Below are 576,716 nucleotides of genomic sequence, written 5' to 3' on the forward strand. Positions count from 1 at the left end.
TTAGGCATTTAAGAACCGAACACATTGCTTTTGGTTACGGCATCAATTCTGTTTGCAGGGTTGATTTTCCTTTCTTGGTAATTTATTTTAAAAATCTCTTGCTTTCTTGGAAGCCTGCACCCAAGCTTGCTATCTCTTCTGCAGAGGATTGAGCATCTAAACCACACTTTATATTGATAGATTCTTACAGTTTTCTTGCCGGATCCTCTGTGAAGTGTTATCTGTGAGCTCTAACCATTTCAGCATGATGTAGTCAGGGACCGGATATGAGGTGGTTCAAAATGAAGCTCATTTTGTAGCCTTACCTCACTGTCGCACCTGCCAGAGGAGTTTGGGAAATTGCAGCGCTTAGCTGTTGCTTCTGGCGTGGTGCAGTGTTGAGGGGCGCCAGCAGGTGTGTGGGATGCAGGACTCAGAGCCAGAAGAACCTGCCCGCCGCAGGTGTCTGGCGCCGGAGATGCAGTTTTTACTTTCGACCGCACGGTGGCGCTTAGATCTCCCCGGCAGTGTTAGCAGCCTCTAAGGCACCTCCGCCGCCACCTGCAGTCTCAACCAAACTCTAGGTGGCGGGATGTGACGGCCCGAGTGTCCAATCGGCCTCCAGGCTTTCGGCCACACTACGGCTCTAGCCAATGGGAGCTGAGGAGAGGCGCGGAGGAGGCGGGCCCTGCGGCAAGCCTGGCAGAGGCGCGAGGCCCTTCGCCCGCCTCTCCGCCTACTCCAGCCTCCGCCGCCTCAGCTTCCCGAGCGAGCCCTGCGGCCGCCGGAGCAGCTCCCGCGGCGGAGCAGGAGCCGGATGGTCAGAGGAGCCCGGCAGCCCCAGCAGCCGCGGAGTCGCCTGGCCCCAAGGTGGGGCGGGGGCTGAATGGAGGTCGGGGTTGGGGATGGGGCGCGGGAGCGGGCCCAGGGCAGCAGCTTGGGGCCGTGAAGCATTCGGGGCGCCGAGACTGGAGGGGCGGTCGGGCTGCGGGGAATTCGGGGGGCGCCAAGGGGCGGCGGAGCGGGCTGGGCGGCGGTCGCATCCTCCAGACCGGATGAGAGGGGCGTGTGAGGGAAGGGGCGCCGAGCGGTGAGACTGGGGGCACAGGGCCGGGAGGGGCAGGGCGCGCGCGCTCGGTGGAGGGGCCGTGGAATGCGGGGGGCGCGGGGCCTGGAGGGGCGGGGCTCGGAGGGGCAGTGCCCGTGTCGGGAGGGGGTGGGCACTGGAAAGGGGAAGCCGGAGGGGCTTGCGGGGGTGGTGAAGCAGACAATGAGTAGGTGGCGGTGGGTGGTTTTGGGGAGCTGGGCTGTGACGAATAGGAGGTGAGGATGGAGTGAGAGACCAGGAGGCAGAGCAGGGTTTGGGCTAAGCAGACATTAGGGGAACGGTGAGTCCCAGGATCGCTTGGTCTTGGTATTTAGGGGAAACAGAACGTAAGGCATTTGTAAGGTCAGGCAGGTATGGGCTTAGACAGCCTGTAGTGCTCGAGGGTGGTGCGTTGAGTTCTTGACTGGCACAGTAGGGCCCGCAGATGTGATCTTATTTGTTACTTTTAGTTACCATCTTATTTGTTTGGTCTACAGACTGACTGGCACAGTGGAGAAACCACCTCGAAAACGGAAAAGCAGGTAAGGCAAAATGCCTTCCCAATTTTGCTTCGTGTTTTTTTCCGTTTGCTTGGCTGCACCTATACTATACTGCATAATTATACACTGTCAGTAGATGAAGTTTTTTACTTAGCTCCTTTCTTAATGAATATAACTATCTGCAAGCTCTGTCTTCCAGGACTTCAAAGTACTACCTGTACTTTTTTTTTTTTTTGGTATCTAAGATTATGTGGGAAAGAGATGTGGATAATTGAGAAGGCCTAGTTTTTTATGTTAGCCGTAATTTCAACTTCTTCACCAGCTCTGTTTAAAAAGCTAATGTTTATTGAACATCTGCTGTGTGCCAGGTACCATGTGCAAGTGCTTATTTGTGTTATCTTCTGTAATCCTTGAAACACCCCAAGGAACTGTGTACAGTTATCACAGTTTTAACACAAGAGAGAACTGAGGCACAAGAGAGGCTGAGCATTTATCTAAGATCACACATCTCATAAGTGATAGAACCAGGATTTGAATCCCAGCAGTCTGACTGCAGAGCTGAAGCTCTTAACCATTATACTATAATGCCTCTAATAAATATACAATTGAAAATAGGTTTTCTTTTTTTTTTAATTAATTAATTTTTGGCTGCATTGGGTCTTCGTTGCTGTGTGCAGACTTTCTCTCGTTGTGGCGAGCGGGGGCTACTCTTCGTTGCGGTGCATGGGCTTCTCACTGCGGTGGCTTCTCTTGTTGCGGAGCACGGGCCCTAGGTGCGCGGGCTTCAGTAGTTGTGGCATGGTGGCTCAGTAGTTGTGGCACACGGGCTTTGTTGCTCTGCGGCATGTGGGATCTTCCTGGACCAAGGCTCCAACCCGTGTCCCCTGCATTGGCAGGCGATTCTTAACCACTGCGCCACCAGGGAAGTCCCGAAAATAGGTTTTCTTATTGCTTTTACTGTTTTCATTGTACGTAGAGTCTAATAAGCAGTTGAACTATAGGAAGATAGAAACAAAGGGCTTAGGTAGTCTGCAGCAAGTGCATTGTTCCTTGAGTAATGAAGAGCATGCATCCATTCCACAAGCATTTCTGAGCACATTCCATGTGTCAGGTACTACATAGCAATTCTGTGTAGTCATTCGAAGATTCCTTTTTCATGGATGTAGGCATTGGCCTAGAGAAAGTAAGTTACAGTAGTGAGGATGTAACCAGTAGGACCACTGTAATAGTTAATTCTTGCTAAGTTATTGATGTTAATACACAGTAAACCTTAACAGTAGGTAGATGTGAAATGCTGATGGTGGAAGGTGCAAACAGCCAAAGTTCCTTTGTCACTCTTTAGGCCTGTATGGGCCAATGTGGTAGTCATATATGGCTGTGGAACACTCAAAATGTGGCTCTCATGACTGAGGAACTGGATTTTTAATAAATATTGTTAATTGTAATTAATTTAAATTTTAAAACCGATATTTAATTACTGGAAAATGTTTATGTCTGGAACAACTTGGGTATGTGAATTTGCTTTTTCATCTGTAAATTATGAAATCTAAATACAGGTCAAATTTTTCCAATGAAAATTTAATGTCCAAAGTGAGGCATATATCTAAGTACTGAAAAACACACCAAATTTCAGATTAGTACAAAAAGTACATGGCAAATTTCTCATTACTAATTTTTATGTCAATTACTTCATGAAATAATATTTTAGATATATTGGATTAAATAAAAATATTACTCAAATTATTTTCAGGTTTTTTTTTTTACTTTTTCTAACATAACTATTGGGAAAGTAAAAATTACATATATGGCTTGCATTATATTTTCTTTTCGATAGCCCTTGTTTAACTTTCATTACCCCACTGCCAGACTCTTGGAGTAGCCTCCTGACTGGGTTCCCTACCTTGAATCTGTAATTCATTCACATACTGTGCAAGTTGATCTTCTAATTCTCAAGCTTAAGATCCTTATGTGGTTCCCCTTGTTTATTGAACATAATTCAGACTTTTTAACGTAATCATAAAAAGACACTGCCCTCTATTATGATAAATCATAATGGAAAAAATATAAAAAAAAGAATGTATATGTATGTTTAACTGAGTCACTTTGCTGTATAGAAGAAATTAACACAAAATTGTAAATCAACTATACTTCAATTAAAAAAAAAAAAGACTGCCTTTATTTCACTTCTATCTATCTTTCCAGCCACAGTTGAGTACTGTGGCCATGTACTCAATAACGGCCAAATTCTCAATAATGGATCTACTAAACGTCCAGTAATTAATTGACTTAACTTTCTGGTGAATGCCTCACAATGAACTAATTGCTGAATGTAACTCTATGTCCTGTTTGCCATTCCCAGAACTTATGTTTGGGTTTTGCAGATGATTTCTCTTTCTCTCTGGAATACTTTCTCCCTGTTCCTTGGCAAGCTCCCCACCTTTAAGACTTCCCTCAAACATCACATCTTCCGTGCAAACTTTCTACCCTCTCCTTCACCTTCCTCTTCTCTGCTTTGTTTGTTCCTATGATAGCCTGTAGATACACCTAGGTGTAATGGTTTGAGCTGAATTTGAATCTTAGCTCTGTCAGATACACGTTGTGAGATCATATGCAAGTTAATAAACCTCTCTGAGCCCCAGCTTCTTCATCTGTATAACAGAAATAATAATAGTTCAACCATTATAGGGTTGTAAAATGCTTAGTATAGTGCCTGGCACGTAGAAAGTATACAGTAAATTTTAGGTTAAAAAGCACCTATTAGGGCTTCCCTGGTGGCGCAGTGGTTGAGAGTCCGCCTGCCGATGCAGGGGACACGGGTTCGTGCCCCGGTCCGGGAAGATCCCACATGCTGTGGAGTGGCTGGGCCCGTGAGCCATGGCCGCTGAGCCTGTGCGTCCGGAGCCTGTGCTCTGCAGTGGGAGAGGCCACAACGGTGAGAGGCCCACGTACCGCCAAAAAAAAACAAAAACAGCACCTATTAAATACCTTTTATTTCTCACTTCTTTGCAAAATATATACAGTATGAAGGATTAAAAATAAAGATATTAAGGCAAAAAACATGAGAGAATAGTAATGAAATTAAATCAGTGGCAAAGTTAGTATATAGACTAGAAGGTACTGCACAGTTACCAAAGGTAGGTTCCATATTTGGCTCTGAGTTTCCTAGAACAAAAGCTAAGAAGAAAATAAAGCTCAACTTGCAGGTTCATGGTGTCTGTAAAATCCAACACATGTTTAAGAGAGGCATACTTTTTTTGACTTTTAGAGAAAAATTTCTCTCACTGGTTTTCATAATGGGGACACTGGTTTTGTGGGGGAAAATAAACCCAATGACAAATATAGTAGGAAGTTTTTTGTTGTTGTTTTTTAAGATTGCTTCTTATAATGCTTCTCAATCCAGGTTTAGGTAATACCAGTGAACATCCTCCGAAGAGCCAGAGCAACTGGATTTAGGTATACTGCTCACCGATGGTTTGGCTTGGTTCAGAGATAAGGAGGAATGAGTAAGCTGTAGGGCCTCTGCTTATCCTCAGCACCTAGAATGGTGCCTGGCACCTAGAGAACGTTTGATAGAATTATTGAATGAATAATTTGTTCCATGAATATTATTTCTGTAATCAAGTTTTGGTAAGCATCAGGCACCAATGAGGGCACACATTCCGCATGTCTAAGGTTAGATCCTGATTGAGTCAGCATTTTGACCTGAATGGACAGCCAGCATACATCTCTAAAGAGATCCTGTGGACGAGACCAAGATTTTCTTCAGAAAGCAGGTCTGGGATTGCTCTAAAAATAGAAAAAATAATGGCCAGGTAAGCTCTAAAGGTGGATTACAGAGAGAAGATGTAATGGTTGTAGCCAGAAATTATTTATAGCTGTTTTTATGAGTTGTATACTGTGGCCATAAAATTCTCAACATCAAATGATACAACTTCCTGGTGAACACTGCAAGGTGAATTAATTGCTGAATGTAGCCTTAAATATCCCTTTGAGTTGGCCTGCTGTGTAGAGTTGTTGACTGTTACACTGTGTATCCTATTCCATTTTAGGAAACAGTTGCCAAAAATGTGATTTTTATTTTAGGATCGTTGCTATTAAGTCATTCTTTTTGATAGACATTAGTTTAGTGGCTGAGTTATCTTTTGAGAACATTCCTAGTGGACCAAACTGTAAGACAGTTTGAGAAAAACTGAGATAATTTGAATAAGCACCACATGGCCGACGGTTACCAGTTCTTTGTGTCTTCCCTCCACCCCCACCACTAAACATTTGTTTCCCTTCCTTGGTTCTTCTTTGAGCCCCTAGTACTGAGGGGGTGCTCAGTAAAAGCATCTGAACTAACAAGTGCATTGGTGGTAAGAGGGAGGTAGTGTGGGATGGGGCTTTGGTGGTCCAAAATAATGTGATGCTATTTAATGCCCCTGACAAACTGTACTAGACTGAGAGGAATTTTAAGATTAGGAAACTTGATCTCTATGTGGTTTTGGAAAATTCTGAAGGCTTCAATATGTTTGTTAATAAAGTTTGGGTTATTAGTTAGAGAATCCTTTCAGATCCAATTAGGAGCAAGACCCATTTGTTTAGGATTCATGTCGTAATAGGATTCATGTTGATTAAAGCTTTATTGTATGATTTGTGGGGGGTGTGTGTGTGTGTGTGTGTGTGTGTGTGTGTGTGTGTGTGTATGTAATTTGTTTGAATTACAGTTGAATTAAAAACAACCTTCAAATGCTTTCTAGTTCTGGGTACTAGGGTATAGACATGAATGAGATACGGCCCCTGCTGGGGAAAAGCTCGTACATTAGTGGGGAAGACAGACACAAAAATAAGGTATTGTAATTGACTTTGTATGTACACAAAGAGTTTATAGTAATTCTTCGTACTGGTAGTGAGGGCAGTTTCTACAGACATTTCACCTAGGGTCTGAAGGTTTAGAAGGTGAATTTTGGCAGTCGTGTGACTGTTGAAATGATAGAGAGTAGAGCCGGGATGTAGGCTGACAAATGATGAAGTCTTAGGTCAGGTGAATTCAGGACCACTGTCAGGTGTGGGAAGAAAGATGTTTTAAATGCTTGGGCTGTTGTGTCAGTTTAGAAATTACGCAGTAGTTCTCAACGAGGGATGATTTTCCCTCCCAGGGGGCATTTGGCAATGTCTGGAGACATTTTTGGTTGTTACAACTCGGGGTATCTATTGGGTAGAGTCCAGGAGTGCTGCTGAACACCTACAGCATACAGGACAACCTCCGAACCGAAGAATTGTCCTGCTCAAATTGTCAGTGATGCTGAGGTTGTGAAATCCTGAATTAGAGTTTGAATCCTAGCTCTTCCTAATACTAGCTTTGGGCTCTTGGACAAAGTATTTGCCAGATGCAGGTAATGATAGTACCCACCTTGTAGAATTATTACTCTCCTCTAGTAGCATATAAACTGCGTGAGTACAGAGATTTTTGTTTTCCTTGCTATTCTGTTCCCAGCACTTAGAACATTGCCTCACATATAATAGGTACTCAGTAGCTCTTTGTTGGATGATTCAATGAATTGGCTTATTTTTTTAATAAATTTATTTATTTTATTTTATTTATTTTTGGCTGCATTGGGTCTTTGTTGCTGCACGCGGGCTTTCTCTAGTTGCGGTGAGCGGGGGCTACTCTTCGTTGCGGTGCATGGGCTTCTCATTGCGGTGACTTCTCTTTGTCACAGAGCATGGGCTCTAGGCGCACGGGCTTCAGTAGTTGTGGCATGCGGGCTTCAGTAGTTGTGGCTTGTGGGCTCTAGAGCGCAGGCTCAGTAGTTGTGGAGCACCGGCTTAGTTGCTCTGTGGCATGTGGGCTCTTCCCGGCCCAGGGATCCAACCCGTGTCCCATGCCTTGGCAGGCGGATTCTTAACCACTGCGCCACCAGGGAAGTCCCTGAATGGCTTATTGAGAGGATTCATTGAGATAATGAATGTAAAATACATGATAATGTTACCTGACATACATTAAGAACTCAATAAATGATAGCTGTGACTATCCTTAGTTGGAGTATTTTTATTTTGCCTTTCCTTCCAGTGTTTTTAAAAATCAGCTTTACTGAGGTATTATTTACATATGATAAAAGTCACCATTTTAAGTATACAATTTGAGGAGTTTTGACAAATGTATACAGTTGTGTAACCACCCACTGCAGTTAGGATATAGAACACGGCTGTCCTGCCGCCTCCCCCCCTACACACACACGCATTTGCTCATGTTTCCTTGCAGTCATGGTTCTGGCAACCATGGTCTTTTTTTCCTGTCACTATAGTTTTGTCTTTTCTAGAACTTCATATAAGTGAATCATTCAGCGTGTAGTCTTTTGTGTCTAGCTTCTTCCACTTGGCATAATGCTTTTGAGATTCATTCATGTTATTGTTTGTAACTGTAGTTAATTTCTTCTTATTGCTGAGGAGCATTTCATTGTATGAATTTACCACGGTTTGTTTCTCATTCACCAGTTGATGGCTTGTTGCTTGTTTTTGGCTAGTATGAATACAACTGTTACGAACATGTGAGTTAATAAGTCTTTGTGCAAACATATGTTTTCACTTCTCTTGAGTAAATGCCTAGGAGTGGACTTGCTGGGTCTTATGGTAAGTGCACGTTTAGATTTTTAAGAAATTGCCAAACTGTCTTCCAAGGTGGCTGTACTATTTTGCATTCCCACCAGCACAGTGTATGGGATTCCATTTGCCCCATGTCGTTGCCAATGCTTGGCATTCTTTTTAAGTTATATTGAGGTATGTAATTGGTATACAATAAGCTGCACATATTTAAAATGTACAATTTGATAAATTTTGGCATATATGTACCCCCTTTGCCATTCTGAGGGTGTGCAGTGATATCATTATGTTTTTGTTTGGCATTCCTATAATTTCTTTTGTGGTTTCCTATTCAAATCTTTTGCCCATTTTTTGGTCACTTTTTTGTCTTCTTATATAATAGTTATAAGAATTCTTTATATATTCTGAAACTTCTTTATCAGGTATGTGTTTTACAGATTTTTTTCCCTTAGTCTATGGCCGGCCTTTTCCTTTTCTTCACAGTATCTTGGGGAGCTTTTAGCTTGAATAGTGGGTTGGATGGGAACACATTTAATTGAGGCAGCAGATCCAGGAGCAAGTTCAGAAGGGTAAGAGTATGAGTTTATTTTAGCTATATGGAGTGTAAAGTGCTTCGGTGTACCATCTTTAACCAGGCAGATGAAAACATGGGTCTGGAGCTGAGGAGAGAGATTAGGGCTTGAGGTACGGATTTAGAAGTCAACAGCAAACACTTAGTGATCTAAGTCATGGAAAAGAATGAGATAACCCAGAGAGACCATGTTGAGTGAAATGTGCAGATGGCAATAGAATGTTACAGTACCTGGTGTAGAAGTAAACCAGACAGCTTTGTCTTTTGGATGGTCTCTCTTTGCAGTATTATCTGTCCATTGCAGTCTTTCTGTAGGTAGTCATCAAACAAGGAGTGTTTATCTCTGGGAGACAGATCTCTATACAGCGAGTACACTCTTTGGTGAGAAACAGACTCTGGAGGTACTTATGTGGAAAACTAGGGGAATGTCTTCTAATCTACATTGAAAAACAGGAATATTGCAGAGTTTCTTTGTGGTAGTGTTTGCCTCAGCAGTATCCCTACAGAAAGGCAGTGGTTTTGGTAAAGCTGTTTCTTGTAGCATGTGTCGGTGAAAACCTAGGGCAAAATGCCAAAATTTAATTCTGTGAAAGCAGACTCTGGTGGGGGGAGCCCGAGAGAGGATGGTCAAGGTATTCGGTATTTTCATGGTAATGTTTTATTCAAGAATTAAACCTAGACTAGCTCAAGCAGTGGTTTTCAGCAGTGTTCAGAAAGAGCCCAGAGGTTCCTTGGCAGTAATTCAAGGGCTTCCTGGGGGTTGGGATGCCAGTAGTAGTCAGAAAAGGGTTAAGCAGGCTAGCTCGCCTTTAAGCTCTAGATCTACTTTTCTGTATGTATGTATATTTTTAATATGGAGAATTTCAAATACAGATAAACTTAGAATACTGCAGTGAACCTGAATTGTTCATCACCCGGCTTGAACAATTATCAGCTCAATTCCCGTTTCACCTATATACCCACATACTTCACCTGAAGTGTATTCTATACATATCATTCATCTGTATCATTTTAGTATGTATTGTTGAAAGATAGGGACTCTTTTAAAGCACATAACCGCAATTCCATTAACAATAACTTGAAAATTAGCAGTATTTCCTTAATATCATTAAATTTGTCATCAGTGTTCAGGTATCCACAGTTGACTAATTATTTATAAAAAAATTGTTCAGGGGCTTCCCTGGTGGCGCAGTGGTTGAGAGTCTGCCTGCCGATGCAGGGGACACGGGTTTGTGCCCCGGTCTGGGAAGATCCCACATGCCGCAGAGCGGCTGGGCCCGTGAGCCATGGCCGCTGAGCCTGTGCATCCGGAGCCTGTGCTCTGCAACGGGAGAGGCCACAACAGTAAGAGGCCGGCGTACCGCAAAAAAACCCAAAAACAAACAAACAAACAAACAAAAATTGTTCAAATCAGAATCCACATAAGGTTCAGAACTGGCAATTTGTTGATTAGATCTTAAGTTTAAAAAAAAAATCTATAGTTTCCCCACTCTCTCTCTTTTCCCCCATGTTGTTAATTTGTTAAAGAAAGCATGCTTGTTATTAAGAGTTTCCCACAATCTGAATTTTTAATTTTCTAAAAGGTTGAGGTATAATTTATATTGATAACATTTATAATAATGAAACTTACCTATTTTAGTGTACAGTTTTCTGAATTTTGACAAATGCACACAGTTGTGTAACCACCACTGCAATCATAATATAAAACATTTTCATCACTCCCCCAAATTCCCTTCTGTCCCCACTGACCAACTGGCAACCACTGACCAGTTTTTCCACAGTCTGAATATTGCTGACTCTCTCCCCATGGTATCATTTACCATGTTTCTCTATTCCCTGTGTGTCTTATAAATTTGTAGTTAGAACTAGTTTTACAGACTTGATGAGATTCAGGTTTTATTGGTTTTTGTTTGTTTTTGAAAGAATACGTAATAGGAGTGGTGTGTAGTTCCATCGAGGCCTCTTTGTTTTTTTTGTTTTTTTTTTTTTGTTTTTTTGCGGTACGCGGGCCTCTTACTGTTGTGGCCTCCCCCGCTGCGGAGCACGGGCTCCGGACACGCAAGCTCAGCGGCCATGGCTCACGGGCCCAGCCGCTACGCGGCATGCGGGACCTTCCCAGACTGGGGCACGAACCCACGTCCCCTGCATCGGCAGGCAGACTCTCAACCACTGCGCCACCAGGGAAGCCCTGTTTTTTTTTTTTTTTTTGCTGTTAGGAACTCATAGTAATGTGTCTATAATTTCATTTGAGGTTACAAATGGTGACATTCTAAATCTTTCATTCCTTCTTCATTACTAGCTGGAGTGCTTTTATAAAGAGAAGTTCCCTTGTTGACTTAATTTTTTTTTTCTTTTTGAAATTAACATGCAAATTGACGGTTCCATGACATTTGAACACATGTATAGATTCCTATAACCACCACTACAAGAAGAGTAAGGAACATTTCCATTACCCCCAAAACTTGCTTTTGCTGTCCTATTGCAGTCACATCCTCCTTGCACGCCCAGCTCCTTGGCAACTGATCTGTTCTTCATTGACTGTTAAATTTTCCTTAGGTACAGTTTGTAGAAGGAAAAGCAGGATAAATGCTTGTCCCTCTACCCCTTTCTTTTTTTTATAGCAGATTTCAATATGAATTGGTTTCCTAGCATGCTCCAAAGGTGACTGGCTTTCTTTCTTTATTTTATTAATAATAATATTATCAACTCGTGGATTTAAACGTATGCAATGAATTTTCATCCAGCTTGGTTATTTTTCATGTTGGTGTTCATATTGACCAGTGGAAGTCTCTTCTAAATTGGCTCTTGGGTCTTTTTGACACGACTCCAGTAGAGTAGCTTCCTCTTTGGACAAGGTATTCCAGACACATCTTGTATGTTTTCTACTTAGGCCTAGAATCGGCCATTCTCCAAGGAGACCTATCTATTCTAGCATCTTCTGCTTCTAACTATCTGTTTTATATTCTGAGAGTCTATCTGAAAGAAAGAACTGTATAATTTAAAAGTAGTTTTGAAAGCAGCAAATCCAGAAGAATGGATTATATACTGTATTCTTTCATAATCTACGAAAAATGTATTTTTTCATTTAGGTTTTTTATAAAGGTTGAATAGCACACAATTAGGACATATTTTAGGTCAAGATCCTGAAGTATAGGTAATCTGCAGTGCTGGTTATGGTTGGATCTATTGAGAGAGCAGGTAACTGACTTGTGAATTATGTGGTAGAATTGATTTTTCTTTTTTATGGAAATTGTGAATCCCCAACCTAAATGGATGGCTTTCCCACAAGGCCAGGATTTTTTTTTTCTTTTTGGCCACATTGCGCAGCATGCGGAACTTCTCCGACCAGGGATTGAACCCGTGCCCCCTGCAGTGGAAGGCTGGAGTCTTAACCACTGGACTACCTGGGAAGTCCAAGGCCAGGATTTTTTCAGAGAGGGTAGCAAACCCAAGCAGATACACATGGATATATAATTAATTGCTTAATATTCTATATATTAGGAGAGTAAAGCCTGGAAAAATTTGGGAGTAATATATTGATGATGGAAAAATCTTAATATTTTGATGGAGCAACTTGTTTGGAACTTTTTTGAAACCACCAAGATTAGTGAATTGTAAAAGATATCCATAAGGTAGTGAATTAATTGACCATATAGTCAGTATGAATCTTATTTCACAATATCAGGTAACCATGCGTTACTATATATATTATTTATTTTAAATGAAGTTAAATCCAATCTTGGGACACCCCCTCTCCCCCCAGTCCTATCAAACTGATGAAAAATTCAATCTTAGGGATTAAGAATGGGCATCCACCCCTCCTCAGGGTTGTACAAGAATCTGAGAGGCTTGTGAGGAACCAGGAGAAGGGTGGAAGGTTATTTTATGTCCACTGTGGCTGTGCCTGGTAAGCATGTTGTCTAAGAGGGTGTGGGTCCTTGGTGTTTGGCGGCTCTAATAGTTACGGCTGACTTGAGGCACAAGAATCTTTGCCAGGTATGGGGATTCTGGTGCAGAGGTTTCAGCTTTCCCAGGTACAATACATACCCGTTTCCCTGTAAAGACTTGTCACTTGTCCTTTATCTAGAACACTGCTAGGAGGTGGAATTGCAAGGCCCCTCTTTTTGTGAGTCCCAAAGCTCTCCTTCCTCTTCCCAGTTAAATTACCCCCTTTTTTCTTCTAGTTTCTACCTTTCTGCCCTCAAAGGCACTATGTTTCCACCCTTTACTCAGATAATCTCCTCAAGGAGTTCACATTTTCAGAAAACAAACACAAACCTCCCTTGAGGCAAGGACTGTTTTCTTGGGGATTGGGGAATACAGTGAGAATAAAACGTCCATTGATGTCTTAATAAGTTACCCAGCTACTTTTTTTTCTTTTTTTCCCCTCAATAATTCCTTTAGTCCCTGTGGTGGTTTTAAAGAACTGTGTACAAATTGTTTGATTCTCCTTTCTTTAAAAGATGGAGCTTAATTCTCCCCTTGAGTGTGGGGTGGACTTAGTGACTCCCTTCTAGGGAAGAGAATACAGAAATAATGAGATGTCATTTCCCAGATCAGGTTATAAGGAGTCTTCGTCTTCTATCATGGGTATTCTCTCTCTCTCTCTCTCTCTCTCTCTCTCTCTCTCTCTCTCTCTCTCTTCTCTCTTTCTCTCTTTCTCTTTCTCCCTCCCTCTCTCCCTCTCTCCCTCTCTCCTCACTCCTCACTCCCTCTGGAGGAGGCTACCTGCCATGATGCAAGGCAACCCTGCATAGAGGGGAGCCACTTGCCAAGCTGTGCAGACACTCAGGCAGCCTATGAGGAGGGCCACATGTTAAGGAAGCCAGGCCTGCCAGCAACCACATGAGTGAGCTTGGAAGGGAGTCCTACATTAGTTGAGCCTTGAGGTGACTACAGCCCTCTCCAACAGCTTGACTTATTATCCTGGTTTCACAAGGTCTGAGTTATGTGAGCCCATGATTTTTTTTTTTTTTTTTTTAAAGAGAGTCTCCTTTCTTCCAGCACTGGCTCCATTGTACCCAAAGGGCTCAATCTCTGGCTAAGCTTTTTCTCCTTCTGGAGAGGTCTCTGATGTGCTCTGTGCATGTGTGTGTTTTGGAAGCAGCTATCTTTTGATTAAAGGCATTGAAGGACAGTTTACTTTCAGTCAGTGATGTGTCCCTGTGCTAATAACTGAATCTCCAGCCATTTGCATGTCATCATCTTCAGAGTCTTTGCTCTCTCCCTGGTCTTTTGTCCCACAGATTGGGAGGTAGTCCTCTGCTCATGTTCACTCTTACTAAGGGAAGAGCCAAAAGGTAGTTGCCTAGTGAAGGGGTCAGTTTTCCTCTGCCTGGTACCTGTCACCAGGTTTTGAACTGTTTCGACCCCTTCTTGGTTGTCTGGGAAGAGTAGGCAAATCAAAGTCAAGTAAGCTGTGATAATGTCTGATTTTATCTGTCGACTTGGCCATAGGGTGCCCAGATATTTGGTCAGACATTATTCCTGGTGTGTTAGGGTGTCTCTGGATGAGATTAACATTTGAATCAGTACTCTTGAGTAAAGCAGACTGCCCTCCCCAATGTGGGTGGGCCTCATCCAATTGTTGAAGACCTCAAACAAAAAGGCTGAGTAAGAAGGAACTCCTCCTGCCTGACTGCTTGAGTTGGGACCTCAGTCCTCCTTGCCTTTGGATGAGAGCTGTAACCTTGCTCTACTTGGATCTCAAGGCTGCTGGCTCCCAGACTGGAATTTAAACCATCAGCCCTCCTGTTTCTCAGGCCTTCAGACTCAAACTGGAACCACATCATCGGCTCTTCTGGGTCTCCAGCTGGTTGACTGCAGATCTTGAGACTTCTCAGACTCCATAATTGTGTGAGCCAGTTCCTTATTATCTACACACACACACACACACACACACACACACACTCCTCCCACATCTTGTTGGTTCAATATATAAACCTAGTCTTTTTCGTGGCCTTTGTTTCATTCCTGGTTTTCCATAGTTCTCCTAAGGCTGTCATAGCTTCTGCATTATTAGCTGTGGGTTCTCTTCATGAATGCAGTCTGCCGTGAAATGGCCATCTTCACCACAAACTAAGCAGGAGGGGTGCTGTGTTTTCATAAACTTGGCAGCTGTCTTGGAAACATTTCACTCTCAGGCTAGGCACCATTCTTTATAGTCTTGTTTTGCAATTGGGTTTCTTTCTGTCAAGCTCTCTCCATATAGTCCATGGGCCTTGAAAGCATATGTGCCTGTTGGCAGTATCCTGGGAGTTCTTCCTGGATGGGGAGCCCATGTTGCAAGTGCTCACACATGGTTTCCCAAAAGCCTGTAAAGTAGCTGTCAGAACTTTTAAACTATTGTGATCATTGCCAAACTGTAGAGTTATCACATATAGATTTTTAGAGAACAGCTGCCCAAAATAAAGATCTTAGATTTAGAATTACTGCCATTAGCCTGTCTTTCTAATAGATAAGCAAGCCATTTACCTATTGAGGTAACTCCTGGATGGTGATAATAAAACTGTCATCAACAAATAAGAGGATTCTTACTTTTTTATAAAATAGAAACATGCATCTATATTGTCCCAAACCAGTTTTAAATCTTTAAGATGTAAGTTAAAAGGAAGGGGAATGCCTTTAATAATTTATAAGAGAATTATAGAATTTGTGTTGGAAGAGATTAGTTGTTGAGTCCAACCATAAGCACAGCAGGGGAAATCCTACTGTAACATACCTAAAAAAGGAAGTTCTTAAAAATTACTGGTCTCAGTCTTTTCAAATATGGTTTACTTCGTGTTTACCAATACCTGACATTGTATTCAGTGTTTCCTAAGAACTTCACCTAAATCGAATGTCTCATGTACATGCTATTGCGCTTGTAACAGAAAGACCAGTAGCATTTAGTAGAGGTGTTAGTGAGTTTGTGGTATTTCTGTCATTATTGATTTTTCTTATAACCAGATAATAAAATCACAACAATTTTCATATGGATGGCCACAGAAGTTTTACTCTTAAAAAAAGGTTCTTATACTTGAAAATGTTGGAAAGCACTGAATTAGATATCTCTGGAGCTATTTCTAGCTCTAGTATGTGGAGATAGGACTGTGGTTTAAGGATGGATTCTTTATATAAGAATGTTTTTAAAGAGCATACAGTACAGCATGCTGGTGAAATCCCTAGAGCTTTGGCTGGTTTCTAGCTACCCCATTTCTTTTTCTCCTGTGCGCCTCAGGGGTTTGATTCATCTTTTTTTTTTCACCACATCTATTATGTAATCTGTTGTTCTCTCTGCTCATAAACCCTTCTTAAAAGGGTTTGAAACAGGATGCAGGTGCCTCAGCTTTTCCCTTACCCTGTTAACTCTGAACGTATTTGATGCATTTTCATTTTTAAGCATTTTCATTGCCAGTGACAATAGGGAATGAAACGAATGAATAAAAATTTGTGCATTTTAGAGTTTTACTAAAATTAAGAGGTTTCCCTAATCTTCACTGTAAGGTACATGAGAAAAGCTCAATTTTCTGGTAATTGCTAGAATTAAAGCAGTGGACTAAGTGATGTCAAAGTTTCTTCCAGCTCAAATATGTTTAATTTTTATTGAGAGATTGCTCAGTTTCCTTATTTTATCATCTTTTTTATTCTGGGAAGTACCTACCCATCCTTTTTTCTCTTTTTCTCTATCATTTGGCCCTGAAGGTAATTACTCGTAGGCCACTGAATTCATTTCATCACAGAGGAGGTTATTATTATTATTTTTTGCCACGCCACCACAGAGCTTGTGGGATTTTAGTTCCCCGACCAGGGGTTGAACCCATGCCCTCAGCAGTGAGAGCACAGAGTCCTAACCACTAGACCGCCAGGTAGTTCTCAAGGTTATTTTCAATCTCTTTACCCATTGCTTTTTGCAGGAAAAGTCTACATAATAAAGACCAATAAACACCAGCAAAAAGTCAATTTCAATATATTCTGAACATAACTATTCCATTGGTGTGGTAGATTGTGTTTCCCAAAGATGTCTTCAATCGTATCTTTCATCCCATATGTTCTTACAATGTGACCTTGACATTCCTTCCACCTAGTGGTGAGGTCTGTGTCCCCATCTCCTAACCAGGGCAGGCCTTTATAACTGTCTCCACCAGTAGAGCATGGCTCCAGCAAAACCATATGACTTCTGGGGCTAGGTCATTGAAATGCCATGTAATTCCACCTTCCTGTCTTGGGATAGATGCTTAGAACCTAGCTGCCAGCCCAAGTGAGAGGCCCGTGTAAGAAAGAAACTGAAGGTCCTGGCCCTCAGCCCCAGCTGAGCACCCAACTGCTATCCAGCATCAGCTTGCCAGCTGTGCGAGTGAGCCATCCTAAAAGCAGGTCATAATCCTCTAGATCCCCAGCAGGCTGCCCCAGTGGGTGCCCACGTAGAGCAGAGAAGAGCTATCTCTGCCAAGCCCTGCCTAAATTGCAGACTCACAATCACAGTGAAAGGTTGTTTTAAGCCACTAAGTTGTACGACAGAAAATAACTGAATTGGCATTCCATTTTGCCAGAGTTAGAGACCATACTATGTATTAAACTGCCTCAGCTTTAAGAACTAGATGTATTTCTACCTTCAGGAACCTTGTCAAGAGAAGAAAAACAGATCCTGTGTCTTCTTCCTTTATAGATTTTTATCTCATTGACTTTCATTTTACATGTTTATTAAATTTTGTTTTTTTAAATTAATGAATAGTACAAAACAGCAAAAACTGGACAATAATATCCCTGCCCAGATAACTCCATTCTCATGTCCTTGTAACTTAGAAGTTTGTGTGCATGTTAATAATGAACAGTGACTTTTGAATGACTCAGGCCAGATGTGTGACCTTGGAAAGCAGCATCCTCTTTGTAAGTCAGTTTCTTTATCTATAAAATGGTAACAACCTAAATGGGAAAAGAATTTGAAAAAGAATAGATACATTATACGTATAACTGAATCACTTTGCTGTACACCTAAAACTAACACAACATTGTTAATCACCTATACTTTAAATAAAATAAGTTAAAAAAATGATATCTACTTCATATGGTCGTTGAGAGACTTCGGTGATATATACGTATCAAGTGATAGTGCCTGTCACAAAATATTGGCTGTTCATTACTACTGCTAATCACGATTACTGTTATTGGCCTTATTATTTTTAGACTAGGGAGGGGAAGGATAACCAGCAGAAATCTGAAATGATGGAGTAAATACTCCCAAGAAGTTAGGGACAGAAGGATGTTAGGAAGTCTGAAGGGACTAAGGAATTACTAAACATGTTTTAGATTGTTCGAGAAATTTTGAAAACAGGGTTTTCAGACTTCTTAATAATGACTGGCATTTACTGATTATGCAGTGGTGTCTCAGATATATTACCTGTTGTCACTAGTTTATTTTTTTGCAAGCCCTTTGAATTTATTGATGAATACTTTGCATGCAATAAAATGTATAGATCTGACGTGTTTAGTTCACTATGTGTTTTTATCAGTTCTTAGTTCTTTAGTGTTTTGGTTGATTACAGAGTAGAGTAAATGAACTAAATGGGAGGAGGGGACCCAGGGAGAATAACTTAATCCCTAGGGTGCTGGTGCTTATTAGCAGATCAAGGTTGTATTTGTTACTTCATTAGAAGACAGACGGTATTATTCCCATTTTCAAATAGAGAAACTGAGGCTCATAAAAATAAAGTGATTTACCCAAAGTAACATAGCTAGAAAGTGGCACAGTCAAGACAAAACAGTTTTTGTCTGGCTCTATAAATTTTTTGCTATTACAGACTGAAATAGTGACATTGGAATATATTTTTTTAACTCTGCTGGAGATAATTTCCTATGAGGGTTTATTAAAGTCCCATAAGTAAAATGAAAACAGTTCTTGATGTGGTGTCTTCTGGTTTCGAATGCTTCAAACTCCCTTAAAGCTTCCAAAACCATTATTTTCTGTTTTACCAATTTCTATAATTGATATAGTATAGTTTTAGCAGGTATTCCTCTCCAGTGGTTCAGGTACTTAGATAAAAGTAATTGTTGTGGGTAACCTAGTGCATTTTTACTTTTAAGTATCAAAGAAAGTATAGACCATTAAGAATGAAAAGAATTCAGTTTCTAGACAGTTCGTGCTATTACAGGACTCTTAGATACAAGATTTAAAAGCAGAAATGTTTAAGTGACGTTCATTTTACTGGATAACAGCCAAAGCCTCATGCTTGAGACTGGATGATGGACAAGTAATTTGCCACGTTACTGGGTGAAGAACATCTTCAGGTGCAGGAATGTAGTCTCTGATTCAGTCAGCATAGAGTTCCTGAACAGCTCAGGTTTTTCTTCCTTCTCTGATAGTTTAGATTTCTTTATTCTCTGCAGCATGTTCTATTTTTTTGTTGTTCTGTTTGAAAATTGACATCAGATAAAGAAATACATATAATAGATGAAAGGGTAACTGAGAGTTCAGCCATTTTCATAAATTCTTTTTAAAAATTTGTTCATTTTATGAAAAATACTAGCACAGAAAATGAGATGGTTAAGACAGATTTCATGTGTAAACAATCATTTGTTCAACAGATATTCTAAAAGCATCTAGATGTGCTAAGTGGTTTTTTTAAAATTCTGAGAACTTTTAATGGCTAGATAGCCTACTTGACATTCTCAAGAATACTGGAAACAGAGAATGGTTTTCTTTTAACATATTGTTGATGGTTTCATCTCTTAGATTTTTCCCCCCTAGTTTCTTATAAACTGGTACAAACCTAAGAGTTTTTACTGTGAGATAATAGAAAATATATATTGGTCTTTGCCCTCAGTTCCTGACACGGAGCCCCTGCAATGTTTATAATTTCCTGGGTGATGAATGTCTTTGTTCTGATGAGGTGACTGAGTGGGCTCCTGGGTGAGGGCTGGTCACCGGAAAGACCAAGCCATGGTTAGAAGCTTGGTCAGCCCTGCCACCCATTCTCTTGAGAAGGGAGAAGGGCTGAAAATGGAGTTAATGATCGATCATGCCTACATGATGAAGCCTCCATAAAATCCCCAAAGTACAGGGTTCAGAGAGCTTCCAGGTTGGCGATCATGGGGAGGTGCTGGGAGAGTGGCATGGAAGCCACTGGACAAGGCATGGGAACTCCACACCCCTTTCCACATACCTTGTCCTATGCTTCTCTTCCATCTGACTGTTCCTGAGTTATATCCTTTTACAGTAAACTTGATCTAGTAAGTAAATGTTTCTCTGAGTTGCGTGAGCCACTCTAGCAAATTAAGCAAACCTAAGGAGGGGGTCATTGGAACCCCCAGTCTGTAGCTGGTCAGTCAGAAGCACGGGGGGTAACCTGGGCTTGTGACTGATACCTGAATTTGGGGAAGTATCAGTCTCGTGGGACTGAGCCCTTAACCTGTGGAATCTGATGCTTGCTCCAGGTAGACAGTGTCAGAATTGAGCTGAATTCCTGCCGGTGTCAGGGAATTGCTTGGTGGTGCCGGGGGAAACTGCCACACATTTGGTGACCAGAGTAAAGTGTTCTGTGTGAGTAGTAATGGAGATTCACAGGAGAAAAATAGGGAAGAACTGGGTTTTTCCCTACATGGGAAGAAAGTAGGGGTTTTTCCTTTTTAACATCTCAAGAGTAATCCAGTGAGTGTTTCATACTACAATTTGCCCTACTCCTGATAACCCTTTCTCTGCTCTTACAATTAAAAAAAAAAGAGTGTGTGTGTGTTGCTGCATTTTGCTTTCTGTCTTCTTCCTCAGCTATAAGAGAATATAAGCTCTGTGAGGGCAGGGACGTTTCTTTGTTCATAAAGCACTCATAATATCCAGAACATAGTAGGTGTTCAAGAAATATTTTGTTGAATAAATAGCGTTTAGTTTAATTAATCATTTAAAAATGAAATCTAATATATGTACAAAAAAGCATATAGGACATATGGGTACTTTAAAAAAGAAAAATAAACATGTTTGTCTCACTGGCCAACTTTAAAAATGGTGCATTATCCGTATCTGGAGAAAGCCCTCGCACAGAAACGAAGACCCAAAACAGCCAAAAAAAAAAAAAGTGCATTATCAATATTCTTGAAAGTTCCTCATATGCCTCTCTTCCTTCCTTTCCCAATCAGGAAAGCACTACTTTGAAGTGTTTTTTTTTTTTTCTTATAAATTAATTTATTTTGTCTTCGTTGCGGTGCGTGGGCTTCTCCTTGTGGTGGCTTCTCTTGTTGCAGAGCACGGGCTCTAGGTGCACGGGCTTCAGTAGTTGTGGCTCACGGGCTCTAGAGTGCAGGCTCAGTAGTTGTGGCGCACGGGCTTAGTTGTTCCGCGGCATGTGGGATCTTCCCAGACCAGGGATCGAACCCGTGTCCCCTGCACTGGCAGGCGGATTCTTAACCACTGCACCGCCAGGGAAGTCCCTGAAGTGGTTTTTATTCCCTTGTATTTTCTTCATTGTTTTTGACATATGGATGTAATTGTAAATATATTGTTTAGTTTTAGATTTGTTAAACTTTATATATATATGAAATCATACTGCTTGTATTCCTTTTCAGTTTGCTTTATCCATTCAGCATTAAGAGTTTGAGATTCTTTCATGTTAATACATGTAGATGTTTAACCTTCATCTTCAGTGTTATATAGAACTCAACTACATGACTGTGCCACAATTACCCATTATCCGATCTGTGAGTAACTGAATTGTTTCTAAGTTACAAACTATGCAACCACAGACATTTAAAAAAATACCTCCTGATGTACATGCGCAAGAGTTTCTTTAGGGTAAGTATCTAAAGACTTTCTGGGTCATTTGGTTTTGTCAACTCAATAATGACAATCATTTTCCAAAGTGGTTGTACCAATTTATACTCCTATCATCCACTTCCATGAGAGTTCCAGTTTCTCTACTTCCTTGCCAGCGCTTGATATTTAAAAATTGTAACCACTGTGGTAGGTGTATAATAATATTACTTTGTGTGTGTGTGTGTGTGTGTGTGTGTGTGTGTGTGTGTGTGTGTTTTAAGAAAACATTTTTTATTTCATTCTTAACAACAGATGCTTGGGCACTTCACAGCTTCTCAAACCTTGGGGTCATATTGGATGTCACCACCTCCTTTCCTGTGCCACATGATTTTCACATGGTATTTGTTTTTTTGTTGCAGCAACCACTGGAAAAACCAGCTTCACAAAGATATGGCAAAGATATGGCATTATGGCAAGGAATGTAAAGTGATCTAATGTTAACACTGAACTGCTGAACACTGAGCTTGTAGTTTGTGGAGTATCCGACAGATGTCACTGTGTTTCCCTTGAAAGTTTAAAATAACCGCAGCACCCTTGTGAGTTTGCTGTGGTTCCCCGAGGTGCGTGGACGCACATTTTAGGAACCATGGCCTTGGAATATTAATCATGGTTATCTTTAGGAAGTAGGATTTTTACTTTTTTTTTTATACTTTCTGGATTTTCTACATTTCTTTTATAATGAGCATATAATGCTTAAGAGGCATCAGAGAAAATATTATATATGTGTCCTGTTTGTAAAGTCCATACTTTATTTTATTTTTTCTTAGTGTTTACCTAATGTCCTTTTTCTGTTCTACATAGGATACCACATTAGTCATATTTCCTCAGAGACCTCTTGACAGTGACAGTGTCTCAGATCTTTCCTATTTTTGACGACCTTGACAGTTTAAAGCATATTTGTCAAGTAGTTTTTCAGATGTCTTTCAACTGGGGAAGACCATGGGGTAAAATGTCGTTCTCATCACATCATATCGAGGGTCCATGCTGTCCACATGACTTATCACTGTTAATGTTAACCTTGATGCCTAGCTGAGTATCAGAGTTCTTGACTGTAAAGTTACTCCTTTATTCCCCACTTTCATATTGTATTCTTTGGTAGGAAGTCACTATGTGCAGTCCACACTCAAAGAATGGGTGTTATGCACCACTTCCTTGAAGGCAAAATACGTAAGTTATCTTAAATTCTTCTTCATTGGAGATTTGTCTGTTCTCCCACTTATTTATTTACTTAATTTATTGTCTATCTGTTTATGTATTCAATCATTTATATAGTTGAACTCAAGGATTTTTTTTTATACTTTCGGTTATAATCCATTACTGCTTTATTTTTTGTTGTTGCTGAAATTGTTCCAGCTTGACCATTGAGAGTTCTTCAATTGGCTGCTGTATCCCTTTGACATACTCCTGTCATTGTGGGTTTAAAATAAAAAAAATTTTTTAGAACACTTCTTACTTTCTAGCACTACAAGATGCTCCAGGCTCATCTTGTATATTTCTTGCCTCAGTCATAGAATCAGACATTTCTCCAAGGAACACTGTTTCATTTTATTGGAAAATGGTATTTGGTACTGGGGTATTGGTTATTTGTATATATGTTTATTGGTTATTTGTATATCCTGTTTGTTATGTAACAAGCCTGTTCAAGACTTTTGTCAGAGTTGAGTTGTTGCAGCAGAGAGTGTGTGACTCACAAAGCCTAAAACATTTACTATGTGGCCCTTTATAGGAAAAGTTTGCTTGCCTCTATAGTTATGATAACTATTATAATATATGATAACTATTATAATGTCAGTTCTTACCTCTATAGTTATGATAACTATTATAATAGTTATGATAACTATTATAATGGGTTGGTTTTGATTGGTTGATTTTTCTCATCATCAGTGGTCATATTTTTCCGCTTCTTTGCTTTTTTAAAATTTTATTTTATTATTATTATTTTTGGCCACGCCCCACGGCATGTGGGATCTTAGTTCCCCGATCAGGGATCAAACCCATGCCCCCTGCATTGGAAGCACGGAGTCTTAATCACTGAACTGCCAGGGAAGTCCCTTTTTTTTTTTTCTTTTCTTTTCTTCTTTTTCCCCCTGCTTCTTTGGATGCCTGGTAATCTTTGACTGGATGCTAGACATTGTGGAGGGATTGGAGTTTTGTTTTTCTTCTTATAAATTTCTGGAGATTTTCCCTGAGATGCAGTTAAATTATTTGGAAATATCTTGATGCTTCTGGGTCTTGGTTTTAAGCTTTGTTGGGTGGACCAGGGCAACATTTAGCGCTATTGTCACTAGGGCTTGTCATTCTCTACTACTATGGCAAGACCCTTCTGAATACCAAGGAATTACAAGGTTTTCCAAGTCTAGCTGGTGGGAACAGACACTGTTGTTGGTCCTGTAACAATAAGCTCCCAGCATTGTTCCCTCTAGTCCTCGCTGATGATTCTTTCCTCTGTCTTTGGTGGTTTGCTTCCATTCATGGGCTGATGTGTATTCAGTGGAATACTTGAGAGGAACTCCCCGCACATGTCCAGCATTTTCTCTCCTATACGATATCCTGCCCTGTGAACTCTAGCTGCGTTGGTCTCCCTCTCTCAGCTCTGTCTTTTCAGCTTGTGATATCCCTTGGGCTCTGCCTGGTTTCCCTGCACCACACCCAGGAAATGCTCTCAAGACCTGTCTTGGGGGCAATTATAGAACTCACCTTTTTTTGTCCTCAGAGATCACTGGGGGTTTTTTGTTGTTGTGTCTCGATGTACAGTGTCTTGAAAAACCATTGTTTATCTATTTTGCTGATTTCTTTTGGTTGTTTAATGTAGGAGGGTAAATCTGATCCCTGTTACTACATCTTGGCCAGAAGTAGAAGTCCTTGAAATCTTTTTTGTTTTAATCCTGAGTGAGTGTTTAATTTTGTCAGATCCTTTTTCTATATCTATTGAGATGATCGTATGATATTTTTTTCTCTTTTTTTTCCCCGTTAATGTGTGTTGAATTACATTGATTTTTTTTCCCCTAATGTTAAATCAACCTCACATTTCGGGAATAAACCCTACTTGTGCATGATAAATAATCCTTTTTAACATATTCGCTGTATTCAATTTACTAGTATATTTTTTAGGATTTTTGCGTCTATGTTTATGTTCATATGCTGCCCTTCCTTAGGTTATGACATCAGGGTTATCCTGGTTTATAAAATGGATTGGGAAACATTCCTTCTTTTTCTCTAGAAAGGTTTGCATAATATTGATGCTTTTTCTTCCATAAATGGTTAGACAAATTCTCTGGTGAAGCCATGTGATGATTTTATTTGGGAAACTGTTTAATTACAGATCTATGTCTTTAATAAATTTAGGACTATTGAGATCTTTTAATTTTTGTTTCAGTTTTGGTCAGCTGTTTTTCTAAGAAGACAAATGATCCTTTCAAGGTCATACGTCTAATAATGAATAAAACTTCCAGTCCTGATCTTCTTCAGACTATGTCATACCATCTTAATATATACTTTTAAATTTGTATACTTTTTTATCCTCTCTGGTGGATTGTAAACGAGCAAGCAGGTTCTGTCTCTGGTAAAACTTAGTATCATCTGAAGCTTAGGGCCAAATAGATGTTTGAATTAACTTAAAGCATACTTGGGTTTGTATTGAGATTTTAAATGGAGAGACCTTGATTTAAGTGGTTGTTTCAGTACTTCATTTGGGCTCCGTCAGTCTCTACAATGTACATTTTACCTCTTTGACAGTGGGTATTGTTGTTTATGTATTGAATAAAAAGATAGGAATAATGAATTGAAAGTATAATTCTTGGGACTTCCCTGGTGGCACAGTGGTTAAGAATCCGCCTGCCAGTGCAGGGGACAAGGGTTCGATCCCTGGTCCAGGAAGATCCCACATGCCATGGAGCAACTAAGGCTGTGCGCCACAACCACTGAGCCTGCGCTCTAGAGCCTGTGAGCCACAATTGCTGAGCCCATGTGCCACAACTACTGAAGCCTGCACGCCCCAGAGCCCGTGTGCCACAACTACTAAGCCCGCGTGCTGCAACTACTGAAGCCTGCACGACTAGAGCCCGTGCTCCACAACAAGAGAAGCCACCACAATGAGAAGCCCGCACACTGCAACAAAGAGTAGCCCCCACTCGCTGCAACTAGAGAAAGCCTGCGCGCAGCAACTAAGACCCACACAGCCAAAAATAAATAAATAAATAAAAATTTTAAAAAAAAGTATTGTTCTTAAATTTTGGAAGTACCATTTATATTATTGTATTTATTTTTCTATATTTCACTCAATTTTTTTATTTCCTAAAACTTAGTAGAATAGATATCTGTCTATAATTCTAGGGCAATTGAAAGAAAAATAACTCTAGTTCAGAATATGATTTACCAAAACCATTTTTTATTTCTAGTCAAGAGAGATTGTAACTTGAATTGAATTCTGTGATCAGGGAGATTTAGTGACTATGTAACATTTCAATACCATAAAATGTTTCCATCTTGTTATAGTAGACTTAGTTTAAGATTCACCTGTTAGGGAAGAATGTGAGTTTGAAGTGGAGAGGGTTCAGTTGAAGGTCTCTTTCTATAAAAGATGTAGTCCATTGACAACAGAAATATTACCTAGCAGCAGTTTACAGGTGCCAAGAGAGGCCAGAAAAGTATTGTAGTAGAAATTGTACAGGAGAGCTGTGAAACTAGATCCCTGATGATGTCAGGCAGGAAATAAAGCTTACCAGTCTAAAAAATTTTTACTGGATGGCTAGGCCATTGGAAATGAATCTTCCAGTGCTTGTATTTTTTATTGGGCTTTTATTTGATTTTTTAAATGTTATTTAATTTTATTATTTATGTATTTATTTATTTGTGGCTGTGTTGGGTCTTCATTGCTGTGTGCAGGCTTTCTCTAGTTGCGGCGTGCGGGCTTCTCACTGCAGTGGCTTCTCTTGTTGCGGAGCATGGGCTCCAGGTGCACGGGCTTCAATAGTTGTGGCACGCGGGCTTCAGTAGTTGTGGTTTGCAGGCTCTAGAGCACAGGCTCAGTAGTTGTGGCGCACGGGCTTAATTGCTTCACAGCATGTGGGATCTTCCTGGACCAGAGCTCGAACCCGTGTCCCCTGCGTTGGCAGGCAGATTCTTAATCACTGCGCCACCAGGGGAGTTCCTATTGGGCTTTTATGTTAAATAGACAGTCAGTTACTTACACTTAAGTAATTTAAACTGTTTAAAAAATTTAAACCAAAATTTTCTTAGAAATTTTCTAAGATCATATTGAATAAATATTAACTTATTTATATCTTTTTCCTATAAAGTATTTAATTCTCTGAGATTAAGGTTTGGAAATGCATTAAGAGAGGGGTTTTAAGTTCTTGGGGATAAAATAGAGTAAGTAATTAAAGCAGTTTCCTTTTCTGTGCCAAAAATGGAAATACAGAAAATATAATTAAGCAATTGTACCAAAGTATTTATCTGTGATTCTCTTTATTTCTAAAGTACAACATTTCCCATTTCCACTGTACACATTCAGATATATTATACAGAATCATTGAGCCTAAAAGGACTTTGAAGGAACGTCTGCTGGGATTGGTTTATTTTGTGGGGAAGAGGAACAAGGAAGGTATCTTTGAGATACAAGTAATTTGCCTAGTGTCATGAAGGGAATAGGAACATTTTTAGCACTTGAGGAAATAGAACTTTTCCTTAATTACTGTTGTGTTAGTGAGTTATTTGAAATTTGATATGTATGGTGATGGCTTGGTTTTCTCACCACCAGATGGCTTCTCAAAGTTGGTATGTCGCTTTTAGTGACTGCCAGCAAAAGTAAAAACTGTCAAGCCCCTTTGAAGGTCATTATCATTTAGGAAACAAAAACAGTGTTAACACTTTAAATAAGAATAGCTTTAGGTTCTTAGAATTGAGAGAAGGTTATTATGAAATTGTTTAATTTAAGCTTTCTAGGCTGTTTCTATACTGGTGACACACTCTTCTGTCTTTTATTATGCATGCCCCTTGAGGTTCACAGATAGGTTTCAGACTAATGTTATACAATATTAAAAGGAATAGAGATGGTCCGTAACTTCAGTTATACGCAGTCCTTGTAACTGTGTTGTACATTGAAATCTTACCTAGGGCAAGACTTGAAATCAGTCTGGCTCACTTCTGGTTCATAGAACATTGATACTAACAATTTAAAAAATGCATTCAACATAATATCATTAAAGAAATTTTTGAAGAAGCAAAAAAAAAATTGCCACTTAATTTGAGAAAAATTTCTTTTTATAGAAAAGTTTTATTTTGAGCTCAGATTGCAGCTGTATTATAGCCTGTACAGCAGAGCCAGTATTGAAACAGAGCTTAAAAACTAGGATTCTAGGGTTTCCCTGGTGGTGCAGTGGTTGAGAATCCGCCTGCCGATGCAGGGGACACAGGTTCGTGCCCCAGTCTGGGAGGATCCCACATGCCGCGGAGCGGCAGGGCCTGTGAGCCATGGCCGTTGGGCCTGCGCGTCCGGAGCCTTGTGCTTCGCAACGGGAGAGGCCACAACAGTGAGAGGACCGTGTACCACAAAAACAAAAACTAAGTGTTCAAAACTTATTACGAAGCTACAGTAATCAAGGCATTGTGGTCCTGGCATAAAGACGGGCATATAGATCAGTGGAATAGAATTGAAAGTCCAAAAATGAAACCTATACATCTCTGATCAATTGAGTTTCAGTAGGGATGCCAAGAGAAGTCAGTGGTGAAATAATAGTCTTTTCAACAAAAGTGCTGGGACCGCTGAACATCCACATGGAAAAGAATGAAGCTGGACCCCTCACCTCACATCATGTATGAAAATTAGCTCCAAGTGGATCATAAATATAAATGTAAGAGCTAAAACTAAAACTCAGAAGAAGACATAGAAGTAAATCTTTGTGACTTTGGATTAGGCAATGGTTTCTTTGATATGACACCAAAAGTGCAAGTGGCAAAAGAAAAAATAGATAAATTGGACTATATCAAAATTAAAAACTTTTTTGCTTCAAAGGACACACCCTCAAGAAACTGAGAAGACAACCCGCAGAATGGGAGAATTGATTTGCAAATCATGTATCTGATAAGGAATGTATCCAGAATATTAAAAAACTCTTACAACTAATAAAAAGACAAATAATCCAATTTAAAAGTGAGCAAAGGATTTTAGTAGTCATTTCTCCAAAGAAAATACATACTTGGCTGGCAAGCACATGCAAAGATGCTCAACATCACTAATCACTAGGGAAATTTGAATCAAAACAACGAGATACCATTTTGTACCCACTAGTATGGCTATAATAAAAAAGAAAATTACAAGGTTGATGAAGAAATTGTACCCTCACTACAGACCTGGTGGGATTGTAAAGTGATGTAGCCGCTTTTGCATAATTTGGCAGTTCCTCAAAAAGTTAAGAACAGAGTTACCATGTGACCCAACAACTCCACTTGTAGGTATATACTCAAGAAAAATGAAAACGTATGTTCACACGAAGACTTGTACACAGATTTTCAAGGCAGCATATTTGTAATAGCCAAAAAGTAGAAACAACCCGAATGTTCATCAGCAGATGAATAGTTAAATTAGATATGGTATTTCCACACAGTGGAATATTATCCAGCCATAAAGGAAATGAAATATTGATACATGCTACAGTATTGATGAATCTTCAAAACATCATGTTAAGTGAAATAAGCCAGTCATTAAAGTCTACATATTGTGTGATTCCATTTATGTAAAACATCCTGTACAGGCAAATCCATAGAGGGAGAGAGTAAATTCATGGTTGCCAGGGTTAGGGGTAGAGGAAAATGAAGAGTGACTGCTAATGGGTATGAGATTTCTTTTAGGAGGTGATGAAAATGTTCTGGAATTAGGTAGTGATGATCGACATAGAATTTTTATGAATTTACTAAAAACCAATGAGTTATACAGTTTAAAGAGGTGAGCTTTATGGCATGTGGATTATATCTCAAGTAAGCTGTTATTAAAAATACCCTGTGTTATAAATAACTTACTCTAATGACTAATAAAAGATTGTTTGTGATAAAAAATGAATTGGAATCATAAAGCAATTAACCACTTCCAGATCAGGTGGTGACTGAGAAGCAGCTGAGAAAAAAATTGCATGAGCCTCCAGCAGACACCAAATAAAACTTGGCATTATACAGTTGCTGCTGCACGGCCAAATGTAAGGTAGCATTTTTGTTTAGACTTTTTTGGAGTAGGCCATTTTGATTTAAATTGAAGATAGTTCTTAGTTTGAAATATATATTTTGTGCTTGTAACAGGTTTTTACTTAGGTGGGTTAAAACAGTGATTACAAAATTGGAATGTGACAAAATAAAACCTTGTACCTGAATTCCAATTTGTTGTCAAATTATTCACTAAACAAATGGGAGAAAGAATTGTTTGGGCTGCAAATGTACTACCTCATTATTACTTAGAAATAGATGCTGTCTTCTGGGAAGCATCTTGAATTACTTTCAGAAAGATATTTGGTGACTTGCCTGATTGGGTCAGGTCAGTATTTTTATCTTTGACATTTGCTATTTCTGATGAATATTTTTTTTTTATAGGAGATGGAGCAGCCTGCTCTTTTCTTAAAAAATTTATTTTTGGCTACGTTGGGTCTGCCTTGCTGTGCACGGGCTTTCTCTAGTTGTGGCGAGTGGGGGCTACTCTTTGTTGCGGTGCCTGGGCTTCTCATTGTGGTGGCTTCTCTTGTTGTGGAGTATGGGCTCTACGCGTGCAGGCTTCAGTAGTTGTGGCACGCGGGCTCAGTAGTTGTGGTGCGTGGGCTCTAGAGTGCAGGCTCAGTAATTGTGGCACATGGGCTTAGCTGCTCTGTGGCGTGTGGGATCTTCCCAGACCAGGGCTCGAACCTGTGTCCCCTGCATTGGCAGGCGGATTCTTAACCACTGCGCCACCACGGAAGTCCCTGAATCTTTGTTTTAAAAAATGGTTTAGCTATAACCTGGATTTTTGGAATTGTACCAACACTACTGTTGTAATTTTATATAAACATTTCCCTGGGTTTATCATCTTTCATTTATTGCTAGTCGGTACTAGATTTTAGTATGATAATGGAAGTCAAAACTTATGTGATTATCCACTTTAAATTTCCTTTAATCATTAAAAAAAAGATGAACTTAATTTTACAGTACAATTTGACCCATGGGGTTATGTTATTTTAAGTAATGCTAAAGCCCTCCCAACTTTGTGAAGAAGCATGCCCAGATGGTTAATTTGGGAAAGTATTTGACTTAAGGGCCAATTAAACTTTTGTTTTGGGCTAGCCAGTAGCTTCTTTGAGATAACTATCCTAAAGTGATTTTAGCTTTCTGCTGAAACAAACAGTGCAAAGAATTTTTTTCCTTGCTTTCCCTGCAAAGAATTTCTAAGTAAAGTACACTGCAACAAATCGCTTCATTTTGCAGCTTTTGTGAAATTTTTGTTTTGTTTGTTTTTCCTTTGATGTGTTGAGAGCTGGCAAAGAAGATGACCTGACAGGCAGAATTAGACTGAAATCTTTGGGGCGATTGTTAAGTGTTTGGATCCTCAAGCCTGATGCCTAGAGGAAGTGTTGGCAAGGGTAGAACTATAAATCTTAAATTGTTACTCAGTTAAGATGCAGTCATGACTCTTCTCCATTAAGATTTGGAGTTAACTGTTCGTGACTAGTTACAGCCATGTAACAGGTATACCTCATACTAGAAACTCCTTTGTCATTTTTCCAGTTACTCTGCTAGGTGGGTTTTAATATAATAGGAAGAATATGATGTTAGCTCTTTCATACTTTGGACTAGAATGATTTTGTTCTCTTGTCAACTTGAAGAGACTAGCTGAATCCCTTTCTAGTGGCTGGCCTTAGTATTTGATTGTAGATTTTGTGTTCATTTCTACTTGGGGAAGTAATCCTATTAGGATATATATTGCCAATTGTATGTGAAGGTGAGCTATATGGAGCATAAAATTAGATACACTTCCTTCCTTTGGCTCACAATCTAAATTTAGTAGGCGAGAATCTCCTTTGGTAGATGTCATTAAAAATAGAAGATACCCATCTGTCTGGAATGGTTTAGATACAATTCTGCCTACAGGCTTGGAGATGAATTATATAATGCAGACTTTCTTTTAGCCCTAGGATTCTTAGAAAAATAATGTTTTCTTTGATACAGAGGCCAAGAGTGTACAGTTTCCAGTGTTGACTTTAAATTATCCTGTAATTCTGGGGAAATCAAGAAGAGCTAAGAGAATTGAATTTTGAGAACTTTAGAAGACAAGATGAAACAATACACTTGATTAAGAAAATTGGCTTTGAAGTAAAAATGTAGTTCCAATCCTATACTTACAACTTACTAGCTGTGTGAGAAAGTTCCTTAACCTCTTGGAGATTATAACCTCATTTATAATGTTGGGATAGGAAGCTGACTTCATAGGGCTGCAGAGGAGTAAATTAAGTGAGTTAACATGTATTTTTGCAAAACACTTTCTTCAGTGCCTGCGTGCAGAAGGCGTTGCTTGGTGGGAGTTATTGTTTATGGTAATATTACTTTTGGTTCCCTTTATTCAAAATTATGTCACCTTGATGTTAAAAAAAAAAGTCTTAATTTAGAGCTCAGCGTTTATTATGGGGGCAGAGATGAACAGGGAATTCCTAGGGGTATTTGGAGTCATGGAAATCATTGAAAAGAGTACTGAAAAACCATCCCCAAAGGAGTACTTGTATTTAGGGGATGCAGAAGAAACAGAGAAATAGAGAAAGCCATCAATAAGGTGAAAAGAGAACAAAGAGAATAATGTCAGGGAATTCAGGAGGTAGGTTGCTCACCAGGTCAAATATTTTCTTCAGAAGTTCATTAAAAAATATTTTAAAACACCCTGTGATGTGAGGTAATGGAAGGACCCTGAGGAGACCACTGAACTGGGCGGGTAGGATCTTTGAGAGAATAGAAAAATGTCCATAGACCCAGATTTTCTTGGGTAGAGAAGTAAATGTATAAAAGTAGTAAAAGTAAAAAAGTGGAAGTGGAGGCCATGAGTATAAGATGGATCCTTATGAACATTTGGTTGTACAGATAAGGAGAGAGAGAACTTAAGGGGCAGGAGAAAGGGTTTGGATTTGTTTGTTTTATTTAGGAACGGAAAAAAATGAGCATGTTTGGAGTCTGAGGGAGAAATTAAACATACTGTCCAGAGAATAATTGCCAGGCAGGTCGTGGCGTGAGACAAGTGGGAACGGGATCCAGTGCACAGGTGGAGGCTGAGAGGAGCAGCTGTTCTTCAGTAGAAAAGGTGGAAAGGAGGATGACATGTAAGTTTGAGGCAGGAGGGCCTTTATTTAAGTGGGGAAATGGACAGTGAACTTATTGAGATAATAGACCAGTGGCCCTCAACTGAGGATGATTTTGCCTCCCAGGGGACATTTGGCCATGCCTGGCGACATTTTTGATTGTCCTAAGTTGGGGAATGTGCTACTGGCACCTAGTGTACAGAGGAGAGGCATGCTGTTGGCCTGCTGCAGCGTACAGAGCAGCCTCCCCCATCAAAGAATGATCTGGGCCCAAATGCTAAGAGTTCTGCAGTTGAGAACCTTGCCCTAGATCACAACATTTCTGCAACATGATCTTCAACAAAAGGCAAAAAGTTTGAATAACAGCTTGATATATCACCTCTTAGAAAGTCACAGGACGTATTAAAGTCTGAAAAATCCTCAGGAGAAAATCTAAACTGTTTGACTGACTGACTCCCCCAAACCCCTATAATAACAACTGTTAACCTTCTGAGAAATACGTTTAGGAAAAGATTGTACTTTAATTTATTGGCTGGCTGGTACTGTGTATTCATCTTAGCTCAGAATCTATCAATAAATGATAGCTGCTATTATTACTATCCCCCCACCCCCGCTTTCAAATGTGAAATCCTGGGCCACTTCTGACAAATGTGTTACAAGTTACAATTTTAAGGTAAATGTAGGCAATGTGAACAGTCAACACAAAAATAAGAGCTACTTCTCATAGGTCTGTAGAATACACTGATAATTGTGCTTTTAACATCTTACATTAGAGTGTGGTGGTTCCCCAAAGATTTAGACATAGAATTACTACACGATCTAATAATTCCACTTCTGTGTATATACCCAAAGGGTGAAAGCAGGGACTTGAACAGATACGTGTACACTGGTGTTCATAGCCACATTATTCACAATAGCCAAAAGGTGGTAACAACCCAAGTGTCCATCCACGGATGAATGGATAAACAAAATGTGGTATATACATATAATGGAGTATTATTCAACTGTCATAGGGGTGAAATTCTGACACATGCTACAACATGGATGAACCTTGAAGACATTATGCTAAGTGAAATAAGCCAGACACAAAAGGACATTATGCTAAGTGAAAAAAAAGATTGTGTGATTCCACTTATCTGAGGTACTTAGATTAGTCAGATTCATAGAGACAGAACGTAGAATGGTGGTTACCAGGGGTTGGGGGGAGAGGGATAGAGAGTTGTTCAGTGGGTACAGAGTTTCAGGTCTGAAGATGGAAAAGTTCTGAACGTGAATGGTGGTGATGGTTGCACAGCAGTGTGAATGTACTTCATGCCACTGAATTGTATACTTAAAAATGGTTAAAATGGTAAATTTTATGTTATGTATGGCCACAGTAAAACAAAACAAAACAAAACAAATCTCAGGATATTTAGCAGTCAAGGGCTTTGCTGATGGTTTTTATAGAGCTTTAAAAAGGTCAGCAGAGACTGGTTTTAAACTACAGATACTGTTCCAATGAGACAGTTACACTAAACAAAACATACATTCATTTGTTGTACCAGTGATTAATATAAGTTTAACACCCCTTACTAACAGGCATGTAATTTTCCCATGTTCATTATTTACTCAATCTGTTTTTTAAAATTGTCTAAAAATGTTTGCATCAAAAGTAATATTGGAGACATTTATCTAGGGTAATGGTTTTTCTTAATCTGTGATTTTCCAATAGAGAAGAAATGGCCAAAAGGAGTGAGAGTTTTGAAATTGTAAATGTACTTACTGATTAAGGGATAAGAACACATGCACACAAACCCAGGAATTATCTTACTTCAGCTAAAACAACAACAAAACCTCAGATCTCCACTTCCTAGTCTCTGTAATTGCTTTTGGCATAATAGCTATTACCTCAGACAGACTGAAAGTTTAATAACTAGATCGGAGGTTTCCTTTGCAGTAACAAATAGGAAAAACACCACCAAAGAAGTTCTCTCCCACATCTACCTCCTCCATTTCTTTTTTAAAAAAATTTTTTTTAATTGAAGTAAAGTTGATTTACAATGTTTTGTTAGTTTCTGGTGTACAACGATTGATTCAGTTATACATATATATAATGGTTTGCATCTGCTAATCCCAAACTCCCAATCCACTTCTTCCCCAACCCTTTCCATTTCTTTTTTTTTTTTTTCCGGTACGCGGGCCTCTCACTGTTGTGGCCTCTCCCGTTGCGGAGCACAGGCTCCGGACGTGCAGGCTCAGCGGCCATGGCTCACGGGCCCAGCCGCTCCGCGGCCTGTGGGATCTTCCCGGACCGGGGCACGAACCTGCGTCCCCTGTATCGGCAGGCGGACTCTCAACCACTGCGCCACCAGGGAAGCCCCCTCCATTTCTTAATTTACAAGCAGTATGACTGTATCTCACTGCCATGCCTCATCTTTGTCAATTATAATGTTATGGGTTATTGGCCCGCCAAATTTTTTCTGGTGTATAACATTGAACAGTGCCAAATGAGTTTAAAACAATCCTGTCATTCAAAAGAGTTTATCTCTTGAAGGCTTATGTTTGATTTTGTACACTAGTATAATCATTTCGCGGTAAATAAATGTTACGCTGCTTTAGTAAGTCTCTTTTAATCCAGGTTTAACATCCAGTAAGAGATCATTTTTATTGTTATATTTTCAGTTATGTTCTGAATGTTTATATTCTTAAATGTTGGTATTGAAATATTGAAATTTCTATTGCTTGTTGACTGTTATTTAATTCTTGAAGGTTCATGAAGCATCTGTAATCTCTTCTTTGAAATGCAGATATATTTTAAGCCACATATCCTTCTGAAATATCCAGCATATTTTTTGCCAATAAGAAAAGGATATTCCTTGGAAGCACCAAATTTCACATAGGAGTTAGAGAGACTAACAATACACATACAGTTCATACAATTCTTTCTCTTCTTCCTGCCTCCTTAAATCACAAGACTCTAAGGAAGAACATCCTGATTTTTAATTTGAATTTTATATGTATCTAAATATATTTACATATTTAAGTATTGATGTATTGAAAGTTATTAGAATAAAGAAAATAAAATTTTTAATTCTACCCATTTTTGGAAGGCTAAACTTAGTGACAGGTCATTTAAAAAAAAGGAAAAAGGCATGGCATTGTTCCAGGAAAGGGTCTTGGTTGAGAATTACAGGTCCTAATTCCAGCCAACTTAAACAGCAAAGGAATTTATTGGAAGATTGTCAAGTACCTCATAGCACTGACGGAAAGACTGGAGAATCTGGTTCAAAAAACAGGCAGGAACAAGGGAATCAGAAGGCCTGGAATTACTGCCAGAGTCATACCACCTGAAGACCTTGGTTAGAGATGTGTGGTTAAGGATACTGTTAACGGTATGAGTGTGTTCCCCTAAAATACGTACGTTCAAATCCTAACCCCCAGAGTAGATAGGGCCTTTGGGAGGTGCTTAAATCATGAGAGTGGAACCTCACGGGTTAGTGCCTTATAAAGGAGGCAACAGAGAGATTCCTCAGCCCCTTTGCACTGTGTGATGATACCACGAGAAGTGTGCACCCTGGAAGAGAGTCCTCACCCACCCATGCTAGCGACCTGGTCTCAGACTTCAAGCCTCCAGAGCTGTGAGAAATAAATTTCTATTGTTTATAAGCCATCCAGTCTGTGATCATTTTTAATAGCAGCCCAAATGCACTAAGACAGACACTGTTGTTGCCCCTTCTGAGCCCTGCTATTGCATTTATTGCAGGAATGACTTCTGAACTTACCATTTCTTTTTTTTTAAAGGGAACAAACTTAAAAAATATATATATATATTTATTTATTATGTATTTATTTATTTATTTTGGCTGCACCAGGTCTGAGTTGTGGCACGCGGGCTCTAGTTCCCTGACCAGGGATCTAACCCCGCCCTCCTGCACTGGGAGCACGAAGTGTTACCCACTGGACCACCAGAGAAGTCCCTGAACTTACCATTTCTTGAGTCACTGGCTCTATCTCAAGGAGCTTTAAAAAGATTACTCTGGCTCCTACATCAAGAATGAAGTAAGGGGTTTAGTAGTAGAAGTGGGGAGAACCAGTTGTGAGACTCCAGTATAAATGATGTTGACTTAGATTAGGATAGTGACAGTAGAACGGATAAGAAATGGACAGATTCATGAAATAGCCCACTAGGTTGCTACTGAAATTCTTTTTTGGGGAAAAATTCTTTTTCATCATCTTCTTTCTCCTTTTTATCTTTCTCTTCCTCTCCCTCCTCTTTTCCTATTTCTCTTCCTTCTTTTTCTTTCTCAGACTCCAGACTTATCTAGAGGCCTTGATGCAATCTTATCTTGCACAGGGCAGTGTAACTAATCTAGCAGATGTTTCATAGCATCCTTAATTCATTAAGAAAATTTTTCTAAGCTTCTCTATGTACAGTGTGGTGGTGCTAAAGGGGGTTGCAAGTTTTAGTCATTCTAGAAGTGAGTTCAAGTCTAGATACTCAGAAATGATTCCTTTCTTCCAGGGCACTACACGATTGCTAACTAGACTGACCAGCCTTTTTCTAGGTGTAGGTTAATTGACACCACATAATCTCACTTTCATCTAAACTTTTTTCTCCAGGACTCATTAGTCCCTTTTTTTAAGTCTTTTATTGTATACTGGTTATTTGAAATAGGCCAAATGCATATCCATTATTAAAAAATATAATGAGAAAGAAAACAGTATCTTTTTTTAATCCTCTTAAAACAGTGATTTTTAAATGGCACTAATCATCAGAAATGACTCAAATAGTTAAAAAAAAAAAGAATCCCAGCACTCTTGAATCATAATATCTGGAAGTAGGTCTCAGAAATCTTTATTAAAAAAAAAACAAAAACCAGGGACTTCCCTGGTGGTCCACTGGTTAAGACTCCGTGCTCCCAATGTAGGGGCCCTGGGTTTGATCCCTGGTCAGGGAACTTGAGCCTGCATGCCACAACTAAAGATCATGCATGCCGCAATGAAGATCCCGCACATGGCAATGAAGATCCCGCGTGCCGCAACTAAGACCCAGTGCAGCCAAATAAATAAATAAATAAATATTAAAAAAATTCCTGGATAATCAGCCAGGTTTAGGAAACATAGCTTTATGCTATTCAGACTAGTTTTACTCTTTACAGGGAGAGTTAATTAAATTCTTCTTTCTTAATGGGAGGGATCCATTATAGATGACTATTTGGATTTCTCAGCTTGATTTTAAAATAAGGCATTTGTGTCACCCTTGAGATTGATTTCATAAGATTAGAGATAGTTTTTTGGGGGGGGTGGTAGAGGTGGATTACATTAATTTTTCTTTGACCCTGTGGCTTTTTTGTAATTATACAGTTTTTCTTTCATCTCCTTAAGTATAAGAAACTTGTTCTCTATATTACAAGAATATAGCCCTCTAAACTTCAGCTTCGAGCAAGTTTGTATAAAGCTAGATCACTGCTTCTCAAACTTAATGTGCCTGGATATCACCAGGAGAGCTTGTTAAAATGCAGATTCTGATTGAGTAGGTCCGAGATGGAGTCTGAGATTCTACATTTCTGATGAGCTCTGCTGTGATGCTGATGTTTCTGGTCTGCAGATCTCATTTGAGTGGTAAGAGGCTAGATGATAGTTGTGTTATTCTTTGATCGTTCATCTTTGTGTGAGTTACTCTGCTTTGGGACTAGTTTGGGGACTGTTTAGTTTGACCAAAGGTTGAGTGGTACATTTTAAGAAGATTGGATTATGTAACCTTTTAATGCTTTTTCCCCATATTTTTGAAGGTTATAGTACTATATATAGCCTAAGGTTTTTAGTTTCAGGCTTTGGAACTAAGTAAGTATCATAAATAGTATAATTTTTATTGAATCATTAAACATGTAGCAGCAAAATTGGTTTATCTACTTGAGGTAGTCTGAACTACAGGTAGGGTTGTAACTGAATTAAGAATAAGAGAGAAAGTGATATAATGTTGAAAATTATTTTTAGGTGTGCAGGATATACCTAAGGATTGGGGAATTTGTGTTTTGCAGAATTGAGAATGCTTTGGATAAGATATATGTTATGTTAGAGCAGTGGTTCTTAGCTAGGGGTGATTTTACCTCCCAGGGCACATTTGGTAATATCTGCAGGTGTTTTTATTTTTATTTTATTTTATTTTTTATTTTTTACATTTATTTATTTAATTATTTGGCTGTCCCAGGTCTTAGTTGTGGCACACGGGATCTTCAATCTTCGTGTGGCATACAAACTCTTAATTGCAGCATGTGGGATCTAGTTCCCTGACCAGGAATCGAACCTGGGCGCCCTGCATTGGGAGCACGGAGCCTTAGCCACTGGACCACCGGGGAAGTCCCTGCAGGTGTTTTTCATTGTCACAACAAGTAGGGTGCTAGTGGTGCTACTTGTATCCAGTGGGTAGAGGCCAGGGATGCAGCTAAACACTCTATAGTGCACAAGACAGCCACACACAACAAAGAATTATTTGGCCCCAAATGTTAGTAGTGGCAAGGTTGAGAAACCTATGTTAGAGAATCTTCACAAGTACTTGATTAATGTTTTAATTAAAAATAATACAGAAGGGACTTCCCTGCTGGACCAGTGGTTAAGACTCTATGCTCCCAATGCAGGGGGCCCGGGTTTGATCCCTATTAAGGGAACTAGATCCCGCATGCCAAAACTAAAGATCCCGCACACTGCAACTAAGACCCCTAGCAGTTAAAATAAATAAATAAATATTTAAAAAAAAAATAATACAGAAAATACAAATAGAAAATAATTATTCATATTCACACCAAATTTAACCAATGTTAACATATTTGTTGTCATATTTGATTTTAGGCTTTTGATTTAAGACATATCACTCGATTATGTTTGGGGACGTAATGCACAATTACTGTTTTGAGGTTCACACAATGTAGAAAATTCAAGGATGAAAGTAATGAAGTTATCCCAGATCTCACCACGCAGAAATCATTCACACTAGATGAACATTATCCCCGATATCTTTCCATGCATATATACAGAAGAATAGAGAAATGCTTTTATAAAGTTAAGACCATACTGTATATGAACTAAATATTTTTCCTATGAAAAATTTTAAACTTAGAGAAAATCAAGTAGAATAATTATCCCCCAATGTACTTACCACTTAGCTTCAACAATCATGAATTCATAGCCAGTCTCATTTCATCCAAATCCACCACCCTCCCCTGACCCTGAGTATTCTGAAGCAGATTCCAGACGTCACATCATTTCATCTGTAAATGTTTCAGTACCTGTCTCTAAAACATGAGAACTCTTTTTGAGCCATTATCACACACAATTTCCCTGATTCATTTTCTCTCCTTCTCCTTCTTTTTCCCTCTCTTGAATTATGTTTTCTTCCAAGTTGAATTTTTTGTTTCTAATGAGATTGCATGTAACAGAAGAGCATTAATTCTGCAAAGAAAGGGGAGTGGATGCTGCGTAGGCCAAAACAAAAGCTATCTGTCACAAATGCTTTTTGCAAATTTTGTTTTTTCTTTGAAGAATGTCTTAAACTATTTGGCAGTGCCATGTAAAATAATGAAGTACTCTATTTCTCTTTTCTACTGTGTTCATTTTTCAAGTCGCCTTTTCATCTTTTTCAGTATTTCTCTGAGATTCCTTCCTGCTTTGGTGTATTTGCTATAGTGGTGGCCTCTGGGGAATGATTGGAGGAAACTACGTGCAGGAATCATTTAACTGGTGGTTAGCTTCTTGAGGGCTAGGAGCAAGTCTTACCTTACAACTTAACCTTACCTAACAAGCCAGGTGACCTTTCTGCTTGTTACCGTTACCATGTCCTCAGTATTTGTTGGATGCTTGTCATTGATCTTGAGGGATTGTGCTGATATTGAGTGGTATAGTACAATTGAAGCCATTTACAGGAAAAACTAAGTATCCTCATTTAGTGCCAACACAGGTGCATGCAGATGAATATAATTCACTTGTTAACCTTTGGTATTTGCATCTGTGGGTGGCCTGCATGTAAAGAGGTGAAGCAGGGAATTCTCTGGTCACACTCACTAGGTTTCTTTGAACGCTGACTCATAGCGTGACCATATGTCTGGTTTGCCTGATACAGTCTAGGTTTTTGCAGTGTCTTGATGTCATTATTAATAATGTCTCTTTTTATTCACCAAATTGTCCCAGTTTAGATGGTAAATTAAATGGTAATCCTACGATAATGACATTTAATGTGTGCCTGGCTCTCTTCTGAACACTTTACATACATTCTCATTTAATCTTCATGACATCCCGAAGAGGCAGATCCTATTTCATCCACATTTTACATATGGGGAAGTTGGGGCACGAAGAGGTGAAATAACTTGGCGAGTATCACACAGCTCTATTTGAGTAGTTAGTAGCAGAGCCACGATTTGAGCGCAGGCAGTTTGGCGCCAGTGTTCTTAACCACTCTGCTACGTCGCCTCTGTGCCGGTCCCAAATACATCTTTGTAGAACACATGCTGATATCAGAAGTCAGTCTCCTGATAATTAATCTGCATGTTTTTAATTTTTATTTATTTTTGTTCTTTTTTTGGCGGGGGGCGGTGCGGTACGCGGGCCTCGCACTGCCGTGGCCTCTCCCGTTGTGGAGCACAGGCTCCGGACACGCAGGCTCAGCGGCCATGGCTCACGGGCCATGGCTCATGGGCCCAGCCGCTCCGCGGCATGTGGGATCTTCCTGGACTGGGACACGAACCTGTGTCCCCTGCATCAGCAGGCAGACTCTCAACCACTGTGTCACCAGGGGAGCCCTTTTATTCATTTTTTGTTCATTTATTTTTGGCTGCTTTGGGTCTTCGTTGCTGCGCGCGGGCTTTCTCTAGATGCAGCGAGTGGGGGCTACTCTTCATTGCTGTGCACGGGCTTCTCATTGCAGTGGCTTCTCTTTGTTGCTCAGCACGGGCTCTAGGTGCACGGGCTTCAGTAGTTGTGGCACACGGGCTCAGTAGTTGTGGCTCGCGGGCTCTAGAGCACAGGCTAAGTAGTTGTGGAGCACAGGCTCAGTTGCTTCGCGGCATGTGGGATCTTCCCAGACGAGGGCTTGAACTCGTGTCCCTGGCATTGGCAGGCGGATTCTTAACCACTGCGCCACCAAGGAAGTCCCAATCTGCATATTTTTAGATCGGAAGTCTGGTGAAGGCTTTGGGATTTTGAGGGATTTCCTTGTCTTCACAAGACACTTACAGGCTCTTCATGCACCACTATGCCAATGTATTATAGACTTCTTTCTCAGAAGGGTGAACATTTACCTTTTTTCATTTTCTAGATGCCAGTTATTTGGCATCCCTACATGCTCAGGTGATGTACATCTCCAGAGTTTGCAGATTCTCAAGTCCCTGCCACAGTCACTTTTCTTTACTTCTGGTCATCTTTGGTATCTTAAATTCACACACACACACACACACAGGGACTTCCCTGGTGGTCCAGTGGTTAAGACTCTGCGCTCCCAGTGCAGGGGGCCCGGGTTCCATCCCTGGTCAGGGAACTAGAGCCTGCATGCCACAACTAAGACCTGGTGCAGCAAATAAATAAATATTAAAAAAAAAAATTCTCCAGCACCCAGAACAGGGCCTGTCATGTGGCGGGTACACACAGACTTTTTCACTACCTTTGATCAGTTCATCTTCTGGAGTTGTCTGGGAACAGTATTCAGAGCCCTTGTACAAGGTACTTTGAGGAAGGAGATTTCAGACAGCTACCACTTTCAAGTAACTTACAATCTAGTAAGAGGATGGTGAATGTACATGAATGACTGATATATGGCAGCTGAGCTAAATGAGAGTAATTTAGAGTTGAGAGAAAAACAGTTTCTGACAGGGTTGATCCAGGAACATTTTGAGAATGTGGAGACACTTAAGTCAGTTTAATGACTTCTAATTGGCTAAAAAATAGCTGCCTCCTTGTGCTAAGGACAGACCTGAAGTTTGCCAAGAGTAGAGGGCTGCAGAAGATTAAGATTTGATCAGCCCAGATGAGAGGACTCTGATCAATTTGACGCTTGGTCCTCTTGTGAGAGGTCCTCAGTCAGCGGTGTTGCTCTGTTTTTATGACATCATCATCATCATGGCACAGTTTGACCCTCTAGGTGGGTTATAAGCAGCAGGAACAGATGGAACTCCTCAGCAGCAAAGAATTTTATTTTTTTAAATGTGGAAGCCTGGTGTTATTTATTTGATTTTTAGTTTAACGTCAATTGATATACACAAGGTCTTTTTCCTTGATAAAACCATTGTCTCCTTTTATTATAATATTTATAATTGCATTTGCTTTTTTACTTGATGTCTTAATAAGAAAATGATTACATTTGAATAGAATTTCCTCACTTTACAAGTGAGGAAACCGAAGTTAGGTTAAACTGTCAGCTGAATGACTTTGGGGAAAATGGCCCAATTGAGACTTGTACTTTGGTTTTCAGAGTCCAGATTCACTGTATATCACACAGCCATATTTTAACTTACTAGATTAAAACATTTTATCAAAATCAAGAAGAACAATGAAAATTGTTATTATCTCACATTATAACTCTTTGTTAATGAATGTCATTATAGAATCTAGTTCAACATAATTAGCTTATTTCCATTTCTCAGTTGACAGGCATATTAACACCACTTTGATGATTGTAGATCCAATAAATTCTACTGAAAAGGAAGCCCTATAGGAGCTGCAGGGGCTTACCTGGAACCTATGTGCAAATTAGACCAAGGCAGTCTCTCTGGCTAGATGGGTCATTCAGAAAAATGCATACCTGCTATGGGCGGGTTCAGCCCCCACCAGGTTGCTGGGCTTGGGAAATGAGTGTCTGGATTTTAGTCTCTTGCTCTGCCTCTTTTATTTTTATTTATTTATTTAACATCTTTATTGGAGTATAATTGCTTTACAATGGTGTGTTAGTTTCTGCTTTATAACAAAGTGAATCAGTTATACATACACATATATCCCCATATCTCTTCCCTCTTGCATCTCCCTCCCTCCCACCCCTCTAGGTGGTCACAAAGCACCGAGCTGATCTCCCTGTGCTATGCGTCTGCCTCTTTTATGTAGTGCTCAAAAAGCAGCAGCCATGAATCCTGTTTATATTTGTTTATGAGGAGCTGGGTTTTTCTGGGGTTTTTTTTCAGTGTTGTACTTATAGACAGAACCTCTTGCTGTTCGTCAGTCTACCAAGTACATACCTGCCTCAGCACCTTGTACTTGTTCCCTCCACCTGGAACCTGAGCCTCCCTGATCCTTACTTGGCTCACTCTGTCACTTCGTTGAGATCACCCCTCCAGTGTTACCTTCTCAGAGGTTGCCTCACCTACTCTGACTAAAATATTACCCCCAATCACACTCTCTGCTGTGTTTTCTTCATAGTACTTCTTAGTACTTGGAACATTATATTTATTTTATCTTTTTTTTTTCTTTCCACTACAAAGTACATTCTGTGAAAGCAGGGATTCTGCCTGTTTTGTTCACTGTTGTACTCCAGCACCTAAAAAATACCTTGCATATAGGGGGCTCTCAGTCAGTGTTTGTCAAGTGAATGACCACTGGACTGTTTGTACTGTGATTGATAGACTCGTATATCAGTTTTAATATTACTGACTATAGTACTTTCTGGACTATAGTGTTACGAATATTGTCTAATTGAATCATCATAATAGCTATATGAAGGGTAAATATTATAATCCCCATTTTGGAGTTGAAGAAATCTCAAAGCTTAGAAAAGTTCAATAACGTGCCCAAAGTCAAATATCTAGTAGTTGGACTCATTCCTTAACGGGATGATCTGATAACCAAAGTCCCTTTAAAAATATTTGTTGTAGTGATTCTTTTGGGTTTTTCAAAGAGTGATTTGATTTCTAGTTACTGGGGGGAAAAGCCTTAAAAATGCTCTAAGCTATGTTTTAAGGGAAAGGTAGACAGGGCCCACAGGATTTGAAGCACTGGGATAATGAGATCAGGCAACGCGATTTTGTAATCTTTGCATTCTCATACAAGGGTGCTGACTGTGAGGGTCCTTTGAGCATGACTTCGGAGTACTTTTCCAATTGTGTAACTTTGGATAAATAACTTATTTGAGCCTCTTTTTTCATCTCTAAATGCTGGTAACAGTGCCTGCCTTAGAGAGGTGTGAAGATGAAATAGGTATATAAAGTGCCTGGCATAGTTTCTGGCTGCTGGTAGTTGGATTTCTCCTGCCTCCTGCCCTTCTCTTCCTTCAGCTGCAAGTGACCACAAGTCCGGGTTGTTGAGGGGTGATTTATTTACTTGGTAACTTTCCTCTAGACAAGTAATCCCATATTTTAAGCTGTTTTCTGGTAGTATGTAGGCAATCAAGGAACCTTTTATAATTTGCATGTCATTTTGTTTATCATTATAATTCAAGGAGTAATTCGTGTGCTTTGTTAATAAGTGGTGTGCACTTATTCCCTTCACAAAGGGAAGGAATCTGATTCCTGCTTTTGTTATTGAATCTTGCGTGAAAACTGTGTGTTGGGGCTTCCCTGGTGGCGCAGTGGTTGAGAGTCCGCCTGCCAATGCAGGGGACACGGGTTCGTGCCCCTGGTCCGGGAAGATCCCACATGCCGCGGAGCGGCTGGGCCCGTGAGCCATGGCCGCTGAGCCTGCGCGTCCAGAGCCTGTGCTCCGCAACGGGAGAGGCCATAACAGTGAGAGGCCCGCGTACCGCAAAAAAAAAAAAAAAAAAAAGAAATGACAAATAGGATTTAAAAGAAGTGCAGCCTCCTATCAGTTAAAGATGTCTGAGGATCTTTCTCAATTATATGCTGATCTTCCCTCTCTCTTAATACCCTATTTGATGCCATATAATGAAGTTATAAAAGCGTTCATTATTTAAACATTAATTATTGATTTAACTGGAAGGTATATAATTTAAAGATTCACTGATTTAACCCCAAATAATGATATAACAATATTGGGAGGGGCTCTAGAAGTATAAGAGAACTAATTCCTTATTTGTTATTTTAGAAAATCTGTAATGTCAAAAATGGATGAATCAAGCAATTGCAAGAAATGCTTCTTATGTAGGCTTATGTAGGGAAACTACCAGGTGAATCAGCCAGAAGAGTTGAAAGTTGTTGTTGCTGGTGGTATGGAGCTGGTGGAGGAAGGGTGAGCCAGTGGGCTGCTGCTTTTTATTTAAGTGTTTTTGGGTACTGTTGAATTGCTAATTCTGTATCTATTATTCTGATAAAAATAAAGGTTAAAGCGACAAAAGAAAAAATAGAAATATAATCAACCTAAGAAAGTGATGAGACAAACCAGAAAAAGGGAGAATATATTTGCAAATCATGTAGCTGGTAAGGTACTTATTTATTTATTTATTTAAAAATATTTGTTTATTTATTTGACTGTACCAGGTCTTAAGTTGCAACATGTGGGATGTTTGGTGCTGCATGTGTGGTCTTCGTTGTGGCATGCAGGCTCTTAGTTGTGGCATGTGGGATCTGGTTCCCTGACCAGGGATCGAGCCCCAGCCCCCTGCATTGGGAGCATGGAGTCTTAATCACTTGACCACCAGGGAAGTCTCTGGTAAGGTACTTATATCTAGAATAAATAAATGAACTCTTACAACTCAATAATAGCAAAAACAAATAACCCCTAAAATAGGCAAAGGATCTGAGTAGTCATTTCTTCAAAGAAGATATATAAAGGACCAATAAGCACATGGAAGGATACTCAACATTACTAGCCATCAGGGAAATGCAAATCAAAACCACGGTGAGATACTACTTCACACCCAGTGGAATGGCTAGAATGAAAAAGACAGTGTTGGCAAGGATATGGAGAAGTAGGATCCCTCATGCATGCTGCAATTATAAAATGGTGCACCCATTTTGGAGAATAGTCTGGTAGTTCCTCAGAAGGTTAAGCACAGAGTTACTGTATGACCCAGCAATTTTACTGGTTGGTGTATACCCAAAGGAAATGAAAACATGGCCACACAAAAACTTGTATACAAATTTTCATGGTGGCATTATTCATAATAGGTAAAAAGTGAAATCAGTACAAATGTCCATCAGCTGATGATTGGATTAACAAAATATGGTATACCTATATAATGGAATATTATTCAGCCATAAAAAGAATGAAGTACTGATATATGCTACAATGTGGATGACCCTTGAAAATATTATGCTAAGTGAAGAAGCCAGTCAGAAAAGGTCACATATTGTATGATTCCATTTACATGAAATATCCAGAAGTTAAATGCATAGAGACCAAAAGTAGACTAGTAGTTGCCCAGGGTTGGAGGGAGAAGATTTGGGGGCAAAATGGGGATATGGCTGCTAATGAATCTGGGGTTTCTTTGGGGGGTGATGAAAATTTCTAAAGTTGGATGTGGTGATGGGTGCAAAACTTAGGAATATATTAAAAACCACTGACTTGTACTCTTAAATAGGTAAATTGCCTGGTATATGAATCATATCTCAATAAAGTTGTAACATATATATCATATATAGATATAGATGTCTCCAATCAGTTATTGCTAAAAGAAACAATAACTTTCTCTTTTGTTGAAAAGTTTATTATTTTCTTACTTCTGCTTCCAGCTTATTGCAGATAAAAAATGCAGTTTAGGAAAGCAAAATTGTTACAGTATAAATCACAACTATCTTTTTTTTTTAGTTTTTAAAAAAAATTATTTATTTATTGGCTGCATTGGGTCTTCGTTGTTGTACACAGGCTTTCTCTAGTTGCAGTGAGTGGGGGGCTACACTTTGTTGCATTGCGTGGGCTTCTCATTGCAGTGGCTTCTTTTGTTGTGGAACACAGGCTCTAGGAGCACGGGCTTCAGTAGTTGTGGCACACGGGCTCAGTAGTTGTGGTGCATGGGCTTAGTTGCTCCACAGCATGTGGCATCTTCCCGGACTAGAGCTCGAACCTGTGTCCCCTGCATTGGCAGGAGGACTCTTAACCACTGCGCCACCAGCGAAGTCACTAGTTCTTTTTTTTAATTAATTAATTTTTGGCTGCATTGGGTCTTGATTGCTGCACACGGGCTTTCTTTAGTTGTGGTGAGCAGGGGCTACTCTTCGTTGTGGTACGTGGGCTTCTCATTGTGGTGGCTTCTCTTGTTTCAGAGCATGGGCTCTAGGCACACGGGCTTCAGTAGTTGCAGCACACAGGCTCAGTAGTTGCGGCACATGGGCTTCAGTAGTTGTGGCACTTGGGCTTCAGTAGTTGTGGTGTGCAGACTCTACAGCGCAGGCTCAGCAGTTGTGGTGCACAGGCTTAGTTGCTTCACACACAGCATGTGGGATCTTCCCAGAACAGGGCTTGAACCTGTGTCCCCCACATTGGCAGGCAGATTCTTAGCTACTGTGCCACCAGGGAAGCCCCTTTAATTCTTCTTAATACAAATCAGGTATGACCTAACTAACATTTGGATGACTAACAGCCTTCTCTCAGAGTATGCTGAGAGTTGGTTTTGGGTGGCCTCAAATGATTTGCATGGTACCTGTTTTTCTTTTTTGCTAATTTATTATTTATTTATTTATTTAGGCTACACCAGGTCTTCGTTGCGGCACGCGGGATCTTCGTTGCAGCATGAGGGATCTTTAGTTGTGGCATGCAGACTTCTTCATTGCAGCATGCGGACTCTTAGTTGTGGCATGCAGCCTTCTTTGTTGCGGCCTGTGGACTCTTAGTTGCGGTATGCGGGTTTCTTAATTGCGGCATGCGGGATCTAGTTTCCTGACCAGGGATTAAACCTGGGCCCCCTGCATTGGGAGCACAGTCTTACCCACTCGACCACCAGGGAAGTCCCCATAGTACCTGTTTAGCGTATTGTCTATGTGACCTTTGGCTGCTGCTTCTGCTGTCTTTGTATGTGATTAAGAAGGAAAAGTCTGCATTGTAAAGCAACTATACTCCAATAAAAATTAATTATAAAAAAAAAAAGAAGGAAAAGTCTGTGTGGCCTGCGCTTCTTTACCTACTGAATAGGAGTAGTGTCGTGGTAGCTGATTGAGACTCTTGCCTGAACGTCTTGTTCCCTCTCGAGTTTTTGTGTTGTGCGTAAATGGCCCTTTAAATTGATCTACATAGTATTTGACTGCTGCCTCTGTAGGTTTTCCACCCAAAACAGTTTTTATGATTTATTAGCCCCAGGCTGCTTCAAGTCATGTTTCCTCACATCATTCTCCAGGGTATAAATATTTGTTACTTTCTTTCATTTTACATAGTTTTGTGTTTCCTGCCCCATTAGCTTCATAAATAGCCTTTGCATGTATCTTTTTGATAGTTGTTCTTTTCATTTTATTTTTTAAAATTTATTTATTTATTTTTGGCTGCGTTGGGTCTTCATTGCTGTGCGTGGGCTAGTTGCGGCGAGCGGGGGCTGCTGTTCATTGCGGTGCGCAGGCTTCTCATTGCGGTGGCTTCTCCCGTTACGGAGCATGAGCTCCAGGCACGCGGGCCTCAGTAGCTGTGGCACGAGGTCTCAGCAGTCGTGGCTTGTCGTCTCTAGAGCGCAGGCTCAGCAGTCATGGTACATGGGTTTAGTTGCTCCACGGCATGTGGGATCCTTCCAGACCAGGGATCGAACCCGTGTCCTGCATTGGCAGGTGGACTTCTAACCACTGCACCACCAGGGAAGTCCTGATAGTTGTTCTGTTTAGATGGCTGACTGAGTGACAGGCTTCCTTTCCTTTCTTTTAGGCTGTGTGCTATGTCTCAGTTGAATAAGTACTGGAATTTGCATATGCGGATGTATTAGGTAAACACTTCTGTTTCTCCACATTCGGTAGGCAAAATGATATATGTATAGTCTCATGGACAATATCTTACAAATGGCCTTCTGGCTATATGTCTGTGTATCACCTCTGCTCCATGCCTTCGCTCTTTTGGCTTTTTTTTCTTAACCTCTCTTTGCCCTCAGTTCATTCAGTCTCTTTCTGTATTGAACCATGAGCAGTTTGGTACTTATGCATTTCTCAAAGAATTGTTGTTATAGCTTGAAACTTAACTGCAATTGCATGTTGGAGTAAGTCAGAAAAATTGTTTTCAGAAAATAATTTGTATATAATTTAGGATATTTTTCTGCTCTCTTTGATACGTGAAGATGCTTTGCACTCTATTTGGTTCCTATTATAGGAATGCCATCTGAAGCAGTAGCTTCTTGTTCCTTTTTCATTGAATATAGCAAAACCGTCATAATCAACCCCCACATACGCACACACACATTCAACATTGTTTTGTACTTGCTACTTTTCAATTTATGCTCTGTTTTGAGTGCATTTATAACAATTTTACAACTAATAATTTTAAAGTACACTATAATTTACAGGGCAATTTTATATCCATTAGTTCATTTTATTGTCCAACAGCTTTATGAGGAAGCTATTATTAATATTCCATTTTTATAGCTGAGAAAACATATGTGTGAGACTCTCTAATGCTGATGCTTAATTATATAGCCATTCCATCTCTTTTACCTGTCTTAAAAAATCTGAATGCATAAGAAAATGTCTCTTTCCTACCATGTGATTTCTATAAATATCTTCTCTACTTTGTCAGAATAAATCTTTTTATTATACTTTGGTTTCATTTCCTATGTACTTCCATTCTTTTCTCGACCTGTTTCCCTTTTCGGTCTAATCACAGGGTCGTTCCCTATCTTTTTGAAACATCACTAAACTGCAGAATAATAATGATAGTGGTATTATACATTATATAGTGTTTTCAGTCTTCTTTCACACCTGTCTTCACAGCAGTTATCTAAGGTAGCAGAACAAGTGTAAATTGCTTGTTTTTGTGGATTAAAAATGTGCAACTCAGTGTTAGCTAAAGTTTTTTGTTTGTTTACAGTCACAAAACTAGAAAGTGTTTGGAACAGGAATGCTTCTTCTGTCTTATTCTGAGGTCCTTTCTGCTGCTGTTGTGACTCTGCATAGATTTCTTTCATGCTTTTGTATTGCTCACCATTTACTTAGAATTCAGTCCAGAGTAGCAGTTTCTCTTGTTGCTTTTGTCAAGACTTCCTTTAAAAAGAAATTGTCAACAAGGCAGGTCAATAATTTGCCAGATGCTCTGTACTTAGCAGAACAAGTCTTTGAGCAGTTGTGTGCATTCAGTGCTCTTATGCTTCTGTGCCTATTTTGTAATCTGTGTTAGGACTGTATCACATATGGATTGGTGTCCTAGGGCTGCTGTAATAAATTACCACAAACTGGGTTGTTTACAACAAGAGAAATTTGTGCTCTCATACTGCAGGAGGCCGTAAGTCCAAAGTCAGGGTACTGGCAGAATTGGTTCCTTTTTTGAAGCTCAGAGGGAGAATCTGTTCCATGCCTCTTGTCTAGCTTCTGGCGGTTCCTTGGCTTGTAGCTACATAATTCCAATCTCTGTCTCTTTCTTCATTTAGCTCTTCCCTCTGTGTCTGTGTCTTCACATGGCATTCTCCTCTCTGTGGGTGTCTGTCTCTATGTCTTTTTTCCTCAGCTTATAAGGATACTAGTCATATTGGATTAAGGGCTTACTCTATTCCAATATGACCTCTTGTTAACTTAAATCTTAATTATATCTGCAAACACCCTATTTCCAAATAAGTTTACATTGACAGTACAAGGGGTAAGGAGTTCAACATCTTTTTTTTTTTTTTTGCGGGGGGACACAATTTAACCCACAACACAATTTAACCCACAACAACATAACCCACAACAAAATATGTCCTTTTCTTTGTATCATCTTTTTTTTTTTTTTTGCTGTACACGGGCCTCTCACTGTTGTGGCCTCTCCCGTTGCGGAGCACAGGCTCCGGACGCACAGGCTCTGGACGCGCAGGCTCAGCGGCCATGGCTCATGGGCCTAGCTGCTCCGTGGCATGTGGGATCTTCCCAGACCGGGGCACGAACCCGTGTCCCCTGCATCGGCAGGCGGACTCTCAACCACTGCGCCACCAGGGAAGCCCTGTATCATCTTTTATTGTTACCCATGTGGTATGTTTGCACATATGCTTCCCATAAATGTCTACAGAACTAATGTTTATAGATTACCACATATTATGTATTTTCCCCAAATAATTGACATAGACACCTATATATTTCATTCATAAGTCTTAATTTACCATTTATTTTGTAGTAAACCAGTGAAATTTTGTTTGCTGCTTTATATTAAAATTTCAATTATCCATAATCTATTAACATTACAAACATTTGAGGCAGTAACAACTGTTTATATAATATGAACTTTGTCTTGTTATTCTGCTTTTTTGTATTGCCCTTCTTTTGCCCTTGGTGTCAAAATTAATATTACAAACATTTGAGGCAGTAACAACTGTTTATATAATATGGACTTTGTCTTGTTGTTCTGCTTTTTTGTATTGCTCTTCTTTTGCCCTTGGTGTCAAAATTATATTAGCTTTATTAAAATGACTCTTGGAAGGGAAGTATACTCAGTGTTACGTTTTTCAAGCGTTTGGTAAAACTTACGTTTTAAATTTTATTTTATTTTTAGCTGTGTTGGGTCTTCACTGCTGCGCACGGGCTTTCTCTAGTTGCAGCGAGTGGGGGCTACTCTTCGTTGCAGTACGTGGGCTTCTCATTGTGGTGGCTTCTCTTGTTGTGGAGCACGAGCTCTAGGTGTGTGGGCTTCAGTAGTTGCAGCATGTGGGCTCAGTAGTTGTGGCACTCTGGCTTCAGTAGTTGTGGCTTGCAGGCTTTAGAGCGCAGGCTCAGTAGCTGTGGTGCACGGGCTTAGATGCCCCGTGGCATGTGGGATCTGCCTGGACCAGGGCTTGAACCCATGTCCCCTGCATTGGCAGGCAGATTCTTAACCACTGAGCCACCAGGGAAGCCCCTGTAAAACTTACTTTTAAAAACCACCTGAGTCTGGTGTTTGTCCTTCCTCTTCCTTCTTTCTTTATACATAATAAATGTATGGCTTAATGAATTTTCACAATGTTAACTCCAGGTCAAAAAATAAAATATTTTTAGCATTCCTCTTATTTCATGCCTCCTCCCTAAAAGTAACCACTATCTTGATCAGTCTGTCAAATACCAAGGTCTAATTTTATCTGTTTTGTGCCTTGTGTATTGGAGTCATATGATATGTGTTCTTTTGGGTCTGCTTCCTTTCACTCAGCATTATGCTGGGTCCATCCATGTTGTTGCAGGTGGCTGTAGTGCGTTCATTTTCATTATACTATATAGTATTCCACTTATTTATCTAATTCATTATTGATAGATACTTGATTGCTTCCAGATTTTGGCAGTTACAAATTTTACTTCTGTGAACATACTTGTAAATGTCTTTTGGTGCACACACGGTGCATATCTCTTGGTATATTTTCCTAGTTGCTGAGTACACATTAGTAGATACTGCTAGATAGTTTTCTAGTAGCTCATGGTCCTGCACATTCTTCCAACATGTGGGATTATCAGGTTTTTAAAAACTATTCGAGACATTCTGGTAGATGTGTCGTTTGGCTTTAATTTGCATTTCTCTGACGACTAATGAAAGTCAGCACCCTTTCATTTGGCCATCCCCTTTGTGAAGTGTCTATTCAAGCCTTTTGCCTACTGTCTCCTTTTTTATTGGATTGATTGTTTTTTCTTACTGATTTATAGGGGTTCTTCATTTATTATTTTGGTTACAAGTCCTTTGTCAAATATATATATTGCAAACATCTTCTTTTACTCTGTGGCTTGTCTTTTCACTTTCTTAATGGTGTCTTTTGAGCAACACAATACATACTTCGTTTTTTAAATTGTCCAATTTTTCCTTCATCATGAGTACTTTTAGTGATCTGTTTAAGAGATCAGTTTTTACCCCATGATCATAAAGATAGCTTCTTATATTATCATATAAGTACTACTTTATTTTACCTTTTACATTTGTATCCACAATATACCTAGAATTTATTTTTGTGTATGACATATGTATGACATAAGTAGGTCTCAAGATTCATGTTTTTTCTTTTAATTTAGATATCCAGTTGACCCCACACTAGCTCTTTTTCTCTTCCTTTCTTTACTTCTGTTTTTTATTTTTTTGATAAACTATTTTTTCTCATTGTTTTACACTGCTACCTTTGTTATAAATCGAGTATCTGTTTACTTGTGGGTCATTTCTCAACTCTGTTCTGTCATATTGGTCTGCTTTTCTCTTCCTGCACCAGTACCACAGTCTTCAATCCTGGAACTTTATAAAATTTTTGATATCCAGTGGAGTAAGTCTTCCCATCTTGTTGTTCTTCAAGATTAATTTAGCTGCTGTTGGCTCTTGGCATTTCCATATAAATTATAGAATCAACTTGTCCATTACCACAAATCTGAATAAGTTTATTAAGATTTTGATTAGTACTGCATTAAATCTATAGACCAATTTAGGGAGAATTGATGTGTTTATAATTTTCAAGCTTCCAGTAAAAAAAATGGCATATTCTTAATTTTCTATTAATTTTTCTTTAATTTAACTCTCAGAGTTTTACAGTCTTCTGTGATGAGGTCTTACACATCTGCATTTTATTTATTCCTAGTTATTTGGTGTTATTTGGTGCTAATGTCAATGCTTTAATTTTCTTTAAAGTTTCACTTTCTAATTATTTATCTTAGGATATAGAAATACAGTTGCCTTTTTATTTTTTTAAATTTTTAGAAATATCTTTATTGGAGTATAATTGCTTTACAATGTTGTGTTAGTTTCTGCTGTATAACACGGTGAATCAGCTATATGTATACATATATCCCCATATCCCCTCCCTCTTGCGTCTCCCTCCCACACTCCCTATCCCACTCCTCTAGGTGGTCACAAAGCACCGAGCTGATCTCCCTGTGCTATGTGGCTGCTTCCCACTAGCTATCTATTTTACCTTTGGTAGTGTATATATGTCAGTGCTACTCTCTCACTTTGTCCCAGCTTACCATTCCCCCTCCCCTTGTCCTCAAGTGCATTCTCTATGTCTGCGTCTTTATTCCTGTCCTGCCCCTAAGTTCGTCAGAACCTTTTTTTTTTTCTTTTAGATTCCATATATATGTGTTAGCATACAGTATTTGTTTTTCTCTTTCTGACTTACTTCACTCTGTATGACAGACTCTAGGTCATTCCACCTCACTACAAATAACTCGATTTCGTTTCTTTTTATGGCTGAGTAATATTCCATTGTATATATGTGCCACATTTTCTTTATCCATTCATCTGTTGGTGGACAGTTAGATTGCTTCCATGTTCTGGCTATTGTAAATAGTGCCACAATGAACGTTGTGGTACATGACTCTTTCTGAATTATGGTTTTCTCAGGGTATATGCCCAGTATTGGGATTGTTGGGTCATATGGTAGTTCTATTTTTAGTTTTTTAAGGAACCTCCATACTGTTCTCTGTAGTGGCTGTATCAATTTACATTCCCACCAACAGTGCAAGAGGGTTCCCTTTTCTCCATACCTTCTCCAGCATTTGTTTGTAGATTTTTTGATGAGGGCCATTCTGACCAGTGTGAGGTGATACTTCATTGCAGTTTTGATTTGCATTTCTCCAATATTAGTGAGGTTGAGCATCCTTTCATGTGTTTGCTGGCAATCTGTATATCTTCTTTGGAGAAATGTCTATTTACATCTTCTGCCCATTTTTGGATTGGATTGTTTGTTTTTTTGATATTGAGCTGCATGAGCTGCTTGTATATTTTGGAGATTAATCCTTTGTCAGCTGCTTCATATGCAAATATTTTCTCCCATTCTGAGAGTTGTCTTTTCACCTTGTTTATGGTTTCCTTTGATGTGCAAAAGCTTTGAAGTTTCATTAGGTCCCATTTGTTTATTTTTGTTTTTATTTCCATTTCTCTAGGAGGTGGGTCAAAAAGGATCTTGCTGTGATTTATGTCAAAGAGTGTTCTGCCTATGTTTTCCTCTAAGAGTTTTATAGTGTCTGACCTTACATTTAGGTCTTTAATCCATTTTGAGTTTATTTTTGTATACGGTGTTAGGGAGTGTTCTAATTTCATTCTTTTACATGTAGCTGTCCAGTTTGCGGTCCAGTTTTCCCAGAACCACTTATTGAAGAGGCTGTCTTTTCTCCATTGTATATTCTTGCCTCCCTTATCAAAGATAAGGTGACCATTTGTGTGTGGGTTTATCTCTGGGCTTTCTGTCCTGTTCCATTAATCTATATTTCTGTTTTTGTGCCAGTACCATACTGTCTTGATTACTATAGCTTTGTAGTGTAGTCTGAAGTCAGGGAGCCTGATTCCTCCAGCTCTGTTTTTCTTTCTCTAGATTGCTTTGGCTATTCGGGTTCTTTTGTGTTTCCATACAAATTGTGTGATTTTTTGTTTGTTCTAATGAGCAAAACAAAAATTTTTTGTTCATTTTTGTGAAAAATGCCATTGGTAGTTTGATAGGGATTGCATTGAATCTGTAGGTTGCTTTGGGTAGTATAGTCATTTTCACAATGTTGATTCTTCAAATCCAGGAACATGGTATATCTCTCCATCTGTTGGTATCATCTTTAATTTCTTTCATCAGTGTCTTGTAGTTTTCTGCATACAGGTCTTTTGTCTCTTTAGGTAGGTTTATTCCTAGGTGTTTTATTCTTTTTGTTGCAATGGTAAATGGGAGTGTTTCCTTAATTTCACTTTCAGATTTTTCATCATTAGTGTATAGAAATGCAAGAGATCTCTGTGCATTAATTTTGTATCCTGCTACTTTACCACATTCACTGATTAGCCCTAGTAGTTTTCTGGTAGCATCTTTAGGATTCTCTATGTATAGTATCATGTCATCTGGAAACAGTGACAGTTTTACTTCTTCTTTTCTGATTTGGATTCCTTTTATACCTTTTTCTTCTTAGATTGCTGTGGCTAAAACTTCCAAAACTTTGTTGAATAACAGTGGTGAGTGTGGGCAACCTTGTCTTGTTCCTGATCTTAGAGGAAATGTTTTCAGTTTTTCACCAATGAGAATGATGTTGGCTTTCAGTTTGTCATATATGGCCATTATTATGTTGAGGTAGGTTCCCTCTATGCCCACTTTCTGGAGAGTTTTTATCATAAATGGGTGTTGAATTTTGTCAAAAGCTTTTTCTGCTTCTATTGAGATTATCATATGGTTTTTTTCCTTCAGTTTGTTAATATGGTGTATCACATTGATTGATTTGCATATATTGAAGAATCCTTGCATTCCTGGGATAAACCCCACTTGATCATGTTGTATGATCCTTTTAATATGCTGTTGGATTCTGTTTGCTAGTATTTTGTTGAGGATTTTTGCATCTGTGTTCATCAGTGATATTGGCCTGTAGTTTTCTTTTCTGTGACATCTTTGTCTGGTCTTGGTATCAGGGTGATGGGGGCCTCGTTGAATGAGTTTGGGATTGTTCCTGCCTCTGCTATATTTTGGAAGAGTTTGAGAAGGATGGGTGTTAGCTCATCCCTAAATGTTTGATAGAATTCACCTGTGAATCCATCTGGTCCTGGGCTTTGGTTTGTTGGAAGATTTTTAATCACAGTTTCAATTTCAGTGCTTGTGATTCGTCTGTTTATATTTTCTATTTCTTCCTGGTTCAGTCTTGGAAGGTTGTGCTTTTCTAAGAATTTGTCCATTTTTTCCAGGTTGTCCATTTTATTGGCATGTAGTTGCTTGTAGTAATCTCTCATGATCCTTTGTATTTCTGCAGTGTCAGTTGTTACTTCTCCTTTTTCATTTTTAATTCTGTTGATTTGAGTCTTCTCCCTTTTTTTCTTGATGAGTCTGGCTAATGGTTTATCAATTTTGTTTATCTTCTCAGAGAACCAGCTTTTAGTTTTATTGATCTTTGCTATTGTTTCTTTCTTTTTCATTTATTTCTGATCTTATCTTCATGATTTCTTTCCTTCTCTAAGTTTGGGGTTTTTTTGTTCTTCTTTCTCTAATTGCTTAGGTTTAAGGTTAGGTTATTTATTTGAGATTTTTCTTGTTTCTTGAGGTAGGATTGTATTGCTATAAACTTCCCTGTTAGAACTGCTATTGCTGCATCCCATAGGTTTTGGGACATCGTGTTTTCATTGTCATTTGTTTCTAGGTATTTTCTGATTTCCTCTTTGATTTCTTCAGTGATCTCTTGGTTATTTAGTAGCATATTGTTTAGCCTCCATGTGTTTGTATTTTTTAGTTTTTTTTTTTTTTTTTTTTTTTTTTTGCGGTATACGGGCCTCTCACTGTTGTGGCCTCTCCCGTTGCGGAGCACAGGCTCGGGATGCGCAGGCTCAGCGGTCATGGCTCACGGGCCCAGCTGCTCCGCAGCATGTGGGATATTCCCAGACCGGGGCACGAATCCATGTCCCCTGCATCAGCAGGCGGACTCTGAACCACTGCACCACCAGGGAAGCCCTTTTTTTACAGTTTTTTTCCTGTAATTGATATCTAGTCTCATAACGTTGTGATCAGAAAAGATACTTGATACAATTTCAATTTTCTTAAATTTACCAAGGCTTGATTTGTGGCCCAAGAAGTGATCTATACTGGAGAATGTTCCACGAGCACTTGAGAAGAAAGTGTCTTCTGTTGTTTCTGGATGGAATGTCTTAGAAGTATCAATTAAGTCCATCTTGTTTGATATGTCATTTAAAGCTTGTGTTTCCTTATTTATTTTCATTTTGCATGATCTGTCCATTGGTGAAAGTGGGGTGTTAAAGTCCCCTACTATGATTGTGTTACTGTCGATTTCCCCTTTTATGGCTGTTAGTATTTGCCTTATGTATTGAGGTGCTCCTGTGTTGGGTGCATAAATATTTACAATTGTTATATCTTCTTCTTGGATTGATCCCTTGATCATTATGTAGTGTCCTTCTTTGTCTCTTGTAATAGTCTTTATTTTAAAGTCTATTTTGTCTGATACGAGAATTGCTACTCCAGCTTTCTTTTGATTTCCATTTGCATGGAATATCTTTTTTCATCCCCTCACTTTCAGTCTGTATGTGTCCCTAGGTCTGAAGTGGGTCTCTTGTAGACAGCATATATATGGGGCTTGTTTTTGTATCTATTCAGCCAGTCTGTGTATTTTGGTTGGAGCTTTAAACCATTTACATTTAAGGTAATTATTGATATGTATGTTCGTATTACCATTTTCTTAGTTGTTCTGGGTTTGTTTTTGTAGGTCTTTTCCTTCTCTGTGTTTCCTGCCTAGAGAAGTTCCTTTAGCATTTGTTTTAAAGCTGGTTTGGTGGTGCTGAATTCTCTTCACTTTTGCTTGCCTGTAAAGGCTTTAATTTCTCCGTCAAATCTAAATGAGATCCTTTCTGGGTAGTGTAATGTTGGTTGTAGGTTTTTCCCTTTCATCTCTTTAAATATGTCCTGCCACTCCCTTCTGGCTTGCAGAGTTTCTGCTGAAAGATCAGCTGTTAACCTTATGGGGATTCCCTTGTATGTTATTTGTTGCTTTTCCCTTTATGCTTTTAATATTTTTTCTTTGTATTTAATTTTTGATAGTTTGCTTAATATGTGTCTTGGCGTATTTCTCCTTGGTTTATGCTGTATGGGACTCTCGGCACTTCCTGGACTTGATTGGCTATTTCCTTTCCCATAGTAGGGAAGTTTTCAACTATAATCTCTTCAAATATTTTCTCAGACCCTTTCTTTTTCTCTTCTTCTGGGACCGCTATAATTCAAATGTTGGTGCGTTTAATGTTGTCCCAGAGGTCTCTGAGACTGTACTCAATTCTTTTCATTCTTTTTTCTTTATTCTGCTCTGCAGTAGTTATTTCCACTATTATGTCATCCAGGTCATTTATCTGTTCTTCTGCCTCAGTTATTCTGCTATTGATTCCTTCTAGAGAATTTTTAATTTCATTTATTGTGTTGTTCATCATTGTTGTTTGCTTTTTAGTTCTTCTAGGTCTTGTTAAACATTTCTTGTATTTTCTCCATTCTATTTCCAAGATTTTGGATCATCTTTACTATCATTACTCTGAATTCTTTTTCAGGTAGACTGCCTGTTTCCTCTTCATCCGTTTGGTCCAGTGGGTTTTTACCTTGCCTCTTCATCTGCTGCATATTTCCCTGTCTTCTCATTTTGTTTAACTGTGTTTGGTGTCTCCTTTTCGCAGGCTGTAGGTTCGTAGTTCCCGTTGCTTTTGGTGTCTGCTCCCAGTGGGTGAGGTTGGTTCAGTGGCTTGTGTAGGCTTCCTGGTGGAGGGGACTGGTGCCTGTGTTCTGGTGGGTGGGGCTGGATCTTGTCTTTCTGGTGGGCAGGGCTGTGTCCAGTGGTGTGTTTTGGGGTGTCTGTGAACTTAGTACGATTTTAGGCAAACTCTCTGCTCAGGGGTGGGGTTGTGTTCCTGTCATGCTAGTTGCTTGGCATGGGGCGTCCAGCACTGGAGCTTGCTGATCATTGGGTGGAGCTGGGTCTTAGCGTTTAGACGGAGATCTCTGGGAGAGCTCTCACCGATTGATATTACGTGGGACTGGGAGGTCTCTGGTAGTCCAGTGTCCTGAACTCAGCTCTCCCACCTCAGAGGCTCAGGCCAGACACCAGGCTGGAGCACCAAGACCCTGTCAGCCACATGGCTCAGAAGAAAAGGGGGAAAAAAAGAAAGAAAAAATATTATTAAAATAAAAAACACAAAAATAATAATACAAAAAAGAAGAAGAGAGCAACCAAACTAATAAACAAATCCACCAATGATAACAAGTGCTAAAAACTGTACTAAGGTAAACATAAAAATCAGAAACAAATCAGTCACAGACAGCAAACCCCTAGTCTACAGTTGCTGCCAAAGTCCACTGCCTCAATTTTGGGATGATTCGTTGTCTGTTCAGGTATTCCACAGATGCAGCGTATATCAAGTTAATTGTGGGGATTTGATCCGCTGCTCCTGAGGCTGCTGGGAGAGATTTCCCTTTCTCTTCTTTCTCCGCACAGCTCCTGGGGTTCATCTTTGGATTTGGCCCTGCCTCTGCATGTAGGTCGCCCTCAGGCATCTGTTCCCATCCAGATAGGACGTGGTTAAAGCAGCAGCTGATTAGGGGGCTCTTGCTCATTCAGGCCAGGGGGAGGGAGGGGTACTGTAGTTATAATTGGAACGCGGGGCAAGCCTGCGGTGGCAGAGGCCAGCGTGACATTGCAACAGCTTGAGGCCTGCCGTGTGTTCTCCTGGGGAATTTGTCCCTGGGTCACGGGACTCTGGCAGTGACGGACTGCACAGACTCCCAGGGAGGTGTGGATAGTGGGATTCTTGGTGGCTGCAGCAGCAGCGTTAACATTTCATGGCCATCTCTGCGGTCTGAGCTGATAGCGCAGCCCGCACCCATCTCTGAAGCTCATTTAGGCGATGCTCTGCTTTCTTTGGGCAGACAAGGTATCCCCTCTCCTCACGCACCCCGAAACAATGGTCTCTTGCCTTTTAGGCAGTTCCAGACTTTTTCCTGGGCTCCCTCCCAGCTAGCTATGGTGCAGTAGCCCCCTTCAGTCAGTGTTCACACAGCCAACCCCAGTCCCCTCCCTGGCGTCTGACCTCCAAAGCCCGATCCTCAGCTCCCAGCCCCAACCCGTCCCAGTGGGTGAGCAGACAAGCCTCTCAGGCTGGTTGGCACTGATCCTCTGTGCAGGAATCTCTCCGCTTTGCCCTCTGCACCCCTATTGCTGCGCTCTCCTCCGTGGCTCCCAAGCATCCCTCCGCCGCCCACCCCACCCCCTGTCTCCACTAGTGAAGGGGCTTCCTAGTGTGTGGAAACTTTTCCTCCTTCACAGCTCCCTCCCAGAGGTGCAGGTCCTGTCCCTATTTTGTCTCTGTTCTTTCTTTTTTCTTTTGCCCTACCCAGGTACATGGGGAGTTTCTTGCCTTTTGGGAAGTCTGAGGTCTTCTGCCGACGTTCAGTAGGTGTTCTGTAGGAGTTGTTCCACATGTAGATGTATTTTTGATGTATTTGCTGGGAGGAAGGTGATCTCCACGTCTTACTCCTCTACCATCTTGAAGGTCCCCTTTCCAGTTGCCTTTTTATAATTCACCTTATATCCAGCAACTTTGCTAATTTCACTGGTTAATTCTAATAATTTATCTGTAGGTTCTTTTGAAATTTCTATGGAGAGGTTTGTATCATCTATGAATATTGACAGCTTTATATCTGTTTGATAGAAATATAATCACATTAATGGTGCAGCCACTATGGAGAACAGTATGGAAGTTCCTTAAAAAAGTAAAAATAGAGTTGGCATGTGATCCAGCAGTCCAACTCCTGGCCATGTAGCTGGAGCAGACTCTAAATTCAAAAAGATGCATGCACCCCAGTGTTCATCGCAGCACTATTTACAATAGCCAAGACATGGAAGCAACCGAAATGTCCATCGACAGATGAATGGATAAAAGATGTGGTGTATATATACCGTGGAATATTACTCAGCCATAAAAAAGAATGAAATAATGCCATTTGCAGCAACATGAATGATCCTAGAGATTATCATACTAAGTGAAGTAAATCAGACAAAGATATCATATGATATCTCTTAATGTGTGGAATCTAAAAAATGATACAAATGAACTTATTTACAAAACAGAAACAGACTCACAGACATAGCGGAAAAAAAACCCCAACAAATTTATGGTTACCAAAGGGGAAAGTTGGGAGGATAAATTAGGAGTTTGGGATTAGCTGATAAAAACTACTACATATAAAACAGATAAACTAGGCTTCCCTGGTGGTGCAGTGGTTGAGAATCTGCCTGCCGATGCAGGGGACACGGGTTCGAGCCCTGGTCTGGGAAGATCCCACATGCCGCGGAGCAACTAAGCCCGTGAGCCACAACTACTGAGCCTGTGTGTCTGGAGCCTGTGCTCCGCAATAAGAGAGGCCACGATAGTGAGAGGCCCACACACCACGATGAATAGTGGCCCCTGCTTGCCTCAACTGGAGCAAGCCCTCGCACAGAAACGGGGACCCAACACAGCCAAAAATAAATAAATAAACAAACCAATGAACCGACATTAAAACAAACAAACTAACAGATAAACCATAAGGTCCTACTGTATAACACAGGGAACTATATTCAATATCTTGTAATAAACCATAATGAAAAACAATCTGAAAAACAATATGTATATTTATGTGTAACTGAATCACTTTGCTGTATACCAGAAGCTAACACAACATTGTAAATCAACTATACTTCAATAAAAAAATAATAATAAAATAAAATTGGTGGATAAAGAAATATGATCAGATTAAAAAGTAAAAAGAAACTGATGAAACTAGTTTTAATAATGTATTTTATTTTACTAAATAACTAAAACATTATTTCAACATGTAACAATATAAAAATTATTACTGAGATTTTTACATCTTTTTTCATGCTAAATCTTCTAAATTTGGTGTATTTTACATTTACAACACATCCCAACTTAGAGTAGCCATGTTTCAAGTGCTCAGTAGCCACATGTGGCCAGTAATTATAGTTTCGGACAGTGTAGGTCTAGACAGTGAGACAGACTTTTTTTAACAAACAGTTGTATCATGTGTAACTTTTTATGGTGTCACTGGAGAAGCCTCTACCGACTTGATCATATGTAAGTGCCAGGGAGAGATTAGGTTTTCAAGGAAAGTCTGAAAAGGTGTCATTTGAGTAATATCTTAAACTATGAATATAAACTTGCCAGGTGACCAAAATAGGCGAAGAGAATAACGTGTAAAATTGTGATGTTATGTAAGAGTAGAATTGGTTCAGAGACTTGCCCATATTTCAGTGAGGTTGAAAAATAGGTAATTATATGAGAGTGGAGGGTGGAGGGGAACACCAGTTCCCTGTGTTATGAGTAATTTATCAGTAATGATGGTTAACATGTTCCTTAAGATAAGTTTCCAGAAGTGTAACTGCTGAGTCTAATAGAAAGAATAAATGTATCCCCCGATACATACAGTGAGTCTCAAGGGTCTGCACTATTTTACACTGCCCCTAGTGAATATGCTGGTTTCAGTGCATACTCAACTGCAGTAATTAGCGTATTTTTTTGTATGTTCATTACTTTATTTTGCCTTTTGAAAATTTTATAGACTTTTCTTTTTTATTATTTTTTTTTTGTTTTTAAAAAATATTTATTTATTTATTTGGCTGCACCGCGTCTTAGTTGCAGCATATTATTTTTTAATTGAAGTATAGTTGATTTACAATGTTGTGTTAACTTCTGGTGTACAACAAAGTAGGTATTATATATATTCATTTTCATATTCTTTTTCCATTATGGTTTATTATAAGATATCAAATATAGTTCTGTGTACTATACAGTAGGACTTTGTTGTTTATTCTATATATAGTAGTTTATATCTGCTAATATCAGACTCCTAATTGATCCCGATCCTTCCCCTTTGGTAATGGTAAGTTTGTTTTCTATGTCTGTGGGTCTATTTCTGTTTTGTTAATAAGTTCATTTGTATCATTTTCTAGATTCCACACATAATTGATATCATATGATATTTGTCTTTCTCTGTCTGACTGCAGTTAGTATGATAATCTCAACTTTCATCTCTAGGTTGCTGCAAATGGCATTATTTCATTCTTTTTTATGGCTGAGTAATATTCTATTGTATATATATATACCACATCTTTTTTATCCATTCATCTGTTGACACATTTAGTGTGCTAAATAATTAGTATATTTTTAATGTGCTAACTTTGTTGTATTAGGGTTTTTTTTCCGTTGGTTACTGGTAAGGTTTTTTTCTTTCTTTCTTTTTTTTTGGGGGGGTGGCACACTGCGCGGCATGCAGGATCTTAGCTCCCCGACCAGGGATTGAACCTGTGGCCCCTGAAGTGGAAGTGCAGTCCTAACCACTGGACTGCCAGGGAATTCCAGGTTTCATATTTTTTTCTAATTAACATTGATGTATTACTACCATCTAGTTCTCAGATTCCATTCAAGCTTCACCACTTGTCCCAATAACATCCTTTACAGCAGAAAGATCCAGCTCTGAATCAGGCATCGCACTTCAGTCTTCCCTTTTCTTTGGGGGAATATCCTGACATATCTGAAGATTACAGTTTGGTTATTTGTAGAATATCTCTCCCAATTTGATTTTGTCTGTTTCCTCATGATTAGGTCTCTTTGGCAGGAAAATCACTTCTCATCCTATCAGGTGGTAGAGGACTTTGATTTATCTGATTATGAATGATGTTCATTTTGGTCACTTAATCAAGGTGATGTCTGCCAGATTTCATTGTTGTGATGTTACTTTTTCCTTTTGGAATTAATGTGTATTTTGTGTGCAAGTACTCTGAAACTATCCCATTCACTATCAAACTTTACATTGATTCATTCACTTATGTCAGTATTGCTTTATCATTTCTTATTTAATAGGTTATAATCCATTACTATCATTATTTGTTTTGATGCTGAAATTATCCCCAATTTGGTTAGTGGATGCTCCCTCAAGCTAGATCCTAGGTCCTTTTGTAATGCTTGATTTTATTTTTTATTCATTTATTTATCCCAGTTTTATTGAGATGTCATTAACATATAACATTCTATTAGTTTAAGGTGTACACATAATGATTTGATGTATTATATACTGCAAAATGATTACCACAATAAGTTTGGTTATCATCCATCACCTCACACAGTTACAAAAATTTTTTTCTTGTGATAAGAACTAAGATCTACTTTGTTGGCAACTTTCAAATGTATAATACAATATTGTTAGCTATAGTCACCATATTGTAGATTACATCCCCAGAACTTATTTATCTTATAAGTGGAAGTTTGTACCCTTCGACCACCTTCACAGTTTTCTATCACTCCCCACCCCCACTTCCAGAAACCACCAATCTATTCTCTGTTTCTATGAGTTTGTTTTTTTCTGTAAGATTCCACATATAAGTAAGATCATACAGTATATGTCTTTCTCTGTGTGACTTATTTAACTTAGCATAATGCTGTCAAGGTCCATCCATGTCGTTGCAAATAGCAGGACTTCCCCTTTTTATGACTGAATAATATTCCATTGTGTACATATACCACATTTTCTTTATCATTCATCTGTTGATGGACACTTAAGTCCTATATCCTTTTCTTATGTGTCTGTCATTCTTTGAGCACTTTGTTGCTCTCTGGCACAGGATATTCCAGATTCATCTTGTACTTTTTCTGCTCCAGGGCTGTAATTAGACAATTACTATTCTCCAAGGAGCTCTGGTTCCCTTTATTGGAGAATGGTGTTAGAAGCCAAGATTTGGATGCTAGGTATGTTCATACCATTGGTGGGGGTCTTGGGGGGAGTGGTCACTGTTCCCAGGCCCTCTCACTAGACAGATTTACAGAACTGGGGAGTATACTTATGTACACATCACGCCGCCCCCCTCCCCCCCCAGACGTTTATGTCTCTCTTTTTCTTTTTAACTGGCTTCATTCACTTTACTTTTCTCATATAAAAATATGTGGTGGCTACAGCTGGAGCCTGGGTCCTCTGCACAGAAACTCTGTGTGGGTCTTTACAAGATGGTCAGTGAATTCCTGATACGGAGACTTGGTGAACACTATTTCTTTCCAGAGATCAGGAGTGAGGTAAAGGTAGGTCTTGGAAATGGCATCAAAAGTGGCCTTGGCTGGGAAAGGAAAAACAAGAGAGGGTTGGTGAAACCCCAGATGCAGACGGAAGCTGTTGCACTTCTAGGAACAGAGTGGCCACTGTGGGCCAGTCTGTCGTGCATTAGGAGCACCTTCCTCTCCCTCTCTGAAAATACGCCAACCACACTCAGAATGTCATTAAGGGAGCTGAGAGATATATCACTCTTTTTAAACATCCATTAGTTTACCCATACCCCCAGTTTCAATCCACAGGGTTCATTCTAACCTTTTCCCTTTCCTTGTTTGTGTTTTCTTTCTCTTACAGAGAGAACTCTGGGTCCCCTTTTCCTTAGTAGATTTTCTTATTTGATGAATCCGCTATATATGACAGATCTCTCTCTACCTCTGAACTCTTCCATGTGGACATGCCCTCCTCACCCTGCTCAGGCTCTCACTCCCCATGCCAGTCCCCATTCGTGGTTACCCTTATCACTGCACTCAAGCTCCACCATCCCATGCAAGCTGGCCCTTTGTATGGATGTTGATGGTCTCCTCACAATTTGTGCTCTGATACCCAGGAGGCTACCCTCTGTACGGACACCTGCTGTGCTCTGACCCACCTAATGGCTGTAGGACTGGATAGTTTGGGAATGGGAGAGGGCTTCTTTGGATTCTTAAGTTTCACTTTAATATTTCTGGCTGTGGGATTATTTCTTTATCTTCTCTTTCCTTTAACATTCTTTGAGTCCTTTTAGTTTGAGGTTTTATATTTTCTCTAATTCTGGGAAGTTTATAGAAGTTTATTTCTACAAGTATTTATTGCCTTCTCATGATTTTTTCTTTCTTCTTTATATGCTATGATGTGGATGTTGATTTCCTTCATTTCCCTTTTCCATATCTCTTGAATTTTCTTTTGTGTATTCTATCTCTTCCTGATGTCTTTTGGCAGAGTACCTTAAACCTGACGTTTTAGCTAATTAATTTGTTCAGCTGTATCTTTTCTGTTATTTAGTTTATCCATCTACTAAGTTTATTTCATTGATTATATTTTTCATACCCAGTATTTTTATTTGCTTCATTATGATATTTTCTTCCTGCTTTATATCTAATATCCTTTCTTATTGAATTTGTTTATTTTGAACTTTGATTTTTTCTCCTGTAAACTCCTGTGTCCTGGGGATATTAGCCACCTTGGCTCATGAACTGTATGGGGAGGGCTGGAGAAAGTACAGTTTGTGCCTCATTTCTGCATCTCCTTCTGGGTTTAGAGAATGAAGGCAGGGGGTTGTTGAGTGTGGGAGATGACTTACCCAGGATCACTGTAGTGTGGAATCCCTTCCCAGACTCTGCACTTTTCAAGGTCTGTTTCCCTTTGTTAAAACCACCTAGTCCATGACGTGCGGAAAGAGGTTGTGGGAAGAAGGAACTTGTGAACGTGCAGGACCACCCAGTACTGTCAATGCGTGTTGTAAACTACTTCCCCATCAGCTGGCTGCAGTGCCACCCATGTGTTACCCTGCAGCCCCTTGACAGTTCTAGGCTTGCTACAGTTTTCCTGCCTTGCAACCGCAATTGTCTGTTTAAGACAATGTTGGAGAGAAAAATATTTGCCAAAATAACTGTACCACCCCCAACTACCATCTCTGGTGTCTGGTCCTTGTCTGCTCTGCCTATTTTTTCACCCTGCACTGGGACCAGATTTCCCTGTGTTGTCCCAGGGACTTCTATCTGTGTGTGAACACAAATGAATTTTTTTTTCTTTAGCATAGGTTCATACTATGTATACTATCTGGCAACTTGCTGTTTTTAAAATGGCTGATTAACATGATTGATTACATGGAAAGATAGCTTGGATTCAGTAATAAATAGCTTTCAAATATATGTACATGTGTGTGTGTGCATGTGGTTTTTATATCCCTTTTATACTGAAGTATATCCATATTATTGCTTTATCATCTTAAGTATAACTGTAAGTTAGTGATAGAGTAGAGTGTAGTCATTAGTGTTCTATGAAGTACTTAGCCATTTCCCTCTTTGGTTTTTTAGTTTCATAACAGCTTTTAAATACTATGGTACCGAAATAAATATCTTTATGGACAAAGGGTTTTCCATTTGTAGGATCATTTTCTGGGACAGATATACAGAATGGATAAAATAGATAAATAGGTTAAAAGGTTCAACATTTTTTATTCTTAACCATGTAGAGGAGTGCCTGGAACATTTTAGCCATTCAAATAATATTTATTGGATGAAATAATATTATAAAAACTGCTTTTTAAAATGGATGTACCAATTTTCATTCCCACCCACAATATGAGATTGTCTATTCTTCCACACCATCTTATACTTAAATTATTTTGATGATTTGATTGTAATCAGAAGATGTCTCTATCATTAAAAAAATGCTATCAGATGATATAACTAAGGTCTGTTTCTCTTTTTATTTTCACCTACTTGGTAAATAGACATATGTTTTCTTACAGGACTGAATTTGCTCTTAAAGAAATCATGTCCTCTGGAGGTGCTGAAGATGACATCCCACAGGGAGAGAGGAAAACAGTTACAGATTTTTGTTACCTTCTGGATAAATCTAAGCAACTGTTCAACGGGTTAAGGTTAGTGGACTCTTGATGCCTTAAACTTTTATCTAGTTCTGTATCTTTTTTTTCCATGGCTGATGTGTGGTAAGTTTCTGAAAAGTTATGGATAGAATGTTATATAAATATCTGTACTAGAGATGATCATGCTTCTTTTCTTCATTCTCAGGTGAGAAAACAACAGAAGAGGATAACTTATATTGTTTTACTCAAGTTGAGAGAGCTGTTTTGTTAGATGGTCTTGTATACCTTACTCCACATCATATTTTACATCTGATTTTACACATTGCGATAACTAAGGAGCCTGGGATGCATATGCAAGTGAACCTGGGGCTTCTCTTCTGTTACATTTTCTGTATACTTGTTTATTTGCTTATTTCTTTTATTCTTTCTTTTTCTTAGGATGAAGTATCTGTTAACTAAAATAAGAGTGTTCTAGACAGTGTTATTTTTACATTAGTTGTGTGTGCCCTGACTGACTGGTAGCAGAAGCTGTATGCAATTTTGTCAAAATGTGTCTTTGTGTATTCTTGTGTGTGGTGGGTAAATAATTTTGTACCATTTTGTTTTATTTAAATGGTTTAGCCGTATTTCATTTCATGAGATTCTTAGGATATTGACTTACTTCAGACCTAAAGCTTCAATAGCTTAGTTTCAGTCATAAATAAATTCATGCTATGGGTAAAATACTAAGGATAAATAGGTTTTTTGGGGAAACTTTATATAGGAGTGAATAATTGTAAAGATTGTGAGTTATTTTTATTTTAATTAATTAATTATTGAAGTATAGTTGATTTACAGTGTTGTGTTTGGTGAGTTTTTTTTTTTTTCCTGATAAAGTATTTTTATTTATTTATTTATTTTTGCTGTGTTGGGTCTTTGCATCTGTGCGAAGGCTTTCTCCACTTGCGGCGAGCGGGGGCCATTCTTCATCGCGGTGCGCGGGCCTCTTACTGTCGCGGCCTCTCCCGTTCCGGAGCACAGGCTCCAGACGCACAGGCTCAGTAGTTGTGGTTCACGGGCCTAGCCACTCCACGGCATGTGGGATCTTCCCAGACCAGAGCTTGAACCCGTGTCCCCTGCATCGGCAGGCAGATTCCCAACCACTGCACCACCAGGGAAGCCCACTGAGTTTGGTTTTTGTTTGTTTGTTTGTTTTTTAGCGGTACTAGGGCCTCTCACTGCCGCGGCCTCTCCCGTTGCTGAGCACAGGCTCCGCACGCGCAGGCTCAGCGGCCATGGCTCACGGGCCCAGCCGCTCCGCGGCATGTGGGATCTTCCCGGACTGGGGCACGAACCCGTGTCCCCTGCATCGGCAGGCGAACTCTCAACCACTGCGCCGCCAGGGAAGCCCTAGTGAGTTATTTTTCATTTGCAATTTATTTCTGGGTAAAAATGCAATCTTCTTTTCACATATTTTATAATTTTATTCTACATCCCTAGGATCGGAATTGTACTGACAGAGTTTATTTTAAAGAATACATATTTTTGGGCTTCCCTGGTGGCGCAGTGGTTAAGAATCTACCTGCCAGTGCAGGATACATGGGTTCGAGCCCTGGTCTGGGAAGATCCCACATGCCGTGGAGCAGCTAAGCCCATGGGCCACAACTACTGAGCCCACACGCCACAACTACTGAAGCCCGCGCACCTAGAGCGCGTGCTCCGCAACAAGAGAAGCCACCGCAATGAGAAGCCCATGCAACGCACCAAAGAGTAGCCCCCGCTCGCTACAACTAGAGAAAGCCTGCACGCAGCAATGAAGATCCAATGCAACCAAAAATAATAAATTAATTAATTAAAAAAAATTCTTTTTAAAGAATGTATCTTTTTAAAAGTATTTATTTATTTATTTATTTATCTGGTTGCTCTGGGTCTTAGTTGCAGCAGGCGGGCTCCTTAGTTGTGGCTCATGGGCTCCTTATTTGCCGCTCACTGGCTCCTTAGATGTGGCACGTGGGCTCCTTAGTTGTGGCATGTGAACTCTTAGTTGCAGCATGCATGTGGGATCTAGTACCCTGACCAGGGATCGAACCCCCAACCCCCTGCACTGGGAGCCTGGAGTCTTAACCACTGCACCACCAGGGAAGTCCCTAAAGAATATATCTTTAATCAACTATACGCCAAGGCACTTCTTTTTTTTTTTTTTTTTTTTTTTACGGTACGTGGGCCTCTCACTGTTGTGGCCTCTCCCGTTGTGGAGCACAGTCTCCGGACGCGCAAGCTCAGCGGCCATGGCTCACAGGCCCAGCCGCTCTGCAGCATGTGAGATCTTCCCGGACCAGGGCACAAACCCGTGTCCCCTGCATCTGCAGGCGGACTCTCAACCACTGCGCCACCAAGGAAGCCCTCCAAGACACTTCCTTAAAAAATTTTTTTAAAAGTCCCACCTATCAAAATAATAAGTCTCTAAAATGCAATGTTAGGAATATGGCAAACCCTCTGACTGGGGGGAGTTGGAACACGTTTACAAAGCCTACTTCATCGAGGTACATACAGCTGAGAGAATAAGGAAGGATAAGAAAGTTCTGTGAATTAAGTTTACTGCCTATCAGAAGTTTATTGCCCTTCTGCTTTATAAGTTTTTTGAATCTTGCCTGTAGATTTTTTGACTCTAATATAGTTGCTTCAGGTTTAATCATTTTGATACTCTGCTGCTTAGTTGTGGTGTTAGTAGAATGTTTGGAGTCTACTTATATGTAATTTACCTGGCTTCGTAAACAGTAAATAATGTTGAGCAACTAAAATGCTGTGCCCATTTTCATTCCCACCTCCCCAAAGAAGAATGCCCTTAAGTGAGGAGGGTAACCTGCACTGGGTAATGCACCTTTCTGCACACCTTGGAGATACTGAAGGAGCTTTTAACTCACATCGGTTATTAAATAACTGCATGAGAGTAAATACGTCTTCACAATAAAAAAAATATATATATATATCTTTAAAAAAACTTACAATTATAAAGATAATACAGGGTCATCGAATGAGTCCTCCATGACCACTGTATTTAAAGCTATACTTTCAATCACTTTCTCATCTCTATATTTATTTAATTTTCTTCATAAAACTCATCGCTACCTCAAGTGATCTTATTTGCTTATGATGTCTTCCTACATTAGAATGAAATATCCCTAGGAGTAGGACCCTATGTGTCACTGTTTCTCTGCTGTCTAAACCAGGGTCTTGCACGTCACAGGTGCTTCACAAACATCTGTTAAATGAAGGATTCCAAAGACAGTATTCTTAACTCCCACACTCTGCTGCTTCCTATTTTGTGCTACAGAAGAGATCTTTGAGATCAGTTTGGTTTCTTTTGCTTTATAGATTAAATGCATCTTTTTAAAGAATTCTTTTCTTTCACTATTATAATTCAGAAAACGACCCCAGTACACCCTGGTTTGAAGTCGTTTTTTTTTTTAATAAATAAATTTATTTATTTATTTTATTTTTGGCTGAGTTGGGTTTCAGCCAAAACCTTGTGAACAAGGTTTTGGATGAACATGTGTTTCCAGTTCTCTTGAATATATACCTAGGAGTGAAATTGCTGGCTCATATGGTACTTACTCTAAGTTTAACGTTTTGAGGAACTTCTAGACTGTTTTTCAAGGAGGCTGTACCACCAGCAATGTATGAGGGTTCCAGTTTCTCCACATCCTCACCAACACTTGTTATTGTCTGTCTTTTTGATGATAGTCATCCTAGTGTGTGTGAAGTTGTATCTCATTATGGTTTTGATTTGCATTTCCCTAATGATGTTCAGCATCTTTTCATGTGCTTATTGGCCATTTTTATGTCTTTTTTTTGGAGAAAATATTTATTCCAATCCTTTGATCATTTTCAGATAGGTTTATTTATCTTTTAATTTTAAAGTTGTAGTCATTTTCTGTATATTCTGGATACAAGTCCCTTGTAAGATGTAATGATTTGCAGATATATATTTTCCCGTTCTGTGAGTTGTCTCATCACTTTCTTGATGGTGTCCCTTGAAGCACAAATACTTTTAATTTTAATAAAGTCCAACTCGTCATTCTCTTTCATCACTTGTACTTTTGGTGTCATATCTAAGAAATCATTGCCTAACCTGAGGTCACTGAGATTTACTCGGCTGATGTTTCCTTCTAAGAGTCTTGTGGTTTTAACTCTTACATTTAGGTCTGTGAACCATTTTGTGTTCACTTTTTTATAAGTTTTTTATTATTTTTATTTTATTTTATTTTTATTTTTGGCTGCGTTTGGTCTTCATTGCTGCGCGTGGGCTTTATCTAGTTGCGGTGAGTAGGGGCTACTCTTCATTGCGGTGTGCAGGCTTCTCATGTGGTGGCTTCTCTTGTTGTGGAGCACGGGCTCTAGGTGTGTGGGCTTCAGTAGTTGTAGCATGCGGGCTCAGTAGTTTTGGCTCATGGGCTCTAGAGTGCAGGCTCAGTAGTTGTGGCACATGGGCTTAGTTGATCCACGGCATGTGGCATCTTCCCAGAGCAGGGCTCGAACCCATGTTCCCTGCATTGGCAGGTGGATTCTTAACCACTGCACCACCAGGGAAGCCCCATTTTGTGTTAACTTTTGTGTATGGTATGAGATCTTAGGCATTTCTTTATCAGAAAACTTTTTTTTTTCAATTGATTAATTCATTTTTTCTTTCTTCTTGCTTGTTCCCTGTTTCTCCTTTCTTGTTCATACCTGTAATGCTTAGATTGAATTTGCAATCTAAAGCCTCTATTAACCATCTACTCTCTTTTGATTTTCATCTCTATTCTTTTTCTCAACATTTTTAGAAAATGTATTCAATTTGTCCACCATATGCCCAACACATTTCACCTTGTCATTTCATATCAGCGGTTTTTGCTATACTGCTTTTTAAAAAACTAGATATTATGTATTTGATCCAAAGTTTACTAGCTGTTCTATCTGTATATTCAAATAAGACAGACACTAGAAATTTTAATGTGTTTGTGAATGGAAATTCTTTATTCAGTATGTCTGAGAAGCATATTGAATTTAGCAGTGGCATTTCTCTTCTTAAAAAGGGTTATTTTCTGGATCTGATTCTGAATCATAAATGAATCATAAAGTTCAAGTAGTCTTCTGCTGGAGACTCTCTGCTGGACTCAAATCACTCTGTGACTGCTGAAACAGTAACAATGACAGAACACACTTCCACATAGCACTCCACGGTGTATAAATCACTTTCAGGTACATCTCTATCCTTTGGCCACATACCAAAAATATGTGTTACCTAAAAATAAAGGTGAACTTCACCTTCTCTTTCAGTGTTTTGGTTGTGTAAATACATTTTACCAGCTCAAAACTGTTCTCATTTTGATTTTTTTTTTTTTTTTTTTTTTTGGCCACACCGTGCGGCTGGTGGGATCTTAGTTCCCCAACCAAGGCTTGAATCTGTGCCTATGGCACTGAAAGCGCTGAGTCCTAACCACTGGACTGCCAGGGAATTCCCTCATTTTGATTCTTTTAAAGTGCCATTTTAACTGTAACAAAGGTTTTATTTATTTTAAAAATAACTGCAGAGTAAAATTGTGTCTGTGGAAATAGTAGGAAACCCTAATACATGGAAACATCATGTGAGATCTAATCTTTAGGACTTTATTCATTGTCAGAGAAATTTATTATAATGCTTAGGATACCTATTTCAGTTTAGTTCTTGAGTACTTAGAACTATATTGGGTTCAGGAATTAATCCTTTTCGTACAACTCAAAATCAGAAGAACAAACAATCTGATTAGAAAATGGTCAGAAGATCTGACTGGTTATTTTTCCAAAGAAGATGTACAGATGGTCAACAGGTACATGAAAATGTGCCCAACATTGTTAATCATCAGGAAAATGCAAATCGAAGCACAATGAGATATCACCTCACACCTGTCAGAATGGCTGTTATCAAAAAGACAAAAAAATACCACATGTTGGTGAGGATTGAAGAAAAGGGAGCCCTTGTGCACTGTTGGAGGGAATGTACATTGGTGCAGCCACCATAGAAGACCGTATGGAGGTTCTTAAAAAGTTAAAACTACCACAGGATCCAGCAATTCTATTTCTGGGCATTTATGCGAAAAAAATGAAAACACTAACTTGAAAAGATATATATACCCCCATATTCATTGAAGCATTATTTACAGTAGCCAAGATATGGAAGTAATGTAAGTGTCCACTGACGGATGAATGGATAAAGAAATTGTGGAATATATATATATATATATGTATATGAATATTCTTCAACCATTAAAAATGAAGGAAATCTTGGAATTTACAACCTGGATAGACCTTGAGAGCATTATGCTGAAATGAAATGAAGTCACGCAAAGAAAGACAAATACCATATAATCTCACTTTATGTAGAATCTAAAAATAACAACAACAAAAACCAAAGCAAAAGAAAAGAAACAACCGAGCTCATGGGTACAGAGGACAGATTGGTGATTGCCAGCAGCAGAAGAGGGGGGCGGGGATGCAATGGGTGAAGGGGGTTAAAAAGTGCAAACTTACAGCTATAGCATAAGTATGTAATAGGGATATAATGTACAGTGTGGTAACTATAGTTAATAATACTGTATTGTATATTTGGAAGTTGCTAAAAAGTTGATCTTAAAAGTTCTCATCACAAGAAAAAATAATTTGATATCTACGTATGGTGATGGATGTTATTATTGTGAGTTATTGTGGTGATCGTTTCATGATATCATTCTGACTTAGAAAAGTGGGTAAGCAAATCCACCAGGGATTTATTTTCAGTGTTTTGAGTGAAGGGTCCTCATCATTTTATTTTTTTATTTTTATTTTTTAAATATTTATTTATTTATTTATTTGGTTGCACCGGTCTTAGTTGCAGCAGGCAGGCTCCTTAGTTGAAGCTCGCTGCCTTCTTAGTTGCGGCACATGGGCTCCTTAGTTGTGGCCTGTGAACTCTTAGTTGTGGCATTCATGTCGGCTCTAGTTCCCTGACCAGGAATCGAATCCGGGCCCCCTGCATTGGGAGTGTGGAGTCTTAACCACTGCGCCACCAGGGAAGTCCCAGGTCCCCTTCATTTTAAACAAGCCTTAATTATTTCTACAAAAACTAGATTTATGGTGAGTAAAGTATATATCTTCTCTATATGCTTTTGGGTTTTTGTTCGAGCAGATGTGGCTAGTGCCAATGCAAGTCTGTAGTTTACTGAGAGATTAGTACTTTGACTCTTCCTTTTTCTTTTCATTTTTAAGAAAATTTATTTTTGTCTGTGTTGGGTCTTCATTACTGCATGCATGCTTTCTCTAGTTGCGGCGAGCTACTCATCGTTGCAGTGCACGGGCTTCTCATTGCGGTGGCTTCTCTTGTTGCAGAGCATGGTCTCTAGGTGCACCGGCTCAGTAGCTGTGGCTCACGGGCTCAGTAGTTGTGGCGCACGGGCTTAGTTGTTCTGTTGCATGTGGGGTCTTCCCAGACCAGGGCTCGAACCTGTGTCCCCTGCATTGGCAGGCGGAGTCTTAACCACTGCGCCACCAGGGAAGCCCCTTTCTTTTCATTTTTAAAGAAAATTCATTTCACACACACACACACAGAATAATATAGAACTATTAAAAAGATGTTGGTGGAGGTATAAATGAAAAGTTGCCCACAGTATGTGGTTAAATTTTAAAAAGCAAATTGTGAAAATAGTATGTTTTACATGATCTTGTTTTATCAGAAGTTCTCTGTTAAATTTATGTTCTATAAGCCATATTAACTCTTAGTGGGGACTCTTTGCTCTTAGTACTCAGTTTGGTCTCTTTTGGGGGGCTGATTTTCTCACGGTGTCTGGTGCATGTGAGTGTGTGTGTTTTCTGTGCTTGTTTATATAAATGGAAGTGTTTTGTTCATTGTTAGAGCTTGATTGGAAAGCGATCAGAACATCTGTAGGTCTGTTAGTTGCCCATGGTGGTGGGTTGGAGGGATGTGTGGCATTCTTCCCCACACTTTTCTCCGAAGAACCTCTTTGAGTTATGGAAATTAAACACATCTCTGCTTTCAAGCATTGATGTAGTTTTTGCACATTTCTTTTGAAATAGAAAAGATTCCTTGGGAATAATTAAAATAAGAGTTTTTTTGGTCGTCCCCCTCCCAACCCCCCATTTTTGTGTTGGTCTGAATAGAAAACAGAATCACAGTGTTTATAGAGAAAGAGAAATATATTGGGAGTGGCTCTGGACCAGTTTTGGACCTTCGGGGAAAGGGGTGAAGTGGGAGTCCAGGTGGAATAGCATCAGATTTTTTTTTTAATAAATTTATTATTATTTTTTTTATGGCTGCATTGGGTCTTCGTTGCTGTGCGTGGCTTTCTCTAGTTGTGGCGAGCTGGGGCTACTCTTCATTGTGGTGTGCAGACTTCTCATTGCAGTGGCTTCTCTTGTTGTGCAGCACGGGCTCTAGGCGCGTGGGATTCAGTAGTTGTGGCGCACGGGCTTAGTTGTTCCGTTGCATGTGGGATCTTCCCGGACCAGGGCTCGAACCCGTGTCCCCTGCACTAGCAGGCGGATTCTTAACCACTGCGCCCCCAGGGAAGTCCCAGAATCAGCTTTTAACATGGGGCCTGTGATTCCCAGCCTTCCCTTCACTGTTGGTGCTTATCTTTTGGCAAGTTTTCCTTTGTGTTTTCTCTTTCTTTCTTGAGTTCACAAGCTGGTTATTGAACTTATTATTGCAGTGTTAATATGCTTGCAGAAAAGTACACGTATTATAAGTGTATTTTTTGCAAACTGAACATATCCATGGGCCTTGTACTTGGACAAAGAAAGAGAACATAACAGCACGGCAGCAACCCCCTTATATTCCCTCACTTGGGCTTTTTAACTGTTTATGAGCAGAGTGAAAAAGTATGTTTCAGTGCATGAAAGGCTAGAGTGTCTATATATGTAATGCCTTATTTGGGTACAATAAACTTTCTCTTTACTCTTGAAGGTGTATCTTTTCGCCTTATATGTAGTAAGTTGTCATCCAAGTTGTCAGAGCCTTTTCATTTTCCCAGCCATGAATATCTTTTTTTTTTCATGAATATCTTTTTTAAAATATTTTTTAAATGAGTGAGATTTTTGTAGTGGCCCAATATACAGCCAAATATTCCAACAGTAAGTAAAAAAGGTGCATTTTCTGATATCAGGCAGCAGGGCTTGGTATAGATCTATTAGACCAACTTTATTTATTTATCGGAGTATTATTGCTTTACAATGTTGTGTTAATTTCTGCTGTACAACGAAGTGAATCAGCTACATGTATACATATATCCCTTCTCTCTTAACCTCCCTCCCACCCCCCATCCCAGCCCTCTAGGTCATCACAGAGCACCGAGCTGAGCTCCCTGTGCTATACAGCAGCTTCTCACTAGCTGTCTATTTTACACATGGTAGTGTATATATGTCAATGCTACTTTTTCAATTCATCCCATGCTCCCCTTCCCCGCCATGTCCACAAGTCCGTTCTCTACATCTGCGTCTCTTTTCCTGCCCTGCAAATAGGTTCATCTGTACCATTTTCTAGATTCCGTATATACACGTTAATTTACGATGTTTGTGTTTCTCTTTCTGACTTCCTTCACTCTGTGTGACAGACTAGGTTCATGCACATCACTACAACTTGACTGAAAATACCTCCTTAAAATATGTGCATAATAAATAATCTCTTCTATCCACTCACCGTGTAAGAAAACATAGTCCAGAGAGTGAGAAATAGATTAAATGAATGGCGTATTGCTTATAATAGCTCTTGCATATGTAGTTACAGTAATAATGAAGTGAGAATGATGTTAGAAATAGCTTTGAATAATGTCAGAAAACCATCAAAAGCCGAAGTGCTTGCAGGGTTCTAGTTACCATGGTGACTAAGACTGTCGAAGCAGAATGGAATACTTGATGAGATTATTTAAGGCAGCATCTTGAGACATGTATTTGAGATATGCACCTGTGCCTACCAGTGATATCCATGACTTTTGAAACAGCAGAGGCCTGCAAATCACTAATTATTTGACTCCAGAGGAGCAAATACTCAAAGCCAAAATAAATGTTGGAGGCAATAAATAAACAAACAAATATGCAAAGAAGTGCACCAAAGTGAAGTGTATTGACCTTAAATAAAAATAATGGCAGAAATTTTTATTAAATATGCTCCTTATATTTCAAAGTAAAGAAGAAATCATCTACAATGCTTTCTTCAACAGCCTATTTTTAGGATGCCCTGGTTCCTATATAGGAAAGGATAACTGGGAAATTAACAGTTTTTTCCACTGTCCCCTTTCTCCCCCCACCCCCTCTTGCGCTCTCTCTTACTTCTCTCGTCCCTCTTTTTTTTCCCCTTTCTCTTCCTTCTTCAAAAAATTAATACTTTCCTAGAGGCAAAGTTCTGCGAACAGGTAATAATAAAGTATATGTTATTTCAGAGGTAATACCCTTAACTATCTGTACAAGCTTGTGATGCCTGCTTTCATTTTATATGGTTTGCTACCCAAAATAGTTGCACTTGCAGTTGAGGAGGGCTGCCACCAGGGTGCAGTAGGTGTCATAATCACGTGATCTAGAGAAGCATTGACTGACAAAAATTTAATGTGAGCCACAAATGTGATTTAAAATTTTTCTAGTAGGCAGATTTTAAAAATGTAAAAAGAAAAAAGTGAAATTAATTTTAACAGTATATTTTATTTGATCCAATATATCTAAAATATTTTCTTTCAACATGTAATCAATATAAAAAAAGTATTGAGATTCTTTTTTTTCATACTGAGTTTTTGAAGTACACTGAATATTTTATACTTTCACACATTTCAATTCTAATTAGACACATTTCAAGTACTCATTAGCCACATGTGGCTATTGGCTCAGGCAGAATTCCTCCACCTTTTAGCTTCTGTTCTCATAATGGTCCACTGTGCTTTCCAGTGGATACATACTGGCTGTTTTGGGAGGTTCTCTTCTTCATAGTCCATCCTCTGTCCCCATTGTTTCTTCTCTCTCTTCCTGCACAGATACTGATAGCGTGCAGGTCTTTTGGCTGTTGCTGATTTGTTCCCACCCGTTTGTATTTTGGGATTTGAAGGCTACCTTATCACTTACTATTTTAGTTTGCTAGGGCTATCATAACAAAATACCACACTCTGGGTGGCTTAAACAACAGAAGTTTATTCTCTCACACTTCTGGAGGCTGGAAGTCCAAGGTCAGCATGTTGGCAGGGTTGGTTCCTGCTGAAGCCTCTCTCCTTGGCTTGCTTGCAAATGGCCATTTTCTTGCTCTGATCTCACATGGTCGTCTCTTTGAGGACGTGCATCCCAGATGTCTCTCTGTGTGCCCTAATCTTCGGCTTATTAGGACACAACTCAGAGTTTTTGACTTGTCAAAACAAGTCACAATGTTATTGTCAACAGCATTCTAAGAGTGAGCTCCCAGAGAAGGACTTTACTAATGTAGAATCAAAATCTAGGTTGTTTTTCCCTGTGGTAGAAAGGAGAGAGTATTAGATTACAGGCGCAAAGGGGTTATGAATTTCAGTCATAACTCAACAATTTACTGGCCATGAGTTCCCAGGCAAATCATTTAAGCTTTCTGATCCTCATTTTAGTGTGTGTGTGTGTGTGTGTGTGTCTGTGTGTCTGTGTGTTTATGTGTATTACACATACCTATGCTGGGGAAGCCATGCATTTTAGGACCGGACTAAGGAAAGAGAAACCAATGAAAGAGACTGTTAGAACAGAAAGAAGAGAGGGTTACAAGATGGTGAAGAAGTGATGAGCCATGTCAGTGTCATAGGGAGCACTGATATAAGGACTGGAAAGTAGCTATTGGACTTGGATTTTAGGTGTCGGTAGGCATCAATGATCTTAGCTAATTCAGTTTAGTAAAGATGGTCAATTTATAGAAACTTGGAAGAAACTTCGTAAGTGCCATCTCGACAACATCTCTGAGAAGTAGGTTTAATCATTTGCACTAATAGTCTCCCAACTTTCGCTGATAAGAGTTGAGGATTTTAAAACAGAGTGAGATTAGCATCGCGCTTTCGATTTCCTCTGAAAACTTGGCAAAAGAATATGAGCAGCCAATTTATAACAGAGGTGCCTTTGCAAAATGTGAAATAGAAGGTCATTTAGCTTATGGGATAATTCACACAGCCCCATTTAATTTAATTCCATGGACCATTAATTTCCTATCTCTACTGACAGTAATAATGACCAGATGGTATATTCAGAGTTTAAAACCAGAGTCAAGCTCTGAATAGTAGAGGAATTTATCTAAGACTCTTTATAAAGTACCTTAGTTAATTTTGGACTCTAATCCTATTAGAGTATAATAGCTTCTATGATATGTTTCACTAGAAAAAGGGTGCTCATGGGATTTACCCTTTAGGAAGTTTTTTTTAAAAAAAAACTTAAACACTGTTTTGAAAAAGACATTGCTGTCTTTATAGCTGAGTGTTCAGACTGGAATGGTAGATGCACTAAATTCTTTTAACAAAAATTGTATAGAATTTAGTCTACATCGTTCATAGCTATAAATCAGAAAATACTTGTATATTACAACTTACGTTTGGAGCCTTGTTCTAACCCTTTTAGGCCGACCACATTTTATGTGCTTTTAGCCCTCATAGAAAAGTCCCTTCCCCTAAAGCCCTTTCCACCAAACACCTGAAATTATATAGTCATGAAATAAAATACTGAGTTCTAATTCTGTTTTCTCCCTTAATAAGATGTATTACTGAGGTTTATTAAATTTGTCAGTTTTGGAAATGCAAAGGAACTTGTAGGCAAATGCTTACTTGAAAATTTGCAGAGAGGCTTTACATAGTATCTTTAAAGAAGCACTCAAGGGTTATCAGTTCTCATGAAGTTAATGTTGCTGCCTAATGCTTTTATATAAAATACTGTCTTCCTAGCAGTAGCCACTTGGTAAGAGTCTTAAAGATTCTAACAGAAACTTCAATTTAAAAATAAATGATTAAAAAAAAAATAAAAATAACTGATTGGAGAAGCAAGAAGAACTTCAGTCCTGCAGCCTGTGGAACAAAAACCACATTCACAGAAAGCTGGACAAGATGAAAAGGCAGAGTGCTATGTACCAGATGAAGGAACAAGATAAAACCCCAGAAAAACAACTAAATGAAGTGGAGGTAGGCAACTTTCCAGAAAAAGAATTCAGAATAATGATAGTGAAGATGATCCAGGACCTCAGAAAAAGAATGGAGGCAAAGATCGAGAAGATGCAAGAAATGTTTAACAAAGACCTAGAAGAATTAAAGAACAAACAAACAGAGATGAACAATACAATAACTGAAATGAAAACTACACTAGAAGGAATCAATAGCAGAATAACTGAGGCAGAAGAATGGATAAGTGACCTGGAAGACAGAATGGTGGAATTCACTGCCGTGGAACAGAATAAAGAACCAAGAATGAAAAGAAATGAAGACAGCCTAAGAGACCTCTGGGACAACATTAAACGCAAACACATTCACATTATAGGGGTCCCAGAAGGAGAAGAGAGAGAAAAAGGACCTGAGAAAATATTGGAAGCGATTATAGTCGAAAACTTCCCTAACATGGGAAACGAAGTAGCCACCCAAGTCCAGGAAGTGCAGCGAGTCCCATAAAGGATAAACCCAAGGAGAAACACGCCGAGACACATAGTAATCAAATTGGCAAAAATTAAAGACAAAGAAAAATTATTGAAAGCAGCAAGGGAAAAACAACAAATAACCTACAAGGGAACTCCCATAAGGTTAGCAGCTGATTTCTCAGCAGAAGCTCTACAAGCCAGAAGGGAGTGGTGTGATATACTTAAAGTAATGAAAGGGAAGAACCTACAACCAAGATTACTCTACCCAACAAGTATCTCATTCAGATTCGATGGAGAAATCAAAAGCTTTACAGACCAGCAAAAGCTAAGAGAAATCAGCACCACCAAACCAGCTCTACAACAAATGCTAAAGGAATTTCTCTAAGTGGGAAACACAAGACAAGAAAAGGACCTACAAAAACAAACCCAAAATAATTAAGAAAATGGTCATAGGAACATACATATCAATAATTACCTTAAACGTGAATGGATTAAATGCTCCAACCACAAGACTCAGGCTTGCTGAATGGATACAAAAACAAGACCCATCTATATGCTGTCTACAAGAGACCCACTTCAGACCTAGGGACACATACAGACTGAAAGTGAGGGGATGGAAAAAGATATCCCATGCAAATGGAAATCAAAAGAAAGCTAGAGTAGCAATACTCATATCAGATAAAATAGACTTTAAAATGAAGAATGTTACAAGAGACAGGGAAGGACACTACATAATGATCAAGGGATCAATCCAAGAAGAAGATATAACAATTATAAATATATATGCACCCAACACAGGAGCACCTCAATACATAAGGCACCTGCTAACAACTATAAAAGAGGAAATCGACAGTAACACAATAATAGTGGGGGACTTTAACACCTCACTTACACCAATGGATAGATCATCCAAAATGAAAATAAATAAGGAAACATAAACTTTAAATAGACCAGATAGATTTAATTGATATTTATAGGACATTCCATCCTAAAACAGCAGATTACACTTTCTTCTCAAGTGCGCACGGAACATTCTCCAGGATAGATAACATCTTGGGTCACAAATCAAGCCTCGGTAAATTTAAGAAAATTGAAATCATATCAGGCATCTTTTTTGACCACAACGCTATGAGATTAGAAATGAATTACAGGGAAAAAACCGTAAAAAACACAAACACATGGAGGCTAAACAATACGTTACTAAATAATCAAGAGATCACTGAAGAAATCAAAGAGGAAATCAAAACATACCTAGAGACAATGACCATGAAAACACGATGATCCAAAACCTATGGGGTGCAGCAAAAGCAGTTCTAAGAGAGAAGTTTATAGCTATACAGGCTACCTCAAGAAACAAGAAAAATCGCAAATAAACAATCTCACAAATAAACAATCTAACCTTACACCTAAAGGAACTAGAGAAAGAAGAACAAACAAAACCCAAAGTTAGCAGAAGGAAAGAAATAAAGATCAGAGCAGAAATAAATGAAATAGAAACAAAGAAAACAATAGCAAAGATCAATAAAACTAAAAGCTGGTTCTTTGAGAAGATAAACAAAATTGATAAACCATTAGCAAGACTCATCAAGAAAAAGAGGGAGAAGACTCAAATCAATAAAATTAGAAATGAAAAAGGAGACGTTACAACAGACACCGCAGAAATACAAAGCATCCTAAGAGACTACTACCAGCAACTCTATGCCAATGAAATGGACAACCTGGAAGAAACGGATAAATTCTTAGAAAGGTATAGCCTTCCAAGACTGAACCAGGAAGAAAGAGAAAATATGAACAGACCAATCACAAGTAATGAAATTGAAACTGTCATTAAAAGTCTTCCAGCAGGGTTTCCCCTGGTGGCGCAGTGGTTGAGAGTCTGCCTGCTGATGCATGGGACACGGGTTCATGCCCCGGTCCAGGAAAATCCCACATGCCGTGGAGCGGCTAGGCCCGTGAGCCATGGCCGCTGAGCGTGCGTATCCGGAGCCTGTGCTCTGCAACGTGAGAGGCCACAACAGTGAGAGGCCTGTGTACCAGGAAAAAAAAAAAAATCTTCCAGCAAGCAAAAGTCCAGGACCAGATGGCTTCACAGGTGAATTCTATCAAACATTTAGGGATGAGCTAACACCCATCCTTCTCAAACTCTTCCAAAAAATTGCAGAGGAAGGAACACTGCCAAACTCATTCTGTGAGGCCACCATCATCCTGATACCAAAACCAGACAGAGCTACTACAAAACAAGAAAATTACAGACCAATATCACTGATGAATATAGATGCAAAAATCCTCAACAAAATACTCGCAAACAGAATCCAACAACACATTAAAAGGATCATACACCATGATCAAGTGGGATTTATCTGAGGGATGCAAGGATTCTTCAGTATACGCAAATTAATCAATGTGATACACCATATTAACAAATTGATGAATAAAAACCATATGATCTTCTCAATAGATGCAGAAAAAACTTTTGACAAAATTCAACACCCATCTATGATAAAAACTCTCCAGAAAGTGGGCATAGAGGGAACCTACCTCAACATAATAACCTCCATATACGACAAACCCAAAGCCAACATCGTTCTCAAGGGTGAAAAACTGAAAACATTTCCTCTAAGATCAGGAACAATACAAGGTTGCCCACACTCACCGCTATTATTCAATAAAGTTTTGGAAGTTTTAGCCACAGCAGTCTGAGAAGAAAAAGGTATAAAAGGAATCCAAATCGGAAAAGAAGAAGTAAAACTGTCACTGTTTGCAGATGACATGATACTATACATAGAGAATCCTAAAGATGCTACCAGAAAACTACTAGAGCTAATCAATGAACTTGGTAAAGTTGCAGGATACAAAATTAATGCACAGACATCTCTTGCATTCCTATACACTAATGATGAAAAATCTGAAAGTGAGATTAAGGAAACACTCCCATTTACCACTGCAACAAAAAAGAATAAAACACCTAGGAATAAACCTACCTAAAGAGACAAAAGACCTGTATGCAGAAAACTACAAGACACTGATGAAAGAAATTAAAGATGATACCAACAGATGGAGAGATATACCATGTTCTTGGATTTGAAGAATCAACATTGTGAAAATGACTATACTACCCAAAGCAATCTACAGATTCAGTGCTATCCCTATCAAATTGCCAATGGCATTTTTTTTACAGAATTAGGAAAAGAAATCTTAAGATTTGTATGGAGGCACAAAAGACCCCGAATAGCCAAAGCAGTCTTGAGGGAAAAAAATGGAGCTGGAGGAATCAGACTCCCTGACTTCAGACTATACTACAAAGCTACAGTAATCAAGACAATATGGTACTGGTACAGAAACAGAACCATAGATCAATGGAACAAGATAGAAAGCCCAGAGATAAACCCATGCACCTATGGTCAACTAATCTATGACAAAGGAGGCAAGGATATACAATAAGTGGTGCTAGGAAAACTGGACAGCTACATGTAAAAGAATGAAATTAGAGCACTCCCTAACACCATACAGAAAAATAAACTCAAAATGGATTAGAGACCTAATTTTAAGAGCGGACACTGTAAAACTCTTAGAGGAAAACATAGGAAGAACACTCTGTGACATAAGTCACAGCAAGATCTTTTTTGATCCACCTGCTAGAGTAATGGAAATAAAAACAAAAATAAACAAATGGGACCTAATGAGACTTAAAAGCTTTTGCACAGCAAACGAAACCATAAACAAGACGAAAAGGCAACCCTCAGAATGGGAGAAAATATTTGCAAATGAATCAGCGGACAAAGGATTAATCTCCAAAATATATAAACAGCTCATGCAGCTCAATATTAAAGAAACAAACAACCTAATCCAAAAATGGGCAGAAGACGTAAATAGACATTTCTCCACAGAGAAGGCATACAGATGGCCAAGAAGCACATGAAAAGTTGCTCAACATCACTAATTATTAGAGAAATGCAAATCAAAACTACAGTGAGGTATCACCTCACACCAGTTAGAATGGGCATCATCAGAAAATCTACAAACAACAAATGCTGGAGAGGGTGTGGAGAAAAGGGAACCCTCTTGCACTGTTGGTGGGAATGTAAATTGATACAGCCACTATGGAGAACAGTATGGAGGTTCCTTAAATATCTAAAAATAGAATTACCATATGATCCAGCAATCTCACTACTGGGCAAACACCCAGAGAAAACCATAATTCAAAAAGACACATGCACCCCAATGTTCATTGCAGCACTATTTACAATAACCAGGTCATGGAAGCAACCCAAATGCCCATCGACAGACGAATGGATAAAGAGGCTGTGGTACATATATACAATGGAATATTACTGAGCCATAAAAAGGAACGAAACTGGGTCATTTGTTGAGACGTGGATGGATCTAGAGACTGTCATACAGAGTGAAGTAAGTCAGAGAAAAACACATATCGTATATTAATGTACATATGTGGAACCTAGAAAAATGGTACAGATGAACCGGTTTGCAGGGCAGAAATAGAGACACAGATGTAGAGAACAACTGTATGGACACCAGGTGGGGAAAGCGGTGGTGGTGGTGGTGGTGGTGGATGAATTGGGCGATCGGGATTGACATGTATACACTGATGTGTTAAAATTGATGACTAATAAGAACCTGCTGTATAAAAAAATAAATAAAAACTTAAAAAAAACAAAACTAGTACTAAAATTTCTTTGGGTTATTTGTATGGAAATATGTTAATATAAATGTTTCAGACATACATGAAATTCCTAAAAATCTTATATGTTCTGGTATAATGTTATAAGTCATAATTCTAGTTAGTATTTTAAAATGTATATCTCAGAAATAACTAAAAAAAATAAAAATAAAAATAACTGATTAGCTCTTCCTAATGCACCCTCTCACTAGAGATCCATGGAGACATAAAAAGGATAAAAACTTGCAATAAATTTGGAAACTAGTGTCTGTAGTTAACCTATTCGGTAATCTGAAATGAGTTTCTACTTATTGTAAGGATAATGGAAATAGATTTAAAACTGGAATTGCTAGTTCAGTCTTGTATTGTAGTGTCTGAAAATTTTGGGTAGGAAAACCTTTTGCTTTTTTACTCATTGTCTTAACATCCGGTACAGAAATGCACATCTTCTTTTACTCATTAATTCCACTTACAGAAATTTGCCTTTTACTCATATCACATAACTATTCAAGTTTATTAGTATGAAGATGTTTATTGCAGCATTTTTATGACAGGGAAAAACTGGAAGCAATATGAATGTCCATCAGGAGGGGATTGGTTAAGTAGATAGGTTCATTATATACGACACTCTACACAGTAAATATTGATGTAATTCTATATGCATTAAAGAAACCTGATATATTATTAAACTAAAAAGGCATGTTAGAGAATATTATATATAGTTTGATCCCATTTATGTAAAATAATAGATAAACTGACATATATTTAAATATAGAGAGAAAATGCATTTTCAGTGGTGGTTATTTCTGGGAACTAGAAAGGAAAAGCAGTAAGGTGTTTTTTATTTCTTGCTTTATACATTGTATAGTATTTTTGTTTTCTAAGAGACATATTTTCAAAACTGAAAAAGAGGGACTTCCGTGGTGGCGCAGCGGTTAAGAATCCACCTGCCACTGCAGGCAACATGGGTTCGAGCCCTGGTCTGGCAAGATCCCACATGCCGCGGAGCAACTAAGCTCGTACGCCACAACTACTGAGCCCGTGCACCTAGGGCCCGTGCTCCGCAACAAAGAGAAGCCACCGCAATGAGAAACCTGTGCACCGCGACGAAGAGTAGTCCCCGCTCACTGCAACTAGAGAAAGCCTGTGCCCAGCAATGAAGACCCAACACAGCCATAAATAAATAAATAAATAAATAAATATATTTGTTTATTTTTAAACAAATTGAAAAAGAAAGAAAAGCATAAGGTCTCTGTGACAGATTGTTTTTAAAAGTCATTCCCTTCCCCATATCCATGCCCATGAGTCATCCCCCTCTCACACTGACGCTGGGCTTGGCCATGAGATTTGTTTTGCCTAATGGGACAGTGCAAAGATGATGGAAAGTCTTAAAAAGAAAAATGCATATCTGAGCTGCCCTCCCTTTTGCTGCTGTTGGGATCCTTGCAACCACCTCATGTAAATGGACCCAAGCTAGCCTGTTAGATGATGAGAAACATGTGACCCAGCACCTTAGCTGCCAGCCAGGCTAAACATTCAAGGGAGGCCATCCACTACTAGCTGTCCACAGTTGCATGAGTGAGATAAGAAGTGTACCATGATGTAATCAATGAGTATTTATTATTCCTTTATAACACAAATGGCTTTTGAGAGTACAACGCTCTCAGGATTTCATTGACTCTGTCTGTTTGATTCAGGTTAGCTTCCACATACCAATAGCCATGCCCACAATATTTCGAGACACTCCCCTCTCTCTCTTCTAGACTCTTTTACAGGTAACCTTGAGCTTATCAGCCTTCTACAAGACAGCCAAATCCTTAGATTCTTTCCCCAGATCTATTTTGTCCCCCTGAAAGAATGTACTTGGCGCCACTTTCATAAATTTCTTCACAGGCTTTAATGAAGAGGCTTTGCCCTGGGGATGAGACTGTCTAGGTGCTGCTTATAGCTAGCATTTCTCAACTGGGTCTTTTACATTTATGCATTAGAAATTGTTGTATTTTTCAATCTTGAAAGTTCTGGAATTTGTGGATTTCCTCTTTTCCTTTTCAGCCCTGCTCGCAGCTCGTTCTTTTTTGAGTTCATCTCTTTCTCATATTTTGTTACGTGTGCCTAATAGCATACTGTTTCCTGGCTTATTTGTATAAATCCACAAGTTCATTAGTCACATTATCTACTTTCCAAGTTATTGCAGGCAAATGCAGTTTTGCCACTGTATTATATGACAGCCTTCAGTAACAGTTACTTGACACTCAGTCTCAATGCCAGTGTCACATAATGTATTTCTTAGGACAGTAACCTACTCCTGGTACCGGTTTCTCTACTGGCTTTTCCTGTAATAACTCTACTAGCTGCTATAATAACTCCAACATTTTAGTACCTTACTATAGTAGAAATTTATTTCCGGCTCCCATGTTAGTTACAAGTTGTCTGCAGTTCTGAGGTTCCATTAAATGTGCCTTCTGTGTTCCAGGCTGAGGAGCAGCCCTATCTTGGTCTTAGGTCAGAGGGAAAAGTAAAAGTGCTGAACCATGTAATACCTCTTAAATCTTCTTCTCAGACATGTGGTAGATAACTTATATTTCATTGGCCAAAGCAAGTTAAATGGCCAGGCCCAAGGACAAGGATATATAGTTTCACTTATAGGGAGGGGGTAGAATAGTGGAGAACAACAATACCACCTGCACATCCACTTCTAGATTTATTCCCTAAAGCAATGTTTTTCCAAGTGCTGACTTCTTAGCTGAAGACAAACATGTGGAAGTTATCGGTATATAAGTGAGTATGAATACGAGCACCCAGAAAGAAGGGAGATAGTGCTAGAAACCTCCTGGGAGAGGCATCTGCAGAGGAGCCTACAAATGAGCTGTCAGAGGTAGGAGAGAAGAACAGGAAAGAATGTGTACTGGACCCCCGTAATAGAACTATTTCTGCCCTAAAAAATGTACCTTTTTTTTTTTTAAGGAAAGCCTGAATGCAAGTGCTTTAAATCCATCCAGTTTGTATCATCATAAGACTCAATTTCCAAGTAGCATACGAGTTTTAAAATTAATATATGTTTACTTGTCATTACAGAGATTTGCCACAATATGGGCAGAAGCAGTGGCAGTCTTATTTTGGAAGAACTTTTGATGTTTACACCAAACTCTGGAAGTTCCAGCAGCAGCACCGGTAAAGGATTTTTACAGTTAAAGGAGAGTGAGGGTCCATTTTTTATTAGGAACAGTTTGACTAATATATACCACCGCAGTGCTTTTTATCTCTTCGTGTATCTTAATATATTTCATCTTTGTGACCCAAATGAAAGCAAACTGATTTTTCCCCATTTATTTAAGGTTTTCAAATGTAAATACTATTTGATTTTTAAAGACAATATTATCTGAAATGGTGCAGATTAACTCTAACATGGATAGGCAGATTCATGGTTTCATTCTAAAAATAGATGTTGTTTTTTGGGCAAAGCTATTTGGCGGGGGTGGGGGGGGTTGCTTCTAATTTTCATGCATGTAGCTCAAAGAAGTTTGTTTTTATATTTCAACTTACTTTAAATAGACATTTTATAAATGCTTTTTGAATTTAATTGAATGATTATGTTGAAATCTCATGAAAAATTCATGAATTTCAATTTATGTATTCAAAATTTCATGATGAATTGGGTGATACTTTATCCTATTAAATTAACAGATTTGGTTATTTTTGAAATTTATATTCTCTTATTTCTATTTTCTTATTTCCTATGTAAAACAGACAAGTCTTGGATAATCGGTATGGCTTGAAGCGGTGGCAAATAGGGGAAATTGCTTCTAAGATTGGGCAGCTATACTACCATTATTAGTAAGTGAATTGCAAATGGAAAACATAAAGCGTTGTCCTGATTTGAACACAGCATGCAGAAGTATACATCGATACATACCTGGTAGGAGGGAAAACTGAGGAGTTACAAATGAAATCCTAAAAGTTCAGATCATATTGATCAAGACAGCATTTTTAAATGCCCTTCCATAATCAAAGTGACATTATTTGTTTCAGAGGCTCACCTTCCACACAGTTCGTTTGGTCAGGCTCATTTGTAAACTTAAAGGAGTATGATCTTGGTTTTAGATAAAAGATAAATACTAAATGAATTTTTTGGTTCTTAATGGCTTCACCTGAATCTTGATACCGTACAGAGACATATCATAACTGGTATGTTTGAAGGAGTGGTTTTCAGGAGGATACCTTAAAGCTCATCCTCATATATGTCTAAAAGGTTACATGAAGTCAATAAAGATACTTTAAATTGTATCCTTAGTGCAATATCATCTGTATAGTCCCACCCATGAGGCAAGGAAAGAAGAGAGCTCCTTTTAGGATCTAAATATCTCATTATCATTAAGTGATACCAGGTGTTTCATAAAAAGGCTTGGACCATTTATAGTTTAATAGGCCAGAAAATTCCTTCCTTTCCCTGTCTTTTGGCATGCCACCCAGATTCCCATCATTAAAATCACCTTCCCTGGTAGAATATTTTCTTAAGAAATCCCTTATAACACTACAAATGTTATTGTATGTCAACTATACTCCAATTAAAAAAACAAACTAGAAATGTTAAACAGAAAATCCAACTCACCAGCATCCTATGAAGATTAATATGGATTAGTCCATTTCTGAGTCCTCTGAGAAAAAACTAAAGAAATGAGCCAAAGGACAAATTACTATATGAATTTGGGGAAGGTCATGAAAGACCTGGTCCCAGGTGGGAAGATTTAACTGAATGGAAGGCTGTTTGGAGAGGCCCTTTGAAGAATGAGAATAACGTGTACTCTGGGTTGCCATCAAAAAAGGCTTGGGAGCGGCGGGGAGGTGTTTTTTTTTATTATCGTTACTATTCTTTTTATACATTTTAAGGGTGATATGATTATTGCTTTGCTGACTCAAATTTAGGATAGTCATTCCCATCCCCTGGAGTAGAGGAAGAGAGGAATAATGGAACAAGTATTTATCATGGTGAAGAGATTGAGATCCTGTCAAATGTAAAGAGTTTCTTTTTCTTCTCATAGCCTGCGCACATCTGAGACCAGCTATCTGAATGAAGCTTTCTCCTTCTATTCTGCAATCAGACAAAGATCATATTATTCTCAAGTCAATAAAGAGGACAGGTATGCACCTACCATTTTCAGAAAGAAGAAGATAAAGCACTCAGCATTTTTAGTCTGTGGAAATTATGCAGAAAATCACACATTTATTTATAACTTTAATTTATTTAATGGGATTTATTGAGTGCCTGCTATATGCTAGACCTTCTTAAGCATACGGAGATGTGTTACCTAAAAACAATAAATATTACAGATGTTGTAACAGATGTCACAGTACCAGGGTAGAGTCAGAGCACAAAGGAAGGGTGGATTATTTCTTTATGAGAGATTGCAGTCACACGAAGTTTCATAGAAAAGAAACAACTCCAAAATGAGGCTTAGCTGATACCTTTGTTCTGTTTAGCCTGTGTCATCTTAGTTCGTATACATTCAAAACCCTGTTGACAACTGTCATATAGGACTAAAGAAAAGGCTGTAATGCTGTTTGAGTTTTCTTTTATAAATCCAATACCATTTTGCAGTTGTGTAGCTCCACTGTTAGGGAAAAAAAATCATGTAGAAGTTATTCATCCCCAATAGTAATCTGTTGAGCACTTATTATGTATCTCGCAGTGTGGTCAATGCTAGGGTAAGAGAAGGAAAATGAAAAGAAGCCGGGCAAGTGTACTCTTTCCCTTTTAATATTTATTTATTTTTATTTCTTTATTTTCTTTATCTTTTTGGCTGTGTCAGGTCTTAGTTTCAGCACGCGAGATCTTCATTGAGGCAAGCGGGATCTTTCATTGTGGTGCGCGGGCTCTTCTTGTGGCACGTGGGCTTCTCTCTAGTTGTGGCATGTGGGTTCCAGGGCGTGTGGGCACTGTAACTGTGGTGCGCGGGCTCCAGAGCACATGGGCTCTGTAGTTCGCAGTGTGCGGGCTCTCTTGTTGAGACGCATAAGCTCAGTAGTTGTGGCACGGGCTTAGTTGCCCCACGGCATGCGGGATCTTAGTTCCCCGGACGAGGGATTGAACCCGTGTCCCCTGCATTGGCAGATGGTTTCTTTACCACTGAACCACCAGGGAAATCCCTCTCTTTTCCTTTTAGATGATTACCTTTTCATGGGTGTCCCAGACATATTTGGAGTACAGGTAGATTCCAGATGAGAAAGTAATTATTGAAATAATCAGGGATCTGCTGGAGAATCTTTATTGCTAGCATTCCAGGAATTGTTGGAATATCTGAAAGTTCTTTCTACTCTCAGCAACAGAACTCACAGTTGTTATATAAGTGGAAAGATTATATTCTCTTAGAAATAGAAGAAAACATAGTTTTTACCTATTTTTCTAGAGAACACTTTGTGGTTGGCTACCATAAGCTTTCCAGCTAAACAGCAACATTTTGGGGAAAGCCCCACTCTTGTAAATCCCCTTCATTCCCTTGCAAATCTTGTTCACACTTGTCTAAAGGAGTTTGCTTGAAACAAGTGAGGTGTGTGGATGCTGAAGTCTACATTTTTCCCCCAAGACTTTTTGGCCTTACTTCCTCCTTCTATCAGGAAGTTCCATCAATTACTATCCTTTCAGATTTTCTTATGGTTTGCTTCAGATACTTTCACTATAGATGTATTTCCTCCAACTTCCCCTTTTTTTGCATTCATGTTGTACAATTTGTCTGAATTCTTGGTGAGATAAATTATATCCCTAAAAAAATGCAAAAGGGCTATGTAACACTTTATGAGTATGAAAAATACATATAAGCAAAGAACTATTTTAAGCAATAGTAAAATACCTTATATAATTCACTTTTCTGCATTTTCTAATTTGCCAAAAGGGAAATTGGCCTTAGGTCCCTTGGCTTAAAACCCAACAGTCTGACTTACTAAAATCATTTTCTACACTAATAGCAAACACCACATATGAATTGTTTTCCTGTGCTGCCTCCTAGAGCAGGGTAGACGAACAGAGGTGGGATTATTTGGAACCAGGATAACAAAATCTCTTGCCTTAGGCCACTAACATAGCATCAAAGGACAGTCCAGTCTGTGAAATCTTGACCTTGTTCCCTGTACCTTAGGAAAGATTTTGTTCAGTTGGTAAGTTGTTTGTTTCTCAGTTCATCGAGGGCAAGGGGGCCAGTCAAGGTAGCAGTTGGCAGCAGCTGCTAAAATCAACAGCTGGTAGATTAAACCTGAGTAAGAAAGTATTCCACAATTTCACAGTAGCTTTAAAAAGCAAAAATCTCTCCTCCAAAGGCCAAGTTCTCTCTGCATTGTCTCAGTACCTAAGGACTGTGTCAAAGCCAGGAGGAATGGTATGTTCCAACAATTACCAAGGTGACTGCCTATCACCAAACATACACAACTCTCAGCATGTCCTAATTCCATGGCCCATCGTGTTTGGCGGAGAAGACAATAGCACATAATCACTTGTCCTAGAAGCTGCAAACCCTGATGGTTGTAAATGACTAAGGCTGAATCTGGTCAGTTAGATCCTGAGAAGGTGAAGTTTCCAAGCACACAGAGGCTGGGGGGAGATATTTCAGTTAGCCACCCAGAAAAACAGTTTCTCAGGCAGGTGTGTCAAGAGTCGGCATCTTACAAGTAGTGGTCCTAACAGGTTAGACGAGGCGGCAATTATGGAGTGCCAGCAGAACTTTGCCAAAGAAAATCATGTCACCTCTAGTGGTGACAGTACTGAAGTTTTTACTTTTTTTTGCGGTACGCGGACCTCTCACTCTTGTGGCCTCTCCCGTTGCGGAGCACAGGCTCCGGACGCACAGGCTCAGCGGCCATGGCTTATGGGCCTAGCCGCTCCGCAGCATGTGGGATCTTCCCAGACCGGGGCACGAACCCGTGTCCCCTGCATCGGCAGGCGGACTCTCAACCACTGCGCCACCAGGGAAGCCCTGAAGTTTTTATTTTTTATTTTCTTAATTTACTTATTTTATTTTTGGCTGCATTGGGTTTTGTTGCTGTGCACAGGCTTTCTCTAGTTGCAGTGAGCAGGGCTACTGTTCGTTGCGGTGCGCAGGCTTCTCATTGCGGTGGCTTCTCCTGTTGTGGAGCATGGGCTCTAGGCATGCGGGCTCCAGTAGTTGTGGCTTGCGGGTTCTAGACTACAGGCTCAAGTAGTTGTGATGCACAGGCTTAGTTGCTCCATGGCATGTGGGATCTTCCCGGACCAGGGCTCAAACCCATGTCCCCTGCATTGGCAGGCAGATTCTTTTTGTTTGTTTGTGTGTTAGTTTCTGCTCTATAACAAACTGAATCAGCTATACATATACATATATCCCCATATCTCCTCCCTGTTGTGTGTCCCTCCCACCCTCCCTATCCCACCCGTCTAGGTGGTCACAAAGCACCGAGCTGATCTCCCTGTGCTATATGGCTGCTTCCCACTAGTTATCTGTTTTACATTTGGTAGTGTATATGTGTCCATGCCACTCTCTCACTTCGTCCCAGCTTACCCTTCCCCCTCCCCGTGTCCTCAAGTCCATTCTCTACATCTGCGTCTTTATTCCTGTCCTACACCTAGGTTCTTCAGAACCATTTTTTGTTTTTAGATTCCATATATATGTGTTAGCATACCGTATATGTTTTTCTCTTTCTGACTTACTTCACTCTGTATGACAGACTCTACGTCCATCCACCTCAATACAAATAACTCAATTTGTTTCTTTTTATGGCTGAGTAATATTCCATTGTATATATGTGCCACATCTTCTTTATCCATTCATCTGTTGATGGACACTTAGGTTGCTTCCAAGTCCTGGCTATTGTAAATAGAGCTCGCAGATTAGTTCTTAACCACTGTGCCACCAGGGAAGCCCTGAAGTTTTTAATAGTGGAAAATGTGAATCTAAACTTGAAGACTTTGACGCCTCCCAGTCGTGAGCTTCACAGGATGACTTCTTCTGCAGCAGGCAGCAGGCTGTGGGTCATCATTCAGGTTTTCAGGCTTGATAGGATAGCCTCTCATGTGTATGAGTGGATAGCAGTTCAACACAGTGGTTTCCAAAGTCGAATGCCTCCTCACTTCATATGCTAACTATGGCCTGGTTTTGTACTGTCTGGTAGCTTAGAATACTTTTTACGTTTTTAAAGGTTGTGAAAAAAAAGTTAAATATGCTATAGACACCATATTTGGCCTGCACTACCTAAAATATTTAATGTCTGGCCATTTATAGAAAGTTTGCCAATCCCTGGTTCAGTATATGTTCATGTAGTCTGTGTTACATGATTGTATAATTTATCATATAGTTTCATAGAACCTGTTTTTTTCTCAAAAAATTAATGGAATTGTCTTATTAATATTTTAAGTATGAATTGACATCAACCTCCTACAAATTTTCCTTCCGTTTTGAATTCCACTTCTGACAGTGTGTCAGCCTAGATAATCTAAAATAGTGTCTTCAAAACACCTAGAAGGGGGCTTCCCTGGTGGCGCAGTGGTTGAGAGTCCACCTGCCGATGCAGGGGACACGGGTTCGTGCCCCAGTCCGGGAAGATCCCACATGCTGCGGAGCAGCTGGGCCCGTGAGCCATGGCCGCTGAGCCTGCGCGTCCAAAACACCTAGAAGTACTGGCTAAAAAGGAGCAACCATTGCAGGACTTCCCTGGTGGTGCAGCGGTTAAGAATCCGGCTGCCAGTGCAGGGGACATGGGTTTAATCCGTGGTCTGGGAAGATCCCACATGCCACAGAGCAACTAAGCCTGTGTGCTACAACTACTGAAGCCTGTGCGCCTAGAGCCCGTGCTCTGCAACAAAGAGTAGCCACTGCAATGAGAAGCCTGTGCATCTCAGCAAAGAGTGGCCCCTGCTCGCCGCAAGTAGAGAAAGCCCATATGCAGCAACGTAAACCCAATGCAGCCAAAAATAAATAAATAAAATAAATAAATTTGGGGCTTCCCTCATGGTGCAGTGGTTGAGAATCCGCCTGCCGGTGCAGCGGACACGGGTTCCATCCCTGGTCCAGGAAGATCCTGCATGCTGCGGAGCAGCTAAGCCCATGCGCCACAACTACTGAGCCTGCTCTCTAGAGCCCGCGAGCCACAACTACTGAAGCCCGCGTGCCTAGAGCCCATGCTCCGCAACAAGAGAAGCCACCACAATGAAAAGCCCGCATACCGCAACGAAGAGTAGCCCCCGCTCGCTGCAACCAGACAAAAGCCTGTGCGTAGCAGTGAAGACCCAACACAGCCAGAAACAATAAATAAATTAAATAAAAATAAATAAAAATTTTAAAATAAATAAATTTATTTTAAAAAAAGGATCAACCATCCCTTTAAATGGAAAGCTTAGCTGTCAAGAACGTGAGGGAAATCCCCAGGTCATTAACCCTCTGACCAGTGCTATGACAGCCTGGCAGGAGCATGGTTGGTTTTGGTGACATAAAGGAACTTCTAAGGATTTCTTCAGGAAGAGGAAAATTGAAACTAAAAGGAAGGGATGATATACAAGGATTCATGAGAAAAAATTATCCCCTTGCTTCCTAAGGAAGCATGGACTTTATAAGACAGTAATCATCTTAATAATGGCTAATTGAGGTTATTAAGATAAAATGGTGCCAAATCCTGGAAAACAACATGAAAGAAGGGAGAAAATAAAGAATTCAACCATACTAGTAAGCTCCATTTATTGTTCAGAGGAAGCTTAGAGTAAGTAAAGTTTGTTTATTAAAATATTAGGAAAAATATTTTTTTTTGTTTGTTTGTTTGTTTTTGTTTTTGCGGTACGCGGGCCTCTCACTGTTGTGGCCTCTCCCGTTGCGGAGCACAGGCTCCGGACGTGCGGGCTCGGCAGCCATGGCTCACGGGCCCAGCCGCTCCGCGGCATGTGGGATCTTCCCGGATCGGGGCATGAACCTGTGTCCCTTGCATCAGCAGGCGGACTCTCAACCACTGCGCCACCAGGGAAGCCCAAGAAAAATATTTTTAAGGAACATAAGGAGAAGGTGTAAATTCAAAACAGGTAGAAGGGGGAGGAAAGTGAATTATGATCATTACAGTAAAAAGTACGAAAGGAATATATATGAAAAAAAGTATAATTATAGCACGAAATAATAAAGTAGAAACAAGTCCAAGTACATTGGTAATCATAGTCAATGAAAGTGATCTAAACTTCCTAGGGAAAAGTCAGAGATTATCAGTATGCCTTTTTAAGAAAAATTCAGTAATATACTATCTACAAGAGGCCCTCCAAAGATATATCGTACATAGTAAAAGACAAATGAGACAGATACTAAGGGGAAGAAATGCTGCTCTATTTATGTATACATTATTTATATTTAAGGCAGAAAATATTATTAAGAATGGAGCTTTACTTCATAATGATAAAAGGAACAACTCAGGAAAATAAAAAATTTCTAAACTTGTATATGCCCAGTAATGTAACATAATAATAAAGCAAAAAGTGGCATATTTTCAGGGAGAATTGATAAATGGTCACATGTATTGTACATGGAGATTTTTAATATAACATTTAATTATGTGTCAAGAAGATAAGCAACTATAAGATTTGAGTAACATAATTGAAAACTTGTTTTAATGTGCATGAAAGTGCATACGACAATAAGCGAATGCACATAATTTTCAAGCTTATATGAAACTTTTGGGAAGTTGACTTATATTTGCCACAAAAAAATGTTTCAATAATTTTTCAAGTATACATTGTCTAACGGTGGTTCAATTCCATTAAAAATTAAGAGCGAGACACAGTTTAAAAAAATCATTATGTTAATCAGTAGACACATTTCTAAATAATTCATGGGTCAAAGAGGAATTTAAAAAATTTTTATTACGGAAAATGCGAAACATATACAAAAAATATATCGTTGTAAGGTTTTTTATTTGCAATGCAGGATGTGGAAAACAGGAAGTAGAAATTGGAAATGTCCGGTTTGAATTGATAAGGGATAAATATATATATGTATTTTTGGCTACACTGTGAGGCTTGAGGGATATTAGTTCCCTGACCAGGGATCGAACCCAGGCCCTCAGCAGTGAGAGCTCAGAGTCCTAACCACTGGACCGCCAGGGAATTCCAGATAAGGGATAAATATTAAGGGTCAGGCGTGAAGAGGTGTAATATAGATTGTAAATAGCCTTTAATAAGCTAAGGACATGTGTTGCTATTCCTAGCAATCACGAAAAGAACAGTAATGAAGCAGTATAAATACGAAACTGATAGAGGATATAAAATAGAATACTAAAATATATTTGATTAGCTGAAAAGAAAGCAAGGAGGGAGCAGTAGAGGACCACAAACACAGAAGGGGCAAGTAGAAAACAAATAGCAGGGTGAGAGTTGCAAACTCAGCCAAGGCAACAATAAGGCTAAATGTAAATGGTCTGAGTTCCTGAGTATACAGGGCAGAGATTGTCAAAGTGGATAAAAAAGCAAGGCCTAACTATATACTGTCTACAAAAGATGCGTTACCATGAAAAGACACGGGTACTTGAAAGTAGAGGGATAGGAAAAGATATGGCATACAAATAGTAAGCATAAGAAAACTGGCTTGATTGTATTAACGTTAGAAAAATAAGATTTCAAAACAAAGACTGATCTTCCTAGAAGTCTTTTTGCCTCATATTTTCCTGACTGTTGTCTTCTCATCTTTTTTTAATTAAAAAAATTGATTTATTTATTTTTGTCTGCGGTCTTCGTTGCTGCGCACAGCCTTTCTCTAGTTGTGGCGAGCAGGGGCTACTCTTAATTGTGGTGCATGGGCTTCTCATTGCAGTGACTTCTCTTTTTTTTTTTTTCCGGTATGCGGGCCTCTCACTGTTGTGGCCTCTCCCATTGCGGAGCACAGGCTCCGCGGCCATGGCTCACGGGCCCAGGCGCTCTGCGGCACGTGGGAGCTTCCCGGACTGGGGCACAAACCCATGTCCCCTGCATCGGCAGGCAGACTCTAAACCACTGCGCCACCAGGGAAGCCCTTAATTTTTTTTACTGGGGTGTAGTTGTTTTACAGTGTTGTGTTAGTTTCTACTGTAACGTCTTCCGTATAGTCTTAACTTAAACATTACTCTCGCTAAGATGCCTTCTCTCACCCAAGATCCTGTCCTGTGGGCTCAAATTGTAATCATTGTAATATTTTGTAATATTACATCATTGTAATATTTATTCCAGTATTTTAAGTATTTATCCGTCTCCTCTACATTTTAAGTACTTTTCTGTCTATAAGATCTGTGAGGGAAGGGACTGTGTCTATAGTTTTTTTTTTTTAAATCATTCTAATCTAGTACTTAGCATAGTGCCTGATGCATCTAAGTTTCAATAGATACTTCTTGAATGAATTTAATATATGAATGAACAATGTAATGAACCATTGAGTAAGAAATGTGTTAAAAGACTATAGGTTATATGAAGCAATGTTTATAACTGTGCAAAATAGTATCAAAAGAGTTTAAAAAGCTATCAGAAAGTTAGAAAAATCAAAAAGCATATTTTTTTAAATGTCATGAATGATTTTCCATTTTTCTACCATAGACCTGAGTTGGTAGTTAAGAAGCTACGATACTATGCAAGATTTATAGTAGTTTGTCTTCTTCTCAACAAAATGGATGTTGTAAAGGATCTGGTGAAGGTAAATGTACTTTAAAATAATTAAAATCCTAATCTCTCATTGTCTATGGATAATTTTGTTTTTTAAAAATAGATTTAAGGTTAAAATAATTTTGATATATCTAAATCATTACAACTTTGAGAGTATGGTAACTTATGACAAGGGTAATGATAAAAAATTTTTCCAACTCTTCATATTTCAAATACACCAGAGATAATTGTCTTAATTGCTTACTTTTGTCCCCTCAGTTTATTTTACATTTCATCACCCATCAATGAATGGTTGGCAAATGCAAACAAAAGTTAAAATATTTGGTTTAAGAAAATAATTGAAAAGTTAGGTCAAGAAAAATGTTTTACAAAGGTGTGAATGAGTTTCGATTTTTCCTCCCTTTAGTATGTCTGCATCACTCTATCCTTCATTACCTCAGGTAATTAAGAGTTAACTGCATTCTAGATTCACTTAATATCTGTAATTATTGCATGCTACATTCTGGTTACACTCTGTATTCAGTTAGTGGTTTCAATGGCATACTTCTTGATTTTTTGGCGCTCGAGTATAACATGCTAGTTTTTGCTTTTTTTTTTTATTGAATTATAGTTAATTTACAGTATTGTGTTATTTTCAGGTGTACAGCAAAGTGATTCAGTATAACATGCTAGTTTTGACAAGCCTTCTTCCTCCATCCCCAGTTACTAATAAGATTATTTCCAAAAGAAATAGTATGATATAAATACAAAGAATTTATATTTATTTTTTTTTAATGTTAAAATTTGGGGGAGTTTACCTTTAAGAGTTTCCTGTTAATAAGGTCATTGCTGATGTAGCACTGAGTAGGTATGGGTCACTGTGGATTTCTATGAAGATCTTATTGATGTGTTATCATTTTGGAGTTTTTGATTTTGAAACAAGCCCATGTAATTTTCACTCTGTTTTGGTTATAACTGGGACCGTATATTGATAATAATCAAATTTCTTAACTGTATCAGTTTCTGTCAGGAGTATGGTACAATATACAATGTATTTTTATGATTTTTTTCTATAACCATTTCTCTTTGTGATATTGTAAAATCAGGAACTCTCGGATGAAATTGAAGATTATACTCACCGCTTTAATACTGAAGATCAAGTGGAATGGAACCTGGTGCTTCAAGAAGTAGCAGCTTTCATTGAGGTCAGTTCTTGACAAGAAAGGTTGTCATAATTATGTATGTAAATGCATACATATGTGGTATACTTTTTTACTATGTGTATATGTCAAAAAGAAGGAATAACTTCGTATATTGACATTTTGTCTTGGCCATCAACCACTTACTGCTTTTTCTCCAGGCAGACCCTGTGATGGTATTAAATGATGATAATACCATTGTTATCACGTCTAATCGCCTTGCTGAAACAGGAGCCCCATTGCTGGAACAGGGCATGATTGTGGGACAGTTGTCTCTGGCTGATGCACTCATTATTGGTAATTGTAATAACCAGGTAAAGAACTGTGAAGGAATTATGCTTAAAATTCACTTTGAAAAATAGTACTTTTGATTGTTACAGAATTATTTCATTGTAAATATCCTAACATCCATTTGCTAGGAAATAGTTAAATTATGCTGTGTCTATATATGGACTGTACCATAGACATTTAAATGGTTTAGAAAGAATTTTTAATCACAGAAGAAGATACTTACGATATGGCAAGTGAAAATAATATGGACCTATGTAAACAGAATTATTTTATTGTATATGTTAAAATGTCTACGTATAATACATATATGCACAAGAAAAAGACAAGGAAGAAATATACCAATATCATAAAAGATTTATCTCTAAAAAATTTAGCAAAATTTTAAGTGATTTTTATTTTCTTCCTTACAACTTTCTACATCTGTATATTGCCTTTACAATCAGGCAAAAATGGGGGAGGAGTTATTTTTAAGTACATTTGTCAAAAGCAAATTTCAGATATTTTTTCATGACAGAATAGTCCCATGACAATGAGGATTTAAGGTACTACAACTGTAATTTACTGAAAATTATGGGATATTGGAAAAGTCACCAGTGGATACACTTTTCTATATGTATTACTTATACAAGTTTTAATTTTGGATCCTTCCCTTACATCTGTCATTTTTGTTGTTGTTAACTTTTTCTTATAATTCTCCAATTTTGAATTTTAAAGCTTTAATTTGCAAATTTCTAAATTAAAACATTTTAATTTAAATTAAAACCTTGCCTACATGAAGTTCTGTAGAAGTATTATTCAAAATAGAAAAGGAGGGGACTTCCCTGGTGGTCCAGTGGTAAAGAATCCACCTTACAATGCAGAGGACTCGGGTTCAATCCCTAGTCAGGGAACTAAGATCCCACATGCCACAGAGCAACTAAGCCCCACGCGCCAAAACAACTGAGCTCGCGTGCCTCAACGAGAGAGCCTGGGTTCCGGAAACTATAGAGCCCACGCGCCCCAGATCCCGCGCGCCACAACTAGAGAAGAGAAAACCTGCATGTAACAGCTAGAGAGAAACCGGCACACTGCAGTGAAGAGCCTGCATGCCACAACTGAGACCCGACGCAGCCAAAAATAAATAAAAAATAAGTTGTTAAAAACAAAACAAAATAGAAAAGGATACAGTCCTTTCTCTTTTTCTTTTTTTTTGCTGTGCCACGCAGCTTGTGGGGTCTTAGTTCCCCAACCCAGGATTGAGCCCAGGGCCCCAGCAGTCAGAGCTCCAAGTCCTAACCACTGGACCTCCAGACAATTCTCAGGATTCAACCTTAAACATTATGTAGTGCCAAAATGTAATGAAGTGATTTTAAAATGGGCCATAGTCATATTTCAGCCTGGCTGGTTTTAACATGTTTTATGGGATCTAATATAGGTCTCTGTGTTTATGTGACTTTTTGTTTTTAAAAATACCTATGGAAATTGATGGATTGATAGAAGTATTGATAGATGGAGCGAGACGTGATGAAGCAAATATAGAAAAATGTTAATGTTATAGGATCTAGCTATTGAGCATAAGGGTGTCACTGTACAATTTTTTTAACTTTCTGTCTTTTGAAATTTTTTGGAATAAAATATCCAGTGTCATCAGGTACACATGAAAGTCAAGAGTAACAATATGATTAAACACTTCAAGATCTGCGTACTGCATTAATGGTCAGGTTTGTTTTCCTTGCAGGTTAAGTTCAGTGAACTAACTGTTGACATGTTCCGGATGTTACAAGCCCTGGAAAGGGAGCCAATGAATTTAGCTTCCCAGATGAATAAACCAGGAATGCAGGTGACCTTCTCCCTACATCTGCAATTTGCTGCTTCTGCTCCTCCTGGAATGCTATTATTCAGCGAAAGCCATGAGTGTGAATAAAGAATTCTCCTGATGAGACGCAGGAGAAATAGATAAGCATAATGCTAATTAAAAAAAGATATTTAATGAAAAGGATAGTAAAAATAGGCATTGATAATTCATATGTCAAGTACAGTTTGTATAGTCATCCGTCTGTATCCATGGGGGATTGGTTCCAGGACCCCCGTGCAGATGCTCAAGTCCCTTATTTAAAGTGGCATAGTGTTTACATACAACCTATGCACATTCTCTCGTATGCTTTGAATCATTTCTAGATTAGTTATAACATCTAATAGAGTGTAAATTATATGTAAATAGTTGTAAATGTTATGTAAATAGTTGCTGGTGCACAGCAAATTCAAGTTTTGCTTTTTGGAACTTTCTAGAATTTTTTTTCTAAATATTTTTGATCCGTGGTTGGGTGAATCCATGGATGCAGAGGACCGACTGTATGTGCATTGTTTTCTGTGTGTAAATATAGGAATCAGCTGACAAGCCTACCAGGCGAGAAAACCCCCACAAGTACCTGCTCTACAAACCAACATTCAGCCAACTATACACATTCTTAGCAGCATCTTTTAAGGTATCTATCATCCAGTACTTTTTAGTATATGGGGAAAGTGTGCCTTAAATGGAATCTGAGAGTCACTCTTCTCTTTGAATATTTGAGTCAAGAATTTAGGAATAATATGAAAATGAAAACTGCCTTAGAATATCCTAATCATAGCTATTTTTGGAATGGAAATTGCTTATTATGTTTTGAATGTTCCCTAGTAATTAATGAGAATATTGATTAATTATCATTCTCCTTTCTCCAGGTTTTTCTTGCTAAACTGCTTTAGGCATAATAGTCAATGCAGAACTGAAAAACAGGAGCAGATTTTATAGGCATGTTCTATAAATAGAATAGCCACCTGAATGGTGGCTCTGGGAAACATTTTGGTCGTCTGAAAGAACCATGAGTAGGGAATTCCTCTCAGATTATATAGAGAAAGGCACGGATGGAAGTTTGTCTTTTAGACCTATAGTCAGGATCTTTACTTCTCCATCTTAAGTTTTCCAGAGAACGTTCTTTAAATGATGGGGTTTTGAAGCAGAGATTGTCTTCAAAACTTTTGGCAATGGTTATAGGTTAATAATGAATCTTTGCTGTGTAAACAGTTATAAGTTGGAACTAGCAAGAGTGACTTTTCTCTTGGAGGAGACCATTATATGTTAAATTAGGTTCTTGTTTTCCCTATAACTGTAAAATGTCATGAACTTTCAATAAAACTGTTGTTTTCTGTTTGTCGTTTTGTATATGTGATTTTCTTTAATTTCAGGAGCTGCCTGCCAATAGTGTGCTTCTGATTTACCTGTCAGCCACTGGCGTTTTCCCCACAGGTCGTTCTGATAGTGAAGGTACAATAAAGGAATGCTCCCTGTCGTGAGCAGGGCTTGAATTCTCTTTATTTTCTACAAGGCGATGGCCCATAGCCCACAGACAATCTCAAGCTTTCTAGAGAGGCTCCCAAATTTGAAACCTGGTCTGTTTGCTGAATCGGCAATCTTGTAGATACCCCAGTCTGTTTTATTTGCTGAAATATTATACAGTAAAGTTAAAAAAAATCAGCAAATTCACATACTACATGCATGCCTCTCTAACAGATTTGCTAAAAACAAACACATATATGTGCATGGAATAACCAAGCCTAATTATCTACTTCACATCGTTGAATTTTTCTGAGCCTTTAGTGTGTTCGGGAATCTGGTCAGCGGCTTCACTGTGGCTGAAAGTCTTGTAGAAATCAGTGCACTTTTGTAACTGTGAAAGTTCAAGTCCTTGACATAATTTTATTTTGTGTCCTTTCTTTGGTTTTATGGATTCAATCTGTAGAATATTGGGATGCTATTTTAGAATAAAAACTTGAAGCTGTCCAGAACATGTGAGTCCAGAATATATGAAATTGGTTGAACTAGATGAGTAGCTTGGATGTAAACAAGGCAATTAAATCTCTACCTGGACAAAAAAAAAATTGTTCTTAACATCCTTAACATTTTCCTCCTCATTTGTTTGTTGAAATTTGCATTCCTTTATACAATGCATGTCCCTGCCATCTTCCTTGCATGACCTACAGATCCTCTTAAAGTGTTAAAATGAAAACAAAACAAAATAAATCTGTCTTCATTGCAGTGATTTTTTTTAAGGGATAAACTATAACACTATTAAAAGTGATGCAAAATCGGGGCTTCCCTGGTGGTGCAGTGGGTGAGAGTCTGCCTGCCGATGCAGGGGACACGGGTTCGTGCCCCGGTCCAGGAAGATCCCACATGCCGCGGAGCAGCTGGGCCCGTGAGCCATGGCTGCTGAGCCTGTGCATCTGGAGCCTGTTCTCCGCAGCGGGAGAGGCCACAACAGTGAGAGGCCCGCGTACCGCAAAAAAAAAAAAAAAAAAAAAAAAAAAAAAGTGATGCAAAATCATAAATACTTTAATTTTTTGGTGATAAAGTTAGTACTTTTATTTATAAATAATTATTTCCATATCTTATACACTATTGAATCAGATTTTCTGGGCCCCACCTAATGTATTGATCTCTTGTTTTACTTTTTTCAAAGTACAGTAGTTACTAACTGAATGGTCCTTTGAGAGAGATTATTCCTAACATCCCACGGTTGCTGTTCCATTTACACAAGAGTTTATTTAACTAACTGATAGGACCAGTGGGAAATGGCTAATTCCCAAACCGGAATTACAGTGGTTGATGTAATAATAATGATAGTGGATTTTTTCCTACACTGGTATTTGGTAATTCTTTTCTTAAAAATGAAGTTTTTGTCAGTGAGAATTTTCAAGTTCCATTCAAAAATTTCCCTACATTTTACAATTAGTGGCCCTCTTAAAATTATATTTAAGAAATTATTAGGACTCCATTCTGCAACTTTCTTACTTAAATAATTTTGTTGGACTTGAGATTTTAGTTTTGCTTGAAATGAGAAGATCATTTTGAACATCCCAGATCTCCATCTCTTTTTTACCCAGAATAATGGGATGCAGTAGATTCTTGTTTTGTTTCTCATTATAATCTGAAGAACTGATGAAGATGGTCAGATGATCTTTTAAAATATTGGAACAGGCAACATGCTGAAATCATTTAAATGCTAAGTTAAACTAAAATGTTAAATGTTCAATTAATAAAAATGTTTTGTAATTATCTTCCATTTGTATCAATGAAAGATTCACCCAACACCTTTATGTTTGAACATCAGATCAATGCTACTCTCCAATTGAAGTCTAGGATTCTTCCCTTTCTTTTTATAGGTCCTTATGATTTTGGAGGGGTACTTACTAATAGTAACCGGGATATTATAAATGGAGATGCCATCCACAAACGAAATCAATCCCACAAAGAAATGCACTGGTATGTATTATAAAAATCATAGTTCTCTCTTATAAAATATTAAGTAAAATGGAATGTTCCCTTAGACTGCTATTCATAACACTTATTTGGATTCCAGCAATATCTCAGGCTCTGACTATCTTAGGCAATTAGAATTGTTGGTTAATATTTATTTTACAATTTTTTATTGAGTATGTATTATATGTCAGGAACTATTCAATCACTGGAGATCTGTTCATTCAAGTTGGAGGAGACAATAAATATATACATAAATAATAAGGCAGGACATGATGCACGTTAATATCAAAATAAACCTTTTTAAAATTAATTAATTTTATTTTTGGCTGTGTTGGGTCTTTGTTGCTGCACGCGGGCTTTTCTCTAGTTGCGGCGAGCGGGGCTACTCTTTGTTGTGGTGCGTGGGCTTCTCATTGCAGTGGCTTCTCTTGTTGCGGAGCACAGGCTCTAGGTGCACGGGCTTCAGTAGTTGTGGCACACAGGCTCAGTAGTTGTGGCTCGCAGGCTCAGTAGTTGTGGTGCACGGGCTTAGTTGCTCTGCGGCATGTGGGATCTTCCCGGACCAGGGCTTGAACCCATGTCCCCTGCATTGGCAGGCGGATTCTTAACCCTGTGCCATCAGGGAAGCCCAATATAAGCTTTTTTTTTTTTTTTTCCAATATAAGCTTTTTAATATAAGGTTATGTTGGTGTGATATAGCAAAAATGAAGTTAGCTGTATGATTTCAAAGAGATTTCATCCATGAAAGTTTGCTCAGTGCATTCACTGGTTGGGCCATTATAGGCTCTAAAACTTCCCTAGCTGAGAGAGAGCAGTCTCATTATAGAGGAAACAGGACTTGCTTGAAACTGCATTTTTAATAGCACTTTACATAAAAATATAACTGTTCATATTAAAGAGTGGGGAAGGGAGGGCAGAGGGAAATGTTTCAAATTACACATATAATAGCTAATTGTCCCCCAAGCCATGTGTTGGTGCTATAGTTGACCATAGTTGTAAATGATTTATATCAGAAAAACTTGTATTTGAAATATATTGGGGTTTGATGATACTGCTCACTGACAACATCATTTTGTATATTTACATTAATATTTATAAACTACCCACATTGTCCACCAACCATGGGAAAGAGCATGCACACCAAAATTGTGACCTTAAGCAGTGGCTCTGAAATGCATGTTACTGGACTTTAGCCTTCTGTGGGCCACAGTGAATCTGTATCTTTAACAAGCACCCCAGCTGATTCTGATGCACATGTCCAGAGGAAATGTAGATAATAGAAGGGGAGCCCCTGCTTATTGTCTGCAATATTAAGATATAGCTTAAAATAATAAAAATCTTTAAAATGGATATAGATTTTGAAAGATTCATTGAAATAGAAATCTGGTTGTGTTATTACATCTTGTTTTCAGAACATGTTCTTAGGAGGAACTTATAAATACTAAGTAAGTCCCTAAATGCTGACTTCTGGGATTTTCATGTGTATTTATTAATCCATCTTTAAATATATTAATATATATATTAAATATATAGACTTCTCTTCAGCTTGAATATTCTTGAATAATAATTATGTTCGAATTTTTTTTTTCCAAATAAAACTGTTAACTTGTCTACCCCAGTAAATACAGACTTTTTTGGTCTTTTGCTTAATTAATCTTTGTTTTTCTCCCAGTGCTGTGACAAAAAGGAGATGTGAGCAGACCAAACTGATGAATAAGATTTCTGAGACTTGGCTGATAAAGTTATACAGTCATTCACTGTTACTCTTGTTGTTGTTTTCCCAGCCTTCATCCTGGAGATCTCTATCCTTTCACAAGGAAGCCCCTGTTCATCATTGTGGATTCATCCAATAGTGTTGCGTATAAGGTGAGTTCCATGAGCGCTATTCCACGTTAGACACTATGGCACCACCTTGAGGTAACCAGTCTGAACATGTGCCTTTTTATTTTGCTTTATTTTATTTAATTTTACACAGTTTGTATTTAGTCTTTCTTTTCTTTTGAGGTTGTGCATGCTAGTCAGGATCTGGTGCTATGAATAGAAACAAGAAGAAAACGCATGAATGGACACTCAGTGGAAAATAATAAATCCTCCTGCGGGAAAAAAAATTCAAGATTTCCAAGATCACTGGTGGGAGGTTTATTTTTGTTATATAACCCAGAATAGTTTTCTTTTATAGAGGTTGAAGTATATGGGAACATTTTATTTTCTAGTTTTCAAACTTTTTCCCCTCTATACACTGAGCTACTATAGTTTAAGTGGAATTTCTATCCCATGTTATAGAGTTATATTCATTGAATATCAACACAAATTGTTTTAGATGCACTTATTATTGTTTTTTTTGATTTGCGACAGTAAGTAAAAAAAGATGACCCTGAATTCTGAAATAAGTAACAGGGACTTAATGTGAAAATCCTTTCTTTTATATTTTGCTATAGAAGCAGTGGTTTTCAATGATTATATAAAGAATGGCAGCAGTGAGACACTTTAAAGTTGGATGTTAGAATTCAAACAATAGTAATTTAGAGGAAAATGAAAACAGAATTTTTGGAGCCCTTTGTATGTGGTTGGAATATTTCATTAGTGGACAGTATACTCAGAAATATGCTGGAAACACAGATCTGCCAATTAAAATTATTTCTGTTGTGGGTGTTCATATAATTAGATGGGGAAGCAAACGTTAATAGGTTTATTTCAGGAGAGCAATAGAAATGTTTGGTAGCCAAAAAAGCTGACCCCAAGCATATTTTTCCATCTAATTTTCATGCTTAGTTTCACTTTTTAAAGTCGGAATTCCAAGAGCATCCATCCCACCCTACATTGTTCAGCATGTTTCTTGCTACCCATTTTGTCAAGTTTAACGTTACAACTTTTGATTTTTAGGAAAACTAGCTATGTACACTCTTAAATTGTGAGTGTGCTGTTGTCATTTTTAATCTTTTTGAGAGGGTGGGAGGCTGCTAAAGGAAAAGGTTTATTGGCTACCCCATTTAAACATATAAAATCAGAAGAGTCCAGGCATTTTGTGTCTTCACAGAATTCAAAAAAAGCATTCTGTGCCTTTGTCAATGAAAAGGAAACATTTGCTACAGTTCAACAATGTAACAGAATGTGTTGATGCACAGTAAGCAAGTGTATTGCTTACTATGATCTAGCATGTGTTGAAAGTATTTTCACAATCTATTAATTTCTCTCAATTTAATTGGACATTATTTGATACCATCTTTTATAATCTCAAGAATATCATTCATGTTATGTACCTGCTATTTCCAGAGTGTCGGTTGGATGTAGACTGCGTATTGGATGATGATTTTGAAAAAACACCATTGTGCATAATTGGAATTATGTCTCATGATTTAATTCTAAATTTCAATATCCCAACACCCAGGATAACAGTGGAATAATAGATTTCTGTGTGTGTTTGGTGTTGATGGCACATGCAGTGTCACTCCTCTAAAATTAAATTGTCAAGAACATTCTGATGTTTAGAAATGAAATGGGGAGCCCATGTGCAGTAGGCAAATGAGAGCATGATGTAGACTAATTTGGTCTTTTAAAAAATTAGTTAATGCCTCTGAATCAGGTGTGCAGTTCTCTGTGTTAACATATGAAAGTGTCTGACATTTACTTTTCCCACAAAGCACGTAAAAATTCTTAAACTATCATTTTGCAAGTTTCTAATGAAAAAGAACTGGGTGACATGTATTATTTCTTCAGTACATACTTTGTTATATCCATTTCATCCATATGAATGTTTTATGAACATATATGTGTTTTCTAAATGTTTCTTCATGTAAATACAAACACTTCATGTTATTTCTTCATTTCAGTATTACTTTTTAATTTTTATGAAAGTAACTCATCCATATAGTTGAAAGCTGTAGTTCTCTTTCTGTGCATCAGAAACATTCAGAGCCCTCTTCAAAACCACTTGTACCTGGGTCCCAACTCCTGTGATTCTAATTTGCTTGGCCTGGGGTGGGTCTCAGGTATCAGCATAATTCCCTTGTGTGGTCAGGGTGAGATCTACTCAGCCAAGTTCCGCCAGGAGTTACTAACAACAGCAGTCTCCCGCTCTCATGCCCTACCCCTGTTTGCCTCTTCCCAGAGGCTACCATTTACATCTTTTTAAGTTAATTATTTTGGTATTTAACCATTATTTTTCTAAATCACATGCTGGTATTGATATTCCTTGATTCTTAAAGAAATATCTTTATTTCTTGTATTTCTTAAAATACATGTTTTAAGCAGCATGTATTGATATCCCATTATGGAAGAAAAATTTAACTCTCTTTCCCCTTCCTATCCCCATTTCATATTCATACCTTTTATAACTTTTATCCACACAATAGACATACCATAATTTTGATTCACTGAATATTTAGTGCTTATATTATTATGACTATACAATGCTTTTAACATCTAAGCCACATAGTAAACTTTTTCTTTTCTATGCAACTTTCTACTTTTCCTGGAGCAAATAATGTTATCTTGCTCCTGGTTCTTTTTCTGAACTTATCACAGATTCAACCCCAAGCTCCTCACCAATTGCTTAATCTTCTTTCAGGTTGTTCAGATGCATCATTCTCTTAATTTTATCTTTGGGATGAATTCTCTTGCAAAGCCTCTGGACTGGTGCCCTCGACATGTACTGCACAGCTCTCCTCCCTGAATCTCTTTTCATTATTATTCTGGGAATTCTTCATCTCTCTTCTATATTGGAATCCCTGTTTCCTGAATCCTATGTCTTCTTCTTGGACACTCTCATTTACTCTCTCATTTTGGTTTATTCTCTCATTTTACTGTAGCATCTCCAGCAAAATGGAGCTTTCTGAGAAAGGGTGAATATGAGGTAAAATATTTGAAATCTTGCACTTCTACAAATGTTTTTGATTTACCATCACACTTAAATGGTAGTTTTGGTATTGATTAGAAATTATTTCCCTTCGAAATTTGGAAGGCATTGTTCCATTGCTTTCTAGCTTCCAGTATTTCTTAAGAAGTACAAAGCATTCTAATTCTGAGTTCTTTCATGTGACTTGTTTTCAGTCCCTGGAAATATATAGGATCTTCTCTTTGTCTCCAGTGTTTTTCAGCTTCTTAACAGAGTGCCCAGGTCTGGGTTTACTTTTTTTTTTTTTTCGGTACGCGGGCCTCTCACTGTTGTGGCCTCTCCCGTTGCAGATCACAGGCTCCGGACGCGCAGGCCCAGCAGCCATGGCTTATGGGCCCAGCCGCTCCGCAGCATGTAGGATCTTCCCAGACCGGGACACAAACCTGTGTCCCCTGCATCGGCAGGAGGACTCTCAACCACTGCGCCACCAGGGAAGCCCCTGGGTTTACTTTTAACAATGGTACTTGGCATGTACTTAGTGAGTCCTTTCAATCTGGAAACTCTGCTCATTTTCTTGAGTTGTTTCAATGGCTTCCTCCCTTCCATTTTCTCTGTTCTTTCTTTGGAGAATTTTTGTAATTCATATATTGGACCTTCTGGTCTAGTCCTCTGATTTTTTTGCCCTTTATTTTCCATCTTCCAGTCTTTTTGCTCTGTAGGAAATTCCCTTGCCTTTGTCTTCTAACCCTTTTATTGAGCTTTTCATTTGTTCTCTAGATGTTTCTTTCACAAAGATATAGATGTATCTGTGTGTATGTAAAACATATATACATACACATATATAATTGGTTTTTATCCTGGTTGAAATATCTTCTCTTCCCTTTGAGAATGTCAATGATCATGTAAAAAATTCTCCCTGCATGGTGTCTCTTTCCTCCATTATGGTTTGTTTCTGGTGTTTTTCCTGAATATGTCGTTTTAGAGACTCATAATTTTTGCCCTTCTGCTCAGATATAAGAGTGGAAGCTAGCAAAATGGTTAGAATCTCTGAGGTTCTAGGTAGGACTTGTCACAGTGAGCTGCTCAGTGTGGCAATCTAGCTGGGCCATTTAGTTTGGTAATCTCTGATGTCAGTGTCTTTAGGTCTTCGTGGTCTAGTCATATTCACTGAGCAAGCTCAGCTGTTCTGCCCAGAATGTAAAGGTCTATCAGCATTATGCTATGTTTTCCCTGAAGTCCATGTGTTTTTGTTTTTTAATATAAATTTATTTATTTATTATTTATGTTTGGCTGTGTTGGGTCTTCATTGCTGCGTGTGGGCTTTCTCTAGTTGCGGCGAGCAGGGGCTACTCTTCGTTGCGGTGTGCGGGCTTCTTATTGCCGTGGCTTCTCTTGTTGCGGAGCATGGGCTCTAGGCGCTCAGGCTTCAGTAGGTGTGGCGCATGGGCTTAGTTGCTCCACGGCATGTGGGGTCTTCCCGGACCAGGGCTCGAACCCGTGTCCTCTGCATTGGCAGGTGGATTCTTAACCACTGCACCACCAGGGAAGTCCCTCGTGTGTGTTTATATCTGCATATACATGTACCTTTATGTACCCAGTGCTTCATACTTAAAATATTCTCAATAAATATATGTTGAATGATTAAATGAAGGTAGTCACCATTATCCTTATTTTACAGCTGCAGTAACTGCTCTTGGAGGTTAAGTATCTTGCCTAATTGATTCCAGCAGTCTTTCTCATTCCAAAGCCCAAGATGTTTCTACATTTAGAAAAAGAGGAGCTTTTCGTGCTAGTCTGAGCCTCATTTCAGAAGAGAGGAATTGAAATGCCGAGGTCTGTAACATAACAAGTGTGGCTCACATTTTGGCTCTCAAATTTCCATCAGGTAATAGGCTTTATCTGTAATAATGTAGTACTAGTGGGGTTAAAAAAAACACAAACCTGTCATTTTGGGCAACACTTCTTTGAATTCTGCTTTTTCTTTCCTTGGAAGAAGAAAATCCTTTGAGTATTTAATTATATATGACAGAGATGGATCCCTGCCAGTAAACATGACTTACACATTTGTCAAAACAGTCATATTTATCTAAACAGCCTTGTCCTAAAGTGTTTGACTGATGACTGTTGACTGCTGTGGTCTAGGAAGGCATTCACCTTCATAACAAGATTACCTAAGAGCTCTTCTGACAGTCAGCCTCACTCATTCCATTTCCTTCTTGCTACTTTGAAAGACCGTCTCTTTGTTTTTGGCGTTCTGCAGTTATCTAGGTTTTCTTTCTTTATATTTAACCTATTGGGAGTTGCTGGACTTCTCGAATCTGTAGGTTAGTTTTTCATTATTGCTGGAAAATTCTCAGCCATTATCTCTTCAAATCTTGGCTGCGCTGCAGATCCTCCTTCATCTCTTTCTGGAACTCTGATTTTACATACATCATTCTCATTGTGTCTTCCATGTCTCTTGACCTCTCTTCTATATTTTCCATCTTTTTGTTTCTCTGGCTGAGATTTGGAAAATTTCTTATGATCTGGCTTTCAGTTCACAAATTCTTTCTTCAGCTGTGACTAACTCGTTATTAAACCCATTTATTGATTTTTATATTAGTTGTGGTATTTTTCATTTCAGGAAGTTCTGTTTGGTTCTTTTTCAAATAATTCACTGCCCTTTTTATAGTTCCCTATTTTCTGTGTTCAAGTTTGTTCTTTATTTCTTTAAACTTAATAAGCATACTTACTATATTATTTATTTATCTGGTAATTCTTACACCTGAAATCTGCTTTTGCTGCTTAAAGACACCCTTTGCTGTTTTTGTATCCCTGTATGCTTGATTATCTTTGATTAGATTCTGTAAGGCCAACTGGCCCGAGGCAGGGGAACACAATCAGATTCACAGGTTGAATCAGACCGAAATTCTCCGGACAACCCAGTTCCAGAAACTGCCCTGGAGACATTCCGGACCACCCAGTTCCAGGAACTGACCTGGGGACTTTGAACCCAGCCCAGCCTTCCCGCCTTTCGAGTGGCAGGACTAACTGTCCCCCAGGATACCTGAAAAGACCACCAAATAAGGAATACCCTGCGCCCTCCCAGATTCACCACACCCCTTTCCCTTCTTCCCCTATAAAATCTTGCCCAACCCTCGCCCGGGTGCGACTTCTCTGGCCTCTTTCTCTCGGACCAGTGAACCTCACCCGGGAGCGCTCCCTAATAAAGCTCACTTGAAGCTTTCCTCTGTTTCGCGGTGCCGTTTGTTAAGATCCGACCTTACAGATTCTTCTTATTATCCTTAGATTCTTCTTGTTCTCCTTAAAATTATCTGTGGGAAAGTCACTGAGCCCTAGAATGATGGTACTTTCATCCAGAGAGGGTCTGCATTTGCTTCTGCTAGACACCTAGAGGCACTGCCATTTGGGGACCATGTGTTTGGGGTTACCTAGGTGGTATGAATCTGGGCTACAAACATGCAAGAGGGCTGGCTTACAGTTACAACCATCAGGACTGTTTGGTTCGTTTGTTTGCTCTGTCTCTGCTCTGCTCAGCACCAAGAAAATTTTCCTGTGGTCCCCCGAGGCATGGTCCTGGGGGGCAGGAAGGTGTGAAATTTGGTTTTGGTTCATCCTTACAGTAAGGGTGTAGCCCTTTGGGATTCCAATTTAGCAGGGCCAGTTTTCTGTTAAACTCCATCTTAGGCAGACCCTGAGCTCTGACTGCTGTCCCCTTCTCTGCATAAGGCCTTTAAAACCTAAATGCAAGTGGCTCGATTGATTGCCTCAGGGCAAAGGAGGCCTGCCGTCAGCTGATTTTCTCAGCCTCTTCTGGTTTTGCCTCATCTCTCTGACCTGTCACTGGAGTGCCCCCGGGCTCCATCCTTTTTCCTCTTCTTTTCCAGCTACAACAGACTGCCCTTGATGCCCTCACATAATTTCGTGACTCTAATTACTATCTCTATGCTTACACTTGCCACATTTATATCTCCAGCCCAGACCTTTCTCAGTTACTCCAGACTTGAATATCTATATACTCTACATCTCTATTTGGTGATTCTCACAGAGAACATGCCCAGGACAGAATTTCTAGACCTCTTCCAGATCCAGCTTTCCCCATGTCAGTTAATGACTATTGTGCTTTTATAGTTGCCCTAGCCCAAATCCTTAGTTTCATTCTGGACTCTTCTTTCCCTCACACCCACATCCATTTCAGAATGTTTTATTGGTTATAACTAATAGATCCAGAATCTTACCACCTCTGCCGCCACCATCCTGGTCCATGCTACCATCATCTCTCCCCTGAATTATTGCAGTAGCGTCCTAACTAGGCTTCCTCCTTCTGCCCTTGCTCTCCTACAGGGTGTTGCTGTAAGTCAGATTATGTCACTTATCTACTCAAAATCTCCGAAGGCTCCTCATCTCACTCAGAGTAAAGGCTTCATGTTTTCTGCCCTCACATGCCTCCTCCCCACCTCAGATGCATCTCTGATCTCTTGCTGGTCTCCCTATCACTCAGTTCTCTTCAGCCACAATGACCTTGCTGTTCCTCAAACATACCTGGCAGTCTCCTGCTTAGGATCTTTGTGTTGTGTTCCCCCAACCTTGAATGCTCTTCCAAAGATGCCCACATTGTTTTCCAGGTGTTTAATCAGCTGAAGCCTCTTAAGAGAGTTCTCCCTAATTGCCCTATTTAAAATTATATGCCTCCCCAGCACTCTTTATCCACTTTTCTTACTTTACTTTTCTTATAATCATAAGTTAGCTTCTATATAATGCCATGCACTATTCTAACACATTTAATCCTCACAACGCAAGGTGTTACTTTATTATCCCCATTTTACTGATAAAACCAAGGCACAAGGTGGCTGATTTGGGATTTAAATACAGTCTGATTATAAATCTTTCTGTGCTGCTAACTACTCTATTCTGTCTTTCCATATGTAGCACTTGTCAGCTTCTGTAATATTATATAACTTCTTTATTTTGTTTACTCTGGGTCTCTACCTGCCACCTCCACCCCCATCTAAATGTCAGCTCCAGGAAGACAGGTTTAGGGTTTTTTTAATCTGTTTTTGTTTTTTTTCTTAACTACAGTATCCCTAGCACCTAGAACAGTGTCTAGTTTGTAGGTTCAATGAATATCTATTGAAGAAAGATACATTTATTTATTTATTTATTTATGGCTGCGTTGGGTCTTCATTGCTGCACGTGGGCTTTCTCTAGTTGTGGTGAGCAGGGGCTACTTTTTGTTGAGGTACACGGGCTTCTCATTTTGGTGGCTTCTCGTTGTGGAGCACGGGCTCTAGGCATGCGGGCTTCAGTAGTTGTGGCTCACAGGCTCTAGAGCACAGGCTCAGTAATTATGGCACGTGAGCTTAGTTGCTCCGCGGCATGTGGGATCTTCCCGGACCAGGGCTCGAACCCATGACCCCTGCATTGGCAGGCGGATTTTTAACCACTGCGCCACCAGAGAAGTCCCTAAAGTTGTAAAATGTTTTAAAGTCTCAGTTAAATGGATAATTTCCTGGGAAAAAAATATCTAATGACTACAAGAAGGGAAATCTGAAAGCCCAATCACAGGGTATGAAATAGTATGAGGGAAGTGATCAAAGTTATCTCCTTTTTCTCCATATAAAAAAGGCTCTAGCCATTTTGAGTTCACCAATAAATTCTTTTAAACTTTTATAATTGCACAATTCCAGAGCAATGGAAAATATCAGAAATATCCAATTCATTCTATAAAAGGCCACAAGACATTTATATGACCTTGAGCATTTCCTTGGTCTTTTCTGAGACTCTTTTTCCTTCTCTGTAATAATTTTATAGGATTGTTAAGATTATGGGTTAGGAGCTAAGAATCCTAGGATAGTCCCTGGAAAATAGTTAGCACTCAATAAATGTTAGGAATCATTATGATAATGATACTATTTCAAGACAAAAATAGCACATACAAAAAACTCTATCCCAGATTAGTTTATAATTATAGATTAGAAAATTTTAAATAAAATGCTAATAGACCTATTAATAGAATAATCTATCTGAATAATGCATGAAGGTTCCATATATGAAAATCAATCAATATTGTATTCAGTGTTACCTTTCACCCATTTTTCTATTAGGACAGTGGTCTTTTTCTTATGGATTTGAAAAAGCTCGTAATATTTTTCCCCAATTCATCATCTAGCTTTTTGTTTTGCGGTACGCGGGCCTCTCACTGTTGTGGCTTCTCCCGTTGCGGAGCACAGGCTCCGGACGCGCAGGCTCAGCGGCCATGGCTCACGGGCCCAGCCGCTCCGCGGCATGTGGGATCTTCCCGGACCGGGGCACGAACCCGTGTCCCCTGCATCGGCAGGCGGATTTTTAACCACTGCGCCACCAGAGAAGTCCCTAAAGTTGTAAAATGTTTTAAAGTCTCAGTTAAATGGATAATTTCCTGGGAAAAAAATATCTAATGACTACAAGAAGGGAAATCTGAAAGCCCAATCACAGGGTATGAAATAGTATGAGGGAAATGATCAAAGTTATCTCCTTTTTCTCCATCATCTAGCTTTTGATTTAGTTCATGCTGTATTTTTTATTTTCGTAACTGGGTTTATCAATCTTAATTATAATAGTTAGGAAGATCTTCTAGATGACAAAAATAACCCTTATTTTCTTTCAGCAGTTATTGTTTAATTTTTTTTACATTTAAATCAGATATATTTGAAATACATCCTAGGTTTTGGTATGAAGTATGGAGCCAACTTTTTTTCTAGATAGCTATCAGTTTTTCCTACCAATTCCAACCATCATCTTTATCATATATCCTTAAGCCCTGTCTATTTTGGGGTCTAATTCTAGATTCTTCATTTTTTTTTGTATTGGTTTTCTGCCTCCTCTTATGCTGTGGCACATATTTCTAATTACTGAGGCTTTGAAGTATGTTTTGGTGTCTGATAAGTCTAGTTCCCCCTCTTTGCTCTTCTTTTTCAGAGTTTTCCTGGCTAATGTACCTTATCTGTATGCGCTTTAGAATTTCTTTCAGCCACGGAAAAAAATCTGTGGCTATTTTTGTTGAGCTTGGTTTAAATTTTAATAAATTATTGAAATGACATCTTTAGAATGGGTTCCCCTCTGAGAACACAATATATCTTTCCATTTGTTCAAGTCTTCATTTTTATCATTCAGGAGTATTTTTTAGTTATTTTTGTTTTTTTCACTCCTTATTAAGTTTACTCTTAGGAGTTTTCTTTCTTGTTTTACCAAACAGTCTATGATTTTACTTCCCATGCAGATCTGCCTTTAGGGAAAGGATATTCTTAATCATGCAAAGAGTAGTGAGTGTCAGTTTAATTCTCACCGTAAATTAACACATTCACATTCTGGTTTTATACATCATTCTGTATGAGCAATTAATATGATTCACAATGAGAGATGAAGCCAGTCTTCACATACCAGTAAGTCAGGTTTTAGAGCCTGTGAGGCTGAGAGCCAGATCATAGATCTTGGCAAATTTACCCTTGTAAATATTAGTGTATGTTGCCCAATGGAGCAGCCTCTGGATAAACAGCCAGATGCCCTCTCCCTGTGACACTTCAACCATGTGTGTGCCTTTACTTTAAAAATCAATAGCTCACTTAATAAACTTCACCACTTTAAGAAAACCTGTTATGCATGTTAAACCTGAATGACAGTCTTTTCAGCTGTTACTGATGTTTCTGCATCTGTTCATAAGTAAAAGGACCCAATCTATACACTAATGATATGTTTTGAAAAGTTACTATCATTGGTCAAATCTTTAATGAAAGTTTTAAATTCTTATATATTACAGAATTTCACAAACTTATTTGGACAGCCACTAGTCTGCTTGCTTTCTCCTACAGCATATCCAAAAGCTTTACAAGGTATGTTTTGTCATTCCCTGTTGTATCCGTAGGTTGCAAATAAACTTATGTCTACATTTTAAATAACACTGCTCTGATCTTTGTCTCCCCCACCTATAGTGGTCAGTTGTGGATTTACAGAGTTTGATGTGGCAAGTGTTAGTCTGAAGTAAACCCCGAAGTCTTGCCAACAACCAGAATTCTTTAATGGGCTACTGTTAGGCCTTGAGATAATTCTAAAAGAAATGATAAATCATCCCTGAGAAAAGAGTAAGGTTTTGGTCCCTTGCTACTGGGGAGCTCATGATTTGTGAATTTTAAAATTTGTGTTGCAGGTGTGCTGGGTCGTCATCCATATAGCATGACTTCCTCCAGCTCTGGCTACATATTTTAAGTATCTTTTAAGACGGTGAGATTTCTAGTCTAGAACACTTCTCAATCTATGCCTAAGTGTTAGAATAACCTAACTGGCACAACTTAAAGGGTGTCTTTTATTCACATTTTTACCTCGCATTTTTAAAATAAAAGAACCTCTTCTCCGGGTGCCAGAGAGACAGGTCAGTGTTTTGCCTTTTCTCAGGTGGCTGAGAAATGAAAACCTTTTTGTCTTTAATAATTTGTCCTCAGTAAGCAACACATAAAATCTAATCTAATTCCCAGTCATTAAGCTAGGTAAAATACTAAACAAACCTTAATCCTGTTTTAGCAGTACTTGTCACTGTTTCACTATCTCCCTAACTGTGAATAGTGCTGATGTCTCTCTGTGGGAGATGGCATTTTACTGCTACTTCCCAGCCAGAAGTCCTGTCTGCTGACATAGTTTGACACAGGAAGTGATGGTCAGCATTTGAATGCCCGAGAGAAGCTGGAGACTTTTCACCGTTGTTTTAAGGTAAGTTCTGCTATTTAACAGGGAAAAACATGTAGAAATACTAAGTTCATGTATCTAAAAGGCAAATCACTAAGGGATAGAACTTACCTTCAAACAACGGTAAAGCTCTCCTGCTTTGAGGACTTTGTTAGCCTGTTTCTTATCATTTTTGGAGAAATGTAACCCCTTCCAATTGCGAGTACTTTTTGCTATCAAATTTTCCTATCAAGATGCAGCTTTATTTTAAATTGCATGAACCTAATGGGTTAATACCACAATTATTTAATCTGAAAGGTTTTATTGTGAAGAGAGTAAAAACACAGACTCTGGAGGCAAACTGATTGTGTTTGAATCCCAACTCAGCCACTTACCAGCTATGTGACCTTGGGAAGTTACTTAGCCATTCTGTGCCTCAGTTTCTTTCCTATCAAATGGAGATAATAATAGTACCTACCTCATTAAATAATTCTGGGTACACAGTAAGTATTCAATATGTGCTAACTATTGTTATTATTAATATGGTTAATTGAAATACATGTCCTTAACATTTTTTAGTCCAGTATCCTATTTTTTGTGCTGTAAAACTTAGACCTCTAATCCCTTAAAAGTGTCCCATCTGGACACAAAACTAGCAGATACCTAAGTATTTGGAACGTCAAAGTACGTCCCTGCACCTCTGGTATCTGAATTCTGCAGTTCTCTCTTTAACCAAGAGTCACTTCATTCATTCAACAAGCATTTATTCCACATTTATTTATCAGGTGCTGTGCTAGGTAGAAGATATAGAAAACCTAACAGGCAGTTACTGTAGGTGCTCTGAGGGTTTCACAGGAGGAAGCACATGTAAGGTGAACTCCTGACCAGCCCTTGAGGGTTAAGAAAGTGGATGAAATGATGTCTAAAGTTGAGTTGAAGGATACGTAGAATTAGATAGGGGTGGGAAATGGTTGAATAAGAGTGTTCTAGCAGAGAAAAAGCATGCGAGCATGTGAAGAATGAATTGGGGAGGAGCTTTGATGGAAATGGGGAGATGATGTTGGCCAGAGTGAGGACAGTGGCTGGTTAGCTGGAGATAATAATCCTGGAGAACCAGTAGGGCTTGATGTTGGACTGGATGAGAGGGAATCAGGGAGAGGAAGGAAGCAGGGATGGACTGCCAGGTGTCTGGCTGAGGTGCTGGTAGTAATGATAATCCTGGATAAGAAGCAGATTTGTAGGAGAACAACGGGAAAGAATCTACTGACAAGTTTTGATATGTTGAGTTTGAGGTTACCTTTGAGAGTTAGGTTGAGTATAGTAGTCTGGAGCTCCTCTGTCCAATAGAAATATAATGGGAGTCACACATGTGATTTTAAGTTTTCTAGTAGCCACATTTTTTTTTAAGGTAGAAACAAACAGGTGGAATGAATGTTAATGAGACATTTATATTTTAGAATGCGCAGTGTGTCTCAATTTGGACTCATCACTTTTGAAGCGTGTCTGGTGGCTACTGTAGGACAGTGCCATTCTGGACCTAAGGAGCTTATTTAGGCTGCAGATAGGGAACTGGGAATTAGTATGCATATAAATGATAACTGAACTTTGTGCATAGGTGAGATCAGCAATGTGGAGAAAGAAAATACTGATATTTAAGGGATAGGAAGAGAAAGAGCAACTAACAAAGGAGAATGAAAGAGATTGGCAGTTCTAGTACTTCTCAGAGGGTTCCATTAGGAGCTGCCCGTGATCCAGCACTTGCCATATTTGCATGGAAGTTGTTAGTGGGAGGGGAAAAAAAAGCAAAGGAATATGTTCATTTTCCATTTCTCTTAAGTTTACGAGGCTCTATCTTAAGTTTTTTTCAGCAGAAAGCAATGTACCTGGGATATGTTTTTGTAGTTCCAAGCTGAATGTACTTTGTTGAAGTATACTTTAATGATACAGCTTTAATTTTATACATTGTCAGTATATTAAAATGTTCCTCAAATGCCTCTCTTTTGCAAAACTGTTGTCTATATATATAACATGTTTGTTATTACAGATCAATCTCAACGAGGTAGCCTCTTCACTCTCTTTTTGAACAATCCTCTAATGGCCTTCCTATTTGTCTCTGGATTGTCAAGCATGCGTAGAGGCCTATGGGAAAAGTGTCAAGAATATCTTCGAAAAATCAACCGCGATATTGCCCAGCTACTGACCCATTCACGTTCAATAGGTACCCTACTAATCTAACTGCACACTTAACAGAATGTACTATAATGGTTTAAAATTGTTTAAATTGTTTGAATTTGTAAAGGTATTTGTTGAAGGCAGGAAAGTTGAGAAGGTTTTCCTGAACATTTCTTGCCTTTTGAAATGTATTTTCCACTTAAGTATCCTTTTACTGTCACTTTTCTCCTCTTTGCAGATCAGGCATTTCTCCAGTTTTTTGGAGATGAATTTCTTCGCTTGCTTCTCACAAGATTTATCTTTTGTTCAGCCACCATGAGGATGCACAAGATTTTTCGGGTAGGCAAAGAATATCATTAAAGATCAATTTTGCCATTTTAGGTATTTAAGAGTCATATATTTCACTTGTATTAAATAAACTTTGACTAGGTCCAATATAATATTCACATATTAATATGTAAGGTATAAAGATGAACAATCTAAGGCACATCTGAGTAGCTACCACCCAGTTTAAGAAGCAGAAAGTTTTCATTACCTTTGAGGCCCCTCTGTGGGTCCTCCCTGATCCTGTCTCCCCTCTTTAGTTTTAATGAAACTAAAACCCTGAATTTTATAATTGTCATTTGCTTTTCTTTATAGTTTTGTCACATGTTTTTGTGTTCCTACACAACATGTTCATGGATCCATATTGTATGTATTCTTCTACATCTTGCTTTTTGACTCACTGTTACATTCCTGAGATTGAGCCATGTTGATGACTGACTGTAGCTTTCCTTCATCCGTTTTCACTGCTATATAGGATTCAATTGTTTGACTATACATCCCAAATTACTCATTATCTACTGATAATGGCCATTTGGGTTGTTTCTGGTTTGTTATTATTATAAACGATGCCACTGTGAAATCTTCCATCAGTTACCTGACACACATATATAAGATTTTCTCTGCGGAACATACTAGTAGTGGACTGCAGGGTCAGACCCTATAGATGTATTCAGCCTTACTAGTTAAAGCCCTGGTTATACCAGTTTACGCTTGCAGTAGCTGTGTGTAAGAGTTGCTATTGGTCTAGTCCTTGCCAACACTTGTTGCTGTCATTCTTTGTGTTTCATGTGAATCTGGTGGGTGCAAGTAATAGCTCATTGTGCTTTCAAATGTCATTTCTGGGATTACTCTTGAGGTTGAACAGCTTTTCATATGTGTTACTCTGTGTTCGTCTTTATGAAGAGTGTGTTCAAGTCTTTGGTCTGTTTTGCTCTAAGTAGATTGTTTCTTTCTGTGTATTCATGTAACTAACACTCTTCAGTGAGGTTTTAAAAAATTTAGCCATTTTTCACTTCTTATAAGTAACATTTGGTTCTTTTTCAAATATGCTTAAATATTCTCAAAAGTCTTTTGCCATTTTTAGTTTTAAAATATGATATTTTTTCCATTTTATGACTGTAATTTTAAAATGTGGAAGAGTTTTGCAGTGAATACCCATATACACACTAGCTGGATTCTGCAGTTAACATTTTGGCATATTTGCTTTCTCACATATTTGTCCATTTATCCATCTCTCTTTTCAATTATCAGTTCATCTCAGTTTTTGATGCATTTTGAAGTAAACTGTGGACTTCACCCCTCAACACTTCATCATGCATATAAATAACTGAAAATTATATTTATTTACTTCTTTTTTTTTTTTTGCGGTATGTGGGCCTCTCACTGCTGTGGCCTCTCCCGTTGCGGAGCACAGGCTCTGGACGTGCAGGCTCAGCGGCCATGGCTTACGGGCCCAGCCGCTCCGCAGCATGTGGGATCTTCGCGGACCGGGGCACGAACCCACGTCCCCTGCATCAGCAGGCGGACTCTCAACCACTGCGCCACCAGGGAAGCCCTATTTACTTCTTTTTTTAATGTAAAGTTTGCATACAGTGAAATGCACAGAACTAAAGTGTACCATTAGATGAGTTTTGACAAATACATACTCCTTTGTAACTCAAACCCCAATCAAGTAATACAACATAGCATCATTCCAGAAAATTTGCTCCACACACCTCTCCAGTCAGTCCACTACCCATTATCCCAGAGACAATGCTCTTTTTATTATTTTCACTACAGATTAATGTCACCTATTCGTGAATTTGAATTAAACAGTGTAAACCTTATTTGATCAAGCATGTTCTTAATATTCATCTGTGTTGTTTCATGTAGAAGTAACTCATTCCTTTTGAGTAGTTCCATTTTCTGAATATATCACAGTTTATTTAGGCCTTCTCTTTTTTTTTTTTTTTTGACTTCGTCAGTTCTTAGTTGTGGCACGCGGGACCTTTGTTGAGGTGTGCAGGATCTTTCGTTGTGGGGCACAGGCTTCTCTCTGGTTGTGGCACGTGGGCTTCTCTCTGGTTGTGGTGCACGGGCTCCAGAGTGCGTGGGCTCTGTAGTTTGCGGCGTGAGAGATCTCTCATTGAGGCCCGCGGGCTCAGTAGTTGTGGCGTGTGGGCTTAGTTGCCCCGTGGCATGTGGGATCTTAGTTCCCCGACCAGGGATCGAACCCACGTCCCCTGCATCAGAAAGTGGATTCTTTACCACTGGACCATGAGGGAAGTCCCCTAGGCCTTCTCTTTTTGATGAACACTTGGGCAGTTTTAAACTTTTGACTATTATAGATAAAGTGGCCATGAACATTCCTATACAAGTCTTTTCCAGACTTACGTTTTGAATTTTCTTGGTCATAGAGTAGGTATGTCTTTAGTTTTATAAGAAACTGCCAGACTTTTTCTCAAAGTAGTTTTGTCATTTTCTTTTCCCAGCAACTGCATGTGAAAGTTGCTCTACATCCTTGCCAACACATAGTGTTGTCAGTCTTAAATTTTAACCAGTCTGTTGGATTTATAGTGGTATCTCATTGTATTGGTTGGCCAAAAAGTTCATTCGAACCTTTTGGCCAACCCATAGTTTCAATTTGCATTTCACTGATGAATGAGGATATTGGACATCTTTTCATGTGCTTGTTAGCTGCATTTTATCCCATTCTGTTGGCTTGCCTTTTCGTTTTCTTAACAGTGGCTTTGAAGACTAAACTTTTAAAATTTTGATGAAGTTTGAACGAATCAATTATTTTTTTTGTGGTGTGATTTATCTAAGAAATCTCTGTCTATCCCAAAGTCACAAAGATTCTAGGAGTTTATAGTCTTAGCTTTTACATTTAGTTCTATGATATGAGTTAACTTTTGTTTACAGTGTGAAGTAAGGGTTAAAATTTCTTTTCAGTATGGGTATGAAATTGTTCTAGTATCTGTTGTTGAAAAGATTATCCTTTTTTCATTGAGTTACTTTTGTTATTTTTGAAAATCAGTCAACCATATATGTATAGGGATATTTCTAGACTCTAAATTCTGTTCCATTGACTGATAGCATTTTTCTCTAATATACTGCTGCCTTGATAATTGTAGCTTATAATAAGTCTTGAAATCTTTGTAGTGTGAGTCCCCCCTGCCATTGCCAAAATGTTTTATGTGTTTTAATAGTTCTAGAAGATCCTTTGCATATCTATGTGAATTTTATATTTTGATTGGGATTACATTTAAATCTATATAATCAATCTGTAGAGAGTTATATTTTAATAATATTGAGTCTTCCAATGAATTAATATGGTATATCTCCCCATTTATTTAGGTCTTCTTTAGCTTCTCTCACCAATATTTTGTGGTTCTCATCATACAGGTCTTACATGTGTCTTATTAAATTTATTCCAAAGTATTTCAAGTTTTGATGATTTGTAAATAGAATTATATTTTTTATTTCATTTTCCAATTATTTGTTGCTGATACATAGAAACAAATGTTTTTATGTATTATCAGCTAATAATGTTTTCTAAATTAACCTGTGGGACTTCCCTGGTGGTCCAGTGGTTAGGACTTCGCATTCCAATGCAGGGGGTGCAGGTTCGATCCCTGGTCAGGGAGCTAAGATCCCACGTGCCTCGTGGCCAAAAAGCAAAACATAGAACAGAAGCAATATTGGAACAAATTCAATAAAAACTTTAAAAATGGTCCACATCAAAAAAATCTTAAAAAAAAATAATAAATTAACCTGTATCCTGCAGTCTTGCTAAATTGAAGTATTTGCTTTGTTACCTTTCTGTGTATTCCTTAAGGTTTTCTATCTACACGATCATGTCATCTTCAGACAAAGGCAGTTTTACGTCTTCCTTTCCAATCTGTATGCCTTCTATTTTGTGTATGTGTGTGCTTTTATCAGGGCTAGGTCTTACAGCAAAATGGTGAATAGAAGTAATGTGAATGAATATTCTTGCCTTGTTCCTGGTTTTAAATGAAAAATTAATCATTTACCATAAATTATAATGTTAATTGTTAGTTTTTCATACACACCCTTTTTCAGGTTGACTGAGCTCCTTTCTCTTCCTATTGCTGAGTTTTTATCAGGAATGGGTATAAAAGATTGTCAAATACTTTTTTTCTGCATTAATTGATCCTGATATATATTAATTCTGTTAACATGGTGAATAGCATTGATTGAACCTTGTATATCTGGGCTAAACACATTTTGTGGTCATGTATTATCCTTTTGCATTGTTTGATTCATTTTGCTAGTATTTCCTTTTGGATTTTTGTATCTGTTTTTATGAATGATTATGGTATGGTATTTAATTTTTTCTTGTGATGTCTTCATGTGGTTTTGTTATCAGGGTAGTGCTGACTTCATAAATTGAGTTGGGGTGTGTTTCATTCTCTTGTATTTCTTAAAGAGTTTCTTTTCAATTGGCATTATTTCTTCCTTGAATGATTGGTAGAATTCATCAGTGAAGCCATCTGGACCTGGAGTTTTCCTTTTGGGGATGTTTTAAATTATGAATTCAGTTTCAAAGGCTATTCATGTTTTCTATTTTGTTCTTAGTTTTAATCACTTGTGTCTTGCAAGTCATTTTCTAATTTATTGCCAAAAAATTGTTGATAATATTCCTTTATCCTTTTAGTCTCTGTAGACTCTCTAGTGATTTTTCATGACTCATATTGGTAATGTTTCCTGTCTTTTTTTTTCCAGTCTAGCTAAAGGTTTGTTAGTTTTAATGATCTTTCCAAATAAACAGCTTTTACTTTCATTGATTTTTTTTTACTACTGTTTGTCTCTTTTTTACTTAATTTATTTCCATTCATACTTTATTATTTTTCTTCTTTTTAATTAATTTTATTTTAATTTGCTTTTTTTAATTTCTGTTTTAAAACTTAGATTGAGGGCTTCCCTGGTGGCGCAGTGGTTGAGAGTCTGCCTGCCGATGCAGGGGACACGGGTTCGTGCCCCGGTCCGGGAAGATCCCACATGCCGCGGAGCGGCTAGGCCCATGAGCCATGGCCACTGAGCCTGCGCGTCCGGAGCCTGTGCTCCGCAACGGGAGAGGCCACAAGAGTGAGAGGCCCGCGTACCGCAAAAAAAACACAAAAACTTAGATTGAAAACCTTTTTCTCTTCTAGTACAAGCACCTACCCTTTAAGCTTAACTGCTTTAGTTATATGATTTCAATACTTTTAACTTTATTGAGACTTGTTTTATGACCCAGCATGTGAATTATCTTGGTGAAGATTCTTTCTGCACTTGAAAAGACTATGTATTAGATGCTATTCTAATACATGCTACTGGATGTATGCTTCTGCTATTATTAGATGGAGTGATGTATAAATGTCAATTCAGCTTGATGTTCCAAGTATATTTAATAGTGTTCTTCAAGTCTTCCATATTCTTTTTTTTTTTCTTTTTGCGGTACACGGGTGTCTCACTGTTGTGGCCTATCCCGTTGCGGAGCACAGGCTCCGGACGTGCAGGCTCAGCGGCCATGGCTTGCGGGCCCAGCCGCTCCGCGGCATGTGGGATCTTCCCGGACCAGGGCACGAACCCGCGTCCACTGCATCGGCAGGCGGACTCTCAACCACTGCGCCACCAGGGAAGCCACAAGTCTTCCATATTCTTAACTTATTTTCTGTCTGCTTATTCTATCCCTGATAGAGAAGTATCTAAACCTCTAATTATACTTGTGAATTGGTTAGTTTCTCATTTTGGAGCTGTTTTTTCATTGTTCATTTTGAAGCTGTTATTGAGTTTGTACATACTTAGAGTTGTTATGTCTTGTTGAAATTACCCATTCATCATTATGAACTGTCTTTATGTGTGGCAGTATTCCTTGATCTGCAATCTAGTTTGTGCAATATTAATATAACTATACCACTTTTCTTCTGGTTTGTGTTTGTATGGAAAATCTTGTTTTATTCTTTTACTTTTAACCTATATCTGTCTTAATATTTAAAGTGGAATTCTTTTCAACAGCGTTAGGTCCTGCTTTTTTATCTAGTTTGACCATATCTACCTTTTACTTGACATTTTTAGTTTTAAATTACATTTAAATTAAGTATAATTCTTAATATAGTTTGAGTTAAATATACTATTATTTGTTTTCTATTTGTCCTGGCTGCAGTTTGTACCTTTTTTCTTTCTCTCCTGCCTTCATTTTCATTTGACGTAATTGAGGTTTTCTTTGTTTTAGAATTCTATTTTAATAACACTGTAGATTTATGCTGTATCTCGTTTTGCTTTTTTAATATCACTTTACATTTAATGTAATTATCTTAACATAGTATTCTTCCATTTTCTCCCTCCCGGTCTCTACTATTATTGTCATTTGACTTTTGAGTATGATATATACTATTTGATACTTTGTGGTTATCATAGCATTAAACAGTCAATTATCTTTTTTTTTTTTGCCACGCCATGCAGCATGTGGGATCTTAGCTCCCTGACCAGGGTTGGAACCCGCACACCCTGCAGTGAAAGTGTGGAGTCTTAACCACTGGACCGCCAGGGGAATTCCTAAAAAAATTTTAATGAGGAGGAAAAGCTTATATATTTATTATTTCTGGCACTCTTAATTTCTTTCTTTAGATTTAATCTTCCATCTGGTATCATTTTTCTTACCACAGAATTTCCTTTATCATTTCTTATAGTGCAAATCTGGTGGTAATTAATTCTCTCATTGCTTATTTATCTGAAACAGTATTTATTTCACTCTGGTGTTTTGTGGACCATGTGTTATTTAGAAATATGTTATTTAGTGTTTAAATTTTGGGAATTTTCAAGATATCTTACTGATTTCTAATTTAATTCCTTTGTGGTCAAATAGTATGCTTTGTATTGTTTGAATCTTTTTAATTTATTGAAACTTGCTTTATTGTCTAGAATGTGGTCTATAATGGTGCATGTTCTAGGGACACTTGAAATGAATGTATCAATATATGCTGCTACTGTTGAATGAAGGGTTCTATAAATGTCTGTTAGGTCTCATTGGCTTATAATGTTGTTCAACTTCTTTATAGCCTTACTGATTTTCTGAATAATTGTTCTATTATTACAATGTGTAATGTGTGTTTTCTTCTGGCTGTTTTTAAGATTTTCTCTTTATATTGGTTTCCTACAATTTGATTATGATGTACTACCTTGATATGCTTTTCTTTGTTGCTTTCTTCCTGCTTGGGGTTTATTGAGCATCTTAGAGCTATCTAAATATCAAGATATTTAATATATTTTAGAATATTTTTGGCCATTATTTCTTCAAACATTTTCTCTACTCCTCCCTTTCTCTTTCTGGAGCATCAATTACATATATGTTAAACAACCTAATATTGTCCTACAGGTCAATGATTTGCTTTTTTTTTTTTTTAAGTGAAAAAAGGTTTATTTACATGCTCTTCATTTTTTTAAATGTCTGTTTTCTCTCTGTGTTTCAGTTTCTGTTGTCTTCAACTTTACTGATGTTTTCTTTTGCAGTGTCTAATGTGCTCTTAATCCTATGTCCATTTAGTTTTTCATTTCAGGGATTACATTTTTCTCATCTCTAGAAGTTCTTTTTGGTTCTTATAACATTTTCCATTTTTCTCCTCATTATATTTACGTTTTCTTTTGTGTTCTTGAATGAATAATAATAGCTAAAGTCTTTACCTACAAATACTGTATTCTCTATCATTTATAGGTTTGCTTTTTTTGTTTTTTTTCTACTGGTTAGGGGTCTCATATTTCTAATTCTTTGTATGTTTAGTAATTTTCTGTTAAACTGTGAGCATTATGAATTTTCCGATGTTGATTTCTCTATTTTGTTGTCTTTAAAGAGCGTTGGGCTTTGTTCTGGCAGGAGTTAAATTACTTGAACATCTTTTTGACCTTTCCCTGGCTTGTTTTTAAGCTTTTTAAGGGCAGATTTATTACAGTAGCATTAACATACAGATGTAGATTTATTTCAGCCTAGTACTAAGAAGCATGATTTCTCTGGGGTCTCTTTTATATGTCCACTGTTTCAACACATATTCTCCACCCTTGGGGTGTTTGGTCAGAATTCAAACATGTCCCAGCCCTGTGTGAGCTGAGAGAATTGTTCAGTTTACAGTAGCCCCCCAGCAGTTCCTGGTTTTTTGTTTCTTTTCTTTTTTTAGGGTTTTTGAGCTTTTCATTATTGTCACTCCTCATAGTATTTAGTGTGGTAAAATGAGAATTTAGTCTCTGTAATATGTAATTACTGAGGCCTACAGGCACAAGAGAGATAGAAATGACCTTTTAATATATGGACCGTCATGTTAGATGTATAGAAAAATGGTAATTTATTTTTTCAGTAAATTTTAAGTATGTGGCAAAATTGTAGTCTATAGAAAGTACCAAATGAAGAAGAATTTCCAAATGAGAATCACTTTATTCTTGAAATTGTCTTCTTCTTTTATGTCTATGTGATTACAAAAACTATTTTCTTTTTTCTTTTATTAGTCCTTTTTTTGTTTTTTCCCCGATCTTTCATCTCTCTTTCTAGGGACTCTTTTTTTCACTCTCTTTGCTAATATGCTTAGAAACCTCATCCATTTTCATGGCTATTAATATTTATCTTCATGTAGATTGTATCAGTGTATATATTATATATGTATATAGTATGACATAAACTGCTCAAACCTGTGTTCTTCTTTTTTAAAAAATTTATTTTATTTTATTTTATTTTTGCTGCATTGGGTCTTCATTGCGTTGCGTGGGCTTTCTCTAGTTGTGGTGAGCGGGGACTACTCTTCATTGCAGTGCGCGGGCTTCTCACTGCGGTGGCTTCTCTTGTTGCAGAGCACGGGCTCTAGGCGCACAGGCTTCAGTAGTTGTGGCTCGTGGGCTCTAGAGCACAGGCTCAGTAGTTGTGGCGCACAGGCTTAGTTGCTCCGCGACATGTGGGATCTTCCTGGACCAGGGCTTGAACCCATGTCCCCTGCATTGGCAGGCGGATTCTTAACCACTCTGTCACCAGGGAAGCCCTCAAACCTGTCTTCTGAGATACGGTCCTGAATTTTCAAATTCTGGTTGACGGGCTGTCCTCTTTGTATAGCCCATTACCTTAAATAAAATATACCTAAAACCTGAAACTTTATACTATCCCCAAATTATCTCCTCCTTTACATCTCTTTTTCTCTGAGTAGCTCTCAACTCTTCTTTCAAGTCATCCATTCCTGAAATCTTAGTCATTTTTGACACCTCCTTCTCCTATAATTAATTGCCCAGGCCCATTAATTTGACCTTTTCAGGGTTTCCCATGTCTTTTCTCTCATTTTAATTTCTACTGAAACATGTATTTATTTATTCATTAACAAATACTTTTTGAAATTCTGTGTATTTTAGGATTTTCCCCCCAGCAAATAGGAATTATATGGTTTCCACAATATAGCATAGTTCCCAGAAATGATAGGCCCCAGTAAATATTCATGAAATAACTCACTAAATGGATATATTAGGTTGAACCATATGAACATATCATTTTTGGGGTCAAAATGGTCAAATGTCAGCAATTTCGTATGTTCAACAAATGTATTACCAATATGAAGGAGAAATATGCATATTAAGTTACTTCTTAATACTGTTCATATTAACAGTAATATAAATGTGTATAATTTTCTTTCCTTAAACTATAAAATTGACTTTTCTCTTCTTTGTTTACCAGGAAACACGAAATTATCCAGAATCATATCCACAACTCCCAAGGGATGAAACAGTGGAGAACCCTCACCTCCAGAAGCACATTTTGGAATTAGCATCCATTCTGGATGTGCGAAACGTGTTCCTTGAGAATACCATAGATGACTATTAGAACAAAAATCCTCTGTTGAAACAAGTTTTCATTTGCCACAGATTTTAAATGGTGCAGTTTTCTAATGTGATGACAGACACATAGTGGTGTTATTTAGTTTTTATTTTTCAATTTAGGACCACCATTTTAAAAACAAGCTGAAAAAAATTGTTCAAACTTTTAGGGTAACTGTTTTAAAATACAATGTTTCAGGTCTTTTAAAAACTCAATCTTGGAATTTTTATTTTTTGGTTTTGAGGTATGGATACTTACCTCTAACATCTGATCCTACACTCATATAGTCACTATTCTCACCCTGAGAAGAGTAAATCATTTATTTTTGTATAATGAGGAAAACCCAACTCTTATACTTGGACCTTAAATGTGTGGATTTGGAAAATATGTAATTGTTCACAAATATGAAACTAGCCAGCATGGACTACTAAGAATCAAGAACAGAGCCCTTCCATAATATTTCTTTTCATTCCAAGTTAGTAGATAGAAAAATGTGTGATTCTTTGAAGCCTAATCAAGATAGGTCTTTTTTTCTTTTTTTTCTTTTTCTTTTTGCAGTATGAGGGCCTCTCACTGCTGTGGCCTCTCCCGTTGTGGAGCACAGGCTCCGGAGGCGCAGGCCCAGCGGCCATGGCCCACGGGCCCAGCCGCTCCGCGGCATGTGGGATCCTCCCGGACCGGGGCACGAACCCGTGTTCCCTGCATCGGCAGGCGGACTCTCAACTACTGCGCCACCAGGGAAGCCCAAGATAGTTCTTAAAAGCATTTAATTCGTTTAAATGCTGTCAAAGTTTCAGTAACTGTATAGGATTGATTTGCATCTGAAAAGCTGAATCTTTAATTGAGGTCTTGAGATGATACATATCATTTGGAATGTGTGAGTCCTGTGTTATCATGAGATATGTTTGCATATTTTGTTTTCTTTGTATTCTTTGAATGCTGGAAGTGAAAAAGAACAACTTTTAAATCTTTCAGTCAAAAAATCAGGTTGTCATTTTCATAATACAGTGTTTCCATAGGAATTCCATTTAAACTTTTATTAATTAATGAGATCAAGTTTAAAGACTGTCTAGGTTGAGGTCTGTGGTATACAGTAGAGAGTTTGTAATCTTTTTGCCTAGTTCAGATTTATGAAACTTCAGAGTTGTTACTAATTTTAGTTGAGGGTAACTGAATTGTTATATAATTAAAATGGAAGTTGCTTTTGCATTGACAATTTGGAAATTAGGTTTTTAAAAACTCCTTATATTTACTATTTTATATTTCATGCACAAGTTTTTTATTATTTTATATAGGGTTCAGTGTATTATATAAAGATTTTTGTGTTTTTTCTTCCCTTTCATCCCCTTCATAATTTTACAGGTACTAGCTATGATTTCTTTCCCCTCTTTTGACTCCCCAGCATTCAAGTTCAGAAATCATTGAATCAAAAGCCCTTCTACCTAATTTTCTGTACAGGCTCACAACTCTACCTCTGGCAGTCCCAGGGGAAATGAGGTGTTTGCTTTTGGTGCCTCTTTCCTATGTCCCTAGGGAAATTTTACTGTAATATTTTTAACTTGGTTTTTATTTCTAACATACAGAATTATTTTGGTCTAAGTTATTCATATATGTGTTCCAATTTGTTGGTTTTTCATCTGAAGTCTTGAAGTTATTGTTCTTGGGTTTGGGAGACTTTGTGGGTTTTTTAATTACTTTTTTAAAAGTCATTTTTGTTTGTTCTTTTAAACATTATTTCAGAAGGCTTTGGAAAAGTTACCCTGGAGAGGGATTTCCTTTGCTAGTGGGTTTTTATTATCAGATAAAGACTGCTTTCCTTTTTTTCTCCCCCCAGTACCTTAATAAACTTCATAGCTTTCCTTTCATAACAGTGTTCACCTGAACCACAGCAATAGACTGTCCTTAGTTATCTGACCTCTTGTTTCAATTCCCTGGAAGTTCTGTGCCAGTACTAGCAACACATATTCTCCTGTTCTCTGATGCTTAAAATAAATATTTATCATCCTGAGCTTTATCCTCACTTGATTAACATAAAGAACACTGGCTTGAGAATTAGGAGACCTGAGTTCTAATCCTGGCTTTCCTGGTAACTAGCTTTATGCCCTTTGACAAGTGTCTTCATGTCTCTGCTTTTTAGCACTCTCATCTGTAAAATGAAGGCATTGGCCCAAGGTTCTGTCCAATTCTGTGGTTCTATAATTTGAACTCTTGGTTCCAAAAGATATTGATTTTCCCACCCCTGCCACCTGGAAAATTGGTTTCCCTTATTTTAGTATACACAACATTTTCTTTTCTATATCCTTTTTACCTAGTTTTTGTTCAAGAAAATATCTGGGTCCCACTTAGTTGTTGTAGAAACTAGTTCAGAGAGAGAATCTCCAGAAGAAATTGGAGCTTTTGTTATTAGTAACGTGTTTGTCTAAGAACAAGGGGTCTTGGAACTCACAGCTAGTGTTTAGATGATGACCTTGCTCCTCAAGTTAATAGTAGTGTAATTCCTTACTGGTGGTTAAAAATTTAAAGTGAACTAAAGTAATCTTGAGAGGAAAACTGTGCTGGAAAATTCTAAACTATTGTTTCATTCATGCCTTTAAAAAAATGTGTATTGAGCAACGCTATACTCCAGATTTTGTCCTAGGCATTGGTGAAACAGACAACGTAGACTTAAAAGTCCTTGTTTTCATGAAGCTTATATTCTAGTAGGAGGAATCAGGCAATAAATATAATAAATAAGTAAATTTATGTTAGAAAGTTTTAAATAGTATGAAGAAAATTTAGAGCGTGGCAAGGGAAATTTTTCGTTTGTTTTTAGGCAGAAAATAATGTTTCAGTGAGTGATCGGGGTAGGCCTTACTGTGAAGGTTACATTTGTGCAAACACTTGTATTCCTTTGTTGTTGTTTTTTTTAACTTTTTGTTATGAAAATTTAAAACATACACAGAGTTTAATGAACCTTGTATACCCATTACCCAGCTTCTACATTTTAAGACCTTACTTTAATTGAGGAAGAGGAAATGAAAAAGGACAATCACTCAATGGGCTCAAGATGGCAATGGCAGAGAATCTTATTTTCTCAATATATACTGTTCCCCTTTATGAATATTAAAATGTTAAACCCTTTATTTATTTTTAGAATTCATAGAAATTTAAATTTTGGAACTAAGAACAAAGCAAAACAATGGCAAAGGGCACTTCTTTGCTTTCAAATTGCACAAACTCCCCCCTGGAGATTCTGATACAGTGTCTCACCTCACCTAAGAACCACTGTAAACAAAATAGTGTAAGAGTGCAAGAAGTCAGTTATATACAAAACAAAATTAAGCACAATGGAATTGTTTTCTCTTTCTTTGTCCGTATATTTCTGAAGTTGATAAAGCGACTATCTTCCCTAATTTACAGAAGAGAAAGCTGAGACCCCAAAAAACTCAGTTTTTTTTCATAAAGATGGAGCTAGAACTAAAACTCAAATCTCCTAATCTCAGCCCAGTCTTTCCAGTAGCTCAGGTTGCTTTCTATAATGAACAAGAAAGGAATAATTAGAGATTTATATTTTGGCACAAAAGCTATGGTATTTTTTTAATATATCAAATATTGAAACCAGTAAATCAATCAGCCCCAGCAAATTTTAATTTATTATTTATAAAAAAATCCACAAGTCAGACATTTTATCTTTGATTTTAGCCAGGGTATATCCTTTGTGTATGTGTGTGTGTGTTTTTTCTTCCTAGGAAGTGGTGCTCTCAAAAACCTCTCAAAGCACATAGAATTTATTGTACCCTTTATATTTTTACCAAGTTGAAATGTTTTGAGATTATAAAAGCAAAGTGCAATCTAGTCGTGACTGAAATTTTCCTGGTAAAGGATCTGGGTTTTATTTTTTCTCACTTGTGGCTACTATGCTTTGTTTTCTTCTTGCAGTAGTATTCCCTGAGACAGATTAGGTGGTGATTGAACTGAATTTCTTTGAGGTAAAGGGAAAAGCAACAAATCCAATGTATATATTAATTATGAGAGCTTTCATTAGCATTTTTCTCCAAGTTTAATCTCTGACCTGTGTGAGTTAGTAACTTTCTGTCTCTTAGAAGGGTTTTGGACTCTTGAAAAATCCACAGAGACTTGTAATCAGTCTGATATACAGAGAATATTCTGGACAGGAAATATAGTAAGGTACTAAGGTCTGCAAACTTGGCTACTGCCTGTGATGCAGAACCACCTCCCCATCCTAAGTGAGTAAAAAGATTTGATATGAATATGAATGGTATGAATCTCCTGGTGATATTTTGGGTGTATATGTTCCTGTATGTTTGTTTGGAGAGTATTAAGGATATTTACATTGAGGGCTCTTTTGTTGTCCTTATTTATTTGAAATTCTTATTTTATTTGCAGTGGCATGTATATATTTTCATGATGCTGAATCTCTGTGTATACTTTTTGTATATATGTACATATTTGTAAATATATGGTATGCAGAGATACAGTATGTGTATATTATATACCCATACCCATTGTGGGCTGAATTTATTTAAGTTCTGTGAGGACATCATGGTGGCATTGTTCATGCTGCTGTAATTAGGTTGTGGCTGTATCTCAATCGTGAGCCTCTATTTTGAGGGGCTTGTGTTTGGGTAAAATGGACTAATTTGGAGTTGAAATTAGGACATGAAGATCTTAACAGAAAGCTGGATATTCTTAGCTTTAAAATCATCTGCCAATTTCCATTTAAACTGATGATAAATTAGTGATATGAACCTGAAAAACCTAAGTATGTGAAACTGAGACACCAGCAGGTTCTTAAGCTATATTAGTACTTTATTTTCTTGCCTGTAGTTGGGTATTATTACTTAGTAACATATGTATTTATATTGAGAATCAAGGGGCAGTGGAAAAAATTACTTTGATCACATTTCAAAATAGATAGGAAAATGTCCTTTAAGTAGGGAAATATGTTCCTAGTTGCCATTTTAATGCCTGATACCACAGTTTAATTTGGGAACAATTTTTTTTTCACCAGTGTGTCTCATCTTACCTCTGTGAGGCAGAAAATGGAGCATTAGGTAGAGGAGGGCTTTACCTAGGTAGGGTCGAATTTAATGAGGAACAAGAGGTTGATAACCTTTATATTTGCAGCAGCTGTGATTAATTTAGTCCTGTCTTGGCATTTCTAACGAGAGATTTTTCTAATTGGAACTGCATATCAAAGATGAGTATGCTTATCTGAGAAAATGCTTCCAGTGAATAAAATGCCTCCAGTTGTATTTCTTTGTCTCTATGAGACCACTGTGTTCTGCAAATGGATACATTCACACATGAAGTAGGATTCTTAATATTAGGTGCATGGCATGCTATAAAAGTGGGGCCTTCAAACCTCTACCAAGAATGACAGGATAAGGGGAGGGGGAGGATAAGAGGATAGTAAATATGTGCAGTGCCAATTTGTGAACCTATGGAATATCACAGAGATCAATATTCGGTTACTCGGGTCTTCACTGGGCATGTTTATTTGCACGGAAGAGTGTAGGAGATATTTAATATACACTTGAATACATTCACCACAAAAATTAAGTAGGGGTTATTTTTTTGCTTGAAAAAATATAACTGCAAACAACTATTTACCCCATTATTCTTCAGAAGATTAAATCTATCTGATCCAATTTTAAATTATCTTAAAGAGAAAAGTCAGGAGTCATTTCTACTGTCCTCCAAAATGTTACGTTTGCTTCTTCATTGTATTTTTAATATGTCAGCCAAGTATTCATAACACTTCTCAATTACAATGTTAAATTTTAAATAAAGTTGTAATAGCCTTTTTCTTAAATACATACTAAAATTTGGTGATGTATTCTTTCTGAGAAAATCAGTGAAAACGTTCATAGTGTCTGATGTTCGAGTTGTTTTAGTAACCAAATCATTTATTGCAACTGGAGAGTAGCAGAGCAGATGTTATGCTATTTAAAATTCATGGAACTGACTCATGCTTAATGTGGACATTGATTTGAGGAGAGCAGCAGCATTTAGAAGTGTAGTAGATGAGACTGACATTGTGAATATGACCTCTGACTCTCTAACAGTCAGGTTGCAATTAAATAAGAATTGCTTAGAAAACCAAGTCCTCTCTCCCCCTATTCTCCTGCAGTCTTAGACATGGATACTTTATACCTGTTCATGCTGTACCTCCAGTTCTTTCCTGGATACTGTGACCACTTTACCTTAAAAAACAATTTTATTAAGGCAGTTCATCTTCCTCAAACGAGAATTTCAAAACATAATAATTACACTGTGTCCCAGCTTCACTGAATTTTTGAACGCAGAGATTTATTAAACATGCCTTGTGTTTAAGGAAGGATAATTGATGTGTGAATGGAATCAATCACCTATTGAAGGGAAGGATGTCAGGATGATGTAGGGGGACATGCCCTTAAATGGGTAAAGATAAATGTATTAAATCAAGTGTAACTAATTTGTTGATGCCATAGAAATATTTCCTTTGGAATTCTGTAGATATGAAATGTTTTCTTAAGCTAAAATTGATATTTTTAACTTAGTTTGGTGTAATATTGACTTTTAAGAAGAATTCCATTTTGATATAACGTTGTTAATCACTGACTGAAGCACCATTTCTTAATTTAAAAATATTTTTGTTAATTTGTGTTTTTTAAAGTTATATTTTAAATTATCAAACTATTCTAAGCAGTATGATTTTTTTAAAAAACATATTTGAACAGTGCTTTCAGAGTTTTTTAGCAGTTTGAGGTATACTAATTCTGCACTCCAGATTCACTTAATCATAAAGCCTGAATTTGGTCATAGAACAGACTATAAATTGGGAATACTTTCCTATTTTGGTGAACAATTCCAGTCTACATCCCAAGACAATCATCTTTTTAGGTGTAGTATTGTTTATTGAGACATTGGTAATTTTAGGGTTGAGTTTTTTTACTTTTCTGATAGGCTTATGGAATGAAGATTAATAGAATGATTGTTTATGTCACTTCAGAATGAGATGGGGAATTATAGCTAGCCTTCCTTTAGGTATGCAGTAAACATTATTTAAAATTTTATATTACTAATATTCTTTTTTTTTAATTTATTTTATTTTTGGCTGCGTTGGGTCTTCGCTGCACGCAGGCTTTCTCAAGTTGAGTTAGCAGGGGCTACTCTTTGTTGCGGTGCGTGGGCTTCTCACTGCAGTGGCTTCTCTTGTTGCGGAGCACGGCCTCTAGGCATGTGGGCTTCAGTAGTTGTGGCACGTGGGCTCAGTAATTGTGGCTCACAGGCTCTAGAGCACAGGCTCAGTAGTTGTGGCACATGGGCTTAGTTGCTCTGTGGCATGTGGGATCTTCCTGGGCCAGGGGTCGAACCCGTGTCTCCTGCATTGGCAGGCAGATTGTTAACCACTGCGCCACCAGGGAAGCCCTATATTACTAATATTCTTTTCTCTTTTGAAACTGTCATGAATGTCCACTTATCTGTGATTGAAAATTAAGATTTGTAAACATTACAATTTGACCCATAAGTCTTTTCAAACATCAAGTCAGTAAAATGGTTTGATATTTTCAAACATCAAACCATTGTAAAATGTGAAATGATCATATATGATAATCCCAAGAGTAAATATTTCCAAACATATAGAAATAAACACTATTTAAATTAAAAAATCTATTCCTACCCTTCTTTGCATGTTACTGACTTTTTTTTAAGATTATAGGTATGTGTTGTAATGTATTAAAAATCTGCAGGAAAAATTGCTTCAAATGTTTTAGGGCAATGAGAATTTTTATTTACTATTTCTTGCAGAATGAGTTTTTAAAAAAACTTTTGTTTCTTTTTTATTAAAAAGAACTCAATCGTTCAGTAAAATATTTTAGGTCTTTGTGTTTGTGACTTTTTATAGTTATCTGGTTACATTCCTTTCATCACATAGATCATGTGACTAGTTCTCCAGCTGTTTTTTATTTGTTGTTTTTAATAAACCTTGCCACTCAACAATCAAGAGATACATTTTGGAGGCTTCTTCCTGTCAAAGTAGAAAGGTCTTAGGTAATAGGAAAGGCAGATGCAATGTCCTACCATTTTCATAGTAGAGTTTACAAATGAAGGAATTTATCCAAATAGGTTTATCTTCACTGTGTAGCACCAGTAAAAATAGTGGTTTCACTAATCATTGAATGTGATGAAGCAGTTTTAAATCATTTCCTACTTAGCTCTAAAGAATTTTGTCATTTCAGGCCACATTATTATTTTCTCTGAGTAGTTTCCATTGTAAGGTTGAATACCTTTTTCTTTATTCAAGTCATCACTAAAGGTTAAGATAATCAAATAGGAGTTAAAATAAGTTATATTTGGTCTTTTTTCCCTGAAAATAATGGTGAATCTATTGTCTATATTATGGATATTAGGCAGAAATGCACTTGTTTCAATCATAGCAGAAATTACATTTGGAGAATATAATTACTTGATTTCCTAGTGGTGTGAAATACTTTTTAAAAATTGTGCTTGTCTGTAACTGAAATGTTATAGAATTGTAACACTATAAGGATTATAGAGGTATATTTATTAGCTCTCTTTGAGAGGTTGAAGCACAATAATTTTCACCTAACAGTTCTTATCCAAGTGCTGCTAATCTGTCGTGCAAATAATGAAGCTATTTGGTTGCCTATCTAGCTATTCACAAATCACTGTAATCCTTGAAACGTAGTCTTGTTGCTCATTTGTATTAAATTTTGGGTATTGTGGGTTAATACTTTAGAACAAAATCCATCAACTCAGCTGTGTGAGACAAGAAACCATTTGGATTCACTAGTTTTATGTGTTCTCAGTAGAATTAAATTTGAAGGGGCTATTTACCACCAATGACTAAGGGGGAATATTATATTGTCAATATCATTTGACTTGAACAACTGTGGTATTGTAAAAGTCTTACCTGTTGTGTTTCTAAATTGCTTAAGCCATACATACTCTTAAGGATGTTTTCCTATTGTGTTCCTTTTCAGCAGCCTTTTTCTGCTTTGTCTGTTATGGCTAATATGTCATAGACTTTAGAAATTGAGAAGTTATCAAAACATTTTATTTTCTTGATCATCACTTTTGACTCTTGTATGGTACGTGATTTGTCATAAAGGATAGCAAGCCTTTCACTACTTAAGTAAATGAATATCAGAGTAAACACTGTGATTCTGCAGAGCAGATTCAGTAGGCCCTTGTCTTTTCCAATGTTTTCTTCTGTTATATGGTGCCTACCACCTTGAGGGCTCTTAAATAGTAGAGGATGGAGAGTTAAACATTGTTTTGATGTTTATTGAATAACAAGATTACAGAATATTTGATTTTTGTTGTCAGTGTATTGAAGACATTTTTGCATTGATAAATGTTCTCTCTAGGAATGTGATTACATTCATCAGGTGTGAACTCTTGTAAATGAATTTTGTATCTTGAATTCACGTATATATTAAGTGTATCATCGATATAAAAATAAACATTATTTGCTTAAAGTTTTTGCTACTTCTTCAAAATTGTTGACAACATAAGGGCTAAACTGATAGGGTTTGCTTCTTTCAGATAATTCCTCGGTTACTTGAAACAGTCTTGAGGTTGAGGATTTGATGCTGTTGTTTTAGTTTGTAAATTTCTGCTACGTCCTAGTCTTGGTTTTTTCCCTGCCCTCCTCCAGGTGGGACACACTGAGGGAGGGATTGTTTCAGGGGATTGGGTTGAAGCTGCTGGCCCTCAGGCTGGTGTTGGGTCTGGGCAAGAACATGTGCAACTTCAATGTGGAATGTCTGGCTTGGTTGGCATTAAGGAGTCGAGACCCGACGTAGGCTACCAGTTTGTACTGTAATTTTGTACAAGGCAGTTTTACCTCTCTGGACTTTCTTCATCTGTCAAAAGTTGGAGGCCCATTAGTGGCTAGTGAAATGAATGTGGTGGGCTGCCGCTAGCGTGTGTTTCTAATGAAATGCAATATATCAGACTGCACTATATAATAAGGGTATGATTCCGGAAACTCTTCTTTCAATGACACATTACGTGTCCTACAAGTGGGTCACAGGCACAAAACTGAAAACACCCATTACGAAGCGCGAGTTCCCAGTACTAACGTGTGGAGCCATAGGTTCCAGCGTGAGGAAGGCGGCAGGGGCTTGCAGGGACAAGGCGGCCGTGTAGGGTGCAGACTGGGATGCAGGGAGAGGAGTGAAAAGTCTGGGTTGGGCCAGCGCAGCCACGGCCTGAGGTTTCCACGCCGCAGGCTGGCACCACCGCAGCAATCAGTTCTTTCCCCTTTGCACCAGGCTCCTACCACTTCCCCTGCTCCGCACCGCCCCCTTTAAAAAAAGAAAAAAAAAGGAAAGAAGTGCTTCAGCCATCCAGCCCTCCTACGAGGATTATGGCCGCCTGCTGACGTGGCGGGCCGGCTTCAGGGAGCACCCAGCCCCGCGCCCTCCAGCGGTTCCGGCCCAACCGCCACCCCGAAGGTCGCGCCGGCCGCCGAGGAGACGGCGCTCAGGCGCATGCGCACGGTGGGACGGCCCCGCGCGCAGCCACTTCCGGCGCGCTGGTGGAAGTGCGGTTCCGGGTTGCTGCTCTGCCCGCAGGCCGGCTGTGGGGGCTGGTGACGCGGGCCGGCGCTCACGAGAGGCCCCGGAGGCGGGGCTCTGCCGGCTGCCCAGAGAGCGGCAGGTGCGCGGGCGGGGACCGGAGACACGAGCAGGCCCCTCTTTCTCCCGGTGGTCTCGGAGTGCGCCCAAAGAGGCCCCGACTGGGTTGCCCAAGACCCAAGGCGGAGGGCAGTACCGCGGTGCAGAAAGGACGAGGGTGGGGGCAGAGGCGGGCTCCCCGGCCTGGGAACCTGAAGGCTGGGGTTCCGGAATTTCCCCCCCTGCGCGACTTTGGACCAGTCACTCTTCCTCTCTGGGTCTCGGTTTTCCTGCTGTCAAATGGGAGACACATTGGTCCTTCCCTTCTTTGACAGTCCACGCACGGGCGGGTCTGGAAGGAGACTGAGTGGGATCCAAACTGCCGTGGCAGGTGGCTGGCCCCCGGGCATTAGAAAGCTCTTTTACCCAACTTAGCCATCCTTTTTCTCAGCGACTTTCTTAGTGCGAGTCAAGGCTCTGGGGTCTGGCCGGGTAAACAGTGTGACTGTCAGAATCAACTGAAATAAATACTGGCCCTGGGAAACCTTAATCTCGTTGAAGTTCTTTTGCTCACTGCTCCTCCCAAGGCGAAGTGAGTTTAGCCACTTACTACAATGAGAGATTCTGTTCTTTGTGCCTTTAAGTGAAGCTCTTAGGCAAATCACAGATGCAAAGACCAGGGTGAGGGAGGGGAGACCCCTGAGGATTGTGGTAGCACAGATTTTCTCTCCCCCTCACCTTAGTCCTTCCTGCCTCCTCTTCCACACCCCCGGCCCGACCCCGCAACATTTTGGCCTTACACTTGAGAGGAAATATTCAATGCATTTTATTTTTGTCTTCATGCAGGACAGAAAGCTTTGACCTCCAAGCTGTTTTAAATCTAGTAGATAAGCCAGGTGAGTAGGTGGTTTACAGACATTGAAGGTAAAACTTTTGAAGAATTGTACAGACTTAAATGGATGCTCTGAAGTGGTAAGAAGTCATTTGTACATCTTAGAGTGGAGCTTAGTTATCCTCCACAAAATATCAAAAGTTAAGTTTGGACCCAGAATGTAAATGTTTCATGCACGTTAGGAGGGAAAGATGATTGACTATCATGTAAAACATTGTGAGAAAAGAAATTGACTTGAGGTAATTTTAGTCACTCTTAAAAAAGAGAACCACACAGCATTTCCAGGAAACATTTAAGGATATCTGATACGTTGGCTGGCTTGCCTGTTTTTTTAGGAAAAAAGTTGTCAACATTTTCTAGTGAACAGCTGATTCCAAACCATCTTGGAACATTAGAACATTATACCTTCTCCCTGTATTGAGTTACATGCTTTTGTCTAAACTGTAGTTGAACTTAATATTATTGGGGGAAGGATTCAGAAGCATTATGTTAATGTTTGCCGTGGGAAATTTTACTTGATGTGTTACATGCCACAGCCAATGTGGTGTAATTAAAAAAAAAAAAAGAGTAAGGACTTGTGAGTCAGAGTCCTGGGTTCAAATGCCAACGCTGCATTTAGCCACACAATCTTTGGCAGATTACTTCACCTCCTTGAGACTGGATTTCCTTATCTGTACGTGCATCTGTAGCACCTGAGTGCTTTTCAGATGTTTAGTAATTGTGTTCTAGTAAGTGTGCATGTAAACTTATGAAATTTAATCTTGAAACCTGAAGCTTAACAAAACAACCCAGATGTGAAATTTCTCTGGTGTTTAACTTAGAGCGCTCTTTCATCTGATTTATAGATACGCTATTGCCACAAGCCTTTGGCCCACATTTCAGTGGGAATGCAGTTAGTTTGGATATCTGGAACTTTTTAGGCACCTGTCTCGAAATTCCTGGTTGCTGGCCTAACAACTGTTGGGGGTTCAAGACCTGGCCATCAGTGCAGGATAGCCACACAGCAAAATGTTTGCAAAACTAAAGAAGAAAATTGCAGAAGAGACTGCTGTCGCTCAGAGGCCAGGAGGTGCTACTAGGATCCCACGATCAGTGAGCAAGGAATCAGTTGCCTCCATGGGAGCTGACTCAGGAGATGACTTTGTAAGTATCTTCTCTAGTTTTTAATGTTTGGTACAGCCTCATTGTATTTTTAAAATAATATTTCAGGGAATCTTTGCAATAAATTTTTATTATTTTGTAATAGCCATTTTTTTATATATATACATTTTTAGATATTTATGTATTTGGCTGCTCTGGGTCTTAGTTGCGGCCCTCAGGATCTTTGTTGCGGCACGCAGGATCTTTAGTTGCAGCATGCGGGATCTTGAGTTGCAGCATGCAGGATCTTGAGTTGCAGCATGTGAACTCTCAGTTGCAGCATGTGGGATCTAGTTCTCTGACCAGGGATCGAACCTGGGCCCCCTGCATTGGGAGCATGGAGTCTTTAGCTACTGGACCACCAGGGAAGTCCCTCCAATAAGTATTTTCTTTTAAAATTGCAAGATTATTTGTAGTTTATGTCTGATTCTTCTTGCTCTGAGGTGCTTTTCTATTTTTTTATTTTTCGTGGGTCCCTTTGCATATTCTCTACATTGTCCTCTTGTGCTCTTTTTTCATCTATATACCTTGTGCATCTTCTTTTACATTTTGTTTCTCGAAATACTTTGGCTTGTTGTGTCTGCACATATATACACTCTAAGTCATTGTTGCTTAGCGAGGTCTGTGAGTTTGGTGTGGAATTAGCCAGGGAATTAGCACTATTTTAGTGGGGAAATTGATGAAAAGATTGCACTGATGGCTGCATTGTATCCCTTATTTGTAAAATACCTTTGTAGCTGGAAAGATTTGAGGATGCTGCTGTGTTAGGTAAGTGTCATGCCTTAGGATTAAAATCGGGTCGGTGGCATATAACAGGATCCTCTTAAAGTTAGATAACTTAAAAGAAGTTATTTATAATGCTTGATATATGTAAAAGAATGTATGTAATGTAAGTGTAAAGTATAAGGCATAAAAATAAAATGAATGCTTGTTAAATCTGTCACCTATACAGAGAACTAGAACATTATCGGTGCTGTCAAAGCCACTTGTTTGCTCCTTCTTGGTTCCCTTCCCTTTCCGCCCCTTCAGGTAACCTGTCCAAAAGTTTGTGTATATCAGTCCTTTGCTTTTTAAAATATCCTACCAGATACATATGTATTCATAAACAATCTGTTGTTTAATGTTGCTTGTTTTCAAACTTTATAAAAATGGTACACTATAGGTGATTCATTTATTTTTACTGCTGTATAAAATTCCAGCATTTGAAAAGGCCACAATTTGTCTCTGTCTTCTACTAGTGATAGATACTTGAGTTGTTTCCATGGTCAGATGAGTCCTCCTTTCTTATACTATCTGTTCAGGTCAGATTACGTGGCAGAAGCTATTAGGTTATTGGGGTGGAACAGTAGATGACCAGATCTAAATTATCATTCGCTCCTGTATTTAACAGGAAATATAAATGCACATTTGATCACCAGGCTGAAGGACATAGTTTTAATGCTGAGTTCTGTGGCAGAAGTACTTGCTTTGCCTTCACACTGACTTGCTAAATGAAGTCTCTCATCTTGAATGTATTCCAGATATGGAGATTGGCCTGAATTCAGGAAATACTTTGCTGTGTGACTTCTAAAGTTATCTGTTCGAACTTATTTATGTATACATTCTGATCTTCACTCCCTATCTCCAGACCTTTATATCCCATTGCATATATTTCTCCAACCAGGTGGCTTTCCTCTGGTATCTCAAATTCTAACATGAACAAAACTGAATTCATTAACTCCATTTCTACATGTGCACCTTCATCCCCCAAGTCACCAGCAAGAAACCTTGGAGACATTTTAGACTCTTCACTTCTTCACTGCTTGGTGTCCAGTTAGTCAGCAAGTATTTTGGCTTCCATCTCCTGACTCAAACTTACCCTTTGTACTCCATTTACTAGTAGTACATTTTACTTCCATTTTATTTCAGGCTGTCTTTCTTTCGTGGACAAATGTGGTAGCCTATCTGGGCCCCCTGGCTCCAGTAACTCCCCAGAGCGGACCTGTTCATGTCTGTCCAATGCTTGAAACTCCTCAGTGGCTTCCCCATCATCTGCAGGATGAAGTGCAAAGTCATTATTATAGTATAATGGTAAACCTCTGTGGTCTTGTCACAGCTAACCCATCCTACTGTTATCTCATTCTACTTTCCTATACCCTGTGCTCCAGCCATTGTACATTGAACTTAATGTACTTTATGGAATGGACAACTTTCCATCATACCTACAAATGCTTGCATATTCTGTCTCCTCTCTCTGGAATTTCTCCTATGTCCTCCTCTCACTTCTGAATTCCTGACATACTTGTGTGCATCCTTCAAGACTTGGCTCACATGTTACTTCCAGGAAGCCCCCTTGACCCGACCTGCCCATCTCACCCCCTCTACTCTTTATCCCTACTGGCTGAATTTGGTCCCTTGTCTCCTATATCCTCTGTAATATCACCTGTTACACTGCATTGTTGTTGATGATTTGCTTGTTTGGCTCTCCCACTAAACTGGGAGCTTCATGAGAGGCAGTAGAGTAACAGTTAGGAACTCAGGCCAGGTTATGGAGGTAGACCTGGATTTGATTCCTCTTTCATCATTATTGTGTGACCTTGGGAAAATTTTTTGTCACTTTTCTGTGCCTTAATTTCCACATCTATAAAATGGAGATAGGAACTATACCTGTCTTTATTAAAGTATGTGTGTTGGGGCAGGGTGGGCAGGCAAGGTTCTCCCCTAGGTTCGATTATTCATTAGAAGAACTCACAGGACTCAGCATATAGTTTTACTCACTACTATCATTTACCACAGTGAAAACATTTACTACAAGGAAAAATTAGCAAAGGGAAAAGGTGCATGAACAAAGTCTGGAGGAAAGCAGGCACAGGCTTCCAAGAGTCCTCTCCCAGTGGAGTTGCATAGGGCACACTTATTTCCCTCAGCAAGGAATTGTGACAACACAGGATAAAATGTTATCTATCAAGGAAGCTCATTAGAGACTCAGTGCCCAGGAATTTTACTGGAGGCTAGTCATATAGGCACCCTCTGCCTAGCATTTACCAAAATTCCAGACTCCTAGAACGAAAACAGGTGTTCAGCATAAACCATATTTTTGGCACAATTAGTTTAGGTACAGTGAGCCATTCTTATCAGGAATGGTGAGAACCCTTGTAAAATCTAAGTTCCCACAGGCCAGCCAAGGGCTCGCCTTACAAGCAGGCCTTGCCAAGGATAGCAGTCTCAGGCCTGGGATGTTAACTCTTTTCTGCATAGTATATAAAACACTTAGTATAGTGCCTGGCTCTTAATAAGCACTTCGTAATTCGTAGTTGCTGCAGCTGCTGCTGTTTTAGGTCGGGACTCCGTTTCACCACTGTTTCCAGTGCTTAGCACAGTGCTAAGAATAGATGTCTCACTGACAGTAATAATCATAACTTGTACTACTAATAGATGATACGTATTAATTACGTGCCAGGCTGTGTTTTCAAGACCTGACAAATATTCATTTATTTAATCCTCATCACAGCTTTGTGACGTAGATTATGTTTGTTACATTTTACATGTGAGGAAACCAGTGCACAGAGAAGTTAAGTAATTGGTCCAAGTTCTTGTAGTTTGTTAGTGGTGAAGATGGGACTTTAACCTGGACCTTCCGCCTCCTGAGACTCCCTTTTAACTATACCCTCCATAATGGACAAGTAAGTGGCTCAGTGGGTAAATGAATATTTAAAATGAGTTGTTCAACCACCTGTAAATACATTTTGGCAGTAAATGGGGAAGACTGAAGACTGGATATTAGATACTATTATTTTTTGATTTTGTTAGGTATAATAATGGTATTGTGGCGATAAAGGAAAATGTCCTTATATTTTAGAAATGTTTATCAAAATATTTAGGATGAAATGTCAATGTCTGCTATTTGAAGTACTATAGTAGAATAAAAATTGATGAAGCAAATATGGGAAAAATCAGCAGTTGTTAAAGTAGAGAGAGAGTGTTCATTAAACCACCCTCCTTACTCTTCTGTATTTTTAAAATTTTATAATCAAAAGTAGAAAGATAAAGTGATTTATTTATTAGCAGTAGTAAGCAGTGCCCAAAGTAGTAGCAGTGCACATGTTTTAAGATAAGCTAAATTATTGGGAAAATTTGACGTCTCATTAATACAGTGATTTACTGAATGTATATTATCTGCTAAAGTTTTTGATGCATTTTAGAGCTATAGATTGATACCCCTTTGTTTTACAGATGAAGATACTGAAACTTTATCAATGTCAGTGATAGGTTCTTCATCACAGACCAACCAGCCTTTCTTTGGTCCCTTGCTAAAGAACCTTCTTCCCTTTACCTCAGGATTTTACCTTTGGAAAAATAAAGTGCTTTACTTTTTTATCTGAAAATATATTTTTTTGTATTATGTACTTGGTGTAATATGATCATAATGGATTTGTTTACCACTGTGTATGCCAGTAGTGTGTGCGCGCGCGCACACACACACACACACACACACACAATTTATCTGTTTTGCATCTTGTATCTCTTCACATTATACATGGAGGTAGTGTTGCTTCTGCTTTATAGTTAGAGAAACTTTTCAGTTATCACTTAAAGTGTAACCAAACCTAAAATAAGAGTTGTTGCTTTCTGATTGAATATTGTGGTCTCACGCTGCTAAAAATCCAGGTATGAATACAACCTCTTATATCTGTCTCAACAGGCGTCTGATGGAAGCAGCTCCAGAGAAGATCTTTCATCCCAGCTTTTGAGAAGGAATGAACAGATACGGAAATTAGAGGCCAGGCTTTCTGGTATGTCTAAGAACTCATAAGAAGCAAACAAAGGCAACTTGCCTTGCCTGACCCTCTTTGCCTATAAAAAAGCCAAACAGCATAACCTTACAGTTATTTTGACATATTTTGATATTCTCAGTCAAAAAGGAGCAACTTGTACCCCCTTTAATCCCTTCTTTTGTTAGTGTACTGAATAGTGTAAATTCAAAACTGAGTTTTAAAGTTAAAAAAAAAAACTGACGTTTTTCTGCTCCTGAGATTTCTAACCGTGGATATAAAAGGTATTAAAAGTATATGTAGATTTAACTATCTTTCATCCATTAGCCTAGCTTGCTTTCAGGTGGAGAGGGTTAGGAGATAGCATTTTTAGGGAATGGCCAACAGATGTTGGATTCTTCAGCACCAGACAGGGTTTGGTGCTACGTTGCCACTTGCTACAGATACATATCACCTGTGTAATGTCTTTCCGGGTCTTTGGGCTACTTTTCAGTGGTATTTCTAACTTCAGCACCTGTATAGAAGCTATAACTCTCATTATGTCTTTTATGTGCAGTTTACGATGTACACCACTCCTATTACATTCTTTGCCTGAGCAGAGGGCATATTTGTGATAGAGTTGTGAGTTCTTATTTTGGTTTCTGCCAGTAGATACATTTTGAAAGCTTCAGCCTGTGAAGTGGTCAATGACTTCTGTGTTTGTTTTTGTCCTTTGGCCTTATGCCCATTTTACTGTAATGAAAGCAACAGACTACAAAATTCACCAAGTTGTATGTGAAATATTTGTGTTTGTGTAGTTATCAAAGGTATATAGTATAACTCACAGCTCCTAGCTAGTCCATTATCTCATTTTGTTCTCACTCTAGCCTAACAATGCTTAGTGACATTAAGGTCACAGAGGTAGTAGGTGGTAGAGCTGGGATCCAAACCACTACAGTCTGCTTTAAACTCAATTGTTATTATCCTGTTACCCCTACCTGTAAGTAATACCAGTAACAGAGGTGAAGTAACTTTATATTTGTTCAGTGTTGGGGAGAAAGCTCTAAGGTAATATGGATCTTCCCTAAATAGTTTGGGCTTGACTGATGTTAGAGGAGGGACAGGGAAGAGGACTGACATTTATTAAGCCCACTTATGTCCTGGGCATTTACCTACTGGCTCAGTGTGAATAATAATAACAACCACAGTATCAGCTACCCTTTATTGAGCATTGTGTGCAACGTGCTTAAAGCACTTAGTTTGTTTTATAATTAAGGCATATAGAACATTTAGTTTATTATCTAATACATCCTTTGAGGTAGATAAATTAATATCATCATTTCATAAATGAAGAAACTAATACTTAGGATCAATAATTTGCTTAAGGTCTCTCAGCTAAGGACTGACAGAGTTGGGATTTGAACTAAAGCCTGTCTACTTTTCCACTATACCATACTATCTTCTTTGGCTACCAAGGTAATTAATTCTGACTTTCACCTTTAATATGTCACAGGCAGCTCAGTTCTGTGTAGAAAGGAAGCTGACTTTTCTAGAGAATTAAGTACTTTTATTGCAAAGGCAATACTGTGGTAAGATGTTTGCTATTGCCCTAACCACTGTCACTCAGTTGTATGGACTCTTAAGTGAGCTGTTCAGTGAATTCCCTTTGATCTATCCTACTGCTAAGACTGGAAAGGAAGGTGAAACTGAGATTTGAAATTAAGTAATGAGATAATGGTTTTCATGGCGGGGCATTTCTGATGACCAGACCAGGCCCAGTTCTTGTTCTCTCTCAAGGCTAAACAAATCTGCCTGTTTGTATTCACCATTTACACTGTGGGTAGTTCGTACTATACCTGTTTGCCTGTGTTGTTCATTGTTAATGGGAGGCTGTCTGCCCAGCTTTCCTTAACAGGAATGGTTTTCAGGTTGAGAAAATCATCATCATTTTCATTCATTTTTTTTTGTTTAATTAACTTCCTTTCCTGATGTTTGTCCATTCCTGGTATGTGCGTCACCCTCCTCACCCAAGACTATGCTGAACAGGTCCGAAACTTGCAGAAGATAAAAGAGAAGCTTGAAATTGCATTAGAAAAACACCAGGATTGTACGTATTTTTTTTCCTGCTTTTTTCAATCTTTCCAGGGTTTAGTTTTTTGAAATGAAACAATAGCGTATGGTTAAGTTTGTCCTTCATCATAGCCTAGATCTTTATTTTATAAGTAGTGTACTTCTTAATCAAGTTGATATAACATTTATCTGATAGTTATAAGCATACAGTTCATCCTTATGTTGCTTTATGGGCATGCTTCTTAGGAGAAGGTTATTATGTATCTCATCCAGTTGGCTGGTTTATTGGCTGCCCTTAGTTTTTAGTAAAATCAAGTGCCTGGTCCTTGGGCCTACATTAAGAAACTTTGGTTCTAGCCATAGCTTCATTGCTGCTTTGTTCAAGAACTGGGGAAAATCTTTATCTGTCATCACTCCTCTAACAATAGAACATACATTTTGTTTAGTTTACCCTAAATCATATGTTCTCCTTTGGGTTCAATCCAAGAAAGATGCTAACAGAAGTAGAAAGTTATTTTTTGTTGATATAATATATACTAAAAAAATTTTTTTGAGGAAAATAAAGTGGAAGAAGTGTTTTGCTTTGTTTTGACTTTTTGTTTTAATTCTGATAAAGTAGTAGTAGCCATCACTTAGCAATAGCATTGGTGTTTTCTGGCAACCTGCCTAACTCAGTGTTCTATCACTGTATCATTTAGAAAGTTACCCTTTGGCATCTTCCTAAATGTATATACTTGACTATAACAAAAAACCAAGAACAATTGGAAACAAGCTAAAACAAAACTGTGGTCTATTACTAAGGGCAAAAGATTCTGGGAAAGTCAAGATGGGTCAGGTTTTTCCCAGTCTCATAATCCACTCTGTGACCTTGGCCTTTTTTGTTAGGGGACAGTTGTAAAGTAATCACATGGGCTATTTGACGTGCTGTTTCTGAAATATCTCCATATCTCAAATAGAGCCTCTTTGTTAACAGCTTCCATGCGGAAATTTCAAGAGCAGAATGAGACATTCCAAGCCAACAGAGCCAAAATGGCAGAAGGACTGGCTTTGGCATTAGCCAGAAAGGACCAGGTATTTTATATGTGGCACTGCCCAAGGCTGGTGGAAAGATTTCACTTAGTGACATGATTTCAAAAATCATGCCATAAACCTGGTAGAAGATATTTACAACCCAGGAGAAAAGGAATGCTATATAAGTTCTTTGAGATTTCATTTGGCCTTAGGGTGGGAAATTATTAAGGAACTTTACAGTTATAATCATGAAATGTGTCCATAATGTGAGACTATCATTTTCCAAACTGTATAACTTTGTAAAATGGAGAGGAAAGTAGTGTGTTCGTAATCTGGTGGTGAACCCCAAGATAAGGAAAAAGGTCTCTGCCCTCCAAAAACCTGTCTGAAAGCCTAGTCCCAAAACACTTGCCTTTATAGTGGAGAAGATGCTATCAAGCTAGTGATCATCCATGGAGTACATAGTTCTTACAACCTCTGTCCCAAGTTTCCTCATCCCCAGCCAACTAGACTGAGAGGAACTTCTGTAATCTCAGTAGAACCATCCATTGAAAGATGCTGAATGAATGACAATAAGAAACTAATACTATTACTGGCTCTTATAATAACTATAAAGTATATTTTGTTCAATGGCATTTTGAATTTAAGATAAGCATCAAAATACTGTAATGATAATTCTGATTTATTAAGATAGGGTCAATTTATTATATTACATTTCCTTTTAAGAAAATACATTATTTCATCTGCAGTAGGTGGGGTGGTTGGTTGACTTGTTTTACAGTGTGTATTAGTCATGTCAGACATTTACTAGCCAGAAAAAAAAATCATTCACCAATAATTAGTGAATAACTGTGATATGAATTTATATAAATGAAGAGATAATCTAAAATTGGTGGACTCTGATTGTAGGCAGTTGGGATATAGCCTTTTGTACCAGTGGTTATTTTTTCCCCTCTTCTGTGCTTGGTGAATAAGGGGCGTAATCCCTTCTCCTTTAACTTTTATCAGATGGCATAAAAGATATTGGTAAAGTGAAAATGAGAAGGAAAATAATGATTGGGGGCTGCTGAAGACAACCCCTGCCCCCCGCCTGTTTTTCAGTCAATTAATTTTTATAGAGCAGTTGTAGAATTACCAACACAGCTGGTCCCAGCTACCCACTCCCAAGAAATATTAATAGTACTCATAGAAAAACCCTCAGGAATAAGCTGAAAACTGCATCAGAACATCAGATACAGCCTTGTTTGGGTGCTCTGCTTAGTAAAAATTTGCAGGCTTATGTATGTGCTTTAGAATTTTATATAAAGTTCATTTTCTTTTCCTTTTAGGACTCTTGGCTTTCTTTATATTTGCTGTTTTGTTTGGTTGATTGGTTGCTTTGGGTGGAGAGGGTTATTTTGTTTTCTTAAGATCTTGGTATTATTGATACTCTTCCCTGGAAACTGTACTATTTTATTGTTTTGTTTTAGGAATGGTCAGAAAAAATGGATCAGCTTGAAAAGGTTAGTTCATCTTTGTTTTTGTCTCATTGTGAATGTTGGCCTCTTCTCTGGGGCTTGGAAAATGCTTTCTTCAGTACCTAGTACACTGATGGCTATACCACCTCTTGGAAGCAGGGCACTGGGTGATTAGTCATTGACTTAGAAAGCTCGTGTCTTCCTTTTCCTTGGTGGGTGTACTGGATATCTTTTGTTTGCCCCTCCAGGTACACTCTCCACCCCCTCTCCTACCTTTCTCTGTGTACGAAGGCTGATAGGTAATGCATCAGCAGGGCTCCATTGCCCTCTGGCTTCTAATTAAGTGTGCCTGTGGGAAACATAAAAAGAACTATGTGTAGAAGAGTGTGGTCGGGAAGTTTATTCCCTCAGCCATCTCCATGTGAGATCCCTTCAGTTTGGATGCATCCCATGGCCCAAGGTCACAGCTTCAGCTGGACCTTTGGTTCACCCTCTGATAGAGTTTCTCTTTTTGTGTTTCTTGTAACCTATTTATCCCTTTGCCCCTTTATGCCAACTGTTACTAGCACATCATCTCTTTTGGGTTTTCTTACCCCACCCACAGCTTTGAAAAGTCCCTTTATTAGACTGTCTGCAGAATATCTACTTTGAGTCTGTTTCTTGCTGGGGCTCTGATTGACACAGTGGTAACATTAGGAATAATTTTTGAGGATGCAGTTGGGAAGGATGGCATTTCTGAAGGCTCAGCATTGAGTAGATAAGAGAACCTCTTAGCTAGACACAGACGAGGAGAATTGATTATTCCAGCACCATAGCTTGTGTAACACTGTGTAGGTGCCTTATGTAATGTATTCCTGGCTCCCAGACATGAACAGGAAGATGAAATTTCACACCTACAATTAGAAAGACATTTTAATTTAAAATAATCAATAGTCAATTTGCTCAGCCCACATTATGTGCTGCTTCCTAATTCATTCCTTGTTTTCATTGAGTACTCCTAAGTTACTCTTTATGGTAGAAAATTATTTCTTTTCTTTTTCTATTTTTTTTTTGCCACACCATGTGGCATGCAGGATCTTAGTTCCCCAACCAGGGATCGAACCTGTGCCCCCTGCATTGGGAGCACAGAGTCCTAACCGCTGGACTGCCAGGGAAGTCCAGAAAATTATTTCTTAGATTGATATATTCAGTTGTAAAATATATTTACTGTTAATTTTATTAAACAGATGAGTTTTATTATTGCTCCATTCTTGGGATGAAACACGAAGTTAAACCAGCGATTTTCTTTGTGTGTTCTGTAGAAATCTGATTACCCAAGCTATCAGAATGCCTTAACGTATTTACGTAAGGAAAGAATTACAGAAGAGTCAAGCTATGTCCCAAAGAAACTTGTGCTTAAAAAATATATATCTAAACGTGGTGTTAATTATGGTCTTCTTAAATATGAAGGTATGGGTTAGGTTAAAGTTTTCTTGTCTTGAAAGAAACTCTTAAGATTGTAGCAGTTGAATTCTCATTGGACTATTTTTTCATCTTTTAAAATTATGGTAAAGGGGGAATCCATATAGGACTGAACTAAATAAAATCTACTTCAGTTCACTAAGATCTTTTCTCTCCATCCCCCCGCCCTACCGCAGGAGAGGTTGGGAAATATTTTAGACCAGGAAAGAGTAATGAGGCATCTATGTAGGTCTTTTAAGCCACTGTGATTTTTGGAAGTGTTATTTTTAGACTGTTTCAATTTTTTTTTATTTAATTTTTTTATACAGCAAGTTCTTTTTTTAAAATTTTTTTTAAATTTATTTTTTATACAGCAGGTCCTTATTAGTTATCCGTTTTGTACATATTAGTGTATATATGTCAATCCCAATCTCCCAGTCCCACCACCCCTCCCCCCCCAGTTTTAATTTATTTTTAATCAAGAATTGGAAACTGCGACAACAGGGTTTGTCCTGAATAGAATCCATCTCAGGAAGCTATTATTTAGTAAATTGTAACCTCCTGACACCAGTCATGTCTAATTTTTGTTGACTTGCTATCTGAACTTACTAACCAAAATTAGTTCTACTTAAATGCATCTAATTTTTTAAGAGCATTCAGTCTTGTTCCAGTTATTCATGTTATTCAACCAGTTCAGTGTGTCATTGAGATAGACATGTAAAATGGATGTCTGCAATTGCTAATCAAACTTAAGCACTTTTCAAGTGTTAATTGTTGCTCTTGTTCCCCTTTTCACAGCTATCATTTAAAACATATTTATTTCTAACTTAAAGAATTTATAGATAATTTTGTAAATAATTACCGTAAAGCTTCCCATTATCAATGTATTATTGCTGCTGATAAGAAATTGTCTTCAGATTTTCCTTTATTAAGAATTCTACTTGTATAATACGGATTTCTAATGTCCTAGTTGCCTGAGCTGATATCTTCTTTTGCATAGGATAAAAGGTTTCTGACAGCTCAGTTACAGGAAATGAAGAACCAGAGTTTGAATCTTTTCCAAAGGAGAGATGAAATGGATGAATTAGAGGGGTTCCAGCAGCAGGAACTAAGTAAAGTAAAGCACATGGTATGCGTTTTTGTTTTAGAAGCTAAATCCTGAATAGATGATTTTGCTAGTCATCACTCTCTAACTGCTGATAAGCATACCTTAGTTGTCTTTGATACTAATCATATTTGTATGTTTTTCAGTTTGTTAAAGTGGAAAAGTTCTGTTTGAAATGTATTTCCTTTTCCTTTTTAAACTACTGGGCATATGAGACCCCTTCTAAGCTCACAAAAATGTTATGAAAGCTTGCCTTATTGGTCCAGATTTTTTGTAATTTATTAATTAATTTATTTTTGGCTGCATTGGGTCTTTGTTGCTACATGCGGGCTTTCTCTAGTTGCGGCAAGCGGGGGCTATTCTTTTTTTTTTTTTTTTTTGCGGTACGCGGGCCTCTCACTGTTGTGGCCTCTCCCGTTGCGGAGCACAGGCTCCAGACACGCAGGCTCAGCGGCCATGGCTCACGGGCCCAGCCGCTCCGCGGCATGTAGGATCTTCCCGGACCAGGGCATGAACCCGTGTCCCCTGCATCGGCAGGCAGACTCTCAACCACTGCGCCACCAGGGAAGCCCGGGGGCTACTGTTCATTATGGTGCGCGGACTTCTCGTTGCAGTGGCTACTCTTGTTGCAGAGCATGGGCTCTAGGTGTGCGGGCTTCAATAGTTGTGGCTCGCGGGCTCTAGAGCACAGGCTCAGTAGTTGTGGCACATGGGCTTAGTTGCTCCGCAGCACGTGGGATCTTCCCAGACCAGGGATCGAACCCCTGTCCCCTGCATTGGCAGGCGGATTCTTAACCACTGCACCACCAGGGAAGTCCCAGATTTTATTTTTAATTTATTTATTTTATTTTTATTATTTTTGGCTGCGTTGGGTCTTAGTTGCGGCACGTGGGATCTTCATTGTGACATGTGGGCTTCTCTCTAGTTGTGGTGTGCGGGCTCCAAATCACGCTGGCTCTTCACTGCAACATGCGGGCTTCTCTCTAGTTGGGGCACGTGGGCTCCAGGGCACGTGGGCTCTGTAGTTGCGGCACGCAGGCTCCAGAGCGCATGGGCTCTGTAGTTTGCAGCACGCAGGCTCTCTAGTTGAGATGCGCAGGCTCAGTAGTTGGGGCATGTGGGCTTAGTTGCCCCATGGCCTGTGGGATCTTCCCTGACCAGGGATTGAACCGCCTCCCCTGCATTGGAAGGCAGATTCTTAACCACTGGACCATCAGGGAAGTCCTTGTCCAGATTTTTTTACAAGTGTATTTCTTAGTAGTGGTCCAGTGAAACTTTCTATCTTTGTATCAGCTTTTAAAAAAAGAAGAAAGTTTGGGGAAAATGGAGCAAGAATTGGAAGCACGTACCAGAGAACTTAGTCGCACCCAGGAGGAGTTGATGATCTCCAACCAGCTGTCAGCAGACTTAAGCCAGAAGATAGAAGAGCTTCAGAGAAACTACTCAACGCTGGAAGAGCAGAGGTTCTTGCTTGGTCTGTGGGGCACATGGGTAGCGGTGTTAGTGTAGCTCTGGTTACAGCCAACCTGTCTTTCCCCATTGCTCACTGTAGCACTTCCTGATCTTAACTCTGGCAAGGTCTTCTGGACTTATCCTTACCTGCCTAGGGCTTTAGGACCCCCCTACCTCCTCCAAACCCTCATTCCCCTTCACCTGCCTAGGCTCAGACACTCCAACCCTGCCGAGCAATTTAGTATGTTTTAGAGTTGCTAAGCTATTGAATAGCCAAAGGTAGATAAAGATTTCTTGCCTAAACCTGAGTGGAATTTTTCTCTTGGGCCTCCTGCTTCAGAGAGAGTGAAGAAGTCTTTTCCACTGATAATCTTCACAAGGCTAATGTTTGCAGCCCTGACATGTAAAGAACCATCTGTGTTTTTCCTGTGGAAGAATGTGTCTTAGGTGGGATATCCAAATTTGTTCATTGTCTGCTTTCTTTCAATAAAGAGATCATGTGACAGCTTCAAAAACAGGTGCAGAAAATAAGATCACAGCCCTGGAGCAGAAGGAACAGGAACTCCAAGCCTTCGTTCAGCAACTTTCCATTGATTTGCAAAAGGTAAGTAGAGGACTAGGAGTGGACACAAGTTGCTAGGATTCATGAATGGGGTAAAAACTATATCTGTCAGAAATTTGCGCCTCAGGGTGGCTGGTGAAAGTTCTGTTTCTCATGCAGTCCACATTGCCCTAGTTCCTGGTGTAGCCAGGCTGCATCCAGATGGAAGGGGCCATGTAGTTGAGCGAGGGTTGCTTAACAGAAGAGGTCAGTATTGTCCTGACAGGAACTGTCAAAGCACACCATTTGATCTGCTCAGACTTGTAAACTACTATGTCATGGACCTTGAGCACAAGAAGACACAACAGCGGTGGTTGACGTGGCTAGGCTTGTACCTTTGACATACGTGGCTCTAATCCGATTTGTTCAAACGCACATAAATGATATCATTACTGTTCGTTTTTTTTGTTTGGCTAACATACATTTTTTGCCCTTCTACTCTAGGCCCGTGCTAAATTCTGAGAATATAAGGGTGAACAATAATAATATCATTATTGACTGTAGTGTTTCTCAGTGGTGTGTTCCTTACCATTTTGAGCAGAACAATATGTACTGTATGATTGTCCCATGCATTGCAGGACATTTAGTTTTCCTGGCCCCTGTGTTCTGAATGCCAGCAGCATCCTTCAGGCATTGACAAGCCAGCCCTTATCCTCATATAGACAAAACACCCCCTAACAGGTGGTACCCAAAACCCTACCCTCATCCCCTGAGAACCACTAATCTCAAGTGCACCAGAGACTTACAGTATTATTACAGTACAGTAAGATTTGTGTAAAAGAGAAGTCTATATACCCCTTCTAGCTATTAGCATACTTACAGATACCTAAATAGAAGCCGAGAGAGGTCATATACCTTGTTCAAAGTTACACGGTAAGTGACAGAGCTGAATTCTAACCCAAGTCTTACTCCAAAGCTCATGCTTGTTCCACGGGGCTTTGTTGACTCACAACAAGGAGCACCCAGTAAATAGATCTAGACACCTATAGTGTTTTGTCTCAGAGGCCTACTGTTTCATGATAGAACTCAAACCTCCTGTTTGACAAGAAAAAAGTTCACAACTCAGTAAGTCCCAAATAAGTGAAACGGATTTTTCAAATGCAAAGGATATGCCATAGGGAGAGTGCATTTCCAGTGCAGGAGTCAAGGAACTGTTCCTGGAGGAACTGGAATTTCAAGGATGGGTAGGACAGCAGGAAGCAGAGAAGACAGAAGGGTATAGAATACATTTTGCGGGGGGGGGGGGGGTTGGAGAGAATAACAGACACAAAACTTTGGGATTCACGGGACCGTTTGATATTAGAACCATCCATCCATTTCATAATTGGAAAAGGTAATTTTCCAGACTCTGGTCCCACTGAGTTCCCTCATTCATTCTAAAAATATAATTTGAGTTTTATTATGTGTCAAGTTCTGAGCTCTGTGCTGGGTGTTAGAAATACTAGGGTGAGCAAAACAGATATCACCCTTGCCCTTGTGGAATTTAGTCTAGAGGGGAAGTGAGACATTAATCAATAATCACATAGATATATAATTACAAACTATGATGTGTTGCTGTGAAGGAAAACCACAGGATGCTGTGAGATCCTGTAAGAGGGCATCAAATCAGATCTAGCGTTGGAGTCATAGGACACTTTCCTTGCGGAAGTAACACTTGAACTGAGATGAACTACTGAAGCTTGTGAGGGTAGGAATGATGGCAGAGAATTTTAAATAGGAAATAGTATGAACAATAAACCCAGAAACTGAGGCAGTAAAGGGAGTAGCGCCTTCAAGGAAGTGGAAGAAGCCTGGAAGGGTAACACAGAGTGAGGGAGAGGATTACTCTGGCTGTTAGAGGAAACATTGAAAGGGTTTCCAGTTAGGAAGCTATTGCAGTTGTGCAGGCATTAGACGGTGACTTTGACAAGACTCGGGGTGGAAATGACGGGGGAGGAGACAAATTTAAGAAATCGTGAGGAGACGGACCCACTTGGTAATGTGGTAAATACAGGAGAGGAGCAAGAGGAAAGGAGGTGTTTGGGGTGATTTCTGGGTTTCTGGCTTAATCACCTGAGTGGCTGATGCTGTCAGTCATCAGGCTAAGATAGCACTAAAGGAAGGTCAGTTTTCTCATAAAGATGATGAGTTTAGAGTCCTTTTCTTTGTTGTCCTTGTTAATATTGAGTAGATATGAAATAATATTTATGAAACATAAGTAAGGTAAATAGTGTAACAAGCTAATGAACTGCCACGTAGCTACTACCCCACAGGTTAAGAAAGAGAACAGTTTGTTTACCTTTGAGATTCCTGGTGTGCCCTTTACTCTTCCATCACATTCTTTTTACCTTCTTAAGTAAGCTTATCTAGAAATTACTCCACTTCCTAGCTTTGCTTTACAATTTTATCCCTAAACAGTGGCTTCTTTCATTTATCATGCTTGTTAACATTATATAAATGAAGTGCTGTAGGTATTCTTCTAATGCTACCTTTCTGTGCTCAAGGTTGTATTCTGAGACACATTCATATGGACACATGCCGCTATAATTTAATCTTTTCTCAACTGTGTAGTATGAAGTTACTAAAATTCATTTATCCATTCTATTGACAGTGGGCATTAAGGTGTTTCTGGTTTTTGCTTTTACAAACAAGGCTGCTGTGAACTTTTGTCTGCCTGTGAATGAGTTAACTGTAGGGTATATTTGAGATGTGAAAAGTTAGGGTCAAAAGATTTGTACTTTTCAACTTTACTAGGTAATGCCCAGTTTTTCCATAGTAGTTGTAGTAATTTACAAACATTCACCAGCAGTGTATAAGAATTTGGGTTCCTCTGCTTCCTTGACAGGTGATATATTGTCAGACTTTTAATTTTTGCCAATCTGGCCACGCTGCATGGCTTGCAGGATTTTAGTTCCCCGAACAGGGATTGAACCTGGGTCCTCGGCAGTGAAAGCGCAGAGTCCTAACCACTGGACCACCAGGGAATTCCCTCTCACCATGATTTTAATTTGCTTTTCCCAGATTATTAATGAAGTTCAGCATATTTTCATATGTTTATCAGTCATTCGTGCTCTTCTGTGAAGTGCTGGTTCAAATCTTTGGCCCATTTTCTATTACATTTTCTGTCTTTTTCTCACTAATCGTTAGAGTTCTTTATATGTATCCTGGCTGCCATGCCCCTCGGTCAGTTATGTGGGCTGCAAATGTGTTCTCCCAGTTTGGGCTTTGCCTTCACACTCTTTATGGTTTCTTCTGTTGAACATATGCTCTTCATTTTAGTACAGTTGAATTTATTATTTTCCTTTAAATTTATACTTTGTCTCTTTAAAAAAACCTTTCCTCACTTGGAATCATAACATTATTCTCCTATATTATTATCTGAAAATTTTAGAGTCTTGACTTTATTTTCAAGTCTTTAACATACCTGAAATGTGATTTTGGTGTGAGAAAGGGATCTGTGTCTTATTTTTATTTTAATTGTTTTAGTACCATTTATTGAAAAATCTGTCTTCTCACTGATCTGCAATGCCAGCTTTATCATGATTCAGTTTTCCATTTGTACATGGAACCACTCCTGGACTTCGGGGTGTATGCACCTGTGGTATTTGCACAATACTAAGCATTGCCTTACTAGCTACAGTATTAGGATAAGTCCTGGTGTCTGACAAGACAAGTCTCGGTACCTAGTTCTTTTTCAGGAGTATTTTGAATATCGTTGGCCTATTGCTCTTCCACAGAACAACTTGTCAGGCACCTTAAAAAACCTGGTGGAGAGGCTCCAGAAAGACCATTAGCCTCTCTGCCAGGTGAGGACACAGAAAGAAGTGCCAGCTATGAACTAGGAAATGAGCCTTCACCAGAGGTGACCATGCTGGCACCTTGATCGTGGACGTCCCAGCCTCCAGCACCGTCACCTGCGCAAAAGCAACCTTGAACCAAACCAGATGCCAGAGGGAAGAGAGTGTCTGTTGATATTGTCCAGGCTGCGGATGTCTCCAGGAAAAATTGGAAAAGATGAAGGGGGCATGGGTTCAAGCCCTGGTCCGGGAAGATCCCACATGCCATGGAGCAACTAACTAAGCCTGTGCACCACAACTACTGAACCTGCGCTCTAGAGCCTGTGAGCCACACCTACTGAAGCCCGTGTGCCTGGAGCCCGTGCTCCGCAACAAGAGAAGCCACTGCAATGAGAAGCTTGCACACCGCAATGAGGAGTAGCCTCCACTCGCCACAACTAGAGAAAGCCTGCGCACAGCCTTAAATAAATAAATAAATAAACAAACAAACACACACCTGGTGGGATATTGATTGGAATTGCGTTGACTCTGAAGATGCATTTGCAGAACATTGATTACTTTATCATGTGAGTTTTCTTATCCAAGAACACAGTGTCTGTCTCTCTAGATATTCAATGTTACTGTTACTTTAAAAATGACTCTCAATAAGGTTCTATAATTTTTTCCAGAAAGGTTTATTTATTTATTTATTTGGCAGCGTTGGGTCTTCATTGCTGCGTGCAGGCTTTCTCTAGTTGTGGCGAGCAGGGTCTACTCTTGGTTGCAGTTTGCGGGCTTCTCATTGCAGTGGCTTCTCTTGTTGCAGAGCACGGGCTCTAGGTGCACGGGCTTCAGTAGTTGTGGCACACGAGCTCAGTAGTTGTGGCTCGCAGGCTCTAGAGCGCAGGCTCAGTAGTTGTGGTGCACAGGCTCAGTTGCTCCATGGCATGTGGGATCTTCCTGGACCAGGGCTCGAATCCATGTCCCCTGCATTGGCAGGCGGATTCTTAACCACTGTGCCACCAGGGAAGCCTTCCATTCCTTTTATTTCCTTTTCTTGTCTTATTGCATTAGCAAGAACTTCCAGATGATGTTGAAAAGGAGTAGTGAGAGGGGACATCCTTGCCTTGTACCTGATCTTAGTGGGAAAATCTTTGAGTTTCTCACCATTAAGTATGGTGTTAGCTGTAGCACATTAGGTGCTGAGGGCTTGAAGTAAAACAGCCAGAGTGTGGGGAGTTGCTCTGTGTGGGATATGGTGCACAAGAAAACTAAATGGAAATTGGCAACTGATTCTTCTGTTCCTGACTCTGCCCAACACGGTGACTTATATAAGACTTGTTTGTTCTCTTGGTTGTTACTGGAAAGGGTCACATGTATCTCTCAAGTTCATACTGATGTGTAATATAAGGAGTACAGACTTTGGGTCAAGAAGGCTTGGATTTGAATCCTTATTCTGTCACCAAGGTGTGTGCTGTTGGGCTAGTAGTCCCTAAGCTTCAATTTCCCTGTAAATGGACACACTGAAGGGTGGTTGTAAGGACTAGAGGATGAGCTTGCACATGCTTTGCAAACTGTAGCTGCTCCTGCACCATGCTATTGTAATTATTACTGTTATCAACATTGTTAGTAAGAGACCCATTAAAGATGGGTCAGCTGGGCCAAAACTTTTTTCTTTCCTATCAGACTACCTCTCCCTCCTGTATTCTCTGCTTTGCATAATGTTACTATTCATCCAGGTATCTGAGCCACAGACTTGGCAGTTGTCTTCACTTCTTCTTTCCTCTTCACCCAGCCCCCTGGTCATGTTGAACTTGTCTGTTTACCCCTTTACACATGCTGCCTTTTACCCAGAATGCTTGTTCCTCTCCCCCATCTTCCACCTGGACTTGCCTGCTTAGGAGGCCTGATCTGATTGCCCCCGTTAATCCCTTCTGCCTCTGATATCTCATAGCACCTTGCATGTCTCTCTGTTACAGCATGATTGTATTGTTTTATAATTAACTGTGTGTATATCTCTTTTTACCAGGAGCCTCCATGCTTCTATGGGTCAGTAACTATAGCTGATTATATTCCTAGAGACAACACATAGAGTATAGGCTTGATAAAAGTTTTTGAATTATGGGATCTTTTTTTTTTAATTTACTTATTTTTGGCTGCGTTGGGTCTTCGTTGCTGCGCGTGGGCTTCCTCTAGTTGCAGTGAGCGGGGGCTATCCTTCGTTGTGGTGAGCAGGCTTCTCATTGCAGTGGCTTCTCTTTTTGTGGAGCATGGGCTCTAGGCATGCAGGCTTCAGTAGTTGTGGCTCACAGGCTCAGTAGTTGTGGCGCATGGGCTTAGTTGCTCCGCGGCATGTGGGATCTTCCCAGACCAGGGCTCGAACCCGTGTCCCTTGCGTTGGCAGGCAGATTCTTAACCATTGCGCCACCAGGGAAGCCCGAATTATGTGATCTTGAATCCATTCTTCAAACTTCTCCTCCACTATATATGTTGTCACCCCTGTGAGAATTCAGAATGACAAGTGCTTCTTCCCAAAATCCTAGGCCCAAGTAGCTACATCTTATTCTGAGGAGAAAACTGGCTGGGTTGCAAGCTAAACATGAAAGTCTGTGGCTTGAGATGGAGCAGCAGATCATAAGGTGAGGGAATTTGAGGAAGCACAGTATTTGTGAGGAGGTTCAAGTCTTCACAATGAAATGTTGATGCCATGCAACCTTATTTTGGAGTGGAGAATGGGCATGTTCAGTGGATGTAAGGACCACTGTGAGCTAAGAAATTGTATATTCAAAGGATTCTGGATCCTCAGCTTTGATGTTGAGCAGTATTTGGAGACTGACAGTTGTGAAAGGACCAAATGTAGTCCCAACCCACCACTGCCACCACTACCATCACTGCTAAAGAGGTAGACTGAAATAAATAAGTGGGCAGCTGGTGATCTGGGGCCATGGTGTAAGGTGCTGCTGTGATTCAGAGGTGCTCCCTGTCCTGTGAGCCAGGGTGAATATCATTGTTTGTTTCAGTTCTGTCTTCAGCCTTAAGGCAGCTACAGTGGCATCATGACTGCTTCATCCAGCCCCACGTTTCCAGGCGTATTGTTCTGTAGGTCATTGTAGGGCTGGCTGGGAGCTTCTTCAGTGGAATTACCTCTGCTGGTTCTTGGCATCTGGTGTAAAGTTGTAGGTCCTGTTGGCCTCTGGATTAATAGGATTAAACCTATGCTTGATGAGAGTGGGAGGGGGAGCATTCCTTTAGCTAGTAGATCATGACAACACAGGGGATATTTTAGAGAGGAGGAACATCTTCGCAGGGTCCTGGCTAGATTCCACAGACGTAATAGCATTCTTCCTTCCCGGATTGCCAGGTGCTTAAATTTGGGAGCGTTTGCTGCTTGCTGCAATAGGCCTGAAACGGATACCTGAGTAGTGTTCGGTTCTGATCTCATATATTCTCTGTTCCATTTTCAGGGAAGATCTCCTGGCTGTATGTTATTCTAGGATGCAGTTGGAAACAGAATTTCAGAGAAACATGGTGATTCTAGAGGATACAGGAAGGGAGGGAGAGAGACAGTGTAATGTAATCTCTGCTTTCACCTGCAGGCCACTGCTGAAACTCAAGAGAAAGAAAAACTCATCACACATTTGCAGGAGAAGGTTGCATCCTTGGAGAAGAGACTGGAGCAGAACTTATCAGGAGAAGAACATGTGCAGGAACTTCTAAAAGAGGTAACTAGCTCCCTTTGGGCTGGCCAGTGTTGGGAGGGCCGTGGTAACACTGGAGATTTCATAAAATCCTAGAGTTTCAGAGCCAGAGAGTCTTCAAAGAGCTTGGTGAAAAGATCACTTCCTCCAACTTTTGATTGTTCTGCTTATGATAAAATCAGCATCATGTTGCCTGTGTGTGACGTTTTCCTGAAGGAAAGGGAGCACTTTGTTCAGAGATGCGTGTGAAGGAGTGGCATCCTGATCACCGATAAACCCCACCTAGTGATTTACGCCATTTGGGTTGTTGTCTTACTGCCCTGCTTTCCTTCCCTACCCGTTGTACTTTACATTGGCCAAGGAAAGTAGTTACCATCTGCCTTTGGCGTGAGCGAGAATTGCTTTGGGCAGCAAGTGGGCTCTCCTTAGCCGAAGGAGGCAGTTGAGCCAACTGGCCTCTAGCCCAGTGGTGTAGGTGAACTTGCTTGTTGTCTGCCCACATTCTGCTCTCTCCTACATGACAGAGGTGACAAAACCCAAGCCTTGGGCCTAGATTAGCCCCTCACTTTCTGTCTTCAGTCAGTTTCAACTAAATGTGTCCATCTCCACTGCCACTGCTGTACTTCAGGTTTCCAGCCACTCTGGCCTAGTCTGTGTTAGAAGTCTCCAGACTAGCCTATACCCTCTCCTGCACCCTCTGACACAGTCTTCCACGTCACCACTAAACTCATCTTTCCAAACAACGTTTCTGACTATATCACTCCCATAAAGAGCTTCCACAATTACCCTACAGTCTATAGTGAGTATAACGTGGTTTCTAAGGTATAGATTGGTTTCTAGAACCAGGCTCCCTAGGTTTGCACTTTACCTCTTCTACTTACTAATTTTTGACTTAGAGCAAGTAACTTAATCTTTTTGTGTTTTCTTCCCCCTCTGTAAAATAGGGTTAAAATTGTATCAAACACATAGAATTGTTATTGGGAAATGATTAGAATTAGCACATCATGGGGTCTCAGTATATTTCAGCTATTAATATTATAATCATTACTGTGCCACCATCATTGTTATAAAGTTAAGTGTGCATAGGAGTTACTTGGTGAGTTTGTTTGAAGTATACATTTCTAGGGAATTCCCTGGCAGTCCAGTGGTTAGGAATCGGCACTTTTACTGCAGTGGCCCAGGTTCAATCCCTGGTCAGGAAACTGAGATCTTGCAAGCCAAAAATTTGGGGGAGAAAAAGAAATATATATATATATACATATATATATATATATATATATATATATATATGTATGTCTTGCCGTACTCTCAGAAATTCTGATTTTAGTAGACCTGGAATAAAGCCTCAAACTTAAAAACTCCTCCACCCACCCAGATGAGTCTAATGCAAGTGTTTGGATGACTCCACTTTGAAAAATATTTGCTACAGAATTAAGTTCAAACTTCCTTCTGTGGCATAAAAAGCTTTTCTCATAATCTGGCCCTTTGCCTAACTTTCTAGTCTTGTTTCATGACCTGAACCCATCATCACCTTGACTTTTGGCAAGCTGTAGCTCCCCAGATACCTCCAGCTGTTTCATACCTCTAGTGTCATCCCTCTGCCTGGGTGCTCCCTTGGGCCCTGGCCACCTGTGAAGAATGAAGCCTCCTAGTTTCCTGAGGCAGTGAGGATCTCCTGCTCTGTGCTGCTCCTTTGTGGACACCATTACACTCTATTATATACTTTTTTGGTTAGTTTTTGCCCCAGCCTCAAGGTCAAAAAACTGTCAAATTTATACTTTATGTATACTTTATATGTATACTTTATGATGTGTGAATTTTATCTCTGTTAACTGTTTTGGGTTTTTTGGTGCGTACTTGTGTCCCTCGTGCCTCGCACAAATCGTAGTGTGGTGTAGATGTCAGTAAATATTTATTCAATGGAGAAATGACTATTTTCTTTTACTCTTCTTTCAACTTACAGAAAACACTTGCTGAGCAGAATTTGGAGGATACCAGACAGCAGCTCTTGGCAGCCAGAAGCAGCCAGGCCAATGCCACTGACAGCCTGGAGACTCGGGTACTGACCTCACTCCCAGTGGTTCCTGTGTCTGGGTGGTGCCCTGGTTGGATGATGTGGTTGTGGCTGAGAATCCCCTTGGGTCAGAGGTTTTCTTCCAAAGGGACTCTCTTTCGGATCTTACTTGTAGAGAACTGAGGTAGTCGTTTTCTTCATTCTTGCCACATTACCATCATTGTTCCACAGAAAGTTGTTCTCTTCTCTGTTTATTCCCTTTATCCCCATTCCCCTCCTTCCCATAGGAAACCACTCTAATGTGGTTAATAGAGACCCTTTTATTGTTGGATAACCTTAAAACTGGTGAATTGTTTTGTGTGTCTGTGTGTTGATTTAAGTAAATGATACAGCTGTACATATGTCTTCTTTGTTACTTTCAACTGCTCCATCTTCTGTGTCCACTTCGTTGTTCTTACCTACTGTACTTTATAGTTGTCTACTAGATGCTAGATATCCAGATTGCCTTTGTTCTGTCACCACAAATTACACTGCGGTGAACATCCTTGTCCCTTTTACCTTAAGAAGGATAGCAAGTGCATATGACTCAATGTGACTCAGTAGGACAGGAATGTTCCCAGAAGGCCTGCACCTGGCTCTACTCGCCCAGCATGCATGAGAGTTCCTATCACTGCATCTCTGTCTTTTCTAGCATTGGCATTTCTCAGCCTTCTTGCCAGTTTAATGAGTGTGAAGTGGTAGAAGTGGCAAGGGATCTCTGTGGGGCCGCTTATAAGAACACTAAACCCATTCATGATAGCTCCACCCTCATAACCTAAGTACCTCCCAGACACCTCACATCCTAACACCATCATGTCAGACATTAGGATTTCAATATATGAATTTTGGAGGGACGTAAACATTCAGACCATAGCAAATGCTTAGCTTATTTTTTTAATCTTTCTTGTTTCTTGATAAATATATATAAAGCTATATTTTTCTCTAAATACAGCTTTGTTTTATTATAATTCAGTTCTGTTTCTGAATATCCATTCTTTTATTGTGGTAAAATACACATAACATAAAATTTACCATTTCAACCATTTCTAGGTGTACACTGGCATAAAGTACATTCACGTTGTTATGCAACCATCACCACCATCCATTTCTAGAACTTTTTCATCTTCTCAAACAGAAACTGTGCCAATTAAAACAATAACTCCCCATTCTCTCCTCTCCCCAGCCCCTGGCAACCACCATTCTACTTCCTGTTTTTATGAATTTGATGATCCTAGGTACCTCTTATTAGTGGAATCATATGGTATTTGTCTTTTTGTGTCTGGCTTATTTCACTGAGCATAATGTCTTCAAGGTTCATTCACATTATAGCATGTTTCAGAATTTCACTCCCTTTTAAGGCTGAATAAGCCTTTTTAAGACTTTTATTCCATTGTACATATATCACATTTTGTTTATCCATTCATTTGTCCATGGACATTTGGGTTGTTTCCACCTTGTGGTTGTTGTGAATAATGCTACAGCGAACATTAATGTATGAACAAGGTTTTTGTGTGGGCTTATACTTTCATTTCTCTTGGGTATATTCCTAGGAGTAGAGTTGCTGGGTCATATAATAACTCTGTGCATAACCTTTTGAGGATCTGAATCTTTCTTGAGTTCTTCCTGCAAACTGGGACTTGCATAGATATTTACTGAACCCAGCAGTTCAAAAAGCTAGGTTTCACCATAAACAAGACAAAAAGACAGCCCTCAGAATGGGAGAAAATATTTACAAATGAAACAACAGACAAAAGATTAATCTCCAAAATGTACAAACAGCTCATGGAGCTCAATATCAAAAAAACAAACAATCCAATTAAAAAATGGGCGGAAGACCTAAGTAGACATTTCACCAAGGAAGACATACAGATGGCCAAGAGGCACATGAAAAGATGCTCAACATCACTAATTATTAGAGAAATGCAAATCAAAACTACAATGAGGTATCACCTCATGCCGGTCAGAGTGGCCATTATCAAAAAATCTAGAAACAGTAAATGCTGGAGAGGGTGTGGAGAAAAGGGAACCCTCCTGCACTGTTGGGGGGAATGTAAATTGATACAGCCACCATGGAGAACAGTATGGAGGTTCCTTAAAAAACTAAAAATAGAATCACCATATGACCCAGCAATCCCAATACTAGGCATATACCCTGAGAAAACTGTAATTCAAAAAGAGACTTGTACCACAATGTTCATTGCAGCACTATTTACAATAGCCAGGACATGGAACTAACCTAAATGTCCATCGACAGATGAATGGATAAAGAAGATGTGGCACATATATACAATGGAATATTAGCCATAAAAAGAAAAGAAATTGAGTTATTTGTAGTGAGGTGGATGGACCTAGAGTCTGTCATACAGAGTGAAGTAAGTCAGAAAGAGAAAAACAAATGCCGTATGCTAACGCATATATATGGAATCAAAAAAAAAAAAAAGGTACTGATGAACCTAGTTGCAGGGCAGGAATAAAGATGTAGACATAGAGAATGGACTTGAGGACATGGGGTGGGAGGAGGAAGATGGGGCAAAGTGAGAGTAGCATCGACAAATATACACTACTGAATATAAAGCAGGTAGCTAGTGGGAAGCAGCAGCATAGCACAGGGAGATCAGCTTGGTGCTTTGTGGTAACCTAGAGGGGTGGGATAGGGAGGGTGGGAGGGAGTCTCGAGAGAGGGGATATGGGGACATATGGATACATATGGCTGATTCACTTTGGTGTACAACAGAAACTAACACAGTATTGTGAAGCAAGTATACTCCAATGAAGACCTATTAAAAAAAATAAATAAATAAAAGCTAGGTTTCAGTCGTGGCCCTACCACTAATAAAATTTGTGATCATGAGCAAGTAACATTACTATTCTTCTCTGTGGAAGTACTCACACTGTTCTCATGGGGTTGTTTCAGTTAAAACTTACATGTGAACATACATGAGAAACCATGAGACCTAAAAATACTCTTTTTCTCATTTGGTACCTACCTTTGCTTGACAAAGCTGCAACCTTCCATGAGCTTGTGTTTTAATAATAAAGTTCCCCCAGGGCAAACCTTATTCAGCAAACAAGAGGACTTTAAAAGAGAAATTGGCAAAGTTAGCTTGAGTCAGATGAAAAGGCCATATTGAAGAACCATGTCTAGCTCAGTGCTAGGCAGTGTGTCATCCTGTCCACTGTGCTGGCCTCGTGTCCTAGTGCAGTGCCAAGTACAGAGTCAGACTGGATCATTAATTGTGGGATGAGGGAAACCCAAGTTTGTATCATGAGCAGTAATTCCACTTCTGGGAATCTGTCCTAATCAAGAGATTCAAACCAGATCAACACTTTTTGCATGAAGATGTCAACTGCTGCATTATTTTATGTGCAAAATGGAAAACAGTAGGCAGCGGTTCAGGAAATTATGAAACATCCTTTAAGGAAATAATCTAAGGTCTGAAGACTGCGTGGAAACATAGAAGGAAATTTGAGCAAGGAGGAAAAATACAAAGTTTTACTAGAATTGTATATGAAGTTGTAATAAAAGAAAGAAAGAAAAGTCATAAAAATAGCCTGTAAGAAACTATATTAGAATGATAGTGTTTTATAATGGTAGACTTATGAGCATCTTTCTTTTTTTGTAAGTAAAAATTTTTCTTTAATGAACCTGTTTTATGATTTAAATAGATTTGATTTTAAAAGCCATTTTGTTGCTACTTCTTTTGAATGAAAGGATGCTTCTCTTTCCCCCCTCAGGTGAAGGAACTAGAGCAGAGCCTGCAGGCATCTGAGGAGAAGCTAAAACAGAGCAGTGACGTTGTGGCAGCTCAGGAAGCTCAGATTCAGGAGCTTGTAAGTGGGTATTGTGACTGCTGTGTTCTAGGCCCTTGATGCTTTTTCCCTTTATTCTTTTGTAGGTCCCCAGACTCACTCCCAAATTCTGGAATGGTATCTGGACCTGACCTTAGATACAGTTGTGGGCAGATAGGCAGTGCAGGTAGAGGGAGTCAGGACCTGCTAGAGGGTCTGAGTTACCCAGAGAGATAGTGACGGGCTAGACAGCCCTGCCTAGTTCTGGGACTGTTAGAGGTGGTGTCTCCACTGGCGTTCAAACCTCACCTTGCAGCCGGGGCTGTGGAGAACAGCTCCAGGCTCTGGGGAGAAGATGGCAAGGGCTTGGCCGGTAGTCACAGCGCCAGGTCAGGTGTTGAGCTTGAAACTTGAGAAATAAAAACGGCATTTGTTGCCTCGTGTCTGCTAAGTACTCTGCATGTATTTTAATTTAGTCCTTGCAGCAGACGTAAGAGCCTGTACTGTTATCCTTATTCTCCAGAGGAAGCAGGCTCAGAAAGGCGACCAGATCACTAGCCCAAGGTCTCCCACCTAGTAAATGGCTGAACCCACATCCTTCCTAGGTCAAAGCCCTTGTTCTTCATCACTGTGTTATGTGCCTCCCCAGGGAAAAGCCTCATCCATAGAGGGCAGCAATGAGTGGAGTGAAGGAGGGCTGTGTCTTAGGACTGGCTGGTGCCCAGAGCTGTCCCCCCAGCACCAAGACCAATCCCAGATTCCAGCTCCTAGGCAGGCCAGGGGACCTCAGCGGCAGCCAGGCTGGAGTTCAGGAAGGAGAGTTGTTTCTGTTGGACACTCATCTTTGGGTCACTGAGGGACAGAATAAAGCCCCCATTGTCACCACGAATAACTGTCCTCTGCTACCCCCTCAGGCCTCCGCAAACAAGGAGAGCAGCTGTGCACAGCAGCAGGTCCTCGCTCTGGAGCAGCAGTGCACAGAGCAGATCCACACACTGGAGGCCCAGCTCTCTGCCCTGGAGAGAGCTCGGGCAGACGACCATGCAGCCGCGGAGCGGAAGGTGGTGAGTGAGGAAAGGAGAGGGGCCGGGCACAGGAGCACCACGTTCATGTGTGGCTCGGCTGCCAAGTTGTTTGATGGGAAGAAGACCAGCCCTCCTCTGAAGTAGGGAACCACTTTTTGGAGCAGTTTTTGTCTTTCACCAAAACACCTGCTCATGAGACTGGAAGTTAAAAGGCTGCTTTTTATAAAAACCCTGAACAAATGGGTTTTCTTTTTCCTTGGGCTGCACATGGACTTCCTGGTGCTTCCTGACCAGTCCCATCAGTGGCTTCCCACTGCCTTTCTAAAATGTATACTGTTCATCCTTAATGGCTTCTCCCTTCCCTGGTCCCCCTCCTTGTTCCATAGGCTTCAGAATCAAGTGCCTTAGTTCTTCTTGTGAGGAGTGTGTCAGGTGACTCTCCCTTCCTCACCCCAATCCCCATTCTCATCTCCCACCCCTGCAGTGGCAACAAAAGGAAGGGGGGCATTTTTAAAGGTTCCATGTCAAAGAGATAGGACTGTGCTCAGGGGAAATATGGTAAAGACCTTTTCTTTTATACATACTTTTCTCAATTTGCAGAGAGAGCTGGAGCAAGAAAATGCAGGCCTTAAAGAAAGTAAGAATGAATGTGAACATTCTCTACAACATCACCAACTTGAACTAAAGAAGCTGAAGGTATTTATCTAATTGAATCAGTTTCACAAAAGTATCATCTCTTTCATGTGTGTATTTGGAGTGGCCAGGTGAACGTTCTATACGTAGAGTAGAGAAGGAATGGAACTAGGATTTGTTCAGAGTTCTGCTAAGCATTTGCAACAAATTGTCACCTCGTTAAGTCCTCTCAGTGATCAAGGACATAGGGAGAGTTGTGCTTATTTTGCAGTTAATGTCGTCGAGGTTCTGAGTGTAAGTAATTTGTCCAGGTTCCATAGTTAGAGGTGGTGCTGCTCTGACTTTTCACTCCACCACGGAGACCCAGCCCTTCCTCTCTGTCCTCGTCAACAGCTGCCTGACAGTAATGCTGTCAAAGCACCACTGTCACTGATTTCCAGTGAGGCCAGTAAAGCAAGGCCTTAAAACATCACGAGGGCCTTATTTGTTTGTTTGTAACAGGGAGCAGGTACAGAAATGAAGAAAAAACAACCTGCTGGATTGTTTCCCGTTCCCTTCTGAGAACTTGGTGCTTTGATCAGATGCTGCCACCTTCATTGCCGGGACATAACTGGATTCAGGGGAAGGAGTCTGCCACTTTCTTGTAGGCCTCCAGGCTCCCCTGTCCCCTTTCATAGCAGCCCTTAGATGATAGATCTTTGCAGGACTTGCCCAGCTATGGTCATGACACAAAGATCTTGTGGATCCTTTGGCAGAGATCTTCTCAGAGAACATCCATAGCTGAGGCCTGCACTGAGTCAGCTTTTACCAGTAGTCTCTGCTAAGCTATGTAGGTGCTAGTGCAGTAGTGCCATGTCATGGAAAGCATGGACTTTAGAGTCAAATATTTCTTCATGCATTTCCTTCAACAAACATCTGAGTACTTGTGGGCCCCATTGTAGGTGCTGTGATGTGGCAATGAGCAAAACAGACAAAATCATTCCCCCTCCCCTAACCTGTGGAGCTTGTAACTAGAGACAGTAAACACTTTTTTTTAAAATTTAATTTAATTTATTTTTTATACAGCAGGTTCTTATTAGTCATCAATTTTATACACATTCAGTGTATACATGTCAATCCCAATCTCCCAATTCATCACACCACCACCCCGCCACTTTCCCCCCTTGGTGTCCATACGTTTGTTCTCTACATCTGTGTCTCTATTTCTGCCCTGCAAACTGGTTCATCTGTACCATTTTTCTAGGTTCCACATATATGCGTTAACATATGATAATTTTTTTCTCTTTCTGACTTACCTCACTCTGTACCACAGTCTCTAGATCCATCCACGTCTCTACAAATGATCCAATTTCGTTCCTTTTTATGGCCGAGTAATATTCCATTGTATATGTACCACATCTTCTTTATCCATTCATCGAGACAGTAAACACTTGATAAATGGTTATAAATGCTATGAAGACAATAAAGCAGACTAAAGGACAGAGAGGAGGGAGGAAAGGGCTCTTTTAAATATGGAGGTGAATATGGGAACCAGGATGGCAGAGTAGAAGGACATGCTCTCACTCCCTCTTGTGAGAACACCAGAATCACAAGTAGCTGCTGGACAGTCATCGACAGGAAGACGCTGGAACTCACCAAAAAAGATACCCCACATCCAAAGACGAAGGGGAATCCACAATGAGATGGTAGGACGGGCACAATCACAGCCCGTCTAAAATCTATTCCATAACTGCTGGGTGGGTGACTCACAGACTGGAGAACACTTATACCACAGATGTCCACCCACTGGAGTGAAGGTTCTGAGCCCCACATCAGGCTGCCCAACCTGGGGGTCTGGCAACAAGAGGAGGAATTCCTAGAGAATCAGACTTTGAAGCCTAGTGGGATTTGATTGCAGGACTTCGACAGGACTGGGGGAAACAGAGACTCCACTCTTGGAGGGCACACACAAAGTAGTGTGCACGTCAGGACCCAGGGGAAGGAGCAGTGACCCCAGGGAGACTGAACCAGACCTACCTGCTAGTGTTGGAGGGTCTCCTGCAGAGGCAGGGGGTGGCTGTGGCTCACCGTGGGGACAAGGACACAGCAGAAGTTCTGGGAAGTACTCCGTGGCGTGAGCCCTCCCAGAGTCTGCCATTAGCCCCACCAAAGAGCCGGGTAGGCTCCAGTGTTGGATTGCCTCAGGCCAAACAACCAACAGGGAGGGAACCCAGCCCCATCCATCAGCAGACAAGTGGATTAAAGTTTTACTGAGCTCTGCCCACCAGAGCAACACCCAGCTCTACCCACCACCAGTCCCTCCCATCAGGAAACCTGCACAAGCCGCTTAGATAGCCTCATCCACCAGAGGGCAGACAGCAGACGCAAGAAGAACTACAGTCCTGCAGCCTGTGGGAAAAAAACCACATTGACAGAACGATAGACAAGATGAAAAGGCAGAGGGCTATGTACCAGATGAAGGAACAAGATAAAACCCCAGAAAAACAACTAAATGAAGTGGAGATAGGCAACCTTCCAGAAAAAGAATTCAGAATAATGATAGTGAAGATGATGCAGGACCTCAGAAAAGGAATGAAGGCAAAGATCGAGAAGATGCAAGAAATGTTGAACAAAGACCTAGAAGAATTAAAGAACAAACAAACAGAGATGAGCAATACAATAACTGAAATGAAAACTACACTAGAAGGAATCAATAGCAGAATAACTGAGGCAGAAGAATGGATAAGTGACCTGGAAGACAGAATGGTGGAATTCACTGCTGTGGAACAGAATAAAGAACCAAGAATGAAAAGAAATGAAGACAGCCTAAGAGACCTCTGGGACAACATTAAACGCAAACACATTCACATTATAGGGGTCCCAGAAGGAGAAGAGAGAGAGAAAGGGCCAGAGAAAATATTTGAAGAGATTATAGTCAAAAACTTCCTTAACGTGGGAAAGGAAATAGCCACCCAAGTCCAGGAAGTGCAGCGAGTCCCATAAAGGATAAACCCAAGGAGAAACACGCCGAGACACATAGTAATCAAATTGGCAAAAATTAAAGACAAAGAAAAATTATTGAAAGCAGCAAGGGAAAAATGACAAATAACCTACAAGGGAACTCCCATAAGGTTAACAGCTGATTTTTCAGCAGAAACTCTACAAGCCAGAAGGGAGTGGCATGATATACTTAAAGTGATGAAAGGGAAGAACCTACAATGAAGATTACCTGGCAAGGATCTCATTCAGATTCAATGGAGAAATCAGAAGCTTTACAGACAAGCAAAAGCTCAGAGAATTCAGCACCACCAAACTAGCTCTACAACAAATGCTAAAGGAACTTCTCTAAGTTGAAACACAAGAGAAGAATAGGACCTACAAAAACAAACCCAAAACAATTAAGAAAATGGTCATAGAAACATACATATCAATAATTACCTGAAACATGAATGGATTAAATGCTCCAACCACAAGACACAGGCTTGCTGAATGGATACAAAAGCAAGACCCATCTATATTCTGTCTACAAGAGACCCACTTGAGACCTAGGGACACATACAGACTGAAAGTGAGGGGATGGAAAAAGATATTGCATGCAAATGGAAATCAAAAGAAAGCTAGAGTAGCAATACTCATATCAGATAAAATAGACTTTAAAATAAAGAATGTTACAAGAGACAAGGAAGGACACTACATAATGATCAAGGGATCAATCCAAGAAGAAGATATAACAATTATAAATATATATGCACCCAACATAGGAGCACCTCAATACATAAGGCAACTGCTAACAGCTATAAAAGGAAATCGACAGTAACACAATAATAGTGGGGGACTTTAACACCTCACTTACACCGTATGGACAGATCATCCAAAATGAAAATAAATAAGGAAACAGAAGCTTTAAATGACACAATAGCCCAGATAGATATAATTGATATTTATAGGACATTCCATCCTAAAACAGCAGATTACACTTTCTTCTCAAGTGCGCACGGAACATTCTCCAGGATAGATAACATCTTGGGTCACAAATCAAGCCTCAGTAAATTTAAGAAAATTGAAATCATATCAAGCATCTTTTTTGACCACAACGCTATGAGGTTAGAAATGAATTACAGGGGAAAAAACATAAAAAACACAAACACATGGAGGCTAAACAATATGTTACTAAATAACCAAGAGATCACTGAATAAATCAAAGAGGAAATCAAAAAATACCTAGAGAAAAATGACCATGAAAACATGACAATCCAAAACCTATGGGATGCAGCAAAAGCAGTTCTAAGAGGGAAGTTTATAGCTATACAAGCCTACCTCAAGAAACAAGAAAAATCTGAAATAAACAATCTAACGTTACACCTAAAGGAACTAGAGAAAGAAGAACAAACAAAACCCAAAGTTAGCAGAAGGAAAGAAATCAAGATCAGAGCAGAAATAAATGAAATAGAAACAGAGAAAACGGTAGCAAAGATCAATAAAACTAAAGGCTGGTTCTTTGAGAAGATAAACAAAATTGATAAACCATTAGCAAGACTCATCAAGAAAAAGAGGGAGAGGACTCAAATCAATAAAATTAGAAATGAAAAAGGAGACGTTACAACAGACACCGCAGAAATACAAAGCATCCTAAGAGACTACCACCAGCAACTCTATGCCAATAAAATGGACAACCTGGAAGAAATGGACAAATTCTTAGAAAGGTAGAACCTTCCAAGACTGAACCAGGAAGAAGCAGAAAATATGAGCAGACCAATCACAAGTAATGAAATTGAAACTGTGATTAAAAATCTTCCAACAAACAAAAGTCCAGGACCAAATGGCTTCACAGGTGAATTGTATCAAACATTTAGAGAAGAGCTAACACCCAACCTTCTGAAACTCTTCCAAAAAATTGCAGAGGAAGGAGCACTCCCAAACTCATTCTATGAGGCCACCATCACCCTGATACCAAAACCAGACAAAGATACTACAAAATAAGAAAATTACAGACCAATATCATTGATGAATACAGATGCAAAAATCCTCAACAAAATACTAGCAAACAGAATCCAACAACACATTAAAAGGCTCATACACCATGATCAAGTGGGATTTATCCCAGGGGTGCAAGGATTCTTCAATATATGCAAATCAATCAGTGTGATACACCATATTAACAAATTGAAGAATGAAAACCATATGATCATCTAAATAGATGCAGAAAAAGCTTTTGACAAAATTCAACACCCATCTATGATAAAAACTCTCCAGAAAGTGGGCATAGAGGGAACCTACCTCAACATAATAAAGGCCATATACGACAAACCCACAGCAAACGTCATTCTCAATGGTGAAAAACTGAAAGCATTTCCTCTAAGATCAGGAACAAGACAAGGATGTCCATTCTCACCACTATTATTCAACATAGTTTTGGAAGTCCTAGCCACGGCAATTGGAGGAGAAAAAGAAATGAATACAAATTGGAAAAGAAGAAGTAAAACTGTCACTGTTTGCAGATGACATGATACTGTACATATAGAATCCTAAAGATGACACCAGAAAACTACTAGAGCTAATAAATGAATATGGTAAAGTTGCAGGATACAAAATTAATGCACAGAAATCTCTTGCATTCCTATACACTAATGATGAAAATTCTGAAAGAGAAATTAAGGAAACACTCCCATTTACCATTGAAACAAAAAGAATAAAATACCTAGGAATAAACCTTCCTAGGGAGACAAAAGACCTGTATGCAGAAAACTATAGGACACTGATGAAAAAAATTAAAGATGATACCAACAGATGGAGAGATATACCACGTTCTTGGATTGGAAGAATCAATATTGTAAAAATGACTATACTACCCAAAGCAATCTACAGATTCAATGCAATCCCTATCAAATTACCAATGGCATTTTTTACGGAACTAGAACAAAAAAAATCTTAAAATTTGTATGGAGACCCAAAAGACCGTGAATAGCCAAAGCAGTCTTGAGGGAAAAAAATGGAGCTGGAGGAATCAGACTCCCTGACTTCAGACTATACTACAGAGCTACAGTAATCAAGACAATATGGTACTGGCACAAAAACAGAAACATAGGTCAATGAACAAGATAGAAAGCCCAGAGGTAAACCCATCCACCTATGGTCAACTAATCTATGACAAAGGAGGCAAAGATATACAATGGAGAAAAGACAGTCTCTTCTACAAGTGGTGCTGGGAAAACTGGACAGCTACATGTAAAAGAATGAAATTAGAACACTCCCTAACACCATACACAAAAATAAACTCAAAATGGATTAGAGACCTAAATGTAAGACCGGACACTATAAAACTCTTAGAGGAAAACATAGGAAGAACACTCTTTGACATAAATCACAGCAAGATCTTTTTTGATCCACCTCCTAGAGTAACGGAAATAAAAACAAAAATAAACAAATGGGACCTAATGAAACTTAAAAGTTTTTGCACAGCAAAGGAAACCATAAACAAGACGAAAAGACAGCCCTCAGAATGGGAGAAAATATTTGCAAACGAATCAACGGACAAAGGATTAATCTCCAAGATATATAAACAGCTCATGCAGCTCAATTTTAAAAAAACAACCCAATCCAAAAGTGGGCAGAAGACCTAAATAGACATTTCTCTGAAGAAGACATACAGCTGGCCAAGAAGCACATGAAAAGCTGCTCAACATCACTAATTATTAGAGAAATGCAAATCAAAACTACAATGAGGTATCACCTCACACCAGTTAGAATGGGCTTCATCAGAAAATCTACAAACAACAAATGCTGGAGAGGGTGTGGAGAAAAGGGAACCCTCTTGCACTGTTGGTGGGAATGTAAATTGATACAGCCACTATGGAGACCAGTATGGACATTCCTTAAAAAACTAAAAATAGAATTACCATATGATCCAGCAGTCCCACTACTGGGCATATACCTAGAGAAAACCACAATTCAAAAAGACACATGCACCCCAATGTTCATTGCCGCACTCTTTACAATAGCCAGGTCATGGAAGCAACCTAAATGCCCATTGACCGACGAATGGATAAAGAGGCTGTGGTACATATATACAATGGAATATTACTCAGCCATAAAAAGGAACGAAACTGGGTCATTTGTTGAGATGTGGATGGATCTAGGGACTGTCATACAGAGTGAAGTAAGTCAGAAAGAGAAAAACAAATATCGTATATTAACGCATATATGTGGAACCTAGAAAAATGGTACAGATGAACCAGTTTGCAGGGCAGAAATAGAGACACAGATGTAGAGAACAAGCATATGGACACCAAGGGAAGAAAGCCATGGGGGGCGGGGTGCTGTGATGCATTGGGCGATTGGGATTGACATGTATACACTGATGTGTATAAAATTGATGACTAATAAGAACCTGCTATATAAAAAAATAAATTAAATTTAAAAATTAAGAAAAAAGATATATATGGAGGCGAGGGAGGGTGTCAGTGAGATTTGAGCAAAAGGTCTGAATAACGAGAAGGGGACAGCAATGTGATTTTGGGGGGAAGGAATATTCCAGACAGAATAAATAGCAAAGAGAAACACGCTTATGCAGAAGAAAGCTTGGTTTGTTCAGAGAACAGCACAAAGGCCACTGTAGCTGCCACTCTGTGGGCTGGGGGAGAGCGGTGGATGATAGAAGGTCATTGGGGAAGCAGGTGGAGGTTTTAAGTAGAGGAGTGACGTGAGAAGTTTTGTAGTAAAAGGATTACTCTGGCTGTATGTGGAAAATGTTCTGTAAAGGAGGCAAGTACAGAAGCAGGAAGACCTTTTAGGAAGCTCAGATACTACTGTGCGTACCCCGTTTAAGGATATAAAAGACAAAATTGAACATTTCAGCAGAGATTTGGAAATTATAATAGAAGACAGTAGTTTTGAAAAGGAATCTAATTAGGGTTTCCCTGGTGGCACAGTGGTTAAGAATCCACCTGCCAAGGCAGGGGACACGGGTTCGATCCCTGATCTGGGAAGATCCCACATGCCGAGGAGCAACTAAGCCCGTGCACCACAACTACTGAGCCTGCGCTCTAGAGCCCACAAGCCACAACTACTGAAGCCCATGTGCCACAACTGCTGAGCCCACATGCCACAGCTGCTGAATCCTGCACGCCTAGAGCCCATGCTCTGCAACAAGAGAAGCCACCACAATGAGAAGCCCACACACTGCAACAAAATATAGCCCCCGCTCGCCACAACTAGAGAAAGCCTGCATGCAGCAGTGAAGACCCAGTGCAGCCAAAAATAAATAAAATTTTTTTAAAAAGACAAGGAATCAAATTAGAATTCCAAAACTGAAAAATGCAGTAGCTGAAAGTAAAAATGCAGATTACAAAAGGGCATGAGGAAACTTTTTTGGGGTAATGGATATTTTCACTATTTTTATTTTGGTGATGGTTTCAGCATAATTCATCAGTTGCATACTTTAAATATGTGCAGTTTATTATTTGCCAATTATACTTCAGTAAAGTTGTTTTAAAAACAATGAATGAGCTTAACAGCAGATTAGAACTAAAGAGAGAAGTAGTGAAATGGAAGAAAGGTCAGAATAAAATGCAGAAAAGAGAAGATAAAAGACATACAGGGTACTGTGAGATGTTTTATCATGTGTCAGTAGAAGCCCAGAGGAAATGAAAAAAATGAGACAGAAGCAATCATTAAAGAGATAATGGCTGAGAATTTTTCAAAGTGATAAAAGCTCTCAAGTCACAGGTACAGGTATAAGAATCCTTACAAATCCAAACAGGATAAATTTTACAATGCAGCCACAGCACTGTAGGAGCACTAAAGAAAGCCAAGAAAACGCAAAGAATTAGGCACCGACAGACTTGCACTAAAGTAAATACTAAAGAGCATCTTTCAGGTGAAGGAAAATTCTAGATGGAAGTACGGAAGATGTAGAGGGAAGAATGGAGGGCAGTGATTGTTGCAAGTATGTGCACAAGAAGAAACAGAAAATCTGCCCCACAGCATGTGATTCACGGTCCAGTCAGGAGAGAGGAACTACCCCAGTTATTTGAGAATTTGTGTTCTAATGTCAAGTTTTTAATCCAGCACTGAAACAGTTAAAAAATAGTAGCAACTGCAGGACACAGCTTCCAACCCTAGGACTAAGGGAACAAAGTGAAGATGTTGGAATTATTTAGGAATTAAGAAGAGGAGCCCCACAGATTTGAAACTCAGACCTGTGAGGAGGGGGCTCTGTACAGTTGGTGCTGGTGTGTTTGTTGGGGGAATAGGGCAGCAAAAGAATTCAGCCGCAAGTGTCGGGAAGACTGCAGAGTGGATGCAGCTGCTGCTTTGGGAAGAAATTGCAGCTGCCAGGGCCAAGCAGCGTTGCTCACAGAAACTGGAAGCTGACGGAAAGGAGCAAGTCTTTCTCCCTCCTCCTCCTTCCAGTCTCCCTGGAGCTCCCCCTTCTGGCAGAGATGAGTATGTATATGAATATGGAGCCCGACCTGGAGAAATAGGGTTTGCAGATTCCCAGGCACGGCATCACAGAGCAGAATATGAAAGGGTGGGTGTGGGCTGAGGCAATAACTTAAAAACCAGCACACACAGGCTATTTAGAAGTGTGGTTAATTTTCAAATATTTGAGCGAGTTTTCTCGATATCTTGGATTTCTAGTTTAATACCATTATAGTCAGATAATATTCTAAATGATTTCAGTTCTTTGATATTTATTTAGACTTGTTTTATGACCCAACCTATAGTGTATCTTGGTAAATATTTCAGTGCACTTGAAAAGAATATATATTCTGCTAGTAGGGAGAGCGTTCTATAAATGCTAATTAGTCAAGTTCATTAATAGTATTGTTCAAATCTTCTGTAGGTCTTCTATTTTTTGTTTTTTTTCTTTTTGGTATATTCCATCGCTTACTGAGGGGGTGCTAGATCTTCAGCTGTAATCATGGATTTGTCTCTGTCTCTCTTTAGTTCTGTCAGTCTTCTGGTATTTTGAAGCACTATTTTTAGATGCACACTTTTTGTTTGTTTGTTTGTTTGTTTGTATCCATGTTTTTCAAAACAGCCCTCTGGGGAAATCATTCCCAGGTGCAGAGGGCTGTGCTCATGGGTAGCCTGCTGGCTTCTGCAGTGAACCTGAGGTATGCCGATCAGTCTCAAATCCTGGATCGTGTGTGGCTCTGTGGCAGTAGCTGAGACTCTACAGCCATGTAGACTCAGTTCTGGGTGTCACCCTGGCCCCTCACTAGCTGATGCTTGAGGGAATCCAGTGTCCTTTTTTCAAACTGAAGATGATAACCCTTGACCTCAAGAGGTTTACCCTGGGGATCAAGCATGACCATGGATGAAAAGTACCAAGTACAGTTCCTGGCATGCTTCCTGCCTTCTCACTCACAGCCTGCCTGCTGTCCTCTTAAGACATCATCAGCAGTCATAGCGTCTCTTCTAAACTTCCCCAGAAAAGGCTCCTGTGGAGGCATGACATTCCTGTCACCCGGCCCACCTGGGCTTGCAGGGCCAGGGTTTCATAGCTCCACTCAGCCTGAGATCTCTTGCTCCTTCTCCTGTACCAACAGAGCTTCTCCCGATGAAGGGGATTGTCTGGGGTAGTTCGAGGTCTCACTGTCAGCCTCTTGAGTTCCTGCACCAATTTTCCTTGTCTACTAGAGGTGGACTCACGGAATGTCAATTCTGACAGCTCCCCAGTAGGAACCAGAATGGCACTGGCCATGAGGCTGACGTCTCCATCCATTAACCCACCTGGACTGGTGTAAGTGGAAAAGGAGATATCGTAGGAGGAGTTGAATAGTCCACTGAACCAGAAAGACTTGTCCAGCTGGAACCTGGGGCCTCAGATCTCTTCTCTGCCTGCGTCATGCTGTCTCTTGCCCTGTCAGTCACCCAACTCATCCTTGCTTTTCTCGATGATGTAGACTGTGTCCTAGAGGTTGGGAGGACATCACCTCAGCAGCTGCAAGCTGGTATCATTCCAACTTAGCAACCCCAGGGAAAAGAGGGCATCTCCCTCTCAGCTTCACCATATAAAAAAAGATTCTGATATAAAAAGGGATTTGATTGGTTCATCTTGGGTGACAGAGCCATCCTTTGGACAAATCAAGTTGGCCAAGGGGATGATTTACTGTGATTGGCCAGGCCCGAATCACATGCTTATTCTTGTTTTTTTGTTTGTTTGTTTTGTTTTTGTCCGGTATGCGGGCCTCTCACTGTTGTGGCCTCTTCTGTTGTGGAGCACAGGCTCTGGACGCGCAGGCTCAGTGGCCATGGCTCACGGGCCCAGCCGCTCCGTGGCATGTGGGATCTTCCTGGACCAGGGCACGAACCCGTGTCCCCTGCATTGGCAGGCGGACTCTCAACCACTGCGCCACCAAGGAAGCCCACATGCTTATTCTTGTAGCCACAAAATGGGGACATCATTATTGGTAACCCTACCAGAACCATGTAGAATTTTGGGGTGGGAGTGGGGAATAGCAGTGATGAGGCTCTTACCCCCCCACCAAAAGGGGTGATTCTGGGTAGACATAAACAGCAGACATCCCTGACCAGTGTGCAGGCACCTGAGAAGTCATATTATTCATCTGGGGGTTGATCAGCGAGCCCGGCGTCAGCCTCAGGGAAGAGGACTGATGTGATTGTCAGGAGGGAGTCCCTGTGCTCTGGCGGGGGGACGCAGCGGGGCAGCCCTGCTTGTGGTAGAAAAGACTGGTGGTAGACTGTAGCAGCCAAAGGCTTGGCTCAGCTCAGACTCTGCCTTAAAACGTGGCCATGCCACTTACTAGCTCTAGGACCTCAGGCAATTATTTAACCTCTCAGAGCCTCAGTTTTCTCTCCTGTAATATGGATGATTTTGATGAATTTGTGACATTTCCTGTATTAAAATTCAGTAATTGCTTATTATCATTTCTGTAACCAGATTGCTCCAGTCTGCTACTCCATTCACGTCAGCCTGAGTCTTCTTGTTCTGTGTTGATTTCGTTAGACCACCTCTTTTGAGTCTAGGTCCGCTAGCCTTTGGCCTGAGTACTAGCTGGTGTGTTCATGGGATGACTGACCTTCCACGGTGTGCCTGTTCCCAGAGGTTGGTGGGTTGTCCACAGGAACAGTTCTCAGAGGCAAACAGAAGGCAGTGCAGCGAAAGAGTAGCCTGGGAACCTTGGGAAGCAGGAAACACTTTCGTCTGGCCCTGCAAGACGGCCCTCCCTCTGTGGGCGTCACATGAAGTGTGCAGCTAAATAAAGGTGAACTGAGGTTCTGGACTCAATCTCGTACCCATTTTCCGGATTGTAGGAAGAATGGAGCCAAAGAGAAATTGTGAGTGTGGCAATGGCTCAAGCCCTGGAGGAGGTGCGGAAGCAAAGGGAAGAGTTCCAGCAACAGGTAGGCCCCCTGTGATGCCTCCACCTCAGTCCCAGGCAGGACCAACCTACCTCCTGGTCTGTCCAGGGCAGAGGGTGGACACAGTCTCAGGAGTGTCGTCAGCTGCTTGATTCCCCTGATGTCTCTAGGAAGATGGGAGAAAGATGTTAGAAAGAAACCCTCACCCCATAGGATGGCCTTTTAAAATTTCGATAGTTAATGTGATAAACATCACCTGGGGAAAAGTCCAGAACCAGGTACTACTGGGCTCTAATTCTGTGAGGTGGGCCACCACCGGCCGCAGGCCCCAGAGACCACATACAGTTGAGCTCTCAGCAGCAAGGGTGGGAAAAGCCTTCCTTTGAGGACAGACTCAAGAGTCAGGCCCCAGATCTAGGTAACTAGCTCTAGGTCTTTGTTCGGTCCTTAACAGATCTGTCTGAGTTGCCTCTGAAAAGACCCTATGATAATCATACCTTCAAGAATATGATAATGAGGTCATTTGTATCAAATGCTGGGCACGTCACAGGCCCTCAGGACGTGGAAGTTATGGTTTTGACAACTTTCGGAAGGCTGGGCAGAAAGGCCATGTCTCTGGTAGGCCCACTACAGGCCAGAGGGGCAGTGAGGGTGATTGCCCCTGTGCGGGGCCCCTGCCGAGGAGAACTGATTTGTGCATGTTTATAGGAGCAGAGGTTAGCTTGGGGAATGTTCTAGGCTGTGGCCTTCAGGGAGGGATTCATGGAGGACCCTGGTAGTGGAAAAGTGGAGACTCCTTTAGGGAAGATGGGATTATTGCTACCAACCTTCTCTCTTGTTGGTTTTTCTCTCCGAGGCTGCTAACCTGATCGCCATAGGAGGTGAGAAGGAGCAGAGTCTGCAGGAAAAAACTGAAGTGATTCTCCAGAAAGAGCAAGAGATTCTCCAGCTGAAGAAAGGTGAGGAGTCTGCCAAGGCTGGGCCTTTTCACCTGTTCTTGCCCGGACCCCTGCCTGGAGGTGGCCCAGTCACCGCGCTCACCTCCCCTCTGCCTGGCCTAGGTCACGACTCCGCCCTGCTGCAGATGCGCCAGCTGCAGAGTGAGCTGGAGGCCCTGAGGGGCCTGAGGGCCGAGCAGTCGGAGGCGGCCGACGAGCGGGAGGACCTGCTGAGGCTGCGGAGCCAGGAGCAGGGCGTGGTGCTCTCGGTCAGCGAGCCTCATGTGAGTCCCGCCTGAGCCGCCTCCCTGTGCCTCAGCTTCCTCTCCAACGGGGGGCGCCTCGCCGCGAGGGGTTGTGCGTGTTGAGGAGCCCATCCGATGTGACGACACCTGTCAGTGATCAGGTGCTGAAGCCCTTCCTTCCCAGCAGGCTCCTTGCATGGAGAGTTAATTGTCCCCCCAGCAGGCTCTGTGACGGGGTTGCCATAGTTTAAGTCTGGTTCCTGGCTAGCTGCCTGGTGGAGCACATCAGTCGTCACCTTTGGAATGAGTCTGGCCCCCTTCCCTAGGGATCTGTGGCTTAGCTTGACCATGTCCTGTGCTGCCACCACCCTGTAGGTGACCTCGAGGGCCGGGCAGGACCCCGCGTACCAGCTTCCGGCTGCAGAGGGGATACCAAATGGTGAGATGGGGACCGCCATGGATCTAGGGCAGCTACAGAAGGAAAAACAGGACTTGGAGCAGCAACTTCTAGAGAAAAATAAGGTGAGGACGCTCTTTACCTCAGCTATTTATGTCCCTTTCCCTGTCCTTGTGCCTAAAACCATCCAGTCCATTCTTCAAGAGTTGTGCTGATGCCCCTGGGCCCCTCTTGGGGGAGGTGTTACCTCTTCCATCACAAGGGCTTCTTCCTGGTTCTCCTCTTCTGCTTACCTCCTGCACGGCCCTCTTCCTTTCACACTCGTGCAGTCTCCTCCCAGACCCCCCACCTGAGATGGTATCTGGAGTATTAGAGCTGGAACAGTGGCAGGTCTCGGTGTCCCCAGCCCCCTCTGCCATCGCCAGCTAGGTCCTATGACCAGTCACCTTACCTCTGCACTTTTTTCTACAGCTGTGAAATGAGAGCGGTGATACCTGCCTTTCAGTGGTTTTGTGAGGGGGAGGTTGGGGGATGAAATGAAACTGTTTGTTAGCTTCCTGTAAATTTTCTGGTATTTGATAGAGGCTTAATAAATGTCATGATTCCACCCACCCTGCCTGGCCTCTGCACCTGTAAATGCAGGGTCTCGTTTGAGCCTCGTTTTTAAAATGTCCTGTGAAGTTAACTGTGCTGGCTAGTCAGTGCTCTGGCCTGAAATTCCGCCCCCAAATTGTGTGATTACTCTTTAACAAAGGAGAAAGGTGGTCATTCTTTATCTCCCCCCACCCCCACCCATCTCCCCCTTTCACACACACACACACACACACACACACACACACAGGCTCTTCATTTCTTATCATGAAATATAAAATATAGAAGAGTGCACACTGTGTGTCCCTGGGTCCAGCCCTCCGACAGCTTCTCCAAAGAGAAGCACTCACATCCCTGGCGATCTCCCCCATCCTGCTGCTGGCACTACGTCCATACCCTGAATCCAGACGGCTCCTGTGAGCTCCAGACTCCTGTATCTACCCTATTTCTCTATGTCAGTGTCTGAAAGGCCCCTGAAATTGAAAACATCCGGAAGCAGACTTCAGACTGACCACGCTCTCTAGCATCTACTGCCATCTTTCCTTTCTCAGTAAATGGCAAAAACCTTGGAGTCATCCTTGTCCCCTTTGTTTCTTTCACAAGCAACATCCAAATCATTAAGGAATCCATTTGGCTCTCCCTTCAAACTGTACGCGCAATGAGCTGCTTCTCATCCCTGCCACTGCTACCACCCGAGACCAGGTGACCATCCTATCTTCCCTAGAGGATGGTGTTGGGCTTCTAATTGGTTTCCCTGTCACTTGTCTGTTCCGGCCCTCTGATGACTCTCTGTCCCCATAAAAGCCAAAGTCCTTGCAGTGGCCCACAAACCCTTTGTGGTCTGGCTCCTTACTGCCCCCTTCCCCTACCCTCTGCTCTCCCCCAGCATTCCCTCTCAGCCACAGTGGCCTTGCCTTTCTGTGAATATCAAGCACCCTCCCGCCTCAGGGCCTTTGCACTTGCTGAGCCTTCTGTCTGGAAGATTCTTTCCCCAATTACCCTCACTTCCTTTATGGTGTCATTTTGTCAGTGAGGCCATCCTGCTACCCTGCCAGCCCTCACCAACAGAACTCCCGGTCCCCTCACCTTGCTTTTTTTTCTCCAGGCCTCTTAATACCTTCTGATACACTGTATATTTGCTTATTGACACTGTTCTCTCTTGAGGGCAGACATTTTTTCTTTTTTTCTTTTTTCCTGCTGTTTCCGCAGCCTCTAGGCCGGTGTAGAGACTCGGTATTCATTGGATAAGTTAATGAATGAGTCAAAACCTAGAAAATCAAGTAACATAAACTAGCAAATGTACTTTTGGGGGAATGCCCGGCTTCACAGTCAAGCAGAGAATACGGATTGGAACGAAACATTACCGTTTTGTCAGTGGGGTGTTGCAGGCAGTGTGACAGGAGCTGGAGGCGCTTTCCCAGCCGTCTCATCCCCAGGGGGCCGTGGCCATACTGCTCTTGAGACGACGAAGCTTATTACAGCTTTGTTTGAAAATGGAACCTCAGGGAGTTCCCTGGCGGTCCAGTGGTTAGGACTTGGCGCTTGCTCTGACATGGCCCCGGGTTCAGTCCCCGGTCGGGGAACTCAGATCCCACAAGCCATGCAATGTGGCCAAAAAAAAGGTAACTCAGCTACACAAGAAGACATGGGGCATCCCCTAGAGTTACTGTCACATTAAAAGTTATAATTAGCAAAACTATAAAGCTGTGGAAACTCTGATAAATGAAAACTACTATTCAAAATTCTAGCTACTCAGTGCAAGAATGGTGACGTGGACTAGAAGTCCACAGGAAAAACTCATTTTGATATAGTTGTGAGATTTTGGAGAAATTTTTATTTAAAATTTTTTCCCTGTAATGTCGACTACACATTAAATTTTTTCATTGGGAAAACAGAGTTCAGCCTTTCAGGTGGTTAATGGAATGTGTAATAAATTATATTTAAGGCCCATAATACTAATAAGCTCACTAAAAATAAATAAGGAAAATAAAGACATAAAACCCATTGTTGTTGGGTTGTGCCGAAAAACCACGATCTTTAATACTGTTCAAAATAAGTGTTAAAAATTATTATGGTATTTCAGGAGATCAATGGTGATGATGAGAATCATAAATTTTGGCCCAAGTATCCTACTTGGGGATGATAGCACATAAATATCATTCTGAAGGGCAGAATATACTGTGCAGAGGCATTTCTAGCTACACTGCCTGTGGAGGCGAGCGCCAGAAGCAGTCCTAAGGCCCCAGGCCGGGAGGGGTGGGACGGCACTGCGGCAGTGGCGGGGCCAGGAGAGCAGGGCTGTGCACAGCCTCAGCACGTGGGGGAAGGAGGCCGAGGCAGCAGGTGTGGCAGCGCAAGCTCCTCAGGAGATGAAGCAGGGGCTTCTAACAGGTGTATGGGGACCCAAGGGGTTGTCTGTCTGCTCTGTGGTCCTTTGCACTTTAAAGATGGTGAAACGTGCATTTAATGAATGGCCTTTTGTGGGGGTGGGGCTTTGCCTCAGACCATAAAGCAGATGCAGCAGAGGATGCTGGAACTCAAGAAGACTCTGCAGAAGGAGCTGGTGAGTGTCCCCCTTCTCCCCGCTGCCCATGCCCTCCTGCCTCTGTGCTCCTCCTGCCTGATGACACTCCCCCCCAGGGGACTGCAAGAGGTCTCTGGGAAGTCAGGCTGGTGGGACAGTGGCCCTGCCACCTTGAACGTGCTCCTGGAAAGTGGCTCTGTGACCCCCGGCACGAACCCTCTTTCTCTGAGCCTGTGTGTTGTCTGAGAGGTCAGTGAGGTGACGTATGGCCGTGTGTGAATGGCAGAGGCCAGGCCCAGACGTGGGAGAGCGGCGCCTCTGCCCTGGCTGGGTGCTCACTGCCCCAGGAGACGAGTCCTGATGCGGGTAAAGGAAGTGGCTGAACTTCCCCACATACCTCTCTCCCTCCTCAGCCAGCACCCTGCCTTCTTCAGGTGCTGGTGCTTCCTTCGCAGGTGGGGCCCTTTTCGCCCTACTCTGTGCAGGGTGTGGCAGAGAACTGCAGGTGATCACAGCCAGGGCCAAGTGAATCTCCCCTGTGATTTTCGAACCTGTCTTGAAGGGTTCAATGTAGCATCTTTCCATTGGTTTTTCAGAAAATCAGACCCGATAACGAGCTTTTTGAAGTCCGGGAGAAGCCTGGGCCTGAAATGACAAACATGGCCCCTTCTGTCACGAATAACGCTGACCTGACTGATGCCCGCGAGATCAACTTTGAGTACCTCAAACATGTGGTTTTAAAATTCATGTCCTGTCGCGAATCTGAGGTAAAGGGCTTTTGAGTTGCCCTTTGGGTACTGAGTTCCACCCCAGGGCCTGGTTCATTTGTCCGCGCCCTGCCTGGCTTCCCACCAAATCCATTTCTTTCTTCCTGTCCCCCATTCCGCTTTGACCACCAACGTGAGCACTCAGTCATTTCTCCAGCGGGCACTGACCTGCTGGTTGAGGAGCAAGCAGGGGGCGCCGAGTAGGGAACTGGCTCCTGGGAGGAGATGTGGGTCGGATGCTGAGGCCAGAGTCCAGGGAACTGAATCCGCCCAGCAGTCCTGCCTCCTGCCGAAGAGCAGGTGGCTGCGGTGGTCGTCCTGGTGGTCTCGTCAGTCCCCGAAGTAAAAGGTGGGGGAGGAAAAGAACCAGCAGACCTCAGAATGCCCATCTCCAGCCTCTGCGTGGTCCTTGCTGACCAAGCCTGGAGCGCACGGGAGGAGCAGGACCAGGAGATGCTGCCATGTAGCCCCCTGACGGCCTGATAACTGACCGAGGCCCATGGCAGCAAGATTTGCTTTGTTTCAGGCTTTTCATCTTATAAAAGCTGTGTCAGTGTTGCTGAACTTTTCACAAGAGGAGGAGAACATGCTCAGAGAAACCCTGGAGTATAAGGTAGGGTTTCCTGGTCTGCTGTCCGCCTCCCAAAAAATGTAGTCAGTCATCCCAGCCCTGGCGGGTGAGATCAGCCCACAGCTGCATCATTAGCTTGGAAGGTGCTTTTGGTTGATGAATTGGACTCGGGTAGTATTTACCGAGGACATGCTTTGTGCCCACAGGTCTCTGCTGTACTTGACTAACAGGGCCTTGTGTTCTTCTCCAGAGCACGTTCATTGGTATCACCTCATCAACAGCCCCAGGTCTGGCCAGCACCCAGACTTTTTTAAAAAATGAAAAATATTCAAAAAGTACCTGCGTAAATGCTGTAATAGAAAACATTTTAAGGAAACGTTACCTAAATTCCACTCCCTTGTTCCTGTCACCTCAGGTTTTTCTCCTGTCTCCTTCCCATCTTTAGAATGGGCCTTGCAGCCCCGCACACTGGTTACCAGAACCATCGTCTTCACTGCTCTGCTCACAGCCAGAGTCCGGGTGTGTGGAGGGCGGGGGTGGTGGCCCACGGCTGGGGAGGGGCTCTTTCAGCTGCTTCGTACCTAGTCCTGATTCTCATCTCAGGAGCCTTTTCTGTTTCAAACCCAGATGTCGTGGTTTGGGTCCAAGCCAGCTCCCAAGGGCAGCATCCGGCCATCCATCTCCAACCCTCGGATACCATGGTCCTAGGCGGCACCACCCAAGGATGAACCTCCAAGGGCTGACACTTTTTCTGTGAAAAGAACACTGACACACCAGTCTGGGTGGGTTTTTAATCACTGTAACTGCAGTATTTTGTACAAGCATCTGAACATTGTTTACAAGACTTAAGGCCCACTCCTGCAGACTGCTAAGAACCTCAGGAGGTAGCTGATCCTGTTGTTCTGGTCACCAGAGGGTCCTGGCACTACCCACATTTCCACAGTGCTGCTAAAATCCCAGCTCTGGCCAGCACCCATCTGCCCCTGAATCCTCTTTCAAGGTGAGCACTTAAAGCTGAAGCCCTCAGCATGTGTCAGAGAGGAGGCGGCTGATCTATCGTGTGGTGATGACACTGGACATAGACAGCCCTTCAAAATGGTGCCCAGCAGCCCAGACCCACCTAGTTCTGCCACAAAGAGCCAACTCAGTGAGGCTGGCCTTTAAAAACTCCCTTTCCCTTTCAGTATGTTTGGGTTCAGATGAGTTAGAAGCAGCTTTTTAACCCTTCCTCCCAAGGAAACATTATTTCACGTTGTTTCTCAGACCACCGAGAACTTTAGTTGTGTCCGTCTTTAAGGTACTCTGGGGCCAGTGTGGATTAATGAATATGCACCTTTCTGACAGTATCTCATTTTACTGAAGAAAACTAGCAAATGTATAACAAGATCCTTAGTACCAAATACACTCAATTGCCTTTTTAATGAATGTACTTGTCTTGGATAGGTTGCTGGTAAACCATTTTAAACTATTTTTTATAGCTAAAGTTCCTTGCTATTATAAACATGTCTTCTGTATTATAAAATCCATTTAACTGGTGTTCTTAAAGGAAAATCAGAGCATCAAGAGGAAATTATTTCTAAGATTGGGAGCCCTGTCCCTTTGTAATGTCACTAGCATTCTTTGGCATCTGCTTCCCTCTGAAGCAGTGGTGGTGTTTCATTTGTTTAGCTCTTAATTCTGTGTTGTAACACTGAGCAAATGCTAATCACATTTTCTACTGCTAAGGACAGTCTGCTGTATTCAAAGGAAGCAGCAGCTGTCCCTCTCCCCAGGCTTGACCAAAACGTTGGAGGGTGGACTGCCTTGTAAGTGGAGCCACCGTCTCTCCCTGTCTGTCACCCTACCCCCAAATATTTAAGATGACACTACATTCATGTATGGCAACCAGGCAGCCCCTAGCTGGCTGCAGTACTTGATAGCATGCAAGTGGCTCTGGAACTGACTGATAAAAACTTGTATTAGTTATCATTATAAAGAAAAGGGAATGTGCTTGCCCTGGATAAGGCACACTATCAAATCTAAAGGGAAACCATATATTGAGTTATAGTTTGATGAAAGTTTTATTGGTTAAATAATAAACTGAATAACTGGAGCTCCTAAATTTATCATCAGTTATCCAATGATGTAAAGTTATGTTTCTCAACTATGTTTAGGGTTAAAATAAAGTATATCTCACAGGGAAACAAGGATTTGCAATTAACATAAGACAGTTCCGTGGACCTAGAAGTACCAAGCAAGGGCAGCATCACCCTCGTCCCCACTTGGGCTCTCTGCCATCCAAGTGACCCATTCTCCAGTTACCTACCTCCTCCTATGGCTCCCCCTGCAGATGTCTCACCTGTGTTTAGAATGCTGTTTTCCATTTATCTGGTGGGCACACAAAACAGGAGTCCCTTCTGTTCCATAATTTTGATGAATAGGAGGTAGCTCTTCCAGCTCTTCCAGGAAAGAATCCCTAAGATTGGGTAGTTCAGGGCTTGCTAGAGGCGACTACCACACAGCCGTGGGAGCCCCGCCCGACTCCCCAGTGGCTTCTCCAGCCCTTGAGCTGGTCTCACCCACCACCCACGTTCGCCGGCCATTTTAGGCATCGTTGGTTGTGGGGCCCCTCACTAAGTCTGTACTTGCACAGGGAGGATTCATTCTGATCAGGCTTTCCTCCTGCATGTTGAATTTCCTTCAGCTTTAAGAAGAGCGGAGTAAATGTTCTAAGTGATTTGATGCACTTTTACTTGTATAAAAAGTTCTGTGATAGAGACAGTATATATAGTCCTTTATATGAGCATTGGATCTTGATCTCACCCTCCATGTTGTACACAGGGAGACTGTATTATCTAAAACTGCTGTAGAAAATTCACTTGTGGTGCAATACACTTTTTGATTAAAGCTCTTCAATCCAGAGGCAGTGGATTTACTTGATATAGTTTGGTGTGTCAGTATTTCTTTAACTTGTTAAATTTAGTACATTGTGTCTCACATTTAAAACTCCAAGGCCAAGTTCAAGGCCTGTAGAACACTAGTCTTCCAGGAAGCACCTCCCCAGATTAGGTTTGGGTGAGTAAACATTACATGTAATTTAATGAAGCCAGCAGCCCAGTCCTACCTCCCAGGAAGGGTGGGGTTCTGCAGAGGAGTTGGGAGGATTGTCACTTTGGTCAACCTCCATCTCCAAGGCCCACATGACTGGGAAGAGCTTCAGGGACATGAATGGGGTCCCTACCTTTAGCAAACTGCAGTTACATGTGCCAAAAGGGAAAGAAAGAAAAGCATCTCTGCTCTTCAGAGAGGCCCCTTGTTAGTGGTTACAGGGAACAAAATGTTCCTTTTATATCTGTAGGCTGATTGCTACCTGTTTCTGCCTCTTAACCGTTTAAAGAAAACAACATCACGGTGTTCCTGCTGAACAGCCGAACCCAGCGTCAGGAGGTGGTGACTGGGCCCGTCTAAGCCCGCTCCCAAAAGACTCCAAGTGCAGTCACACAAACTGAAGACTTTTAAAGCTTAGGTCAATTATTGAATGTTTGGCACTTTATTAAATAAGCTCCAAAACTACACACAAATGAAAGAAGTAAAAACAATAAATAGTTATTCAGCAAAACAGCTCTCTGTAGCAGCCAGCAGCACTGCAGCCCAGGCCTGAGGTACTGCTGTGGCAGGAGGGCTGGAATGCCACGCTCGCTCCCATGGCTTGGCGGGGACACACGTCTACCCCCTCCATTCCAGTTTCCAGAACAGGCGACCTCTCATTCATTACCATCCATTACCCATTTCTTTTATATACATGAAACACACTGCAGAGTATATACTAATAAGCCAAGAGCTTTATTGATGCAGCAGGCACTTTACAATGAACCCAAGAGAGCCCGCCTTCTTTGGGAGGTCGGGATGTCTGTACAGACCCTTGGGGGTTTCCACTTCAACAAAAACCAAGCTCTCCCTTTTTTACCACACCCCTTGAATCTGCACCTGCCCAAGTCATCCTTCCCCGCTTTTACACAGGCAGTGCACACAGGTACACCTGACCAATGCGGGCCAGCCACTCTGGTAGACAGTCACAATGTCAGTTCTGCATTACTTGTGGACAAAGGCATAGACTATCAGATCCTGCAAAGGATTTAGGAAACAGTAAGACGATTTCTCCCTCCACCTTGAAAATAAAATACACTTTAGCGGATGCATGTCCTGAAATAGTTTACTTGGGAGTTCTGAGGAAGATGGTCCATTGTCAATCCCTTCTTCAACAGCCTGTGCATCCAAAATTCTTCTCAAGGTAACATGAGTCTTTTTTTTTTTTTAAACAGTCTTTCTTGCTGTAAGAACTCTTATAATGGAGCCTAGTCCTCCTACTGCTAATGCCTGTAGGGGCAGGAAAAGAAAAGGTGTCAGTTGAGACTTGGTTGGACAAGGGGAGCCTAGCTTGCCAGGGAAGATGGGACCATGCGCTCCTGACCATGTCATAGACCTTCTGAAAAAGGATTCCCACGAGAGCATGGTTAAGAGGTGCCAACAGGGTCCACATTCAAGGGATGGGGCCCTGTCCTGGAACAAAGGGTTCCCAAGAGCTGCTAGGTCTTGAGGCAGGAGAATTGGGCTTGAGAACATGGTTACCAAGCTCACACAGAGACCCCCAGTTTCCCTTTGACAAGCTCATCATGTCCCAGCCTACAGGCACAGCCGTAGGCACTTAAACAAACACTAGCCCATTAGAGCTGAAACATCAACAGGGCTGAGCACCCAGTTGCCTTAAAGGGACCAGAGAGTCTGGCCTCCATACCACTCAGTTCCCCTGAGCCCCACGACCACCTCCACCCACTAAGCCTAGGAGCTCACCTTCTGGCAGAGCACACCCACCAGCAGGACCAAAGGCCACAGCCCAGCCCCAGGCTGCCCAAGCGACCGATCCCTCAGTAAGGGCCACTCCCTTAAAACTCAACAGAGCCTTTCAGGAAGGACACAGGCTTGATGAAAGGCCCTGCTCTTATACTGACCCAAGCAAAGGACAGGCTTTTCATGCTTCAGGTGGATGAAGGCCCTGTTAAAGACACTGCCAAGGTATCTGCCACTGCCCCCTTGGGCCTGGTGAGGCTGAGGCTGGAGCAGGAAGCCCTCAGAGCTAATGGGAGGGCTCAGCCTGAATCTAAGACCCACAACCACCACCTCCACAAGCCCAAAGAAAGTATTACAAAGTCCCAGCCACCAGCAAGCCTGCCTCTACCTTACCACGCCAAGTCACCTGCCCCCATGCCTGCCCGGCACAAACCAGCAGCTAAAGCAACGGCGATTACCAGAGACGGCAGATCCCTACCAGGTGCTTCCCTGGGAGAGGTTAAGTGCTCAGATGTCCCAGGTTGCTTGAGGCATGGCCCCTTATTCTCACATGCCTACCAGACTGTCCTTTGTTTGTTTGGGATGGCCTGGCCTGCTGATTTGAACCCTGGGGTTGGGGTGACTCAGTGGGCTGCCTGATGTTCACATACCTTTTCATGCCACTGGAGTAACACTGCACTGCTATTTTCTGTGGGCTTCTCAAACCCTTTATAAATGTACTTCATGAGCAAGTCAATGCCATTTCTGTCCAGTGACTGCACAGCCTGCTCAATTTCGCTGCTCTTAAAATTTGTAAGCACTTTCAGCACCACGCCCTGGGCCCGTTCCTACAGAGGAAAGAGAAAGGGAGTGAGGCCTAGAGCCATGGCCCAGGCATATCCACATCCTGCACTGCAGGCTCAGAAACACCAAACCAAGTAGTCAGAACTCATTAGAAACACTGCCCAATTTCTAATTCATTTGGAATGCTTAAGTGAAATTCTTTTATTGATTTAAGTTTCAAAGTATCCCAAAGTATTCAAAGCCAGTAATTTATTCCACTTATTTTGGGGGAAATAAGCGGTTTCCTGGGGAGAAGCATCCCTATTTCTGATGACACCAGCAAGGCCTTAAAACTCTACAGAATCATGGGCTTCCCCGGTGGTGCAGTGGTTGAGAGTCCGCCTGCCGATGCAGGGGACACGGGTTCGTGCCCCGGTCCGGGAGGATCCCACATGCCGCGGAGCGGCTGGGCCCGTGAGCCATGGCCGCTGAGCCTGCGCATCCGGAGCCTGTGCTCCGCAACGGGAGAGGCCACAACGGTGAGAGGCCCGCGTACCGCAAAAAAATAAATAAATAAATAAAAACAACTCTACAGGATCATAACTATGGAGATTAAAAAAAACCAGGTCTACTTGGCTGCACCTTCTGTCTGCGCTCACCCTCAATGGAACAAAGGGGCCATTTTCCTCCGTGTTTGACAGGTGCAGCCATTTATATCAAGATGCCATCAAAAAAAAAAAAGTGGCATCACAAGATGGCAAAACCCCAGCTCCAAAGAGACCCTTTCCCTGGACCAAATTTTAGACAGTCTCAGCGATGAGCTTTTAGACAACGTAACCGATACAGTCTGCACAACCGTATGGTCTCACCTAGTTTTTACGAGGCAGGAAATCATAAAAGCACTGAAAATCCTTATGCAAATAAAGCTTATTCAATAGCTTATAAAAGCATAACCACTGCTAAGTCCCACATGGCAAGCTAATTTATAACTCTGCTCATCAGGAAGGGCTGGGCTGACTTCTCACCCCATGAGGCCTCGGGGAGGAGTGAACGTTTCTTTGGGGAGCGTTTACTATGAACACTGACAGCTTTGGGTGTTAGGAGCGCCAGGAGGCTTCCGTGGAAACACTGCCCGGTGCCAACTCACTTCCTTGGTAGATACTCACCGATGCAGAGATGAAACAGATGCTGTCCAGAGTCCCAGGGAGCTCACACTGGACAACCACAGCCCTGGTCCCAACACCCACCCAGCAGAGCTGCAGTTCAACCCCCTTTACCTTCACAGCTTGATTCTTGGTGTTGACGGGAGAGTTCCGCAAGGCTGCATGAAACGCCCGAAGCATGTCCCCTGTGCATCAGCACCAGTTAAGGATGGCTAGGCTCTAGCATGTTCATGCTTTTATTAACGAACTCATTTCAAAAAGAGCTCAAGAGAGTGGAGTCAAATGGCATCTATCCACATCAACCCGCCTCCCACTGTGGCCTCCCGGTGGGCACAGCCAGTTCAGAGGGTAGCCTACAGGCTCTCCTGAGCCACATGGAGGGTGGGTGGGGCATCTCTGCCAAACCTGCAAACCCCTCCTCTGCCGGCCCCAAAACCTTCCCAAACTTGCTTTGAAGCAAGTTTGGACACGGACTCGCTCCCTCCCGGGAAGGGAGTAGCAAAGCAACCGCCCCCGCAGGGTAACTTGCAGCAAAATCTGACTGAGCTGATGTGCACTTACTTGGCACCCTATCTGCCCTACTGGACCCTCACGACCACCGAGTAAGGTTATCATTTTCATCTTCTCATTCTCAAAAGGGAAGAACAAAGGCACAAATGGAGGTCTCCTAACTCTTAATCCAATGTTTTCTATCAGTTAAACTATTAAAGAAATTAAGATGTGCTAAAACTTTTATCCTCCAAGACCTACCCAAGTCAGTGAGGTCCCAACTGGGGGAAATTTAACAATCTAAAAGAACCTTTTGCCAACAAAATGAATCAATCCTCCCCTCCTTGCTCCCCAAACCTTAGCTGGAGTCCTGACATAATCTTTGCTGAGCTCTGAATAGCCAGTGCTCAAAAGAAAATTACAATCTGGGTTAGGTCCCCAAAGGTGACACCTATTTTAAACTGAATTACATCAGTTGACTTTCATTTCCTCATCTGAAACACTGGCTTCAGCCAAAAAGCTTCAAAAATAGAACAAGAAATGGCTTCCGCCCAATCGGGTCTCTACTCCTGTTCATGCAGCGATACCCATGTGTGAACAGCCAGAACCTCCCAAGCAAAGCCGAGTCCCCGGTCTTCCCTAGTGTGGCCTCCATCTTGACTGAGCTGGGCCCACACACCCAGGGAGCCACCCCTGTGGAGCTCCCTAGCACCCTGCTGGGCTCTGATACACCTTCCAATCTGAGAGGCAGCCCACTCTCCCACACCCCTGTATCTGTCAGCTTTGGAATTCCTTTTTCCCAGCCTGGTTAGGGCCAGTGTGATATCAGCCACTGATAATTTCTACCTCAGAACTCTTTTCGAATTTGACATCCCAGAGCAATAGGCAGAGTCCCAGAGGCTTCAGAGGAAACGAAGGCTGGCGCTCGCTCTTCACTAACCAGCACGGTTGGGAAACAAAATATTTCAGAAGATGAATGGGTAAGGGTAGGATAACTAGTCCACAGGGGCAAAAAGAGTCACTGCTTTAGAGTTAATCTCTCTGCAGCACCCCTCTACCAAACATTCACTATAGGTGTTGATAGGTAGGGGGCCTTCAGCAGCTGGGGAGAACTGGGGAGTAGGGAGGGGCATACCATTTATCAAGCTGGCCTGTCTCAGCTGGTTTTAGGCCCTTCCAGAGAACAGGCTGTGGAGGCCAAGGAACCGTGCCCAGCCCCTGGTCTCCTCTAGATCAGGGTTTCTCAACCACAGCACTACGACTGACATTTTAGACCAGATGACTGATGTGGGGTCTGTCCTGTGCATGCATGGTACAATATTTAGCAGCATCTCTGGCCTCTATGCATTGCACTAGATTCCAGTAGCACTCCCTCCCACCCCCCAAGTTGTGACAAAGTATCTCCAAACATCGACAAATTTCCTCAAGGGGAGGAGACTGCAAAATCATTCAAAACTACTGCTCTGGACAGATCCCCCTCCAGAGGACCAGAAGGTGCCTCAGCAAGGAAGAAAAGGAGCCAATTCTTTAAAATCCCTACAAGGTCTCAGATCCTGTGCCCAGGTGTTTTCACATGTCATCTCATCACTGCTAACAGCTCTTTGTGACAAGAATCATTATTCTGATTTTAAAGGCAATGAATCTGAGGCTCAGAGAAGGAAAATGATGTGTTCAAGGTCACAAAGCTAAGCTGTCCAGCTGGCCTTCAAACCCAAGGATGCCTGACTCCAAAGCCAAGCTCTTTCTACAATCCCCTGCTGCCACTCCACCCACAGGCCCAAGGTGCATGTCCAGGACACTTACTGTATGTCCAGCACTGTGCTAAAGCCTTCTGGGATGTTGTCCAGTGATGGTCCCATGGAACCTATAAGCCCAGCTTGGTTCTCCTCCTTTTAACACAGGAGGATACTGAGGTTCAGAGAGTGTAAGTGACCTATTCAAAGTCACACAGCTATAGAAGACTGAGTTGGGTCTGTGTGGATGCACAGCCCACGCTCTATTTCATGTGTGTGATCTCCCACCATGACTCACTTCCCTATACAGTACTAGGACAGGCCCACTCCCTACATCCCCTCACTCCAATCAACCAACCCCTATCCCTACTCCCCTCGCCTCTGTTCTAAGACTCCTAGAAGCCCTTTCTATAGTTTAATAATCTAACATAAATCCAAGACCTGGCACATGGTAGGGACTCAGCAAATATTAGCTCCTTCCTCCTTCCTTCCTGGGCCCCACATTTACCAGGATTTCAGTTCTCATTTGCTAACCTCCCCTTCCCCAATCCCAAGAGGTACACTCTCCATGGTAACAAGGTTTCTGACACTGTCATTAGTGGAGGAACTACCATCCCCTGATGTGCTAAGCCTAGGTCTCCAAGCAGCCTCAAGGAACCTATCATGTGAGGAGCGTACCAAGAGATGACCTTCAACAAGTCTCTGCAGCACCAAGACCAAGACAGCAGATAACCGGACCTTGCCCTCCCCTTTTGTGGATGGTCTGGGCCACAGGCCTGATGCTGGAGTCCTTTCAGCAATGCCTGCCCATGAGCCAGGTTCTACACCAGACTGCAGAATCAACCTTCCCTCATGGGGGCCCTTCTCATGGCCCCATTTCACCAATGGGGTAAGCAGGGTGACCCTGATGGGGCAGGAAATACACGTTTGAATCACCACCTTTGAAAACACATTTCTGTTCAAAAAAAGAAAGTCTGCAGGTTTTTGTTTCAAAGGCACATTGGAGGAACACTGTAGGACTCCTCCCAAGGCAGTCTATGGGCTCGACTTCCCAAGCTGAGTCAACTGATTAAACACCCAGAACCTGATTTATATACAGTACAGCATAAGCCTCCAACCCTGCCCTGGCCAGTGCGGGGGAGGGGTAGGCACTTCCTGTAACACCATTTGAATCAAGAAAAATCCTTCCTGTGAGAATAAGTCAGTTTCCTGTGCTCAAACTGCTAAGGGACCAAGCAGGCTGTGACAGCCAACTCTATTTTTAATCTTGTTTTCTAAATGCTTGTTTTCTGTGACCACAGAACAGTCATTTCCAGTCGTGGGGCTCTACTTTTACATCTCACTTTATGCTGCCTGTTTTTTCTTAGCTCTAAACGACTAGTTTTTTCCACTGCTTCCTGCACAAGAAGCCTATGCGGGGGTGGGGGGGCAAAACTCACTTGTTGAACGTGGCTGAGACCATCGAGGTCCAAAGCCCAATGAATGGTCATAACTAAGAATAGGTGAGGAAGAGTGGCATTAAGCCGCAGGGTCAGAATGATTCTGGGGTGGGAGGTGCGATCTCAAACCTCAGGGCTGGACTAAGGCTGCAGCCTTGGCTCCCCCCATGGGGCCTTTCTTCCCCGCAGCCATCCACCCACCTATTTTCAGGTGGTGCTGCAATCCGGCCCGAGAGGACTGTGCCTGGGAGCCGCCCTGGCCGCTCAATTACTCAGCGGTGGCTCACCTCGGCGCCTCCCGCCGATCATGCCCGAGTATAGCCCCGTTTCCCGCATAGGAGAGATGGAGTGATCGGGCGCCCAAGGAAGGGCCAGCCTGAGGGCGTGGGGAGGCAAGGGGGAAAAAAGGGGAGAGGTCTCGTGCAAGAGTGAGGGGCCTACGAGCCGGAGGCCCCTCCGGCACGCTCCTGGGGCCGCCGAGCAGGCCGGCCCACCAGGATCCGGGGGCCGCGTGGGGCCGCGCTTTTGAGGGAGGCTCCGAGGGCTCGGGCCGGGGACAAGGAGAGTGGGGAGGCCGGGTCAGAGGGAACTGGGGATGCGTGGCCCGAGGAGAGCCAGGTCGGAAGGGAGTCGGGAGACTGACCTGAGAGGTCCGGGGCTGAGAGGAGTGGGGAGGTCGGCCTGAAGGGCCGGAGCCGGGGATGAGGGAAGTGGGAAGGTCGGGCCAAAGGGGAGTCCGGGCCGCCGCGCGGGAGAAGGATATTGCCGCAGGAGCCCGTCCACCTCGCTAGGATCCGGGCCTGGCTCGGCCGCCGCCGCCGCCGCCTCCTCCTGTTCGTCCACGAATTTGTTCTCGTCAAATTCGTCGATGTCCACCCGACGGAAGCGCGAGGACAGCGTGTTCCGGGCCATGGCGGGGGCTCGGCGCCCGCTCAGGCAGCTACGCTCCGGGGAAGACCTCCACTCCACTCCGCTCGGAACCGGCTCCGGCTCGGGGGCGGGAAGCTGCCACCCGGCACCTCCTCCACCTCCTCCGCGCGCAGCCGCCGCCGCCCGCCCACTTCCGGCCCACGCCGGAACCGGATGTGGGAAGGAGGGGTGGGGCGCGTCGGGAAGCGCCGGGAAAGAGGCATGTGGAGCTCCGAGGGACTCCTGGCCTCATGGAGGTAAAGTCTTCCCGTCTGAGGAGCAGGCGCCCAATCCCGCGCAGGTCCAGCACTTGGACGCCATAACTGCGCACTTCGGCTTCGCTCCTGCACCCGAGGGGGCCGGGGCGGGCACACTCGCCGACTTCGGGTGTCATCTCTGCCCAGACTGAGGGGGCACGGGGTCCCCAGGATAAGGCGCCCGGCTCGGCCTGTCGAGTGCCGGGCAGGCTTCTTAGAGAAGAAACCTTCGAGCTGAGGCCTGAGGGATGAGTAGTAATTCTTATGCCCCGGGGAGTGACCTGGGGTGGGAGAACCTAAGTCTCGGATTTTAGGAGCTTTGGACAACACCCCACTGAGCTCAGTGGAGGTTGCGTCTGCCTTATTGTTGTAGTGACCGTATTGTTAATGTGCTGGGAGACTTTAAAGACGTTTAAAGTGTATCCAGGGTGCTGACAAGACATTTAGGTTTGAGCGGGCGGCGGCCCCGCGTCTGTAGCAGTCACCTTGACCGGGTGTGTAGGGGGCGGGGATAGGGGGATGACCCTGTGGCCACCATCCTGGCAGGAAGGGCAAGGTCCTCGGGGGCTGAGATATCTTGCCTGGCTGGAGAGGAATATCCTGGTAGGAAGCGAACCCCCAGAGTCTGAGATGGGGAGAGATAGGGCAGAGTCAAGGACAACATTGTAGTGCCAAGATTAGGTGCCTGGGCTGATGCTTGAGGGGTTCTATCAATGAGACTTAGCCTGAGACTACATTGGGTCTTTGTTTTCATATAATAGTTTTCCTTTTAATAAAGACCAGTAGAAGTTAATGAGATGTGACTCGTTTTCATTGCTTCGAATACTTCCCATTGAACTGTGTCTACAGATCAAAAAAATATTGTTAGACTAGGATGCTACCTAATCTTGGGTGCTAAAGATAGACTCCTGCAGTGGGAAGCAGGTGCTAAATAAAAGTATCAGGTGGCTTCCCTGGTGGCGCAGTGGTTGAGAGTCCGCCTGCCGATGCAGGGGACACGGGTTCGTGCCCCGGTCTGGGAAGATCCCACATGCCGCGGAGCGGCTGGGCCCGTGAGCCATGGCCTCTGAGCCTGCGCGTCTGGAGCGCGTCCGTCTGCGACGGGAGAGGCCACAACGGTGAGAGGCCCGCGTACCGCAAAAAAAAAAAAAAAAAGTATCAGGGGTCCTGGAAGACCTGCCTATCAGCTCCATACCTTGGAAGAAATCTGTGTGACCTAGGGAGGCCACAAGACAACAGAAATTCATATCCCCAGAACATCCTGATCAGAAGGAATTTTAAACCAAAATGCCCGTTTTACAAGTAAGGAAATAGCCCCCAAATACACTGGTGAATGAAATAATGTCACTGTTTATGACCGTGGATCTCCATTCCAGTCAAGGGGGCAGAATTAAAAATTCACACTATGTCAGGGATGACTGTATTCTGAGAAGAAAAAAACAACATGCAGTTTCTGAGAGTAACTCAGATAAAGTGGTCAAGAGAAGTGTCCCCGAGGAGGTGACGCTGATCAAGGACCTGCAGGAAGTGAAGGAGGGAGCCGAGCAAAGGCTCAAAGACAGGGCAGGCTTGGTGTATTCCAGAAACAGCAAGGCCATACTGGAGCAGAAGAGTGAGAAGAAATAAGATGGAAGGGAGGTGGGGGGGAGGGGCGGGTGCTGTAGAGCTTTGTAGGCTGAGGAAAGGATGTGGTCTTAACTCAGGACAGCCCTGGAAATTCTGGGCAGAGCAGTGACATGATCTGACTTTAAAAGGGTCCCTCAAATGTGTATTGAGAACACATGGGAGCCTGAGCCAAAGTAGGTGATTTAAGAAGTGACATCAATGGTCCAGGTGACAGGCAATGGCAGCTCAGGCCAGGCAGGTGCCAGTAACAGTGGTGGGAAGAGGTTGGGTATTTTGAAGAAAGAGGCTGCAGAATTTGGGAGTGGGTTGGATGTGGCATGTAAGAGAAACAGGGTAGTCATAGGTGACTTCAAGTTCAGAAAAGATGTACACAATCATTACCTTTAATAGAACTATAAGCATTTGGAAAATATGATAGTCAAGTCCCTGTGCACCATTCAACTTCCATTTAAGACTAATCCATGCCAAGAATGTCCTCTGCTCTCTCTTCTCCACCTCCCTCCACTTCCTGGAAGCATGCCTCCCCGTGATCTTGGGCAAAGCTGATTAATTCAGTTCATCCAACAAGCATCCATATGCTGGGCCTGGAGATGAGAAAAACCAAACCAGGTGTCAGCCATGGTTCTGACCCCTGGAGAACTTCCAGGCGGGCTGTGGAGATAGATACGTAAATTTATTTTAATTCAGTATGTTTGGGGCTAAAGAGAGGATTGCCCAGAAAGCTCTGCACACAAGGGCCGTCTGTGTCCCAATTTAGTCCAAGACTACTGTCCATTAATGGAAACCCATAAGGGGATGGGAGAAGGCTTCCTGGAGGAGACACGTGACAGCAGCAAGGGGCCAACCTGGCTTTAACTAGAGCTCTAACGTGTGGGTGTGCCTTTGTTAAGGGCAATGGAGTGACACTAGAGCACAGATTCATGCTTGCTGGTTGGGGCAACAATGCAACCGTCCAGTCAGAAAGCCTGAGCACTTTCCCTTGTGAAATCCGCCTTTTAACTTTCAGGCCATCTCAAGTGTTCATTCAACTGGGAATATTGATGGTGATGATATTTTGAGCGCTTGTTATGCATCAGGTGTTTTGTTTTGTTGGCCATGCCCCACGGCATGTGGGATCTTAGTTCCCCGACCAGGGATGGAACCTCTGCCTCCTACATTGGAACTTCAGTCTTAACCACTGGACCGCCAGGGAAGTCCTGCATCAGGTCTTGTGCTAAGAGTTTTACATGTTATCTTCCTGATCCTTATAAATACCCCATATCACAGGTGAGAAAACTAAGACTCAGGGAGGGGAAGGGAGAGTCAGCTAGCACCAGGCAACAGGATAAGAATTTGAAACCGGGTCAGGTTCACTAAGAAAAGGCCATGAATGTTTCCCCTAACGCATGCTGTCTCCACTAGAATATTTTTGCAGTTGGATTATAGTTGTCTGACCCCGCCCTTCCCCGCCCACCTTGGACTTTAAATTCCTCCAAGGCAGAGGCCATGTTAATTCATCTTTGAAAACCTTCAACCTTCATACTCTGTACCCCCGGAACACCGGCGCCCAGCACGGAGTAGCACAGACTGGGCGACCTGCAAAGGTTTACCAAATGAATGAATGAATGAATAAATGAATGGATGAATCCGAGTCCTTACTAGTCCAGTAAATTGCCGCCACCCCAGGCCTCGACTTCCCCACAGCGCTGCTCTGGGCAATACGCCGAACCCAAGTATTCTCCAGAGCGCGGGAAGAAAACGCGGGCACTGCTGGGCGGGTCTCCGGCTCCTCGGGGCGGGGCTCGGCGGGCCGGACCACAGCTTTCCTCGCGCGGGGGTGAGGCGGAAGGGCGGAGCCAGGGCTCCCCCGCTAGCGTTATTGACCACGCCCGCCGCCACCCGGCTGTAGTTGTGGAGGTCAGCTCCGCCCCTTCCTTTTTCCCTCCGAGAAGGCGGTGGAGGCTGACTCTACAGTCATGGTGAGTGTAGGACAATCGGGCACCATCCGCGTGCTGTGGGGCTCAGGGGCTGGGGTGGGGGTCGCGTGGCGAATCCTGAGAGCCCATCTACCAACCCGGCCTGTGGGAGGCCCTGCGTAATGGCCTAGCGTCGCCCCAGCCGGCCCCTCGCTTTCTCCCCACGTAGGCCTAGACCAGGAGAGGTACGCGCGCTCTGCCGGGGCCTCCGTTTTTCCCCCTGCGGAATGGGGGTAGTGGCCCAGCCTCGCAGCAGGCCTGGGCGAGGGCGCGCCTGCTGCGGCCTGGGTTGCCCTGCCCAAGGCACGGTAGTGCTGGGCCTCCAGCGCGCTCCTGGCCCAGGGCGAGGCGCGCGCCCTCCAGGGGCTGATTACGACGCAGGTGGAGGGGACGATGGCCGGTGGAAGCCTCGGTAAGTGGCCGAGGGGGAGACGGCCCCGCTGGGTGTTTGACCCAGACCCTTTCTTTCGCTCAGGCCAAGATTAAGGCTCGAGACCTTCGCGGCAAGAAGAAGGAGGAGCTGCTGAAACAGCTGGAGGACCTGAAAGTGGAGCTGTCCCAGCTACGCGTGGCTAAAGTAACAGGCGGCGCGGCTTCCAAACTCTCCAAGATGTAAGTGACGGGAGGCCAGACTACGGCCCTCTGGGCGTGGGGTGACATATGCGTCGGGAACATTTGTGGATTTTCGAAGTTGGCTTAAGGAGGTGTCCGTTTAAGTGCCCATTCCATGCATCCGTGGGTCGGAATGTCGTGCCCTTACTAGCCAGCCTCTCTTGGCTCCCCTTGCTCATGCCCAGGTGCGTGGTGACCTGCCTTTGACCTGTGGTCCTTTGCCTGGAGTAATTTCCTTCAACTCCTGGCTGGAGAAAGAACTGGGTGTCCCTGAAGACTCATTTTAATGGTACCTTCGAACGTCTCATTGATCCCTTTCTCCTACCTCCCACCAGCATTTGGATTTTTTTCCGCATCCCCCTTCACTTGGTTGAGGGACCCCTTGCACCCCTTACTTGAGTTGTAGTGTAACTTACTGATGTATGTGGAGCAAGAGTCAAGATTTGTGAAAGGAGCATGGATTTGGAGTTAGTCAACCTGGGCATAAATTCCGCTTCTGCCACATCCTACTTGGTGGGTAGATTGGCTCACCACCCAGGTTTTTCTTTCCCCTTTTATAAAATGGGCACCCAATAATATTCCTGTGGTGGTGCATGCTGAATCCTCAAGACTGTGTTTACCAGTCATTTACTAAGCAGCACTCATATTCAACATGACTGCAAATTCACTTATCCCCAGCCTGTTCCTGTCTTCAGCCTTGTCCCCTCCCCAGTGGCCCCTCCTGTGACTCCCTAATCAGCTTGTGGCATGATTCCCTCCAGTCAGCTCATTCAGATTGGCATTGGTTAGGTCGTCTTCATAGTCCTCAGGATATATGGCCTGGGATGGGAGATCTTTCCTGATCTGCCCTTCACCTCTCATTAAGCCTCCTCAGTGAATACTTCACAACTCTTCTAAAGCACTGGATGTGCCAGCCGTTCCATGTCCCCAGTCCTGGGATACTCATCCATTGTCTCTCTTCCCTCCAGAACACCTTCCTCCTGGGCTGGGTTAGGTACCTCCTGGGTGAATGTGGGTGAGCTGATGGGGAATGCCCCTGCCCTATGACATCTGGGTCAGGCCCTGAAATAGATACCTTGGGGAGTGCTGTGTGTCTTCCCCATCTTGATCGATGTCTCTGTTTTGTAGCCGTGTTGTTCGCAAATCCATCGCCCGTGTACTCACCGTCATTAACCAGACTCAGAAAGAGAACCTCAGGAAATTCTATAAGGTTAGTGGCTAAGGGACAGTGGTGCTTGGCTAGAGGAGCAGTATGGCAAGCTTCTGCTGGGGTGCTTGGGACTGGGCTTTCTAGAGACTTCTCAGTTTGTGGATGTGTTCGCCTTCTTACTAGCATGTGGCATGCAGACTGCATTTCCTTGGGGCTGCAGTTGTCAAGAAATCAAAGATGTGGGAGTCTGGCTGGAGATGGGTTTTGAATAAAACCTCACGAGCTGAGTTTGGGCAGTCTTGTTTAAATGTTTTAATGGTCTTGCTAGCACTGTCAGTCACTGCCAAGCATCTGGTATCCTCATTTTTCAAATGATGACCTCAACGCTTAGAGAGGTTAAGTTGCCCAGCGCCACCTACAGTAAATGGATTGGGCCTAGGTTCCAAACCATGTCTTGGTAAGGGTGGATTGAGTGCTTCCTGGAGATTTTCCACAGGTGCCTGCCCCTCACTCAGCCTAGAATTTTTATAATCATTTTTTGCTTGTGCCTAAAACTAGTGTTGTCAGGGTTCAAGCTATGAAGTGGAACCAGTAGGAGATTTTATATACTGTGTATGCACACATTTGGTTTATTACAAGGAAATGGCTTGTTTGATGGTGGGGTACACACTTGTTGGGAAGAGAGGATCTGTGAGCAAGCTGGAGCTCAAGGTTTGGTTGAAGCTGCTGCCCTCAGGTGGATTTCTTGGGGGAAGCCACAGCCCTGCCTTTAAGGCCTTTCAACTGTGATCAGGCCCACCCAGGTTACTCTGGATAATCTCTTAATTAAAGCTGACTGATTAGGGGGTTTGATAGCATCTGCAGAATGGCTTCATATCAATACCCAAATTAGTGTTTGAATGACTGGAGGGTTTGACACATCAAAGAAGTCATCACGGTGTGCCGGGGCTGGCTGCCCAGCAGCATGTTGGGGGAGGGTTGCTGCCACCCCCGGACGTGTGTGCATTGTTTGGGGGAACGTATTCTGAGAATTGGGTCTGGAGCTTTCATCAGCCTCTGAGGGGACCATGTAGAGTTGTGGCCTGGAAAAATTGCCTTCATGACCATCCAGTGAGTACACTCCCCCAAACAGCCAGGCAGGACTCCTGGAGATAGAGGTAAGGTCTCTATGAGAAACGTTGATGTTCGATACAGTAATCTCTGGCCATGTGTGCCTATTAAGTGCTTATGTGGCCACAGTGACTGAAGGATGTAAACAGTGTGTGGCTAGTGGCCACTCTTGGACAGCAGAGCTCTAAGGTGCTTGGTAAATTGGAAACAGATGAAGCCCTGACCTGTACCAACTGATATGAGGGATGTGGGTGGACAGACATTCATGCTTCCAGGTCCCCCCACAGAGCTTGCCCTCATCTCCTGCTTAGCTTTTTCCCTGCAGTTCTCTGCGCTGAGGCTGTTCATGACCTGAACCCCGCTTAGCTCACATACGCCTGCCATGTGCCTACCCCTCCAGGCTGTTGGCAGCTCCCAGCCTGAGCTGTCACTTTTCAGGGCTTTTGTGCCCACTCTGGTTTCTCTTGCAGTTGACGTGCCCGTTGCTTTCAAGGCTGTTGTCAGTCATTTAGGTGAAACCTTCCTTAATCTCTTTCCTCCTCCACACTGATGCACCACTTGTTTTCCATTTTCCACTGTGCTGGGAGCTCCTTGAGCAGGGAGCAGGTCTCATTTGTAGCTAAACCAGCACCCAGTACAGGGCCTCAAAATGAAGAGGCCCCAGGGGACCTTTGCAGAACAAAGGGGACCATGAGAGCTGCCTTAGCCTAGACTCCTCACTGAGGAGGAAGTGGGTCGGGAACGAGTGGGAGCAGAGATGGAGAGACAATGCCCTGAGAAAGGTCTAGGAACAGGAGCCAAGTCAGGAAGAGGGGCTTGGCCCCTCATAGCAGGATGGTCTCGGCCGAGCCAGGTCTTCCCTCAGATGCATGTGTTCGGTGGGAATGTCACCACAGGTACCTGGCAGGTCCTTCAGATAAATTGAGCACCAGCTTAAGCTGCACATCTCACCCTCCCGTACACACACACATAATTTAAGCGAAGATAACAGGAAATGCCCCCAGGACTCGGTGGGTACCAGACTTCCCTTGCTGGGTTGGGGTGTGATGTTGACTCCACGGCTGGCAATCTGGTGGAAAGAGCACCAAGTAGGGAGTGGGTTGACTTGGGTGTGCACCCCAAGTTCCACTACAGCTTCACTGAGATTTGGGCAAAATTACTTCCTAGCCCAGCAAATCAATATACTTAAGGAAAATGAGGACAGTCCTTCCCAGCCTTGAACTTGGGGGAATTAAAGAGCTAGGAAGCAAAGTATGGCCTGGCAACACTTCAGTCTCCAGTCCCCTCCTGGGCTGGGTGTCATACAGCTCCTCACGCTTGCATCTCCCCAGGCACATCCCAGCGTCTCAGTTCCGACTCTGTGGCTTCCTTAGCTACCGCAATAGCTCCCAAACCCTGGTCCTCATGTTCCCCCGCTCCCCCTCACCCAGGGCAAGAAGTACAAGCCCCTGGATCTGCGGCCCAAGAAAACGCGTGCCATGCGCCGCCGGCTCAACAAACACGAAGAGAACCTGAAGACCAAGAAGCAGCAGCGGAAGGAGCGGCTGTACCCACTCCGGAAGTACGCGGTCAAGGCCTGAGCATCCAGGTGTCAATAAAACAAACAAACTGGCTGGTGTTGCTTTGTGTTTATAGGGGTTTCTACTAAGTGCCGGAGAGATGGGCTGGTGCGGCCCTGGTTATGGTTACCGGGTGTCTGATGGATCCCAGCAGGCTGGCCTGCTGCTGTTGGCCCTGGTGGGGGGCCATGGCAGCCCTGGCCACAGGGGCCTGTTGGGCACTCTCTTATGGTTACTTTGGTCCTGTGCCCCCTGGGCAGGGAGAAGCAGGGATGGAAGGTCTTCAGAGCCATAGGTAGTGATGTTCTGTTTGAGCAGCTCTGGGTGATTTGCAGTGAACTTGGAATTTTGCCTAAGCAGCTCCAGACACTAAGAGTTTCCCATCTGGGGTAAAGGCACAGGCGTGGGCCACATCCAGGACTCCCTGCCAAAAGCATGGTATGGGGCTCTGTGGGTGCGGGCCTCCCCTAGCAGGCCTTCCTCTGCACCCTTGTTTGCTGTAGCCACAGACCTTACCTTCAGGGTCTCAATGCTCTTTCCTGTATTGTAGTCCCAGACTTTGACCTGGAAATCAAAACAAGCTGGGGGGTAGGGAAGTCTCATAGGCAAGTCTGGCATCTTTGACAAAATCACACTGGGGTGAGTCTTAGCCAACATGTTAACTTCTTGATCTGGGTTTTGTTGTCTGTGAGGTGTGTTTAACAAGGGCTGCGTAATAGCTGATGCAGAAATTCAGTGCAATACTTTCCTTTCCCCTGAAGCTGAGTCATAGAAATGTCGGTGCCACTAACATTTGGGCCAGTGCAGACCTTAGTGCCAGGCATTCGGTAAGGAAGTAGTTGGCACCTGGGTCCTGCCCTTGGTAGCCTCCTATTTAGGGCAGATAGGGATGTGGACATTTCTGGACATGGGGTGCTGAGGGCTCCGGTAGGGAGGATGTGGGGTAGGAGTTCACAGGAAGGAAGGCCTGATGGGGTGGGGTTACCATGTGGGAGTAGCCAGTGCTGGCCACCTGCAGCCCATCAGGGGAGAAAGCTCTGCTCTTCACCCAGGTGATGTGGCCCTTAAGCTGGACAGGCAGGCTTCCGGTTGAGGGCTTCCAGATGTGGATAGTCTTGTCCCAGGAGCCGGACACCTGGAAAGCAGACAGCTCTAAGCATAGAGGTTTGGGGCCTGCATACCCTGCCCCCAAAATGGCCTCAAAGAGTGACCCTCAAAGAGTTGTAGTCAGCAAGGGGCCACCCTGGAACCTAGGCAACCCAGCCCACCAATAGGCCAGATGCTGAGTAGCACAGGCAGCTGACGTTGCCACTGTGGGCCTCCAGCTCCTGGTGGAAGATCACTGGAGTCCCTGCCCGAAGGTCCCACATGCGGATGGTGGAATTCCAAGAGCCCGTGGCCTGCAGACAGCCGCCATAAGCATGGTGCCTCCCGGTTCCTCGACTGGCTAGGCTCACAGAAAGCAGGCACCATCTCACCAAGCCCTGCTGAATCCCCATCTTACAGAGGAGGGGACAGGCTCAGAAGAGCTAAGTCACTGTCAAGGTGTAGAATTCTAACCACTTGTTAGGCCACTGAGGTGGGGCCCGGGCAGAGGTGGGGCTCACCAAGCAGTCTGAGCTGGGTGCGAAGTCACTGCTTGGGACAGTCTCGGTGTCCCACCAAGTGGCGCAGCACCTGGCCTGACTGGAAGAAAGAGCGCAGAGGCTGCGTGCCAGGTTCTCTGCCTCAAGTGAGTCAGACCCAGGCCCTCCTTGTGGGGCTGCCTGGGTAGTGTGATGCAGCATAGGGGTTAGGGGAGGCTTCCCGGGCCTTGGCAAGAGAGGAGGGCAGTACAGGCAGGGGGAATCTCATGGCAGAGGTCTTGAGGCATGAGGGTAGGGAGAGGGGAACTGGGGAGGTAGCTGCAGCCAGATGCAAGGGAATGGGATGCCAGGGGTGGGGAAGACGAACAACCTTTCCCAGTTGGAAAGTGTGGCCACTGTGGACGGTGTGCATCCCTGGATCCCAGGCCTCACTGGCTGCCCCTCCACCTACCTGCACCTCCCAGAGCATCACCCTCTTGTCCCAGCCGCCTGATGCCAGTTGCTTTGAGTCAGGGCTGAAGCTGATGGTCTCCACACTTCGCTGGTGACCTGCAGGCACCGGCCAGGGGGCGAGGTAGCACAGGACACAGCAGGGTCCGAAAGGGAAACCAGGCCTGGCTGCTTGGCTCCCAGTTCCACCCAGCCCACTCACCCTGTAGGACCTGCAGACACTTGGCTTCTGCTACATCCCACAGGCGGATGGCGCAGTCACAGGAGGTGCTGGCAAAGAGGCAGCCATCGGGGGAGAAGCGGCAGAACCTCACGGGGGCCTGGGTGGGCGGCCGTGGTCAAGGAACGGGGCACTGCGCTCCACCTCTGGCCCTTGCAGTCCAACCCCTGCTAATTTCTTCAGTCTCGTTGCCTACCGCCTCTCTCCTCACTTCTAACCCTCACCCTCCAGCCACCTGGAAAATTCCTGGGCTTCCATGCCTTGGTCTGGAATGCCCAACTCAGTTTGCCTATTTGGAAGATCAATACCCAAATCAAATGGCAGACACCTCCCAGAAACTCCTTGACAGCCCGGCGTAGGTTCATTACCCTCTTAGAGCTCCCCAGCCCCTTGACTTTCCCTATTACAACATGAATCAATCTGCCCTATAATTACCAGATTTGTTTTTTCTTGTCTTAATAATCATAAGTTATGTCTACTGAGTTCTTACTGGGTGCCAGGTACTTTGCTTGCATTATCTCATCCTATAGGGTAGCAACTATTATCCCTATTCTGAAGAGGAAATAGGTGCAGAGAAGGTGACATGACTTGAGTTCAATCACAGTCAAAAAAGTGGGTAAACATAGATGGACATTATGCTAAGTGAAATCAGTCACCAAAAGAAATAGTGTGTGATTCCACTTATACCAGGTATTGTACTTAGTCAAAATGGAGACAGAAGGCAGGACAGTGATTGTCAGGGGCTGGGAAAAGGGAGGAATGGGGAGTTTAATGGGTATAGAGTTTCAGTTTTGCAAGATATGAAGAGACTTCTGGAAGCTAGATGCACAACAGTGTGAATGTACTGAACTGTACACTTTAAAATGGTTAATAGGGTATTATGTAGATTTTTTAAGTGGTAGGATTTGAGTCCAGGTCTGTTAGAGTCAGAGGCTCAGGACCCCAGGGGTCAGGTCCTGTCTCCTTGACCTCGCGCCCCTGCCCTGCCTGGGCTGTCTTGCATGGATGCTCGGCTCAGATGTCAGAGGTCATTGTGGTAGGCTCTGTAGAAAGCCACAACAGGGCCATAGGCCTCAGTCTCCCCATCTGGGGTGAAGAGCCCCACATGTGTCTCCACAGCAGCCGCCCACTCTGGGTCTCCCATCCATATACACAGCCATCCTCGGAGGCTGTGAGCAGCTTCTGGCCATCGGGAGAGAAGGCAGAAGAGTTGACCTGCAAGGAGAGCACAAAAGTCCTATCCTGGGGCAAGAAACACCTTTCTGCTCATCCCTAACCCCAGACTCCTGGGCCAGCCATAAATACTGCCCCAGGAGCCTGGGGTTGGAGCTTGGACTTCAGGCCTCTCTCAACAACCAGAACTCAGGAACCACCCTGCAGGGGAGCCGAGAGCTTGGAGCCCTCTCTGCTGTCCTGTAAGACCAGAGCCTGGGGCTTCCTTCCCTGGTGGCACAGTGGTTAAGAATCCGCCTGCCAATGCAGGGCACATGGGTTCGAACCCTGGTCTGGGAAGATCCCACATGCCACGGAGCAACTAAGACCGTGCGCCACAACTACTGAGCCTGCACTCTAGAGCCCGTGAGCCATAACTACTGAGCCCGCGTTCCACAGCTACTGAAGCCTGCATGCCTAGAGCCCGTGCTCCTCAACAAGAGAAGCCACCGCAATGAGAAGCCTGCACATCACAACAAAGAGTAGCACCCGCTGGACGCAACTAAAGAAAACCCGTGCGCAACAACGAAGACTGAACACAGCCAAAAATCAAAAAAAAAAAAGACCAGAACCTGAAGCTCAGAGCGAGCCCTCACTGAAGCCAGAGGCTGGAGCCTTCTGTAGAAGCCAAGAGCCCATTCTAGAGCTGAAGCCCAGAACTAGTTAAAAATCTACTCTAAGCCCCGAGTTCCCTCTTAAGCCAGAGTCAAAAGAGCATTGGAATCAGCCAGGAGTTTGAGCCCCCTGTGGAACCAGTGCTTAGAATTCTAGAGCCCATTCCGCAACTGGAGCCCAGAGAACACTCGGGCTCCCACTACACAGAACCAGAAACCACTCTAAAGCCAAGAAGCCTAAGATCTGGGCAGAGATCTACAGGGCCTCACCTCCCCGCGGTGCTGGCCGAAGAATTTCACTCTCTCCACGGCCAGCGTCCCTGGGGCCCTGCTGTTCATGGGGCCGTGGCCGCCCGCCCCGGCGGCCTGCCGGCCCTACTTAGGACAAGGTGGAGGGGAAGGGGGAAACTGTATAAGCGGTCTCCATGGCAATCGGGGCGGGGCGACCAGCCGCTGTGGGGTCTCTGGGAAACCATGAGTGGAGAGAGCCTGGGAGAGACTGTTGTCAGCCCGGGTGAGGTGGGGCAGCAGCACGGTGGACCGCGGATGGCTCCAAGAAGGGACTTCCCTGCCAGTCGACGGCTGCCAGTCGGACCTTGGGCAGCTCTAGCCGCGGGGCGGAGTGTGGCGCACGGCGGCCGCTAGAGGGCACGCCAGCCCCACACAACCGCGCCTGCCTCTGCAGCTGCACCGAACTGGTGCACAGTTTGAGACAATCGATCGTTTCCCCATCTGCACAAAGGGGAGGCTCATCCTTGCCCCCCAGGGTTCCAGGCATGACACAAGGTAGGTGCCCATGAGGGCCCAGTCGGGATCCAAGACCCCTTTCCTCCAGGAGTGGACAGTACTGAGGCTGAAGATCTCCCATGGAGAGGGCTGGAAACGATATTCATATCAGCCCTCCAGGATGTGGTGAGCCAGAGGCAGTATGCAAAGCACAGGACATTAAAAAGTGAGGTCACTGTTAACATTCCTGGCAGCACAGAGTGTGCCATTGGAGCACATGGAGGGAGGCCCCAGGAGCTGTCAAGATCCTTGTTGGATAGTTCAGCTGAAACCCAGAAAGAACAGGACTTGGTTTCAATGTCCATTTTTCAGATGAGGAAACTGAGGCTCCAGGAGGTCGGGGGACTTGCTCAAGCTCACTCAGCCAATAGGAAAAGAATTGGGACCTCATCCCATGTCTGTCTGACCCTGAGGCCTATATCAGAACCACCTGCTGTGAATTCCAGGGGCCTCACAGCACATGAAGTCTGGGAAACAGGCCCTAAGGGGGCAGATTTGGCCAGTCATCCAGCACCTCCGTGGCAGAGCTGGGGCCAGAATGCAGTCCCCTCCCCACAGCTGGACAGGAGTAGGACTGAGGAACCCCACTCCCCGACTTGCCAGTGGATTCCAGGCTCCCTGGGGATGGGGCTGGGACAGCTGGGCTTTGGGAGCTTCAAACTCAGGTGTTCCCAGTGGTGATTCACACCCCCTCCTCCCAGACCTCTTTGCCAGAAATGCTTCTCACGGAGATCTGCCGTTCTCCTGCTCTATTTTAGGTCCTAGACAGGCGGGTGAGGGGGCGACAATGGCGGCTTTGAGGCTGCCCCACCCCCATTCTAACGCTCAAAGGGCCCAGGTCACTGAATTGGCTCCCCAGGGACCCATCTGGGCCTATGTGGCCACCCATCCCCCCAGCTCGAGGCATGGGTCCTGAACACGGCTCCTCCCCAGGCCCTCTCCCCCTTCTGTCTGCTTAGGCGCCCTGCAGCCCATGCCCCAGCCACCTAGCTGCTCCTGCTTTACCTGAAGTGCCCAGAACCGCCTTCCCCAGCGCAGCCTATCACTCCCAGAGTCCCCTGGATAGACCTTGTCCACCAGGCCCAGCGACCACTCAGCCCGTAGCAGTGTAGCTGGGGTTAAAATGTTTCTGCTTGACCCAGGAGTCTGTGGTTGGAATCACCCACCATGAATTCCAGAGCCCTCAGAGACCAAAACATCATGTCCACTTCTCCTGCTTCATTCTGCCCCTGTCCCCTGCCCCATCTTACTCCCAGAACTTATCCACATGGGCTCTTTTTTCTATCCCTCCATCTTCACTCCCACCCTGGGCCTGTGCACACAGTGTTTCCCACCCTCTTGGCCTGACACTTACCTTGGGATCTAGCTCCAGTATCACTTCCCCTGGATTGGCCTTCCCTTGCCCAGCTCCCAGACTAAGTCAGAGCTCCTTCCCCAGAGATAGGGCGTTAAAGCCACAATTCTGGGTTAAACCCAGGTTCTGCCAACTACTAGCTCTGCAACCTTGGGCAAGCTAACTGATCATTCAGTGCCTTGGTTTCCTCATCTCTAAAATGGGAGTGCTGACAGTGGTTGCCTTGTCAAGAGTTGGTGAGATGGTGCCTCTTAATGGTGTGCAGTAAGTGGTCAGAGAATGGCGGGGGGTGGGGCGGTTGGTGACATCCATCTTTGTCACTTTAGGTTAAAATACTTCAAGCTAAAGCTCCGGATGCCCTTTGTCAGGCTCCAAATGCCCTAAGCCATCACCCAAGGGGCCCACAGCGCAGATACACCTCATGATGTAGAGAAGACTTTGTAATCAGGAGCTGTCTGGCTTCATGCCCAGCAGCGGCTGAAGGTATGGCCAACCCTGGGTTTGGGCAGGGGCTGAACCTGCAGGATGTGTACCATTAAGCAAGGGGAAGGAGTGGGGATGGGTGGGTCACAGTTATGGTGGCAGCAGAAGTATTTCACTGGCTCAGGCTCTGCCCGTGGGATGGAGTCACTCAGTTTCTAGCCACTCCAAGAGAGGTTTGGGGGGATATTTTCCACCCTTGACTATCTCTTCTTTCTCAGGGAGCCTGCCATATTCTCTCCTCCCTCAGCCCAGACTGCTTGGGGAGGGGGCTCTGTGCTGAACTTGCCCACTCACTCCATCCCCTGAAGGTAACCCACGGTCCGGAGACCAGCTTCGCCTCTCTTCATTTCCTCAAAGTATCTTCCTTCCCAGGCCCCTTGGTTCCCTCTGAAACTGCTATAGGTACACAGCCATTTTAAAGAGAAAACTAGAGATTCAGAAAGGAAAATGACTTGCTCAAGGTCACACAGTTGGAGAGTAGTAGAGCTGAGATTTAAACCCATGTCCAATAACCCCTAAGCCCCCAGCTCATTCCTTGCACCAGACACTCTTTCAGTAAAGCTTGGGGAGGTTGGGGTATGAGCCTCTGCCCCACCCCCAACACACAGCCCTCACCCCTGTGAATGTGATCTCACTACCCTGCAGGATAGCCTATCCCATCAGACTGTTGGAAAGTCCTGGGTGAGTCAGAATCTACCTTACGCTAACACAGTAGAAGATGGGCCCAGGCTGCGTCTGCAATTCCACTCCCAGGGACACATTCAGCACTGTTTGTAGTTCCAGAAGGCTGGAAAGAAGCTGAATAGTCAAGGACTGTAGAAATAAATGGTTGTACAGTCAAACAATGAAAGCTACAAAAGTCAGGGAAATGAACAAACTACAGCTCTGCGTATCAACATGCAAACATCTGACAAAATGTTCAGCAAAAGGGACTTCCCGGCGGTCCAGTGGTTAAGACTCCAAGCTTGCACTGTGGGGGGCACATGCTCCATCCCTGGTCAGGGAACTAAATCCCACATCCCACATGCCATGAAGCGCAACCAAAAAAAAATGTTCAGCAAAAAAGCAGCATAGCAGAAGACACTATAAGTATGATCCCCCTCATAGAAAAATCAAGACGTGCCAAAGGCAACCTTCCGTTTCTCAGGTATACATCCATATGTACTGAAACTATAAAGAAAAGCAAGAATGAGTAACTCCTAAACCTCCAGAGGGGTTAACTGTGGGAAGAGGAAGGAAGGGGATTCAGGGGGCCTTGAAGAGTACTTGCTCCTGGTGATATTTGCGCTTGAAGCTGGGCAGTGGGCACCCAGGTGTTTGTTGGATTATTCTTTAATAACTGGCCTGCCTGTTTGGCCCCTGCCCACCTCTCCTGCCCTCTTCTGGCTTCCTCACCTTCTCCCCCATTCTTTGTCCCCATCACCCCCAGGCCTGAGCAGTTTGGTGGATTACGTGGTGCCAGGGCTAGGATGCAGTTTCCAACAGTGCCCCAGGAAGCAGAGAAGACTTTTGTCGCAAGAAAGCAGAGAGGAGAGAGAGGTGGAGAGTCAGATGCCCTGCTTCCTGTCAGCTTTCCAGCTCCCAGCTCCAGTCCCCGAGGCTGCCGTCCTGAAACACACCTGTTTTCTTAGAGTCAATTCCTTATTTTGCTGAGTAAGCTCCAGTGGTTTAGGTTATTTGCCACCCCAAGGGCTTTGATCAAAACATCTCTGTAATTTCCACAGCTGGTCCCCTAATGTTTTGCCAGGGGCATCTTTTCTGGGACTCCCCTGCACGCAGGGATCATCTAAGGGTGATCAACACCCTTGAGTCTCAGTCCTTTCTGCACAACCTTGGCCACCCTTATTTTAATGCACTGTGTTTGTCATTGCCCCTCCTAAAGTATGAAGACCAGAACTGGAAACATGCTCTTTGGAGGGACTGACAAGTGCCAAGTTGAAAGGGACTGTCATCTCCAGTTTTCTCCAACTCTAGTAACGCAGCCTGCATTACCAGAGTCATTTGTGTTTTCAACAGCTACATTATTCTGGTGACTCACTGAATTTGCGGTGGGAGCTTTTTCCCATGAACTACTGTACAGTCAACTCTCCCTCCCTGATCTGGTACTTGCACAATGGATTCTTCGGAAACACGAAAGACCTTACATTACGCTGGTTAAATGTCATCTCTTTGGATCCCATCCAGCAGTCTAGTCTTGAAAGCATTGTAAGTCTGGCTGCCATTGCACAAAGCATTAATTCTGGCGCTGTGGCAGCTGCGAATTTTATGAGTAGGCCTTCTGTATTCTAAATCCAAATTGCGAACATGATGATCGACGGGACGAGGATAAGCGCAGAGCCCTGTGGCCTGTCACCGGAGATTCTCACTTTTTTTGCACCCATCCACACCCATCACTAATGGTCAGGTTAGGGGAGGACCCCTTGCCTTAGAGGTAGATTTGAGTTGAGAGGAGAGCTATGAGCTCCTGCCTCAAGCAGGGGTCTCTGGTTGTAAATGACAGAAACCATCGATGGCCAAAAGGGACCATAGGGGAAGGGGCTGGGTAAAGGGGGAGAAATCAAAGATGGGAAGGACTGTAACACTGCCAGCCAGGGAAGGACAGGAGGCAGGGCAGAGAATCCAGGGTGAAGCCTGGGCACTTCCGGATCTTTGGAGATCATATGATTGGCCCAGCGGGAGTCATGGGCCCACTCCTCAGCCAGGGCAGAGCATCCTGACTGCCCGTCCCAATGAGATCTGGACTTCCACCCCCACCTCCACCCTCCCCTGTTAATCAGTGGGGGTCTCTAGGTCAGTTTAAAATCAGCTGTGCACCTGTGGGCTCAGGGACCAGACCTGTATTCAAATCTGACTGCATCACCTACCAGCAGTGACCTAGGGCAAGTTACCTAACTGTTCGGTGCTTCCTTTTCCTCATGTTTACAATGAGGGTAATTAACACTCATCTTGTAAGGTTTGCTTTGAGGATTGAGTTAATACATGCAAAGTGCTTGGAATAGTATCCTGCATGTAGTAAGTGCTCTGGGTTGGTCAGCTGTTACTAAAGCATTATTACATTGTGAGTCCACATTTTCCCACTGTAGCCCCAAAGATACATAGACGAACTGCCAGGTCTTACAGAAACCCAGGTATTAATATATCTGGATTGGGTGCAGTTGCCCTGTTATTAAAGCAGGGAGGCAAGAGCAATTTGATTTAATTCCCAGTGACCCTTGTTGGCATTTCTGGTCACCACTTCCTTTTCTGAGCGCTCTCAAATCATTACCGAATGATCTGTCCAGAATTTCTTGGCAGTTAATAACGGGCTAGCTGGTCCATGACAGGGGGACTCGCCCTTTCTCAAAAAGTGGGATGCTGCTGCTTTCTTCGCTCCTGGCTTCTGGCCTCTGTAGTGTCAGTCACACTTCCACTCGGGCTCTCTTGGGGTACAATTTGCTAGATGTAGAGACTTGGTCTTATTTACCTTGTTATATTTTTAGTGTGTTTTTTTCTAAGACTTTTTTCCTGTTTGGGTAGCAAAGTGACCCAGGTGCCAGAAGGAACCTGAGATGCTCAGGGGGCCTGACCACCACCCCCTGTCGCCAGCGTGGGCTGTGGCCCCATGCCTGTGCTCCAAGCTCTTGTGTTCAGCAACTCTTGCCCACAGGCCCCCGGGGCCTCTCCCATGTTCCAGTGACTCTTAACAGAGAAGGAGAAACCTCTGAGGCCCTGGGACGAGCACCGTGGAGTTCTCGGACACACCACCCTCCTGATGCCAGGCCCAGATGAAGACGGAACATGGTGGGCCAGGTGGACGGCTGGGCAGGGCCTCTGTGACAGGCCCATGCAGTTTGTGGAGTCTGGGCCACAGCCCAGCCAGAGAGGACTTTTATGCTATTTCATTTCTTTAATTTTTTTCTAATTCTTAAAACATCCTGGACACAACAGTGTTAAAGACTAGCCTGAGGACAGGAGAGTCACTCATTGTCCCAAGCCCCCAGTGTTGCAGCCACTGTTATTCTTCGGGTGAGGCCTGTGCCTTCAATTACGGCAATTTGGGGTGGCTCATGGCCCCACCATGATCCCGGGGTTGTTGCCGAGATGGAAGGGACAGGCCCAGGTCCTGCAGCTGACACAGGGCATTGAACCTGGGTCTCACTCCTCTGTGCCTCTTCTGGGCCCTGTCACATTTTTTTTTTTTAATATTTATTTATTTTATTTTTTCATTTTCTTTTTTTTCTTTTTTTCTTTTTTGGCTGTGTCTGGTCTTAGTGAGATCTTTCATTGCGGCAGGCGCGATCTTCGTTGCGGCACGTGGGCTTCTCTCTAGTTGTGACGTGCAGGTTTACTCTTCTCTAGTTGCAGTGTGCAGGCTCCAGGGCACATGGGCTCTGTAGTTTGCGGCACACGGGCTCTCTCCTTGAGGTGAGCGAGCTCAATAGTTGTGGCTCGCGGGCTTAGTTGCCCGGCGGCATGTGGGATCTTAGTTCCCCGACCAGGGATCAAACCCGGATCCCCTGCATCACAAGGCAGATTCTTTACCACTGGACCACCAGGAAGGTCCCCCTGTCACATTTCTATACAACTTTATTCCTAGCACACAAACCAATGTTTTTAATTTTTTTTTAATGTTTTAAATTACATGCCGGCTGCCATATATACATACATATATATATGGCTAAAAAATAACACAAGTGTCCGCTCACTAACTACTGCCTCCAGCCTCATTCCTTAAAGGGAATGGCTGTGAACAGTTTGGGCGTGGGTGTCCTTCTAGTGACTTCTCCTTTGAGCCCTGTTTTCCCTCTGTAAAGTGGAGACAGTGATGCTTGGTCCCAGGGGCTCTGTGAAGGGAAGTGTTGCCAGTTAAATGAGGCAAAGTAAACAGAGCGCCTGGCCTGGGACCTTGCATGTAATAGGTGCTCAGGAAATGGCTACTTATTTTTCAGTGGTTACCAATAACTTCTTGTGTGAATGTGCCCCTTCAAGCCTCAGTCACCCCCTCTGTCTCCCCAGATTGCAGCCTGGGGTCAAACCCCACTTACTGCCCTCTCACTGGATCCAGAAGAAATTAGTCCCAACCCAAAAAAATTCAGGGGAGAGGTAGAGGAAGGGATGAAACTCCCAGCACTTGATGGCCTACTTGGGACGACTGATCTCAATCAATCTTCAGAATGGGGTACAGTCCCATTTTTTGCAGATGAGGAGACGAGGGTTGGAGTGGGGAAGTAACTTGCCCAAGACCACGTGATTGGTGGACAGTAGAACCAGAATGGACGCCAGGCCAGGGTCCTGAACCCAAGTCCCTTCTGCCAAGCCACACTGACTGCAAGCCAATGATTCATAGCTGTGCTCAGGATGGGCCCAAAGGAGGTCTTGGAGATGCTTTTCGAATGAATGAATAGGTGAATGAATGAATCAATGGCTACATTATATATATCATATATACTCTCCATCAGTACAGCTTTGGGTTTCCTTTCACAGCCCTCATTTCATGTGATTTTTTACAATGACCCTATCTGCTGGGAAGCCTCACCTCCATTTCACAGATGGGGAAATAGGGTTGTGTCTTTTTTACCCCAGGCCTTAGCCTTAGCATGAGAAGGAGACAGAGCTGGAACTCAAGCCCAAGCTGTCTGAAGTCAGAGGCCATGTGAGCTGTTTCCACTGGCCCCACTGCCCTCTCCACGGTGCCAGGGCCAGCTCTGGGGGGCTCCTGAGACTAGCATGGGGCAGGCCTAAACTAAGGGCTCAGTCGATGTTGAAGCACTAGGTGCTTGTATGGATGCCCAGGAAAAAGGCAGGCAGGATTTGTTTGCTCAGCACCAACTTAATGGTGAGGCTTTGAGACACTTGCCCAAGTCCTCCTGGATGCCCATCCCTAACCCAGCAGGGTTCAGCCTCCCCTGGGCCCTGCATAGGATCCAGATGAAGTTGGTGCCCAGCTCCTTAGTCTCCCTGTGTCTATCCTGGCTCTGGGGGAGAAGAGTTGGAGAAAAGGGTGAGGCTGGCTCAGGCTCTGGGGCATCTGTGAAGGTAGTAGACCAAGGTCAGTATCTAGTGGACCTATTTCCACCTCCTGGGGTTTTGGGGGGACATGACCCTACCCTGGGAAGTAGCTCAGGAAGGCAGATCATCTGGGAGTGGAGTCCTGAGAGGTGGAACACACAGCATCCAGGCTGGGCGACCCGACAGCATCAGCAGGACAGCCATAGCCACGGTTCTGCTCACTGAGTTAGACTAAACCCTGTCCTACCTCTTTGAGTCCACCCAGTGAGATCTGGCCTGATGCTTTACCCAGAGGACTGAAGGGCAAGAGCCTCAGGATGGGTGGTGGCTCCTATCCTCTGTCCCCTGGTCCCCTGGGCTGGTGGCCCACCTTGGGCCCTAAAATGAGGATCTTAGACTCCTCCGCACTGGAGCTGGGAACAGTGGGCTTCGCCTCAGGGCAGGAAGGGGGATGGGGCATGCTCCCCCCCTCTTCCTCTCCCCTTTCCTTCCTTCCTTCTTTGTTTCTGTCCTCCACCCCCATTGCCTTCCTCTCACCTAGATCCCTCCCTCTGGCTCTTGCTGAACCCTACCCCTCTGAGCCTGCTCCTGAGCTTTGCCACGCCCAAGAAGCTCAGGGAGGAGGGATTGGCCCCCTTCGGGCAGCAAGGGACATCTTCTGGGCTGAGACTGTAGGCTTCTAGGCCTCTGGAGTTAAGGGGGTATCTGCCAGCTGCAAAACAGGGAGAGGATCTGGGAGGCAGGAATGGGGTGTGGGGGGCACTGGACAACTGGGGGGACATCCACAGGAAACAGGAATGAGAAGCTGAGGAGAGGTGCAGGAAATGCACCTTGAGTGCCAGACTAAGGGGCTTGGAACACATTGCCAGGCCAGTGGTTCTCAAAGTAGATGTTATGGAACCCAGAGGGTGCAAGAAGGAGCCTCAGAACTCCTTCAGGGGTGAAAGGTTGTGAGGAGGAGACCCAGGGATGGACCCAGGGCCCCTGGCCCCACTCCAGCCAGAATGACTCTAATTTCACAATATTTGTGGACTGCGCTTGGGGAGCAGTGAGAGGCATTCCACAGGGACAAGTGGGTGGACCACACTGGGCTTTAGGAAGTGAGGACTGGCTACCCAAGAGGAAGAACTGAACTCTGGGAGTCACATGGCCCACAGGCCTCCTGACCTTTTCTCCTCAGGCCACCAGGAGGTAATTATAATAATAATAACCCAATCATCACAATGCTAGCAGACACCACGCTATGCACACCCACACCATGTTACTTCATCACATAGGGTGAGTGTGTGTGCACATGGGGAACTCGAGGGCCTGGGAGAGGAAGAGCCTCAAAGCCAGGATTACCAGCCAGCTTCAGGGGCAGAGTCAGGATGCAGACCCAGGGTCTGGCATACCCCGGAGTGCCTGCCCCCCAGGCAGCCCAGAGCAGGTGTGGAGCAGCTGATCCCAGCTGGAGCCTCCTGCAGCTACAGCCCCTTCTACCCACCTGCCCTGCCAACTGTCTCAGCCACACCTGGCAACCACATGCCCTGTGGAAATCTGACCAGCCTTATGCTGCCCTCCAAGAAGACAGCTGGTACATGGGGGTTGGGAGACAGGGGTGGAGTGGGAAATGGAGCTCTGGCCAGAAAGCAGGAGCAGCTCTGGCAGGGCAGGGAGAGACTAGCAGCCTCCATTTGCTGTGTGACCTTGGGCTCCTTGCTGGGCCTCTCTGGGCTAGGTCTGCTCTTGGCCACTGGAACCTGGAGCTCCAGGATTAACTATAGGCAACTTGTGGCTTCCTGGGCTCACCTGCTCATGCCAGGAACAGCGCACTGGCGCCCACAGGGGGCCACTGAGTCCTTCACCCCACGGCCAGAGTGCTGGGGGCTGACCTTCAGTGTGATCCCAGGCTAGTGTCTTGGCTTCCTCATCAATACGTTGAGAGGGTTGGTGGCTGGCATGCCCTGCAGGCAGCACTTCCCTCCTCCACCTAGGGGCTGGTCACAGCAGCCACGCACCCCGCCCCCCAGCCTGCTCCCCCAAGGCCCCAACCCTCCTCAATGGCCATTTTGTGTCTTGCCAGAGGACTGCTGTTTGCTCAGCTGCCCCTGCCCCTGAGACCTCACGATAATGGAATCCTGTCAGCCCCGGGGCTAGGGGGTGAGAAGCCCTCTCCTTCAGTCTGTCTGGGGCATTGTCCTTCCCTTCCTGTCTGGGTCCGGGTGGGAGGCATTTGCAGTCATTTCCTCTCAGACTTGTTTCCCTTTCCAGCCTTTCCAGAAGCTCAGGCCTGAATCCCAGCCTCCAGTCACCTCCAGCCGTGCATTCCCATGCAAGTCCCAGCGGCCCTCCCTCAGTTTCCCACTCTGTAAAGGCTTAACACCCAGTTAGACCGGGGCTCAAATCCCCAGTTCAAATCCTATCACTTACTGGCTTTATGCCATAAGCCTCAGTTTCCTCATCTGAAAAACAGGAGTATATCCTACCAGCCTCACAGGTAGTTACAATCATGGGATCTGACAACCCTGGGCTACTTTATAGCTGAGTGACTTTGGGTGAGTCACGACCTCTTCAAGCTTCAGTTTGGTCCTCTATGGAATGGGGACCTGCCACAGAAGTTCCTGGTGAGAAATCGGGAGAGAGCACACAGACCTGGCACACACTAGGTGCTCAATAAGTGCTGGCTTTGCAAAACCACTCAGGAATAATGGGGTCAGATGGCCACACATCCCATTGTCCCCACAAACAAAACTGATGAGGTTCCTAGGCAGGTTCCCCTCCCCCAGGCCCCAAGTGGGTCTCTCCACCTTTGCCCATTTTTAAGGTTTTCTTAATGATTTTATGTTTGAAGTGTGTTTCGTAATTTCCAGATGTGTGGGGATTTTCTAGTTATCCTTTATGTAATTGATTTCTAGATTGAGTGCATGCTCAGAATGATCTCAGTCCCTCACTTTGTGGCCCAGTATGTGGTCATTTTTTGGCAGATGTTGCATTGTCCTTGCAAAGGCAGTGCCTTCTGGAAGTGTGGCTGCTGCGTTCCAGATGGTTCCATTAGATCAGGTTTCTTAATCTTGTTTAATCTTCTAGATTCTCACTGATTTTTTTCCCCCTGCCTTTTCTATAAATTACTGAGGAAAATATGTTACAATCTCCCATTATGACTGTGAAGTTTGTCTTGTCTCTCCTTGTATTTCTTCTACTACTTGTGTTATATATTTTGAAGTTACTTTATTAGGTGCATATCATTTTTAAATTGCTAATTTTATGGACAAATCAAACCTCTTGTCATTATAAAATGTCATTATTTCTAGTAGTGATTTTGGCCTTCAAGTATGTTTTGTCTGCTGTTGATATAGCTATGCCGGTTTTCTTTTGGTTGTTATTTTCATGGTGTATCTTTATTTTTGACCTTGTTATATCCTTTGTTTTTAGAAGTGACTCTTAGTTGGATCATCTAGTCCATTCACACTTAATGTAATTCCCGAGTTACTTGGGTATTTAAATCCACCTTCTGCTTTTGTGCCTTCTATTTTTCTTGTTTTGTTATGCATTTCCTTTTTCTCTCCTTTCTTATCTTACTCCGATTATCTATTTTTCCTTCTAATCATTTGGAAAGTTTGCACTTTTACTGGTTGCCCTAAAAATTACAGCCCGTGCTCTTAACTTTTTGAAATCTGAAGTCTTTCCCCACATATCCATCACCTAAGTTGGTAATGACTGTATGGCCCATTTATGTCGACACTTACTCCCGCTCTCCAGTTATTTTGAAATCCCCCTCTCAACCAAGTATTTATTTTGAACAATAAGGCTCACAGAAAATGTCCAAGTATATTCAATGAGTATCAATTTATCTTCCACCTAGAATCACCATTAGCTAAGCTCTGGTTACATTTCTTTCATCTATCTATGCTGTTTTTCTTTTCCTTTTTTTTTTTTTAACATCTTTATTGGGGTATAATTGCTTTACAATGGTGTGTTAGTTTCTGCTTTATAACAAAGTGAATCAGTTATACATATACATATGTTCCCATATCTCTTCCCTCTTGCGTCTCCCTCCCTCCTACCCTCCCTATGCTGTTTTTCTGAGTCTTTGGATAATCAGTTGTAGACTTGTCACTGTTTTTAATAACTTTTTTTTTAATGCTTTATCTACCTAGGATGATATGGTCTCAGAAAATCTCATTTTTTTTCAAAGTGAAAATTATTTACTTTTTTTGTGATTATAAAAGTTATCCATGTACAATTAAAAAAATACTAGACAGTAAGAAAGATATAAAGAAAAAAGTAAAAATCACCTGAAATCCTACTCCCTAAAGATGTTAGCATAGACATATATGTGGACAAGAATCCTGTTTCCCACTTTCCAAGTTGTATTTATGGGATCTGGGCTGCTTGTTCACCTCTCTGGACCTCAGTTTCCTGGATATGAATTGGGGATGTGTTGGTCTGTCTTATGTGTCAACTTGGCTAGGCTGTAACACCAAACTCTAATCTAGTTATGGCTTTGAAGGTGTGTTGTAGATGTGGTTAACACTGACTTCTACAATTAGTTGACTTTAAGTCGCTGAAGATTACCCTCAATGACGTGGGTGTTCCTCCTTCAATCAGTTGAAGTTCTTAAGAGCAAAATACGTTTCCAGAGAAGAAATTCTGCCTCAAAACTGCAACATCAAATTCTACCTGAGTTACCAGCCTGCCAGCCTGCCAGCCTGCCCTACGAATTTCAATTGCATGAACAAATTCCTTAAAAAGATACGGATATAGGGCTTCCCTGGTGGCGCAGTGGTTAAGAATCTGCCTGCCAACGCAAGGGACATGGGTTCGAGCCTTGGCCTGGGAAGATCCCACATGCCGCGGAGCAACTAAGCCCGTGCGCTACAACTACTGAGCCTGAGCTCTAGAGCCCACAAGCCACAACTACTGAGCCCACGTGCCACAACTACTGAAGCCTGCGTGCCTAGAGCCCGTGCTCCACAACGAGAAGCCACGACAATGAGAAGCCCGTGCACCACAATGAAGAGTAGCCCCCACTCACCACAACTAAAGAAAGCTTGTGCACAGCAACGAAGACCCAACACAGCCAAAAATAAATAATTAAGTAATTAAATTAATTTATATTAAAAAAAGATACAGATATAGATATAGACATAGGCATAGGCATAGACATAGATATAGATTATCCTATTGGTTCTGTTTCTCTGAAGAACCACGACTGATATGGGGGTAATGGGGTAATATTTGTTATCCATGATCCCATCTAGGGGAGGCAGGGCAGGGCTCATCTCAGCTGTTGGAAAGCTGTCCAAGGTCACCTGAGAGAGGCAGAGCTCAGGCCTATAAACACCTAAAGCAGTGCTCTTTCCACAAAGACAGTGTGGTTCCTGCATAAGGAACAGCTAGTATCAGTCTGCCCTGGTTGGACCCTCCACTGCGTGATGCTGGGTGAGATATGGGATGTCCCTGAGCCTAGGAATGGGATCATGGAGCCCACCTCACAGGGTCATTGTTCATTTTCTTTTTTAATTAATTAATTAATTAATTAATTAATTTTGGCTGTGTTGGGTCGTTGTTGCTGCACGTGGGCTTTCTCTAGTTGCGGCAAGCGGGGGGGCTACTCTTCGTTGCGGTGCGCGGGCTTCTCATTGCGGTGGCTTCTCTTGTTGCAGAGCACGGGCTCTAGGTGCGCAGGCTTCAGCAGTTGTGGCACGTGCGCTCTAGAGCGCAGGTTCAGTAGTTATGGCGCACCGGGTTTAGTTGCTCCACGGCATGTGGGATTTTCCCAGACCAGGGCTTGAAACTGCGTCTCCTGCACTGGCAGACGGATTCTTAACCACTGCGCCACCAGGGAAGCCCCCATTGTTCATTCTCAATGCAAGCGAGAGCTTAGTTCAGTGCGTGGCACACAGAAAGTGCAAAACTATTGTTGTTATTAATAAAAGTCTACAGAATGCATCCCCCCCAGAGGACAGAGTCTGACTGTGTGCCAAGCCCCTACAGGGCTCCTGTGACTGGAGGTCATGGTCTCAGAGCTGGGAGGGCAGTGAGGCTACAGGCAGAACTCCCAGCACAGAGAGACCCACAGCTTAGGCCCTAGGGAGGAAGGTGTGATGATCCTGACGAGCTGGGGGGAGAAAGGGCCCTGGGCGAGTCTCAGGAAGTAGTTTGCAGGGCGTGGGGCGTGTACAGAAGGCACGTGGAGGACAGCCTCACCCACAGGGCCCCTCTCCAGTGCCCACTGGCATCAGGACCAGTCCCACAACTAGGCTGGGAAATCTGCTTCCCCTTTTAGGACCTGAGGGAAACCATCCAGGTCTCAGCCTGCCGAGGGAGCAGCGGAGGGAAGCCCAAGATACTATAACGCCAGGCTTGAGGGTCCTGCACCCTCTGCCACCTGCCTGTGGGCTGTCTCAGATGCAGTCAGGTGGATCAGTCACTAGCTTCTCCCCACACCTGACCAGGCTTCCAGGTTGTATTAACAACCCTGTAATTGAGTCCCTACCATGCGCGTGCAGTGGAGCACACAAGTGTGCCTTGAGTCATTCATTACATCATTGGCCCCACTTAACAGATGAGGAAGTGCAGCTCAGAGGGGCAGGGACCTGCCTGAGCTTGTGGCCAGATTGGAACCATGCCCCCCTCCCACCCACAGGCTCAGATTCCAGGCTGCCACACCCCACCCCACCCTTGGCCTTGGCAGTCTGCCTCCCTAGTCCAGTCCCTCAAGCTTACAACCGACATCCTCCCAGCCCATTCCACTCCCAGAATTCCCTGCTGCCAGCTTCCAGCCTCAGCATCCAAACAAGATGCTTTCCAGCCCCTCCGTGGTTCCGTGTCCTGTGCCCATCCCGTGCCACTCACCAAGGCATTTACAGTGCCCCGGGGCTGCTGGCCACCCTTGCTCTAGAAACTGTTAAATGGTATGGCTTTGCTTCTTTTCTCACTAATTTAATCCTTAAACCTTCTCAGGCAACTTTTCCAGAGTGTGAGCCTCCCAGAAGGGCTTTGGGATAATAAATATAATTGCTAACAATTCGTTGAACATTCACTAATTGCCAGGTACTGTGCTAACTGTTTTCCTTGCATCGTCTCATCTAATCTGCTCATCAGTGCTCTGAGGTAGGGTCTAGTATTATTCCCATTTTACAGGTGGGGAAACTGAGGCTCAGGGAGGTGAAAGGGCACTGCTCAAAGACACAGTAACAGTAATATCCCACATTTACTGGGCACTTAGTCTGTGTCAGACACTGTTCCAAGGGCTTTATACATACTGTGTCATTTAATGCTCTCCACAACCTGTGAGGTCAGAACCATTCTAATCCTCATGTGAGAGGTAAGGAAATTAAAATGCACAGGGCAATGAGTTGCCCATGGCCACATGGCTGAGAAGTGGTCGAGACTGGGTTCTAATCCAGGGTCTGGTTCCACAGCCCACACTCAAGTCTTGTGGACTTTTAGGAGGTAGAGGTGGGATTTGAACGCAGGACCTACTGCATGCAGGCCCCAGTTCTCCCTTAGCCTCCCCTGGGAGGCAAGGAATCATCCAAAGCCAGGCCTCAGACCACGGGACGGCTCCTAGCACATCAGGGCAAAAACCGCAGCTCGGAAGCAGGCTAACTCCCAGGCAGGCTCAGAGCTCAGCCGAGTCCAAGGAAGTGGCTTTGGCCGGGGCCTCTAATGTGGTGGTGGACTCCCCAAGGGCCAGTCTGGGGCAGGGCCTGGACTCCCCAGATGACCTGGGAATTGGCAGGCATTCATGCCGACTGAGAGCTTTGCAGTAATTACTATTTCCTGCCTCCAAGGGCTTCCAAGTTCTTACACTTAAATATTTTTAGCACATGAGCCTTGCAACCTTCTTAAAAAATATTCTTAAACATAAAGTTCAGAAACATATATTCAGAGATGACTTCTCTTTATGTAATCTCCATGCTCTCTAGAAGTTACTAACGAAGTCCAATGTTGATCGCCCAAGCCCCCTTTGAGAGAAAACTTAATGAAATGTGCCATCAGAACAGTTAAGAGCATGGGCTCCAGCGTGAGACAGACCTATCCCACCAGCTGTGTGTCCCTAGACAAGTCACTTCACCTCTCTGAGCCTGGGGAGACATGCAATACCTGGGTAGCAGGTGCTCTTATTATCACTAGGAGTGAAAGAGTTGCCCAATAACCCAGTGCGCCCAAGTAAACTGCATCTTGGGCTGGGCCATCTGCAAGGTGATGAGCCGTATCCCGGTGACCAGACTGTTTTCCTGAAAGGATGGGTGCCCTTGGCCCTATCTGGGCCTGGGCCTTAGCTGGGCCTCCCTTCCTTCCACTTCTTCACACTGAGGCAATGCCCAGCTGGCAGTACCCCACCCAGGCTGCACAGGGGCAGGGTATGACAGCATCTGTCACCATGGCATGGAGCTGGCAAGCCTGAAGCACTGGTGGAGCCATTGCAGGTCCTGGGGCCAGGGTCCTCGGAGCCCAAGAGGCAGGAGACGGGACGGGGTGGAGGCTGGCATGGGGGCCACATCTCCTTCTCCCCAGCACCTACCTCATCTCAGTAATGGTAGCTCTTTGCACCTCTTGTGTCAGCCAGAATCCAGGGGTTGTCCTCTCTGTCCCTTGGCTCTCACATCTAGGCATCCCCCAAGTCTCTCCACTCTATGGCTGGACTCTGCAGTTGTTCTCTCAGGTGGCCATGACAGCTCGACAGCTCAGGCTGGGGAGCGTGAACAACAGAAATCTACTTTCTCACTGTCTGGAGGCTGGAAGTCTGAGATCAAGGTGTCGCAGGGTTGATTCCTTCTGAGGCTTCTCTCCTTGGCTTGTAGGTAGCTGCCTTCTCCCTGTGTTGTTACATGGTCCCCCCTGTGTTCTTGTCTTGTCCTAATCTCTTCTTATGGGGACACCAGTGGATATTGGGTTAGGGCCCATTCTAATGACCTCATTTTACCTAATGACCTTTAAAGGCCCTATCCCCAAATACAGTCACCTTCTGAGGCACTGGGAATTAAAACTTCAACATCTGAATTTTGAGGGGACACAATTCAGCCCCAACAGACTGTCTTGAATCCTCCACCTTCCCTGTGCTCACAGCCCCTGCGAGGCCCAGCCACACCACTGTGCTCTGACTACTGTGTTGACTCTCTCTACTCACCCTCCAGCCCACCTTCCCGCTGCAGGCACCCTGATCTGACCATGTCATTCTCCTGTTGAAAACTCGCCCTGGCCCCCACCATCTTCCCCAGTCTCAGTTCAGTCTTACCGCCCCCATGCCCAATACCCATCGCACCAAAACCAGGAGCTAGCAATTTACAAAGGCTACCCTGCCTAGCCAGGAATCTCCCTGGGGACAGGCACCAGATCTGATCCATCTCTATACTCCTCACACTCGGGATGGACCAGGCACAGAAGCAGACACCAGTGAACAGATGAGTAAATGAACAAATGAGTGAATGAACGCTTCATCACATACAAGTTATTAATCTGGGCATTTCTTTGAGAATAGATTCCAATTCTTTATTATAAGAGCCAGATGTTTCGAATCTCCCAAATTCCTGCTTTTGGAGAAAAAGAAAAGTAAAACACAAACACCTGTATAATTTTCTCATGGAAATTTACCTTTTTGCCTCACTTTTATTCCTGAGCCCAGCACAGCCTTTGGGCCTTTGTAACAAATTCATACCTATCCCCTGGAGGATAGGAAGAGGTTATCAAAGAGGATGCCCCTGCTTCGAGGTCAGGGGAAGGAGGGAGGGAAAATAAAACAAGAGAAGAAGAGATTCTTAGCACTCCGTGGGTTCCTTCCACATCCAAATAGTTGAAAATGACGTTTTCTTTGTTAAAAAAATAAATAAATAAAAGTTTTGTTTTTGTACAAATGACCCAGCCCCTTGTAAAATTGAAAAAGATTTAAACGACCCAGAAAAGGACAGGGGGGGAAATAAAATTACTCCATTATCACACCTTCCAGCTACTTACACCAGTGTATTCATTTGTATAGTCATCAAGCTACGCCTAAGATGTCAGCACTCTGCTGTGTGGGTTATGTTTTAATAAAATATCTCACCACTCATAGAAAACTCTTGATATCATCTTCCAGACCTCACTTCTGGAGGTAACTTCTTGTAACATACTGATACATCTGTCTAGCCAGTAACTGTTTACCGAGTACCTACTCTGTGCCAGACTCTGACTGGGTCCTGGGGATGAAGGGTGGAGCTGCCTCTGTGGGACAGATTTAAATCAAATATAATGACACACGTAATTAATTAATTGCAACTACGGCCAGAGCTACAAAGAGTGTGCTGGTTCTTTGACCTAGCCAGTGGGGACGGGGGTGCTTTCTGGAGGAGGTGCCCAGCTGATGTGAAGGAAGAGGAGGCGTAAATCTGGAGAGATTGAGAAAGGCATGCCAGGCAGAGGGCAAGGCCTGTGGGGATGGAATCCCGATGTGGCCACCGTGGCTGGCTGCCTGTTCCCCTTCCTCCATCGCTGCAGAGACTGGGATTTGTTCTGGCGTCTACCCCTCCGGTCACTAAGTTACTATTTTACTCAGGTAAATCCTGATGAGTCTAAGCTGATCTCGGTGGTCCTCAGCCCCTTGCCAGTAGTTGGGTACGGCCAGGCCGTGTGGTCCAGCTCTGACCATGAGGAGGGAAGGAACTTGAGAAGAACTTCTGAGAAGGACCAAGTCAATCCCTTTTCTGCCTCTGGACGTTGATGGTGAAGGTGTGATCCAGAACTGCAGCAGCCATCTTGCACCCTTGAGGATGAGACAAGATGAGAGGGCAGCCAAGCAAAAACGGCAAGAATCTGGGTCCTTACTGACGTCACTGCGCCTTTGAATAAACAATCCTGGACTGCCATGCCCAGGACTTCTTGTTATACAAGGAAAACAAGTCCCCATGTTGTTGAAGTGATTTTGAGTTGGGTTTTCAGGGGTGTCGATCTGGTTGGAAGTGAAGCAGGAAGGGTTTATCCCACAGTGATTACATAACGAGATGAGCACATTGTTTTTACCTGGACTGTGGGCTTCCTAGGGTGGGAGTGGGGGCTGGTGGAGTTGATGGTCGGGGGGGCGGCTAGAGCTTTATCCTTTGGTGACACTAAAGCCTGTTAAAGGGAGTAGCCTCTAACTCAAGAGGCTACTGGAACTTGAACTCAGAGTAATGTAAAGAGAAGCAGGAGAAACAGGTACACATCTGTGTATTCGGAAGCCGCGTGTCAGCCCCAGCCGTCCCCAAGTTGTCCAGGCACTCTTCAACATTCAACTAATTGCAGCTCCTCTTTCCACGCACTGAGGGAAATGCCCCCTCCAATAGTCCTCTGGATCCCTGGGGGAATAGATTCTCTATTGTGTCACTGGCTTCCTAATCATTGCTTTGGATTTGTCAATTTCTCCCTGTCAAAATCTGTTTTACTGAAGCATTATTCACATACTGTAACATTCATCCTTTTAAAGCATACAATTCGCTGGCTTTTAGTGTATTCACAAGGTTGTGGGACCGTCATCACTATCTTATTCTAGAACATTTTTTGTCACCCTATAAAGAAATCCCATACCCATTGCTGTCACTCCCCTGTCCCCCTCTCCTTAGGCCCTGGCAAACACTGATCTTTCTGTCTCTATGGATTTGCCTGCTCTGACATTTCATATAAATGGAATCATACAACATGTGGCCTTTTGTGACTGGCCTTCCTCTCATGCCAAGCATCCCATTAGATAATATTCTAAACAAGTGCAAGAGCTACTGTAATCACCTCTTGTTACAAATGGCACTTCCCCCCTTGCTATATGTACATAAAACTTTACAGAAGTAAAACCATACTATACGTGTGGGTTTTTAATTTTTTTATTTCAATCCAGTGTCAAGGACATCTTTCTTTGTCAGTACAAATCTGCATAACCCTTTTTATTGTCTGCAGAATAAATTACATGGTTAAAAAATTATGTCTGGCTCAAGCTCAGTGCTCAGGCCCAGGAGGAAGGCTAGTCCCCTCCAGATGGGTCTTTACCACACGTCCAGCTTTCTGCTGAGTGTAAACAATGAGATGACAGCTTTGTGTGTACATTTCTTTAAAGTCCTAGACATGGGACTGTGGGCTAAAGGGTATGCATGTTTACTTTTTTTTAATATTCTGCCAAACTGTTCTCTGGAAAGGTCAGATCAGATAGGCTAGCCACTGCAGTGAAGCACTGTGGCCTCTGGACTCCAGCTACTTGGATTTTAATCCCTACTCTGTGCTCATTATTGGTAGGACTTTAACTTGTCTGTGCCTCAGTTTCCTTATCTGTATAATGAAAGTACCAATCTCATCAGTTTGTTGTGAGAATTAAATTAGTGTAATACATATAAAGCAGTGGTTCTCAACTGGGGTGACTTTGCCTGCCCCCCAAGGGGATGTTTGGCAATGTCTGGAGAGATCTTTGGTTGTCATGACTGGGGTGGGGTGCTACTAACATCTGGTGGGGAGAGGTCAGGGATGCTGCTGAACATCCTACATGCACAGGGCAGTGCTCCCCACCCCAACAGAGAATGATCCAGTCCCAAATGTCAACAGCGCTGAGGTTGAAAAATCCCAGTGTAAAGGGCCTGGTCCAGAATAAGTTCTCATTAATGTTGGCTGTCGTTATGCTTCCACTAGCAGAGCATGAGAATGTTCGTTTCCCATACTCTGGCCAAATGTTTTAAGTCCAGTAAAGGAGCATTTCCTTATACCCTTATGGGCCTGACTTCCTGGGATTGGCCTCTATTCTGGCTGTGGGTTTCCAGGGGACTGGCTGGCAGTTGGGTCCAGCTAAGGAATGTTTGACCTTGTGAGCAAGAGCTTCAGAGTTCCTGGAATTAGCTGACTCTGTGTGTTTGTCTTTGCATTTGTAGAGGCTGGGACATATGGTGGATAAAGTGTGGATTTTGAAGTCAGGTCTGGATTCAGATCCCAACTTGACTGCTTCCTAGATATAAGAACAAATGACTCCCTAAACCCCAGGTTTCCCCATCTGTAAAATGGGATTATTGGGAGGATTAAATAAGATAATGGAGCACCATGCCCGGTTCTTAGTCAGTGCTCAATCAATAGCAGGTGCAGTTTATTCAGTGATCACCCCATCCAGGCCCTTTGCTAAGACTTTTCATAATTATTCAACTTAATGGTAACTACTGCCATAGTCATCGTTATAATCACAGTAAGGTCAAGACCCTGTGTCTATCTATCCAGGTACAAGGGGAAGTCACTTGTTGAGCTTCCAGCCAACATTCCACAAATATCTGCTGAGCATTGCTACGCTCCAGACCAGGTGCTGGGCTCTGGCAGATATACAAGGTTCTCCTAATTCTCTCCCATCCATATTAAAGAAATAACACAAACAAGATGTCAGGGAAAGGACCAGACATATTAGCTTTCACTATACATGTAACTGGGTTAATTTCCTTTATTAAACCAAAAACAAGAAGACAAGCTGAAAAAAGTGCGGAAAAGAAAATTTAGTTACATGTTATTTATAAGAGAACTAAAACAAGCTATGGAAAGAAGTAAAAATCTCTAATGAAGTAGCTCTGTATTTATAAATTATTGAATTATGTTTCAAATGAATAACAAACCACACTGAAGTGAAAAAAAGGACTAATTTAAGTAGCTATTTTTTGGTCATCCTTGTGCAGGAGCCATGCTAATCTTCTCTGTATTGTTCCAGTTTTAGTATCTGTACTGCAAGCACCCCAAGTAACTTTTGAACACAGAACTTTGATATATACGCTCAATCTAAAGATAAAAAGAATTGCAAACAAATACTGAACTCTACCTAATGGGCTTGTTTTTCGTAGCAACTAATTATGAAACTAGTCTCTGTGCATTGGCAGACTGAGTAAAAGGTGAACTATATTGAGGATGTTGAGAGGCAGGTTTCTCACTGTTGTAGAAGGAACATACAAATAGGAAATGGGGAAGGCCAGGAAGAACGCTGTGGTATTGGATGGGAACTGGAGGCATCAGTATGAACTCTTGGATTCATATTTATACGTGTATGTGTTTCCTAGTTCTATCCACTGAGAGGACCTAGAAGCAATGATACCCTGCGAACAGTGAGCCCAGCTGTGCCCAGCTCCTTGCTTCTAAATACCACAATACCATCCTCCCCTGGGGAAACCAGAGCTGCTAGAAGAAATGTCTGGTTCCTGGGCAAGGCCAGAGAAAATATAGGATGAGCCTAGAGCATCCTTTTGTGTCAGAAAATAAGGAAGTGCTCAACGAATAAGAGAGACACATCAAAAGGACATAGCAGCCACCTTGAATGAGCTCTCACTGGCCAAATCTGGAACAATTTGGTTATCAAGTAAATAATAATAGTAATGAATTTTTAAATTTATTTATTTTTGGCTGCGTTGGGTCTTTCTTGCTGCACGTGGGCTTTCTCTTGTGGAGCATGGGCTCTAGGCGTGCGGGCTTCAGTAGTTGTGGCACACGGGCTCAGTAGTTGTGGCACATGGGCTTAGTTGCTCCACGGCATGTGGGATCTTCCCGGACCAGGGATCAAACCCATGTCCTCGGCATTAACAGGCGATTTCTTAACCACTGGGCCCCCAGGGAAGTCCCAATAATAGTAATGAATTATAACCCATTGAATAAGATAAGAATTCATGTGCCCATCATCCACCGTATGTATGTATACTGTAAGCTCTTCTTTCAGTAGAACATTGACTCATAATAATAGGAAATTTTAGGTCACAATTTTGCAATCATCAGAGAAATAATTAATGTAGATAAAGATCAAGATGCTAAAATCAGAGGGTGAAAACTTGATGAGAAATAAAATATTTATATAGCATCAAAGTACTCCCGTGCGGGCTTCCTTGGTGGCGCAGTGGTTGAGAGTCCGCCTGCCGATGCAAGGGACGCAGGTTCGTGTCCCGGTCTGGGAAGATCCCACATGCCACGGAGCGGCTGGGCCCGTGAGCCATGGCCGCTGAGCCTGCGCGTCCGGAGCCTGTGCTCCGCTACGTGAGAGGCCGCAACAGTGAGAGGCCTGCGTACCGCAAAAAAAAAAAAAAAAAAGTACTCCCGTGCAAATTACTTATTATTTATAAAGAGAAAATAGGGATTGTACAGTAGATAAAACTGGTGGACACCACCTTAACCAAGTGATCAAAGTAACCATCACCAGTAATAAGGCACATTGACATCAAGTGCTTCTTAATATGATGTATGGAGAAAGACATAGTATCATTTCTGTGGTATCTCTGCCCCAAATGCATAGCCTGAATCTAATCATGAGGAAATCTCTGAAAAATGAAAATCGAGGAATATTTTACAAAATAAATGACCTGTACTCTTCAAAAATGGCAATGTCATGGAAGACAAGGGAAGGCTGGGGAACCGTTCTAGAGTTAAGGGAGACTTAAATGTGATGTGTTATTCTGGATTGGAACCTGAACTGGAAAAAAAATGCTCTAAGCTTCACCAAATTTGTATAAGACCTGTAGATTAGATATAATTTTATGTCATCTCTAAATTTCCTGATTTTGCTAATTGTACTGTGGTTATCTGAATGTTCATGTTCTTAGGCAATATACACTGAGGTATTTAGGGGAAAAGGGGCATCATATTTGCAACTTACCCTCAAGTGTTCAGAAAAAAGCTGTACATAGAATGATAAAGCAAATGTCACAAAATGTGAATAATTGGTGAATCAAGGGGAAGAGTATTTAGGAGTTATTTGTGCTACTCTTCTAATTTTTCTATAACTTTGTCATTATTTCAAAGTAAAAAGTTAAATAGAAAAAAAAGAAAGAAAAAAAAAAACCTGTTTGGATTCTTTTCTTTAAAGAAGCTATTTTCCCTCAAGGAACTCATTCATATGCTTGCCTCTTCAGCAAGTCTAGACTCTTCCTTAGCATTTTAGTCGACATCCCAAACTTTTAGAAACAAATGGAGATTTGTTTATGAGTTCCTCATTCCTCAGCCATGTGGCACTGGTTATGCTCCCTGATCATCAGCCCTTCCTGTCTGGCTCATTGACAGTGTCCACTGAACACTTTTGCATTGCGCCATCTCTGAATCCCCAAGGCTCATCTCCGTACCTGGCCAGAGCGGTAGCATAGGGTAGGAGTTTGTGAAACTGAAAGACGGAAATATCTGATTGTCTTCAGGGGAATAGCAAGAGTTGGAACTGAGAGGGAATGAGGAGGAACCCCACTGGCCTTCTGTGGGGCAAGGGCCCTCATACATGCCTGGACCCTGGACTAGAAAGCTTTGGACCCAGCGGTGCCTGGAAGCCTCTACCCTGTGTCTGGCTGCCAAGGAGATTTGTCTTGGAATGGGCAATCAGGAGACAGAGCAGTGTAAATTCCCCTCTGCAGGGGCGACTCCGGACTAATCCCATCAGTGTGGTTAGGGGTGAGCAGGTGACAGCTTTGCTAAACTGCACTTCAGGGTCCATTGGAAGTTTACCAGCTCCCTCTGGTTTGTTAAACTCACTGGTGGTAAATGAAGTGAACTCTCTGGCTACCCCTCTGATCTTGTGAGTCTGGGTACAGGGCTTTGGGTTTGACTTTCCAAGGTGCCTCGGATCCTCACATCTTGGTTCTTGAAGGCCCTCAGATCGATGGGGCTTGAGGTTGGGATATTTGGAAGTGAGTGGCCATGGATGAGTCTGAGAAGGTGAATGGAGGCCTTAAAAGCCACCCCTGGGATCCTCAGAGCAATGGGAGGAGCCAAGGGACAGTGACAGGTAATGGAGTGAAATGGCCAGATTTTCATTTTAGAAAATTCACTCTAGAAGCTAAAGTTGAAAATCAGAGGGTAGGAAGGGACAACAAGCAGAAAGATCAACGTAGAGGCTGTTACACAAATCCAGGCAAAAACTGGAATGAGAAGTATTATTTAGACCTTGTTCTATAACAGAAACGGCAAACGTAGCATATATCTCACCACCCAAACTTCTTGTTCTCATGGCAAACATTGCTGATCCCTCACTCTCCTCCCTTGTCCTGGGCCTGCGTGGGCAGCTCCCGTAGATGACCACTACCAATCAATCCAAGTAGGCTCACTGAATGAAAGACATTTGCCCTCTCCACTCTCTGTTAGAGAAGGCAAGGAAGAGCATCAGTTTGAGGATATGCTCGCGTTTGCCGACAACTCACTTTGGGTCTGGCCCGACCTTAGGCCCTGGGGGTCAGACCGAGGGTGATCCCCCAAGTCAGTCTTTGAGGTCCCTCATGGTGCATTGTGCCTTGCCCTGCTGTACGCCCTCTGTGCTCCCACTCAGTGCTTTCGCACATCCATTAGCTCATTTCAACCTCACAACATTCCTGGAAGATCAAGGTTGTCATCCCCATTTTACAGAGGAGGTAACTGAGACCAGAGACTTGAGGTAGAGTGCCCAAGTTCCACAGGTGGTAGGTGGCAGAACTGGGATTCAAACCAAGGGCTGTCTGGCTCCCAAAGCCCTGGCTCCTTTCACAAGAAGCTTGTTCCAGCTGCAGCAGCTGTTCGAATCTGTCAGGGCCTCATGCAGAAAGCAGGACAGGTTGGGGTGGGACATCTTGGGAACAATGGCTTTCCCTGTCAATAAAATCCCCGGCTTAAAAGGACCTGGGAAACTTGACTTTGGAATCACCCTATCTAATCCCCTCTGTGTTGAGCCATGGAGAAGGGAGGCCCTGGCCCGTGGGTGGGGGCAGGGGGATCCCTGAGGGGGATGCTGCACAGATGGTGAGGGGCGGAGGCCTCTTGCAGTGGAAGAGAATAAAGTTTCTGTCCTTGCACGGTTGGAATGAGGGCCCTGGAGCCAAGCGGCCAGGGCCAGGGCAGGGCCAGCCAACCTTTGGCACGTGAAATGCCACCCTGAGCTCATGGCAGATAATTCTGCCATAGCAGGGGGGTAATAATTCATCCCCCCTGGCAGGCATGCATCCTGAAAGCCCTGTCTGTTCCTGCCTCATGGGGTCCCTGTTGGAATGTAGGGGGTCGAGGGGCTGGCCCCAGCTGTGGGCAGAGCTTAGACTGGACCTGGTGGGTGGGGTAGCGTCTGGGCACTGCCTGGGGGCAGAGGGAGCCTTTGTGCTCTGTGCCCTAGGAATCCCACCCCCACCCGCAGTCGCCCTGTTGGGGAGAAATGGCTGACATGCCAGGCTAAGGCCTGCTCTCTCTCCTTCTTCTTCTGGGGCAGCCGGGAAGAGAGTGCTTCCCTAGGTGCAGCCTGGCATCTGACAGATCTACCCCATCACACCTGGGGTGCTCCTTCTGAGCAGTGGGAGGGTGAAGGGCAGGGGCCCTCAAACCTGAATGCATGGCACGATCTCCTGGGCAGCTTTAAAAACAGACCAGATCTCAGTCCTCGCCCCCAGAGGCCATGTTCTGTTGTTCTGGGGTGGCACCTGGGCATTGGAAGTGATTCTGAAGGGATCTGGGTTTGAGAACCACCAGTGTGGTGTTTTGAGAGGGTGGTGCTGCAGCTGTGTGACCTTGAACACGTGACATAGCAGTTGGTGCCCCAGTTTCCCCATTTGTGAAATGTGGACAGCAACAGTACCTATTTTGTGGGGTCAGTGGGAGGATTCAGTGGGACGATGCTGTAAAGACTCGGCACTGGGCTTCTCTGGTGGTGCAGTGGTTAAGAACCCACCCGCCAAGGCAGGGGACACGGGTTCGAGCCCTGGTCTGGGAAGATCCCACATGCCGCGGAGCAACTAAGCCCATGCGCCACAACTACTGAACCTGCACTCTAGAGCCCACGAGCCACAACTACTGAAGCCTGTGTGCCACAACTGCTGAAGCCCATGTGCCACAACTACTGAAGCTCGTGTGCCTAGAGCCCATACTCTGCAACAAGAGAAGCCACTGCAATGAGAAGCCCACGCACAGCAACCAAGAGTAGCCCCCGCTCTCCACAACTAGAGAAAGCCCACGTGCAGCAACGAAGACCCAATGCAGCCAAAAATAAATACAAAAAAAAAAAAATGACTCGGCACTGCGCCTGGCATGGAGCACACACCCGGACGCTGTAGGCATCTATATCTATCCTATATATAGTTATTGACATTTCTTCGTTTCCCACCTGCCAAGGGGAAATTTTAGGGCTTAAAGTCCTAGGGAGAAAATCTAGAGGGCGGAGAGAGGTCCCCTTTGAGAACCACACCAAGAGGGGACCAGAGGAGGCTCTTCACTCTGACAGGGAGGCAGGTTGGGAGGTGTTGGCACCTCTGTGTTTCCAGGAGCAGCCCACACTCCTTGGCAAGGCATGGAGACCTCAGGATCTCGGCTCTCAAAGCACCAAGGACACCATGTGCGTGCGGCTACAGCTGGCTTCCGCACCTCCCAGCAGGTTCTCAAGGGGAGGGGTGCGCCTCGCTCAGCTTGGTGCCCGCAAGGCTGGCACACAGGCATCAGTCACATTGGATAGCCCGCGGTGCATGACACAGACCTGCCAGGAGAGCTGGCAGGTCCTCTGAGCAGGGAATTAACTGGTTACAATGCTGGCAGATCCTCTGAGCAGGGAATTAACTGGTTACAATGCTGGCAGATCCTCTGAGCAGGGAATTAACTGGTTACAATGGCAACAGTAGCTACTGCTTCCTGAACCCCCACCCAGTATTGGGCATCACGCTTAGGGCTTACAAGACCGCACAAGCCTTGTCACTGCTCTTTCTGGCAGGTCATGCTGTCAACCAGGCTGGTAAGGGTGAGCCTAAGCTCACTGAACTCTACAGCCTCTGGCCTCTGTTGGCCATTGAGCTGCCTCAAGCACTGAGCTGGGGTTCAGAGCTGCGTGCCTGCCACAGACAACAGAAACGCCACAGCTTTTTTTGCTGCCCAGGTCCCTGGCTGCAGCCCAGGATGGGGTGTTTAGGTGGAGTATTTTTTCCTGAAGATGGGTTTTCTCACTTTCATAGAATTTCAAGATGGAGAGAGTCACTGGAAATATCCCATCTGCTCTCCAGCCTTAGTGATCTGAGATTGCATTCTAGAGGTTTCTGCCTGGAACCTGACTTAGGGATGGCCTCAACAAATACGCTGCATGAATAAAATGAAAGAAGTGTGGCCCATTCAGTGGCCATGACCTCGGAACCAAGAGTGGCTTGCTCAGCAGACTGTTCATGAACTTGCCCAAGGTTCTGAGACAGATCACTTGGTTATTTGCAGACATTTGTTGGGGGTCTCCTGGGTGCTGATGAACAAGTAGGGAGCAAGCTCTGCTTTCATGGAGCTCAGATTCCAGTGACAGGAGACAGGCCCTAAGCAGGAAAACTAATAAATAAATACCTGCTAGTGAAGAGACGAGAGGGCTTGTGATGGGGACGACTTTATTTATTTTTAAGTTTTTTTTAAAAATTAATTTTATTTATTTATTTTTGGCTGCTTTGGGTCTTCGTTGCTGTGCACAGGCTTTCTCTAGTTGCAGCGAGCAGGGGCTACTCTTCGTTGTGGCACGCGGGCTTCTCATTGCAGTGGCTTCTCGTTGCGGAGCACGGGCTCTAGGCACTCAGGCTTCAGTAGTTGTGGCACGTGGGCTCAGTAGTTGTGGCTCGCGGGCTCTAGAGCGCAGGCTCAGTAGTTGTGGTGCACGGGCTTAGTTGCTCTGTGGAATGTGGGATCTTCCTGGACCAGGGCTTGAACCCGTGTCTCCTGCATTGGCAGGCAGATTCTTAACCACTGCGCCATCAGGGAAACCCGATGGGGATGACTTTAGACTCAGCATTGAAGGACAGTTTCCCTGGGGAAGCTGAGACCTGAGTGACCAGAGGGAGGCAACCACGCACAGGTACAGGCACCAGTGTACCAGGCAGAGGGATGCAAAGCTGATGCAAAGGCTGGGGAGGATGGGGTGGAGAGCAGATGGGACTGGTGCTGGCGAGGGGGTCAGAGAGGGGAGGCCATGGTCCAGATTACCTAAAACCCAGCCATGTTTGGCTTGCTTGGGACTAGGGTCAGCCCTAGTGGAGTCTGAGTTGTGAGAGGGACATGTTCCCATCAGCCTCTGCCATGGCAGGTGTGGCATTGTGCTTCTGACCTGTCTGTACTGTGGGGATTGGGACCCTCATCATTGCCCAGGGCCACAGGGACAGTGCCCAGCTACCAGGCAAGGCAGGGGCTCTGCCGAGGCTGGCCTGTAGCTGGGGGAGGCCGGGGAGGGAAGGCCTGGCTGAATGAGTGTGTGTGTGTGTGTGTGTGTGTGTGTGTGTGTGTGTGTGTTTGGGAAGCTAGTCTAAATCCAAGTCACCCATCAGTGGTTTGAGAACTCCTTGGAGGTACCTAAGCCACCACGTGAAGGGCCATTAAGCCACATGGGAGAAGCTATTCCCTTCCAATCCCATCCCTCTGATTATATCAAGGACAATATCCACTTGCTGCTGGTTTGCCCTTTATGTCCCTTGAACATTTGCTAATCTTCCTTTTTACACAAAGCGCTTTGGCCGGCCTCACCGGCACGGTGTCCAGTGGGATGCGACAGTGCTGCTTGTTCTGTGTCGCATCCCGGTCACCTTGTGTTTGTGGTCACTGGCTTTCTTTTTACTATTGTAATATTCCTACTTAAAAAAAATTTTTTAAAGACTTTTTGTTTTTGTTTTTGCTGACAGCTTATAAAGCTTCCCTTTGAAATAAAATTATTTTAGTAAAAAGAATGAAATGATTGAAAAAAGAAATAGTAAACTATACTGAAGATGGTAGAGGGAAATGACAAAGATCACAACGAGGGTCTGTACATGAAGGACTGAAGTTTGAGAACATGGGACTAAGTGATGCTCAAGGCTCCCTCCCTGGGGTTCTCTCTCTGCAGCTGAAGGCGGGGCTGCAAGGTAGTGTCTGCATACCTTTGGGAATGGCTTGCTTCTCCTCTTCACTGGGAGGGGCCTGGTTGTCAGCCTGAGTTGGATTCTTCTGCCCTAGTTCATAATCCAGATCAGTTTCTAGCAACAAGGCCGATTCTCATAACAAAGTATTGTTTTAAAGTTATTAAATGTCTGTGTTATGATAAGGATGCAGACCATAGCATATAGTCAAGACTTTTAAATCAAGCTTTTGATCACGTATTTATTTAGGTATATTCCACCTTGCTGCAAAAAAAGGTATTGTGGCAATTTACAAAAATAGATAAAATACAATATAATAAAAATAAAGAGATCAGGGTAAAGGTAAAAGCAGAAAGCCAGAATGAAGCCAGAGTCCAGTAGGAGACCCAGTACAATTGTTAAAAATAATCTCAAATTTGACTTTGAGCTTCCCATTAGCCAAAGCAAGGAAGAAAACCTGACTGGTTACAAAATTCCTAACAACAGTTAGTTTGGGGCTTTGGTGTAAAAACAGACATGGTTCAACTCTTGACTCTACTACTTGTTAGATTTGTGACCCTGAGCAGGTTGCTTAACGCTTCTGAACTTGAGGTTCACTCCCTGTAATAGGGAAAAGTAATGCCAACCTTGGGGTTCCTGGGTGGATTAGTGATAATGTATGTAAAGGTGACTTCTAGCTCTAGGAGGGTACTGCTTGGGCCCTCAGCTGCTCTTTGTCCTCACTAAGCTGCAGGTCTTCAGCCATAAAAGGGAGTTGACATCGGTCCCCTCTGTGCAGCATGTCAGAAGCATAGCTGGATTCTAACCTAGTACTCCCTAACTCCTATCCAGGGCTCCCTGACAACCATCCAGTGCCGTGTCCTCCTGTCACCAGAGTGGTTTCCAGTGCTGTCATGGAGGAAAAGGTGCTTTAGAACATACGGGCTTTCAGTAGCCTTCAAGTCATTCCCAGGAAAAACCCCCAGCCTCACCTTTAGGGCTGCCTCCCAGACAGAGCAAATTAAATATTAAGGTCTAGAAATCTCTTGGGAGGACTCAAAGGTGGAAGCCAAAGCCCCTTCACGTAGCATGTTGTTCAGAAACACCAGAGACAACTTCCTTTGCTGTCACAGCTGAGGTCGGTAGGAAAAGCTAGCCCTCTCCTTGTTTGAAGTACCTGTTACCAACTGTAATAAATCCCACAACAAAAACTCTTCCCTGCCTCCTGTCACCGATAGAACAAAATCCAGTTGTCTTGGAATTTTCTTTTCTCTGGTTTGGCATTCAAGGCTCTTTATAAACTGACCCCAACCTCCTTCTTGGGTCTCCTATGTAGATGCAATTCGTGGCTTGGCTACACTGGTTAAAAGCAACGACCACCATTTCTGGAGCTGCTGCTAGAGTGACACAGAGTTGGCAAAGAACATGTGCTGACCAGCCCTGAAAACCTGACTGTGCTACAGCCTAAGCTGTTGTGCTTGGGTAAGTCCCTTCACCTCAGTTTCCTCGTCTGTAAAATGGACACACTCAGAGTACATCCCTTCCACTGTTGTGAAGACGCAAGAATATGCACATGGCTTGCTTAGCCCACTGTTGATGCTCAGGTTATATTACCGATTTGGAAACCTGGCTTTCCACTTGACCCTGCCTCCACTTAACCTCTCTGGGCTCCAGTTTGACTATCTGTAAAATGAGGAAAATAACTGTACCTACAACATAACCCACATACAAGGGCCTGAAAACAGAAGGGGCTTAGTGAATGTTTAGAGGCTGCAGCCAGCATCCTCTCCCCGAAAAAACCATTTTGCTTGTCCTTTTCCAAAATTGGTCCATTCTAACTTTCCCTTTTCTAAGACTAATGGGGAAAGAGGAGCCTGAACATTTCTCACGTGGTTGGGCTGTGATATCACGAAAGACAGAGTCTTCTAAAACCCACACCCAGGGCCAAGGGAAACGCTGGGACTTGCAGCCCCCTGAAGAGTTTCTAAGTGGAGCCCTCAGAGTTCAGTTGGGCGGGGGAGGCTGGATGTGTCCGCCACTATGAGTCAGGCCTTGCTTGGCTGGGCGCCATCATTCCCCTTTACTTCGGGAGTGAGTTACAGCTTAAACAAAACAACATCACCTGACAATGCCTGAAAGAAATGTATCCTGCACAAAATGCATTTCTTTACACTCTTGGGTATGCAGCTGAATTTCCCAACATGGCAGCTGGGTGTTCATATAAACAGATACCTGGAAGCTGGCATGGGGACAGAATGAAAGAAGCAGGGTCTGGGGTTGTGTAGAGATCAGCAGTAAACACCCCTCAAAGGTGTTGGGATGACTTGGGTGCTGGGTGGTCTATTGCCTAGCTGCCTCTGAGCGTGGAGAATAAAGGATAAAGACAAAGCCCTTCTGGAAGGAGATCAGCTGGGTCCTGTTCCCAGTGTGGCCCTGAGCCATTCTCTAAACCTTTCTGGGCCTATTTCTCCTTTGTAGATATAGGGAGTCAGACCGGAGAACTTCTTCCAGTTCTAAAAATACTGTTCAAAGCAGATGTGGGGCAGGCCTGAAGGTCTTGTCCCCGGGGCTGCTGGGTCTGAGGCTCGGGGGAGCCCACCTGTGCACCCTCAGCCCCAAGTCCTGGGCTCGGGGCAGCCCTGGCACCATTATCTCTGAAGCCAGGAAAAGTCTGATCCACAGATCCCTTTCTCCTTCCCTCCCAGCTTTCACCTCTGACTCCTCCCTGCACCCAGAAGGTCCGAAGCCTCCTCTGGACCTGGTTGCCCAGATCTCAGCCCCCCCCGGTCCCCCAGGCCAGCCCACCAAATAACCAGGTTAGGACTGACAAGGAAGAAGAAACCTGTTTCATCCTGGTGCCACCCAGCCTCAGGCCTAGGGTCTTGCTCGTGGCCGACCTGGAGGTATCCCTGAGTGCGTATAGGTTGTGGGTTCAAAGGCCCAGAGAGAAAGGATGAGGTGGACCCCAGGCGCAAAGGCTCTGGGAGGGACTGGGGAGAGGTCCCACAGCCTGGGTATGTGGCCAAAGCCAGCACTTTTGGGTGAAAAGGGAGCCTCGGGGCCTGGCCCAGTTCCCCACCCTGGTAGAGTCGCTGCTGACAGGCAGCTGCCTGCAGCCTTCTCAGCTGCTGCTGCAGAAACAAGTGACGGCACTGATGAAGAATAAGAGAAAATAAAAATGAGTACGGGGCGGGGGGTCTTGGAACGGGGGCTGGTATTTTTTCTCGGGGTGTGGTTTCTGCTCAGTGGCTGGGTGACTGTGGAGGTTTGGAATGTGGTCAGACAGCGGGTGGGGTGGGGATGGGGGGCTGGCCAAAGGCATGGAACAAGGACATTAGCCCATTAGCCAAAGGGCCCAAAGCCCCAGGGCCACCAACAGCTCCGTCAGAACAGGGGCCTGGGGTGGCACGCAGAGCTGGGCCTCCACCCAACACTAGTGTGTTGGTCCCAAAGGCCTCTGGTTTTGAGTAGCCCCGGGGAAGGGAGATAGACTTGAGAGAACAAGAGAAATGAGGGGAGAGGGGAGAGGGTTGGAGGTAGGGGAGAGGTTAGGGTAGAGCATGGTCAGGTCTCATCTGTAAAATGGGCTTGCCGGATCCAAAGTGAGGCCTCAGTCTCCTCACCTGTTAAATGGGCTTAACTGTCTCTACCTCCAAGGGTGTCAGGAGGATTAAGTGGGTTAGTGCACATGAAGCTCTTGGCAGTGCTGTGCAAATGTAAGTGATTATTACTCCACTGAGTGCTGAGGAAGCTTGACGCTGGCTGTGCCCACTGCCTAGCACCTAGCTCCAGGCCTGGGCCCAGTAAATAAATATTTGCTGAGGGAGTCCCTTGCAGGAGTCACTGTGGGGAGCCCCCCATGCCCACGGCCACTCCTCTCCCGTGAGCCCAGGTCTCGCTCAGACCACGAAGTGGAGGGTATAGGTGAGCTGGTGACCGTTGTCCCAGGCGTAGAGCACCCGCTCCTTGGGGTTGTAGTCGATCTGGGTGGTGTAGGCGTGCTCGTTGAGGAAGGGCAGCTGCGGGCGGGCGTCGGTGCCCGTGTGCGTGTCGAAGGCATAGGCCACATGGCCCTCCCGCTGGTTGTAGGTGTCCACGGCGTACAGGATGCCGCACACCAGGAAGCAGTTCCCGTAGGAGTTTCGCCGCAGCCACGTCTTCCACGTGGTCTCACGGTGCACCGACAGGTCGCCGGGGTCCAGGCGGCTCAGCACGATCACCTCGGACTGGGCCTCGTGATGGTCATCCGCAGCGGGATAGATGACCCACAGGCCGCTCTCGTCCACGGCGAAGTCAATGTCCGAGTGGCCGCGCCACTTCCAGGGTGTGGTGTCCTCGTACACCGCGTCGGGCAGCAGCGCCCAGGAGGCCACAAAGCGCTGCCGCAGGTCGTACTTGATGATGTTCTTGGTGAAGGCGCGGTTGTAGTAGAAGGCGCCCTGGTACACCACGTGGCCTGTGCCGATCCAGTTGTAGGGCAGCTTGTACATGTTACTCCAGCGGCCTGCGTGTGGAGGGCGGAAGGTCACACCAGAGCTTCCCGAAAAAACCCCAGCCCACCCCAGGGACCAGGGAGGCCAGGGACCAGGGCTCTTGGGTGGCCCAGCAAGGATACTGAGTGAGCTATGGGCCTGGAGCTGGGCCAGTTATCTGATCCCATCAAGACAGTCCCATGAAGGAGGTACTATTATTATCCCATTTGCCGGGGAGAGAACAGGCTCAGAGGGTTCAAGGTCACTGGTTGTGGAACAGCACAGCCAGGATTTAGATACAGGCTGTTACCAGCCCCTGTGCTTTGTTTCAGGGCGTTTGCCCACGCTGTTTCCTCTGCCTAGACTGCCATTTCCCATCCTATCTGCCTGGGGAATGCCTCAGCATCACCTCCTCTGGAAAGTCTTCCCTGATCTCCAGGCTGGGTTCCCATAGCCCCCGAGGCCTCCCTCTAGCACTATATTGAAATTGTTTCTTGAAGCCTTTGCCATGCACATCAGATTGTGCATTTCTGGAGGGCAGCTCATGTCTAAATGACCCTTTCCCCTCATCATGTTCCAGATCTGATAACCAAATTTCTGCCCTTCCCTGCCCAGACCTGAAGGTCCTGTAAGGCCTGGGGCTCTGCTCATCTGTAAAACAGGGTGATAACCCCCACCTCAAAGATATCATGAGCTGATACACACTGGTGATTAGCACATAATAAGCACTCAACAAGTGGAAATTCTAAGCATTGTTACCCTTGACAGTAAATTACACTCATGAGGGCAAGACCATGTCCATCTTGTTTGCTGTTGCATTCCAGCTTCTGGCCTGGGGCCAGCACATAGGGGGTGCCCCCAGACTCCTCTTCTTGTGGTGGCTGACCATTCAGAGCTAGGCCAGGCAGGGGAAGTCTGGACCACAGGAAACCACAAGGCATAGGCGGGCCAAGTCTCCATGGGGGACCCTCCCTAGGCTACCCACACCTGCCCCTTTCCCATCACAGGGGTCCCTGACCTTGCTTGAAGTTTTCCAGGTTGCGGAATTCCACCAGGCTGTTTCCATAGTAGTAGTTGGTGACATAGATCTTGTCATCCCTCGCAGCGGGGTCCTTCATCCAGGCTCCCTCATGGCGCCCATAGCTGTTGTGTCTCACAGGGGGGTCCACGGCCCGGAGGGTGCCCTCGCAGCTCGTCTCTCTGCCTGTGGGGAGCAAGGGGTGCAGCATTTGGTACACAGACCCACAGACGCTGAGCCAGAGCAACAGTCCTGGGAACGTTATCTGGGTCTTACTTAAATCCCTCCTGAGGTTTTGTTTGCAGCCTTATGTATTTCTTTTTTCTTTCTTCGTGATCAAAGCAATGTCTGATCATTGTAGAAAACACAGAACATTCAGAAAAGGAGAATGGAGAAAATAAAAATCATTCAAAATTCTATTATTCAAAGAAATTTTTAAACATGTTGTATTTCCTTCCTTTCCTTTTTTTTCTCTGCATGTATAGTCATGCAGACATACTTAAAAAAAGCCATGATTCTGAATATACAGTTTTAGGTATCCTGTTTTTTCCTTCCACTGAGCAATCTCTCACATCATTAAATGGCCTTTTAATGATGTGATCTCAAGGTTCCACCAGGCCGCCAGACAGCTGCGCCCTTGTATTTATTTAACCAGTCCCCTCAGTGTTAGGCCTTTAGATTATTTTCAGTTTTCTGACATTAGAAACAGGCTGCAAGGAAACCAGTTAAGCTGCAGCTGTTGTTCACATATCTGATGGATCCTTTAGGAAAGAGACTCCTAGAAGTGGAATGCACGTGGACCAAAGTAGGGAATGGTTTTGTCTTGTTATCACAGATAGCCAAGATGCCCTCCAGAAGGATGGGCTCCATCGATGACTTAATGAGGAAGATTTCTACCAAAGACACAAGCCAAAACTATAAACATGGAGATAAAAACAGGGCCAAAGACTAGACAGAGGAAATACAGAAGTGAAAATAGTTGCTGGATTTGATGATGGGGTTCTAGGTGACGTTTTAAGAAGAATTTGTTGGAAACACTACCTTGTTTCACTGTTAATGTTGCCAAGCTTTTTCTGTAATGATCAGATAGCAAACATTTTAGACTTTCCAGACCACATACTTCTGTCCCATATTCTTTAACAACCCTTAAAAAATGTAAGAACCACTCTTAGCTCAAGGGCTGTACAAAAACAGGCTATAGGCTGTGTTTGGCCCACGGGCTGTAGTTTGCTGACCCCTGGGAGGCTTACTCACCTTGGCTGGGGACTTCTGGGCGTGAAGGTGGCGTGGTGGGCAGGGGACTGGTGATGGGAGTCAGGGTAGGGGTGGGGGTGGGATCCGAGGCAGGGGTGCCAGGGGCCAAGTCCGCTCCCTCAGAGGCCCTGGGCCCAGTCTCGTCACGCTCTGCTGAGTTGGGCTCAGGCTGCCTGCCCTCCACCCGGGGCGGCCGCTGCTCCAGCCAGGAAGTGCCCTTGAGGGCGTTATCTGTGGAGAGAAGACCCTGTGCTCACATCCCAGCAGCACTGCTGCTGCCCAGGGTCCAGGCCCACCGGGTCCCAGCGCTGGGGCCATGGGGGAGACGTGCGGGTGGCCCCTAAGGAGTGAAAGGCCTTGAAAAGTGGGAGGTAGGGAAGGCTTCATGGTCAGCAGACTGGCTATAGGCCCCTGAGATGAGTGGCCTCGGCCAAGTCCCCCGCCTCAGTGGGCCTCGGCTTCCCCTTCCGTGAAATGAGTCATGAGGTCCACCACGTCAAGCTGTTGTGTTGATTAGAGGAAAATGTGCACAAGACATTTGCACAGATCCTGGCAAATATGAGGTGCCAGATGTGAGACCCCTTTCCCCCCTCAATGTCCCTTTGTACCAATTCTTTCATTTCCTGGATCCAATTCCAGGAGGCAGACACCCTTGCTCCCATTTTACAGACTTTCTCCTAGTCCGCTGCCCTGGAAACACCCTCTAGTTTCTCTAACCCAGGATTTGCCACTTCAGGTAGGGCAGGGCAGGTGCAGCCAGCTTCCCGTCACCTCTGGACCCCAGTTCTCTGTCTCTGCCCCTTCGTTCATCTCCTATCTCCCATCTCTCAGCTTTCTTGGCATCCCTCCCCCACTTCTTCCACTCCTGCTGGCACGGGCTTTGCTGATAGGAGGACTTTTTCAGCTCCGTGGGACTGGTTTGGGGCCATCTCTGCGTCCTCCCTGACCCACGCTTTCCTGGGTTGGAATGGATGGGGTCTGGGTAGGGAAAGACTCAGTGGCACAGCGCAGGGGACAAAAACTCCTCAGCCTCTGGGTTCCAGTCCCACTAACTCGCCGTGAAACCTGGAGGCTGTCGCTTCACCTCTCTGAGCTTGTTTCCTCTGCTGGATCAAGTGCAACAGCATGTGTGAAAGGACTCCGCAGGCTGTGATGCCAGAGACAAAGGAATGGTGCTGTTGTTACCGTGATGGTGTGGCCCCCAGAGATGCACTGAGGCCCCTTGACTCCAAGACAATCACCTGACTTCTTCCTTTTCTCTCCCTGCTGGGCTTCCTCTTTGCACGGAGGTTTAGCCAGGCCCTGCTGTGGAGCAGCCCCTGGAGTCTCTTGGGAATGCGGGCACCCCCTCTGGTCAGCAGGCCTCAGTGGGGCCCAGCCTTGGCAGCCTGCCAGGGCAGGGGCTTGTTCCCACGGCCCTCACTGGCAGAGTCAGATGCCTGCAGCTGTTCCTGGGCAGAGCCCTGGCCAGGGGTCAGAGGCTCTATGCCGTGGCTAGGCTGACCTGGCAGGACTCAGAGCCAGCAGCTGGCCCCAGGAACTGGGAGAAGAGGCCCCTGAGCCCTGAGAGGCCAAGAATTGAGGGGGCTCTTGGGAGACTGGTCCCTCACAGTTCTACCCCTGGCCCCCTTGGGCATGGGCTGGGCAGAGAACCTCACTGGAGGAGGTGGTCAGCAGGACCCTGGAAGGGGGAGCAGGCTTGGGACACCTCTCAGGGACATCAGAGGAGAGCAGGCATCTGGGGAGGGGCTCAGGGGAAGAATCAGGAGCCACACCAGTGGGGATGGCCCAGAAATTTGGGAACTCTTGGAAATTTTGTCTCTTGTTTCTCGGTTCATAATTTTGTTGTCCTTCACTGTGATCGGGCAGGGAGCTGTAAGAAAGATACAAGAGTCTGTGGGCTCTTCTTTGGAGGGAAAAGAGTGGGAGGTGCTGGAGAGGCCATCCACTCCAAGGCCAGTCTGGAAATGGGAGGTGCCTCAAAGGCCCCAGGTCACTTCCCAGAACCCTGGTCTGGTCCCTGTGTTTGCCCGCCCACCAGAGGCAGCTGCCTGGTTATGGGTATGCTTTCTCCCACTAGACTGTGAGCTCTGTGTTAGGCAGAAAGTCCGGAAGGTACAGCACGTACACAGTGAACCTTCCGCACATCTTTCAATGAAGAAGGAAAAGGCCAGTGAGGGTGGAGACAGCTATAACTACTGGAGAGGAACTGAGTAGCCCTTTGTGTTGATTTGATCATTTCATCCCCAACAACCCCAGGACGAGCAAAGGGCACCAACAGGTAACCCATGGAGCTGAGATCTGGGGCAGTCTGACTGTAGAGAAGACCCTGGGTCCCTGTAGGGGCCCCCACTCCCCAAGGTTCCAGTCTTCCTCTGACTCACCAGCCATGGCCTCGGTCATCTCCTTTCTGCCCGCCTTGTAGTAGGTGATGCCTCGGATCACAGCCTGCTGCTGGGCCAGGGCCCGGGGCTTGGCTGTGGTCTGGGGGAGTCTGCCCTTGCCCTCCTTCTTCAGCTTCTCCACTTTCAGCAGCTTCTCCTTAGGAGGTTTTGGGAGGCCCTTGTCTACAAAGCTCTTCTGCATGCTGCCATATTTGTTGTTGTCTTTGCCTTTCCCTCCAGCTGTGTCCTGGGGGAGAAGGGAAGTCTCAGATTTGGAGGATGGTAGAAGGGATGTTGCGGGGCGTCAGGAGGCTCAGCATGTGGGGGCTGGTAATGGCCATGTTGCTCCTGGCCCTGCATCCCAGGTGCTCATGAAGTCACAGCTTTCCTCCCATAGTTACATTCATGACTGGGGTGTGCCTCAGTTTCCCCACTCAGCTCTCGAGCTCCCCTGCAGGCTTGAAGCCCAGCCTGATAGGTTAGATTCCTGTTCTACTTCCCAACTCCTGTACACTCCCCGCTGGGGGTAGACTACAATGGTGTGCTCCCTGGGGAAGTCAGCTTCCCATCCCTGTCCCTCTCACTCATTGATCTTTGTGTGTGGGCAGGGAGAGGTTCTCAGGCCCCAGGGCAGGGTGACCAATTCATCACAGTGTGATGGAACTTTCCCAGTGTTAGCACTGAAAGTCCTGTATCCTGGGAAACCCTTCAGTCCTGGGCAAACTGGGATGGTTGGTCACCGGGGCATTGACCTTAGGGCATGCTGTTTCTAACATTTTGTGAATTTTGTTATTTTTGCTTCCTTTTAAATGCCTCTGATGCGGGCTTGGCACAAGAACCTAGGGCCGGTGACATCACCCATTGTTAGGCAGGGTCTCTAGGAGATACAGTAAGTACAGGACCTAGACCTCTGTGCCACTGCCCAACCAGGGTTCACTCTTGCTGTGGAACTGGCACACGAATGAGCAGGAAGCCAGCTCTGGGTCAAGACACTAGGCTTCCTCCCTGCGTTATCAGCATCGAGGTGGTGCCTGCTGCAGACACAAATAGCCCCACTGTCAAAATGTCAGCACGGAGGCTGAGGGGTGGAGAGGAAGAGCGTGGGCTCGGCTGTCAGGCAGGCCCGGGTTCCAACACAGCCACCTTCTCTGAGTGACCCCACTCCGTGTTTCTTCATCTGCCAAACTGGCGACGAGCATCCTTCCTCGCAGGTGGCTGTAAGATTAACTGAGATAATGTCTGCGAAGAAGGCAGCTCCCTTTTTCCTCCACTCACCAAAACACAGGGCCGCTGTGGGAGTGGTGGGCTGTATCCTGCATGTGGAACTGGTCAAAAGGGCACGAATGGGACTGAAGTCTAGTCTGTACTCCATTTGCCAAGCCGCACACCCTGGTACATGTCTGTCACAGGAAGGAGCCTTTGTACAATTTATCCACCCAAAGGGGGCTCCTCCTTTTAATTCATCTGGTCTGTGGGAGAGCCTTTTCTGCAGCATGTCTGCCTACAAGAGGGCCTTTTTCAAATCTGCCCGAAGGTGTGTTGTGTGTCTGGTGGCTCAGCCTGGTGAGGGCCTTTGCTCACTTTGTGCGCTGAGTTTGAATATGGAAGGCTGGGTGTTTGCTGCAGGAGTTCTCCACCCCAGGATGGGTTGGATAAAGTGGTATTAGTCGGCTGGGGTCCCCAAGGCATTGTCCATCTACCTATGAGCAGGCCTGACCCAGCCAGGGGCCCAGCCGCAGCAGGGGAGGTTAGAAGTGGTTTTGCCGCAGCCGACCTGGTTCCCCAGGACCAGGCAGGGAGGGTCATCTCTACAACCGCGTCCCTGGGCTGGAGTCCCACGTCTGCCCCCAGTTCACCTGTGTTGATGGCTCACTGAGCAGCAGGCAGCCCCTGCCCCCGCCCTGCCACGGACTCCCCCGCTGTGCCAGCCCTCGGCCCAGCCCGCAGCCCCGAAGCCCCACCCAGCTGGCCCTCAGGGCCAAGGTCCTGGTACACTGTGCTCCCAGCCCACCCACCTTCTGGCCCGTCACAAGAGCCCTAGCCTCACCTGAGCCTTACTGCCAGGCCTGGGGGCTGGGGCAGCGGCGGGCGCCGTGGCCGCGTCCTTCTGCAGCAGCTGGAGGCCCAGACTGGAGAGCTCCTTCTTGATACTCATCATGATGGCTGAGTGGTTCTCGTAGTGCCGCAGCTGCTCCCTGAAGTGGCGCATGCTCTCCCTCACCACCTCGTTCTCCCGGCTCAGGTTGGCCTTGATACTCTGTGGGGGCGGGACCCAAGACCTTTCCAGCCTCTGACTGTCCCCAGCCCCGGGGGACACCCCAGCTTCTGCCGTCAGGCTTTGCTGCCCAGTCTCCTGAGCAGGGCCTGGGGGAACGGGCAGGGCGTTCCCTCCCTTCCTCCCTGCCTTCCTTTCCTTTGCACGTTGCTTTCTCACTTAGCCTATTTTGGGAACTCTTGCATATCTGTATATATAGCACTCCCCATACCTTTTTCTCGCCACACAGTTTCCACTGTATGGATGGGCCAGAATGTATTTAGCCAGTCCCTTATGGATCCACCTTTTAAGTTGCTACCAATCTTTTGCTACTTTAAAATTACCTTTTAATTTAGCAAGTAATACATAAATACCTCTTTTTAATAAAATACTCCAACACCGGAACTCTGTGGGGTTTTGCTACGGTCTCTGATCCCTTCCTAGTCTCCAGGCCTCCCACTTCTCTCCTGGGCAGGCTTGGCTCCTCCCACCGCACCAAGCCCCACCTTTACTCTTCCTCTTGTTCTCCTGCCCTGCCTCTTTGTCTCCCTACTGCTGGGGACTCTGCCTGGCTTTAGCAGCCCCTAGCCCCACTCCCACCTGGATCACAGGGTGGACAGAAGGCACACTGTGTAAGGCAGGTTTCTCAGCCTCAGCACTACTGACATTTGGGCGCTGTGGGGCTGTCCTGTGCACTGTAGGATGTTTAGCAGCGTCCCTGGCCTCTGCCCGCTAGGACCGATAGCATCCGCCACCCACCTCCCGCAAACTGTGACAACCAGAAATGCCTCCAGATAGTGCCGGCTGTCCCCTGGGGAGCAAAATCACCCCTGGTTGAGAACACTGATGTAAGGGAAGAAAGCAGAAGGAAGCTGGGACCCCAGATTGTCGCCTGACCTCCTGCGATGTTTTTCCCTTAGGCAGAGGGAGCCGTCTCCTCCTCAGTGAGGCTGTTCTCTCCGCCTCCCCCCCTCCCCGTGGTAGCAAAAACTTTTTCTTTTTCTTTTTTTTTCATAGCTATCACTTAGTGAACAGAAGCAAAGCACAGATAATGCAAAACAGAAGATAATTTGAAAATCATTTCCTTGTGGCTGCAGAAATCATTTCTGGTTTGTTCCAGGCTCTGCAGACATACCCTCCAGATTGTCTGGCTCACAGTTGCGTGAAGTGAGTTAACATTTCCTAAGATTACCAGAGGAGAGGTCAAAGGAGGCTAACTGTAGAACCAACAACAGGAGAGCCTGGCATGCTAGATGCACAGGAAATGCTGGTGCACAGCAGAAATTCAACGACTGGTACCATTCTGCCATGCTGGCATGGGCCTGGCACATAAAAGATACTCACCAAACACTTTTTGAATAATTGAAGCCACTGTGACCCCAACTTTGGGCTGAGTAAGGGGTTAATCTCCTCTCGTGGGGCACAGGATGCCCAGGTGCCCCCCTCCCTGTGGAAAGGAAGCTGGGAAAGGAAGCCTTCACGCCCCTCCCGGCAGCTGCGTATCCCCAGGCTCCCAGCAGCCCAGCAGGGACCGGATGCAGGAAACAGGCGGAGGCCAGGCTGTGCCAGCAGAGATGCAAACCTCAAACCTGCAGCCTGAGCCTCCATGCTCACTCAGCTCTGTCCCTGTCCTCGGGGCAGTATCAGCCACCCGCCCAGCCCTCCAGCACATTTACCCTGACCAGGAGAAGACAGCACCTCTGCCTCCACGGTAGGTGGGTCCTTGAACAGCCATGCTACCTCGAGCTTGGCCCCCGTGGGCTTGGCCGGTCCTGCACAATGCTGGTGTTTCATGCGAATGGTTGCCCCAGACTTGTGCAATATATGGGCCCTGGTCTTGGCGAACTGAGGGCGACTGCAAGTTTCAGCCCCCTCTGCACCTCTTTCATACAACCAGCAGGTGCCTCAGTTTCTCCACCCAGCCTTCCAGCTTCCTACAGGCCCTTGAGGCCCAGTCAGACCTCTTCCTCAAAGGCTGGACCCTGTGGCCTGTATCTCCTTCTCCCAGCTCCCTGCAGGAGTCCAGCTTCTAACAGCCACCAGGGTCCAGACAGAATTACCTAGGCCCCTTCGGACACTGCCCTTGGCCGCCAGCACTGCACCAGCCTGGCCTCTGTTTCGAGCCCTGCCCTTACCTCTTCCAGCGTGTTCATCTGGGAAGCCACTTTGTGGACGTAGGCGTGCACCTTCATTAGGTCCATGCTGTACAAGGTGCCCTCCAGGAGATCCACCATGGACTGCAGCTGCCCGGGGAAGGGTGAGCGTTAGGGAAAAGGCACAGCACGTGGCCAGGCACAGAGGGTGCAAAAGGAGCCCCACCAGAGCGTGAACCCCAGAGCCTCTGAGTGGTCTGCTTGACTAGACCCAGCCTGCTCATAAACACAAGAAAAGCGCTTTTGAGCACTTCCATATGGCAGACACTGTATAGGGGCTTGAATGAGCCATTTCACTTAATCCTGAACAACCCCACGAGGTGTGTAGTGGACACGGGGGGAGCTCCATCCACATCCCCTGGATCCCTGCTTCTGTTTCTTGTGCCCAGCCTCGGCTTCCATGTGCCTCCTTTTAACAGTCTGCATCTGTGACTCTCTTCAAAGAGCCATTTGCCCACCAAAATGCCTGGGAGTCTATGTCCTCCTGGGGCAGCCTGTAGGCAATGCCTGATTGGTGTGGGCATCTAGTAGCCCAGCATCCTAGCTAGAGTGGCCAAGATGCCAGCGAGAGTGTCAGGGAAACCTTGGCACAAGGAGCCGGTTGGGAGATCAGCTCTCCCTTGCTTCTAGCGGGTGGTTCCTCCAGCCACCCCTGTACGCGCTCTCAGGGCCTGAGCATGGTGGTGCTCCTGTCTGGCCTTGGCCAGCTGTTTCCAACACAGTTTTACTCCCACTCTCCCAGGGGTGTTCAAGCTGTTTTAAGCCAGAGTTCTTCTCTGAATAGACTTTGATCTCTAAAACAGAAAAAGGGGGTGGGGGGCTCTGGTGGAAGCAGGGATAGGGCCTCGAGTCTTCTCTGCTCCCCTACAACCTTGTTCAGACTCCGAGGGGTTGCATGGTACCCCAGGGCTCTGTGGAGTTCAGTTTGAGGACCATGCACGGAGACTCTCCTGGGCCTCAGCTTCCTTCTCTGTGAAATGGGCAGCAGGGTTGTGGAGCGGAGCAGTGCCGTCTGGATAGGGCTCAGCTCAGAATGGGCACACAGCAAGGCCTTCATGAATACCAGCAATGATGATTACTATTCCAGGTGGCTAAATGGGACCTCCTAGCTTCACTTCTGCTGCCTTCATGGCCACCAAAACTTTGACCATGGGTCTCTCCCCTGCTAGATTACTTGCTGTGGCTCCCCACTGCCCAAGTGTGACTACTTATCTCCTGACCCTGGCATTCAAGCCCTTCTTGATCTGCCCCTGCCACCTTCTTCGGCCTCAGCAAATGTTCACTCTGCGCCAGGCATTAAGGACAGTGATGACAATACAGACACGAGCCTTCATGGTCCTTTACAGGCTGTCAAGGAGTGCAGAGTAACACAGAGGTGCCTGGATCGGGGAATGCAGGTGGGAACACACACAGGTGCCCAGGTCATTAACGACGGGGCACTGACCTTGTCTGGGAGTGTGTGTGGTTTAGTAAAGTCTGCCAGCAGGAAGTTTTGTTTGAACTGAGCTCTGAAGAAGGAGCACAAATCAGACAACGATGGCCGGAGAAGGACACTCCAGGCAAAGGGAACAGCTCGTGCAAAGAGCTGGAGGTGTGAAGACACATGGTGTGTTTGAGCCGAGCAACTCAAAATGTAGTCTGCGGACCAGCACAAGTCCAAGCTGCTCGTTACCAGTCTGTGATAAAATAATTAACAAAAAGCGAGCGTAGGCTTTTATAAACTTTCAGAGCCATTTGACAGAGAAATTTTATATCTGTAGACTCTAATAATACAACACTGGACTTGTATTTTGCGTGTCTGTTTCTATTCCAATTCATTTTCCTAACAATTCATTTTTACAGTATTTTACAAGAGTGTTGGTTCTTGACAGATTTTATTTTTGACCGAGACACGTGGCTTGCAGGATTTTAGTTCCCTGATCAGGGATCAAACCTGGGCCCCTGGGAATGAGAGCGCCAAGTCCTAACCACTGGATCGCCAAGGAATTCCCAGTTCTTGACAGATTGTTTGAAAAACTGGTCTTTCACCACATATAGTTTGAGAAGTACAGTGTGGAACTGACAGGCGGCTAGTGGGGCTGGGGCAAAGAGAGGGCAGGGAGGCACCCTGGGTCACACCCACTACACTTACTCTCACCCAGAATGTTCTTATTTCTGCTCTGCTCGAGGGACTCCTACACATCCCTCAAAGCCCAGTTGTAATGTTACCTCCTCCTCTGGGTTCCCACAGTCCCTGGGACGTCCATTGGCCCGGCACTGACTGCACTGCCATTACTGGGGTCAGGAGCTGTGTCCCCATAGGACTGGAATTCCTCAAGGGTGGGGCCATGCCGAATTCAGGTCCAGAAGGAAAGGGAATCTAGAATCCCATTCTTCCTCCTCAGAGCCATGCAACTAAGGCTAAATCACAGCTGCAGTTCTTAGCTTGAGGGGAAGGGTTGGGGTAGAGACAGGGGCAGGGATAGGGTGGGTTGCCCTGTTCCCCTCCACAGTGGCTTCCCCTAACCTTCTCTCCTGGGGGGGGCTGCCCACTGAGGGAGGGGGAGCCTAGCCAAATGAGAGGGGCCTCAGCTCTGTCTCCTACTGCCTCTGTCCACTTCTCCTCTTGGGGCTCACTGGGTACCTGTCGGGTACTCACTTATACTCCTACAGTATCAAGGAGGCGGAGTATCTTCTCTGTGTTCCTCCTACGACCCCTCCTGCTGGGTTAATCCCACCACTGCCCCACTCCAGTCCTTTAAGGCTGAATAAAACCCCCCATGGCTGCTGTGCACTGAAGGGACAGCTCCTGGCTGAGAGAACTGCCCAGTGACCTCTCCACTGGGCAAGGGGACACAGCAGAGAATTCCTGGATTCAAATTTCTTGCTGTGTTATGTTAGGCAAGTCACAGTTCCTCTCTGGGCCTCAGATTCCTCCCCCAAGTAAAGCTGGGAACATAAGTTCCCTCTCCAAAGGGCTGTAGCAAGGATTAAATTAGCCAGCATTTAGGAAAAGGTTTTGTCTATCCTCATGTCAAGTATGCTTACAATTCAGTTGTTGAGAAGTGGATTTGAGCAAAAGTTGGTTTTGTCCCTGTAACTGAAGACTGGCCTATGGCTTCAGTGCCTGGAGTCTGCAGGGCCCTACTGGGTTTGGGAGACAGTGGGGTCCAGGAACTGCCAAGTTGTCAAGAGGCCACTTGGCCTAAAATTCAATCGCCACCCCCAACTTCGAGAGTTTTGGTATCCATCCAGTAGTTACAAAAATAAAACTAAAGTTAAATTTAAAGAAAACATTTTTAGCCAAATGTTGGGAGACAGTTCTTCCCAGGCCTCTTGCTTTTCTGCATGTCTTGCCTGCAGAGGCACTGACTGTCCTTGTTCCAGGCCATCTTGTTGCAGAGTGAACAGCCTTGGAGCATCCAGAGAGTGTTTCCCTCTGGGGCAGGGAAGGTGTGCTTGGTGCTCATTATAAGAGATCTGGATTCTCTGAGTTGGGGCTCCTCTCTTGGAAAACATACCACTGTGTGTGCAGGTGTTATCTGGCCCTCACTGCATCACCCTGTGGGAAGTGAATGGGAGAACCAATGAAAGAAAGTGGAGACACTCTGGCGACTGTGAGTAATAAAGTCCTTTGTCTCTGGCTCGTGTCTACTGCCAGCATCCATGAAACTAGCAGGCTAACTTGTTAGCTTACAAGTAGGGTAACATCTCAGTCAACTTCACAGTTCTTGACACGAAAAGGGCAAAACAGACACATGTTTGGAAGGAATTATAAAAGAAAAGGATCTTCTCAAAAGCCACCAAATTATCTGGCTATTACAGAAAGGAAGACAGGAGAGCAGGGTGATTTAGAACACATACTTTGGACACAGCAGGCTGTGAGTTCACATCCCAGCCCCACCAGGCCCGCCAAGCACGGAGTTGCGCATGGTGTGAATGGCACGAAGGTGCCGGGCTGGATGGGGGACTGTGGTCTCCCTGCACATGCCTGTCCAAGCCATGGGTCCTGGTGGTGGGCCTGGCACAGGGCTGTGACACCTAGAGGTGGCGCCTCTTTCTAATCTTCCTATGGTGGGGTGGGGGGAGGGGACTATAAGCACAAAATTTACATAAAAATATGGTATAGACTTGCGGCTGCATGTCATTATGTGAGAGCTTGGGCCAGTTACCTAACTTCTCCAAGCCTCAGTTTTCTTGCCTCTAAAATGAGGACAAAGATCCCATACTTCACAAAACGGTTTAAGAATTTAGAGAAATAATGTTAAAAAAAAAAAAGAAAAGAGCTCAGCACAACGTCTGGCACGAAGGCGGTACGTGAATATGGGAAACGTTATTACATAAAAAAACAATCAAATGCCACAAAATACTCCATGGAGGTGCTGACACATGACCTGGTTGGGTAAACCACAGGACACTGGGATAGATGCTACTAGGTGGTAAAGGGCTCTATCCAGGTAAGCTAGCCAAAGGATGCTGCCTCCATCGCTGACTGGCCGAATGCTCTTAGGCAGGAATTGGTTTCCTCTCAGGGAGCCACTGTTTCCTCACCTGTGAAATGGGACCCCTGCCTTAGAACGTGTAGCCTTTTCATTGGAGGGACAGCCAGCGCCAGCCTATGCTAGGTATTCACGCAGGAGTGCGGTCCCATCCCGGCCTTTACTCCAGAAAGTCTACCTTGAGGAGCTCGGGTGCCTGTTTCTTGAGTTTCTCCATCTTCCACTCGTTCTCGCAGGGGTTGAGCGAGGAGGGCGGTGCGGTGCAGGAGCAGCGGCAGTCGGTGCCGGAGCTCACAGTCTCCACCGTGTAGAAGTCCTCCACTCGCGCCCGCCCGCTGCGCACCCGGCTGCACGCGTCCTTGCTCAGCGGCCGCATGATGCACTTGCAGCGGCAGTCTGAGCCCTCCGAGGTCATGCGCACCTGGTCCACGTCGCCGAACACCTGCAAGAGGGGCCCCGGTGAGCCGAAGGCCAGCGCTGGAGGGAGGGGGAGAGAAGGAGAGGGAGGGACAGGTAGCAGGATCCGGCCCCCCTGGCCTTTGGGGGCACCATTAGAGTGGGCTGAGAAGGAAACAAATTTCCTTACAAGGAAATAGAAGCCTTATAATAATAACAACAATGAAAAGAGTAATGGCCGCTGTGACAAACAGTTTGGCTGTTTCTCAATAAGTTAAACATGGAATTACCATGTGACCCAATAATTCTACTCCCCTGGGTACATACCTAAAGAATTGAAAACAGGTGTTAAAGCAAGGACTTGTACAGGAATGTTCACAGCAGCACCATTCACAATAACCACAAGGTAGAAACAACCCAAATGTCCATCAGCTGATCAATGGATAAACAAGGTGTGGTATAGCCCCACGATGGAATATGATTCAGCCATAGAAAGGAATGAAGTACTGATACATGCTACAACGTGGATGAACCTTGAAAAATATTATACTAGATGAAAGAGCCACTTATTTAATGTCCAGAATAGGCAAGTCCATAGAGAGAAAAAGCAGATTAGTGGTTCCCAGGATGTAGAGAGAGGAGCAAATGGAGTGTTTGCTCAGTGGGTACACGGTTTCCTTTCGGAGCGAGTGATGACAATGTTCTGGATCTAGGTAGTGGTGATGGTTGCACAACTTTATGAATGTACTACATAAATGCCACTGAGTTGTACACTTTCAAATGGTTAAAGTGGTAAATTTTATGTTATGTGTATTTTGCCACAACAGTAAAAAATATGAATGGAGACCTTTTGCGGAGCACTTACTACATCCCAGGTTTCAGGTGCGTTACACCCTTTAATAATATCTGTGCATGGGGGGGGGTATCGTTACCTCCAAAGTCCTTAGCCTGGCCTTCAAGACCTATGTGAGCTGACACCCTCCCTCAAGGCCCTCCGTTTGCCACTCTTTCCTTCACTCCACTCCAGCCTCAGGGGCCTCTGCGGATTTGGTACCCTCATCCTGAAACCCCTATCCCTCCGATATTCCCTGAGTTCATTCCCTCACATTAACTTACACATTACCTCCTCTGAGAAGCCTTCCCTGACCACACACCTCCCATTTCTCTCTGTCCCCTTATCTAGTGGCTTTGCTTTTTCTTTATTGCACGTACTACCATCTGAAATATCTGTGTTTTCTTATTTTTTGTCTCCCCAACTCTACTGAAGGCACCTTTAGAGGCAGGGACTTGTGTCTAGTTCCCTCCTATATCCCCAGAACAGTGCCTGCTTGGCTGATAGCAGGAGCCCTGGAAATATCTGTTGGATCAACAAGCCCGTATTTTACAGACACTCTAGAGCACAGGGCTGAGAGCATGGTGTCTGGAGCCTAGGCCAGTAACTGTGAGATTGTGGGCAACCCAATTTTTCTGTGCCTCTGTTTCCTCATTTGTAAAATGGGCTCCTGCCTCACGGAGTTGTCGTGAGGATTAAAAGAGTTAATATAGGTAAAGAACAGAGCCTAAGCAATAGTGAGTGTGTCTTAAGTGTGAGCCATTATTAATACAGCTAAAGAAACAGAGGCTCAGAGAGGAGAAGTCACAAGTTCACACAGCTTCACCTGGGAACATCCAGCTTTGGATATCTGCCTCCAGATAGAAATCACTGGTTTATGCTGCGTCTCCTACAAATCTGTTTCCCCATATCCTGTGTGACCTTAAACAGGTTACATAACCTCTCTGAGCCTCATTTCCTCAGTGGTAAAATGGATGACTCTCCATACCCGGCCTCTTCATAGTGAGGCTCAATGACCTCCATTTAGTGGTTTCCCTTCCCTCCTCCCTTTTCCTTCAATCCCACCCTGGGAGGCCACATACCCAGTGTCTAAGTGTGGTCACTGGTCCCTGGGGCAGCAGGACTTTGTGCCTGCAAGACTCAGCTTGGTGAGATCAGTGGTAGGTGCCAGGCCCAGTCACTGCCTCCAGCCTACCTTGCCCTCACACACCAGCCGGGCTCTCGGAGCCCCAGCCAGCCACTGCCCTAGCTGGTTCAGCCAGCCCATCCTGGGCTTCCAGGCTCTCAGGACACAGCTATTTATGGCTCTATCAACAAACCAACACCAAAGGCCTCATGGCTACTAAGCTCTCACTGAAGCCACCAGGACCCAGGTGAGATCAAGGCTCCCTTGGGCTTTCTGCCAAGCCCAGTCCCCATGAGTGTCCCAGGGCCCTCTGGGGAAGGGCAGCAGGCACTCCATTTCTGCTCTGAGCCCTCAGACACCTGTTTGAACCCCTGGCTTCAGCCAGACTCTGGGTGATAGCTGGAGGTGCAGAAGAAATAGAGGTACATCCTTGACCTTCTCAACCATGAGAGAAGCTGATGTAGTGAGCTCTGAGATCACAGAAAGAGACACCCATGAAGACTGCTCAGAGGAGGGCACCCCGGGGGACATCTCTAAGCACGGGTACAGCATTCCAGGGAGAGCAAGTCATATATGCAAAGACAAGCAAGGGCCTGGCACTTTGGAAGCTTGGAGGAGGTTGACTCTGGCTGGTGCCTGCAGAGTCTGGGTGGCAGGAGCTAAGGCTGGGGGTGGTAGAGCCGCTCGTGGAGGGCCCTGAAACTTGGCTGAGGGTCTGGACTTACTCCTGAAAACACTGGGGATTCATGAAGGGTTTTAAGTAGGAGAGAGCCAGGGTCAGATCTGCATCATGGGACACTTGCTCAGGCTGCTCTGTGGACAGACGGTGGGTGGAGGAAGCAAGCCTGGGGTGCACAGCCCAGGGAGGAGACATTTACTGAGAACTCACTGAGTGCTGGGGAAGTGTGGGGCAGTGGTTAGGAACACAGCCATGGGCCACCTACAGCTGTGTGCTCTTGGGTAGATTACTTAACTTCTCTGTGCCTCAGTTTCCTCATCTGTAAAATTAGGGTACTGCTAGTGCGTACCCAGCAAAGGACTGTGTGAGAACTGAGAGACGGAATACCAGGAATATGTTATAGTTGTTATCATTACCACCAAGAATCCTGACAGGGGCTTGTTTTTCCCTTTGTTTCTCCACGTGGGTGCACTGGTAGATATTCTTAGCAGTGTCCTCCAGATGAGGAAATAGCCCTGGAGCCATCAAACGACTTGTTCAAGGGAATCAGAGCCCAGGGTGGGTAGACTTGCTGTCCCCTGGAGGATGAGTGTGGGGAAGGAGGTGGCTACAGGTGGAAGCTTTGTCCCTGGTTGTCTGTGGGCGAAGTGTACCCTGGGCTCTGCTGGGCAATTCTCCCCGCCTGTGAACGCGGACAGCCAGGCTCGGATGCTGTACATTCTTTAGATCGCTGCTACTACGGTAAGCCTGCCTTCTCTTTGAGACTCTGGGCCCCCTTCCCGGCTCCGCTGGAACCCCTAGCCACCGCCCCCCCGACTCCCCCAGGTTGGGGTAAGAGCCCAGTGAGGGGATGTGTGTGTGTTCTGTGTGGCCAGGCCAGAGAGGCCTCTTCCTCAGGACTCACCCATAATCCAACGCCCATCCCCACCAGCAGCGGCGTCCACATCAGACCGCAACATTCCTTCCCTCCTCAGATGAGGTGCTACGTCCTGATGGGGGCGGCCAAGGCCCTGACACAGGCCAGGAGTCAGGAATGGAGTCAGAAGAGGGCCTCTGCTCCAGCCCCGGCTGCCAGGAGCCCAGGCAGGCCCCTACCTCCTGTGGTTACTATGTCCTGTGCTTCTTGACTGGAGGCGGCAGAGCACCATGGAAAGGAGCCAGGCCTGGGCTCAAATCCCAGCTCCCACGTGTCCTCCCTGCATGACGACCCCTCTGAGCCTCAGCTTCCTCCTCTGTAAAATGGGGAGGATAACACTCCTTTCCTCATAAACTTGTCCTGAGGCTAAAATGAGTCAATGCATGCAGAGTACCTGGCATAGAACAGCTGTTGTCTACTTGCTACTGAAGTTGCTCCCAATAACCCTCCCTCACGTTTGTACATCATTTTCTACCTCTTTGCTCTCACCACAAACCCATCTTGGAGAGGAGAAATCTGAGCATCAGAGAAGATGAGGGGCTTGCCCAGGGTCACACAGCACAGGCTGACTCCAAAATTTAGTTCACATGCTCTTCCTCCTATGACCACCAGTAATCACCAGGCAAGGGCTTCTCCACCAGCAACTGAGCTGGGATAGAGATGTTGGCCCTGGATCCGGCCTTGGTGGGGCAGGGGAAATGGGGCTCCCACTGAGCCTGACCCACCTTGCCCTTGGCCTGAGGGCTGGAGTTGCTGCCTCAGCCCCCCATCCCTCCCTGCAGGCTTGCTCAGCACACACTGCTGCCGAAGCCCCCAGGAGTGCGGGTGACTTGTGCTTAAAAAGCTCCCTAGCAATTTGCAAGGAAATCCCGCAATAAGATGGCGAGAAGGTGAACTTGATATTTCTGAAGGGAGATGGATAAATCTGGCCAGAATGGGGAAGAGGCGGTTCAACCGATAAAATGTTCTAGAAACAGAACAGTTTCAAATTGTGTCACCTTGAGGTTGAATCTTCCCTATTCTCTCATGGCCAGCCCAGATTCACTGAGAGACAGTTTCCATGTCCTCCTGCAGGGAAAGACCTCCCCTAGAGCCCATGGTCAGCTGGACACCTCCCTCTGGATGCACCCCAAAGGTACCCCAAACTTAATCCATCCAAAACTGGGCCCAGCATCTTCTCCCAAACCCGTGTCTACCTACCTTCCTGCCCAACCCAGGTCTCTGAGCCTCCTTCCTACTCTGGAACCCATCAGTCACGTTCTTCCGATGGATGCTTCATTCTAAATATCTCCTATCTCAATCTCTTGGTCTCTACTCCCTGGCCGCAGCCCAAGCTCAGGTTGCATCAGCTGCTACCTGGGCAATACAGGAGCCACCTCTCTGCTGGATTAACCTTCCAAAAGCTCCTTTTTGTTGATCTGTTATTCTCTTGCTCCACAAACCTCCATGAGTTCTCAACTAGAGATGTGCCTCAGAATTACCTGGGGTGGAATGACTTGGAAAATGCAGATGCCCTGTCCTTACTCCACATCCCTTCACTCAGACTCTCTCAGGCTCCCCAGGTATTTGGATGCCCACTAAAGGCTGAGAATCCTAGAGTCCCAGGAATCTCCAAACTCCCCAAGTTCCCTATCTTGGATTTTTCAGCAGCCCCAACCTGACTCTTTTGAGCTTCAGTGTTCAAGTCTGTCAAACGGGGAGGGAGCACTGAAGTCTTAGAGTGTTGTGTGAGATCCTGAATGTAAATCCTGGGCAGGGGCTTGGCGCCCAGGATGCTCTTCCCGTGCCCCAGCCAATAGGAGAGATGGAGCAAGACCTTCCCTGCAGAGAGAGCCCGCGGGGCCTCACTGGGTCCCACACTCTGTGTGTGCAGAAGGAGGACTCCATCACTGTGCAGCCCTCGCCTGCTCTGGAGCCTGTTTCCGATTACACCCACAGGCAGCAACTCCCCGAGTGGAGGGGCAGCAACACCTAAGCCTCCCGGACCAGCCTCGCCGGGAACATGTGATCCAGCCTGGGACACCACCGCCTGCCTGTGCTAGCCCTCCTGCTGCCCTGGCCCAGCTGCCACAGGCCTTGGCCTCCCCACTGTCTTCGGGCCTCTGATAAGCAGCAGGGCTGACCAAAGACCCCCTTCCCACCCCAGGATGCATGGGGAACATGAGGTGCCAGCAGCCCTTTCACAGATGGGGAAACTGAGGTAGAGATGGGGAATTCTTAGCCACATTCCTAGGACACGCAGCAAAAAGCAGGTTCCCAGAGGTCTCTGGTGCTGTGCCTGGGTTTCACGTGGTTACCTGTCTGTCCATCCTAACCTTCACACTGGGCAGCCCCTCAGATATGCCAGGGAAGCTGTGAACTCCTTCTCCCACTCCCAAGACGGGCAAAGCACTTCCTTAGATGGAAACCCCAAGTCCTGCTTAGGAGAGACCTTGTTATAAACACAAAATTGAAACACGCTGAGTGAAGAGCTGGCCAAGACCACAGAGTTCCTTGGTGAGTACTGGGGTTGAGCTGCCCCTGTACCCCTGAAAGTACTGGGCAGAAGGTGAGGCTGGACCGCCCAGGAGCAGGAAGTCTGAGGAGGGGCCAACTTAACCCTTTAGGGCCCTAGATAGATTTCAAGTCCCAGACTGGCCTTCCAAAGGGCTCTCCCCTCACCCTCAGAAAATAGGACAGGCTTGAAGAGGAAGGAGGATTGTTGGGGGAGGGAGGGTGATAATGAAAACAGCTCTCTCTACAGAGCCAGCAGGAGTCCGACTGTGCTGAGGAATGCAGAGTAAATTCACCCATCACTTGATTTTTATTTTTCCCAGCTGGCTGAGTGGTGTGGGGTGGGAGGTGTCTGGGGGAGGGCTGTGCTGAGTCCCCCAGCTGCTTCACCCTCCAAACTCTAGGATGTGCCTCCCCACCCCACCAGCCCCAGCTTGCCCTGGGACAAATAAACACACACACACACCCCCAACCTAGCAAGTGTTTGGCTGACTCACTACATAAACAGGGTGTTGGGTTTTCTTTGTCTTTGCTTTGCTTTGAATGCGAGCCCTCCCCCACAAGCTCTACAGCCCTCTGCATGGCTCAGAGGATGCCCAAGACCAAATATTCCTCCCAGCCAGAGAGATGAGAGGTGGCAGAGTGCTGACCAGGTTAGCTGGGGTTTTTTGCTCACTTGTTCCCCTACCTGAGCCAGGTCAGGGAATCCTAGAAGGCCCTATACGGAAGGGAAGTTGGGGAGACAATGTTTTTCAGATGTCCAGAGGTCCAGAAACAGTCAGTGACTTGCCCAAGGTCACACAGACAAAAAACAACAAAGGGCCAGAACCTAGGTTTTTTTTTTTTTTTTTTAGAACCTAGGTTTTTTGATCCACAAGCTAGCTGTCTTTCTATACATCCTAATTGCCCCATCTGTAAAATGGGAATGATACTCATTCCCTCCTCGTCTTTGGAGCACGTGGTTAGGACTGCAGCTCACTTGTTTGCATACCCTGAGCTGAATCTTCAGGCTGAAGGTTTGCCAGTGCCCACTGCTTATATACTTACCATGTGGCTAGTGACCTCTGCCCTTTACCTGCCTGTGGACAGGGCAGCCTCACCTCCTACCCAGGAAAGAGGCTGGAGAGACATCAAGAGAAGTCACTCTTACTCTCATGCTCTGCAGTACCTCCCTCCTGCCTCTCACTTGCCCCCAGTCCCAACCCAGTCCTCACCGGGTCATTTCTAGAACATGCTCAAGAGGTCCCTGCTCTGACTGACTCTAAGTGCTTCTCCTCTCTACATTCTGGATCACACCCCCTTCTGGGGTCTCTGTGGTAAGATTTCAAAATCACAGTATCATTTATTGGACCCACTAGGTGCCAGAGTGCTGCTAAGCACTACCCAGGCCTGATCCCACTGATCTAGAGATCATAAAGGCCCAGGGTCACCAGCTGAGAGACGGAGGCGGGATTTGAACCCAGGTCTGCCTGACACCAGAGCAGATCCTTTCAGCTATAACTGAGAGCAGCTCAGCCACTTCTGGAAACACCGTGTCTTCTGGAGGGTGCATCAGATCTCTGGCAGGAACACCCAGAGGTCAGGAGAGTGGCCAGCCCAGCTGGGTTCATTGGGTCCCACGTATGGCCTGAAAGCCTTGGCCCAGGGCCTGCTGCAAACCTAGGAGTCGCTAGGTAGCAGTTACCCGGGGGTCTGTCTCCACGTGGGTCAGCCTCCCATGGAAACTTTGAGCCAGATCTCCAGGCTGCCCCTGCCCAGCGCTCCTGGGAATCCCCTCCCTAGGCTGGGGACTGCATCTCCCTGTCTGGGCTGCCTTTAAGTTCCCAGTACCCCTTCTCCCTGGCCCGGGGTTTCAGTACTGACCTCCTCCCCACACTGGACTGTGTCCAGCTCCCCTTCCAGAGGCTCGGGGTCCCAAGCACCCTTGCCATCTATCTCCAGCCCTTCTTCCCCCACGCACTCCTCTCCCAGGGTCCCTGCCCCTGCGGCCTCCCTGTTAAGTCTCCCCTCTCTGGGTCCTCTGTTCCTGGCCCAGACACCATGCTTAGCCGGCACCCCCAGCCACAGCGCCCCCTCGCGCCAGGCTACACGCCGAGCTGCGCCCTAGTCGGAGGGCCGCACGTACCTTACTGTCAGCGCGCAGCGGGCTGGCACGCAGCAGCAGCAGCAGCAGCAGAGGCAGCAGGAGCAGAGGCAGCGGCCGGGGCCCAGGCCCGGGCCGAGGCCGGGGCGGGAGGGCGGCTGCGGCCATGGTGGGACGGGCAAGGCGGGCACGGACAGTGGGCGCGGAGGCCGGGAAGCGCGGGCAGCACTGCTAGCCGGACGCCGCCGCCAGCTCTACCAGTCCCGCGCGCCCCGCGTCTGCCCGCTGCTCCCCGCCCCGCGCCCCCTCCCGCGCCGCTGGGGGCGGCGCTAGGATGAAGGGGGGGCACCCCACCCCGCGGGCCCGCTCTCAGCCGGGCCTCTTTGCCATTGGGCGGCTCTCCAAAGGGCATCCCTGTAAGGACACAAAAAAGGGTCTTGTTCGGAGCCCGCAGGAGCAGCGGGGGTAGTGAGAGGAGCGCGGGCTCCCTACACCGAGTGAGGTCCTGTTCTTTGAGATGTGGGACCTTGGACGTGTCTCTTCACCTCTTTGAGCTTCAGTTTCCTCGTCTGTTAAACGGGGAAAATAGTGTTTTCCTTTTGGAGTTGGTTGTAAATTTCAGATGAGTGATGTTTCCAGGGCAGGCGAAACTTTTGAGTTCTCTGAACACTCAGACCCTGCCAGCTCTACCCTTCTCAAGGCTCAGACCCCTCTCTCCTGCATGTTCCATTTCTTCCTCCCTCCGAGATCCCTCCCATCAACCCCCAACTAAACTCCAGCACTGCAACCTTTTAAACACCCTCCCCATCCGCCTGAGGGAGCGCCTCATTTCTCCGCTTCCTGAGCAACAAAACTTTCCTAGGAACCATCTGCGGTCGCCAGTCCTCAAATTCCCTGCTCATCCCGGCGCTCCAGGGGTCTTCAGTCTCACTATGGAAATGCCTTGTTGGGGTCTCTGGGCCCTCCTGCAACCCAATCCAAAGCGGCACCTCTCTACCCTCTCAGAATCCACAGCTCTTGATCACGCCCCCTTCTCCAACTCTCCTCTCTCGGATTTGCCCTCGGATCTCAACGCGGACGACTCAGTCACTTCTGCAAGTCCTTCTGCCTCTGTGCACGCTGTGGGGGCGGGGGTGGGGGTGAGGGGGAGTGGACCCCCTTTTCTAACCTCTCCTCACTACGTCTGTAGATTACCCCTCCCCTGAGCCCAAGAAGCCTCCTCTTGTGTGTGCTTGCCTGGCTTTGTAAACTTCAACTGCTCAAAAAGGAACACTGATTTGTGCCCTCAAGTGTTGCTACCTTCCACGCCTACCCTATCCTTACTTTCCAGCACTTCCCCTTCCTGCACTCCTCCACCCTCTTCATTTTCCTCATGGAATCTATCACTTTATGAACTATGTTGTTGGTATGTGTTTCTTTGTGTCTGTTCATGCCTTCTCTTGTGGGAGAGGAATAAGGCCTTCCTGTCCACATACTTTGTCCACAAGCAGCTAGCTCAGTGGTTCTCAAAGTGTGGTCCCTGGACCAGCAGCCTCAGCATCACCTGGGAACTTGTTAGACATGCAAATATAAGGCCTCAACCTAAGGAGGCAGAAGCTCCTCCAGGGGTGGGGCCCAACCATCTGTGTGTTTCTTTTTTTTTTTTTTTTGGTCCCACCGTGCGGCTTTTGGGATCTTATTTCCTTCTCCAGGGATCGAACCCGTGCCCCTTGCAGCGGAAGCGTGGATTCTTAGCCACAGGATCGCCAGGGAAGTCCCAACAATCTGTTTGTTTTAAAGAAGGTTTTTTAAAATCAGGGCTGTGAAATGATCCAATTTGCTTTTTTTTTTTTTTGCAACGAAGACCTGCATTAGGTCTTCGTTGCTGCGCGTGAGCTCTCTCTAGTTGCGGCAAGCAGGGGCTACTCTTCGATGCGGTACACAGGCTTCTCATTGCGGTGGCTTCTCTTGTTGCGGAGCACAGGCTCTAGGCATGCAGGCTTCAGCAGTTGTGCCTCCCAGGCTTAGTTGCTCCGCGGCATGTGGGATGTTCCCGAACCAGGGCTCGAACCCGTGACCCCTGCATTTGCAGGCGGATTCGTAACCACTGCGCCACCAGGGAAGTCCCCAATCTGTGGTTTTTAACCAGCCCTCCAGGGGATTTAAAATTTGAGAACCACTGGCTCAGCACAAGGTCAGGTGGTCCATAACTCTCAGTTGAATTAAAGAATCATGTGCAGTAGGTGTTCAGTACAAATTAGCTTCTTTCATAACTAGAGATCCCCTGGGGAGGGCTAGATTAGTGTACAAAACAAATATGGTGTGTGTTCTTATGTGCACAATCTGGGAATGGACACAATTAATGGATAAGGAGGAGAGCCAGCTGCTGGGAATCCAGTAAGGAGAAAGGCTTACTTTACACTGAATACTTTTTTGCAACCTGGGAATTTTGCAGTGTGTTTCCTATCTATTCAGATAATAGACAAAATGTACTTAAAACAAACAGAACCTGGTGGGGGTTCCCTTTCCCAGCCCTTTCTCCCCATGCAGCCTGGCTGGGACTCTCTGGCTAGGTCTTGGAAGAGCAAGGCTGCTGTCATCAGAGAATTCTGCCCCCCCTGCTGGCTGTTCTCCCACATGGCCCCATGGTTTCCTCCGGCTTCCTCCTTTTCACCCTTGTCTCCTGCACTCTGTCCCTGGGTAGGCTCCAGCCACAATGAATTTTCTGTTTCAACATGACCTCGGGACCTTTGCACAGGCTGTTCCTTCCCCCTGAAACTCTCTCTCTCCACTCACTGTGACTCATTCCTACTCATCCTTCCATCTTCAATGCTCATTATCCCCCCGTCCCCGCCCCTGACCAAATTGAGCCCTGTCACACACTCCCATAGCACCAGGAACCTCTAAGCATGTTCTCAGTCGTAGCACTTATATGTAATTGTGGGTATGTGATTATTTTGTTTGATTAGTGTCTGTCTCTCCCACCACAGGACAAGGCCCTCATGATGGAGCCCTTACCTGCCTTGTTCTTAGCTGTAGCTCTGACTGGTTGTTTGTCTACCTCTGACCTCAGCACTCCCCCCACCCCCAGATCCTTCATTCTTCTTAGATATTTTCCTTCCTAGCTCTTTTGTCATTTGTCCTGCTGGTGGGGGAGTCTTCTTCACCTGTCCTTCTGAGCCTGTTTTCTCATTTGTAATCTGGGGAGAAAAGTATTGACCTCTCAGGATTGTTGGGGGGACAATGTAAGGGAAAGGGTCCACAGTAAGTGCCTACCTCACAGGACCCTCTCTGCTTAGAACAGTCAGTGGCTGGGGTCTCAGGACACAGTCATTACCCTCACCTTTCTCAGTTTTGTGGTAGTTGACTCTTCCCAAGAAGCATTTTTTTTTTTTTTCCCAAGAAGCATTTTCAGAAGAGAAGTAACTGGGAATTAGGACCACTCTTTAAATAACATTAGTTAACAGGTCCCATTTATTATGCCAGACCTTATATTAATTGCTTTGCATGCATCATCTTACTTGATTCTCGTAACAATCCTGTGAGGTAGTAACTATCACTATTATCCCTCCCCCCTTAGAAACCAGGACTTTGAGGCTTGGAGGTAACCAAAGTTGCACTTATTAAGTAGAAAAAATCAGATATGTTTTACTTGTTTTTTCACCCACTCAGCAATTATTTATTGAGTGTCTACTGTGTTCAGGTTCTGTGCTCAGCAGTTGGGGTTATAATGATGAGAGTGAGAAAAAAGGGAGATCTAGAAAGGCTTTTGGGGGCTTCCCGAGTGGCGCAACGGTTAGGAATCCGCCTGCCAATGCAGGGGACCTGGGTTCGAGCCCTGGTCTGGGAGGATCCCACATGCCGCAGAGCAACTAAGCCCATGCGCCACAACTACTGAGCCTGCGTGCTGCAACTACCAAGGCCTGCACGCCTAAAGCCTGTGCTCTGCAACGAGAGAAGCCACCGCAATGAGAAGCCTGTGCACCGCAATGAAGAGTAGCCCCCGCTCGCTGCAACTAGAGAGAGCCCGTGCTCAGCAACGAAGACCCAACTCAGCCAAAAATAAATACATAAAATAAGTAAGTTTATAGAAAGGCTTTTGGGAGGAAGTGACAACAGAGCTGGAGTCTGAAGGATGAGGAGGAGCTACTTCCAAGGGCTGAGCATTTGGCTGAACTTTTCTGTCCATCTTTGAGAGTCGATTTAGAATTTCATCCACCACTGAAACCCCAGTCCTTCCGGAGGTTTCTGCAGTGCCACTTAGGCCCTGATTGGATCTCCAGGGAAGGGGAACTCACTGCCTCCAGAGGTCTATGACAAAAGCAAGCTTTGGCTCTAGGAAGGCCACCTGGTCCTAACTCATTTTAGAACCCAGAACTGAGGGAATGGCCCAGAAGACCCATCTCCTCTGTCTCCCTCCCCCCCCACGGCCCCCAACTCTAAGGGCTCCCCTCCCCCTCTGGGGCTGGGGAACGGTAGTGGGGAAGCAATCACAGAGAGATCATTTCTCACAGTCCACAGAGAGTTGAGAGCTCAACAGAGCAGCAAGGGAACACAGAGGGGAACTAGATGTTCCCTGGTGGGAGATATTAATATCCGTGAGGGGCTATTTGAACAGGATGTTGAAAGATGAATAGGAGTTTGGGATTGTGTTGGGTGAAGCCAGTAGTGTGAAGGAGCCAAGAGTTCAGGTTCAGGTGTCTGACCGACTGGCTTTGGAATCCCCATTACTGATGGGTGATTTCATCAGTGTGTGAGAGCGGCAATGTTGGAGCTACCTCATAGAGCAGATATGAGGTTCAGAGCATAGCGTTAATGTAAATCTCTCAGAACGGTAGCCCGAGCAGATTAAGGATGCAGTACAGGTTAACCGGTGTCGGTAAGGAACAGCCAACCAACCCATAAATGCAGGGAAGCATTGCAAAACATCCTGCCTAGCAGGTGAGGGAACGGGTATAATGGGAAATGTGGCAGGGGTCAGACCAGGCAGGGGTGCGAATGCCAGGATGAGGACTTGAAAATTAAGCAAGCAATGACATAGAGGAGCCAACTGATTGGTGGGGCGGGGTAGGGGTCAGGGTGTGGAATGGGCAGCCAGTGAGGAAGCTGCAGCATAACCCAGCAGAGTAGAGGTGGGCAAGGAACCAGTGTTCTTGTTCTTTGTTTTCGAACAGGCCAGGTAGAGCTTAGTTAGACCTTGGGAGGCAGCCGCGATGAGCCCTTTCCTGAGAGGGTCGCTGAAGGCGTACGCCTCCGGCAGGCCCAGAGGCTGGAGGCCGCGCGCCACCTGGTGGCCGCAGGAGGTGGGCTCAGCAGCGGAAATTGCAAAATCCGGGATTTTGCTCTGGGAAACTGAGGCAAGGAGCGGGTGTGGGGGAGATTGGGATCTTCCAATTGGACCCCGTCCCTATTCCAACCCCATTTTACAGATAGGAAAGCTGAGGAGAAGGGAAGGCGAACAAAACCGGGTAAGGACCCTCGCAAACGGAGGGCTTCAAGACCTCAGGAGTCAAGAGTCTGAGTTTCTTTATCGGCATCAATGGCCTGAAGCTTAGTTTGCCATTCTGTTCTTTGGGCAGGGGGAGAATGAAAGAGGAGGAGGAGAAACTTAAACCTTTCCCGCCCACCCGGAGGTAAAAGGCTTTAAAGAGTACTCCGGAAAGCGGAGTTTTATAGATTCCATTTGCATACGAACGCAGTCACCTCGAGTTAAACTCCGGCCCTTTAATCTCGGGTCCAATTTGTCCCGAAGCCGCGGAGGAAGGCCCTCGTGAATACCCAAGCTCCGCCCCCTATAAGCCCCGCCCACAGGGCTGGGCTTCATTGCACGTGCTCACCCGGCTCCTTCGCGATCCGCCTTCTAGGAAAGACTCATTCTCGGGGCGGGGGGATACGAGGCGTCATAGGGGATGTTGAACATGGATAAATCATAATAAAGAGAAGGCCCTGAAGCAATCTTTATTCAATTTTTACCAGAAGTTTTCATCAGGGTTCATGATATTGAAAGGCCTTGGCCTTCCCTTCTCAAGGCCGCTTTTCCTTCCTCCCACCCCTTCAGTTGGTGGGGTCCCGCGTGGCCGGCCTCGCTCGGCGGACTCCAATTCCCAGCGTGCCCCGTAGGGCAGTGCGTGGCAGCGGCGCGTGACGTCGGGGGTGGGAGCTGGCCAGTGCTGAGGGGGCGCGGCGCGGAGGGGCGCGGAGCCCGGCGGCTCGGGGCCCAGAGAGCGCCGCGGCCGGCAGCCCGCCGGCCCCTGACAGCCCCCTCCCCCCCGGCGGACGACGACGACGACGAGGGCGCCGGTCATGGCGGAGCAGCGAACCGAGCGCGGGCCCTGAGCACCACCGCATGGAGCGGGACGAACGGCCGCCTAGCGGAGGGGGAGGCGGCGGGGGCTCGGCGGGGTTCCTGGAGCCGCCCGCCGCGCTCCCTCCGCCGCCGCGCAACGGTGGGTGAGGGGCGTGCAGAGTCTCGCCGGGCGAGAACCAGTCCCCTACCCCGGGGATTCCCCTCCTCTCAGCGGACTCTCACTCTGGGAAGCCGCGGCGGCCCGGGATCCCCTCAGCGCGGACCTTCACCCCGGTCCCCCTCGGCGCGGACCCTCCCTCTCCTTCCCCTTCTTCCCGGTTCCCCTCCGCGCGGATCCTCCCCCTGCCGGGTTCCCTCCACCCCGACCTTCGTTTTCCCCTCCCCTCTGTCCCCTCAGCACAGGCCTCCCCTCCCCCCGTCCCTCTGCGCGAATCCTCCCCCCTCCCCCAGGTCCCCTCTGCGCCGGCCCCTCTCGCTCTCCCCCGGTCCCCTCACCTCGAGTCCCGTCAGTGGGGAAGCCCCCTCCCCCTCGGGTTCCCTCCGCTCCCAGCCTCCCCTTCCCCCCCCGGGTACTCTTCTGTGGGGGTCTCTTCCCCAAAGGGTCCCTTCGGCGACGAGCCTCTTCCCCTCCCCCCCACAACTCTCCCCCACGCGGGTCCCTCCTCCCTCCGTGGACTCTCCCTCTGCGCCCTGCCGCCGCCACACCCTCGACCCCTTGGTTTTCTCTGCCCCTCACCTTTATGGAGCCTCTTTCCCTCTCTTCTGCGGTGCCGCGCTTCCGTTGCTGCCCCAGCCTCCACCTCGGTGCCGACCCCCAGTTCCGTAGCTGCCGGCTCAGCGGTTCTCTTCTCTTTCGGACCCCGCACCCCGCCTTTCTGCGCTCCTTCCCCGCGCTCTCCTGCCCGCCTGTTCCCCCGCCCTGCTCAGCCCCTTCTGCCCGCTGGCTCAGAGCTCCGGCCCGACCGGGTGCCCGGGACACCTGCCTCTTCCCTTCTTAAACCCGTCTGTCCTGGCCCGCGCCTGCCCAACCTCAGTTCTCCTCTTCCTTTCGCGATCCCGGAGCCCAGGGCCGGAGGATTCCTCACCTGGCCCGGCCCTTCCCACCGCTCTCTCCCTGCCCCCACGTCCGGGCCAAGTCCTCAGGTTCCTCGGGGCTCTGGCTGGGCCCGACTCACCCTCCTCCCCTCGGCTCTGTGCTACCCCCGCAGGGTGTTTTATTTGTATCTGTTTGATATTTTCCCCCTCAGTGTTTGCCGCGGAATGTTTTTATTGGTAACGTGTAAGGAGCTTTTGTGAGGTCGTAAAAGGTGAACTTTTGAACTTGGAAAGCTCCCTGGAGCAATTAGCGCAGGCGTTAGCCCCGGGAGGCCTGCATTACAAAGGGTGCTCGTACCGGCCCGCAAACTCTTCGGCGGCAAACCCGATTTATTTATTTATTTGCCCTGCCTTCCACCTTTCAAATCTCCTCATTTCCGAATAAAGGGCAGGCTCTCGGAGATCCGTGTCTCCTCCCCTCTCTGCGCCATAAACGCCCAATTCTCTGAAAGATCTAGGACCGAACAGTGTCTAACAAGTAACAGATTTCAAATTGAATGCAAACACCCGGGACAGTTAGGAGGCACTAAAAATTAATTGCTTTAGCAAGAAGTTTCTCAATCAGGACAGTGACCTGGCAGGTGTGAAGAAAGTAACCTGAAAATAGGTCACTTGGGTGCTCAGTTGTTGAATGAATGAGGAGTTACACAAGGGGAGAAATCTTGGGGTGGATCTGCGCCTTTATAAATTTATTAACTCATCAAACATTTATTGCCAGTTTGAGTAGATCTGGTATTTTTTTTTTACCAGTTAAGGGAAAAGTCTGTTTCCAAGAGAGCCTGGTTAACTTCACTAAATGTTGCTGACCAAATAGTGATATGTTTTCAAAGCTCTTGTCCTTTTCTGAGATGTCTGTGATGTGCGGTATCTAGGTGGCTGGCAGTCCCTTGGGATGTCTTTGGAGACTAATTTCTGAATGTGAACATGTTTGAGATCAATAAAATCCCGTGTCACAAAGGAGGAGGCTGGAATCCAGTTAGGGTAGAAGGAGACAGTATCATAGGAACAAAGGATTTCTTTAGTGCTTTTGACTTGTGAGCTTTTTAAGACGTGATTTGGTTTGGTGTTAATGTGTTAAAGTTGTAAATCGTGATGTAAAATTTATCATGCTGATTTTTTACCCAAGTCCCAGATCTATGTTATGGCCCATATTAGTGTGTGTATTTTCATAATGCCTTTCTGTGTGTCTATACTTCCTGTATCCACCTGTGCGACACGTAGCTGATGGATTGTACTACAGACAGTACTTTCAGTTCTACTTGAGAATATTGTAAGGGAAGCCTAGGAACTGCATTTGCTATTAATTATTCATTAGTACATTTTAAAGAACTCAGTGGTAATTTTAACTCTTAATCAAATTTCCCTTTCACAGCCTCATTTCCTCAGTCGTCTGGACCATTTAAAAGAATGTTATCAAGCAATACATTTAGGCTAAGGTGGCATCAGTCCAGTTTAGTGCTACAAATATTTCCTTTTTGTTGAAAACAGAATGGGATTTTGGCAGTTTGATGGGCTTTAAAGAAAATATGTGAAACATTAGACTGTTGTGGGAAGTTTTATTTTCTAGTGTAAAAATGAGCATTGTCTACTGTTTTACAATTTATGTTCATTATATTTTATAACTTAACATGCTTACAGAAGAATTACCAAAAAAGGAAAAAAAAATTTGGAATGGTGGGACCTTTTTTTTTTTCTCGTTCACTTACTAATTAATATTTTTCTCCAAAAGTAAATGAAACTGCTTAGGTTCCAAGCAGAGAAAATGAATTCTTCTGGCTTTTTATCCTAGCGACTGATTTCTATTTTATATGACTATTTGCAGTAGATAGCTATCTAGATAGGAGGTCTTTTGGTTTGTGTCATGAAGAAATAAACTGGAGGTGGAATTTTAGAAATGTTTTCCTGCCAGAAATGCCACTGATGCTGAATTTACAGTCCTTTAAATGGTTTTAATGGTTTTTATTATTCTATTGCAGTAGAGTTGCTAGCCTTTTGATGCACCATCACCCTTCCAGGAATTCCCTGTGCTGACTGCGCTAGATATTTTCAGTTGTTGCTTTTAGGTTTTGAAGACAAACATGAACTCACTTAGTCATAATTTTAAAGGAAGATGAATGATTTGAGGAAGTATATGCTGAATATTGCACTTGTTCATTTTATTTTTAAGAGAATAAGGGAGTAGACAAATATTTCAAGCAAAGGAAGATAATAAGCCACTCTAAGTAATTAAAGGCATGTTTTATATAATTACACTTTAGAGGAATTGGAGAGTTCACTAAATAACATCATGCCCTTTTTTTGCTAAGACCATAGCATCCGAATGTTTATCCCTGAAAATACATTAGCAGTTGTTTTCCATGACAGTCTAACTTTTCAGTTCTGTGACTTTAAAGATCAAAGTTAGTTCTGAGTCACCTCAGAATTTTCTACTTCCATTAAAAAAAAAACATACTATAGTACTGTTGTTCTTTAGTAAAACAGCAAACAGGTGTTTTTTTAGTAGGTTCTGTGACCTCCAAAGAACAGTGAAAGGCAACAATGAACAGATTCATTGGTGATTTTGAGCAGCTGAGGTGTGAGATGACCACATTTCCAATCTCATATTTACCATCCACTGTCTTCTTTCTGAGCATTTCTGTTTCATGTAATCAGAATATGAACATGACATGTTCCTAATCCATAAATCATTTTGAATTCTATAGCAAAATTGTGTGTGTGTGTGTGTGTGTGTGTGTGTGTGTGTGTGTATATACTGCATGAATTAGCATGTGAAAGGGAGTTAGCGAGGGGGAGGAGGGAGATGAGCTAATGAAAAAACTGCTGGTAAATTTCCTAAAATATGCCCAAATCATGTATTCTGTATTCATAACTTCTTGGTTTCTCAGATTTTTCTACTTTTTCCTGGGGTTGTGGGGCAAAGGTTTAAATATCTAGGTTTAGGTTAGTGGAGATTGGAGGGTAGAAGTGCCAACTGCAAGTATGATATTGGTAAAGGAAGTTTCTACCACTTCTAGAGCCTGTTGTGCAAGATGGCTTTAAATTGCTAATGATGCTTGCGTGTTCTGGGGCCTGGGGCTGTATTTGTGAGTTTCATCCTGTATTAAGACACCATCACTTTGTTTTTATAACTAGGTGGGTATTTATTGGTTTGTGTTGAATAAATTGGTCCATTAATGAATTGTATTCAGATGGTAGCTTTTGGCTTCAGAATTTCAAAAGCCGGGATAGCTCCTTCCACATTAGGAGACTATTTTCAGCGAGCCCATGTAGGACTTCAGGGCCTTGTCATAATTTTTGGTTCTTGTATACTTTTGTGTTGTAGCCAAGTTAAATGACATTTTCCATTTAAGTATTTTTTCCATTTATATAATTAGGTTGAAGGTTAAATTTGGGAAGATGCCACTTACGAGTAAATTTTACATTGTTGGTCAAATCTACTCTATTAAAGTAGGACAATAAAAACGCCTTATTTTGTGTGAACCAGTCGTCTTATATGTGAAAAAGGTTCACAGTCAGAAAAATCAGAAGTTATGAATCAACAGATAAATCTTGCATTTCAGCAAAGAATAAGAGAGTCTTTGAAACAATTTTAAATAGAAGGTAGCTATTGAATATGTCCACACAGGTAGCGATCTAATATACCCAACTCTTTGTAATACTTCGAAAGTATTTCTGAGACCAACAAGTTGTGAAAGAAAACGTTTTCTTTCAAACTTTTGTATTCTTAAGGTCAACTTTTTCCTGGTTCAGGTAATTTCTTAAGGGCTTACGGATGCCTTTGATGGATAACTAGGGTTCAGAAATACCAGCATTATTTAAAGTCAGCAAGAAGTACTGAGCAGGTAATTCTTTTTCGGTTGTTGCGTCCCTGTTAGAGCCGAAGATTCAGATTCGTCTGAACTTATTCTTATATTAAAAAACAAACAAACAAAAAACAAACTCTGGATTAACTTTGATATACAGTATTCCAAGAATCAGGCCCAGTCTTCTATTTATTGCTTGTTTTCCACCATGGCTTGTCTTTATGAAAAAGATAAGACTGTTAGACCTTAGATAATGGAAAATTAGAAGAAAACCATTGTGAGGTGGCTAACCTGCCTTTTCAGTGTGGTTTAGAAATAACTATAAATAGAAAACTTTACTTGAAAGATTAAAACATTTCCTACTGTATTTCATTCTTCCCTTACTACCTGCTGTTAAACAGTAGCCTGCAGAGAACAGCTTTTCAAGAAACAGATTTTTTTTTGTTTACGATTATTTAAATAAGACTTTACTATGTAACCTGGTAATTCTAATTAACAGTGATTTAATTGGGGAGCGAACCAGGATTTCCTCATCTGGCTGCCGGGGACCTGAATTGCTTTTTTCCCCACCCCCAGCAGCACCAAATCTTTTGATCCCTAAGCTACAGTGGTTGTCATTTGAGAAAGCAAACTGAGAGAAAATAAGTTGCGAAAATAGTCTACTTTGAGGCTTCATTTGCATCTTGGAAGTTGTTCTTAGAAAAAAAATTATAGGGATAATTGAATCTTTAAAATTTATTTTGAAGGGCGCGAACTCTCATGTCTAAATAGAAAATTCCTAAATTTCCTTAAAAATACATTTTTTGCTTTAAAAATTTGGGGGATGTTTTAGCATTGACAATCACTATTTCAAAAGAGAAATTATCCTAATTATAAGTCCACAGGAGGCACTTAAGTGTTTTGAATTTCTTTAGGAATGTGTGTTTGGGGAAAACAAAAGTTAGCCTTTATGCAGTGGAAAAATTTTCATTCAAAGTAGTTGTGGTTTCTCCATCAGCATTATATTAAAAAGTTCAAATAGAGAATCACAGATTCTTATGTCATATACTTAATAAACTGTACAGTTTGTTATATTAAGAGTTAATTTTAAAAAGTATCTTTAAATGATGAAGTCTTTGGATCTTAATTGCGAACCTTACACCTTTCAGTTTGTTTACATGGGAGAAGCTATTCAAGCATAAACCACAGATGGCAGTAGCAGCGTATTTTTCTGTTTTCTGGACAGACTCTGGCCTTTAGGTTGGTGTCAATTCTACGGGCACTGTTGATACGTCAGCTGCCAAGTATAATGTTTCCTAAACCAATTCCCTAGGCAGCAACATGTAATGTGTTCTGGAAACAAATCCGGGCAATTGATTTGAAGATACACTCTGTGGGTGGTTTGAACCAGAGTAGTGATTTTGCTCTCATCTCAGAGTGAGAAATCATAAAGAGAAATTGGTAATAATGATGGAATTGTTTGAGTAATAAGCTGTAGCGCATTGGAATGGCAGTGGTGATATTAGCAAAGGATGTATCAAACATAGATACTTGCTTGAACAACTGTTTGCATTGGAAACAATTTGTAGTTTTTTAGAAAATATACTCAAGAATTATAATTTTGAGAGAGAGAAATGCACAACTAAATTCTTCATGTGGAAGAGGTAGATAGCCTTCTCAACTCTTTATTTCCAACTCTTTATATTTCATAGTATCAGGGAATTTTGTATCTGTCTATAAAAGCATTTCAGAGGTCTGTGAATGCTTGCTCTTCCATCCCATCATTGTAGTGTCAAAATTTCTGTGTTCTTAATTTTTCCCTTTAAAACCATTGTTTGAAAAAGGACATAATTAATTAAACAGGTTTTTTTTTTTTTTTTTTTTTTTGGCGGTACGCGGGCCTCTCAATGTTGTGGCCTCTCCCGTTGCGGAGCACAGGCTCCGGACGCGCAGGCTCCGGACGCGCAGGCTCAGCGGCCATGGCTCACGGGCCATGGCTCACGGGCCATGGCTCACGGGCCCAGCCGCTCCGTGGCATGTGGGATCTTCCCGGACCGGGGCACGAACCTGTGTCCCCTGCATCGGCAGGTGGACTCTCAACCACTGCGCCACCAGGGAAGCCCCTTTCTTTCTTTTTAAAAACTCTGCAAAGGGGCTATGGAGGAAAAAAAATGAAAATGAGTTCATATTAAGTTTTCTTTACTTGAGACTAAATGAGACTAAATGAAGTTCACGTCACTGAGTTCTCTGATAAGGCTTTTGTTACCTGCTACATGAAACCTGTTGCTTAACTGTTAATTATTTGTGTTAGAAATTTTCCAATAGAACCTGCTTCCTCACCAAGGGTGGATTTATAATTGTGGAAATAAATCTGACAACACAGAAATACTTTATTACTTGATAAGAATCATTGCTATAAAAATTAAATACTTATGAGATAAAAATCCTATCTTGCTTTTTAAAACTTCCATCAAGAATAGTTGTGATAAACGATAATGGAAGAGAATATTAAAAAAAAGAATGTGTATATGGATGTATAACTGAATCACTTAGCTGTACCGCAGAAATTAACACAACATTGTAAATCAACTATACTTCAATTAAAAATATAAGTAAAAGAAAAGAACCCAAAATTATGAACATAAAAGAAAAGAATAGTTTGCTTGTTTGCTTTCAGTAGACATGTTTGGCTTTCACAGAGCCTTCTAAAGTTGTGATTTTGGCAAAGTCAATTTGTAGATTGGTTTTCCTTTAACCTGGTTTGCACTGAGAGAGGTGGTAATAAAATCTGTATAGGAGAAGTATCTCCTCTTCTGGTGTTAAGAATACCCTTTCCTAGTGTGAGTAACATTTTAGTGTAAGTCAGTTACTGTGTTGTTAAAGGGTTAGGGATTTTCTCCTTAGAGTAGTTGCTAGGTAGAATTCATTCTATAGTGAGCTTGCTGGCAGAAGAAATGTCACAGAACAATGTGAGTAACAGTAAGGAGTAATTGGATCAGAATTTAAGATGAAGATTGGTGGATGATGAACGATCAGTGTGATATTTGGGCTACCTTCCTGAGAGCTCTCTAGTTATCTTGATGTTCTTGGAGTTTCACGTAATGTACCTTTCAAAGCATTTTTGTGTTCTCCAGGTAGGGTGGGGGGGCAGCTTAGTAATGAGAAGGTACATGCCTTTCCTTTTTCATTTTAAATGCTTGGATATTATTTCAAGTTTCAGATGAGTTAAATCGTGCTAATTACTAAGCTTAATAACTGAGGCAGATTTGGTTTTTTTCTTCCATATTTTTGCTGTCCTCTCGAAATCTAACCTGCTAGGAGGCTTCTCTCTAGCCTTACAGCCCTTCCTCCAAAATGCCTTTTTAGCAGGATAATAAACCACCTGGGGGGAATCCCCCACTGATATCTATTCAGAGGGCTTTGTTTTTTTGGAAGTCGCAGTAGTAGTCTCAGCAAAGGAGGAAGGATTTTGGTTAGATAGTGTGAGAGGGAAAGAGCAGGGACTCTGGAGTGTGGCAGAACAAAGATCACAACTGTGTGACTTTGTCACTTGACTTCTTTGAACTTTAGTGTTCTCATTGAATAATAATAGCTAACATTTATATAGTTATTATATAATATTCTTAGCACCTTACATTTATCAACTCACTTTATTCTCATAACCCTATGAGGTAGGTGTTCTATTATCATCTCCATTTTACAGATGTGAAAACTGAAGCCCACAGAGGTTAAGCCCTAGATTTTACAGTTAGTAACACCATTAATCATTTGTTTCCTAGGTTTAATGTCTCCTTCCACTCCTTCTCCCCACATACTATAATGTTTCTGAAATTGAGGGTAGGGTTATTAGGACTTGTGACAAAGTCTGTAGAGTGCCAAGCATAGTGTCTGCCTCAAAGCAGACACTTGTGAATCCAGGCCATTTATAGTTGTTGAGGAGGCCCAGAACTCAACTCCCGATATTAGAGAGTCACAGAGATCCACCCTTAGAGTTGCAAGTGATTTTTTTTTCTTTCTCTCATGTTAGCTTTAATAAGCCAACCAGAAAACAACTGAGCAGAAAATAATTTTGCAGAATCAGAGATAATCCTTGAGTGCTAAGGAAAGAAGGGGTTTTGAGCCATTCAAGGCAGGGATATCATATCTTGTATCTGTAGCGTCAGCACTAAAAACACAAGAAATTGGTGTTTCATGAATGTTGAATGAATGGACGAATGAAAGCGGTCAGGTCAGGAATCTTGAGTCTTTTGCTTTAATCAGAGCCCTTTGAGTCTGAATTCTTTGCTGGTAGTCAGAGAAAGTCTGCAAAATATAAGGGAAGGGAATGTGCTTTTCAGTCACTTCAGAAAATTGGGGCAAGTATGTAAGTCAAGCCATGTGTTGAAGCTAAATCCAAGGTTTGACAGGCCCTCCTGGAACCAGAATATAGCTACATTTCTGTTTGGAAATGTAGCTCTCATTATACCTAAAGTGACCAGATACACCAGATTAAGATGCGATGGCCAGTAAACCCCTGGCTGTTTGCTTGACTATGTTGGGGAATGTGGTTTAGGAAAAAGATGAGCTTTGTCCCCTATACCTTTTTTATTTCTGCCACACAAAAGCTGGCTATATGAAAAAGAGGAGGACAAATCTAAGGTTGATGTGACCCTTTGAAAATGGAAATATAAGAACCAGTTGTCTAAAGTTTGTAAAATATAGATAGTGATTTCCTAGCAAGGAGATGGTGAGACTGATGTGGCAGTGGGGGTTAATAGATCGTGGTAGCAATGTAGTTTGAGCAGGAAAGGACTTGCGAGAGGAGGCCAACTACATTATTTGAGGAGGTATGAGGCTCAGGAAATAGTTGATGCGCCTAGGTTTTGCCTGGATTCTCATTCTAGCTCTCTTATAAAGGCATGTCTCCATGGGTCCACGTATAAAATGAAGGAGCTAAATTAGATAATCCCTGAAGGAATTTTCCAGCTTTATGATGAAATGAATTGGGTAAAACAGGAAGTTGCAATTTAGGAAAGCCCTGCCAAAAGCAAATAACTATGGTACTCACAGCCCAAATTCATTGGGATGATTTTGATTACAGATACTGTTCAATAATCCCTCAAACAATATTTAACATTCCTTAATGCTTACCATACCTTGTTTCCCTGTTTAAATTTTAGAATACCTGGCTGCTGTAAAGTCTGTAGGATCACATAATTTACGTGTAAATTCTGTTCTCTGGGTCTACCGCATAGAAATGTTTGCAGTTAAAGTTATGATATTATGACAATTTGTAATGTAAACTCGAAATTCAGTGTAGAGTTTTCATTTGTGTTTTTTTCTTTTTAACGCGATCACTTTTCTTCTCATTTATAACCCCGCCCCCTCAATGTCACACTTTTCTTTTGTAAGTACATTTTCATTCATTGAGTTAAACCCACAGTTCATTTCAGAGTTTTCTCTTATTCCTTGTAAAGGAATTTTTATCTGCAAAACTCATTCAGCATTGAGAAGAGTCCTATCCTCTTAAGATCAAATGCTCTGAGTTTGAGAACTTGGATTCATTAAGGAAAATTGCAAAACCTTCTTAAATGCTGTTGGTCTGGAAAAAGGGAACCCAGCAGGAAAGGGGCGGCAATGTATGGGGGAGGGGGGGAGGGGGGTTAGCAAGGGAGCTGCAGTTGAAATATTCATCAATCATTTTACTGGCACCAGGAAACCAATCAGCCTTTTAGGGGAGAGAACTTAATCAATCACCTAATGTGGGAAATTACAATTGCTTTCCCACAAAAAAATATTCCCTTACTTGCTGACAGATTAAATCTGAAAGATAGTTGGGCTGGCTGGAATTCAGAGCTAACTGCTGGTGAGCAGTTACTGAAAGTACTACTGTGATGAAAAAATGCATTTAACATTTGAAGATAAAATGCACTATCTGCCGTGAGCCTTTTAAAAATATTTCAAAGTAAGTTTGCTTTTCATATAGTGTGCCCATTAATAAAAAAACAATTACCGAGCATCTATGGGTAGTATGAAGTGTGTGAAGTACTGTAAATTTATTCTCCAAAGCTAGTTTCAGGAGCATAGATAGGGCTCCTGGCTGAAGGATACCCAGTGTTTCCAATGCTGTGTTTGGAAAGCAAGTTTAGAGCGTTGTTTAAGGGACGCTTCCTGGGCAACACAGTTGGAAGTGCTTGCATACAAGCAGGAGGGATTTAGCTCTATCTTGTATTTAGATTTTAAATGGTGTGATCTCTGAGTTCTGTGCTTGAATTGCCTGTGGCCCTTAGGTTCCTTAGGTGTGAGCTGTTTAGGAATCTAATGATTTTAAAATTAGAAATGTGTAATCACTGTAGAAAATATGGAAACTGAAGGGAAAATTACGTATAATCTTGTCTCCAAGCAACTTTTATTAGCATTTTCTTATGTTTTCTTCTAGACTCTTCAAATCCTAGTTTTTTTGCGTATTGTTCTGATCATACAGTATATACCGTTATGTTTTATGCTTTTTGTTTAATTTTAAGCCTTTTTCTCATGTTATAAACTTTACTGATTCAACATTAACTTATTTAAAACTTTTAATAGCTATATGACAGCCCATTGTTTTTCACTGTTGGACATTAAGATAGTTTTTAGTTTCTCACTGGTATAACAATACTGCTCAGACTATCTTGTGCTTTCTTTTATTTTGGCTTATTTTTGGGGGGATAAATTTTTATAAGTATGTATCTACCTCGGTGTACCATCGCCAACAACCAGTTTAATTTACACTAAGATATCTTGTATACTAACATCTAGGACTTATTACTATTTTTTTAATAAATGCCTCATGCTTGAGATAGAATTGAGACACTGGTAGGCTATTTCCTCTGTTCTTATGTTATGGAGGGATATGTGAAGTCATTCCCAATGCCTTTTGTCCTCTGAATCTTTTAGATTTCTGGCACCAGGCCCCCCATGCACATTGCCTTCTATCCCCCACCCCAGTATCTCCAGCCTGGTCAGAGCAGTGCTTAAGGACCCTTCTGAGGCTGCCTTCTTTTTCTTATAGATCATGGGTGAATGGGTCACAAAGACACTCTGGAGCCTTCTCTGGTTGCCTCTGAAAATTTCAGGAGGATGGATTGGGGTGGGGGGGGTGTCTCTCTGTCTTCAAATACAACTATATCAGCTTCCTCAAAGTCTTGAATATGTCCTGAAACTTAAAACTGAATTTGATTGGAAATTAAGTACATGGAGAGAGAAGTTAAACTTACATTCCTTTAGATATCTGCATAATCTGCATGGCTTCCTCAGTGGCTGAAACACTGACCCTGCACAGGGTTTGATAGTGAAAAACCTAAATAAATTTTATGCTAATTTGAAGGGCATTCATAATTTTTAACAGGGCTGGTTTCAGAATGGAAACATATTTTCAGAGTCTGGCTATCTACAAATTGAATTAAATCATAAATCATACTTGCTGAAATTAAGATTTAAGAGTCTTCTAGTAATTTTAAAAGTTGAGGTTGATTGAGAGTAAACACAAATGTTTGAAGATCATTTGCTCTGCTTCTTTGTGTTCACCACTGGTGGTAAGAGAGTTTGCAATTTGCCAAGACACAGTTTTTATAAGGCTCTTTAATAAGAAAGTGAATAAGCCAGCTGCTCTTTCCCTCGACTATACCAATTGCAGACCCTCTCAAATCCTGGTTAGTAATTAAAAGCCTTGAGATGACCTTGAATCTAACTGAAGGACAAAAGCTGTCTTGAGTTAAATTTATAGTCCTTGTTGTTTTCACAAGAGGTTAGGAAGAATCTCATTCTATTTGCTAAAACATTAAGGGTAGCCTTGGGTATACGTTGAAGATCAGAAATAATAAGAGGCACTTTTAAAGTGCAGAAGAGAAGCCTGGAATGGACCAAAAAAAATTAGCTTTGTCATTTCTTCGTTAAGCATTTGAAATATATATTTGAAGAGGTTTAAGGTAGGGTGATGTTTTTCAAAGTGTCAGTTTGCTTAAAAGATCTTTCTTTTCTCCATCTTAACATAAAGAGATTTTTGAACCCACTGTTCAAAATCAGAATAAATGTTTAATGCCTTTTAAAAGTAACAGTTTAATTCATTCTTAAAATATTTTACAGGAGTGGGAACTTTGTTAGTAAAAGTTCCTGATTATGCTGAGGCAAAAATGCTTTATATTTGGGCTGTATCATAAGATCTATGAGTAGAGAATTTTTCTGCTTACCAAAAAGAGCAAAATATATTTTCAGTTGTTCAGAGAGCCTTGAACTACTATCTTATTGATAGGAGGAAAGTTGAACATGTTGCTACAAGAAAAGTCAAGTTTTATGTGTCAGTAGGTGAGATAAGACATTTCTCTTAGCATCATAAATGTGATAAATCCCTGAAGACCCCAGTAGTAAGGCAAACAGTTTGAGCAAGCACTAATGTCTTATATAGATTGTGTAGACTTTAGGATTATTTTAGTTTTTACATTTACTTAATGAGGCTAGCCTACACTTTGACCAAAATAATTGATCATAAAACTATATACCTGTGTGTTTGTGTGTATGTGTATGTGTGTATATGTACACACACATCAGGGATTGTCAGTGTGGTATCCCTAAAGATGGTAGTACGGGTTCTCAAGCAATTTCAGTTGTGCAAAATTTGATCTAAAATCATGAGTAATAAGGTTGTCCAGCCTAAATAAAGTAATAATGTCTCTACAATCTTGACTTTTGCCTTGAAAGTATTCTAGTTTAGTCTGGCAGCAGCAGTGCCACTCAACCTCTGAACAGCAGATACTAATTTTTGCAGAAGAGGGTAGAATAAATAGTTATTGTAGTATGGTAGACAAACTGCATTGGTATGGGTGGCAATTTAAAATTATTTCAGAGAACTATTACTATGCTGTAGTGATTAACTAGGTGTGTTAAGGCATGAGCTCTAGTTGGACCTGGGTTTAAAGCCTGTCTCTCCTACTTTTTTGATTTTTTTGGAGGGTAGTGGTGCTGAAAGGATGTAGAATCACCACACAAGTTACTGGAGAATGAATTGATGTAGTGTGTGAAGAACCTGGAGTGTAGCTGTGTTACTGTACGAAGGTTATTTAACATTTCTCAATTTCCTTATCTGTAAGTAACGTTAATATACCTACTTCTTGGGTAAGCAAGCCAGTTCACCGAAATCCAAGTCATTGAAACTGGTTTGCCAAATATCCACTTTACCCAGTATTCAATTCAACAAAAATCAATTTGCTAAATCTAATTTGTAGAACTTACAGAATTTGTTGTCAGTTTCCTTCTTCTAAATTGCTACCCTGTCATTTTTTGCCCTTTTCTTCTCTCCCTTTTCCTGTACCCCATCTTTTCCCCCATTACCTGCAGCCCAGAGCAGACTGTATCTTTCCACCAGCAGAGGTCCCCTCTCTGCCCTGGCTCTTTCCAGCTGCAGGAGCAGCAGAGAGCTGGGATAGAGACAAATTGAACATTCCTGAAAATGCTGCTGTGCTAACTATCGATCTTAATTTGGCAGAAATCTTTTTTTAAAACATAAATTTATTTATTTAATTTATTTTTGGCTGCACTGGGTCTTCGTTGCTGCGCGTGGGCTTTCTCTAGTTGTGGTGAGTGGGGGCTACTCTTCCTTGCGGTGCACGTGCTTCTCATTGCGGTGGCTTCTCCTGTTGCAGAGCACGGGCTCTAGGCACGCAGGCCTCAGTAGTCGTGGCATGAGGGCTCAGTAGTTGTGGCCTGCGGGCTCTAGAGCGCAGGCTCAGTAGTTGTGGTGCACGGGCTTAGCTGCTACGCGGCATGTGGGATCTTCCCGGACCAGGGCTTGAACCTGTGTCCCCTGTGTTGGCAGGCAGATTCTTAACCACTGCGCTACCAGGGAAGTCCCCATGAATTGATTTTCCTGTCTACTATGTTGTACTTTGTCTGTGCTAGGTTATATCTTTGAACATTTACTGTGGATTCTTGATAAATCATCTTGTGAAACCTATTCCTAATAGGTTTCTAATCCCAGAGGCCAGACTGGTGTAGTGTATGGCAGGTCAAACTTGGTATAATTGATACGTTAATAAAATTTTTCTAGTACTTGGCATAAGCTAAAATATATGATTCACTGTTCTTTGACACTTTGAACCCAGGGTTTCAACCCAGAGCTTATCCCAGGGTAAAATTTGTCAGCATGCCCTGGTATGAAGTAATGGAGACTTTAGAACAAGGGTTTGAAATTTTATTATCTAGCTCATATGCTCTATCTAGAGGAGGATCCTAAGGGCCATTTGTACCTTAAGGAGTCTAGTGTTTAGAAGACATTGCTTTAATGGCAGATGCAAAAATTAAAACCAAACTTCAGAGTTAATGCCACCTCCATTTTTAGTCATGGGGACAGTTGTGCCCCTTGAAAATTGCTTGTTTAAATTCTTAACTTTTTTTTTAAACTGGCCATTTAAAAATATATTTTATTTTTATTTACTTATTTATTTTTGGTTGCATTGGGTCTTCATTGCTGCATGTGGACTTTCTCTAGTTGCATCGAGCGGGGTCTACTCTTTGTTGTGGTGCACGTGCTTCTCATTGCGGTGGCTTCTCTTGTTGCGGAGCGCGGGCTCTAGGCGCGCGGACTCAGTAGTTGTAGCTCACGGGCGCTAGAGCGCAGGCTCGGCTCAGTAGTTGTGACGCAGGGGCTTAGTTGCTTCACGGCATGTGGGATCTTCCTGGACCAGGGCTCGAACCTGTGTCCCCTGCATTGGCAGGTGGATTCTTAACCCCCGCACCACCAGGGAAGTCCCTGACCATTTTTTTTTTAAAAGATACCTTTTTGTGTTTCCAAGGAAAAGAATGAAGTCCAAAACCAATTAGTGGTGTTGGAGAAGGATGCTGTTGTGGGATTTAGGACATGTCCTTGCAAACAGGGAGGCAGTGCTGGCCCTGGGCATGTGACACAGAAGTAGATCTCTGTGTGGAATGGGAAGGAATTGTAATACTTAATGGCTTTTAGGAAATAAAGCAAAATAACATTAGGCTACTTAATACTATGTGGAACAAGTTAAAAAATGAATATCGTGGGCTTCCCTGGTGGCGCAGTGATTGAGAGTCCGCCTGCCAATGCAGGGGACATGGGTTCGTGCCTCAGTCCGGGAAGATCCCACATGACGCAGAGCGGCTGGGCGCGTGAGCCATGGCTGCTGAGCCTGTGCATCCGGAGCCTGTGCTCCGCAGTGGGAGGGGCCGCAGCGGTGAGAGGCCCGCGTACAGCAAAAAAAAAAAAAAAAAAAAGAATATCGTGAACTGAAAACACGAAGACTGTAACATGGTAGTGACTGTAAGCAACCAGTATGTCTACACAACTTCAGTTTCCAGGTCAGCTTGTATTTCAGTCTGCCTTGTTGACCTTATGAGTACTCTCTTCTCATCTTGACATCATTAGCTAATATTCTAAAAATATGGTCACTTTGACTTATTCAGGAATGTGAAGCATATGCAGAAACTGGATTGCTAAAGTCAGATCAGAAGTGCTGTATACCAAGTAACGGTTCGCCACTCTGGAAGCGTGACATTTTTGGTATTTCACTTAGTTTTGAGATACATGTTTGGAAGTAAGAATGTTACGTTATGTTTGTGCTAATGCTAATGCATGATACTGTTAGAAGATGAACTTTACCCCTAAGCTGACAGACCTTATAACAGGTATCAAAAGTTAAAAGGATGCATGTATTATACAAGTAGAGTATGATTTTAGTTGGGCAGGGTAGACTAGTATCTGTAGCTCTCAAACATGCCCCAGACATTTATTTCATTGGTCTGGTGATCTGAGATCTGAATGGTTGACCCAGAGGTCAGTTTTCACATGAATGCTATAGCTTCATCAAGAAGCCAACATCTCAATAATAGCACTGAGTGATGACTTAATAAAAGATCCTATTCTCTATGTGTGCACAGAGTGGAACAGTTTCCCTAGAGCTGCTGCAAAGTGGTTTATATTTTTTAATCAAGAAGTCTATTTCACAAGTATACTTATATTTGTGGCTTGGAGGGTGAAGATCAGAATGACTTTCCCAACTATGATAATAATGGCTAACTCTATTTTCCCATCTTACAAGATGGCAGTGAAAAAGCTGAGAAGCCAGATACTAAAGAGAAAAAAATGTGAAGCCAAGAAGGCTGATGTGTAGAGAACAAATGTATGGATACCAAGGGGGAAAGGGGTGGGGTGAGAGGAACTGGGAGACTGGGATTGACACGTATACATTATTGATACTATGTATAGACAACTGATGGGAACATACTGTATAGCTCAGGGAACTCTACCTAATGTACTGTGGTAACCTAAATGGGAGGGAAGTCCAAAAGGGAGGGGATATCTGTGTGTGTATGGCTGTTTCATTTTGTTGTGCAGTGGAGGCTAACACAACATTGTAAAGCAACCATAGTCCGATAAAAATTAAAAGAAAAAAAAAAAGGCTGATGCTGGTGACAGGGTTAAAAAGGTTAAGAAGGGGAAGCCCCAGTGCAGCTGAAACCCTGTCTTGGTCAGAGGAATTGGCCAGTATTCCTGATTGGTTATGTATTCCAGAAAGGCCTTGTACAAGATGAAGTATTCAGCAGCTAAATCCAAGGTTGAAAAGAAAAAGAAGGTGATGGTCCTTGCTACTGTCACAAAACCAGTTGGTGGTGACAAGAATGGTGGTACCCGAGTGGTTAACTTCACAAAACGCCTAGGTATTATCCTACTGAAAATGTGCCTGGAAAGCTGTTAAGTCATGGCAAAAAACCCTTCAGTAAACATGTGAGAAAACTGTGTGCTAGCATCACTCCTGGGTCCATTCTGATCTGCCTCACTGGGCGCCACGGAGGCAAGAGGGTCATCTTTCTGAAGCATCTGAGCAGTGGCTTGCTACTTGTGACTGGGCCTCTGTCCCTCAATCGAGTTCTCCGCAGAACACACCAGAAATTTGTCATTGCCACCTCTACCAAAATTGATATCAGTGGTGTGAAAAATCCTGGAACATCTCACTGATGCCTACTTCAAGAAGAAGAAGCTGTGTAAGCCCAAGCACCCGGAAGGTGAGATCTTCGACCCACAGAGAGAGAAATATGAGATTACAGAGCAGCGCAAGGTTGATCAGAAAGCTGTGGACTCACAAATTCTATGAAGAATCAAAGCTGCTCCTCAGCTCCAGGGCTACCTCCGCTCTGTGTTTGCCCTTACAAATGGAATTTATCCTCACAAAATAGTGTTCTAAACTTCTTACAAAGAACCTAATTGAATAACTGGTCCATCTAAAAAAAAAAAAAAATGGCTAACTTTTACTAAACATGTACTATGTACCAGGTGCTCTCTTGAGTGCTTTAAATTTTCTTTCATTTCATTTAATCCTCTCCGGAGCCCTGTGACATGTACATACTATTATTGTTGCCATTTTTAGATTGGGAAAATGCCAAAGCCTTTAGGAAAATGCCAAAGCCAAATTGTTTAAATCAGAGAGATATTACAGATATTACTCCCTTTACACAGTTTCTCCCTTCTGTAAAATGGGGGCTAGGTGCGATGGAAGAGATTAGGGATGGTTTATAAGGTTTCTTCTAGTTAAAAAAAAAAAAAAAAAATCTAAGAATCTTGGCAACCTCTTAAGGGTTCCTCAAGTGTTAACGTTATATCCTCTGTATCCCCTAGTATACACAACTGCCAACTTTTGAAAAATTCATAGACTTTAGAGCTGAAAAAATACTAAGAAAATTGGCCAGACTTTCTCCTTTTACTGAAGAGAAAATGGAGCACAGAGGGAGTAGATCCCTTAGCATCACACAAATGGCTTATTAGTACCAGAGTAAGGCTAGTGTTCAGGTGTCTTGCCTCCCTGGTGTATCACTTTATTGATGTCTCAACATTAGGAAATTGCTTTAACATCAGAGTTGGTATAGACGTTTTTATCTCTGTATAAAGAGTTAAGAGTTTGGAAATAGGAATTGATGTTTTACCCTTTCCAAACTTCATGATGAGTCAAGGAAAAGAAGGTTCTAAAAAGTAGCTTTTCAAATGTTGGACTTGCTTATTTCTATGATTTTTTTTTTTTTTTTTTTTTGGCGGTGCCACGTGGCCCGTGGGATCTCAGTTCCCCGACCAGGGATCAGACCTGGGCCCTCGGCAGTGAAAGCTTGGAGTCTTAACCACTGGACTGCCAGGGAGTTCCCTATTTCTATGATTTAAGGCCTTCCATGCCTTGCTAAACATGCTGAAAATCGGGAGCCAGCCAACAGGCGCATGAGAAGATGCTCAACATCGCTAATCATCGGGGAAATGCAAATCAAAACTACAATGAAGCATCATCTCACACTTGTCAGGATGGCTGTCATCAAAAAGAACACAAATAACAAATGTTGGTGAGGATGTGGAGAAAAGGGTACCCTTGTACACTATTGGTGGGAGTGTAAACTGGTGTAGCCACTATGGAAAACAGTATGGAGGTTTCTTAAAAAACTAAAAATAGAACTACCATATGACCCAGCAGTTCGACTCGTAGCTATATATCCAAAAAAACCAGAAACACTAATTCGAAAATATACATACACCCCAATGTTAATGGCAACATTATTTACAATTGCCAAGATATGGAAGCTACCTAAGTGTCTGTCAACAGATGAATGGATAAAGATGATGTGGTAATATACATGCAATGGAGTACTACTCAACCATTAGAAAGAATGAAATTTTGCTGTTTGCAGCAACATGGATGGGCTTGGAGGTTATTATGCTAATTGAAATAAGTCAGACAGAGGAAGACAAATACAAAGTGTTGTATGATATCACTTATATGTGGAATCTAAAAAAAATAGAACAAACTAGTGAATATAACAAAGAAGCAGACTCACAGATATAGAGAACAAACTAGTGGTTACCAGTGGGGAGAGGGATTGTAAGAATCTAGGGGTAGCCAGCTTTATTCATCTTTGTATCCCTTTTAACTTAGCATAGTGCCCTATATTGAAAATGCTAGGTAAATATTTATTGAGTTTAATTTTAGAACGTAGGAAAGTGTAGCATATAAGAAGCAGAAGGGGCTTCCCTGGTGGCGCAGTGGTTGAGAGTCCGCCTGCCGATGCAGGGGATGAGGGTTCGTGCCCCGGTCCGGGAGGATCCCACATGCCGCTGAGCGGCTGGGCCCATGAGCCGTGGCCGCTGAGCTTGCGCGTCCGGAGCCTATGCTCCGCAACGGGAGAGGCCACAGCAGTGAGAGGTCCACGTACCACACACAAAAAAAAAATAATAATAAGCAGCAGGAGTTTTTCACCCTTAATCCTGTTAGTGGAGTGTCTTTTGCATTTATGTGGTGCTCTAAACATATGTTGGTTTTTGCTCTTCTATCTTGACTCCAGTTCGAATAGTTAAAAAAAATTTCTTTTGGGGTTATTTCATAGATTGGTTAACTAGCAACTAGCTTTGCTTCATATTTGAAAGATTCTGGGGTGCAAGTTTAAAGATGTTGTATCTTTTTGTTGCCACACAATGGATTTCTAAAGCTGAGACATGAGAGATGGTACTGAGCTTTAGCATTAATGGTTAACTAGTGTGTCAGAAAGATTAGTGCCCAGAATTATGTTTCTAATAAGAAGTACTTTAAAAGTCACTTAGAGAATGTTTGGGAGGTTTTTTTTTTTTTCCTTCAGTTGAACTGGTCAGTTTTAGAGAGTTAAGGTGAATCATTTTGTTCTTAGGCTTTTTCTTTTTTATTGAAGCAAAGTTGCTTTACAATGTTGTGTTAATTACTGCTATACAGCAAAGTGATTCAGTTATACATATATATACTTTTTAAAAATATTTTTCATTGTTCTTAGGATTTTTAAAATGTGCATGTTTCTGTTTATAAAAACAATATATTTTCAATCAGAAAAGTTGAATGGAGGAAAAAAAATCATCCTCAACAGATGGTTCTGAAATGACCTCGAAAGCTCTGTGACCACGGTCAAACAAACTCCTTTGTCTGTAGGACTCTTCTTCAGTTAGTCTTTGAAATGACAATGAGCAAAAAAAAATCTCCTTCACTCTCCCTACTCCTGCTGGGAGTAACATATATTTTTCCAAAACAACCTAGTTCTTGTTTAATTACAATATTGCATTCATTCATTCATGTAAAGTTTTATACTTCGGTTTGATCTGGTTAGTGAAGTTACTCTAGCTGCTTCTGATTATCTTGGATTATTCAAGAGGACGTTAATAATGGACTCATCTAAGGTGTGGTGTTTTTTTCTTGGACTCTGAAGCCCTGCTTTTGTGGGAATGTCAGGGTTTGTTTTTTGAAATAACGTCAAGTTCCCATCTAGCTGTTGAAAAGCATGTACCTTGCAAAGGTGGGGTTTTATTAGCCCAACTGCTCTGAAGAGAAGTTCTCTTGTTTTGACTTTTGTGGCTCTTTCCATGTAACAGAATACAATAATCTGTTTAAACCTATAAGATGGAGAAAGGAAGAATTCGTGTAAAGCATCACGCCAATGCCAGGCCTATAGTAAAGATTCAATAAATGGCAGCTGAGAGATTATTTTATACATTTTATTGTATGTGTGCATTTTGAAATTTCTTTAACCTCCAAGCTGAATGGAGAATTATCAACAATCTCTTTTGTTACTACAGAGATCCAGGAATTGTAAATGAAAAATGTCAGAGGCTCATCAGTACATGCAGTTTTCTGAGAAATGCCTGTACTATATTTCCATAGAAACACTAATGACCTCTGACTCATCAAACCGAATTGCCTTCCTAAACTGTTTTCACCTTCTGATTCTCTAGCCACAGCCTTGAAGCTTTGTACTGCTTTTATTTTTTAAAATATCTTAAAATTGAAATGTCATAATCTTGAGCTGGTTTTTCTGCCTTCAGTATGGTTTCAAGGCTGCCGTTACAAAGCTAGAAGGCTGAAAAACTGTATGAAAGGTGATGTAGGTTGATCAGATGGAACTTATTAATGTTTCCATAGAAATGTAGACACTTCTTGTAAGCAGCATTTAAGCTGAGCAAATATGTGGGCACAATAGGTTATATAATTGAGAATCCTTGGCTTCTCCTCCCCCCACTCTTTTTTTCTGCCCCTAAGACTTCATGTTAAAAAAATGACATTAGGGAAAGGGCTTTGTTTTTGTTGCAGTTTTTAAAATGTGGCCTTGACATTTGTAGGTGGAGAAAGGGAAATATGACTTGTTCTGCCAGCCAGCTTTTGCTGTGCGGACTTGTGCTGTCTCTGTATTCAAAAGCATTTTCTGTTATTCCTGAAGTATAGTTTATCAGGTTGCCTGTGAGAAACAAAAGCTAATGGCACAAGTGGCATCCCACTCACTGGATAGAAAGGAAAGAGGCAGATGTGAATTTAATGCTCAGCCAATCTAAAGAAAAGTGTTTCTGTATTTGCTTGGGTCTGGGGCTAAATTGTAGGCTGCAGACTGGACTGTAAGGCAGGCCATGGTTTGGCTAACTAATGTTTGTTACCAAAAAAAAAAAAAAAAAGCTACATTTCTTTTCAGCCGCTACCTAAGCCATTCTTTGTACCAAAAGCAGTATAGGAGATGGAGTTGGGAGGGGCCCTGAAAAATGCGAAGAGTTCCTAGAATTTCAGGAGCTGTGGATGGTTTGCCATGTGTATCTTGTCTACCCTCTCAGAGCGCTTTCCTCCCATCCCTTTAACCCTTATGCTTATAGTTACCTGGTTGAAATTTTAGAACCACTATATTGAAGTTAGTCAGAGTTGGGCTGGTATTGACACACTTCCTAGGTGTATCCATGTATTTCCTTTACTCAGTGACTGTTGCCTATAGAATAAAAGCCAAAAACTCCCCGTGTATGGCAGTTAAAACCCTTTATGATATGGCCCTGGCTGGGACTCCAGTCAAATCACATTACCAGGTAACACTGTTCACTTTCTCTGTTCATGCCTTTTACATGTGGCTTCCTCTGCATATGTTTCTCAAATAGCCCTGTTTGTCTGGTGAATGCTTATCCCTTGCACATGCCCCTGGCCCCATGGTTGCTGCTGTGTTCTCACTAATATTGATAGCGGCTCTTAAGCGCTTTCCACTGCCCTAAGTGTATCATTTCATTGAATCCTCACAACAGTCTACAGATGAGGAAATTGGCTCAGATAGGTGAAGTCACTTCCTAAGTTAACACAGTAGTAAGTGATGGTGCCAGGACTCAAACCTATTCTGATAGCAAAATATATGCTCTTACTACTCTGCAGTGCTTCCCAGTTTCACCTTGTCCATCTGTCCCAATCTGTCCATCATTCACTCCCTACCATTAATTTTTTTAATGTTATTATCTATTTCACTATCTTTTTTTTTTTTGGCCGCACCACACGGCATGTGGGATCTTAGTTCCCTAACCAGGTATTGAACCTGTGCCCCCTGCAGTGGAAGTGTGGAGTCCTAACCACTGGACCACCAGGGAAGTTCCTTCGCTATCTTTATTTCATTTGGCTTTAATCTTTTCTTATTGTAGTAAAATACATATAACATAAAATTTACCATTTTAACCATTTTAAGTGTACAGTTCAGTGGCATTAAGTACATTCATATTGTTGTACTCTGTAGTTAATTTTTATTCTGTACCCCTCTGGACTATTCATTCTCTGACAGTAGGGTCATTCTTACTGATACCTGTATCTTCCAGGCCTAGGAGCTGCTACAGTGTGGGCAGGTACTTAATAACATTTGAGGAAGTAAGTGACTATATTTGCTAGGCTGATGGAATTACTTTCTGATAACAACCGATAAACTTATGAATTGGTTAGTAAATAACACTAGCATAAGCATTTCCATATTTCATTTACTTTAAAGCTGCAACAGAGTCCAAAAGGTGGCATAATACATTTAGAAGAGGGAGGACTTTTTTTCTAGTCTTATGTTTTCCATTATAATAGCCACTGGCCTTATGTGGCTACTTTAATTAATCAAAATTAAATTAAGTTAAAAATTCAGTTGCTCAGTCACACTAGTCACATCCTAAGTGCTTAATAGCCACATGTGGCTAGTGGCTATCATTTTGGATAATGAAGAGAGAGAACATTTCCATCATTGTAGGAATTTCAATTGGACATTGTTGGTCTAGACTTCGAAGGCAGAGAATACTGAAACAGTTATTTTCTCTTAGAACTTGATATTTTGGCAAGAACTTCATTGTGGTATCATGTGGTTTAGTACCATTGCTTTTTGGAGAAAGAAGTAGTTCCTCAACATTTACTGAGCATCCTTTCCTGGGATCCTGGGATGTGCCTCAGCCTTGAGGCTGGAGATAGTTAGGGCTGAGACCAGATCTGACTGAAAGAAGGACACAGAGTTTCATTGGGAACCTAATCATGATCAGGGGCACAAAGCAGATGGGAAACTGACCAGAGCTGTTGGTCCAGAAAGTACCAGTGAATGACTATTTTGTATCAGTACAAATCCTGGGTAAAGATTTTTAGCTTTTTTCTTAGGGAGTATGGAAAACAAAATTCTCTAAAACCTGAATTCACGGTCAGTAGCCCTGATGGTGATTTGGTGAGGGAAGCAGAGGGAATTGGGATCACAGAGTAGGGAACCTAATAAGGCAGAATAGTTTCAAAATCCTTCTAGATCCCTGACTTCCTTCTGGAAGCTCTGCTTCACTTCATATCTCACATTTTAAAGTACATGAAACTTGAATTGCAGTTGACTAGGTAAAATAATGTTATATATCATATTTAATTAAAACATTTAAACTAATGTTAATATGTGATTTCTGTTTTGGGGAAAGATGAGATGTTTGATTAAAATTATAGAATTTTGCCTTTTAAGGGCCTCACCTTAATTTTGCCTTGTGGGCTTCAAAGTAGATTGGCAGAATCCTGACCAGGATCCAAGTCTCTGTTGCACCATGCTGCCTTCCTACAGTCAAATTGAATGAAATTAAAACATTCCTAGAGTAACATTTAACTTGCTTTTGTAAAAAACACATTATAGATTACAATTAGCTAGTGTTTTAGACTTGAATTTGTTAAGTGGCATTACCCATAAGCTTTTATTTGTTCATATTTGGAAAAAAATTGGATACTCAAAGTTTATTTAAGATCCTATTGTGGTAAATATATAACTTTATAGCCAAAAATAGTAAATAAAGAAAAAAATCAATATTTTCAAAATCTTTTACTGTAGCCAATCACAGATTAAGGAGTCACTGATCTTTTTGTTTTTGCCATATTCTTTCCTATTGGAGAAAAGCTTGTCAACTGGATCTTCCTTTGTATTAAAGAAAATTCCTAGACTGAGAGCCATTTATTGACTCTTGCCATAAAGTAGGTTATTTATATATATTCACCAAATCTCACAACAGTTGAACAAGATGGTTATTTTTATCCCCATTTCAGGAAGTAGCTATAGGGTAGTTAATTAAACAAAAATAGTGGCAGATATGGGATTTGAATCCAACTCTAACTCAGACCCATGTCCTTTTCACTATGCATCTGCCTTTTAAGTTAAACCGTGGTAACAGAATATATATAAGCTTTGCACTAAATTTCAGATTGCTTATGAGCATGCTGATTTAGTGGTATATCTATCATTTTAGGAACCAATCTGTGTCTCTTGTCTCTCCCTTTTTAAAGCAATTTAAGTCACCAGCCAAAGACTCTGGATTTCTCAGAACATTTCCTAATCTGTTTAATGTGTTGTATTTTGTGAGGCAGAAGGTTTTGGGGTTATATTTGTGTATTTATGTGCCTTAGGAGTCTGCTTTTTACTGAACAATTCTGATATCCTTTGCCTCTGTGTTGAATTGAATTGAACACACATTGGGGTTATTTCTAGCAGTGGTTTGGATTCTTCTAGCTAGGAATCATTTTGCTAGCTGGATCTGGTTGCTGAGAATCTGGGTGAGACTGTTTGAGAACGGTAGCCAGATCTAGCCATTCCATTGACTTGTCAGGAGGTAGGATTAACATTGTTCTCCATATCTCCTCAAGCCTCCTGCATTAGTGATGATCTGTAAAGCCAGAGACAACATTATTAGCCAGTGGTCTCAGGACTGGATGGAGGGACTATAGACATAGTTACTGAATTCCATAATCAGGGATCTTTGTGACCACTGGAGGAATTCGTTTTAAGGCAAATATAAAGAGTTCTTCTTTTCTCGGGGGGTAGCGTACTACATCTGGAATTATTGCATCAAGCAATTTATAGGCTCAAAATATTAAAAAAGTTCAAGAATCACAGCAAGTAATTAAACTACATTAGTGATGTTAGGGGGTTCCATTCCAGGTCTTTGAGGATGGTGTCATGAATGAGTCAATAGTTAACCCTCCTATAATCTCCTCTTTGGTACCACAGATACAGCACTAGATTGGATGGACCCTTGGGGTTAGTTGGTTAGTAATAGCTCACATATGTTGAGCTTTGACTTTGTCAAGTACTGTGTAAAGTCTTTACATGCACTATCTCATTTAATCCTTTTAACAGACCTATAAGGTAAGTGCTGTTGTTAATCCCAGTTTATAGCAGGGTTAGGGTCAATCCTACTTGGGTCATATCAACTGAAAGTGTAAAAGGGATAAGTCTCCAAAGTAAAATCAGAATGCCATTAACCAGAAGGGGGTAGTGGTTGCTAGGCAGATAAAAGCAATAGATGTCCACTTTAACTATTTTTCATAGTATTTCTTTTTTTTTAGTCACCCTGTCTTTATTTGTGTTTGATCTAGTTACTTTGAGTTCCGAATGTTGTTTTCAGAAAATGTGTTAGGCTTTGTCTTTTCTTGAGACTTCTAGTACAGCTTTTTCATTTAATGTCCAGAATCTGAGGTCCAGAATAGGGAGTGACTTGCCTAAAGTCATATGACTAAACTAAAAGTGGCTTGAACTATAACTTGCCCATTATACTATTCTGCCTTCCCATGTTTTTTGTCCTATTTTTGAGTCAATTTATGTTAAGTGAGTGCTTATTCTCAGTTTCATTTCTGGCAGGATGTTCAGTATTGGACCCATGTGTAATGAGTGATTTCCTCATTGCCTGGCATCTCTCCACAGCTTTTCTGATCCCCATGTGTTTAGGTAGAGACGGTTTAAAGTTGCTCTGAGGTGAGCCTTTTTAGGCATCTAATCCACTTTAGCAGCTTCCAAACTCTGGTTTTCCAGATCAGATTTCCTCATTCAGACATTCCACACACTTTTCAGGCTAGACTTAGATTTTCTGATCCTGTGACTTCCTTCCCCTAGACTGTGATCTAGAGGAGGGTTGTGTTTTCTGTTTAGTTCATCCTGCATTTGAGCACCTTACGTAATGTATCGGCAACTGTTTCGGGCGTAGAAGCAGCTCTGCAGATGAATATGGCACTGTCCCTACCCTTGAAGAGCTCACTGTCTAGTGGAGGAGGCAGTTATTTAAGTTGTGAATGCAGGAGAGGCCTCTTCTGTTTTCCACGTTTCATAGTTGTTATATTTGAGCTGGGTCTTGAAGGATGATGAATAGTTCTTTACCAAGAAGGACTGTGGCTTGTTTGGTGAAGGCCCAGGAGTGCAAGGACTTTAAAAGTGGTGTTTAAACAGTCTACTTGCTGTTTGAATCCTTCTTCTCCACATGACGCTCAGTTGCTCTTTTGGCTTCTGATTGCCTGGCTCTGATGACAGAAAATGTTCTTATATTCCTCTAGTCCTAGTTTTGCTCCATTGTTTTTGAATTTACCATTGAGATACTACAGTTGATATTTATTGAACATCTGCTTTGTACTAGGCTTGTGAGACATAATGGGGTTACAGCTGTGAACAAGACAGGCCAGGTCCCTTCCCCTGGGGTGGTGGAACACTGTTAGTGGAACAGTCTAATAGTGGCATGAGACATTGAGCCAATAATTCCTTGCTGATGAGTGCACAAAACATTATAGATAATTATAACAGGGGGCTTTGACCTTGTGTATGAGACAAGGATAAGGGAGGCAAGAAAAAGCTTTTCTGAGAATGAGTAGAAGGCAAACTGGAGAGAGTAAGCAGTCATTCCAGGAAAATAGAACTTTCATCACCTGTGTATATAGAACACCTACTGGGTGTTTGCCACTCACTGTGCTTGATTTTTCTCTTCAGTGTGATAGTTACACACCAATCAGAAAGATGTAGCTCAGATTTTTTGGGCCTGAAATGTGCTTTGAGAGGTATTTATTCCGACTTGAATAGCATATTTATTAATGGAAGAATTGCTCCCATTTGTGTGTATAGGTAAAATTCTTAAGCAACTGTGAAAATTTTAAGTAAAATTATCCTGTTGGATATTTTATAAGTTCATATTTTGTATATTTTGCTTCCTTTTGGAAAATAATTCATTGATAACATAGTAGAACATGACGAGTATTAAGTACATTGCAATTTTATTACGAACTTTTTACAGCTAACTTTGGCATTGCTTACTCATAATTACTTGTGCTGTTGTTTATTGAGCTCCTCTGTGCCAGGGACTGTGCTAAATAAGCATTTAATATCAGTGTCTCACTTAATCCTCATTACTATCCATGATAGGTGCTGTTACTATCTCCATTTTTTTATATAAAGATGATGAAATGGAGGCTCAAAGAAGGATGTACAGTAGCTAAATGTTATAGAGCTAGGATTCAAATCCAGATTTGACATCTGAGTCTGGATTTTTTTCCCCGCTATATGATACTTGATTTTTCATATTTGGAGGCACCTTGGAGTAATTCATGAATTGTAATCTTTTTTTCCTGTTGTTTTCTCTTTAGGTTTTTGTCAGGACGAACTGGCAGAGCTTGACCCAAGCACTAGTAAGTTCTGAATGTTCCCCAGTGTTCATGTGTAAGAAAAGTGTATGTGTGTGTACTTTGAAATGTATAACTTAAGATGACATTTATAGACCTATTGACAGATTTTTTTTTTTTTTTGCGGTACGCGGGCCTCTCACTGTCGCGGCCTCTCCCGTTGCGGAGCACAGGCTCCGGACGCGCAGGCCCAGCGGCCATGGCTCACGGGTACAGCCGTTCCGCGGCACGTGGGATCCTCCCGGACCGGGGCACGAACCCGTGTCCCCCGCATCGGCAGGCGGACTCTCAACCACTGCGCCACCAGGGAAGCCCTATTTACAGATTTTATTTCACTTTAATTTATGATTATGGGGAGGGCATTCTCTCTTTTCTAGTTATGTTTTCTTTTTCTTCTCCTAATGTTATTTGGTGGCCAGAGTCTAGCCGTTTAATAGAAAATTCTTTGCTGAAAATTTCTGTTTAATACTAGTTTCTTGTTCTCCATCATCCATGAAACCACCACCAACAAAAATTGTGCTTTCATTTATGCATACATACAACCATATACCCACAACCACTTTTTAAAATGTTGACATCATTTTGATATAATTTATTTCAAAGAAGGATTATGTAAAGGTTTAGATATTTATAGTTGATAACCTTCATACCACAGTTTAATTTCTAAAGCATCTTCAACTACATTCTTAAGTTTAAGTTATGAGAATGACCATTTCAAAGTCTAATTAAATGATGCTTTTCAGGAGTATATAAGTCTTGATCATAGATAATCATCTGTGTTTATAGTGCTCTCATAATGTGGCATACACCATTCCAGGATATGGAGAATATTCAGTGTATACATACCTTATTTTGCTATAATACCAAAAGGTCGAATGATACTTTAGATTGAGACTCCATGAGATGATTTAGATTTATTTTTTCTAGTTCTTGTACTTGTTAGGGTCATGGGGCTGGTTATTGGTCACCATTCTGCTGTTGAGGTAAGCGATAAAGTTCACCTTCTCACCATCCTGACTAATATCAGCTGTGGCCATTCTCATGTTATCCTCACACACTTTAATAGTATAAACATTCATGTTTGTTCAACTAACTTATTAATTACAAGATAAAATAAGTCTCATAATGCTTATCAAACACCAGGGAAATAGATTTGTCTTTCTACAAGTCATAAAGTTCAGAATCAGCTTTGTAGGTAATATAGGCTCAGTTTACCCCACCTTCCTACCTGACATCCCATTACCTGTGAGTGAACACACTATTTTCACTGTCTTTCTCTTAATGAATAGCCGTCATTTAGGAGGAGGAAAAGGTAAATTCTCGAGTCATGGTCCTCTCTTAGAAGCATTTTTGAACACTAGGAAGGATATTGACATGCCCTGTGGTCTTTCAGATAGAACTACACATAAAACAAGCCAGATAATTGAGAACTCAGTTTAACATTGAATGTTCTCTGCAACAGGCCCAGTTCTAGGCTCTAGGGATACACAAATAAATAAATCTGTGTCCTGCCCTAATTTATTAATAGTCTATTGGAAAATATTTCCTTGTCTGGAATTATTTCAAAATACACTTTTTTAAACCTCTAATTTAGCACATAGTATCCAAATTTATTCTTTTTTTCTGCACTTAGTAGCAATTGAAAATACTCATGCCCATCTTCTAGGAAAGGCACTTGATATTCTTATGAAGATTATTATTGGATTATTGTTCTTTCTGGGCCAAGTAATTCTAACTCATTTAACATTTCTGCATAGACTCTCTAGCTAGATATTGTGCTTTATATACCTCTCCATTCCATGAGAATGAACAGATATTGAATCATAATTTTATATATCAGTATAGAATGGGAATTACCTAAAAAAATCATTTTTCTTTTAAAAATCCTACTTAGCTTATGTGGCCAATATTTTCAATAGTCCCCATGTTATTTTTGTGAAGTTAGTATTTTTGGTCTTTCTCTTTGAAGAAATACATAAAGATCTGACATTATAATAATGAATGGGAAGAAACAAAAGTTTATCATCTGGTCTGAGTCAATCTTGGGGTTCAATTGAGCATGCTCAGTCCTACCAAGTCATAGCACACCTCAAGATTGAAATGGGCTGTACACATGTGTTGTGTAAAGTTGGTTATGGTTGTTGATACTACAAATTCCATGGCTTCTGATTGGGAAGGAATAACATCTGTGTTAATATTTCACAACTTCTGCACATTAGATGGAGAATAATAGGGTTTTCTTTGTGATGCATCTTTGGAATTTAGAGGCTCCAATGTCTCCCTTACCCCCCAAATTCCTGATAAGGAAGGCCTACTCATACTTGCTTATTTTGGACCAGGAAATACCATTGTTGCTGATTTCCCATTTTGCTTGGCAGTGGTTGTAGACAGCAAATTTGGGACAACATGTTGGAACTGGATGAGGAAAGGCTGACTTTGTAAAATTTGTATAGCCTTTTTTTTTCCCCTACATTTTTTGTGATAGACCATATGGGTAGCATGCTTAGAATATGGGCAGCTACTCACACTCTGGCTGCCTTCCTATGATTCCTGGGCTTCCTGGAGTCCAATGTTACAGCACAGGTTCAGGCTAAGTTCATTTCTACAAGAAGCATCTCTGTACCCTGCCTATTAGCATAAGGGACAAGGGCAGTCAAAGGTCAAGAGAAGTTCAAAACAGCATAACCTTTCTGTGCTTCTGTTTCCAAATAACCCCAGTCTGCCCTGCTCCCCAAGTATTTTCCTCAGCCATCGTGCTAACCGTGTAGTTGTAAAACTCAAGAGAACAAGGACTGACTTGATGTAAGGGAAGTTAGAGAATAGAAGTCATTGTTTCTTAAAACAGGAAAAATAATTGATTTATGTTTGGGGACCAATTAGGCTATAAAACAAGAACAGTAAAGGGACCTATGACTTCAGGACAGTTACTTGCTCTGATTTCTGTCCCACAGACAAGGGGCTCCCCAATAAAGGCTGTCGGCTATCAAGACTAAATTATTAATTCCTTTCATGCCTCTCAGGGCTTGTAAACAGCACATAATACAGGAAAACAATTGATACTGTTCAGTTATTGGCCAGATAGAGGGTCAAAGGGTAAATAGTTGGATTAGCAACAGCTGTTCTTCCTCCCTAGTCAGACTTTTGTCCCTTATTCTATTTCAGCAAAACCATTCCTGGGTTCTTGGCCTCTAAATAGTTTAATCCATTTCTCTTCTTGTAAAATAATCCTACAAATAATTAGAGAATAAACACTGACCGAAATTGAAAATACTCGTATTTTAATTCAGTTTCCAAATTTGAAGATGAGCATTCTTTTTGGTATGTGCTGACTATGTTGTTTCGTGTTCAAAGGGTATTATGCCAAGGAAAGTAACTACTTGAAGTTTAGACAGGTTAGAAGCTTTTTAGCTGTTTATACCAACTGCTTGAGGATTTTCATGCAGCTTGATTAAAAGAAAAAAATTGCCTTTGTTTAAACTGATGGTAGGATAATGCGTGTTCATTGTGGAAAACACTAAAAGAAAACTGTAAACACCCCTAATCCCACCACCTGGAAATAACCATTGTTTCTTATTTGAGAATATGTCCTTCCAGTTTGTGTCTGAGCTTATTTTTTACGTGGTTAGAAATCATATATACAATTTGTATGCTGTTTATTGCTCCCCCACTCAACATTACATTGGGAACACTGTCCCAAGTCATGAAACAGTTTTCATAAATATTTTTAATGGCAAGATAATATTTCATTGTAAGTGAATAAGTTTACCATGGTTTATTTAACCATTTACCTATTGTTGGGCATTTAGGTTGTTTGCAGTTTTTTCTACATTATAAATAGTGCCACAGTGAACATAGTTTTTTTTTTTTTTTTTTGCGATACGCGGGCCTCTCACTGCTGTGGCCTCTCCTGTTGCGGAGCACAGGCTCCAGACGCGCAGGCTTAGCGGCCATGGCTCACAGGCCCAGCCGCTCCGCAGCATGTGGGATCTTCCCGGATCGGGGCACGAACCCGTGTCCCCTGCATCGGCAGGCGGACCCTCAACCCTGCGCCAACCAGGGAAGCCCGTGAACATAGTTTTATATAAATTTTTTGTCTGCATTTCAAGTGAGCCCTTTAGCTTTTTATATAAGCCAAAACTCTTCTGAATTAAGAGCATGGACTCTGGCTCAAGATTGCTTGAGTTCAGCTTGGCTTCAGTATTTACTAGCTCTGTAATCTTGGCTAAGTTATTTAACCTCTCTGTGCCTTAGTATTCTCATCTGTTAAATGGGGACAATAAAAAAGTACTTCTACTTCACAAGACTATTGTGGAGATTAAAGGAAGTAATATATGCATTTGGAATAATGCTTGGCAAATGGTAAACACTATTAAGTGTATGCTGTTCTAGGCTATGTAGCATAATGTTGAAATTCTCAGTCTTTCTGTACCTAACGACTGTTGTAACCACTTTATTCAATTAAACTATCCTCTGTTGCCTAATGACACAAAGATAAATCATTCCAGATGTTAGCAGGTGTAAGTTACTGCTTCAAGTAAATAGTTCCCTCAAAGGAGTGGAGCTCACGTACTGCTGGCCAAGACTGTTCTTACCATCTGGTTGACTGTTAGGGTGTTTTGGGCCCCTTCGCCCAACCAGCAGCAGGTAACCAAAATGAGCATCTGCCAACCCATTTATTTAACCTCTTAGGAAACTAAAGGAGTTAACCCTCTGCTTATTTAAAATAAATACTCAGATTATGCACTTTCTCTTTGGTCAGTAGCAAGGTCTTAGAGAGAGCATGCTGAGGAAGAAATTTGTGTAATTAAAGACGTGCCATTACCATTTAATTTAATTTATTTATAAATCCTATGATACTTTTTAAAAATTATTTTTTTTGGCTGCGTTGGGTCTTTGTTGCTGCGTGTGGGCTTTCTCTAGCTGCAGCGGGTAGGGGCTACTCTTCGTTGCAGTGCACGGGCTTCTCATTGCAGTGGCTTCTCTTGTTGCAGAGCGTGGACTCTAGGTGCACGGGCTTCAGTAGTTATGGCTCGCGGGCTTCAGTAGTTGTGGCTCATGGGCTCTAGAGTGCAGACTCGGTAGTTGTGGCACACAGGCTTAGTTGCTTTTCGGCATGTGGGATCTTCCCGGACCAGGGCTTGAACCCATTTCCCCGGAATTGGCAGGCGGATTCTCAACTACTGCGCCACCAGGGAAGTCCCTACCATTTTTAAAAGACTGCATACTTGGGATTCTTGCTGACTCAGACTTATATATATATACACACACACACACACACACACACACACACACACACACACACACACACACGTACATACATACATACATACATACACATATGTATATATTTTCCCCTACTGAGCAAAGACCTGGATAAATGAGCATTTTAGAAGAGACTTGAAAGTTAAATTAATCTTTGCCCTCTGTTGCCATACTGATAGATGCCCACCAGGCAGAGATCCATGAGTGATGTGGGATGAACAGGCAATTTAAAAAACAGCTTCAGAATAAGACAGCCTAACATCACTAGTTTGCTCTGGCTTTGCATTCATCTGTCAAGTGTTTTGGGATCCCAAGGAGACTTTTTGTGGATCCTTCAAGCTATAAAAGAGAAATGTACATCTCAGCTAGAGTTACCCATAGGTTCATTCCAAAATTCCAACATTCTGTACCATGTCCTATGGGTCTATTCCTAGTTGTCAAACTATATGTCACAATTTTTTTTTTTTTTTTGGTACGTGGGCCTCTCACTGTTGTGGCCTCTCCCATTGTGGAGCACAGGCTCCGGACGTGCAGGCTCAGCGGCCATGGCTCACGGGCCCAGCCGCTCCGCGGCATGTGGGATCTTCCCGGACTGGGGCACGAACCCGCGTCCCCTGCATCTGCAGGCGGACTCTCAACCACTGCGCCACCAGGGAAGCCCTATATGTCACAATTTTTAATCTCAGAAAACAGTTTATATAAACCCAAGTGTGGTCTGCAGATAATGAACTTAAGGTTGAGTGTTAGAGATCAAAGAAAATTAACATTTATTGAGTATTCCTTATGTGCTAGGTACTTTGAACATATTCAGTGGGAGTGAGAAGGGTTGGTTATAGCGTATAAAATATCTAAACTTAAGTTTGACTTTGTAATACCTAGTCCACTGTTTCCTTCCCTCCCCATTTCTCTTTTTCCCTTTGATGTGTGTGCCAAGCCTAAGACTCAGTTCCTGCCCTCAAGGGACTCTGGTTTAGTCAGGAACGACAGACACAAAATTTGATGATATGTGGCTTTTACTACATAATAGTAGTTAGTAATAATAATGACTAATATTTATTACACATTAAATGCTTCATGTGCATTTTTCATTAAGCACTCATAAAGCCTGTTTGAAAAGATACTATTCCTATCCTAACAGATGAGACTGCTAAGGCCTGGAGAGGTTAAATGACTCATCCCAGAGTACACAGTGGAGAAACATCTGGGACTTCAGAGCTGCTGTTTTAATGAATCTTCTATCCTGTTTCTAGCTCTCTTGACTGTGACAAGTCTCAGATGCTAATGGAAGAGTTTAAGGCAGTATAAGGATTTATAACATATATAACGGGGCCTTTTATGTACAGAATGAAGACTATTTTCTAAGTGTCATTTGGGCTCTTTTGCATATATTAGAGTTATTTTGGATGTAAAGTAGAGTAATTCACTGTGGAATAGGTTCCCAAAGAGATTTCCTCTGAGGTTCAGGATTATTCCACTATGTATTATCAAACAGATTCTTTCCTGAAACAAATGAAGATAAGTTCCCTTGGTTTTCCCCTTTATGCCACCTTTCCTTCACAACATTCTGTTTGTGATATTGGTATTTCACATTCATAACAGTTCCAAGAGCCTTGCTTCCAAAGCTTCAGCTGAATCTGCTAGATCACTGCAAGATCACGTCGCCTGAATGTGGCCTTTTGCTGGGGAGTTCCTTTCTGATAAGAATTCTTTTGAACAGGGTGGGGGTGGGATGAGATCCAGAGTTTAGGCTGAGCTTCATCCCCTTGACCTTTGCCCCTATTTCAGAGTTTATACTGACTTGATAGAGACTCCCTATGGAGCCAAGAGTTTAGGACTTGTTTACAATTGATGAAAAGATAGTTGCATTCAAAGGCTCTTGTTGGATCCTTGGATAGTCATGGATCTCTGCCATTATCTATGGTGGGTTCAGGGAATGCTTGAACATCTGGGTCTGGAGATATGTAATGGATGACTAAGAAGGAATGAGAAGAAACTCTGAAATTAGATAGGTTGCTGAAATTATTTCTGTGGGAGCAGTATTGCAGTAATATTTTGAGAGCAGAGAAGGATTCCTATAAACCTGTGCTTTATTTAATTTTTTTAAAAAAGCTGAAAGTGGTTGTTTAAATTCAGCATATGATAACAAAGGGGGATGTGTGGGAATTCTGTTCTTTTTCTGATGTCTCACCAAGAAGAAGATTTGCTGTGTTAGGCAAATGTATTAGGTAGTGGAGGGAAACCCTGGATTATTAAAGCCACCCTCTTCAGAGTTATACATAATTTTACAAATTGGTGTTTTCTCTCAAAATCTTGGGGTTCTTTAAGTATGTTGAGGAGACTATAGCAATTCAGTCCCAAGTGAGTCTTCATAAGCCTTTTCTGGGCATACAAGTCAGTTAAGACTCTTAGCTTCTGTATTTGAAGTTACATATCTTTTTTTTGTTGGTCCAGTATTTGTTGTTGTAGATTTGAATCTGAAAGAAAAGATAAGCATCTTTCTTTGAAGGGTGCTGACAGTATGAACCAAAATTGAATAGATATATCCTCTGTTGGTAAGCATAGGAAAAGATAAACTGCATGAATAATAAGATTCACAGTGAAAATAGTGTTATATCATTTTCACTGTAGCACAAAATTCCATGTGCTAAATGTAGTCTGGCTTATAGATGTGTTTTGTTTGACTAACTGGATGTTTAAATAAAAGCATGTTAGTTGTCAACATTTAAAACTTGCAAGAGTTTCATAAAAATTTCCATTTCTGGCCTTGATAAATTGGATGGTCCAGCACTGGGCCTGGATTTCTGTTGATACATGGCATCTGTTGGCTGGAACAGAGTAGTGGCTGCCCTCTTTATTTTTATTTTTTTTTAACATCTTTATTGGGGTATAATTGCTTTACAATGGTGTTAGTTTCTGCTTTATAACAAAGTGAATCAGTTATACATATACATATGTTCCCATCTCTTCCCTCTTGCGTCTCCCTCCCTCCCACCCTCCCTATCCCACCCTTCCAGGCGGTCACAAAGCACTGAGCCGATATCCCTGTGCCATGCGGCTGCTTCCCACTAGCTATCTACCTTACGTTTGGTAGTGTATATATGTCCATGCCTCTCTCTCGCCCTGTCACAGCTCACCCTTCCCCCTCCCCATATCCTCAAGCCCGTTCCCTAGTAGGTCTGTGTCTTTATTCCTGTCTTACCCCTAGGTTCTTCATGACATTGTTTTTTCTTAAATTCCATATATATGTGTTAGCATACGGTATTTGTCTTTCTCTTTCTGACTTACTTCACTCTGTATGACAGACTCTAGGTCTATCCACCTCCTTACAAATAGCTCAATTTCGTTTCTTTTTATGGCTGAGTAATATTCCATTGTATATATGTGTGGCTGCCCTCTTTAAATGAGCATGCACACTCAGGTTTGTCACAAACCCACATGGCTTCCTTCATCCATTTATGTTTCCTTCCAGTCTTCTCTAGGCATTTGAGTTTGCAGTTCCTACATTAAAAAATGATAATTAACAGTGCAGATGAAGGTGTGGGAAAATGGGAAGTCTGTGAGTATAATCTAACAATATCTGTCAACACTAAAAATGTTCGGGTTTATTCTTGCAGATTTAGCAGTTTAAAATTAAAAATTTTTAAATTTAAATTTGCAGATTTAGCAGTTAGTACATCTGGGTATTTATCCTATAAGAAATGAAAGGTGTGCAAAATGTATATTCTCAGATACTCTTTTCAGCATTTATAATAGCAAAAAAGGAACAGCTCAAAAGTTTAATAGGGGACTAAAATGGTTTGTAGTTATCCATATAATGGAATACTATAGAATCATTAAGGAGAAGGTAAATTTTAGTCTGGAAGAAGATACACTGAACAGTTAGCAGTGATATCTTTGGGCAGGTGGTATCACAGAGTAACTCACTATTTCTGTTTTAATTTTTATAAATTAATTTATTGGCCACACTGCAGCTTGTGGGATCTTAGTTCCCTGACCACGGACTGAACCTGGGCCCCCGGCAGTGGAGGTACAGAGTCCTAACTACTGGACTACCAGGTTTTACCCCTTAATTTTTTTTAACAAGGCTCTTGTATTAAGAAATGAGATATATATTTTTTAAAAAATCTGTGGCTCTCATTTCAGCTGCCAAGCTTCCAAGCTATTCTGTCAAATTGAGTCACCCAGGCTACAGCTTCCCATTTAGATGATAGATTTTACATTCACAATTCTCTTACCTTGAAATTGCTCTGAGGAATAGGAACCTGTATCCTCAAGTATCAGGAACCATCTTGAAGCCAAAAAAGAGGATAAAAGCTTAGAGCAGCATTTTCAGGCTTCTGCTTGCAGCCCTGCCTCCATTCACTAATCAAGCTATCAGAATTGGCCTCCTTTTTACCCTGCTATCAAGAATGTAGGGAGCCTTAAGTAAGCTTCTCGTATGAATTGTGCTGTCCTGGCAGTTGCAGGTCATGTTGCTGAAAGTGACCCTAATGGACACGGTGTGGTGCAGTGGAAAGAACATGAGAGTTTGCATCTTGGCTTTTGCCAGTCCTTGCTAAGTGACCATAGGCAACCTGTGAAGGTCAGTTTCTTCATCCATAAAACAGTAATAATCTCTATGAGGGGTTGTTTTTAAAAATAAGTTAGATAGTATATGTGAATTGCCAAGTATTTAGCTGCTCTAGCTGTTACTGCATGTTTCTTCGTTGCTGAAATAGATGATGAAGGGTTTCTAACTTTTTGGGCTAATATTTAATGAGCATTTACTGTATGCTAATGGAGCCAAAAAAAAATGGTATGATTTACGTACAGTGAAACACATAGATATTAAGTGTAACGTTCAAGCAGTTTTCACAAATGCATGTACCCTTGTAATTCATGTTTCATCAAGATACAGAACAGTGCCATCCCTTCAGAAAATTCCCTTATGCTTTTTCTCAGTTGATCCCACTATTCTGCCCCAAGAAGCAATAACTTCGGATTTCTGTCATGATAGATTAGTTTGTTCTGACATGTCTTATAGATGGAATCATACAACAGGTGCTTTATTGTGTCTAGTGTTTTTCAGCATAATGTTTGAGACTCATCCATGTTGTTGCAGGTGTTAGTAATTCATTTCTTTTTATTACTGAGTAGTATTCAATTGACTGTATCATAGTTGATCTATTCATCTGTTGATACCCGGGCTATTTCTAGTTTTGTACTATTATGATAAAGCAGCTATGAAAATTCTTGTACAAGGTTTTTGTGGATATATTTTAATGTCTCTGAACGTATCTAGGAATTGTTGGGTCAGATGGTAGATGTATGTTAAACTTTTTATGAAATTGCCAGTTTTCCAAATGGTACATTTTACAATTCCAGTAGTATGATTTCTAATAGTTCGACATCCTTGTAAGTGTTTGGTGTTGTCAATTTTTAAATTTTAGTTATTCTAGTGCGCAGGTAATGGGACCGATGTGGTTTTAATTTGCATTTCCCTGATGACTATTTATATTGATTATCTTTTCATACCCTTATTGGCCATTCATAGTTTGTCTTTTAGAAGTGTCTATTCAAAGTCTTTTGATAATTAAAAAAAATCGTGTTCTTTGTCCTATTATTGAGTTGTGGGTATTTTTTATTATGATACAAGTCCTTCATCACATATGTATGTTGTGAATATTTTCTCCCCACCTGTGGCTTTGTCTTCTACTTTATTGACATGATTTTTTGATTAACAGAAGTTTTACATTTTTATGAAGTTCTATTTATTAATTTTTTCTTTTATGATTAATTCTTTCCGTATCCTCCCTAAGAAATCTTGGCCTAACCTGAGGTTGCAAAGGTATTATTCTATGTTTTCTACTAGAAACTTTATGGTTTAGCTTTATTCAAGTTAATTTTTTTTGTATGGTGTAAGATAGGAATCAAAGTCTTTTTATATGAATATTTATTTGTTTCAGCACTATTTGTTGACAAGACTTTCCTCATTAAATTTTCGATGCACTTGCTGAAAAATAATTTGATCTTATATGTATGATCTACTTGTAGACTCTGTTTTCTTCCATTAACCTACTTATGTGTTCACTAATAGCACAATGTTTTGAATATAGTAAATCTTGAAATCGGATGGTGTTAGTTCTTCAACTCCATTCTTCCTTTTCAAAGTTGTTTTAGCTGTTTTGGCTATTCTAGGGTTTTGTTTGGTTTTGTTTTAATTTCGTTTTACATTTTAGAATCAGCTCATCCAAAAAAAAAAAATTTTTTTTTTTTAAGTGAAAGCCTGCTGGGATTTGATTGGATTTCATTGATTTTATCAATTTGGGTAGAGTTGTCATTTTAGAATTGAGTCTTCTAATCTATGAATGCAGTATATTTTCCCACTTATTTAGAACTTTATTTTTTCTCCGTGATGTTTTTGAAATATTAGTGTTGAGATCTTGTGCAGCTTTCTTTAAATTTATCCTTACGTAGTCTGTTTTTTTAATGCTGTAGTAAATGGTATTATTTTAAAATTTTATTTTCCAATTGTTTGTTGCTAGTATATAGAAATGCCGTTGATTTTTGTATATTGTGATTGTATTATACGACATTGTTACATTTGTTTACTAGTTCTAGTAACTTTTAAAAATAAATTCTTTGGGACTTTTTATGTGTACCGCTATGAATAAAGACAATTTTACTTCTTCCTTTTTAATGTTTATGACTTTTAGTTTTCTTACCTTATGGCATTGGCTAAGATTTGCAGTCCAACAGTAGATAAAAATGTTGAGGATGACATTCTTTTTTTTTTTAATTTTTAAAATTTATTATTTATAAGTTTATTTTTTAAATTTATTTAATTTTGGCTGTGTTGGGTCTTTGTTGCTGTGCGCGGTCTTTCTCTAGTTGTGGCGAGCAGGGGTACTCTTTGTTGCGGTGTGCAGGCTTCTCATTGCGGTGGCTTCTCTTGTTGCGGAGCACGGGCTCTAGGCACGCGGGCCTCAGTAGTCGTGGCACGTGGGCTCAGTAGTTGTGGCTCACGGGCTCTAGAGTGCAGGCTCAGTAGTTGTGGCGCACGGGCTTAGTTGCTCTGCAACATGTGGGATCTTCCCGGACCAGGGCTCAAACCCGTGTCCCCTGCATTGGCAGGCAGATTCTTAGCCACTGCGCCGCCAGGGAAGCCCAAGGATGACATTCTTGTTTTTGATCTTAGAGGGAAAGAGTTCAATATTTCACTATCAAGTGTATGATGTTAGCTATAGTTTTTTTCTTACTATTTATTTTAAAAAATTGTGGTGAAATATACAGACCAAAACATTTATTATCTTAACCATTTTTAAGTGTACGGTTTAGTGCCGTTAAGTACCACACTAGTATTGTTATGAAACCATCACCACCATCCATCCATAGAACTCTTCATATCTTGCAAAAATGAACCTGTAACCATTAACAGTATTTCCCCATTCTCCAGACTCCGGCACCCACCATTCTACTTTCTGTCTCTATGAATTTGGCTAATCTAGGTATCTCATATAAGTGGAGTCATGCTGTATTTGTCCCTTTGTGGCTGACTTCTTTCACTTAGCATACTGTTTTCAAGGTTGATCCATGTTGTAGCGTGTCACAATTTCCTTCCTTTTTGAGACAGACTAATATTCCATTGTTTGTTATATACCACATTTTGTCTATCCATACATCTGTTGATGGATACTTTGGTTGCTTATAGCTTTTAGCTATTGTGAACGTTGTGAATAATGCTGCTATGAATATTGAGTGTACAAATAGTTTTTCAAGTCCCTATTTTCAGTTCTTTTGGGTATATAGCCAGAACTGGAATTGCTGGATCATATGGTAATTCTATTTTTAATTTTTTGAGGAACCACCATACTGTTTTCCACAGTGACTGTATCATTTTACAGTCCCATGCAGCAGTGTACAGGGGTTCTGATTTTTCTGCATCCTCCTATTTTCTGTGTTTTTGATAGTATCACACACACCCAGTAGTATCTCACTGTGGTTTTGATTTGTATTTTCCTAATGATTAATGCTGTTGAACCTATTTTCATGTACTTATTGGCCATTTGTATATCATCTTTGGAGAAGTACCTATTTAAGTCTTTTGTCCATCTTTTAATCAGGTTTTTTTTGGTTGTTATTTTGTTTCTTTAGTTCTAAGATTTCTTTATATATTATGGATATTACCCCTTATCAGAGATATGATTTGCAAATATTTTCTCCCAATTTATGGTTGCCTTTTCACTGTTGTGTCCTTTCATATACAGATGTTTTAAATTTTGATATAGTACAGTTTACTTATTTTTTCTTTTGTTGTCTGTGCCTTTGGTGTCATAGCCAAGAAATCATTGCCAAATCCAATGCCAGGAAGCTTTTCCCCCTTTGTTTTCCTCTAAAAGTTTTATGTCTTATATTTAGGTCTTTGATCTATTTTGAGTTATTTTTTGTATAGTATGGTATAAGATGACATTCACATGCATCCTTCTGCATGTGGATATTCACTTTTGCCATCACTGTTTGTTGAAAATATGGTCCTTTCCTCATTGAATAGTCTTGGCAACCTTATTGACAGTCATTGACCATATAGGTGAGGGCTTATTTCAGGGCTTGCTGTTCTGTTTCTTTTGTCTATATGTCTGTCTTTATGCCACATTGTTGTTTTTGTTTTGTTTTAAGTTATGTATGTTTCAAAAACTGTAGATTTTAAAAAATATTTATTTATTTATTTATTTGGTTGCACTGGGTCTTAGGTGTGGCAGGTGGGCTCCTTAGTTGCGGCATGTGAACTCTTAGTTGCAGCATGCATGTGGGATTTAGTTCCCTGCCCAGGGATCGAAACTGGGCCCTCTGCATTGGGAACGTGGAGTCTTGGTAATTCAACTTGGTAGTATTTATTGTAGATTTTTGTGATTTTGTTCAAAAGAGTCAAAGCCTATATCCTTAACCTCAGTGTCACACGTTTGCTTTTATTTGTGTGAGTTTTTATTAGTTTTTTGTGTAGTCTTATACCAACTATCTGGTTTTCTAGATAGGTTTAGGCACTCTCCTGCTTCAAATTTGAAGTCTCCATCTAGTGGTCTCTTCTGAGAGCACAGTGGTGAGAAGCTGTGATGATGTATTGGCATTTATTCCCACTTAGTCCACTAGGTGGCAACAGGCCCTAACTGAAGAGCCAAGAGCAAGGAATCAGACCGAAAAACGGAAAACAATGCTTGTAAAACTCATAATTAAACGGAACAGAAAACCAAGATTTTCTGAAAAGTAATACTGCTAGCCCTCAAGATATGAGAGATGGAGTGAGCCTTTAGCTCATTCTAAGAGCATGTTTGGAAACTCTAATTAATATTATATGGGAATCCATTCTGCTGCCTTCCTTCCATTGCCTCTCATACTTCAAAATCTTGGCTTATTCAGTGGCTATCCAGTTGCTTTTTTTTTTTTTTTTTTGAATATTGGGGGATGGAGGGGAAAGGTGATAGAGCTGACCGTTAATGCAAAGAGATCTGAGTTTGGGGAGTCGGGGCAAGAAGGATGTGCTTTTATATCCAAGAGCTGACAATCTACTTCCAGGGAGACTGCAAAAAGAGGCATTAATAGCTCCCTGTTGTCCCTTGGGTCTGAGACTTCTTTCCTTGGGCGTGAAGAAGAGTTTTTATGAATGTTATAGTCGAAGGTGTGGGTTTCCCTTATAAAAATGGAAATTGAGAGAACAGAAATTTTCCTGAATGAGGATTTGTTTAAGGTAGTAGTGAAGGAAGAAGGTCGTTTAAGGGGATGTAAGATTCTAAGAAGCCATGAGTAGAATTCTCAGGCTGTGAAAATTAAAAGATGATGGGTGGGGTGAGTTTCTAATGCTCCCTGAAGTAGTTAAGAAGAGAAAAGGTTTGGGAGGACAACTAGGCTGGAAGCAGAGTGACCTGGCAGCCTGTTGCAGCTTGCTTGATTATGGCAATGGATGCCAACTTTTTTGACCTCAGTGACTTAAGTAGGTTAGAAACACAGCTCACTTAGGCAGGACCCCATTATCTACTTAACCTTCCTTTTCCTGCTTTCCAGTTGAAAATTCATTGACAATGGACTATGACGTGCAAATAAATTTGGAGGGAGGATGATAAATGTGCATTAGCAATTGAGGTCTGGTTCATATTTGAAACATGGCATATACATGTCAAAGTCTAATTACAGTACTAGAAAATTTTAAAATAAGGATACTGTTGGTGTACTATCATACACAGCATGTATCAAACTAATTTGAAAACGATGCTGAATGAGCCATAAGATTAAAAAGCAAGAATAACAGTAATTGAAAACTACCACTAATTCCCTCAACAATGATAATGGAGTTCAGAGAACTGCAAGATTTCCAGTTGATTTTCTGTGTGTGTTTGCAGTAGGATCTTTGCACCATTGCCATCCATTTTGTGGCAGCCAGGCTTATTAGTAGAATGCTAAAGAGTCTCTTGTTACTTTTAGTTTATAAACACCAAATTTTATTGACAGTCCATTAACAAGTTACTTATAGCCTTTATTCATAAGTAGAAATGAACTGAACATCAGTCGCTCATAAGATGGATGAAAGTTGGATTAATATACCATGAGGATCCTTTAAATTCATACCTTGAGAATCATGGGGCTAAAAGGTTGGGAAGGAGGAGGAGAAGGTAGAAAACAGCCACAGGCTAGCTAGAAGAAGGCTCAGTGCAATGGGCCTTTGGAGCTAGGTGTGAAATAGAAAAAATATATGTCTTCTGTGACTTAAAGCAAAATCTCACCATTGTGTGTGAATGTGTGTCTTCACTATGTATGCGCAGATGTTTATGATAATGGCTCCAATACTGTTGATAGAATTACTACTCATGTGATCAGTCTTATTGACAGAATTATTTGTTACGTGAGTCTAACAACAAATGAGTCTTCTAGGAATTGTTTTTCCTTATGTTGAAGGGTAATCAAGAAGGAAGTAAAATCCTTTATGTAATGATTTTGTGCTGGGATTTTTGTTGATGTTTTTTGGTGTGTGCATTATTTAGCATCTCAGCTGTCCAGAAATTTTTCAACATAACTAAGATGCAATAAAAGCCAGGCCCTAAACATCATTTTCATCAAGATAATCTTAATTGTGAAATCTAATGTCTGTCCCTTTGTTTCTCTCTGTCTCTCTCTCTCTTTGTGAGAGGTTTGTTAGACAAAAACTTAAAATTAAAATACCTTAGTCACCCTTTCCTAATAGTCATGATAATTTTGACCCTTAATTATCTTTTACCAAAAATATATTCTCTTAAGTTTTATAAGTTAAGTCTGACCAGTCAGTTTCAACCTCTGACCTTTGTTTTCTCTTTTGAAATACCTTGGATAAAAATATCACCGAGCAAACAAACCTCAAAAGCAACATTGGTAAATTAGTGGAAATGATCCTACAAATGCAGATGAAAGATAACAGGGTAATTTGAAAAGCTTCAAAAGTACAGTGGGGCTAGAAACAAGTTTGGAAGAAATAGATGTTGATTGAGAGTTGATACGGCTGCTCACATGTTAGTGATGTAGTGCTGTCATGTAAAAAGATTGCTGCCCGGCAGGAATTACTCTTGATTAGTTTTCTTGATATACTTGGTGCCATTTAGATCCTAAATATTAGTGATATGATTTTTACCTATTGTTCAGTATGTACAAGTTTAATCAAGCTATTATAGAAAAGAGCTACCTTTAGTGGGGCTTGCCATGTGTCAGATGCCGTGCTAAGCACTTTATTCTCACCTTATATGATCCCCATCACAACTCTATGTAGTAGGTGGTAGTTCCCAGATGAGAAACTAAGGCTAAAAGGTTAAGACCACACTGCCTTTCATTCCCCTGTTCATCATAGCCAAAGAAAACTTTAGAGCTTTGAGAATATGATCTAGTCTTAGAGGTTTGTAAAGAAACTTGGCATAGTCAGAAAAACATGAGTTGAACACAGGGAGCTGTATTACGGCGAAGTAACACACGAAAGTGTGTGAACAGTGCTGGTGCCTGGGAAATATAGACTGGTAGCAAGGGAGGAAAACCAGAGGTGTTGACTTAAGTAGTTAAATTGTAAGAAAGACACTCTCCTTAAGCTAGTTTAAAATGGGGACATTGGTGGAAAATACAGGGTTTCTCTTGGGGCCCAAGGAGGGAGCATTCAGTTGGATTTCATGAAGGAGCAAGACCAGGATTTCTTTCCCATCTCTCTGTGGAGGCTTATCTCTGCTTCTCTGGTGCTTCTGTTTCATATTTCTCTTCTTGTTCAGACTGATACTCTTTGCTTCTGTGTCCATGATGGAAGATGGCTGCCCCTGATTTGCCCTGCCTTGTCATGTCTTTCCAGCAGCCATGCTCAACACAGACTAACTGAAGCATTTGTGTTCAAATCTTAAATACTCAGGAAAGAGGATAAACCCAGCTTGGTGTCCAGATATCCATTTACCTGGGGCTATGGCCACTGACTATCCAGTAGAAGCTGCAGGTGCATTCTAAGGAGAATATTAATAGAGCAGACAAATTTTCTGGTATGATAGTTTCAGTCAGGAAACAGGTAGCATGGAGATTGTAGAAACTCCCCATTAAGTCCGGTATTTGAGGGATAGTGCAAAGGTAGGGCAAATTCAGGGGCATGGTTGATTAGGAATTATTTGCTAGCCCTGGGGTGGGAAAGGATGGGGATCTGGCAACTGCAGTGAAAATCCAGGCATTAGGTAATGCTTGAAGTTTGGCAAGTAGAAAAGATACTTTCAAACCACTCAGTTATTGGCTGGGAGTTATAAGCGAGCTGATGGCTTAATTGAAGTGGCCAGGGCCGCTTGTAGCCCTCAGTGTACTTCACTGCATAACACCTATTTGAGTACCTACCTGGTGACAAGATCTGAGGCTGTCCAGGTACTCTCGCCCTAGCCATGATTGGCTCTGGGGCTGGTTCAGATTGTATACACACACAGAAGATACTAGTGACTCCAACAGTTAGGGCTTTTGGTAGTGGAAACTGAAGATAAATCTTTGATATTCAAGTTTTTGTATTGTTGCCTTTGGGATTTGAAAATCATTCCAATATTCCAGAGTGAATTTATTCCTCTGCCTTCCTCAGGAAGTTTTTCCTCCTAAGTGTATTTTGGGTTTGAGTTGTATTTGAGCAGTTTGTTATGGTATTTGGGTCTAATTTCAGGAAAATAGACTGGAATTCAGACTAGCTGTTTGGTTTCACCAAGATTAGGATTTTATCACTTATGAGGTTTGTAAAAACATACCTGAGGAGGAGATTCATTTCTGGCATGAGTGAGTGAGAAGGTCAACACAGCCTGTCCCCAAAAAGCAACTGTAAGGCTGAATAAAACTATCAACAACAACCATAGGCTTATAACAAATTGAGAAGTAATCAACCAACTTACCATAGCTCATGTTTATTGAATACTCCAGAATATACATTCTTTTCAAGTACACATAGAACAGTCTCTAAGAGTATTCTGGGCCATAAAATAAGTCTAATAAAATAAAGGTTAAAAAGCCCCACATGATCATCTGAGTAGACACAGGAAAAACATTTGACAAAATTCAATACCTATTCATGATCAAAATCTCCCAACAAACTAGGAATAGAAGGTAACTTCCGCAATTTGACCAAGGAACATCCATGAAGAGCCTAAAGCTAACATAATACTTAATTGGGTAAATATAAGTACCTTTCCCGTAAGATTGGGAATAAGGTAGGTAAGAATGTGCTCTTACTACTTCTTTTCAACATTCACTGGAGGTTCTAGCTAGTACAGTAATGTGAGGGTTAGTGGGGAAGGCATCTAAATTGGATGTCTTAAAACTGTTTTTATTCATAGGTGACATAATCCTATATATAATCCTAAATAATTCACAAAAAACCCACAAAACAAGTAGAACTAATTGAGTTTAGCAAGGTCACAGGATACCAGATCAATATACAAAAATCAGCTGTATTTTTATAGCTAGCAATGGTCCAAAAATGAAAGTGAGAAAACAATTCCATTCACGATTGCATCAAAATAATAAAATACTTAGGAATAAATTTAACAAAAGAAGTGTAAGATTTGTACACTAAACACTAAAATATTTCTGAGAGAAGTTTACAAAGACCTAAATAAATAGATTGTGGCTCTGATGGACTGTCTATGCTGGTGACACGTATACACAGAAAAATGCCTGCATTCAGCCCCAGGTTATAGATTAATAACCTCAGCTAGACATCTTGCAAATACGTGCTTCTGGTTGACAAGTAGGTGAGAGTTTGGGGAGTGAGGGAATCTTATCTACTAAAAGTGAGGATAAGCCATGGAGTAGTACCGTCAAAGGCCAGGATGCATTGGGCTGTACTGCTGTGTGCTGTTTGCAGCACATTTTTTCACTGTGCTCTCTCTGAGGCCTCACAACAATCCTGTGAAGATAGGAGAGGTGTACTTAGTCTCTCTTTCATGGAGAATTAAGGCTTAAGAGGTGACTCACTTGTCCAAGAACACATAACCATGGCAGAAATTGGAATTAAATTCAGGTTTTCTAACTCCATACTATCCCAAACCACTTATTTCTTTTTTACTCTACTGTTTTGCCTCAGCTATTTACAGTCGTCCCTTGGTATCCACAGGAATTGATTCCAGGATCCTCCTTGGACACCAGAATCCGAGGATGCTCAAATCCCTTATATAAAATGGTGCAGTATCTTTGGTCCTCCACATCTTGGATACGGAGGACCCACTGTACTGGGAAGAGAAGAGAAAGGGGCATGTGATTTTGATGGATTGTGCATGTAGTTTTCAGTAGATTTAGTTAGTCTGAAGAGTAGGAGGGGAAGTTGGGCTACAGTGTAAATTCAGGGGTTCTATAGCAAGTATAATCAAGATAGCTTTGTCCTGATATCTGGTAGATATTAAAACTATACCTGCGTTGGAACTGTACTTCATGGCACAGATGGTTTGAAGGTATCCTATGCTTACTTCAAGGAGTTTCATAAGTTATAAACATAATTGTGTCATAAAACATAAGGGAATTCATTTGGCAACCATTTATGGAATGTCTATTCCATGGCAGCCCCCTTGCAAGATTTGGGATCACCCAGTTGGATGCTATTGAGATATAGCCTGAGAGGAGAACAGAAGTAGGCTGGAATTTGCTTTGTAATTTTCATTCTCTGAGGCCGATGTGTCTGCCCTCCAAAGTGACCACTTCAACCATGGACCTGGAGCCCTTTACTTTCCACTGTCCCTGCAGCTGTGCTTTCTACAGGTACCCTTTCTTAATAAAAATAGTCCGTCATTTCTTCCTTTCCCTCTGTGGATTCTTCCATATGCTTTTCAGTCAAACGTAGGTATATCTTGCATCTAAAAGAAATCTTTGCTTTTTAAGAAAAGGCATTTAAATAATTTTTCTTAATTGTTGAAATAGTTCATATTTATTGCCAAACGCTTCTAAGACATAGATGAGTTGTAAATGATAAACTTAAAAATCACCTTTAATCCTACAACTTGGAGATTGCAACTGTTAACATTTCTGCTTCCAGTCTGTTTGAACTTCGTCAGTATCTTTTCTGTTTGAGCCAGTTACAAGATGGCTCTAATCCTTTGACCTGGAAAGATGACCGCAATGTTTTAAGTGAAAAAAGCGTTACGGAAAATTATGTGTAATTTGTGATATTTTCTCTAAATATAAATACATATATTAATATTTTAAATATCTCTGAAATATCTGGAAGAATAATACACTGAACAGAATGATGAGAGCGGCGGGGGCAACTGGTGGACTTTAGTTTTCTCTTTTGTATCAATTTTTCAGTAACTATGTAGTACCCCCCCCCCCCCCCCAAAAATCTATTTGAAAAACAAAAGGCAACCAAAACCAAAAGCTAAAATGCCTTTTTGAGATATCCTTTTCATTCTGTCTATTCCTGCTGCCTCCCTTTTAGCTTAGCTCTTTTGTGCAACAGATTTCTATTTCTTTTTGTCTCAGATCTCTCCTCCCTTCCTCCTACTTCATCTGCTTGGTGAATCTTCCCAAAGTCTTGCTTTCGTTATCTCCTTGCAGAGCTAACCACTTAAAGTGGCTTCCTGTTGCACTAATTCTAAACTTTTCTGCCTGGCTCACAAGACCGTCCGTCATTTACTTTTTCAGTGCGCCCAAACATAATCTCTGAACTATTCTGCTCTTGTCCACTATACATGCCACATATTTTCTCTGTGCAGGTATTTATTTACAAGTCCCATCTGCAGGAAACACCCTCAAACTCACATAAGTTCTCCCTTCCTGTAGCACTTAGTTTTATCCAATAGAAACTATAGAGGATTTTGGTGGCTAAAATATGTAATTTTTTCATTGGCATATATAGAGACTACTGATTGTCTGGGTAAATAAATGGCATGCTTGTTCAGTTGTACATTTTTCAAAGAACATGTCGGACATTCTTTCTATTTATTTTTTTGGCTGCGTTGGGTCTTTGTTGCTGCGCGCAGGCTTTCTCCAGTTGTGGTGAGTGGGGGACACTCCTCGTTGCAGTGCGCGGGCTTCTCACTGCGGTGTCCTCTCTTGTTGCAGAGCATGGGCTCTAGGCGCACGGGCTTCAGCAGTTGTGGCTCACGGACTCCAGAGCGCAGGCTCAGTAGTTGTGGTGCACGGGCTTAGTTGCTCTGCGGCATGTGGGATCTTCCCGGACCAGGGCTCGAACCCATGTCCCCTGCATCGACAGGCATATTCTTAACCACTGCGCCACCAGGGAAGCCCTGTCAGACATTCTTTTCTAATGTTTTCAGAAATTTGGAAATAATTGGTGGTTGAAAGTAAATACCTATAGGATGCATGACATCCTGACAAACAGCGATATGTGAATTACCTCCTATGTGTCCACCAGTATGAAAGAAAGAAAAGTTTTTGATTTCTGTAAAGACTTCTTGGGTGGGACAGTCATCTGAATTTAACCTTGTTCATTCATTAGGTTCTTTATTTTTAAAGAAACTCTAATGGCTGCTTTCTTTCTTTTTTTTTAAATTTATTTTATTTACTTTGGCTGCGTCGGGTCTTAGTTGCAGCATGTGGGATCCTCGTTGCGGCATGTGGAATCTTTTGTTGTGGCGCGCGGGCTCCAGAGCATGGGCTCAGTAGTTGCGGCACGTGGGCTGTCTAGTTGTGGCATGAGGACTCAGTAGTTGCACCATACAGGCTCTCTAGTCATGGCATGCAGGCTCAGTAGTTGTGGCGCGCGGGATTAGTTGCCCTGCAGCATGTGGGATCTTAATTCCCTGACCAGGGGTCGAAGCTGTGTCCCCTGTGTTGGAAGTCAGATTCTTAACCACTGGACCACCAGGGATTCATTCATTAGGTTCTTTAGGTAGGTTTTAGTTTTTGAGAGAACATAAACTAAAGTGCATCTGTTTCTATAAAACATCAGATACAATTTGATTTGTTTGGCTGCCACAACATGGTGCAAAGTTTTATTCACTCTGAAGAGAGTTACTCAATAGCAACATAAGTATGGCTATAGTTTTCTGTACTCAGAAGACTAGTGGCAGTATCAGATGGTGGCACAGAAGTTTGGGCAATAGTTGCGAAGTGGATGACATGAAGTGTGGTGGTCAGAATCCAGTGTTAAGTTGGTGGGCTTGGCTTTGCTTCAAACCAGCCTCCGGTGGCTCTAAATACCTGGTGAACTTGTTATATAATAAAATACGGATTGTAGGGCCCTACTTGTGATCTGGGGTAGAACTCAGGAACCCTGCATTTTTAAAAGCAACTCTAGATGATTCTGATGTACAACCAGGTTTGGGAAACACTGGCCTGAACCCCATATTTTTCCTGAATTCTCATCATTTTTTTAAATAAATAAATTTATGCATGCATGCATGCATGCCAGCGTTGGGTCTTTGTTGCTGTGCACAGGCTTTCTGTAGTTGCAGAGAGTGGGGGCTACTCTTTGTTGCGGTGTGCAGGCTTCTCATTGCGGTGGCTTCTCTTGTTGCGGAGCACGGGCTCCAGGCATGCGGGATTCAGTAGTTCTGGCACGTGGGCTCAGTAGTTGTGGCGCATGGGCTTAGTTGCTCTGTGGCATGTGGGATCTTCCTGGACCAGGGCTTGAACCTGTGTCCCCTGCATTGTCAGGTGGATTCTTAACCACTGCGTCACCAGGGAAGTCCCAATTCTCATCATTTTTTGCATTTTTCTTTTGGCTTTGATTTGTCTTTTTAGTTCTTGTCTCACTTCACGGGCACGTCACCTTCCTTCCTACCTCTGAGAAAAAAATTTTCAGAAGGCTAAGTTGACAAGCCTCTTCTCCTGCTGCCTTATTTAATTTGACTTTTGCTATGAGAATCTCTTTCTATCTCAGACTTATGTGTATGATAAATTATTCATGATCAATGCATTTGTTTTCCTGTCATTATCATGAAAGATTTAGTGGCTTATCTTATTTTAAAGGATTCAGAGAGTTGATACTACATTTTAATTTTTGCTAAGAGAAATGAAGTGAATCTCCCATCTCACTTGTTTTTTTCTCTTAATTGAGGGATGGGAGTTGCAAAGGTCAGAATGAATGGACCTTATTAGTTTTGGTCAAAAGAGAATATTTAAATATATTTGAACAATAATAACCAGGGTGTTCATACTAAGGCATATAACTGTATAGTTAATATAACTATAACAAGATTGTTGTGGAAGGCTATCCGTAATGTATATCTGAGTGAAAAAGAAGATTGTGTGGGAGTAAGTATAAAATGAGGTAGTTTTGGGGAGTTCCCTGCTGGCCTAGTGGTTAGGATTCTGGGCTTTCACTGCCGTGGCCTGGGTTCAACCCCTGGTCAGGGAACTGAGAATTCTGCAAGGCATGCGGTGCAGCCAAAAAAATAAAAAATAAAAATAAATAAAATGAGGTAGTTTTTGTTTTAAGCCACCCTCCAAAAAACCACAAAGTTGTGGTATGTATCTGTTTATATGTTCATGGATAAAGGTCTTCAAGGAAATAAAATAAATATTTAGTTTACTTATGATATTTATCCTTTTAATGATAGATAATACAATAAATAGTTTGTTATAATTGTATTTATTATTTTAAACAAGTTATTAAACTGATTTATTATAGTTATAGGTGATTTCCATTGAGGAAATGATTGTAGATGATGAGGAAAGGGATTTTCAGTTTTTATTTATTTCTTATTTGAATTTTAAATAATGAGCATGTGAGTCTTTTAAATTTAAAAATTATGAAAACATTGTTTTTTAAAATATGGTATGATGTTTATTCTTTCTATAAAATATTCCCTTAATTCTAAAACATCGTTTTTTTAAAAAAATAAAGGGAGGGGGGCGAAGAAAAGTATTAGGAATTTAGAGGGCTTACTCTGTATTAGAACCAAAGCCTTTAGCCAGTACATTGGAGACAGCAGCAGCTCCCACCCAGCACAGTAGCCGATACACTTGGGTGATTCTCTACACACGATTTTGCTTCCCTTGGGTTGTTTGGTCCGCAGTTTGCATTCATTGATCAGTGAGTTGACTCAGACTCAAACCCACCGACAGCAATGAATGTTGAGTGCAGCCATCAGTGTTTCAAGTTGGTGAAGTTGCCCTGGCCTGTCCCAACTCCTGGCTCTTCTTTTCCACGCTGGATTTTTGAGGTCTGGTTCTGGCATCTCTCTTAGTAACCAGCCGTTGAGGATCCACACAATTATAGATAACATTGACAGTAGAGCTGGGAGATTCTTAAAGATGGAGAAACTATGGTTCAGGGAAGGGAAGGAGCTCTTGGAAAAGCTAACGGGTAGCTCTGTGACTACACAGGCAGTGCTTGCATACTGGTAGGTATAAACAAGAGCTGAGGACCCTATTTCTTTCTCTCTGTTTTGAACTGAGAATTACGAGTGCCTTTCAAAGTAAATTAGCACAGATTATGCTTTGGGTTAAATAATAATAGCTTACATTTATTGAGCATTTTTGTGTGCTAGGAATGGTACAAAGCACTTTATATATTATCTTATTGAATCTCAAAACTCTATGAGGTAGGGATACTTATTATCCCCCATTTTATACATGAGAAAGCTGAGACTCGGACACTTGCTCAGGGTCACACAGCTAGTTAGGGAGTTCTGAGCCGAGATTCATCCCAGATCCTTCTGACTCCAGACGTGACTTTTTACTTGAATTTAACGAACATGGAAATCAGCTTATGTGTGGATGGAAATGGTGAGGCAGTTGCTGTTTTCAAACAGCTCATATTCTAATGGGGCTGTCAGAATTTAACTACCTTAACTGTAATTGGAGGTAGAATGTGTTAAGAACTGTGCAGACATTGGACAGGTCTGTGCTATTTTTGCTTATTAAATCCTCCCCTTGTCCCTAATTAAAGGTTTTGAGGGGACATGGGAGAAATGGCTGTAAAATACTTAACTTGATTTTACTCCAAAATGAAATACATGTTTTTAATAAATCTCTTCTTGCTACATCCAGTTTCTCTCCAGAATGGCCTATTTCTAGGAGACATTTAAAAACGTTAGGTATTATCATGGAGCTTTCCTTATCTTGTTGAAATGAAACACTTGTTTGTCGAAAACACAACAAAAAGCAAGGAACAATGGGCAAGAGAAATAGAGGGGAGCTTTTAAAAAATTAACTGGACCACCTCTGGGGGATGGGGAGCGGGACTGATTTTGGTGATCTAATGTGATATGTGAAGGCACAGCATGCTCCTTTGCTTCAGGAAATATAGTGTTGTCTATAAGGACCCCAAGGTACAGTCAACGGTCGGTGGTTTTTTCAAATCCCAAACTCACCGACAGCGTTGAATGTTCCTTGGAGTCCTCTGAAGACTGGGTCCTGGCCCTGGCAGCCCTTCTTCAGCCTGCACCCATGTTTCAGGAGCCAGTGAGCCTGAGAGACCACTGCTGATGGAGCGTCTCACATTCTTTTCCGGGTTTGAAGTTGTATTTAAGAAATCACTTTGTGTACAGCGCAGAGCTAACAAACTTCAGGATTGTGAGGCTGCAGTTATTTATATATAAGCAGACTCAAATGGATATCTGAGAAAAGAGCTTTGAATAGTATTATTTTGTAATTCTGAAAATATCAGATATCCCATTTTATAGTAGTACTTTAATTATTAAAGGGCAAGGATAAGAAAGAAATTAACATATATTGAGGACTTACTGTATACTGGGATTTATATATTTTTATCTCCTTAAATTCTCAACGTACTTTGACCTCATGAGAAAACTGAGTCTTAAGTGATTTGCCCAAAGTTACATAGCCAGGAGCCAAGGTTGCAAGCTAGACCTTGAATACTGGACTTTATGATAGCAAAAACTCACTGATTGTACTGCCTCCTCCGTTGACCACCACAAAACTTACTGTTGTGTATCTGGGGGCAGGACCTTCAGTGAGATCTAAGTCAAACAAGTAAACATCCTCTTCTTATTTGCCTGTAATAGTAGTAGGTGAAATGTTTCATAGAAGAAGATAAAAAAAATTGACCTTTATAATTGGTGATCTCTCTAGCTGAGATCCTGGATCACCAAGTTACCACAGAGGTTCAGGGGTAGTCTATTTTCCATATTGAAAAAGCAAAAAATAAGAACTCTACCACCTAATAGAAAGCCTGCATTTCTCCTTAGTAAGATCACAGAGAGTAACTAAAATGTCAGGTGTCTTAGCTTCTGGCAGAAATGGTATCAGTGCATTGTAGACATACTGGTTATTTTTTATTGCCTGTTGAATGTCCTTGATGAAAAAATCTGGAAAATGAATTAATTACATGGAATTTTTCAGAATATAGGGTTTATAATGGGAGGGATCCAGGCATGCTCCGTAGAAAAAGTGCTTATAGAACTGCTGGCTGAATTGAGGTTAATCTTTAATCCAGGATAGTTATTACCATTTGCTTTAAGTTTAAATATTAAAAGTTGACTGTTCTCAAATTCATTTTTAAACAGCCAAATGGTACACATTAAAAAAAAAATCAGCCACTGAGAATTTGGTTTGGATATAAACTGTTTACGTTCTGCATCAGTTTAATTATCTCACCCTCTGTCAAAACACTTCAGTTAGCCAGCTTTGTTGAGTCCTCAGTATTATGACAGTAAATTGTATACAATCGACAACAAAACATCAAGCAACTGTTACTGTGTGGTATTTTAAAAACTCTTTAATGGGTTTATTTTAAATGGTCTTCTCCTTGGCCTGATAATATGAAGAGAAGTCAATGTCTTATTCCATTTTGATAATAGTCAGGCTTTAAAAAAATACTGACCTCTGCTCCCCCAAACCATTAGATGTTTACAAAATACGATTTCTTAAATTCATGGCATTCTAAAAAGAATGCTTTTCGTAGACTTGCAAAACTAGAGAAGAGTGAAAGGTTTCTAAAGTGACGTAGGGGTGTTTCCCATTGTGTTTGAGACAGTTAATTTTCAGGGCAATAAAGGCCTTCGTTATCTTCATTCCTTCAATTTGCTTTAAATCCTTAAGTTTAGTTTTTATCATCAAGCAAATTTAAGGCACGCATTGGATCTTTTCAGTGAGTTTGGCCAAGAGATGTATGTACTCAGTGCAGAAGTCTAGGGGTTAAAAAAGTTGAGGGTTAAATTAGCCAGATTATAGAAGCTACTACACATTTAATAAATTGGTCCAAATTAATAAATTCATTTAGACTGGTTCTGAGTTTGTCAAAACTCACCATGCCATCCTTTATTGTTTCACTTACCTCCTTTCTTTCCTTTTCCAGAGGTACTACGAAATATTGTGAAACCCACATTGCTCTGAGTTGGAGATGTAAATGTTTTCATAGTCCTCTTGAGGCCTCTTGATATACTTGAAAGAAACAAGAAGCATAAATTTAATAAAACAATAGGTATTTGAGAGATTAGTAGCATAGAAGAGGAGTCACCGTCTCAGGTGGCTGTCTGCCCATAACTTCCCAAACACTATACAGGGAACATCTCTAGAAGTGTTTGAGGTAATGTTGCTATTCTTGAGGACAAAGTCTTAAGTTATAAAGATGACAACAAAATGTCAGCATGAATCCATGTTTCTCTGAGCCAGACTGCCAGTGTTCTGCTTCATCCTTCTACTAACTCAACAGCAGAATCTTTTCTAGGAACCCTTTCTCCTACATACAGCCCTTGCCATCACTGAGCCCGGTGTCTACGCAGAGAACTATACATAGACACAGCTGATGACAAAGAGGATGATTGCTGTGCTGAGGAAATGGTATGGACTATGTTAAGGGAGAATAGAGAAAAGAAGGGTTAATTCTGCCTAGGAGTGAGTGCCAGGAAAGGCATATCTTTTAAATGGTCACATCTGATCTGGGCCTTGAAGGTTTAGTTGAATTTTTACTAGACTAAGAAGGAAAGATATTCAAAACTCTGTACAGGAAATCCTAGAGGCAGGGAAGTTCAGATAATGGTGAATAGTATTGAGAGTAACCCCTCATAGCCTCAGTTAACTCATCTTTAAGATGCTGGACAAATAGCACTTGCTCTTCCTGTGCACTCAGCTGTGAAAATCACAGGAGGTTATGTATGTGAAAGTAGCATGCAAATGTAATTGGTAGGTCTCTCTTCTCATTGCTCTTGGTTCATATGTGCTAAATAGAATAAATGAAGTACCTTATCATGATAGACTTCTCCAATTTGATTTTTATTTGGCTTTTTTTTCCCCCTTTGAAGTGACTATAGTTTACATTTTTCGTATATTAATTGTTTGGGGAAGCAATATTAAAAGAGCACAGACTTCAGAGCCAGAATCTTGACTTTGCAACTTAATAGCTATGTGACCTTATTTAACCTCTTTGTTTCTCTGTTTCCTTATCTATAAAATGGAGATAATGATAGTATCTACCTCATAGGACTGTTCTGAGGACTAAATGAGGTAATACATGTCAGGTTTGTGTTTTTATATAAGTTATTTCAAAATGATTTAAATTGTTAAAATCATTTACAACTATTATTTATGTTACTAAATAAAATTGCATGTTTTGCCCAGAATTTGGTTTCCAGTGCATATACACTAATGTAAAAACCTTCTTTTATAATTAAAACAATGTCTGACTAGCTAATACATAATATACATATGTATATGTGTGTTTTAAAGACATTTTGAAATTAATGCTCTACCACTTTCTTTGTGACCTTATGTAAAGTTTTTATCTCCTATAAGCTTCAATTTCTTCAATCTGTAAAAATGAGAATAATGTTAGTACCTATCTCATATTGATTGTGAGAATTAAGTTAGGTATATAATTTAAAACTCTGTGGAAAGCTATGGATTCTCTCCCTAAATACATGCACGTAAACACAAAAATTTGAAAGGAGTTTCATTTATGGAATCTTAAGAACCCATCCATAGCCTCCCTACGAACTTCAGGATGAGAAATTCTGACCAGAGCTTTAGACCAAGATTTTGCAATCTGTTGTCACTGGTGTAATATTGCTAGTTTTGGAAATCTCAATCTCCATCTTATTAGGAGTGGCTGCTTGCCAGCAGTAGTGCAGACTCACCATCATCTAGTCACACCTTTCCCTATAGCATAACCTGTGCAGTATAACCTAGGACAATGATAACTATAAAGATGTAATATAATGATGGTCTCTGGAAGAGTGGATATTTAGACTTCATCAAGTTTTGTACGAATTGCAGGTACCAATCATTAATTAGTAACTCTGTGCTTGTACAGTTAGCAGCTTTCTAAAATAAGTTGCAGGAAGAGAAGTTAACACAAATATTTGAATGAGTTTATCTTATTTTGTAGCAGTTCCCTATCTCGCGCCTCCCTGCAACAACTTCCCCAGCAACCATTTGGTTTGGATCTGATTCCAGCACTTTGACTACTAATTCTGGCTTTAAGTTAGGCTGAAAAATTGTGTTGTTTCAAGGCAAAGCTTACAAAGGAGGCTGCTAAATTCAGAGTATTTACTTGAATATTAGGAAGCGGGGAAAAAAGAGTCTGCCAAAGATTGCAGTTGTATATGGAATTATTGGTCTTTATTATATTTAGCCTGCTTGAGGTTTTTACCAAGGAGTTGAGAGGTAGGAATAGAAGCTTAAACTTAATAGCTTGGAACATTTTACTATTTGACATGGCAACTTTATATCAGGTTTCTTCAGCTATTTTAGATGAGTCTAGAAGACAGGAGGTGGGAGGCCAACTCAGTGAGATAGCAAATTGGTCAAGTGCCAAAGGCATTATGGGATGCACACTTCAAAGCCTATCAAAATATTCTAGAGGCCACCTGAATTCTCCATCCCTTAATTACAGTGACTTCATGTGTTTTGAGGTATTACTATTTTAGATTATTTTGCAAACCCACTGGAAGCAGGACTCTGTTTTTCCATGGTAAATTAATTCACAGGATATCTGTTATCAGTGAACTCTTCTAAGTAACTCTGTACCAAGGATTGTTGTCTAGCTGAGATAAATGTGAGTACATAAATGAGTTAGGCATTGAAAGTTGTAAAAGAAATAGGAGCCCAAATCATGCAGTAGCTAATATTCATGGGAATTAAGGAATGAGCTGGAAAGAATATTGGGTTTTGTTACAGTGTGTGAAAAGTGTTGGAGGAGATTTTTGAGAGTCCTTTAGAGCAACAGGCATGTGTTTGCAACAACCAGTTAATGAAACAGTTAATGAAATAAACAAGAACAGCGATCAGAGGACTCAATCTTTCCTTTTTTATAATGAAACCCTGTTGATGTATCAGTAACATAGGACTTTGATTTCTCCTCTGGCCCATTTTATTTTATTGGGTTAAAAATTTAATCATATGGTATTTTATTGATGCTTTAAAAACTTGACCTCTGTTGTTACAAAGTTTTTTATTGCCTCAGGTAGATTATAGCTTTGTGTTAAGGCATCATGAGTCACAAGTACTAATTAAGTATATTCATGCCATAACTTCTTAGTTATTCATAACATTTAGGTAAAATGCTTTTTAAATGTTGTTTTTCTTGACTGTTTCCAGCAAATAGTTGAATCTTTGCAAAATATGTCTTAAAAGTTTTATTTTTCTATGTATATTGTGTAGAAAAGCGATGCTTAGATCTACTTTCATAAATGAAATAGCAGTGTACTTGGTTGGGTAAGCTATTAATACTTGACATACTGCTCTTAGACTTATGTCTCCATTGCTAACCTGAAATTAGACAATCCTGATGTTTGAGTGGGAATGCTAATAGTGGATAGGGGAAAACATTCTGGGATGAAAGAATAGAAGATAAGTTCCAGTCTATAGTTTTATAACTTTCAAAGCTATCAAGAGTCTTACAGGTCATTTAGTCTAATGATTTCCAAACCTGACTTTGCATCAGAATTAAAAGTGGCGGTGGTGGGGAATATAGGTTGCTAAAAATGCAGATTCCTAGGTATCACCCTAGACTTAGTAAATCAGATCCTTTAGGAATAGGTTCTGTAGTTTTCACAAGCCCTCGGAGGGTTCTGATGTAGCCATTCCACAGACATTTGGGAATCTCTGATTTAGGCTAAGATCTTTCTTTAATTGATAAGGAAACAGATGTTGAAGGGAAATGAAGTCACACAGCGAATCAAAATTGAAATCCTTGACTCTGTGTGTGTGCTTGCATTTTTTGTGTGTTCACTTATACCACACTACCTCTCCACCATGAAAAAGCCAGTTTTTTGTGGATGTTTCCTAATGTCCTCTTGGGCATCTGCAGAGCACGTCAGGTCATCTGCCTGGCAAGTCAAACATCTTAGCCTTAGGGAGGCACTCAGAACCAGTGCAAACGGACCATTGACTTGAGTTTGGTATGCTGACCTGAAGCATTTGACTAAGTAAGCAATGCTGAGTGGTGTTGGCTTAGAAACTGTTCATGGTATGAAATGAGAAATAGCCGTAAGTGATCAAAACTCTGAAGGCCCTCCAGGCTCTGACATTTATCAGTTGCTGCTACACTTTAACACTTTTCTCTAATCAAAGGTGACTACCACTGGATGGAAGAGGCTTGCCCAACCTCTGGCTGTTCTCTGGGGAGGATTTTATTTTAATTGCCAGTGAGAAGTTAGGAATGATTTCAAAAAAGATCAAGAATCTCCAAATCCACTTCAGCTTGGGCTCCTGGCCAAGTGTCCATCCTCAGGAGGGAGTTGGTGTCAGCTGCTGCCTTGTGACTTGAAGTATTTTTTAAAAACCCAAAGCCATTACAGAAGTCTTTCCGGAGTTGGCAGGCAGGAGTAGCACCAGGAATCAAGGTCTGACACATGTCATCAGCCTGGAAAAAGTGGAGTTTGGACACTAATGATGGCTCTTGTCGAGCCTCAGTGTGATAAAGCCAGGAGGACTCAGCTTGGGGGTTAGTTTGCATAGGAGAGGAGTTATAGCTTAGAGAACACCTGCCAGGAGTTTTCACTGCCCCAGCTGTGTGTCAGTAACAAATCCTTCACCCTTGACTCCTGTCACTTCTTTTTAATGGGTGATGGTAGAGTCGCTAGATGGGTGAGGAAGAGAGGCACTTGGTTATATATCTAGCACATCTCCCTATTTGCTTGCTTTCTTGCCATTTAGTGTAGAACTAAATGTGTGTGGCGATACTCCAGGCTAGTGTTTTGTTCTGTCTACATCTGAAGGTGTACTGGGCCAGAGTCACAGGTCCTGTATTTCCCTAAATGCCCCTGCTGGTGACCACACAAATGTTTTGATTGAGAGTTACGAGAAAGCTTTTTTGCTGATACATCTCTCTGTTAGAAGTGTTATTTTCACATCCCATCTCTGCCATTAAGTAGCTCTCTGACTTCTGGTTTAACTTCTGCTTCTCATCTAGAGGTTAGTAATTATTTGTACTTATATCACAGGCTTGTGAGAATTAAGTGAAAGCAGCAGTATAAAAATACCTAGGACATAACATTCAAATTTCAGTTACTGTTACTATTGTAATTAATTATTTGGTCAAACTTCCTGCTTACTGGGAAGAATGGAATGAGGGGCTTCTAAATTATTGTCTTAGTGAATTCAGGAATCGTGGTCCAGAATGAATGTAAAATTGAAATCAGGAGACCCAGTCTTGACTATGCTGTATGTTACTTCAGTTTTCATAGTTTTCCATTAAGAAAAATTATATCAACCAAACCCAAGGTCAGATCTCTAAGATCTCTTGCCATACAAAAACTCTACATTTGTAAAAATTATTGAGGTTTCCAGGAGCTTTTGTTTATTTGGATTATAGCTATCACTTTACTGTATTAGAAATTAAAACTGAGAAATTAAAATATTAATTCATTTGAAATAAAAACAAACCCATTACATACCAACATAAATAACATTTTAAAATAAAAATAAGTATAGGGCTTCCCTGGAGGCGCAGTGGTTGGGGGTCCGCCTGCCGATGCAGGGGACACGGGTTCGTGCCCCAGTCTGGGAAGATCCCGCATGCTGCGGGGCGGCTGGGCCCTTGAGCCATGGCGGCTGAGCCTGCGCGTCCAGAGCCTGTGCTCCGCAACGGGAGAGGCCACAACAGCGAGAGGCCCGTGTACCACAAAAAAAAAAAAGTATAAAAGTAGTTATTTTTTTCTCCAAAAAGCTTAGTGAGAACTGTGGGATTATTTTATATTTTTGCAGCTCTCTTTAATGTCTGGCTTTATAAAAGTCAACTGAATTCGCATATCTGCATGTATCTGCATCTGCTTTCTATCTGTTTCAATATGTTATTTTGGCTGAGGTATACAAAGAAAATCTGGCCTCTATCCATACATATATATGGAAAAGGGAGGAGAATTTTAATAGTTTCTTCAGATAATTGTATATATTATTATTTTTTTTAAGATTTATTTATTTTTTTTGATGTGGACCATTTTTAAAGTCTGTATTGAATTTGTTATAATATTGCTTCTGTTTTATGTTTTGTTGTTTTGGCCATGAGGCATGTGGAATCTTAGCTCCCTGACCAGGGATCAAACCCACACCCCCTGAATTGGAAGGCAAAGTCTTAACCACTGGATAGCCAGGGAAGTCCCTGGAAACACTTTTAAATATTGGGAAGCTGTGTGAAGCACACAGTGGCAGATATAAATTTTCCAAAATTCTAATTTTTGTTTAAAGCCTTGAATTTTATCATTGGCAACAAAGACTGTCAGTTATTCTCCTTGAAATGACATGCTCACTTTGTTCATTTTCAAGAAAATCTGTCAAATATCCAAGTCTGAATTACCATAATTTTCTGTTAGTTGTTCTTTCAAGTAGATTGGTGATCCATGAAAAAATTGGCTAGTTGAGTATACAACTCAAACAATAGCTCAAAGTGCATTTCCTTTGGGACAGCCAGTGTACAGTAGAATTGCTTTATGTGTACTTACCATTTTTTTCACAAAATATAAAAAAACTATGTACTCAAGCATCAAGATTTAATAAAACTGATAAATCTTATTGCTTCATCAAAGACATTCTTCAGTTAAAATGTCTGGGTTCCCCCCTCCCCTGCCGCACCTGTACCCCCCAGTGTGTGGCAGTGATGAATACAATGACTATCAGTATATTTTGGTGCCACTGCTTTAATTAGTGCTAAGGCCAGCGATTTAACTTAACACTGTCTTTGCCCCATCAGTGCAAATGTCAAGTGAAAAAGGCAAATAATGTCTTATAATTAGTACAGAAATAGCTTTGATCTTGCAGACTCTGTGAAAAGGGTCTTGGGGACATCTATGAATCACACTTTGAGAACCACTACTGTGGAGTTCCAAATGTTAGGAAACTCTAGGCAAGTGGTAGAAACTTCCTTAATCCCATCAGACTCAGAGGGCTGCTGTAGGCTGCTGGAGAGAAGACAACCTGTTCTGGGATCCCCAAAGGGCTTAGTTTGCACGTAGTGAAGCTCAGTATAGGTTGATCAATCAATATAAATTGCCAAATAATATATCTAACAATTTCTTTTTTGTGCTATACTTAAAAAGTCAGTTTTTTTATGTTCTCGTGGTAAACACCGTGTATTTTCTGAGTCTTGCTGATCCTTCTGTTTGTTCAGTTACCTTTTTATAACGAAGTTAGTTCAATTTACTTAACAGATGGCAGTTGGACATGTGTTACTATGTGTGTTTTATTCTCTTTGTGGGTAGATAAGAAGTAAATCACATGGGATTTGCTCTTTTATGATCTTGGGGAAAATAAGCAGTTAAACAACATATCAAGCGCTGTCCAGATGCAGAGGTGAATAGTACCTGGCATAGGGTTCAGTGTTTAGTAGGTATTTATAATAAATACTTCCTTTTCTTGAGCATCCTTTCAGTGTCAGGCATTGTGATTTTTTTCCAGCTTTGTTGAGAAATAATTGACATATATCACTGTGTAAGTTTAAGGTGTACAGCATGATGGTTTGATTTACATATATTGTGAAATGATTACCACATTAGGCTTAGTTAACATCCACCATCCATTGTGATTTTATGTACATATACATATATGCACACACACACACAAATATACTATATTCAACATGTCACATATATGTAAGTATATATTTACAATAAAGTTTGTATAAATAGATAAAGTATATAGATACGTATTATATATGTATATGTAGTATATAAAAATCTATATACATATGTAAATCATTCACATTTAATCTTCACGACAGTTCTGCCAGGTATTTGGTATTACACTTACTTTATACATGAGACTCTAATAGGGGGTGTGATTTGCTCAATGTCACAGAACCTTGGTCTGTCTGCTGCCAAACTTTCCAGTATATGCCTAATTGCTCAGAGGGGTGAAAGCAATATGGGCTGGACTGGGTAGAATTAATTATTTTCCCAATGCCAGATTTTTTCTAAAGCTTTCCTAGACATCTTCCTTGTATCTTGTCTTTCCTCCTTGATTCTATAACATTTCTCATGGTGTACCTTGTATTACAGTTGTGTAAACTCAGTGAAAACAAGCATTTTGTTCAGATATGTATCAGGCACTTGATAAATATTTATATAAACATTTTATTAACAGTGAATTAAATTTAATTCATTGTTTATCTAAATAGTATATAAATGAAATCATTTAAATATAAAGTTAGTTTTAAAAATATGCTTAATATTTCCTTTTGAGATGTGACTAATAACCCTATAATCTGTCTACTCTAAAAGTTGCAGTATGCATCTGTTTTGGTGGAGCGGAGTGGGTTCAGATGTTTTATTTGCAACTCCTAGGTTTGAAAAGCAATGAAAAATATGAAGATTTTTGTTCATATTTCTAGTGTTGATTAAGTAGTACCCTTTTTGGCTCCTGAGAGATGGTTCTATGATAAGATAATTGGGGAGGGGTTGCTGATTTGAGTTGATACTACATTTACTTTCTGGATGAAGGCAGATGGAAGAAAGTTGTAAAAGTTCAGCTTGCTAGTCTTTTTAACATAAGAGATAGTCAGTTTGCAGCTTAATAAATCAATTTAGAGATCAAAGCACCCTCCATAAGGTGTCAGTCACAATAAAGCCAGTAACTGGCAGGGGGTTATTTATGTCTCCAAAATAAACAGTAATCAGAAGCAGCCAGTATGATAATTGTTCTATTTTTGTATAGTCTCTATAAAAAGATTATTTAAAGAGTAACATCTGTATAAGGGGCTGACCATAAATGCTTAGCTAGCATTGTGAGTGGAAACTTGAAGTCTGGGTAGAGAAAGGAGACTAGTTGTCAGTTCTTTGTAAGCCACATGCCAATTGGGTGTCTTTGCTTCCTAATAAACCCTCAGCTTATCTTTTTGTTTCTAGGAAGTACATAGGGCTGGAGTTCTTCCCTTTGGGGCTTTCTTAATACCATCTCAAATTTTTATTTCCAGTGGAGTCTTAACTAAGTTATATGAAAGCAAACCAACTAAAGGAATTTATCCCTAAGTTCAATTCTTAAGTCTTTCAGAGATACTTGGTTACACAAATGAATTCGTGAAAATTATGGCTTTTAGAAGTAGAATATTTGTGTTGCTCTAGGATGTGGAGGTGAGGAGAGGGCATTTCTGGCAAATTACAGCTTAGTCCATGTAAATCGAAGGGAGTGAGGAGTGCTGAGGAGGTGAGAGAAGTAACACCCTTTCTTTGTGTTATCTTAGTTAATGCTTCCAACAACACTTCTGATAAGGTAGTGGTTATTGCATTTGTCACTGCACTGAGATATGCTGTCCCACTCCACTGTTTTCCAGTTGACCCTAGAATTGCTTGGTTTGCATATACCAAAGTAATTTAGTATATATGTTGTCCAGTCACATGACTATATTAATTTAACAGTGGTGCATATTGCTAAATATATCAGATCAACTAGGTTGTGTCATTTGATTGAAATACTAAATTATGCAGTAACTGACAGGTGGTTAGATGTACATACCAAACATAGGACTTTACTCCATGAAAAAGCTGTTGATTAGCTTTAAATTTGTATGTGTACTAGGTCTAATATTGTGTAGGGATCTGGCTCATTTAGGAAGAATGTCAGCTTTTAGGCATGAGAGCATGGCCTTAAAATGGTTGTGAACTTTAAAGAAAATGTAATTGGGGTGGGATTTATTCAGACATTGACAGGCAATAAAAATCAACATATGAAGGGTTTAAATTTTCAGTTGAATGTTCTTTTAAAAATGGCTTAGAGGGGCTTCCCTGGTGGCACGGTGGTTGGGAGTCTGCCTGCCGATGCAGGGGATGCGGGTTCATGCCCCGGTCTGGGAGGATCCCACATGCTGCGGAGCGGCTGGGCCCGTAAGCTGTGGCTGCGGGGCCTGCGCGTCCGGAGCCTGTGCTCCGCGGTGGGAGAGGCCACAGCGGTGAGAGGCCCGTGTGCCGCAAAAAAAAAAAAAAAAAAAAAGGCTTAGGAATGTACAGACCTTCTTATTTAAAAAACTGTCTAGTGTATTTTCTTTAGGATTTATTTAAATCAAAATGAATTCCACTTTTCCTTTTGGTCACTTTTATGCTAGCATTCTCAGTCTTCTGCCCCCTTTAAAATGTTGGGGGGCTTACGGGCATTCTAAATATGTAGACTCTTTTTTTAAACTACACTTTTTAGGTCTTTTGCCTGTTTCTACTATTACTACTTTGAGTCTTGCATAAATTTCTTTTTTTTTTTTTTGCATAAATTTCTTATGTTTAATGGGATCATTAGGGCCAAAAAATGTACGATTGAAATAGACATTGGCAAACTATTTAAGAAAACAGAAAAGTAAAGCCTAGATCTGATTATTAATGGTGAAAGGAAAACCTAACAAGTGAAGAATAATGCTATCTGAGTTCAGAGCATTAGATACATTGGGAGGAAAAGGTTACAAGGGAATCTGTGGGCTGCTATAAATGTTCCATAATTTTGTTCTGGGTGGTAGTTACATGTATGTATACATATGTAAATATTAATCAGACTTATTTAAGGTTTGTTCACCTTACTGTGTGTAAATTATACCTCAAAAAGTAAAATAGTAATAATCTTTTCTGAAGCAAATGTGGCAAAATCTTGATCATTGTTGAATAGGAGTTGATAGTTCATTTTACTATTATCACTGTTTTTATGAAAATTTAAAATGTTTCATGATAAAAATGAAATGAAAAATCCTGTCACTCTAAACAAGTCAAATTACATCTACTTTATGAGAGCTACAAGTGGTTTTTTATTCTCTCTTTTCTTTAACCTGTCATTTTTCATATTTGGAATTTTGTGTTTTATTGGATATTACTGGAGAGGAGAATGAAATCTTGTTTTTATAATATCACTTGTTGAAAGAGGACAAATCCGGTCTTGATCTTAAAACCAGCTTATATGTAAATTCTTTCCATTCTTGAATCTGAGTGGAGAAAAGTCGGACCACTTAGCTCTATTAAGTTCTAATTTAGCATCAGTTTTAAAGGGTCTTTCATAAGTCTGTCTAATACTTATTGAGGATTTGCCATATATTTGGTATTGTGAGGAGTATCTTGTGGGGTGATGTTACTATTTCACTTAGCATTTGAGGACACTGAGGATCTGATGTCAAGTAAGTTGTCCAAGTTCTCATGGCTGAAGTAGGGAGGGCTCCCCATTCTTGGCCTCCAAAGGATACTATCCTAAGCTGCCAATGTCAGAGTATAAATATGAAGAAAATTAGCATTCTTTGTAATTGACTCTTTATTACCACAAAAGGATAATCACTAGTTTAAGAGACATTCATGTACTGTTTTAGATGTCTTTTTAGAGCTTGTGTTGAGTGGCCTTTAAAATCTCAGAATCATTTCTAACACTTTCTTAATACCTTGGCAACGTGGCTTTGTCCTTTAAAACAAAATCTGGGGTAAAGGGAAATACTTATTTCCCTGTTGTATGAAAAAGACTATTTGTAGGTCATCTTTTTTAAAAAAGGCAAGAACTTCTCTCTCTAAACCACATTAGAACCCACGCCAACTTGGTACAGGGCCCTTACCAGAGTAATGATGTCAGAATTTGAAAGAGTACATAGTGCAGCTGCCAGAGCTCACACTGTTTAATTTCAACACTGTCTGTCTGCCAGAGTCCACAGCTTGATAATTTTTTCTGTATGTACCAAATTATAATCACATATATTTATCTCATTGGGGGAGGGGAAATAAAGAATTATTGTTAGATAAACTTAACTGCTTTCTGAGGTAATGGTGCTGTTTTGCCTCTCACATACTTCTGAGCATCCCCCCCCCCGCCCCGCCCAACTCCCAAGTATTTATTATCCTGCGTGAATTTTTCCAAAATGTGACACTGAGGGGCAATTCACACCTTGCCTAGTTTATGTTTTGTGAGGAAACCCTTCCCTTTGCATGGTTCTCTATTCAGAAAGTTCCACGTGCTACATTCCATCCATTTGCCAAGTCTTGGACTCTTATCCATACTTATTTGAGTATGCAATTACACATTACACATACTGGCAACAGCATACTTCTTCCGGCCTCTCTTAGAGAAAGCTCAAAGCCAGAGGAGCAAATCCAGATGGTCTTGAGTCTGGCATCCTCAATTCAGAATTCTAGATGGCAAGACTTCATTTGGAAGCGTACCAGGCTTACTCAGCACCTGTTCTTGCTAACATCACATTTTTATGACCAGAGATTCTGGAGTTTTCCTCCTTTGCTGAGCAGAAAGAACACCACACCAGAGCTGCATGGGAAGAGGCTCTCCATCATTTGAGGGAAGTATTTAATTTGCTTCCACAGGCATGCAGAGGAGGATAGCCTTGCTGCTCGGAGTTAAGTCTGGGATGAGAGCGGGTGCTACTGCAGCTGCAGCTCCTTAACCAAATCTGGCTTTGTTTAATTTTTAAATAGTCTAAAATGTTTTGGCATCAACATAAGTGAACCATTACAGGCTCTCTGGCACCTAACATAGTACCTTTTACAAGGGGGAGGTGCTCAATGACTAAATGCAGTCACCATTTATTGAACTCTCTGTGTGTACTGGGCAATGTACTAGATGCTAGCGATGAATAAGATCTTTTTTCAAGAAGCCCACAGTCTGGTAGAAGGCATAAACTCTTGAACAGATAAGCTACAATTCATTGATTTTATTTGTTGTCGATGCAGTTCAGTATTTTGTTCATTTTGTGAGTCCGCTACAAAAACCAGTCCACAGGATTGACATCGTGACCTAAGAACAAGCATGGGATTTCTTTTTAATTCTAAAATATGGTACTCGCTGGCATTTTTGCCTCTTTAGATACCTCTTCTGACTTGCCCAGGAAGGAATGAAGATTTGTGGAGTGTGGAAAGATGTCAGAATAATGCAGAAAGACCTTTCTAAGAAGGCTTCCAGAATTGATTATTCTGTTCTAAGCAGTCTTTATCTAAAAAAGGTAGGAGGATGTACCAGTCTCTCTAGATAGCTCTGTTGGTTATCAGGCTCTTGTAAGGTAAAAGTAGGAAAAATTATTTCCTTCTGTCTGTGCAACGTAGGCTTCCTTCATCTGAATTGTTGCACAGTTAGGGCAGAGCCAGAAAGCACATTTTTCCCCCCTAACTATTTCTGGACAGATGAGGTCATATTTCCTTAGTAGTGATAACAGTTCTTGTGTATAACTTGTTATTCTTTCAGCCTTTTTCCCTCCATTTTTGAGGATGAGTATTTGAATATTTTCATTGGGCTTCTCTTATCCATAAGAAGAATTAAATTGTTTATGTCCAAACTTATTTCCCCATTGCTTTTTTTTTTTTGACCGTGCTGCGCAGCTTGTGGGATCCTAGTTCCCCGACCAGGGACCGAATCCAGGCCCTCGGCAGTGAAGGCATGGAGTTGGACCGCCAGGGAATTCCCTCCCCATTTCTTTGATGCAGAAGTCTCAGACAAAACATGTATACTGCTGGTATTAAAATAATAACAGCTTATACTTATATAATACTTATGTTCCAGGTTTTGTTTTTAGAGCTTTACAAATAAAGCAATTAAAAAGAAGGTTGTTTCATCCTCACAACAGTCCAGTGAGATAGATGGTTATTATTTTTTCCATTTTACAGATAAAAACAGGAAGGCAAAGTAAGGTAAATAACTTGCCCAAGATCACATAGCTAAGTGGCAGAGCCAGGATTTAAATTCAGGAGTTTCAGACCCATTGTGTTCTTAATAAGTGCACTATACCATTTCATATGCAGTTTGACATTGAATGATACAGAGTTCCCTAAAAGTAGGGGATAATAATAATATCTACTAGGCATTATACATGTCACTTTACTTCTTTTCAATCTTAATGGGTATGTGAATTGGTCCCATTTTGCAGGTGATAATATCAGCATTTATGGAGAACGTAACTATGGGTCAGGCATTGTATTTAAGTGCTTTACTTTGTATTATCTCATTTAATGTTCACAGTAGTTCTGTGGATCATTACTATTCTCATTCTGGATATGAGAAAACTGAAGCTAGAGATGGTCACTTTCCTGGAGTAAAATAGCTAAGGAGGTCTCTTGCCTATTTTTGCTGTATACCTGAAACTAACACCAATATTGTTAATCAGCTATACTCCAATATAAAATAAAAAATTTAAAAAAAATAGCTAAGGAGAGATAGAAAGTTAAGATTTAAATACAGGTTTGCCTGTCTCCAGACCCCAAGCTCTTGATACCACATAATACTTAAAGAGAAGCAATAATTAGCTATAGATATTCCAATGATAAGGCGAATCTCAGAAGACTGAGCCTAGCTCCAAATCTGTTTCTCGTCTTTAATCCTCACATAGTTTGTTGATTAATTGTGAGCCTTTCTTTTCTTCTTCATGTTCTCATAATAGAGAAACTTGAGGTGTCACAGATAGTCTTCTTGTCTGAACACAGGAGATCCTTGTCTATCTGATTTAGTGAACTTGTCTTTTATTAAGGCTTTGAATTTTTCTTTAATTCCATTTGCTGGACTCATCACTCTTTATAGATTTGTTTCTGTTATCTTCACAGGAATTTCTAGAAGTTATAGTGGGGAAAATCATAAGCATCTATGAGGTTCTGTTTTTGAAATACTGCACTTTAGTGTATCTTTATCTTGCTTCCTTTGGATTGTAAGTTTATTTTCTTTACCACCTAAGATGTGGTGTTGGAGATTTTTGTTTGTTTTAAATTAATTTTTAATGTGAGAACCTTTATGTGTCTGTCCCATTGAGTCTCCGTAGTTGCATTCAAGTCTTGAATCTCATGTATCACCCATTTCCATTGGCAGAGTCAAATCTAATAATTTCAGAAATGAGTATGTTTTCTGTCCCTTCTTCCTTTTCTAAATATATTTCCCTTTTCTATCATTCTAGATTTTCTCTTCTTTCTCTTCAATCGGTTGGTCACTTAGATTTATTAAATCTACCTCCCAAATACCTATCAAACTCTGGCCCAAAGTACTCAACATCACTAGATATCAGAATAATGAAAAAATTTTAAATAATGGCCACCAGAATGGCTAAAATTAAAATAACAAACAAAAAAACTGACCATTTAAAGCATTGCAGAGAACAATTGTAACACTCAACTTCTGCCAGCAGAAGTAGAGTGTAAGTTGGTACAAACATTTGAAAACTCTTCAGGAGTACCTTTGCAAGTTGAACATAAGCAATTCCATGTCTAGGCATATACCCAACAAAAATGGATAAAGTGTATGCTGAAAGAACATTTATGAGAATGTTCATAACAGCATTATTTGTAATAGTCCCAAACTGGAAACAACTAAATATCTATCAACAATAGAATGGGTAAATGAATTGTGGTATAATCTGTAAAGTGGAATACTGTACAAACTGTCACAGTATGCAGCAGCATGGATGAATGTCCTATACAAAATGTTGAGCAAAAGGAGCCAGACACACAAGATTATAGTCAGAATAGTGGTTACGTTTACTGAGAGGATATAATGACTGTGAGGGGGTACAAAGGAGGTTTCTGAGGTATTAGTAATACTCTATATCTTGATTTGGGTGTTGGTTCCACAAGTGTGTTCACTTTGTAAAAATTCATTGAACTGTACATTTGAGATGAGTGTGCTTTACTTTTTACACTGGAACAAACACAAATTTTAAAAAGCTAGGCAGAAGCTTGGTTTAAAAGTTTGAGGGGAAGCATAGGGCTCAAGGACTTGTGTTAAGAGACCATTTCTAGTTAATGACTTGGAGTTAGTCACTTAACAGAGGCCTTAAATTATAACTTTTTAAAATTTACAGTAAAGGGCTAGAAGGAATCACCCCAAACCAATAATACTTTGGGTCAAGTGTAGGGTTGTGAGAGAATTGGTGGGGTTTTACCTTTTATTCTGTTTAGTACTTCTCACATTTTGGGTTATTTTTCAATAATATTTTAAGCATGCTTTTTTAAAAAGCAATTTTAGTGAAGGAAATGTTAAGTAAGTAGCATGACAAGTAATAGTGAAAGATACTTGAGGTCAAGTGGAACTTCGGTGCCCTGCAAATCAGATCTCATTTAACCATAGTTATTTTACAGTTCAGTAAAACAGCAAGAGAATTGCTCAGAGGTTGAATAGAGCAGAATGTCAAAATAAAACAAAACAAGCCCTGGCCTCCCATTTGCATCTTAAAAAAAAAAAACAAAACTGTGGTAAAAAACACATAACGTAAAATTTATCATCTTAACTTTTTAAAAATACATAGTTCATAAGTGTTAAGTATGTTCATATTGTTCATCAACAGATCTCTAGAACTTTTTCATCTTGGAAACTTGAAACCCAGTATCCATTAAACAACTCCCCATTTTCCCTTCTTTCAACCCCTGGTAACCACCATTCTACTTGTTTCTGTGAATTTGACTACTTTAGATAGCCCATATAAGTGGCAGTATACAATACTTATCTTTTTTTGACGGGCTTCTTATTTCACTTAGCATAATGCCCTCAAGGTTCATCTGTGTTGGAGCATGTGACAGCCTTTGGTCTTTACTGCCACTATTGTGGTCAAAACCATCATTTTTTTCATCTGAATGATTGCAGTAGCCTCAGTATTCTCCTTGCCTCCAGTCTTGCCCACCTCTAATTTACCTTCTACCCAGTGGCTAAATGCAAATTTGACTTTAAAACTTGATGCCCTGACTGCCGTTAAATAAAATCTAAATGCTTTCAGCTGACAAAGGCTTTCACTATGGGGCCCTAATACACTAGTTCCTAAATCACATCCGTTTCCTTATTGCTCCCAAACTAGGTACACCGTTTGCTCCCAAGCTAGATACACATCTTAATTTTTTTCTTGATCATACTGTTTCATGTTCCCAATCTGTATTTGTTGACAGTGAATCATGAATGAATCATGACTTTTAGTGAGGCACTTTGTCATTTATGACTCTCATTCAGCTGTATGAGGGACTTAGTATTTTCCCATTTTACAGCTGAGGCAACTGAGGCTCAGAGAATTTTAGTTAGAAATTCTTTGATTAAACCCATGTTTTCATACTGTCTCTGCTTTTTCTCTACATTTTACTGCCTGCCCAAAATTAAGGATCTTTTCTGGTGAATTCTAGTTATCTGTTATCAAAAGGTAACCATGAATTTCTAGGAACTATTAAAGCAGAACAAGTGCCTTAAAATAATGTTAATGATAATTTTGCTTTACTATTTACAACAGGCTTTCACATTCACATATAATAATCCAGAGATGCTGTTCTTTTAAGATATTATATATCCTTTTAAATAACATTACAATATAAGCATAGAGCATTGGTGCAATGGACACTAGTCTATTTTAGCAAACACTGAATGTATTTCTCCAAATTAGACTATATTGTTTATACTTAAGTAAATTTTTAAGAGAGATTATATAGTTATTTCTACTTTTTCTGGAGACTTGAAGCCTAATAAATAAATGATATCTAGCTATTTTTAAAAGTTCCATGCATAGTTTAGACTGCATACTTGCTGACATTCAGAAATCTATTTTCATCATATGTAAAATTACATCGTACTGTCCCATATTCTTGTGATCCTGGAAACTAGTTCTTTTCAAAGTTAGAAGCAGAAAAAAATTTATCTAGTCTTTGAAAGGAAAAATTTTAAAGAAGGAAAAAGCCCCACCAAACCATAGAAAATCAAACTGCTATAGTGAACTGAGCAGTTCGCCTAGGAACCAGTCGTCTGGACTGTGCTGTTTCTTAGCAGTTTTGACAGTGGACAAGCTTTCCAAGCTTCAATATCTTCATCAGTAAAATAGGTGCTAATAACAGTACTGGATTCTTTAGATGGTTGTGTTTATTAAATGACATGTTTAGAAAAACATTGCACAGGTTCTGACATGTAGTAGACCCTTGATAAATGTTATTTGCTATTATTTGGGGAGGGCGTATTTTTGAAACATATTAGGTATATATAAGTATCAAAGTCTTAGCAGATGGGAAGCTTTACCAGAAATCTGACCTTTCACACTGAGCTGATCAGCTTTCATTTTTGGACCATGCCGTTACTGTGACAATTTCTCTTCTGTGTGATATACATATTCTCAAATATCTGCAGGAAACCTGGGGCATCATTTTCTCTTAAGGAGAAATCCGTCTTGTCAGACTGAAATTAAGCAGGATTTACAGGGAAAATTACAAAGAAATGAAAACTGATAGTAATTTTATTAGCTATTCTGTGGGAAGTAAAAGTTTTTTTTCTTCCTGTCAGTGTTTGAATTCCTCTTGACTGTAGGTACTTGGGTAAACATTACTTTGTGCTGGTATGAGGCCATGTAAGTGGAATCTGTTCAATTGGATTTTACTGACATTGGGCTTTTTTTTGTCTTTCTTAAGAAATTTTGATTTTTAAGTTGATTATTCAATACAGTGTGTGTCCTCAAAGGTTTTCCTTTTTCTAGTTAAGGCCTGAAATATTTAATGTTTCAGCAATTAGGCAGGGCAAATGTTACATGATGTAAGAGGGCCAGATTGGGAAGCATACTAAAGGCAAGCTTTTTGAGGAAAGAACTCTTTTTAATGACTTTGGATCTCTTATACATAAAAGTACCTGAAACAAAGTTGTCATTCAGTAAAGCTTTGTTGAATAAGTGATATTATTGGTTATTTTCTTGTCTTGGTAAGAATTTATAGGACTTCCCTGGTGGCGCAGTGGTTAAGAATCTGCCTGCCATTGAAGGGGACACGGGTTCAATTCCTGGTCTGGAAAGATCCCACATGCCGCCGAGCAACTAAGCCGGCGTGCCACAACTACTGAAGCCCACACACTCTGGGGCCCATGTGCCGCAGCTACTGAAGCCTAGAGCCCGTGCTCCGCAACAAGAGAAGCCACCGCAATGAGAAGCCCGTGCACCGCAAGGAAGAGTAGCCCACGCTCACCACAACTAGAGAAAGCCCGTGCGCAGCAACGAAGACCCAACGCAGCCAAAAAAAGAAAAAAAAAAAAGAATTTATAGTAATTTCTATTATAAGTTTGGGAAACCAAAAATTTATATCCATAGTTAATACTCTTTGCTCACTCCTAAAATTTGAAAGTAATTCAGGTGTGAAAATACTGATTTTGTGCATTTTAATTTATCACCACAGTTTTCCATGTTGTTTTTCTCGCAAAGGTGGGATTAATTCTTGATTCATGTCATTATTTCCAAGGAATGAACACATCTACAAGATAGAGTGATTTGATTTGATTTGTTTTTACTTCTGAGATTTGGGGAGCCTAATGTTCAGCTTCCCTGTATCCTGTTGGAAGGTTTTCAAGATTTCTGTCAACTGCCTATCATTTTCAAGGGTGTATAATTTATCTTACTAGGGAGTTTCTTCTATTTTCTTGTCCTTATTTCACCTTGAGTTTTCCTTTAGAACTCTTCTTTTTTCATTATTGAAGAAATGGAAACCTTATTATATTTGGGTACCAGCTAATTATGTACAGCACATTCTCAGTGTTATGAGCTTAGGGTGAGACAGGTGCTATCAGTTCCTGTTAGTAGGAGTGTAAATTGGTCAAACTAAAAAAATTATCAGAAATGTAGTTAGTGATTTCTGTATAAATACGTTCACTAAAGTATTACTTATAATAGAAAATAACTAGAAACCACCTGGATATCTAAAAAAAATGTCATTTTTACAGACTTTTAAAAATGCTTTTAAGGGAACAAATTAGAATATCAAATTGTATATAAAGAATTGATTCCATTGTATATGAACTACACCAAGATATTAATAAGAATTTTCTCTGTAAGTGGGGTTATAGGTGACAAATTTTCTTTACATTTTTTTTATTATCCAAATTTCTGTATAGATCAGGTGTTAGGAATATAATGACAAAAACTCCTGGTATTTTAAAAATCACTGATAACTACAAAACAAGACTAGAGGGAAATTTATTGACAGTGGTTATCTTTAGATAGTGGGATGATGAATAACTTTTTTTTAGATTATGAATAACTTTTTGTCTTCATATTTTTTGTGCTTCTCAGTCTATCTTCAGTAAGCATACTATTTTTATAAGATGAAAAAATAAGTTATTTTATAAAGTATATCACTATAGTCAACCAGGAATTTTCTTTCTCTATGAGACTTCCATAATGATCTTTAGGGGAAAGACATACTTTCTTTGCCCTGCTTGATGGCTTTGGTAGACTTGAGAATACAAATCTTTTTTTTTTTTTTCTCTAGTTGTGGCGAGTGGGGGCTACTCTTCATTGCCGTGTGCGGGCTTCTCATTGGGGTGGCTCCTCATTTTGTGGAGCAGGGGCTCTAGGGCAGGCGCGGGCTTCAGTAGTTGAAGCACACAGGCTCAGTAGTTGTGGCTCACGGGCTTAGTTGCTCCGTGGCATGTGGAATCTTCCCAGACCAGAGATCAAACCCATGTCCCCTGCTTTGGCAGGCGGATTCTTAACTACTGCGCCACCAGGGAAGTCCCTCCAAATTTTAGTTATGTTTCTTCTATACAATTTCTGATTAAATTAACTGAAACAGTAATACTGCTGGAGATAAAGTGCTCTACCTTTTGAAATCTGTGTGAGTGCAGTGATGCATTTCACCATTAACATCCCAACTTCAAAGTATTTTTCTCACAGTATTCTTGCTATCTTGTGTTTAGCATATACAACCAGAAACTTCAGTAATCAGAAGTAGCAGTTGATCCATTAATGGATCTTGCTCTGCTTAGCTCTTAACGTCTGAAATAAATATTTTAGATATACATAAGCCTTTAAAACCTGTTATTTTTTTTTAAAAAACTAGAGTGATTCTCATATACATGAATATAAAAGCAGAATGGATAATAGTAATATCCGCTATTTGTAAAACTTCAGCTATGTTTGTCAAACATTTGTGGTATTCCAGGCACTATGCTAGACGCTGACAAACATATTTTTCACAGCAGTTCTTTGAAGTAGTATTATTTTCCCTTTTTTCTCCTAGAGGAGGTATCTAAGGTTCAGAGAGGCAGATTTGTCTTGGGTCATGCAGTCGGTGAGTGCTTAAGCTGAGACTGGATTCCAGTCTTTGTGACTATGATGCTTGAAGGACAGGACCTTTGTCTGGTTTGCCATTGTATATTCAGTGCCTACAACAACGCTTGGCATATATACTAAGCATTCAACAGATAGCCTTTGAAAGAATGAACTATATACCTAGAAGCTTTTAAGTGGCCAAGCAGAAGAGATTGTCTGTTCTAGTAATATAGGATTATACATAGAAGTGAGCCTGATAAAATGTAATGCTATTAGAAAGCCAAATGGAGATACTTCTAACAAAATCTAGGTCATAGTAACAGATGACCAGATTGGGAGCCTCTTTTTTTTTTGCAGTACGTGGTCCTCTCACTGTTGTGGCCTCTCCCGTTGCGGAGCACAGGCTCAGCGGCCACAGCTCACGGGCCCAGGTGCTCCGCGGCATGTGGGATCTTCCCAGACCGGGGCGCGAACCTGTGTCCCCTGCATCGGTAGGCGGACTCTCAACCACTGCGCCACCAGGGAAGCCCGGGAGCCTCGTTTTTGATTTAACTGTATAATTTGTTCTGAGTACATTTGCCAGCTCTCTTTTCCAGTTGACCTTGCTATTCAGTGAACAAAGGAAAAGCAAAATACACATGATATTGGGTCCTTGCCGGTGGGGAAAAAAAAATCTGTGTGGTAACCCAAGTTCTGTAAGTGTCAAGGAACAAGAATGGGAATTTCTTGATTGGGATTTGGGTACTGGGAGCCTCAGATTCTGTGGAAATAACATTGTGCCCTTGTGGTATATGGAGATACTTTATTGTTAACAGCAACTTCTTATATAGTCCTATGACAACAAAGACTAACTGCCAATTGGAAGAGAGGTTAATATTTAGATACCTCATAGACATGGTACTAGTTTGTACGATAAATTGTTACAGAAGCTCGGTTTTGACTCTAGCCCTAGCCCTGCCTTCTTTTCATGTTTATCATCCATGTCTGAAATATTCTTGGTTGCTAAGAGCTAGCTGAGTCATGGGTTGAGCACTAGCTAGCTGTGTGGTCATGATGTCATAGCATGCGCCATTAAAGGAAATGGTAAGTGCTAGGAATTTAGTCTTAAGGAAGGGGGTGAAGGAAATATGTATCACACCTAATGCTTCAGTGTATCACGGTCTGCTCCTGGATTGTTTTTCTATGTTCAGACACCCTTTACTCTTTCCCCTCCAGAAATTTTCTTGTTTTTAATCATCATCTGTCAAAAGGAGACTGAATTTTTGTATGAGATAGTGGTTTGCCACAGATCTGAGTAATGGTCACTGTGAAACCACCCTATGTTTGTTTGAAGGTGTTGGGTTGGCCAAAATTTTTGTTCGGTTTTTCTGTAAGATGGTTCTAGTAGCACTTAGTTGTCTTTAACCTCATTCGAAACGATTTTGTTAGCTTATAGTGTGACAGCTGTCATATCAGCGTGCATTTAAAAAAACAGCTTATCAAAATTGGTGAATTTTTATGTAACCATTTTAATATTAAAGATGGAAAAAAAAGCAACATTTTCAGCATATTATGCTTTATTATTGCAAGAAAGGTAAAAATGCAGCTGAAATGCAAAAAAAGATTTGTGCAGTGTGTGGAGAAGGTGCTGTGACTGATCAAATGTGCTAGAAGTGGTTTGTGCAGTTTTATGCTGGAGATTTCTCGCTGGACGATGCTCCACGGTCGGATAGACCAATTGAAGTTGATAGCGATCAAATTGAGACATTAATTGAGAACAATCAACGTTACACCACGCGGGAGATAGCCGACATACTGAAAATATCCAAATCGAGCGTTGAAGATCATTTGCACCAGCTTGGTTATGTTAGTCGCTTTGATGTTTGGGTTCCACATAAGTTAAGCAAAAAAACCCTTTTTGACCATATTTCCACATGCACTTCTCTACTTAAACATAAGAAAAACATTCCGTTTTTAAAACCAGTTGTGACGGGTGATGAAAAGCGGATAGTGTACAATAATGTGGAACAGAAGAGATTGTGGGGCAAGCGAAATGAACCACCACCAACCACACCAAAGGCTGGTCTTCATCCAAAGAAGGTGATGTTGTGTATATGGTGAGATTGGAAGGGAGTCCTCTATTATGAGCTCCTTCTGGAAAGCCAAACGATGAATTCCAACAAGTACTGCTCCCAATGAGACCAACTGAAAGCAGCACCCGACGAAGAGCATCTGGAATTAGTCAACAGAAAACACATAATCTTCCATCAGGATAACGCAAGACCGCATGTTTCTTTGATGACCAGGCAAAAACTGTTACAGCTGGCCGGGAAGTTCTGATTCATTCGCCATATTCACCAGACGTTGCACCTTCGGATTTCCATTTACTTTGGTCTTTACAAAATTCTCTCTCTCTTTCTTTAAAATTTTTAAATTTGTTGTTTTTTAAAATATTTATTTATTTGGTTGCGCCGGGTCTTAGTTGCGGCAGGCAGGCTCATTAGTTGTGGCTTGCCAGCTCCTTAGTTGAGGCGTGTGAGCTCTTCGTTGTGGCATGCATGTGGGATCTAGTTCCCCGACCAGGGATTGAACTCGGGCCCCTGCATTGGGAGTGCGGAGACTTAACCACTACCAGGGAAATACCACAAAATTCTCTTAATGGAAAAAATTTCAATTCCGTGGAAGACTGTAAAAGGCACCTGGAACAGTTCTTTGCTCAAAAAGATTAAAAAGTTCTGGGAAGATGGAATTACAAAGTTGCCTGAAAAATGGCAGAAGGTAGTGGAACAAAACGGTGAATACGTTGTTCAATAAAGTTCTTGGTGAAAATGAAAAATGTGTCTTTTATTTTTATTTAAAAACTGAAGGAACTTTTTGGCCAACCCAGTATTTTGTTTCCATAATGGCTTGAAATCCATTAAGGTCTTGTAGTTTACCATCTCTCTTTGCTTGAATCAAACGGAGCTGAGGGTGTACCTTCTTTCGTATTCTTATGAACTATGTTAGTTCAGCTTCGAAGGATGGCACGGCAGTTTCTCCAAATCATTGGGTCCATTCTCAAAGTTTCTGAACTCAGATCCCTACCATTTTTTAAATGAGATGGCCTCTAGCCATGGTTATCTCAGTTAATAGCTTATCAGCTCCAAGAGGGCAGCTTCTGTATCTATTTTGTTCATCATTCAACCTGGGTCTAGCACTGTGCTTGATAAATATTTGAATACCCTCTTGCAAATCGAAATTGCTGTCTGTCATTTAGCCTCCAGTATAGATATGTTTTTTGGATCACCACTGGTAACAAAGACTTGGAAGTGACTTTGTTAAAAATCGCCTAGCTAGATAGTGGCAGAGCTAAAATTTCATGTCATATCTAATCCAGCCAGTTTCTGGGATTATGAACCTACATTTTCAGATTTTACACTGTACCACATTATCTCCTCTATAATGTTGTTCTGCTGTTTGCTTTGGAAAATCTCTTGCCTTTCGTACTCTGAAAAGATTTTGTGGCACGTTCAACATTTTTCAGTTATTTGGCATCATCATTAAGAAACACCTACTTTTTCTAGTTTCTGCTAGATTACTTTCAACTTTAAAATGAGTCTACAGATGTAGTACAGATCTTGCCTAGGAATTCCTTCTATGGCTTTGGTTTTATTTTATTTAAAAATTTTTTTATTGGAGTATAGTTGATTTACAATGTTGTGTTAGTTTCAAGTGTATGGCTTTGATTTTAAAAGACATGAATTTTCTTTCCCATACCTGCAGGAGGCTATTTTAATTTCTTAGTCATAGGCAATATTAGAATTTTCATGTTTCTGTTTTAATCACCAAGAAGAATTAGTAGAAAGCTTATTCCAAAAAAGTCTCCAGGAAATATTATTTCTTAATTTAAGAAAAGGATTCTTATATATGTAATAGCATTAAATTAGTATCAGTATTAAATACACCTCATGATATTAAAATCTGATATTCCACGTCACTTTTCAAATGATAATTTTCCTGTATTCATTCAATCAGTTCATCTAATATTTCTAAGACTTTGTGAGATTCTTTGTGCAGTGTTGACAGCTTTCATCTTCATGTTTGTTTTAATTAAAATTTAAACAGAGAATGGCCTTGTACTATAAAGCAGCCTGGAACCCTTCTATTTCCATTCTCTGTGTTTGGGAAGAGTCTCAGACAATGAATTGAACCTCAAGCCCTTAACTGTGTTTTTACAGAATCGACATTTCCAGGGTGTTTTCCAATGTGCCAGGAGCAGTTCAAGATCTTTTATATATATGATCCTTGAACCTTAAAACGACTGTCAGGAAGGCATTAATATTCGTGGTTTATACATGAGAAGTCTGAGACAAAGAGAGGAAGTGACTTATTCAGGATCACATAGTAAGTAAGTGGCAGAACCAGGATTCCAACCCATGTGCACTTGACCCTAAGACCCAGTTTCTTGCATCTAGCAGGCATAGGATGGGTTGAGAATGCATCCAAATTGAAGGACCTCATATTCATGTTTATCATGTCTGATTATTTGATGGTAGATTTGGAGGTTAAGACATGTAGTCATAACACTAAATGCCATTCTGGAACATTTTAATTACTCTGGCCACTGCTACCTGTCTGCTGCTACCGTCTTAATATTCTTCATAACCTTTATTACAGACCAAGGAAAAAAATGAAACCTTTGTTTTCAAAATGCTTTTTTAGACATCTCTCAAGTATCATAGTGCTAGCTACCTTGTCTTGTCGTCGTATTTTTTGCTTAGAGATCACTTTCTTTCATGTCTAGCTGGATGTGCAGTTGAAAACAGGTGTTCTGGGTATAAATATGCTCTAGATCAATACTGTCCAATAGAACTTCCTGCAGTTGGAAATGTCCAGTTTCTGCATTGTCCAGTATAATAGCCACTAGTTACGTGGGGCTGTTTAGTGCTTGAAATGTAGCTAGTGCAACTGTGGAACTGAATTTTAAATTTTATTTAATTTTGACTAAATTCAAATAAAAATAGCCACATGTGATTATAGCACAGTTTGAGGTAGTAATTGATTCTTGTGTTTGATGAGTAATGATAGAATTTGAGGAAATCCAATAATTAGTAGTTTAAAAGTTGCTGATTGGTTTTCCAGCAACATAAACTTTGGCATGTGTTTATCCTTAAAGGCATAGGACCAAATAGAACAGAACAGTTCATATTTCTAAAGCACTTTTTGATTATTCATGATCTCATTTGATGAGTATTTCAGGTATGATATCATTTTGGACTTGTGTTTGCTAATGGATCACAGTAGAACAAAACCATTTACAACTTTCTTGTGCAGGGGCTACTCCTGTTGAAATGGACACCATTCTGGCCCCTTGATGCTCAGGTTGAGGCTTGAGGGCCTGGACAGGAACCCATGAACTGTTTTCCACTGCTCATTGAGATTGGAGAATTATCCCTCTCCCCTCACCTAGAATGTCCATTAATTTCATTTTTTATATCTAAAGAGAGGGAAGTAGAGACAGTTTCTAAATTTAGCCAGGGAGCTATAATAATTTGATAACCAACAAAAGAAAATATAGTTTTCCTTTCTAATATTTCAAAATAAATCCTCAGGGCTTTGATTTTAGTTCTTTGTTTTGGAAAATACAACCCAGAACTCAGAAATGTTCTGTGTAAGATGAGTTTTTAAATTGATATATGTCTTCTGAAGAAACTTTTGATGGAATTAAATAGTAGATTTCATATGATATTTTGAAGAAAAATTCATTTCCCTGGAGTCTTGATAGGTTTGGTTTCATTTTGATTGTCTGGCCTTATGAAATAATTTGTAAAATATATTAATTTTATTATGTGTTACTAAGTAGCATATTTTTCTCTGTCATTTTAGTTGTAAAATGCTCCTCTCCTTTCTATCAGAGCTCACAACTAATCGACTCTGGGTGCTTTTGATTTTTCTGACTATGCCAAGGCATTGAATGAAGTTCGCTGTAGTGAGAAAAGAGAGCACATGGAACTCGTGACTTTATGTACTCCAACAATAGAGCTTTTATGACATTGGAGGTGGTTAAAAACGCTAGAAGTAGCTCTTAAACATGGCATCGCTGTGTTGCCTTTTTTTTTTTTTTTTTTTTTTTGTATTCTTAGAGCTGCCAGGAGTGCATCGGGCCTGTAATTTCCTGTTCTCTGAATCCCCCATCTTTTTGCAGCTCCAAGCTTTGTGTCCCACAGCCTGTGACTCTGTGCTAACAAATCGCTATTGTCCAGTGGGGCGAATGGTGGCTGGAACTAAAGAATTGCTGTCTGGTTTCTATTCAAATCCAGGTAGTGAGATATATGAATGGACTTTTCGAATCGTCATGTGAATAACGTCTGCTCGGCATGAAGGCTCAGAGCCACACTAGGAAAGATTAACTCCTGGGCTGACCACTAACATCTTTTGTAGTAGGAGGTAGAAACATTCCCAAGTATCATTTTATTCACACTTAATTTTCCATTTCATCTTCCAAAAGTAGAGTTAGCCGTTGAACTATTTGGCTACTTTTCTCTTAAGTTTAGTGTTTCTGTTGATAATATGGAAGTTTGGGAAAATGCTAAGTTGTTTTTCTCTTAGAACACTATTTTTTTCTGTCAAAAGTTTTCTACCTTACATTTATAATGGCATAAAGTTATCTTTATAGCATACATGCAAAAATGAGAGAGAGGGAGCTGCTTTTTCCAAGAAACCAACCCTTTAAAATACTTTCCAACCATTGAAGGGAAAAATCTCCTTTTTTTCAGAGCATTCTACTTATTTGCATTTTTTCCTCCCAAAGCACAAATTTATAAAGAGAAAATAGAAACAACTTCAAATGCGATGTATTAACCAAACAAACAAGCCTCCTTCAAATTAGGAACCAACTTAAGCATTTGTAAGTAGAGCAGAATCAGGATTTTAAAAATTAGATTTGGAAGCTTGACTATAATTCATAATTTCATTATCCTTGGAAAATTGTTATATTATCTTTCTCCTGTATGCCTGAAAAAATGTCCACAGGCTTAAAAAGGGCCATGCTTTTTACATTCCTTCCATATTGCAGGTACTGTGCAACGGGAGAGCCTTTTATGTTTCTTTTTGTCTTAAACTCAGACAGCTTTGTAAGCAGTAGTGTGTAGATTACAAGAGTTAGACAAAAGCAGGCGCGACTGAGAAGAGTTGAGGGGGGGAGAGCTTGGGGCACTTCCTGTCACTCAACACATTCCAGATCACTAAAAAATTTCCACACCCTCTGCATTCCCTCTTGCCCACCCCAGATCCCAGTATTTTCTGATTACATATGTTGTGGTATTTATCACACTCCTCGCTATCACTGGGCTCTGGCAAGACTGCTTCAGAGGAGATGCATTCCTTTAGATTGCACAAAGCATAGCTGGGAAAATGGCTGGCAGTTTCAGAATCTAGTCACGATCGCACGCATGAGCACCTCACACATCCATGCCCCTTTCCCCCCTCTCCCACCCCTGCAGCTGGCTGACCTGTCTCACCCACTGCTGGCCTATGGAACGGCCAGGACTGTCTGGTTTTGGCTCATGCCTTTGTCCATGTCTGGCTTAGTTCCTCTCTGTCTACGCTTGCCTCTACCCCCACCGCCCCAGGCAGCACAAGTGTTTGGCTACACAAAACTACAGATAGAAAAAAGGTGGTAAAAACGTCAAACTTTGCTAGATTCTCCAACAGTTTATTCTTTTGTTTATTCACTTTCTCTCTTCTTTAATACTTCGTTTTAAGAAAACAAATACAAAATTAATTATCTAAAGGCAAAGAATGCAAAGCAACCTTTGTGTTCCTTATAATAACTGACTTCATAACTCTCTCCAGCTGCGTTATGGGGTGTGTATAAAAAGCTTCTGTTCTGAGAACAAAGGAGCACGTGCAGAAATGAGACTAAAAAATCCACTGACAGTATTTCACCACACAAATTACTTAAAAGATTTTAGTCAAGCCTCTCAACAGATTCAATGTTAAAATGGTTTTTAGTTTAAAAAAAAAAAAAAATTGAAAGTGCTTACCCAGTAAAAGAACCGAAGTAGTCCTGAACTGTTACGTAAGACTTTTTACAGTTGGATCTTTGTCAAAAGGGGGTGGGGGTGATGGGAGAAAGCAGCAACAACAATCAAAAAAGTTCGAGCTGCTGTGGCTTAGAGGACAACTTCTCTGTTTCCAGATAGGATTCTTGCTGTAGAAATGGAACTCCCAGCCAGCACAGCATCCTGTCCCGGTAGAGAAATGAGTTTGTCAGTAAAAAAAAAATTAGATACTGGAACCCAGACTAGATGAGGTACTGAACCGCGCCAGATTTCCTTGCAGCCCTGTCTGCTCAGCTCGCATTGAACTATATATGACCCAGATGATGGACAGAAGCACATTCAGTCATGTGCACACTGGAAGAAAGCGGATTTGCTGGTCCCTGGCAGTGCAGGGGTTTGTCTTCTGATTGGGCTGTGCCCTGATCAGTGAAATGTGAAGCCCTCACCATTCAGAGGCCGTAATTCAGGACTGGCAGTTTGAGTGTCTGGCTGCCTCTAGTCACTGAGAGAGACTTTGAAGGTGTTGCTTTTGTTTGGTGGCATTACCCACTCAGAGGTTACTTACACCTATGTACTAGTATTAGGAACAATGCTAGCCTTCCTGAAATGCAAGAAGGAAGCAGACTTTTCCTGAATTCTGTCATCTTATTGTTGATGAACTTTGCTCTAACTTAACCCAATTATTTGATTTGAGAATTTTTGTGACCTTAACCAAGGTCCATGTCCAGACCACACCCTGGCCGTGATTTTATGGGTTTGATAAGGTAAAAATAAAGGTAACATTTGACTTTGAAGCTTCCTAGATGATACAGATTGCTCTTAATGAAAATTGGATGGATGGACAGCAGAGAAGTTAACTTTTGGATTTTGGAGTCTTTGAATGTCCTAGGAAGAAACTTTATCTCTTATCGCCTTTGTGAAGCCGTCACTCTTATCCTAGTCCTTAGTCACATAGGGGACTGCTGGGACGAAGCTACCAAAGTATAGGATCCCACTGAACTGTGACATAGGCTTTATGCAAGATAGGCACAGTCTACTCTCTCTAGTCTGTCTGAACTAGGGTCCTTGGGATTATTTCCTGTCTTTCTGGGCCACTAGGAAATGAGGCCATTATTTGGACTGTCGGTTGTGACATTTTTGTTTAGTATATGAAAGTTGCTTTGTTTAATGCAAATTAACACTATTTTTTAAAAATTTGAAGCAATAAAGGAATTAGCTTATATAATCCTAAACTGGTGTTTAGACATATAAATACTGTTTTATTTTCTGCCTCTCTTACACTTGTGGAAATAAATCCATGGTCAGTGTATAGCGTCTGTCTGTTTTGCTGTAAATTCTGGGTTTGGATGTTTAAGTATTTGTAATTTCTTAGATGTTACACAGCATCCTATATATGGGGACTGCCCAGGAATTTTTCTCTTGTCTTAACCTGGAGAAGCTGGGTTGATATGCTATGGGATATAACAATGATCAAAGTCAGAAAAGAAGGGATGCACACCCTCTCTTTCTGTAAACTACAGAACAATCATTCCTTTTTTTCTTTAAGTTGTGGTAAAATATACGTACAGTAAAATTTACCATTTTAACGTCTGTAGTCTGTAGCATTAGGTACATTCACATTGTTGTATAATCATCCCCACCACCTATCTCCAGAATATTTTTATTTCCCCAAACTGAAACTCTGTACCTAACATTAACTTCTTATTCCTTCCTCCCCCAGCCCCTGGCAACCACCATTCTTTCTGTCTCTATGAATTTGACTGTTCAAGATACCTCATAAAAGTAGAATCATACAGTACTTGTCTTTTTGTGACTGGGTTACTTCACTTAGCTTAATGTCCTCTAGGGTCATTCATGTTGTAGCATGTGTCAAAATTTCCTTTCTTTTTAGGTTGAATAATATTCCGTTCCGTTGTACGTATAGACCGCATTTTGTTTATCCTTTCATCTGTCGATGGACACTTAGTTGCTCCCACCTTTTGGCTATTAAGACAATTATTCTTGACCATTCTTCTTGTAATCTTGTGAGGGCTTCTTTACAGAGCTGTCTGACCCATCTTAAAAGCTATTCCATTTTATCAGTTAGAAGGGTTTTGGTATGCCTTTTTACTTTAGAGATTAACTAGGCCCTAATATCAGATTTGCTAGAGAAGGGCAGATTCTTTTCAGCCTTCTTGGATGAGACTTAAAACATAATTCTCTCTATTTATTTTTTATGGGTTTATCTTTTCCTATTACACTGTGAGCTCTTCCTGGGCAGGGACTGTAGTAAATTCCTTTTGAATTGTGCCTGTGCCTCTTGTTTAGGAAGTAGACATCAATAAAAATTAGTTGGAAAAAAATGTGAATTAATGAATAATAATAGAATAATAGCTAAGTTTGTTGGATTTTTATTATAGGCAAGACACTGTGACAGATGTTTTATTTACATTATTTAACTTTCAAAACAGCTCTGAGATAAGTATTGTTATCTTCATTTAATAGATAACTTGTTCAGGACCTCATAGCATGTAAAAGATAAAACTGAGATTTGAACCCTTGTCTCTTTTGGCTCCAGAGCCATTATGCAAACTCCATAGTGAGGTGATGATCAGTGGGTTTGGAAGCAGGAGATTAAGGCTAAGCATTGATTCCAAATCAGATATTCTTTCATTAGGCATCAGGAGCTAGAGCCCTGTGATAGAGATGGTTCATGAGTGGATACTCAGAGGAAAGCTTTGCACATTATAGATCTTTAGCTGAACAACCCCTTGTTGAACTCAGTTCACAGATATTCCTGTGTATGTAAATTCTCTTAGGTTATTTTGAAAGTGCAGTTAAGTGAATGCACTAGAACAAATGAATCGATGTTCCTCATACATATATGAATGATACTGTTCTAGGTGCTAGGGTGAGTCAAGAATAAACCAGAACAGATTCTTATGGATCTTGCATGCTAGTGAGGAGACAGAAAAATAAGTTTACAAAGTAATATAACGTAAAACAGGAAACCATGCTATGAGGAAAATAAAATAGGATAATGTGATGACGGACAATGCCTTGGGGGTGGATTTGGATGAGGGACTCCTTAAATGAGGAAATACCCAGGAATGCTTCTCTGAGGAAGTAAAATATACAAGCTGAGAGCCAAACGATGACAAGAAGAATCCTAGAGGATAAAGAGCTAAAAGAAGTGTGATCTGAGCACTGAGAACGAGATGTAAGAGCCCTAAGATAGGATTGAGTTTGGTGTGTTTGAGGAGCAGAAAGAGTAGCATGGCTAAAGTGGAGTGAATGCAGGTAGGAGATAATGTTGGAGAGGTAGGACGGGATCCTATCATGTAGGGCCTTGTGAGCTGTGATAAGAAATTTAGATTTTTCCCCAAAGGTAGGAGATTGGAAGGTTTTAAGCATAAGAGTCCTCCTGACACTACCTTTTTTTTTTTTAAATTAAATTAATTTATTTTGGGCTGCTCTGGGAGGCATGCAGGATCTTAGTTCCCGTGCCCCCTGCAGCGGAAGCACAGAGTCCTAACCACTGGACTGCTAGTGAATTCCCCTGACACTACCTTTAACTGGAGTCCTTCCCAAGCTGGAGACTTTGCCAAGGCTTTCGCATGTTAGTGGCCAGCTCTAGATGTCCTAGCAGAATGATACTTCTTTTACAAGAATGCTGGGGCAACCATTGGTTTCATTGCTCTTTCCACATCAAAGAGGGCTCGTTCAACAGGAGTCTTGTTGTTTTCACAACATCACTGTTGTGTGGATAGGGTTTTGTATGCTGGTTTTCTGTATTAATTTAGGCTGAAATTCAGTTCTTAATTAGACCTGATCTTTCTGTGTCAGTACTTTTTTTTTCTTTTTTTTTTTTCTTTTTTTTTTTCTTTTTTTTTTTTTTTTGTGGTACACGGGCCTCTCACTGTTGTGGCCTCTCCTGTTGTGGAGCACAGGCTCCGGACGCGCAGGCTCAGCGGCCATGGCTCACGGGCCCAGCCGCTCCGCGGCATGTGGGATCCTCCCGGACCGGGGCACGAACCTGTGTCCCCTGCATCGGCAGGCGGACTCTCAACCACTGCGCCACCAGGGAAGCCCTCTGTGTCAGTACTTTGAAGGACGTGTTCTTGGCAGTTGATGATGGCTGTTTCATTTATATGATATACTTAAGGGCATACTGATGGGAATCTGAAATTGACAAGTAAAGAGGAACTTTCCCAGTATTATTTTTATTTTTTGGCCGTGTCGGGTCTTAGTTGCGGCATGCACGGTATTTGTTGAGGTGCGTGGGCTCTTCACTGTGGCATGCGGGCTTCCTTCTATTTTCTCTCTCTAGTTGACGCCTGCCAGCTCAGTAGTTGTGGCCCACAGGCTTAGCTACCCTGTGGCATGTGGGATCTTAGTTCCCCAACCAGGGATTGAACCCACCTCCCCTGCGTTGGAAGGCGGATTCTTTACCACTGGACCACCAGGGAAGTCCGTTTGCCAGTATTTTTTTTTTTTAAGATTATTTATGTATGTATGTATGTATGGCTGCGTCAGGTCTTAGTTGTGGCATGCGGGATCTTCGTTGAGGCATGCGAGATCTTCCGTTGGCAGTGTGCAGGCTCTTCTTTGTGGTGCACGGGCTTCTCTCTAGTTGTGGTATGCAGGTTTTCTCTTATCTAGTTGTGGTGCGCAGGCTCCAGGGTGCGTGGACTCTGTAGTTTGCGGTATTCAGGCTCTCTAGTTGAGGCGCACGAGCTCAGTAGTTGTGGCCTGCAGGCTTAGTTGCCCTGCGGCATGTGGGATCTTAGTTCCCTGACCAGGGATCAAACCCACGCCCCCTGCATTGTAAGGTGGATTCTTTACTGGACCACCAGGAAAGTCCCCCCTTCCCAGTATTCTTAAGTAAGGTTGTATTCAGGTATTCTGACTCTAGTAGGGTTAATTGCTAACATTTTTCCCATATTATTTGATTTTTTCAAATACTGTGAAAAATACCGAACATAACATTACACACCTGATAGTTTCATTTTATAGGTCAGTTGTGTTCAAATGGTTTTGACCATTATCCTCTGTAAGAAAGGTATTTTATATTGTAATCCATTATACACGTACTTGTATATATATCTATGTATCAATATCTATATCTGAAACCATATTTTCATGGTATATAGTACTTGTCCTTATTACATGTAGTCATCTACATTTTTTTTTTTTACTTAAAAAATATTATTTACAAGCCACTAAATTGATTTTAAAACCCACTGAAGGGACAATCTGAACTTTGAAAAAACATTATAGGGGAGAAATCTGAGGCTCGGAGAGGTTATGACTTGTCATTTGTCACATAGCAAGGAAGTAGCAGAGCTGGGACTTAAACCATTGCTAATGATTCCAAAGCCCTTCCTTGTTACCACATTGTATAGCTTTTCTAGTGATTATAACCTTCAGTGAAACTGAACAAAAATGAAAACACCAAAAATGACTTTTAATAATGATTATATAAAATGTAAATTTTCAAAGCAGAGGCTGTAGGATGGGACAGAAATATTCTTCCCCTGATGATGTCCTCTGCCTTTTTCAAAGAGCTGTTGGCCACTTGGCGTTGTCTTCCATATCTTGGACAGCATGCAGTTGATATTACTCATTAGTTGTACTGCGAACCAGCAGTTTCCCAAAGCACTTGTATCTCGTTACTCAGCCTACCCCTGAGCTAATCTTGGCTTCTTAAAATAATAGCTGTGTGATACCTAGCTTATGAGAGTGAGAATGTGGCCTCTCAAAAGCGAGCTGTTGCAGTGTAACTTGGAGTCAGTGCTCAGATACAAGACAGGAAATATATCTAGCATCTGAGTCCAGCCCTGCCGTTTTCTGACCTGGTTACGGTACTGGTTGAGTTAATTTTGCTGAAAGGAGAAACCATGTCCTCCTCTCCTGCTGGAGGATAAGGCTGTATCAAAGGGAAAGGGTAGGGAATTAATGCCTGTTGTTTACTATGAGCTAGCCATGCACTGTACTCTAGGCCAGGGGTCCCTAACCCTCGGTCCACGGCCCATTAGGAACCAGGCCGCACAGCAGGAGGTGAGTGGCGGGCAAGCAAGCAAAGCTTCATCTGCCGCTGCCCATCACTCCCCATTGGTCGCATTACCGCCTGAACCATTTCCGCACCCACACCCCCACCCCGGTCCGTGGAAAAATTGTCTTCCAGGAAACTGGTCCCTGGTGCCAAAAAGGTTGGGGACTGCTGCTCTACCCGCCCCACCCCCGCCTTTTAATCTAATTTAATTTAATTTATTTTTTGGCTGTGTTGAGTCTTTGTTGCTGCATGCAGGCTTTTCTTCAGTTACAGCGGCAGGGGCCGCTGTTGTTGCAGTGCGTGGGCCTCTTATTGCGGTGGCTTCTCTTGTTGTGGAGCATGGGCTCTAGGCATGTGGGCTTCAGTAGTTGTGGCACATGGGCTTCAGTAGTTGTGGTGCTCGGGCTCTAGAGCACAGGCTCAGTAGTTGTGGCACATGGGCTTCAGTAGTTGTGGTGCTCGGGCTCTAGAGCGCAGGCTCGGTAGTTGTGGTGCATGGGCTTAGTTGCTCCGCGACATGTGGGATCTTCCTGGACCAGGGCTCGAACCCCTGTACCCTGCATTGGCAGGCAGACTCTTAACCACTGTGCCACCAGGGAAGCCCTCTAGGCCCTTTTGACATAGGTTTTAGTTTAATTCTCATGACAGTTCTGTGAGGGGAAAGTTATTATCCCTATTGTTTTCATTTATTATTTTTATTTCTTAAAATTAGGATACAGAACAATCAGGACACAGAACAGTTACAGTGCCCCAAAAAACTATTTTGTGTATTATCCTTATTTTACAGAAAAGAAACATTGAGGCTCAGACAAAAGAAATGATTCTTAAACAATCACAAAGTCAGGTAGTGGCTGAGGTTGGGATAGAAGCTACACTATACCTACCTTTAAAAATTGTACCTTCACCTCAGAGCCGAATTGGAGCTCTGAGTTAATGAGACTGTGTAGAAGGGGACATTCCTAGGCTTTAAGAATAAAGGGTTATGTCAGAGGATGGAAACCTTTGAAAACCCAACACTGTGGAAATAGAGCTGCTTTCTTATTCCTGTGTAGTGTGGGGTTTGTCTAGGATACCTCCGACACTTGTTTTTGTTTTTTTTTTTTGGCTGCGTTGGGTCTTCGTTGCTGTTCGTGGGCTTTCTCTAGTTGCGGTGAGTGGGGGCTCCTCTTCGTGGCAGTGCACAGGCTTCTCGTTGCAGTGGCTTCTCTTGTTGCAGAGCACAGGCTCTAGGTGTGCGGGCTTCAGTAATTGCAGCACTCAGGCTAGTTGCAGCACGTGGGGTCAGTAGTTGTGGCTCAAGGGCTCTGGAGCGCAGGCTTAGTAGCAGTGGCACACGGGCTTGGTTGCTCCGCGGCATGTGGGATCCTCCCGGCGCAGGGATCAAACCCATGTCTCCTGCATTGGCAGGCGGATTCTCAGCTACTGCACCACAGGGTAAGTCCCACCTCCAACACTTTTTTAATCAGTACAGATTTATGTTTTTAGTCTTTATGCAGTTGCTTTTCAGTGAAAAACAGGAGTTTAATCTTCTGCTAGCTTCCTTTATTAACCTGCTGGGTTTTGTTTTTGTTTTTCCTTTTTTTCTTCTGCCATGACATAGACATAGGTTTTTTTCTCTTTTGAGCTTGAACTGCGTTGGCTCTCCAAAGCTTCTGGACCTCCTTGTTTCTTGGGTAGGCAAAACTAGTCAGGTGCCCCAGTGTCTGCTAGGGAAAAGGGTAAAATCACGTGGGTAGGATTGGGTTGAAGGCATGGGTCATAAAACATTACTCCTGTGGCTGCCAAGAAAATGCTCATTTTTTTGTGAAGAGACTGGTCCAATGTTAGTCATTTGATTATATAATTAAAGCAGGGATTTTGGATAATTTCTTTAGATATATGATAAGGCCTACATTTTCTCCCCCATTTTGTCTTCTCATGGATCACATCAAGGGTAAAGATGGGACTTTGCAAAACTGTTATGCAAAACTGTTACTTTGAATTCTTAATAACATCCTTACTAAGTTGGCATTGTCATTTCCTCCTTTATACAAATGAGGAAAACTGAGGTACAGAGAGGTTAAGTACTAGCTTCTTCAAGATTCCTAAGACAGAGCCAGTAATCTAACTCAGGTTTTTTGTGGGGTTTTGTTTTGTTTTGTTTTTGGTGTGTATGGATTTTGTTTTTGTTTTGGTGTGGCTCCAAAGCTGTCTCTTTGTATTACCTATTTGCTGTCTTCACTAACGCACTTCCAGTGCCTCTCAAGGGCATTGCCAGTGTTCAGAGAATGGTGGTGGTGTTTATACCCCTTTTTTCCCTTTAAAGTATCAAATCATTCTTGAGCATTTTAACTTAAAAAAGAGATTCAGTTCAGAGTTGTGTTATGGTGACTTCAACATCATTTAAAAATTCAGGGCATCAAAATCTTCAGGAGCTGATTGTAACATTGAGGAACTTAGGGCTGTTGAGATTTGGAATATCCACTGATCCAGAGCCACATGGTTACTGGGCAGAAGGTGATAGGGCAAAAAGGTACTTGGCTATGGGCTGAGCCCACGTGGGGTCAGACTGTGTCACAGGAAGAAGCCAGAGCTGAATTCCAGGTCACAGAGGGCTGAACCTAGGCAGGTACCAGCACTCCCAAGGGATATGGTTCAGATGCAGGCCATTGGTGGCCAGTGTTTTGGCCTGACTTACCATTTGTAATTACTACTAGGCCTCTCCAAGCAGGTTTATTAACTTTTATTATTATTTTTTAAATAGTTAGTTATTTATTTGGCTGCGCTGGGTCTTAGTTGTGGCATGTGGGATCTAGTTCCCTGACCAGGGATTGAACCCAGGCCCCCTGCATTGGGAACGCAGTCTTAGCCACTGGACCACCAGGGAAGTCCCTATTAACCTTTTAAATATGTAGAGAGGCCATGTTCAGGAGATACCTGCCACTGAAATTACACACTTTCTAGAAGTTTACATGGTCACCATTCCCATTAGAGTCATAAGTGCCCACTGACAAAACATGGCAGGGATTAATTCACTTAAGCAGTTTTAAGGGAGCCTTTTTTAACTTCAAAAATTGTGAATATATGGTTTTCTTCTTTGTAAAAATTGTACCGCCGTTTTTTCTCCAGGCTTCTAGAGGCAATAGCTATTAATACTTGAAAAGTTAGAAAATTAGTATTTTTTCTTTCATATGTATTTTATTTAACTAATAAACTTTATTTTTGGAGCAGCTTTAGGTTCACCCCCAAATTGAGTGGAAAGTACAGAGAGTTCCAATATACTCCCTGTTCCCAACGTGCATGACCCCCGACCAACTATCAACATCCATTACCAGAGTGATGCATTTGTTACAGTTGATAAACCTACACTGACACATCATTGTCACCCAAAATCCATAGTTTCTATTTTATTTATTTATTTATTTATTTATAAAATGACCATTGCTGGTTTCAGCCACTGCTCTTTTAAAAAATATATTTATTTATTTATTCATGCATGCATGCATACATTCATGGATGTATGTAGCACCGGGGGGTCTTTGTTGCGGCGCGCAGGATCTCTGTTGCAGCGCACAGGATCTCCGTTGCAGCCTTTGGACTCTTGGTTGCGGCATGTGGACTTCTTAGTTGCGGCATGCATGTGGGATCTAGTTCCCCGACCAGGGATCTAACCCAGGCCCTCTGCATTGGGAGTGCGGAGTCTTACCCACTGGACCACCAGGGAAGTCCTCATAGTTTAGATTTCACTCTTGGTATTGTACCTTCTGTGGATTTTGACAAATAGGTAATGATGTGTATTACCATTGCAGTATGTTACAGAATAGTTTCACTGCCCTAAAAATTCTCTGTGCTCTGCCTATTCATCCCTCTCTCCCTCCTTCCTAACCACTGGCAACTACTAATCTTTTTGCTGTCTCCATAGTTTTGCCTTTTCCAGATGTTATGCAGTTGGAATCATATAGAATGTGGCCTTTTTAGAGTGGCTTCTTTCACTTAGTAATATACATTTAAGTTTCCTCCATGTCTTTTCATAGCTTGATAGCTCATTTCTTTTTAGCACTGAATAACAATTCCTTTGTCTGGATGTACCACAGTTTATCCACTCACCTACCAAAGCGCATCTTAGCCACTTCCAAGTTTTGGTAGTTATGAGCTGCTATATATAAACATCTGTATGTAAATTTTTGTGTGGACATAAGTTTTCAGTTCATTTGGGTAAATACCAAGGGTGGTTACTGGATCATATGGTATGAGTATGTTTAGTTTGTATGCAACTGCCAAACTGTCTTCCAAGGTAGCATTTCTACCAGCAAGGAATGAGAATTCCGGTTGCTCTACATCATCCTCCCCAGCATATGATATTGTCTCTCTCTCTCTTTTTTTTTTTGGTGTGGGAGTCATTCTAACAGGTGTGTAGTGATATCTTGTCATATTAACTTGCACTCCCCTAATGACAGATGATGTTGAACATCTTATGCTTGCTTGCCATCTCTGTATCTTCTTTGGTGAGGTGTCTAGTAAGGTTTCTCACCTATTTTTTAATTTGGTTGTTCATTTTCTTATTGTTGAGGGTTTTTTCTTATTGTGGAGTTTTAAGAGTTTCTTTTATAATTTTGGATAGCAGTCCTTTATCAGATGTGTCTTTTTTTTTTTTTTTTTTTTTGCGGTACGTGGGCCTCTCACTGTTGTGGCCTCTCCTGTTGCGGAGCACAGGCTCCGGATGCACAGGCTAAGCGGCCATGGCTCACGGGCCCAGCCGCTCCACGGCATGTGGGATCTTCCCAGACTGGGGCACGAACCCGTGTCCCCTGCATCGGCAGGCGGACTCTCAACCACTGCGCCACCAGGGAAGCCCTCAGATGTGTCTTTTACCAATATTTTCTCGTAGTCTGGTCATCTCATTCTAATGACATTGTCTTTAGCAGACCAGAAATTTTTCATTTTAATGAAGTCTAGCTTACTAATTATTTCTTTCATGGGTCATGCTTTTGGTGTTGTACCCAACAATTCATTGCCATGCAGAAGGTCATCTAGGTTTTCTCCTGTGTTATCTTCTAGGAGTCTCATAGTTTTGTGTTTTTCGTTTAGGCCTGTGATCCATTTTGAGTTAATTTTTGTTAAGGGTGTAAGGTCTGTGTGTAGATTGATTTTTTTTTTTTAATATATGTAGATATCCAGTTGTTCCAGCACCATTTCTTGAAGGCTAACTTGGCTACATTTTATTGCTTTTACTCCTTTGTCAAAGATCATTTGGTTGTATTTATGTGGGTCCGTTTCTAGGCTCTCTATTCTGTTCCATTAATCTATTTGTTTTTTCCCCAGTACCACACTGTCTTGATTACTGTGACTTCATAATAATTCTTGAAGTCAGATAGTGTCAGTTCTTCAGCTTTGTTCTTCTATTTCAATATTGTATTGGCCATTCTGGGTCTTTTGCCTCTGCATATAAACTTTAGAATCAGTTTGTTGATATCTACAAAATAAGTTGCTGGGATTTTGATTGAGATTGCAGTGAATCTGTAAATCAAGGTGGGAGGAACTGGTATCTGGTGATATTGACTTTTCCTATCTATGAATATGTAATATCTCTCTAGTACTTTTTTGACATTTTTTTCATCAGGATTTTGTAGTTTTCCTCATATAGATCTTGTACATATTTTGTTAGTTTTATACCTAAGTATTTCATTTTGGGAGGGTTGTGCTATTATAAATGGTAATGTATTTTTAATTTCAAATTCCATTTGTTCATTACTTGTATATAGGAAAGTGACTGACTTTTGTTTATTAGCCTTGTATCCTGAAACCTTATTATCACTGCTTATTAGTTCCAGGAGTTTTTTGTTGATTCTTTAGGATTTTCTACATAGACGATCTTGTCATCTGTGAACAAAGACAGTTTTATTTCTTCCTTCCTAATCTGTATACCTTTTATTTCCTTTTTGCTGTCTTATCACAATAGCTGGGACTTCCAGTGTGATGTTGAAAAGCAGTAGTGAGAGGGGCATCCTTGCATTGTTCCTGATCTTAGCAGGAAGGCTTTGAGTTTCTTATCATTAAGTTTGGTGTTAGCTGTAGGTTTTTTGCAGATGTTCTTTATCACATTAAGGAAGTTCCCTTCTATTCCTAGTTTCCTGAGAGTTTTTTATTGGGAATGGGTGTTGGATTTTGTCAAATGCTTTTTTCTGCATCTTTTGATATGATCAAGTGTTTTTTTTCTTTAGCATGTTGATTCGATGGATTATATTAATAATTTTCAAATGACAAACCAGCCTTGCATACCTGGAATAAATCCCATTTGGTTATGATGTATATTTCTGTTTACATTGTTGGATTCCATTTGCTAGTATTTTGTTGAGGATTTTTAAATCCGTATTAATGAGAGAAATTGGTTTGTAATTTTCTTACAAGGTCTTGGAATGCTGACCTCACATAATAAGTTAAGAAATATCCCTTCTGCTTCTGTATTCTGGAAGAGATTATAGAAAATTGGTATAATTTTGTTCTTACGTGTTCTGTAGAATTCACCAGTGAACCCATCTGGGCCTGGTGCTTTCTGTTTGGGAAGATAATTAATTATTGATTTAATTTAATAATAAGGCTATTTAGATTATTTCTTCTTGTGTGAGTTTTGGGAGATTATGTCTTTCCAGGAATTGGTCCATTTCATCTAGGTTATCAAATTTGTGGGCATAAAGTTGTTCATAGTATTTCTTTATTCTAATGTCTGTGTGATCTGTACTGATGTCACCTCTTTCATTTCTGATTTTGGTAATTTGTGTCTTCTCCCTTGTTTTCTTAGCCTGGCTAGAGGCTTATTGATTTTATTTATCTTTTCAAAGAACCAGCTTTTGGTTTTGTTGATTTTCTCTATTGATTTCTTATTTTCGATTTCATTGATTTTTTTTCCCTCTAGTTCTTATTATTTCTTTTCTTCTGCTTGCTTTGGTTTTAATTTGCTCTTCCTATTCTAGTTTCCTAAGGTGGAAGCTTAGATTATTGATTTTAGATCTTTTCTAATATTCAATTTTCAACTCTAATATTGAATTCAAATTCAACTCTAAAACATTCAGTGCTATTAATTTTTCTTTAAGCACTGTTATTGATGCATCCTACGAATTTTGATAAGTTGTATTTCATTTGATAAGTTGTATTTTCATTTTTAAAATATTTCAAAATATTTAAAAAATTTCTCTTCAGATTTCTTCTTTGACCCATGTGTTTAGAATTGTATTGTTTAATCTCCAAATATTTTAAGTAATTTTCCAGCTATCTTGCTGTTATTGATTTCTAGTTTAATTCCATTGTGATCTGAGAGCAGACATTCACTGTATGATTTCTGTTCTTTTAAGTTTGTTAAGGTGTGTTTTATGATCCAGAATGTGGTCTGTCTTGGTGGACGTTCCACATGAGCTTGAGAAGAATGTGTAATATTGCTGTTGTTGGATAAAGTAGTCTGTAAATATCAATTATGTTCAGTTGATTTGTAGTTCAGTGTAGTTCAGCTGTGTTCTTACTGATTTTATGGCTGTTAGATCTGTTCATTTCTGATAGACAGGTGTTAAAGTGTCCAACTATAATAATAGATTCAAATCTATTTCTTTTTGCAGTTCTACCAATATCAGTTTTTACCTCATATTTTTTCATAAGCTAAAAAATTAGTGTTTACTGTATTATTATGATGATTTAAATTATACATACACATACTTTTGATATATGTCACAATAAAAATTGGACACACAGACATAAATAAATATTTTAAAATGAAACATTATGAATAAGTATTCAACCACATTTTGGGTCAAAGAATTGTAAATTTAAATAATGAGTTTATCTCATATTTTGATGCTTTGTTGTTAGGTGCATACACATTAAGGGTTGTTATGTCATCTTTGGAGTACTGATGCCTTTATCATTATGTAATGCCCTTTGTTATCCCTGATAACTTACCTCACTCTGAAATTTGCTTTGTCTGAAATTAATATACCCATTCTTAGTTTTTTTTTTAGCCTGTTAACTTGTTTTTAAAGTTTATAAATTTTATTGTGGAAATATCCAAATATATGCAGATGTAAAGAGAATGGTATAAAGAGCCCCGATGTACTCATCAGTCAGTTCCAAAAATTATAACTTTTTTGAAGTATTTAAAAAACTTTTCCCCAAATATTATTACAAAAATTTCAAACACCAGAGAAGTTAAAGACTGTAGAGTGAATACTCATATGCCCACCTCCTATATTCTCCCATTGTTTCACTCTGCTTTAATCCATATCTATCCATCCATCTGTCCCTCTACCCATCTGTCAATTCATTTACTTTTTAAAAAATAAATATAGGTTACATACAATATTATGTTAGTTTCAGGTGTTCTACATAATGATTTGACATTTGTATACATTGTGAAATGATCCTCATGGTAAGTCTAGTAACCATCTCTTCCTGTACAACTTTCAATATTATTGACCGTACTCCTTAATGTATATATTACAACCCCATGACTTATATTATGTAACTGGAGGTTTGTACCTCTGAATCCCCTTCACCAATATCATCCACTCCACCAATATCATCCACTCCACCACCCCCCTCTTTTGGCAACCACCTGTTTGTTCTTTGTGTCTGTGAGTCTGTTTCATTTTGTTTTGTTTTTTAGATTCCAAATGTGAGATTGTGCAGTATTTGTCTCTGACTTATTTTACTTAGTATAATATCCTTTAGATTCATCCATGTTGTCACAAATGGCAGGATTTCATTTTTTTAGTGACCAAATAATATTTCATTTTATATACATAACCACATCTTTTTACCCACTTGTCTACTGATGGACACTTAAGTTGCTTCCGTATCTTCCTATTGTAAATAATGCTGCAATGAAGATTGTTATGTATGTATGTATATTCAAATTAGTGTTTCTGTTTTCTTTGGGTAAATACCCAGAAGTGAAATTGTTGGATCTTATGGCAGTTCTATTTTTAACTTTTTGAGGAACTTCTATACTGTTTTCTATAGTGGCTGCACCAGTTTACAGTCCCACCAACAGTGCACAAGATTTACCTTTTCTCCACATCTTCACCAAGACTTACTTATTGTCTTTTTGACTAAAAGTAAAAGGGTGGAGAAAGATATATCATGGTAACACCAATCAAAAGAAAGCAGGGCAGGGGTGTCCTTAAAACACATCAAACATCAAAACACTTGTTTTTTGATGACACACCTGCTTTCTTTTGATTGATGTTACCATGATATATCTTTCTCCATCCCTTTATTTTTAATCTATATGTGTGTTTCCAATAGACAACATGTAGTTGGGTCTTGTTTTTGGATTCACTCTGACAATCTCTGTCTTTCAATTAGTGTATTTAAGATGTTTAAGGTGATAATTGATATAGTTGGATTAATATCTACCATATTTGTTAGTATTTTCTATTTATTGTCCTTGTTATTTGTCCTTAATTTTGTCTTCCACATGTTTTTCTGCCTCTTGTAGTTTTAAGTGAGCATTTTATATGATTCTGTTTTCTTTCTTTTCTGAGTATGTCAGTTGTACTTCTTTTTTAACTTTTTTTTTAGTGGTTCCCTAGAGTTTGCAATATACGTTTACAACTAATCTAAGTTAGCTTTCAAATAACACTATACTATTTCACAAGTAGTATGTGTACCTTATAATAACAAAATATTCCTAATTCCTACCTCTCATCCCTTATATCATGTTGTCATTCATTTCACTTACACGTAAGTATATACAGTAGAATACATGCTATTACTATTTTTTTTTGCGGTACGCGGGCCTCTCACTGTTGTGGCCTCTCCCGTTGCGGAGCACAGGCTCCGGACGCGCAGGCTCAGCGGCCATGGCTCACGGGCCTAGCTGCTCCGCGGCATGTGGGATCTTCCCGGACCGGGAAATGAACCTGTGTCCCCTGCATTGGCAGGCGGACTCTCAACCACTGCGCCACCAGGGAAGCCCGCTATTATTATTTTAAACTGTTACTTGTTAGAACTAAGAATAAGAAAAGTAAGTTTTAATTTTACCTTTACTTATTCTCCAGTGCTCTTCCTTCTTATTATGTAGATCTGAGTTTCTGACTTTATTAACATTTTCCTTCCCTCTGAAGAACTGCTTTTAACATTTCTTGCTAGGCAGGTGTACTGGCAATGAATTCTCTCCAATTTTGTTTGTCTGAGAAATTCTTTATTTCTCTTTCACTTTTGAAGGATAATTTCACAAGATACAGAATTCTAGGTCGGTGGGTTTATTTCTCTCATCACCCTAAACATTTACTCTATTCCCTTCTTGCTTGCATCATTTTGAGGTTAACTTGGATGTAATTATTACCTTTGCTCCTCTATAGGTAGGATGTTTTTTCCCTCCGGCTTCTTTCAAGATTTTTTTCTTTTAAGTTATGTCACCCTTTTTTAATTTTTATATTTTATTTTATTTTATTTTATTTTGGCTGCTCTGGGTCTTAGTTGCAGCATGTGGGATCTTCACTGTGGCATGCGGGCTCTTAGTTGCAGCATGTGGACTTCTTAGTTGCGACATGCGGACTCCTAGTTGTGGCATGTGGACTCCTAGTTGTGGCGTGTGGACTCCTAGTTGCAGTATGCGAACTCTTAGTTGCAGCACGTATGCAGGATCTAGTTCCCTGACCAGGGATCGAACCCAGGCTCCCTGGAGTCTTACCCACTGGACCACCAGGGAAGTCCAAGATTTGATTTTTTTCTTTTAACCTTTGATTTTCTGAAGTTTGAATATGATGTCTAGGTGTAGTGGGGTTTTTTTGGCATTGATCTTGCTTGGTGTTCTCTGAGCTTCTTGGATCTGTAGTTTGGTATCTGACATTAATTTGGGGGAAATTCTCAGTCATTATTACTTCAAATATTGCTTCTGTTTCTTTCTTTTCCTTCTAGTATTCCCATTACACATACGTAACACCTTTTGTTGTCCCACAGTCCTTGGAGATTCTGTTCTTTTGTTTGTTTTAGTCTTTTTTTCTCTTTGCTTTTCAGTTTTGGGAGTTTCTACTGTCATATCTTCAAGGTCAGAGATCTTTCTTTAGCCATGCCCAGTCTACTATTGAGCCTATCAAAGCCTTCTTCATTTCTATTACAGTATTTTTTATTTTCTAGCATTTTATTTTGATTCTTTCTTAGAATTTCCACCTCCCTGCTTAAATTATCCATCTGTCTTTCATGTTGTCTGTTTTCCATTAAAACCCTTAGCATATTAATCATATTCTTTAAAGTTCCTGGTCTGATAATTCCAACATTTCTGCAGTGTCTGACTCTGATTTCTGATGCTTGTTTTGCCTTTCAGTATGCCTTGTGGGGTTTTTTTGTTGAAAATTGAATGTGGTGTACTAGGTTAAAGGAACTGCTATAAACAGGCCTTTAGTAATGTAGTGGTAACATGTGGGGAAGGGGAAGCATTCTATAGTCCTTTGATTTGGTCTCAGTGTTTTGGTGAGCCAGTGCTGCAGAACGGCGAACTTTACTAGCGCTTCTCAGGGTTCTTTTCCCCCTTAGGTGGGACAGGATGGCTGGGTGGCCTGGAGTTGGGTTATTCCTTTTTCCTTCATGTGGGATGTTAGAGGAAGCTAGAGTTGGGTATTTCCCGTCTCCTAGGTTGGTTAGGCTCTGATAAAACTCCAGCAAGTTAGGCTCTAATAAAATAATTTTTTCCTGAATGCAGGCCTTGTTAAGAACAGAATGCTCTGGTATATTTCAGGGGTCTTTTTCCCCTCTCTCTTCTGGAAGCAAGAAGGAATTTTCTCTGATACTCACTGTGAGGTCCTGGTAGAGGTTTTGGAGGTAAAACTCACAAAAGTGTGGAGCCCTCCTGTGACTGGGTCCCTCTGGAGTTTTTTGTTTTTGTTTTTGGCCGTGCCATGCAGCATGCGGAACTTCCCCAACCAGGGATTGAACCCGTGCCCCCTGCATTGGAAGCATGGAGTCTTTTTTTTTTTTTTTTTTTTTTTTTTTTTGCGGTACGCGGGCCTCTCACTGTTGTGGCCTCTCCCGCTGCGGAGCACAGGCTCCGGACGCGCAGGCTCAGCGGCCATGGCTCACGGGCCCAGCTGCTCTGCGGCATGTGGGATCTTCCCGGACCGGGACACAAACCGTGTCCCCTGCATCGGCAGGCGGACTCTCAACCACTGCGCCACCAGGGAAGCCCGGAAGCATGGAGTCTTAACCACTGGACCACCAGGGAAGTCCTCCCTCTAGAGTTTTAACTCTCAGAGTTATCCACACTTAGCTTCCAACAATTCATCAACTACAGCTTAGGTGTTCTTACTCTGGCACTGGTTCCTGTGGAATTTTCTGCTCAAGAGTTTCAGCTTTAGTAGGTTGTGATTCTCTCTTAACTGTATCTGTCTCTCCAATTTTGGGGACAGTGTTTTGCCATCTGACCTCACTTCTCTGCCACATCTATGAAGAGTTGTTGATTTTCCACTTCATTCAGCTTTTTCTTGTTGTTAGGACAGAGTGGCAACTTCTAAGCTCCATACATGGCCAGACTGGAAACTGGAAGTGGTATTGATTTTTTAAAGAATTTGAGATAGGGATGTCATTTCTTCCTACTTTTAACCTTATCCAAAAATTGTCATTTAGTTTAGAGAGCTTCCTGACGAGGCATTTACTCACTTTCTACACCCCTCTTTGTAAATTTGGCACATATAAATTTACCCCATGACAAAAATGGGAGTCTTTATCCAGCTGCAATGAGAAAGCTCACCATTTGGATTTCTGCATTTTTTTTTTTTTTTTTTTGCGGCACGCGGGCCTCTCACTGCTGTGGCCTCTCCCGTTGCGGAGCACAGTCTCCGGACGCGCAGGCTCAGCGGCCATGGCTCACGGGCCCAGCTGCTCCGCGGCACATGGGATCCTCCCAGACCGGGGCACGAGCCTGTGTCCCCTGCATCGGCATGCGGACTCCCAACCACTGCGCCACCAGGGAAGCCCGATTTCTGCATTTTTTGATTGGAAAATTTTATTTTCTTCATGACAATCCCAGGAGTTCAGAGCTTGCTTTCTCAGACCTTGTCTCTGGCCCTTAGCATAAGTCCTCTCTCTGGCATCTGCTCCTGCACATCTACAAGGATCACGTTTTCTGAATCCAAAATCAGAACAACAGATCTCACATGAAATTTTTTTCCCCTTTTAAATAGACTATTTTTTAGAAAAGTTTTAAGTTCACAGCAATATTGAGCAGAAAGTACAGAGTTTCCATATACTCACTTACAAACATATTGTACAATCTCCTCCCATCAACATCCCGTACCAGAATGGTACATTTGTTATAATCAGTGAACCTACATTGATATCGTACAATATTATCACCCAAAATTCATAGTTTACATTAGGGTTCACTCTTCATATTTTATACTTTATGGATTTCGGCAAATGTGTCATGATATCACATGGGCTTTTTATATGGAAATTTAGTTTGAATTCCTGAATATTGGAATTTATAGAACATTGGTTCATGGAGACCACAGAACATAATAATCTTGGAAAAATCAAAGTACGGTCACTGTATGTAGATGTGTCAGATCAGTTTCAGTGCTTTTCTGCTTTGACTAGTTCTTGAAAGGGCCTTGGAATAGACTACGTAGCAGGTGACAAGCAGGGATACAGTCTTGTTTGCTCAGGTGGCTTGGCAAAGGCTGCAAGAGTTGCCATGGGGGTCTGCTGGGGACCGGGAGGCTATAGAGCCAGATAGATCTGACTTTTCCGAAAGGTATCAAACTACTGGAATTTGAACATGCATAGGTTTTGGATTCAACTTTTTTTCTTTCACCAATATCTCTAAAATATATGGCACATACTAGAAGCCCTGAAGTTGGTTTAATCTTCGGAAGATCAGTACATACCAGTTTTTCAGTTTTCTGGTGAAAGGATGGAAAACTAACAAAGTCTGTCACTTTGTACAAATTTGTAGTGTTTTTTTTAATGTCTTATTTGCTTTATATTTTTTTTCTGATTGTATTTCCTTCTGAAAATAGAATACCTTTTTTTCTGATTTTAATGACAATACATATTCATTGTCAAACATATCTTTTAAGTTTATTTCTCCTGAGAGCTCTACAATTAAGGCTTGTGACTAGTACTCACTTTGGAACTATAACTGAAAACAGTAAAAGCTCAGGAAACATAAAGAGTGATTTTTATATTTGATTCATAGACCTGCACTGACCCTTCTCCCTAGCTAAAGACCAGAATTCTTAATCCTTTCAAATATCTTTATTTGCATGACTCTTGGTCCCTTAAGCCTTCACACTCTCCTTTCTTCCTTATTTGTTTTGGTTGGATGAATCACACAGAGTTAAAGCTGTGGTCACCTCCTGTACCTTCTTCTTTCATGATCTCCATATCCAGTCAGCCAGGCAATTCATCTTATCTGTCTTTGTTTTACTTTTACATTTCTGTTTTCATCACTGAGTAACCACCTTCCCCTCCCTTCATTCCCTGCAATTACTTTTTAAAGCTTGTATTTATTGATACTTTATATGCCAGAAATTATGCCAGGTAGTTATCAACCGGAGTTTATTTGGCCATGTCGAGCGCTTTTTTTTTTTTTTTTAACTTTTATTTGCATTTATTTTTTGCAGCATTTATTCCCGGGCCATAAGTTTTTGTTTCTTCAATTTCTTCTGGGATATCTTTTTCTTCTGGGCAACCTCCTCTTCTGGTTTAGGAACAATCTGTTCTTTTTCAGTAAGGATCATCTCAATGTGACACGGAGAGCTCATGTATGGGTTGATCCGACCATGAGCTCTCTAAGTCCTGTGCCACATCTTGGGGGCTTTGTTCACCTGGATATGCTCAATGACCAGAGAATCTACATCTAAGCCCTTAAGTTCAGCATTACTCTCTGCATTTTTGAGCATGTGCAGTAAAAATTCAGCACTCTTTTTGGGCCACCGACCCTGCGTCCAGCCCCACTGTTTGGCCTGGGCACACCTACCAACTCCGCCACTGTAACGACTGAATGGCACACACTGCTTCTTTAAAGTGACATCCTTCAGATACTTGGTGGCTTTTCAGATATGCATACCCTTAATGGCCTGGGCTGTTTCACGAGTGTTCTTAAAGTGAACACGAAGATTTGAACCTCTCGACTTGCATGATTTTGTGGCATTTTCTGGGTCAAGTGAATAGTGAACCATTTTTAGAGGTCACCTCAGGCCACTAACCGGAAAAGGAAGATCAAGCACTTTTGGTTGTCACAACCTGGGGGCCAGGGCGGGTGGGGAGGGGACGGGTAGGTAGAGACCAAGGATGCTGCTAAATATCTTATTAATGCACAGGGATAGCTCTTCCATAAAAAAAGAATTATTTGGCCCAAAATGTCAATAGTGTAGAAGTTGAGAAACCTGAATCACATTAATTGTTTCATAGCTTACTTAGTCCTCACAACAACTCTTTACATGGGTTTTATTATCCCTACTTTATAGATGATGAAACTGAGGCTCACAAGGTTTAAGTTAACTTAATCAGCATCACATAGCTAGTAAGTAATGGAGCCAAGTTCAAACTTAGGTCTGACTCAGTCTGAGCTTACAGTGGTCATGATATATAGCTTGCTCATAACTCAGGCCCTTAGCTTTTACCTGGTCTACTGTAATGGGCTCCTTCCTGATCTTCTTGCCTCTTGTCTCTCCGTTTAAGTCTGTCTTAAACATGGCTTAAGTGTCTAATTATACTCCCTCTCTGCTCACAATCTTCCAATGCATTTGGAATGTAGTTTTGGTTCCCCAGTCCAGCATTTAAGGCCAAAGCTGCTGCAGTCAGTCCCTGAAGTACCTTTCCAACTAATTTTCCATAACTCTCTTCTTTTCAAAGACATCTTTTCTAAGACATGCTTTATTTTCTTATTTTTGCTTCTTTATATATTTCCCAATATTCTATAACATATATACTGCTGTTTTAATTTAAAAGTTTTTTTTTTTTTTTTTGGCGGTACGCGGGCCTCTCACTGTTGTGGCCTCTCCCGTTGCGGAGCACAGGCTCTGGATGCACAGGCTCAGCGGCCATGGTTCACGGGCCCAGCTGCTCCGCGGCATGTGGGACCTTCCTGGACTGGGACACGAACCCATGTCCCCTGCATTGGCAGGCGGACTCTCAACCACTGCGCCACCAGGGAAGCCCTAAAAGGTTGTTTTTAATGGCAGAAAAGAATATCCAGCCTGTCTTATGATTTAGGGATTACAAAATAAAATGACTGTATTTTTATTTTAAAGCCCCCAGATTTCCTCTGTGTAATCCTTTGTTCATGCTGTGCCCTTTGGACACCCATACAACTCATTATCAGCTATTCAAATTCTTTTTGGCCATCAGGGCCCAACCTGAACACTACTGCCTGCCACTGATCCAAAGAGCAAAGAGGTTAAGAGCATGTGCTTTTTACACACTGACAGGGCTAAGTTTGAGATCTGTTTTTTTCTGCTAACTAGCTGTGAGACCTTGAGCAAGTAACCCAACATCATTAAATCTGTTGCCTCATCTGTAAAATTGGGATGGTGTCTAGCTCACAGAGGGTTTTTGGAATTAAGTAAGAGCTCACATGTGAAGTGCTTAGCCCAGGCCTGGCACAATATGAGTGCTCAGTGAGTTCATTAATAGACCCCATTATTTGTTACCATATTATTTCTCCACTTCTTTAATTCATGCCTCTGCATCTCTAATAGTATGAGCTGTAGAGTCAGAATTCATGCATTTCAATCCTGGTATCACCACTTACTAGTTGTGTAAACTTAATCAAATTACCTAGCCATCATGTGCTTTAGTTTCCACATCTATGCATATAATAGTATGTGCTCCATAGGGCTTATTTCAGGATTAAATGAGATAATATAGGTAAAGCATCTAGACTAGATCTGGCCCATGCTAAGTGCTCAATTATGTTAGCTATTATTACCACTCTTCTAGCACTTACTAATTCTACTACTTCTTACCTATATTCCACTCATTTGTATACTTGTAGCTCACTTATCTGAGGGTTAGCCCCTTGAAGACAAGGATTATAAAAAATAGTCATCACTGTGCCCTGAGCAGAGTTTTGAGCTTAGTTATAATGACAGTTATTTTTTACTGATACTTGATTAAGGACTTTCATAGACATCACCCTATTTGAGCCTCACAAAAATCATATGAAGTAGGCAGACAGAATGCTAGCTAAGTATGTATGTAAGTGTGTGTAGGAAAGGTAGGTTTGGGTGCCTACCATGCTGTAGGCTTTGAGTCCTTCCTTCTTCACCTTATTTATACTATTTAGCTTTCATAGCTATCCTGAAAGGTAGTGTTTATTACTACATTTTTAATGTAAGGAACTTGAGGCTCAGAAAGTTAAATAACATAATCAAAATTCAACCAACTAATGTGCTTCAGAGCCTAGACATGTTTCAACAAAGTCGTGTGTCCTCACTGTTGAATTTTCACGGCCAGGTGTCAGATTTGGTGGTATCTAAGCCACAGTCTCATTCTGTTCCTATTTCTGCTTTGGGGAACCTGGCTACCTTGTCTTCTGAAATAGCTGTTGATGTAAAATACTGCAGTAATGTCAGGAGAGAGAAAACCTTCAGACAAGGACCATTAGAAAAATTGATCTTAGATTTCTTAGTATTCCTGTGTTTTAGAGACTGCTAAGAATGAGTAGATGAACCTACGTGGTCTGATGCCACTGATTTCAAGGGTTCCTTGAACTTTTTTTTTTTTTTTTTTTTTTTTTTTTGCGGTACATGGGCCTCTCACTGTTGTGGCCTCTCCTGTTGCGGAGCACAGGTTCCAGACGCGCAGGCCCAGTGGCCATGGCTCACAGGCCCAGCCGCTCCGTGGCATATGGGATCCTCCTGGACTGGGGCACGAACCCGTGTCCCCTGCATCGGCAGGCGGACTCTCAACCACTGTGCCACCAGGGAAGCCCCCTTGAACATTTTTATACCACCAGTTTGCTGTAGGCCCAAGTGAGAGCATTCTGAAACTTACATTATAACGTACATAGTATGTTGGAAAGAGCCCTAGATTGTTTGGAATCAGAAGTCTAGGAGTTCCTATACCAGGAATCCTTTTTTGGGAGATTTTGTGTAGTCTTTGAAGTCAAACAGACCTGATTTGGGTTACCTGACCTCTCTTGAGTCTTTTTGCTTGTGTGTACAATGAGGCGTTTTGAACATCAAATGCACTAAAGTATGTAAAACACCTTGCCTTTTTCATAGCAGGTATTTAACAAAATAACTAAACTGTAATAATATTAAATGTATGTTATTCCCACCTGCAGGAAGAAGTCCAGCTGTTTAGCCTAGTATATAAGACCTTTCTAAATCTGGCTTTCCTCAACGTCCCTCAGTCTCTTTTCCTGCCACTCACTGTCATGTGTCTTAAACCCACGCTACACAAAAGTATTCATATTTTCAAAACAACCTCTGCTTTTATGCTGCCATGTCGTTGTACTTGCTGTTGCTTTTGCCTAGAATGCACTTGCCACTTCCTCCCCCTTCTCTGCGTGTTGGTAGTCTACTCCTTCAAAATTGAGCTCTAATGCCACTTCTGACTGTGAAGTTTCCATCAGATCTGTCCCCACTCCACATAGATTTATCACTCCTGCCTGTGAGTTCCCACTTAGCACCTTGTTTGTGCTTTGCTTGGGCACTGTAGATAATTTCCTGGTCTTTCTCCCCCACACTTTCTAGAGGATGGTGACCCTGTCTTAGTGTCTCTCTAGAATCTGGGGCAGCAGAGTGCATTACTATATCTCACTTGGGGCTTCCCTTTCAGTTTGAGTTCTAGATGTGAAAAATGTGATGGCAGATCTGTTTGTTTTAAACCTCTATGAGATATAGGCAGTCCACATGGAGGTTAATCTCATTGCTCAGATTCGGACATCACCATGTGTGCAGTTTCTTTAATCCTCCTCTAGCTATCAAAATGGATTTAGCAGTTGACATCCTCTTTTTTCTGTCTGGGGCAAATGGAGCTTTGTAGAATTTAGCCTGGAGGAGCAATGACCTTGCCTCCCCAGTTCAGAATGATCCTAGGGTGTAGAACTGGATGTCATTGAGGACCTAGCATGGCTACAGTGTAGCCAGTGACAGAGTACCAGGGCCCTTGCTTACATTTATTCAGGAGACCGGGAATAATATTCAGCCTCTGATTTAATTTTCTGTGACACATTGAGTCTATGTTTTAGCCTACAGAACACTACAGCTGTGTCCTAATTCTCTTCACCCCCTTTCCCTTTCCTAACTTGTGATCTTCATATCACTACCTTTTAAGGCATTTCTGTTCTTGGCTGATAGTCTTGCATTGGAAGTCACCACAGAACAGTGGAAAAGATAGCTCTGAATCATCCATGTAAACAAGCAAAAATCACCACTGCAAAGGAGCTGAGAGCAGTGGCGTGTGTTGGGATCAGTGGTAGGTGATATATTCCTGGGACTCACTTACTGGGGTCTCTCTATGAAGTGGGACAAAGGTCTCAATTAACAGAACAAAGCTGTATAGTTTGTGTAATGATCTAGTGGTCACTGAAGGGCAGTAATCACAGTAATAATAATTACCATTTTCTGAGGGTATACTGAGTATCTAGCCCAATGCTAGGTATTAGAGGCACAGAAATAGGTTGGATAAGGTCCCTATTCTGGAGGAGTTTGCAGTTTAGTAAGGGAGATAGATTCATAAAACTGGTTGTCACATTGCAGTAAAATCAGCTCAGTAGTGCCGACAAGTACAGGGTGCTAAGAGCACTGAGGAGAGACATATGTCTGAGACTTTGGGAGCAGAAAAGGCTAGACCATTTTTTATAAAGAAATCATGTGTTTTTTTCTGTGGATAGTTTGCTTTCTGCCCACTCTCCTCATATTCCATTGCTTGAATGTTATTCCACTTCTCCTAGGCCAAGTTTGGTCCTGTAATTGTTACCCATACTTTCTGTACTTAGGACAGTTATTACACTTATCACAATTATAATTAAATATTTCTTTATATAACTGCTTAATGTTTGTCCCTTCTACTAGTCTGTAAGGGCAGTGACCATGCCAGTCTTGTTTGCTCTGATCCCCATCACGAGGATTGTAAGCACCCAATAAGCATTTGTTGAATGAATGACTGAATCCTCATGAACTCCTCGAGTCCTTGGATTGTCTCAACAATATATGGTGTGTCTGAGGTTTAGGAAGAAATAAGCCTATAATCTTGTGGGAGAAGCATGTCATATCAGATTTAGTTTCTTCATGGTGACATTGTTAGGTAGTAGCCAAACCTCTGTCCTTTACAACAGCAGTCCCCAGCCTTTTTGGCACAAGGGACTGGTTTTGTGGAAGACAGTTTTTCCACAGACCTGGGGGGGGTTGGGGGAGGTGGGGATGGGGATGGTTCAGGTGGTGATGCGAGCGATGGGCAGCGGCAGATGAAGCTTCGCTCGCTCGCCGCCGCTCACCTCCTGCTGTGCGGCCCGGTTCCTAACATGCTGCAGGCCTGTAGCAGTCCTTGGCGGCCCGGGGGTTGGGGACCCTTTCTTTACAAGGAAATCCTTTAGGTTCTGAGCTACAGTGCAGAGTAGACACCTCTGACACTAGGTCTTCTTTCTCTTGCATTTTCTGCTCTTGGTTTTTGAATAATGATACCACTATTCCCTGAAAAACACAAAAAACGAAAACAAGAAATGAGTGCTATAAATGGCTGACATAGTATTTTTTTAACATCTTTATTGGAGTATAATTGCTTTATAGTGGTGTGTTAATTTCTGCTGTATTATAACAAACTGAATCAGCTATACATATACATATATCCCCATACCTCCTCCCTCTTGCATCTCCCTCTCACCCTCCCTATCCCACTCCTCTAGGTGGTCACAAAGCTGACATAGTATTTTTTTTTTTTTTTGCGGTACGCGGGTCTCTTACCACTGTGGCCTCTCCCGTTGCGGAGCACAGGCTCCGGACGTGCAGGCCCAGCTGCCATGGCTCACAGGCCCAGCCGCTCCGTGGCATGTGGGATCCTCCCGGACCGGGGCATAAACCCGTGTCCCCTGCATCAGCAGGCGGACTCTCAACCACTGTGCCACCAGGGAAGCCCCCTGACATAGTATTTTGATCCTCAATATCTCACCTAAAAGCTCCTCTCTCCAACTCAATATGCAATTACTTTTCTTTGAAACTGCCAACTTTTAAAGGCATTGGTGTAAGGTAAGTTATTCTCCAGGTATAGCCAGCACGTATTAAGTGTACCAGACGTGAGGCTGAACCTTTTTATAGTCTTTCCATTTGACTGTTGAGGGTCAGGGTTTGAAATTGACCTGGGTACGATCTGTGCCTGCCTTGAGAAGCTGTTGAGACTCTTGACAGGAATGCGTATCTAGCTCACATTCTGTCCCTAGCACCTAGAAAAGTGTCAGTTGTATAATAGTAGGATGAATGTATTTGTGGACTACATAGTACACAGGCTGTATGTATTTCCTTGACGTGTGCCCACTTTTTTCAGTTAGATAGCACTTTTCGTGTGCCCACTTTTTTCAGTTAGATAGCACTTGACGTGTGCCCACTTTTTTCAGTTAGATAGCACTTTTCTTTCTTCTCACCAGGACACTTCCCACCCTTACCCACAATAATTGTTCCTATGCTTCTTTCTTTCTTTCTTCTTTAAATATTTATTTATTTACTTACTTAATACTTAGCTAGCTAGCTGCTCCAGGTCTTGGTTGCGGCACGCGGGATCTAGTTCCCTGACCAGGGATTGAACCCAGGCCCCCTGCATTGGGAGTGCGGAGTTTTAACCACCAGGGAAGTCCTGGCCCTATGCTTCTTAACAGTCAGCAGAAAAGATATTGAAATTTCTTCTGTTCACCTTTTTAGGGTTGCTGAGCTCTTGGACTGAAGCACCTTAACACAGGTTAGCTCCAAAAGGGTATTTGTTTTCTCTTCTGTTCATCCTGTCTGGAAATTTTGAGGCTCAGAAAATCCCTAAAGCATCATAGCTGAAAGATAGCCTTGCACAGAAGTTCCCACAACTTTCCCATTAAGCAGATGAGAAAACTGAGGCCCACAAAGGGCTTACTGTACCTAAGGCTATCCAGCAAGTTAACCCAGTCCCAATCATTGCATCTTTTTTTTTTTTAAGGTTAAATAACTCTGGCAGGAAGCATTCACAAAAAAGCAAAAGTTTTTTTAAAATGAGCTTGTGTTGAGGCAGTAATTCCAGATCATGACACTTCTGTTATAAGCCTGTTATGAGCAGCACTTTGCAAATTTGGAGAGATTTCACAAAAGGCCTCATAAATCTTCAGAATTCCAAACTTTTGTCCTAGTCCGAAAAGAAAGTAGTAGCTGCTAGAATTGAATAGATTTCAATTTTTTATCCTTATGGGAGCAAATGCCAGAAGAGTTGCAGTGATTTTTGGGGAGAGATTCTTGGCCCCATTTTCCCTACAACGTATGCATCTGACAGCTGGCCTATCATCCTATTTTTAGACATAATCTGTGGGATTACAGAGTGGTTTCTTTTCTTTCAAAGCTATGCTGCAGAAATGCAAGCTGTGTAGAAAATGGTTTTGCTTTGTAGCAATTTGGAGACTATTTAGTACACACTATATTTAAATTTTTGAATTTAATCAACTAATGTAGACCCCTTTATCCAAATATTTCATCTTAAATTCCACTTCCAGTTACAACTGTATTCTAACAAATTCGGGAGAAATAAATGTTGAAATGCTAGAAATACTAGAAGTGAAAATAAGTTTTTACTTTATGTCATACCACTAATCTTCATTTCCCTTTCTCTGGGTCATAGGAGGAACAATAGACATATTCATTATAGGGTTTTAAAAATAATTTATAACAGCATTCATTAAGCACCTATTGGCATTCATTGAACACCATCTGTATCCCAGGAGCTGAGCTTGCCTGATATAGTAGTTCATTTATTTTATATGTTACAAAAACCATTAAAGGTTAAGGGATGGTATCCCTGTTTTGTACGAGAAAGCTGTGAGACTCCAAGCAATTGAGTAACTTGTCAAAAGTATGAAATAGTAGAGCAAGAATTGGAACCCAGATCTGTCTGATCTCAGAATCCGTGTGCTTTCCCCTTTAGTGTGCAGCCTGTACTAGTTTTAAGAAGGAGCTGATTGGTAGAACTGGAATGGCTAAGTTCTGAAAGGTATAATAATTCAGAATATAATTGGGGATTTTATGTAGGTATTTGTACCTAAAATAGACTAAAAAACCATAAAATAGAATTAACATATAGCTATGTGTTTATAAATATTCATTCTGATTTAGAACTATTATTTTGCAGGTTATGTCACTTTTGATTACACGAATGAAAAAATTTAGAAAACGTGGCATACTACTTTAGCATCTCAAATGTTCATCTGGAAAAGGTTCTTGCTTTTAGTTCACAAAATGTTTACAATTTCACAAATGATTAACGAGATCAAGTTGCCCAAAATTTTGGAGGAAAAAAAAATCAGTATCATTGGAAGTTAATCTTACCTGTGCCAATGACTACATTATCTAGAAAAACCACGCTAAATGATTTAGAACTTGGCAGGCATGACTTTGTTGTTCTTTAGATTGGAATGTCTAAGACACTACAACTACAGTAGTGTTTATCTGACATTGTCCTTAGAAGCAAGACACCTCAAGAAAGTGAGAGGCCTAATAAAACAGGACCTTGATAGCTTTGGGAAATTGACTTGAGAAAGGAAAAAACACTCAAAACTTAGAGTCAGATCCTAGCTCTGACCACTTAAGCATTTGACTACCATTCTGAGCCTCAATTTCTTCACTGATAAAATGGGGTAATGATACCTTCTTACAGAGTTATTCTGAAGTCATGGTTAAAGTGGATTTTTTTTACAATCAAGATGAAGGAGTATGTTTTGAAACTACTGGAGTTGCAACATTTTATCAGTGATGTAATTCCAACAGTAATTATGTTTAAATAACCTGCTGTCACACTTTGTTGCAGGAAAATATCTTCTCATGCAGTTGGTCTACTTGGCCTATTTTAATGTAGTTGAAATGAACCTCGTTTGGCTTAATAGCAAACAATTCTTGTTTCATTGCTTATCATTCTGCTGGTTCCTATCCTTGGTTGGCAGGCTGTGTACAACAATACAAAATGTGAAATTAGTTTTCCCTGTTAAGTGTGTGCATTTGGGGCAGAAAGAATGTGAATTAAGGATGGATCCTGGAAGGCCATCTGAGATGTGAAAAGGGAAGCGCTGCAGGAGACAGACCTCTTTGGCTTGGCTTTGGCTTGACTTATCACTTGGACCTGAGGCCGTCAGCACAAAGAGGATGTGCTGGCTTGTTAAGATTAACAACAAAGACCAAACAGATTCCCCCCACCTCACAAACCATCTTTCCCCCATCTACATTTACAGTTCATTGGGACCACTGCATTTTCTATTGCTTTCTTTAAAAAAATAAAAACCAAAACCCTCACTCTTGTTTGCCAAGACATTGCTCTTTACATCCAATCTTTTGCTATAATGATAGTGCTCACATTGACATTGCTGAAAACCCCTCAGCCTGTAGATTTCCAAAGCCTGCTTTACCCAGTGCTTCTTATTTTCTACCTTTTGTGCTTTTTTTGCCATCCCACATCTAGGAATGAGTGGAGGAAGGGAAACAGGTCTGTCATAGTTCATCACCCCTACTTTTTTTTCTTTTTTTAATGTATAAGGGTAGAGACTATTCAGTATGTCTTTCCTACAGTCTGAGATGGGTCGATGGAGTCATTCTGATCCCAACTTTACCACATTCTAGTTGTGTTGGACCTATGCCAAAATTGTCTCATCTTTCAGAGCTCAGTTTGTCATTTACAGAAATGGGAAACATTGTCTTTGTACTACAGGTATTAAGGTTGAATAAAACAATATATGTGAAACACCCAGTACAGTGCTTACTTAACACATGAGAAGGGTTTAATAAATGTATTCTTTTTTTCTTTTTTAAATTTTATTTATTTATGGCTGTGTTGGGTCTTCGTTTCTGTGCGAGGGCTTTCTCTAGTTGTGGCAAGTGCGGGCCACTCTTCATCACGGTGCACGGGCCTCTCACTATCGCGGCCTCTCTTGTTGCGGAGTACAGGCTCCAGATGAACACGCTCAGTAATTGTGGCTCACGGGCCTAGTTGCTCCGCGGCATGTGGGATCTTCCCAGACCAGGGCTCGAACCTGTGTCCCCTGCATTGGTAGACAGATTCTCAACCACTGCGCCACCAGGGAAGCCCATAAATGTTGTATTCTTTTCTTCCAAAAGTATTTTCTAAATAGAACAACATTGATTCTTGCACTTATCTAACAAACATATATTAATCACTGTGTTAATCACTCTTATAAGGATAGCATCTCAATCCTTTGTCTTTAAGCTCCATTTTATTATTGAGGAAAAAAAGCCTTTTAAGTTCCAGGCAGCTGGCTTAAAAGTGACTTTTGGAACATATGTAATTTATAAATCAGGATCTGTCATCCTGAAGCAAAAAGAGCTCTGGAGATAAACCTCTGGATTTATTGTATACATGATGTTTCTGTCCCTTATTATTAGAGCATAGGATGGTCCTTGTGAATCCTAAACAAAACTAAGTCCTGGATATATTAGTCAGGATTCTCCAGAGAAACAGAACCAGTATGGGGTATGTGTGTGTGTTTGTATGTATATGTAGATAGATAACTAAAGATTTATTTTAGGGAATTTGGCTCACATAATTACGGAAGCTTACAAGTCCAGAATCTGCAGGGTGGGCCAGCAGGTTGGAGACCCAGGAAAGTCAGCGCTGCAGTTCCAGTCTGAAGGCTGACAGGCTAGAGACCCAGGAGAGCTGATGTTCCAGTTCAAGTCCAAAGGCAGTCTCCTGGAGATTTATATCTTGCTCAGGGGAGGGCCAGTCTTTTTGTTCTCTTCAGGCCTTCAATAATGTGGATGAGGCCCAAGCACATTATTGAGGGCAATCTGCTGTATTCAGAGTCCACCAATTTAAATGTTAATTTCATTCAAAAACACCTTCATGGAAATACCCAGAGTAATATTTGACCAAATGTTTGATGTGATGGCCCAGGCATGTTGACATGTAAAACTAACCATCACATTAAGTTTAATGAAAAACACAAGACTTAGAGATTCTTATCAATATTGGTCATTGCTTTTGTGTCTCTTAATAATAATACAACTGCAGCCCTTTCCAGAGTATTTTCACATGCATTATCTCAGCTGACCTTCATAGAAGCTCTTGTTAGGTTATCAGATATAACTCCACTTGTCTGAATAGAGCACTAAGACTGAGACAGATTATCAGACTTGCCTAAGGTCTCACAGCTAGTGAGTGGCAGAGCTACAATTTGTCCAGGTACTTCAAACCTGGACATTTTCCTCTTGGCCATTCTCTCTGTGCTAGCTGGGAAGTTCTGGAAATGGTTTTGAGAATCTGGTGGCTTTTCTTCTTAGAACTATAATACTCCTCCTTGGAACCATTTTGTGATAAAAAGTTAACAAAATATATACTGGTGGAACCTAAAGATCTTTTCAAATGATTCTAATGATGCCCTAAGGCAGAAAGAAAGAAAGAAAGAGGGAGGGAGGACGTTTGCAGCAGAAAGAATAATGTCAAAAAGTAATTAGAGCAGGACAAATGGATTGTGCTGCCATGTTCAAGACTGTTATTTCTGTAGGCAGTGAGGAGGAAGGGCACTAATGCAATGTGACGGATTTGGAGCAAAACCCCGGGCACTGCACAAACTGCAGGGACTCAACCAATAGCAAGGCTCAAATCACAAGGTTTGACTGAACAATATTTGATATCTCAAAGAGTTGTTTCATGTTGTTTGGAGAAACTACTGTGTCAGGGGATCTACTTTCTTGATTTTAGTGCTTTTGGGAAACAACCTCATGTTCTTATGTAGGTAGTTGGTGTGTCCTAGGATAACCCATCCCAGCATTTTGTCCCTACACATCTCCAGGCTGGGCCAGGACATGATGCCAACAGGGATTTTGAAGAGAAGATAACTAATATGAAATGAATTGGGGTATTACCTATTTGGAGAGAGAATGAGATAAAAAAGGAGTCTTATCAATATGCAACTTGGTATTAGAAAATCAACCTAGAAAAAGGCAGAAGGTAATACTCTCATCTGTCTGAGGACAGATTTGCTAGCCTAGATAACCTGTATCCATGATCCCACTGCTGCCACCATGTACGAGGAAACTGCCACAACCCTCAAGAAAGATAGAACTTCCATATTTGCCTGGAAGGAAATCTTCACAAGTAGTTCAGCTCTCTCCCCTGTAAGTAACCATACCCTTGAGGTCTTTTACTAATTGCTGCCACTGCTGTGGCAGGGTAGTTAAGAGCTTGTGCCTTTAGTACTCAGACATTCCTGGGTTCGTATTTTAGCTTTGCTCTTTATGAGCTGTTTGACCTTGGGCAATTTACCTAACCTCTCTAAGACTCAGTGTTTTTATTTCTAAAATTAGGATAATAAGTGTATTTCCAGACTTCTTATGAGATTTTGGTAAGATGATACACATAAAACATGTAGCACTGGCGCCAGGCAGAAAGTCAGGACCCAGTAACGGTAGAAGAAAAAGTATGGAGTGGGAGGGTATGTGTGTGGGGCCAGGGAGCTTAAGTTGTCTACCAAACAGGCCTCAGTGGGGGGCTAAACATCTTCAGATCTCCGGTTTAAGCAGAGATAAATGGTTTATCCCTCAAGACCCCATAGTATAGCTGAGGTAGGGCTAAAAAAATTAAACTAGGGTCTCTTTACTTAGTACTCAGGCAGTAGGAAGGGGAAATTAAGACAGAGTGTTATGATTCTAAAAAATTGGACTCACAAGGTATAGATTATTGCTCTTGGTCATGTGAGGGGACTCACCTTTCATTCGTGGCTCTTGGCTTGCCTGAGCTGCCATCCATCTCTCAGCCCCATCCCTGTTCCCATCCCCACTCTGAAATCCTCTAACAACTCAGAACTGACCAACCAAAGATAGTCTTAATACCCTGCCATCGTATACTTACTTTCTTAAGTTCACTTCATTTTGACAATTCTTTTTCTTGTCATGCCACCATCTCTGCAGAGGGCTGACTGCTAAGAGGGGCAAAGAAAATCCTGCCACAACCTATAGAGACAGACCTTTTACTTGGCAGACTGCAACAGGAAATGTATTTCTGGACCTTTAGAAGTACTCTCTGCCTGGTGTTGGGCTCATAGCCCCCTTGTTAAGATTCTATAGTTATATCACAGTGAATCTTCTGAGGTACTACCCCCAACAACCGTGGATTTATGAACTATTTTCTAAGGTCTGTTTGTCTATGCATAAAATCATGTAAAAATTGAGCCCACTTGTACATTGTGCCTTGCTTGTTCTGGATCTATGTCTCTATGAGAAGGCCTCAGGAGCCAGAGTTGAGCTCAGATTTTTTTGTCAGGTTTTCTAGTGCTTTTCTTGGTCTGCCCAGAATTCCAAAACCCTGTTTGTTTGTGGCTTGTGGCTTTTTCCCTGATAGTCTTTACCTTCTGTTAGGTGCCCAAATCCTAAAGAATATAATGTCAGGTGTAAAGACAAAAGTAAATCCCAAATATGTTATAATGGTCCAAGATTTATAACTTGCTGATATTATATCTTTTCTAGTTTACCAGTTATCTCTAGGCATTTCTTTTCAGAGACCGTGATTAGGTAAAATAATCTCAATTGTCAAGGTTTAGTGCAAGGTGTTTTAGTTAACAGTTCAAGGAGTCTTGATCTTTTAGCTGTGATCAACAGAAAATGCTAAGAAACTTTGACATTTTGCCTGCCCGCGCTTATTTTTCCAATGGGAGTGAGCAATATCAACCACAATATCAACCCTATTTAGTGTGACAGACACAGGATTTTTCACACAGAACCAATTCTTTCCTACTAGGTAGTTCTCTGCACCTAGTCAGTAAGAGAAAGCTGTGGGGAAATTATTGGTTGATCGTACTAGGTTTTCATTGTTTTTGTTTTCTTAGTTCCTTGCCTGATGCTGGGAAAGCCTGTGGTGACTGCAGATGCAGGTGGCCTTTTATACTTTTTAGCAAAATGGTTGCCAAAAAGTAACCATCTGGCAAAAAAAAAAAGAAAGAGAGAGAGAATCTTCCATATGGCTTATGGTTTGAATTTTGTCTCTTGTCATTTCTCTCCAGTTTTTCTATACAAAACAAAATGCAGGATACATTTAGAATAATGTTCAAATAAAGCCTTTTAAAATTTATAATTATTTTTCATAGATGTTAGAATCATATATTGAATCCCAATTGTGTGCTGAGCATTTTATGAGCTACTGAAAAGGAAATATCTTGTTGCTTCTGGGAATTGGTCTGTAATGATCTCACTTTTAGCGGAGTGTATAAGGGGGAAGAAAAGCATCTTTTACATAAAATTTCTTAAATACACACTTATTCAAAAAGTTTAAAAAAGTTTTAAAGCCTCTGTCCTTCAGTATTCATCTGAAGTATGATCACTGTTTGGTGACTATCCCTGGATCTTGCAGGCTTGGCACATTTCTGCTGCCACTTGTATTGAGTTAGTTATGTTTAGGAGCTGGGCTCCAGTTGCTTTACGTGCTGCAGTGGCTATGGGCTAGTTATGTTAACTTCTCTGAACATTATTTTCCTTTTCTCTTCGAAGGGCATGATCCTTACTCTGCCTCACATGATTCTTAGGAGGGTCAAATAGGATAATGCATGTGAAAGTCCTTTTCCAAGGGGCAAAGCATTATATGAGCATAGAATAATGCATGGTTTTCAAGGATATCTTTTTCCAACTTTTTTTTTGTTTCAACAACTTCATTGAGGCATATTTTACTCTGTGCAATTTAATGATATCTAGTTAATTTACCCAAGTTGTGTAACCATTACCATAAATCAGTTTTAGAACATTTTCGTCATCCCCATAAGATCCCTTGTGTCCCTTAACTGTTAGTCCTATTCCCAACTCCTGATCCAGGCAATCCCTGATCTGTGTGTCTCTATAGATTTGCCCTTTCTGGACATTTTATCTAAATGGAATCATACAATATGTGTTCTCTGTGTCTTGTTTCTTTCACTTAGCATGATGGTTTGGAGGTTTGTTCATGTCATAGTATATATGAGTAGTTCTGTTTCTGAATAGCATTCCATTATATGGATATACCATACATTTTGTTTAGTCATTTTTGTATAGTTGTTTTGTTTAGTCCACCAGTTGATGGACATTTAGGTTATTTCCAATTCTTTATTATTATGAATAATGCTGCTGTGAAGATTCACATACAAGTCTTTGTGTGGACATGTTTTCATTTCTCTTGAGTATAAAGATGTATCTTTTAATTATAAAAGTAATACATGCTTGTTCTGAAAAATTCTTTATATATGGAAGTATGAAACTTGGTAAATGAGTCACCTCCCTAATTACACTTTCCAGGGGTGGCGATGGTAATAATAATAATAATCATCTTCTTAGTGTTTTGAGCATTTACTGTATGCCAGGCATTGTTACCTTACATATTCAATTCAATTCAGTTATTTCATATAGCATATATATGAAGTAATCCTTTTAAGTTGATACTATTTTTCCTTATTTTATGGATGAGAACACTGAAGTTGAAGGACTAAATGTAAAATTGCTTTTCTAGTAAGTGGAAGAGCCAGAATTTGAACTTGGGCATTCTGGTGTATGTTCTTCCAGACTTTCCAAAATATGCAGTTTTTTAAAAACAAAAATTATATACTTATTTTATTCTGTAGCTTGTTTTATTTCACTTAATTTGTCTTACAGATTATTCCATGGTAGTATTTATAGATCTATCTCATTATTCTTATGGTTTCATGAATATATATGCCAGGATTTTTAAAAAAATATTTATTTATTTATTTAGGTTCTACCAGGTCTTAGTTGCACAGGCAGGCACCTTAGTTGTGGCTCACCAGCTCCTTAGTTGTGGCATGTGGGCTCCTTAGTTGTGGCATGTGAACTCTTAGTTGCAGCATGCACATGGGATCTAGTTCCCTGACCAGGGATCAAACCTGGGCCCCCTTCATTGGGAGTGCAGAGTCTTATCCACTGCGCCACCAGGGAAGCGCCAGAATTTGTTTAATTCGTCTTCTATTAGTAGACATTTGGTTGCTGTTTTTTTTCCTTCTCTATTATGAATAGGGCTGCAGCAAATATCTTTGTATAATACTTTGCTTACTTGTGTTACTTTTTTGGGCTTAAGTCCTAGAAGTGAAATTTCCAAGTGAAAGTGGAAATTTTGGTGCTGTTAAATACCACACCCCCCATAGAAGGTGGTAAATAACCCCCTCCAATTCCCTCACCCTTGTAATCAGCATATGAGAGCCTGTTTTTCCAGCCTCATCAATGTTGCATTATTATCTCTGTAATGTGGTTATATGTTATCAATCATATAAACATTCTAGAGAGAAGTTAACATATCAGTGAAGGGCAGTGGTGAATAGCTAGTAAATTTAAGTAGTTTCCAGCCTTTTGATAGGTAAGGATTTGGCATTTATCTAGGCTCTCAAGAGCTGCAGTATTGGAGTAGCCCAAACTGTAATTCAGATTAATTTAGGTTGACTTACTTGGTTGATGATTTAAAATGAACACTAAGACATTTCAGCCACAGCCATTTCCATTTTCTTAGGCCTGTTCCCTAACTGCTCTGGCCTGCTGGTTACCTTTCACCTCATTGCTGCCTACACTATCCTTGTCTTGCCCCCCAACTCACTTTATTTTTTTTAACATCTTTATTGGAGTATAATTACTTTACAATGGTGTGTTAGTTTCTGCTTTATAACAAAGTGAATCAGCTATACATATACATATATCCCCATCTCTTCCCTCTTGCATCTCCCTCCCTCCCATCCTCCCTATCCCACCCCTCTAGGTGGTCAAAAAGCACCGAGCTGATCTCCCTGTGTGCATAGGCTGCTTCCCACTAGCTGTCGGTTTTACATTTGGTAGTGTATATACGTCCATGTCACTCTCTCACTTTGTCCCAGCTTACCTTTCCCCCTCCCCGTGTCCTCAAGTCTGTCCTCTAGTAGGTCTGCGTCTTTACCCCCAACTCACTTCAAAGTGAAGCCAAGAAGAAGGGAGATGAGAACTTGGACATCTGGGATAGATACGTGTGCTTACCATTTCCATTCTTTCCTTCAATGGAAACTGCCAGAGTGAGGCCAACAGCCTAATGCTATCCTTTTGTAGTCTCTCCAGAGGTAAGACTCTAGTCATTTCTGTTGCTGGCAGAATCTAAGTTGGCATGGTCTCTGTGGCCAGTATATAGCGCTGTATATACCTGTTTTGGGGGAGGTAGCTTTTCCATCCTGGTTCCAGTAAAGGAATCAAGGACACAAGAGTGTTGGATGTTGCTAGTTGTGGATGATCCCCAGTTGTCTTGCAGGAGCCAGAGCTTACCACATCTCTCAGATATTGGGAACCCTGGTTAGAATTTTCCTGTAGATTTTGCCTTTGTCTTCTGACTATCCCTTTCCTCTCCACTCACCATGCCTGGTGTCTTCAACCCTAGGCCCTGTTAGTCTGGGGGATGCTGCCCTCTGCTGGTGGACTGTAGGATACCCACAGCAGTTTAGATGGATCTGATCACTAGAGGAACTGACAAGGCTATATAGAGCCGGAGTCGTGAAGCTCTCTAGTCTCCAGTTTCATGAAACGGTCCTAAGACTTTCTGCTGTGAGAATAATTCATCAATCACTAGAATAGTACAGAGACTTTCATTGTAATATCTATTGTGGCAAAAGAATAAAACCTAGGTGTCCAGCACTCGGGATTGTACTTACAGGAGCTAAAATTGGCTGTGTAAAGACAACATAGAAGAATGAAAATATTTGTCACAAAACAAAAAAAGCAAGCAGAATATAGCAATTGCAGCCATGGGAAATATTATATTTCTTATGTAGGATAATGGCTAATTTGGAATCCTCAAGACTAGTTGTCAAATCTAGGATGATCTCCTTTGATATTTCATTAATACTGTTAGTAAAACAGTATGCCCAATGTTTCTTTAGTATTGCTGTATATCTGTATTTTCTCCTGAAACAAATACTTGACATTTGAGTGGCCTGCTACAAACATTTCTATGATTCGTGGTCCTCCCTCAGACCTGATTTCCTAGGACAATAAAGTGGTGCCTTAGGTAGCAACTGACTAAAACAGGTACCCCAGTTGTGACAGGAACTTCCTAGGCAGGCTTTTCACCTGTAGTCTCTTTTATAATATAGGAGGCCACATAGAGTGTAGACATTACTTTGTATGATTTGATGAGAGACTGACTTGCCTCCTTGGTATAGGTCTCTACCTCAAATGATGCCCAGTAGGATGGTGACAACCTACAGGTTATGATGTTTCTGAGATTTTCTTTTTGTAAAGAACCATAAGGAGGGAAAGGAGCCTTTTGACAAACCACAACTACTGTTTTCTAAAACTAAGCACCTCATTACATAACATTTGGATGAGAATAAAAAGTATTGACTCATATATCTTGATCCTTTTCATTTAACAAGTAAATTGCTCAGTTTTCAACAGCAGGACTAGAATGAGGCAAATGAGATACCTATAGTACAAAATTTAAGACAACATTCACTCTCAGGGTCGTGCAAGTTCAGGATCAGCCCTGTTTCTCAAAAAATCCCTGTCAGGCCCTTTGCTCCACTCTGAGGAAGACATCAGGAATGATGTGATAGGATAGATTGTTTATTATCCTTTCTCAGTCTAAGCCTGGACTAGAGCCTACGGCCCCTGGGCTCTGGAAGCAGCTGTCTGGTTGAGCAGGTTTTGATCAACCACTTGATTTTTGGCTGTGGGTTTAGCACAGGGGGAGTAGCCCACTAATGACAGCCTGACTAAAATCCAGAATGAGTCTTGCAAAATGACCGAGTAAGGTCTAAAAAGTCTGGTTTCTTATCTCCTTAATCATTTCTCCATTTCTTGGCTTTTCCTATATTGATGAATATTTGAGTTTCTTCCAGCTTTTAAAAATTGTAGCATATTCCAGTGATCATCCTTATATGTATATCTTTGTAAACCATAAGTATTTCCGTAAGATAGAGGAGTAAAAGAGGGATCTTTGGGTCAAAAAGTGTGCACAGTTTAAATGTTAATAGATACTATAAGCTGTATTTAAGCTGTGTATCAACTATCAACATTGTATAAGCATACTCATTTTCTCAAGCCTTTTCCAGCACTGAAATATTCTCAGCATTTTAAATTTTTTGCCAATTTGATGGATAAGAAATAGTACTTAATCCTTATTTGTCGGATTTCTTTATGTTTATAAATACTGTGTGTGTGTGTGTGTGTGTGTGTGTGTGTGTGTATGTTTGGGTGTCTTTGCCTTTCAGAAGTTAGACATTTATGTAAACGCAAATACAATCGTCTTTTCCTTAATGATGTCTGGGTTTTATGTTATGTAAACTTTCCCTCCCCGCAATAGTAAAGAAATACATTATTCTCATTTTTTATTCTAATGATTTTCCAGTTCATTTTTTGTATATGTGATTAGTTCTTTTATAGCTTATGAAATTCCTGTTTCATGAGCTGTCAACGCATTTTACTGCCAAAGGAAAAATAATGAATTTTTAATTCAGAAAGATAATAAAAACGAAATCAATATGCCCTTTTGGTAATGATTACTTTGGGATTATAGACTTGGGACCAGGGTGCTGTTCTCTTCTCCCTTCTGCTCCAATTATATTTGTCCTTTTCTTAACTATTTTTTTTAAGTACATGTTATTTTTACTAAAAATAATAACTGTTTGACACTTCTGTTTAGGAAATGTTTCCACACACGTTCTAATTGGTTCCTCAGAACACTTTTCAGTTAGGACACTTTTCAGTTAGGACAGGTATAATTATCCCCATTTTATGGGTGAAGAAATTAAGATTATATAAGTAATAAGTGATGGAGATTTTTCTGGCTCTAATTATTCTAGCTACGGCTCTTTTTAGTTATCCAAATTCCAAGAACATCTGACTGTTAACGTATAATCATTCTTCTGTTGTTCATCTCTTTAAAAAAGATTTGTGGCTCAGCATCTGCGTGCAAACTTTTGCATCCTCCTGAAATAAACAAAAACAATATGCCTCACAAATGTTTCTTAGGTGCTTTGTGGGAGGACAGAGAGAGTTGGAAGGTTGGGATAACTAGAAGTTAATGAAATAGTGCTTTCATGAAGTTGGAATAAATATTGTGTTGCTGCTTGCCTGATAACCTTTTACAGTTTCCAGTGTCAGGCCTTTGTAGAATTCTCCATATATACATTTAGAATTTTAAAGGAGCTGGGTGAGTCTTTAATAGACCAGGATTTCACCTCCAGTTCTGTACCTGGCTCCCATTCCAGAACCCCAACTATATGCCTGTCACCAACTACCTCTCTGAGGTCTATCATGCATTTTCCTTTTGCTGAGCGTTGATTTTCTTTCTTTATTTTTTTTTAAGATTTTTTATTTTGATGTGGGCCATTTTTTTAAAGGTCTTTATTGATTTGTTACAATATTGCTTCTGTTTTTTGGTTTGAATTTTTGGCTGGGAGGCATGTGGGATCTTAACTCCCTGATCAAGGATCAAACCTGTACCCCCTGCATTGGAAGGCGAAGTCTTAACCACTGGACCGCCAGGGAAGTCCCTGAGTGTTGATTTTCATACCACTGTGACTCTTATAGTGAAGTACTTACTGTAAAAAGTACCCTACCCATTTTCTTTTTGTTTAATTTCTCGTTTTAGTAGGTCATTAAAATAATGGCACTGCAGTGTCCTAGCCTGGAAAGTTATCAAATTCGTTTTACACTGCATTTATCTGAGAATTCTCAATGTTATATGATTAAGGATCTAAGTTTCCCAACTTTGTAATAACTTGATCTGAACAGAGATGTTCAATGGAATTCATGTATCTTATTTGTGTGAAAGGTGAACTTCACCAAGACTGAGAAAACACCATTAAAAGGGCAATATCAGACTTCAAATTAATAATTATTTCATTAGTACTAAAAGGTCAAGTAAGATTGTACAGAGTTGTTTTCCAGGAATATGCTCAAAAGGATTGCTTTAATGCATTTGGGTGTCTCTTGCAAAGAAGACATGGTGAATGGGAAGGTTGGCTTTGGGCAGAGTTGTAGAGGCTTGAAAAATATCCAAGAAGAAAAGGAGAATTTCATTGTGGTGACCAGTTCATTTAAGAGGGATTATGATATTGTTATCTTTACAGTCATTTTTGTGCTAATTTGCAAAGGGGAATTCTGCTTATAGTGGTGGATTTTGTCCAAGTCAAGATGAGCCTGAGGCAAAGTTTTAGGATCTGCTTTCTCCAGCTGTTGGATTTATCTCTTTGGCTCCTCTTTTTTTTTTTTTTTTTTAAATTAATTAATTCATTTTTGGCTGCATTGGGTCTTCGTTGCTGTGCGCGGGCTTTCTCTAGTTGTGGCTTGCAGGGGCTACTCTTCCTTGCGGTGCGCGGGCTTCTCTTGGTGGTGGCTTCTCTTGTTGCGGAGCATGGGCTCTAGGCATGTGGGCTTCAATAGTTGTGGCACACGGGCTCAGTATTTGTGGCTTGTGGGCTCTAGAGCACAGGCTCAGTAGTTGTGGCTCATGGGCTTAGTTGCTCCGTGGCACGTGGTATCTTCCCGGACCAGAGCTTGAACCCGTGTCCCCTGCATTGGCAGGCAGATTCTTAACCACTGCGCCACCAGGTAAGCCCTGGCTCCTCTTGACTTTATAATCCATATCTCATCCCACAAACCAACCATCACAACCTGTCTTAGATTCTATCCTGTATGAATTGAATACGGCAATAGGTAACTTGAGAAAACAGTCAGTGCTTTTAAGGGAATACCTGAAGGCCAGTTGTCAGGGATATATGAATACTAATCAGGATTTCAGGAAATATATTCTCTAATCTTGAACATTTTTCACTCTGGCTGGTGAGAACAAGAGCTATTCCTGGCTCTTGTGAGCCCTGAAAATAATTTCCCCTATTCCTTTTGGGTGGTTCTTTCCCTAGCCTTGGGTAGTTTCCTCATACGTGTACAGTCATCCATCCTCAGCTGAAGACTCAGGAGAACCCTTTGCACATCTCAGTCATGCTCTCTCCATCTGGCGCTCTCTTTTCCAGCCCTCTGCCCTGTTAATTCCAGCCACGCTAGCCTCCTGGACTCCCAACCCCAAATCCTCAGCTCAAGAAGACTTGTTCGGCTCTACCTGAGCTCTCCCTGTGCTCCCTCCTGGAAACTCTCTGGGCAGTTAGGTGGGATATTCATAGGGCTTTCCTTGTTTCCAGGAATCACTGTCCTTTGCTGCCTAAAATCAATACATGAAAATCATTATTTTATATACTTTGTCCAGTTCCAGTCTTCTCTAGTCAGGAGGCCAAATCTGGTTGCCATTACTCCATCTTGGCCAGAGGCAAGATCCATTTGCAACTTTTATGTACTTTTAAATGTACTTAAGTTTTCATAAAAGGGATCAAACCAATCTCTTTTCATTCACAGCATGTTATGGACTTCTTTACATGCCAATACATAAAAGATTTACCTCATTTTTATAATAGTTACATATATCTTATAGCTTTATTAGATTGCAAAATTTGTTTTGTTATTTATTTAGCTATTACATACAGTACTACAGTGAATACTTTCTCATTCCTGCACAAGTATATCTGTAGGATACTTTTCTAGAAGTGGAATTACTAGGTTAAAAATGATATGTGCATTTTAAAGGATAGGCTTGGTTTTGATACATAATGCCGAAAGTGATCTCTCAAAATGTTGTACCAACTTATATAATGAGTGTGTGATGGAAGATGCTAAAAAAAAAAAATCACCTAAACTACTTCTTTGCATTAACACTGATAGGATACATGGAGGAGCTCGCTTTCTCTATAGGACAAGAGTTATCATTGGAATTGGGTAATTTCTAAGGATATGATTTCTTGGCAGGCAAATTCTTTTTTTTTTTTTTTTTTTTTTTTTTGCGGTATGCGGGCCTCTCACTGTTGTGGCCTCTCCCGTTGCGGAGCACAAGCTCCGGACGCGCAGGCTCAGCAGCCACGGCTCACGGGCCCAGCCGCTCCGCGACATGTGGGATCTTCCCGCACCGGGGCACGAACCCGCGTCCCCTGCATCGGCAGGCGGACTCTCAACCACTGCACCACCAGGGAAGCCCCGTAAATTCTTACATTGATGTGAAATTTGAAACTGATCCATCTGCTAACCCAGTTAAGGTAACTCAGAAGAGAGGAGTTTACTAATGCATGGTGTTCATATATGACTGCCTCTACCCACAGCCCTGATACTATTCCCTTTGGCTGGAGTGCCATTTAAGTCCTGCAGAGATGCTAGTGTTTTGGTCCAAGCAGCATTACCAAGAGAAGATGCTTGGCAAATCCCAGGAAAGCATTTCTTGGAAGTCTTTGGTGTCTCTTCAGGCTTAGGAGTGGTTCTTTCTCTGATTTCTGTACTGGTTTGTCCTCATACAGCTGAGTCCAGGGTGAGGTCAATGGAGGCTCTGCATAATTCACTACTTTTGCTCCAAATGAAGGTTGACTCCTTGGAATCTGGATGGACTCTGAGAGGGGGGCAGGAGAAAGAAGTGATTCAGTTCACCAAATGGAAATTCTTCCTTTTTTACCTGACATCTGGTTTTAATTCCTTGTTTAGCTTTATTTGGAAATCTTATCAAAAAGCAAAAGTCTCTGTGATTAGCTGAACAGTACTGCTGCACAACTCAGCTATCACTCTCTCCAGGAAGCCCTTCCAGACTTTCAGTTCAGTTCATCAAATAATCAAATATATACTAAGCACCAAGAACACAGTGATAAGCTGCTTCCACCCCAGCTAAAACAAGCACATCTCTTCTGAGCACACCTTATATTTTGCCCCCCTTCTAAGACATATATATCATTCTTTCCCACTGGCTTGAGTTCCTCAAGGACAGAATCTTCACTCATTTGTCTCAATGCAGTCACCTCTAGCTTGGCATAGAACAGGAATTGCTCAGTGTTGAACTGCTCAGAATGCTTAATTCTTCGTCTCTAATTCTGGACTAAAGAAGGGAGAATGGTCTTTTTAAAAAATCACTTTATTGAGATATGATTGACATACAAAAAAACTGTACCTATTTAATGTATAAAACTTGATGAGTTTAGAGACAAGTATATACCTGTAAAACCATCTAATTTCAGGCTGCCTCTTATTTTAGTTAGCTGTTTCTTTAGAATTATGGATTCATCAAACATGAATCAAGTACAGTGGGCCCTCTATATTTGCAGATTCGACATCTGTGGATTCAACCAATCATGGATCCAAAAATATTTTAAAAATTTTAAAATTCCAGAAAGTTCCAAAAAACAAAACTTGAATTTGCTGCATACCAGGAACTATTTACATAGCACTTACATTGTATTTTGTATTATAAGTAATCTAGAGATGACTTGAAGTATACAAGAGGATGTGCATAGGTTATATGCAAATACTGTGCCATTTTATGTGAGGGACTTGAGCATCTGTGGATTTTGGTACCCATGGAGGTCCTGGAACCAATCCCCTGTCGATACCTAGGGACTACTGTACCCATTTTGTGCTAGGTTTTGTGGTAGGTGCCAGGAATACAAAGATGAATCACATCACGTCCCTATTCTTGGGGACCCATGGGCAGGCAGGCATCCAACGGGATGGAACTGTAGAAATTCATAGGATTGGAACCCTTAGGGCAGGTAAGAATTGGAGATTTCTTGGAAGATATAATGTCTGAGTTAGCTGAGAATTAAATAATTCATGGAAACTAGCCAGGCAGAAGGAACAGTACATGCAAAGGCACATTTGGGAAACTGTAAATAGCACGGTTTGTTGACAGCACTGGGAATATGAGAAGGGAAAATGGAGAGGTTGACAAGAGGCTTGATCAGGAAGGCTCTTGTAAGCTTGGGGAGGGTGCTTTATTCTGAAAGAATTGACAAATTTTAAATGGGAGTATGTGGTTTTATTTGAGTTTTAGAAAGCAGCCAGGATGGAGAATGGATTTGGGAGGGGGGAAGGTAGAAAGGTGGAAAAAAATAGGAGCTAACAAGAGAGACCTATAAGGAGGCTCTTGAAATAAGCCAGATGAGAGATAATGGTGGCCAAGAATAGGATAGTGGAGATGAAAATAAATGTATGGATTCAGGAAGATCTGTTTGTTTTGCTTTATATTATTAGATTTTATGCGTACATAGAAATACGTAAAGTGGTACAATGAACCCACGTACACAGCCTCAACAATAATCATCATCCAGTGGCTAATCCTATCCCCCCCATATCTTTACCTCCCTCACCCCCCCATGTTATTTGAAACAAATCTCAGGTACCATTTCATCCATACATATTCCAGTATGTATCTCTAGAAGATTTTTTTTTTAAATCTATAGATTTCTCCTCCATCTCTTTTTCCCTCTCATTTAAGAGATTGGGTGATTTGTCTTGTTGAATTTACCACAGCCCAGATTTTGCCGATTACATCCTTCTAATGTAGATGAATGTGTTTTTCTGAACTCTGTAGCTCTTTAATTTTAGTAGTTGGATCTGGAGGCATGATCACCTTCAGATTCAACTTTCTGGGCAAGAATTCTTCATGGGGATGTTGAATTCTTCCATCAGAAAATATATATACCATCTTGTTTTCTCTTTTTGTTATGTTAGTAGCTGTTGATGATCAGTATCTAGGAGCCATTATAGTAACATTCTAATTCCAGTATTTCTTGTTCACTCATTGGCTGGAATGTTTCTATAAAGAGAAAATTTTCCACTGCTATTGATTACCCTGTTCTGTATTTCATTTAGAAAAGGCAGGGTAAATACTTGATTCTTTCCCTTTTTAGTATTTAATAATTTCCAATATGCTGTGTTAGTTCCCTAGCATCCTTCAATGGTGACAGATTTTTTAGAGTCATTATTAACTCATGGATTTAAACATTTGTGTTTCAGTTAATTGTAATTATTTTTTAAAAGGATATTCTAATTGTCTCATCTATGGTTAGAGAGTGGCTGATTCAGCAGCTTTTGAGGAGATAGGAAAGATAGGAATGATGATAGGTTTTGAATTTAGGTGGGTTAAAGGGGAGAAAGGAGTTAAGGAGAGTCCCAGGTTTTTGGCTTCGGTGGTTGAGGCTGTTCACTGAAACAGCTGAGAAAGAGGAGCAGGTTTTAAAGCGTGGACATGTCTGGACATGTCTGAGGTGCTTATGATAGATGCATCTTTGTGGAGATGCCCAGGAGGCAGTTGGATATCAAGATGTGAAGCTCAGGGGAGCAATCCATGACTCCAGGACCTAGGATAGGGCTCAGTTGCTATGTGTAGTTCACTCATATGATTATGTATGTTATATCTTGATTGATAAAAATCAGCCCCTTTGCCAGCTGAAGCCAGGCTGTACCCCAAAGTAAGATTATTAAGCCGCTATTGCTTTCTCTTTTCTTTGTGCTTATCTTCAGAGAGTCAGGTTCAATCTCTAGTAGAGTAGGAAGGACAGAATTGGTTGTAGGTAGGTTTGCCACTAGGCCGGTTTACAACCGGTCCTGTTGGTTTTCCGATTTATTACACCCAGTCCCTCAGTTAGAGGAGAGCTCTGTGTATGGGTAGGATTTACTGTAGTTGGAATTGAGGCTGGGTGAACTGGTTTTGGCTTTGCAGGAATGGCTTAAGGCAATCTTTTTGTGAGTATTTGTATTCCTAAAGGATTTTCTTTCCCTCCCCCATGATCCTGCTCTCTGAAGCAACTCCTCTCCTTTCTTCCTCTAGTCAACAAATATTCATTTAGCACATGCTTTGTGTCAGGTACTGGGGATACAATGGTGAACAAGAATAGGGGGCACAGTCCCTGCCTTCATATAACTTGGAGTCTAGTGGCAGATATATGTATATATTATATATGTTAATCAGAAGATCATCAGCAATGTATGATTCCATACTAATACAGGAACTCAGTAAATAGGACATGTTGGTCAGAAATCTTTTATTACCAGTGCTGGGTCTTCATTATTGGAAGATTCAGTGTCAGGTAGGTTTACAAATGAGAAAAAATATATATATATATAACAAAGGGCCTGACACATAGTGACTCTGAAATGGAGTTTGTCTAGGGGGAAAAAAAACCTCCTCTGAAGTAAGATGGAAGAGTTAGAAAATGTGAAAATGAAAGTAGACTATGAATGCACCATTAAGTGTATTATTTATTTTTATTATTTTTTTAATATATTTATTTATTTATTTATTTTGGGCTGCATTGGGTCTTCATTGCTGCGCACAGGCTTTCTCTAGTTGCAGCGAGCGGGGGCTACTCTTTGTTGCGGTGCGTGGGCTTCTCATTGCGGTGGCTTCTCTGTTGCGGAGAACTGGCTCCAGGCGCGGGGCTTCAGTAGTTGTGGCACATGGGCTCAGTAGTTGTGGCTCACAGGCTCTAGAGTGCAGTTGTAGCGCACGGGCTTAATTGCTCTGCAGCATGTGGGATCTTCCTGGACCAGGTCTCAAACCATTGTCGCCTGCATTGGCAGGCGGATTCTTAACCACTGTGTCACCAGGGAAGTCCCACCATTAAGTTTAATTAAAAAAAAATGCATACCACCCACTCACCTACACAACACATATACCAAAAGCCTTCTAATTGCTTTAGCATATTATGAATGCCTGCTCTGTGATATATGCTAAACCCAAGGCTGTGCTCTGAAATTACCAAAGCTTGACTCTTTGGGGTTATATTCAGACTAATAAGGAAGGCAGAACTGTAAAATAAAAACAGTAGGTGGCTTGTGTTATCATGATGTATTTTAGGGCTCCAGGCAGCATGGAAGAAGGGTGTGGTTTGACTCTGTCTGATTTGATGCCTGGGAGGATGGAGTCTTAGAATACCTCACAGTGGAGGTGATATTTAAATTGAGTCCAGAAAGATGAGTAAGTGCTAGTGGAAGCTATAAGGAAGTAGTGGGAAGAGTTATTCCAGGTAGATGTTATAGCTTAGCATATTTGCAGTCAGTATGGCAGGAGTGATGGGTATTTATAGGGAATAGTGATAAATGAAGCTGGAGAGATCAGCAGGGGCTGGATTGTAAAGGGGATTGGGATTGTGGACCTTTATACTATAGGTGCCTGAGAGCCATTGACTAGACACAGATCATGCCACAGTTATTGGGAGTTTTTATCTTGTACACCTTTGTCCAGAGTCCTCAGTTATACAGCAGTGAGTTACTTGTAGGCAGAAACCTCTTCCTGTGTCATCTTTTTTTTCCCTCTCAGTCAGGCAAATAGATGGGTAGACAAATGAAACAACAGTGAGAAGTCAGGGCCTAGGCCAGAGTCTATCCAGAAACTACTGAGTTTCAAGTGGTTTTCCTTTTTAGGGGCACCAAAGGAGGAAGGCTCTCTGTCCATTTGCCCTGCCCCCAAGTCTTCCTTTTTACTGCGGTGATCTTTTTTACTTCATTTGCACATGTTGCTTAACAGCACTTGGAGCTGTTGATATATTCAGAGCTGCAATATTTTATTTTCATTCATCTCTGGACTTAATTGTGAAGAAGATAGACAGGTAAGGGTGCCATATGGGATGAATAAGTCCCAACTCGTTCAGACTTCTCAGGAGACAGAATAGTTGGCTGTGTTTATATTTATACATTGTATGTCTGTTTCTTTTCTTTTTCTCTTCATTCAAAAGGGGCTGATTTATTCATACTATAATCTGATACTTTAAAAATCCACGTACAAGATCTTGACTGGAGAATTATGGAGATGTTTTAAAGGAGGGTTCACTCTTTCCAGGTCTTAAATACCCTACTCATATTTAAATTTACTTGATTGTCTCAAAAATGTCTTTTTACAGTTGATTTGTTCAAATCACAGTCCAAGCAAGGTACATACTTTGCATCTGCTTGTTATATGTAAGGCTATTCTATTTTTTTAAAAAATTTATTTATTATTTATTTTTGGCTGCGTCGGGTCTTAATTGCGGTGCACGAGCTCTTCGTTGCAGCACGCGGGGTTCTCTCTAGTTGTGGCATGCAGGCTCCAGGGCGTATGGGCTCTGTAGTTGTGGCGCGCGGGGTCCAGAGTGCTTGGGCTCTGTAGTTGGCTGCACATGGGCTCTCTAGTTGAGGCGCGCGAGCTCAGTAGTTGTGGCGTGTGGGCTTAGTTGCCCTGCGGCATGTGGGATCTTAGTTCCCTGATCAAACCAGCGTCCCCTGTGTTGTAAGGTAGATTCTTTACCACTGGACCACCAGGGAAGTCCCTATAAGGGTATTCTTAAATCACACCCTGGAGTCTTTTTTTCCATTGCCAATCATGTTACTCTTCTGCATACAGGTTTAATTCCTGACTTTATATCATAGGCATTAAAATAGTCTTTTGTGATCCTTATTCCTTCACGTCCTGAAATACCTTTCCTACCTGTTTACATGTTGAACACCAAGGTTCAGCTCCCTTTCTGTGGCATGCCACTCCAATCTAATGAATTTTCCTTCATCTGTTTCCTTAACTCATAAAATCATGTTGTCATTTATCTGTTTAGTTGTTTGCGGTACAAGTGGGTTAATGTGGAGTGGGGGGAAATGAGGCTGGAGAGAAGTCAGCAGATGGTGAGCACCTCTAAGGTGAGGATCACATAATATTCATTTCTGCCACTTCAGTCAGCATAGTGCCTAGCTCATAGGAGACACTCAGTGAATGTTTGTAGAATTGGATGAAAAACCCTAGTTTCTAAAATATTTTTGGTTTGTAGCTCTGAGTTATTTTTTGTTTGTTTTTTCCTGAACTATGGACTGCCCTTTCCAACTCCAGAAACAGATGGCAAAACTGGAAATCATATCTAAGTATGTTCTTTGTTGCTCCTGTTCTTTTTCTGAACTCAGGAGCTTTGCTTGTTAGTCCCAGTTAATGTGGACTTCATTTGACTGTGTTTCATTATTCCTGTTTAGTTGAATTAAACTCCTGTCCTTGCCATAAGGAATGTATGCATCAAGGATCTGACAGATGAGAACAAGAGACCTTGGGCTTTTGGGTTTTGTGGTTTCCAAGGTTAAAAAGGAATTTTAAATATTTTCCGCATAATTCTGTTTTTCTGAAATGGATAGATTTTCTAACTAGTCCCCCTCCAATCAGTGGTCACATGGCTTTCACTTTGCATCAGACTATCATTGAAACTTCTTAAAGGCAAATAAGGCTGAAATGATTCCAGTGATTGTATAGCCACTAGAATCACTATCATTTGTTTTACTTTGAAGGACTAAACATAATACATCTTGATTACCCCCTTCAGCTTCAAAATCTGCAGTCTTCTTTGAAAGTTGCCATTTGAATAAACAAACATGGAAATGATGTTGAATAGTAATATCTTAAAAGAGGCTTTGTTGTTTCCTGTCCAAGATATGTGGCATAATGGAGGAGATGAGGGACTAGGATATTTGGATTTCTTCTCTCAGTTGGTCTGATGACTCTTGCTTTTTCCTTTCTTTGGGCCTCAGTTTAAAATGAAAGTGGAACCAGTTTCTTGCAAGGTTAACTAAGGTTCTGCCATTCATAATTTGGACTCAACTTTTGAATTCTATTAGATATTCAGTATGCAAATGTCACAGGTGTTGGTTGGATGTAGAAGTTTGTTCATCTACTTTTTTCTACATTACAAAACTAGTATTAGCAAGTAGAAAATGTTGCTTTCTTACCTTCTTTTCTCCCCTTCCCACTCATAAATTCCATGAATCCTTTTAATTTTTTTAAATGATTTTTCTTCTCTGCGGTTGTTTTTAACAATCTTATTGGGAGCCCTGTTTAGATTTAGAGTTTGTCTTTTGTATTCACATGGTCACTGAGGTGCATGTTCATGTGCTCTGCCCCTTCCTCCTAGTAGAACCTATAAAGGGCTCTCAAAAAACTGTGGGACTTTGGATACTGAAGAAATATGACTCTATATCCAAAGACAAAGACTTACCTTAGTCTTAAACTATGTTAAAGATTTGTTCTCAGGCTTATGGGTACATCAAGGATTATTACTAAGACCCACCCTTTAAAATCAAGAGTGCTGCCTCAGTCTTGATACTTGGACCTTGACCAATAGCTCCCCATTTTATATTTTCCTCCAAAGGTTGGTACAGTAAAGCAAAGAGGCTTACTATACTTTATTAATCTCTTGTCTGGGTGGGAATAGGATGGGAACGCTTGTTGATGTGTTTGTGTTGGAGTGAGGTGTGTGATGCCAGTGGCAGAAAATTTATTTTTAGGCAGACAAATTATAGCCTTTTCTCCTCCTGGAAATCATTGGTCACTTTCCCTTTAGGCCATACTTTGTAAGATGACCTTAATGCTGTCTCTTTTGGTTGGGAAAGCCCTCTAGTAACAGTGGTAGCAATATTTGCCATTCAGTTATATGGCTGCCAGTGACAGATTCCACTCCCACTCCTTTTTTATGGACTACTGCTGTAAGATGTGCCTGACCTTTAAATTATTCCCAAGGCTAGCCCAGAGATTAAAGGAGATTTCATAGGATGAAACAGTTTGCACAGTTAAAAAACACTTATCCCTGGCAGTTGGTCTCTCTTCGGATCATCCCACCTTCTCAGTGGAACTTGCCCTGATATTGTGTTCTGATATCTGAATGGAGAGCTGAATGTTTGACATCATGTGGCATTAGCATATGGCTCAGATTTGCCAGCCTCTGCAGCTCTGTGGCGGTGTTTGAACATACTCACACACCCAGGGTGACGTGCACTGGTATGGTTCACAAATCAAGGAGGCATGGCATAATGATTGCTTAAGATCTTAGGAGTTTTAAAGGAATGAAGCAAGAAGCTTACTTTAAAGATTTAAGCTCTTGGCTGGGGGCGGGGGATGAAAATTCTAACCTTTGCTTTCCAAAAGAATATTGCAGACCTAGTTCCCTTTCTCCACATTATTTCAAACTAGTGTGTATAACCACAGCATGAAAATTAAGGGCCAGAGTTAAAGTGAACACTGCAAGTAACTCAGCTTCACATTTTAATTTTCTCAGAAGAATTTGCCTTGTCATTGTTTATTATAATGACAAAAAGCAGGGGATCCCACTCCTACCCCACCAACACATGCATAACACGGAGTCTTTGTTTTTTCTTTTCCTTGTGCCAAAGGTTTTAACTGTAAACTTTCTAATCCAGATTATAAAAGAATATAATATAAAATAGCTCTTGAAAGAAAGGAGAGAAAAAAATCCTATATACTAGAACTCTTTTAAATTAAATGAAAACCAAGTCCTTCTAAAATGGTGCCTTTTAAGTTTAGGATCTCAGCTTTAAAAAAAGACTGGAGGAGTATTTCCTATTAAATGTTCCCATAACAGTTTTCAGAGAGTCATGGTAGGCAGTATTGTTAACTAAAGAAAATAAGTCTATCAGTTACACTTAGATAACCTTTGGAAATAAACGAACTCCATACACGTTGTGACCTTAGCGCCTGAACTTTCTAATCACATGACTGGCTTGTAAACTGACCTGTGAGGATGACTGTTGTAGTACAGGCTAAGAGAGAGAAATTGGCCAAGTGTCGGAAGGGTGATCATCAAGCTGGACTTGTCTTGTAATCTCTGTTTCTTCATGGCTGCAATAGAACTTCTCAGCAGACTCCGAGAAGCATGAAATGGAGACATGGGAAGGTAAGGGAGCAGACTGTGTCAGTCTGGGCTCAAATCTAAGGTTTAGAAATTTTCTTTGAAGGTTTAGAGCAGATAGTAGCCTTGAGGGAAGAGGGAGGCAGTCCAATCCTTTTTTTGTGTCTTGGCGGAATTCAGCCAACAAGTTTTCATGTAAATAGCAACTAGCTATAAATGTTTTGAAATAGAGAAAAGCAAGGGAGAACTGTAGTAAATTGGTTATTGTGGTTGATGTTTTTAAGAGAATGAGCAGAAAAAAAGGAAAGAAAAAATGGATTGAAATTTTATAGTGACTTGATAAAAAAAATCTTAAACTTCATTTTACATCACAGTCCTTAGGTAAAGTTTACAGTTTAAAAAATTATTCCGTTTACTTCTTGACAGATTTTGTTTATATTTTAAATTCCCTAATCCAGTTCACCATCTGCCAAAGCCTTATTTAGTACTGTTAATTATAGATAGTATTGGGGTCATGAGCCCTTTGATAAGGCATCTTCATTCCCTTTGGGGGAACTTAGATACTTTATGGTTTTGGGTATAAGACTAAGCCATTGCTAATTTCTTTTTAAGTGGATTGTTTTTAAAATGGGTAAATATTCTCTCTCTCTTTAATTTAATAGCAAGTAGTTAGTGTTGAATTTGTATACTTGTAATAAGCTCTTGTGTGAGAAACCCCAGCGCCCCACAACTTTATTATTTGGACCTCAAAAGACATAGGCAGCTAAAGAAACAGCTACAAAATGAATCTTAGTGTTTAAGATTTGCTGTATTTGTTTGCTGTGTTTATAAAGTATAGAGTCTAAGAGTTTGCCAAAAGTTTGGTTTCTTATAGGCACTGCTCAGTTATAGCCAGAAGAGTTTCAGATTCTTTGAGGCAGTTGGTATATTTCTAGGAATGGCATTAATCTATGAAATGCTTTCTTAGGAAAGCTTCCCAGCCCCTTGCAGCATGCCTAACATCTGCCATAGGCAGCTTTGCAGTTTAATTCTAACTCTGAGGATGCGCAAGCTAGGGAAATGGGACCCTCTCTCACAGCAACATTCTTCTTTATAGTAATACTCCCTTATATGTTCTTCCCCAGCACTTTGTATGCCAGAATTACCTCATTGGTTTTTATTATAAATCGGTGGAAACTACAAAGTTTATAGAAATTATCAATTACATGCACAACCTGGTATTTTTTATCTTGAACAACTTTCTCCCAATAGGCACAGAAATTCTTTGTTAAACTAATCTGCTTATACTAGCTTTTCCAGAAGGGAGTAGTTTAAGAACTAAGATTTGCTCTGGATCCATTGGAATAGTTTAGGGGTAAGCAGAGATACCAGAGCAATAGTTAGATGAGTTTGGAGGGGATAGCTCTGGAGGATTTGGACTTTTTTCAACTAGTTTGAATCTGTTAGTGATATGTAGTCCACCAGTTTTTTTTGTTTTTTTTTTTTAACATCTTTATTGGAGTATAAATGCTTTACAATGGTATTACACCAGTTCTGAAAGAGAAAAAAATGTTTGAACAGGAAGTTCTCCCTTAGTTCTTAATTAAATATTGAAACTTCAATTTTTCTTAGCTGTTCAATGGCAGAAAATAACTTACGGTACTAAAATGAGAACTTCTATAATACAAAGAAGTGAATTTTTAAAATTTCACCTGAATCATCCATACAAAATTCTAATAAGGCAAAATGAATTATCCCAGCTGAAGGAGGTCTTTGGAAGCTTAAAAAGCAAAATCGAACTACTTACAAAAGAGATCAGTGAAAATGCTACTGTAAAAAAGCGTTGCCTGGTTTTAGATATTGGGCCCTTGTCCATTTAAATTAACCTTTGTCACAGCTGGGCATACAAATGTTTTGTTTTAGTTCACAGAGGGTTAACTCTATTCAAGCTTTCACTGTGGCAGGCCTGATCTGTGGAGTCTTACAATCTGGTCTTTCAGCCCTGCCAGTCGCTAGGCAGGAAGTCTTATTTCTTAAGCTATCTTTCAGAATGGGGGGTTGGGATTTGGAGAAAGGTGGGGGAAGGGCCTTGGAGCATCTGTAAGGATCAATAACAGAGAGCAAGCCGCAGAGAGGCCATTGTGCACACTTCAAGATAGATGTAGCCCTTTTGCACGGCCCCTGCCTGGCAAGACAGACACCTAAAACCAAAACAATGCCACTGAATGAATTCCGTGTGAAAATAAGATTGCTGTTTAAAAGAGAAAAAATACTTGAGTGCCCTTTTAATGTTGGGAATATTCTCATTCCTCAACTTGCTGGGATCAGGCAACCCCCACTAGAAATAACTCCAAATTGATTTTTAAACGCCTTTTGTCCTCATGCTAATACTGTATTGAATTGGAGAGGGTGATCATTTTGGTCTTAGTCACGTGCATCAAAGCTTTGAGTAGTCTTTTTTTTTCTTTTTCTTTACTTTTTTCTTCTCTTCCTTCTTTTTTTTCTTTTTTACTCTAACGTTTGTTTTACTCTATTGGTATTGGAGGCATCATTAAAGGAGTAGAAAAACAAAATTTGGTTAGGATTTGAGTAACACGTGTGAAATCCCTCCCCCAACAGCTGGTATTGGTTCTTGAAACTTCAGCTGAGCTAAACGGATGCTCTTAGTGTTATTTTGAGATCGTTTAAACCAGATTTGTAGCCAAGAAATCTACAAAAATTATAGGTCTTATTTTAAAATGCACTGAAGTTGTGATATGCCACACCCTAATGCATATTACATGGGTGTTAAACAGAAATACCTGAGCTTGGGAAAGTGAACAAATTCTGCCAATGAAGTTATGATTTTAAAAGCTACCAAGTTTGTTCTTCTTTTACTCCAGCCCAGATTTTCATTTTTTGAATTCCCCTTTTCCAGGCCCAACTGTAACATTCCTGTTTTACTATATCCTTTTTCAGAGGACCAAGGCAGTAATTCAGTAGGTATTTTTATGATGCAGATTCTTTATGGCAATTGGAAAGAGTAATGGAGTCTGCTGCTTCTCTTCTGCTAAACCTCCAAAGTATTGGTGACAGCTGATGGTAATAGTTGTGGAAAATGGAGTCATAAAGAACTTCTTCCAGTTTAAAAATCTTCCAGTTTAAAAATCTTCCAGGAATAAATGCATAAGCTAACTGGAGGTCTATAATGAAACTTGCAAATATACAAATGGAATAAGTGGGGAAAAAGACCTATATCTGAAATGAGCCCCAAGTTTAAGTTATTTTGTGCTTCTTGAGTTGAGACCTGACACGGTCTCCTGGACGGTTTTGAGGCTTGAGGGAATACATCGACACTTCACAAGATCATCTGGATATTTTTAACACATCTCTAACCTATACACCTTTTCTGTATATATGATGTATATGTATACAATGAAATGATGTATAAAAAGAAATTTAATCATCACAAACCTCCTTGATAGCATTGTTTTTGCCTTTCTGATGCATTATAATTCTTCATTACAGAAGGGATCAATTCTTTTAATGGGTATTTTCCAGAGAGACAGATATTACTAGCAAAACTTGGAAGTTCAGTTACCATTTGCATTGTATTAAAATGGGGTATGAAACCTACCATGACCCTTTGAACAATGTGGTCTTTAATGTGCTTTAGGGGGAGGGCCTAGTGAAGGAAAAGCCATAAAAGTCTTCAGGGTTCAAGATGAGGTTGGGATTTTAGGCCATTGCTTTTGTCATTTTCACACACAAACATCACTGCAATCATGTTTGATTTAGCATCCTTAATACAATGAGGTGGGAGAACAAAAGGATATCAGAGGCACAAGTGTGGAAGCCAAACATCTCCCTTCCCCCCAGATTTTTTCAGATCATTTTTTTCTTGCTGTGTCCCTGCTACTGAGTTTTTTAAAGCCAAGAAAATTAGTCCATTTGTTAAGAATCTTCTTTTTGCATGCCTCAGTGGTTTGCTTGGGCATTTGAAAAACAAGATGTTTCTCAAATATTTTTTTGTCACATAAAAAAGTCATGTCTCAAAGACTTGGTTAAAAACACCATAATTAAGAAAAATGTACCCACTCATATTTCAAGGTTGAGGGTTTTGGGGGGTGGTCCCAATGCACAGCTGTTTTACATATTTTGAAAAGCCTGATAGATGTAAAGGTCATTGCTAACTCTAACAGGGTCTTGATGCTCACACTGTGATCCAAGAACCTTGCGTTAATTAGGATGAGAAGCATAGAAGGTCAGGAGTCAACTGACTGTGGGCCTTGGTGGATTGTCGTTGGGGCCAATCAGAATTCATATAGGATTTTTAGCCGTTGAAACCAAACAAAAACAAAAACAAAAACGAAAGAACAAAAAACCTGCTGTTGCTTCCATGGCCTCTGAGCAGATCCTTTGGCCTGTATGGTAAGGACTTGTCCTGTGCTGCCCAGATGGCTCATAAAAACTTGACTGCATCCATTGCTTTTCTACAGAACCTCGGCAGCCTGCTCTGTCACTTGGCCAAGTCACTTGACCTCTGTGAGCCTCAGTTTCCTCATATGTACAACAGGGGATGATAATACCAATCTCCACAGGATTGTTATAGGAATTGAATAAGAGAGCCTCTGTCTCAGTGCCCAACACATGCTTAACATGCTTTGACATTGAAATAAGTTTCAAATAGTAGCAAATTTAAGGAGATTAGGAAGGAGAAGATTCTTGGGTGAGGCTGTGGCTGGTGCTGTTTATATTCCAAGTAGAAAAGTCCCCAGGGAACGCCTCCATTCAGTGTGGAACAATCAGGGAAGTGCCCTTTGGAAATTGGAAAGTGCTGTACGACCAGTGAGATGAGCTGCTGAGCCTTCTCCTACATCCAGTTGCTGTGCTAATATCCTATTCCTGGGCTAATGAAAATAATTAGTAATGAGTGGGTCCCTGCAAAATTTGTAGCTTTTTCCCCGAGAGTCTTTTTTACAGTTGTTTTGTTGGGAAGGAAAAGGAGAAGGGATGGCCTCTAAGTGAGCACACAGATTGAGTCATTAGAAAAGGAAGGATAGTCACGTTAGTCTTATAACGTGAAAGAAGAAGATATTCTTTCATGCATTTTGGGAGATAAATAGATGCCAAGATAATTACCGAGGCCATGCTTAGTAGCCCCTTCTCAGAAGCCTTACCGTGAGGTAGTAAAGTTGGGAATATTATTAGCACACTAATCATTGCCCTGCTTAACTTTGGTGTCTTCAGTCTCTCCGCCTTCTGGTTGAGAGGCTATATCAGTGGTTCATTTTCTTATCTCTGTATTTAAAATTATAATTTATGTAGCCAACATTCATTGAGCCCTGGGAACACAGGTGAATCAGACATAATTCCTTACCTGAACTGCAGCTCCTCCTTTTTAGCTACAAAGAGGGAAAAATAATTTTAATGTTGTTTAACAGATATTAACTTTATCATTTAGAGTTTTTTAATTTTTATTTCTATTTATTTACTTAATTTTTTTTGGCCATGCCACGTGGCATGTTGAATCTTAGTTCCCCGACCAGGGATTGAAGTCTCACCCCCTGCAGTGGAAGCATGGAGTGTTAACCACTGGACCACCAGGGAAGTTCCTCATTTAGAGTTTTTGATAAAGAAGATGCACAATGGAATACTACTCAGCCATAGAAAAGAACGAAATTTTACCATATGCAGCAACATGGATGGACTTGGAGGGCATTATGCCACGTGAGATAAGTCAGACAAAGAGAAATACTGTATGATATCACTTATGTGGAATCTAAAAAATAAAACAAACTAGTGAATATAAGAAGCAGACTCAGATACAGAGAACAAATTAGTGGTTACCAGTGGTGGGGGGAAAGGGGGAAGGACACAATAGTGGTGGGGAGCGGGAGGTATAAACTGCTGGGTATAAGATAGGCTCAGGGATGTACTGTACAACATGGGGAACATAGCCAATATTTTGTAATAACTGTAAATGGAAAGCAACCTTTAAAATAATATAAAAAGTTTAAAATTTAAGGAAAAAAACCCCCAGTATTTGAGGGCAGTTGCTGGGAGAGGAAGAAGAACATTTAGCTTCCAAAGCATTATTCAAAACTGGCATTAGGATTTTGTTTGCACTTTGGGCCTTATATTTCTTTCGTTTTTTTGACTACATTTGTTAGACATTTCTTGAAATGTTTTTGCTCTTACAAGTGTATGGTTGCAAAGTAGAATATTCAAATACATTTCTATTTTTCTTAATATAGTAAAATTAGAGTCCTGGAATGCATTTGGCAAAAGTGTGGAGAGACTCTAAATCTCATGTCTGTTTCTGTGTTGGCATCCTATTCACTGTCAGCAAAACGTTTTCCTTCCAAGAGGTTTTAGCATGTGCCCTCAGTGTGATGACTGTAGCAACCCAGCTTTGCTTTTCAAAGGAGCTGATAAGTTATGGATAACTTACTAAATGTCAGATATATTTAATTAAAGTTTATTAACTAACTTCTCTACAGCAAATGCATGTTTTGGACCTTTAAAAAAAAAAGAAAGAAGTAAATACCATTCCAGTGGCCATTTAATCCCAAAACACATGCACTTGAGTCTGTGGAAGTAAGAGATGTGTAAATGAAAGTCTTGGCACCCAATAGGTGCTGGTCGTGAAGCCTTGGCCATTGTTACTATTACAATAATATGTATACATGCACATACTCATGTGCATTCATAGTTTTTTTAAGTTTGCCATGAGACAGTTGCTAATTGCCGCTGACAAAAAAATCTACTACCCTCACGTCTTTTATTGACTGGGGGCAGGATAGGGGTGAGGTGATGATGTACCACAGCTAGTTTCTCTCCCTGTCGTTGGGTATAGTCCATACCATTGTTTTAACCATATTGCGTATTTAAATGGTACTTTAAGAAACTAGCCATCACATTGTTCTGTTAGGATTCTAGGTTCCTTTTGAATATGTAGAAATGAATTCTCCCTCAGAACCTCTGCTCTCATCCTCACATACATTTTTTTAAAATAAATTTATTTATTTATTTGCAGCTGCGTTGGGTCTAAGTTGCCGTGCGTGGGCTTTCTCTAGTTGCGGTGAGTGGGGACTACTCTTCATGGCAGTGCGCAGGCTTCTCGTTGTCGTGGCTTCTCTTGTTGCGGAGCACGGGCTCTAGGCGCGCAGGCTTCAGTATTTGTGGCACTTGGGCTCCGTAGTTGTGGCTTGGCGGGCTCTAGAGCGCAGCGTATTTGTGGCACTTGGGCTCAGTAGTTGTGGTGCACGGGTTTAGTTGCTCCGCGGCATGTGGGATCTTCCCGGACCAGGGCTCGAACCGGTGTCTCCTGCATTGGCAGGCAGATTCTTAACCACTGCGCCACCAGGGAAGCCCCTCACATACTTTTTTGAGTGTCATGTACACTAAAACACTTGCCATGAGGTTACCAATCTGTTACTAGAGAAAAACTACCCACCATAGAATATGCTTTAGTATGGAAAGTTGTTATATGTCATATGCTGAAAAATATTTGAACTTAGTTTCTTAATTCTTTATTTCCACCAACCATTAGTCTTAACCAAAGGAAGAGAATGATGAACGTTTAGGGAGTCTTGGGGAGTGGTGGGGAAGGAGTACTAGTTTTATGAAAGTATTGATCCAGGGCCTCCAGGAAGCAGAACCCTGTGGTTCTGATGGCTACATTAGTAAAATAATGTGAGTGTATTTGTGAAAGATTTTGTAATATGCATAATTGTGCATAATTTAAGTTTCATAATTTGTGGTCTTAATTATGAGTGCAGAGAGACTCCAGCACTTATTCTGAACATTGTTTTACATATGAAAGTAGTTACAAAAGCACTTTTTGGCATATAGACTGTGAATCTCCAATAATGCAACATGTCTGTGTTCTGGCTCTTTATACTAAATCTGGTCAGAATTCTGGAGAAAGTGGCCTTTTGGTATGGCAACTATGTTTTCTACCCTTCTAGAACATATGGTTTTACTTGAAGCATGCTAATTTATCTCTCTTTCACCAGGATTTTAGAACTGGGCAGAGACCTAGGTAGCAGAGTACTGAGCTTTGAGCATTGGCGTAAGGTTTCTGGGATGCCTTATCAGTTTCTCATCTAGAGTTCTTATAAACTGTGCACTTTGATTTGCAAGTAGAGAAGCTACACTATTCATTCATTCAACTGATGTTCACAAGAGGTTGCCCTATGCTTAGTATTGAGCTATATATTAGGGATACAGAAAAAATAAGATACTCTCCCTGCTCCATGGAGCTTACAGTCTAGCAGAGGGAGATAGATAAGTGCAACAAGGTGTTTGAGGCACAGTAATAGTAGTCTTGGAAGGTACAAAGGTTGTACACAGGTAAGAGTGCTCTTTTCTGTTCTCTTTCTTCAACCAGGAAGGCATCATGACAGGTTGGTCAATGTTTGTCAGGCTGTTAAACTGAGGAAAGGGTCTCCCATGCAGAAGGAGCAGCATGAGCAAAGGCGTAACAATATAAAACAATCTGACAGAGTACAGGGTGAGCTGTAAGGCCCACATAAGACAGAAAGATTGGTTGGTTCTAGATGCAGGGGAAACCCCAGAGAGAGCCTTGGTCTGAGAATGTATACCCCTACCCCTGTTGAGCAGAAGAGCACCCTCCTCACATTCCTTTCAGTATACCTCTTGCAAATATGTTGAAGAGATTAATGTACTTTGCTAGAAAAGGGCACAGGTCCGCCCCAGAGCTGGAGGACTGGACATTACTGCTTCTGGGACTTAGGGAGAGCATGCTATATAGCCTTGCTTAACTTTGTTACAAATTGCCAGGTACTGCAGAGGGAGGCCTTGGTTAAATGGTTCTAATAAGTTATACTATTTGTGCCCTGGGGGAATGTTCCAAACAGAAATGGGGCCTCTTGTAATTTTTAGTTAATAGAGAAAGTCTTTTTTTTTTTTTTTTTAATTGTTTGTTTTTACTTTTGGCTGTGTTGGGTCGTTGTTTTGGTGTGCGGGCTTCTCATTGCAGTGACTTCTCTTGTTGCAGAGCATGTGGGCTCTAGGCGCACGGGCTCAGTAGTTGTGGCGCATGGGCTTAGTTGCTCCACGGCATGTGGGATCTTCCCGGACCAGGGATCGAACCCGTGTCCCAATCTGCATTGGCAGGCGGATTCTTAACCACTGTGCCACCAGGGAAGTCTGAGAAAGTCTTTTTTTTATTAATTTAATTTTTATTTTATGTTGGAGTATAGTTGATTTACAATGTTACATTAGTTTCAAGTGTACAGCAAAGTGATTCAGTTATACATATACATATATCCATTCTTTTTCAGATTCTTTTCCCATGTAGGTTATTACAGAATGTTGGGTAGAATTCCCTGTGGTATATGAGAGTCTTAATAATATCTTACCCAGACTATTTCACGAGTTTAGACCAAAAATTTCTTTTGGTTTTCTAGGGCAAGTTGTGTATGTTTTTACTGAGATAATCATTGTATTTTTATTTAATCTTGGTGAAATAGTTGATGACCTGGTGATCAAAGCATTAAAATGTTTTTGAATAGGTAGTATTAGATGCTTTCTAAAAAAATTAACATACAGTAAAATTGAGGGGTTTTGAAAGGGGTGCATAGTTCTATGAATATGGGTTTGTGTAACCACCCTACAATAAAGATACAAAGCAGATTCATTACCTGCTCCCCCCACCAAAAAAAACTCCTTCAATCCCTTACCTTAATCCTGACCCCCTAGCAATCACTGTTTTCTGTTACTATAATTTTATCTTCTGGAGGATGTTCTATGAATGGAATCATACAGTATGTAACCTTTTGAAACTGGCTTCTTTCACTCAGTATAATGCCTTTGAGATTCATCCAAATTGTTGTATGTATCAATAGTTCATTCTTTTTTTATTGGTGAGTTGTAGTCCATTGTGTGTTTGTTGATTCATTGACGTCTTGAAGGACATGTAGGTTATTTCCAGTTTGCAGTGATTATGAATAGAACTGCTATAAACATTTCATGTACAAGTTTGTGTGTGAACCAAAGTATTTATTTTCTATGGTAAATAACTAGGAGTAGACTTGATGGGTCATATGGTAAGGATATGTTTAACTTTATGAGAACCTGCCAAACTGCTTTCCATAGTGCTTTTCTCATTTTACATTCTCAGTTGCAGTGTATGAGAATTCTAACTGCTCTAGGTCTTCACCATCACTTGGTATTGTTGTTTTTAAATTTTAGCCATTCTATGGATAAAGAAGATGTGATATACATATACAATGGAATACTACTCAGCCATAAAAAGAGATGAAATCTTGGGACTTCCCTGGTGGTCCAGTGGTTAAGACTTCGCCTTCCAGTGTGGGCGGTGTGGGTTCAATCCCTGGTGGGGGAGCTAGGATCCCACATGCCTAGGGCCAAGAGAGCCAAAACATAGAACAGAAGCAATATTGTAACAAATTCAATAAAGACTTTAAAAATGGTCCAAATCAAAAAAAAAAAAAGAGAGAGAGATGAAGTCTTGCCATTTGCAACAATATGGATGGAGCTTGAGGGTATTTTGCTAAGTGAGCTAAGTCAGATGGAGGAAGACAAATGCCATATTTTTTTCACTCATATGTGGAATATATAAAGCAAACAACAACAACAAAAATAAATGAACAAACCAAACAAAAACAAGCATGTAGATACAGAGAACAGAGTAGTGGTTACCAGAGGAGGAGGCAGTTGATAGGGGAGGGTGAAATGGGTAATGGGGATCAACTGTATCGTGACAGATGGAAACTAAATTTTTGATGGTGAGCACACTATAGGGTTGACAGAAGTAAAAATATAATGTTGTACACATGAAACTTAAATAATGTTATAAACCAATATTACCTTAATAAAAAATAAATTAAAAAAATAATGAACCAAATAGCAAATCTGTTTATAAAAAAGTATTATGTGATCAGAATCTTCTAAAAAAATTAGTTCACATGTAATTTTATTTATTAGTTAAGGAATTATATTTGTATAAACATATCTACTGTGGGAATACATAGAAGCAGAGTGGTGGAAAGAATTGAAAACAAAATTTTTTTTAGCCATTCTAATATGTAGTGATACCTCATTGTGGTATCTCATTTCTCTAACAGCTAATGATGTTGACCATCTTTTCATGTTTATTTGCAGCCACATATCCTCTTTGGTGAAATGTCCAGGTCTTTCCATTTTTAAATTGTGGTATTTGGTTTTTCATTATTGAATTTTGACAGTTCTTTATATATTCTGGATATGGATTCCTTTTTGGATGAGTTTTCTTTACAGAAATTGAATGACTGAAGATGGAAAGGGTGTAGTGTGTAGTTATTAAAGCGGCTTGCTTATATTTCCAGATTATTCTTAAATCATAGTTTACGCCTCATGCTTTTACAACTGTCAGACTTTTTCTTTAAGAGCCAACCTGTGCTTTATGACCCAGGGGTTTTTCTCACCGTTCTACAGTGGGTTTTCTCACAATTCTACATTCTAAATTCTCAGAGTTTAGAAATGTTAAGCAAGTGAATTGATGTACTGTGATTTCCCCATCTGAAATCCTCTCCCTAGATATAAATTGCTCTTTTGAAAATGAGAAAGGATTATTTCCAGTGAGTGGAGGAAGGGTAGAATTCGATGAGGTCAGAGAATTAGGCCAGAACCTGATCATATAGGACTATATATAGGCCATGGATTTTATTTCATGTGCAAGAGGAAGTATTTACAGTCTAATGAGGAGAATTTTTAAAGACCCGCCCCACCCCGGCCCGCCCACTACATTATAGAATGGATTGGAAAATGGATTGTAGGGAGCCAAGGATTGTAGGGAAACCATTATTAGAATGAATGGTCATCCAAGTGAGAGATGATGGTAGTTTAAGAAAGGGCCGGGGGGGCTTCCCTGGTGGCGTAGTGGTTAAGAATCCGCCTGCCAGTGCAGGGGACACGGGTTCGATCCCTGGTCCAGGAAGATCCCACGTGCCGTGGAGCAACTAAGCCCATGCGCCACAACTACTGAAGCCTGTGCGCCTAGAGCCCACAAGCCACAACTGCTCAGCCCGTGCACCACAACTACTGAAGCCCACTCACCTAGAGCCCGTGCTCTGCAGCAAGAGAAGCCACAACAGTGAGAAGCCCGCACACCGCAACGAAGAGTAGCCCCCGTTCACCGCAACTAGAGAAAGCCCGTGTGCAGCAATGAAGACCCAACGCAGCCAAAAAGAAATAAATTTTTTAAAAAAGAGAGAGAGAGGGCTTCTCTGGTGGCGCAGTGGTTGAGAGTCCGCCTGCCAATGCAGGGGACACGGGTTCGTGCCCCGGTCCGGGAAGATCCCACATGCCGCGGAGTGGCTGGGCCTGTGAGCCGTGGCCGCTGAGCGTGCACTTCCGGAGCCTGTGCTCCGCAACAGGAGAAGCCACAACAGTGAGAGGCCCGCGTACCGCAAAAAAAAAAAAAAGAGAGAGGGAGAGAGACTGAGAAAGTAGGAAAGCCAGGAGAGAGTGGTATTCTAGAAGCCAAGGGAGGACAATGTTTCAAAAAGGAAAGAATTGAGATGCTTGTCCAATTTCTTTCATTCATCAAGCAAACATTCTTGAGTACTTTTCACTTTATAAGACTCCATGGATAGGCCCAGCAGTGATCAGGACAGATAAAGTAGTCCACTCTATCTCTAAATATATTGGGTTGGCCAAAATGTTCGTTCGGGTTTTTTGTAGGGTGTTACGGAAAACCCGAACAAACATTTTGGCCAACCCCATATATATAGAGTCTACATATATATTTTAAGGATTTCATTGGAAGCTATATAGGGATTTTGAGGGCCCATCTATATTCGGTTACGATATTTAAATTTCAGAAAGTTGCCTTGAACACTTTAACACTCATGATTCCATAGTATTCCCAGTTTCTGTTACTAGAATAGAAGGTTTGGTATGCAAATTCATGTGATCCAGAATAACAATATTATTATAGATACATAGGTCATTTAAAGGCTAAATGAAATGCAGAGGCAACTGTAGTGTAGAGGTTACTTACACAAACATGTGCAAGTTACTTTAATTCTCTGGACCTCAGTTTCTCCATCTATAACGTGAGGATGAGGAACTAGTTTATTTCTAAAGCCTCTTCTGGCTCTGAAATTTAATGACTCCATAGTCCAGGACCAACTAATCAGAGAAGTCACAAATAACTGAGATAATGCAACAAACACATCAACTTTCAATGTCTGTAATATCCTTTTCAGTGACTCCTTCAGTAGCCAGATCACCCTCTAATTGAGTGTCTGATGGTGGAAGCACAGGATTTTGATAGTTGAAAGCTACACTAATGAAAGTCCCTGGGAGTGCCTTTGGAATAAACCCAAAGATAATTTTATATATATACATACTTTCCTAAAGGAGATTTTGATGACTCTGGTTTAATGGTTTGGTATAATTGTACTGTGTATATTTTCACTTTCACAAATCTTTTACGTATTTTAATCTCTTCAGTCTCACAACAGTCCTGAAAGATGAATATCTTTGGCTTTATAGACGAAGAAACTGAAGCTTAGAGAGATTGTCACACAGCTAAAATAGTGATTACCAGGGATGCACAGCTGGGGTTGCTTTTGACTTTATAATAACAATAAAAATAAATAAACAAAAAAAACCTTAAAGGGCAGTTTGCTGCAAAAGCTTAATAAGTAAATTTTTAGTTCTCTAACCTAAGCAGCGATCTCCAAAACCAAAAGTAAATGTAGAGGGGAGCAATCAGGCACTGAGGAAAGCCATATAAGCGCGACTATAGGTGTTTTTCTGCACCTGACTGGCACGCAAACCCAGTAGGCCCAGGCATGAGTTAGAAGCTCACTCCGGTCAGTTACCACCTTTCTTCACAGGTATCCTGAATTTTAGAATATATGGGGCACTTTCTCATACATTCCTGTTTAGTCCTCATAGGAACGTTTCAGGGGGAATCACTGTGCTCCTTTTACTGATGGGTATCCTGAGACAAAATGGTGATGATATAATAATAGTAATAATAATATCGCACATTTATTGAGCTTTTATTGTGTGCCAGGAACTTAATGTATATTAAGTTTGTTCTAAGTACTAAGTATGTTACATGTATGAACTCAGTCCTCACAGCAACTTTGTGATGTAAGTAGTAGTATTACCTTCATTTTACAAATGAGGGAACTGAGGCCATACATTTAGTAAATGTAAAAGCTGAGATTTGAATCCAGACAGAGATTTGACTTCATAGCTCATTCCCTTAATCACTATACTTCTAATCATTTCACAAGTCATCATTTCAAGTCATTATGCTGTGCACCTTAAACTTATACAGTACTATATGTCAATTATGCCTCAGTAAAATTGGGAAAAGTTATAAATATAACTTGAATACATTTTGATATTAAAAAATCACTATTGGGCTTCTCTGGTGGCGCAGTGGTTGAGAGTCCGCCTGTCGATGCAGGGGACGCGGGTTCGTGCCCGATCCGGGAGGATCCCACGTGCCGCGGAGCGGCTGGGCCCGTGGGCCGTGGCCGCTGGGCCTGCGCGTCCGGAGCCTGTGCTCCGCAACGGAAGAGGCCACAGCAGTGAGAGGCCCGCGTACCGCAAAAAAAAAAAAAAAAAAAATCACTATTTACTGTATTTTTTTTTTCTTTTTTTTTTTTTTTTTTGCGGTACACGGGCCTCTCACTGTTGTGGCCTCTCCCATTGTGGAGCATAGGCTCCGGACGCGCAGGCTCAGCGGCCATGGCTCATGGGCCCAGCCGCTCCGCGGCATGTGGGTTCCTCCCGGACCGGGGCACGAACCCGTGTCCCCTGCATCGGCAGGCGGACTCTCAACCACTGCGCCACCAGGGAAGCCCCAACTGTATTACTTTTTGATAGATCACAGCCTGAGATCACAAGCCTAGCTTAACCCTCACCAATTTTGTATAAAAGCTGGAAGTACGGATGTGGAATGTGGGTTGTAGGCTTCTATTGAACACCCAAACCTAGGAGGGAAAGCTCATATCATCTTAATAGGCAGGAACATCAGGGTGACTCAGACAAGGCAATAAACAGTCTTTTATTTGGCACCAAGTTCCAGTTTACAGGATGTGAATGAGGCAGCTTAGCAGCAAAACATGAAAAAAAGACTGAGAGATTTGAGTTACTATATACTCAGGACTGATTAATAATATTAATCCATTATCTTTTATGCAGTCATATATATAGTATTATACTGTCACAAATACAGACACCCTAAAGGTGATAAATCCAATTTGCATTCATTAAAAACACAGTATACAGGTCCAGTAATTAGGACTCTGCACTCTCACTGCCGAGGGCCTGGGTTCAGTCCCTGGTTGGGGAACTAAGATCCCATAAGCTGCGCGGCGCAGCCAAAAAATATATACATATAAAAGGGAGTAGGGGAAATACACCCCCTCTGTTACGTACTCATCAATCCACACTAGATTGTGAGCATCATATTTTCATAAGATCCTTACAAGCAGGAACATGTCCAGAGGAGAAGGCAGATGACCAGTGTGATAAGAGGACTAGAAATCCTATACTGTGTAAGTCAGTTTTGGGGACTAGGGATATTAAACTCCGAAGGCTGAAAACTCTTGGTGGAAATAAGGAGGGAGCAGGCTGGTTCAGGTTGGGCAGTGTCCACAGATTGAATAAAGATCAATATGGGTTTTTTTCTTTTTTTGTTTGTACCACATGGCTTGTGGGATCTTAGTTCCCTGACCAGGGATTGAATCCAGGCCCCTTCAGTGAAAGTGCCAAATCCTAACCTCTAGACTGCCAGGGAATTCTCAAGATTGGTATGTTTTTACTACAGGGAGCCATGTTTAAGCTTCAGGAGCCATAGTAACTACTCTCAGCCCTTATGAATCCATGTGGTATAGCACCTCTGGTTCACTTCATCCCCAGCCCTCATCACCACCACTATCACACAGATGAGCAGCTTCTGCTTTTCTAGAACAAGGCCGTCTTACTGGTCACGTTCATAGTTCCAGAGGCACAGAGAAGTCCTCAAATATTTATTTAGTGAATAAATGTCAAGAGATGATTTGAAGTAAGAATTATTAAATAGTGAATCAATGTCTACTTTATACTTCCAAATTCAAAAATACTTGTTTAGAGGCATAATGTGGGGATCCAAGCTATCTATTAATGAAATATATGTTTACGTTTTTTTTCAGAGAAGACTCCTCAGAATCAACCAACTCTTTTTTTCCCTAAATGAACAAGGAATCCTTAAAAGTTCCCATTAACAATCCAAATAGGACAAACCACAAATCTGCAGGGTTTTTTCTCCAACTGGAAAACCTAAATTTGCATGAATATGAAAACTGTTTTCATTGCAAATTGAAACTTGATTCCTAGTTCAAAGATTTCTACGTATAAGAGACTGGAAGGAACTAGGGACTTTGGTCTGAAACTTTATGTTCTTACCCCCACCTGTTGAGTGATGGGATAATATTTTCCCTGAATTCATTTCCTGTGGCATTCAGTTAATTGTAATTTGTGAACCATTTCATCTGTGTTTCCAGGCCTAAGCAGTTAATGGTGGTAACATTGTCTTTTTCCCATCTTTCATTCAGTGACATATAGGGATAATTTCCAAGCATTCAGTTAATACCAGTCTTGTAAATTGCTCGCTTGCTTTCATTCAACTGATGTCATTTTTTAGAAATGTCCTCTGTGGAACTCCATGTGTGGCCTCTGGAAATGGATTTTTATGGTGGTAAGTGTAGAGGAGGAAGAATATATTAGTAGAGGAGAAATCCTATGATTTTTACTTATTTCTGTTTGAATTCTATATTCACAAATGAAATTTTGAGGGTACCTGTTCCCAATTTCATTTCTGCTACACCGCCTGATGCCTTCATTTCAGATAGTGGCAACCTATAAAACCGAGTGCAGTCAGTACTTAGACTATGCAACTGATCAGTGAGTTAGAACCAGCAATCCAGTTGAAACAGATCCCCTTTGTTTTTGATACCCTTTAGCCAGCCAAGTTCCAGATTGCCTGAGCTGTCAGCATAATTTTGGTCTAGTGAGCAGCTGTACTCTCCATTTCTTAAATCTGGCCTTCATCACAGTCTGAAAAGCAGGTTTTGATAAAAATCAGTTTCCAAATGTAATTTGCGTAACCTGAGCCCTTGGAATGGGTAAAATGCTCTTTGTGGGGTTGGGGAGGTATTTTTGTAACAGCAGTGCTGAGTGGAGGTATGACAGTAAGATGCATTTCAACAACAGGTTTTGGTCTGCATTTAACCAAGTTAAGGTAGAACTGGTTGCTAATATGAAGGTACTTAGTGCTCACTCACAGCATGGTAAGAATACATCTAGTTACACAGATTTTGTTGTGACTCCAGTTGTTTCTTTGGTTAAAAAAAAAAGAAAGGCAGCAGCAGCACTGAGGCTCAATTTTGATACGTACCATCCTTCTCTTCCTGTACCCCACCCCCATAGGAGGTAGTTTGTATAATGGGAAGTCTGTCTGGAAAAGTAGTAAGGTTGAGGTTCAGATCCATCACTGACTAGCTGTGTGACCTTGGGTAAATCGCTTTCCTTTTCTGGCACTAGGCATGTACCTTTATCTTTTTCTTAATAAAAATAAAATACATAAGAAAAATTTTAATGTTTAATTTTTTTACATTTCATTACTTTTTATTTTGAAAGTATGTCTGGATTACAGTTCTTAATCCTCTTAAAAGGCTTTATTCTTATGTTTATCTTCTTTAAATGCATATGAATTTCTCCTGGTTAAAAAATAAACATTTGCTTAAATCTGTTGCTTCTTCCTGCAAAATGTTTCTCTATCACTCTTGGAGTGATAATAAATTACTAATTTTATATCTTTACCACTCAACCTGTTTTTAACTGAATCTGATTTTTGTTCTAACCAGTTCACTGAAACTTCTCATCAGTGATCTTTGAGCCTTTTCTTATTCCTCACACTTTTTGACCTGCATTGTGTTTGACAGTGCTCTTCTTTGTGAAACCCTTTTTGTCCCTTATCTTTCTCACAATCATGGGTTTATATTCTACCTGTTCCTTCTTTGATCATGTCATCTCACTTTCTTTCCCTAACTTCTTACCTTCCCCTCTCTGTGTCTCCATTTTACCTTCCGGCTACTTCTCTGCACATCCCCTTCCTCCTTGGAAGCCATAGCTTCAACTCTCCCTTGGGTTGATGACTCCCAAATCCTTCATTCTAGCCTGAACCATTGTCCTCTAAGTAACTGCCTTTGGAAGACTTCTGTTTGACTTGCCCATCATCCTCTGTTAAACTAAAGCCATTGATTTTTGTCCCTCACTTAGCTTTTGCTTTACTCTTTTCTATTAGTGATATCACATTTCTCACAGCCACCTTGGTTTAGAACCTCGAGTTCATTTTTTAAACACTTTCCTATCCCGTCCTCCCCTCATCCCCCCTCTGGAATCTAGTCAGTCAACAAGCCATCTCTAGGGCTCCTGTGCTTTCTTTTCACTTCCATTCAGCCATTCCTTTGTTATCATTCCTGTTACCTAGATGCCCATGCCATCCATCTTGTGGCAACCTGCACATCATTGTGAGGTTAATATTCCTAAAAATACTGCTTTGATCCAGACATACCTCTATTTTAAAATCTCAGTAGCCTTTTATCAGTAGGATAAAATCAATTGCACTCTGTTCCAAACTAGCTTTCTGGACTTATCTCTGACCATTCCTCTCTACTTAACTATAATATCCTATGCAGTTCCTTCAAACACACCTTACGTTTGTGTTCTTTCATTTTACTATTGATGATGTCCTTTTCCTTTCCTGAAGTGCTCTGCTATCTTTTGTTTTCAACCTTTTTATTGTGAAATATAACACTTAGAGAAAAGTAAATAAAACACAAATTTACAGCCTAATGAATTAATATAAAACAGGCACCACTCAAATCAAGAAATAGAACCTTGACAGGATCCAAAAGCTTCTCTCCACCCCAGCACTCTCTTCACTCTGTGTCTCTTTCCCCTCTATTGCTTGTTTGTTATTGTTGTTGTTTTAACTTACTTAATACAAATGGAATCCTACAGTATGCATTCTTTTTTTCCTGGTTTCTTTTACCCAACACTGTTTGTATGCGTCATCTATGCTGTTGCAGTAGTTCAAATACCTTTACTGCTGTAAAGTATTATATTGTACGAATTACACTGTTTATCTACAGTAAGTTGATGAATGTATGGTAATTTTTAATTTGGGACTTTTATAAAGCATGCTGCTGTGAACATCCTTGAACTTGTCTTCTAATACACATGTGCATGTATTTCTGTTGGGTATGTACTTGGGAATGGGTCATAAGATAAGGTGTATCTTCAACTCTAATAATGACACACTTCCATAGTAGTTGTACCAGTAAAACACTTCTACCAATGGTATGTGAAAGTTAGTTTTTCCAAATTGCCACCATAGCTTGAAGTCATTTTTAATTTTTAGCCATTCTAATGGATGTGTAATAGTGTATCACTATGGTTTTAATTTGCATGTCTTAATTTGCATGTCTTTGATTACTGATAGGTTTGAACATCTTTTCATAAGTTTATTGATTATATGGATAGCCTCCTTTGTAAAATGCCTGTTCAGGTCTCTTGCCCAGTTTTCTACTGGGTTGCTTTTTTCTTATTGATGTAAAGGAATTTTACATGTTCTGGATGTGAGCACTCTAGGTTGTGTGTATTGCTTATATTTTCTTTCACACTGTGGCTTGCCTTATCACTCTCTTGAAGTTCTTCATTTTAATGTAGTCCAATTTTATTAATCTTTTCCTCTATGTTTGTGCTTTTTATGGCCTGTTTCAGAAATCTTTTCCTATCCCAAGATCATGAAGATATTCTTCTTTATTATCTTCTGAGTGGTATATTATTTTGCTTTTTTTTTTTTTTTTTTTTTTTGCGGTGCGCGGGCCTCTCACTGCTGTGGCCTCTCCCATTGCAGAGCACAGGCTCCGAACGCGCAGGCTCAGTGGCCATGGCTCACGGGCCCAGCCGCTCCGCGGCATGTGGGATCTTCCCAGACCGGGGCACGAACCCGCGTCCCCTGCATCAGCAGGCGGACTCGCAACCACTGCGCCACCAGGGAAGCCCTTATTTTGCTTTTGATACTTGGGTCTGCTATCTACTTGGAATTAAATATTTTGCATGGGGTGAGGTAGGATCAAGTTTCTTTTTTTTTTTTTCCATATTAGGTATCTGATTGTCCCAACATTGTTCATGGAAAAGAATTGTATTTTCCTCACTGCTCTGCAGTGCCACTCATATCATAAATTAAATATCCATATATGTATGATGATGTTGTAGGATTCTCCATTCAGTTCCTTTGGTCTGTTTGTCTACCTGTGAGCCAGTAAAAGATATCTTAATTACTATAGCTTTAAAATGAATATTGGTATGTGGTAGATAAAGTCATCTTATTTTTTCTTAAGTATTTGTGCTATTTTTGTTCTTTTGCATTTACATATACATTTAAAATTAGCTTGTCAGGTATACACACACAGACACACACACACACAGAACTGGGATTTTGAATGGAATTTTACTGACTGTAGATCTTTACAATAATAACTCTTCCAATCTGTGATCATAACATACCATTTACTGTAAATTACCATTTACTGAAATCTTCTTCAATTTATCTTAGAAATATTTCACATTAAATAAGTATATTAAAATTTTTACATAGAGATCTTATATGTCTTTATTAGATTGCAACCTAGGTATTTTATATGTTTAGGTATGTTACCTAGTTAGGTATGTTTATATGCTATTGTAAATGGCATCTTTTGAAATTTCATTTCTGTTTGTGGCTGGGATAGAAATATAGTTAGTTTTTGTATTTTTTTTAAAATTTTACTGTGCTTGCTAGAACCTCCAGTACAGTGTTGAATGAAGGTATTGATAATGGGCCATCCTTGTCTTCTAATCTCAAAAGAAAAGGTTTTTTAAAGCATTTCACCATTAAGTATGATATTTGGTACAGGTTTGTTTAGATAGTCTTTATTACATTAAGCAAGTTTATTTTCTATTCCTAATTTGCCAAGAGTTTAATAATAATAATTTGATATCTATCAAAGCCTTTTCTTTTTTTTATTAAAGCACTATTTATTGCTTTTAAGATGGATTGTTTTTAAACAAAATACTTTCCAGAATGTTTCATAAGTTGCAATTTTTTATCAGGTTCTGATCTTACAGGAAATGTATCTTTAATAACAATGGCACAACTGACATTTATTGTATTTACTGTATATTAGGAATTGTATTAAGCAGTATAGTGTAGTATGAAAGGTCTCAGATCCTAGTTCAAGATTGTCTGCTTAGAATCCTGGCTCTGCTGCCTACTAGATAGCTAGGTCCTGTTGAGGACCTGGGGCATATTTTTTTATCCTATGTGTGCCTCAGTCTTTTACATCTACAAAATGGGGATAATAGAGTTGTGAGGAATGAGCGAATTATTATATGTGACACATATAGAACAGAACTTGTTACATAATAAGCACCAGGTACATGATGGCTGTTGTCATATACCTATAATCGTTTATTCCCTAGCAACTGCATGAGGTGAGTACTATTGTTATCTCTATTTTACAGTTGATAATAAGACTTAAGAGAACTGAGTTGTGTGTCCACAGTTAACAAAGCTAGGATGTGGCAGAGCTGGAATTCATACCCAGTGTGTCGTAACCACAAAATCAGTGTATTTTAAACTTTTTACAATTTGATCCATAGTACATTGTAATCCACTGCACACATGTACACACAGACATAAAATGCACACACTTTAATTGAAAGGAAGGTTTCACAATATTCACCCTTACTACATGTGATGCACTTTGGTATTTTCTTTCACTTCTTCTAAAAATGCTAGTCGTGATGCTATGGGTTATGACATAATTTCGAAAACACTGCACTAAGCCATAGTATTTATTCATTTATTCATTCATTCATTCAACAAGATGAGCTTCTTCTGTGTAGCAGTCATGGTACCAGATGTTACTGTTAATGGTTTTGTGTTTTCTTTTAATATATTTATTTATTTATTTTTGGCTGAGTTGGGTCTTTGTTGCTGCACGCAGGCTTTCTCTACTTGCAGCTACCGGGGGCTACTGTTCGTTGCGGTGCGCAGGCTTCTCATTGCAGTGGCTTCTCTTGTTGCAGGGCACGAGCTCTAGGTGTGCGGGCTTCAGTAGTTGTGGCTCACAGCCTCTAGAGTGCAGGCTCAGTAGTTGTGGTGCACGGGCTTAGTTGCTCTGCGGCATGTGGGATCTTCCCGGACTAGGGCTCAAACCTGTGTCCCCTGCATTGGCAGGTGGATTCTTAAGCACTGTGCCACCAGGGAAGCCCACTGTTAATGTTTTCGATTGAGACTTAATACTGCAGTATAATCTTGGTTAGGTGTAACTAAGGGGTCCTGCCACTTTTATAAGACAAGAACATCAGTATTGTAAAATTCTGGTCAGATTGACGACCAGATAGATTCATTTATAAATATCCTTGTATTCATTTACTTTTTGTTCTTGCTAAATGATGTAGAAACGGGAACATCGATTTGTGTGAGCGGGCGCGTGTCATTGGTACCCTGAAGAGATGTTGCTAGGGCTCTTACCTGGTTCCGATTGTTATTAATCTTCTAAGCCAACCATATCAGCTGCTTATTCATCATTTTCATTATTTCCTTTGAACTTGATGTTTCTGCCTCTGAAGATTAATCTGTGTTCATAGTGACCCTAACCGAGCTCTGTATTAGCCCTTCTCTCTCTACACAAGAGTGTTAATGTGTGAAGAAATGAAAATTATATGATAGTTCCTGTTACCTGCCTTAGAATCATTTCTGATTAAAAATAAATTCTTAAGATTGTTTCTAAGTTTTGAAAGACTATAGCAAAGACAAGCATGTTACCTTCCTTTCTAACAATGCCCATGTGTGGTTACATTTATTTCTCATGAGTAACCAGCAAGCATCCTTGAGAACACCTTGCAGGAGAAAAATTCTGGGCAAATCATGACTGTTTTACATATAGAGGGGTAGGACATAACTTGATGTTGTATCTGTGGATATTTCTGGGTAACTTATCTTGAGTTAGTCTTGCTGAAGATTAGTAAACTATATTGGCTATTCTAGAAATGAATGAGATTGTTTTGAGGAAAACCCAAGTTAGAGGTTTCTAGCGCCAAAATTGAGACATTACTTTATATGCCAGTTGTTTCTTCTGCTTATACCCTCCTCTCCTTTCACTTGTCTAACTGATAGGCATACTTCAGAATTCACCTCCTCTAGGAAATCTGTTATTACCTTACCCTGCCACCAGACTGACTGAATACTCCTCCTTTGTGCTAGTGGAATTTTTCAAGTTTTTTTAAGTTAGAAAAAAAAAAAGACAGTCAACAATATTGTCTAGTACTTTAGAGTTCATAAAGCTGTCTCATTCTAATACAGACCATGAGGAAGCTAGAGCTCCATGTCATTTATAGGTAATCTGTTAACTCATTGATTCTCACAACAGTTCCTTGAAGAAGGTAGTATGATCCACATTTTATATAGACTAGAAACTGAGGTACCTCTGGAGAGGTTAAGAAGCTTTCCAAAGTCACACAGGAAGTAAGTCATAGAGCCTAGATTTGAACCCAAGGATTCTGACTTTAGAGACCAGGTTCTTAATCTCTATGTTCTACTGCCTCTGCTCAGAAGATTTTGGAGAGCTGACAGTTGTCTCTTTCCTTTCCATCATTGAGTTGAGACTTACCTTGCCATGGGGCCCGAGTTCAACTCTACCTCCCCACCCAATCCTCTTCCCTTGACTGCCAGGCAAATCTGCTTACCTAATGCCAGTCTTCTCAATTAAAGTTTAAAGTTCTTAAAAACTGTCTTAGTGTTCACCCTCCTCTCTTCTCTTACTCATGGGGAGGAGAGCAAAAGAGGAAGTTTCCAATAGTTTTTACTTTAATGTTTGATTTTTTTCCCCTTCATTCATCAATTTTCAGAATACTGAATTGGTGTCCTAGAAACCTCCAGTGGTAACTAATGAAGTTTTTCTTTTTAATATTATTATGAACTCATTGATTTTTATATCTGAAGTGTTTTAATCCATTGCCATCATTCTTTTTGATGCATAGTCTGCTCCATTTAAGGCCAATGGGAGGCTTTTATGTTGCTCCCTGTATCCTTTTGACATAACCCCATTATTAGTCTTGGGTAGTACAAGACTCATCTTGTATACATTCTGCCTCAAACCTGAAATCAACCATTTCTCTTAGGAGTCCTGGCTCCTGTTCATAGGAAATGGTATTTTTAGAGTACACTGTCTGAGCCCTTTTACCTTCTAGTATTCCTGATCAAGACAAACATTGAACTTCTCTGATAAATTAGTAAGAGTCTTCTCTCCTACTGTTTTTTAACCCATTGCTATTTTTGTAGATAGCAAGCTGCCTTGTTCAGAGTTTTAAATACCTATCATTTTTCAAACCCTCAGATTTTCATCAACAACTCTGTCTGTTATCTTACTGAGCACTACAGTTACTAAGAGCCATAGTTTCTACTTTGTTTTTGTTGCTATTGTTTCTGTTGGTGGTGGTGTTTTATATATATATATATTTTTTTTTTAATTCAAGTATGGTTGATTTACAATATTAGTTTCAAGTGTACAACATAGTGATTCAATATTTTTGTAGATTATACTCCATTTAAAATTATAAAATATTGGCTGTGTTCCCATAGTCTCTACTTTGAAGTGCTTATTTGCCTGATTTTTTTCCCCGTTATATTTTCAGGTAGACTAATAGATTAAGAACATTGAATAGATTAAGAGTGCTATATGGTTATGAACATCTCCTTTGTGTTGTTAGGCTCACTAGTAAAAGAATACTGTAGATGTAATGAATCTGAAATTTCAGATTTCATGTGAGGAATATAACATGATATCCTTATGTAAAAGATAGGCAAATTTCAGTGAGGCATATAACATGATATCCTTATGTATAAGATAGAGAAATGTTTGGCCTAATTAACAGACAAAACTAGTTGAACAGCTGTTTCCAGCTGGTTAATTTGGTTAAGTCAGATTGAGAAGGGGCTCCAACAGCTTGCCTGAGGCCACATTTCTGTTGAATATTGTTTTAAGGTTGGAAATGAAAATGATCTAATATTGACCATACAATATTAGAGAAGAGGAGGAGGAGTGAGAAATAACTAATATACTGGGTGGCAGGACCGGATCCCCAAAGAGTTCCATAGACCAGAATGACACATAGAATTTCTTATATAAAGATAAATTTGATCAAAGACAAGTGTAAAGTCCTACCATTGGGTTTAGAAATCCTACACTTCCCAAGAATGGAATAAGAAAGATATGCGTTAATGTTAATATGTGATAAATACTTCAGGATTTAGATGTCTGTGAACCAGATGTGAATTAAATGTCGGGGGGGATTGGAAATACATCAGTCTCAAAATCAGAAAGTCTTGAATTCTAATTTCAGTTCCACTCCTGATTATATAACCAATTAAATTTCCTTACCTCTTTAAGCTTCATTTTTTTCCCATTATAAAATGTGTAGCATTTTTATAGCATAGCATTGATAATTATAAAATACTATGTATATACTGGTGTTGATAGCTGCAGATACATAAACAAAACTAATTGAGTCTTAAATTGAGAAAATCAAACCATTTAGTTCTGGATACTTTGTTTTACGAGAAATTTTGATACTATATGATTAAGAATAAGAAATAGGAGAAGAAAAATTAGGAACCCCACTTATCTTTAAATCTCTGAATGGTTGGTATATGAACTAGGCTAGGTTATACATTTATTTTTTGCCCGTGAGCACGTAACTCAGGGCAATGAGGAAAGCTTCAGGTTAATAGACTCTGGCTCAGGGTAAAGAAAAGCTTTTGAACCATTAAAACTATCTAAAACGGAATGAATGGAATGAAGTACCTTACTGAGTCACTGGATATGTGCAAGTAGAGTTCCAACCCCTTGTCTTGGAATATCGTAGAGGGAGTTCATTTCATGCCTCAGATAAAGGTCTGTTGGAGCCAATTTCTAAGGCCCTTTCTTAACTCTTAAGATTCTTGATTCTGTAATATGGGGATAAAGATACCTCTCACAGTCATTGAGATGAATAAATAAGACAGTAAAAACTTCTTGAACACTGCATGGTACACGCTTGGTACTCACCGAATTTTCTTTGCCGTATCTATAAGATAAAAATAATCCATGCCCTGGTCTTGGTACAAGTGAGATAATGAATGTAAACATACTTTAAATACCCTTCAAGTCCTTTATAAGAATCAGAGGTGCAGAAATCTCTATCTGACATCTGGACAAGCACCATTTGGGACAGTTTGCTTCTTTCTGTTTGTTCATTTACAAAGGGAGACCTTGGCTTTTTTTAAGCTGTGTGTGTGTGTGTGTGTGTGTGTGTGTGTGTGTGTGTGCGCGCGTGTGTGTGTGTGTGTTTCCCAAGGGAAGGGCCTGACTTACCTGCGTAGAATGGATAGATTTGCCTTGCCGTGGCCACAGAGTATGTTGGTTAGGTACATAGACTTTGGGGGTTCCAGCCCTAGTTCCCTTTCTTACTAGATGGGTGACTGTTGAAGAGTGATATTACCTCATGAGCTTCATGAGTTTCCTCAGCTGTAAAGGGTACCTCAGTTAGGTTTGTTGTGATGATTCGGCACAATAACACGTGTTAGGTGCTTGGCACAGATCAGAATCTTTGCAGGAGGTTTCTTTTTTCCTTTTTGTTTTTTTAATTGAGGTATATAGTTGATTTACAGTGTTCAGGTGTACAGCAGAGTGATTTGGTTATATACATATTTAGATTCTTTTCCATTATAGGTTATTACAAGACAATGAATATAGTTCTCTGTGCTACACAGTAGGTCCTTGTTATCTATTTTATATATAGTAGTATGTATCTGTTAATCCCAGATTCCCAGTTTATCCCTCCATCCTCCCTTTCCCCTTTGGTAACCAGAAGTTTGTTTTCTAAGTAATATAATATGTTATTTGTCTTTCTCTGCTGGAGGTTTCTTGGACCCGCTACCAAGGTCTGACATAGTTCACCAAGGCACTTTTTTTTGTCATATGCCTGTTCTTTGGCAGTTGCTTGGTCCAAAGTGGAATTTGCTTGGTCCAAAGAGGAAGTGAAGAGCTATATTCCAGCCTGAATTTCTGCTTTGACTAATTTGTTTGTTGCTAGACAGTGAGTTCCTTGACTGTGGGGATTATGATGATTTATTTCTGAATACCCAATACCTAGTACAGCGCCTGGACACAGAGTAGATGTTCTGCTGGAATGTAAGCTTCACCAGGGTCTTTTATTCATTGCTGTATCCATGCCTTACAACAGTGCCTAGAAGAGAATAGTTGCTCAGTATATATCTATTGGATGCGTGGATGGCTTAGCTGGGCATGGAAGCTTCTTCGCTTGTTAATAATTATAACTATCATTTATTGGGTATATACCATATGCTGGGCACTTACATACATGGTAAGTAATCCTTACCACCTTCCTACAGGGTAGAAGTGATGGGCTGTTGCTAAAGAAGGTAAGGGAGAAGGAGGAGTCAAAGATACCTTCCAGGTTTCTGACTTGGTTACTGGTCCAAGTGATGATGAAACTCAGAGGAAGAAATGTGAGTTCTTTTTTTAGTTAGGCTATGTTTGTGGTATCTACAGGTAGATGCAGGAGTCTGTTCCTACAACAAGGACTTTAAAGATGCCACCTCTTTGCCAGTTAGCCTGGAGAGGGTAATGTTCTGGGTCTATCCAGGGTTGCTAATTTTAGATCTGCAGGCTTAAAGCCATTATTTCCACTGTGTTCTAACTTGCATATGTTCAGTTTCTGTTCCAGATGATCGGGCTGAACAACGAACCTGTCTCATTTGTGGGGACCGCGCCACAGGCTTGCACTATGGAATCATCTCCTGTGAGGGGTGCAAAGGGTTTTTCAAGCGGAGCATTTGCAACAAGCGGGTATATCGGTGCAGTCGTGACAAGAACTGTGTCATGTCTCGGAAGCAGAGGAACAGATGCCAGTACTGCCGCCTGCTCAAATGCCTCCAGATGGGGATGAATCGGAAGGGTGAGTGGTGCTTGCGGCTCTGCTACCCACACTTCACCCATCACTTTATCTTTAGTGTCAGCCATTAAGCCTTGGAGTTATTCATTTCCCAAGCCTGCACTTGTACTACACATTTCCCAAGCCTGCACTTGTACCCAAAAATGAATCTTCCTACAGGGATCTCCCAGATTAGGTGGGAGAAAAGACTGGTGAGATGTTAAGGATCCTGTGAGAATGAATGCACAGGGTCCATGTGACAAGACCCCAATTAACAATCAGGTACTAAGTAGGATTAATATACTCCACTAGTTCTTTTTTTCAGGGCATGATGAAAGGAAGCAGGAATTTTATATGAAATGGCAGGAAGGCAGTAGGTCCCCTGAATGTGTTATCATTTTGTTTGGTATAAGCATGGCATACTCAGGTTGGGCATACCCAGAAATCTGCATCCAGGTTGGTGAAGAATTTGGGATTTATTGGGAAGTTTTCCAAGAGCCATTAGCCTAAGATGACATGAATAAACCAATATTCTAAGGGGGTTAATCCAGAGGGCAGCTTTGAAGAATGGATTGGGGTGGGGGAAGCAGAAAAAACACTTAGAAAGTATTTAGAAGAGTCCACAAGAAAGGTATGAAGGATCTGAAGGAGAGGAGGAGGGGAAAGTAATGGCACAGATGGGGAGATGTGGGAGAAGCTCACCTGATAGGAGTTGGTGACATACTGACTATTGGGCAGTACCAGAGGTTGAAGCTGATAATTCGAATTAAAGTAAATTAATTGAGGCTTCCCTGGTGGCACAGTGGTTGAGAGTCCGCCTGCCGATGCAGGGGACACGGGTTCGTGCCCCGATCTGAGAAGATCCCACATGCCGTGGAGCGGCTGGGTCCGTGAGCCATGACCGCTGAGCCTGCAAGTCCGGAGCCTGTGCTCCACAACGGGAGAGGCCACAACAGTGAGAGGCCCGTGTGCCGCAAAAAAAAAAAAAAAAAAAGTAAATTAATTAATAAAAGAATGGGGCAAAATGTTGACCTTGGTAGGTGCTGAATTTGAAGTACCTGAGAAGGACACACACATAGATGTCCACTAAGGAAGTCGGATTGGAACTGAGCTGAAAAGTCCTGCTTACAAGTAGAAGTTTGTGGAGCTATTGGCATAGAGGTGGTAAAGTTTTGTTAGTGGGTAGAAGTCACCCAAAGAGAGAACTTGGATACAGAAGAGGAAGAGGGCCAATGTCAGAACTTTAGGAGTATTCTCATGGAGGGTGGAGAGCCTTGCAGTGTAGTTCAGTAAAAGAATAGAGGTTCAGGAGGGGAGAGGTTGGTGACAGACTAGCTCTGTGACCTTGGGCAGTTTGCTTTATGTCTCTGATGCTAAATCTTACCTTTAAAATGGTATGATAATACTTAACTTTCAGAGCTCTGTAGAGGATTAAATATGACTATGTGTATAAAATACCCAGCGAGGTATTAAGAGCTCATAGTAGTAGTATGGGGTGGGGATTAGTCAGATTTAATGAATTGTTCAAATTGGTTTTGTAGCAGACACTTCAGACTGGTTTTTTAAATTGTGTATGGGATAATAAGATTTTTTTGAAAACTTGCCTATTATGAAGAGAGGTAAGAGAGATATAGAAGGGCATTTAGGTAAATATAGGTCATTTATAATTTACTTACAATACTAATATTTACTGAGCATTGTGTGTACCAAAAAGTCTTGTATACTTTCTATGCATTATCTCATTAAATACACACAACAACCCTATTGTTAACTATTACCCTCAGTGTACAGAGGCAGCTTAGGGAGGTAAAATGACTTACAAGTAGTTGGATTAGTGGTTGTTGTATTGACAGTTAATAATTTTTAAAATGTAATTTGTTATTAATCAAGCAAAACTTGTACCTAACCAGATGGACAACACACTGCTTCACATGTCTACTGTATGGGATAACTAGTTGCGTGTTGGAATGTGCTATATTTACTGAATGATAAAAACATTTAATAGGGCATTTAAACTGTTACCAACTTTGTCCCCTGTCTATGTTTCTAACCTCATTTGTCCAGAATTTACTGTACCTCAAGCATGCCTTGCACTGTCCTGCCTGTGCTAGTTTCCTTCCGCTACCTAGAAATCCTCTCCCTTCCCCACTATCAGTTTACTCCTGCAGAAATCCTTACAAGCCACCAAGTAATGTATTGAAGAGAGAGTCTGGTCATCTGACTTGGTTTTGGTCTACAGTTTTCTCATCTTCCTTTGTTGCCTTCACTGAGAGTATTTTATCAAAGCATATTTATGAGTTGCTTTCTTGACTACTCTCTCTGATGAATCGTCCTGCTTATTCAGTCATGAGTGTGAGATTCTGAGGCTTTCAGCCAAACTTGCCTCTTCCAGGGAGGAAGAAGCTTACCCAACATAACCCCTCTAACCATAGCCAGGAGAAGATGACACATGAGGTGTGAGGGATGTAGAGCTGCCTTCCTAGGCCCGTTTGCATGCAGAGCAGACAGGCTCAGTTGCATGGTGAAGGCTGCGTCTCAGAGAGAAACCCTGCCACCTCCTGGTTGGTGCTGAGAAAGCAGAATTAAAATTGCAGTTGCCGCTGGAGTATTTTTGGGGTGATGGAACTATGGTGTTTGACACATAATTTTATGCATCTGTCAAAAGCTATAGAACTGAGCACCACAAAAGAAGTGAATTTCACTGTATATGAATTTTTTTTAAGCAACCAGTATGGTGGGCAGGGGTGGAGAGAGACTGTAGCATTTAGCAAATGAGTCTAATACTACAAATAAATCACATAGCCACACTGAAGGGAACGAGGAAGAAAGGAGCTGGCCTTGGAAAATAGTGTTTTGACTGTATGCTGTTAAAACTGAAGACAAAAAGAACTGTATACAAACAAAGCACTCTGGTTTATAAATTTGATTCTCTCAAGGTTATGGTTTAGGAATTCTTTCACTACTTTCTTTGTATACTAGGGTTGAACAAATAAGGAAATAAACTGTTGATAATGAGAGTTGGGTTTCTCACATCAGGGAAAGAAGTTATAAATCAGGAAAGGGGAAGGCTAGAATGAAACCTCTGGTACTAGATTGGAGTCAGAGGTTATTGTAATATGGAGTCATGTTTAGATAGATTAAAAAAACATAGATGTGTGTGTAGATACATGAGTTGGTTATACATACATATATTTCCTAGCTCAGCCATTGAGAAGGGCTAGAAGCAATGACACCCCCAATAGTAACGAGCGCACCTAGCGTCCATATCTTGGTTTCTAAATATCAATAAAAGGAATCAGAAGTCCTTGGAGAACTGGTTGATTTTAGGGCTGAGGCAGGGAATATATAAGATGAGTCTGGAGCATCTTGTGGTGCCGGAAAGTTAGAAGGTGCTATATATATATATATATATATATATATATATATATATATATATATATATATATATATATATATATTAGTTTATAACCCAAAGAATAAAATATCCATGAGTTCATACTGATAAAAAGAACTGAATAAATAGAGGAATGATGATTCTTCCTTACAGAGGAATTCTAGTAAGTGTTGAAAAAATGAGGGAAATAGAAAATCACCATTAGAACACCACAGTAGTTGCTATAGGCAAGATCCACTGATGGATGCTAAAATAAGAGAGCATGGGTTTAAACAGAAACAGAATATTTAGAATAGTCTCAGAATATTTAGTAATTACAAAGAGAAAAATAGTACATTTCAGTAGGAAATTCTGACAGATATCACTTTAGCCAAAGGATCAAGAGTAACATCAGTGTGTTTACATTGACATCATGTACCCCCTGATATGATCACTAAGAAGGGCACGCATATACATATGCACATATACACACACAGGGATGGATAGATTTATCCCCAGTCTCATCATGAGAAAACATACAAGCCCAAATTGAGCAATATTCTTCAAAATAACTGGCATTCTACAAAATACTCTTCATAAGTGTCAAGGTCACAAAAGATAAGGAAAGACTAAGCAACTGTCACAGATTGGAGGAGACTATGGAAACATAACTGCTACATGCATTGTGAGATCCTGGATTGGATTCTGGAACAGAAAAGGGACATTAATAGAACTGGGAAAATCTGAATAAAGTCTTTGGTGAATAGTGTTCTACCAAAGTTAATTTTCTAGTTTTGATGAATGATCTATGGCTATGTAAGCTTAGTTAACAGAAGGGGAAGCTGGGTGTAGAGTATACGGGAATTCTCTGTACTGTTTTTGCAGTTGTTCTATAAATCTAAACTTAACCTCAAAATTTTAAAAATTAACTGTTAAAAAATACAGCTGTCACGTGTGAGCCTACACTCAGCCTATGCCCCCCATCTCTGGACATAGATATCTTTTCAGACCTTGAACTTGGCTGGTAAGGAAATTAATTAGCAAAGCAATGAGGGAGATTTAAATAAGTGTGGTGAGTAGAGGCTGGGCCCTTTCTGTCCATCCCCACTACTACACCAATACCCCCGAAACACATCCTCCTCATACATCTTGCAGTCTTTAGGTAAAGTCGGGCTCCTCAGAATGATTCTCAAGACCTCTGGCATCCCTTCCCTCTCCCTTCTGCTCTTCCCACATAATCCAGTTCTCCAAGAACTCGGGGATATTTCATGTTTTGGGGGCTTTGCACATTTGGTTTCATCTTCCTGGAATGTTCTACCCCCTCTTCTTCACCTGACTATATATACTTTTCATTCTAGACTCAGCTTTTATTTGTAACATCCTCTAAGACGCCTTCTCTGACACCACCCCCCACCATATAACCCTTTCGTGCTTCCATCGCCCTTTTTTGCTCTCTGCATAACGCTGATCACCTTGTGCTCTTTGTCTGTGTACTTGTCTGTTTCCCCCACTGCCCCCATTATTAGACAGTGATCCTCTCATGGGCCATGACCAAGTCCTACTTTTCTCGTGTCCCAATTAGTGTAGGATGCTTCCTGGTTTGATGAATTGACTGTGGTGGTGGCGGGGGCAGGGTAGGAAATGGGATGGGAGAAATATTGTTAAAATCATCAGAGGCAAGAGGAAGCTACACTGAGCCACATGGGGAATTCATATCAGTTAAGTAATTATGCAAAAATACTTAAAATTCCCATAACTTTGTTGTCTCATAACTTGCTAGATAACTAGTTCAAAAGTGAAAAGGTTAAGGAAAGCTTGGAGGAGGTTGCTGTTTGTAGAACGACATTGTTGAGACAGTGATCCTGTGGCATTGCCGTATCACTTTACCAGGATAAAAATGGAGCACCGAGAAATCTCAAGGAGAGATAATATTTGAGCAGAATCTTGAAGGAATAGAAGTTCAAGCTCCTTACAAACTTAGAGCTTTGTAAAAATGGCTCCCGCTTCTGTCCCTCTCTCTTCTTCCGTGTGTGTGTTCTTAACTATTTGGGAGTAAGTTACAGATTTCATTCCCCTTTCCTTCTAACATAACCACAGCACTATTATCAAAATCAGGAAATTTAACATGACATATACTATTAACTAATTGCAGACCGTATTTAGATTTCACTTGTTATCCCAATGTCCTTTGTAGCAATTTCTATTTTCTCATCTAGGAGCCAATCCAAAATCACACATTATATTTAGTTCTTAGGTCTTTTTAATCTCCTTTTATCTGAAGTAGTTCCTCATTCTTTTCTTGTCTTTAATAACATTGTCAATTTTTAAGAAAACAAATCATTTATTTTGTAGACCGTCCCTCAATTTGGGTTTGTCAGTTTCCTCACAATTAGGTTGCGGTTATGCAGTTTTGGCAAGAATGCCACAAAAGCTATGTTGTGTCCTTTTAGTGCATCCTATCTAGAGCACATGGTGTAAGTTTGTCCCATTATTGGTCATTTTAAGTTGAGTCACTTAGTTAAGGTGGTGTCACTTGGGTAACGTGGTGGTGTTAGATTTTTCCACTGTGAAGTTTCTTTCTCAATAGAGGCAGCAACACGTGCAGAGGCAAAACTGTGTTGTAAAACAGCATGGCATGTTCAAGAACTAACAAATAGTTCTCTGTAGGTACAGTGTAACATTTTTGGCTAAAGATGAGGATGGAGAGTCCCATAAGAACCAGATCACAGAGGATCTTGAATGCCAAGCTAGGGAGCTTGTATTTAATTAGCCCATAGACCACAGGGAAGCACCAGTGGATTTTGAACAGCGCTTTGATGTAGTTAGCTTTATGTCTTTCTACCTTTCTGGTTTCTGGGTTTGGTTGGCTATCCAGGCCTAAGCAAGTGAGGAATAGTAGGTACATGAGTTCTAGAGCAGAAAAAGTATTTGTGCTTCTTCTGAGTAGATAGAAGAACCATAGCTGGTGCCATTCTCTTAGGCTTAGACGAGAGGTGCAACAGAACTGTTCCTGTGATCCTATACCCAGAAGGCCTTTGTTCTGTTGTTTTATTTTAATAACTTCACTACCAGAAGACTCTCAGCCCTGCTGAAAAACTTGCTCTTAGCTCAGTGTAGCATCAAGGAACAAGCACAACTTTAGAATCAGAAAACCTAAATTGAAATCCCAGCTCTGTCAGTTCTTCGCCGAATAACCTTGAGCAAGTTGCTTTTCCTCTTTGAGCTTTCGTTTCCTCGTGTCTAAACTGCATAGGATAATAATAATGTATATACTTTTTAAGGTTGTTGTGAGGATCAAATGCAATCTCATATATCTGAATATAAGTTTTAAAATATGATCCAGGTTCTTAACAGAGGCACTGTGACATGTGGTATTGCTGCCCACACCTCAGGCAGTATCATGCCGTCTTAACAGATGTTACCATCTCTGATTAAACCAGTTGTTTATGTTCTTCTTTAAATTATATTTTTGAAAAAATCAAAGTTAATTTTCAAATGGAATTTTTATCAGTTCAGTGAATGGCAAATCAGTATTTTTAATGCACATTAGGATAAATGTATAATTAAGAGTTTAAGCACCACCTAAAATTAGTTTCTCCAATGGGATGCACACACACTTCAGGAAATTGTAGTGTTGGAAAGAAGGTTGGTCTTAATCTGATAGTCTGGTTCTGATATTTAGTTTCTATCACCCTAAGCAAAATACTTCATTTTTCTGAGCATTAGAGTCATCTGTTCAGTGGGAGTGATAATACTAATACTTTCCTCATGGGTTAATTTTACCGATGATACTATCTAACACGTATAGGAGTTTCTTACTCCAGGTGGGGTTGAGGGACAACACGAGTTTTTAGATATCAGAAGGTGAAATTGGCAAGATGTAAATCTTTAAGATTTGTGGCCCTTTAAACAAAAAGGAAAGCAAGTTGAGTTCCTTCCTCACCTCCAAGACACTGAGAGTGGAGTATCAAGTGAGAAATAGTCAGTGTTCTATCTGCCAGTGACAGATCTTTGTTCTGTACCTGTGAGCTGAAGCAAAGACGTGTGAGATATCAGTATTGGAAATATGAGTATCTGAAGACTGTCATTGACCCTGGAACAGCAGAGGAGGAATTTTAAGTATGTTTAGAACTTGAAATAAGGTTGAAAGAGAGCTTCTAGACAACAACCAGCATGCATCTAGATAATATATATCTAGCTGTCTATGTTTCTTGACCCAAATTCACAGCAGCCTTGTAAAGCAGGCTGTTACCTCCTACTTCATATGCCAGCCCCTGTGCTTGGTGCTTTAGCTAAATTATATATTATCCTCACAATACCCCATAAGACAGGTTCCAATAGCCCTCTTTATTCTTAAGTAAACTGAAGTTCAGAGAGATGAAAAAAACTTGTCTGTAATTACACAGACCTGGCAGAAACTGGATTTAGACTCGAGCTTGTCTAATTCTGAGTGTGTGATCTTCTAAGACTAAGAATAATGGCTGCTTTAAGGAAAATGAACTTCCTGTCAGCCTTTCAGTTACGACAGGTAACTGTTAGACTTGGAGCCCTTAGCTTTTGAGGCAACCAGCCCTGCCCTAACGACTTTACAGGTTGTGCGTGTTAATTTTTTTTGGAGCCAGGTGTATTATAACAAAGCTTGCTCTCACATGATGCCATTACTTCTCTGTTAATATTACCCTCTCCAAGCCACCTTCCACAGTTGCCATCACAAAGATTTTTCAAATATGCCAACATGACCACATCCTCCCCTGCATTCCATCTTATCCTCAGGCTCCTCTGCTAAAGTCCATACTCTTAGCCTGGCATCCAAGGCTCTCTATGATCTGGCCCCAGTTGGCCTCTTCAGCCTTATCTCTTGCTACTCTTCTCTCCCTCTCTCCCTCTCTCCCTCTCTCCCTCTCTCCCTCTCTCCCTCTCTCCCTCTCTCCCTCTCTCCCTCTCTCCCTCTCTCCCTCTCTCTGTCACACACACAGACACACACACACACACACACACGCTTACTTTCAACTTGAAGCTTTTCTGTATGCTGTCCACTCAACCTGGAGCACCCTTTTCCTGCCTGCATAAATCATATTTATCCTTTAAGACTAGGTTCAGAAGTTATATTTTCCAGAAAGCTTTGCCATACACCAGAACCCTTCTGTAATTGCAAATCAGGGGTTCCTTGTCTGTGCCCCGGTATTAAGTACTCTGTAAACAATGATGGTAATAGTGTTAGTAGTTGTTAATGAGGCTGGTACTATTTAAAGTCTGCTTTTTATAGTTAGGAAATGCTAAATAGCTTCTTTTTGTTGAATTACATGAGTAGGAAATCAACTGCAAGGGAACTCTACTGACTGCCTTTGTAGAAAAGAGCCAATGAGGTCAAAATTCTGAGTAATTAAAAAACAAAAAACCTGTTTTCCTCATCCTGCAAATTAGTCTCAAACCTAAACTAGAAATAAAAAATATTTTATTTTAAAATGGGAGTATTCTTTTTATCTCCCCCCCCCCGCCCCCTTGAATTTATCAAGGCCTTCAAATGCATTATCTTGGTGGGTTATTTGTAACTGTAGGACTATTAATAAGGCTGTCATCTTTGTTGAGCATATTGAATGTATACAGTGTGTGTAGTGTGTATCCAGTGCTTTGGGGACCCAAAAGTATCTGCTGCCTATGAGCTAGCCTGGAATGATGGAAAGAATATGTGCTTTGGGTCCAGAAAGATCGGTGTTTTAATCTTAGCTTCACCAATTACTACTTTATGCTTTGGGCCAAATAAGTTCTCTTTTTGTGCCTAGACTTCTGTGGGCATGCTTCTTACTGTCTTAACTTATGTTTCCTTCCAGCAATCAGAGAAGATGGCATGCCTGGAGGCCGGAATAAGAGCATTGGGCCAGTCCAGGTGAGTTCTAGGACTTACTCTTTGTGATCTACCCTGAAAGCTCAGGCCTCCAGATGCTCCTGTAGCTGCTCACCTTGATCCTCTTATCTGCTGCTAGGGGGAGCCATCTTTACTTTCATAACTGTGAAACTGCTTTTAGAGCCTGGATATGAAAGTGCTTTGAAAATCTTAAATATGTAAGATAATGGTTAAAGCTCCACTTGTCATGCCTCAACTCTTCCTAAGGATTTTTACAGAAGATGAATCCAATTCTGGTTCTAAAGCATCCAGAGGATTTTTTTTTTTTTTTGGCCACACCACGCGGCTTATGGGATCTTAGTTCCTTGACCGGGAGTTGAACCCAGGCCCTCCGCAGTGAGAGCACGGAATCCTAACCACTGGACCACCAGGGAATTTCCCAGAGGACTTTTATGTCAATCACTTAAGGTTGTAATTACTTAGTCTGGCAGAAATCAGCAAGACTACTTTGCTGTTCAGTGTCACTAAAGATATTTCAGCAGAAAGTTCATTGATTGCCTGTTTGTAAAGTAGGGAAGGTAATACCCATTCAGTTCCACAAACATTTACTCAGTATTACTTACTCTGTACCAGGCCCCCTGTACTGTAAATTCAGTGTAGTGGGAAAGACAGATATGTAAACGGACATCATAATACAGTGGGTGATAACAGAGGTTGCCCAGGGAGTACAGAAAGAAGGGGCTTCTTTTCTGTTTGGACCAGAGCCATGGTTGAGGACTGAAGACACTCAGGAAAGACTTCCTGGAGAAGATAAAGTTTGAACTGAGTCTTCAAGGAAAAGGAAGAATTAGCTATGTTGAGAAGGGGTGGAAACCCAAACATCTTTTATTCCTGCTAGACAGAATAGACTGTACAAGGAATCTTCAAGGAATGGCAAGGAGTTCATTCACTCAGGCTACAGCACTGGGCACATGTTGTGAAGTGGCAGGAGATAAGGCAGATTCCTTGAGTTTGGAATCAGTTCTCTAAAAAGTGGCCTTCAACTAACTTTGATTATAGCTCCTTCAGTAAAGCCTTTGTGGGGCCAGCCTGCATCGCTTGTTCTTACTTGGCCAGCAGAAGAACTTCATCATGATAGAGAATTGGATCTGCTTACGACCCATGAAGTGAATCCTTCAGTACCCTAGTGGGCAGGGACCATGATTCAAGAATTATGGGGGTAGACCAAGAGGCAACTACTAAAAGGTTTTAAGTAGAAAGAGGGATATGGTCAAATTTGCATTTTGGAAAGATCGTTCTAGCCATGTAAATTGTTTATGAGGAGCTGGGTGAGGGTCAGTGAAACTGGTAGCAGAGAAAAAGCAGTTAAAAGGGTTTTACAGAAGTCCAGGCGAGAGATATAGACAGTGTGGTTTCAAGTAGAACAGTGATAGTGCAGATTGAAGAGAGGGAATAGATTCAAGAAATGTTTAATAGGTAAAATTGATAGGATTTATCCAATTGAATGTGAGGGAATGAGAGAAAGACAGGAATTCAGAGTTGGTTTGAGACATACGCTGATGATGTATGGGAGGGTTTTCTGTCACATGAGCTTGGTACACATATGCACTCAGGTGTGGGGTGTGTGCTGCATTCATTCTCTTTTTAAAATCAAACATTTTTATTCATTTATTCAAGTCATATGTGTGTCTTGCAAATTAATTTATTTCGGTCTCCATTCATAGCTGCTCTTTTTTGTGTGGTAAAAAACATGTAACAGGAAATACACCTCCTTAACAAATTGTTAAGTATACAGTACAGTAGTGTCAACTATATGCACATTCCGTACAGCAGATCTCTAGAACTTCTTAATCTTATCACTGAAACTTTATACCTATTGAACAGCAACTCCTCATTTCATCCTCCCCCCAGTTCCTGGCAACCACCATTCTACTTTCTGCTTCTAAGAGTTTGACAACTTTTGATACCTCATATAAGTGGAATCATGCAGGACTTGTCCTTCTGTGACTGCCTTATTTTGCTTAGCATAATGTCCTCAAGTTTCATCCATGTTGCAGCATATGACAGGATTCCTTCTTTTTTAAGGCTGAGTAATATTCCACTGTATGTATGTAGCACATTTTTTGGTTTTTGTTTGTTTTTGCTTTGTGTTTTTAATTTTTATTGGAGTATAGTTGACTTTATGATGTTGTGTTAGTTTCTGCTATGCAGCAAAGTGAATCAGTTATACATATATATATATCCACTCTTTTTTAGATTCTTTCCCCATATAGGTCATTACAGAGTATTGAGTAGAGTTCCCAGTGCTGTAGAGTAGGTCCTTTTTAGTTATCTGTTTTATATGTAGTAGTGTCTATATCTCAATCCTAATCTCCCAATTTATCCCCCCCCATTCCCCCCGGTAACCATAAGTTTGTTTTCTACATCTGTGACTTTATTTCTGTTTTGTAAATAAGTTCATTTGTACCATTTTTTAAGATTCTACATATAAGTGATATCATATGATATTTTCTTTGTCTTACTTCACTCAGTATGACAATCTCTGGGTCCATCCATGTTGCTGCAAATGGCTTTATTTCATTCCTTTTTTATGGCTGAGTAATATTCCATGAGTAGTATGTACCACACCTTCTTTATCCATTCCTGTGTTGATGGACATTTAGGTTGCTTCCATTTCCTGGCTTTTGTAAATAGAATATAGCACATTTTGTTTATCTATTCATCCATCAATGGACATTTTAGGTTGTTTCTACCTCTTGGCTAAAGTGAACATGGCCTTGGCTGCTGGGAACATGAGAGTGCAGATATCTCTTCAAGATCCTGATTTCAACTCTTTTGGATAAATACCGAGTGGGATTACTGTGTCATATGATGATTCTGTTTTTAAGTTTTTGAGAAACCTCCATACTGTTTTCCATAGTTGCCACACCATTTTATTTATATATTCTCACCCAAGTGCACAGGGTTCCAGTTTTCCCCATCCTCTCCAGCACTTCTTATTTTCTGGAGCTTTTTGTTTGTTTGTCTGCTTGCTTCCTTGCTTGCTTGTTTGATACTGGCTATCCTAATAGGCATGAGGTGATTTCTCATTATGGCTTTGATTTCCATTTCCCTGATGATTAGTGACGTTGAGCATCTTTTCATATGCCTGTTGGGTATTTGTATGTCTTCTTTGGAGAAATGTCTATTCAAGTATTTGCTACTTTTTAAAAAATATTTATTTATTTATTTTTGGCTGTGTTGGGTTTTTGTTGCTGCACGTGGGCTTTCTCTAGTTGCGGCAAGTGGGGCCTACTCTTCGTTGTGGTGCGCAGGCTCCTCATTGCGGTAGCTTCTCTTGTAGCAGAGCACGGGCTCTAGGCGGGCGGACTTCAGTAGTTGTGGCACGTGGGCTCAGTAGTTGTGGCTCACAGACTCTAGAGTGCAGTCTCAGTAGTTGTGGCACATGCACTTAGTTGCTCTGCGGCATGTGGGATCTTCCTGGACCAGGACTCGAACTTGTGTCCCCTGCATTGGCAGGCAGATTCTTAACCACTGTGCCACCAGGGAAGTCCCTAGTATTTGCTTTTTTTAATCAGGCTGATTAATTAGTTAATTGGCTATTGAGTTGTAGGAATTCCTTATATATTTTGAATATTAACCCTTTATCAGATACATAGTTTGCAAAAATTTTCTGGAAGTCTCCTGTTCGCTTTGTCGATTGTTTCCTTTGCTTTGCCAGAAGTCTTTTAGTTTGATGTAATCCTGTATTTCTATTTTTGCTTTGATGTCATATTCAAGAAGTCATTGACAAATTAGGGGTATGGGATTAACAGATACAAACTACTATATATAAAATAGATAAGCAACAGGATAATACTGTATAGCACAGGGAATTATACCCATTGTCTTGTAATAACCTGTAATGGAATAGAATCTGTAAAAATACTGAATCACTATGCTATACACCTGAAACTAACACAATATTGTAACTCAACTATGCTTCAATTAAAAAAAGAAAAATTATTGCCAAGGCCAATGTCAAGAAGTTTTTTCTCTGTGTTTTCTTTTAGGAGTTGTAGTGTTTTGGGTCTTATGTTTAAGTCTTTAATACACTGAGTTGCTTTTTGCATATGACATAAGGTAAAACTCTAATTTTATTCTTTTGCATATGGATATCCAATTTTCCCAACACCACTTGTTTTTTTTTGTATTTTTCTGCCGTACGTGGGCCTCTCACTGTTGTGGCCTCTCCCATTGCGGAGCACAGGCTCCGGACGCGCAGGCTCAGAGGCCATGGCTTACGGACCCAGCCGCTCCGCAGCATGTGGAATCTTCCCAGACCGGGGCACGAACCTGTGTCCCCTGCATCGGCAGGCGGACTCTCAACCACTGTGCCACCAGGGAAGCCCCCAACACCACTTGTTGAAGATAGTCTCCTTTTCCCATTGTGTAGTCTTGGCATCTTTGTCAAAGATCTTTTGACCATAAGTCTGGGTTTATTTGGGGGCTCTGTATGTCTGTCCTTGTGCCAGTATGTTACTGTTTTGATTACTTTAGCTTTGTAATATGTTTTGAAATCAGGAAGTGCAAGGCCTCTAGTTTTGTTGTTTTTTCTCAGGATTGTTTTGGCTATTTGGGGTTCTTTGTGGTTTCATATGAATTTTAGGATTGTTTTTTTCAGCAAAAAAATGCCATTGGAATTTTGATAGGGATTACATTGAATCTGTAGAACACTTTGGATGGTATGGACTTTTTAACAATATTAAGTCTTTTAATCTGTGAACACAGGATGTCTTTCCATTTATTTATGTCTTTAATTTCTTTCAGCAGTGTACAATCCTTTCACCTCCTTAGTTTTTTCCTAAGTATTTTATTCTTTTTTTTTTGTGGTACGCGGGCCTCTCACTGCTGTGGCCTCTCCCGTTGCAGAGCACAGGCTCCAGACGCACAGGCTCAGCGGCCATGGCTCACGGGCCTAGCTGCTCCACGGCATGTGGGATCTTCCCGGACCGGGGCACGAACCCATGTCCCCTGCATCAGCAGGCGGACCCTCAACCACTGCGCCACCAGGGAAGCCCCTATTTTATTCTTTATGATACTATTGTAAATGAGATTGTTTTCTTAATTTTCTCTTCAGATAATTCATTATTAGTATATAAAAATGCAACTGATTTTCTATGTAGACTTTGTATCCTGCAGCTTTGCTGAATTCTTATATTAGTTCTAATAGTTTTTTGGTGACATCTTTAAGTTATCTACATATAAGATCATATGTCTTCTGTGAACAGAGATAGTTTTACTTCTTCCTTTTTGATTTAGATGCCTTTTGTTTCTTTTTCTTGCCTGTTGCTCTGGCGAGGACTTCTAGTGCTATTTTGAATAGATGTGGTAAGAGTGGGCATCCTTGTCTTGATCCTGATCTTAGAGGAAAAGCTTTCCGTTTTTCACCACTGAGTATGATGTTAGCTATGGGCTTTTCATATATGGCCTTATTTGTATTTCTTCTTTTTATACTTAGATACAATAGAAAGTTTATCCATTGGGGAGAATTCTTAAGCATTTCCTCAATGAAAAACCTTCCTCACTATTACCTAATGTTTTTTGAGTACCCTCTGTGGCTCTCTCACCATGACAAGGGATCCTCAGTCATTTACATCTCCAGACTCTGTGTTCTCTCCAGAATTGAGGAGGCTGATGCTCAGAAAAACCTATTTCATCTGTCATTGCTTTTGGGGTTTTGATTACTGGGCATATAATTTTCCTTTTAGTCTTTTACTGTTTCTAGGTGGTGTGTTAGGAAGAAAGAGCTGTTATCTCCAAGTTCTTAACCGTGTTTAATTAAAAATAAGAAGTGGGCTTCCCTGGTGGCACAGCGGTTGAGAGTCTGCCTGCTAATGCAGGGGACGCGGGTTCGAGCCCTGGTCTGGGAGGATCCCACATGCCGCAGAGCGACTAGGCCCGTGAGCCACGACTGCTGAACCTGCGCGTCTGGAGCCTGTGCTCCGCAACAAGAGAGGTTGCGATAGTGAGAGGCCTGTGCACCGCGATGAAGAGTGGCCCCCACTTGCCACAACTAGAGAAAGCCCTCGCACATAAATGAAGACCCAACACAGCAAAAATAAATAAATAAATAAACTCCTACCCCAACATCTTTAAAAAAAAAAAAAAGTGATAGAATTTCCATTTATTGAGCACCTATTGTGCACCTTCACTTAATAACTTTATCTTAGATTAACCTCCCAAGTCTATCTGACTCAAACCTGTATGCTTCTTTGCTCCAGCACCCAGTGGAGGGAATCATGAGCTATGAGGGAAGTGGTATTATCTCCATTTTACCAATGAGGGAGCTAAGGCTCAGAGAACTTGAGTGACTTGCCCAACAGTAAGTACCCAGCTAGGAAATGACAGATGAGATTTACACCCAGATTCAAGCACTCCCAACAAGTTCCATCCCCCTGTTCAATACATTAATGATTGCTTAGTGTCCCATGAGACCCTCAGGGAGAGACAAGTACAGTCCAACTTTGACTTCCAGCTGGAATAAGCTTGATTTTACCATAACTGGCCCTTTTTACCAAGCTCAAGTACTTCCATGAAAACAATGATTTCAGTGTTATAAGGACCTCTAAGAGAAAAGATTTGGGTTTTTTGCTACATGTGACTGAATAAAAAAAGACAAACCCTCTAATTCAATATGCAACCCAAACTATTTAAAACCAATCACTCAACTTGAATACCAGTTAAACATTTCTCGTTTTCCCTCAAAGTCCTCTGTGTTGGCTAACTTCCAGTTCTAAATGCCTATTTATATCTATGATTGGAGCAGCTCAAGGTTCCCTCACAGGCAAAGAAGTATGTAGGTTTGTGTCAGACAGACTTGGGAGAAAATGTCCTCCCAGGCTTTCCATAGGAACAAGAAACAAAAATTCATCTGGCTCTTTTTCCTCAGCACTCACTCTCATTCTGTGTGCTGACTTTAGCCAGCTTGGCCTCAACTCTGGATTAAACACTTAAGAGAAGAAGTGTGTGTCCACTCCCTATATGGCATAGTAGCTAGAGCACTGGACTGAATACTTGGCTACTTTGGCCTCTTCCTCAAACTCCTGCTCAGACATGGGCAAGTCAATTTGCTTGTCTGAGCTACAGTTTCTTCTTTTATTCAGTAGGCTTAGAAATGTCTTTCTTACTAAGAAATCTCATGCAAAGGTATATAGTCAGTACTTAGTAAGTGGACATTTATTCATTTATCCAACATGCATTTATTTGAGTACTGCTTTTTTCTAGATCCTGTCATAGCCTAAGGTCTTACAGAGGATATTTTTATGATACATTACCATAAGTGCTATAAAAATAACAATAATAATCAGGATATCATTGTCAGCCTTCCATAATAGTTGTTATGTGCTAGGCCCTTTTCTAAACATGTGATAATATATTAATTTAATCCTCAAAACAGTCCTATGTGATAGATACTATTATTCTCTCCACTATACAGGTGAAGGAACTTAGGTTTAAATAGTTGTATGACTTGCCCAAGATTGTACAACTAGAAAGTGGCAGAACCTGGATTAGAACAAAGGTGATTTGAGTGTAAAATTCAAACTCTTAACCGTTATGGTATTCTGCCTCTCTCAGAATACACAGAATTATGAGTGGATAGAAGAAGGACCTAAAATTCTGTCTGCGCTTAGTAATAGAAGGATTCAAAAAGAAGGTGACATTTGAATTGGGTCTTAAATGGCAAGTAGGAGTTTGTTATTGAAGAGTGGTGTTTCAGCGGCAGGAAAGAATAGACTAAGGACAAAGAGGAGTGTTGAGGAACCTAGAGGCTTTGTGGCTGGGAGGAGGGTGAATGGACGAAAGGAATGCCATGGTGAGCCATAGTGCTGGCAGGCAGGCAACCAAGCTGTCCTAAGATTAGTGAGAGAGAGACCTGGAGTATGTGGGTGGAGGGGAGGGAATTTGTCTTTCTCTCTAGAGAGTTCTAAGAAGCCCCATGACATTTAAATAAGTTCTCAGTCCTAAAGAAGGAACACCCAGTCTAACATATATCAATTCCTTGTCAAAGATATCAGAGGAAGAGATCGAAAGGATTATGTCTGGGCAGGAATTTGAGGAAGAGGCCACTCACTGGAGCAACCATGGTGACAGCGACCACAGTTCCCCTGGGAACAGGGCTTCAGAGAGCAACCAGCCCTCACCAGGCTCCACACTGTCCTCCAGGTGAGCTTCAAGGCAAACCCAACATCATCTAGGGATCACCCAAAGAATGGACCCACAAGCAACCTCTGAGCTGGGCTGGGTATTCCTGCCAGTCTGTCTCAGCCATTGTACTCTTGCTTCCTCAGTCTTTTGGGGTTGGGGTGACGATGATGCAAAGCAGCATTTTACAGCCCATTTTTTAGCTAAAGACCTTGAAAATGTCAGCAGTTTCTTCCGCAGATTGATAAAGTGCTATAGCCGCTATCCGTGCCCATACATTCTTCACCTAACAGAATAACATTTTAATTGTAGCTCTTTTCTCTCACTTACTTTATCATTTAAAAAAAAACCACATTGACAATATCGAATTAAGTTATCATTTCTCTGTCTCAGCAAGAGTGAAGATTTTCACATTATAAATTTTAGGAAACAGTGAAAACTTTTCAAGTTAGATTTGCTGCTGTCATGAAATACCAGTTTGAAGACTCTTGGTTCTAGAATGATATCTTAAGTTAGTTGTTAGGTGTGAAATATAGCCATCAGCTACCAAGGAAGATTTTCTTTCTCCAGAAATCTTTATTTTAGGACAGGGGTTGAGAAACATTTTTTATAAAGGCCAGATAGTAAATATTTTAGGGTTTGCAATCCACACAGTCTAGATCTCAACTACTCAGTTCTGCCATTGTAGTCTGGAAGCAGCCAGAGACAATATGTAAATGAATGAGTGTGGCTGTGTTCTAATAAAACTTCATTTACCAAAACAGGCCATGGACCATAGTTTGCCAGCCCCTGTTACAGGAGGGGTCATCTAGGTAAAACTAGTTGACTGTTAGATTTCTCCAAGAAAGGTAGGGAAGATAAGAATATTCCTTTCTCTTGATATTTCATTATAACTTTCATTCATTCGTTTGTTCCTTAGTTTGTTCCTTCCTTTGAATGTTTAGGGAGTTGTTGCCCCATGCCAGGTTCTTTGCTAGGTGCTGGATTTGTTTTGTGGCCTGGCAAGGCACTTAGCCTGTTTCTGACTTAGTTGTCCTAGCAGTATAAAATACAAACACTCACCTTTGTCATCATAGTCTATGAATATTCTATGAAACTCTCCAAATGTGGCACCTGTACAGAGAGGTCATTTAACCAGTGTTTTTCAGTACAGCTCTGCCAAGTTCTGGGTGTCCAGAGGTGAGCCACACATAATGCACATTTGCACAGAGACCCCATCTAGTAGGGGAGACATGCGTGTAACCATTGATTATGTCCTTAGCTTAATGAAGACAGAGTGCATGGCCAGAGAACACCTGAGCCACCTCCTAGCTCACTTCCTTTGAGTAGGCAGTAGACCTGCGATGTTTCTGCTTGACATGAGACTTTTCTCTCCAGTAGGTCTGTGGAACTAAATGGATTCATGGCATTCAGGGATCAATACATGGGGATGTCTGTGCCTCCACACTATCAATATATACCGCACCTTTTTAGCTATTCTGCCCACTCTCCACTTCTGCCCCCACAAGCTCGCAGCCTGGATCCCCAGTCATATAGTCTGATTCATCAGCTGGTGTCAGCCGAGGACCTGGAGCCATTGGGCACGCCCATGTTGATTGAAGATGGGTGAGTGAGCCTTGGTCTATTTAGCCCTGTAGCTTCAAAGTGGTCCCTACCCCACACCCATCTTCATCCCTGGCTGCTGTACCTCAGGCTTTGGAATGAGTTGGGGGATAATAAGCAATGACTCGAGCATCAGAGGACAAATCTTTGCTTATCGTTGAAGTTAGTGCTCCCTCATTTTTCTCTTGAGCATCTTTTCTCATAGAGTGGGGGCTATTTATCAATCCCTATGGAGTTGGGATTAAAGGACTTTTGTTTCTAGTTGGGCCGAGGTACGCCAGTCTCTGGAATGGGTCTGAGTGCTTCTGTGCCAGAGATGAGGTGTAATTCTGGGGATAATCATACATTAAGTTTAGTCTTCTTAACAGGGCACTCAAGGCACTAACTGGTTGTGGCCTGTCTGTATCCGTAGTCAACATACTCATCAGTAGCCTAGGGCCGTGTGCTCTGTGTGCAGGCCTGAGTGGGTGGAAGGAATACTCTTTCAATCCTGTCAGCTCTGCCTGAGTAGATAATAATTCAGCCCACCCATTGCTCTACTCATTATTCATTTAGCCTGGAGCATAGGCTGTTTGAGTGTTATTAAGCTTAGACTGCCCCCTCTGCTCCAAAAGGTATCCTGAGATTTCTTAAGCTAGTTTCCAATTTCAGAAGAGGAAATTCAGATGTCTGTCACAAGAAGGCCACCACCAAAACCTTTATAAATCTGTTCTGGGGGTGTGGGGAAGAGTCATGACAGGGGCCTTGAGAGAAAGAAAACTGGGACCCTATCCCTTCCAGCCCAGAGATGAGAAATGCCCTGCTCCTTCCATCCCGCAGTAGCTTACTTTCCTGAACTCGCACCACCAGGGGGTGCAATGAGAGCAAGAAAAGCTTCTGAACCTGTTCTCTTCTCTTTCAGCCATCTCGCCCCGAGGCTCATTTTTGTGCCAATCCCTGTATTGAGTAGGCACCAGATTCACCCTAATGGAGCCCTCATTTCCAAAACTGGTGCAAAAGTGACGGAATTTTCTTCTAACACATGGAGCATTAAAAGTCATACTCCCTGATAATTACACAAATTTCTAAGCCTCCTTTCCCCTTTGCAACCTTTTCTTATCAAATCTGCTCCTCCAGCCCTGAGCTTACTGCTGGCCCCAGTCCTGTCCCTTTATCATTAAACTGAATTGAATGGAGCTGGAGATGCTTGGTCAAGGGCAAGGAGCCCACTGCCAGAGACCCTTTGTGCCCTTAGGAGTACTCTCTCCCTTTGCCCCCATCCTCACCATTCTGGCCACTAGAAGTAAATTTCTCCTGTTTCTACCCCCCCAGATATGCTGTGACTCAAGCAGAGCTATTTGCCCTGCTTTGCCGCCTGGCTGACGAGCTGCTTTTTAGGCAGATTGCCTGGATCAAGAAACTGCCTTTCTTCTGTGAGCTCTCAATCAAGGATTACACGTGCCTCCTGAGCTCTACGTGGCAGGAATTAATCCTGCTGTCCTCCCTCACTGTTTACAGCAAGCAGATCTTCGGGGAGCTGGCTGATGTCACCGCCAAGTACTCACCCTCTGATGAAGAACTACATAGGTGAGAGCTGCTGGCTGGGGAGAAAGTCTCAGGCAACCAAACCATTGTCATCTCTGCAAGGCAGGGCTCCCTGACACTCCAGAGGATGGGCATTAAAGCTACACGTGGCTGGACTTGAATCTTCACTCTGCTGCTGACTAGCTTTGTAACTTTGGTCAAGTCTCTGATCCTCAGGTTCTGAATTTATAAAGTGGGGTAATGACAGTATCTCCCCAACAAGGTAGTTGTGAGGGATAAATGATAATGTGCAGCAAAGCTTAGCAAGTGCTAAGCTGTTATTTTGGTCACATCTAGATTACTGAGATAAGATAATGTATCTGGAAAGAACATTTCCTACAAGGTGAGGGGCTCTGAGCTGTAGTTTACAATCCAAGAAAAAGACTCAGGAGTTATTGTGGTACCTACTGTGTGCCAAGCACTGGGCTTGGTATTTTACATTATTATCTTTCTTTGTCACAGTCTCCAGCACTGTAGGTGTTGTTATGCCCATTTTATAGATGAGAAAACTGAAGTTCAGAGGGGCCTACCCTTGAGGGTTTTAGATTTGAACCCAGAGCCTGGATTTGAACCTATGCCTGCCCAACTGAAAGTCTAGGCTCTTTCACTGTATCTCAGATGCAGTGAGATAGGAGAATGGGACTGAAATACTAAACTCTCCTCCTCGATGTTTTCTGGCATAAAGTTTCATCGCAGCCAGCTAGGATCCTTCTAACCTCCCTGCCTAGAGCAGGTCTTTTCCTCACTCACTTTGGAGACCTGGAGCACATGGTAATACCCCAAAATCAGGAAGAATGATCTCCTGATACAATTTTTCTGACTTACTGATTTATCCATGTGAAACATAAAGTTTAAATCGCATTTAAAAGCCCTTTCAATAGTTCACCTTTATTAGACAGTTTAAAATAATGGAAGTCATGGGATTCCAGAGCACCAAGAGAGAGGGAAGAAAAGGTTCCTCCATCGAAGAAAGCTGGAGAAGGTAGAGTACCAGCCCCCAAACTTCTCTACACAGGACTGAGGTGCATCTCCCTCTGCCACTTAATCACCATGGCGTAAAGATAAGTTGAGACTGAGGCTGGGAGCGAAGCTCTAACACCTTCAAGGGCCCTTTGCACAGCTGAGGGAGGGAGGAGTCTGGGTACTTTCTCCCCCTGGTTTTCTAATATTTCCTTATTAATGATGCTTACAGGCTTGATGGTAATCTATAAATGACAGAGTTTTTAACCCAGATGACATTTTGTCCTTAAACAGAGCCATCTGATTTTGCAGATAACCTAACCCCTTGTCTTGAGCCTCTAATTCATTGTTTCCATCAAATTCCTGTCTCCTGCTCTGTATCTCTGGGCTGACTGAGTGTTTGTATAGCAGTCAGCCTGCTCTAATATTGTCAGGGTTTGCAGAGCTGGCCTAGTGAGCCCGGCCTCCCTATTTGCCTGGAATCCACCAGTGCAGCCTGAGGCTGCCTACAAAGTCAGCCTGTGGGCTCCCCTCTCTATAGAATAGTGAGTTTCCCCATGCCCTCTGCAGGTAGGCAAGGATCACTGGCCATGCAGGGTTCTCCGTGGCTTTAAGCTTCATGAAAGACACCCCATCCCACTGTTTCCAATCCCTTGAGCCCCGAGAGCAAGGCAGGGACCAGTAGCAGCTGAACTAGCTGAACGCTAGTTCAGCTGAACTAGCTGAACTAGCAGCTGAACTAGTTTTATTTTCTAGGAAGCGTCCTTACCAAGGAGAATCTAGAGCTGCACTATCAAGTATAGTAGCTGCTAGCCTCAGGTGGCTATTTAAGTTATTAAAATGGAAAATTCAGTTCCTCATTTACAGTAGCCACAGTTCAAGTGCTCAGGAGCCACATGTGGCTAGTGGCTACTGTATTGGACAGTTGCAGATGTATATATATATTTCCATCGTCACAGAAAGTTGTATTGAACAGTGCTAACTCTGGAACACATGTTGCAGCTGAGCTTGCAAGTGGGTTCTGAGGATAAGATGTAGATTCGTTGTTAGGACTCTCACTCCACTGTGGAATCCTTCAATGGAAAAATACAAGTTAAACTTCAACATGTTAGTTCAACATGCCCATTTATTGAGCACCTGTTGTGTGTGCCTGGAGGAGGGGTGTTGGGATAACAGATAATACAGACATGGTTTCTGAGATGAGAGCCCATATTCTTGGTTTAGGGGATTGGGGGGCAAATAGAAGCAGATAGAATCTACAGTTCAGGGTGATATTAGTGGAGATTGAGGGGCATATGAGGGACTGTGAAAGCATAGACTAAGGAGTGAGTACCTCTACTTGCATAATCAGGGAATGGTTGCCAAAGAGGAAAAGACATTTGAGCTGCATCTTGAAGTGGCATTTTTCTAGGTAGATATAGAGAATAAGAGGCAGGCAGGGAATAACACAGAGTCCTAGAAGTTAGAGATTCTGGGTGGTTGGTTTGTGCAGATAACAAAAAGCAATCCTGTGGATTAGGGTATAGAGAGGATATATCTGAGAGCAGAGAAATTAGGGGAGAAATGCCAGGAGAGAAAGGTACAGGAAAGACGAGTCATGAAGGTCCTCAAATGCTAATCAGAAAAACTCGGATTTTATTGTGTGAATAGTATTAAGTCATGGGACATTTTTAAGTAGAGCAATTACATGTCAAGTTGCATTTTGGAAAGATCCCTTTGGCTATAAAGTTCAGGATGGATTGCATAGACAAGGCTAGAAGACAGTGGCTGTGTAGGAAGCTGTTCCATAGCCCAGGTAAAAATAAACAAGTCCTGGACAAGGCAGCAGTGACGATGGGAATAGAGAGGGCAGCACAGAGTTAAGAGATGACAGGGAGGTAAAGTCAGTGAGACCTCAGTGAGTGGAAAAGTTGGGGATACTGCCAGGCAGGTGGACACCAATTCTCTTAGCGAAGATAATGGAGCCTGGGAAGAACAGGTTGAGAGATGAGCCGCTCTGAGTTTGACTTGGGGTCTGTTGAGTCTGAGATGCATGTGGAACTGCCCAGGAGGCCAGAGGAAATGGAAGTACGAGAACCTTTGGAATCAGGTTCATCACTGTAAGGCAGTCCCCAGACTGTGGAGAGCATGGAGTCTGTAATTGGCCACAGCTCTTCCCTACCTTGCCTACTCTGGCGTTACTCCCACTCCCACAAAATGCCTTTACTTTTTCACAACTGTTGAGTGCAAGCGAGTTCCTGCTGTCATGAAAGACTTTTCCCAGATGATACATGACCACCTCCTTTTCTCTTCTCAAATATTGAATCAAATTTATGGTGCCCATTTTCCTTAATCAGGCTGTTATCAGACAGTGAGCCGGGTGAATTTGATTTAAAGCAGATTGTAGCACCAGCCAGTGACTGCTCCTGGCCCTAATCAAGACTCCTTCACTCTTAGGAGAAGATGCCTTGCACTAGATGGGCTTTAATGGACACTTCTATCTCGTGAACACTAGCTCCATTTCTGCCAGATCTCTGGAAAGTTACCTCACAGCTTCCCTGCTAAGACCCTAGCTGTAAGGTTCAGGAAACACAGTCTTTTCTTTTTGCTGTGATAACACGAGTGATGCTGCTGCTGCTGTTAATAATGATAGTAGCTAACAATTATAGACTGTTTATTGTGCCAAATTCCATCTTAAGTGCTTTGCAAACATTTGTTTAGTCCTCACCACTTCCCTAAGAGACTGTACTAATATTAACCCTGTTCCACACATGAGGAAGGAGCATGAGGTTCAGAGAGGTGAAAACTCAAGGCTCTAAAGCTAAAAGAGATGGAGTTGAGATTATCATCTAGATCTGTTGTGCTCTAAAGCCCAGATTCTTTACCATTACTAAATTTTTCAGCCTTCTCAAAAGTTTGACTTTCTGGAATGTGTCCTGGAGCTGGCTGCAGTCTTACTTTTCTCCTTGGAGTCTATATGTGGGTGCTGAGATGGCAATTCCTCTAAGGATGTGGCTGATGACTGCTTCTGGGAGTAGGTGCATTTAGATGAGTGAAAAAGAGACAACTGGGCCTTTCAGCCCCCTTAATGGGACATAACTTACACAGTGTCAGCTTCAATTGCTGACTGAATGGTCCAGTGGTTTGGGGGATCCTGGCAGGAATGTTTTCCTTGTCCTAACATGCTTGTGTAATGGTAACCTAGAAGAAGAATGGGTGTGTTTGTCCAACTTTCAGGCTTTGAATGTTGATAATTTGTAGACAGGGAATACAGGGGCGTTAGAACTGTGGAGTGGGCAGATGTGGAGGAGGCACGGCTACAGGAGAAAGCAGGCCCATGGAACAGAGAACAATTTGTTTATCAAGGGGCGGGATGCGGGGTGTGGAGGAAATCTTTGCAGTCAGGCTGTGGAGATTGAGTGGGGGCTGCTGGGCTGGCTGCCAGGGGTCCATGCTGGTTGCCTATCCTAGGAAGCTTGGGAAAGAGGGTATGTGCTCTCCCCAAGAGAGAGGGCAGATCTGGGTCATATACTCAGGCCAGGCATGTGGGAGTTCCTTTGTGTCCCTCAGGTCAAGACTCAACTGGGAATAGGTTTAGCATTGCTGTCTAGGGGTCTGGCTGGTAGCCACACACCTGCAGGTTCTGCAGAGCCAGAGTGAGCGCTTGCGGCAAGAGGTTACTGATGAGGGGAGAGAGTGTTATCTTTACTTGCTATGCTGCTCGGCCACCAGGCAGATGCTGACACTGCTGCATCCTCCTTTTTTAAGCCCTACCCCATCCCATCTCTTCCCCACCCTTCCAAACAGATACTGATAGGCATTTTTAGTAAAGACCTTTTCCCTCGCAAGAACAGAAGTAGGTGACAAAGTACTGTGATGAGGAGTGATCTTCACTCACAGGCATACTGCTTCCTGCAGGTCTCAGCATCATGGAGGCAGCGGAGGGGCAGTTCTATGCACTGCAGCGAGTCCGACACCCACTCTGGGTTGGGCCCTGAGCTGAGTTGCTCTGCGAACACAGACCTCCTGAGGTATCCCCTGTGGTAGCATGTGGTAGCCTTTCCCAGTTGCCAGTTAAGAACAAGACAGTCAGGGAATGGACAGTGTAGTGCTGAGAAAGCAACAGACTTGGAATGAGAAAACTTGGGTTTAAACCTTGTCCCCACCACCACTAATTTGTTTTATTCACTTAGAACTTTGGAGAAGGCATCTCTTCTGCTTCCTCTTCCGTAACATGAAGGTGATATTACTTTTCTCACAGATTATCAGGAGGGTAAAATGTAAGAATACAATAAGGGCACAGTAAATAACCTCTCTGAGCCTTTGTTTCCACAAGTGAACAAAGAGGATTATAGTATCCTTTTTTGTGGATTTATTGGAAGTATCCAATGAAATGATGTATGTAAAATATTTAACAAAGGGCCTGGCAAGTAGCAAACACTCAACAAATGGTAGAATAATAGGTATGGTTATTATAGTGGTTATTAAATGTAAGTGTGTCTATCAGCCAATCTGAGAACGTATTAAAAGCCATTGGGCCAGGAGCAGAGAAAACATGGTAGTTCAAACTAGCAAACTGGGACCCAGAGGGTCAGGGCTCCGGATTGCAAGTAGCTGCTGCTGTGGCTCCCCCTGGTGCTTGAGAAGTACAGGTGCCTCTGGCCCCAACAGGAGCCAGGCTTTCCCCAAGGGAAGAGAAAATGTCCTGCCTGGCCAGGAAGCCAAGCCCTTGCGAAACCTTCACAGTCAACACAGAAAGCAATAGGACCCAGACAGCAGTAGTACATTCCCAGGAGTTCTGGACCCTACCCAGATAGGGGCTTCTTGCCTAGCATGGGGCTGTAGTACCCTGATCTGAACAAGTCACCAGGAAGCAACTCTGAGGCTAAGCATCTCTTTGTGACTCAGCTGCATCAGAGGCCTATCTGGATCACCTAGAAGAGTGGATGCTGGGCCTGACCCCAGCTTTTATAAACTATTTCCCCACTAAGCCTTTGCCTCCTTGGTTTGGGAGTATCTCCATTTCTGGTATAAGATACTACCCACTATGACGCAGAGTATTAGTCCCCCAGCCTAGGGCTCCTTTGCCTAAAACTTGGTGTTTCCCCAAGGAATTAACTCCTAATCCAAAGAAAGCAGCATGGGGGCTTCCCTGGTGGCACAGTGGTTAAGAATCCACCTGCCAGTGTAGGGGACATGGGTTCGAGCCCTGGTCTGGGAAGATCCCACATGCCGCTGAGCAACTAAGCCCATGCACCACAACTACTGAGCCTGCGCTCTAGAGCCCATGAGCCACAACTACTGAGCCCGTGTGCCACAACTACTGAAGACCGCGCTCCTAGAGCCTGAGCTCCGCAACAAGAGAAGCCACCGCAATGAGAAGCCTGTGCACTGCAACTAGAGAAAGCCCGCGTGCAGCAACGAAGACCCAATGCAGCCAAAAATAAATAAAATTAAAATTAAAAAAAAAACACTCCTGAAAGAAAAAACATTAAAAAAAAAAAGCGGCATGGTCAGCATTGAGTCTTCTCTGCTAATGGATGCTACCTCAGATATTGAGAAAATCAAGGCCTTAGGGAGTTAGCCCAGGTTCAAGGTTCTAGCTCTGCTACCAACCAGCTGTGTGCTTGTGGACCAGTCCCTTCTATTCTTTGAATTTCAGTTTCTCATCTGTACAATGGTGATTATAATCTCACCTAGCACGTAGGGCTGAGAAAACTAAATGAGATAATGCACATAAAGTGCCCAGTACAGAAACTGGCATGACATGGAGGCTCAATTTATGTTTCCCTCCCTCCCTCTCTAGCTGAAGTCAAGGGATACCAGTAAAAATGTTCCCTGTACATAACCTCAGCCATGCTGGAAACAGTGAACTTAAATACAATCAGCAGCTTTTTCTTCATTGTGGCAGTAGCTCACATAGAGTCACCATGGTAGCTGCCATTGTTACTACAGGCTGCATCGCAACAACAGCAGTATCTTAACGATGTCATACTTCTCTACATTTACATCCCAAACCCCCGTGACCCTTGTTACCCCAAGCAGGCAAGCATTATTTTACAGAGGAGGTCCTCAAAGCTTAGAGAGGTCAGAGGACTTTCCCGAGGTCTCATAGCTTGTATGTGATGGAGCTGGATTTGAACTTAGATTTGATTGACCCCAACTGACCTGGGGAAGAGCAGCTCGTATGAGCTGCCTTGGCCTCTAAACAAACCATGGATTCACCTGTCTTTCACAAATGTGTCTGGATTCCATTTCCCCCAAGCTCAACCTCTTTCCTATCTTAGCTGCCTTAAGGAGCTGTAGGTGACTTCTGTCTCCCTTCCATTATCTCCACTGGTAATCAGAGCCCATTATTAACACCGGTGTCTGTTCCCCAGATTTAGTGATGAAGGGATGGAGGTGATTGAGCGGCTCATCTACCTGTATCACAAGTTCCATCAGCTAAAAGTGAGCAATGAGGAGTATGCTTGCATGAAAGCAATTAACTTCCTAAATCAAGGTGAGTAACTGGGGGTGGGAAGAAAAGACTTCTTTTTGTCAGTGAATATTTGCCCTTTTGCCTTCATTTCACCCCTACCCCCTTTACCCTCAGGACTGTCACACAATCTGTCACACCATGTGGGTGCCGATCTTGGAAGTCCTGTGCTGCCCTCATCATCATTCTGCCCCACTGTAGCACAGAGCATGGTTTGGATTTTTTTCTTCAAACCTAAATGCCACAGCCTCTATAACTCATAGAGGAAGGAAGAGGATTTGCTTTGTTTAGTCAGTTTTAATGCATTTAAACACAGACATCAAGGACAGTACATGCGTCATTTAAAATATGCACCAAGTTTACCAGTGACTGAAGAAGAGCAGAGTGACTGATGAAACTACTAGAGATAAGGGATCTGTGACAGGCTGACGGGCCCCTTCAGGGCAGAGCGGGGGTGCACAAAACTCACCCATATCAAGCATGGCTTTAATTCGAAGAGTGGTGGGTGTGATTTACATGGAGTATTACCTGCAGAGCGGCGCTTGGTAGCTGCTGGTAAGCAGAGTATGCAAGGAGAATTTGTGTTCCCTTTCTTCCAGAGTAGCGTATGAGTACTCTACTCTCAGAGTGGGGCTGGGCTGTTTCGCGGCCTACGACATTGAAAATGCTGTGTTCCTGTATTCAGTTTCCTAGTCCAGAGACTCTTGATCCCCTCCTCTTTGCCTACTCCTCCCTCAGTACTGACCTCTTCCTCTTGTTTCTGCACCTTTCATGCATTTATCTGGTGTTCTGTGTGCCTCCCTTGGGCCAGGCCCTGTGTTGAACATTAAAGACATTGAAATAAATTAGATCCCAGGTTCCTGGCCTCAAGAAGTATACATTCTGATGGCACTTGTTACATTGCTTGAGCCTCAAATGGGGGGAGATCAGTAACAACTATTTGGAGGACCAGAAATCTGAGATCTGGGCCTCAAAGGCTGGGTAAGATTTATGTATAGAATATTTATATTCTATATATGAAAAAGGGGATTGTGTGTGTTTATATGTATATGAACACACTATATAATATATATATACATATATGAGAATGAGAGAGACGTCTACAGGCGTACCTTGGAGATATTGCAGGTTTGGTTCCAGACCAGCACAATAAAGTGAATATTGCAATAGAATGAGTCACATGAATTTTTTGGTTTCCCAGTGCCTGTGAAAGTTATGTTTATACTATACTGTGATCTGTTAAGTGTGCAGTAGCATTATGTCTTAAAAAAGAGTACAGGGGGCTTCCCTGGTGGTGCAGTGGTTAAGAATCCGCCTGCCAATGCAGCAGGAGACACGGGTTCGAGCCTTGGTCCGGGAAGATCCCACATGCCACGGAGCAACTAAGCCCGTGTGCCACAACTACTGAGCCTGCGCTCTAGAGCCTGCGAGCCACAACTACTGAGCCCACGTGCTGCAACTACTGAAGCCCGTGTGCCTAGAGCCTGTGCTCCGCAACAAGAGAAGCCACCGCAATGAGAAGCCCACACACTGCAATCAAGAGTAGTCCCCGCTCACCGCAACTAGAGAAAGCCCGCACACAGCAACGAAGACCCAACGCAGCCAAAAAGTTAATAAATTAATAAATAAATAAATTTATTTAAAAAAAAAAGAGTACATACCTCAAAAAAAATATTGCTATAAAATGCTAATCATCATTGAGCTTTCAGCGAGTTGTAATCTTTTTGCTGGTGGAGGGTCTTGCCTCAGTGTTGTTTTTGTTTGTTTGTTTGTTTTAATTTATTTTTTAAATTTACTTTTGGCTGCATTGGGTCTTCGTTGTTGCATGTGGGCTTTCTTAGTTGCGGCGAGCGGGGGCTACCCTTCGTTGAGGTGCGCAAGTTTCTCATTGCGGTGGCTTCTCTTGTTGCGGAGCACGGGCTCTAGGCACTTGGGCTTCAGTAGTTGTGGCATGCAGGCTCAGTAGTTGTGGCTTGCAGGCTCTAGAGCACAGGCTCAGTAGTTGTGGCGCATGGGCTCAGTTGCTCTGCCGCTTGTGGGATCCTCCCAGACCAGGGCTCGAACCCATGTCCCCTGCATTGGCAGGTGGATTCTCAACCACTGCGCCACCAGGGAAGCCCTTGCCTCAGTGTTGATGCTGCTGACTGATCAGGGTGGTGGTTGCTGAAGGTTGGGGTGGCTGTGGCAATTTCTTAAAATAAGACCACAGTGACATTTGCCACGTCAATTGACTTTTTCTTTGATGAATGAATTTTCTGTAGCGTGCAATGCTGTTTGAACATTTTACCCACAGTAGAACTCCTTCCAAATTTAGAGTCAATTTTCTCAAACCCTGCTGCTGCTTTATCAACTAAGTTTATGTAATACTCTAAATCCTTTGTTGTTGTTTCAGCGGTCTTCACACAGCTTCTTCAGCAGGAGTAGATTCCATCTCAAGGGACCACTTTCTTTGCTCATCCATAAGAAGCAACTCCTCATCTGCTAAAGTTTTATCATGAGATTGCATCAATTCAGTCACATTTTCAGACTTCACTTCTCATTCTGTCTAGTTCTCTTGTTTCCACCACATCTGCAGTACTTCCTCCACTGAAGTCTTGAACCCCTCAAAGTCATCCATGAGGGTTGGAATCACCTTCTTCTAAAATCGTGTTAATGTTGATATTTTGACCTCTTCCAGTGAATCATGAATGGCATCTAGAATGGTGAATCCTTTCCAGAAGGTTTTCGGTTTACTTTGCCCAGATCCTTGAGAGGAATCACTATCTATGGGCAGCTACAGCCTTAGGAAATGTGTTTCTTAAATAGAACGACTTGAATGTTGAAATTACTCCTTGATCCATGGGCTGCAGAATGGATGTTGTGTTAGCAGGCATGAAGACAAAATTAATTTCATTGTACATCTCCATCAGAGCTCTTGGGTGACCAGGTGCTTTGTCAGTGAGCAGTAATATTTTGAAAGGAATCTTTTTTTCTGAGCAGTAGGTCTGCACAGTGGGCTTGAAATATTTAGTAAACCGGGTTGTGAACAGAAGTGCTGTGATACAGGCTTTGTTGTTCCATTTATAGAACACAAGCAGAGTAGATTTAGCGTAATTCTTAAGGGCCCTAGGATTTTCGGAGCGGTAAATGAGCATTGGCTTCAATTTAAAGTCATCAGCTGCATTAGCCCCTAACAAGAGAGTCAGCCTGTCCTTTGAAACTTTGAAGCCAGACATTGACTTCTCTCGAGCTATGAAAAGTCCTAGATAGTGTCTTCTTCCAATATAGGGCTGTTTCGTCTGCATTGAAAATATGTTGTTTAGTGTAGCCATCTTCTTTAATTATCTTAGCTAGATCTCTAGATAACTTGCTGCAGCTTCCGTATTAGCACTGCTGCTTTACCTCACACTTTAATGGAGATAGCGGCTTTCCTTAAATCTCATGAAACAACCTCTGCTAGCTTCAGACTTTTCTTCTGCAGCTTCCTCACCTCTCTCAGCCTTTATAGAATTGAAGAGAGTTAGGACCTTGCTCTGGATTAGGCTTCGGTTTAAGGGAATGTTGTGGCTGGTTTGATCTATACAGACCACTCAAACTTTCTCCATATCAGCAATAAGGCTGTTTTGCTTTCTTATCATTTGTGTGTTCACTAGAGTAGTGCTCTTAGTTTCCTTCAAGAACTTTTCCTTTGCATTCGCAGCTTTGCTAACTCACAAGAGACCTAGCTTTCAGCCTGTCTCAGCTTTTGACATTCCTTCTTCACTGAGCTTAATTATTTCTAGCTTTTGATTTAAAGTGAGAGATATGTGACTTTTCCTTTCACTTCAACACTTACAGGCGATTGTATGATTATTAATTGGCCTAATTACAATATTGTTGTGTTTCAGGGAATAGGGAGGCCCGATGAGAGGGAGAGAGACAGTAGAACAGCCAGTTAATGGAATAGTGAGAATGCACAACATTTATCAATTAAGTTTACCGTCTCATACGGGCGCGGTTTATGGCACCCCAAAACAATTAAAGTAGTAACATCAAAGATCACTGATCATAGATCCTCATAACAAATCTAATGATAATGAAAAAGCTTGAAATATTGCAAGAATTACCAAAATGTGACAAAGAGACACGAAATGAGCAAATGCCATTGGAAAAAATGACACTGATAGACTTGCTTGGTGCAGAGTTGCCACACACCTTCAATTTGTAAAAAATGCAATATCTGTGAAGTGCAATAAAGCAAAGCACAATAAAACAAGATATACTTATATACAGAAAAGAAAACTGGAGCGACCCAGTAGAATACCAGTGGCCCAGGTAGAATAGTATGAGTAGAAGCACATAGGATACCATGTGTAATTGTATGTAGAAACGTGAAGATTTCTGAATGGTTCCAGCAAAGAGCAAATTTAAAGATACTGTGAAGGATAAATTGGGAAAGGTAGATTATTCAGTTAGTTGTTCAACATCCACTGGTGCCCATTTGTGCCAAGCCCTGTGCTGGGAGCTGGGTACAGAGTTGAGAAAGATAAGCCTAGCCCTCAGGGGGCTCAGTCTAGTGATTGTCCTTGATAATTTTTTCCTTTATCTTATTTCTCTTCCCTGACCCAGGGCTTTTGTTCCTCCCTGTCAGAAACAGAGAAGATCCCCTGTTGAGACAATGTTTAATAACTTTTCATTGAAAGATACACATATTCAAGGAGCCAGTGTTTCTTCCACATTATAAAGCCCCTCCCATTTCCTGTGTTTTTTTCACAGATATCAGGGGTCTGACCAGTGCCTCGCAGCTGGAACAATTGAACAAACGATATTGGTACATTTGCCAGGATTTCACTGAATATAAATATACACATCAGCCGAACCGTTTTCCTGACCTCATGATGTGCTTACCTGAGATTCGCTATATTGCAGGTAACATTCTGGGTCCTGGGCTTCCAACCCTTCCTTGCTTTTCTTAACTTGCGAAGGGAATGAGGAAAGCAGTGTTTTCAGGATGCTGATGCCAGGCCTATCACCAGCTCAGAAAAGTTATATTATAATGAGAAGTTTGTTTTTTCTTTGTAGGGAAGAGAATCTAACATTTCCTAAGCTCCTGTGATGTGCAGGGTCCTTTGTGACCTGATATCACTTAATCTCAATTTCTGCAGGACTGGTGGTTGGTGATATTATGGCCATTCTATGGATGGGGAAAGAAGCTCAGAGTTTCTCAAATTAACATCATTTCCTGAATTACATACGTTAAAAGGGTGGATTTTATGGCATGTGAACTAACTATATCTCAATGTTTTAATTGATTTTATTTCATAGAATTGCCTATAGGTTTTTGAGGATCTTTCATTAAAAGTGATATCTTTAAAATAATTCTCAAAAATCCTGTGTTCAGGGCTTCCCTGGTGGCGCAGTGGTTGAGAGTCAGCCTGCCGACGCAGGGGACACGGGTTCGTGCCCCGGTCCGGGAGAATCCCACATGCCGCGGAGCGGCTGGGCCCGTGAGCCATGGCCGTTGAGCCTGCGCGTCCGGAGCCTGTGCTCCGCGATGGGAGAGGCCACGACAGGGAGAGGCCCACATACTGCAAAAAAAAAAAAAAAAAAAATCCTGTGTTCATAAAGGAATTTTTGTTTTAGTTGTTTTGTGGTCTTAACCCCTTTCTGAGCTTCTTGACATTTAAATAGGTCCATTTCAACATGAAATCCTGGCTTTTGTTGTTGCTTTAATTCATTTGGTAAAGCTTCTTGTTTATAGTTATCTAGCACATACTGAGGGGCAGCTCAGAAATGTGACCTCTGGGCTGAGATTGTTCCTGTAAAATTCAGCAGTACAATTTTGAAGGAAAAAAATTTTCAGTCTGATAAAATCAAATTTTACTTTTTGGGCCACAAAGTAGTCTAGGAGGTGTGAACTGGACTTAAATAAACTATTGGAATTTTAGGAGTGTTTTGATAGTGTATGTCTCAGCATTTTTAAAACTATGTTCTACCAAGCAAAATATTAATCAGGTGCTCTGTGAAATACAGGTCAATAATTATACCCCACTCTCCCCCACAGAGCTGGGTTGTCAACACTGTCAGCCCTTGGAATCACCTGGGAAGCTTTTAAAAAATATCCATTCTTGCGCTGCACCTCTAAAGATTCTGACTTAATTGATATGGAGTGGAGCCTGGTCATCAGTATTTTAAAAAAAAAATTACCAGGTGACTGTAGGGTTCTGTCAGGGAGAAGAACTATAGCCTCATATTTACAAAGTATATTAGCATACTGAGTGCTCTTAGAAATCCTCCAATAAAAAAAAAAAACCCTGTTTTAACCCTGAATTTCTCAATTTATTTGCCCCTGTAAACCCCATCTCCTTTTTCCTTGCTACGTTTTATTAACCCATTATACTATTCTGAAGAGCAGTATTTTATAGAATGCTAGTTAAAGAATCTACTAGGAAATGAAATAGGATATAAGTTTCTCGTTATTTTCGCTCTAAGAGGACATCAGGGGATACCTTTCAGTTTCAGATTCCTCATCTGTAAAATGGGGATAAAAAGTAAAATCTGTCATACAGAAATACTGTGAGAATTAAATGAGATAATGTATTTAAACACCTAGCATAGAGTTCAGTATTCTTTGGATAGTAGCAACAATTAGAGCTTGCACCATTACTGGACTCCCTAAGGCACCAAAATAGGTCTGGGTAATAGGATGTCAGCCCAGTCTGTTTTACCTTTGTAATAACTCGTGGCACTTTCCTCGCCCCAGTCACTAGAAAAGGCAGTGTTCTTTCACCAGCCCAAGAGGAGGCAAACACGCCCTTCTACTAGTGGCCACGGCTAACTCTTCTTTTTCTGCCTTTTCCCAGGAAAGATGGTGAATGTACCCCTGGAGCAGCTGCCCCTCCTCTTTAAGGTGGTGCTGCATTCCTGCAAGACAAGTGTGGGCAAGGAGTGACCTGTCCCCAGCACCCCTCCTCAGGCCAATGGCAAGGCCTGGGGTGGGCAGGACAGGCTCCGGAAGAAAGAGCCAGAGAGACCAAGATGGAGGCTGTGGAGCAGCCTTGCCAGTTGCCTCCATAGCAAAAGAGTTTTTGTTTGTTTGTCTTGTTTTTTTAACCTCATTTTTCTATATATTTATTTCACGACAGAGTTGAATGTATGGCCTTCAACATGATGCACATGCTTTTGTGTGAATGCAGCCGATGCATTTCCTTGCAGTTTACAGAATGTGAAGATGTTTAATGTTACAGTGTTGTCATTGTTTAGAGATAGTTCTTTTGTATTTTGAGGGAGAGGGTGGGATGGGGCTGAGATGACTATTTCCATAATATTGACAAAGATGACTACCTCATTGGAAAGGGAGGGGTGTGACCAACCCTACTTTTTCCACATGTTCTCAGCAGATTCATACATTTGTCTGTCAGAGAGCAAACTGCCTTTTTCTAGCTACAGAATTACCAGGTAAGAGAGCACACCATAAAAGGGAAAGTGGTATTAGGAGGTTTACTAAGCAAAGTGGATGAGACATTGGGAACAGGACCAGAGATGAGGATTTAGCTATCTCTTTTCTTTGGAAAGCATGAAAGCTGAGAGTTGGGCACAGTGACCAAATCTAAGTTAGGTGTCCTCCCTCCAGACGAGTCCTCAGGGAGAAGGGTTTCTTCTCTCACACCACACTGTGGGGCCTCCCCTCCCCACCATCCATACGACCACTACTAATTCCTGCCACTGTCACCTTTTCACCTAGGCAAAGCCCTAGCGGTCAGCTAATCCTTGGGATTTGCCTACCGTCTCCCTTAGGGCTCACAGCTACCTAGTTTCCTTACTTTCTTTAGACTCATTGCCTCTCCCTTATAAACTTGACTTCCTATTGGCCCTTTGAAAAGAACAGGTGAGTTCAGAATGTCATGTCCAGAATCCTGATGCCCACTACTGATTTACTCTCCTTTCACCTTCAAAGAGTAGTGGGACAAAGGCCAGACTGCTAATAGCATAAACACTCCTCTTTTGGAGTTCCCTGTTTCTCTCCCCACCCCATCCCATTCCACCTCCAGATCTGAATCTGAAACTGCAGTCTCTTTTCCAAACAGCTGGAAGGATCATTCACCCATCTGCTGACCAGAATTTTTGTCCCTACATTCTACTCCATGCTCTCCTAATCTCTCCCAAAATGAAACCAGGTTTCTTCAGAATAGTAAGCCCAAGATCCAGAGTGGCCCAGCTGCCCCTTAGAGTTATCAGTGGCCTGACTGACCAAGGTCTGGAGGGCTGGAGTCCAAAGCTTCTGGAAGGGAAGGGGGGCTTTAAACTACCTCATGTTCCTAAAGGCCTGGCTGCCCCCTCTGCAGGTATGGCCTGGACCCCTTGTTCTTTCACTACCTGCCCCACCTAGTCCTGGGAAATGTTCCTTACCCTCTTGGCTTTGGCCAGCAGTCACACAAGGTCTGTCATGGAACTCTTTCAGGTGCTTTTCCCTTCTCTGCCTTACTACAGCAGTTGTCCCTGCCTAAACCCACGTACCTCCCACAGCCAATGCAGCAGACAGGCCAGTTAGCTGGGTACATCCCTGGCTAGGCTTGAGGGGCCTACAGGACCTCCTTTTGCCTGTTTAGTCAAAGGCTGTTTGCTCTCTTCCCAGCTCAGCCTAGCACACTTACTCAGAGGGCCACCACATTGTGTGCATATCGGGTAGTCTGTGTCGGATTGTAATGTTTTCTTTCCGGTGAAATGTTACGGGTACCAGCAGAGTGATGACTTTATCCCTTGATGGATCTAAAACTCAGAGCATTACTTCCCAGTGCCGTTTCCCCATTTGCTCTGAGAAAGGAAAAGAAAAAGAAGAGACGTGGTCCTCAGGAAAAGCGCCAACCAGAATGTTTTTCACATGTCAATGGGAAGATTTGTTTGTGTGTATTTGTTTATTTCTAAATTCACAATAGTTTTGTTTTTCTGCTCTTTTATTTAACCAACTAGATCACACTCTTTGGCTACAGGTCAGACTCCGAGCCGCTTTCCTCAAGGTAGGGGAAGATACACATATCAGCGACCCCTTCTCCAGGATGGCTCTTATGTGCTGCATCTTTCTTTGCTAGATTTCCATCGGCCAAATTATTATTATTTTTTGAAATTGCTTTTCTCTTAAATTAAGCATTTTACTGGTTGGGTTGGGAGTCAGAGGGAACTGCTCTCCATGAGGCAGCAACATGTCTCTTTGATAATGCAGCATTAAACAGAGCAAGTTGTTAATTTGTGGAGTGGGGGAAAGGTTCTGCAAGTTGCCATTGTACAAATCCATTTTTACAAATGTTTGCAGCAGATTCCACAAGAACAAAGAGCCCATTCATTGCTGAGAGCCCTGCAGAATCTCTGAGCCAAGTGGCCTTGTGTTCCGAGCTGGAGCCTGACCTGTGGACCACCTTTAATGTCTTCTGCACCCAGTCCTTTTATGACGTGGGCTTTTTTTAAACAGGGTAAAGTGACTGTGTTGTGTCGCAAACTCAGGTATTATGAGAGGAAGGTAGGAGTGTAGCTAGCAGTGTGGAGACATTAGGTCAGCCACTAGATGTATTTGTGAATTCAGTTTGAAGGACACAGAGAAAGGTTGGAGGGGGAGGTTTGATGTGTTTATGTTTTGCCTTTCTTCCCATGATGTTTGGTTAACAGGTAGCCTTTTTGCTAGTGGAAAAGAAAAAAGTTGTGCATGTTGTCTGTAATTCCCCTCCCTTCTGTCCTCTCTCTGATCCCCTGCCACCAGCAGCACTCACTTTGAGTGAGAATTTTTCCACCATAAAAATATGACCCTGAAGGCTGTGTGGTAAAGGAGAATCCCACCTCATTGCACTGCGTTTAAACGTACAAGCTATTCCCTTCCTTTCCCTTTGAATGTTTTCTTGACCGAAGACAGAAGTTTGGAATCTTGGAACTTCACCTACAACTCATGCTCTGTGGCTCCTTTGTAGACTTTTGGAGTCTTTCACAAGGCTTGGTGGTCTTACCCTCAGTCTGGAGAAACTCCCCAGAACCTGTCTCAAAGCACTCCATCTGGCTCAGAGGATACCCAGCCCCCCAGCCAGGCCTGATCCGTAAGTGAGGTGGGCAAACCTCCAGGGACAGAAAGCAGCAGGCAAGAACCTCTGTCCTATTCCCCAGATCCAGAGGAGGAGGGATAGAGGGAACTGAGGGGTCTCCATGGCATCATCACAGTCACCCTCTCCACAGCACCGTGCCTCTCACCTGCCACCCCCTATCAGGGAAGAGAGTCCTGCCATGGCCAGTGTGTCACCAGGTCCTTAAAGCCCTGGGCTCTCTGAGCTAGCTGCCTTGCTCTGCTGCCCATATCCTACCTTTGTTTGTTCTCAATTTATTGGGGAATGGGACAGACAGAGACAGACAGACAAACCCAGTATGGGCAACATGTAGGCCATGTCCAAGGTTGGCCAAAGTAAAGGGACTCTGGCCTCCCAGCAGGGCAGGAAGTTGAGCAGTGGTTCCAAGTCTTTAGCTCTGGGCCCCTGGTCTATGTCTTTTTTTCCTTGTTGCTTTTTAAAATTTTGCAATTGTTTTAAGAAATCCAGTCTTTTAGACCAGCCCTTTTATTAAACTTTAAATTTTTCTTTGATTTTTTTAAAGTAAAAAAAAAAAAAAAATTAAAAAAAAAAACTAAACAAAAACCCCACCACTCTTACTTTCCCCAACTTGATCCATGAGAGTCCCCCTGCACTCCCCTCTGCCTTTGCAGTTGATCATTCCTCCCTTTTCCCTCAGCTTGAAGCATCTATGTCCAGTGTCTGTGAAATGATGTTTTATCTGTGTCTCAGGATAAGAAACGGCAATCATTCCACCAGGTGCTGGAAACTGGTTAGCCTTGAGGCAAGGGTTTCTAGGACCACAGCTCAGGGATGTGTATTTAATTACAGGGTCCCCAGAAACCCCTCTCCTGGCTACCACAAGCAACAGCTTCTTTTCTGGGCTTGGGAGCCAGACCTGGACTGTTTCCTCAGAGGCAGGGCCCCCAGAAAAGATGCTGGGGCTTCCTCTTTGGCCAGAGCTGGGCTCCCTTGAGACTTGAAGAATTATGGCTATCCTGCAACATGAGCCACAGTGACCCTGCCACTACCGGCTCACAAGATGCCTGGTCCCTCTGCCTAATCCAGTCCCCATCTGGCCTCCCTTCTCTGGGCCTGTGGCCCTCAATGGGCCACAGCCTGCTCAGGAATCAGTTGCAGGCTCAAATGGAAGCTGTGAATCAGGCCAGAGCTTGCTTCGAGCCCAAGAAAAAAGTTGTCTTAATGGTGGAGGCTAGTCTTCCAAATCCGAGAGCCAGCCCTGCCAGCCAAAGGATCATTTTTGCCCTTTGGTGACCATTGTTTTCTTTCTCTGAAATGTCTTATAATAGGTGATAATGTTGTTGACTCAAATTTCCATGGAAAAAAAAAAAAAAACTACCTCTTGAGTGACATCCTGGTCTATTCCTCTCTGAGGAATCTTGTGGGAAAAGAATACTGTAGCTCCTGCTCTGTTTACATGTTTCTGTTAGGAAAGAAACCCCGCCTGCCCTGGGGTGTTGGTGTTTTTGTCTATGTTGCCATCCCAGGCCTGCAATAGGGGTTTGTGGCTGTGTTGTAATGTCTGGGCCATGTCTGGGGAGTCCTTCCCACCTGCCCAGCCGGGGACTAGCCACCCCCTTGAAGAGGCTTCCGTTTCCCTTCTATGATCCAAGGCACAGGGAGCACCACCTCCCGTGACACCACCCTCAGGAGCTCTGGTGGCACGTGCATCCATGAGCCTTCCCCTGGGCTGCCTACCTGAGGCCCACCTCTACCCACAGTCCTATATAGGAGTCGAGTAAACAGGATGTCTTTGAGCCCTTGTCCCCAAAGGGCCGGCCAAGGGCTGCCGCCAACCTGGCTCCATCAATCCTGCATGACCAAGTGATAGTTGGCGGGCTCTGCTACCCAGGCCCTCTGCTACCTCCCACCCTGCCATCTGGCAAGGGATGGGCCCTTTTCTGTGAATTGACTACCTGTGGAAATGTGACCAATTAGTGTGAAATGCATGTTTAGAAAATGTTAGGTACTGTATTTGAACCAATAAATGTGAATCCTTCTGCACATGGCATCTGTTTGTGAAGCGTGTCTGGGGTTCCGAGGAGGGACGATGGGTTGTCCTTAGGTGCTGGGTGTGCCTTCAGACCAATTGCTTCTGCTTGTAGCTGATACTCGCCCACTTGCTATTGCTGAGAGAGTCTGGCAGAGAGATATCTCTCAGAACTGTTTGAATCAGTGAGCCAATACTGACTGAAGTGCCTGCTCTGTGTGCCAGGCAGTGTGTTGGGACTTTTCACAAACCTGAACCTCCTTGAACTTCAAGAATTATTACCTCTATTTTGTAAATGAAGAAACTAAGGTTAAATGAGGGTAAGGGACTAACCAGCCAGAAAGTGGCACAACTAGAGGAATTGAGTCTAGCAGGAGAGGCAAACTCAGACCTTTGCAGTACAGTGGGATCAGGATTGTAATTAAGGATGTATATGGGGATGTGTATGGACGTTTATGTCACTGTGGTCCAACCAATTAATGCCTGCCTTTCCAGAAAATAGATGAGGTTTTCTAGAGCTGAGAAAATGGAGTCTCTGAGAGGAGGTAATGGGACTCAAGAAGAGCTTCACAGATGAGTGTTGAAGGTAGGCCTTGAAGAAAGTCACCAGACAGAGGAGGATAGACCAAGTCAGAGAGGGGTCAACAACATGTTTGAAGGCCCAGCTGTGAATCAGAAACATATGGAATATTCAGACATAACAGGGTTCTGCCATGGCAGGAATGGTGGCAGATGGGAGGTTTTTGCAAGAGTTGAGGCTGGAGAAGGGCTTGGAGCCTTGAATGCCACATTCAGGAGTTAGAGGAAGGAAAACCATCTGCTAAATCTCAGGAAAGAGCTAAATCTCAGTGACAGCAGTGTGCTGGTAGGTGGCCTGTCTGTATGTCACTATGGTCCAACCAGTTAATACCTGTTTTTCCAGAAAATAGATGAGGTTTTCTAGAGCTGAGAAAATGGAAGCTCTGAGAGGTCAAGGGATGTGCCCAAAGTCACACAGGAAGTGGCAGAGTCCTGACTTGAACCTAGATCTGCCCAACTGTCCTGTAATCCTGTTGTTCCTACGATCAGAGAAGTGGCAGAGTTTGGATTGAGGGTTATTTGAAGACAGATAGGAAAGATGAAAGCTCAGTTTGGAAAGCTAAAGGCTGAGGAGTCTGATCAAGTTCTGTTAAATCCCATGTGTGAAAATGAGGGGAAGCCCAGCTGCCTTCCCATACCTCAGGCTCCTCCAGCACAAGGGACCAGAGAGCCCTTGAGGTTTGAAAGAGATGGTTTTAGAATAAAGGAAATGCTGCAGAACTAATTAGTAGATTCTTTTTTGCCCCACAAGAGGGAACAGATAAGACACAGAGGTGCCAGGAACATATTTGCTAAAGGCCTAGTGAGTGAGTGCGTGCCAGGCTCTAGGATTGGTGTTTTACATGCCTTGGCTCCTGTAATCCTCATAACGATTTTGCAAGGTATAGGTCTCAGCCCCGCTTTACTCATAAGCAAATTGAGGCCCCAGGAAGTTAAGCCATTTGCCTAAAATGACACACGAGTGACAGAATTGGCTTTTGAATCCAGGTCTATCTGATACCAAAGTTAAAACAGGCTTCCTCCCTGCTGGGCCTTAGCAACTCAAATAGTGCTGAATATGAATGTCTGGAGTTTGTAACAGAGCTCAGGAATGGCCTTTGGTTGAACTTTTTGCTATTAACAAAACAAAGCTCTATTAAACTAATAAAGGATTAATTTCTATAAGAGGTGAATGAACAGACCCAAATTGATCTGAAAAGCAGTGCTGTCCCAAATATATGTAGAATGCTACAGACACCAAATTGTGGTTTATCAGAACGTAGAGAAGCCACAGGTGTCTCCATGGAAAGAGAAGTAGAAGTTCTGCTGCCGAAAATCTGGGAAATACCGCACTCACTTTACCTTCCTCTTATTGGTTCCCAACCTTCCCTGGCATATTAAAGGCTTTGAGAAGTCCTACCTAAAGAAAACTTTAATTTTGTTTAGCTCAGGGTCTACCAAAAGTATTTGGCCATGGACCATTCTTTCCTCCTGTTAAAATTCTGTTGGGACAGTGTTCCATGAAATAAAATTTAGGACACTGCTCTAAATTTATAAATTGCTACTTAACTAATGCTGAACTTTTGGTTTCTTTGAGTGCCAGGCAATAACCTGGAAGTAAAGAATAATAAAGTAATTAACACATATAGAGCAAAGCTAAGTGCTGTGCTAGTAAGCATTTTATGTTTATTTGATTACTGATTCCTCAACCCTATGAAGTTGATGCTATAATGATCCCATTTTACAGATAAGAAAACAAAGGCCCAGAAAGGGTAAGTAATGTGCCTAAGTTTACATAACTTGTATGTAACCTCAGGAATGAATAAAAACCAGCACTGATTTGAGTGCCTTCTACTAGGATCTACAGAGACCCTTATTCTTATGCAAACCCTCTGAGGTAAGATCATCTCTATTTAACTGAGGAGGAAACAGGGCATGCTGGCAGCTCTGGGTTGTCAGAATCTGAAGCCAGAAACCCCCAGAAATGGTGGGCAGGGGAGGGTGTTAGGAGGAGGTTGGATGTGGCTACATGGAGCTCTCTCTCGGGGATCATTTTCCTCAGGCAGATTGTGTGACAGCATACACACCAGCCAGGGGTCTCACCACCTGAGTTCTAATTCCAGCTCTTTCCTTTTCCAGTCATATGTGGCTTTGGCCCAGATAGATACCTCTCTGATCCTCACTGTCCCTGTCAGATAAATGGAGTTGACGGTGCTTGTATCTTGGAGGTTTAAGGAGGATTCACTATAGCTGGTTCAAAGTAGGGGCTCAATGAAGTCAGTTCATAAAAGGAAGCTGTGTGAGGGGAGCTGCAACCCCTCATACTCCAATAGCAGAAACCCAGAAAAGCCAGAAGCCCCCTCTCTGACTTGGCCTGGCTGCCCACCCAGGTTTTAGGTCCACAGTGGTAATCAGCCTCTTTCAGATCCTGTGGCAAAAGTGCCCAACTGTCAGACCCAGGGCTCTTGGAGTCTTGTTCCCTTGGCAACAAGTCTCACCATGGAGACCACAGCCCCATCCTTGCCCTCCCTGCAAGCTCCCTCTCCACAGACCTTCCCTATTCAACACCTAGTCCTAGGAGCAGTGTAGGAACTGAGGAAAGCTTCAAGGAGGCCCTTCCTCAGGCTGAGGACTTTGAGGCACAGCCAGGAAGAGAGGCAAAGGGAGCTCACATTTTTTGTGTCTATGCTTAGCAAGGTTCTGAGGGGTCTACATATGTGGCCTCATTTAGGTTGAAAGTCAGACATTCACCCTATTTTATGTAAGTGGAAACTGAGGCTCAAGGAGACAAGGTGGACCAGCTCAAAGGCTCACAGCTGGTCAGTCTTGAATCGAGACTTGAATCCAGGGTTTCTGAACCAGGAACCCCTGCTTTCTCTACACACACACGCACGCACGCACGCACGCGCGCACACACACACACACACAGTCAAGACACAGCCTCCAGCCTCAGTCTGGGGAGGGTTAGGTAGGTGGGTGAGTCGCCTTTGCCAGGAGCAGGAGCAGCAGTCCTTTGGGTTCTGGGCTGGCCTCTGGCAGCAGCAGTGGAGGAACTGCACTATTTTAAGCCAGGGCCGGCAGGCCCCATGGAGGGTGGCCTCGGGCCCTTGGCCAGCTTCCCGGAAGTCACCATGGCCTCCCTCCTCTTCTCTAAGCAGCTTTCTGAGGCAGTCACTTCCCTACAAACAGGAAGGAGGCTCTCAGGCCGAGACCTCCAGCCCCAGCTTCCTCCTCTTACACCCCCGCCCCCGCAGTCTTCGCTAATACATGGGGGAGCCCACCAGCTCCAGGCCCTTATCAGTGTCCATTATCTGGGCTGTCTCTTAGCAGGTGGGTGGGAGGGGGTCTGGACTTCTGCTGCTTGGGCTGTCCTGGTTCACCCATTACAAGTCTAAGGCCTTCACTTGCCCAGGATCCTTGCCCACAGCCTGATTTCTCCTATACCTTCCCATTGAGGCTGGCCACTCTGAGCCAGAAAGAAGAGCAGAGGTATCCCCAGACTTGGTCCCACTCAAGGACCTTAGGGAGAGACAAACTGGGATATTCCCAGAGAAAGGGGCAAAAACTGATAGACACAGATTGACTGTGGCAGAGACAAAAGCAGAGAGACAGCTGCAAAGGGCTGGGGCCAAGAGGGCAGTGGGGTGTCTCTGAGTGGTTGCTCCTGACCACCTCCAAGTACAGGCTCTGTCTCAGGGCTGTGGGGGCCCACCGGCTGCATGGCTGAAGAGGAATGTGGGGAGCAAGGCTGGGTCACCCCTCGAGGGCCAAGCGTGTGCACTGTAAGATAAACTACCCCAGGAAGGGGGCCCCAGCTGCGGCTGCATGCTCCAGGAGCGTGGCGGAGAGGCCCGGGCCCAAGGCTGGAGCCCCAGCCCTGCCCCACACCCATCTCCTGCATCTCCTCCTGAGGGTCTCAACCAGGCCTCACAGTCTAGAAGGTTTCAGGACCCTCAGCCTAGCCCTTGAGGGCATGCAGATTGCCATTCATAGAAGAGCGGGGTGCCCTGGGAACACCGCCAGCCACAGAGTCTCACTTCTCCAGCTCTGGCTGCAGCCCTGGCTCAGGTAAGGGGGCTGGGGGCGGGGGTGGTCTCTAAGCCAACCATGCAGAGCAGGCCTCCAGCACAGGGGTGCTGTCATGGAGCAGCTCAGCAGGACTGTGATTTGTCCCCATGTGGCTTTGCACACTCATGCACGTGTGTGAGCCTATGTGCACATGTCCATGTGCTTACATTTCCACGTGTTGCCAGGAGCCCCACTCTGCCTCCACAAATCCTTGCTCTCAGACTAGAAAAGTAGCCCCCAGAGGCACCTGGTCTCTCCCACCCTCACCAGGTGGTCCAGCCCCGAGGGCCATGAGGCAGAGGGAGAAGAGCAAGCAGGTCTTTTGCCGGCCCCCGGCCCCCCTCCCCACACTGCAGCTGAGGCTCCCGCCGGCCACGGCCTTGACCCGGCACTATGGACTTCTCTGACATTGGCATCGGATCTGAACATCTGGCAGCAGGCTGATAAGGGGTGCAGCGGAAACTGCCTCTGCTGCTGCCAGCAGCCCCACCCCCTCCACTGCCCTGCAAGGGGTCTTCATATCCACACTCTCTCTCTTTCCAGCTCAGGGCCCCTGCCCCTCTCTTTTCTCATTCTCTGCTTCAGCCAGTTTCGCGCGCTCTCTCTCTCTCTCTCTCTCTCTCTCTCCCTCCCTCTCCCATTTCTTGTCTCATTCCTTCTCAACCCCCCCATTCCTCTCTTCTCTTTCTGTCTGTCTCTCTCTCTGGCCGTCTCTGCATCTGTTACGCTGTCAATGGGTCTCCCTTTTCTCGCTCATTTTCTGCCTCATTCTTCCCACGGCTTCTCTCTTTTTCTGTCTTTCTTTCTACACTGTACCCCAACCCCAGCCTGATGGTTCTTTTTCTTCTCCATTTCAGTTTCTGGGTCTCTGGTTTGTTTGTTCCTTGTTCCACCTCCAGGAAATAGGCCTGGCACTTCGGGAAAGTCCCCACTTAGAAGGAGATCCTGGGCTTTGTTTGCCTGGGGAGGGAGGGAGGAGGGAGCCTGGTTCAGGACTACACCCCTTCTCCTTCCCCTCTGGTTGGGTCTCATGGCCTGGGACCACCTGGGCTGGAGCTGGAAGGAAAGGACAAATAGGCCACCCAGGGGCCCCAGCAGAGTGGAGAGGACTCTGTCTGAAAGCCCAGGTTCTGGACTCCCACTGCCTAGATTTGAATCCTGATTCCATCACACCCTTGTTTTGTGACTTTGGGAAGATGCCTCATCTCTCTGAGCCTGAGTTTCCTTATCTCTCAAATATTGTTCATGGAAGGTGAGGGGTAAATACTACCTACCTCCCAGGATGGTAGAGAGGTGACTGACCACAGGTGTGGAAAGGTTAATAGGGAACCAAGCAAATAGGAAGCACTTTTGCGTTAGGGCCTTGCACTCCCAGCATGCCTCATCCAGTAAGGGTGAGGGCAGAGAGGACAGCACAGAGGAAGAGGATGTCAGTAAACATCCAGGGTGATTGGGGTGAGGAAAACCCAGCCCGAGTGGTGGAAAGTAACAGCTGACTGCATATAGAGAAGGCGGCAGGACAGGAGAACAGGCAACAGAATTTTACACCCACAGGCAGCATGAGGGTACAGCGGCAAGCAGTCATTGAACAGCCACTCGCTGATGCTGGCTCTGTGATGGCTGCTGTGGACTCAGAAATAAATCAGCCCTGAGCCTTTCCTTGAGGGTTCCCCAGGCTGGGGTGAGTCATTCTATCACAGAAGGGCAAACAGTGTTCAGGATGATGTTGCAATCTCAGACTCAACACAGAAAGGGCCCCTAAGGACAGACCTGCCAGTCCTTTGGTTGGTCGGTTTGTGTTTTGCCAACATTTACTGAGCACATACAACATGTCAGGCAGCCACTGAGTATGTTACATGTGTTGTCTCATTTTGTCCTCATTTTATGGAGAGGATGTGAGACCCAGGGAGAGGAAGTGACTGGTCCCAGGTGACACAGCTAAAACACGGAAGAATTGGGATTTAATATAGAGTCTCTGCCACTAGCGCCTCAGCAATTCTTCTCCAGACTCAAGGCCTTATGAGGAGACTGGCAAAGCCAGACTGGTTCTTTCCATGGTGCTGTGATGTTGAAAGACCCTGTTTGTCCTATTTAAGAAGGTGGGGAAATCACCTTTGCACCTCTTCTGATGGGATACTTTGTCAAGTAGTTTTAGAATGACTCAATATATCCATGATTTAAAAAAAATTTTAAACTTCACAAAGTATCCGATCAAAAGAGGTGCAAACGACCATGATTGTTTGTTGTTCAGTTTTGTTACACGTATATGATATATTGGTGATATAAGGTATTTGCTGGAATACTTCTTTTTTAAATGCAGAGGATGAGTGGTATTAATCCAGAAACAAAATCATTATATTAAAATGGGGAGACTAGTTAGGTTCAGTCATATGCGAGAGAAGTGTATCCTGTACGAACTTCTGTGGGTAAAAAAGACATAATTATGAGGTCATGTACAATGGGGAATAAGTTGCAAACTATGTCATAGGTAGAATTAGAATATATTGAATCAGTAGAATCAGTCAGTTATGATTGTCAGAAAACGTATTGTCTTGTGTGTATTTTCACAATAAAAAAAGGTCTTACCTATCGTGTTAATCATTTCACAATATATGTAAATCAAATCGTCATGCTATATGCCTTAAACTTATACAGTGACGTATGTTAATTATTTCTCAATAAAACCGTGAAAAAATGTTTTAAGTGGCACAATGAGGAAGACACATTAGGTTTTAAATATAGTTGGCTTTAGTTATACAGAAAAATCCCTCTCCTCCCAAGCCAGATAAGTGAGGTGTTCTATGTGATCTGCCTGTTTCCTCAAATGAAGGGAGTTGTGTGTGGATTCTCCCATGGTCCCCCTGTGCCCCTCCCCACCACCTAGGACAAGAGGCTGGGAGGTAAATCCTCTGAGGACAGAGACTTCTTTCCTTTTCTTCCCTTTCCTCCAGTGCCTGGACCAGTATCTGGCACCTAGTGTGCCCTCAGTGACTATGAGATGAATGAAGGAATGCACAAAAGAATGAGTCATGCATGGGAGGAGTGCAGAGCAGAGCAATTGGGCCCTCTGAAACCAGGACGTGTGTGGGCCTGGAGATTGGATAGGGACACCCTCAGCTGCATGGGGAGGCCTGGCCTTCTAGAAAAAAAAACCCTTCCCTCTGCCTTGCCCTAAATTTCCTGGTCTAGCTACCCACTTGGCCTACCCTGGGGCCACTGTAACCAACCACCTGGCTCTGGAGGCAGTCTAAGCCCAGCCTCAACTTTCCCAGCTGCATCAGCAGCCCTCGGTGGATGGTGACGTTCAGAGAAGCCAACATGGAATGTACACGTGGGGCGGTGTTTATTCAGCTCACCTGCTTGCCTTCTGTCCCCCTCTTCCTTTCTTCACCTTCTGGAAGAGTAAAAAGACCAGGCCAAAGCTGCAGGCTCACCTGGTCAAGTCATCCATGCCCCTGCCTCCACGCCAGCCCGACCTGACTCCACTCCATGTCTGGGACAGGCCGGACCCCGCTCGCTGGGCCAGGCCCCAGGGAGGTAGCCATTCAAAGGGAGAGAGGCCGGGCTGCAGGCTGGGTGGGGGAGCTGCCCATAAATCAGGCCCCACTCCCACCCAGTCGCTAACAAGCGGGGCTGCCTACCCGCCTACGTGGGGTCCCTGCCTCTGGGCTGCCACAGCAGCCTGGAACAGCCAGCTGGCCAAGGCCTCCTTGAGTGCCTTGGCCTCCGCCCCCATCCGCAGCCCCGAGATAGATAGGGGTATTTTTTTTTTCTTTTAGGAGAAGAAAAAAAATAGACCTAAATGAAGAGAAACACCAACAAAGAAGGAGAGAGGCCTGCAGAGTCACGTGGGGGCAGAGACCAATTGGGCCTCCGGTGGCCCCCCCCACCCAGGGCGGGGAGGAGGAGGAGGACGGACGGACAGGGCCAGCCTACTGTCCGCCCGCCGCCAGCCGTGGCGTGAAGGAGCTCCCGTGTGCCCACGGTCGCCACTGCCCCACCTGGGCCGCTGGAGCTTCCGCTAGGACTCCTGGTGCCCAGTGTCCACCCTCATCCAGCGTGAGAGCTCGCCTTCCGCTCCGTAAGTGAGGGCCTGGGCCCAGGCCTCTAATGGCCAGCCTCCCTCCTCAGTGCCTCCCTGCGGCCTGGGCCGGCCACTGCCTGCTCTGCTGAGTGACTGGTGTCCGCTACTCTGGGCAGGGAAGGGGCCAGGGATCTCCCCAGACCTGCCCTCCCACCATGCTTCCGCCTCTTTTCCCCTGGGTGGCTGATGGGAGGAGCTAGGCCTATGGGGACAGGCCCTACAGGGGTCTGTGAGTGTCCTGCTGTCTATGGGTGTCCAGGTGTCCACAGGACTGTGTTGGCCCAAGCCTCGTAGTCTGTGAGTATGTCTGTGGTCCCTGGGTCTGTCTTCGGGTCTCTGGGTCTCCCTGAGAGTCTGTGCTGTCTCCATGGTTGTCTCTGAGTCTCTGTGTAGATTCATGCATCTGTCTCCAGTATCCATCTGTCAGTCCTGGTTCTGTGGCTGGGCCAGGTCTGTGTTTGCTTCCCTGGGTAGGCGGGTGAGGGGCTGTGATTCCCCACATGTTGAACTGGAACCTGGGGTTGTGAGGGGTGGGTGCAATGAAGCCTGAAGGGTCAACCCAAGGGCTCCCAACCAGTGATAGTGGAACCTCTGGGAGAGGGGATCCAGGGGGAGGGGGCAGGGGAGAACAGGCCCAGAGCCCAGCCGCCACCCCACCTGGGTCCCCAGCCCAGACTTGTGCTTACACTGCCTGGGTCTTCCTCAACAATGTCCAGGAGACCCCCGTGGGCTCCACCCTAGAGAAGCTGACTGGGGGTTCCCCAGCCCAGCCCTCCCCCTCAGTCCCCTTCACTGCGCTGCAGAGGTGGTGCTGCTCCTGTTTTCCACTTTCTGAGGGCCCTTCCCTGACGGTTCAGAGGCAGTAGCACCCGCCCGCCAGCTCCTGCAGATACTCTTGTTTCTCAGGGGCTTGGGGTGGGGGGTCTGCAATAACTCTCTTTCCTCCCTCCTCACTGAGATTGTTTCATTAACTCTCACGGAAATCACAGAACCCCTTCTGTAGGGCCGCTCTCTTCCATTTTATATACGGAGAAACTGAGGCTCAGAAAAGCGAAGTGACCTGCCAGGGCTTGCATCGCAAGTCGGCTGCAGATTCTGCCCTTCATTCTGCTGAGTGAGCAAGATGGGACGTGCTCTGCGCGGGGTCTCAGGGCCTCGGCTCGCAGGACCAAGGCGCCAGCTCCAACCAAAGCCAGAGGCCTCGGGGTAGAGGCCCAGACGAAGCTGACCGCACCCAAGGGTCCGAGGCTTCAGCCTTCAGATCTGAGCCTTTCGGTCGCTGCGTTGCTGCGAATGCATAATTGTGGTATTTCCCGGCTTGAAGATCGCGGCTTTTTGGCTTTGCTCTTCTCAACACTCTCTCGGACCCTAGGCGCCCCGAGGGGCAGCGGCAGGAGCAGGATGCGAGCAGGCGCCTTCCTCTCTCGGGTCTCAATTTTTTCATTTGAAAAATGAGAGTGACCGAGTAGAGGTCCCCCAGCCCAGAGCAATGGCTCAGCCCGTCCCGGCTCGACCCAAGGACCCCTTTGTCCCGGGGCTGCGGGGCACTCTCTCTTGCCCTGCCCCTAGCCCAGGTGAGAGCGCAGAACGGGAGGGGAGAGGGATTTCTCCTGTCCCTGGGCTCTGTTCTCCCAGCTCCCGTGCTTTCTGTGGCTGGCTTCGGGTCCTCACCAGACTTCGGAAAATTCGCAGGGTGGGATTAGGACGACTCCCATTTCCAGCCAAGCAAACTGAAGCTCACGGAGGAGAAAGAGCTTGTCCCAGGTCTCCCAACCGGACGCTCTCCATCGATGCCGCAGTGCCAGGCATGTGCTTTGCCAACACCACTTCGGTTCATCCGCACGACCACCCTTAAGGAAGTCCAGTCATCATTCCCACTTTACAGATGAGGAAACTGAGGACCACAGAGGGGAGGAGATTTGCTTAAAAATCCAATGAGGAAATGTGTCTGGGCCGGGGGAGAACCCAGTTTCTACCCTTGAACCCATACCTTGGCCACGGCCCCCCACGTTCGCCCTACCTACTTCTACGCTGCCAAACGGCCAGCGCCCCCAGCGTGTCCCTCGCCAAGACTAAGCTGGATTTGCAAATAGGGACTCGCCTCCTTTCACCGCAGGCGGGTGGCCCGAGGCTCCCAGGCGCCTAGCACCTGCTCGGATTCCGGGCTGCCCGGGCTCTGGGAGCCGGGATGAGGATGTGGGGCGAGAGGGTGAGGGGAAAGGCACGAACCCGTCTAGGGGGCGGCGGAGGGCGCGGGCCCGGACGCCGCCCCCGGATACCGAACGCGCTGATATGGAGGGGCCGGCCCCTGGCCCCGGCGCGGTGGGTTCGCGCAGCACGCGCTGGCGGCGGAGGGGCCCGGGTCCCAGGTGCGCCTCAGAGCGGCCCTGGAGGCGGCGGGGGCGGGGAGGCGGGGTGGGGGAGCGCCGGGGCCCCGCGCCGCCAGCCCCGAGCCCCCGCCTCCTCGCCCCCGGCCCGAGCGGCCGTCATCGCGGGCGGGCGGCGCTGCGCCCGGGTGCGGCTCATCGCCGGCAGCGGCGGCGACGCGGCCAGGCGGTGCGGGGCTCGCGCTGGCGGGACGCGGGGCGCTGCTGCTGCTCCCAGGAGCCGCCAGGTGGGCGCCGGGCGGGCCGTGGCCGCCGTCGCGCCCCTTCGCGCTGCCCCGGGCGCAGGCTCTGCGCGCTTCCCTTCTGGAGACTTCGACTCTCCGCCCGAGGTCGCTCCCCCCGCCTCGGGCTCGGCCTCTCTCTCGGGGGCCCGCGGGGTCTCCGCCCGAGGTCTCAGCGCCTCGCGCCCCGCTAGCGGCTCCACGCCGTGCGCCCGCTGTCCCCGCTGCGCCCTCCTCGCTGGCTCTCCGCCCGATGTCTCGGTCTCGGCGGCACGGAGTCGGTGGCACGGCCTCGGTCGGTCTCGGTCTCGATGGCTGCCGCCCGCGGGCTTTGTCTCTCCCGGCCTGGGGGCCCGGCGGCTCCGCGCTTTCGGGCTCTCTGCACGGGCGCCGTCGTTCTCCGCCTCTCTCAGCTCGAGCCCATGTCCGGGTCCGACTCTGCCGGGCCGCGCCTCTGAGCTCGGGGCCCGGGTCCGGCCCCCTGGCCGGCCGCCTCCGTCTCTCCAGGTTTTCTCTCAGTGTCTCTGTCACTCTCTCTGCCTGGGTATCTCCCAGATTTCTCTTGTCTCTCCGGTGTCTCGGTCTGTCTCTCGTCTATCACTGTGTCTCTGGCCTTGCGGTTGTCTCTCTCAGGTTTTCTCTTTGGGCCTCTGACAGTGTCTCTGATCTCTCTATCTCTCTCTTTCGTTCTCTCTCTCCACCCGCCCCCCACTCTCTACCATCTCCCTAGCTCTCCGTCGTTCTCATCTCCCCCAGGTTTTCTCTGACTGGGCATCAATGTTTCTCTGTCACTCTCGGATTTTCGTTGTCTCTGTCGCCCCGGGGAACTCTCTCCGTTAAGCAGCGTCTGTCGGTGTCTCTCGCTCTCTTTTCTGCCCATCTCTCGGCCTCTCTCAGACTCTGCGTCTGTCTCCCTCGTCCCTGTCCGATCCCCAGAACGCTTGGGTCCCACTCCGACCGGGTTCGTTGGCATCTCCCCGGCGGGCGAGACAATCTCGTTTTCTCAGAATCGGGGTTTTGTTCTCAAACGAACGAATCCGGATCAAAGCGCATTTAATCCGAGAGTCCCAGATCGGACGCGGCGGGGGGCCGCTCAGGAGGAGCCCCTGGGAGGGTTGGGGAGCACACGGGGCAGAAGTGTGGGGACTGGGTCAGCAAGGGCCCGGCAGGGGAGCTGCTCCAGGCACACGTGCTGCGTGCTGCTCAGGGCGCTCTAATGGGTGGCCTGCAACGGGCGCCCTCGACCACTGGGCGCTGCGGAAGGCACCCTGGGGCGCGCGGCCGCGGTGGTGCAGGACACGCCGGACCCAGGTCCGCGGCGCTGCCAGTCGCAGTCCCGCCCGCAATGAGCCTCTCCTCCCTCCACAGGCGGACGCCGCGGGCATGGACTATTCGTACGACGAGGACCTGGACGAGCTGTGCCCCGTCTGTGGGGACAAGGTGTCTGGCTACCACTACGGGCTGCTCACATGCGAGAGTTGCAAGGTGAGCGGGCAGCTGGCCGGCAAGGGACCGGCGTGGAAGGCTGGCGAGCAGCCGGCGGGAAGCGGCGGAAAGCCCTGCTGGGAAGTGCAGGGAAGGGGAGACGGGGCCTGTCCCCTCCCGCGCTGACTCCTCTCTCCCCCAGGGCTTCTTCAAGCGCACGGTGCAGAACAACAAGCACTACACGTGCACCGAGAGCCAGAGCTGCAAGATCGACAAGACGCAGCGCAAGCGCTGTCCCTTCTGCCGCTTCCAGAAGTGCCTGACAGTGGGGATGCGCCTGGAAGGTGCGCACGCTGCGCCTCCTACCCCTGACCTCTGATGGCGAGGGGGCAGGGGGTGGGGGTGGGAGAAGGGGTGAGGGGAGGGTACCATAGGTCTTCTCAAAGTTTCTGGGGCCAGGCGATTAGCCCCTCATGTGACATTAGGGCCCTGATCTCTATGGGGGAGGGGTGAGAACTGATGTCGGTCTGGGTGAAGGGATGCATGCAGGACCAGCCTGGGATGGCTTGAGAAGTATCTAAAAGTGAATCCCAGAGAGATGACCCTCTCCCCAGCCCTTGCAGGCAGGGCAGCACAGGGCAGAGCCCCACAGAGCTCCTCCCTCTGCCAGGAGTTCTGTCACACCCCCACTGACATCTCATACAAGCCAGAGCCAAGGTTTTCAATGCCTTTACTGGAGTTCAAGTCCCAGTGCCACCACTTACGGGCTGGGTGACTTTGGGCAAGTTCCTTAACCTCTCTGAGCTGCAGACTCCCCATCTGAAAGATGGACCTAAGAGTAGTGCCTTCCTCCTTGAGTTAGTGAGAGAATTGTATGAAAAGCTCCTAGCATGGGCCTGGAATGTAGAAAATGCTCAACAGGTTAGCTATTACTGTTATTCTTATTTATGTTATTATCTGTCCAGCATCACTGTGCAGCCTGCACTCACTCAGACCACCCATCTGTTCATCTGTCCATCCATCCACAAGATTCACTCAGTTATTCACTCAGCAGGTTCTTAGCCAGGCCCTAGAGGGCTGGGTAATGGGGAGCAATCGCCCCCAGAGAACCCAGGCCCATCCTTGTCTCCCCACCCCCACCACAAGCTCTCTGTCTGGAGGGGAGGAAAAACGTTTTAGCAGGAAAAACTCAAACTCTTTGAGGGTGGACAGTCATAGGCTTCCACCCCGCTGGCCCCAGCCGGGCTGTGTGCCGAGTAGGCAGCTGTTGGTTAAAGTTTTTAAACAAAGTAGAAGGCCCCTGGTGGCTCTGAGAGCTGCAGGCCACAAGTCCTGTCACCTAGAGGAAGGGCCCCTGATGGAAGGGGGATATCCTGTCCTGTCCCAAGAGCCCATGTGCCCAGCACCAGGTCCTGAGGGACTCAGAAGAACTGGTTGTTGTGAGTCGCAGAAACCCCTCGCGGGGCCTGAGGGAGTGGAGCAGGGCTGCCCACCCCCATGGCAGGAAGATTGGCTGCATGGGCCCCGGAGACACATCCCTTGCTGAGCACCGCCCTCTCCCTCCTCCTCTCTCCCTTCTCCTGGAGCCCAGGGTGGGGTCCTGTCTGAGCAGGGGCTGGGGCCACACTTCGGCTGCAGAGACACACCTGTTGGCTCTGGCTGGTGACACATTCTTGGCCAGGTGGAGGGACATCTGGTCAGCAAGGGAGGTCCCTTCCCACCAGCATAGAGCCCCAGTCAGCCCTAAACTCAGCTTCAGATTTGAAGGCAGCGGCAGAAACCCGAGTCATTTTGCAACAGGGCTTCAACAGAGTCAGGCAGTCAGTCAAGAAGCAGCTGGACACTGGGGACCCACCTGTGAACAAGGCTGACCAGAGCCCACTTCCTATCACCATCTCAGACCCTATGCTGGGCACCTGAACCCACTGCTGAACCCCCAGAAGCTCTCATCCTGGGTCCATGGTACGATAGCACTCAGCAGGACGAGAGTGGGCAAGAGACAGGACATCCGGGGCAAGAACAGTGGCTGCTGCCTGGGTGAATCCAGGAACACTTTAGGCATGAGGGAAGGAAAGGGTTTGAGGCAGAAGGAATACCAAAGGCAGGGTGGAGGAAGTGCCAAGCAGAGGAGCAGAGAGATAGTAAGGTGGAGTGGAAAGAACACAGGGTCTCGTGAGGGGGGGTGGGGGCATGATGGAGAGGTGAACAGGGCCCTGAACGCTGCGTTAGGGAGATTGACTTCCTCTGAACGCCAGGTTAAGGGCACTGGAGGAGCCATGAGAGGTATTGAGCTGGAGAGTGACCCAGTCGGATCGGTTTGGGGAAGAACTGTGAGTGGGGTGGTATGGCGGGTGGCCTGGAGGCGGTGAGCCTGCCCCTCTGCCTCTGCCCACAGCCGTGCGCGCTGACCGCATGCGGGGCGGCCGGAACAAGTTTGGGCCCATGTACAAGCGGGACCGGGCCCTGAAGCAACAGAAGAAGGCACAGATTCGAGCCAATGGCTTCAAGCTGGAGACAGGCCCCCCAATGGGGGTGCCCCCGCCGCCCCCTCCCCCGCCGGACTACATGCTGCCCCCTGGCCTGCATGCACCTGAGCCCAAGGGCCTGGCCTCTGGTCCACCTGCTGGGCCACTGGGCGACTTTGGGGCCCCAGCGCTGCCTATGGCTGTGCCCAGCGCCCACGGGCCACTGGCTGGCTACCTCTATCCTGCCTTCCCTGGCCGCGCCATCAAGTCTGAGTACCCGGAGCCCTACGGCAGCCCCCCACAGCCCGGGCTGCACTACGGCTACCCAGAGCCCTACTCCGGAGGGCCTGGTGTGCCCGAGCTCATCCTGCAGCTGCTGCAGCTGGAGCCAGACGAGGACCAGGTACGGGCGCGCATCGTGGGCTGCCTGCAGGAACCGGCCAAAGGGCGCCCCGACCAGCCTGCACCCTTCAGCCTCCTGTGCAGGATGGCTGACCAGACCTTCATCTCCATCGTGGACTGGGCACGCAGGTGCATGGTCTTCAAGGAGCTGGAGGTGAGTCCCTCCTCCCACCTGCCTGGCCGCTGGTTCTGGGGTGTCCCCTCAGCTGACCAAGTCTCAGTCTTGGCCACCCCTTGGGTGGGGCTCTCCTGCCCACTGGCTTCAGGCCATATCTGGGGACAGGGAGGCCACCCTGGGGACATGAGGAGTGTTTCTGGTCCATCACAGCCTTCCTTGTCCCTGTCCCACCTCCTCACGCACCCCTCCCTCTTTCTCCTTCTCTGTTCCCTGAGTGTCTATCTCTCACGGCCTCTGGTTCTTTTACCTCTGCTCTGTCTCTTTCTGTTGTCTCTCTCCCTGGTGTGCTATCTCTCTACTTCCCTGTCTCTCTCTATCCCTTCAATCTTTGTCTCTTTCTCTCCCAGTCTGAATCTCTGTCGACATTTATCTTTCTTTCTCTGAGACCCTGGGCTCTCGCAAAGGACTAGCTCAGTCCTTGGGAGGCTGTCTCTGGTTGCCCCAGCCCAATGTCAGGAAGAGGGTCCAAGCCATCCTGTCCTCTCATTTGGAGAGGACACCACTCCCTGCTAGCCTCAGATATCACAGAAGGGGTCTTAGTATCTCCGAGTTTGGGACGCTTCTCCCTCCCAGCTAAGGTGAAAGATCTTACTGTCCCTGCATCTCTCATGCACGATGGTTAGTCCCACGTGTAAATGTGTGTGTCTGTGTGTGCAGGGAGTGCCAGGTGGGAGGGTAAGTGGGGGATTGCAGGGCCCGCCCCTCATCTTCCAAATGCCTCGGCTGCAAGGCCTTCCATTGCCCTGGGTTGAGGTACCTGCGACTAAAGTCAGCAGGAAAGCAGCAGGAGAAACTAAGGCCAGACAAGGAAGAACTTCCCAATCACCCTGCCTAGTGGTTTGAAGCACCCGAAGACTGGGAGCTGCCCCTCTAGTGCCCTGGCTCCCTATGATCAGGGTTTCTGCCAACTTCAGAGGCCCCCCTCCCCCAAGCCTGGCCAAGCCCATCCTCCCTGGCCTAGACGGAGACATGATAGGCCTTTAGTTCAGGCCTATTGATGTTTGCCTTTCCCAGGTCAGTCCCCTTGGCTGTTCTGGGACTGGGTGTAAACAGCAGGGCCTGTTGCCCTCCCTGCTGGGGCCACTGCAGCCTTGAGCAGCATTGTCAGTGCTGACGCCACTCAGGCCTGGGATTCCTCCAGGGGCATGTGGCCGGATGGGCCAGGGGTACTGTCTGCAGGGGCTGGGCTGGGCATGGGGGTCAGGGGGGATAAGATGAAGCCTGGGCACTGTGAACCCTCGAGGTATCGTGGAGCTGGGCGCCTGGGTTGCTCTGCGGCCCAGAGCAACCAAGCATTGGCTGTAATGCCTTCTGCTTCTACTGTGGGGGGCCTGTCGTGGCTGAGGTCTAGGGATATGCCGGCTGTCTGTCATGGGGTGGGACTTCTCGCCCCTGCCCCCTCTCTAGGCTGACCTCATGGGTAGAACAAGAGGCAGGGCCTCAAACAATCCCATCTGCCTTCCACTCGTGGCTGGAGGCCCTGGTCGGGGATGAGGATCCCAAGACCCTTCGGTTGGTTGCCAGCTTTCTCTCCAGGCTTCCCATGAGCCCCCGGTGCAGAGGGGAAGAGGAGCAGAGCATTCTTGGCCTTCCAGAATCCTGGATCCGGGGGCAGGGCACTTCCTCTGACCGCCTTCCTGGTCTCTCGGGGTTTTTCACGCAGGATGGGAAGGGCTTTTGTCCAAGCTTAGCTGAGTGTTTTTTCCTGCTTCTGGTTTCTCTGTGGTCCAAACCTTCCTGCTTCCCCTTCCCAGAATCTCTGAATCAAGCCCAGGAATGTGAACCATCGTTACCAGCCTCTGTAAAGGAGCCTTGCAGATAAGTACCAGCCCAGCCCTTAGGGGGCCTCTCATCAGCCGTGTGGAGCTTCCTTCCCACTGGTCCGATAAGCCCTGGGCTGATGTCTATTTGCAAAGCCAGAGGTAGGGAAGCAGAAAAGTGTGAGGGGAGCTGAGTGACTGTTCTCTCTCTTTTAAAAAAAATATTTATTTATTTGGTTACAGTTGGTCGTAGTTGCAGCAGGTGGGCTCCTTAGTTGCAGCACGTGGGCTCTTTAGTTTGTGGCATGCGAACTCTTAGTTGTGGCGTGCATGTAGGATCTAGTTCCCTGATCAGGGATTGAACCCGGGCCCCCTGTGTTGGGAGCGTGGAGTCCTATTCACTGTGCCACCAGGGAAGTCCCTGTTCTCTCTTTTGACTGACCATTCATTCCTCACCTCCGGGCAGGACACAGCAGACAGCAGAGGGGGGTCCCTAGCTCTGAGAGTGGGGCAGCCCTTGGCCTGTGCATAGGGACACTGAAATGAATTGGACCCAGGAGGTTGCCAGGCTAGAGGAAGAGACAGACATGCACATAGGTAATGCCAACACAGGGTGCCTGGGGCTCTGACAGCAGTAGAAAGGGGCCAAGGGACGCCAGCAGGAGAGTTAATGGCTCTGTGTTAGAAAGTCGGGGAAGGTTTCTTTGATCTGCACCTCTCCAGAAAGCAGTCTGAGAAGGTTAAGGGCATTCCGGGAAAGGGGACAGCAGAAGACCCAGAAGTGTGAAAAGGTACCATGTGTCAGGGAGTCCCAGGTGGTCCTATGAGGCAGGGCTGGAGAGGTAGGCAGGGTCAGAAGCAGAGCTTGGACCAGGAGTAGGTCCTTTGGCAGTGGGTGATGGACAGCCTGCCTGGGAAGGGCAGACTCCCACCACAGAGCCTGAGCTCTTCCCAGAGGCTTGCTCAGCCCTCTGTGACGCTGATGATGTCTTGCTGTCCAGGGGAAAGACTGGGGTCTTTGCTGAGCTGATACTGGGGCTCCAGATGCCCTTTTGGGGTTGTCCTCTTCCAGCCTCTTTCCCAGCTTGGATGTCCCTCTGCCTCCAATTTTTTTGGGGGAGGTGGGGCAGGCCGTGTGGCATGTGGGATCCTAGTGCCCTGACCAGGGATCACACCTGTGCCCCCTGCAGTGGAAGTGCAGAGCCTTAACCACTGGACCGCCAGGGAAGTCCCTCTGTCTCCATTTTTCCACCTCATGCAATCACGGTGTGTTAGATCTGACGTGGTACAGAGGTTAGTAACATATACCAGAATCAGAGAGGCCCACGTTCAAGTTCCATATCTGCCACTCATCTGGTGCGTGACTTTGGGCAAGTGACTTTACTCCTCTGGGCCTCAGTTGTCCCTATCTGTAAAAAAGGGGGAGTTGAGATAGTAGCCACCTCATAGGGTTGTTGGAAGGGCTTAGTGAGCTAGGGCAGGTAAAGAATTTAGCACAGGGTGCAGCGCCCAGAAAGTGTTCAGTGAGTGGGGGCAGTGGCTCCCTCCCTCGCTGGGCCCCTCTGCCGGGGTACCATTGAATCTAACCTTGCAGGTGGTAGACAGGCCTGGCCAGGAAGAAGGAGAAAAGATACATCGTGTCCACACTCCTCTGAGCACTAGAGCTCTGGGAGAACACGGGGGCCCACCTTGCCCTGGGCTTCCAAAGCAGCTTCATACCTGCAAGGTAGCAGATACTCACCTGTACATACTGCTCCGTGGGGGCGGGGTGTAGGCCCAGGCAGGCAGCCTCTCTGGACAGTCCCCGGGAAGGACAGCTGGGCGGATGCAAGATAGGAATCAGGGAGGTGGAGGCGAGGGCCAAGAGTGCCTAATGACCCATCTTGACATCAGTTCACCCTTGACATCCAGCTCCGAGGCCCCCGATTGGCAACAGATTTAACTGCTTAGATATACGGTTTCATTTAAGTGGCAGTAACTCTGTCAGTCCCGGACTGACAAATGACAGCCCGCCAACCTCTCAGCCGGGAGAGCGCCGTGGCCAGCCCGCGGCTTGTCAGCCACTGGAGAATTACAGAGCCCACTGGCCTTCGACCGCCAGACTGATCAGACCCCAGGGGGCTCCGGAGGGGGGCCTGCTGGGAAGGAGGTCATCTCGGCACGCATAAATACCCCATCTCCGAGGCAGGTTGCAAAGTGTCAAGGCTCCAGGAAGATTTGTGGCAGACCGGCAGGAGGGGTGGGCGGCTGGTGGGCCCAGCAGACAGGCCAGGCTGATGAGGCACCCCAGGGCCGGGACTGCACATGTCCTTGTTCCCGGGGTAGCAGGGTGGACTGAGGGTAGAGGAAGAACCTTTTGCTTAGGGAAAAGCCCACGGAAGGTGAAAACCAACCCTCTTTGGTTAAGTGAGCCTCTTAGCCACCTGCTTTCCCATGGAGAGGGGCTGGCAGCTAGGGCCCTCTGGTTTTCTTTTAAATAAAAAGGGGAGTGTGTGTGTGTGTGTGTGTGTGTGTGTGTTCATCTGTGTGGGGAGTGTTTGCAGTTTGGTGTCTTTATGTGTCCATCTAGGGGAAGAACTAGTAAAGAGTCTGGAAGCACGATTGCTTGGCTGGTGGGGAGGGGAACCCGGGCCAGGACAGAGTCCCCAGAATAGCTGACCATGGGTTCCCAGAACCCTTCACGACTGACACCGCTGTGCTCATATATTTTCTCTAACCAAAAGAGGGAGGATTTTTTTTTTTCCATTTCTCAGAAAAGGAAATCAGGGCCGGAGAGGGTGTGTGGCTCAGCGGGAATCAGAGGGCACAGGGCACCAAAGCCCAGCCACCGTAGTGCACCTCTCTGCCCTGCACCCCTATCAGCCCCGTGGGCAGGGCTGCCCCCACTCCCGGGGTCTGAGGTCTGGGTACAGAGTCTGCTCCCAGGGCTTGGCCAGCCGGGTCACTGTGACCCCTTCTGCTTTCTGCCCAAAGCTCAGTCAGCTTATCTCCTAATTCTCCCCCTTATCTCTTGCGCTTCCACCTCCCCACCCCCTGTTCCTTTAATTCAGGCACAAGGGTGTCTGCTCCCTAGGGCCCCAATAGGTGGGGAGCAGAACCCAACCCTGCACGTCCTCCCTCTCCCAGTGCGACTGGCAGCCCCACCCTCCCCAAGACCCCCTCCCAGTGGGCCAGCGCGACTCCCGGACCAGGCACCTCCTGCTGGAGCTCCAGGAGTGCCAGCCCCCCCGCCCCCCAAGAAGAGCAGCCCAGGCGGGTGGTCTGTGCAGAGCCCAGCTCCCTGCGGTTACCTGAGGGGAGCCTCTGCTTCTTTATCCGTAGTGGGCAGGGGTGAGGAGTCCCGGGCGTGCTGGGAACAGGGCCTGGTCTAGGCGCTCACTGAGCCTTGCCTCCCTCCTTGGAAGCTGTGATGGGGAGGCTCTCTGGGGACCAGCCACTTCCTGAGGCATGATAAGGCGATAAGGCGAGGTGTCTTTGCTTGCGGTGCGTCCTTGCCCGGTTCTCAGTCTCTCCCGGCCCCTCCCATCCAGGGCTACCTGTGGCTGAGCCTCGGGTCCCCCTGGCTGTGCTTCCTGTTCTGACAGTAATGGGGCTCTAGGATGGACCTTCTGCTGGGAGATGGAGGGGGAGGTATGGGTTCTTGACACGGAGGGGAGGGGAGGAGGGGAGGGTGGGAGGCTGGGGACTCAGAGCAGAATAGAGACAGACCCTTCCTCTTGTTCTCAGCCACACAGGCTGGGGAAGGGCTGAGCAGGCGAGGCCTGGAGGAAGCCTGACTGTGTGTCCAGCGGCTCACTTTGCTGTTTATCCACTTTTCTCTCCCTTTGTCTGTCTGAGAACAGGCCCCAGGGCCACTCCCAGGAGAGGAGCAGAGCAGAGGGGAGCGGGGATGCTTCTAGCCCCCGAGAAGAGAGAGCTGTTGGTTAGACCTGGGCCACTTCCTTTTCAGGCCAGGGGCTGCCTGGGCTACTCTGGTCTCCAGGTTGGGGGTTGTTCCTCCCAGAGCCCACAGGTATCAGGGAAGACAGAGGCATGAATGGCGTCATCAGATGTTGCAGGTGCCACGTCCAGAGGATGGGGAGAGCTTCATGGGTGAGGCAGTGAGCCTGCCGTGAACTCTAGGGTGGCAAGGGTGGATCTTCCTGCACACCTAGTGCCAAGAGCAGAGATGAACTAGACAGAGCTGTGTGACCTTGGGTAAGTTACTTGACCTCTCTGAGCTCAGTGTCCTCTCTCCATGGATTGGGGATAACATTAGTACCAACTACGAAGGCTTGTGGAGCTGCAGCGCAGTGACTGTTAGCTATCGTGATTTGCATTCACTGTAGGGCATGGCCCAGGAAGGTGCCTGGGGGGTGCCCGTTGGGTCGGTGGTGGCTGGCTGATGAGCCACGGATGCTGAAAGGGACTGGAGTCTGCACTGTATCCTCCTAGGGTGACACGCTGCACCCAGCGCAGTTCTGAACACCCAGAAGTGTTCAGTATTTGTCACTATGGAGAGTTGTGGACCGAGAATGCCAGCCATGACCCTGGCCTGGCTCTGCCTCTCTGGGACCCCAGGAGAGTCCCTTACCCTCACTGGGTGGCAGATTATTCATCTGCAAATAGGAGTTTAGGCCAGGAGATCCCTAAGGGCCCTTCTGGCTCGGGCATCCCATGGTCCTGAGTCCCACTCGTCATTGTCATGAGGGTCTACTCTTGCCATGCTAGAATGTGGCGATCCCCCAGACTGGAGGATAGGCCCTGCCCTCACACTGAGCGCCCCTCAGTGCAGCCTGGGGATTCAGAATCGGCCCCGTGTGCCCTTCTATTCCTGCTTCTGATGTAGACTGTTGCCAGCCACCTGCTCATTCCCTGGGCCGGACCTCCTCTCTTCCCATGAACTTCAGAGCTCTGCACAAGACTGCGAGGAAGCCCTCTGTTTTCTCTACATGGCTCCTTCTTGAGCGATTCAGGCTGCTAGAGATGTGACCACAGGACAAATGGGCACAAGGAAAAATTAATACTAATCTTCCCTTGCATTTAAAGGAATCCTTCACAAAGCACTTCTGTGGACATTATTCTGTAACATTTATTGAGGGCTTAATATGTGCCAGGATGCCTTCTAATACTTTGCCCACCCTCCAGATGAGAAAACTGAGGCCCAGAAAGGTTACAGAACTTGCTTAAGGTCATACAACTTGTGAGAGGCAGAGCCGGGGCCTGAGCACCTCCGTTGGACCCTCTTATTATTTCGCTAGACCCCTGCCACACTTTGATGAAGAAGACACATGGGTAAACTGGACACAGAGGTTGGGCAGCTTGCCCAGGTCACATACCCAGTTGAGCTGCTGAACTCAGAGCTGGGAGGAGGAGGGGCGAGGGGACGGTCCCCAGCTGGACCGTGGCTGGACCCTGGACTCCTGTGTGCCTCTTCCTTGCAGGTGGCCGACCAGATGACACTACTGCAGAACTGCTGGAGTGAGCTGCTGGTGTTCGACCACATCTACCGTCAGATCCAACATGGCAAGGAGGGCAGCATCCTGCTGGTCACTGGGCAGGAGGTGACCAGACCCTACTGTGCTCTGTCCTGACCCCCCACCATGCACTTCCAGAATTCTGGGCCCAGAAGAGGTCCTAGGCCTCTCCAGGGCTGGCCCTGGGCACCACTGAATATCAGCCCTTTCCCCAGGTTCATGGGATACCCACCAGCCCGACCTCCCTCTGATCAGCCCTAGCTTTGACCTTGAGAGGAACCAGGCCCTGGGAGCCCTGCTCTGGGGGAAGCAGCTCAGGGATGTGGGGAGGGTCAGGGAGGCTCTTGGAGGACGTGATGGTGGCTCTGGGTAGTGAAAGAATAAATAAGGGCTGGTCGGGTAGTGACGGGGTGGAGGGACAATCCCCGCCTCCACACACGCAGAGGAGGTAGCACGGGCCAGGCTTAGAGAGGCAGGTTAGGACTGCTGAGCTGCCGGGGGCTGCTGGTGTGCTGGGACATGGGTTTGGGGGGGCAGGTGCCCTGTGGGGGCTGGGATGAGGTGAGAGATAAGGTTGGAGGTGTGGCTGGGGGCTGGGATGGGCAAGACCTTGCAGGTTCTAAATCCTGAATGATAGATGGAAGGATGGATGGCTGGCTGGCTGGCTGGCTGGCTGGCTGAATGGGTGGGCAAAGGGGTCTGGGCCCCAAAGAGCTCAGAGTCAGAATTTGGGCGCTCTTAGAGCAGGGAATTAGGGGCACTAGGATGGGAAGCAGGTGGGGTGGCTCCTGGAATCAAGCAGGGAGCATCAGAAGAGTTTTAAGTGGGGAAGGACACAACCAGGTTTTATATGAGGAAGCGCATGGAGGGGGCAAGATGGGGGGTGAGGAGGAAATGAAGGCAGCCACCCGCCGCTCAGAACACTGGGGACCTGGGAGGGCACAATTCAAGGAGGGGAGAGGAGGTGTAGGGGAAACGGAGGGAAGTAGGGAGAAGGGAAGGGAGGTTGATGCCCAGGGTCTAGCCTGGTGGAGGGAGCATCACGCCTGGGGGAGCGATACAGGAGGAGTGGCTTTCATAGGTGCTTGGGGAGAGAGATTGGAGACTGAGGCCCTGCTCCCACCCCCTACCTCCAACCCTTTGTCCTCATCCTCTGTTCTCACCTGGGTGTCTCAGGCCATCCAGGGCCAGCAGAATGCTGGTTGCAAGGGTGTAACTTTGAGGCCACCTGGGCGAGGACGTGAAAGAGTCTGAGGTGTGAGTGTCAGCTCCTGTCAACACGTGGGTGGAAGTCTCTGAGGCTATGGGACAGTCCTGTGCGTGCGTGCGTGCGTGCGTGTGTGTGCGCTCCTGTATTTTATTGTGCAAACATCTCCACACATGTAAGTGGGTCACCATGTCAGTGGGAACATATACACAGACATGTGTCTGTGTTACCCTGTGATGTGACCCTACAAGAGTGTGTGTGTGTGTGTGTGTGTGTGTGTTCACGTCCTGAAGCAGGTGAACAAGGCTGTGAGTGTGTCCCTCTATGTGTGTGAACGTGAGCTGAGGTGTGGCCACATCTGTAGTCCAGGTGTCCATGTGTGGGCCCCGGGCAGTCATGTGGCCGCATCCACGCGGATCCAGGCACGGCTGCCCCACCCCCCACCCAGTGCGACGTGGTGCTCACTGCAGACACCACACAAAACACAAAAGCTGCTTGTACCACTGGGCCTGGCGGCGGCTCTTTGTGCATGAAGGACCCTTCAGCTCTCCCTCTGCACACACCTGCCTGGTGTCGGCTCTGCTGCGCGGGGGCCCTCAGCTCTGGGCAGGGCAGTGGGAGCAGAGCTGGGAGCCTTGGAGGGGTCCAGGGGCCTGAGGAAGTGCCGCGCCTCCCCCGCCCCACCTGGCTCAGCTCCAAGGCTGGGCACCCCTGACCCCCCGCTTCCGACCACGGCCTCCCCTCGTGTCCCTGACCGCTGCCCTCTGCCCACCCAGGTGGAGCTGACCATGGTGGCCGCCCAGGCAGGCTCCCTGCTTCACAGCCTGGTGCTTCGGGCGCAGGAGCTTGTGCTGCAGCTGCACGCGCTGCAGCTGGACCGCCAGGAGTTCGTCTGCCTCAAGTTCCTCATCCTCTTCAGCCTCGGTGAGTGGGCTGAGCGAGGCCTGGCCTGAGGGTAGGGGGGTGGGCTGGCAAGGAGACCCTAAGGTGGGGCTCTCCGATGGGGGCCTCTCTTAGTGAATAAAGGGGACCTGGCCCAGGGCCTGCTTCCTCTCTGGGCCTGAGTTTCTTTGTTTGGAAGGACAGAAGGCCAGGACAATGTCTAAGACTTGCCCTTGATGGGACCAGGCACCCTCCTGAGGATGTGGTAGATTCCCAGCTGACAGCCCTAGAAAAGTGCCGATGCCACCCCAGAAAATGCCCTTATGATTTCAGGAGCTTCTGATCCCTGACTCCCATCCTGAGGTCCCTGTGTTTCCTAATTCCCCGCTCTAAGGGTGTCTGAATTCTGACTCTGAGCTCTTTGGGGCCCAGACCCCTTTGCCCATTCATTCATTCATTCACTCATTCAAAAAAGACCCCAAATCCCTGTCTTCAAGGAGCTGACCTTCTGTTGGGGAGAGAGACAATAAGCATAATATGATTAGTAAAATGTATAAATTAGTGAAACGATTTGTAAAATGTATAGCCTGGAAGATTTCGGTAAGTGCTAGGGACGAAAACAAAGCAGGGCAGGGGCAGAGGGCCAGCCCAGCCCACCAGCTCGCCTGGCTCCCCAAGTGTCTGGTGTCTCCCTCCCTTTGCCCTCCTGACCCCAGCCCAGCCTGTGCCGCTCAGGTCTCCACCCTCCCTCTGAGCTCTCATCAGGTCAGCCTCCTTTTGTCCTCCTTCACCCAGCAAGCATGTCCAATGCCCTCCCTGTGCCCAGCAATGCTGCGTTCACAGAGGTTTTCCCTGCTCTCAGGCGGCTCCCAGTCTGGGAGAGGCCTCCAGCCAGTGCCATCAGGGCTGAGACAGAGAGATGGGGAACCCAGGACGGAGAGGAAGGGATCTGCCCGGAAGGCTTCCTGGAAGGACATCTGAGCAGGGTCTTGGAGGATGAGTAGGAGTTTGTTGGGAGGGGATAAATCTTTTAGCAGAGGTGTAGATGGGATGGAAGGTTGGAACAGAGGGGCGTGAATGCCTTGTCACCTGGGGAGGGGGCAGGATCGAGACACTGTCTTTGTGGCAGATGGCATCACAGCCATGGTCTGGCAAGGGTGTTCCTGCTCAAGAGTGGGGGCAGCTGGGGAAGCAGCGGGTAAAACAAGCTGGGAGGGGGTGATTAGTGACGTACTGACTGGGGGAAGCCCTGTGTTCAGGCCGTGGCCGTGTGACTGGGTGCCTGGGCTGGGCCTCCTGACTCTGCTGGCGCAGCAGGTTGGTAGCTGGAGGGCGTATCGGCAAGGCTGCAGGGGTTCGTAGGGGTCGAGCATGCTGGGGGGTGAGGGCTGAATCTCGGGCAGCCGGTTAGGAGCTTGAAGCCCTTGGCGGGGCCTCGGGACCTGAGCCAGGCCGGCTCCAGCTGGGGAAGCCCCCTTCCTCCTCTGCCTGCAGTGGTACCCTCCTCCCAACCTCAGTGTCACCAGAGCCACGGATGTGTGTGGTTTGGGGTGTGCAGGCTCCAGGGGTCATGTGTGTGCCTGTGCCTTCATTTACGCGCATGTATAGACTGTGAACTTTCATGGGCTAGTGGGATTTTATGTGTCATGTGATGTGAGCAATCTGTATATGGCTGAGTGGTGACTGGAGATGTGAGGGTTTTGAGGGGCGTGCTTGGGACACATTGTATTGCAGTGTGGGTTCTGTGGTGGTTTGTGAGGTGACAGTTCTTGACCTGACCTTCGTCAAGAGGCCACTAGGAGGTCTTGGGGAGGGTGGGGCTGCCAGCCACCAGGTTCCTTGGCCAAGGCTCCATCTTGGTGCCCCCTGCAGAGCAGAGACCACGTCTTGGCTCTCCAGACCGCCCGGGGCCTGAGGCACATGCCTGCAGCCCTCAGCCCCTCTTCCTACAAAAGGCCCAGCGCTGGGGACTGCCAGGCCTGGCACAGCCTTGGCCTCCACCAGGTGATAAGTCCAGGATTCCTCCTTCTATGGGGTGTAGGGAGGACATCAAGGCTGAGCCCAGCCCTCCTCTTCTGGGTCCAGGCAAGGGGCTGTACTCAGAACCATGAGTGCACAGCCCCTCCTGCATGCCAACCTTCATCCTGTTTTCCAGAGGAGGCAGTTGGGACCGGGAGACTGGGAGGGTCTACAGTGCTTGGCTGGAACAGGCTGGAGCAGGTGGGACGGAGGAGTGAGAGTGTGCACGTGTGTGTACACATGCGAGGCAGGGTGGAGCAGTGGTTAGGAAAGGGGACTAGCGATGGACCACCTGGATTCTAAATCTAGACTCTCTCTCTGCTTGTGGGCCCTTGAGCAAGTCACTCCCCTCTCTGAACCTCTATTTCCCCATCTGTAAAATGAACATCATAATCATCTTTAACTTGCTATGAGATTTAATGAGAAAATTCCCCAAAATGTTCAGTGCATGGCCTGGCCCCTCAGAGTATGCATCAGTATTGTTTCTACCATAGCCATCATTAAGTTCACGAGCAAATGAACAAGTTAGTGAATGAAGTGAAGGAAGGAACGAGTCTCTCTCTGTCTTTATTGCACACTGTGTGTCTGGCACAGTGCCTTGTCTTTGGGGACAGTGACCCTCAGGGTGGGGGCCAGAAACTCTAGTGGTATTGGCGCTGTGAGGGGAGAAGACCCGGGACCCAGGCCTGTCCGAGCTCGTAGGTGTGCAGTGAGAGGAGCCCAGGGGAGCCACAGGGGCCGCTGGCTGACAGGTTCCAGGTGTGGAGAGGAGCCTGGGCAGTCCAGTGTGATCAGGGCTGGGCCAAAGAGAAGAAGACAACTATGCCTAGGATATCAGGGAAGTCTGCTTGGAGGAGGGGCCTCTGAGCTGGGCCTTGTAGTATGAGCAGGAGTGTTCTGGGTGAAACAAAGCAGGCAGCAGCAAGGGCGTTCCAGACTGAAGGAAGAGCCTGTGCACAGGGATGGGTGATCCTGAAAGTCTGAAAGTACCTGTGGGGCAGGGAGAGGGTGAGGAGGAGGCTGGAGAGGTGGGCAGGGGCCGAGCTGTGCAAGGCCTTGAATGCCAGGCCAGTACGTTGAACCTTCCCTTGGGGAGGATTTTCAGCAGGGAGAAACATGATCAAGTTTGCATTTTGGCAAGGTCCTTCCAACTGCAGCATGGGAAAAGGATGGCAGGTGGCAACCCAGAGCCCTGCAAAGGCTAGACGTGGGGCTGGGGTGAAGTGGATAAATTTGGGCAAGACGACGGGGAAGATTTGCCCAGAGTCGGGAAGGTGGGAGGGGGCTACTCCCATGATCCCACCCAGACCACCAGAGCTGGGTCCCCAAGGGAACTGGGGCTCAGAATGGGGTGGCCACTTGCCCCTTGTCCTCTAGCTGGCATGCCGGACATCACCCCGGGGCAGCGCGTCCCTGGGCTGCTTCAGCCTGAACTTGTGGGATGGCTGTCCCCCAACCCCTCCGCCCTTCAGCCTGCTCAGCGCCTCCTTCTTGCCTGCCTCCACAGAAGGGTGCCATTTGGTGTCTAAATAGCCGGCTCAGGCAGGCGCGAAGGCAGGTAAGGAGGTTTAATTAAAATTAGTGCCTCTCTCCTGGCAATCACGGTGTTTATGAAGATGGGCCCGGCTGGCATTGTTCCGCAGAGGACTTAATCGAAGCTTAATGGATTGACCTAACATTCGATTTTCTGACTTGCATTGAGGCGGCGGCAGCAGCATTCCCTTAAGCGTTTGCAATTTACCCACTGCTCGTGCCAACAAAAGGCGGCCTGAATAGCAGCCCCACTCGAGGGGCCATTGTGCGCGGGGGCGCCTGCCTGAGTCACCGCTATTGGGACAACATTCTTTATGTCTCGCTGGAATGAAAGGATTATTCAAATATTCAATTAAACCGTGAAAAGGGGGCTTTTCTGAGAACCTGGGGGCCCCCGGCTCCGCAGAGCTAGCGGGCTGCTCTCGGGGGTGGGGTTGCCATCTCCCAGCCCCCTCCTACCTCTCACCCCCCGGATTGCTGGGAGCTGAGCAGGCCCGGCTCCAGCCCGCGGTGCCTCAAGGCCCAGAGCTGGGCAGATGAGGTCCAGTTCTTTGGTGCCCTGAGAGGCGGAGATTAATTTGCCCCCGTTTTTCAGATGACGGGAAACTGAGGCTCAGACTGGGGAAGGGACTTGCCCCGGGTCACCTAGCTGGTGGTGGAGCTGCGGTTTGAGCCCCTGACGCACGAAGGGGGCGTCTCCAGGTTTGTGTGTCTAAGGAAGAAAGGGTGTGGTGTCCTGAGGGATGCTGGCTCTGTCACATCCAGCATCCCAGCGAATCTTCACGACAGTCCCTTTAGAGGCAGGCTGGGAGAAGGGGCGTGACTTGACCACGTTCCTCTCCAAGAGGGTGTCCAGAGTAAACTTCCTGGGGAAACCAAGGACCCCAGGCTTAGTGGCCCTTGGACAGGACTCCTGAGTTGGATGGAACATAAAGTCATCACGTCATCTAATCCCCCAGGAACCAGGGTCCAGGCTTGACCCCGCATCCAGGCCTGACCCCGCCTCTGCTTGCCCATAGTGCTTTGGAGCCAGAGAGATCTGGGTTTGAATCCCAGCTCTGGTATCTGCTGTGTGCTCCAGGCCTGCCCCACTGTCGCTGTGCATGGAAGACGCCCTTTCCTGCCTGCCTGGGTGTCTGTGGGGATTAAGTGATGGCGGGGGCGGGGGCGGGGGCGGGGAAGGTGCAGCAGGTGCGGAGGAAACAGCTCTCCTGCCTTGTACTGTAGTGGCCAGGGCTCAATTAGTGACCGTGCTTCCCGCCCCCAGCCCTGTAGCCCACCTTGTGGGGGCAGTGGGGGTCTCCAGCCTCCCGAGAGCTGCAGGACCGGTAGAGCTGCTAGGAGGGGGGTGTCCCTGAAAGCTGTCCTTGTTCTGTACCTCCCCACCCTGCACTCCGCCCTGCTGTCCCTGTCACACTGCTGCTGGGAACAGTAAATCCTGGTAAAGCCGAGGCTCTGGTTGGTCCTCCCCAGCCCCCTCCCACTCCTGCCTCTACTGCAGCATCTTATCCAGTCCTCCCCTCACCCTCAGCTGTTTCTTCTGGGCCCCTTTACTGCTGTGTGGCCTTGAGCTGGTCCCTACCCTTCTCTGGACCCCCAGCCTCCTATTGTAAATTGTCAGAAGACAAGTAGGAGAACTGCCCTGGGGATGGTGGGGACTGAAGGTAGATTGGGTTGGAAAGAGATTGGGAAAGGGATGGGGCCAGTTAAGGACCTCTTGCCCCCAGGAGACGCTAGTTAGGTGGGGAGATTTCCCATGACCTTTGAGTTTATTTGGAGAGGGCCAGGCTAGGGAACAGGGCTGCTATGTACAGTTGGACAGGTTGTTTACTGAACAAGGGCACCTAGACAGGGGAAAGGTAGAGGCTGAAATCCAGCCTGCATGCCCCTCACCAAGCTGTCTTTCTGTGGACATGGGGGACCTTCTTTCTAATTGGCACAAGGTGCCTTGTGGGCTAATGGTGATCCTGCGGAGGCCAGGAAGAATATGACCCTGGCTCACTTACTGAATGTGGTGAGGGGGATGGGGACGAGGATGGGGGGAGGCCCAGATCCTGCCATACGCCCTGGGTCCAGCTTGGGTTTCCCTAAATCCGACTTTGGACAACACAGGCCTCGGCGGGCATGCTGGGGGCGGCTGGGGATCAGGGTTGCCAGGAGCGTCCAGCCCTCCTGGCGCAGTGGGTGTTAAGAGGGATTAGAAGGGCCAAGGGCTGTGCATGCTGGGCTCCGGACTCCCCCGCAGCAGCAGGGCTGGGGGTGATGGGAACGCAGGGGAAGTGGATGGACGACCATCTTCTGAATCGCTGGATGATGCATCCCAGGCCTGGCGGGGCTCGGAGCGGGGGATGGGGACAGGTTCTGTGGATTCCTGCTGACTTTCAGCCCCTCGGCAGGGCACCAGCTGGAGATGCTGCCCAGGAGCTGAAAAAAGCCTGCAAGCAGCGATGAGGACTCCCGTGACAGGAAACTGGCCCTCCACGGGCACCCCTGGGGGCCAGGCACCTGTGCAGTGCCCTGGCACCCGAGCTCCCCCCGCTGCAAGGTGGGCACGGCCCCTTTCGTAGAGGAGGAAGGCCTTCAGGTCAGGAGAGGACAGGGCACAGGCCACCGATTCTAAATGGTGGGGCTGGGATTTGAACCACCATCCACTTCACGCTAAAGACACTTAATTTTTATTTCTTCACTGGACCTCCAGGACAGGGGATGCATTCATCACACTCCTCTGTGCCTGGTACAAATGATCACTGGTCCACGCAGAGCCACCCACCTGCCTCTCCCTCCCATCACCAACCGTCCCCTTTACGTTTAACTCGGTTCTTCTTGTTTGTCTCTGTTCTTAAGGCAAGGTGCACGCTTTGTGCGCTAGTGTTTATAATTTAAGTAGGTGGCTTTACCTTATAGGTCTCATTCTGGATCTCCCTTTTTTTGTTTTTTATCCTATTTTTTGTTTTTTTTTTCCACTCAACCCCATGCTTTTAAAAGTCCGTCCATTTGCTCAGTACTGTGTCTGCTCCGTTACTTCTGTCTCTACTGCACTGGGCTCCCGGGGAGGCAGCCGCCACCTGGCCATCCAGCCCACCTCCCCATCACCGTAAATATTGTTGCAGTGAACGTCCACGGCCCCGTGAGAAAATTTCCTTGGGGTACCAGAGCCTCTTGATTGGTCAGAGCATGGACCAAAGGAGTGCCTGTCACACTCTAGCATGGGGGATGGGACCCCTCCACTCACAGTGCGCCTCTCTGGCGATGGTGCTGATGGGGGATAGTGATGATGGTGGCGGAGTGGCGATGCTGATGGCGCCTACCCCGAGGATGATGGCAACAGGATGGTTTTGACCATGGGGCTGGGGATGGTGTTGTTCCTGGACACGGTGAGAGTAGGAGTAATAATAACACTAACACACTGAGTCTTATGAAGTGCTGGACACTGTTCTTCTGCGCACTCTCTACATCTCAACTCCCTTAATTCTCACAACAATCTTGTGAAGTAGGCACTACTGCCACCCTGTTTTGCAGAAGAAGAAATTAAGAGGTTAAATAACGTGTCCAGGGATACACCTGGTGAGGCTGGTGAGGCTTGGTGATGGCGGTGGGGTCGATGACGATGGCAGCAGTGGTGGTGACATGTGCTTGCGGCTGGGTGGTCATGGTGGCCGTGTGTGTGATAACCGCAGGCCTGCTAGTGTCAGTGACTGCCGCTGATGGCGGTGTTCAACCAAGGTGGTGATGGTGATGGTGATCATGGTGGTGACGGGAATGACGGTGGTTTGATTGTTGATGGCAGCAGGGACCATGTGTGTGAAAACCAGGGATGCTGGTATCGGCGACTGATGCTGGTGGCAGCGTTCATGGTGGTGACAGGGAGATTGTGGTTCACTGTCGATGGTGGCCGTGCCCGTGTCTTTGGTGATCATAGGGATGTTGGCGTTGCTGATGCCAGTGACGGTGTTGATGATGTGATGGGGCTGGTGAACGGCTCCTCCCTTTGCAGATGTGAAGTTCCTGAATAACCACAGCCTGGTGAAGGACGCTCAGGAGAAGGCCAATGCCGCCCTGCTCGATTACACCCTGTGCCACTACCCGCACTGCGGAGACAAGTTCCAGCAGCTGCTGCTGTGCCTGGTGGAGGTGCGGGCGCTGAGCATGCAGGCCAAGGAATACCTGTACCACAAGCACCTGGGCAACGAGATGCCCCGAAACAACCTGCTCATCGAGATGCTGCAGGCCAAGCAGACCTGAGCTTGGGCCAGTGACGGGGTGGGGGAAGGGGGGCTGGGGCCGGGGGAGGGGCCGCAGCACCCCTGTGGTCTCCAGATGGCTTATTTGATTATGCTGACCCAGGACCCCACCATGTAGGCCCCTGCCCCTGAGCTCTCTGAAGCCCTGCATTTGGGAAGGTGGGTGAAAGTGGGCAGGGCCTGGCTGAGGTGGGGGGTCTCCACTAACCACTGGCACTTGCCGGCCACTCAGAGTGCCCCAGGGAGGTGGCTGCTACCACTCCCTCCCTCCCCCTGCTCCCAGCTGTCTGTCCTGGAGTCTGGTGCACAGGCCCAGGGAGGAGGTTCGGCTTCCCTGGTGGGCCTCAATGTCCCTTGAGTCAGAGGTCATCCCTTCCCCCTCTCCTGGAAACAGAGGCAGAGAGAAGTTGAGCGGACATCAACTCGGGTGGGGGGGGGGGAGGGGGGCGGGGAGAAGAGGATCTCCAGGACTCCCTCCCAGAGACCAGGAGGGAAGCCCTCTGTTTTGTAAACTAGGGATAACAGAGTTTGCAAAATTAGGCAAGGGACTGTTGGGCCCTAGAGGACACTGGGAGACTGGTTAGGACCCAAAGACCTCCTCCCTAAACCTTCTATCCCATCTGACGTCTGCAGGGGAGAATTTTGACATGTTATCTGCAAAGAATTTTGCTGCAATCATCTTTCTAACCCTCTCCCGGCAGAGGAGAAGTTTGGCACAATCAACGTTCTAGCCCCACCCACGGTTGGCCCTCCAGGCTGGTATTTATCTGCAAAGCTGTAGTCAAGAAGTTTTTTGTTTGTTTGTTTCCGTTTAATTTGTTTCTTAATTTAGATACTCCTTGAAAGGTGTGTATGTGGAGGGGCAGGGGACAGATCTGAGGTCTGAGGCTGGGACTGGGGATTAGCACCGAGACCAGCCCATGGATTCTTCCCAAACACCCTCATACCAAGGACCCCATGGGTGGTGCTGGGTCGTTATTTCTGAGCCCTCACTCCAATCCAGAGGAGAGCTTGCCCCCCACCCCCACCCCCACCCCAGCCCACTAGAGGAACAGCAGCCTGGCCTGCGGGGGCCTCAGAGTCTGTGGGTGGAAATCCGGGCGATCGTGGGGAGGATGTATGGGTCTCCAGATCAGGGACATTGCTGATGAGCCGTCTTTCACTGGCCCTTCCCATTGGGTTCCTTACTGTACACCCTGAAGCTGGGCCTCAACTCCTGTCCTATGTCCTGAAAGACCGTCTCCAGGGCCAGACACAGGGGAGGGGCCTCAGCTGTCCTCTGTCGCCGGGCTGGGCATCCAACTGTCTGTCCTGCTTTCACGTTGCGGTTGCAGCTTGCGCTGAGCTCGCCCAGCTGGAGATGACTGGGCATCCCCGCCCCCGCCTTCGACCACCCTGTCTCGGTCCTCCCCCCTGAAACGTGTACCCCTGGCCAGGCTGGCGACTCCCAGCCCCCAAATGAGAAGTGCCCTTAAGGCCCCCACAGTGCCCGCAGCCCTGGAATAAATTTTGCAGTTAGTTTCCAGCTACCTTTGCCTATCTACATTCTAGGGCCCAAGGAGAGCCTCCTAAGTGGGTTTGGGCTGTCTAGGGCGGGGCCGAGCGCCGAATGGGACGAAGGCAACACCTAGGTAACTTTCAGTTCCAAATTCGGGGGGGGGGCAGGATGCGGTGTGAGGGCCAAGGTGGGGGATACCAGGCACTGCTGGGGGGCCCTTGGGCCCCACCTCATTCCTGGGGCCCTGCCAACCCTGGGAGGCCTGGGAGATGCTTGGGCTTTCTGGGGACTCAGCCTCACTGCCACCCTGGCGTGCATCTCAGCTGCCATCTTGGGCAGAAGGGAACAGTCATTCAATGAGCATCTACTGTGTGCCATCCATCACTTCACTGTCCCTGCAGTAGCCTGTGAGGCAGGGGTTATAATCCAGAGGAGGCACTTGGCAAGGGCCCTTAGTCGGACATCTGCTGGGGCAGATTCAAACCCAGATCCACCTGACTTCAGGGCACTGGCCCTTTCCTCTCTGTCCTCCGGTGGCATACCCACAGGCCCCAGGCCTGGCCCCTCTCACTTGCTTGGTGGCAGCAGTGAGCACAGCCAACTCTGAGGACTGCTTCCTCTGCTCCAGGTGCCCTTCCAGGACTTCGCCTGCCTTGTCCACTGGTCTTGTCCCATCTGCTCTTCGCAGCCGCTTTGGTAGGTGGCAGCCCCAGATGACAGACGAGGAAACTAAGGTGAAGTGTCCTGTCCAAGGTCACCCACTGAGAAGGGCCAACCATGATGCAAACTTCCATCCTCCTGACACGCCTTGACCAACGTGACTAGTTTATCTCCAGAGCCACCCCTGCTCCTCTGTTCAAATTAGAAAAAGCTGTGTGCCAGGCACACAGCTTGGCAGCGGCTTAGGCAAAGGGACAAAGCCTCCCTTTCCCTCTGGCAGCTCCAGAAGCAGACACCCTGGTTCCTGCCCCTGGAGACTGTTCAGTCTTGTAGGAGGACATTACCTTAATCAGATTGTTATCTGGTGTGATGCATCATGTAACTGCACAAGATAAGGAAGTGATTGATTCTGCTCCTGGGGGGACAGGAAGTCTTCATAGCTGACGTGTCATCCAAACTGGGTTTTGAAGGATGCCCAGGGGTTCACTAGCTAGATAAGAGTTGGGGTCAGTCCAGGCAGAGGCAGCAGTGTGAGCAGAGGGATGCAGGGGTGTCAACCAGCAGTGTTTGGGGACCTAAGAGGAGTTATTTTGGCTGAAGAGTGAAGACAGTGTGTTGAGGGGGAGGGAGTGTATGGAGCAGGGGGTGGGAGACTGGAAAGGACTCCTTGGTCCCCAACCCTGACCGCCGGCCCGCCCGCCACCCCCCACCCCACACACCCATATGATTAGTCTGGGAGGAGGCAGGGGCCCTCTGGTGGGGAGGGGAAGGAGTCAGAGGACACTGCAGGTGCAGAGAGTAGGGACCGCCAAGTGCCCAGCCCAGTTCAGTGCCACCTTCCTGCTGCCCCTCCAGGCCCCGGCCCCTCCACTCCTGCCCCACAGTAGCGGGTGGAGGGCTTTGCCTAACCTGCCAGGGCCGAGCACCGAGGTGGGTGAACCTCAGCAGTGGTGCCCAGCCTGCCACTCCTCCCCGGGGGTACCGCTGCGTCTTCCCCGAGCAGGCAGGAACTACGCTCCTCCCCACGGAGGCCTGCTGTCTTTTCTCGCTGCCTGGGGCCTTCAAGGTCTTAAACTCGCCTCCACTGTGCGCACGGTCCCCTGCACACCTTCCTCTGGCAACAGCTGACTTTTCCCGAGTGCCTGTGTGTGCCGGGCACTTGGACTAATACACAGGACAGCCTCATGTCACCTGCGGGGTGGGCCAGATGCCCCCCATTCTGCAGACGATGGACTGGGCTTCCAGAAGTTCAACGGCAGCCCCCATGCCCAGAATGAAATACCCAGACCGCTGTGCTGTGTGGTGGGCTAGCTACACCCCAGGTAGATTTTGTCCCAGACTCAGTGCAGGTGGGGCCCAGGGTGAAAGTGACCCCGAGGCCGTAGAGGGATCTGCGAGCAGCTTGCACCTTGACGGGTCTCTGGGCTTCTTTTCATGCAGCCCTGCCCCACCTCCACTCACCTGCATCTCGAGTGGCTATACCGCTCCTCCCTCCCCCCAGGGAGGCTGCTCTGACACTCCTCAGCTGTGCCACGTCCTCTGGCAGCACTGGAGCCAGGCTGAGGTTAGCAGGACGGTGTTAACAGCCTCTGCACCCTAAGTCCCAGCCCCTGGGCCTCTCCTTCGCCTGGCCCCTACCTTGGGGCCCATCCTGGTGCCAAGCCCTGACACATCACCACTGCTGCTCACCTTAGCTCTGCAACCAGCTCTACCCAAGAGGAGACCAGGACTCAGAGAAGAATCTTGCTCGAGGCCACAGAATCAGTGGTGCCAGGACCTGGTCCCATAGCCAGATTCTGAGTTGGGGTCCTCTCGCAGCGTGACACGTCAGACCTGAAGCCGGTCCACCTGCCCTGGTGCCTCCTCCGAGCAGTCTGCCTGGGTGGCTCCCACTCACAGCGACTGCCACCCCCTGACCTCTATGTTACCCAGCCGGGGAGACCCAGGTATGAGACGTGGAGACCTTCTCTGAGCCTCAGTTTTCTTTTCTGTACGATAGAGGTGATGGTGGTCTCAGGGCTGAGGTAAGGACCTGCAGCTCTAAGGCAGTACAAGGCTTAGCACCAGCCAGGTACACAGCAGGTGCTAGTAAGTGTTGGCTGCACCTGCCCTGATGGTGAAGCTGGGTCTGTCCTGAGTCCCAAAGCCAAAGTGGCAGCTTCCCTTGTACCTCCCTCCTCCCAGGGAGGCTGGCATCCTGTCCCCCTCCACAGGCCAGGGTGACCTCCAGAAAAGGAAAGGTCACTACAGTACCATTTATTATCAGAGACATCACGGGGCTCTCAGAACTTCAGGGCAGGAGGGGAGGGACAGAGGGGAGGGACAGTCACAGGCAGGAAGCTGAGGACAGAGCTGTGGGACCTGGCAGTGTAAGCGGGAGCACCAGGGCCAGGGCCTCCATTGGAAGGAGAGACAGGCCGAGGCCCCTGGGAGTGGGTAGTGGTCTAGATGCTGCGTCTGTCCCTCTGGGGCCCCCGGTTGGGCCTTTCAGAGGTCCCCACGTAGATCTTGGAGGAAAGTTCCCATGTAATGTCTCTAGAAACCTGGGAGGAAAGTACACCCTTTGGGCTGGGCTGGCAGAGAACCAAGATGGGGACCCACCCTCCCAATATGGGGACGGGGCTGGGAACTGGGGCTAAGGGAAGACCTTGGGTGGGATTCTGGCCTGGGTGACCCTGGCAGTCTCCCTCTCTGAGCCTCAGTTTCTCCATCCGGAGAACACCTGCAATGCCGGGGATGGGGGTGGTGGGGAGTTGGGGGGCGCCATGGACTTTCCGGAGGGAGGGGCAGGGGCAGGCCTGTGAGGGACACACAGCTGGCAGCCTTCACTCCCCCGCTCCTCTTGCTAGGGCCACCTGAGTGGGTCGCCTGGTGGGGCGGGGGGGGAGGGGGCTAGGGCATCGGAGGGCGGGACGGGTTGGGTGTTCCTCCGAGGAGGCCGAGGTGGAAGCGGCTCCGTTGCTACGAGCGGCCTTAGCAACGCACCCATTCAGCAGAGACAAAGGCGCTGTCGCTTGAGTGCAGAGGCACCGCTGCGGCTCTCTTGTTCCCACAGACGCTGCGCCTGCGGGGGCGGGGTGGGGGGCTGGAAGCCGATGTGGGGGGGGTGGGGGGTGCCTCTCGGCCCCTTCGGAACGCCCACCGCCTGCAGGGCGCCTGCGCCCTCCAGGCAGGCCTGCAGGGACCGCCTCCAGCCCATTTTGCAGAAGGGGAAGCTGAGACTCAGAAGGACTGGGACACCTGCCAGGGGTGGAGGCCAGCTGGGGGTCTGGGGTCATACAGACCTGGGTTCAAATGTGCCTACGCTTACCCCCACGTGACTACTGCTGTGCCTCAGTTTCCTCATCTGTGCGGGTGGGGGCCCTGACCCCAGCTCTGCCACTGACCCTGGCTGGTCAGGGCTCCTCTCTATGCCTCAGCTTCCTCATCTGCACAGTGGGAGGGCGACAGCACCCCTCTTTCCCCAGGTCACCACATGAAAGGAGTCAGCAGATGCCCGGGTTTAGCAGCACAGAGCTCAGCCCCCGGTCAGAGCTCCATAGGCAGGCCTCTTGCTCTGGTGGGAAGGAATTCCCTGCTTGGAGGGCTGGGCAGTGCTAAGCCCGCCCCTCATAGGCTTGTCTCTGGTTTAAGGCTGTGGGAACCCAGGCCCAGAGAGGCTGGCAGCGACCAGGGTCCCTGAGGCTCCCCTCAGGCCAGGCCGAGCTCTCCTTGAGCAGGGCCTAGGTGGTCCCGGCCCTGCCCTGCTCCCCACAGGCCCCCCCATCACGTACTTGCTCCTCACCGGGTTTGGAAGCCTCTCAGACTACCAGGCCTGGAGCCCGGCAGCGCCGGCCTGGGAAGGGGTCCTAGACTCACTCCCTAAGTGAGCCCCTCCCCAGAGCACTGCATGATCACTGACAGAGCCCACAGGGCGCTAAGGGGGACTTTTGGGCACCAGCAAGGAGCGGAGTGAGGGGAAGAGCCCCTCACATTGTGGGAGGTCGGCTGTGGTTGCTTCTCAAATCACTTCCATTCCGGTACAGTGGGGCTGAGGGGGTGTCGGGACACCAAAGGGAAAAGGGGAACCCCCTGAGGTGGGAGCTACACCTGAAGCCCTGAATGTGGTCAGCTGCATGGCCTGAGGACAGAGGAGGTCTGTCGTTGGGGGGGGGGGCCCGACTCCTGCTCTCCTTGCTCTGGGGGCCCTCGGCTACCCTGGTGATGACTCTTCTATCCCCAGTGGCCTTGGCATTCAAGTTCTGCCAGCCGCTCCCAGCCCCCTTCAGCCTGGTAACTGAGGGACGGGCCCTCTGGATCCCCAGGGGAAGCCCCACCCCAGGCCCGCCCTGGTCCCTGTGGTTTCCCTGACCCTGCCGGTCACACTTGCTAGCCCCTTGGCAGAGTCCTGCCACCCCTGTCCCAGCCTCACCGGTCTTTTGGGTTCTGCAATGGAGGAGAACGCTGTGGGGATCCTGGGGCCGTGCGTCCCTAGTAGGGGGAAAACACTCGAGCAGGTGAACTTATAGGAGGCTGAGGTAGGAAGCTCTCTCTCTGCTCCCCCCACCCTGGACAGGAACCTCATTATCAAAGACCCTAAGAATCCACTCAAAAGTTTACCTCATAGATTAGCGATGAAGAAACTAGGGCCCAGAGAGGGAAAGTAACTTGCCCAAGGGCACACAGCAGGGGAAGTAAGAGCTGGGATTTAAATTCCTGGCCTGACTCTTAAGTCATTCAACCCGTGCCCTATCTCAGGGCCCTGAACCTCATCCCTTCTGCATGGAAACCCAGGGAAAGTGACCCTGGGCAAGCTCTGCCTCTGGGCTGGGCACCAGGGACCCTTGTTCCCTGGTGGTGGCCATGGGAGGAAAGGAGCCTTTTCTAAGCCATCCCCTTGGTCCCGCAGTTGCAGAATCCCCCAGGCCTCAGTCTCCTTGTCTTTAAGATGGGCTAATGGAATCTGCCGTGGCCCCCTAGCTCAGCCCGAGCACTGGGGAGACCGATGCAACAGGTGGCACTTGGACTTGAGGGTGGTGTGGTCTTACCTCTAAGAGCCAGGTGTCTTCAGGGTGGAGCCAAGACTACTGGGTTGTCACGGGCCACCTCCCAGGGACGTGAGGGCCTAGGGTGGAACCCCGGGCCCGCGGGACAGGAGCGAGCCTGAAAGGAAAGGGCGTCAGCACTGGGATCCGGCCGTAGGTGGGACCTCCCACCGTCCCACCCCACGGACCCCCGGCCTGCCCACTGTGAATGCTTCCGCTGCCGCCTTCTCAGTCATCCTCTGCAGAACGCTCTGGACCTGGAGGATGGGGCCAGGGTCAGGGCTGGGACCTTCTCCTGACCTCCACAGGCCAGTCGCAGAGCCCCCTGCAAGTAAGCCCTGCCCGCCTCCACCCACATCCTACCCTCCAGCAGCCAGTATCCCCTGACTTACCTCCCCGTGTTGTAGGCTGCATAGACCAGGAAGATGTATGGCCCCCCCGGGACAGACCCGGGGTGAGGGTGGATGTCACTACCTGGGAGCCCCATCCCCTTTCCCCCAGTGTCTGGCCTGGCACCGCAGCAGACACACCTCCAGAGACATTTAGAGACACAGGAGGATGAACACAAATCCTGCCCTGCCCCCCAGTCCGCCATGGGGAGCAGGCAGTTGTGGCATTCTGTGGCAGAGAGAACCAGGAGGGGCCTTGCCCCGCTGGACCCCCTGCCTTCAGTCTCTGGTCAAGAGGCAGCCTCTCTGCCCTCTATCCCTCCAAGCCCCACCCCCCTGACCTGCCCCATCCTCACACCCTCACCATGTTGCAAGGGTGGGGAATGGGAGAGGCGACACCTTCCGGAAGCTCCAAGGCTAAATCAGGTCCAGGGACAGCAGACCCTGGTTGCATTCTGATTGTATCTCTAGCTGCGTGCCTCTCTGAGCCTCTGTCTCTTCATCTGGAAAGTGGGGAGGAGGCCAGGACTTGCTTCCGTCTGTGTGTGAAGGACTCAGCACAGTGGCTGAGTCATAGCTGGCTCCTTCCCACACATGCGAGGACCACTACGGCCTCGCCACTCACAAACCACCAGCACACTTGGGGTGACACTTGACCCTCACAGCAGCTCCATGGTTGGGGGTGGGGGGATTCATTCTCCCCATTTGATGGAGAGGGACCCTGGGGCCCAGGGTAGGAGACAGAGCAAAAGTGTGACTCAGCGGGTAGCATGTGGAGCCTAGGACTTCCTCAGGTTCCCCCTGGACAATGTAACAGTTCCTCCCCAAGAGGACACAGGTGAGGGGACATGGGGTTCCTTGAGGCCCTCTAGTTTCCCAGGGCTGAGAGCTGGAGCCCCAGAGCCTGACTACTCCCCCTGGCTCCCAGGCACCAACTGGGTTGCTACCAGCCCCAACTCTGCCCCTAAGACAGACTCTGGGCCTCCCAGCCCCCCACACCCAGCCTCTGCTCTCTCCAAAGCCCCTGCACAGCCTCCCCCATCCTGTCTCCTTTTACTCACTCCTCACACCCAAACAGATGCACTCCAACCCAACCACACCAGCTCCTGCCTAACATCCTCCAAGGCTCCCTAGTACCCCTGTGGTGAAGTCTGAGCTCCTCACAACAGCTCTAGGGACCCTGCACAGTCTGGCCCCCATGTTCCCTCCTGTCCCCTTTCTCACCAGCTCTCCCAACCCCATGTCTCCCTCCATCTGATCCCACTGTGCTCCCCTGACTTAAAACATTCTTCCCCCTCTCTCCACACAGCGTTCAGGTATTAGCTGAGAATCACTGCCTCCAGGGAGTGCCCATTCTGCCTCCCCATACGGCCCCGACTGCCCCTTAGCCTTTCAGCCTCAATCGTGCCCGCTGTGGTTGTGTGGTTTTGGTGTCTGTCCGTCCCTCAGGCTGAGACCCCCAAGGGTGGGTTCCTCGATCTTGAGTTCCACCACTTTCCCCAGTATGCAGCCCAGCACGGGAGGCGCCGGGGAAGTACGTGCTGAATGACCGAATGACACAAATGTGCTCAGGTTCACGGCGCTCCTGATGTGTGCCAGGTGTTATGCTTTGCCCTTTGCAAATATCTTGCCAGTGGAACCCCAGAACGGTGCCACGAGGTGGAGAATATGATCCCCCCCTTTATATAGATGTAGAAACTGAGGCCTGTCTCAACTTGTGCAGGCCTCCCAACAACACTCTCAGGCAGGGTAGGTGTGAGCTACAGCTAGTTGCAGAAGTGAGGCTCTGCTCTTCCACCACAAAACCTGGCACAGGGGCCAGACGGAGACAAATCACCAAGAGTGAATGAATGAGTCAGAGCAGATTTCAGTCCCTCCAGCCCCAGGCCTGCTCCCTGGTCACCTTGGGCAGGTCCTGCCCAGCTTACGCCCAAGACAGAGTGAGAGAGGGACGGGGCTGGAGGTGGGGCAGGAAGAGAAAGACATGGAGAGACCGCAGGTATGATGGAAGAGAGAGGAGAGGGAAAGGCCAGGCCTGGGGAGGGAAGCAGCCGGGAGGGACCCAGAGAACACGGCTCTGAGCCTAACTTGGGGACCTGCCCTGAGACAGTCACAGGAACATCAGAGTGGGCCCAGGTCTCATGCCTTCTGACTCCCCCATAAGGCAGCCTCTCCCCTCCTTTACCAGACCTGAAGTTCTGAGGCTGGTTGGGAGGGGGCAAGAGAGGTGACACTCAGAGAGAGGGAGAAGCAGGGTAAGGGACCAAGAGACAGCGGGTCAGAGCCCAACAGAAGGGGAGATGTAGAGCCAGGTGGGTCCATACCAGAGGAGGTAGGGACAGGGACAGGAGCCTGTGACAGAGCCTGAAAGACAGAGAAAGAATCCCAGGGAAAACTCAGAGACAGAGACGAAGTAATGAGACACCGGGAGAGGAAAGGACCTGCCCTGAGAGGGAGGCAGACAGCGTGGTGATGGTGGCTCTGGCTCCCTGGCTGCAGCTCTGCCCACCTGAGGGCCACAGGCAGGGATGGAGCTGGAGTAGTTGTCATAGCAACAGGATGCTGGTGCCCTCGCCACTCTGAGGCAGGGTGGAGAGACCTGGGTAGGGTCCCTCTGCTAAGTGGGCTGAGCTGGAATTCCAGCCCGCAGAGCTCTGGGAGTGCAGGGCTTGGAGGAAGGGCTTCTCTGTGTCCATCTCTGCCTCCAGGTGCTCAGGCCCCGCCAGGTCTCTGGGAGCCGTGCTTCTTTAGGAAGAGCGTTGGAACCCCAGTTTTTCTTCACTCTCCCGGCCCCTCTCTGGGCACAACCTCCATCCTCCCTGAGCAGTCTGCACCCCCCACCTCCCACAGCCCCTGTCCTTTCCCCTCTCCATTCCCATGCCTGCCTGGCAGAGAGTGGCGAGTCCCCAGGGCCCAGGGGGAGAAGACAACATGGACCAGGACCCTGGAGACCAACCCCCTTTGCACCCTCCCTTCTTCCTGCCTCATCCCTCCCTTAACACTTCACTCCCTGGTCTTGGGCATCGTCTGCCTCCCCGACTCATGTCACCTCCACAAGAACAGGGCATTTTGCAGCCTCCTTTGCTGCTGTGTCCCTGGCGCCTAGCACAGTGCCTGGCCTCTAGTGGGCATTCAAAACATCTCGCAGGGATGGATGAATAACTGACTGGATGAGGGTGCCCCTCCTGACCCCAGCTCCCCACCCCCACTCCCAGCCTCGGCAGCTCTTCCAGGAACCAGGCCCCTCTGCGGTCAAAGCTGAATATCCTGATGGCTGAGAACAGACTCTGAACTTGGGCCCCAGCGCTGCTCCTTCCTCCTGTGAGGCCATGGAATCTCAGTTTCCCCGTTTGTAAGGCCTATTCAGAGATATAAATATGATCCTGGTCAGGACTCAGAGCACGTAGGCATCCATCAGCAGGAAGCCCAGCTCTGGGACACAGGGACCCTGGACAGAGTTTGCACTTGATTTCCCGAGCTTGTCTTTGTCAATCCGTGGGACACCTCACTTTTCAGCCCTGAGAGGGACCTGGGCTCGGCAGAGCTGGGAGTGGGGAGTGCAGACAACAGGAAGAGGTGCTGGGGGATACAAGGGAGGCTGAGGGGCAGGGCAGGGCGGGGGCGGATTGGGCCCTCCTTGGACTGACCTCCCTCCCAGCACTCAGCTCCCAGGGCTGTGGCTGTTTGTGTCTGTACCTGGGTCCCCCATAGATCTGCAAACCCCCTGAAGACAAGGGCTTAGTCTGACCCATCTCTGTGGCTCCAGGACACAGGACCTGAAAGGCACACAGGGGGGTTCCTGAGGTCCCATGTTACTGCTTCATTTACGTGGGTCATGTCCTTCCAGCCAAAACCTTTTCTGAACCGTTGTCCTCACCGATGGAGCAGCTCATGCTGCCCCACAGTAGGCCATCCACAGACCCCAAGGGGAGAGGTCCCTGGTGTCCTGCACCTCCGTCCTCGGCTTCCTGCCGAGGCCGGAAGTGGCTCTAGCACAGCCTGGGGACTGGAACTTCTGCTGCGCCCTTGAGCGTCAGGGCACGAGGCATCTTAGCCACCCCCTTTCTGGGCCTCAGATTCTTCACCTGCCAAATGGGCCCCCAAATCCTCCCTGAGATACTGCTCTTTGATTGGAGGTTTGTTTCCTCTCTCCCCCTCACCCGCCCTCCCCTTGACAGTGTCCCTGAGGCTGCTGGTGACTCCCATGACAGAGAGGACACTCCCTCCCCAGCCCCCTGACAAACCAGCCACACCCTCTGGGCTCCAGTGCATGGTGGAGCCCTGGTCCCACACGGGCCCTGGGCCCGGAGGTACCTGCAAGGAATTGAGGCCCACGGTGGCATAGGCCCAGGCTGGGCTGAGGTGCACCAGCATGCTGACCAGCCAGGTCAGGCTCAGGATGGGCAGCAGGACCAACACTGGCTTCACGGTGGCCCCGCGGGACAGCAGGCTGCACTGAGGGAGGCCAGGGGGCCAGGGGGCTCCCCACGGGGTTCTGGGGAGGGCAGCCCTTGGAAGGTGCCTGGAGAGGGGTCGGGGCTGCAGACTGGAGACTGAGGCTCAGGACTTAGGTGTAGCTGGAACTTTCGGCTGGACCTGGTGGCCCCTTCTCAGACACCCAGAGTGGCATGAAGTAGGGGTAGTGGCACTGGGGAGATAGGGTCCCAGTCCCAAGCGGGGCTCAAAGGAAGGGAGTGGCAGCTGTCCAGGGGGAGGGCTGAGGCCTGGACAGTGGGTCCAGGGGGCATGGAGTCTGGAAGGGGACCCCTGGGGCTGCCTGGCTTTTCAGGCCCCACTGGCTTGGGCTGTCCTGCCCTTGGCAGAGGGGTGGTGGTGAGGAGGAAGGCTGGGGGGGGTGTGCCCGCTCCAGCAGGATACGGTCCTGGAGAGTGATGGGGATTCTTGGCAGGGGTAGAGACCTAGATTCTCACCCTGAACCTGAATTTCTAGGGACTGCCTGACTTGGGGGTCTCTTCTACCTTGTCCCCACCAGGCCATCAGTGCTTTCTGCAGAAGGTGAGTCCCCAGGACAGTGGCTGGTGTCCACACCCCACGTCATATACACACAGGCTCAATTACCATCCGCACAGGTAACACGCATGGGCACAGACTTCCACACGCCCACACGCATGAGCATGTGTGCTCATGCAGCACAGACACACTGCAGACATATGCTCATTTATAGCCTTGCACTCATAAGCACACGTGGCCACACCTGGCTCCCCCCACTTCTTCTTGACCCCCCCAGTCTGGGGCCTCACCACATCTGGATCGGGATCTGCTGCTGCACACAGGGCTGCGGGCTCAGCGTGCGGGCACGGCGGCGGGCCCTGGACACGGTGACAATCACCACACGGACCAGGATGCAGGTATTGGCCTGGAAATCTGGTATCAGTGGGGGCACCCTCCCCCTTCCCTGACACGTCCCTCCCCTGCAGGGGCCCCAGGTCTCCCCGCTCACGGCCAGCACGGGCCCCACAAAAGCCCAGATGGCATCTGTGTGCACATTGAGCCGGCAGTGCCCAGTGGCCACGTAGTCATGGGGGGACACGGCCAGGGTGATGGCCACCATGGCCACAGGCACGCCTAGGGGAAGAAGAGGTGACCTCAGGACCGTGTCTCTCGGGAGCCAGCCCCCGTCCAGAGCTGCATCCTCCAGCTGTCCCATAGTAGTGGGTGTACTGGCGGCACTGGGAGATCCAGGGAGTGGGGTTGGGTGGGCCTGATATTTTGGGTGGCACTGGAGCCCGAGTAGTTGGGGAGCGGAAGAGCTGAGATTGAGTCGAGGCCTTAGGGCTGAGAATCAACAGAGTTGGAAACTGGCGATTGGCGTGGGGTTAGCTGGCTTCAGATTAGGGAGGCAGTGCCGGGGGCTGGGAGCTCAGGCAGTTGAAGTGGAGGAGGATTAAGAATTGGAGCTGGGGGCTTCCCTGGTGGCGCAGTGGTTGAGAGTCCGCCTGCCAATGCAGGGGACATGGATTCGTGCCCTGGTCCGGGAAGATCCCACATGCCGCGGAGCGGCTGGGCCCGTGAGCCATGGCCGCTGAACCTGCGCGTCCAGAGCCTGTGCTCCGCAACGGGAGAGGCCACAACGGTGAGAGGCCCGCGTACCGCAAAAAAAAAAAAAAAGAAGAATTGGAGCTGGGTAGAGTTGGAGGTCGACGGAGCTGAGTTTGTGTCAGACACAGGCGCTGGCCACTGGGTGGCGCTGGGTGCCGGTGGAGGAGGGTGTTGGGCGGTGAGTGTTGGACATAACAGAGGCCACGCAAGGCAGGGTGGAGTGGAACAGAGGAAGAGTGGGGAGCAGAGGGGCCTCACCCCAGCCTGTGGCGTAGCAGAGCGGCTTCCTGGGGCCCAGGCGCATGCGCACAGCCACCACCTTGCTGCACAGCGGCAGCCCTTCCGCCAACATCCAGGAGAAAACGACCAAAGAGAGGAGGTGCATCACTGCTGTGACGGCCACACACGCCACCTGTGTGGGAGGGTTAGGGGGGTCCCCACGGAGGCCGGTCATGGGTGCGGTCCACCCTGGGTCCCCTGTCCGTGCCTGGCGTTGCCAGCGCAAAGCAGTACGAGCGGGTAGGGTCTCGGGGCAGCGCCCTGGGCCCAGCTCCAACATTCAGGGTTTTTCCTCTCTAGGCCGTACTCCTCCCCGGAAATGGAGCCAAGTGAAGATATGGGGGGCAACCTAGGAAAGGCTGAAGGTGCTTTCCCAGGCCCCCCTGAGCTCACAAGCCCACCCGCTGGCCGCCCACCTTGTTGGCCTTTGCCCACTCGTTGGCCACGAGGAAGCCCTCGGCGGAAGCCAGGGAGAAGGTGAGGTTCTTGTGGACTGTGGCTCGTTCTGACTGGGGGACCCCGGACAGGCAGAGGAGTTGGTTAGCAAGGACCCTCCCCCCCTCCCCACCTGCGTCCCGGTGAACCGATCAGTGAAGGAGGAAAGGGCGGCTCCACAGGGGCTTCTAGGACCGAGGATGGACACCCACCTGAGGAGGGACGTGGAGGCCCACGAGGGGCAGGGCGGGCCCAGGGTGCCAGGCAAGGTGGTGAGCTTGCCTCACGCGGCCGCCAGGAAGAGCAAGAAGGTGGTGGCGAGGGCACAGGGCACACCGCAGCCCACAGACGAGAGCGTCCTCAGCAGGGACCCCCCGTCGGGGCCCCTCTGTGGGAGGCACAGAGACCCCGGATGACAGCAGCCCCACCACCGCCCTGGCCCGGCGGGACACTCGCCCGCACCCCCCACCCCCCCCCGGCAGCTCCCAGGCTCCTCAACTGCCTTCTCTGCCGTGAAGCAGGGATGGTCAGGCCTGCACACAGCAACTTGATAATGAGCATTTGCATGTTCTCTCCTGCTGGAGAGGGGCCCAGCTGTCACGGACTCCTCAGATACCGAGAAGCACTAGACTGTAAGTGACCACCGACATGCCCATGGGGAGGAGGGGTGGCATGTGACAACCACCCACTGAGGGGGAACAGGGAGCTGGCACGGATTACTCACGATGTGTCCGATGTCCACGCTCTGTTTTTACAGGAAAAATGCATTCGGTAGCATGTTTTTCAAGCGTGCTCCTGAACAGGCCAAGTGACCCCAGCATTCCTGGGCTCAGACACCGTCTCACTCAACCTGAGTCCCCTTCTGGTCCAACGAGCCCACCTTGCTTGGCAGCCTCCTGGAATTTGGCTTCCCCCAAGGCTGTAAATGCTAATGCCTCTCAGGGGCCTGTCTTTAGTCGCGACTCATTTTACTTCTAACCTCACCTTGGCCATGGCTTTACCTACTGGCTCTTGGGGCCAGCTGAGACCCCTCCTGCCCTGAGCACCGGAGCACAGACCCCGCAGACCTGCAAACCCATCGCCCACCTGTGCCTCCTGAGACGAGTCCCTCATCTCCCGGTGGCCCAGGTCACCCCTCCTCCTCAGCCAGTCTTCCACATCTCCCCACTGCTCCCTGGCCCAGGGCCCCTCCCCTCTCCTAGGCCAGGCCCGCAGCCCCCGAACTGCTTTTCCCCCCTGGCCCCCACCTCAGCCTCACTCCCCGCACCAGCGGCCTCCCTCATGTAAATCTAACGCCTGCTTCACACTCTTCCACATCTGCCCTCTGCAACAGGACCACGATCCAAGCGCGTGGGCCTGGCCTTCCAGGCCTGTGCCATCTGACCCATGCCTACCTTGTTCACTGCCATCCCCTGACCCCGGGCATCGCACTGGAAGCCCCAGACACGTTGCAGTTCTAGAACGTAACTCGTCTGCCATTTCTAGCCTCCTTGCCTTTGCTCAGATGGGCCTCTGCTTGGAATGCCTTTCTGTTCAATTCCAGTGCATCCTTTAAAACTTGGTTCTGACATCACCTTCCCCTGCCCCCCTGCTCCCTCCCCAGTACTCACCTGGACATCGTACACCTGCAACAGGACGGCGCTGTGGTTGCAGAAGCAGGCGGTTGAGTCCTGGTACAGAGCGGTCACGGAGCAGCCAGTGGTGGCCCAGGAGCCCCCTGAGTCTGGGCTTGGGGTGAATAGTGAACAGAGGGCTCTTGAGATGGGCTGGACATGGGGCTGGGGGACAGGTGGCAAGCAGGGGAAAGCCTCTCCCCAAAGCCTGGGGTCCCTCAGTGCCCTGCCTCTAACCAGCTATGTGACCTTGGCCAAGTCACTGCCCCTCCCTGGGTCTCAGTTTTTCATCTGTAAAATGTACTTTTCTCAGGAATGGTAGGAGGATGGGGTTGATACCAATGATCACCATTGATTAACTGCGTTAATTACTAAGCAACAGTGATTGATGTTCATTCCCTCATCAACTCTAATACCCATTCCACAGATGAGTCTCTTCCTAGGTACCCCACAGAGTAGGCTTGCATACCTACTATGATAGGGAGCTCACTACCTTCTGGGTAACAGGCTCTCCTGCCCCAGCTTGTCCCCAGTTGAGTGGGGCTTGGAACCACCCCTGCAAGGAAGTTGGTGAATGGAGGCCAAAAACATGCTTGAGTCCTGTCTCATCCTCAAGTAGAACGGACGTTTTTTTTTAATTTTAAAAATTTTTAATTTTTATTTTTTGGGCCATACTTCAGGGTATGCGGATCTTAGTTCCCCAACCAGGGATGGAACCTGGCTCCCTGCAGTGGAAGCACAGCTCTTAACCTCTGGACCACCAGGTAAGTCCCTGGATGTCTTTTTTTTTCCAAGTGCCTTATTTAAAGAACTTGGGGGACTTCCTTGGTGGTCCAGTGGTAGAGAATCAGCCTTACAACACAGGGGACGCAGGTTTGATCCCCAGTCAGGGAACTAAGATCCCACATACTGCGGGGCAACTAAGCCCGTGTGCCACAACTACTGAGCTTGTGTGCCTCGGCTAGAGAGCCCATGTGCCGCAAACTACAGAGCCCACGCCCTCTGGAGCCTGAGCACCACAACTAGAGAAGAGAAAACCCGCACGCCACAACTAGAGAGAAGCCCACACACCACAACAACGATCCCGCATGCCTCAACTAAGACCCGACACAGCTAAAAATAATTATTTAAAAATTAAGAAAAATAATAAAGAAAGAGCTTGGAAACTCACCCGATGCTGAAGTTCCAGAAAGCACAGACAGGCTCCACCAGCTTCGGAGGGAAGGCCTAAGGGCAGCCAACAGGGACAGGGCAGGTGTGTGAGCACATGTGGGCAAGGAGAGAGGCCAGACGATGCAGGGGGATGTGGAGGCCTCCTGCGTTTGAGGGACCAGGGGGTTGCCCAGCATGGGTCGTGGGTGCAGGGACTGGAGAAGAATGCCGGCAGGGCGGCAGAAGGAAGGTGATGTGAGTAGAGTTTCAGGTTGGCATTATGGTTAATATCGAAATCCTAGGAACAAGCTAACAAGCTAACAAACCACTGTGAGTCTTCCCTTCAAGATGCTCTGCCTAGTAAGAACACACAGGTCTCTATCTGCTGTTGGGGAAAGAGCTCGCCATATATATATATATATATCTTTTTTTTTAACATCTTTATTGGAGTATAATTGCTTTACAATGGTGTGTTAGCTTCTGTTGTATAACAAAGTGAATCAGCTATACGTATACATATATCCCCATATCTCCTCCCTCTTGCGTCTCCCTCCCACCCTCCCTACCCCACCCCTCTAGGTGGTCACAAAGCACCGAGCTGATCTCCCTGTACTATGCGGCTCCTTCCCACTAGCTGTCTATTTTACATTTGGTAGTGTATATATGTCCATGCCACTCTCTCACTTCGTCCCAGCTTACCCTTCCCCCTCCCCGTGTCCTCAAGTCCATTCTCTATGTCTGTGTGTTTACTCCTGTCTTGCCCCTAGGTTCTTCAGAACCATTTTGTTGTTGTTATTAGATTCCATATATATGTGTTAGCATACAGTATATGTTTTTCTCTTTCTGACTTACTTCACTCTGTATGACAGACTCTAGGTCCATCCACCTCACTACAAATAACTCAGTTTCTTTTCTTTTTATGGCTGAGTAGTATTCCATTGTATATATGTGCCACATCTTCTTTATCCATTCATCTGTCGATGGACACTTAGGTTGCTTCCATGTCCTGGCTACTGTAAATAGAGCTGCAATGAACATTATGGTACATGACTCTTTTTGAATTATGGTTTTCTCAGGGTATATGTCCAGTAGTGGGATTGCTGGGTCGTATGGTAGTTCTATTTTTAGTTTTTTAAGGAACCTCCATACTGTTCTCCATAGTGGCTGTATCAGTTTACATTCCCACCAACAGTGCAAGAGGGTTCCCTTTTCTCCACACCCTCTCCAGCATCGCCATATGTTTTTCAGTACAGGAAAAAGCTGCCTGACATTCTGCATAGTAGGAGCCCATTTATGGTTAAAAAAAAAATAAGGTTCTATGTAATTGTGAAAACACATGCACAAAAGGTGTGGAATCAGACACACAGCCAACTTAACAATAGTTAGGTCTCAGTTTGAATGTGTTATAATGAACATGTTAGTTCTTTTGTAATGAACAATGACAACACTATGGACTTTATGTCATCAAGCAGAAAGAAGACATCAGGTGGCAGGTGGTACCTGTCCCAGACCAAGCAGGGAGGCAGCCTGAGCTCAGGACTTGGGCTATTTGTCCCGACTGGGGAGGGTAACAGCAACATCACCTCACTAGAATATGATACTTTGTGTTTTGCAAAGTACTTTCATGTCCTTTATTGTTGTTGATATTCATAGCAACCTAGGGGACAGGTATAAATTTATGTAATTTCAGATGAGGAAGGTGAGCCTCAGAGAGGGGAATTAATCTGTTCAAGGTCACACAGCAGAGAGCTTAGACTGGGTTGTGACTTGGTCGACTCCATGCTCCTTCCACACTCAGTGACGTTGCCTCCAGAGAACATATTATTCCTTGGGTTGGCTGAATTATTACCACATGTATTCATTCACTAATAATATTTTTCCTGGGTCTCAGGTACTATGTTAGGTGCTGGAACACAAAGAAAACCTGCTGTTTGCTTTTAAAATGGACGATTGTTATACCACTGGTCACATTTTCAAGTGGTACAAACTGAAATATCAGTGCAGCTTATACACTCAAAAGCCACAACACTGTTGGTGTCCAGTAGTTCCATACCTGGCCATGTATCCCCAGGAGACAGTCACCAGAATCAAAACATATTATAAGTGAGGATTTTCACAGGGTTAGGCAGGGTTAATTGTAATAGAAAAAACTCTGCAGATACTCTGGATGCATGGAGGGGAAGGGGTCAAGTTCATTTTGGACCATCCCCTGGGAAGGGGGTGGGCGATTCTGGACTTGGCCGCAGTCAAGGCCTACGCATTGCTAGGATCAAGCAGCAGGTGAGAAAGGACAGGATGGCAAAGGGACATCTGTGACAGAGACAATGCAGAAAACACCTGTGGGGAAAATGAAAAACACAAATGTTTACATGGCTCAGCTGAAAGCGCAAGGGATTTGATTTTGCAAAAGGGAAAAAAAAAAAATATATATATATAGTATTATGTACCTAGAAAAAGGCTGAAGGGAAATACATGGAAAAGTTTAGGGCAGCTATCTCTGGGTAATAGGATTTGTCTTCTTTATCCTTTTCTACATTTTCCAAATTTGCCACAATGAGCAATCCCTTACTTTTATTTATTTTTCATTTTAATGTATTTTAATTCATATAATTAATATCTAAATACAATCTCAGAAGTTAGTTGTTTGAAAATATAAACAAAATTGGTAAACTTCTAGCTAAACTGATCAAGAACAAAAAGGCAAACATCATTATAAATCCTACACATGTGAAAAGGATAATAAGTGACTATTATGAACAACTTCCTGCTAGAATTGAACAACCTAGATGAAAGGAACAATTTCCTTAAAGGGCACAAATTACTAAAACCATCTCAAGAAGAAATAAAGCACCCCAAACAATCCTATATCAGCTTAAGAAATAACTCATACTTTAAAAACTTCCCACAAAGAAAACACCAGGACCGGAAGACTTCACTGGTCTTCACTGGCCTATCAAGCATTTAAGGAAGGAATAATACCAATTCTGCAAAACTCTCTTAGGAAACAGAGGAGGAGAGAACTCCCAACACATTTTATGAGATTAGGATTAACCTGACACCAAAACCAGAGGAAGACAGTATAAGAAAACTACAGAACATATTACATATTCAAGAATATAAACACAAAAATCTTTAACAAATATTAGCAAATTGAATCCAGCAATATATACAAAGGATAATACACCATAACCAAGTGGGGTTTATCCCAGGAATCCAAGGCTGGTTTGACATTTGAAAATCAGTCAATGCAATTTACTATATTAACAGAATAAAAGAGAAAACCATATGATCCTATCAATGTGGAAGAAACATTTGGCAAAATTCAATAGCTATTCATGATAAAAATTCTCAGCAAAGCAGGAAGAAAAGAGAACTTAATCTGACAAGGGGCATCTACAAAAAGCCCACAGCTAGCATCACATTTAATGGTTCAAGACTGAATACTCTCCCCCCTAAAGTTAGGAACAAGACAAAACTATTTGGTCTCATCACTCCTATTTAATGCTGAACTAGAGGTCCTAGCCACTGCACCAAGGAAGGAAAATCGGAAAAAAAAAAAAAAAAAAGACATGGATTGGAAAGGAGAAAACAAAACTGTCTTCATTTGCAGACAACATGATCAGGGATGTAGAAGATCCTAAGAACTCTATAAGAGAGCTACCAGAAATACTGAGTCTAACAAGGCTGCAGGACACAATCTCATTATATAAAAATCAATTGTATTACTATATACTTGCAATGAACAATTTAAAATTGAATTAAGAAAATAATACCATTTACAGAAAAGGGTATATCTAACAAAATACCTTCAAGACCTGTACCCTGACAACTGTATATCACTGCTGAGAGAAATTTAAGAAAACCTAAATAAACAGAGGGATATACCTTGATTAAGGATTGGAAGATTCATTGTTAAGATGCCAGTTCATCATCTTATTTCAATTTGAGAGATTTAATGCAATCCCAATCAAAATCCCAGTAGGTGTTTCCATAGACATTAACAAGCTGATTCTAGAATTTATATGGCAATGTGAACACCCTAGGCTAGCCAAAGCAACTTTGAAAAGGAAGAACAATGTTGGAGGACTTACACAACCTGATTTCAAGGCTTACCATACAGATACATTAATCACAACACTATCGGGTTAGTGTATAGATCTCTGAACAGAATAGAGAGCCCAGAAACAGACTTACACATATATGGACAATTGATTTTCAACAAAGTTGATAATTCAATGGGAGAAAGAATAATCTTTTCAACAAATATATTGGAATGGGATGTCTATACGGAAAAATAATGAACTTCAACCCCTACCCAACATAATACACATAAATGAATTGACATAAATCATAGACATAAATGTAAAGGTTAAAATGATAAACTTCTCTGAGAATATCTTTGTGACCTTGGGATAAGCAAGATTTCCTAGATAGGATGCAAAAAGCGTAAACCATGCAGGATAAAAACTGATAAACCAGACTTGATCACATTCAAAACTTATTTTCCAAAGACACTGTCAAGAAAGTGAAAAACAATCCAGAGACTAGAAGATATTATTCACAAAACGTATAGCTGACAAAGGACTTGTATTCAAAATATATAAAGAATTCTTACAATTCAATGATAAGACAAATAATTTAAAAATTGGGGAAGAACAAAGCAGGAGGCATCATGCTTACTGATTTCAAACTATATTACAAAGCTATAGAAGTTAAAACGGTATGGTATTGGCATTAAAAACATACACATAGATCAATGGAACAGAATAGAGAGCCCAGAAATAAACCTATGCATATATGGTCAATTAATTTATGGCAAAGGAGGCAAGAACATACAACGGGGAAAGAACATTCTCTTCGATAAATGATGTTGGGAAAACTGGACAGCTGCAGGCAAAAGAATGAAACTTGACTACCATCTTACACCATAAACAAAAATTAACTCAATATGGACTAAAGATTTGAACTTAAGGTCTGAAACCATAAAAATTTTAGAAGAAAATATAGGTGGTAAGCTCCTTGACATAGTAGAAACAAACAAACAAACAAAACAAAAAACCCAAACCATCTGATTAAAAAATGGGCAGAAGATCTGAATAGGCATTTCTCCAAAGAAGACACACAAATGGCCAACCGGTACATGAAAAGATGCTCAGCATCACTAAACATCAGAGAAATGCAAATCAAAACCACAATGAGATATTACCTCACACCTGTTAGGATGGTTATTATCAAAAAGACAAGAAATAACAAGTGTTGGAGAGGATGTGGAGAAATGGGGACCCTCATACACTGTTGGTAGGAATGTAAGTTGGTGCAGCCGCTATGGAAAACAGTATGGAGGTTCCTCCAAAAATTAAAAATAGAATAAAAATTAAAAATACGATCCAGCAATTCCACTTCTAGGTATCTATCCAAAGAAAATGAAAATACTAACTCAGAAGAGATATATGCACCCCGATGTTCATGGCTATTTACAATAGCAAAGATATGGAAGCAACCTAAGTGTCCACTGATGAATGAATGGATAAAGAAATTGTGGTGTATAATAACGGAATGTTACTCAGCCATAAAAAGAATGAAATCTTGCCATTTGCAACAACGTGGATGGAGCTCAATGGCATTATGCTAAGTGAAATAAGTCAGAGAAAGAAAAATACTGTATGATCTCACTTATATGGGGACTCTAAAAAAAAAAAATCAAGCTCATAAATGCAGAGAACAGATTGGTGGTTGCCAGTGGTGGTGTGGCAGGGGCAGGGAGAAAAAGAGTGAGGGAGTACAAAGATAAAATTTAAAAAGAGAGGATCTATATGGCTTATGTGCAGAAATGTCAGTAATCAGAAAAGCAAACAGCAGACTAATGCAAAATTTTGGGAAAAAAATAATAAAGAGCATTTCCTATTAAAAAAAAACCAGTGGCTCATCTTGAAATTTATTTAATTAAAAAAATGAAAATTGGGGAAAAGATTTGAACTTATATTTAACAAAGGAAGATATATGAATGTGCAATAAGTGTAGAAAACGATGCTCAAAATCATTGGTCTTGAAGGAATTGCAACTTAGAACCACAATGAGACATCAGTACACAACCATTATAATGAACAATATTAAAAAGGCAGTTAAGGATGTTAGCAAAGGTATGGAACACTGTAATGCTCACACACTGCTAGTGGGAATGTAAGATAGTACACGACTCTGGAAAACAGTTGGACAGTCTCTTAGGAAGTTAATGTATACATATATTTATCATACAACCCAGAAAGTCCCCTTTTAGGTATTCACCCAGTAGAAAGAAATCATATGTCCACAAAAATGCTGTATATGAGTGTTCATAGTGGATCTATTCATAGCAGCTCAAACTGGAGACAACTCAAATCTCCATCAACAAGTAAATGGAGGGTCTTCCCTGGTGTCGCAGTGGTTAAGAATCCACCTGCCAATGCAGGGGACATGGGTTGGAGCCCTGGTCAGGGAAGATCCCACATGCCGCAGACCCACTAAGCCTGTGCCTGAGCTCTAGAGACCGTGAGCCACAACTACTGAGCCTGTGCACCACAGCTACTGAAGCCTGCGCACCTAGAGCCCGTGCTCCACAACAAGAGAAGCCAACACAATGAGAAGCCCGCACAATGCAAGGAAGAGTAGCCCCTGCTCGCCACAACTAGGGAACTCTCGCGAGCAGCAACAAAGACCGAATGTAGCCAATAAATAAATAAATAAAATAAAATAAAATAAATTAATAAAAAAACAAGTAAAAGGAAAAACAAATTATGGTCTATCCATATAGCGGAATTTTACACAGCACTAATGAGTGAATTACTGAAACAGGCAACAACGTAGATGATACTCAAAAATACCACCTGAGCAAAAGAAGCCAGACCATGGCACACACTGTATGGTTCCATTTATACGAAGCTTTAGGAAAGGCAGACTATCTAGAGTCACAGAAAACAGAGCAGTGATTTCCTGGGTCAGAGTGGGGAAGGCTGACGGGGAAGGGGCACGAAGAAGCCTTTTGGGAAGGTGGAAAAGTTCTATACCTTGATTGGGGCAGTGATACATGAGTATACACACTGGTCAAAACTCGTCAAGGTATACACTTAAAATGCGTGTTTTAGTCTATGTAGATTTATATACCTTAATGAAATTGATTTTTAAGAAGTCTTGAGATGATATACAAAAGATATAAGCTGTGGGGGGTGTGTGTGTGTCCGGGATTGGTGGTTTTGAGCAAAGGAGACTTTAGCTTTCTCTGAAATGCTCTAAAGCTTCAAAAGCGAGAAGGAATTTGTGTATTACATATAATGAATTAAATGACATATCTTGGTGATCTTTTCTTGTCAATTTACAGAAAAATACCTCATTCTTTACATAATCTCAGCTGATATTCCATTTTATAGCTCTATAAGGCTAAGTAATCCCCTATTGATGGACATTTAGGTTATTTTTATGCTTATGAAGCATACTGCAGTGCAGGTCTCTCATATCTCCCTGTATTATCTGATGGGAACCACCAGTTTTTCAAGTCATGCAGACCTATAATGAAATCCCAGCTCTGCCACTTATAAGCTGGTGCCAGGCACAGCACCTCTTCCAAGCTCACTTTTGTGGAATGGGCCGTTGGAAGATTAAATGAATGCTGCTTATTTAAGGCACCCGCCATAAAGTAAGTGTGCAATGCACTACTGCCCTTCTCCCTCTCTCGAGGACAATGCGATGGCTTGTGGATGAGTATTTTTCTTGAACATTTTAGACCTTGGTTGTCCAGTGAACAAATACTGGGATGTAGCAGGGGGCACCAAACCAGGATAACTGTACCAGGTGGCTGTTTCCCAGAAGCATCGCCCAGTACCTGCGCCCAGTGTTGCAGGTGAAAGGTCACAGCCGTGTTGGGCTCCCCGGTTTCATCCCACACCTCAGATGAGATGATTGCTGACCCCACCTGGGTGCTTAGGAACCTGTGGGGAGAAAGGGAGCTTTTAAGGGCACCAGGTATCTGTGGGGGAGAGGTCATACATGTCTGGGGTCATGTCACCCAGGCCCCTGCAGAACAGATGATACCCTCTGTGGAAAAGTCCTGTGCTGGGAATTAGGACAGCTGGGTTCCATTCTTTCTGGTAATTTGAGTAAGCCCTGTTCCCTCCCTGAGAGTCAGCACTGAAGCCAGGACCCCAGGCAGGAGCTGAGCCATGTTCCCACCAGCCCATCTTTGGCAGGCCCAGAAATTTGCGTGTGTCAGGGGGGAGCAGGTTTGGCCCTGGGCTGCCAAGGGCAGATATGCCTAACAGAATGGGGGCTCTGGGAGGGGATGGAGGCCTAGCCTTCCCTGGTGAGGGGATCCAGGCCCTCAGCTGCCTGCTGGGTGGGACCCACTCACCTCTGCATTCTGCTTGCCTCTTCAGAGGTGTCAGGGGCCTGGGGCTCTCGGCCAGGGGCCCCCAGGGTGTACTGGAAGACACTTGAGCTGAACCAGCTGTGGATCATGGTGACTCCAGAGAGGCCTGGATGAATAGAAGGGGGCCTAAGACCCGCCCAGTGACTGAGCGAGCACCACAGGTTGGTCCTGAGGGAAACGCTCTGCCCACCTCACACATAGGGAAACTGAGTCTCATAGAGGTTAAATGACTTCCAGAAGATCACACAGCTAATAAGTGGCAGAGTCAGAATTTCAACCAGCCATAGTCGATGTGCTTAAGCTGCCGGCTGCAAAGCCCTTTGCCCCTTATCCTAATCCTCCAGCCCTGGGTGGCACCGAGGGAAAACGTGTGGTTGAGGGGAGGGGACTAAGTGAACACCTACCATGTGGTAGGCGCTTTAAGCTTTTAACAACCCGAGGCGAGTACTAGTAATACAGTTTTACAGATGAGGAGGCAGTTCTGAAAGGTGAGGTGACTTACTCAAAATAGCAGAGCTAGCAGCTGTGAGGGCTGAGGTTTGACCCAGACCCCAACAGGACCCCACCACCCCTCTCCCTCACCCGCCTTTCCTGAGGAGCCGCCTCACTTCAGCAGCAGGGATGAGGATGTGGCCAGGCCCCTCTGGATGCCCACCAGGCGTCGTGAACACTTGGCCCTCCGTGCTGGTCTCCCTCAAGCGTAGGCTCCGCAACTCCAGGCCTGGGAGCAAATGGGGCTCAGGGGCTGGGCCTCAAGAGGGAGGTCTTTCTGCTGGGCTGGCCGTGCTGGCAGGGTCTGCTTCCCCTCTCCCTGCCACACACCTAGGAGGCCACCATTCCTGCACAGAGAGGTTCAGCAACTTACCCTAGGTAAGTCTGACTTCTCCAAGTCAGGGAGAGGGGGTCACTGAGAAGGGGGAGTCTCTGGGGGGATGGGACATGAATATTAATGAACTGCCAGAAGCCACTGGGCACCTGAAGGACCCAAGTTTTGCCTGAAGTTCCACTGTAAGTGCTACCCCACTCAATCTACAAACACTCACTGAGTGTGCCCTTGGGTCTGAACCTGAGATGCAGAAATGACTCAGAAATAGCCCTGGCACTCAGAGAACTTCAGGTGCTATTATGTAATTACCATAAAGGCGATAAAAGATATGTTCAAAACACCGGGGTAACAGAGGAGAGAGGAACTATCGGGAGAGAGCTAGAACTGGGGAGCCTTCCTGGCAGAGCTGGTGCTCAAGCAGGGTTCTGAAGGATGTATGCGAGTTTGCTAGGAGACCAAGAGAGGAAGAGTGTTCTGGATCGAGGGCACAGCATGGGCAAAGGCAGGAAAGAGAATGGGGTATCTGTGGGAGTCCGAGAACTCCCAGTGACCAGGGCTGAGGAGGATGTGTGAGCCCAGGCCCCACCCGGAGGCCAGATGTGTGGGACGGGTGGTGGTCAGGCTCACCGGCATGGTGGTGCTGGATGTGCGTTCGGGGCCGCTCAGAGGTGAGCATGGTGCTCAGCAGGGGCGCCAGGCGCTGCTCGCTCAACACCAGGGCCTTGGGTCCGCCCACCACCTGGGAGGAGGCCGCAACTCAGCCCTCTCTCAGACGCCGCGCCCCACAGCTGCCTGCCCTGACCACTGCGGTTAACAGGATCTCAATGATCTGTGAGGTGGCCTGCAGGCTCCAGACCCTCAGTGGCTCTGCAGGGCCTCCAGGATCAAGTCCTGGCTCCTCAGACTGACACCTGAGGCCCTGCCTGATGAGCCTTCTCTGGCTTCTCCAATGCTCTCCTAAGCCACGTCCTCCTCTAGTCAAGCTGAAGGCCTCACAGTGCTCTCTGCCTGCTGGCAGGTTGCTTGCCAACCAGGGTACACTCTGAAGGCAGGGCCGTGCCTCCTGCTTCTTTGGTCTGGCTGTTAGATCTCTAACAGGTGCTCAAGTTTTAGGTTCCAAAAAGGAAACCATGCGGGGTGAGGACAGAACAGGGAGGGGGAACATGCACTAATGGGACACCTCCTCTGTGGTGGGCAAGTGACCTGATAGACGCCTACTCCTCTCCATTGCCTAAGCAAGGCAGGTATGATCATCCCCATTTTCCAGGGGAGAAAACTGAGGTTCAGAGGCCAGTTTTCCCCAGTCTGTCACGGTGTCTCAGATCCCCAGTAAAACGTGGGCTTACACATCCCCTAGGATGGGGAGCATCACCTGGACAGGCGAACATTCCACTGAACCAGCCTCCTGTGTTGTGCCATCCCCACCCCACCCCCAAGCCCAGTTTTGAATTCTGGCCTGAAGTCACAGGGGGACCATGTCTGCCTCTTAAGCCCCAGAGCTTTTCAGGCAATGTTCATGACCCCTCATTTTCTCCCTCTCTAGGCTGATGACTCCCAGGCCTGCAGCCACTTCTGCCACGATGAGATTTCCAACACCCTCACCATCTGTCTCTTCTGTTCTCCATGGCTGAACACTCAGCAGAGAGGACCTCCTGCTTAAGGTGGTCAGTGGACTGTTGGATATGGGAGGCCCTTATTGACTAGTGGCTCTTAATTTTTAACTGCAGAAGTTGTTCAAGAGCAGTTGTATGTGGAAGTTCAACTTACAAAACAGACAGAAGAAGGGCTTCTCCTGATGGAGAGATGGAGCTCAGAGATGGGTGCTGACTCGCCCGTGGCTACACAGTCGGTGGCAAGGTAGGAACCAGAGCCCAGGCCCCTGCCCTACCGAGCCCTGCCAGCCTCACCTCGCTGACTGACAGCCACACACCAGCCAGCTGCTCCTCCAGGACCAGGCTGGCCCCAGACACGACGGCCTGGCCCAGCTGCTCCCAGGGCCGAGTCATGGGCTCTGGCTCCCATGTCCCAAGGGCTGCCACACTTTTCAGGAAGTGCATGACAGCCAGCAGCGCAGCTGGCCCCAGTGGAGCTGTCTCCTTTGTCAGGACTCTCTCCAGGATTCCCAGGAAGCTGGAGGCCTCGGCCAGGGACAGGTCTCCGTGGGCTTCAGAGAGAGAGGGTCAGGGAGGAGCTGTGGAGCAGAAGAGCTGCTGACTGCTGGTCTGTCTCAAGGGGACCTCCTGCAACCTTAATTCCTGCACACACATTAGGTGGGTGTCCCCTTTACAGGTGAGGACACTGAGGTGCAGGGATGCCACCCACAGTGCCCCCAGACTCTCCAGCTTCCTGGAACGGGGATCACCACAATGGCATTGGCCAAGGATTGACTTGGCTGATAACATCCTGGCCAGACCATGACTGGGCGTCCTGCAGCTGCTGGTAGGTCTCTGCAAAGGAGTGGATGCCAGACTGAGCCCTGGGCAACATCCTCCGCAGAGGTGCCCCCTCCCCCTGTGCCGCTCGGGGAAGAAGCCGCACACTGACGGCTGTGTGTCTGGAGCCTTAGGTGTCCTGGATGGGGAAACAAGCAAAGAACGGCAAAATCGCCTGCTCGAGGTGACTCCCACACAGCTGGGATTCACCCCCAGTTCCGTATGGCCCCATTGTCTGTGGTCTAGACTCCGTGGAGGCCCCTGAAACTCTGAGAAGATTCTGAATTCCCAGGCTGCCAACTGCTCCCCCTCAGCCTACACTGGTCCATACCCAGCGTCCCCTTCAGCAGAGCCCAAGGCACAGCCGGACAGGGCGCACCTGTCCGGTAGCAGTAGAGGAAAGGCAGAGGCTGCAGGCAAAACAAAAAGCCCTCGGTGCGGGGTCCAGGGTCCTACGTAGGGCATTACTCTGAGGGCACTGGCCAGGGTGGGAGAGATGTCAGGGCCGCATCCTGGCTTCCCATGGGTCCCTGTGACCCACAGCCCGTTCGGGCCTTGAAGGCGCCTGCACACTTGAGGGGGCGCCAGGACGCGCGGTCCCGGAGTTAGGGGGCGACGTGGGAACCTGGGAGAGCAGTGCTGCAGCCAACACTGGGAGGAGCAAGGTCGCCAGGGGGCGAGCCCATTCAGGCTGCTAGGACTGGGCGGACGCCCGAGGTACTGGAGGCCTGGAGAGGGCGTGGCCAGAGGTGGGCGTGGCCCGGTGGGCAAGAGGTGGGCTGGGTCCCCCAGTCGGAAGGGAAGCGGATGGGAGCCAGGAGGTTGGGGGTGGAGCCAAAAGGTGGGCGGGGCCTGACAAACAGGAGGCTGGGCGGGCCGTACCCAGACAGAGAAGCTGCACCCGCACCGGCGGTAGCAGCGAGGGTGTGGCGTCCGGGGCGCCCAGATCCCAGCGGAAGAGGAGGCCGCCAGGGGTACGGCACGCAGGCCCGTGCCCGGTGCAGCTGCGCGGGGCTCAGCGCCCGGTCCCACAAATGGAAGTCGGTGAGGTTGCCGCTGAAGGCGTCACGCGCCTAGAAGCCGCTGCCCAGAGAATCCTGGTCCTGGCCCAGAACGAGGATGCCGCCAGGTGGCAGTGGGTGGCTCGCGCCCAGGCCCCGCGCCCCAGCGCGTCGCCGCCCGTCGGCGAACAGCGCCCAGCGCCCGCCGAGCTGCTCCCACGTGGCGCACACGTGGTACCAGCGGCCATCCCCGCGAAAGGCAGCGCGGAAAGGCGCGTGGTGCTCGCGCATCGCGAGCGCCGCGTGCACGGCGCCGCCCGGCTCGGCGAAGGCGCGCAGCTGCAGCGCGTTGGCCAGCGCGGGTACAGCCAGGGAGAAGAGTGCGGCCGCGTCGGATGAAGCGGCGTTCCACTGTACGTGCACGCACGCTGTCAGCGCCCCGAGCGCCGGCAGAGGCGTCCGGAGCCACGCCGCCTGGCCCGCGGTCCTCTCGCTGAACGTTAGTGAGGCCGCGGTGCGCGCGCCTCCGGGGACACACGGGCCTCGACCTCAGTTTCCCCAGCTGCGCACACCGTCCTGCTTCTGACGGCCCTTTGGCGCAGCTGTAGGGCCCCTTCTGGGCTTCTGGTTCCTCCCTCCTTCTGGAAGGAAGAAATGGGGCTCCAGTGCCCGTGCCCAGGAGTCAACCCCCTACTTTCAGTCCAGGACAAGGGAACCTGAGATGCGATGTGGACTTCCTCTGGGCTCAATCCACAAGAACTGTCACGGTGGGCTGCCATCTCTAGGTCACCAAAGCCCCCTCCCCCCAGCCCCCACTTCCCAGGCCCCGGCCCACACTCACGCCTCTGCGGGGGTCTTTGCAGAGGGGCCTCTCTTTTGCCCACCCAGATGGGGTCAGGCAGCTGTGGAGCGAGGACCGCATCTGGGTGCTGCAGTACTACGTGGCCAAACCGCTGCTCACAGGACTCTTGGGGCTGCCACCAGCTCAGCCGCTGCCCTGGGAACTTGCATACCTCATCTGCAGTCTCCACTACCTCTCCAGGGGCCACTGGAGCTGCAGGGCGAGAGGAGGGTCAATGTGGGAGAAGTGTGTGGGCATCTGACCCTTGCAGGGTGAGTAGGATAGGCAGGGCCAAGGACACTGAGCTTGGAGTCATTTGGGGCTGGATGGGACTGAACCCTAGCTATGCTCTATGACCTAGCAAGTTTTGTCCCCTTGCTGAGCCTGTTTTGTCATCTGTATAGTGGCAGGAATGAGATGGACATGAGTGATGCTTTCAGCCCAGGGCCTGTTATAGGGGTGCTGAACTAAATGGCGCCTCCTCCCTTCCTCTGCATTCGAGGCCGGTGTAGCACATGGGCCACGGGCTGGCTGAACTGGGGGCAGGCAGAGCCTCTCGGTGGCATCCCTCATACCAACCTGTGACCCAAGGGTTCCTTGATTCACCTGGGGAGTTGGAAGGGGTCCCAGAGAGACTCCTTATCTGAGAGAGAAGAAGAGAGGTGGGGTCTGAGTCAGGTCCCCGCGCCCATATGTACAGTTATTGAATGCCTACTGTGTGCTCCAGTGGGGTGCAATGGAGGCTGCAGGCCCTGCAGTCAGACCTGGGTTCACCCAGAGGGTGATCTTGGGCAGGTCACTTCATTGCCCTGAGCCTGTTTCCTAGCATCCGGTGGATGTTTTCATTTCTATGTCAGGGGTTTAGCTTGTGTGACCTTTGCAGTTACCTCATGATGTGAGGTGGCCACTTGGAACCCTAGCAGCTTTGAGTCCCCTTGGCCTCCTCCCCTACACCCCTCTGCCTCCCAGAAGTTCAGGTACCAGGAGGGCAAGGAGGCAGTAGCACCAGAGGGCCATTCTGGATCCAGCAGGGGCAGGCGAGGAACAGCAGGAATCACAGGCGTGGCCAATGTGAACTGGGGAAGGAAAAAAGCACAGGAAAGCAGCTCACTGTCCTGCCTGCCTTGCTATGCTACCCGCTCTGTCATCTCGCCCCTTGTTTGGCTCCCAGACCCCACTGGGCTGGAAGCCCAGGATGGGATGGCCCACCCAGTGGGGATGACATTTACTGCACAAAGGGATGGTCTCCAGGAGCCTCTTCCAAGACCGCAGATGGGAAACACTGTAGCCCTGGTGAGCTGACAGGGGGTTGGGGGTGGGGAGGAGGGCAGCAGCTGTCCACGGGCCAGAGAGTGGTGGAAACAAAGTGCAGGGTCTCCTGGGGTGCAAGGGGAGGGAGGGAGAGCGAGCTCCAGGCCCTGTAGGCTTCCTCATGTCCTTTGGGCTTCTCAGTCTGGCATTCAAGGTTCTGCTCTGTCAGGCCTCTGCTGAGCTCTCTGGCCTCACCAGTGCCACCATTCCCCCATGCAGCCACCTTTTCCCTTGCTCCCCAAGCTGCTCCCGTTTCCCCAGGCAGCATCCCTTGTCCAGACCTTTGGCCATGCTGTCCCTCCTGCCTAGACTGGCCTCCCACTCCCTCAGAGGCACCACCTGCAAGATCAGCCTGTGATCACTTCATTGCAAGTTTCAGTCTGAAACTTCACTTCAGACCTGCCACTGCCAGGCGCTGTAGTAAGCTGAGGAGACCCTAATCACATGTGATTTGGGGGTTGCTCTTGGCAGCCTGTGGGGCTTCAGGCCAGCAAGAGCCCTGGCCAGGCACAAATGGGTCTCAGAAAACACTGGAAGTGAAGTAACGCCCCGCTGTGTCCCACCATTCAGCCTCATGCCACCTGGAAGTCTGGAGCCATCACCAATGATGCTTCATACCCTTTCTCCTTTCCCAGATAAAGTCTATAAGCATGAAAATCAAACAGATCCCAGCGCGGGAGGACACGGAGGTTCACACATTTTGGACTCTGAAAAGCACCAATTTATTGTCACTTTCTCCCGTTTTAAACAGTACTTGCGTCCACCAGGCCCCACTCCCAACTCCAAGTCGATGGGGAATTATAAGAGGCTGGTCCAGGGCATACAGTGTGGGCTCAATAACTGCTGACGGCCCCAGCTTTCCATTCACATCTGCCCGTATTTGCTCCCAGAGACTCCTTGGCACCCACCTTCCTTGCTCGCCAAACACTCGTGGGCATTCAAGAGAGATGTGAAGTTTGGTCGTGCCACTGCACGTCCCTTCTCCACAAGGCACCAGTGGGGAATCCCTCGTAGGCTGATGGGCCCCGGGGGCAAAGGGCTCCCCTTCACCCGCACTGATCCCTCCCCTGTTCACAGCCCAAGTCCTCACCGGCTTCGCCTGACCTGGTGGCTGTGATCGGCTCAACCTCTGCGGGGTGTTTCAGGGACCGAATCCGGCATCTGCATCTGCGTGCTTTCCGCCTGGCAGCTGTACGTGAGACCGACGGGTGCGGGGCGGTGCTAGGAGACCCCGCCCCTCGGCCCCAGCCCGCCAGTACCGGGACCCCGGCCCGCCAGCGCGCAAGGGACTGGGCAGGCACAGGCCAGCAGGAGACACGTGAGTCCGCGGGGGAGGAGGGGATCCTCAGTCTCTGGACGAGACCTGCGTCACACATCTCCCCACAACGCACAGGTAAAGTCACCCTATTAGAAGGGACACCTTGTGAGCTTCGGATCCCAGATTAGTTTGTGGAAACCCAAGGATTCTTGAACTCCCTAGTCCCTTCTCAGGCCAGGATGAGGAGGGAGGACCCAGCATCTAGCCTGCTACGTGCCCTGAGCTGGTCCCTACAGGTCCCGCCTTTACTTTCAACCCGACGTGAGGAGGGGCTGTCATGCCCGTTTTCCAGATGAGGACTGAGGGCTTTCATCCCGAGTTAGACGGCTGGCCAGTGACAGAGCCCGGCCTTGAAGCCGGGCTCTGGGTCTTCATCTAGGTCATTCAGAAGGTAACACGAGGGGAGTTCCCTGGTGGTCCAGTGGTTAGGACTCTGCGCTTTCACTGCCGGGTTCAATCCCTGGTGGGGGAACTAAGATCCCACAAGCCGTGGGGACCAAAAAAAAGGTAACACACGAGGGGGGAGAGGCCCAGTTTGGAGGAAAGGGAGTAGGATTTTGGCTTCTGGGGGGGTCGGGGGGTGGCAGTGCAGAGGGAGGAGCCCCCACATCCCGGCATGGGAGGTGTGCAGCTGGGTCCAGAGGTAGCTGTGCTGCCTTGGTAGCGGGGATTCCTGCTGGGGAGGGAGGTCAGACATCCAAGTTCATCTTGACGCTGGAACCACCTTGCATAATTTCTCTGAGGCCCTGTTTCCCCGTCTGTCATATGTGGATGATAAATAGTACACAACTCATGGGGCTGCTGTGCAATTTAAATGACTGACTTAATATGTACAAAGCCCATGGCTTGTACCTGGTGCCTGGCACACAGTTCACTTAGCATTCCTGTCAAAACTTAATTTATGCTTAATAGCCAGCCGGCAACACAATGATTTATTGTTTTCTTTTTTTCCAATTTTTAAAAATTGTGGTTAAATACACAACATAAAATTTACCATCTTTTGATTTTTTTTTTTTAAAGAAAGAGGAGGGGAATCAAAGTGGATGATACATGGGTGTTCAGTGTACCCTTCTTTCAGCTTTTCTCCAAGGTTTGAGAATTTTCAAAATAAAAACTGGATATAAGAGGTCCCCACTTGGGGCAAAGCTCTGAGCATTTCCTGGGTTCCTGGGCCAGCAGAGTGCACGCAGGACTTGGCCCTGTGGTGTCTGTGACCTGCTCACCCCCACCCACCCAGCCCAGTCTGGAGCCAGCGAGAAGGAAAGCGGGGGACGGAGCCCTTGCTCTGCCCGGCCCTGGGTGGGCCTTTCCACACTTGCACCGTCTCCTTCAAGACAGGATTCTTGGGGCCCAGGTCTACATCTGTGCAAACTGAGCCTGGAGAGAAGTCAGGACTCACTTAAGGTCACACAGCAAGGAAGAAGTGGATCCCAGGTCTGCCTCCTAAGCCAGGCTCTTTCTCTCTGTGGGTGGGTGGGCTTTGTGTCGACCCCAACTCTCCCAGCCACTTTCTTATGCCTTCTGGTGCTCCTTGCCTTCCTGTCCCTCCCAAATCTCTCCCCTGTAACCTGTTATGACCTTCCTATCCTTGGCAACACCCCTGCCTCTGGGGCCCCCATCCCACTCCTTCCCTTCCTTGGGGTCACATTTCCCAGGAGTCACTCCTGGAGATGGCCAAGTACTATGAGGGTGTGGGTGTGCTCCATGGATTCTGGGACTGTTTGGGGCTGTGACTCTGCCTCATCTCGCTTCCCCAGAGCCTGGGTACTATCTTACCGGCAGCCGGGGGCCATTCATCGGCGTTCTGGGCAGGCGGCTCTGACAGGCCCCTTGTCTCCATAGACAAGGCCCGGAGGCCGTGGGTGAATGATAGGAATGATAGACCCTTGGGCTCATTGTCCGTGTAGATGGTGAGGGGACGGCGGGGCGTGGGCAGGGGCGATGAGGACAGCCAGGGTCCTTCCTTCTTCCTGCGGCCTGGCCCTGTGCCAGACCCTCAGCCAAACTGTCCATAGTCCAGGGCTAAGAATATTGGAAGGAGGAAGCCAGCAGCTGGAATGTTTTCACTTTGGGGTTACAACAGACCCCACACAACTGGGATTTGGCCATCAACCAACTTTAATGTGACCTGGGCGAGTCTCTCTGCTTCATGTCTTCTTGCGCCAAATGTGGAGAATCACTCCTTCCTTTCAGGAACATAGAAGGTGGCTGTGAGAAGAGCTGTGTGAGTACTGGGGTTGGGAGAGCCCCAAAACCTGGGCCTATCGTCATTTTTCTCTGGGGAGGATGGGCTTCTGCTCTACAGACCAAGTCCCTTCCTCTCTCCCGACCCCTGCCTACTCCGGGTCCTGAGAAACCCGGACAGGCCCAGAACCAGCCGTGCCTCCCCTCTTACCTGCCCCAATCCCTTTTCCACTGGGCAGTCGGAGCAGGCTCTCTAAAATTTCCATCCCCTGCTCAAACCCTTCTGTGGCTCCCTGATGCCCCAGGAGAAAGTCCAACCTTGGACACATGGCTAACGTGACCCATCTCTGCCCTCCTTCCTCCCTCACTGTACCTCTTCCCCTTCACTCAGTGGCCCAGCCTGTGACCAGACTGAACATTTTGCCATTCTCACCCCCGGGCCTTTGCACGTGCTATTCCCTCTCCCCAAGACTAGGCAGGAGTACCCCACCTCCAAGTCCTTTCTGGCTCATTTCTACTCATCCTTCAGGTGTCCACTTAGACCTTCTAGGATTCTTTCCCTGCATCCTAAACTGTTTCAGGAGCCCCCAGATCCCTACAAAAGCCAGGGAACTGTCTGCCTTCCCCCTACGCCCCCAGCACCCGGGAAAAGCTTGACAGAGAGAGCACTTTGTGTTTGTTGAAGGACAGAAGGAATGATCCCACAGATCTAGACACACCCAGACAGACACCTTGTGACCCTAAGGTTTGCATGTGAGTGTGTGCCCGGGGGTTGGTGTAGGGGGCAGTGGGAAGAGGACTTGGCTTCATGGCTCCCAAGGCCTGACAGTCACACCACCAGTTGTGGCCACACAATTGGTGAAACAACTATTTAGTGCCAACCTGTTTAGGGCCCTCCTCGGCCAGTGCACAAAGAGATGCCCCTCTTTCCCCCTCCCCACCTGGCGCCACCTGTCACTGGGGCAGCTCCAGAAGCAGGGAGGCGGAGGCAGCTGATGTAGTGGCCTTGAGCTCGAAGTCAGACTCCCTCCCGAATCCCACCCCCCACTCCAGGCCCCTCTCTGCCACCAACCAGCATAGGGACGTGAATGGCTACATGTCTCTGCTCTTGGTCTTGGCTTCCCTCTTCTGTAAAGTGGAGCTCCTCACCCCACGTTAGAGAGAGCGATCAGGAACATCTGTGACACACGTGGCCTGGAGCCTGGACACAGTGAGCGCTCTATTTGTATTAGGAGGAAACCCGGAGCCAGGGGAGAATTGACCTGTGGTCACGGAGCAAGTCCAATGGCACAGCCTGTCTGCTCTGCTTTCTTCGAACTGCCCACCCCACCCATCTCTTTTCTCCAGGCTTAAACATATTTTTACCTCTACCTGATGTGACAGTGAATAGCGTGTTCAAGGTTTCTCTTGGGGGTGATGAAATGTTCTAAAATTGATTGTGGTGATTGTTGCACAACTCTGTGAATGTGCTAAAAACAATTAAGCTGGGTGCTTTATTTATTTATTTATAAATATTTATTTAGTTGCATCAGGTCTTAGTTGCGGCACGCGAACTCTTAGTTGCAGCACGCGAACTCTTAGTTGCGGCGTGCACGTGGGATCTAGTTCCCTGCCTGGGGATCAAACCCGGGCCCCCTGCATTGGGAGCATGGAGTCTTAACCACTGCACCACCAGGGAAGTCCCTTGCATTGGGTACTTTAAATGAGTGAATTGTATGCTTTGTGATTATATCTCAATAAAGTTGTTATTTTTTTTTTTAAAGAGCAATACTGTACAAGAAAAAGTGCTGGGCTTGGAGATGCAGGCTCTGCCTGTTAGTAGCTGCACGAACTTCTTGAGCCCAGTTTGCTCATTGGTGACTCGGGTCCTGTTCCACACCCTGCCTTCCTCCCAGGAACTTGTAAGATCAGATGGGAAAGTTGAGTTGCAATATGACCAGAGGTAATACCAGTACCAGTATGGTTTCTATAAAAATGGGTTTCTTACTCCAGATATTGACTGGATAAAGAAATGAATATATACTTCACCAAAGAGGAAATACAAAATGAAAATACATGGGGAAAAGTGTTCCTCCTCAGTTGTAATCAAAGGAATAGAAACAGTAGCAGCTTTAAGGTATCATTTTAGTATACCGATTTTGGTAAAAACCTTTAAAAAGTGGTAATATACTCTGTGCAGGTGCAGTTATGGTAAAATCAGTACATCCAGGTACTGTGACATAATATTAAATAGCATAATCCTCTTGGAAATCAATAAAGCAATATATAAGAGCAGAAATAAAGAGTAATACATTAACCAAAAATGTTAACATCTTTGATTCAAGTAATTCCACTGTATGGGATTTATGTTTGGCAGGCACCCACCTAAATGAACGTGAAGATGTTCGTCACAATATTATACATAATATTGAAAACATTGGAAGCTTACTATGTCCAATAAATACATTATGGCTTATCCACTTGAAGAAATACTATTAAACCATTAAAAATGAGAATTATAAAAACAACATAGTGATAAGGAAACTGCAACTGACGTAACAGTAAAAGAAAAAAGTAGGAAGCAAAAAGTATGTGTGATATAATTGTAACTAAGTACAACTCTATGTAGACTGTGGCAGATACTGTGGGTGACCAACACAACATTTGTTCCTTTGTCCTTCTCCTCTGTCCTCAAAATACTTGCTTTCTCAGCTTCACTTGAGCTGTGGTAGCCATGTTACCAGTAAGATATAAACCAAAGTCTCCCGGAGGAATTCAGGGAAATATGTTGCTTTACTGATAAATGGGATTCTCACAGCTTTCACCATCCCCTCCCTCTATCCTCATTCTGCCTTGAATTTAGGCAAGATGCCTGGAGTTGCAGCAGCCTCCTTGTGACAGTGAGGCAGCAAGCATGTTAAAAGGCAACCTATCAAGGATGATGGAGCAGCAACATTGAAAGACCCTGTGTCCATGACATCATTGTGCTGCCTCCCAACCTGGAAACAACCTGCTGCCAGTCTTTTGGTATACAACGAAAATAAACCCCCATTTTATTTAAAGTATTGTTGTTAGCTGCTGCTGAGAGCATTACTAACTGATACATGGACAAAGACTTGAAAATACAGTGGATGGTGTACAAGATTTGAAGTTGGACAGACTGGGGTTCCAATCCTATTTCTCCCACTCTGTTATTGTGTGATTTCAGGCAAGCCACTTCCCCTGTGAGCCTCAGTTTTCTCAGCTGTAAGATGGATCTAATGATACCCACCTGTTGGGCTTTTCTTTTCTTTTCCTTTTTTTTTGAAAAAAAATCTTATTTACTTGGCTGTGTGGGTCTTAGTTGTGGGATCTTTTAGCTGCAACATGTGAACTCATAGTTGTGATGTGTGGGGTCTAGTTCCCTGACTAGGGATCGAACTCGAGCCCCCTGCATTGGGAGCGCAGTCTTAGCCACTAGACCACCAGGGAAGTCCCCCACCTGTTGGGCTTTTCAAGAATGGAATGACTTTGAAGCGCTTAGGTAACAGTAAAGTGGTATTCAGGTTTAGTCTCATCAAGCTAAAAGTCAGAGGTAAAACAAAAAGGAAGGAGCTAGTGTGTTAGAGGAGGGGAACTGGTTATGAAATTTTTTTTCCCTTTTTTTGTCTCAAATCTTCTTCAAGGCTGCTCTGGCTCTCTCTTCTCCTGTCGGTGACCCCAGCTTGGCATGGAAGGGTCTGGATCCAAGCCAAAGGGCTGTTTCTTGGTCCTATGTGGAGGCGGCGGTAGGTGGAGCTCGAGGCTCTCCGCTGAGCTGGGCCGGGGAGTGGGACTCCTCACCTGGCCCTGGCAGGCGGATGGGCGCTGGGGAGGCTCGGCGTCAGCGGCTGTGGCTCGAGGTAAAAATAATCAGGGAAGGACAGCTGCTTCCTTGTCAGCAACCAAGAGGGAAATAAAGCTCATGTCCCCTCCAGCGAAAACCTGCTCTCCGGGTCCCCTGGCTCCTGCCACCAACTGCTCGATGTCTGTGTGCCAATCCAATTTGAATGCCTGCGAGTCACCCCAGAGAGGGCTTATTTTAACTTCATCAAGTGCAGAGAAAAACATCCAGGCTGGAGTGTGGGAGGGGAGGAGTAGCTGCTCGGGGGCCCCAGCAGGGGATGGGATCCGGGGGCTGCTGCCCCTCCAGTGGTTGGACCTGGGGTCCCTGCCTCCTAATCTGGTTCAGCCGAGGCTCGGTGAGCACCCCGTGCGTGTTCCCCGAGCACCCCGTGCGTGTTCCCTGAAATCAGGAGGATAACGTCCCAACCCCTTGGCCCCGCTCAGGAAGTCCTTTCCGACGTCCTCAACCTCTCCTATCCCCTCTCTTCTCCAAAACCCTCCTCCAGCCTGTCCCAGGCTCTCCATGAAGGCCCAGACTGCCTGTTCTCCCATGTCTCCATGCCTTTGCACTCACCCTGCCTTCTCTTTGTTTCTTTGCCTGTTGGATGTCTACAAATTCTGGAAAGTTCCTAGTCATGCTTCAAGACTCAGTGTCACTGGCTGCTTCCCCACCTCTCCGGGCAGAGTGAGATGTTCTCCCTGGATCCCCGCAGGATTTTGTACCCGCCTCTGTTGTCACAAGTAAGTGGGGGGGGGGTCTCCCTCCCTTCCTTCTCTATCCTTCTATCCCTCTCTCCTACCCTCTTCCAACAAATGCACTGAACCCTACTCTCCACCAGGCCCTGTGCTGGGTGTCCAGGACAGATGTGAACCCCAGCCGGTCCCTGCAGCACGAGGTTAGGTGAGTCTCTGGCCTCGGGGAGAGCACAGCAACAAAGCTGCCCAGAAACGGCTGCCTCCAAAGGACAAAATGAGGAATCACGTTTGTTGATGTTTCTTTTTTCCTCCTTTATTTTTTAATCAGGAATGTGCGCAAGAGACTGTTTCTGACCGGGACTCCAATGACAAGAGACTTACCTTTTTAGTTCATTCATTTATTGTTTTTCTGTGCATGTAGTGGTTTAATAATGAAAATAACAAGAAATGTTTCAATAATAAAAATGGAAATAATGTCAATAATTTAAAAATTAATGTTGACCTTTTTGCCGGGCTTAGCCTCTAAGACCTGCCTCCCCCGGAGGCCATTTTACTTTGCCTGCACCCTTAAGAGAATAGAGCACAGTGTTCAAGGCAGCCAGAGCTGGGGACAGAGAACCAGGACTTTTGGACACTGCCGCCTCCCTGTCCCCGAGTGGGAACAGGGGTGGTTGTTGAGCCCCCGGCCCACCTGGGATCCCCACCTCTGTCCCGGGGCTGGGGGGTCAGTAGTGCAGGGGCAGGGCTCTGGCCTGGGTGGAGGTTGTTTGTTTTGCATGTTTGGTAATTTGGAAACTCTGAAAGTTGAATTGTTCCTTAGGGCACATTAGAATATGCCGGCGTCAAGGAGGCTGTGCTAGCATGTCCCAGGCTGAGTCTCTGGCTGGGTGTGGTAGGAGCTGTGGAGGTGGGCCTCTTGGAAGAGGATGGGTAGACGAGGTGAGAGGAAGAAGAGGGAATTCTAGGTGTGCAGGGCTGGGAGGGAGGGAGTGAAGACAGGACTGGAGACAGAAATGGGGGAATTAGCAGGGAGGCTCAGAGAGGTAAAGCAACTTACCTGAGGGCACACAGCTGGAGTGGCTGAGATGGGCTTTGACCTCGACTCTGTCTGACTCTAACACTTACACTCATCTCCCTCCTGACCCCACATACTGGCCTCCAGATGGACTTTCTTGAGAGAGGTCAGACCGACCCAGTGGGCTCCTGCATGGTCCTGCTCCTGAGAGGTCAGACAGGGAAGCCCCTTCTGTTAAGACTGAAATCCTGCAGAGTAGGGTGGAGAGTGCCCAGCTGGGAGTCAGGCAAACTGGGGTTCACCACCACTAGCTGTAGTGGACACCTGTCATTTCCTAGGTGTCTAGCACACCCACTTCTTTTGGGGAATTCTCCTCCCCCACCCTTCATGTGATTCCACTCTGGCTGTCCTTAAAAGCAAACGAGCAAGCAACATTAAGCACACCAAGAGTGGGCCTGGGACATGGTTTGGCCATTCCTCTAGTCATAAGTATGTGACCCTAGCTGTGCCATTCAGAGTTCACTAGATGCCTTGTGAGTGAGAAGAGCAGGGGTCCTGACTCTGGAGTTTCTGAGTTGGATAGATGTGAAGCGGAAGCTGCCGGTGGTCACGTATCATGGGGTGAAGTTTGGCTGCATATAACAAAAACTCCAAATAAAAGTGGGTTAAACGTGCAGTAGTTTGGGGGGGGGTTTGCATGTAAAAGAAGTCTGATGGTGGCCAGTTCAGGGCTCATATGACTGGCACTGGCATCCAGTGCATCCTATGGCCCCAAATGGCTGCCAGAGCTCCTGCCATTACACACATAATTCTAGGCAACAGGAAGGCAGAAAGGGGAGAAGGATAAAAGAGGTGCTCCTTTCAGCTGAGTCAGCTTGCCTCCCCATAGACAAGCTTCCCAGAATTACTATAGAATATTTCTATTTACATGTCACTGGTTGCAAGGGAGTTTGAGAAAGCTCATTTATCACCTGGGCACTTTGCTGCTTCAAAGAAGACCAAGCTTCTGTGTCTGCCACAGGCTACGTTTTCTGTCCTATCCATATGCAGTGGGAGGGAATAAAGCCAGCTGAGAGGAGGGCACTCATGAGATAGGAGACAGAGTGAGGGAGAACCAGAGTGCTGTGGGCAGAGGGAGAGAGAAAAAGAGGGAGAGACAGGAAGAAAAAGAGAGAGAGAGATAAAGAGGGAGAGACAGGAAGAGATGCAGGTACAGAGAGGCAGGGGGAGACGAGGACCTCACTGAGTCCCCGAGCAGAAGGGTACCTGAAGCCAGCCCCACCCCTCGACCTCCATGTTGCACGGATCAGCACACGCTTCCTTTTCTCCAGCCAGGTTGAATTAGGCTTCTGTCACTTGTAACCGGAAAAGTGTGCTGACTGACCTTGGACAAGGATTTGCGCCTTCTCTGAGCCTTGATTTTTCCTTCCAAGAAATAGGGATCCTATTGCCCACCAGGTGGAGCCGTGACAAGGACTAATTGTGATAATACCTGCCCAGTGCCAGGCAGGGAGCCATGCCCAGCAGCCTGGCGGCCTGAAGGCTCTGCTCTTCCTCCTGTTACTTCCTCCTGTCCAGCTCCAGGGATCCTACTCCACGATTGCTGGGGGTTTACATGGAACCTACTCCAAGTCTGACCTGGGAGTCTGGCCAGGCTTGGGGGAGTTTTCTGGACACCTGAGTAGCAGGGTGGAAACTGAAGAAGCCCCCAAATAGAGAGAAGAGTGGAGGGAGAGCTGGAGAAACTCCTGGAACAGAGAAAACAGCTGCCACCTTGTCGTAGGGGGCTGTGGCCATGGGCACAAGCAGAGGGGCTAAGGCCCCTCACCTAAGTTGGTCTGAAACTTGGGGTGGGACCCTTACCTTGGCAGTGCCTGGGTGCTGGGCAATGGAGAATCAATTTTCAGCTTGGACACTGTGGTCAACTCTGCCCAGGCCCCCCCACTTCTGGGACCAGCGCCCGATCTGGGGAGCCCACTTCTATGATCAGTCCCTGTGGTGTTGGGAGGGGCTGGCTCCACCCCATTCTCCACGGGTGGTGTATTTGTTTTCTATTATAGTCACGGCAAATTACCACAAATTCAGCAGCTTGAAGCAACACAAATCAATCAGCTCACAATTCTGTAGATCAGAAGTCAGGTTGGCTCCGTTAGTTCCTCTGCTCTGGGTCTCAGAAGGGTGAAATCAAGGTGTCGGCAGTGTTGCCTCCCTTTCTGGAGGTGCTGAGGGTAAACCGTTTGTAAGCGCATTCGGGCTGTTGGCCAGATTCTGTTCCTATGGTTGTGGGACTGAGGTCCCTATGTCCTTGCTGGTTGTCATTCAGGGGCTGGTCCTTGTCTTACAGGCTGCCTGCATTTCTCTTCATGCTTTTCTTGTGGCCTCCTCCAGCGAGGCAGGGCAAATCCCTCTCCTGCTTCATGTCTCTCCAGCTTCCCTTTTTGCCACATTTCCTTGTCCTCCTCTTCTGCCTTCCTCTACTGCTTCTAAGGGCTTGTTTGATTATACTGGGCCACCTAGATAATCCAGTGTAACCTTATTTTAATGTCAGCTGATTAGTAACCTTTATTATATCAGCGAATTCCACATATCAAGGTGAGGGGGAGGGGAGATTTTAAAGATTATTTTTAGAAATTTAAAGTGGTTTACATGATTGTAGAGGCTTGGTAAATCCAACATCTGCAGGGCAGGCCAGCAGACTGGAGACCCGGGAAAGAGATGTAGTTCAAGTCCAAAGGCGATCTGCTGGCAGAATTCCTTCTCGCTCTGGGGAGGTCAGTCTTTTTGTTCTATTACGGCCTTCACATGATTGGATGAGACCCACCTGCATGACAGAGGGTAATCTGCTTTACTCAAAGCCCACCAATTTAAATATTAATCTCATCCAAAAACACCTTTACAGAAACATCCAGAATAATGTTTAACCAAACATCTGGGCACTGTGGCCCAGCCAAGTTGACGCATAAAATCAACCGTCACATAGTCCTTAGGTTAGTGTTTCGTTGAATAACCCAGGATGGAAATCAGGAGAGGAGGCACTTTTAGAATTCTGCCTTCCACGTGTGGGTATGTAGCCCAGGCTTACCCAGTCAGGGTATTTCATCTCCTGGCCACGGAGAGTCATTCTAGAGTGGGCACACGAGACAGGTGGTCTTCTACTGGAATTGCTGGGAAAATCATTCTCTTCCAACTGGGGAAGCCAAACCAGACGAATGGTGGCCATCTCTGCCCCAATTTAGGGAAAAGTCAAGTGAAAGCAAGGCCAGCCCAGAAGAGAGCAAATCCAAGAACAGGAAAGAGTTCCTGAGGTCATCCTTTGTGTACCAGAGTCCAGCCAGCTCTGAAGCCAGCACTGACCCATTTTGCTAAAAACCAATTCTCCAAAAGCCAGTTCAATTTAACATGATTGTCACTTACGAAATGGGCAATTTGCCAAATGAATCAAAAGTATCTATTAAAAATTATTTCTTTTAACTAGGGTTTAGAAGCGAGTCCATGACTTCTGCTGCAGAGAGCTACTCACCCTTAGAAAATCGGTGCCTGGTACTCTGCTGGACCCTAGTAGAGACTGATGACCACAGGACGTTGTGTAGCTATGAGATCTGAGCTGTCCCTCGTGAGCTGGTGTTTTTTGATCCTCCAAATCATAAGGTCAGTGGGCCCAGCAGCACTTCATCCTATGGTGAAAATAGTACATTGGAGTTTGGGCCCAACCAGGTCCAGAGAACAGAATTTATGTGACTGTAGCCTCGATGTCACCTTGGTCCACTGCAGATGCCTCTCCCTCAACTCACACCTCAGGCCTCAACTCTGAGCCTGCCGCTTCCCTCTTATAAGGACCCCTGTGATTACACTGGGCCCACCTGGATAGTCCAGGATGATCTTCCCATTCAAGAGCCTTAACTTAATTGAAACTGCAAAGTCCCTTTTACCATGTAAGGTAACATCTTCACAGGTTGCAGGGACTGGGCCATCAACATCTTTGGGGGGCCATTATTCAGCCTACAGCATCTACCAATGATGCGGGCATTCACCCATTGGTTCCGGTTCCATTCATCCATCCAACGGCCCAGTGATCAGCCAGAGCCTTGCTGGAGGTGGTAAGAGCCCCCATCCTCAGATGTCCTGCCCCCACCCCCTAGAGCCTCCAGCTGCAGCTCCACCCCACGTGATCCCATGGCTCGGCCACTGGCTTTCTCAGGACGTGGGCACACACGTGCAGGTCACTCTGAGCTTATTTCTCTCTGAGCTGGAGAATGAAATAAATACAGTCTGCTTCTGATCCAGCAACACTCACAGAGAATAGCATCTGTTATGTGCCTGGCACTTCACTGGCTTTTCGCCAACCCATGGGGTGGGCTTCTCTCTCCTTTATGGGCGTGGAAGGCTCAGAGAGGCCAAGTGGCTTGCCCAAGGTCACACAGAGTGGAAGTGGCAGATAGGATCTGAGGTCGAGGGGACTCCATATCCCACCTGTTCCCCCTTCGTGAAGCCATAGATGGGCCTCAAGGATGGTGGCCTCTCCTCGTGTCTGAGTCATTTTCCCTTGGCCCCCAAATTTCGAGTTCTAGCTCAGCTCCCTCTGAGTTCAGCCAGAGTCGGCTGGTGGCTCTTGGGAACAGAAGACATTAGGCTTTCTGTGGTGGGGGCCCCTGGTCACCCGGCCCCCAAGCTGCTGCCACCTTTTAATAGATTTCTTGGGGAACGAGTAATTTGTTGCTGGTGCGGGCTCGGCGTTCAGCAGGAAGTCCCTGCAGGCCTGGAAGGTCAGTATGGAGTGACTCAAAGGCAACGCTGGAGGAGGATGCCGGGTCAGTGCTGGCCTCTGAGCACAGCCGCGCTGCCAATTACTGCCCGGTCTGCTTCCTGCCACGGACGCGCCCAGGGCCAGGGCTTTGAACCCTGGCAGGGAGGCCAGCTTCCAGTAAACAACCCAGGGCAGTGGGCAGATTGACAGCAGAAATGCAGGAGGCCGGCCGGCTGGCCAGTGGCGCTGTTCACTGCTCCTGCTGGCAGATGGACAGGACCACAGTCCCCCTGGGGTCCCCACGGTCAGGGGACTGGGGGCCGTCAGCGTGTCTGGGCCTCACTGCTGGGTAGAGAGCCTCCTGCTATGTCCAGTGGGGTTTCTAGGCCATCGTTTCTGGGCCACAGAAGATGATTTTTTTTCTGGGTGGGGGAATGAGCTTGGTCTGGGTCCCCTTCTTGGTCACCAGCCTGGGAGCAGGGATCTGGGGAGAGAACCCACAGAGGGCCATCAGTGTCCCGCCTCTTTCCCCCCCGGGAAAGCCTTGGAAATATTTTGGGGGCAATGGTGGCACTGCCAGGCTTTCCACCACCAGTTTACTTGGCAGTTAAAGGAGGTGTGCTTGCTGCATGATTTCGTTTGTGTGACGTTCTGGAATTTTGAGATATTAGAAAGTGGTTGCCTTTATGAGGGATTGACTGGAGGACACATGAGGGATCTTTCTGGGGTTGGTGGAAATGTTCTGTAATTCGGTTGGGTGCTGATTACACATTTGTTGAAATGCACCCATCCTTCAAATCTGTTCATTTTACTGTATGCAAACTCTACCTCCACCAGAAAAGAAATAAGATAAAGAAGAAAAAAGGGGATGCAGAGGCCTGGAGAACCTGGGGACAGACAAACAGACACACACACACACACACACACACACACACACACACACACTTGCAGGCACACGTGCTTTTCCCTCCTAAAATCAGGACATTTATTCCCTGCCTTTTCCTTTCCTCAGTGAAGTTATGAAAGAACACACAGGTTTTCTTCATCTTCGTACTATAACTAATATCTTTCCGCATGCAAGGAGTAAATGAATGGGATGTGAAGTGAGATGCCTGAGCGGGCTGGTGCCCTGTTCCGAAGCTCAAGTCACCTGGCCCTGGGCCCCTGGAGTGGGGCCATTAATTAAAGCACCGGCTCTTGATGTTCTGAGAGAATTAACTCCGAATGTCCACCCAGCCCCTGCCGCTTCACTTGCTGCCCGCTGACCTCCTTCAAGTCCCCCCTGGATCCAGAGGTGAGTGACTGTTTCTGTGGCCCAGAGGGCTGGATGGACCCAGCAAGTGCTCCACTCCATGCCTGGAATATGTCATTGTACCAGAAAGCAAAGATGATCTCAAACTTGTGGGGAGCCCATTTGAAACGGCTCCCACGGCTACATTTGGGACAACTGGAGATCAAAATGCTTAGTAACAAGAATGGATCGTAACGCATAAAATTGAACAAATATCCTTGATTTAAAAAAAAAAAAGACCCAGAGAAGTCAGGTTAAGGGAAAGCTCTTCCTGAGAAGAGTGCCAGCTGAGGAGGAGTAATAGAAACAGAAAAGGGCATCTTATATCCAACATTGTAAAAATGGATTTGGGCAAAAATCATCAGTGCGTGCCATGCCATCGGGCCGGAGACCATTGGGAATAGGCTGTGTGCACAGTCTGAAAGAACCACCTGCAAATTACTTTTTAATTACAAAGAGAAAATGTTAGCTTTACAAATAGAGAAACCCGGCAGACGCCCCCTTACCCAAATGATTAAACTTAACACCCCTAATAATGGGACAAGCCAATATCAGTGCCCCCTGATGTGGTGCCCCAAGAAAGGACACATCACTTATGAGGACCTCCTGCCAAAAATGCTTACCTGCCAGGATCATCAGACAAGTCCACGTTGAAGACGGTTCTTCAGAACGGGCCTGGCCTCTTCATGCAAGACATAAAACAAGGCTGGAGACTCTTCCAGCTGGAAGGAGCCTAAAGAGTCATGGAGATTGAGTTCAGTGGGGCTCCCTGACTGGATCCTGATCACAAAAATCATAAAGGTGATATTGGGGAGATTTACATGTGGACAGAGTATTAGGTAATAATCCTGAACCCATATTACATTTCCGGAATGTGACAACTGTATTGTGGTTTTGTAGGAGAATGCCCTGGTTATTAGGGGACTTTTGCTGGAGTAGTTATCAGGCAGCTAAATTCAGTGTGTGATCCTTGATGAGATCCTGGATCACAAAAATCATAAAGGTTTTATTGGGATAACTGGGGGAATTGAAAGTGGAGTGAATATTAGATAGTAATACTGAATCCTCATATTGGTATTGTGTTTATGTAGGAGAATGTCCTTGTTTTCAGGAGATTCGTCCTCTAGCATTTAGGGTGGAGTGTTGTGTGACTTTCAATTGATTCAGTGGAGAGAGAGAGAAAGAGAGAGAGGGAGGGAGGGAGGATGGTTCATTGTACTACTCTTGCAACTTTCTGAAGACTTGAAAAACTTCAAAATATTAAAAAAGCTGAGAAAAAAATAATGCATAGATAGAGAATTTGAAAAAAAAAAAAAGCAGAGGCTCAAAGAGGAAAATAAGAATGACCTGATAACCTACCAGCAAGGAATTATGCCTATTATTAATATGATTGGCTTTTTCACATACATAATGTGTACCCACATACATTGTAAAGTTGGAACCATATGTATTCTGCCTGTTTCTCACCCTCCATCATAAACTATTTAGCCATTCACCTGTTGTTTGATATTAAAGCAGTTTCCAGATTTTCATTATAATATAGAATCTATTCTTATAATATGCAATGTATATAATCCATTATCCAATATATATCCAATATATAGTTCACTATAAAGTCCAATATGGTCTATCATAAATAATGTTACAATGAACATCTTCACACACCTATCTTTGAGGATAGAGCCATAGAGGGGAATTTTTTTCTTTTCTTAATTTAGTTTTATTTTTGGCTGCATTGGGTCTTCGTTGCTGTGCGTGAGCTTTCTCTAGTTGTGGCGAGCAGGGGCTACTCTTCGTTGTGGTGCGCGGGGTTCTCATTGCGATGGCTTCTCTTGTTGCGGAGCCTGGGCTCTAGGCACACGGGCTTCAGTAGCTGTGGCACGTGGGCTCAGTAGCTGTGGCTCACAGGCTCCAGAGCACAGGCTCAGTAGTTGGGGTGCATGGGCTTAGTTGCTCCACGGCATGTGGGATCTTCCCAGACCAGGGATCGAACCCGTGTCCCCTGCATTGGCAGGCGGATTCTTAACTACTGTGCCACCAGGGAAGTCCCTAGAGGGGAATTTTTGAGTTAAATATTCTGAGCTTTTTCAAGGATCTTGAACTACTTTTTAAAAAACAGCTTTATTGGGGTATAGTTGATATACAAAAAACTACACTGCTTAGCATGAGAGCTGCCCTCATAACAAATTTTGAAGTGCACAATATGGTGTTGTTAATCCAGGTACTCTGTTGTACGGGATCTTGAACTATCTTGGCCAATGGCTTTGCAGAAAGTTTGTACCACTTTACACTCCCACAAGCAAATGTGAAAGTGCTCATCTTGTCACATCATCAGTAACACTGAGCCTTATTATTAGAAAAAAAATCTTTGCTTGATCTGATGGTCTTGTGGACGAGTTTCCGTCCTCGTCTTGCTGGGCTGTTGGGACTTGGGCCATTCTCCCTCCGTCTCCAGCCCTCTTTCCCCATCTTGGCGGCTATGACATCATTCTCCCCAGTGCCTGCCTCCCAGCCCGCTGTGTCTCTCCATCCTTTGCCCACTCCTCATCCTTACCAGCATGACAAACATTACCATTCCTGGCCTCTGTCCCTGGCTCCCTTCTCTCCCTCTGCCCACTCTCCTGAAGCATCTCATTCACACTCGGGACTTACATGGCCTTCTCCCCGCTGTCCTGCACCTCTCTCCCCAGCCCAGACCTCCAATGCAACATATCCCACAGGGACCCACGTGGACCTTCCCACCACCATCCATCCTGCCGCCCAAGTCAGACCCCCAAGAACATCAACTCCTTCTTTTCCCTGCTCCTTGAATCTAACCTCTGACCACATCCTGTTTGACCTTCTGTAATATTTCTTGAGTAACACCAACCTCTTTCCCTCCTCCCTGGTCCATGTCTGTAGTTCCCTCCCGGATTGCATGTTTCCAGAGTCTCCCTGTCCATTCCACCCTTGGCCAGCTGCCAGGTTGATTTTCACAATGCACTGATGTGAGGTCCTGCCTGCCTTGGTCCCTGCCGAGTTTCCAGCTTCCCACTCCCTCCCATTTAATGCTGTCCAACATGCTTCCACGTGTCTGCTCAGACTCTCCTTCTGGAGCACCCCTTCTCTCCTGCAACTCCAGCCAGCCAACTTCTACTCATCTTTTTAGTTTTGTTTACAATCCCATGTTTCCTTAAAAGCTCCCCTTGGGGAGCTGTCCTCTTTCTCTCCTTTGAGCCTCTTTGTACCCTGTGCAATTTCCATCAGAACCTCTGGTCCTTTAGCTTTCTTACATTTATTCCTGTATCCGTTTCCCTTGAGGGCAGAGTCTTTGTGTTACTGAGCCCAGCACAGTGCCAGACACAGAACTGGAGTTTGTTTAAAGGATGCCTGGATGAATGAATGAATGAATGAATGGGATAGGATTTGCCTCACTGTGGGAGGGCGTGGCAGGTCTAGCCCATGGTGAAGATGTGGAGCTAGATGTGCCTGGGCGGCATCCGGGGTCCATATTCAGAGGCTTGGCTTGAGGAAGCGTCTGTCAGCTGTGGTCCAGCAACCTTCAGGGCACCTTGTTTTGGGTGACACATTCTGCTCAAACTCCCTTTGTCAAGTGGGAATCCCATTCTTCCGAGAGAGGTCACATTGCTTCTCTGCCTACACGCCTCCCATGGCTCCCCAGTGCCCTCGGGACAGGCCCAGATTCTGAGCCAGCCTACAAACCCTTCATAATGGGACGTATTCTCGTGATTTCCTTGTGACTTGCATACGTCCCAGATGGGAAGAAGGGAAGGATGCCCATTCCTGCTCACCACTGGCTGGGGGCAAACTCAGGGCTCATCTCATCTGCTGGGGTTAAGTAGTTAAACTCCCATCTCAGGCCCCACTTGCAACGATTGTGATTCAGTGGGTCTCGGCAGGGTCCCAGAATCTACTAAGTGCCCCAGGAGAGTCTGGAGAGGGTGGGGGGAATTCACATTCGATGCTGCCATGTGTCTGCCATGCCCTCCCACCAGAGCTGTGTTTCTGTGGCCTGTGCAGCAAGACTTGGCACTTGGATGCTGTGCCAGCGCCCTGGAGCCGGGAGCAGCTGCTCTAATTCATGCAAAGGAAGGCGCCCAGGTTTGCCCTGTCTATTTATAGCTTATTTATGAAGAAGGAAAAACAAGGGCCCAGTTGCCTTAGCAACTGGGAGCATCATGGGCTGCTTTCCCTGCAATGGGAAGATGGCCAAGTCTCCTTGTGGGGGGCACCCCCGGATGTGTGTGTATCCTGATAGAGGATGGGGGTGAGCCTTCCAGGGCCCATCCCACGCTGGGCTTCTAGCAGCCTGCAGGTTGGGGGAGGGTGCTTGCCAGGGCCTTGGAAAATCCAGGCTGGCGCAGGGGCCGTGCACAGCTGAACCCTCCGTATGGGGTTCACCCTCTGGTCTCCTGGCCTCAGTGCTAACTCCTGTCCTCCGGGTGTCTACCCTGCTGCCTCAGGCTCTCTTGGGAGCCGTTTCCTGGCTGTGCTCTGGTATGTGTCACTTAGGGCACTTAGCACAGTGAATTGGAGGTGCAGTTCCCAGACCAGCGCCCCTCAAGACTATGATGTGGCACAGAGCCTGGCACCAAGGAAGGGTTTAATAAATACTGAATGAAAGAATGGATGAACGAATGAAGGAATAAAATCTTTACAGTTTGCACTGCATGCTCTTACTTGGTATGCCCAAGGCAAGAGAAACATTGTAATGTGCTCTCATTTTATAGAAGAGGAAACAGATGAGAGATGAAGGGACCAGCCTCCAATCACACAGCTGGGAACTAGCTGAGTTTGCCTTGCTTTTGTTCTGGCAAACCCCCGGGAATATGGGAGCTTGGGTTCCGGCTGGACTGTAATTGCCAGGGGTCAGGGAAGTGGAGCTGTGTCTGGTCTGGGGCTGGGAGGCGTGTGGTTTGAATTGTGGCTCTGCCAGTTAGCTGTGCGCCATGTATCACCTTGAGCCAGTGACTTCACTTCTCTGGGCCTCAGTTGCCTCATCTGTAAAGTGGGGCAGTGATACTTGGTCCTCAGGGACTGCCAGCTCCCTGAGGGCAGCCCTGTGTCTGTCTCTTGATCATCTGTTTTCTGTGTTGGCACATTCTAGGTGCTTAGGGTGACCACGAGGCCCTGTATATAAACTGGTTAGAACAGGTTGTGGGGGGCATGCAGGGAATGTTGGTTGTTACTATATTATTAGGAAACTGAGGCCCAGAGAGTCTGATGGCTCCCCTGAGGTCACACAGCCAGATCCAGAGCAGAAGTGGTAGCTTTACTAGTCAGTCAGTTTGGGTGGCACTGCCAGGGATTAAGTGGGACTGTGTCCAGGTCCAGGTTCTAGACTGGGCTGCAGTCCAGGGGGCTGCAGTCCCAGGGGGCAGCAGTCATGTTGGACAGGGAGGCCGAAGCAGGGTCTCTGGGCGCTGGGGATCTAGGGCTGCCCTTCCTACAGCCCTGACCCAGGCTGAGCGGAGTTGCTGGGGCCTTGGACTGCGCGCCTCAGGGGCCGAGGCAGGCTGCCTGGAAACTCTCTGTCGCCCTCTGCTGGCTCCAGCTGCCTCTGCTGGGCCACCTCTAGAAGCCACAAGACAGACAGTGCCACCACCTCAGCTCATCTGGGTGTGAAAACCATACCAAAGAGACCCAGTTAGGAAGAGAAATGCCCCGGGACAAACTGAGATCACAAATCATTTCCACATCCTTCCCTGGCTCCTCCAGCTGGACACAGATGCCTCGCCACTGTCCTCTGGGGGGCTGCAGGCTGCTGTGCTTCCCTCTGCTGCAGCCGCATCAGATTCATCACTGTTTCCTGAAAGCAAATCACGCCAGGGCTTTTCGTTTGGTTTTGTTTGCTTCATACCGCAGGACTTCGCTTGTGTGTCCATCCCTCCTGTCTTCTCACCCCACGAGCTCACACTCTGTCCTTCTGAGCCTCTTGGCTTCTGCAGCAGCCCTCCTCCACCCAGCCCTTAGCATGCCAGGCTGTGAGTCTTTCTGGGGTCTTCTCTCCTCCCTCGGACTGTGAACTCACGAGGTGTATTCATTTCTTAGAGCTGCTGTTTTGAACAAAGTACCACAAACTGGGTGGCTTAAATAACAGAAATAACAGAAACTTATTGTCAGGAATTCCCCGGCGGTCCAGTGGTTAGGACTTCGCACTTTTACCGCTGAGGGTCCAGGTTCAGTCCCTGGTCAGGGAACTAACATGCTGAAAGCTTCACAGCATGGCAAAAAAAAAAAAAAAAAAAAGAAAAAGAAAAAGAAAAAAAAAAGAAACGTACTGTCTCACAGTTATGAAGGCTAGAAGTCTGAAAGCAAGGTGTTGGTGTTGTCAGGGTAGGTTCCTTCTGAGGGCTGTTCCGGGCCCCCGGCCTAGCTTCTGGTAGTTTGCTGCCAATCTCTGACATTCCTTGGCTTGATCTCTGCTGTCACGTTCACATGGTGTTCTCCCTGTGTGAACGTCTGTCTGTAAATTTCCCCTTTGAAAAAGACCTCAATCGTGCTGGATTAAGATCTACCCTAATGACCTCATTTTCACTTGATTACCTCTGTCAAGGCCCTATCTTCAAATAAGGTCACATCCTGAGGTATTGGGGTTTGGGACTTCAACATGTCAGCTTTGGGAGGGGGGACACAATTCAATCCACAACATGAGAAGAGGAACTCCATCTGGTTCACCTATGTGTTCATTCCCTCAAAGCTGAGCCCAGAGCAGGTGTGGGAGAGTGTAATGAACATTGTGAGAGCAGTCCTTCATTCTATCATTATTTACTGACCCTCACGGCATCTGGGGCACGTTGAATTATGACCTGTCCTGTCTAGGTCTTATGGAGTCGAGCCTCTGTCATCAGGAAGTGGACATTTCTAGAACAGAGCCCGTCTTTTTACTTTTCACATTTACCAAAGCAGAAACTTGGTGACACTGGAGACACTCAAACCTCTTCATCAGTAGATTCCTGTGGGGGTGGGTGGTGAGGCCTCATTTTCCTATGTCGCACAGAAGACCCAAAGAAGTAATGAAAAGGAATTGAACCTTTGACAAATATTTATTGAACACATAGTTGTGACAGGCACGGTTCTGGGTGATTGGGATGCCATTCATTCATTCATTCCTAGAAACAAGCTTGACACATAGTAGGTGCTGAGCAAATAATTTCATTACATAATTGAATCATTTAAATATTTGCTGAGTGAATAAATTAATTCAGCCCACAATTATTGCTGCTGTGATCTACTTGCTGTGTAAATTTGAGCAAGTTACTTTACGTCAATGAACCTTAATTTCCATCAGTAAAGTGAGTTGAATTACATAGTTACCTTTGAGGCTTGTTGGCAGGATGAAATGAATGTGCTATTAACAATAATAGCTATTTATGGAGAAGTTCTACATGCCAGGATAAATGCTCTCTATATACAATTTTCTTTTTTTCTTTTTAAATTTAATTAATTAATTTATTTTTGGCTATGTTGGGTCTTCGCTGCTGTGCGCGGGCTTTCTCTAGTTGTGGTGAGCAGGGGCTACTCTTCGTTGCGGTGCGCGGGCTTCTCATTGTGGTGACTTCTCTTGTTGCAGAGCACGGGCTCTAGGTGCACAGGCTTCAGTAGTTGTGGCGCACGGGCTTAGTTGCTCTGTGGCCTCTGGGATCTTCCTGGACCAGGGATTGAACCCGTCTCCCATGCACTGGCCGGTGGATTCTTAACCACTGTGCCACCAGGGAAGTCCTCCACATACAATTTTCAATTTTCACAGCAGCTTTTTAAAAACTGAAATTAACATAACAAAAATTTCACCATTTAAAAATGTGCGGGGCAGTGGCTTTTAGTATATTCACAATGTTGTGTGACCATTACAACTACCTAATTTCAGAACATTTTCATCATCCCAAAAGGAGACTCTGTATCCATTAGTCACTCCCCATTCTCACCTTCCCCCCAATCTCCCAATAACCACTAATCTACTTTCTGGCTGTATGGATTGGTTTAGTAAGGACATTTCATAGACATGGAACCATACTATTTGTGGCTTTTTGTCCCTGGCTTCTTTCACTTAGCACAGTGTTCTAAGTTCAATGCTTCATTCCTTTTTATGGCTGAATGGTATTCTGTTTCATGGATGTACCACATTTTGCTTATCCATTCCTCAAGTTGATGGACATTTGGGTTGTTTCCATTATTTGGCTATTATGAGTAATGCTGCTATAAATATTTGTGTACAAGTTTTTGTGAACAACTGTTTCCAGTTCTCTTCGGTATATACGTAAGAGACAATTGCTGGGTCTATGTTTAATTTTGGGAGGAACTGCCAAATTATTTTCTGGAGCAGCTGCACCATTTCATATTCCCAGCAGCCACATGTGAGGGTTCCAATTTCTCCACATCCCAGCCAACACTTGTTATTTTCTGTCTTTTTGATTATAGCCATTTTAGTGGGTGTGCAATGGTATTGCACTGTGGTTTTGATTTGCATGTCTCTAACGACTAATGATGGTGAACAGCTTTTTTTACAGGCTTCTTGTTCATTTCACAGCAGCCTTTTGAGGCAGCTATTATCCCCATTTGACAGCAGAGGAAACAAATTCAGACAGTTGAGAGGACTTGCTCATTGCAAGGAGGTGGTGGAGCTGTGCCTGGAACTTCAGTGTCTCTGTCTCTGAAGCTCCATGTAGTCGAATTAGCAGTAGAAACCGCTCTGGTCTGGTGGGCAGGAGGCCTAGTCTCTGGTGTGCCCACCTTGGGTAAGTCCTTTCCCCCCGACTTTTCCGGGTGTCAGTTTCTCCTCCGCGCCACTTGGGGTGCTATACTCCAAACATCTCCAGGCTCCTCTAGGAGCCCGTAACTCTAAGATCCATCACCCTAGCGCGGAGTTTCCTCCACCCCTTCAGCCCTAGGTTGCTGGCGGCGCCGGAAGTGCATGGCTATTTTCGTTTGCTCCCGCCCCCGGCCCGGAAGTACTTTTTCGGGAAAGATGGCGGCTGTGTCAGTGTATGAGCCACCGGTTGGAGGTTTCTCTTTCGAAAACTGCCGCAGGTGTGGCCATGTCCCGGGCAGGGTTCAGGGCGGGAGTGGGAATGCGGTGCCGGGATCGGAGTTGGGTTGCGGTCTGAGCCGGGAAGTCCGAACGAATGGTGGAGCGCGGGGCCCGCGGCCCGCGGCACCTGTGACTCAGGGGAATTAGGGCCTGAGCGTGTTTCTCCTGAGGCCGGGTCGGCTCTTCCACTTCCCCAGCGCACCGGGACACCCTCCATCTCCGGGATGGTGGTGCGGACCCTCTCAGACGCTCCCTTCGCAGAAAAGCGGGACAGTAGTCCTGCTGTTGGGAGGAGCCAGTGAAACAGATGGGCTTGAAAGCAAATGCTAGTAGTTTTTGCTTCTCCCGAGTTCCCTATTAGAAACTCTTCGTGCCAGTGCGGCGCAATGTGGTCCTGCCCTTCAACCCTTTATTCTCTCATTTGCTCTCAGAAATGCCATTTTGGAAGCCGATTTTGCAAAGAAAGGATCCAAG

The 576,716-nt window shown here is 43.7% G+C and overlaps 10 protein-coding genes, 2 long non-coding RNA genes, 2 other non-coding genes and 2 pseudogenes across 22 annotated transcripts in view; 8 read left to right on the forward strand and 8 right to left on the reverse strand.

Moving 5' to 3' along the window:
* Positions 1–702: 702 nt before the first annotated feature.
* On the forward strand, positions 703–133,365 carry SCAI (suppressor of cancer cell invasion). Of its 2 annotated transcripts, XM_060153297.1 has the most exons (21): positions 703–849; positions 1,564–1,608; positions 61,582–61,600; positions 63,129–63,137; positions 67,670–67,692; positions 68,746–68,895; positions 90,183–90,278; positions 90,855–90,941; positions 92,147–92,245; positions 100,657–100,753; positions 101,808–101,906; positions 102,062–102,214; positions 103,909–104,010; positions 104,555–104,656; positions 105,396–105,474; positions 107,373–107,472; positions 109,254–109,335; positions 120,099–120,171; positions 123,042–123,215; positions 123,408–123,508; positions 133,176–133,365. In XM_060153297.1, exons 1-21 carry the CDS (start codon positions 797–799, stop codon positions 133,320–133,322), a joined length of 1,890 nt encoding a protein of 629 aa, XP_060009280.1. In that variant the 5' UTR covers positions 703–796; the 3' UTR covers positions 133,323–133,365. The 2 variants fall into 2 exon arrangements, with proteins under 2 accessions (XP_060009280.1, XP_060009279.1); XM_060153296.1 differs by lacking the exons at positions 61,582–61,600; positions 63,129–63,137; positions 67,670–67,692 and having other exon boundaries at positions 68,764–68,895.
* On the reverse strand, positions 66,370–66,497 carry LOC132523953 (small nucleolar RNA SNORA64/SNORA10 family). The gene has a single exon (XR_009541721.1). It is a non-coding gene; the product is annotated as a small nucleolar RNA SNORA64/SNORA10 family (small nucleolar RNA).
* A 10,489-nt stretch (positions 133,366–143,854) lies between the features above and the next one.
* Positions 143,855–196,059, forward strand: GOLGA1 (golgin A1). 4 transcript variants are annotated; one of them, XM_060154371.1, is made up of 23 exons: positions 143,855–143,990; positions 144,794–144,843; positions 145,685–145,982; positions 150,661–150,751; positions 152,742–152,816; positions 153,753–153,850; positions 155,260–155,292; positions 157,688–157,816; positions 159,086–159,255; positions 159,737–159,848; positions 167,197–167,322; positions 169,262–169,357; positions 173,087–173,182; positions 174,055–174,204; positions 174,766–174,861; positions 187,060–187,149; positions 187,964–188,066; positions 188,169–188,329; positions 188,666–188,812; positions 191,782–191,841; positions 192,399–192,569; positions 193,096–193,182; positions 193,768–196,059. In XM_060154371.1, the coding sequence occupies exons 3-23, from the start codon at positions 145,848–145,850 to the stop codon at positions 193,846–193,848; spliced, it is 2,307 nt and encodes a 768-aa protein (XP_060010354.1). In that variant the 5' UTR covers positions 143,855–143,990; positions 144,794–144,843; positions 145,685–145,847; the 3' UTR covers positions 193,849–196,059. The 4 variants fall into 4 exon arrangements, with proteins under 4 accessions (XP_060010354.1, XP_060010355.1, XP_060010357.1 ...); XM_060154372.1 differs by lacking the exon at positions 191,782–191,841; XM_060154374.1 differs by lacking the exons at positions 143,855–143,990; positions 144,794–144,843; positions 152,742–152,816; positions 153,753–153,850 and having other exon boundaries at positions 145,959–145,982.
* Positions 196,060–196,941: 882 nt separating this feature from the next.
* ARPC5L (actin related protein 2/3 complex subunit 5 like) lies at positions 196,942–204,585 on the reverse strand. The gene is made up of 4 exons (XM_060154375.1): positions 204,316–204,585; positions 200,007–200,078; positions 198,618–198,794; positions 196,942–197,496 (listed from the first exon to the last, which is right to left on the reverse strand). The coding sequence occupies exons 1-4, from the start codon at positions 204,463–204,465 to the stop codon at positions 197,434–197,436; spliced, it is 462 nt and encodes a 153-aa protein (XP_060010358.1). The 5' UTR covers positions 204,466–204,585; the 3' UTR covers positions 196,942–197,433.
* A 3,611-nt stretch (positions 204,586–208,196) lies between these two features.
* RPL35 (ribosomal protein L35) lies at positions 208,197–212,785 on the forward strand. The gene is made up of 4 exons (XM_060153298.1): positions 208,197–208,303; positions 208,776–208,912; positions 210,041–210,122; positions 212,603–212,785. The coding sequence occupies exons 1-4, from the start codon at positions 208,301–208,303 to the stop codon at positions 212,750–212,752; spliced, it is 372 nt and encodes a 123-aa protein (XP_060009281.1). The 5' UTR covers positions 208,197–208,300; the 3' UTR covers positions 212,753–212,785.
* A 298-nt stretch (positions 212,786–213,083) lies between these two features.
* On the reverse strand, positions 213,084–217,152 carry WDR38 (WD repeat domain 38). The gene is given in 10 exon segments (XM_060153682.1): positions 213,084–213,155; positions 213,248–213,295; positions 213,717–213,866; positions 214,000–214,131; positions 214,339–214,378; positions 214,380–214,417; positions 214,769–214,866; positions 214,970–215,089; positions 216,094–216,202; positions 217,084–217,152. Coding segments are annotated over 10 exon segments (876 nt in total).
* A 21,852-nt stretch (positions 217,153–239,004) lies between these two features.
* On the reverse strand, positions 239,005–239,108 carry LOC132524006 (U6 spliceosomal RNA). Its single transcript, XR_009541772.1, has one exon. It is a non-coding gene; the product is annotated as a U6 spliceosomal RNA (small nuclear RNA).
* An 8,285-nt stretch (positions 239,109–247,393) lies between these two features.
* Positions 247,394–273,969, reverse strand: OLFML2A (olfactomedin like 2A). 2 transcript variants are annotated; one of them, XM_060154376.1, is made up of 8 exons: positions 273,739–273,969; positions 265,350–265,613; positions 260,676–260,783; positions 258,334–258,543; positions 256,287–256,533; positions 253,903–254,133; positions 252,649–252,834; positions 247,394–251,662 (listed from the first exon to the last, which is right to left on the reverse strand). In XM_060154376.1, the coding sequence occupies exons 1-8, from the start codon at positions 273,862–273,864 to the stop codon at positions 251,058–251,060; spliced, it is 1,977 nt and encodes a 658-aa protein (XP_060010359.1). In that variant the 5' UTR covers positions 273,865–273,969; the 3' UTR covers positions 247,394–251,057. The 2 variants fall into 2 exon arrangements, with proteins under 2 accessions (XP_060010359.1, XP_060010360.1); XM_060154377.1 differs by lacking the exon at positions 253,903–254,133.
* Positions 273,970–279,994: 6,025 nt separating this feature from the next.
* Positions 279,995–482,391, forward strand: NR6A1 (nuclear receptor subfamily 6 group A member 1). Of its 2 annotated transcripts, none has more exons than XM_060153299.1 (10): positions 279,995–280,121; positions 308,553–308,594; positions 447,065–447,307; positions 456,488–456,543; positions 464,552–464,706; positions 466,063–466,290; positions 467,599–467,853; positions 475,170–475,291; positions 480,002–480,154; positions 482,089–482,391. In XM_060153299.1, exons 1-10 carry the CDS (start codon positions 280,022–280,024, stop codon positions 482,175–482,177), a joined length of 1,443 nt encoding a protein of 480 aa, XP_060009282.1. In that variant the 5' UTR covers positions 279,995–280,021; the 3' UTR covers positions 482,178–482,391. The 2 variants fall into 2 exon arrangements, with proteins under 2 accessions (XP_060009282.1, XP_060009283.1); XM_060153300.1 differs by having other exon boundaries at positions 466,066–466,290.
* Positions 297,381–298,076, forward strand: LOC132522746 (large ribosomal subunit protein eL6-like; annotated as a pseudogene).
* On the reverse strand, positions 335,951–365,896 carry LOC132522750 (uncharacterized). The gene is made up of 3 exons (XR_009541316.1): positions 365,610–365,896; positions 336,535–336,641; positions 335,951–336,388 (listed from the first exon to the last, which is right to left on the reverse strand). It is a non-coding gene; the product is annotated as an uncharacterized LOC132522750 (long non-coding RNA).
* LOC132522747 (large ribosomal subunit protein uL22-like) lies at positions 386,212–386,822 on the reverse strand (annotated as a pseudogene).
* A 17,628-nt stretch (positions 482,392–500,019) lies between the features above and the next one.
* NR5A1 (nuclear receptor subfamily 5 group A member 1) lies at positions 500,020–520,205 on the forward strand. Its single transcript, XM_060153301.1, has 6 exons — positions 500,020–500,121; positions 500,264–500,405; positions 502,457–503,082; positions 510,290–510,409; positions 512,306–512,453; positions 519,958–520,205. The coding sequence occupies exons 1-6, from the start codon at positions 500,020–500,022 to the stop codon at positions 520,203–520,205; spliced, it is 1,386 nt and encodes a 461-aa protein (XP_060009284.1).
* Positions 520,206–525,351: 5,146 nt separating this feature from the next.
* On the reverse strand, positions 525,352–551,829 carry ADGRD2 (adhesion G protein-coupled receptor D2). Its single transcript, XM_060153683.1, is given in 26 exon segments — positions 525,352–525,602; positions 526,774–526,787; positions 527,779–527,823; positions 532,091–532,211; positions 533,038–533,152; positions 533,237–533,361; positions 534,094–534,247; positions 534,531–534,640; positions 534,844–534,937; positions 536,160–536,272; positions 537,438–537,478; positions 544,550–544,557; positions 545,170–545,275; positions 545,695–545,818; positions 546,299–546,433; positions 547,166–547,277; positions 548,446–548,712; positions 548,715–548,729; positions 548,901–548,920; positions 548,923–548,985; positions 549,350–549,448; positions 549,853–549,946; positions 549,948–550,495; positions 550,813–551,025; positions 551,392–551,455; positions 551,794–551,829. Coding segments are annotated over 26 exon segments (3,087 nt in total).
* Positions 551,830–558,502: 6,673 nt separating this feature from the next.
* LOC132522752 (uncharacterized) lies at positions 558,503–560,655 on the forward strand. 3 transcript variants are annotated; one of them, XR_009541318.1, is made up of 5 exons: positions 558,503–558,631; positions 559,270–559,485; positions 560,095–560,209; positions 560,308–560,369; positions 560,493–560,655. It is a non-coding gene; the product is annotated as an uncharacterized LOC132522752 (long non-coding RNA). The 3 variants fall into 3 exon arrangements; XR_009541319.1 differs by lacking the exons at positions 558,503–558,631; positions 559,270–559,485 and adding an exon at positions 559,528–559,835; XR_009541317.1 differs by lacking the exons at positions 558,503–558,631; positions 559,270–559,485 and adding an exon at positions 559,528–559,824.
* A 15,473-nt stretch (positions 560,656–576,128) lies between these two features.
* The window catches only part of PSMB7 (proteasome 20S subunit beta 7), a 58,576-nt gene continuing 57,988 nt past the window's right edge, over positions 576,129–576,716 (forward strand). Inside the window, exons 1-2 of the mRNA XM_060154378.1 lie at positions 576,129–576,241; positions 576,674–576,716. The exon at positions 576,674–576,716 is cut by the window's right edge and continues 51 nt beyond it. Coding sequence (XP_060010361.1) covers positions 576,180–576,241; positions 576,674–576,716 — 105 coding nt within the window. The 5' untranslated portion in view covers positions 576,129–576,179. The remainder of the gene's footprint in view (positions 576,242–576,673) is intronic.

The sequence above is a fragment of the Lagenorhynchus albirostris genome, chromosome 7 (genome assembly GCF_949774975.1).
Source record: "Lagenorhynchus albirostris chromosome 7, mLagAlb1.1, whole genome shotgun sequence".
In the NCBI taxonomy this organism is placed as follows: Eukaryota; Metazoa; Chordata; class Mammalia; order Artiodactyla; family Delphinidae; genus Lagenorhynchus; species Lagenorhynchus albirostris.

What these genes read in the sequence shown, in the direction of transcription:
- OLFML2A (XM_060154376.1), bottom strand. Translation starts at nt 273,864, where the DNA reads ATGGCCGCAGCCGCCCTCCCGCCCCGGCCTCGGCCCGGGCCTGGGCCC. An exon ending in CCCAGAAGTCCCCAGCCAAG is followed by an intron (nt 252,835 to 253,902) that starts GTGAGTAAGCCT and finishes TGCTCCCCACAG; the next exon opens with GCAGAGAGACGAGCTGCGAG. An exon ending in CCTGGAAAACTTCAAGCAAG is followed by an intron (nt 251,663 to 252,648) that starts GTCAGGGACCCC and finishes CTCCACACGCAG; the next exon opens with GCCGCTGGAGTAACATGTAC.
- NR5A1 (XM_060153301.1), top strand. Translation starts at nt 500,020, where the DNA reads ATGGACTATTCGTACGACGAGGACCTGGACGAGCTGTGCCCCGTCTGT. An exon ending in TGCTGGTCACTGGGCAGGAG is followed by an intron (nt 510,410 to 512,305) that starts GTGACCAGACCC and finishes CTGCCCACCCAG; the next exon opens with GTGGAGCTGACCATGGTGGC. An exon ending in CCTCATCCTCTTCAGCCTCG is followed by an intron (nt 512,454 to 519,957) that starts GTGAGTGGGCTG and finishes CTCCCTTTGCAG; the next exon opens with ATGTGAAGTTCCTGAATAAC.
- NR6A1 (XM_060153299.1), top strand. Translation starts at nt 280,022, where the DNA reads ATGGAGCGGGACGAACGGCCGCCTAGCGGAGGGGGAGGCGGCGGGGGC. An exon ending in GGCTCCACACTGTCCTCCAG is followed by an intron (nt 464,707 to 466,062) that starts GTGAGCTTCAAG and finishes TTTTCTCTCCAG; the next exon opens with TAGGTCTGTGGAACTAAATG. An exon ending in TCTGATGAAGAACTACATAG is followed by an intron (nt 467,854 to 475,169) that starts GTGAGAGCTGCT and finishes TCTGTTCCCCAG; the next exon opens with ATTTAGTGATGAAGGGATGG.
- ARPC5L (XM_060154375.1), bottom strand. Translation starts at nt 204,465, where the DNA reads ATGGCCCGGAACACGCTGTCCTCGCGCTTCCGTCGGGTGGACATCGAC. An exon ending in TGGACGGGCTCCTGCGGCAA is followed by an intron (nt 200,079 to 204,315) that starts TATCCTTCTCCC and finishes TGCTGATGCACA; the next exon opens with GGGGACATGCTTCGGGCGTT. An exon ending in CCAAGAATCAAGCTGTGAAG is followed by an intron (nt 198,795 to 200,006) that starts GTAAAGGGGGTT and finishes TTTCCTCTGTAG; the next exon opens with GAACGGGCCCAGGGCGTGGT.
- GOLGA1 (XM_060154371.1), top strand. Translation starts at nt 145,848, where the DNA reads ATGTTTGCAAAACTAAAGAAGAAAATTGCAGAAGAGACTGCTGTCGCT. An exon ending in AAATGGATCAGCTTGAAAAG is followed by an intron (nt 155,293 to 157,687) that starts GTTAGTTCATCT and finishes TCTTTTGCATAG; the next exon opens with GATAAAAGGTTTCTGACAGC. An exon ending in TCTCGGTCAGCGAGCCTCAT is followed by an intron (nt 188,330 to 188,665) that starts GTGAGTCCCGCC and finishes ACCACCCTGTAG; the next exon opens with GTGACCTCGAGGGCCGGGCA.
- SCAI (XM_060153297.1), top strand. Translation starts at nt 797, where the DNA reads ATGGTCAGAGGAGCCCGGCAGCCCCAGCAGCCGCGGAGTCGCCTGGCC. An exon ending in CGGAGTCGCCTGGCCCCAAG is followed by an intron (nt 850 to 1,563) that starts GTGGGGCGGGGG and finishes TTTGGTCTACAG; the next exon opens with ACTGACTGGCACAGTGGAGA. An exon ending in CAAGTCAATAAAGAGGACAG is followed by an intron (nt 92,246 to 100,656) that starts GTATGCACCTAC and finishes TTTCTACCATAG; the next exon opens with ACCTGAGTTGGTAGTTAAGA.
- RPL35 (XM_060153298.1), top strand. An exon ending in GCTTCCAAACTCTCCAAGAT is followed by an intron (nt 208,913 to 210,040) that starts GTAAGTGACGGG and finishes TCTGTTTTGTAG; the next exon opens with CCGTGTTGTTCGCAAATCCA. An exon ending in ACCTCAGGAAATTCTATAAG is followed by an intron (nt 210,123 to 212,602) that starts GTTAGTGGCTAA and finishes CCCCTCACCCAG; the next exon opens with GGCAAGAAGTACAAGCCCCT.